Raw genomic sequence first — 495,420 nt, 5'->3', positions numbered from 1 at the left:
AGGTCTCCGTTCCTCCTGCCGACGTTTGGGGAGGTTTGGGCGCCTCCCCAAACCTCCCCAAACGTCGGCAGGTCTCCGTTCCTCCTGCCGACGTTTGGGGAGGTTTGGGCACCTCCCCAAACCTCCCCAGGTCTCCGTTCCTCCGCGCAGACCTGCCAACGTTTGGGGAGGTTTGGGCGCCTCCCCAAACCTCCCCAGGTCTCCGTTCCTCCTGCCGACGTTTGGGGAGGTTTGGGCACCTCCCCAAACCTCCCCAGGTCTCCGTTCCTCCTGCCGACGTTTGGGGAGGTTTGGGCGCCTCCCCAAACCTCCCCAGGTCTCCGTTCCTCCGCGCAGACCTGCCGACGTTTGGGGAGGTTTGGGCGCCTCCCCAAACCTCCCCAAACGTCGGCAGGTCTCCGTTCCTCCTGCCGACGTTTGGGGAGGTTTGGGCGCCTCCCCAAACCTCCCCAGGTCTCCGTTCCTCCGCGCAGACCTGCCGACGTTTGGGGAGGTTTGGGCGCCTCCCCAGGTCTCCGTTCCTCCGCGCAGACCTGCCGACGTTTGGGGAGGTTTGGGCGCCTCCCCAAACCTCCCCAGGTCTCCGTTCCTCCTGCCGACGTTTGGGGAGGTTTGGGTGCCTCCCCAAACCTCCCCAGGTCTCCGTTCCTCCTGCCGAAGTTTGGGGAGGTTTGGGCGCCTCCCCAAACCTCCCCAGGTCTCCGTTCCTCCGCGCAGACCTGCCGACGTTTGGGGAGGTTTGGGCGCCTCCCCAAACGTCGGCAGGTCTGCGCGGAGGAACGGAGACCTGGGGAGGTTTGGGGAGGCGCCCAAACCTCCCCAAACGTCGGCAGGAGGAACGGAGACCTGCCGACGTTTGGGGAGGTGCCCAAACCTCCCCAAACGTCGGCAGGTCTGCGCGGAGGAACGGAGACCTGGGGAGGCGCCCAAACCTCCCCAAACGTCAGCAGGAGGAACGGAGACCTGGGGAGGTTTGGGGAGGCGCCCAAACCTCCCCAAACGTCGGCAGGTCTGCGCGGAGGAACGGAGAACTGGGGAGGTGCCCAAACCTCCCCAAACGTCGGCAGGAGGAACGGAGACCTGCCGACGTTTGGGGAGGTTTGGGGAGGCGCCCAAACCTCCCCAAACGTCGGCAGGTCTGCGCTGAGGAACGGAGACCTGGGGAGGTTTGGGGAGGCGCCCAAACCTCCCCAAACGTCGGCAGGAGGAACGGAGACCTGCCGATGTTTGGGGAGGTTTGGGGAGGCGCCCAAACCTCCCCAAACGTCGGCAGGTCTCCGTTCCTCCGCGCCCTGCCTGCCTGCTTCTTTCCGCTGCGGAAAGAAGCAGGCAGGCAGGGCGCGGAGGAACGGAGACCTGGGGAGGTTTGGGGAGGCGCCCAAACCTCCCCAAACGTCGGCAGGTCTGCGTGGAGGAATGGAGACCTGGGGAGGTTTGGGGAGGTGCCCAAACCTCCCCAAACGTCGGCAGGAGGAACGGAGACCTGCCGACGTTTGGGGAGGCGCCCAAACCTCCCCAAACGTCGGCAGGTCTGCGCGGAGGAACGGAGACCTGGGGAGGTTTGGGGAGGCGCCCAAACCTCCCCAAACGTCGGCAGGAGGAACGGAGACCTGCCGACGTTTGGGGAGGTTTGGGGAGGCGCCCAAACCTCCCCAAACGTCGGCAGGTCTGCGCGAAGGAACGGAGACCTGGGGAGGTTTGGGGAGGTGCCCAAACCTCCCCAAACGTCGGCAGGAGGAACGGAGACCTGCCGACGTTTGGGGAGGTTTGGGGAGGCGCCCAAACCTCCCCAAACGTCGGCAGGTCTGCGCGGAGGAACGGAGACCTGGGGAGGTTTGGGGAGGCGCCCAAACCTCCCCAAACGTCGGCAGGAGGAACGGAGACCTGCCGACGTTTGGGGAGGTTTGGGGAGGCGCCCAAACCTCCCCAAACGTCGGCAGGTCTCCGTTCCTCCGCGCCCTGCCTGCCTGCTTCTTTCCGCTGCGGAAAGAAGCAGGCAGGCAGGGCGCGGAGGAACGGAGACCTGCCGAAGTTTGGGGAGGTTTGGGGAGGTGCGCGCGCACCTCCCCAAACCTCCCCAAACTTCGGCAGGTCTCGGACAGCGGTGGCTTGGGAGAGATGCGCGTGATCCCGGAAGCACCAAAGCCTCGGGCGCGCACAAGTCCTCGGTAAGTTTTTTTGTTGACTGGAGTATAAGCCGAAGTGGAATTTTTCAGCCCAAAAAGTGGGCTGAAAAATTCGGCTTATACTCAAGTATATACGGTAATTGAAGATTATAATTAGTTGCGTGTGCACGTTCAGCAAGTGTGATGTATTTGTGCTGGCATTTCTAGGCCACTTTCCAACCACATACAGAAAATTTTGTAACAAACATTGCAATTCTTAAGGCCACGTTTTGTATTTCCCAGGAATCTGTTACTGGAAAGAAAAAGCAATCCCTGCTGTGTTACTGATCCCAGAGAAGCATTTGCATGTATTCAGGTATCCTTAGGGTGCCATAGTTATGGATGAGAAATATTGGTTGCAAAGTTGGCATTTCTGGATGTAATACAGATATTTTGGACTTATTTTTCTTTCTTTGCATGTCTGATATTTTTAAAATGGCATATGCTACTGACTACACTTACGCACATATGTAACATCTTTTGCTAGGATACATGACCACTGCTTTTCCAGAATGTGAAAAGTGAAAGATTGTGACTAGACAAAAATTTAATGTACAGATAATACCACCAGAAATTATTTTAGCCTTTTTAATAAATGTTGTTATTGATGTTAACCTCACCATGGAAAACATCATATATTGTTATGTATATACCAGATTAATTATTTAAAGACTGAAGTGCAACATAACTAGATTCTAAATAATCTATTTTTCAAAACACACAACAGTCCAAACAGTAAAAGCAAAGTCCAAATTAAGAACATTTGATTCTTAAGAATTGTTTAATTTAAAGTGGTTTAGTTGTAATAGGTTAGATTCAAAATAGTTTTTAAGAGTCTGTACAAAAGATATTTTTTTCTAGCATCAGCTAAATTAGACATATTACATTGAGAAAAATGTTTGATTTCATTGCAGATGTTAACAGAGGAAATAATTATTTTGTTATCTAATTTTACCTTCCAAAAGACTGAAGCAGATGAAAAATGTGAGGTTCTTTCCTGTTGGCTTTTCTTAATTAGCTGTTTTAGATTCTAAAAGTTTAGTTCCCAAAGAAGTAACCCTGTAAATAACTGAAATGTCTTCCTGTGGGGCAGGCTCTTTTATGACTCAAGGACTTCCAACTCCCAGAATTCCTGAGCCAGCATGACTCAGCTTGAAAACCTCTCCCTGTCCCCTCAGCATGGCTGGCTCAAGATTTCTGGGAGTTGAAGTCCATGAGTCATAAAAAAGGGCCAAGATTGCCTAGCCCTGCAATAGGCTTTCAGACGGAGTTTTTTTTTTTTTTTTTTTACAAAAAAATGGTGCCGGAACACTGTTCTGAGCGTTCTATGAGAAAAAAAGCCCTGGTTTTATTCCACATTGGTAAGCATCCTAACCATTTCTCTTTCTGTTGTTAAAAACAACCTTTCTAAAATCTATGGTGTTTATTAGGCTGCTTTGATCAAGCTATTTGTTAAAATAAGAACAATACATCCAACGTTCCTATCTGTTCACTATCTTCTATCAGTTCCTCCCCGTGATGATGCTGGTGATTCTCCGGGTCCAGTGGTCTCTCCTCGTCTTCCAATTGTCCACTGCTTCTTTGAGTTGTTCTATGCTCTGGCTGGGGTCAGTTCTTTGGAAACCTGGTTTCCTTTCATCACTGACTCTTCCCAACATAAATGCTTTCTCCAGTGAATTCCCCCGCATACGGCCAAAATAAGTGAGATGTGGTTTTTGCGATTTTGCTTCCTAGTGACATATCTGGTGTCATGCACACCGTCACCTTTGCTGTCCAAGGAATAAGCAGGAGCCTTCTTGGGCACGCCATCCCAAATGTGTTGATTTTGTTGCTGTTTTACTTTTTTAAGGTCCAACTTTCACAACTATAGGTAGCTATAGTGAATACAACATAGCAGACTAACCTGTTCTGAACCAGCCCTCTTCTGGCCTTGTAGTAAGGCAAACCCCTATTCAGAAAGAAGAGACTGGAGAGCGTCCAAGGCTAAAAGGCATCTGCCAAGATTTAATTACGCAGTTAACAAAAACACTAGAGCTTGACTCCTCAAGCGGAAAAGTTGCGTTCAGCAACCAGCCCCTCCCCAAACACTCCTTTTATAGAGAGCTCAGGGCGTGGTCTCCCTGTGCCTCCTCCCGAGGAGTCCCACAGCCTTTCTTTGTTTGTTCCTGCTCGACTGCCTCCTGCGTCGGGCGTCCTTGAACAGGGCCAGCTGTGGGTCATCTTCCTCCGCACTCTCGGGCTCACGCAGCTGAGAAGAGGTCCCCGGCTGAGGGCTCTGCAAAGCCTCCAAACCATCATCAGCCGGTTCGTTACCCTCCTCCCCCTCATCTGAGTCATCCGATACATCGGACCCGGCTGTCGGACCCACAGGCTGGCCCTGAGTCACAACACAACCTACATTTGGTTGCCAGACTGATGTCCTTGGTTTTCCGTATTCGGCTCATGTTCATCATTGCTGCGTGACCCAATGCTATCCGACATTTTATTTCTGTGCTGTGTTCACTGCTTTGAGCTATCTATGAGCCTAGGAAAGTGAATTTCTCCACACGTTCTGTTGCTTCACCAGGGAGATGAAGCAGTGCCTGAAGTGCTGCTGGAGGTTAACAAAGTGCAAACGTGACATAACACAGCTTAGAAGCACTACTAAGGCCTACCAAAGCCTCAGTACATCTCTGTCCTTATTGCATCTGTGGAGGGCAGTCCAGCCACCCTATTCAAAGTGACTCAGACTCTCCAGTGTCAGGGTATAAATCACCTTAGTAGAGGGCGAAGGACCGTGCTTCAGAGGATGCATGATGTGCATGAAGGAAAGTAATAAAACACGACGCATAATCTTACTAAATACCTTTTAATTACAAAAACTAAATATATATTATAAAGAGAGCTAGCTGACTACATCCTAACGTAACAGACAGTAACAGCAAAGTGAAAAACAATAAAAGAATAACTCTGAGAAACTTTTTCTAGGCATGCACACAAAACAGTCTGAAACCATAACATAGCTGGACATATGAGAGTCACTATGGTTACATGATATCACCACAGGTGCAGAGAGCAGGGGAAATGTACAGTTAGAAATGAACTTTTCTGACGAACTAAAAAAAACGTGCAGTGACATCCAGAAGGGGGTTGTCCCTTTGCCACTTGCTGGGTTCATCCCCTTCTCAAGGAACTATCTCTAGACCAAACCATAGCAAATGATTTTCATACTGTACCTGGCCTTCTCCTTTTAGAGAAGGACGTTGAGAAAGCGGTAGCACAGCAGCTTGAAAGGATCCCGGATGAAGCAGATTATCCGGACCCCTTTCGGGCAGCTCCAGGGCTGGAACGGAAAGAGCGCTGCTTCTGCCTGCCTGTGCCCAGCGCCCTCCTCCTCGACCCCCTCGCTCTTCAGCACCACCATCCCACCAGGTGGGCACAGCCTTGGGCGGAGGCCCCGGAGTGGGCAGCGATGCCTTCTGCTCCTCCTCCTCCTCCCTCTGCACGTCCCGGGGGCCCTCGACGCCTTCCACCCCCCCCCCGCCTCCCGTCTTCCGCGGGAGGAGCCTGCCCGGAGGTCGGGATGGGGAACCCAGCTAGCAGGGCCAGCTTCGGGGTTCTGGGGCCTGCTGGCAACCCGGGGATTCGTCGCCCCTCGTTCAGGGTTGGGGGGGGAGGGGGGCTGCGCTTTCCCAGATGGACCACGGGGCGCGGTCTCCGAGGGGACTCGGGAGAACCGCGATCTGACTTAGCGGCGGCCATCGAGCGCCAACCCGAGCGGTCCGGGAAGGTCCGGTGCTCCGGGAGGGGCTCTCGGACGACGACTTCCCCTCCCCCCACCCCCAAAGGGCCGAAGGAAACGCGGGAAAGCACGGGAGAGCTACGAGGGCGGGTCTCGCGAGCGCCACCCAGAGCGCAGGCGCCGCGGCCTCCGGCCCCGCTTCCAGGCCCGGCCGCGTTTTCCCCAGGCGCGCTCCGATGACGCTACCGCGGGCCGCCCCAACGGCTTCCGGCGGAGAACCGTCACTTCCGGGCAGTGAGGCGCGGCGGCCGCCATCTTGGGCGGCTGCGGGAGGCGGCGGCCGGGTGGGCGCGCGCGATCGGCGGCGACGCTGCCGCTGTTTCCCCTCCCCTCCCCCCCCGCCGGCCATGGCCGGGCAGTTCGACGCGGAGGATCAGGCGAGCTGGTACTGGGGGCGGCTGAGCCGGGCGGAGGCGGTGGAGCTCCTGCAGGGGCAGCGCCACGGCACCTTCCTGGTGCGGGACTCGGGCAGCATCCTGGGCGACTTCGTCCTCTCCGTCTCGGAGAGCTCGCGCGTCTCGCACTACATCGTCAACAGCCAGGGCGGGGGCGGGGCGGGGGCGGCCCCCCCGGCGCCCGGTGAGTCCCCCCCCTCATCCCTTCCCTCCCCCTCCCTCTTTTCCCGGGTTTTGCCCCGCCTCCGCCGCCCGGGCCCGGCCGAGGGAGCGTCTGGGAGGCTTCTCCTTCGCCCGGCTGAAAAACTCGCTTTTGGACTTGGCCATCCCTCAAATCCCACTGAGCAGGACCGGGTGCTTGTGCTGCTTGGGATGAGCCGGCGTGTTGCCGGCCGCTACTTCCGTGTAGTTGAACGGGTGCTCTTTGGCAGTCTGAATGTGGGCCTTCCTTTTGGGCAACTGAAGCCCTAGCGAGCTGCCTGCCCTCTGGGCTGCAGGGTGAGGATTCGGACCCTTCCTGTGAGTCCGAGTCACCTCCGAAAAGCTTCCACTTGATTTTGCTGCTTATAAAGTGGATTTGTGCATACTTGCGTGATAAATATACAGACTCGTAATGATGGTACTGCAGAGTAATAGATATTTATTTAGATTTTCATTTTTAAGAAACAAAATGGGTTATTGGGTGAATGCTAACTGTTCTTAGTGTTGCCTGTTTTGTTTCATTATTTCCCTTTCTGTCGCCCCTCCAACTCCCCCCTTGCAGGGTTGTCTCCTAAGTTTCGGATAGGTGATCAAGAGTTTGACTCTTTACCGGCTTTGTTGGAGTTCTACAAAATACACTACTTGGACACTACAACATTGATAGAACCTGTTTCAAAATCAAAGCATAACAGTGATGCGCAGCTCAGACAGGAAGAAGTTGAATATGTACGTGCTCTTTTTGACTTTAACGGCAATGACGAGGAAGATCTCCCATTTAAGAAAGGAGACATACTGAGGATCTGGGAAAAGCCTGAAGAGCAGTGGTGGAATGCAGAAGATGGTGGTGGCAGGCGAGGCATGATACCTGTTCCTTATGTCGAGAAGTACAAACCTGCCTCTGCTGCAGTTTCCGCTCCGATTGGAAGTAACCAGGATAGTACCCACCCACAAGCATTGGCTGGGCCAGAACCAGGTCCCTATGCCCAGCCTAGCATCAATACTCCACTCCCCAACCTTCAGAACGGGCCAATACTTGCCCGGGTTATCCAGAAGCGGGTCCCTAATGCTTATGACAAGACAGCCTTGGCCTTGGAGGTACGTAGTAGTGCAGTGCAGTGCAGTGAGAACTTTCACTCACATTCTCCCATTTTGAAAGGAATGGGGGAACCCTTCGGTTGTTAATTTGCAAACAGCAAGGCTTCCAATCACTGATGCTGATGTTCCCCCCAAATATAGCATGCAGAAAGACTAGCGTGATCTTCTTGAAACGGACAGTATTTCTGCACTGTGAATGCTGTGTGTGTGAGAAGCCCTGAATTACTTAAGTTCTGTCTAAAGCGTGTTTCAGAGGAAAAGTTGCTACTGTGAAAAAAATCTAGTTTGGCCTTTTATGCCCAAGTTCACGGGTCATACTGCTTAGAGGGTTTATACGCATTAACTATTTTCTTGGATGTCAGCTAAATGTGTCCCAGCTTGATTGCTTCCAAAAAAACAGAATAAGGCAGGAAACGGCACTGGAAAATGGTAGGGGTGCTATTTCTCTTGGGAACTGATTGCAGAAGGTCCCATCTTAATTTGTATCACTACAGGTAGTCCTCAAAGTACGACCACAATTGAGCCCAAAATTTATATTGTTAAAGGACAGATTTGTTGAGTTTTGCCCCATTTTAGGGCTTTTCTTGCCATATTTAATTGAATCACTGCAGTTAAATTAGTATCACGGTTGTTAAGTGAATCAGGTTTCCCCATTGACTTTGCTTGTCAGAAAGTCGCAAAAGGGCATCACATAACTCTGGGACACTGCAACCGTCATAAATGTGAGTCAGTTGTCAAGTGTCCAAATGTAAATCATGTGACCAAAAGTGATTTACGACCATTTTTCACACTTAGACTGTTGTAGTCATAAGTGTGAAAAATGGTCGTCACTTTTTTCATGGCCATTGTAACTTCAAACGGTCACTAAAAGAACTGTTGTAAGTCAAGGACTACCTGTACTTATGTCTCCTCGGCCAGATTGTGTTGCTTGAACTGCTTCCATACTGACACGAAAGACAATGACTGTCTATTAATAGCTCAGAGTGTAAACTGGCTCTGGTGCCTTCTGCTTGCTTTGGGAGGAATCCCACAGTGGGCTGTTAAGGAACACTTAATTGCGACAATCTTGGCTTATACATTTAAAGGGGAATACACCCTTGTTCCCAGAATATTACTTTGTTCTCCATCTGGGATTGTTTTGTAATTGTTTCCAAAGTCATTACCGTTAAGCAGAACTGCCAGAATGATGTGGCATGACAACAGAGCTCTGACTTTCCTCTTGTCAACATGGCAGGCTTGGAGATGTAGTTCCAGAGATGAAGAAAATAATACATCAGTAATGTGCAAAATTCTGGTCATTTTTAACTTTTAATATTTGAGTTCCTTTCTCTGGGCGTTTGGGTAAGGTAGATAATAATTTGTGTTGAAAGTTTATTGAGTAGCAAAGGCAAATTTATTTATTTATTTATTTATTTATTGATGGGATTTATATCCCGCCCTATCTCCCGAAGGACTCAGGGCGGCTAACAACAAAACATATAAGTACAGAAATCAAGATAAAAATAAAATTGAGAACATCTGTGCAATAAATTAAAATTAGAGAATTTAAAAATAAATTAAAAATTCTAAATATAAATTAATTAAAATGCCTGTCAGTCCAGGTCAGCCTGGTGGAACAGGAGTGTTTTGAGGCCGCGGCGAAAGGATTGGAGGTTTTGGGCCATCCGAAGCTCAGGGGGGAGCTGATTCCATAGGGCTGGTGCTCCCACAGAGAAGGCCCTCCCCCTGGGGGTCGCCAGCCGACATTGCCTAGCTGACGGTACCCTGAGGAGGCCTTCTCTGTGTGAGCGAACTGGGCGATGGGAATTCGTTCCCGGCAGCAGATGGTCCTGCAAGTATCCCGGACCTAAGCCATGTAGGGCTTTAAAGGTAAGTACCAGCACCTTAAATCTCACCCGGAGGGCAACTGGTAGCCAATGCAGCTCACGCAGGAGGGGTGTAATATGGGAGTATCGGGGAGCTCCCATCACAACCCGTGCAGCTGCATTCTGCACCAGCTGAAGCCTCCGGGTGGTCTTCAAGGGCAGCCCCATGTAGAGAGCATTACAGTAATCAATACGGGAGGTAACGAGTGTGTGGGTGACTGTACGTAGGGCTCAGTTCTTTGCTTTCTGGAATAAAAGGAACTTTACTCCACAGCCCTGCCACCTTTTGGAACAAAACCTGAGATTCAAATAGCACGGTGTATTTCCCTCTTTGTGGAAAAGGAATAGGAGAAAAGCTGTAGTTCTTGCTATCAAAGGACCAGGCTAGCAGCAGCTACTGCCACCGGTTCCTTGTTTAGCCATGTTACTTTCTACTGACCATGTTGCTGTTAGCCAGGGGGCTTTCCCAGAACATGCCTGTTTGGATATCTGTCAAAGGAATTGAAGAGTCATTCACAGTGTTGACGGTGGTGTGTTTCTTGGTTTGCAGGTTGGTGAATTAGTCAAGGTCACCAAGATTAACATGAGTGGGCAGTGGGAAGGAGAATGCAATGGCAGGCGTGGCCATTTCCCATTCACACATGTCCGGATGCTGGATCAACAGAATCCTGAAGAGGACTTCAGCTGAAAAGGGCCCCACTTCTGCCTACAGATGGGAGCAAGCACCTGGAGTTTCATTGCTGCAGCAGTGGAGACTGTTTCTTGAGAAATCAAAAGTAGGGTTGTATCGATGATGAACTGTCCCTGGGACACAACACTCATGAGGTGCTTGTGATTTCAGGGCATGGCTTCTGTGCCAAGAGGTAGGTCAAAGACATTACATTCCCCCCCCCCCCCATTCCTTCAAGAGTAGGACAAGAATGCTACCCAGGGCTGTGGAGCTCAGGCTTTGCCAGTTGCATGGCTTTCTCTGTAGGTAGATAATAACCTGATTGTCTTGATAGGACATTCATGGCTTGCTAGCCTAAATATTTCTCTGGGTCTGATATATATTGCAATTTCTGTCTCATAACTACTTGTTACAAAAAGTACACTATGCACCGCTCTGGTCTATTTTCTAAGTGTATTTTGATACTGGGATAGCTGGAGCTTAATGATTATATTTTGGATGCGTTAGGGCGAAGTCTGCTCATTATTGTGAGTTCCAGAAATTTGTCTTTAGTACAGACATAGCAAGTAGCTGATTTAATTTCAGAGATAGATGTTAATGGATATTAAATATTGGTGGAATGTTAACCTTCCCTTAAAGTGCAGAGAACTATGTTCATTGTATTTTTTTAATTGCCGACTTGTCTGAGCACTACACTCCAAAGCATTAGTCAACTGTAGGAAGAGATGAGTGCCTGAAAATTTCATTTTAGTACTTTCTACTTACTCCATATATCAAGGCAAATATTGCTATGATAAATGAAAATGCCAAATACTTTCTTCTATAAATGGTTGCTTTCAAACTGTGGTTCAATCTGCAAAGCAGTCAGATGGTGGTTTCATGAACTTATAATAAACTAATGAAAATACTAAAATGCTTTTGGATTGATTCTAAAACATGAATAGTTTATACACACAATATCTTTCCTCTACTCATGACTTGAAGAAACCTGTTTTTCTACTAACATTTCCCAGATTGCTTGTTGCCAAGTTTTTTTAACTTAATATTGCTAGAAAAATAACCTTTAAGCAACAACATTTCCTTTGCTTATCAAAAATATGCCTGCCCCGATGCTCTTCCCAAGAATGAACTGCAGGTATGTAATACACCATCTCCTATCCCATTAATGAATGAAGAAAATACCCTTTACTGCTTATGTAATAGTGCCATCCTGTTCTTGCTTTAAGAATATTGAAATGGCTAGATCAGGGAAGTGCCATGTCCCCCCCCCCCCAAATAATCAATTAGAATATGAACAAAGCAGTGGACAGGTCAATCCCTATATTTACATATAGTTGCATTACCCATAAAGAGCTGGGTCTAAGTATAGCAGGGGAGTTGGCAGTGGATTATGGAATGTACTACCCAATCATCCTTAGTTGTTAACTCAGCTTTTCAAACATAATGGGGAGTGTGTAGATCCCAATTTCTATGGATGCACAGGTGGGAATGGTCCATTCCCTAGTAAAATGGCTATCCCCATTGGTGACACTATGCAAAGCACTGCCACCCAGTGTATCACATAGGCTGAGAGATTAGATTTGTTCAGAGAACTGAGTGCTTAACACAAAGTCTCAACTACATTTCTCAAGGTCTTAGGGAAGGCAGCAGTGCCACCAGTTGTCTTTTCTGACTAGCTGTGGGAATTTGTTTTGTGGGAAGCTCAGTAGAGATTGTAAGATTTGTTTCCCTGAAAATGATTTTTTCTAATGTATTCTTGGAAACCAGAGAATCTCTCCAATTGAGGTTGGTTGATTTTCTGTACTTTTGCAGGAAGTACCTCTTAAAGAGATATACAGAAGTTTTATTTAACAGGATACGCTGCATTAAAGTAGAGTAGTTTATTATAATACATTTCTGCTTAGGCTCTGCCAACTTGGCAGCAATAGAAACACGAGGGCAATGTTTTTATTGTAAGTAATGTTGGAAATTCCTGTGACCAATTCCGCAATGTTGATCCTTCCGAATTCCTGGAATGATACTCAAACCCTGTTTGTTGAATTTTGACCAGTTATTTTGATTTATAAACCATATTGCCTGTGTACTATAAAACTAATAAATTTTGTTTTATTCACTAAACCATGACAGTATAGTATGTAAAACTTACTGTATGTTCATGTATTATGCTTTGCTTTTGGTTTAATGTGTGAATTGTCCCATTAAGAGTTTATTCAGCAAATCAACTACAGAAGAGCAAATGTATTACTCCAATATTCATATTTCAACCACTTTATTTCAGTTTTCAAATCATGGTTGCAATATCATCACCCTTCCTCTTCATCTGGCATCCTCAGAGGCATTTCATGACTTGCTTCTCACTCTAATGAAGCAGCTGCTTTGCTTGAAGACCTAGGCCAGGGGTAGGCAACCTTGGCTGGACTTCAACTCCAAGAATTCCTGAGCCAGCATGCTCCATGAGTCGTAAAAGAGCCGAGGTTGCCTACCCCTGGCCTAGGCAGTCAATTTTGGGTAGTTGGCTTTTCCCTGAATGAGAGTGACCTGGCATGTCTGTAAAAACACCGCTGGTCCCCTATTTTTATTTTGTGGCGCAGTTTTGCATAGTATTACACTACTCAGTTTAAACGGGTTATTTCTTTCTAGTTAGCATTTTAGTCGAGCCCAATATTTCAGAGTGCAGCCAGGTGTCCTCAAAGCTTGTTAATCTATTATAACTGCAAGTATTTTAATCATTTTTAATAACATGCTGTCGGATTGAAAAATGTTGTACAAAAACTAAAGCAAAAGCATATATAAAATGTGCCCTGTATTATATAACACTACACACTTTCTTGACAGTTATTTTTTGTAGTCTGTAATCAACATGTGTATAATATGTGGCGTAAATAAAAATTGCAAAAGTGGAATTTGTGATTCGTTGCCTTAACAATGTAAGTGCATGGATAGGCAGTGGGTGGGCTGATTTTAAAGGCACACCATATTGTTCAAAGAAACACTTTTTAAATTCTTTTATTGTTTTCAGAATAGTGACAAAAAGAAGTGAAAAAAGAACAAAACACGAAGAAAAATAAACTATCAAAGAAAAAATGCATTTTTAAAAAAGTGAAGTAAAATACAGCAAAGAAAAAATATTTTAATAGTAAAGTAACAATTCTATATAGTTATCTAATGCAATTATAAATACAAATTTGAGTGATATTAAATAACAAGATCAGTTGCTGCAGAACCACAAAGGTTTATTCAATTGCTCTGAGAAGCACTGCCAGTTTAAATCGGTAGTAAAAGCCTGGAGAATGGATCAAGCTAAATAGAGCTGTGAAATCCTTTGTTATGGCTGACGCTAATGAACATGCCAAATGATTAGTAACAAAGTCAGACAAAAGTATCCGTGCTGATCCTTGCTCTTCTTAAATAGAAGACATAGTTGGAAGGGACCTTGGAGATCTTCTAGTCCAACCCCTGCTCGGGTAGAAACCCTCACCCATTTCAGACAAATAGCTGCCCAGTCTCTTAAAAGTCTCCAGTGATGGAGCACCCATAATTTCTGGAGGCCAGTCTTTCCACTGATTTAGTGTTCTGTTAGAAAATTTCTCCTTAGTTCTAGGTCAGAGGTCTCCAGCCTTTCCAGGCTTGTGGAAATGGGGCCGCAGGCGCTAATGCCAGTGGGGAAGAATGCGTGCCCACATGTACACCAGCCAAAACTGGCCAAGGACCCCCAAGCCACAGCTTCAACCTGCCAACTCGGCAAGAGCCACAAGTCCGGCAGGCCCCTAATTGACAAAACTGCTCCATTCAGATATGCCCCTGGACAAACCAGTAATTGGACATCCTAGAGATCCCCTCTCTCCCCCCCCCATCCTCTGAGACTGTAGGCCACAAAGAATCCCAGATAATCTGCTGAGATGTTCATTACTCTAGACCCTGCCCATGAGGAGTCCCGACCCAAACAAATCTGAAGATTTGTGCCAACTAACTGCAACAACCAGCACCTGCAATTGCCTCCTTTGACTGCTCTACCAAAGCACAATTCATTCATTCATCCAACGTATTTATATGGCCAACCATTTCTAGAAAAAATGACTTTATGGAAATGAAGCCAAACAGCTGTAAAGATCTACTTGTCTGCCACCTTGTTGTTTGGCAAAATCGTCTCCTTAATCACTAAAATGGTACAAAGTAAAAATACTGCTTCATTTCTTTTATCTAGGCATTTCTAGGCAATGCTGTTGAGTATGTGCCTTTTCACCTGTGTAAGGACCCATCTCAGCTAACCACCGAAGTCCAATTCAGCCGTCACAGGATTGTTGATGCGTTTGATAGGGAAAGGTTCTACAACTTTAGGGCCTAATTTCTTAGAGGGTTGTAAAGACTGCAAATACTTCATGGAGAGGTAAACTCGATCTCCAAATATATATGGTTTTTGTTCCACCCTCCATTTATCAACCTGAGTCTTATAGGCTTCTCTGGCTTCATTTAATCCATTCTTGTAAGGAGGGGATTTCAGGCTCCTTGGTAGGAAGTTCAGGCATGGCCACAAATGTTTGACCATTAGCTACTTGAAATGGAGTGAAACCTGTTCGATGTCCCTCTTTACCACATTTGAAGCAGGCGGTGCTGCAGGCTGGGGAAGGAGAACCTCGTGCAGTCTCCCCTTGCTTCTCGGACTGCAGTTTGAAGCTTGGTCTCACCGGGCAATGTAGGTGCTTGCGTTGATTGATCTCTACTTCCTCAGCTAGCAAGCACCAGTCGTACAGCCATCCACAAGCTACGCAGGCATTATATAGCTCTTCATTGAGTCCATCTTGGAAACAGCTTACCAGGATGTTCTCTGGCCAGCTCTCTGAATTCTTCAGTGGTCTGGTCTCCTTCCCTGCTTCCCTGTTTTTATGCGCTCCTGGGCTTTCTTTTCGGCCAGCCGATCTTCAAAATGTCTGCGAAGGGCAGCCATAAATTGGTTGAAATTCCGCAATTTGGGTGCATTGCAATTGTACAAAGTCACCATCCAGTCAGCTGCTCCATCTTCCAAAGCTAGGGTAACCACCTGGACCTTCTCGACATCAGTAGGCAGTGTTCTCCCATAGATTTGCACGTAGGTGAACACTTGTGCCAGGAAATACCCCAATAGCTTCATATTTTACTCCGATCGGGATCGGCTTCACTTTGGGCTGGTCTGCCTCTGGTTCCTTGAAACGGATGGCCTCACCGCAGTGCTGCCTCCTGGGCTCAGCTCTGTCATTTCTTGGACCTCCGATTCCTCAGTGAGTCCGCCTCCGCCCTCAGTGAGTCAGACTTGAAAGCCCTCCCAATGGGATACCGAGACCTGGCTGAAGCTTTCAGTGAACAGAGGGTGGATGAACTCCCCCCTCTATGGATTTTACTGTGGAACTGCCTGAAAGTGCTGGAAACACTGTAATTTGGGTAGTAATGGATTTGTACTCTAGACAAGTACATTTCATTCCATGCCCAAAGATCCCAACTTCGAAGACTCTTGCCAAACTCTTTGTGCAGAACATATATCGGTGTCATGGGGCCCCACAACGTATAATTTCAGACAGAGGGGTCCAATTCACGTTCAAGTTCTGGAAAGCTTTTCTGGAACTGATGGGTTCTAGACAAGGGTTATCATCTTTGCACCATACTCAAACGAACGGGGGGACAGAGAGATTTAACTCAATTCTAAAACAATATCTGAGATGTTTCATTAATTATCAACAGGACAATTGGTCTGATTTGTTGCCATTTGCTGAGGTTGCTTATAATAATGCAGTACATTCCAGTACAGGTTTCACTCCATTTCAGGTAGCTAATGGTCAAACATTTGTGGCTATGCCTGAACTTCCCACTAAGGAACCTGAAATCTCGTCTTTACAGAAATGGATTAAACAGTTACAGAACATCTGACCAGTAGTCAGGAAAGCTCTAGATGAAGCCAGAGAGGGTTATAAAACACAAGCAGATAAATGGAGGGTGGAACAGAAACCATATAAAGTTGGGGACCAGGTGTACCTCTCCATGAAGTACTTAAAATCCTTACAACCATCTAAAAAATTGGGCCCTAAATTTGTTGAATTGGACTTGGCAAAGAACCTATGGAAAATCCACCATTTTCCACTGCAGTTTACTCAAACCAGAAATCAGATCTAACCTTAGGCCTCCTGCACCTCAGGCACCCATGCCTATCATGGTTGAGGGTGAACAACACTCTGAGATTAAGTAATTTTGGACTCTCAAATACATCATGGGGTGACACAAAATTTAGCAGTGTTGAAGAAACTCCCTTCTGCCCAGAATGAGTGGGTGTACAAGAAACATGTTAGAGCCCTTAAACTTCTATGTTTCTATTCTCAATATCCTGATAAGCCTACTTAATGTGCATATATTGTTGTTCCCCTTTCTCTTTTATCTTTTAGGGGGATTTCCCATTTTTGAGGGGGGGGATGTCATGTCCCCAAATCCTTATTGTCTCCCTTCCATATATATTCTTGTACTTTGCTTTGGGGCCTGCCATTTAGCTGGGGGGAGGGTGGATTTGCTTTCACTTGGGATAACTTGCGCTTTCTGCTTTCCTTCTTCTACCTCTATCCAGTTGAGAAAGGAATGTGTCTCCGTTATCAGGGAGATGGTTACAGAGAAACGAAAGCTGGAGAAGACCTTGAGATGTGCACCAACTGTGCCAGTTGCCCACTCATTGTGCCACCTGTGGAATGGCTGGATTAGAAATGGACACTATGACTTTGGTAGGAGGAGGAATATTGCTGGTTTAATTATACTGTTCAAGTGGGATTTTCCCCAGATCTCGCCTTGACTTCCCTACTGTCACTAACCCCTAATAAAAGTTTCCTTTTGAGACAATGCCTGTTTCAAGAATTTTGTTTTCTTGGGTGGTTAGCTGAGGTGGGTCCTTACATAATTTAATTTAATTTAATAATTTGATTTCTATACCGCCCTTCTCCCGAAGGACTCAGGGCGGTGAACAGGGCAATACACAGTAAAAATATTATACAAAAATTAAAAAACCATTAAACATTATGCCCTTAAAATTAATACATATTACAATTAAAACTATTTATAAAAACCCAACCCCATCCCGTCAGACCAGGCCAGCTTGTTCGAAAAAGAAAGTTTTGAGATCGCGCCGGAAGGAGCGAAGGTCAGGGGCTGTCCGGAGCTCAACCGGTAAGCTGTTCCAAAGGTCTGGCGCGCCCACAGAGAACGCTCTCCCCCTGGGGGTCACCAATCGGCATTCTTTGATCGGCGGCACCCTGAGGAGGCCCTCTCTGTGGGAGCGCACTGGACGGAGGGAAGTTGACGCCGGCCGCAGGTGTTGCCGTAGGTAATCCGGACCCATGCCATGAAGGGCTTTATAAGTCATCACTAACACCTTGAACCTCACCCGGAGAGCAACCGGTAGCCAATGCAGCTCGCGGAGCAAAGGTGTAACATGGGAGTATCGGGAAACTCCCAAGACAACTCGCGCGGCTGCATTCTGCACCAGCTGGAGTCTCCGGGTGGACCTCAAGGGCAGCCCCATGTAGAGAGCATTACAGTAGTCTAGACGAGAGGTCACGAGCGCATGAGTGACTGTGCGCAAGGCATCCCGGTCTAGATAGGGCCGCAACTGGCGCACCAGGCGAACCTGGGCAAAGGCCCCCCTAGTCACAGCTCCAATATGCTCTTCCAAAGAGAGCTGTGAGTCTAGAAGGACCCCCAAGTTGCGGGCCCTATCTACGGGGGGTAATAGCTCACCCCCCATGGCCAATGATGGAATAATCGGAATTTCCCGGGATGCCGGCACGAACAGCCACTCAGTCTTGTCAGGGTTGAGTTGAAGCCTGTTCCTCCCCATCCAGACCCGGACCGCCTCCAGGCAACGGGACATCACGTCGAGGGCATCGCTGGGATGGTTTGGGGTAGAAATAAAAAGTTGGGTATCATCAGCATATTGGTGATACCCAACTCCAAAACCACGAATGATCTCACCCAGCGGCTTCATATAGATGTTGAACAGGAGAGGCGAGAGAACCGATCCCTGAGGAACTCCACAAATGAGAGGTCTCAAGGTCGATCTCTGCCCCCCTGCCAACACCGACTGCGAACGTCCCAGAAGGTAAGAGGAGAACCACTGGAGAACTGTGCCTCCCACTCCTAACCCTCTGAGACGTCGCAGCAGGATACCATGATCGATGGTATCAAAAGCCGCTGAGAGGTCTAAAAGGAGTAGGACAGAGGAGCAACCTCTGTCCCAAGCCCGCCAGAGATCATTCGCCAGCGCGACCAATGCCGTCTCCGTGCTGTACCCGGGCCTGAAACCCGATTGGTACGGGTCTAGGTAGTCAGCTTCATCCAAGAACAAAGGCGAGATCTGCATAGTACTGAACCCGGAGAAGCTGTTGCCCTACTGGGGGAGTCACAACTAAATTTCACACGGAGGAATTCCAGGCAGAGAAATGGGCTGAGGAGCGTTGGATGAAGGGGAGGGACTGCAATCCGTCCCAAGGGAGTATCGAGACTTCCTGAAAGCATTCAGTGAGAAGGAATGCTACGTCCTGCCCTCTCACAGCCCCATGTGCCATAGAGATCCTGCCTGGGGCAAAATTCCCCAAACCAAAGATGTGTTCCATGATTCCAAAAGAGATGAAGGAGCTGAGGGGGTACATTGACAAGAACTTGGGAAGGGGGTTTATTCAAGCTGCAAAATCTCGAGTCCCAGTACTCTTTAAAGAAAAGAAAGATGGATCACTTAGAATGTGCATGGATTTTTGCTGAAGTAATGGAGCGTGCGTAGCAAACATGTATTGCCTCCCCCTCATGGAGACATGCTAGGCCACTTAGCCAAGGGGAAGATATTCACAACACTAGACCTGAGGGAGAATTAAAGAAGGCTATGAGTGGAAGATGGCCTTTAGTTGCCCCCTGGGGAGCTACCAGTTCAAAGTGATGCCATTTGGACTACAGGGGGGCCCCCGTGGTGTTCATGCAACTCATAAACGAAGTGCTCTATGAGCATCTTTACAAGGGGGTCTTAGTGTACTGTGTCAACATCCTCACTGATACTGAGACTATGGATGAGCATATGAAGCTTGTGTGGCAGGTGCTAAAAAAGCTATTGGATGCTAAGCTGTACACCAAGCTGTCAAAATGCGAATTTCACAAATCTAAACTGGACTACTTGGGCTACCACGTATCGTGCTATGGAATAGAGATGGATCCAGGGAAGGTGAAATCCATCTTGGGGTGGAAAGCCCCTCGCACCCACAAGCAGCTGCAAAGTTTCCTGGGGTTTTCAAACTTCTACAGACAATTCATCCCCTCTTTCTCCAAGATTGCTCTGCTGATCACTGAGTTGTTGAAGACTGGGAGGGGGAAAGAAACCTTAGCCAAATCAATCTTGAACTGGACAATGGAATGCCAAGCAACATTTGAAAAACTGAAGGGGCTATTCACCGCTGAACCAGTGCTAAAGCTGTTTGTGCTGCCAGCAAAAGACTGCCAGGGAGAAGTCTGGGACTTCTACAGCAGGTGGCTGACTCGGCTAGACCATGGGAGGAGATATTTATTTTATTTATTTATTTATTGAATTTGTATACCGCCCTATTCCCGTAGGACTCAGGGCAGTTTACAGGGCAGTTAAAACCATGAAATACAAAAATTAAGATCAATTAAAACAATTAAATTCAAGCCCCAAAAGTAAATCTAAAACCCAATTAAAATTAAAAACCCCTCAGTCTGGGCCAAACAGCTCGAAGAGCCAAGTTTTCAGGTCCCGGCGAAATCAGCGAAGGTCGGGGGCAGTCCTACGTTCTGTAGGTAGTTGGTTCCATAGGGCAGGCGCACCCACAGAGAACGCCCTTCCCCTGAGAATAACCCGCCGGCATTCATTAACCGGCGGTACCGAGAAGGCCCTCCCTGTGGGAGCGCACAGGACGATAGCAAGATGATGCCGGCAGCAGGTGTTCCCTTAGATAGTCCGGATCCAAGCCATTTAGGGCTTTATAGGTCATTACCAGCACCTTGAATCTCACCCGGAGGGCAACCGGAAGCCAATGCAGCTCACAGAGGTGTTACATGGGAGTATTGGGAAGCTCCCATCACAACTCACGCGGCTGCATTCTGCACCAGCTGAAGCCTCTGAGTGGTCCTCAAGGGCAGCCCCATGTAGAGGGCATTGTAGTAGTCTAACCGGGAGGTCACGAGCGCATGAGTGACTGTGCGTAGGGCATCTCGGTCCAGATAGGGCCGCAACTGGTGCACTAGGCAAACCTGGGCAAAAGCCCCCCTGGTCACGGCTCCTATATGATCTTCAAAACTGAGCCGTGAATCCAGGAGGACGCCCAAGTTGCGAGCCCTATCAATGCGAGCCCTATCACCTCACCCCCTATTGTTAATGATGGAAAAAGCTGGTCAGTCCGAGATGCCGGTATGAACAGCCACTCAGTCTTGGCAAGATTGAGACGAAGCCTGTTGAGTTGAAGCCTGTTCCTCCCCATCCAAACCCAGACCGCCTCCAGGCAACGGGACATCACGGTGAGGGCATCACTGGGTTGGTTCGGGGTGGAAAGAAAAAGTTGGGTATCATCAGCATACTGGTGATACCCCACCCCGAAACCACGAATGATCTCACCCAGCGGCTTCATGTAGATGTTGAACAGGAGGGGAGAGAGGACCGACCCCTGAGGAACTCCACAAACGAGAGATCTCGGGGCGGACCTCTGCCCTCCTGTCAACACCGACTGCGAGCGGCCCAAGAGGTAAGAGGAGAACCACCGTAAAACAGTGCCCCCCACTCCCAACCCCCTGAGACGCCACAGTAGGATATCATGGTCGATGGTATCAAAAGCCGCTGAGAGGTCTAATAGGTCGAGGACAGAGGAACAACCCGTCCCGAGCCCACCAGAGATCATTCACCAGCACGACCAATGCCGTCTCCGTGCTATACCCGGGCCTGAAACCCGATTGGTACGGGTCAAGATAATCAGTTTCCTCCAGGAACAGAGGAAGCTGATGCGCTACCACACTCTCGACAACCTTCGCCAAAAAGCGAAGGTTGGAGACAGGATGATAGTTATTCAAAATCGCCGGGTCCAGGGCAGGCTTCTTTCAAGGCGGCAGGGAAAACATCCGCCCTCAAAGAAGCGGTTATTACTGCCTGGAACCAGCCTCGTGTCTCCTCCTGTGCTGCATAAACCAGCCAGGAGGGGCACAGGTCCAATGAACAGGTGGTAGAGCTCAGCCTCCTCATGATCCTGTCCACCTCATCAGGGGTCACAGGATCGAACTCAGTCCAGATAACACTCTCAAGACCGCTCAATTCCTCCTCATCAGACTCTGTCCAGTCAGAGTCCAAGCCGGCCCGAGATAATTTAATAATTTAATTTAATAATATTTCTATACCGCCCTTCTCCCGAAGGACTCAGGGCGGTGAACAGGGCAAGAATAAAAATACAGGATTACAAAAGTTAAAACAAGATTAAATACATGCCCATATACTAAAATACATCTTTAAAACCCAATAAAATAACAATAACAACCCCCCCCAAGCCCCTCATCAGGCCAGGCCAGCTTGTTCAAAAAAGTATGTTTTTAGCTCGCGGCGAAAGGAGCGAAGATCGGGCGCCGTCCGGAGCTCAACCGGTAGCTGATTCCATAGCTCCGGGGCGCCCACAGAGAAGGATCTCCCCCTGGGGGCCACCAGTCGACATTCTCTGAACGTTGCAGTAGTCTAGTCGAGAGGTCACGAGTGCGTGAGTGACCGTGCATAGATCATCCCGGCTTAGATAGGGCCGCAACTGGCGCACCAGGCGAACCTGGGCGAAAGCCCCCCTAGTCACAGCCACCATGTGCTCTTCCAAGGTGAGCCGTGAATCTAGGAGGACTCCCAAGTTGCGAGCCCTATCTACGGGGGGTAATAGTTCACCCCCCATAGCAAGAGGTGGAATGTCTGAATAAACCCGGGATGAAGGTATGCAAAGCCACTCGGTCTTGTCGGGGTTGAGTTGAAGTCTGTTCCTTCCCATCCAGACCCGAACCGCCTCCAGGCAACGGGACATCACGTTGAGGGCATCACTGGGGTGGTTTGCGGTCGAAAGGAAAAGCTGGGTATCATCAGCATACTGATGATACCCAACTCCAAAACCACGAATGATCTCACCCAGCGGTTTCATATAGATGTTGAACAGGAGAGGCGAGAGGACCGACCCCTGAGGAACTCCACAAACGAGGGACCTCGCGGTCGACCTCTGCCCTCCTGCCAACACCGACTGCAAACGTCCCTGGAGATAGGAGAACCACTGTAAGACCGTGCCTCCCACTCCCAATCCCCTGAGAAGCCGCAGCAAGATACCATGGTCGATGGTATCGAAAGCCGCTGAGAGGTCTAATAGGACTAGAACAGAGGAATGTCCCGTCCCGAGCCCTCCAGAGATCATTCACCAGCGCGACCAATGCCGTCTCCGTGCTGTGCCCGGGCCTGAAACCCGATTGGTACGGGTCTAGATAATCCACTTCATCCAGGACCAGAGGGAGCTGATGTGCCACCACACTCTCAACAACCTTCGCAAGAAAGTGAAGGTTGGAGACAGGACGAAAGTTGTTCAATACAGCTGGGTCCAAGGCAGGCTTCTTGAGGAGAGGCCTCACCACCGCCTCTTTCAAGACGGCGGGGAAGCTACCCTCATTCAAAGAAGCCGATATAAATGCCTGGAACCAGCTGCGTGTCCTCTCCCGGGCTGCATAGACCAGCCAGGAAGGGCACGGGTCCAATAAACATGTGGTGGTGCTCAGCCTCCCCATGATCCTGTCCACTTCCTCCGGAGTCACAGAATCAAACTCCTCCCAGGTAATATCGACAAGACCGCCCGCGTCCTGCTCGACAGACTCTGCCCAGTCAGAGTCCAGACCGGTCCGAATCCGAGTGATTTTGTCCGACAGATGCTGGTTAAACTCCTCGGCACGACCCTGCAAGGGTTCCTCCCTCACCTCTTGATTCAGGAGGGAGCGAGTCACCCTAAACAGGGCGGCCGGGCGATTATCTGCGGACGCGATAAGGGTGGCGAAGTGGTTAGACCTCGCCTCCCTTATCGCAGCGAGATAAGACCTAGTAAAGGTTCTTAGTCGCAATCGGTCGGATTCGGATCGGCTGGATCTCCAACCGCTCTCTAGGCCACGTTTACGACGCTTCATCTCCCGGAGCTCCGCGGAAAACCATGGAGCTCGACGGGATCTGCACCGGGTCAGGGGCCGCAGGGGTACAACTCGGTCAAGAGCCTCAGTGGCTGCCCTTTCCCAGGCTTCCACTAAGGCGTCTGCCGAGCTGTGAGCAAGGGAGGCAGGTGGGGACCCCAGCGCCGCCTGGAACCTCTCGGGATCTATTAAGCATCTGGGGCGGTACCATTTAATTGGTTCCACACACCCACGGCGGGGGGTGGCAAAATGGAAGACCAGCCGCAGGAGATGATGATCGGTCCATGACAGGGGCATAACAATTGGGGAGCCCCCACCAAGATCATCTAACCACCGTCCAGATAAGAAAACTAAGTCAAGGGTGTGGCCTCCCTCATGAGTCGGTCCCGAAATTACTTGCGTCAGGTCCATGGCCGTCATGGAAGCCATGAACTCCCGAGCCAACTCAGATGATCCTCACAGCGATGGTAGATTGAAGTCCCCCAAAACTATAAGTTTCGGGAACTCAATCACCAACCCAGAGAGGACATCGAGAAGCTCAGGCAGGGCTGCTGCTATGTGACTAGGCGAAAGGTACACCAGCAGCAAGCCCAACTGCGCACCAGGGCCGCATCTCAAAAAGAGAGACTCACACCCGACTATCTGGGTAACGGTGGCCTCCCGCGGACACAAGGTCTCCCTCATGACAACACCCCCACCCCCACCCCTACCCTGAGCCCGAGGCCGGTGTAGCACCCGGAAACCTGGTGGGCAAAGGTCAACCAGAGGAATCCCTCCCTCTGGGCCCAACCAAGTCTCCGTGATGCAAGCCAGGTCCGCCTGCTCACCCTCGACCAAGTCATGGACGAGAGGAGCTTTATTAGCGACAGACCTGGCATTCAAGTACACCAGCCGGAGCTCAGGAGGCTGCACATCCTCACTCCCGGAACCTCAGGGTGGAGCCAGAGGGTCGGAGTGCCCCACCGCTTGTAAGCAGCGGAGAGGCCTTCCCTGAGAACGATACGGCCCTCTGCTCCTGCACCTGCTGCCATTCCCTAACGTCGTGGGAATAGGTATTCCCACGACCAGCCCTGGAGCCCCGGAGGCAACCGACCCCCACTCCTCCCCCCGCGATCTACCTTGGCACTGGCCTGAACAGAGGTTGTTGGACTGCCCCCCTTGTCCAAACAACCAAAAAGAGTACCCTCCCCCCTCCCTAGCCCCCTAAAAAATTTAGAAAGAAAACTAACCAGGGGCCTCCTGTTGGGTTTCCGTTGAAGGCCCCTACCCATGCCCAGCCATCTCTCGGGGTCCCAATAGATGGGCCCTTCCTCGAGATCGTAAGCGGCTAGAAAGGCGGGTCGCACCCAGGAAGGGGGAGCACCCCTGAGGGCGAGCAAGTCCGTGCAAGAATATTTAAAGAAAGGCATAAGGAGTAGTCCAAATAGAAGGCAGTCCGTAGTTGATGATCAGTCAGTAAGGAGGATCTAACAGAGGATAAATAGGTGTCCCAGACCTCCGCCCAACTGCTGCCACTCAGCTGGGTAAACCCCCCGGGCAGGCCGACCACCGTCCTCTCACGACGGCCGCAGAGCCAATTCCCAGGGGGGGGGAATGGTGGTCTGAAACAGCCACTCCAGATATAGCATGCCCCCTAGAGCTCTCACTTCTAGGGGCAGCAGATGTAAGTTCAAGCCACCCTCTCACGGTGGCTAATACCCAGGATCCTCTGAGTCCTTTGGGGATGATGTGTAAAGGGCAAGCCATCATAGTCTGGTCAGCTAACGGCGAGGTCCCCCGCTGCTCCGCCATACCAGGAGGTTGTACCTGACCACAATTCCATGGGCCCTCAGTTCTATAGTCATTGGGGCCTTCCAGAGTGTGATCAATAGAGTCTGATTCCCCCACATCCACTGATTTCCCCGGAGCCCCCTCAAAATCCAGCAGCACCAACCAGATCCCAACAGGTGCGATGGAGGGCATAGATCTTCCAGGATCCTCCGGACTAACCAGGATCCACTGGGCTCCACTGGGCTCCACCGGGGTTAACCGGCTAACCCAGGAACTTTCGGGGCCACCAGGAACGATGGGGATGCCAGGCCATCTGGAGCATGCGGAACAGACAGAGAAGAAGGCAGGTCGGCTAGCACCCCCGCCGAGCCATCGGGGCCGCTGCCATTGCCGGAGCGCCGCTACAGACGCCACCGCCGCCATCACTGCTACCACCAGGGCGCCGCCAAGCCACAAGCGATCTAGAAGAGGCCATCGCCGCCGCGGATGGAAAGCGGGCCAAAAAGGCCCAGGCGGCCGCGAGACAAACGGCCCAAGCAAAGCCGGCCAGACCGCAGCAGTCGATGACAAAGTGGCCCAGAACGGTCCGGGAGCAATGCCGCTGCCGGCGGCGTCACCGTCGCCATTGAAATGGGCCGAAGCGCCGTCGCCGACAAAGTCAAGAGCAGAGCCAGGCCGGTCCAAGGAACGGCCCAAAGCAACTCGCAAATGTCTCCATCGAAGCCAGCAACAGTCGGGAGCCATCCAAAGACGCCAGCTCCGTCGCCGCCGAAAAACACCACTGCCGGCTGCCGAAACCGCCAAACGCCGCTGAGGAAGCTCGGAGGCTGCCGACGCAGCGGAGAAACGCCGCGAGTATCCAGCCCGGCTAGTAGCAGGCCAGCAGCCCAGCGGAACGCCGACCAGGTTAGCAGGCAGCAAAAAGCTTTTGTCCCGCTGCCTGAATCGCTGCCGAAACACTTCACCCCAACCCAGAGGGTATAAAACACCCCTGAGGGGCTCCTAGGACGCCTCTCTTTTTAGACTTACAGAGCTCAGCCTAACACGACCGCCTGCACGTCCGCCATTTTGCTAAGCGACCATGTTAACACAAGAGATAGCCATGGACTTGGGGGGGGCGGGGAGCACCGTGATTTGGATCATGAGAGACCTGTTTTCCAAGCAAGCCCATTTCATCGCCTCAGCCCAGAAGCTGGCAAAGATGTTCTTGCAACACATCTACCGATTGTACGGAGCATCTAGGAGAATCATTTCATACTGGGGTGAGCAGTTTACAGCCAAGTTCTGGAGGGAGTTTGTGAGGATGATTGGATCCTCCTAAGGGCTCAGCTCTTCGTTTCATCCGAGTACAAATGGGTCTGCAGAATGACCCAGTGCCATAGTGGAGCAGTACCTGCATTGCTATGTCAACTACCAGCAAATGAACTGGGCGGAGTTGTTGCCATTTGCAGAACTGGCGTATAACAATGCAGTGCACGGCAGCATTGGGTTCACCCTTTTCAAGCTAGCATCAGGGTGGATTCTGTGCCAATGCCAGAGTGCCCACAGGAGCCTCCCTCCTCGAGCACCCTGAACGACTGGGTGGGTGGGTTCATTCCAGCAAGTCTGGAACGATGCGAAGGTGGCTTTGGTCAAAGCAGCCAAGAGTCAGAAAACACAGGCAGAAAAGAAACAGGCTCCCCAGGAGATGTTTCATGTAGGGAATAAGGTGTATTTGTCTACAAAGTATCTCAAGCTGATACAAAGTTGCAAGAAGTTAGGGCCGAAGAACTCAGGTCCTTTCCGCATAGCGAAAGTCATTAATCCGGTGACAGTAGAACTAAAATTGTCATGGCCATTGGGTAAAATGCACCCAGTGTTCCGTTGTAGCTTATTGAAACCATACAAGGAATCCACACTGAGGCCAGTAGGGACAGCGGCTCCCAGCCCCAGTAGTGGTAGAAGGGGAAGTGCATTTTGAAGCAAATCCTCAATTTCAGAATCCATAAGGGGAAGTCGCAGCAGTTAATCCAGTGGGAGGGTTACTCGATGTCAGAATCTAGCTGGGTGAAAGCACAATATATATGTAAGCACTCCTGGAAACCGGGACTGGCTGGCGCAAGGGAAAGATTAGCCAGCATTGATGTGTATTCTTTTTGTTTTCCAGGATCCCTTTCCTTCCTGGGGGAGGCGGGAGGGCGACCCTGCGGTCTTTCGCTACATGCTTCTAACTTGCCAACATTGCAGGAGGGAGAGAGGGGAGAATTCTGAATCCTTATCAGCTGGAGCTGTGGAAGTGTAACTAAAGTTTCTTCTCATAATAATTACTGAAGGATGCATTGGACAACGTGACCTGCACCTGCCGGAGAAGGAAGGAAAAGTTCCATCCTTTTAATTCACTGCTTTCTGCCATTTCCCCACAGCCAGCTTTCCTTTCACCCTGGTGGTTTGCTCAATAAAGCATTCATTAGAGAACGCAATAGCTCTGGTGTTTCGCTTCGGTTGGGCTTTTCAGCCAGAAGTTGACATACACGACTTGAAAATGAAAACAATTTGACCTGGATGGTAAAAGGACAAATGAGATTTTCCATTACAGCTTGCTTTACCCAATCATTTGTATCCACTTTTGCAAGATTCAGAGAAACTGAAACAAATTCAAAAATGGCAACAAGGAACCCATGTGGACTTAAGATCTAAAGCTTTCCAGCAAGAAGAAACTGGAGAAGTATGACTGGCAACTTTGGGAAAAGTGATGTTGGCCCTGAATTTATGAGAAGGAATTGAGAAGTTGGAACTGCATATGGAATTTCAGATTTTTAGGAGTGAAGGTAGATGGAATGCAGACGTTTCAAATCTTTAAGGAAAAAGTAGGAAGGATTGGAAGCCCAACCAAATGAGAAATCGAAAGTGCAATCACAAAGAATCCCCCCCACCCCGAAGAAAAATAGAAGAACCCACAGACACCTATTGCAACCAACCCTAGAGGGGGGAGGAGGAAAACCTGCACAGAGCATAGTGTTGCCAAACCTGAAAGCCAGTCTAGTGGCGGATCAGGATCAAAGGTAATTAAGGCCACTAAGAGGTCTCTGACCCAAGACACACACATACACCCTGAAGCAATCTAGAAGTGTGATTATAGCCATCGCAGTCCCATATTCGGATCCGCCCATAGGCCTGGGTAATTCCATTACCAACCTGCCACAGAATCAAGGAGGAGAGGCAGGGGGGCTGGTACAAGAGCAACCCAAATGAAGTGTGGAGCCCAACTTAACACACAGGGACTTACATCAAGCAATCAACGGAAGTGCCTCTGGAAGGCAAGTGTTGTGTCACACAACTGCAATCCTTCCACCCTTGCTTAAGGGTTGTAGCTAATGCCATGCCCCAAACCCACTTGGGTACATCTCTGAGATGGGAACACAGGCCTCAAAGTCCAATTAAATTTAGGTAATATATATCAGATTGGCCCTCTTATCTATGATTAGGTCAGGAACGAGGACAGTTTATTAGACGAACCAGGCAACAGCCATCAAAACCAGGCTGTCCAAGGGCTGCCGAGCAGGGCCGAGAGTTGAGAGCAAACGGCTGGAGCGTGCCATCGAAACCACATGCCGGAAGCGCCCCAAGAGTAGCCCATCCCATCTCCCATCTAGAACCTCTCCCTAACCATCACCCTCAATCCCACAGAACCTGCAGCCTCCTGAGATGACGAGATCGCCATTGGCAGTCTTCCTTGCCGACTTCCTGCAAGCAATGTCAACCGGGAAGCTGGCAGGAGGTTGCAAATGGCAACCTCACAAAGTCCTTGCTCCACATCAGCGCAAGATTCACTTAACAATAGCAGCTAGCATCTGGAATTTCCACTGCAAAGCGTGCGATCTCCTGCTTTACCACCATGCTATTTAGCGACTGAAATTCCTATCCGAACCACTGTTGTTAAGTGAGGATGACTTGGGAGTGGAGAGCAGCTGCAGTCTCTGGGAATTCCTGGAGGACACCGGAGGAGCCAGAAAATTGGTGATTTCCAAGAGGGGAAGGAGGAAGACCTGGATAGCGGATAGAGAGCTGCCAGTTTAATGTCCACACTGGGTCAAGGTCCTTGGAGAGACTGGCAGGCTGGGCATTTAGACGCATCAGGCTAGGCCTGCCCCAATTAACAAGGCCAGGCTTTGATTAAAAACAGTGTGTGTGTGTGTGTAGGTGTAGCCTGCGTGTGCGTGTGGTGGGCACGACGGGGGGGGGGGCTCCCAGGCAAAGTAGGCAGAGGAGCGCCGCGGGCTGCGCCGGGTCCCCGGAGGAGGAGGAGGACGGGTGTGTGGGGCGAGTGTCGAAGAGGCTTAGAAAGTTGGCCGACGGACAAGGCCGGAGAAGCGGCCACAAGCGGCGTCAGGGGGAGGCAGGCCGAGGAGGAGGAGGAGCGGCGACGGGGCGGGCGGCCGGGAGGGCACCGAGTTCTCCTGAGGCCGGGCGCGTCCACGGGGGCCCCCGCCGGGCTGGGATCGAAGGCCCGGCCCGCTCAGCGCGGGAGTCGCCCAGCTAGAGGACGCCGCCCGCTCCGGCCAGGGGCCCCGGGGAAAGGGAGGGCGACGGAAAGCCTCCGCTCCTGAGCGCGTGCAGAGCGCCGACCTCGACGGGAAGCGGCGACGCCACCCGCGTCGACTGGCGGTCGCCAAGGGCCGGCCGTTGCTAGGGAGGGGGTGGGGCGGCGCCTGCGCGCGGCGCTCGCACTGCCCGGATGTAGCGGGAGGAGGCGCCGCCGCCATCTTTGCCCGGAGAGCAGCGAGAGCTGATCGTGGCTGAGCCCCCCCCGCCGCCGGACCATCGGTCTCCATCCGCCCCGCGTCGCCGCCCTCGCCGCCCTCGCCGCCGCCCCACGGACATGGACGACCGGGAGGACCTCGTCTACCAGGCTAAGCTGGCCGAGCAGGCCGAGCGCTACGATGGTGCGCGGGGCGGCGGCGGGAGGGAGGGAGGGAGGGAGGGACGGGCGGGCAGGGCAGGGCGCCAGGCGGGGGCGAGGCTGCAGCCACCGGGCCGGCGCAAGGCGACCGGCGGCGGACCGGCGGGGCAGCGGCGACAAAATGGCGGCGCGGGCGGCGAGGGAGGCGGGGGGAGCAGGGCGGTAGCGCCGGGCGGGGGGCGCAGACAAAATGGCGGCCGCGCGCTCAGGCGGCGGGGGGGGGAGGGGGCAGGAGGAGGAAGGGGGGAGCAGGCTCTTGGGGAGGGGGCAGCCAGAGGAGGCGCCCCCTCCGCGCGCGGGGCCTCTCCGGGGATCCCCTCGGCGGGAGCCCCCCAAGGGCCACGGGGGTGGGCGGGCGGGCGGGGGGCTTGCGAGGGTGGGGCGCGGCCTCCCTCCCTCTCTCTCTCTCTCTCTCTCTCTCTCTCTCTCTCTCTCTCTCTCTCTCTCTCTCTCTCTCTCTCTCTCTCTCTCTCTCTCTCTCTCTCCTCTCTCTCTCTCTCTCTCGGGGCGGGGGGGGAGCAGCAGCAGCCCGGAAGCGCCTAGCAGGCGAAGAAGCCCGACGGCCCCGCGCGGCTCCCATGCTGGGCAGGAGAGGCCGGTCTGCCCCAGGCAGAGCCCAGCGCCTCGGCCGGTCCCCTCCGGCCCGCGACGGCTGCCCGCCTCCTTCCCCTTCTCCGCTCCCGTCTCCAGCGTTGCAAGTGCTTCTTTTCTCCCCGATGGGAGGGAGGGGAACCCCAACATCCTCCCCTCCGCCCCCCCTCCATAATGGCTAAGAATGCGCTGCCTTTTTCTCGGAATGCAACAAGAATACTTGGATGGCTGTTCCCCAGCATCTCCCTCTCTGGCCGGGGTGGCTGCCTACCTAGTAGGGAAGCCGGGAAAAGCTTTGTAGGGGAATAAGAACAGGAGACAAACCCGTGTGCTAGACCAAACTCCGATTGTTTGTTTTCGTTGTGTATATCAGCAAAAGCCTGTGGGTGAGCAGGCCAGCAAGCTACCTGGGAGGAGGTTGCTGGCCTCATAAGGGAACAAGGCTCATTTTGGGACCCCCACCACCACTTTGCAAAGTACATGGGACCAAGCAAAAGCACAGCGAAAGTGCCATACCTCCTGGTGTTCCTGTCCACTCCCCTCAAGTACCACAGGGGTATGTGGGGTCCACCCAGGGCACATATTCTCTGGGCATAGACCTAAAAAAGAGTATTATAATAAAATCAACAGTACTAATTGTAAACACAGCAATAAAGTATGAAATTAAGAACAGTTATTCCCATGCTTTGGACCTAAGCCAGGAAGGGATCAGAATCCTTTATGGATTTTGGAACCCCTGAATACTGCTGCTGTGGTTTACATGTGCTTCCTATCTAAAGTATTGATGAATTGTAAAATGCTGGCAGTTGTAAAATGGGATTAAAGACATATTTTGAAAGCACATTTTAATGGACAAAATCGGAATCCTTTCTATACCCCTAAACCTAGGTATTTTGCATCACTCAGATGTTGAAGTGGCTCTCTAGATATCAGAAGGGCCTTATTATTTAAATTCTGCAATACGTGAGAGATGTGAAATGGCTTTACCTGGTGCTGTTCTGTGTTGGGTTAGTTTCCTAGAAGAGGGCATATCATGAATGGGGTCTCAATGAAAGGCATCAAAATATTGGCAGAGAGACTCCTTAAATTGTTTAGGGATCCAGGCAGGTCCATATGATCATGGTCATGAACTTGTTAAGCACCTTGGACGCATCGCATCCAGCTTCTTGCTCAGCATCTGACCCACTAAGGCATCCTTGGCAGACGAGCAGTTGTCCTCTGAAGACGTCGGTTGAATGAGAGCTTGCCGCTTCATGTGGCAGTCTTCCACTGACTGACATAGTTCATGCAACCCAGAAGATTCTCCTAACATCTTGCCTGAATGTATTTCCTTTAAATTGAACCCATTGCTTCTGGTCCTGGGGCAACAAAGAATCACTCCACTGCATCTCAGATGTTCCACAACGGCTATTATGTCTCCCTTCAGGTTTCTCTTCTGTGGGCTAGATAACCAGCATTTGTAGCTGTTCCTCTTAGGGTTTGGTCTCCCAGCCATTCCCTACCTTGATTGTCATCCTCCAAACACTTAATTTCTTGGCATCCTTTTTGAACCGTAGTTCATGAAGCTAGATCCAGGACTCCAGATGGGGTCTGTCCAGGGCAGAGTAGAAGGGAACGGTCACTCTTCATAATCTGGAACTTGCTTCACTTAATGCATCCCTTTGCTGGCTTGTAGGTAACTTGTGATGAGTAAGGACACCCAAATCCCTTTCGGCTGTCCTACTGCCAAGCCAGATCTCCAGGCCATGTTATTATGTATTAGGTATTTTCACTGCCTTGAGTTAAATATGAGAAAGGCAGGATAATAATCTAATAATGACAATTTAAAAATACTGACTGATTCGTGCCCAAAGAGTATGGGATGTAGTAGGGCTGGAAAGCACACCCACGGGTGATCGTCTTGACTGGTCCTTTTGAATAAGCTTGAAGGCTAGCTCCGTCCCAGAGGGCCAGATAGCTCTAGTGGGACGGGCAAGTGAAATGCTCATGGCTTGATATGAATCCAAGGGCGTCTGAGCTTCATTTGCTAAGCAACCCTTCTCTTGTGTCGGGAGGCTCTCTCCTGTGTCCTCCCTACTTCCCTGTAGCATAATCTCATTTCTTCATGCTGCTGTACAGGGGAGACATTCTACAGCGGATTGCAAGAATTTGCAAGAAGCAATCAGTGGAGCTGGCTGCATTTGGGATCTCAGCCACTCACGGCTCCAGTTGCCACGGCTGCAGCTTTTGCTTTCCGGGCTGCTCTGCATTGCTGTGGTGTTGATGCTTCAGAAGGCTTCGGTTAAACTGTGTCACAAAAGCGTTCTGCTGCTTGCATTTACGTTTGCTCCGTGGAGGCCTGCTGCTGTGGGTGTTGCAGCCTGGTTTGTCTGACAGTCATGGTCCCTGGTGGCTCAAGATAAGATTCTGGGTTTGAGCTGTCAATGTTGGTTTAATTTTTGATGGATGACTATAAAGTTTATTCCAATATTTGGTACGAGAAGCCTGACATGTAAGTCTGTATGTTGTGTGTGTACATTTTAGAAATGGTTGAATCAATGAAGAAAGTGGCTGGAATGGATGTGGAGCTGACAGTCGAGGAAAGAAACTTGCTGTCTGTTGCATATAAAAATGTGATTGGTGCCAGAAGAGCCTCCTGGAGAATAATCAGTAGCATTGAGCAGAAGGAAGAGAACAAAGGTGGGGAAGACAAATTGAAGATGATCCGGGAGTATCGGCAAATGGTGAGTGCTCCAATTGTGCAGTCCCCTGAACCATGCTTGGAAGTGACTGTGTTTTGTTTTGCAAGGTTTGTGTAGCAGCGACATCTGGGCGGAGTGGAGCTATCTTTTTATCCCTTTCCCCTCCACTGTCCTGGGTGTGTGTGTGGACCACAGCATTTGTAGTTCTTGTGGCATTCCGGCACAGCTCTTCTTTCCTCCTTCCAATGGGCTGAGTAGCAGCTCTGTCTCTGAAGGTAGGCATGGATTGCTATGAAAGGGAGCTGTAGATTCTGCCTGGAGACATTGAGTGTGCCTCAGACACGTATCCTCTCTTCAGTGGTCCGGTAAACGGTTGCCGAAAGATGCATTACTTGAGACCTTTGAGCATGGCTCTGTGTGCGGGTGAAACTGAACTATTCACTTCACTTGAACATGTTTCCTGGCTACAGAATAACTGTTGAGGGCGGGACAGAAATGGAAGGATGCCTCTTGAAGAGCATTCCACACTAACATTATTTCATAGGTTTTGCTTGTTTATAAATGGAATTTAAGTTCCATTTAAGTTACTGGGTTGGCTTAGGAGAGGTAACCATTCCTTGGGGAAGGAGGCACTCCCAGATTCTTAAAATAGATTCAGGAAGTGAGACGTCTTCATTGTTGTAAGGCAGATTCTTAATATATGAAATTTGGGGGACCTTAAATAGAAACCCGAGATACTTAGAACTATATAGTTTCTCATACATTTCCTCTGCCTGAACTTAAGTTCTCTAAATGTTATATGGCACTGAAGGAAAGATTATAAACAGTTTGCTGGGTCAAGCCAAAATGACCCATTAATATCAGTTCTTGCTTTGGAGCAGAGGATGGATAAATGATTCCAGGAAACTCAAAACTGAAATGCACATAATAGCCGTTATTCTCTGCTTCCTTGCCTCTCCTCAGTCCTTGTTTTCATAAGAATGCCTCTAAACATGCTAATGAGAAACTGTTGAACTTCACAAATATATCTGATTTTTTTTAGTCATATAATTTAAGCCTCAATCTGGACACTAACAATATTGGCAGTATTTTCCTTAGTCATTTTTGAATTATCCTAAATAATGCAGTTTTCCATGTTGAGGTGGTTCAGCCTAGGGGACCGGTTTGCATTGGCAGCTGCCACAATCACTTAGGCTTGGCAGAGGTCATTCAAGCTTGCGTGTGTGCGTGCGTGCGTGTATGTACACACACCTTTGTAGGGTTAAGAGTAAAGGCCTCTTGGATTTGGAATCCAGTGAGGGACTCCCTGGATTTGATTTTGAGGCAAAAGTTTTCTTTTTCTGAAAGGAAAGGAAAGCAGAGGTCTACGTCAGGGCAATAGAGCTGCCTCGTAACTCTGCATGCCTTGATCACTTGCCTTGACAAACAGTGTGGATGTGCATCTTCCTTAAAGGTTTTCCGGATATTTAGGAGTTTTAACTATCTTCAGTTCCTGATAGAAAAAGATTAGGCTGGTTAATCCCAGCAGCTGAATTTATCGTTTGGTGGCTATGTAGCATATCCACGTGGATGTGATTTTGTGATGGAACAGGCTAGATCTCACTCACTGAGCTTCCTCACGTCAGGCTGCCCTGCTCTTCTGCTCAGGATATCAGGGAAGATTAGCTGTGAATATTTGACCAGAGTTTGTGGCACCTTTGCACGTTGGGATCGATAGGCCCCACCTGAATATGCCATCTGGTGAAATCGGTGCTGGGGAATAAACCCCAACCATTGCTTTCTCAGAGCCCTGGCTTTGGGACAAGAGGTGCCAGAAGTGCCCCTGCTTTCCATGGGAGTAGAGAACTGGGTGTCACGGCAGCAGGTCCAAAATGGAAAGATTAGATGACCCGTGATCCCTTTCAGAGATATTTCCTTACCAGATTCCTCGGTGCTTTTTTCCACGGTGACAGATTGTACCGCCTTCGCTTGAAAAGCTGGGATACACTCAGAGATGGGTTTGCCTTGAAAATAGCCATGTTGAACTGTATAGTACAGGAAATTTTTATGGCATTTTGTATGACGTCATAAATTGTTTTATGACCGTTTTACGTCATAAAATGTTTTATAAAGTTTGCCAAGTTTCAGTTCCAAGCAAGTCATTGGTCCCAGATTGTGGACACATTCTGCAAGTTGTCCCATTTGAGATATTTTGGTTCAAAAATTTCACACACTTAAAATTATGGAAGTGGGAGTTTTAATAGTGTACAGGGAAAAGATGTCCCTATCTACTTTCCCCACCCTCTCCTATGGGGGGAGGCTACTGGGGGGAGGGAGGTTGTTTAGGTCAGCCGCCTAATTGCGGAGCTGCCAGCTGTGATTAGATCAGCAGGGCGGAGGGGGGGGGGCGTTCTCTGAGGGGCAGGAAAATGTATTGGGCATAATTTCACTGGCAGTTCTTTTCCTCTTCCTCATATGTTGTTGGTTGAATTCAGGTTCAAATGCTTTGATTAAATCCTAAGTTCTCTGAAAAAAGCTTTTTTTTCCCCCTTCCAAGGTTGAGACTGAATTGAAACTAATCTGTTGTGATATTCTGGACGTACTGGACAAACACCTCATTCCAGCAGCCAATACTGGTGAATCGAAGGTTTTCTATTATAAAATGTAGGTACCAGGTTGCAGGCATTGAGTGTGTGGAGGAGAGTGTGTGCCTTAACTGCTTATTTGTAAAAATCCCCTCTGTCTCAAGAAACAAATCTGAGTGATGAAAACTGATTTTTTCCCCACCACGATGCAGACGTTGAATACCCATGGAGGTAAGGGAATGGGCAGAGCTTGCATCTGGCTAGGCAGGAACACAAGCAGGATGGAGAAGCAAACGATAAGGAATAAAAAACAATTCCCGTGTTCTTTACATCATGTATCTGTTTTTCAACCCATGTAAGCCAGTCAGCTCCTAAATGCGTCCTTTTGGGGGGTGGTTGCTCTGTCTCTGTGGGTGTTCATGTGTTGCTCTTACTTTAGTCTTCAGAGAAGCGTAAGCTGGGATTTGGGGAAATCTGTCATTGTCTCACCATGAACATATAGCTTGTTTATTTTCCATTAAATGGCATAAGCTTTGCGTTGCCTTTTCAACTGAAGAGAATTGAACTAAGTCCTGGTTTTCATTTTTCCCTGCAAAGAGAAATGAGCGAAGATGTCCACATTGGACAAACAGATTTAAGTAGGTCTATTTATTATTTAAGTTTATGCTCCCAGAGTAGGTTACTTATAATCAGTGAAAAAAATGCAGTTTGGTTGACAGACAGACTCGCCCTGCTTCCCTCCCCCTCCCCCTTCTGCCTCATTTATTTTTATCCCAATAAAATATTTAGTTGCGGGGGGGGGGATCAAGAATGCAGTAATCATATGTGGGAGCCTTACTTCATCCTTGGCAAATCATGATTCATGAGAATCTCACATTATGCCCTGCAAATATAGCTGGTTAACACAATAGTAACGATTTATTAATGTGCCTCCTGACTCCCAGTGAAATTTCAATCACATTTGCCAAAGGTTTGAGCGAAGAGCTAGATTTTTGGGGCTTTTGAAACACCACCAGGTTGGGAGGAGGCTGCACAAATCTTAGGGAGCAGGTGGGCACGTTTAAAATATTAAAATTCAACCCTTTATCCCGTTAGTTAGAAATAACCGCAGCCCAAACAGATTGAAACCCACTCCAGCAATAGGTGGTCTTGCAGATCCAAGGCCTGGACTTGCTCCTGACTGCTTTTCATTCCCTTGTCCAGGAAAGGGGACTACCACAGGTATCTCGCTGAGTTCGCCACAGGAAATGACCGGAAGGAGGCAGCCGAGAACAGCTTGGTGGCTTATAAAGCTGCTAGTGATATTGCAATGACAGAACTTCCTCCGACACATCCCATCCGCCTAGGACTTGCCCTCAACTTCTCCGTTTTCTACTATGAAATTCTTAATTCTCCTGACCGTGCCTGCAGGTAAGTGGAGGCGTGCAAAGTAATAAGAGAAGCTAGGAAGCGGTGGCCCTTACAGCCCTCGGGGAACTCCAGGCTGTGGCTGCCCTCAGATCGCTCTGGAGGAGGAGGAGGAGGAGGAAGAGGTTCCCTCCTCCGCAGGTATGGGCGGGGGGGCGAGCCGGGTCCTGAAAAGGGAGGCCGCTGCAAAACTTAAGGGACCGGGGGGGGGGGGGAGGGTTGTTTTATTGCCAGGCTTGAGGTCTTCACCAAGCAGGAGGGGGGGGTTGGCTCCCTTGGCATCTTTTGTTACTGTGGTCATCCTCTGCTTATAGGTTGGCAAAAGCCGCTTTTGATGACGCAATTGCAGAACTGGATACGCTGAGCGAAGAAAGTTATAAGGATTCTACACTTATCATGCAGTTGTTACGTGATAACCTGACACTATGGACTTCAGACATGCAGGGTGATGGTGAGTAGCCCCAGCAGGTCCAGCCTCCCCTGTGACCTCGGGTGACACGCCATAACGGAATAGGAACGTGCCCCTGGGCGTCAGCCTAGGCAGCTCGGGGGCTGGGTAGGGAGCGGAGTGAAAGAGACTTCTCCCCCCCCCCCCCCGCAGAAGAAGCAGCCCCAGAAGTCGTTTTATGGTCTGTATTGGGGTGTGCGGTTGACAGATGGGAAGAAGAGCTCCCCTCTTCCGCATATATGCAGAGGAACTGTCAGGAACTCCCCCCCCCTCCTCGCTTGCCCCTGAAGCTGCTGTTAGCCCCGTGGGCTGGTTATGAAGGTCCACACAGGCTGACTTAGGCCAAGTATTTAGAAGCCAGTAGGTTGTTTTTGGGAAGATTCTGCTTCATTTTTCATGAAAGGGATAGGGAAAGTGGGAAGAAACCCAACCGTGCACTCTGCAGAACACAAGCCAGTTTGGGGTTTTAAGTCTGCTCAAGTCTGACTGAGCTGCTTTTACCTTACTTTTTGAGTTTTGTGTTCCGAGGGATTCCCTCTGGAGTGCCTATACCTTTTCTTCTTTGGTTGAGTGACTCTCCTACACGGATGTAGTGCCGGGCCCTTAAAAGCACACCAGCCTTCGCGTTGCCTGATTAATTCCAAAGTTCTTCCAGCTGCATGGAGACTGATATTCTCTGGAGAACCCTTTATTTTTGTAGAGTTGCGGTTGATTCCTGGTTTGGCTATGGGTTTTAAAAATTCCTACAATGAAATTTCAAAATTTGAGAAAAGGGTACTGTAGGGGTACTGTAACATTGAAGAGAAATGTTAGTGCAGACTTACCTAGATTCAGATCTTATTTTCAAACTTCATTCTGTTACAGAGAATCTTTTCTAGCCCTCCTTTTGTGGCATTTCTTTTCCCCTCATCAAAAATATAACTTACATGTGTGATGTATTCTATGTTGTTACCTGAGAATAATATGTAATACTTCAAATGGATTAATGTAAATTATTATTTTCAGCCCCTTTATTCATATCTAAAAGATAAAAAAGATTTTAAATTCTTCCAGCCTAGTTTCTCTTTTGGAGTTCATTCATCTCCTGAGCATTGCTGAAATTTTGGCTGTGATTAAAGTGTTGTTTGGCAGTTGAATATCTTGTTTCCCCAAAAATAAGACCGGGTGGTCGTCGTCGCCCTCCTCCTCCTCCTTCCCTGCAAAAGAGGCACCAGGTCTTATTTTCAGTGTGTATGTGTGTTGTCTTTTCACTCATCTCCAGCACCGACAGCCTCGGCCAGCCGGCCCACTTCTTCTGCGGCCGAAGGAGCAGCTTCACTCTTCAGCTCAGAATGGAGCTCCGGCCTGCATTTCTCAAGTCAAAGGCCTTTCCAGAAGGCCTGTGCAGCCGAGAACTGAGCAATGGATTCAATCCATAGCTCGGTTCTCGGCTGCAGTGCCCTTCCAGAAAGGCCTTTGACAGAGAAATGCAGGCCTGGGGCCGGCGAGGAGAGGCCTGTGCTTCAGCCCCACTCCTACTCCAGCTTGATTTTTAGGTGGGCCTCACCCTAAAACTAGGGCTTATTTTGGGGGTAGGGCTTATATTAGGCACACACACACCCCCCCAAAAAAAAATCAAGCTAGGACTTATTTTCGGGGTAGATCTTATTTTCAGGAAAACACAGCAGCAATGGTTAAATGTTTATGAAACTTCTGGATTTCCAATATTTCTGCACAAAGATGATTTAAAATGTGATTAGTTCTCCCCACAAGTTCTAAAACTAGATAAGATCACTCAGTTAAAACAAATGAACAAAAACATACATTTGGTCATTTCTTCATTGAGAAAAGCGAACGAAAGCTATCTATCTTATATGTGAACCTTTCTTTTTAGGAACTTTCTTTTTTGGGGGGGGCATGCATGCCCCTCCTCCCCCCCTCAGCAGCAGGGGGTTGGACTAGAAGACCTCCAAGGTCCCTTCCAACTCTGATATATTCTATAAGCCATGACACACTTCAGTCTATCTTCTTGTGAAGATTAGGCTTAGAGAGTGAACGGCCGGAATTCTGTGCTTTGGGTAAGGCAGGACTTCCCATGCTAACACCCGATCACCTTCCCACTGATTGAAACCCATGACTCTTGATGTCCCCTTCAAATAAACTGGTGGCCCTAGGGACGCTTTTCCCATCCACCAGTATGTAGCTTTTGAACCAAGTATGTTTTTGACATTTGGGTTCTCTTTAGTTCTAGGACTTGTGTGGAGAATATGTTGTAGATCATATTTCATGTTTTAGGTCATATTCAGGCAGAAATATTGAAGATTCTAAAAGGTTCACAAACTTACGTGTGTTTGTGTGTTCCTGGATTGTGCGTGTTCTCGTGTAGTTTCTGCGCTGCAGCACTATGACTTGGAAGGTGCAATGTAAAGGTTCACCAGATGGCTCTGGTATCCCACGTATAAAGTTTAAGTTTATTGAATTTATATACCGCCCTTTTCCCATAGGACTCAGGGCGGTTTACAAAGTATTTAAAAACGTCAATACAATACCAAAGTTAAAAGCAGTTAAAAATAATTAAATTTGATCCCTAAAAAATATAAAACCCCAATTAAAAACTCTCAGCTTGGGCCGGAAAGCTCAAAGAGCCAGGTCTTCAGGTCCCGGCGGAATGAACGAAGGTTGGGAGCAGTCCTGAGCTCCACGGGCAGCTGGTTCCAAAGGGCAGTCGCCCCCACTGAGAAGGCCCTCCTCCTGGGTGTTATCCGCCGGCAGTCTTTTACCGGCGGCACCCTGAGAAGGCCCTCCCTGTGGGAGCGCACAGGATGAAGGGAACTTGATGCCGGCAGCAGGTGTTCCCTCAAATATCCCGGACCCAAGCCATTTAGGGCTTTATAGGTCATCACCAGCACCTTGAATCTCACCCGGAAGGCAACCGGAAGCCAATGCAGCTCGCGGAGCAGAGGTGTTACACGGGAGTATCGGGAAGTCCCCATCACAACCCGTGCGGCTGCATTCTGCACCAGCTGAAGCCTCCGGGTGGTCCTCGAGGGCAGCCCCATGTAGAGAGCGTTGCAGTAGTCTAACCGGGAGGTCACGAGCGCATAGGTGACTCTGCGTAGGGCATCTCGGTCCAGGTAGGGTCGCAACTGGCGCACCAGGCGGACCTGGGCCAAAAAAAAAGCAGTGAGGATCATAGTTTTGATCCGATAGGAAGCTGACAGTATAAAGTTCTTGCACCCCTTTTGTCTTGTGTTCCATATTCATCTATAATAGCAGGGTTTATTGTTGTGTTGATTTTTACACTTAGCTGACGACATTCCAATAGCTTGAGGCAGTTCACAAGAACGAGTGGATTGCATATAAAAATGTAAAAGCACTTTGGAAACTTTGAAACAAAGCAGTACGATGTCTGAAATTCTAAAAAAAGTAGATTTTAAGCTGCAAAGTGTTCCCACGGAGGACCCAGGAGCGCAAAGGAACGCCCTGCAGTTCCTTTGGGTCTAAAGCATGTAAGACGAGCTGCCTGATTTGGGTTCAGAAAGCAAGCAGTGCCGCTCGCTCGACACAGAGGTGATGCGGCCTCCCCTGAAGGTTCCACTGGCCCGTTGATTGGTGGCCCCACCGTCTTCGAAGACTTCCTCACGATAAGGAAGTGCCCTGCAGTGTAACCTTGATTGAGGCTGCCGGCACAGCTTTCTGTCCTGAACTCTGCAAATGTAATGCCGGACAAGACACAGACAGCATTTTCTCCCTTTCCTCCGAACGGCAGAGTGGGCAGACTCCCTAGTAGCTGGTCTTTTCCCATCTCTTCTCCCCCCCCCCCCCCGTTAGTTTCATCAACATTAACGCTTCTCTCTGCATCCGGGAGAGGCTTGGGAGCTTGTCCTTCGCCTACCAGCCTGGTTTCCCAACACCGTCTCCATGAACAGGAGAGGAGATGTATAATTTACACAAATAAGGAACTGTCATAAGTTGGCTATATCCTGTGGATAGCCTTGGGTCAGGCCAAAGCAGGAAAGAAAGAGCTAATTAGCAAGGTGTGTGTACCTGGTCTTGTCCTCTTCTTGGCGTGGGGGAGCTTGCAAGAGATGATTGGATGTCTCTGCGAAGACAGCACTGAGAAAGGGGGTGCACATCATGCTTCTGGAAACGGCTTTTACCTAAAGAGAAGGCTGTTGCTTGGTAGCAGAATTTATTTATACAGCCTCTGCCGTTCTGCACACGTTTTCTCCGGCTGCCTCCCCTGTTTTCAAACCTAGATGGTTGTCAGCCGCTGAATTCAGTGGTCGGAGAGTACCCAGTCAATTGGTCTCCGAGTCAGACACCGAATCCTAGCTAGTCCTTAGAACCAAGAACGCTAACATCTAAATGATTGCCTCTTCAAGGTAAAGCTGCACGATGATCACTTAGATACTGCTATTCTTGGTTTGTGCTGCTCAACAGAAACCTGATGCTGTGGGAAATGCAAGAGTTTGTATCTTGCTGGCTGGTGGAATAGAGGCTGAGAAGACAGACTTGGGTGTCTTGGTCACTGTTGTCCCATTGCAAAATTCCTGTGCTAAAGGGTTCAAAGGCTTAGAGTTCCAGGAGGGACGGGGCTGGGATCAGAATGTAGCGGCCCTTGTTCTGGTTGTGTGTGTGTGTATCTTGCTTTCCTGTTTTCTGATGCCTTACAATTTCAGTGCTCGACAAGTAAATTTGGGCTGAGGGTCCTCCCCTTCTGATGCTTTTTCTAATCATCATAGTCAAATTCAATAGGTTACCTTTTTTTAACTCCTATTTTTCTCCCTTCCTTTTCCGTTATGTAGATTCTTAAAAGGAACTCCACCTGTTCATTTTCTAATACTCTACTTTGTAAGTCTTCATGATGACCCTGGAGAATACCGTTTCCCCCCTTGTCACTCACTAATTGTGCTTGCATCATGCTTGCATCTCTGACTCCTGCCAGGGCTATGCACCAACTGTCCCTCCCGCCCCCTCCCCCCCAGTGAAGGTCCACCAGTACATCTTACACAGAGCGGGATGCTTGACTGTACACCCTCATAGATGGTCAGTCCTTTCATTCACAACTTAGCCTGCTATTTCCTCTGAATTTAGCCTTTCTTGGACCCTGTGAACCAGCAAGTTGGGCAGGTTGTGCGTGTCCCTTTTACTGGCACAAGAACAATTCCTGAACTGTCTAAAGGACTGTCATAGCGAAAGCCGAGCTTTTTTGCTGGTTGATGTGACCATTGCATGTCAAGCCATATTAGATTTGTGGTCTCCTGACTTTAGGGGGGCTTGTGTGCTTGTGTGCAGAGAGCCAGAGGCAGCTTGCTGGTAGCAGAATGCAGTGGAGCAGCCCATCTCTTTTGCATGCTTCAGTTGGATCAGGTGGTTTCAAATTAACAAGAAGCATGGAAACATCTGTGGTTAAAAGGATCCTGAGTCACTTTTGGCCACAGCTGCTTGTATTTGGGGTTATGAAGTAACTAGAACACGGATGTCAAACTCACCACATCACGTGACATGTCACGATGTATCGGGACTCTGCACTGCCGGTGATGGGGTGGGCGCGGCTTCGGTATGATGAAACCGTCCCGCAGGCGGACAGTTTGATACTACTAAACTAGAATTTGCTCTTACTGGAGTAGGTTTGCAGGATGAACTAACATCTTGCTGGTGAGATGTGGACCCTGAACTGCTTCCTTTGTCCCCACTGGGTTTCCGTGTGGGAGAGAACGCTCCCTTGGTTGAGCCTTATGGTCACTGCTCCTCTGCTGTCCATCTGCCTTTGCTGTGCCTTGGGCTGTATGGACTGCCCTGCTCATGGGGTGGGGGGAGGGGGAGAATTCCCAGAAGCACCGGCAAAGGGGTCTTGAAGGCAGCAGTGCCTGCTTCTCTCCCAGGCATGGCCTAACTCTGCTGATTTTTCTTCCCAGGTGAGGAACAGAGTAAAGAAGCGCTGCAGGATGTGGAAGACGAGACCCAGTGAGATATTCAAGGCCAACAAAAGACCCCATCTTTGTCCCCCTTCTGCCCCCCCTTCCTCAAAGTCCTCCCTCAGTCTCTCCCTGGGAGCTATCTTATCTGACGTTGTGATGGGTCCCAGAATTTAGGTTCCTACCCTGTTGGTTTTTTTTTTTACACAGTTGAAAAGTTCTTTAAAAGGCAAGAGTGAATGTCTGTGGATTTTACTGGTGCCAGCTTTCACTTTCTTTAAGACACTAACCGGACTGGCTGCATGGAGGCTTTTTCTGAATTACTGTGTGTCTTCTGTCAGTTGGAGGTAACATCTGGAAGCCATTAGAATTCTAGCGGAAGTATTTTGCACTGTGAAGTGCAGAGGGTGGCATTTTTCATTTTTTATAATTGTTTAAACAATTTTATACCAGTGTTTAAAATTGGGCGTTTAGCTTGAAGTTACAGGTTTCATTGGAACAGTTCTTGTAATGGTTTTGCTCTAAAACAAAGCAAAAATTCAAAACCGCTGAGGTGATGGATGCTGGTAACGGTTCACCATCCGTGGCTGCTCATTCTTGCCTTCTCTTTACTTTCCCTCCAAGCAGGTGAGCATTGAAGGTGGCGTTGGAAAGCCTGCATGTGTGTTAAATATTGTTCTCTCCCTCTTCCCTGCCCTCTTTGCTAGCTCAACCTCTTTTGTTCAGTATGTGTAACTTGAAGCTAATTTGTACTACTGGATATCTGACTGGAGCCACAGATACAGGATCTGTATTGTTCTTACTGAAACACAGCATGGAATTAACATTAAACTTAAATAAAACAACCCTAAATTAAAATGATGCCAAATACTACTGCTACTTTACCCTGGTCCCTATTCAGCAAGAGGTGCAGGCAGAACAAGTAGCAGGAAAAGCAGGTGGCCCTAATTTCATTAGACGGCCTCAGCCAGGATTTGTGAGTCTAAATTTGTGGCTGGATACAGGGCACCCTCTTCCACCCTGAAGATTGTACCTGCTTTAACAGTGGCGACTTGAGGCGACGCTTCCACCCTCTGAGCAAGTAACACTGTGGGTCAGGTTGAGCTAGAGCACCTCTATGAAAAACGAGCCGTGTTCCCCCCACCCTGTCTCCCCCTCCCACCTCTTTTCTTTCGCCCCCTGACTTTCTCAGCAGCTGCTTTCTTCCAATGTTCATCTCAACTTACACGTTGTTCACTTCTTTCGGCCATGGGCTAGTAAATATTGGAGGGAATGTGTGGTAATTTTACATACACTCAGAAACATTTTCCTTCAGTGCTTTGGCTCTTCTTTTTGTCTGTGAATGCCTTATCACATACCTCTGGTCTGACCTGTATCATTTGGGATTCCCCTTTGGACTGAACAGCAAGTCTGTTGGATAAATAAAATACTGTGTAAAGATTCTGCACCTCGGCGCCCTCTCTGCACAAGCCTTTCAAACGGGGGGGGGGGGGACCTCTCAGCCATCACCCAGCATCAAGCCAAGCGCTTCACCTCTTGCCAGAGCATTGTTGGGAGGGCCCAGGGCGTGTGCCCCCAAGTTCCACGTGGGAGCAGTTATAAAATACGCACCTGTGTGAAAAGGCAGTTTCCTTGATCTCATGGAAGCCTCCCCCCCCACCGCCCCCGAGAGATTTGGCCTTGCTAAAGTGGCTGGCACCTTCCTTAGGCTAGTTATTTCCTGGAAAACTCATCACTGAAGACCCTTTTGGACTTCTAGGACACCGTTTCTTAATCCCTGGTTTTACCAAACATGCCGAGACCCAGTTAGGCAGGGCCAGGAGAGGAATTTGCCAGCGGAGCATGGTGCTGCCTCTGAGCCGCATTGGGGGCTCCAGTTCTAAGCCCTCTTTCACTTGAGGCACAAGAAGCCTCGACCAGCAGCCCTGCAGAGTCCCAATAAGGAAGCCTGGAGCTTCTGTGTCCAAGGTGGGCTCTGAGCAGCCTAGGCAATGGGAGGGTGTCACCCACGGCAAGGCAGGGTCCTGCTGAGGGCACAGCTTGGGCTGCTCCTGCTATGTCTTGCAAGGGTGATGGGCCAAGAGGGCAGCTTGGCATAAAACGGATTTTCTAGAACTTTTACCCATCACCTTGAATGCCCACAGGATTTCTTGCCCTTTCTGTTGGACCAGTTGAGACTTATGGGCACGGCTCTCCTCTCAAGTGGCGGGATGGGTGATTGAATCACGCTGTAGGTTTACCAGGGGTCACACAGCCTCCCAGAGCCAAAGAGAGCAGCGGGCTGAACCTGCCACTTTGCATCCAGAAGCTTCACTCAAGCCAGGCAGGTTTTCAGCTAATCGTTTCCCAGTGGCAAATAGCAGTGGGCATAAACGTACACTCTGGTGCTGGTCCCGTCTGCGAGCTATCCTTGCTGAAAGGCCTTGTCCTGATCCAGTGGGGCAGAGGAATTGGCAGAATAAAGGGGACAGCTTTCAGGAAGCCCCATCGCTTCTCGTCTGTCACTAAAGTTGCAGCTGACCAGAATGCTACCGTTCGCTTTATGCAGCACCACTACTGGTCCTCCCTCTGCTACCTGTCAGGGGAAGTACCCCATGACTTGGGGCAAACCTGGGTATTTTCCGCTGCTGATTGGAGGTGGAGTGGATGGTTTAATGGCCTTCAGTTCTTCATGCTCGAGTCCCAAAACTGCAGGGAGCCTCAGATTCAAGACCAGAGTGTGATCCAGAGCAGGCAGGAGTGCAATTAACTTTTCAGGAGGTGCAGATAGGAGCTACGTTTGCGCCTGTATGCTCCAAAGGTTTGCCCAGCTTCAGTGGACCAATTAAGGGCACAATATGTTGTGTTTGCATAGTGTGAAGTTTCTGGTGTTGAGACAAGGACGCCTGTCTGCATCATGAACTCTAACAAAAAGTGGAAGAAGGACAAGCAGCAGCAAGGGGGGTAGATGGGCTCTAGCTACAGCGGTGATGGGGTGCACCATTGGAAAGCCAGGCTAGGGACGGTCCCATAGAAAAGTATGCAGTTGCCTAGGAGTAATTCAGAGGAGGTCCTGTTTGCACAACTAAGGATCTCATTTTAGTTGCTAGTGCCCTAAGTAGAAGGGGATGTGCGTGTGGGCAGTGGCTCTAGTAGTTAAGACATGGCTTGTGGACTGACGTATACCAGGTTAGTAACTGGCTTATGCAAGTTTGTGTCCTCAGACCAATCCAAAAAAGTGGCAAGATGCAGCCTTTGGCTTCAGACACTCGACTCGGCACCATTTTGAAAATAAAATTCTATTTAACAAATGCAAGTTTCATCCAACCTTCCCAAATTCTTGGCGTTGGTTGGCCAGTTGCCAGCCCAGAATATCATACTCATTTTTTCCTTCTAACTGCCCCCATGCACTTTGCAGGGAAGGGAGGGGGCTTTGCCCATCTCCCAGCACTGAGCTGTGGGGTGTCAGGCCAAGCAACTGTCCTGCAATGAACTGAGGGGGCGGGGAGAGGCGCGTTTAAATGGGCTCAAATAAGGCAGTATGGGTTGATTACGAAGTAATTTGCCAAGTTACAGCACAATCAACAAACCAACAAAGAAACAGGATTTTAGTAAAAATTTATTTGGCATATATATCTTGATTCATATCGCACATTGCACAGAGCCTTAAATCTTATGTACACTATACCATAGGCCCCATTTTAGAAATGACAAAACACTTGTCACCATGTAGGGAAGGAAAATGCCACCTTTGAACCTGGGCAGCAGTTAATTAAGCACACATACAAAGTGATACTGATTCTATGTAAGTAATGCAAAAAGCTTGTTTCAGATCAACAGGCGTAAACACTGAAGCAGCTTGTTCCCAAATCTTTGTGCCAAAAATTTTCCTTTGCAATTCAGAAATGTGAGTTTAATCAGTGTAGTTTTCAGAGGACAAATAAATAAACTTGACTCCTTGAACAACTGATTTCTCAAGCTAGAAAAAAGCAAGCTGAGTAAGATTAAAAATTTAAAAATTCTGAATTGGGCAAAAAAGCCCAGTGCTTAAAAGTAAGCTTGCACATGAAGCAATAATCATTTAAACAGCTTTCATGAAAGGTAATCAAAACGTAGATACTGCCCATTTGTATGACAGCAGAAGCTAGGTCAGTGTTGCATGAAAATGTCAAGAAAGCCATAGTCAAAAGTTACAAGGCAAACTTAAGTGTCTTACACCTTTTTTTTTTAAAAAAACCCAAATATTTAGAACTTCCCAATCTAGATTCTACCACTTTTTAAATCACTATGTTTTCAAAAATGCATTTCAGTAATTTTTGAGGTCTTACTGTTTAGTTTTTTGTTTGATATTTCATAGCAATGAAATAGCAACACAATGAATATTGTGTTGCAGGCTGTAATGGAAAAGCCATTTTTATAAGGGTCAGTTTGTGGAGAAGATATTGCTGAACTCCCTTTGGCTAAGTCAAAGTGCAGATATAAATAATCCATCCAAACCAGCAATTGCCAAGTCTTGGGAAATTTCTAGGAAAGGAAAGAGGGAAGAGTATAGAAATGCCAAGAAGATTAATATTTCTTGGATTATCACAATTTCTCCAATTAGAAATAAGAAAATAATTTCCATAGTGCAAACATCCCATACAAGGAGGAAATATTTACAATTTTTCATCTGTACATTATGGCTTTTTATATTTTCATACAAAGCACCCAAGGACAGGAAAGGATTTCTTTATAAAATATTTTCATATAAAATTTGGCATTTCACTGGGATTTGCTGACAACTCTGCAGGTTACCTCACTCTCTTTGTGGGCATCATGGCTGCCAGCCTGTTTAGTGCTGACCGGCGAATTGGGTGTGGATAGAACGAAAACCAAAGGCAGAGCTAAAGGAGGGTCTTTGGTGGCCAGAGAGGAGGGGGGCAAAGCAAGGCCCCTCAAGTGATGAAGAGGCCACGGAAAACCTCTGGCCACATTCACTGAATTAGTCTACAGCCCCTTGTAGAGAAGCGTCCATCACCATCATCGAGAATTCAAACGAGGAGCCACCTGAAGTGCAGAGAAAAGCAGTAAGAGACGATGCTGTGGGTCTTTCCTCAGAAGGGGTGCCCAGCCTAGGAAAGAAAGTCTCTGCTTTCAGCTTTGGCAAGTGAAGGGTTACTTACGACTGCCAGATGGCCGTTCTTGGCTTTGGCTATCAGCAGCTCAGATCCCGAGGTGAAGTCAATGATGCCTTCCTTGCCTTGTCCAACTGTGAATTTGATGCTGGGGAAGTGGGGAGACTCAGGGTTAGGGCGTTTCAACGGCCAGGGAGAAAAATTTTCAGATGCCACCCCAGGAAAGGGCAAATCTGTTCAAGCTGGTCTCTGGGCAGCCCCGCCAGCTCAGGACTGCGCTTTCTTCCACGGAATGATCAGAGGCCAAAGGAGCAACTCTTTGACGGTTAGGCCCTGTTCTCAGCAATGCATGCAACTATATAAATCAGGCCACTGTCATCCCAGACTGCAAACTAGCTTTTTGACATTACAGTAGTGAATTTGTAGTTGTAAAATATTGTAATTGTATTGTAAACTGATGCTTTGCAACAGGGAAAATATTTAATATTTAATTTTTAGAACTTTTTAATTTCTAAACAAAACAAAAGTCATGGAAATAGAGGCTGATGCTACTATAGTGACTTGCAAAGTGTGTCATGTGTTTCAGCTTAAGTCCACAGAAGACCTATGTATCAAATGTAAACTACTTGAATTACTAAAGAAAAAGTAAAGTGTTTAGAGGCAACTCTAACCAGTCTGAAACTCAATAAACAAAGTGAGGAATCCCAACCTAAAGAAGACTACAGCAAAATAAAACACAATAGGGAGCAAACGGCTTCTAAAAAAATGACCCCATATATGAACCTAAAGAAGAAAACCGATACACCCATAATCAAACCCAATAGGGAACAAGCAGCTTCTGTAAAAAAAACCCAACATGTGACTCTTAAGACGAAAACAACAACCAAGAGCAAAGCCCCTCCTATCTACTGCTACCCCACCCCAGTGAAGCCCCTCTGGAACTGAACAATCGCTGTCATAGCCTCCCCGTGGAAGAAAATATGCAAACACCCACAAAAGAGCATTCATCAATGCTTCCTTTAAAAAAGAGGCAAAACCCAGCATTTCTGTGACAGGAAGAAAAAAGTATTCCAGACTTCCCTAAGGGGAAAAAAGGCAAATATTGGTGATAGAGATTCAATTCTCAGGGGAACAGAAATCATAGTCTGCAGACCAAGCAGCCAAACTAGGGAAGTATATTGTCTCCATGGAGCAAAAATCAAAGATGTAACAGTACTTTACTAAAATAATCAACCCCACAGATTATTACCCCTTTCTTCTCCTACACATAGGGACTAATGACACAACAATGAATCTGAAAACAATAAGGAGATTACGAACAGCTAGGGAAGAAAGTTAAAGAATTAGGAGCTCAAGTGATGTTTTCATCTATAATTTCAACAAAAGGCCAACATCCAACGAAGTAGCAAAGGATTTTAGAAAGGAACCACTGGCTTAAAAACTGGTGTTGTCAACAGAACTTCTGTTTCCTAGAGCATGGTCTGCATTCCCTACATGAAGGGCTACTAACTAGCAAGGGATGAATTGCACCTCACAAGAACTGGAAGAGTAGAGACTTCCAGGTGGCGCTTCAACGGCGTGGACGGTCGAAATCGACCGCCAGCCCTCTGACTCCGTTAAAGCCGCGGAGCAGCTGACAATCTGCTGTTCCGCGGCTGAAAACCCTTCCCCTCGGGCGAAGAGGGGAAGGGGAGACTCCAGGTAGGGGTAGAGTTCCCCTAGAGCCTCAGAGTGTTTACTCTGGGGCTTGAAGGGTGAGAGCCCTCCGGAAGCCTGGAAACGCTCCAGATTGGAGGATTTTTCTGCTTCAAAGCAGAGCAAGACGCTGAATCCACTCCTGCAGAACTTGACTTGATTTGATTGCTATCTTGAAGAATTAACGCAGGCAGAGCAGATGCGGGAGCAGTATAAACAGCAAGTATAAGACTTTAACTCTGGAATCTCAACTTTCTTTCTGTTGTTTTAAAAAAGAAAGGGAAGATGGCACCTGAATGATTCTTTGTAACAAAGAATCAAAAGTGCTTTGAAAGTGAAAGTTGCTGTTTGGATATTGAGAACTGTAAAGACTATAAGAAAATTATAAGAACCTAAAAGAACTTTAAGAAGAGAACAGCAAGACTATAAACATTTTGACTTGATTAATCTTTTTGAATACAGAGAATAAAATTGATTTAAGATGTCATTAAAACCGTCAAAACCTGGGGCCCCCAGAAGTGCAGGGACTTCGCCAGCACAGCAATTAAACTTACAGGCTTTAATCCCCCCCCACAAACTTTGACATTAAAAGACCTGCAGGAGGCTTTGAAATCTCAAACTAAAGAAATAAATGATAAGATGGAAAAAATAGAAAACAAGATGGGAAAAATAGATGAAAAAATGAATGATAAACTTGAGTTAATGTCTGAAGATATTGGAGAAATCAAAGAAATTATGCAGATTAAAAATAAAGAAATAAGGGAAGATAATCTATTGGCATTTCAGGGATTGGCACAACATATTCAAAATATGGATGATCCCATGGAAGAATTAATTCAAGGCAACATTGTTTTGGAAAATAAGATGACTGAGGCTCAAAATAAAATGGAAAAGATGGAAGATGAAACTGTAATGCTACAATATAGAGAAATGGAATTTGCTTTAAAAATTAGAGGACTGAGGGAGAACAAACAGGAAAATTTGAGAGAGATACTGGCAAAGGCCTTTGCTCCAATAATGGGTTTGCAAGTTGAGGATTTTATACAGGAAATTGAAAAGGTTTTTAGAGTCAACTCCTGGATTGCGAGGCAGAGGAATTTGCCAAGAGATGTGGTGATTTATTTCTCGAAGAGGGTGATTCGAAATGAAATTATCCAAGCCTTTTATAATAAAAGGTTCCATGTGGAAAATCAAGAAGTTCTGATACTGAAATTCCTCCAAAAATTTTAAGAAAAAGGAAAGAGTTTGCTTTTCTGGCAAATGAATTGAAAAAAAGGCAGCATCAGTTTAGATGGGATATACCGGCTGGAATAGTGGTCAACTACTTTGGTACTAGATATCGTCTTAATACTATAGGGAAAGCAAAAGAATTTTATTTTAATGAAAATAAAAAAGCAGATTTGTCACCATCTCCTGGGAAAAAAAGAAGTGACAGAGAGAAAAAACAGGCCTAAATGGAAGAGAAGCAGATTCAAGCAGAAGGTTCGAATTTGTTGGTTGAAGAAGAACTACAATTAGTTGTGGATCTGGACCAGCCTTTGAAATCAATAGAGGAACCTAGAGGTCAACGAGTGACGCGAGCAGCAGCCAGACGTAAAGCACAAGAACAGCAGAAACAGCAAGATCAAATTAAAACTCAAGAAGATACTAAAACGGAAGCAGTGGGAGGGGCAAGACCAAAGCAACAGGTTCATATGAGTTTGCAGGAATTGTTCCAAAAGCTTCTAGTCGCGAAAGATGGCGACCAAGTTTCTAACCTGGAATGTTGATGGCTTACTCACCACAAAAGAGGAAGAAAATAATTCATTATTTGAAACAATATAAAAATGATGTTATTTGTTTGCAAGACACACATATTAGAGTAGCAGACCAAAAGTATTTGATAAATTCTAGATTGGGAACACATTTTGTTGCATCTGCCCTGGATAAGAAGAATGGAGTAGTTATATATTTAAAGAAAGATTTAATTGCTAAATTAATTGAGGCAGATGCACAAGGACGATTTATTGCAATTGAACTTATAATAGAAGGAAAGAATACTTTTGTTTGGAATATATGCACCAAATCAACATCAAGAAAAATTTTACAAATTTTTACATGATAGAATAACCCAATGGGATTATAAATCTTGCATTTTAATGGGAGATTGGAATGGAGTTTTGGACACAGGAAAAGACAAAAAAAGGTCTTCTAATGGAATATCAAACCGTGCGAAACTACCTAGATCTTTTTTTGAGCTTATGGACGACCTAGAATTGAGAGACATTTGGAAAGAGCGAAATTTGGAAGAGAGGGATTTTACATTTTTTTCAGACAGGCACCAATCTTTTTCAAGGATTGATTTTATACTAATTACCAATGATTTTCTTTCCAGGGTGAAGAGAATTAAGATATGCCCAAGAACATTAACAGATCACAGTCCAGTCTGGATGGAACTGGTTCAAGAGAAAAGGGATACAAGACCTTGGAGATTAAATGAAAATTTGTTTAGATATGATGAAATTGTGAATGAATGTAGAAAACAGATGAAAGATTTTTTTTGTAATGAATATGCATAAGGGCACCTCGATTGGAATGGTCTGGGATGCAAGTAAAGCTTATATGAGAGGAGTCCTAATACATTTGAATAACAAGTATAGACGCAAAAAGGAACAAAAGCGAAAAGAGTTAGAAGAGGAAATAAAGATGAAGGAGAGGTTACTTATCTTGAACCCAGCTGATAAGAAAGTGAAAGAAACAATTAACTTACTGAAAGGGCAGTTTAATATGTTGATGGCAGACCAGGTGGCAACTAATATACGATACTCTAAACATAATACTTTTGATAACGCTAATAAGCCAGGTAGATGGTTAGCTTATTTGTTAAGGAAAAAAGAAAAGTCTCGGATAATAGAGAAAATAGAATATAAAGGCAAAAAGGTTTATCAACAGGATATTATCAGAAAGGTATTTTCAGAATTTTATTCTAAATTATATGCAAGTGACACAATTCAAAGTATAGATATAGATAAATATTTACAAGAGGTGAAAATTCCTAAGGTTACTCAAGAACAGCAGGATGGAATGAATCAGTTAATAACTTCTGAAGAGATTGTTTTAGCAATTAAACAGTTGAAATTGGGCAAATCACCAGGGATAGATGGATTGACAGCTAGTTATTATAAAAATTTGCAGTCAGAAATGGTGGAGCCTTTGAAAGACCTATTTAGAACAATTCAACTTGGGGGAGTAGTGCCCCCATCATGGAGAACAGCTTTTATAACATTGATTCCAAAGGAGGATCAAGATCTTAGTCAACCAAAGAATTATAGACCAATATCTCTTTTAAACACTGATTATAAGATATTTGCTAAGGTTTTGGCAAATAGAATAATGAATATAATACAACAAGTGATACATAACAATCAATCGGGGTTTATAACTGGTAGACAAATGAAGTATAATGTAAGACAAATTGTTAACCTATTGGAATATTTGGAAAGAAACAACCAAGTCTCTGCCGCATTGATATTTTTAGATGCAGAGAAGGCTTTCGATCAATTGAATTGGCAATTTTTATTGAAAGTAATAGAAAAGATGGAATTTGGGGATTATTTTTTACAGGCTATTAAAGCAATATATCAAAAGCAAACGGCACAAATAATTGTTAATGGTAATTGAACAGAAATTTGTAAAATTGAAAAAGGAACAAAGCCGGGATGCCCTTTATCACCATTATTGTTTGTTCTATCACTGGAAATATTATTGAAATTATTAAAATACGTGAATCAAATAAGATAAAGGGTATTAAAATTAGGCATCAAGATTACAGATTGAGAGCGTTTGCAGATGACTTGGTTGTTACTTTAAGTCACCCTACTCAATCGGTTTTAGAACTATTGGATGTGATAACACAATATGGACAAGTCTCTGGATTTAAAGTTAATAAGCAAAAAAGTAAAATATTAACAAAAAATATGACCATAAAACAAAGAGAAGCGTTAGAAAAATCAACAGGATTTGAAATAGTAAAAAAGGTGAAATACTTGGGGGTATATATCACAGCATCGAATGTGAAATTATATAAAAATAATTATGAATTGTTATGGCAAAAAGTACAAAAGGAGATTAACAGTTGGGAAAAATTACAATTGTCTGGTTGGGGAGAATAGCAGCTGTGAAGATGAATGTTTTACCAAAAATTTTATTTTTGTTTCAAATGATACCAATACTTAAGAAAGATGCATATTTAAATGAGTGGCAAAAAGGTGTTAATAAAGACCGAGAGTAAAGCTTAAAATAATGCAAGATGCACGTGAGAGAGGGGGTCTGAAGATGCCCAATTTGAGATTATATTATGATACAGTTGTTCTATCAACAATTAGTGATTGGTTCAATTTAACAAATGAAAGAATATTGAATATTGAGGGGTATGATTTATTGTATGGATGGCATGCGTATTTATTTTATGACAAAAAAGTGGATAATATTTTTAAGATTCATATTTTAAGGAACGCTTTGTTCCGAGTTTGGAAAAAGTACCAATATATATTAAATAATAAAATACCTATATGGGCAATACCCAGACATGCAATAGGAAATATAAATGTGGAGCAGAAACAAGATGTGATTACTTATAAAGAACTTCTTAGGATGGAAGGGAATATTTTGAAACTGAAACCTTTAAATGTTTTAAAGGAAGAAAAGATAGTACAGACTTGGTTTCAGTTTACACAACTACAAGCTAGATGGATAGAAGATCAGAAAATTGGTATAATAAAAGTTGATGAAAATTTGAAAAAGCAAATTAGAGATCAAAGTCAGTTGCATATAAAAAGATTATATAATGCTCTTATAGAAATTGATTCAGAATCAGAGTTAGTTAAAGATTGTATGATAAAGCTTTGTAAAACTTTTCAATAAAAAAAGAACTGGAAAAAATGTATTCTGACTGGCTCATCAGAAGGGTTTTAAACTAACATTGAGCGGGGAGGGGGGCCAATCTTCACAACCTTTAGAACCTAATTTCAAGCAAAAACACTAATAACCAATCACATAAGGAGGTAAGGAAAATATTAGACCTGGAGTATGAGCAGATGTGTCTCTTGGGGGACTTTAATGCGGTGGTAGATAGGGCTAAGGATTACAAAACAGGGAGGGTTGATTTGAAGAAGAAAAAAGGAAAAGATAGGAGGATCTTGCCCAAAGTATTTAGGGATATGTGCGAAGAATCTGGCCTTAGGGATATATGGCGTGAGATTAACCCGGCCTCTCAACGTTATACCTACTATTCCCCCAGGCATAACTCGTGGTCTAGGTTGGATATGGTATGGTTGTCGGATGGGCTGATATCTTATGCGAAAGATGCCATGATTTTGACAAACGAATGGGCGGATCACAACCCGGTGGCTATTACGTTGATAAGGGGGAGTAGAGTGAGGAGTAGATGGATGATGAGCCTGGAGGCTCTAAAGGATACGGTTTTTGTACAAAAAATTAAACAAGAGATGAGTCTGGTTTTTTTTAGAAAATAGGACGGAAGGGATGCCCCTACGAATAGTTTGGGACACGGCTAAAGCTTATCTGAGAGGCTTGATAATAAAACAGATGGCAGTTAAACGTAGGAAGGAGGAGGAAAGTAGGAGGGAGATTGCTGAGCAACTTACTAAGGCAGAGAAGGCTCTCCAGGTAAACCCACAGAAAGTGTACGGGAAGGAGCAGGTGGATTTTTGGAGGCATGAACTCAACCTTGTGGATCAAGAGAAAATAGCACATCAAATTAGGGTGGCGAGGCAGAACTATTTTGAATATGCCAATAAGCCAGGGAGATTTTTTTTTTTAATTTTAATTCCATTTATATCCCGCCCTTCTCCGAAGACTCAGGGCGGCTTACAAGCTTAGCAGTAGCCTTCATTGTATCTATATGCCTGCTTATTAGGGCTTTCACACACCCCAAGCGGCATTATTACAAAGTCAGCTTAACTGCCCCCAACAATCTGGGTCCTCATTTTACCTACCTGGGAAGGATGGAAGGCTGAGTCAACCTTGAGCCTGGTGGGACTCGAACCTGCACTAATTGCAGGCAGCTGGTGTTACTTAAGGAGGCATTAGCCCACTGCTCCACCAAGGCTTAGCTATAGAATAAGGAAAGGGAAGGAAAGTAGAAGAATTGATCAGTTAGAGGATAAGAGGGGGACACTGATAGGGGATAAAGAAGGGAAAGAAAAGATAGCGATTGAGTTTTTTACAGAATTATATCAGGAAGAAAGGGTTCCTGAGGAGAGGATTAAACAATACCTGACGGAGTCAGACCTTCCTAAGTTACTTCCTAATGAGAAAGAGGCCTTAGATCAGGAGATAACAATAGCAGAAATTGAAAAAGCGGTAATGTCAAAAAACCCCAGGCACTGACGGAATTCCTGCAGAATTGTATGAGGTATTAGTGGAAGCGCTTGGAAAACATATAAAAGATCTATTTAATGAAATTTTGGATAAGGCTATAGTCCCGCAAACTTGGTTGGAGGCAAATATTAGTTTGATCCCTAAGGATGATTCCCCTTCAAAGCATATTAAAAATTATAGGCCAATATCCCTTCTTAATTCAGATTATAAAATATTTGCAACAATATATATATATATATATTTAATCCCATTTATATCCCACCCTTCTCCGAAGACTCAGGGCGGCTTACAATCTAAGAAGCACAAACCAATGTGCTTAGCAATAGCCTTCATTCTATGTATATGCCTGCTTATTAGGGCTTTTGCCCCCACCCAGCGGCATTTTTTTACAAAGTCAGCTTATTGCCCCCAACAATCTGGGTCCTCATTTTACCTACCTCGGAAGGATGGAAGGCTGAGTCAACCTTGAGCCTGGTGGGATGCGAACCTGCACTAATTGCAGGCAGCTGGTATTACTTAAGGAGCCATTAGCCCACTGCTCCACCAAGGCTCTATGAAAGCTGACCAGATAAACAATTAGCTTTAATATTTATCGATGCTCAAAAAGTATTCGATAAGGTAAATTGGGACTTCCTAATGTGTCAGTTGGAACATATGGAGTTTGGGGCTAAATTCTGTAATATGATTAAAGCAATTTATACTAAGCAGGAAGCGAGATTGTTGATAAATGGGAATTTAACTGACAAATTCGATATCTGTAAGGGCACTAGGCAGGGTTGTCCACTCTCCCCACTTTTATTTATTTTAACCTTAGAACCCCTATTGAGAATAATAAGGAAAGATGAGGATTACCGGGCTTCAGATAAGAGACCAAATTTACAAACTGCAGGCGTTTGCAGATGATATGGTTTTTGTTTTGGAAAACCCTCTGGAATCCAGCACGGAATTACTAAAAAGGATTGAGGAATTTGGAAATGTGGCCGGTCTACAAGTAAATAAAGATAAGACGAATATATTAGCGAAAAATCTTTCGAATAGAAGTAAACAGATGTTAGAGGACATTACAGGGTTTAAAATTGTGAAGAAGGTGAAATATTTAGGAATTTGGTTGACGGGAAGATGTTCAAGTATTAGGGAAGATAATTATTCTAAATTACTGATACAAACAAAAATGGACTTGGGAAAATGGGGTGGAATACAGTTGTCATTATTAGGAAGGATAGCCACGGTGAAATCTTATATTTTGCCGAAATGGATTTTTCTTTTCCAGACAGCACCGGTTAAACTTTCGATGATTTTTTTCAAAGAGTTAGAGTGGGTAGTTTCTAGATTCATATGGCAGGGGAAACGGCCCAGGATTGGGGAAAAAATGATGCAAGAAATCAAGGAAAGAGGGGGCCTTGGCCTGCCGAATTGGGAACTTTATTATCAGGCTGCCCTTTTAGTTTGGGGCAAGGAATGGATATGTTTAAGGAATAATCGATTGTTGAGTTTGGAAGGATTTGATTTGTTGCAGGGATGGCACGCTGCTCTTTGGCGGGAAGGTACTCCTCCAAGCAAACATTTTACTCGTCATTACATAAGGGATATACTGATTCGGAATTGGGATAAGATAAGGGCCAAGTACTATGCGCAAATTCCGTGTTGGTTATCAACCTTGGAAGCCTTGACCCATCCGACCCTACTCAAGAAGGGAAGAAGACCAACTTACAAAGAACTTTTAGATAGCGGGGGAGAACTCAAAACGCGACAAGATCTGGCTCAGCAAGGGTTTCAATTGGAGTGGTGGGCCTACCTGCAGATTCAGTCAAGGTATAAGAAGGATAAGGAAGGAAGGGGTATTTATCTGAATCTGCAGGAATTAGATAAGATTCTGCTGGGTCCAGAGAAAGGGATGATATCTAAGTGTTATAAATTGTTGCTAATCAGGGTAGTAGGGGAGGAGGTGGTAAAAGACGCAATGATTGCCTGGGGGAAGAATTTTGGTTATGCACTTCCACTTGAGAAATGGGAAGAGATTTGGTGGATTAATATGAGGCTGGTGGTTTCCACGTCATATAAGGAGAACATATACAAAATGCTTTATAGATGGCATCTCCCTCCGGCTAGACTTTCCAAAATGTTTCCCGGATTGTCAGCCGATCGTTGGAAGTGTGGTAAAGGGACTGGCACGTATTATCACTTATGGTGGACATGTCCGGAAGTGGTTAGATATTGGGAGAGGATCCAAAAATGGATAGAGGAAATCACAGGGTGTTTAGTTGATCTTAAACCAGAGACGTATCTGCTTGGCTTCAGGCCTGGAAATATTAAGAAGGGAATATGGTATTTGGTTTTACATATCTTAACAGCGGCGAGGACGGGGTATGCTCAATTTTGGAAGGCAAATCATACCCCGCCGGATGAAGCTATAATTAGGAGAATACTTGATTGTGCAGAAGCAGACACATTGACCAAGAAGTTGAAGGGTAAAGAAGAGACACCAGCATTTCTATTATGGAATAAATGGTATATTTGGATGGATAAAAGATTAAAGAAATGAGGGTGGCTTGGAGGTTGGTCAAAAATGAAGTGATATAGTTTTTGTTATTGAATAAGCTTTGGAGTTGGATAGTTATAAGAGATTTAGCGAGTGGAATATAATTGTCAGTTTAGAAGTAGATACAATTTGATTTTTTTAAAATGGTTTCCAATTTTTTGATTTCTTCGTTTTCTGTATATTGTATATGTTTTTTTGTCTTTGTTGGTGTATGGTGTGTGTTTTTAACATGAAATGTAAATAAAGACTTATTTATAAAAAAAGAAAAAAAAAGAAAAGTGCTGATCCTTGCTGGGAGCACGGGAGGAGGGGCGGCAGCACCAAAGCCAAACGCAGCAGCGGCCACAGAACTGGATTCATGAAGAACAGGTTTATATTGCTTAAACTCACCTGCCCTGGTTGATGTTAACACTGTTGACTTTGTTGGCACTTACAGCAATTTTAGTCAGAGTTTCAATCACAAAATCACTTTGCAGCACAACATCTCCCTGAAGGGAAAAAAGAAAGTTGAAGAAAGGGGTTTTAAAAGGTTGCTGGTATGGTGAGGAGTCAGGGAGTGGAGGGGCTCCTAGGCAGGCAAGACCTCGTGTCCAATGGGTGATGCCTCCTCATCCTCGTCGAAGGGAGATGCTGTTGCCACTCCACACACACACACACACACACACACACACACACACCCACACCAGCCTCTGTGGCGGCTGCAGGGCACACCGAGCAGCTACCTTCTGCTTGTTGTCCTGACGAAGCACGTGGAGCACAAAAAGGTTGTCGCTCAGGCTGCTGACCGAGATGCCTGCAAGAAACGAAAGGGTGTGAATCACGCAACCCCTGGCTCTCGGCTGCCGGCACCCGAGAGACAGGCAGCTTTTCTGCAAGTCACACAGCTCTGCGAGGTGAGGCCAGGCTGGGCACCTCCGCCTTGGCTTTCTCCCTCTGTGGATGTGCTGGGCAGCCAACACCACTTGACTCCAGCGAAGCCCTGGGCAGAGAACCTTGCGAGAGGCCAGTCGTCAGCTCGTCCATCAGGTCAGATGAACTCTCGGCCAGCCGTTGGGCCAGTCTGTCTGGCAGCAGGGCTGGCACCCACAGGGGCGCCAGTCTCCCTGCTGGAGCAGCGCATTGTTTACCTACGGATTACCTACGGCAACACCTGCGACCGGCGTCAACGTCCCTCCGTCCAGTGCGCTCCCACAGAGAGGGCCTCCTCAGGGTGCCGCCGATCAAAGAATGCCAATTGGCGACCCCCAGGGGGAGAGCGTTCTCTGTGGGCGCGCCAGACCTTTGGAACAGCTTACCGGTTGAGCTCCGGACGGCCCCCGACCTTCGCTCCTTCCGGCGCGATCTTAAAACATTCTTTTTCGAAAAAGCTGGCCTGGTCTGACGGGGTGGGGTTGGGTTTTTTAAAATTAGTTTTTAACTTAATATGTATTGATTTTATGGGCATGATGTTTAATTGGTTTTTAATGGTTTTTTAATTTTTGTATCTGATTTTTATTGTGTATTGCCCTGTTCACCGCCCTGAGTCCTTGGGGAGAAGGGCGGTATAGAAATCAAATTATTAAATTAAATTAAATTGTTGCACCCTTCGCACACGGGCCCTGCACAGCTCTGGCACTAGCAGCATTGGGGAGATCTGTTTGCAACTGGAAGGCCTCGTACAGGAAAGGCTCCTTTTTTCAGCTGCTCTTTCCCTTCAGCTCTTTTGCTAGGAGGACCAGGAATGCCAGAATAAGCCTTATGATGGACTGGTGAATTTAATTCTGGGCAGCCAAATGTAAAATGGAGGCTCAATGTGAGGGATCTCTGAAGCCCTCCTGTCCCAGTTAAGCCTGTGGGGCGGGGGAAATACAGCCAAAGCCAACTGGACCAGGGCAGAGGTCCTGGCCCCTCTTTCCCAGGCTGTGCTCCGCATCGGTGCCAGGCTCCAGGACTCTCCCCCTCCCCCTCCCCCCCAGTCTGATCCAATGGAGAGACAGAAGCTGCCTCCTGCCTCCTCCTGCTGCTGCCTCCTGCTGCCTCCTGCCTCCTCCTGCTGCCTCCTTCTACTTCCTGCTGCCTCCTCCTACCTCCTGCCTCCTTCTGATGCCTCCTGCTGCCTCCTCCTTCTCCTGCTGCTGCCCCATCCTCTCTGACCCCAGTTCAGGCCAGATGCTCATCTGTGTCTAAGTTCAGACGCGAGAGGGGAGGAGACTTGCTGTTTCAGAAGGGGTCGCTTCCCTACCTGTGAGGTTGCCGTAGTCGATTTGCTGCTTGATTTTGGACTCTTCGGCCAGCACAGCCGCATCCGGGGTGAGCAGCAGCTGCCGGGCACGGGCCTTGTAGCCTTTGCGGTCATACTTGATCACAGGAACGGCGTACTGAAAGGGTGGAAGAGCATGAAACACTTTCCCTGGGGGCCTTAAAACAGTGTTTCCCAAAAGGTATAGAGTTTCTGCCCCGAGATAATCAAGAATCTTGGCCACCTCGAACACGTGTCAAACGTTAGGAAGACAAAGAGCTATAGTTAGATCATCTGGGCCCAGGAAGCCGAAGCCTCTCTCCAAACTGCTTTCATTTGTATAAAGGACCAAGAGAACTCTGACATCAGGAAAAGCAACAAATATGCAAACAAAACAAAAGGTGGCAGGCCCAATTCTACTTTGAGGTTCACAGGACATCTTCAGATCATAAAGAGCTACCTTGGAATCTATTAAAAAGTGCAATTTCACTGCCTTTGGAGTTTTGTCTGGGTGATCAGTGACCAACCTTTTGAGAGTGGCCACTGTCTCTTAAGCCCAAGCCTGCACTTTCTGCATTTTATCTCCCCTGCATTTCACTGTTCGATATCCTTTCATTCTTCCTCTACCTACAAATACTGAAGCAGTTGGGTCTAGTGGGCAAGGCACCCAGCTAGAAACCAGGAGACAGTGAGTTCTAGTCCTGCATGGAAGCTGGCTAGATGACTTTGGGCCACTCACTCTCAGGCCAACCCACCTCACAGGGCTATCGTGAGGTAAATAGGAAGAAGGAGGCTTTGGTATGTTTGATGTCTTTGGTTATTTATGTAAAATAAAGAGCTAGGGTTATTCCCAGCTCAACCACACGTGTATACATGACCCGATATCAAAATAATACAAAGTAGATTATATCTTACATAATGGTATACCTTGCAAATCTTTAAGGTGATAAAAACTTAATAGGATTATTTTTTTTCTGGACCCTTGGTCACTCTTGCTTATCCAAAAAAGTTAGCCTGGATGTCGGCCAACCCCCAGCAGAAACTGCACTGGCAAAGCATTGCAACATCTGTTCCCCTCCCCATTGACAAGAGGGAAAGAACAGGTGGATACTCACCTTAGGCGCCTCATTTCCCAGTACCTGAAGGATTTTGGCATTTATCTCTTCATTACCTGTAATTCCCCACCCAAGGGAAAAAGGGAAAGGGGAAAAAAAAGAAGTTAGGAGTGACTTACTAGAAAAGTAAAATTTGGCCAGATTAAACAGCACTTACCAAGACGAGTATTGAGGAAAAGCCTAGGAACACTTTGGGGGTAATTGTCCTTTTTCCCCTTAAATATCTCACTGGCCACCACCTTCTGCTCGAGCTGCAGGGGAATTAGATAAAGAGAAAAGTGTCAATGCTGCAAACTATGACATGTTTTTGCACTGACAATATAAGAGGCAGCCTTTTGCTTTAACTGTTTGGCTTTAAATCACTAAAGTGCGGGAGGAAATCAACCCGGATGTTTTGAGAAGATAAGGGATAGTGCACTTCAGAAGGGAAGTGAAACTTTGTGTGTTAAACTAATTGGTGAATGTAATTCATGATGTGTAATTATGGGAGGGAAATTCTGTATGGTATGATGTGTAAAGGGGAGGAGAATTCAGATTCTGGCATCCATCCATGAGTACTGATGCTCCGTTCTTTGATCTGTCTCATTAATTGGAACCATAACATCATGCCAGAATGTACTTTCTTTCAAACATCCTGGGGGGTCCTGAGCCCCCGCTGCTGTCTCTAGTAAGGGAGAGAAGCTGGCAAAGAGTCAGGGAAGAATCTTCATCATGAGAAGAGGAAGCCTGGCTGCTGATGAAACCTCAGAGGAGGGAGTAATAGACGGCTTGCTGTGGGAAGATGAGTTTGGGCAGATCTCCAAACCTCAGCAGCTAAGTGAACCTATCTGGTCGTCAGACTGGAACCACTCCAGCAGAGACTACAGATGCCTCGAGACTGCACTGCCAGAGTCTTCAAAAGCATAATGGTGGAGAGCTACCAGACTATCTGCCACTGAGAATTTGGGTGAGTGGAAAATCCTGTCTGCAGACCAGAAGAGCCTGCCAGCCCCAGGAGTCCCCTGCCAGGCCCTCTAGACCCACAGAGACAGAGGACCCCAGCCTGGGGCCTCTGCAGCAATGGGAGGTTGGGGAACCCCCACAAAATAAATAAATAAATAAATAAGTGAAAGGCCAACAACCTCTGAGCTTGCCACAGCTAATAGAACTCTTGCAACAGCTAGGAGTGGTGCAGAAGCCTGGAGATCAGTAGCTGGTGGGAGGACAACAACAGTAAGGGTGGCAGCAGCAGGGCCCAAACGTGCAACCCCTGAACATACAGCAGGACCAGTGGGGCCAGCAGCAGTTGGGGCCCCAGCAATCAATGATGGTCCCACCCTTCAGAGCAACCTTCGATGGGGACCCATAGAAACTGATTTTTTTCCTAAACCAAGTACGCTCTCATTTGAATCTCTGGGCCTATCTCTATCCAGACCCAGGTGCTATGGTCTATGTGATTGCGTCCAGCCTAGAGGGAGAAGCATCCGAATGATCAAACAATTTATATAATGAGCAAGTTCCTGAATTGGAGGACGACCTCTTCCTCCTAGGGCTGAGAGAGAGATTTGAGGACCCATCCATTGCCCTCAAAACAGAAGAACAAATCCACAAGATAAAACAAGCTGGCCAGCCTGCCCTGGAGTATGTGCAGGAGGTTCGCAAAATATAGCCAGTCGGATAGGGAGATGGCCTGAGCAATCCATAATTCATCATTTCAGGGAAGGGTTGGACGACCACCTTTCTCAGGTCTGCATATACCGAGCTCTACCTGACCAGCTGCAAGAATGGTACCGGGCAGCGGTAAGATTAGATGTTCAGCTTGCCCGCTATAAGAAGCCTCTCCCACCTGAAGTAGAGCCGAGCTCAGAACAACCCAAATGGCAATCACCCCCACGAAAATCTCCAGCTACTGTGATGGCTAAAAGACCCAGGCCACCTGTAGGCCCAGCAATTAAGTGTTTCCGGTGTGGACTGCTAAGTTTGTAAGCCGACCTGAGTCTTCAGAGAAGGGCGGGATATAAATGGAATTAATTTTTTTTTAAAAAAATCAAGCAGTGAAATGCCCAGTCCCCTACTCTCAACAGCAGAACAGACCACGACCAACAGTGAGAAAGAAACCTGCACAGTGGCTAATGGGAGAGAAATCCAACCGGATGATGCAGGAACCTGTTGCCCAGGTCACATCCCCCACACGGCAGGACGCCAGAACTCAGGTTGGATCCACCGCAGTTCTACCCTTTTTCGACAGCGACGACGAAGGAGAGAATGACCCGATGGTAAGCCGACATGTCCCACCTTTTTTACTACCTGCCAAGCTCATAATCCCTAAATTGGGTACGCAGGTAGATTTAAAGGTGCTGGTTGTTTCTGGATGCTTCCAATGCATCATTAGCTTGCCATTTGCCATGAAACTGGGCATACGAGCAAAACTGCTCTACAAACCTGTGAGGTTCAAGAAAGCCGATGGCTCCTTGATGGGAGGGACTTCAGTCATGCAATTAACGGAGCCCCTACGCCTAGAAACAGGTGAGCCCTGGGAATTTATTCGCTTCCTGGTGGCCCCAAAAATGACTGGGACTGTGATCTTAGGATTAGCCTGGTTGGACAAATGGAAGCCGTTTATCTGGTGGGAGAAAGGAATGAGAACTGTGAAACTACCTATAGGGCCCGATCCCCCCATTGATTCAACAGATGTTATAGGGAATTTTAGCCCACCCAATGAGCAAGCGCACATGGCTGCCTCACGGCCACCAAGCCAGCCACTCATCCCCAGTGAGTACCAGGACCTAGCAGAGGCATTTAGTGAGAAAGAATGTGATACTTTGCCTCCTCACCGGCCCAATGATTGTTCCATTGAACTGTTGCTGGGGGCCAAACTTCCACGACCAAGAATATATACTATGTCCCCCCTTGAAATGGAGGAGATGCAGTGATATGTGGATACAAACCTAGCGAGGGGATTCATCGAACGGGCCAAGTCTACTGTGGGAGCCCTGTGTTGTTCAAAGAAAAAAAAAAAGGGTCTCTTCGTCTCTTGTGTAGACTACAAGAACCTTAACGCCGTGAGTGTGGAAAATAAATATCCTCTCCCCCTCCTGAAAGACTTACTAACCCACCTGGTGAAGGGGAGTGTCTTCACTAAGTTAGACCTGAGAGAGGCATATTACCGGGTGAGAATAAAGGATGGGGATGAGTGGAAAATGGCCTTCAACTGCCCCTTGAGAAGCTACCAATTCAAAGTCATGCCATTTGGATTGCAAGAGGTCCCAGCCGTATTTATGCAGTTGATTAATGAGATCCTACATGATCATTTATACAAAGGGGTTCTGGTGTATCTTGATGACATTCTGATATACAGTACGAATATGACTGACCACATAAGACTGGTCAGAGAACTGTTAATTATTGAATGCCAAACTTTATGTCAAATTGTTGAAATGTGAATTTCACCAAACCCGATTAGATTATCTTGGCTGTAGAATTTCCAACAAGGGCATTGAAATGGACCCAGCCAAAGTGAAAGCTATAATTGAATGGCAGTTCCCAAAGACTAGCAAACAGCTCCAGAGCTTCCTAGGGTTTGTCAACTTCTACCTTCAATTCATTCCCTCTTTTGCTCTACCCCTTACAGAACTACTCAATACGGGCAAGAGAGGGGGGAAACCGCGACCTGGCCACCCACTAGCATGGAGTATGAGTTGTCAGAAAGCTTTTGAGAATTTAAAAAGAATATTTGCGGCTGAACTGGTTCTAAAGCACCCCTGCCCAGGGGAGCCCTTCGTAATTCAAGCAGACGTCAGCGATGTAGCAGTCGGAGCTGTGTTACTGAAAAAGAATAAAAGTGGGGTCCTGCAATCTTGTACCTACACGAAGGCGAGAGGAGATGGACAGTCTTGGAGAAGGAGGCCTTCGCAATTAGGTGGGGGCTATTAAACTGGCGACACTATTTAGAAGGGAGCAAGGGGCCTTTTGAAGTATGGACAGATCACAAAAATTTAGAGGCACTAAAAACTCCCCGCAAATTGTTCCCAAAGCAAGTGCAATGGGCACAGTACTTTAACTGTTTTAAGTTTAATTTTACTCTAAAGTACATTACCAGGAAGAAAAAACTTCCTAGCTGATGCGCTATCCAAATTGCCACAGTACAAAAGCGAACGCGAAGAGGTCTACGAGGCAATTATCCCCAGTTCACAACCTGCGACACAACTCACACCTCACAGAACCCCTAATCTTGATGACCTGGGAGCGAAGAAGATAAAATGAGAACTCACCGATCAATGGTTCAAAGATAATCAAACCTCCCTAACATGCAAGAATGGTTTGGCATACAAGGAGGGGGAGTTGTATCTACCTGAAGCCCTCCATCTCAATGCCCTTAAACAGAGACATGATGTAAAACAGGCTGGACACTTCGGATATTTAAAAACTCTACACCACATCCACTGGCAATTTTGGTGGCCGGGGCTAAAATGAGATGTAGAAAACTATGTCAGGAGTTGTACCATATGTGCCACCATGAAAAGAATTCCAGGGAAAACCCCTGGGCTACTGCAGCCGGTGGAAGACTCTTCTCAACCATGGGAAGAAATAGCTATGGACTTTACTGTAGACCTACTCGAAAGTAGAGGAAATACTGTCAACTGGACCGTGATGGATCTGTTTTCGAAGCAGGCTCATTTTATCACCTGTAAAGGACTCCCATTTGCACAACAACTGACTAAATTGTTCCTGAAACATATCTACCGACTGCATGGCGCCCCTAAGCGAATAATTTCAGATAGAGGAGTGCAGTTCTCAGTGAAATTTTGGAGGAATTTCCTTAAATTAATTGGATCATCTCAAGGCTTATCATCTGCTTTTCATCCAGCTACCAATGGGGCTGCAGAATCCGCTAACAGAATGGTGGAGCAATATCTCAGATGCTATGTTTCCTACCAACAGACAAACTGGACCGACCTCCTCCCTTTCGCTGAGGTGGCCTACAATAATTCTGTTCACAGCAGCACTGGCTGCGTGCCTTTCAGAGTAGCCACAGGGAAAGAGTTCAGCCCAATGCCTGACTACCCTCAGGTGCCCTCCGCTTCCCAGACACTTGATCAGTGGGTGAGGGGGTGGGAAGAGGTTTGGAGAAACATGAAAATGGTGTTAAAAAAGACTTCTAAGACTTATAAAAAACAGGCTGATAAAAAGAGGGCTCCCCAAAGAACATTCCAAGTTGGGGAAAAGGTTTATCTATCAACTAAATATTTACGCTTCAAATTACCCAGCAAGAAATTAGGACCAAAATTCTTGAGGCCTTTGCCCATTGTGAGAATCATCAACCTGGTCACAGTAGAATTGAAACTCCCCAGACTTTAGGGAAAAATTCACCCGGTTTTCCATTGTAGCTTACTGAAACCTTTTCAGGCCTCCACTTTAAGACCTCCCCCTAAGAAGGCACCCAGACCCCTCGTAGTAGTGGGTCAGACACACTATGAAGTGAAATGTATTCTTGACTCTAGAATATTTAAGGGAAAATTGCAGTACCTAGCACAATCGAAGGGATACCCATTGTCTGAAGCCATTTGGGTGAAATCTAGCGATGTGAAAGCGACTTATCAAAAAGTTTTATGAGAAGCACCACAACAAACCAAAAGCCAGCTCCTAACTTGTGTTTTGTTTACATTACAGGATCTGACAAAATAAGAGGCAGCCTTTTGCTTTAACTGTTTGGCTTTGAATCACTAAAGCATGGGAGGAATTCAACCTGGCTGTTTTGAGAAGATAAGGGATATTGCACTTCAGAAGGGAAGTGAAACTTTGTGTGTTAAACTAATTGGTGACTGTGATTCATGACGTGTAATTATGGGAGGGAAATTCTGTATGATATGATGCGTAAAGGGGAGGAGAATTCAGATTCTGGCATCCATCCATGAGTGCCAATGCTCCGTTCTCATTATTATAGACTTTTTTAGAATAAACAATCATGCAGTGTTCTTTGAACTGTCTCATTAATGAGACCCATGACAAAAAGAACCAGTTGGGAAAAGCTTGGGTAATTCTGAAAATGAGATTATAATAGTCCAGTTCAACACAATGCCACTGAAAAAGAAAAACAAGAGTTCCCAGATAAAACCCGCATGGCTGCACAAAGAATTCTCTGATAAATGGAAAAACCAAAAAGATATATAAAAAAATGGAACAACAGACACATAACTAAGGCAGAGTATCAGCATATAACCTGAATCTGCAAAGATGAAGTCAGGAAATCTAAGGCTCAGAATAAACTTGCAACAACTGTCAAAATAATAATAATAAAAAAGTTTCAACATGTAAAAAAACAATAAAAAGGATTAAGGAAACAATCGTCCACTAATGGGAGAAGATGGCAAGGAGGTATCAGGTAGCGGGGGGAAAGTAGAACTGCTTAATTCATTCTCTTCATCTGTCTTCACATAAAAGGCAAAAATAGTCCAACCTTCCAAAAGCAGTATCGTGATAGGCTGGGAATACAAGTCAGAATAGGCAAGAAAATGGTAAGAAAACATCTATCCATTCTAAACAAGTTCAAATCACCAGGACCAGATGGATCACACCCCAGAGCCCTAAAGAGCTGGCAGAGGTGAGTTTGGAACCACTAAATAACATCTTTCAAACATCCTGGAGCATGGGGAACTACCAGAGGATTGGAAAAGATCTGATGTGATTCTCATCTTCAAAAACAGGGGGGAAATGGATCCAGGGAACTACAGACCAATCAACGTGACATCAATACCTAAAAGGATCCTGGAAAAGATAATAAAAAAACAGATCTGCAAACCCCTAAAAGCAAGCAAAGCTATTACTAGAAGTCAACGTGGGTTCATCAAAAACAGATAAAGCCAGACAAACCTTATTGCATTTTTTGAGAAAGTGACTAAATTAGTGGACCAGTGAAATACGGTGGACTTCAGTAAGGCATCTGACGAAGTGGACCACAATTTACTCCTTGGTAAGATAGAAGAATGTGGGCAAGCAGCATCACCACCAGATGGATTTGTAACTGGCTGACCAATCACCCTCAATAGAACTACGTCTACATGCAGAAGCGTATGCAGTGGGATAGCCCAAAGTTGTGTCTTGGGCCCAATACTCCAACGTCTTCTTAAACAATTTAGGTGAGGGGATAGAAGAGGAACTCGTCAAATCTGACACCAAGCTAGATTAGAAGATAGGCTCACAATTCAGAAGGATCTAGGCTGACTTAAACATTGGTTCCTATCCAACAAAATGCAATTCAGTGCTTTACACTTAGACAAGGAAAACCAAATGCCCAGGCATAGAATAGGTGGCACCTGACTCAACAGCAGTAACTGAAAGAGGGATCTAAGTCTCTAGTGGACGAGTGTGCGCCAACAGTGTGCTACAGCTGTCAAAACAGCCAATGCAGTCCGAGGTTGCATCAATAGAGGAATATTATCAAGACCACATGAAGTATTAGTACCTCTAGATACTGCTTTAGTAAGACCACACTTGGAATACTGCATCCAATTTTGATTACCATGAATCAAAAAGATATTGAGAGACTTAGAAGAGCAACAAACACGATTAGGGGGCTGGAGGCTAAAACATATGAAGGACGGTTGCTGGAATTGGGTAGGTCTAGTCCAGGGCTTTTCAACCTTTTCACCCATTGTACCATTTTAGGATATATGGCAACATCCGAGTACCACCAGTCGCCTAGCAAGGTGTCAAAAACTTGATGACCAAAAAAAAAAAAGGCAAAAAGTGATGAAGTACATACAGGTAGTCCTCAACTTACAACAGTTCTCTTAGTGACTGTTTGAAGTTACAATGGCACTGAAAAAAGTGCCCCCCAAGCCACAGCCGAGCAAGACACCTGCCTACCCGCCTGGCGGCGCTCTTCCTCCTGTCCGAGGTTTTCATTGTTGTGACCATTTCTGTTGAGGATTGGCAGCGAGGGGGGGTTGGGGGTGTTTGGTTTTTATCCCACCTCCCTCTGCTGGGTGGTTGCAGCAGGTTTTGGTCACTTCACATGACCCTGGGACACTGTGACCGTCATAAATATGAATCAGTTGGACTTCCGGTGGCTCCGCGGCGACGGAGACAGCCTTCCCGGGCTGCCTGCGGCTCAGCTGTGTGTTTTTTCGCCCGAAACAGCGCCGATCAGCTGTTCGGGCGAATTTGAAGCCCCCTCCTCGGGAGGAGGGGGTGAGGCCCCAGGTAGGGGTCAAGTTCTCCGGGGCCGCCTGAGCTTGGAGCTTGGGCGGCTGAAGCATTGAACTCCCCCGAAGCCTGGGTTGCTCCCAGCTGGCCAGCGTCTCTGCTCCGGATTTCTTGGAGCAGAGCCAGGCGTCTGCGACCACCCCTGCCTGAAGAAAGGACTATGGATTAAAGGAGCAGGCAGAGCGGTACAAGAGGAAAAGGTGAAGAGGATTATTTTATTATACTCTCGAGCTTGATGGACTTTTTAAACTTTAAGTGAAAATGCGTCACAATTGAAAAGTAAAAGATGGCGGCTAAACCTCCCCCTAAAACTCTTCGGAGTGGTGGATCTTCTCCGGTGCAACAATCATCATTACAGGCGTTGCACCCTCCTGATGTATTGACACCGAAGGACTTATGAGATGCTTTGGATAAACAGGCCCAGGTACTTTTGGAATCAATTAATCAATCAATGGGTGATAAATTTGCACAGATGGAGGAGAAATTGGAGAAACTGGAGGAGAGAATGGAAGAGAGGATGGAACAGAAGTTCAGCGTGATGAAGGTAGACATTTTGTCTTCAGTGCATAAAGTGGCGGAATGTGTGGAAGATTTAGATGAAAAAGTGGATGATCTGACTCAAAAGAATGCAATATTAGAAGTTAAAGTACGGGAGAATGAAAATTTAAGAGACAAAATGGAAAGGGAGTTAAGCCTTGCTCAATATTATCAGATGCAGTTTGCTGTTAGAATCAGAGGTTTAAAAGAGAACATTAAGGAAGATTTAAAGCAGCTGGTTTCTGAGGCTTTTGAAGTGGTATTGAACCAGCCAGCATCTGAAATAAGAGCAGCTATGGATAAAGTGTTCCGTGTAAACTCATGGATTGCCAGACAGAGAAAGTTGCCTAGAGATGTGGTGGTTTACTTTGCAAAAAGAGAAATCAGAGATGAAGTTATACAAGCTGCCTATGATGCTAAAGTTGTGATTGCTGATCAAGAAGTCTTGGTTTTAAAAGAAATCCCTCCAAAGATTTTAAGGAGAAGGAAGGACTTTACATTTCTTGTGCAAGAGCTCAAGCAACGAGACATAAGGTTCAGATGGGAGATTCCAGACGGGCTGATGGTGATGTATGAAGGCAAAAGGTATCGGTTGATTACTGTGAAGCAAGCGCGTGATTTCTACAATACTGTTTTAAAAGCAACCCCATTAACACTTCTGGAAGCTGCAAAGGGATCTGGAGAAGGAGAATATCAAGAGGATGAAACAGAGGAAAATGGTGCTGGAGGAGATCAAGCTATAACTTCTTTGGATGATCCTAGAGAGCAAAGGGTAACGCGTGCTGCTTTAAAAAGAGCAAAGAAAATAAAAGAACAAGACCAGCAAAAGTCTTCAGAATCTTCACAACGTACTCATAGCCAAGCAGTGGGAGGAGCACGGCCTAAAGAAGATAGTCCTATCAAAGCAGTGCTTCAAGAGCTTTGGGAGGATATGCATGGCAACTAAATTTTTGACTTGGAACGTTAATGGACTAAATTCACCACAGAAGAGAAAGAAAGTTTTTCAATATTTAAAACAATTCAAGATAGATGTTATATGTTTGCAAGAAACGCATATTAGGATTATGGACCAAAAGTTTTTATTGAACTCAAGACTGGGTACGCACTTTGTTGCCTCTGCAATGAATAAGAAAAATGGAGTGGTTGTTTATATTAAAAGTGCCATAACAGCGGACTTAATTGAAGCAGACAAGCATGGAAGATACGTACTGATAGAATTGTTGCTAGAAGGCAAAAAGACGCTTCTAGTTGGACTGTATGCCCCTAATCAACAACAACAACAGGCTGACTTTTTTAGTTTACTTCATACAAAGCTTACCCAGTTGGATTATAAATCTTTTATTTTTATGGGGGACTGGAATGGTGTTTTGGATGTACAGATGGATAAGGCTGGAGCTTTTAAGCGCATTCCAAGTCATGCTAGACTGCCTAAACCTTTTTTTGAAATGAAGGATGACTTGGAACTGCGAGATATTTGGCGTGAGAGACACTTGCAGGAAAAGGATTATACTTTTTATTCTGCTAGACATCAATCTTTTTCGAGGATTGATTTTATTTTGGTGACTAATGACTTTTTTTTGAAGACTAAAAAGGTGAAGATTTGTGCAAGAACTATCTCTGATCATAGCCCAGTTTGGTTAGAGATTGATAAGGAGAAAAGAGACAGGCGCTCGTGGCGCGTAAATGAGAATTTGTTTAGAAATCAGAGAAATGTGGAAGAATGCAAACAGCGGATGAAGGATTTTTTTGAAATTAATATGAATAAAGGTACTTCTATGGATATGGTGTGGGATGCTAGCAAGGCATACATGAGAGGGGTGTTGATATATATGAACAACAAACATAGACGTGCTGTGGAAGCTAGGAGGAAAGAACTGGAGAATGAAATAAAGGAAAAAGAAAAGGCTTTGATTTTGAACTCAGAGGATGTGAAGACTAAGGAGGCTATTAAATTGCTAAGAGGACAATTTGATAAATTAATGGCCGACCAAGTGGCAACCAATCTGCGGTTTGCTAGGCATAATACTTTTTGCAACGCTAATAAACCAGGTAGATGGTTAGCTTATAGATTGAGGAAAAAACAAAGGGCTTCTAATATAGACAAGATTGAACATAAAGGAAGGGTTGTGTTTCAACAGGACCTTATCAAGGACGCTTTTGTGGATTTTTATTCTAAATTATATGCTAAGGAGAAAATTAATGAAAAAGACATTGATATATATTTGGAAAATGCTAGCATCCCGGTTCTTACGCAAGTACAAAAAGAAGGGATTAATCAACTGATCACAGAAGAAGAAATTTTTACAGCAATTAAGGAATTGAAGGTGGATAAAGCACCAGGTACGGATGGCTTGACTGCGGCCTATTACAAAAATTTACAATTAGAAATGATAAAACCGTTAAAGGAACTGTTCCAGACAATCCAGAGGGGGGGAAAGGTGCCACCGTCTTGGAGAACAGCTTTTATCTCTTTGATTCCGAAGGAAGACCAAGATGCTACTCAAGTTAAAAATTATAGACCGATATCGCTTTTAAATACAGATTACAAGATATTTGCTAAGGTTTTGGCTAATAGACTGATGAGGGTTCTGCAACAGGTGATTCATGGGGATCAAACAGGGTTTATTAGTGGTAGGCAAATGAAAAATAATGTGAGGCATATAGTTGATGTGTTAAGAGTTTTTGGAAAGGAACAACCAGATTGCTGCGGTGCTAATTTTTTTAGATGCTGAAAAAGCTTTTGATCAATTGAATTGGAAATTTTTGTTGAAAGTTTTAGATAAAATGGATTTTGGGGAAAAATTTTTACAACCGATTAGGGCATTATATCAAAAACAAACTGCCCGAATTATAGTTAATAATAGCTTGACAGAAGTATGTAATATTGAGAAGGGCACAAGGCAAGGGTGTCCGTTATCGCCCTTGTTATTTGTGTTAACATTAGAGATATTATTGGTTAAAATTCGGAATTCGGAAAAAATTAAGGGGATTCAAATTGGAGATCAGGACTACAGATTGAGAGCATTCGCAGACGATCTGGTTGTTACAGTGACCCAGCCAGAGAACTCTGTTGTGGACCTGATGGAGATAATAACACAATATGGGAAGGTTTCTGGATTTAAGGTTAATGTACAAAAAACAAAAATTTTGGCCAAAAATACGACAACACCGCAAAAGGCCCTTTTAGAAGGATTAACTGGATTTGAGATTGTTAAAAGGGTTAAATATTTGGGGGTGATTTTGTCGCCCTCTAATACAAAGCTATATAAAAATAATTATGAAAAACTATGGGGGAAAATTCAAAAAGAATTGGAGAGTTGGGAAAAATTGCAATTGTCTTTGTTGGGACGGATTGCAGCAGTAAAAATGAATGTCCTGCCTAAATTTTTATTTTTATTTCAAATGATACCGATTCTTAAGAAAGATTCTAATCTGGAGGAATGGCAGCGAGGTATCAATAAATTTGTATGGGCAGGGAAAAAACCACGAGTTAAACTTAAGATTATGCAGGATATTGGTGAGAGAGGTGGCCTTAAATTGCCTAATTTTAAATTATATTATGAAGCTGCTGCATTAGTAGGAATAAGTGATTGGATTAATTTGACGCAAGGGAGGTTATTAAATCTTGAGGGCCACGATTTGTTGTTTGGCTGGCATGCATATTTGTTGTATGATAAGAAGGTAGACAACGTGTTTAGGGTGCATATTCTAAGACAGGCATTGCTGAGAGTTTGGAAGAAGTATAGACATAAGTTAAGTTGCAAGATACCATTGTGGGCAATTCCAAAACACGCAATAGAAAATATACATGCTGGCTTCAAAGATGATCTGACTACGTACAAGGAGATTCTCAGCTTGGAAAGAAAGCTCATTCTTCCCCTGCTACCACTTTTCTAGGATGGCCACGTACCACCTGCCAGGTGCCAATGTACCACAGGTGGTACCCGTACCACTGGTTGAAAAGCCCTGGTCTAGTCTAAAGAAGAGAAGAACAAGGGGTGACATAATAGCAGTCTTCCAATATCTCAGGGGCTACCACAAAGAAGAGGAGGGGTCAACCTATTCTCCAAAGTACCTCAGAGCAAGGAGAGAAGTAACCTGGAACTAAGGAGGAATTTCCTGACAGTGAGAAGAATCAATCAGGGGAAAGACTTCCCTCCAGAAATTGTGGTGCTCCATATTTGGAGATTTTTAAGAAGAGATGGACTGGACAGCCATTTGTCCAGAATGGTCTAGGGCAGGGGTAGGCAACCTTGGCTCTTTTATGACTTGTGGACTTCAACTCCCAGAATTCCTGAGCCAGCATGGCTCAGCATGGAAACCTCTTCATTTCTCCTCAGCATGGCTGGCTCAGGAATTCTGGGAGTTGAAGTCCACAAGTCATAAAAGAGCCAAGGTTGCCTACCTCTGGTCTAGGGTCTCCCTCTTGGGCAGGGGGTTGGACTAGATGACCTCCAAGGTTGCTCCCCACTCTATCATTCTGTTACTCTTCAGAGATTCCTGACAGGCCGCAATGCTGGGTTCCTTCAGGGGATACCCTTGGCTTTCATCAGTGTGTGCTCTGGATTTCAAGAGTTGCAGTAACCATCCATGAAACTCAGTACACAGCTGACCCTCTACCCACAAAACTGCCAGTCAGAATGATGTACAATCCTCCGCCCAGCCTGATCCTGGGGGAAGGCCTCGTGGCCACGCACCTGCACCTTCCATTCAGGGCTGATCCGTTTGCAGTAGCTCCAGACCATGTTCTGCATACAGAGTTCCCTCAATAGCTGGGAGGCCTGAAGAAGAAGCAGGCAGTTGAGGGAGGACCATCGAGGGACCACGGCCGGGGAGAGAACAGGGAGGGGCTCGCTTTGCCAGAAAGGCTCTACCTGGAGTGCGCATACTGACACAGAGGACCGGTAGCTTGAGGTCTGCAGGCTGCGAGTGAGCAAGACACCATGTGGCACGGACTGCCAAAGTTACCGCAGTGCTGTTGCTGCTGCAGTCCGTACATTAAATGCAATTTATCATGGTTTGCTTGTTCACTCATGGGAAGAAGCTCCTTAAGCCACCATCATTCTGACCCAGCAACCTTTGGGGTAACCCTCCACAAGGCTGCGAGGCCTTCTTTCCCCCCCACCCCTTCACGCAGCTGGGCACCTACCTCTCGCAGGGAGGGCGGAGGCACTGGCCAGGACTTATCCAGGACAGTCCTTGGCAGGTTGCGCTTCAGGTTCATCAGGAAAGAGTAACGGATGTAGTCCAGGAAGTATTCGTTCTCGGGGCAGCGGGAGCAATTTCGGTAAATGAAGCCTTTGATGAACCTGTTGAGGTTAGCCTTGCTCAAGAAAGCTGCTGCCCTCTCCCCCCACTCCGGGAACCCCAGCTTCCCAATCCAGGGGACCAGTGGCCTCCCCCCAAGGGGCCTCGGGCAGAGCGAATGCGGCACAGGCCGGTCTCTGGGAGGAGGCAGGAGGAGCCCAGCCAGGTGCCAAGTGCATTAAGAGCTCCGCTGCTTCTTCCACCTCGTTGCCCGGCAACAGCCCCAGTGGGTCAGGAGTGGGAGGGAGTCCCTCTCCCACCCAGAGTTCCTCTTGGAGGGAAATGGGCGGTTCAGAATGTGAAAATAATAAAATTAAGTTTATAGGCTATAAAAATCACTCAAGACCCCCTTTCCAGGATTCTGCATCCCCCAAACCCTTCCCTCAACTGGGCAGGGCCTCTGGGACCTGAAAGAGGGCCCACCCCTGCAGGAAAACCACGACTTTTTACACACCGCCGGATTGTCTCCACCGCCCACTTCTTCTTGGCAGCCTTCCGGCGTCCCAGAGTGCCACGCCACCAGGCCTGGATAGTGACCGCTGCATGAAGGAACAGGAACAAACCCCAAGGGCTAGGCCCCGAGCCACCCTGCACCTGTTTCCAATTCCTCTCCCCATCGGTCTCAAAGCAGCCCCCCCGAGGCCCATCCGTGGGGAGAACTCACAAAGCCCAGCCCGGCTGCCCCTTCCAAGGCTAAGCTGGGCATGACACCCAGTGGCACCGCATCCCACAATTCATTTGAAGGGCTGCCTTCCTACCTGAATGCTTCATCTGAAGGTATTTCTTTCGCCGATAGAAGCCTCGCCAAGCCGCTTGGATTTTTGTGGCTTAAATCGGGGAGGGGGGAAAGATGGGGGTTTAGCCGGGCAAACAGCGAGGTCAGGTCAACCTGACTTACTTAAAAATGCCCAACAGACCTACCGATGCTTTGCTTGCGGACTTCCAGGGCTTCTTCTGTCGCAAACAGGGTCTTGGGGAAACGAATAAATATTTTTGTCCTGGAAATAAATGCATCTATGAAAGAGAGAAGAGCCCCCTTTTGCTTCCGCAGACAGCCAGCAACTCCCGTTGTCAAACCGTTACCTGCCCAGCTTGTACTCTTCCTGCTTGAAGCCCAGGTGTTTCAGGAGGGCAGCCACTCCATCCTGAGGCCTCCCATCCCAGGTGGGCCACGTTTCAGGACACAGAGATTTGTACCTGGTCAGAGAGGAGAGGGCAGGTGGCTCACGGGACGCAGGGCAGGGAAACAGCGCCTTCAAAAGGCCTGCTGCTAAGATGGCCACCTCCTGCCTGGCCACTGGACTCGCCTGGCCAGCCTCGGAAGAGGCTCAGGCTTGCACCTTGGGCGCAAGAGTGGGAGAGATGCCAGGGCAGAGGCTGGGCATCCAATGGAGATCTACCCACCCATTTGTGCTTTCCAAAAAACTGCCTACCTAAGCACCCGAGAAGCACAGCCTGGACACCTGTCTTAGTGACATACCTTTGCAGGAAAACCTCGTATTTCCGCCGATATGCAAAGCCAGCCCTGCGCACTCTCAGGTTCTCCATCAGGCCCAGATATTTCACTTGGTGCCGAATCAAAACTTCATCAAAACTGCCTGGGAAAATATGGAACCATCCCTGGAGTCCAGAGCCAGTTCAAGGCACACAGACGTCCTTCCCCTCCCCTCCCCTCCCCCCTCAGCTTAGGACGAGGGGATGGGCAGCCAAGCCCCAGCCTCAGCCAGGCCTCAGGCCCCAGTGGGCCAGGAGGCCCCGAGGAAGCAGCCACTCTGCACGACGGAGGGGAGAACCAGGCAGGGAGGCCAGCGGCAGCCCTTCCTCCCACAGGCCGTCCTCGGCCTGGGCTCCAACCTGGAGTGTCGGGTGGGGGGGCAGGGAGGGAGGGGCTGGGCGCCCTGCTGACCAGGAAGAGCCCCCCCACACCTACCGGCCTGCTTGGAGTGATTCGGCTTGATGCAGCGGACGTAGGAGGGCTCCTTGGACATGAGGATCTCCATCAGCTTTGAGAGGCTGTTCTTAAACTGGGTCACCGCCTGCACAGCGAGACGGGCCAGAGAAGATGGGGTGGTCAGGGGCCCCCACGTGGGGAAGCGGGGGGACGCGGAGCCCCTCTGCCAGGCCTTACCGTCTCCGGTCTCTTCTTGTCGGTCAGCTCTGTCCTGTCAAAGCACTGGGTGAGGATGGGGTTCTCCGAGTCGCACATCGCCTGCAAGGGCAGCAAACAAAACCACGGGAGATGGCACCTTTCGTGTGTGGGGGGGTGTTTGCGGGATGGGGGCCACATTCGGCCAGAGCGCCTCCCCAGGCTCACCTCCTTAAGGTTCCTGAAGAGCAGGTCATTGTTCTTATCCAGGAAACCTGGGGAAGAAAGCCAGGCGGCCACAAGGTGAGCAGCAGGACCCCCTGGGCAGGAACCGGGAAGGGGGGGGCAGCCCCGTGGCGCTGCAGGAGGGCTGACCTGCTACGCTGTAGGTGACGTCTCCGGCGTAGTGCAGCAGGCGGAACTCTTCCCGCCCCAACGACTTCCGGGTCTTGGCATCGGCCAGCTTGTGGCTGTGGAGGAAGCACGGAGGAGGGTCAGCCTCGCAGCCGCTCAGCCAAGGACGTGGGGAGGGAGAAGGAAGCCCCATGGCAAAGGGGGGGGGGTCAACAGGGTCATCTTAATGCCAAAGGCTTTGAGTTCTATTGCTTTGGGGAGCACCTTCTGCAGGGACACCCCACAGCAAGCCCCCCTCCTCCCCTGAGGTGCCCACGTTTGCAAGAAGACCCGAGGAGGAGACCCCAGCGTGGCCATCTGGCCTGGGGGGGGTCAGACGGGGGCTGGTGCGGAGCCTCTAAAACTCTTCCTGGATGGTCTGTGTTCTCCCACGGAATGGCTCACGTGGTTTTGTAGTTGTTTTAGTCTTTTCAAGCTCCTATGGTTATTTTTTTAAAAAATTTGTGTGTGTTAGGTTTGAATTTTGAAAGCTGTCCATATAGTATGCGAGACAGGCAGCTATAATAATTAAATCAATCAAAGCCCAATTGCAAAAGACCCGTCTCTCCTGTCCACTGGTCTGAAAACTATGCCTCCTCCTCCTCCTCCTGGGTGTGTGTGTGGGTCTCCAGTAAACTCACGTGAGGAAATGGGGGTGGCTCTTAATGGTCTCTTCCAGCTTCTCCAGAAAGGTCAGATCTGTGGCGTCCCCGGGCCGAAGACACTCCTCGTCCTGCAGACGAAGCCAAGCCCAGCAGTGAGGAGGAGGAGGTGGGAGGGGCACCTCCCCTGGGTTGCTTTACTGCAGGAGCCGCCCGTCTTGGTGGGGACCACTCCCCACAAGTATGCCCCACAGCTCCAGCAGCCATCAGCCCAGGCTGAGAAGCAGAGTTGGTGCTTGGCGGCCCAACCCTAACCCTTTGGGGGCCAGGGAGCAGGAGCCCAGGCAGCCGTGGGAGGGCCAGGCCGCCTCCTCCTCCTCCTCCGGGCTGACCCAGGACTCTTTGGACGCTCTGCTTCTCTGAGGAGGGCTTACCAAAATGGAAATTATGCCTTTGAACTTTTCTTCCACCAAGTCACAGATGATCTTGTTGTTGAAATACTGAACGGGCTCCCACTGCCGTTTCACAAGGAGAGATCCAATTCAGCAGGGAATCAGTAGGTGATTTACTAGGTCATTTCCGCAGCTCCGGCCCACTGGACTGCCCCATCCATCCCTTTCCTAGCACCGGAAAAGCCACCAGCCACCCCTGTCCCCCAGAGCATGGGGGGGGGGGAGGCTGAAGGCAGCCCAGCTCAGCCCTCTTGCCAGCAGCCCAGTACAGAGCAGCAGTGGCTCCTGCTTCCCCCACCCAGTGGGGGCTCTTACCGCGATGCCCTCGGCTTCGTACTCCTCTTGCTCGGATTTCAGGGTGAGCTCTATGAAGAGCTGCTGCAGTTTTTCATTGCAGTAATTGATGCAGAATTGCTCAAAGCTGCAAGGAAGCAGAGAGTGCTCCGGGAGAGCTGAGCCAGGGCGGCCGACACTTGGCCGTGGGATGGAGCCTCCCAGTCACCCACGCCCTCTCCCTCACACACACGGGGACACCAAAGCGGCAGAGCAGCCGGCACCCCTCGGGCTGGCCCCGCAAACCCCCTTGTGCAGCACAAGATCCTCAGAAAGGCTTCCCAGAAGCGCAGCTGTGCATCTCCACAGCAGGGGGCTGTGGACTCTGCACGCCGCCACAGAGCATGGGCAGAGGGCGAGAGCAACCCTGGCATGTTGGGCAAAGCCTTGGGCAGGCTGCCAACCTGGCTGCCAAAGGGTTCCCAGCTAAGGGAAAAGCTGAAGGCGCCCGGAAACACACCTGTTGTGCTGGAAAACCTCAAAGCCGTAAATATCCAGCAGTCCCAGCACAGTCGAGCTCTTCCTCCACCCCATACTCTCCGTCTCCTGGGAAAGAGGGCAGAGAACAAAGATGGGGGGGAGGCAGGAACCCCGAGCTCTCCCTTCTGGAGACCTCCCTTCTCACGTCTGGTCTGCGAAAGGAGTCCTCCCCCCCCCAAGGCAGCAGCAGCCCAATCACGGCAGCAGGCACCCCCCCCACACACACCAACCAGGGCCCCAAGCCCATCGCTTCCCCTCCAGTGGGACAGGAGCAGCGCCTGGCTTGACGGACCCTGCGACTCACTACAGGGGGAGTCACAACAGCTCCCGAGTGCCAGGTTTGTGCCAGCGATGCCAGCAGCCCAAAGCAAGGCGGCAACTCTCCGATTCCACTGAACGGGCCTTCCTAACAGGCAAAGGCAGCCCAAGTGCCTTTTTCAAAGGGAGGCTGCCCTGGCCAGCAGCAGAGGATCCCGCCAAGCCCCAGAGACCCTCGCCGGCTCCACGCTGTCCCCAGAGATGACCGCAGTTGCCCAGCAGAGGCTGCTGTGGTTGCCATTAGCCCAAGAGCCGCACAGGGGCTGCAGGTCCTGCCAGAGGACATAATCCAGTGGCCCTCAACCTTTGGGCACCAGGGATCGGTTCCACGGAGAGGTTTTTCCACGGACCGGAGGGGGCGTGCTTTCACATGTTGCCTGCATCCCACGGAGGGGGCTTCACTTATTTGCGCAGACCGTTTTCTGGCATGCTACAGACCGGTGACAGTCCATGGACCGGGGGTTGGGGACCCTTGACTTAATCCAACCGAGTCAGATGGGAACTGGCTTTTCTGGACAGATTTCTCCCAGTAATTAACAACAGTTAAGACTCCCAGTTAGCAAGATGGAAAGAATGATAAAACTATCAGATGACCATAACCAAGCAAAGTTAAAGCAAGACAAAAAAAAGTTAAAATAATATATGAAACCTGGCAAAAGCTGTCTGTGGTAGAAAACGCAGGTATAAAACAATGTTCCTTGAAGCAGCAGATGCCTAGCAGCCTTCCCCCCTGCCCCCCCCCCCCAGTCTCCTGGCCTACTAGAGATCTGTGGGAAGCTGGTCCCTCCCTCCAAGAAAGCACCTTGAACTGGACCCAGAATGCTTCTGCCCGGGGTGTGTGTGTGTGTGTGTGTGCCTTTGCTGCATCCTCCTAGGCCACCACCCAGAGAGCCGGTCACAGCCAAAGGCAGGGAGGAGGGAGGGAAGGCCGGGAGAAGCCCTGGCCGAGTTGTGAAAGGCTGGACCTGAGGCCAGCTGGCAGTTGCTCAGCTGCAGGAACGCAACAGAGGCCAGCATTTCGCATTACAGCTTTGCACGCAGGCAGCCTCAGCAGGGTATAAATGCTGGAATCCATTTCAAAATACCAGTCGTGGCTTGTCTGATGCAGCCCCAGGGAAGAGAGAACAGAACGGCAGCCCACTAAGAGTTTGCGGCGCTCCGATGAAGAGAAGGAAAGCGCAAGCTCCTCTCCCCAGAGGTAAAAGAGCAGCAGCAGCAGGGGGAAGCAGCCTCCGGCGAGAGACAGGACAGCAGCCGGCCGCTTTGCCCGAGAACTGGTGAGCAGCAAAGTCCTCTGGCACGCCAAGGGCTCCCCCGGAGAGCCCCAAAGGATCGAATAATGGGAGAAGCTGCATTTCATCTGCACCTCGTTTCATTTCCCCCTGGGGCAGGGGAGTTGTTGTGCACCTTTGAGCCGACGCTGCCTCCTGGAGACTGCCGGGATGAGTCTGGGCGGTTACTTGGCAAAGTTTTCCAGAGGTAGTTTGCCATTGCCGCCTTTACAGGACTGAGAGAAAATGACTGGCCTATGGTTACCAGCTGGCTTTGAGCCTAAGGCGGGACTAGAACTCACAGTCTCCTGATTTGTAGCCTAGTGCTACATGTATTTTACGCAACCTATTGAGAGATGTTGTCTACATCTCTGTCTATGGCTTCTTTCTCTATTGTTCTTGCTACGGATGGCCTCTAACTTAAATAAATACATCTCCCCATTAAAATCTACAGAAGACACTAAGAGGGGGAAACTAGCAACAGCAAACGCCAATGAAGCCTGTCCATTTGCCCAACGCAACTCGCCTCCCAGACAGAACCAATCGCGGACAGCAAAAACAACGCCGCAGCCCTCCTGACGGGTCTCTGCGCAGCTCTTTCTGGCACACCTGCGGTTGGGCAAAACACACCCGGCAGGCACTCGTTTTCCCACGGGCAGACGGGCAGGCAGGCAGGCCCTGCTCCCCAGGGCCACAGGGGAACCAAGGGACTGCCCGGGAAAGAGGGCGTCTCCTCCAGGTGTGAGCTGCCTAAGAACCCCCTTCGGGGGCTCTCCTGGAAACCACAGACAAGCACCCCTCCCCAAGAGAGGGGAACTGCTAGGAATCCCAACGCATTTCAGAAAAATTCCCTGTGTGCCAAGTGAAGTGCCGAGTGTCCCGATGAAGAAATTTTTCCAAGCCCCACTGGGTTTCTGGACCTTTCCTGACCAGCTCAGGCGAACCTGTACCACATTCAAGGCAGCCCGTGGCCTCCTCGCTTGATGGCTCATCATCAAGTGCTGGTTCCTCTTTGGAAACCCGGCCCGCCCAGGACCGGAGACGAGCCAGGCCCTTCCGGAGGGGAAACCTCACCAGCTCCCTGGGAGGCTGCACCAGGGCGGCCTTCCAAGAGTTGCCCGCCATCAATCCCCCCCTTCTAGAAAGAGGGGCTCCTGCCAAATAAGGGTCTGTGGCAAAGCTCTTCCTCCTCAGCGGATGCCTGGCGCAGCTCTCCCGTTTGCGGCACAGGAGGCTGCTCTGCTGTCCAACTGGGGCGCTCTGTCTCACCAGTGAGTCCTTGACCTTCTGGCTTGGGTGGCAGCGGCAGTACCTGCTTCTCCTGCACAAGGAGGAGACAACTGGCACCGCTGCCAAGCAGCCCTGGGCCACCTGCGATGGACGCAGTGCAGCTCCTTTCTCTCACGGAGGCTCTGCTGCACAGCTGCGGCCCACAAGGTCTGCAGAGAGGGGCACCCTTGCCCTTTGAGAACCGAATGCCCCCTGGCTGCAAGGCTGTTGATTTGCCAGCAGCCAGGGGGCATTCTGTTTCCTGCCTGGGACGTTCGGCTGCTTCACGGGGATGTTAAAACACAACCCCCGTTTCACATCTGCTCTCCAAGTTCAAAACAAATGACAGGTGAGCCCAAGCTACGGAGAAGTCCCAAGAAAAGTGGCTCCTTGCGCAAAGCCCAGCCGAGTCCCCTGTGAAGGCCGGCAACTGGGGCGCCAGAGACCAACTCACCTTGTAGGCCAAGGACTTGTTAATCTTGCCCACCAGCCAGGAGAAGGTGCGCCCATAGACGGCTTTGGCCAGAGCGTCGCGGGCATAGGCGGCTTGCTCCAGGCTGAGAGGGCTGATCAGCTGCAGGGAAAGAGGAAATCTTTCGGTCTCCGTCTGAACTCTTGCCACGAGGAAAGGGGCGAGAGGCCAAGCCCCTCGGATCCCAGGGACCGTCGCCAGGGGAGTAACCAGGCTGCCGCCCCCCCTCCCCCCGTCGTTCTGTGGGCAACTCTTCTCTCACCTGTTCTCCCTTTGCAATGATCTTCTTGTGGGTCAGAGCTTCCTGCAGTACCGCGTTCTCCAGGCCCAGGAGCTTCAGACCAAGGAAGAAAGGAAGAAAGCGTGAGTGGGTCAGCCAGACCCCTCCTGTGGGCGGGTCGCAGGGCTGAGGTTTGGGCAGGGAAGGTCAGTCACTGAGCAAGAAAGAGGGAGGCTGCTGTCGCCGGACTGCACCTGCCTCGCCTCCCTCCAGGCCCACCTTCCTAGCAGGAAAGCACAGCCTCTGAAGGTGATGGGGCAAACAGGAGGGCAGCGTATCTGGCTGATCCCAGGCATCCCGTACTCACTTCCTCAGCCAACCGCAGCTGAACCCGGGGAGATTAAACAGTGAACAGAGTAGATTTCCGGGAGATTAAATTCCAAAATATACTTGAAAGAGCTTCCAAAGGCAGTTGGTACATTTCACTTTCCATCTACCTTTTCATCATGGATAAAACGGAGGCCTGGTACTGATCCCGTCACTCACCCTGGCCAAGTATTTGATCTGGTTTTCCGTGGTCACTTGTGCACTTCCGTGTTCATCCGTTGCAAACTGCACATTCCCCAAGTGCAACACGCTTGCAATGATACTCAGCAGATCCTGGAAAAAGGAAGGAAAAGTCTTGTGAATACAGCCCTAGGCAGAGGTGTCCCTAGGGAAGGGTTCTCCCACTGGAAGGAGGGAGGGTGGGAGGGAGGGAGGGCGGGGGGGCAGGGCTCTCACCTCAACTTCACTGTCGCTGAAGTTGATGACAGACAAGGCCCTGCGCACCACCTTCCAGTCACTCTTGTCATTGATGGAGGCGACCTTGGCGCACTGGCCCTGCATGCAAAGGGGAGAGAGTGGACTCCTGTGGGACAGGCTCCCTGAGGCACAGGTGGCCGCAGGTCAGACAAGCAAGGTAAGATCGGGAGAAATGCGAAGAACATCCCCACATGAGCCGCTGTGCCCGCCACCCCTGGGCGGCTGAGGCTGCAAAGAGCGAGGGGCAGCAGCCCTACGGTGGAGGGAGGGCTCCCTTTACCTTGACCAGAAACTGGTACTGGTGGGGGCTCTTCTCCAGCCCCAGCCTCCGCAGCAGGTCTTCCTCCCCCCCCTCCAAGAGCTGGTAGAAGATGTGGAAGTTCCTCTCGCCGTGATTCTGGTGCACCACCCGTGACTTCTCCAAGAGGTAGTTCAGGATGTGGCCGCCGATGGGAGCCCCCTAGGCAACCCAAGAGAAGGCATGGGCTGCAGGGGTCCCACGGTCAGCAGCAGCAGCAGGGGCGGGCGGGTGGGCAGGGAGCCCTTCTGGGGTGGGAACCGGAGTCGTTGGGCACACGCCCCCCCAGCAAAGGCAGGATTTCTCCTCCTCCCCCTCTTACTGGCTGTCAGCCCAGCTTGCACACCTTGTAATCAAACTGGACGTCCATATATTTCCCAAACCGGCTGGAGTTGTCATTGCGTAGAGTCTTGGCGTTTCCAAAAGCCTGGATCCCAGCAGAAAGCAGAAAAAATCCAGATGGAGACCTTGGAGCGCTCCCCCGCAGAGCCCAGGCCCTCCACCCGGCCAGAAGCCCCTGCACTACATGCTACATGACTCCCTGCAGGAGGAGGAAAGGAGCTGGGGGGAGCGGGGAGAGAAGCTCAAAGCCATTATTCACACTGGAGTCCCCCAGACCGGTGGCCGGGAGGAGAAGGGTCCCGTTTCCCTCCAAACAAGCAGGGCACATTCTTCCCCGGAGGCCCCTCTTCCGTGCAGGGAAGCATGGAAGCATTTTCTCGAGCTGTCTGGCGTTGGGAGCTCCTGTCCTGCTCGTGCCACCGAGGAGCTCCAGACTGAGGCTGGCCGTGACTCCCTTGGCACCCTAAAGCCAGACCAGCACCCCCATTCCTTGGTGAGCCACAAGGAGTACCTCGAGAACGGGGTTGGATTGCAGCAGCCTGTCCTTCACGGTCTCCACCTGCTCGCTCGCGGGGCAGGTGACAGCGTAGTACTGCAAGATCTTCTTGGTGGCCTCCGTCTTGCCCGCCCCACTCTCCCCCGAGATGAGGATGCACTGGTCCTTCCTCTCCGTCCGCAGGGAGCGGTAGGCATTGTCAGCGATGGCATAGCTGCCAAGGGAGGGAGAGAGGCCACCTGCTCTGCTCTGCTCTGCTCTGCTCTCCCCCAGGAGCACAGAGGCTCCAGCTGCAGCTTGAGGCTGCTTCCTCAAACTAGCCCCCAGCCCCCTCCCCAGACTCGGCACTCTCTCCAAAGGGCTGCCAGGTCTCTCCTGCCACGAAGGACCGACAGGGGTGGAAGCTGCCCAGAACTGCCAGGATAGCCTGGCAGGGTTGGGCTCCCACCGAGCCCAGCGGGGCCAATCGTAGCAGGGAGCACTGCCAGGACTTGCCACCCTCCAAGTCCCCCCACCTTCTTGGCCTAAAGCCTTTTGCCAGGCGCTGCCCACCCTCCTTTTCCCGCAGGGGGGACCTTCTGCCCATCGTTCCTGCTGAGGGGTGTGAAAGCCCTCCTGCACCATTAGCTGGCCTTGGCAGTGCAGTGGAGGAGGAAAGCGGGGTGGGGACAGGCGGGAGGTGGAGAGCATGGCGCCTGCTCAGGTACCCACAGGTGAGGAGAGACTTCGTAGAAGCTGACGCCACGGTAACGATTCATGTGCTGCTTGCTGTAGATCTCCAGGTCTTTGTACGGGTTCACCGAGACCAGAACCGAGCCAATGTATGTCTGAAGAGGAAGGCAGCCCAGGGGGGTGTCAGGAGGGGTGCCCTGGCTCAGTGGGGCTCCTTTCAAGGGGACCCACAGCCCCCCAATTTGGCCCACGGACCAAAATCCTGTTTCTCCTTTCCTTCGTGATCTGGGGGCCACAAGGATATTTCAGTTCCCTCCAGCAGCAGCTTGCACTGTAATCCAGCACCCGCAGTGGACTGCCTTCCCCAAGAAGACCCCCCCCAAGCCTGGGAAGACTTCCCCCTGGGCCCCCAGCACTGACCAGTCTCGGCACTGGTCGAGCCACCCAGAGCAAGGGGGCTCCCTGAATTTGGGGACCTCTTACCCTGGTCCACAATGTAAGGAGGCCACTCTAGGCACCCAAGAGAGTTCTGATCTAGGGGCTGCCAGGGCCCCAAGAAGGAGTCCCACCCCCATTAGGCCAGGCAAGACGCTGTGTGGAACCTCCCCCCTTCGGAGATTAACGTGGCCCCAGCCCAGTCAGCCTTTTCGTAAGGCCCCAAAGACCCGGCTCTGTTCCGGTGAGCCTGGGGCGCTGAACGTGTGTCTACCGCCCGCCTCCTGGCTGTGCTGCTCACTGGCCGAGGACCTTGCTCCAAGGTGTAATTAGTATGGATGTTTCTAGTGTTTTTGTTGTTTTAAAACGTTTCTAGTGTTTTTAACTGCAATGTATTTTTTTGAACTGTAAGCTGCCCGGAGTCATTGACCAAGATGGGGAGTCATGGAATTGAACAAACAAATCAGTTAAAACGGAAGTTGGCCACCAGGCACCGCACTCACATAGATGAGGTTCTCCTTGAACCGCCTGCGCAGGTTCTCGATGAAAGCGGCTTCGCTGGTGAAGTTTTCCAACAGGACAAAGTCCTGCACTCCCACCCGATCCCGGGCCGTCAGGGCGTTCTCCATCTCTGCCAAGCGGGCACCGTCACCTGCCTGCCAGGGGCACAGAACAGCCTGGCTGAGACCCGGGAGCACGGCTCCGCACCGGACGGACGGGATGGCCAGGCAGAGCTCCCCTATTGCAGGCTGCGAGCCCCCCCCGAGCCTCCCTGGCTGCCACCACTGGCCCAGCCGACTCCCCATAAGGCCCCCCCTCTGAGCACCCGTTCTGCTTTACTCTGCACCCGTTCACACATCTCAGCAAGAGTGGACCGAGTGGCCCACAACAGTCAAGTGAAACAATCGTTATAAAAATATGGATAGTCGTTATTAAAAGTGTAGACAATATAAACAGAAGGAATCAATATAGCATTCCCTCATCACCCGCAACAGGGGAGACACCTTCCAATGTGGTAGGTTCCCTGGGACCCCCTAACCCTGACCGAAGAGGGTCTTGAGGGGCAGGGGGAGGCTTCCATGGGGTGGGTGCCAAGGCGGAGAAGGCCTGACACCCTGCCCCTGCCCTCCCTGCCAGAGCGAATAGTGGCCTGACATCGTTCTCTTTCCTGGATCCCAGAGCAGGAAAGGCCACGGAGGTTCCAGCCCCCCCACCCCCACCACTGCAAAATGCCCCCATCCCTGTCCACTTTCTCTGTGGCCCCAGTCAACGAAGAGACCTTCATTTCTTCAGAAAGCTCCAGGGGGGAGGAATGATGAAGCAAGGGGCCACCCCTTAAAGGGAAGCCACCACTTGTAATGAGATAGTGTGTGGGGGCGATGTCCCATGCTGTAAGGAATTAGCCCCCCCCCCCGCCCACTCTCCCCGAGAACCGGCACTAATGCAGAGGGGCTCTTCCCAAGACAGGCGGAGCAAGGTCTGAGACACCCGGCTGCCCAAGCGCCACGGCAGGTCCGACTACGCGTACCCTCCTCCTCCCCAACTGACCGACTCCTATCAACCGCCTGCCTGCTCCCCCCCCCCCCGCCCGGCTCACCTCATTGTGGAACAAGTGGTACCCAGAAGGAATCAGAGCGCGCTTTTGCTGGATCTGAGACCACAAGCCCTCCACATCCATGGCGAAGGACAGCACCAGAAGCCGCCCAGAGACAGCCTCTCTCTCCTCCTGCCCTGCTCCAGCAGCAATGAAGGCACCTCGGGAAAGCAGCTGGCACAGAGCGCCAGCCCTGGAGGGAAGCCTCCGTGCATCACCCGCCCTCACCGGGTCCCAGAAGCCGCTCCAGGGGAATGAGGCGCACCTGCGGTCCTCACGAGGCGACCAGGCCAGCCATCTGCCAGCCGCCTTCCCTGCTGAGGGCTGGGAGCCCAATTGCTCCTCTCGCTCGGACGTGGCCGGGCATCTTCTGCCAGGGCGGGCAGGACTCCTCGCTGTCTCCTTCCCACCCCTCCTGGGGGACCCAGGAAACAAATTAGGAGAAGCAGCATCTGAACCACCTTCCAGTCCAAAGTCCAGCACAGCCGCCTTGCTCTCAATGGCCACCAAGATGGCCTTTGGGGAGGGGTGAGCTCCATTTGGGTTTCACGCCCCGCTCCAGGAGACCTCTCAGGGAACACTTGACTCAAGCTGGCGCCTCAACCCACAAAGGCAAGAGTGGGCTGCAGTTTGAATGAACCTTTATTGTCAAAGTACAACCATGTGTACATTGAGATTGGCTGAGCCTCCCTTTGTGCCCCCCCAATTCACAGTGACAACAAACCCACCGTCTTGTTACACCATGTGAGCTAATTGCACAGCACACCAGCCTCGCAAGTCACATGAGAGAAGGGAAGCAGAGGTGTCTCTGGCAGCCCCCACTGGAGCCACAGAGGGGAAGATGCACTTCATCCGGAAGCAGCCCAGGGTGGTTTAGGAATCAGAGCCGTCTGAAATAAACCATCACTAGCAAAACCCACATCCTGACAACCAGGAGCCCTGTTTTTCCAAAGGGGCCCTAGAGGTCTTCAACTAAAGAGAAGGATGGGTGCCCGTCTGGCATCCCCCAGGAGGGGGTCTCCCAGCCGCTGCGGTCCTCTGGAGAAGGGAGAAGATGCCCCAAAGGGGAGAAGCCAGAGCAACCCAGGGCCAGGGCTGCTGAAGGCAGACCCCCAACCCAATGGAGGTAGGGGAGTAACCAGGAGGGCCGGACCAGGGGCCAAACTCCCAAACCACAGAGAGAAGCCAAGAGGATGGCGGCGGCCAGCTTCATCGGGGGTGGGGCTTCCAGGCCATCAGAGTTCTTCATCCCAAGGGCTTGCTCCATGGACTTTGCCATGACTCAGGATACCCAAATGTCGGCTGGAAAGCCTTCGTTGCTGCTCAGAGGAGGCTGTCACCCATTGCTTTGCAATTTAAAGCTCTTTTTCAATATTCTGAACAATTCTATAAAACATGCCACAGACAAAATATTCTGCGTACAGCTGGATCAAGACAGACTACAGAAGAACAGCTACCGTCCAAAGGTTGTACATGCTTGAACCTTATGCCCACCCCCAATGCCTGTTAATGGTCCATCCCTGCAGGGAGATGGAGCAAGTGTGTGTGTGTGCGCACACGCGCGCGCCCACGCCCACACACACACAGAGTCTGCACCCTCACCCTGGGCCATTCTGCTTCTTTACAAAGGACCCAGAGGCCAAATGGAAAGGCTGTCTCGGAGTTGCAGGAAAGAGCTGAGAAGACAACACGACCTCCGCAGTCTTCAGTGTTGGGGCAAATCAAACAGCTTGGTGCTGATCAGGCGCAAGCTCCTCATTTGGGGACAATGCCCGGGGAATCTGCCTCGAGGGGGGGGCACCCACTGCATGGGAATAGACCATGTGAGGCAGCAGCTAGCAAGGCCAAAACAATCGGAGGGGGGGTGGGGGGTGGAATCCATACTGTGGGAAGTGCCCATTTCATGCTGGTTAGATGAAACTGAAAGTGCCAAATACAGTTCTGGGCACCACGTTTTAAAGTGGGGAGACCAGGGAAGCTGGCATGGGTCCAGAGGAGAGCTCCCAGAAGGCGTGTTAGAGGGGGACAGCCGGTCTGGCCTGCAGAAGAGAAGCCGTGGGGCCAGAGAGGGGACCAGGGAGCAGCAGGAGGGCCACCAGGAGGTGTGCCTGAACTCTGCGGGCCACGTGGTTTGGTGACCGGGAACATGAGCTGCCTCGGGCGACGGGGATCGTTGTTTCCAACAGTTGGTTTTAATCACACTGTCGATGGGTAGCCACAGAAATTATTTAAATAAATAAATAAAATTAAGAGAGAGGAGTCAGAGAGGAGTGATGCAAGCTACTCTTCAGAAGAACAGTCCACCTAAAACTGCGGTGAAGTTCCCCTCTGGATGGCCAGCACTGGATTCTGTGGATTCCTTCCTGTACTGGACAGGGGTTGGACTAGATGTCCTCCCGGGTCCTGCCCCCTCATAGGGCCTAAGATTCTGTAAGACAGCCGCTCCTCTGAGGCTCCCTGGCCAAGCCCGGAGGCTGCCGCCGCCTTCAGCAATGTTATCTGTGGCATGCCAGATGTGGCACAGCCGGCCACAGAGACCGGCTGCGCCTCAGCCGGCTGCACTAGAGCCTGCCTCCTTCCCAGCCCAGCCCAGCCCAGCAGCTGGCTGACACTTTCCTTTTAAGGAGAAAAAATGTCTTTGCAGGAAAAGACTCTGCCTGGCTGCAGTCCTTCCCCATGGAAGTGGTCCTCTAACAATCCACGCCAGGGAGAACTGAAGAAGAAGCAGCCCACACAGCAGGATCCACAGCTACTGGCTCCCCAGGGATCAGGTGAAAAGACTTCTAGTCCTCAGGATCTCAAAAGACAAGAGCTGGGCGGGGGGGATGCAAAGAGATTAGCCAAGGAAGGGGATTTGCTGGCCCTCACACCCCTTAGTGTGGATGTAGGGGCTGCGCTGAGGGGCATGCCAGTCTGAGCTTTTAGGAGGAGCTTCCTCCACCCCCCACCCCCGCCCTGGGCAGCCTCCATTCCTTTCCAGGGAGGGGCACAAGAAATCCCCAGAGAGACTCTGAGCTGCATTTTCCACTGGAGGAAACAGGATTTCCTCACCCAGCACAGCCCCAGGGAAGGTGCCAAGAAGAGGCCATGGCTGTATAAGGGCAGATCGGCAGAGGAGGGCATGGGGCTACTCCGGGTGGGGGAGGGCAGGAGCCACTGATCAGCACCGGGAGGGGGGAGCAGAGCAAGGCAGCCTCCCTGGCTCCGGACCCCGCCCAGGGCTCATCCAGCAGGTGGCCAGGTGGGCAGCCCAGACTGGAGCTCTGAGGAGGGGCACCTGCGTGCAGCAGACGCACCAGCTTCCACCCGGCAGGAAGAGGGAGGCCCAAAGCCCCCAGCAAGCAGCCCCACTCAAAAGCTGCCACGTTGCCCCTGTGGAGACTGGCAATCAGCCACCACCTCCGGGCACCCGAGGGCTTGTTTGTTCAGCACCAGCAGCCTTTTCCCAGCAAGAGAAAAGGGGCTGCCCACACCCACAGGCCAAATCTCCAGAGCGGAGAAGCCCAGGAGGCCGCGGCCAGGCACACCTCCCCGCCCCCCCAGGGAAAGGCTCCCCAGGCAAAGGCAGCAGGTGACAAAGGGCGGGGGGGGGGAGGGCGCCCTTGTGGCAGCAACAGGGGAAGCCGAGCTCCACCCGCTGAGTTTTCGCGGACACAACAGGGAAGAGAGTTGCTCCGGCTTCCCTGAAGAGGCCTTTGTTCACCTTCCCAGTTTAGTCCCGGGACTGCCTGCAGGTTCCCGCCCTCCCACCGCCCTGGCCCCACTGAGCCTTTCTGAGGTGGGTCAAGGTCTGTTGGAGGCCCATCCTTGACCCCCCCCCCAGGAATTCAGAGCCTCAGAAAGGGCAAGTAGCGGGCCTGCCGGCCAAAGGGGAGCAGAGCTTGGCAAGGGCAGCTGCTGCTCCCTGCAACTCTCTCCCGGATGCCCACCCTGGGACAAACCTCTGCATTAAATGGCGGCTTCTGAGCATTTGCGCCATGCTACATTGTGCCTTCACAAAAATGGGAACATCTCCCCCCCCCAGGAGATCGACTCCCACCTGCCTGACTGAAGACCTGGCTCTGCCCCTGACCTGGGGGGAGGGGGTTGGTCAACTGACAGCAGCTTCCGCGTCCCCCACCCCGTATGTTCTGCTCCCTGCCGCCCATCTTTTAGTTATAACCTGTATTTTTATTGCAATTTTGTGATTTTACACAACACACACACACACAGTTTTATTTTGATCTTGTAAGCTGCCCAGAGTTGCCTTGCAGTGAAATGGGCGGCAAACAAGTTTATTAAACAAATAATAAAATTAAATAAGTAAATAAGTAAAATAAAATAAAACTCGTCTCTGAAGGACTGCTAAATATAGAAAGCAAGTAGAATGCTTCAAAATTACCTCAGAGAGCAGGACAAGAAATATGTATTGCCTTAAGCTTGGGTTTAAATTAGGAGGCGGCAAACTTTGCTTGGAGAAATGTTTCAGCCGCCACAGGAGGAGCTCTTTCCAGAGCAGCCGCCAGAGGCGCTGCAGAGGATCCCCGGCCTCCTCTCTTCCTCTGCCCGGCAGATGGCAGCCTCCCCGGGTGAAGCGGGGGTGGGAGGGGGGCACCGAGGGGACCGGCCGGAGTTCCCAGGGCCCTGCCGGCAGCCAGAGGCAGGTCAACTGGTTGCACCCTGGGCACTGTGCCCGGCTCAAAGCCGTGACTGGCCTCTAGGCAGGCCCAGGAGGGCTGGCCCTGCCTGCTTCTTTTGCAATCCCTGCTGGCCAAGCCTTCTCTCCTCATTCTGCCCAGCAAGTGATTTGCGAGAGTTTCGTTTAATGACAATTCAAAGTACAGCAGCCTCTGAAAACAATGACTCACTACCCATCTTCCCGCAGGCCTCTGACCGTGATTCGGGTGCTTTGCAATGGTCTCACAGTTACGACAGTCGCAGAGGCTCGCAGTCGCGCCACTCAGGTTTGCAAGCTTCCCCGATGGTTTCTGACAAGCAAAGTCAATGGGGGAAGCTAGTTTCAATAAAAGGCGGCAATAAAATCAAGTCTGGTCACGTGATGACTTACTTAGCCACCGCATTGCTTAGCGACTAACATTCCCCTCCCAACTGCACTCATAACTCAAGGACTACCTGCACCTGCTGGAAGAGGAGAGGTGGCCTCTCCCAGTCAGACTCGGGCAGGTCAACCTGGAAAACCCCCGGACCACGGCCAGCCTCTTCTGGCAGCTTCCTTTCAGGCACTGCCCACCCCCCCGGTCCTTCTGTGGCCAGGCCTCCTCCGAGCCTCACGGGGGTCGTCAAGCAGTGGCCCCGGGGACCCAGCTTTGCCTTAGGAACAGCCGCTTTAGCCCCCACTTCCCGATGAGCGACAACAGACAGAGGCAGCACGAGGCAGGGTTGGTGTCCGGCAGATCCCTTCCTCTCTGAGTGGCTCAGGCTGATTCTCTGCAGACAGCCGATCCACAGGCCCCATCCGGGGGGGGGGGGGGAGGACACTGAAAATCCCCCAAATACATGCCCAACTGGAAGGCACCCGGTGTCCTTGTGAGCCAGGAGGGGCAGGCAGCTGCTAAAACGGCCAAGGCGATCACGGGAGGCATTACTGGGGGTGGACAAAGCCACTGTCCCTCTATGCTGTGCCCCCCACTTGAAGTTCACGTTCGGCTCTCGGCTCCCCAGTTCAGACAAACCGGGGCAGAGGGAGTTGAGAATCTGGAAACCTAGCTTGTGAAGGACCGGTTAAAGGGTCAAGGAAAGTTTAGCTCAGGAAGGGACCCTGGACAGCAAACATCTAAAGGCGTCAGGCAGCAGAGGAAGCGGATGTCGCCCCAGAGGGCAGGACCAGAGACAGCGGTTGAAGTTAGAAGGAAAGAAGGTCCGAAGAGGTCAGGAAGGACCTCCTGGCTGCCTGAAGGAGGCTTTCCTTCCCTGCAAGGGAGACCCTCTGATGGACAGAGATTCCACTTGGGGGGAGGTGGACTAGATATTCTCTATGGTCCTTGTGATTCACACTTGGGTCTGCAGGGGTGCCTCTGTGTGCTTCTGACTTGGAAGACTGGGTGGGGCCTGGCGGCTCAGGGCAGGACGGCCATGGGGACCAATCCCCCTCCCCCATGGGACCCGCAGTGCTTCCTGACAACTCTGGGTAAAGCCATCCACTCCTGAGCCAGTGCTGCCCCCTGCTGCCAGAACACTTCAGAGGCAGAATAGGCCCTGCCCCCACAGCCCTGTCACTCACAGGGCCCGCCCACTGCACATAGCACCCGCCTGAAGGCTTTGCCAAACCATCACCTGCCCTGCCCACAAAGATGATTCACCGCCTGGATGAAAGTGCCAACCAGGGACGGCCTCTGCTGGCATAAGCACAGGAACGGAGGGTGGGGGGGATTCTTCTTTTCTGAGGGCCTCAAGGCTCCCCCCCCCCCCGTTAGTTGAAGAACCTGCCAAACTCCCAACCAGCCGCTCGTGACTCCCCCACACACACACAGCCATGGCGTGGGCAGTTCATGCAGGGCAGTGGCCGGGGGATCCTCCCTGGCACAGCAAAGGCCTGGGCTGATCGCTGGCAGAGAGAGCAGCTGCTGGGCGCCTCGGTAAGTGGCGAGAGGCAGCAAAAACCTTCTTGCTGCCAGAGCAAATCCCGCCAGCCCAGCCCATGGAACGCATGGAATGCAGACGCCTCTTCTCCCCCTGGTGTGTCAGGAGGGGGGGAGCCCTGAGTGCCGACTGACATTAATCTCACTCTCCAGCCAGAGAGGGAGGGGCCGGGGCCACTTGACTCAGGCCACGGGGAGCAGAGGCCAGGTGCACAAGCCCTTGGGGGCAGAAGAGGGGCTGTCAGAGACCCTTGCCACCCACCCTGTGGGGCACAATCCTCACAGAGGTGCTGTTGCAGCCACCAAGGAGCAAGCGTGGGGGCCCCTGTCCGAGGGAGAAAGGCTGCTGCCACGCTCACTGCCAGGCTGAGCCAGAGCAGGGAGCAGACAGGGTGGGGGGGAGGGAAAGGGAGGGGGCCTTCCCAGGGCCAAGGGTTCCAGAGAGCCGCCTCCCCTCCCACTTGATGGCTGCCCTTAGTAAAGTCAGAGGGTCCCAGCTCTAGGGCCGTCCTCTGGAATGCTGAACCCGCCTGAGCACACAACAGCCACGCCCAGAAACCCCAGCTCCTCCCCCTGCCCCACCCCAGAGCCCTGGCCGGGGTCAAATTCCAGGCAAGGTCCATCGGAGCAGCGCGGTCTTTTTCTCACCCCACACGTCCTAGGTTCCCTCCTAGGTGCAGGGCACCTTTCTCCCCAATCACCTCACCCCAGAGGGCCAGGAGCCCCAACCAAGCCGCCATTGGTCCTTTCAGCCACAGATCTCATTTGTGGCGGCCTGAATCCATCAGGGTGGGGGTCCCGGCAGAAGACAAGGCCACTGGGCTCATTCTGGGAGCAAGTCTGGAAACCACCCGGACTTCCTCCTCTCCATGACCCTCCAGGGCTCACCTGAACTACTCAAGGGGTGCTTGGAGAACAGGACAAGTAATTCTACTCTGCAGACAGCCTCAGTCCTTGCATGCAGGAAACCACCAGCACGCGCACACACACACACATACACACACAGACATACACTGCCCCAGGCTGACCCTAGGATGGGAGACCACCAGGGAACCCCAGGAATTTGGGCTAGACTGGGAAGTTAGAGACACGCCCCAGGAAGTGACAAAGGCTTCTTTTGCATTGTGTGTGTGTGTGTGTGGCCTGAATCTTTCTTGCTAGATGTTCAAAGAATGCCCCCCCAGCCATTCAATCGGCTGGTGATGACGCTCAATCCACCTGGAGGTCAGGCAGACGTAGTCCCTACTAATCCACTTCTTTCAGAGGGCTTAGAGACCCCCGTCTGAAGAGTTCAGCCGGGGTCATCCTCATAGTCTCTGCCCAACTTCCCAGTGAGACCGCAGTGCTCCCCAAAGTCGCCAGCCAACGGGAGCCCCGGGGATCTGTTCTCAGCAGGGTTTCACAGGCACCCTTAGGCTTCTCCAGGGACTTCCCGACCTTCTCACTCGAGCAGCTCACGCGTTTCCCGGCGCACTCGCACCCACGGACGAAGCCGCCCCTCCCTGCTTTGCTCCTCGAGACAAGCCAGAGCACCGAGCGCTTCCACCTGGCTAGCTCCGCTGCCCCGGCAGCAGCCCCGAAGCCAATCAGCCTTGCCGGCAGCCCTCCGCCGGGAGACTCCGGGGGGATTCCTGGGGCAGGTGGCGGGCCGCCGGGAGAGAGACCGCTGGCGAAGATGGGCCGGAGGTTCGGTCCGGCAGGGCCCGGCGTCTGCTCCCTCTCAGGCTGCCTCAAAACGGCGGAACGGCCAAATCCCCCAGTAGGGCAGCTGGCCCAGCGCCCGGGCCCAAAATGGGGACCCTACAGCGCCCCCATGGGAGAAAAAGCTCCGCAGTCCTGAACCGTACCAGCCCCTCGGCAATCGCCGCCACCGGCCCACCGACCCGCTCCAGGCGGGTGGCGGAGGGCAAGAAAGGCCAAGGCCGCCGCCGCCTTCCTCGGTCGGGGATAGCAAGCGAGGGCCGAGCCGCCCGGGCCCTTCTGGCTAGCTCTCCCGAGGACCCGGAGGGCTGACGGGGCCGCGCCGTAGCTGCCAGCCCCTCCTCCGCGCTCCGGCCACCGGCCGGGCGCTCGACGCCGCCCCCCCCCTCTGCTGGTCGGGCTGGCCCCGGACCCCGCTCCGAGAGCAGCGGCCCCTGCAGGCCCGGCGGGAGGAGCGGCCCCTCCACGGGCGGCAGCGGAACGAGGCGCCGGGCGGGAGGGCTCGCCGCGGCTTCCCCGGGACGGAGGGGCCGAGGCCAGGCGAGCAGCCCAGAGGCCAAGGCGGAACCGGGCGGGCGCGCTCGAGGGAGGGCCGGGCTCCGCCGGGGCAGGGCGGCGGCCGCACTCCTCTCGCGGCTCGCGGGCCAGCGGCTGGGGCCCGGCCGAGGCTCCGAGGGCGACGTCGCGCCGATCGCCCGGCCCGACCGCCGCCGCGGCTGCTGCTGCACGTGGAGGGGCGGGGCGGCTGCCCTGCTCGGGGACGGCGCTTCCCCGCCGGCGCGGCCTACCTGATCCGGGAGGCGAGACGCGCGAGGTCCAGCTGCGCTCTGCCCGCCGCGCCCTTCTCTCTCGCCGGCCAGAGGCGCCCGCGGGGAGGTGGGCGCGCGGGGAGGTGGGCGGGCGGCGACGGCCGGGAGGCCATCCCAGCCGGGCGGAGCCATGGGCGGAGCGCGCAGGCGCGGCGGCTGGGCACGGAGTCTCCGGGGCCGCGGCTCCTCCCGCTGGAGGGTGGGCGCCGAGACGACGCCCGCGAGGCCGGGGGACGCTCAGCTCCGCCGCCGCGGCCCGGCCCGTGCGCTGCGCCTCCGGGAGCCGCCGGGCTCGCATCCCCGGCCTTGGCGAGCGCTGATCCCGGTGACTCCGCATTCAGCGGCGGGCGGCGTGCCTTTCTGAGTCCCGCTGCCAAGGGGGAATGCCAGCCGTCCTGCGGCTGGGCACCAGGAGCCAGGGTGACTTCCTGGAACCAGAAAACCCCAACGTGTGAACTCAGCCGCTGGCTGCTCGCTCGCGTGAATAAAACAGTGTTTCCCATCGTGCCTAAGGAGTGTTACGCTTGGAGGCCAGAGAAAGGCACGTTTTCCTTCTGGCGGAGGGAAACCCCGCGACTGCACAGCCGAACGGCCAGCGCGCCAGGGGTTGTTCCAGGAAGTCAGCTGGCCAGAAGCCCCGGGAAGGCCTTGCCTTCTTCGCTTGTGAGCTGGGCACCTGGCAGGGTGAGGCTGGGCCTGCTTCCCAGGAGGGGAGAGGCCCAGGAGCCTCGCCCAGAGTCTGCCTGCAGGTTGCCTGAGAGGTTTCCCTGCAGCCCCACCCCCGGCTGACTTCAACACACAACACACAATCCAGGCCTTGCCCCTTCCGCACTAACTCCGCATTGGCAGGAGGGCCTGAGAAACCTTACAAAACCTCTCCCCGTTCTTTTCCGTTGAGTAGCTTCCATCAGGGAGTGTTTGCACATACTTGCCCTGAGCGCACCAAATGCTTTTTGCTTAAAAAGCCACTCCGCAGCAATGAATGAATGCATAAGATACACAGAACTGTTTGCCCAGAGTTCATCCGATACTTAGCAGCTCTCCTCCAATGCCATTTTTTATCCAACTTGATGCCCTCCAGTGCACAAGGCCAACTGTTGGTGGGTCCTGCAAGTGGCCCCTCTTTTCAACTTACGAGCCGCCTCCAGCAACCTCCTTACCCACCCAGGGCCCCACTCTGCCAGCAATCGAAGCTAGAAGGAAGGCTTGCAGGCTCGGCTCTCAGGGCCCATCAGTTGCACACTCGTCGTTTTTCCTAGCTCATGGTAGGTGAGTCCTTTCCTTTCCTTTCCTTTCCTTTCCTTTCCTTTCCTTTCCCTTCCCTCCCTCCCTCCCTTCCCTCCTTCCTTCCTTCCTTCCTTCCTTCCTTCCTTCCTTCCTTCCTTCCTTCCCTCCTTCTGACTGCCTATCTTACACTAATCCTAGGCTGCTCACAACAAAAGCAATTCAAACAATAGTAAAACAATCCTGTCAGCTGTGCACAAAGCAGCATCTTCTCCATCAGTTCAACCGCCGCTGGCCCCTCCTATCCCAAAGCCCATCTTCCTGGCCTTCCAGACCTTAGGAAGGCTGCTCCAAAGGGCCAGGGCAGCTAGGGAGAAGGAGGCATGCTTCTGAAGTCCCACCAAAAGACCACCTTCAAGGGGAGGGATTGGAGCGCACCTTCCCTCTCGGCTTCAAAGGTGGTAAGCAGCATCTCAAATTGCGTCTGGAAAGAAACAGAGCTGGTGGTGTCATGTGGGGAAACCAAAATGTCATGGTTCCAATCAGTGAGACCGAATAAACCAGAACCCCAAGGCAGGATCATTCCTCAAAGGACATGTTTATTGGATACATAATATCGGCTCAAACAAAAATGAAACCTGATCTAAACTTCCCCCCCCCCAAGAATCAAAGTAATACAATGTAACAATTCCCACTCCTCTACTCATGCTATCCAATAATAGAACAATTTGGCGGGCATTCTGACCTAAACGATCCTCTTCCCCCTAGGTATGGGAATGACCTTGGTTCCCACAAGACTTGCTCATGTTTAGACTACCAGAAATACCTTTCTTGTGGCAACCTAGAACGACAAAAATGGCTGCAGCCAGGTTCGTTGTAGAGTTGACAGTCGGACCCCACCCCTAAGGAGAAAGTAAGTCCTGAGTGTTCTGTACCAGCCTGCTACCGGCCCTGCAGCAAAAGCAGGGACAACCCCTTTACAAACGGCAAGAGGCTGGAATAAAGCCTGCCAAATTTATTAACATAAAACAGAGCAAGACAAGACACCAACCATGAAACAGGAGCTATGAAACAGGAAATATCCAAGCGGTTGCCTTCAGCAAACCAGCCCTCCCACACATTCCCCTTAAATACAGTTCAGGGCGTGGCCTCTCTCTGCCTCCTTCCGAGGTGCCCCATTGCCTTCCTCTGTTTACTCCTGATTGACTGCCTCCTGCGTCGGGCGTCCTTGAACAGGGCTGACCAGGTGGGAGGGGCCGGCTGAGGGCTCTGCGGAGCCTCAAGGCCATCATCAGCAAGCTCTTCAACACCCCCCTCCTCCTCCTCTGAGTCGTCCGACCCAACTGCCGAACCCACAGGCTGACCCTGAATCACAACACTGAGAAAGAAGCAGAACCACAAGTTAGGAATCCCCCCTAGCCTTTCTGAGGATGCTTATTATAGAATTTCTGTATTAACCTCTCTGCGTTTACATCCCTACTCTTCACCCAAGTAGCTTCCAATAAGGGAGTTCAATCATTGGATTGGAATGGAATGGAATGGAATAGAGCTGGAAGGGACCTTGGAGGTCTTCTAGTCCAGCCCCCTGCTTGAGCAGCAGAACCTATATCATCTCAGACAGGTGAATGTCTAGTCTCTTCTTAAAAATCTCTAGTGATGGAGCATTCACAACTTTTGGAGGCAAGCTGTTCCACCGGTTAATTGTCCTCACTGTCGGGAAGTTTCTCCTTAATTCCAGGTTGCTTCTCTGTTTGGTCAGTTTCCAACTGTCGTTTCTCATCCTTCCATCTGGTGCTTTGGTGAACAACCTGGCCCCCTCTGCCTTATGGCAGTCCCTCAGATACTGGAACAGTGCTATCACGTCTCCCCTATTTCTTCTTTTCCTTACTAACCAGACCCAAATCCCGCAGCCGTTCTTCGTATGTTTTAGTCTCCAGGCCCCTGATCATCTTAGTTGCTCTTCTTTGATTTTTTTCCAAACTCTCAACGTCGTTTTTGTGATATGGTGACCAAAACTGGCTTCAGTATTCTAGGTGTGGTCTTACTAGGGCTTTATAAAGCAGTAATAGTACTTCTCGTGATCTTAATTCTATGCCTCTGTTTATACAACCCAGGATTTTGTTAGCTTTTTTGGTTGCTGCTGCACACGGCTGGCTCATAGTCAAGTGATCGTCCACCGGGACTCCGAGGTCCCTCTCACAGTGGCTCTTTTTGAGCCAGGTCTTGCTCAATCTGTATTTCTGCCTTTGGTTTTTCCAGCGTAAATGTAAGACTTTGCTTTTCTCCACACTGAAATTCATTTTGTTGGATGGGGCCCATTGTTCAAGTTGGTCAAGATCTTTTTGGATCCTGTGTTTGTCTTCTGGGGTGTTGGCTACTCCTGCCAGTTTGGTGTCATCTGCAAATTTGATGAGTTCCCCTTGTCCTTCTTCATAGCTGGCCACCAGGCCTGCCGCCTCACTAAATGCAGAGTTTTCAGGAACCCAAAGCTTGTTTAGCATCATGGCTCCACTGGAGGGCATGGATTCTTAGAGTACTGGGGAGGTACCACTTAGGTCCCTTCCAGGCTAGTCCCTCTCGATAGGTTGTCTGTTGTCACTGAACCAGGGGTCTGTTTTCAGTTCGTCTTTGAGTTTCTGAGTCAAGCGGCTGTCAGGCTTGCTGGATCATCCCTGGGTTTGACGCCTAGTGGTTACTTAAGAGGCTTTTTGTGGTAGGGGAATAATTGCGTTATTCTTCTTCAGGGCAGCTTTGGTACTCAGGCATTCTGGACAGTGCATCAGCCAGGAAGTTCTTCCCCCCTCCCCCCCTCCCCGGAATGTACTTTAGGGCAAAGTTAAAATGGTTGAAGTATTGTGCCCATCAGGCCTGTTTAGGAGATCATCTCCATGGGGTCTTCAGTGCCTCTAGGTTTTTATGATCAGTCCATACCTCAAAACGCTCCCCTCTAAAAAGTGCCGCCATGTGAGTAATGCCCATCTTGCTTCAAAAGCCCGTCGCCTTTCTTTGAGGTGTAGCACATGGTTGTAGGTCCCCTTGGTCATTCCTCTGTAGGAGCACGGCACCTACAGCAACACCACTAGCATCAGCCTGGATGATCAGTTGCTTTTCAGGGTCGGGGTATTTAAGGATTGGTTCCTCCGCAAATAGTCTTTTTAGCTCTTCGAACCTGGGATTCCACGGTCCACTTCAAGGGTTGACCGGAATGAAGTCTCCCTCCTCCCTTACCTGTTTTCAACAGTTCAGTGATTGGTAAAGCTATCGCAGCGAAGGAAAGAATGAACTGCCGGTAAAAGTTTGCTGTTTGCGGGTGGTTTGCCATTCCAACACAGCCTTAACTTTGGCAGGGTCCATTTCCATCCCCCTCGCTGGAAATCTGGTACCCTAAATAGTAGAGGCGGGACTGGTGGAATTCACACTTAGACAATTTAGCATAGAGGCTTGCCTTCAAGAGCCTCTTGAGCACCTCCCGGACGTGCTCCTCCATGGTTTCTGTGTAAATGAGGATGTCATCAAGATAGACTAACATCCGCTTGTAAAGATGATCGTGCAGCACCTGACTGATCAGCTGCATAAATACGGCAAGGGCCTAGAACGACAAAAATGTCTGCTGCCAGGTTCACTGTAGAGTTGACACAAAGGCTGCATCACCACATTCGGGACCAGTTGTAGCTGCCATCTGGTCTTCAAGGCCAGCCCCATCTGAAGCAAACTGCAGTCATCCAGTCTGTGATCTTCACACAAGTTCTTCTTCTTCTTCTTCCACTAATACCAACGCAGGCTGGCATTTTGGGGACGATTGAGAAGGCACGAAGAGCTGGAAGCCGGTCTCTGTGCTTTGATGGTGACTGGAGGAGTCCACACCTCAAGCAAAGGGGCTCTTCCATGGATGAAGCAGGGATTCCCATCGCCCTTTGGCTACCCAACCCCTGGGGACGGTTGCAAGGACCCCTAATTTATGTCTTGAATTACTGAACTCGGAGGCTCTGGGCTAGGCTTACCACCATTCCTTCAGCAACCTTTTGGAGATAGGAGGGCACTGAAGCAATGGTGGCTTTGACCAGTCCTCAGAGTTCCGACCATCACAGCACCCTTACAGTGACATAACTGCAGTCTGGGTGCTTGGCAGTCTATTCACACTTACGACTGGTTGCCAAGCACTCAGCAGTTACGTGATCACCATCTGTGCTGTCTTCCCCAAGGAAGTCAAAGGGTTATAAGCTGGTGGGGACGGTTATAAGTTACTGAGGTGTTTCCCCCCCCCAGACTCTTCCCCAGGTGGGGAGGTGAGTGGGGGGACCCACAACTCACCAACGATTTGGGCACTCTCCCAGTGCCACGCCATGCCTCTCCTGCACCCCACATACCCCCTTGTAGTTCTGCAAGCCTTCTCTGACCCACATGGTGCCTCACACCCCACGCTCTCTCCCCAGCCTGCGTAATTCCCCTCCTACACCCTCACGCCACTAGCCCTCCCCGCCCCCTCCTTCCCTCCCTTCTTGGCCTGGGCCTGGGACATGCAGCTTCCTGACAGCGTCCCCAGTGACTTTGGTCGGTGGAAGCTGCAGAAAGTTGCCTCGCCTAATGACCGTGGGGTTCAGTTAACGATGGCAACCAGGCCTGCAGGACTGCCATTATTAAGCAATGGAGCCACACTTCACAACCACATCCCTAATTGCCATTGTAAGTCAAAGACTACCTGTAGAAAGAGGTGGAAGATGGGGGCCAGGTGGTCCCCCAAGTGACTCAGCTGTTCTCTCCCACTGTTCTGTGCAGCTCTTTCACTCCTCCTGGGCATGAGAGGGCGAGCCCACTTGACCATCAGTTGCCTGGTGAGTGGCGTGGAGCTTGTGCCTGTGCCTCTCTCAGTGAGGTATGTGTGGACGTGCCTCTCTCTCAGTGAGGCAGCAGCTTAAAAGGCTGTGTGAACAGAAGCATCCAGCACTCCTCACAGGAGGTCCCTGTTTCGCTGCCCACTGCGCCAGTTAGACCAGCCTTGGGCCGCTATGTGGAGCTTTGAAGGGGAAGCAGGGAACACGGAGTGTCTCACCAGAAGAGCTGCCAGGATGATCCAAGGCTTGGAGACCAGCCCTTAACTCCCGGGGCCGTGGTGCAGCTCCACTGGCCCACATCCAGTGAGGGGGAGCCCAGCTCTTGTCTGACCCGCCAGCCCAGCCGTTCTTCTTCCCGTTGGAAATTTGTTCCGACTTTCAGCTGGAATTGGCTTTTGTGACTTCCATTCCTTAACCTGTATCCTGCCCTCTGGAACCAGAGAGAGCAGCTCATGGCTTTAGAGTCAAAGAGTAATCAGGGTTCCTTGGGGATCCTCCTGTCCAACTCCTGGCTAGGGCAGGAACCCACTGATGGCCTTCCAGCCTTTCCCAAAACCTCTTCAGTGAGGGCAGTCAGTTGCAGCACTCGGGAGCTCGGAGTCTCAGAAAAGTGCTTCCTCTCTGTGTGTCTGGCTGACCTGGCACCGGCATTAGCTTCGCACCCGACAGAATAACGGAGTTGGATGGGACCTTTGAGTTCTTCCGTCCGTTGCTTCTTGTTCTGCCTTTGGGAGCTTTGGAGAATAGGTGGACCTTCTCTTCTTTGTGGCAGCCCCTCAAATATTGGAACAGTGCTATCGTGTCACCCCTAGTCCTTCTTTTCATTAAACTAGACAAACCCAAATCCTGCAACTGTTCTTCCTATGTTTTAGCCTCCAGACACCTAATCATCTTTATTGCTCTTCTTTGCACTCTTTCCAGAGTCTCAACATCTTTTTTATATCCTGGTGACCAGAACTGGATGCAGCATTCCAAGTGTGGCCTTACCGAGGCTTTTAAAGTTATACTAACATTTCATGTGATCTCAATTCTATCCCTCTGTCAGTGCAGCATAGGGTTGTGTTGCCTTTTTTGTTGGTTGCGGCACAAACTTAAGTGATTGTCCACTTAAGCCTCCTGGATCCTTCTTCCATTTCCTGCTGTTGAACCCAGTACCGACTGTTCTATACCTGCCCATTTGGTTTTCTTGCCTAGGTACACCACAATGCTAAGTGTATCTCTAAGCACCCAGACATCCTTTTCTTGGGTCTGTTAGCTGTTTGCATCTCTCGTTTTCTGCTTATTCCTCCAGCTTGGGAAGGTCATGCTGATGCTGCTCCGAAGGCTGTTTGCTCTCCGACTATCCTTCTGGCTTCTGCCAATTTTACAGCACTTTCTTCTATGCCTGAGTCATTACAAATGTATTGAACAGCATGTGCTTAGAAATGCAGTTTGCAGTGCGTCATTCAACACTCTCTTGGTTTTTCATGCCCAGCCTTTGACAAACACTCCCTGGATGCTCTTGTCCAACCAGCCCCGTGTTGGATGCATCTGATGGTAGCTTAAGTCCAGCCCACATTTTGCCACCTTCTCTGCTGGGATCACATGGACTAAGTCCAGATACACAGCAACGTCCTCTGCATTTCTCTGGTTAACTCAATGGGGGCTTCTCGGGAGTTTGCATTGGTTTGGCATAACTTGTTCCTGATTAAGGCCTCCTGGCTCCTGCCAAGCAATTCATTCTTTTCTAGCTGTTCACTAAAGTCTCCTTGATAACATGTTCCATTGTTTGGCTTGGTAACAATAGGGCACTATTCCTGGCAGAATCTGGCCAGCAGTGCAGGAGAGAAAGAAACAATTAGTTTCTGAAACTCGGAGAGTAGGCTTCTGTTTTAGAGCCATATTCTACTTGCAGCCACATCCTGACTGAATTCCTGTATTGACTAGATCATAGGATCATATAGCAGTTTGATCAATTCATGAATGAGCATTTATGGAATATTGAATATAATAAATAACAGATTCATTACCAAGAATAAATGAATTAAAACCCCAGTATCTGCAATTAAAAGGCCTCTTTAAAAGCTTCCAGTGCTGCTAAACATTTTCCAGTTATTCCTGAACCAGATGTGAGTCACCTGAACAAATGATGACAATTTATTTTCTGGTATAGAAAGGTCAAGCTCTCGTTACTTTTAAGGTTTCGTGTCCCCAAAGGAGAAGACGGCTGCCTTTGTAACTGAAGCTTTTCTAGCAACGTTTGAAACAAGACCTTTATTCCTGAGCACCACCTAGGCTGGAAGACGCTTTGTGGTGATGAAAGAACTGGCGGTTGCGGCTGGTAGAAGCAAAGAAGCTTCGTTGCAAAGTAGAGATTTGCTTTTTGAAAAGGAAAGGGAGCAAAGACAAAAACACAATTAGAAGCCCAAAGGGCGGCCGGGAGATGTGGGGGAAATGCACTGTTGACTTTCCCGGTCTCTATGGGCCGCCCCTGAATCCAAGCTGAGCAGCAGTCCAGGATGGGAGGTTAACCCTCAGCTATTGCGGGGGAGGGGTGCGTGGCTGAGTCGGAAGGAAGCAGGGCAGGGCAGAGCTGCAAAACCTGGGGACAAGATGGACGGTCCTGCGTTGCAGCCACGGGCCCCGCTGGCCAAGAGCCCTGAGCGGGCAGCAATCACGGATCCAGTGTCGGGGCAAGACCCATGCAGGTCCTTTGGCGCTTCTTCGTTTCTGGCAGTCACCTGACTTCCCAGGGTCATCTGGCAGGTCCTGCAGTTGGCACTGCCCCATGGAAAATTGGGTCTTGCTCATTTGGACACAATGTCCTTTTGAATCCAGCCTCGTTAGCCAGCAGCTCCGGGAAGAGGGGACACGAAGGACACGCATTCTGCCCCGTTAAAAGCTGCAAGAAAGTCCGTTCCCCTCCCCCACCCCGCTGTTCTCCTGACCCTTGCTGGAGAAAGGGCCTTTCGGGCAGCGTTTTGGGCCTGGGCCGGATTGCTGCATTTCTAGGTCGAGGGATCACCATTCACACAACTCGGGCCAAGTTCCCACCGAGTTCTATCTCCTGGCGCTTTTCCTTCTCTTGCAAAAGATTTCAAGGAGCTTTCCGTGTGCTATTTGCAGCTCACAGAAGATATGAGAGATTTAGGTGTAAAATTGGAGTGGGCATTGGTGAGCTTGATTTTTCAAAACAGCTTAAGAAACTTTCGGTTCTTGGAGTCCTGGAGCTTGTGAAGACGAGCTCATCATTTAATCTCTCTGCCCAGAAAGGCCCTAGTAGGAAATGTAGCTTCTTGAAGTTAAGATCAATGAAAACATACAAGTTTTTAACAACGGGACAAGAAAATCTTAATGGGCTTTCCACTACATAAATAAAGCATGGAATACTCCAGAAGAAATGCGATTTAATTTTTAAAACTTTAATCAAGGAAAGTGACGGCTTAAGATCACGGAGTCTGTTTGGAGCATTTTGTAATTACAAGCTGAAAGACTGAAGCTTGAGCAGGTAACCTTGTTCCATTCCAGAGGAGCGGCTGTTGCGCCCCTTCTTAAAAACCTCCAGCAGTGGAGTCCTCACAACTTTGGGAGGCAAGGTTGGACTTTATTTTTTTTCTTTTGCAGGATGACAAAAACAAAGAGTGAATTAGGCAGCTACTACTCTTTCTGCCTGATGCCTGTCACCTCCTTGCCATCTCCTCCCATTTCTGGAATAACAAAAAAGCAGCTTGAAAGCATAAAAACTCGGTAACATTTCAGGGCAGAGCAGGGGGAGAACGGAGACAAGGCAGAGAGCCGCCTTGTGTGCTGCAGCTGTCCAAATATTTACCCCAGAGATAAGCATTCCCAAAATACCAGAAGTTTATTTTTGCTTGTAAGAGTGTTGGGGCTTTTTAGATTTGTGTACTGATGGTGACAGGGCTGATGAATGTGAGCAGGATGCAAAGCTCTCAAAATGGGTGACCTATCACTGTCGCTCAGAGCAGCGGCTCAGTGGGTTAGGACGCTGAGCTTGTCAATCAGAAGGTCGGCAGTTTGGCGGGTCGAATCCCGAGTGCCGTGTAACAGAGTGAGCGCCTGTTACTCGTCCCAGCTTCTGCCAACCTAGCAGTTCGAAAGCAGGTAAAAATGCAAGTAGAAAAATAGGGACCACTACGGTGGGAAGGTAGCAGCGTTCCGTGCGCCTTTGGTGTCTAGTCATGCCGGCCACATGACCACGGAGACGTCCTCGGACAAGCGCTGGCTCTTCGGCTTTGAAACGGAGATGAGCACCGGCCCCTAGAGTCGGAAACGACTAGCACATATGTGCGGGGGAACCTTTACCTTTACCTTTATCACTGTCGCTCACTAGGTGCTGCCTAGGCTGATGCTGCCAGTCCCCAACTGACATTGATCTATTGATGGCCATCTAAGGATGGATGTAGGGCTGTTGTTAGCTGCGAAGTCGTGTCCGACTCATCGCGACCCTATGGACAACATTCCTCCAGGCCTTCCTGTCTTCTACCATCTTCTGGAGTCCATTTAAGCTCACGCCTACTGCTTCAGTGACTCCATCCAGCCACCTCATTCTCTGTCATCCCCTTCTTCTATTGCCCTCGATCTTTCCCAGCATTAGGCTCTTCTCCAGTGAGTCCTTCCTTTTCATTAGGTGGCCAAAGTATTTGAGTTTTAGCTTCAGGATCTGGCCTTCTAAAGAGCAGTCAGGATTGATCTCCTCTAGGACTGACCGGTTTGATCGCCTTGCAGTCCAAGGGACTCGCAGGAGTCTTCTCCAGCACCATAGTTCAAAGGCCTCAATTCTTTGGTGCTCAGCCTTTCTTATGGTCCAACTTTCACTGCCATACATTGCAACTGGGAAGACCATAGCCTTGACTATACGCACTTTTGTTGACAGGGCGATGTCTCTGCTTTTTAGTGTGCTGTCTAGATTTGCCATGGCTTTCCTCCCCAGGAGCAAGCGTCTTTTAATTTCTTGGCTACAGTCCCCATCTGCAGTGATCTTGGAGCCCAGGAAAACAAAATCTGTCACTACCTCCATTTCTTCCCCATCTATTTGCCAGGAATTGAGAGGGCCAGATGCCATGATCTTGGTTTTCTTAATGTTAAGTTATAACCCAAGTTTTGCACTCTCCTTCTTCACCCGCAACAAGAGGCTCTTTAGTTCTTCTTCACTTTCTGCCATTAGAGTGGTATCATCTGCATATCTTAGGTTGTTGATATTTCTTCCAGCAATCTTAATTCCAACTTTTGATTCATCTAGCCCTGCCTTTCTCATGATGTGCTCTGCATATAAGTTAAATAGGCAGGGCGACAGTATACAGCCTTGCCGGACTCCTTTCCCAATTTTGAACCAATCAGTGGTTCCATGTCCAGTTCTCACTGTTGCTTCTTGACCCGCATATAGGTTTCTCAAGAGACAAATAAGATGGTCTGGTACTCCCATCTCTTTAAGAATTTGCCACAGTTTGTTATGATCCACACAATCAAAGGCTTTAGCATAGTCAATGAAGCAGAAGTAGATGTTTTTCTGGAACTCCCTAGCTTTCTCCATGATCCAGCGTATGTTGGCAATTTGATCTCTAGTTCCTCTGCCTCTTCGAAATCCTGCCTGTACTTCTGGTAGTTCTCGATCCACATACTGCTGAAGTCTAGCTTGTAGGATTTTAAGCATGACTTTACTAGCATGAGAAATGAGTGCAATGGTGCGATAGTTTGAACATTCTTTGGCACTGCCTTTCTTTGGAATTGGAATGTAAACTGATCTTTTCCAATCCTGTGGCCACTGTTGAGTTTTCCAAATTTGCTGGCAAATTGAGTGTAGCACTTTTACTGCACTGTCTTTTAAGATTTTGAATAGCTCAGCTGGAATACTGTCACCTCCACTAGCTTTGTTGTTGCTCAGCTTTTCTAAGGCCCACTTCACTTCACATTCTAGGATGTCTGGCTCAAGGTCAGTGACCACCTCATTGTGATTATCTGGGACGTTAAGCTCATTCTTGTATAGTTCTTCTGTATAATTTTGCCACCTCTTCTTAATCTCTTCTGCCTGTTAGGTCCCTGCCATTTTGGTCCTTTATCATGCCCATTTTTGCATGGAATGTTCCCTTCATCTCTCCAATTTTCTTGAAAAGATCTCTGGTCCTCCCTATTCTATTGTTTTCTTCTATTTCTTTGCACTGTTCATTTAAGAAGGCATTCTTATCTCTTCTAGCTATTCTCTGGAATTCTGCATTCAATTGGGCGTATCTTTCTTTTTCTCCCTTGCCTTTCGCTTCCCTCCTGTCCTCAGCTATTTGCAAAGCTTCCTCAGACAGCCATTTTGCTTTCTTGCATTTCTTTTTCTTTGGGATGGTTTTGGTTGCTACCTGTTGTACAATGTCGCGAACCTCTGTCCATAGTCCTTCAGGCACTCTGTCTATCAGATCTAATTCCTTAAATCTATTTGTCACCTCTATTGTATATTCAACAGGGATATGATTTAATTCATACCTGAGTGGCCTAGTGCTTTTCCCTACTTTCTTCAGTTTAAGCCTAAACTTTGCAAGGAGAAGCTCATGGTCTGAGCCACAGTCAGCTCCTGGTCTTGTTTTTACTGACTGTATAGAGCTTCTCCATCTTTGTCTGCAGAGCATATAGTCAATCTGATTTCTGTGTTGACCATCTGGTGATGTCCATGTGTACAGCCGTCTCTTGGGTTGTTGGCTCAGAAAATGACATGAACTACACTATATAAAAGGCCTTTGCAGCATCTTATGACAGATACATACATTATTGATCAGAAAGATAAATTTCAGACTTGAATTTTTTTTTCTCCCCATGGAAATTCATGGATCTCCTGAAATTCATCAGCTGCTGGTGGAGAAGAAGCACTGCTCTGACCAGGCGAGGAAGCGAACGAGGTCGCCCTTCAGCCGAGACTACAACATATAAATTTGACCATTATTAAATCCAAATTTGCCAACTTCTGCCAGTGCCATTTCCCAGCTCAGCACTGGAATGTCTTGCAAAGGAGGACAGGCAAGTCTCCAACCCATGTGGGGGATGGGGGGGGGGGCTTTGATAGGTTGTGAGCTGCCCAGAATTGTCCTGGAGTTGGGTGGTGCCTACACAGAATGAATTATTGTTGTTATTTCCGCTTATCATCTGTGCATGACTCTATCATTTCTGCCTCGTCTCTACTGGTTTTATGCAAATCCCAAAGGAGCATCAATGTTCCTGTTGAAAGGCCAACCTCCCTCTCCCGCCCCTCCCCCTGTGGATTTCCATTGCTGATCTTTTCCACCCTCCCCTTTCTTCCTGGAGGGGCGTCTTGCCTGGCCTGGGAATTTGGCCAGGCTGCGTGCAGAAGCTGGCGTGGCCGGTTCCTGTGTGTCAGTGAACCTGTGGGAGGAACCTTTGGCCTGTGCTCTTGGGAGGACCCAATTCCCTCTGGGTCTTTGCTGGAGGACCATCAGGTCAGGATAAGGGAGACCTGGCTCTTTAGCCATCGGCCACCAGGGTATCTCCGCTTATCCTTTTCCCTCAGAGGAAAACACAACTCAGGTCGCAGGAAACTCTGATGACAGAAACAATGGCTCTTATCGGTGCCTAAATTTAGGGCCCGGAAAACAGGGAATATCTTGGAAACTTTTCCTGTTTACCTGGCACTGCGCTGGAAAAGGCAGGGCTGCCCTGGGCTGCTTGTTCCAAAGAGGGTCAAGATTCTCTGGCCGGAAAGGCCCAGCTCAGCTTCTGCCTGCTGCCCTGGTGGGAAAAAGACGTCCATTGGGTGCAGCAAGAAATCTTGCGCATCTAAGAGACCCTCCAGAGCTGCCAGTGGAGCTTCAGCTGGCTGCCTCCCTCCGGAGTGGTATGCTAGGGAGGGAGGGAGGAAAGAGAGGGAGGGAAGGAAGGAAGGAAAGGGAGGGAGGGAGGGAGGGAGGGAAGGAAGGAAGGAGAGGAAGGGAGAGAAGGAAGGAAGGAGAGGAAGGGAGGGAGGGAGGGAGGGAAGGAAGGAAGGAAAGGGAGGAATGATGGAAAGGGAGGGAGGGAGAAAAGGAAGGAAGGAGAGGAAAAGAGTGAAGGAAGGAAGGAAAGGGAGGGAGGGAGGGAATAAGAGACTCATCTCCTGGTGGCAGAAGCAGCCCTTCTCTCAGCACCATTACGAGCAGCTCTATTCCATTGATACGAATTCTTGCATCTCCCACCATGTCTCATCTCGTGACGGCGGTCTCACCACCCCCCCTGCCAGGGTCCAGCCAGAGAACACAGCCATTCAACTGCAGGCAGAGCGTAGGTGGCAGGGGGAAAAATGCTCCGTGGCAGAGCACATCTGCAACTCAGGGCTGAATTGAAGGGGTTCCTGGTGTTCTTGGTTCTTTCCATGCAGATGTTTCACTAACCGGCTGGGCAAGGAGGAGGTGACCTACTTTGTCAGTGAAACACCTGCATGAGAATAAGAGAAAAACCAAGGGCCACACAGAAGGCACTAAAGCTACCGAGGGCCATAAAATCCTGCATGCTCTAAAGAAGGCGAAACTGTTCTCAAAATCCTGGGTTGGGGTCTCCACTGATGCCCACTGGAAGATCCGAAAGAGGGGAAGGGAAGCTTCACGTCGCATTCTGTGGCCCTGTGAATTTGAAGAGCCCGGGGACTCCAAGCTCCTGCTTGCTTGGCAGCTGCTACCGCATTTTGGGCCTTCTCTGCTTGAAGACATCTAGGGAGCTTATCGATCCTGAGGAAATAGAGGGATCCTGGGTGATCCTGGGCGAGGTGAGCTCTGCTTCCTGTGGGCTGTATCTCAGTAGGAAGGGAACCCTACTCAAGGAGCCAACCTCTGATCAGGCTGCCTAGGACGACTGTCACCTGCCCTCGAAGATCGGCAAGAAGATTCCCTGGAGCCGGGTTTCATCAGCGCTCAGACTCGCTCACCTCGGCGACTTAAGGTGGGACTGGCACCCCTGGACCCCCTTGGAGGGGTCTGTCTGGTGGCCCCAGAACTTCCCGAGTGGCTGGTACCTGCCGGGTGCGAGGGGGCAGACGTGGTGCTCTCGGACTGTCCCTTTAGGGCGCCCCTCCAGGGCTCCCCCCACGCCTGCCTCCCTCGTGCAGCCTTCGGGGGGTCCTCCGCCAGCAGCTAAGAGTTGCAGGCCATGCCCTCTTCTGGGAAAGTAGGGCAGGAGGAGTCTGGTGGTACAGCAGGGGCACTGGGATTCTGTGGAGCTCCTCCGGAGCCAGAAAGGAAAAAGGAGAGGCGGGCAGTTCTTGGGGGGGGGGGAGAGTGGACAATTTCAGAGCATCGGCATGGAAAGCGGCCTAAAACCGGATCGAAACCGCGGCTGCTGTATCCGGAGGGCTGGGTTTGCCGTCGGGTTCGAGGTTTGAGCCAAGGGCACTGGCGGCCCTCGCGGACGGAGGGCAGAGACCGGGCGACCTTTCTCCTCCTCCGCCCCCTCCCGGCGCGCGCCTTCGGGGGCCTGCCTTTCTCGGCCTGGGCCAAGCCGGGCGGCGCTCGCTCGCTCGCTCGCTCTGGCCGAAGCCCCGAGAGCGGGAGCGCTCAAGGCCGTCACCCGCGGAAGCACTGCAGGGCGGAGGGGGGCTCCTGCTCTCTGCGGCTGGGTGACCGGCCCCGGCCCAAGCGCGGGGAAAGATGCCCGGCCGCCCCCCCCCCCCCGCGGTCCTTTTGGTGAAGGTGAGCCCATAACGGCACCATCTGCCACAAGCATGAAAAGGCCCCGGGCAGGAGGCGTCCGGAGACAGGCTGGGCTGGGAGAAAGACACTGGCCTCAAAGGTCCCGGGGGGGGGGAATCCACGGCGCGCAGCCCAGGTCCCTCCTCCTCCTCCTCCTCCTCCTCCTCCTCCTGCAGGCGCCCTCTGCCCTCTAGCTTTGGAATCTCTGCTTCGCTTTCAGGCCGCATTTTACCAACCCGCGGCATCCGACGGAAATAGCTTTGTAACAAACCGTCTGAAATAACTATGGCTGTTACCGAATGACAACTATCCCGAGATGGGCTGCAAACAAACATCCCGCCCCAAATCCTGAATTCAGGTAGTTTGTGAAGTTCGGCCGGAACTTAGCGTCGTCTCTGGTGCTGATCCCATCCGATGTTTTTAACGACGGCGAATGACCAGCGAATGGCCCTGCTGCGCCCCCCGCCCCCCCCTTTCACAAACAGACGGCGCGACGCAAGCCCCGCCCCCCGATGGGCAAAACCGCTCGAGCCGAAGAGGATTTTCAGCCGTGCGAAGAACCGACCAGCCAAAATGCTGAATAAAGCTTGTTAATCGGTACCAAACCAGAGACAAGCGCTCCTCGAGGGGGGAAATCAAAGTTACAAGATTAGGCGTCCCTTTAACGGCAGCACCGTTGGAGAAACGTCTCAGACGGAGGACCCCCCCCCCCCCGCCCAGGAGCAACGCCTTGCAGGCTTTATTCCTACGATTCCCAGTGAACATACATGTTCAGTCATGCTCCTGGTGTACATGGCTACAGCTCCACCACTTTCTGCAGAAAGAGAATATCTGATTCTGAAGGAACTCTGCAGGGGACAGATGGCCTTAGGGAAGTCTTCCTTGCCTCCCAGCTAGGCTCAAGAATTGTTGAGAGCAGGGGGGGGCTTGGAGCCCCCCCTGGATTCAATGGAGACTGTCATTTGGACAAGGGAGGGGAGGGCATAAGCTTCATGGAGGTGGTGGAGCCCCCTCCCTCTCCTAGCCAGGGGCCTGATCAGCTGGAGGGAAGAAGCTGGGGAAGGGCTGGGGTTAGGGTTACACACCGCTCTTCCGGGGAACCTTTGCAATGAACCGTCCTGGCAGTGCTATTATGAATTCTGATTCTGTATTGTTTTTACTAGGCAGGTTCTATCAAGTGGTAGACAAATTTCAGAAAGCAATGACACCTATCCAGTTGTGAAGGTGCAGAAGTGTGAAAAACACACTTTGTGGCTTAAGCAATCGGAAGGCCCCTGGCTAAAGCGCCCGGTCCCGGAGGGGGCTCCCTTTTGCCAGAGGAGCCACCGGGCAGGGATGCCAGCAGAGCAAGCGGAGCAAACGCTTGATGGCTTAGAAGAGCCCGAAGGAGCCGGCGAACGCCAGTCTTGGGGGGGGAGGAGCCACTTTCTCTGAGACATCATCACAACCTCCTTGCTCCAGCACGGGTGTCAGATGACACGCCAAGCCTGCTTCTTCCCGGGAGAAGACAGACCCACCCACCGGTGACACGAGTGCCAGGAACAGCAAGGCTGCATTACCGCAGGGCGTCTTCCATGATGTTTGTGTGTGGGGGGGGGGTCCCCTTCAAATCAGCCCTGGAACTGCAGGAATTGGTGAGGGGAGGGGACAGGTTGGCTGTACAGAACTTTAATTGTGGGAACATGTTTTACTTTACCTCAGTTTACTTTTACAGGGCTTGTGGGGGGGGGCAACCTTCCTCCCAGTTTTCTCACCTGTTGTGGAGGCAGACACGTTTACCAGCTTATTATTTGCCCCTCTCTGCGAGGAAAGGCCCGGAGGATTTAATTGAAAGACCGGAAGGGATCCAAGGTTTTCCCTCATCACAGCCAGGAGCTTCCTAAAGCAGAGCCTGCCTCCTGCTCCTCCAGAAGGTAAGCAGCTTTCCCTGCCTGCCAGGTTGACGCCAACCACCCCTGCGGAGCAGGAGGCGGAACTGAAAGGGCCACCCAGGGAGGGGGAAACCCCCCCCCCCCCAGAAACCCTGTAGGGAAAACCAATTCAGGAAGCTTGGGAAACCCTGGAAAAACGAGATAATAAAGTCCCACACAGAAACAATAAACTAGCCTAGTTATAGGAAGAGCTCTCTGGCAAAAAAGGACTAATATAAAAAAATGGAAAGAGGGATTTGTAACCAAAACAGAATACCAGCAAATAGCCCAAATCTGCAAAGACTAAGTCAAGAACCTTAAGGTTCAGAAAGAGCAAAAAATGCCAAAAATAACAGGTGGTGTTTTTTTTTTGACCTATAAGCACCAAGAGGAACCGGTCGCTCCACTGATTGAAGATGGCAAGGAAATGAAAGGTAACAAGAAAAGCAGAAAAACTTCTGTTTTTTAAACAAAAGGAAAAAATGTCCAATCTATCAAAAGTGGCACCGTGGGAGACAGAACAAGGTAGGCAAGGATTTGGCAAGAGAAGGATTTGCCTCCTTTGGGTGGGCATTTACATCCCAGGGTCTTCATGATTTCAGGACCACTGGACAGAATCTTTTAGGGGAGCCGCCAGTGGGCTGGAAAACAGCTGAGGCCACTCCAACCTTTGAAGAGGGAAAGGGAGATCCAGGAAACTACGGGCCAAATGGCTTGACATGAATTAATACGTGGGAAAATTCTGGAAAAGGCACAGTAATCAAGCAGTAGGTTTGTGAACATCCAGAAATGAATAAGGCCATTCCTGGAAGCCAGGGTGCAGTTCTTAAAAACAGCTCGTGCCAAATAAACCTTATTGCCTTCTTGGATAAAGTGACTAAATTAACGGACCTGGTAAATGCTGTGAACATCATATACTTGCACGTCCGTAGGGCATTTGACAAAGTAGACCACAGTATGGCAAGAGAGAACAACGGGGGACAGATGGCCTCACCACCAGAGGGATTTGCCAGCCGCTGACCAATGCACCCAGCCTGTGGCCCTGAATGGAGCTGTGAGGTCTCCGCACGGAGGGAGGGAAGCACACGGTGGAGTACCCCAAAGCTCTGTCTTAGGCCCAACATTGCAATAGAGCTGGAAGGGACCTTGGAAGTTTTCTAGCTCAAGCAGGAGACCCTAAGTCATTTCAGACAAGGGGCCGTCCAGTCTCTTCTTAAAATACCTCTAGTGATGCAGAACCTACAACTTCTGGAGACAAGCTGTTCCATTGGTTGTTCTCACTCTCAGGAAATTACTCCTTAATTCTAGGTTGCTTCTCTCCTTGATTAGTTTCCATTCATTGCTTCTTATCCTGCCTTGTCTTTTGGAGAATTTGACCCCTCTTCTTTGTGGCAGCCCCTCAAATATTGGAATACTGCTATCATGTCCCCCCCACCCCCATCCTTTTCTCTAGACTAGCCAAACCCAAATTCTGCAACCATTCTTCATAGGTCTTAGTCGACAGATCTTTGATCATTTCAGTTGCTCGTCTGAACTTTTTCCAAAATCTCAACATCTTTTTTGTAGTTGGGTGACCAAAGTTGATTGCAGTATTCCAGGTATGGTCTTTTATTAGGGTTTTATAAAGTGATACTAATACTTCGTGTGGTTTTGATTCTATGCCTGTTTATAGAACCCAGGATTGTATTAGCTTTTCCGGTTGCTGCCGCACACGGCTGGCTCATGGTCAAGTGATTGTCCACTAGGACTCCGCGGTCCTTCTCACAGTGGCTGTTTTTGAGCCAGGTCTCACCTAACCTGTACTTATACTTTTGGTTTTTCCTGCCTAAACGTAAACTGCTGCTTTTCTCCACATTAAAATTCATTTTGTTACCTTGTTCAAGTCTGTCAAGATTTTTTTGGATCCTGAGCTTGTCTTCAGGGATGTTGGCGATTCCTGCCAATTTAGTGTCATCTGCAAATTTGATGACTTCCCCTTCTATTCCCTCATCTAAGTCATTGATGAAGATATTGAAGAGTCCTGGGCCTAAGACGGAGCCTTGTGGTACGCCACTGCTTACTTCCCTCCTTGTAGATGTAGTACCATTAAGGACTACTCACTGAGTACGCTTTGCCAGCCAGCTACAAATCCATCTGGTAATTGTCTATTCAACATTTTTCTAGCTTACCAAGAAGTAGGTTGTGGTCTACTTTGTTGAATGCTTTGCTGAAATCTAAGTATACTATGTCCACAGCATTTCACTGGTCTACTAATTTAGTCACTTTATCAAATAATGAAATAAGATTGTTTTGGCACGATCTGTTAACAAACCCGGGCTGACAACTAGTTAAAACTTTATTTCTTTCTAGGTGTTTAAAGATCTGTTTTTTGATTATCTTTTCCAGGATCTTCCCAGGTATTGATGTTAGGCTGATTGGTCTGTAGTTTTCTGGGTCTGTTTTCCCCCCTTTCTTGAAGATGGGAACATCAGCGCTTTTCCAATCCTAAGGTACCCTAAGTGCTTTTGAGATAACATCTGCCAGTTCCCTTCAGAACTCTGGGATGTATATTGTCAGGTACCAAAAATTTCTATTTGTCAAGATCAGACATGTGTTTTACCATTTTCTTGCTTATTTTTTATTTCTAGTCCATCTTTTAGTTTTTTGGGTAGGTTGGTCTATAGTTTATTGTGTGAAGACTGATGCAAAGAATGAGTTAAGGAGCTCTGCGTTCTGTCTACTGCCTGTTACTTCCCTGCCATCTTCTCACTAGAGGACCGACCGTTTCCTTAACTTTTTTTGTTATTTATATGTTGAAAGAAACTTTTGTTATCTTTCACTTTTGTTGCAAGTCTTTGTTCATTCTGAGCCTTTGCTTTCCTGACTTCATCTTTGCATGTTCTGGCTGTCTGCTGATAATCGGCCTTAGTTAGGTGTCCCTCCTTCCATTTTTTGTACTCGTCCTTTCTCTCTTTCAGTTTGTCTGGGAGATCTTTCTGCAGCCATGCTGGTTTCTTCTTGACTTTTTCTTCTTCAGTGGTATTGTGCTGGACTGGGTTTTTATGATCTCATTTTTCAGAGCTTCCCACCCCTTTAGGATTTTTATCCATGGAATCCTTGCTAGGCTCTCTCCAAGTTTCTTAAAATCAGCTCTATTAAACTTTAAGATACTGATTGGATTGCGTTCTACTGCTTGCGTTTGTACTGACTTCCAGTAGGACGTGGTCACTCTCGCCCAAAGTTCTGGGTGACTTCAACTCCCCTTTATCGCTTCTTTTCTACTAGTAAGAACTAGCTCCAGTGTAGCTTTTTCTATAGGTCCCTCATCTACCTTTTGGATGACAAAGTTGTCGGCTAGATTGGTTAGGAATCTGTTTGATCTCCCACTTGCTGCAGAGTTTGTCTCCCAGCTGATACCTGGATAGTTAAAGCTCCCGTTACTTCTTCATCTTTATCAGTGATTTAGCTGAGGGGATAGAAGGGGAACTCATCAAATTTGCCGACAACAGTTGGGGGGAATTGCTAACACGTTGGAAGATAGACTGAAAAGTTCAGAAGCACGTTGACAGGCTTGAGCATTAGGCCCAACCCAATAAGATGAAGTTCAGTGGTGAGAAAAAGCAGGTCCTGCACATAGGCAGGAGAAAGGTGAGGCCCAGGTACAGGATAGGCAGGGCATGGCTCTACCGCAGTGCCTGTGAGAGGGATCCAGGCGTCCTGCACCATCACCATTTGAGCGTGAGGTCATCAGTGGGCTGCAGCTCTCAAAAAAGCCTGGACTTAAAGCCCAAATGCCCACAAAGCCAGAGGCCTGCTGCAGGACAAGACCCACCTGGACCTGGCTCCACTGCCAAGGGGGAAGCGCTCCATCTGTCATCCAGGCTTTGGAGGAATGCGCAGGGGGGGGGGACGCGTGCAAGTCTTCACCCCATTTCAAGACAAATGGCCAAAGAGTAGCAGCCTTTGCATTCTTTCCAGCTACGATAAAATGTATTTCAGTTCTAAAAAGTTTACATTTCATAAAAATCCTACAATCCCAGTTTTCAAAGAAGTGCCAGCAGTGTCTCCTTAACATTGCAATGAAGCGCAGAGAGCCTAAGAAGCACTCGGAAAATGGGGCAGCAGCCATTTCGGCCTGGGCGTAAGGAAGCCAGCAGTCCTGTTGGGGAACCGGTTCTGTCTCGGCTCTTCTGCACCAAAGGGAGACAGAGCTTTTCAGAGCTGCGGCAAGCTTAGCCAGACTGCTCCGGAGCTGAAGCGCCTTACGGTCCGCACGGAAGTGCCGGATTTGGGGGGGGGGAACCTCAGAAGTCACAGGGCGGCCTCTCGCCAGGAAGGCGTTCTGCACTGCTGGCCCCAGCCCAGCCCACCTGCTGCTCGGCTGACTTCAGGCACGGTTGGATCTAGAAAGGGAGAGATACACATTCGAATGCAATTCTGCCCCTCCCCCCCGCAACTCAGCCCAGAGAGGAAAGAAGGTGAAGATGGAAGGTGCCCCCCCAAGGTTCAGGGGGAGGGGGAGGATCTCCTTGCCACAGGGCCCAGAACTCTTGCAGAGTTCATCCAGGCCAGACCCCAAAGGTGGCGGCGGGGGGGGGGAGAACTGGGTAAATTCTGCCTCTCGAGAGGGGCTTCTGGAGCCCCCACCCAGCACAAGCGACCAAGCCCCTTGCTGTGGCAGGAGTCTTCGAGCACCGCACTCCCCCCCTTCAGGAGCAAGGAGGGTGAGGAAGCAGCAGCTCTCACCTGGACCGGCTGGCTAAGGCCCACGAGGGACCGCAGCGTGTTGCTGTAGTACCCCAGGAGGAATTCTCCCCCCGCTTTGGGGAGGCCCTCAGCCCCGAGATAAACCTGCAAGCAAGGGAGCCGCCGTCAACTTTTAGCGGGACAAGGAGAGCAGCCGAGCAGAAGAAAAGCCCGGGAAACGTCCTTCACCTGCTTTGCCCCGTCCTCGGAGGAAATTTCGTTGTCCTGCACCCAAACGTAGGTGACGTAGTCGTTCACATGTCGGAAGGCCACCTGCCGGGCGAGAGGAAGAGCTGCAAGGGCCCCCGGCGGGAGGGAGCCCATGTCCAGCCCAGCTGTCCCTTCAGGAGGCTTCAGCCCAGTGGGAAGCAGCCAGACGGGGCCCCGCAAGGGACCTTTCTCCCCGGAGCCCATCATTTATCCCTCGAGTCTTAAACATGGGAAGAGGGTCTTCCCCAGCAGAGGCTGCTGCTCCGACCGTGGAGGTGGCTGGCTTGCTCCCCTCTTGCAAGACCGAGTCACTGTTGAGGAAGCTGGGAAAATGGCCTCTTTCTGGCCAGAGAAGGCGGCCTCAGGACAGCCTGCGTGCTCTGGAAGAGCCGTGGTGCCCGGGCAGCAAAGCAGGGCCAGGCCTGAGCACCAGCCTGGGCCCCACCCCCCCTTACCCTGTAGAGCCCAATCCAGTCCCAGGCGCTGCTGCAGAATTCTGGAGCGGTGACGTAGCTGACTATGGCATCCTGCTCAGCACTCCAGGTGCCCAGCGGGCACAGCACAACCAGGGGCTCCACCTGCAGGGGCTCCACCTGCAGGAACAAAGCCACCCCCCAAGATGAGAAAGGCCATGGAGCCCCCCACCTCCCCTGAACGCTGCCGGGCTCTGTTCCTTCCCCCTTGGCGCCCAGCCTACTTCACACTTAGGCCCTGCTGCCAGGCTAAGAGGCCCACCCTGTAAAACACAATAAACTGGGATTTAATCTGAGTTTCAGCGTCCAACAGGATTGCTTCGCATTTCAAGTCCTCCATTAAGCCTTATCTGGTTTGGGACTGCCACTCCTCCCCCTGCCCAGAGGCCAGTCCAGAGGAGCCCCAGCCCCAGCCAGCCCGTCCCCCCCTGCCAGGGTCAGTCCCTCCCCCACCCAATCTTCTTGGTCAGGTGGCACCAGCCCTCCATGCCTCCCCTTGGGAAAAGGAAGCCCGTCGGTTCCACCGGGCAGCTGGGGATTGCCCTTACTCGGCTAAGACCGAGCTTTAGGGCTGGGGGTTTTCTTTTGAGGTGGGCCACTTCTGGATGAAGGTGCATAAGACAGAAATGTTGCCAATGACCCACGGAGGCCCTGGGGGGGCATACCTGTGGGGAGGGGAGTGACACGCAGCCCTCGGGCCATCATCAGGGCTGGCCTTCAAGCAGGGTCTGTGCCCAGGCAATGCTGGCTTATTCAACCCAACCTGGTTAAACAAGCCACAGCTTGCCCTGACGTGTAAGTAGAGACTTGCAGGACACTGTTGCTTGCCGGAGGCTTCGACAGGCGCCCCGCAGGGACACTTCAGTGGCCACAGAACTGGGGGCGTTGGCCAAGTTAAGGGCAGGATGTCCTGCTTCGCTTTAGAGCCCAGTGGCAGAAATGCCCAGGGCCGGTGGGAAAGGCCTGCCCCGGGATGCCAGTCTGGGCCGGGCCCTTCTGTAGCTGGGTGCCAAGTGGGCAGCCCGTCGGCCGGGACCACTGTGTCTCTGAGAGAAGCAGCTGCCCTCGGGGAGCCAGGATACCACCTTCAGCTCAAAGGTGCCGGTAACCGGCTTGTGATCGCTGATGTTGTAGTCCATGTGGCTGGTGTAGCTGCCCAGGGACAGGGACACCCCCACCTCCCTGGGGGCCTCCTTCGGCTCGAGGCAGGGAAGGCATTTTACTCTCCAGAGGATCCGATCGGTCCAAGCAGGCTTCCGCTTCTTCTCACTGCAGAAACAGAAAAGGGGGGGGAGGGGAAGGACACAGCCAAGCAGCCAGCCCCCCCCCACCCCGAGCAGGAGGAGAAGCTGGGCTGGGGGGGGACCTCAAGCGACTTTGCTTTAAAAGCTTTTTAATCTGGAGGGAGGGCTCCCCCCCCTCCGGGAATCAGGAGCCCCGCTGGTGCGTAAAAGCCAACAGCTCAGAAGCCTTTCGCCCCCCCCCCCCCGCGCCAGTTGCAGTTCTGGGTCCAGAAAAGGGCTCATTGTGAAGGAAGCTGCGGCTGCTGCCTGGTGAGCGCACCTTGGGCTGGTCTGAGTGGGCGTAACAGATGCACTTTTTAGCTCCTTGGGTCAGCTGCCATTGTTACCATTTTAAATGCTTTCTGGGTCCTGCTTTTTTGCAGCTGTTTTGGGTTCCTCCTGGCAGCCCATAAAGAGCCAGGGGAGGCTCGCTGCTGCCCCCTGTGGGCCTCAGGAGGGTCAGACGCCCTGCAGCTTGCACAGATCCGAAAGGCTCCTTCGCCTCCCTCCCCTCACGCCAACTAACGTGCCAGGATCGTCACCCCAGAAACAACTAAGCCAGAAGAGGCGACCGTGCAAAGGTCAGCAGACTCAAGTGGCCCACAGGTCTAAGTTTTTCAACAGACCCCACATGCGGGGCTCCTCCCCCTGACCCAAGCAGCGCCTCCTCGGCTCTGCAAACAGAGGGAGAAGTTAGCACCGCAAGAGGCTCCTTTGAAGGGCAGAGGGACAGCCGGGGTCTGCCCGCCCAGCCACCCCCCCTCCACACTTCCCGCTTCTGCCCGGGGCCACTGGGAGGCCCTGATTTCTGTGGCTTCTTCTGCCCGGCCAAAGGCCAGCGCAGCAGGCGTCCGGGTCCAAAGCCCCACGCAGACCTCCTCCGCAAGGACGGAGCAGTTACCTGGTGTCGTACTGGTCCGAGTACAGGTCAAACTTGTAGGTGGGTTTGAACTTCAGAGGGCCCTCCGAGAACTCCTGGAGGAAGAACATCTTCTTCCTGGCCATGTTTAACTGGGAATGGGAAGCAAGAGCCGTCGGATGCTGCAGACCAGGCCCAGGAGCTGCGCCTCGTCCTGGGGGCCACAGCAAGGAGCCCACGGTGGATCCAGCCTGGTCCCCGACCCGCCTTCCTTTCCCAGGGCAGAAAGCCTGGCAAGCAGCTGCCCCACTGGATAATGGGGGGGGGAACCAGATGGGGAATGGCCAGGCAGGATCAGGGGGTAAGACGAGCCATTCCCCCCCACACTCAAAAAGTGTGTGTGTGTGTGTGTGTGTGTGTGGAAATTATGGGGGGGCAGTACCTGGTCCTTCTCCCAGAGAAGGTTGAAGCGGCTGCTGCTGATCGACTCTCGGATGAAGTGCAGACCATAGTCCTCGATCCGGAAGTTCAGATCGCCGAACCAGAAGAGAAGCCTGGAAGGAAGGCAGGCAGGCCGAGGGCAGCGAGGGAGGAGGAGGCGTCTACGCCTGTGCCAAGGGAAGCTGGGCCCCGGCCTCTCCTCCTCCTCCTCCGCCACAGCGCAATTCCATCTCGGCAGGCTGTCGGAGCAGCCGGCACTTGGGCACCGGCCCTTCCAAACGGCTGCGGCAGTTACCAAGGGGGGCTTTCAGAAGGGCGGCCCCCCTTCCCCCCTGGCAATTCCCTCCTTTGCTCAGGCAGGCAGCCCCCCCTCACCCCCCCTCCTCCCACCGAGGATAACACCCTCCCTGCAGAAACCTCACTTCTGTGGGGGGCCCCCCCGGGAGCCATGTGCCCACCAGTGGTCTCCAAGGCAGCAGAACAGACCCTCCCGGCCGGACCCCCAGGAGCAAAGTTATGGGCAGATCTGGCTAGAACTATTTAGAAACCGTTCTCAGTTGGCTGGGACAAGAGGGGTCTCACGGTGTATAAAGGAAACGTGAGGCTGGCTTTGGAATTCTTCTGTTTGGTGTTCAAATCTCTCCTTCTTTTACCCTGCGCAGCTGATGGCTACCTCAGTGCACCTCCGGAGGGCAACCAAGTGGCAGCGAAGGCAGAAGTGGGGATGTCCACCCTTTCTGGACCTGGATGACCAGCCCCTCCCCTTTCTACCCCTCGCCCATCTCGCTGGGCCGGGCGGCAGGGCCCTGAGGGGGAGGCCACTCACTCGTGGTCCAGGGCCGAGGGGAACTTATTCTCTTCAAAGTGCTGCATTTCCAGGATGTGCTCAAAGTCGTCCAGGCGCTGCTTGGCGTTCTCCAGGTGGGCCGGCAGGTGGCAGTTCAGGAAGCAAACCGAGTGGCCGTAGAGAGACAGGCGGATGGAGACCCCTCCCTTGTTGCCCTGCGAGACAAGAGACAGCGGTTGCCTCCCCACTCCTGGGCTCTGTGTGGGGCGTAGGAGGGGCATATTTTCTGACGCTCTGCCGGGATGAAGCCCTGCCTCCAGGATGGACAAACTTACAGAGAAATAAATACAGGTAGTCCTCTGCTTACAGCCACTCATTTAACGACCTTCAAATTTACACAGCATCAAAAAAGTGATTTATCAGCAGTTCTCACACTTGTGACCGTTGCTGCATCTCCACGGCCACATGAACCAACGTTGGGCACTTGGCAATCGGCATGTATCCACGGCGGTTGCGGCATCCCAGGGCCTGGCACCTGCAGCCTTCCTAAGGAGCTTCTGGCAAGCAAAGGCAACCGGGGAAGCCAGATTCGCTTAAGGACCCCATGATTACAACTGCAGCCACTTGCTTAACAACCACAGTAAAAAAAGGTCGTAAAATGGGGCACAATTCACTTAACAACTGCCTTGGTTAGCAATGGTAGTCGTAGGTTGAGGACTACCTGTACATTAGGAGCACAGACGCGTCCCTAGATTGCTGTAGTGCTTCTTCATCCCTTTGCTGACAGTTGCCCTGAGGCCAAGAGTTGCGTCCCGTTGGGTCACACACTGTTTGCCGGGCCCGTTCAGGGGGTTCTCCAGCAGCAAATGCTCCCCGACACCCAAGGGCCGCCAGGAAGTCAGGGCTTCTACTGGCTGCCCGGCAGGGCAAGGCTGGCCCCTCTCTGAATTTCAGAAGCTTCTGCTTTTAAATTTCACAGCGTTGCTGTCGGTACGGCTTGCTTTGATGCCTTAATGCGGGAAATGTGTATTTTTGATAAATAAAAGATGTGAAATTCCCTACCTGAGGATCTCCATCGCTAGAGATTTTACTGGGGCTTGAAAACTTTCAGTGAGTCCTTTATTAGCAGGCTTTGCAGGTTTTCTTTTTGTAATTAGCATTGCAAATTAAATGCTGGTTATTGCGTATTAGTTCTAATCACGGTGCAATATTTGCCATTTTGCCCGCCTCCATTAGAAAGATGGAAACGTACAAAAAACATTCAGGCAAAAAACGAAGGTGTGCGCGCATGCATGCGTGGCAGCTTGGCCACAGCAGAATTTGGTCTTCCTGCTTCTCCTGCATCCACCGTACCTGCGGCTTTAACCGACCGGAGGCCTGGCAAGGTCCCTGTGAAGCAGCTCACCCAGTAGCCGTGCAGGCCGGTGCGGGTAAACTGGCTCCGCACGCCCCGGATGAAGGGCAGGTGGGCTTGCCTGGCGAAGAGGAGGAGAAGGATGCCCTGCATGCGGATGGAAGACACCTGCGTGGGGAAGAGAAGCCGCCCTGAGCCGCGGAGGCAGCGCTTCCACCCAGTGCCCAAAGCTGACCCTGCTCGGAGGGGGCAACGAGCCGCTCCCCCTCTGCCCAAGATCTGCACCGGAGCCCAGAGCAGCGCATCTGCCGGCACACAGAGGGGCCCTCAGACCCCCCCTCGCTCCCCAGGTGGGGCGAGACCCCCGGGAGCACTTCAGGCCGGGCGGCCGCCGGCCTCGGCCAAGCAACCGACCCGGGCCGCCCCTCCTGAAGCTCTTCCCGCTCACGCAGCCCCCACGCCCGCACCCCCTCCGGAGCCTTCCCTGCCCCGGCGGCTCCCTCGCTCACCCGGACGTGGCCCAGCGGGGCGAGCGCGGCCGTCAGGGTGGCCGTCCAGGGCTCCTCGAAGGCCAGGTCGGAGAGGAAGCTGAGGATCTGGGAGTTCACCTCCTGCAAGCTGAGCAGCGGCGGAGGCGCCGGTGACGCACCCGGGCCAGGCGGCACCCGAAGCACCGGCCGCCCTCCCTGCCTCCCTCCCTTCCCCCGACGGGCAGCGGAGGCGGCGGAGCCTCTCCCGCACGGACCCCCCCCCCGCCGCCGCTTCCCGGGGCTGCGGGGGTGGGGAGGCGGCGGCGGCGGCGGGGAGCCGCGGGACACCCACCCGATGGCGTAGAGGTCCACGGGCGGCTCCGCGGCGCCGAGGCGAAGCAGGGCGGCCACCTCGCCGGGGGGCTGCGCGGCGCCCACGTTCCAGGTGACCAGGTGCAGCCTGCGGAGACAGAGCGGTCAGCGGCGGGAGAGCGGGGAGGGGGGAGGGCGGGGGAGAAGCAGCCTCCTCACCGGAGCCGCAGCGCCTCCATCGCCGCCGAGGGGGGGAAGCCGGATGACAGCGGCGGGCAGCGCCGGCCCGGCTCCTCGCCCCGCGCGCGACGTCACGCGCGCTCATTGGCTGCCGTGGCGCAGGCGCACCGCGCCCCGGCCCCGCCTCTCCCGCTGGCCTCCCGCGCCCCGCCCGCCCGGGGGCGCTTGGCGCCTGCGCAGGGCGACGGGGGGGGGAATGGCGGGGGCCCCGCGGTCCTGCCGGTCGTCTCTCGGCCGGGGAAGCGGAAAGGCGCGCCCGGAGCGAAGCCGGGACGCGGCGGGGGCGGGGTGATGTTCCCCCCGCGGCTCCCGCCTCCCGCCCGCCGGCTCGGCCGGGAATCAGAATAGAGCCGGAAGGGACCCCGGAGGTCTTCTAGTCCAGCCCCCTGCTCAGGCAGGAGCCCCGGTGCCGTTTCAGATCCGGCCTCCCGCCCCCTGCCGGGGAGCCCCGTGAGCCGAGGGCGGCGGCACTGGCAGTCCTCGCTTACCGACCGCCCACCCGGTGACCCGTTGCAGCCTCTCCGTCGCGCGACGGTCATTGTATAGCCAGGACCGTCCGTCCCCTGCCTCGCCCGTGGCTCCCCCGCCCTGCGGAGGAAGAGGCTGCAAGGCCCTTCCCTTTTCACCCGCAGCCGCCGCCCCCCCTCCCCCCCCCCGGTTGCCGACTGCTCCGTGCGAAGCGGCTGGCAAACCTTCATCCGTGCATGTGCGGGATCTCGGTCGCCCCTGCCTCCCCCCACCCCGTTGGAAGGCATGTTTTTCTTCAAAAACCGGCCCCTCGTGCCAGAAAGGTTGGGGACCGTGGTATCCATCAAACGCGAGGGGAGCCATGCAAGCGGTATATAGTACATTTGAAATCTTTGGCTTCAGTCCCTGCTGTGTTCGGAGGGGGGAGAGGGAGAACGGTCTCCTTTGCCCGATCCTTTCCCACTGCTGCTGTGACTGGTACACTGAATCCAGTTTTTGTCACCACAAGATAACAAGATGACGAGATTTAAGAGTGCAGAGAAGAGCAACAAAGATGCTCGGCGGACTGGAGGCTAAAACATAATGAAGAACGGTGGCACAAATTGGGTATGCCTCGTTTAACAAGAACTAGGGGTGATATGATAGCAAGTCTTCCAGTGCTTGAGGGGCTGCCGCAAAGAAGAGGTGGGTCAGCCTATTCTCCAAAACACCAGAAGGCAGTACAGGAAGCAACAAATGGAAACTAATCAAGGAGAGAAGCAACCTAGAAGGAAGGAGAAATCTCTCGACAGAGAAGAATTAACCAGTGGAATGGCTTGCCTTCAGAAGTTGATGGGTGCTCCATCACTGGAGGCTTTTAAGAAGAGATTGGACGGGCATTTGAAATGGTATAGGGACTCTTGCTTGACCAGGGCATGGGCTAGAACGGGTCCCCAGCCCCCCGATCTGCGGACCAGTACCTGGGCGGGTCGTCGGAGTCAGCTTGGGAGTTCATGGCCTCCATGACGGCCATGGACCTGACCCAGATAATTCAGGGTCCGACCCATGGAGGGGTCACACTCTCGACCTGGTTTTCCTATCTGGGCAGTGGTTTGATGATCTGGGAGGGGGCTCGCCAAATATTGTCCCCGTCATGGTCCGATCATGGTCTTCCGATACGCTACCCCTCGCTGCTGGGCTGCGGAGCCGACCAGGTGGTTTTGCCCCAGACGCCTAATGGATCCAGAACGGTTCCAGACGGCGCTTGGGTCTATACCTATCTCCCTCATAGCCCGGCCGATGCCTTGGTGGAGGATTGGGAGAGGGCTGCCACCGAGGCACTTGACCGTGTTGTACCCTTGCGACCCCTGACCCGGCGCAGATCCCGATGGGCTCCATGTGGTTTTCTGTGGAGCTCCGGGAGATGAAGCGTTGGAGACGGAGTCTGGAGAGCTGTTGGAGATCTAGCCGGTCTGAATCTGACCGATTGCGACTAAGATCTTTTACTAGGTCTTATCTCGCGGCGATGAGGACGGCGAAGTCTAATTACTTCGCTGCCCTCATCGCATCTGCAGAAAATCGCCCAGCCGCCCTGTTTAGGGTAACTCGTTCCCTCCTTAATCAGGAGGTGAGGGAGGAGCCCTTACAGGGGAGGGCCGAGGAGTTTAGCCAGCATCTGGCGGACAAAATTGCTCAGATTTGGACTGGTTTGGACTCTGACTGGGCAGAGTCTGATGGGGAGGAATCGAGCGGTCTTGAGAGTAGTATTATCTGGACTGAGTTTGATCCTGTGACTCCCAAGGAGGTGGACAGGATTATGGGCAGGCTGAGCTCTACCACCTGTTTATTGGACCCGTGCCCCTCCTGGCTGGTTTATTCAGCTCGGGAGGGGACACGAGGCTGGTTCCAGGCAGTGATATCTGCTTCTTTGAGTGAGGGTGTCTTCCCTGCCGCCTTGATGGAGGCGGTGGTGAGACCCCTTCTCAAGAGGCCTGCCCTGGATCCAGCTATTTTGAATAACTATCGTCTGGTCTCCAACCTTCGCTTTTTGGCGAAGGTTCTTGAGAGTGTGGTAGCGCATCAGCTTCCTCTGTTCCTGGAGGAAACTGATTATCTTGACCCGTACCAATCGGGCTTCAGGCCCCGGGTGCAGCACGGAGACGGCATTGGTTGCGCTGATGAATGATCTCTGGCGGGCTCAGGACAGGGGTTGCTCCTCTGTCCTAGTCCTATTAGATCTCTCAGCGGCTTTTGATACCATCGACCATGATATCCTACTGCGGCGTCTCAGGGGGTTGGGAGTGGGGGGCACTGTTTTACGGTGGTTTTCCTCCTACCTCCTGGGCCGTTCGCAGTCAGTGTTGACGGGAGGGCAGAGGTCCGCCCCGAGGCCTCTCGTTTGTGGAGTTCCTCAGGGTTCGCTCCTCTCTCCCCTCCTGTTCAACATCTATATGAAGTCGCTGGGTGAGATCATTCGTGGTTTCGGGGTGGGGTATCATCAGTACGCTGATGATACCCAACTTTTTGTCTCCACCCCGAACCAACTCAGTGATGCCCTCGCCGTGATGTCCTGTTGCCTGGAGGCGGTTCGGGTTTGGATGGGGAGAAACAGGCTCCGACTCAATCCTGCCAAGACTGAGTGGCTGTGGATACTGGCATCTCGAGTGAACCATTCTTCTCCATCTTTAATGATGAGGAGTGAGGTGTTACCCCCCTCGATAGGGCTCATAACTTGGGCGACCTCTTGGATTCATGGCTCAGTTTGGAAGATCATATAGGAGCCGTGACCAGGGGGGCTTTTGCCCAGGTTCGCCTGGTGCGGCCCTATCTGGACCGAGATGCCCTATGCACAGTCACTCGTGACCTCCTGGTTAGACTACTGAAATGCTCTCTACATGGGGCTGCCCTTGAGGACCACTTGGAGGCTTCAGCTGGTGCAGAATGCAGCTGCTCGTCATGTAACACACCTCTTCTCCGCGAGCTGCATTGGCTTCCAGTTGCCCTCCGGGTGAGATTCAAGGTGCTGGTGATGACCTATAAAGCCCTAAATGGCTTGGGTCTGGATTACCTTAGGGAGCACCTGCTGCCAGCATCAGCTTCCCATCGTCCTGTGCGCGCCCACAGGGAGGGCCTCCTTAGGGTTCCGCCGGTTAGAGATTGCCGGCGGGTGATTCCCAGAGGGAGGGCGTTCTCTGTGGGTGCGCCCGGCCTTTGGAACGAACTGCCGATGGAGCTTCGGACTGCCCCCGACCTTCGCTCGTTTCGCCGGGACTTAAAAACCTGGTTGTTTAAACTGTCCGGCCTGGACTGAGGGATTTTAAATTAAATTAAATTAAACTAAATTAAATTAATTTTAAATTTCAATTTTAATGTTATCTTAATTTTGTGGGCTTGTATTAATTTAATTGTATTTTATTCTCTCTTTTTGTATTGTTTTTAACTTGCCCTGTGAACCGCCCTGAGTCCTTCGGGAATAGGGCGGCAAATTAAATAAATAAATAAATAAATAAGACTTCCCCGCTGTCACTGTAATTGATTAATGGAAGTTAATATGAGAAAGGTAGCTAAAGGGGTAAGGAACAGATTGAATTTCCCATTTCCCAGATTTCCCCAGGTATTCGGAATAAAAGCTCAATCACGGTGCTCTTCTTTCTGTCTATGATTTTATTAAGAGTTATTTCCAATAGGCCTGTATTGGAAGATTGGGAGACCAAAAAAAGGCACAACTCACAGTAAAGGAACAACGGAGATCATCTAACCTATCCTACGGAGCGGATGCCGTAGAAACGAACAGCACAGGGAACCAGCTGGACCGGTCAGGGAGTCCTTGCAGGTTCGGCAGAAAAGAAAGTGAAGGAAACAAGAGCATGCTAAGATGGGGAGGGCGTGTTTGCCCACCAGAGCTTCGGCCATGACAAGGCAAAGCGTCTCCGCGCTCGGCCCGTAGCCCCCGTCAGGAGCCCCTCTGGAGCACGAAGCCAGACGCAACGCACGGGAGCAGCTTCGGCTGCGCTGGCCTCCATCGCCACTCGCTCCCCTCGGCAGGAAACAAGGGTGGGGGGCGATGGGGGCAGTCGTCGCTGCCAATGGGGAACAGGGGGCTCAGCTGCAGGTGGGGAGGGGCGCACTGGGTCAACTCCAATGCAGGACACGCAGGGTGTGTGTGTGTGTGTCTGCCCATGTCTTGCTGCTAAGTAAGGAAATTAATGTTTTAATAAGAATTCTTGCCTTCCGCCAGAGTCGTTTTAATTCTCTCCCCCATCCTCAAAATGTCACCATCTGTTCCCAGAGAAAGCCTCCGAGTTAAACCCAAATCTTTTAAGCAGGAGTGGGAACAGTAACGTGTTTGAGCAGATCCTCTTAGCCACACAACAATTCTCTGTATTGTAGTTCTGCATTTTGGAGGAGAGGGGATTACTCGGCACCCGCGTGCCTCAGAGGAGAGGGAGGACTACTGGGACACAGCCGGATCCCAAAGGACTTGGCCTGGCTGGCCAGGGACATTCCGTCCCCACTTTAGCCCAAAAACAGCCAACTTCCTGAAAAGCCCTTTCGGCTCACCACAAAGGCCCTGCCGAGGAAGACCGCCTTTGGCCGCAGCAGAACAGACTTGCTTATTGCACTTAAAGGCAAGGAAGGAATCGGCTGGCAGGGAATGGGGGAGGGCAGGAGGGCAGCCTCTCCCCTCCCCAAAGCCCACTCTAACCTTCCCCCAGGCCTAGCTGCGGGAGGGAGGCAGGGAGGGGATCGCCACTGCGGTGGGCTCACGTGACTGTCTGAAGGGGAGTCCAGCCCCAGGGCTGGGCTCGGGGACCACAAGCCCCAATTCAGGCAATCCCGGAAAAGAGGAGTGAGACCCCCCCCACTCTCAGCGTGGAGAGGGGCTTCCACTGTTGTTCCTGGGCTCCGGGACACACAGCCCCAAAGCAGCAGCAGCAGCAGCAGCAGCAGCAGCAGCAGCAGCCTCAGGCCAGGAGTGGGGTAAGGAGCAGAGACCACAAGGTGATTGGGGCAACCGTCTGCCAGTAGCAACGCCTGTGCCGAGAGAGACCAGAGACGCACCCAAGACAAGAATATTCTTGACAGAGAAAAAAAGGCTTCCAGACCCGGGACTTTGTGGCGCTCAGGGCCGAGAGCTCCTGTCTCCACAAGTGGACCACCATCCCAAGACTCAGAAGAGGGGAAACAGAGGCAGGGACCAAGGAACTCTAAATCACATCACGAGACAACTTCAACAAAACCTGCCACTTGGAAATCAAACAGTCACATGAGAACCGGTGTGTGCACCTTCCAGGGAAAGGGGGTGGTCACAGAAGCAGCTGTCCCGACGGGCCGCCTCTTCCCTGGGCACCACGGCCCGGGCGCTCAGGACCGAAGGATTTGCTCACTAGATCAAGGGCAACTAGAATTAGCAAAGGAGGCAGAAGTTGCCGGCCGACTGGAGGAGGAGGGCTTGAATGTCCAGAGACGGTCCGTTGGTCAGGAGGGTGGAGTTCCTGGGCCTTCCCGGAGACCCACTCGCAAACTGGAGGGTGAGAGAAGGAATGTGAGTGGACCAGGGGCTGAACAGCCGGCCGAGTGGCACCGCCAAGCTGCTGCTGGTGCTTCAAATGCCTTGGACTCTGCCTGGTGCTGACCCGAGGGTGACAGCTGCAGCTGCAGACACCCAGGGTGGCAGCAGCCTTGCCAGCCCCCCGCTGAGCCCTACGGCCTCTCCTCCACCTGGAGTCCTTGGAAAATTGTGTTTCAAAATCCTGGGTCCGATTCCATAGAAACAGCACGGTTAGCCCACCCCGTGCAGCTCCTCTTCCCTACCCTGGAGGAGAGCCTGGGGCGCTACGGGCCACCTACCGTGTGGTGAAGGAGTCCAGGCTACTCGTCTGCAGCCGACATGCCTTTCAGAGGGTCTCGCTCTCTCATCTGCAGCAGGGAAAAGAAAGGCTGTTCACCTCCAGTCCTCGGACAGGTGGGCGAGAGGGAGGGGAGTCTGCTGGCCCACCACAGGGGGTTCCCTGAAGCGCTCACCTCATCCAGCTGCCTCTTCGTCTCGTCCTCCATCCGGCGAATGTCCTCCATGGTCAGGTCGACCCATTTATCCAGCCAGCAGAACAGCTGCCGGTGGAAATTCGTAAAAAGCCGCCTCTCTTGCTGCAAGAAAACAAAACGAAACGAAGCTGAAAAGTCTCTCCACGGCCAGACACGGCAAGGGATGCCGCACTCGCCGCCTATCCCCAGCAACCGCTTGGCCCTCCCGAAGGGCCGGAAGCGACGCCTCCGAGCAGCCTCACACGGCCCAGGCGTGCAGCCCCTGCACAAATGCCGCTGGGGAGCCGCCGGTAGCCCCCTGCCGCAAACTCTGCTCACCTTCTGAATAAAGTTCTCGATTTTGTTCTGCAGACCCCACCACTTGAATTTGACCGTGACCAGCTTGTAAGCACACATGCACGGGCATTCAGCCTGCTTGCCCAGCTCCTTCTGAAAAGACCAAAGGCCACCGGCCGTTCAGGCGGAGTTGCCACAGCCAGGGCAGCCACCCTTCTCCCCAGATCTGCCTGGGGTGCCCTGGGCAAACAGGACCCCAGCTGCCCTGAGGGCAACCTTGGTGCGAGGCAGGTCCCGGGGGACCCCCTTGGCCGACTCCCCTCCATCTCAGCCCTGCTCAGTGCCCGGCATGCCCCGAGAGAGGCAGCAGAGCCGCCCGCAGCAAGCAAGGCTCCTACCTTCCAGTTGGGGCCCAGAGGGCCACGGCCAGTCTTGACTGATTTAAATTTCGCTGGGTCTTCATCTGGCTTATAATCCTGTGTTGGACAAGAGTGGAACCGGAAGGTTACGGAAAGAGAAGGCCCCTCCCCTCCATCCCATGGTTCCAGGTTCTGAGGCACCTCTCAGGAGGAATCGCTCCCGGCCCTCCTTCCCCGGTGGGCCCTCTCTCCCTCCCAGTCTCTGCTGCTCTCTGCCCTCCAGCCTGGTGGGGCTGCGGGTTCCATGCCAGTAAAGCCATGTGGAATGGGACAGCGGCCTTCCAACCCCCCGCCCCTTTTTAGCTCCCCCGAAGGTACACCCCCCCCCGGGATTTCAAGCCAGCAGAGATCCCCTTCTCAACTCCAGTCCTGCTACTGCCAGCGAGTGGCCTCCCAGGGCATGTCAGAGACTCCAGCCAGGCAGGTGACCATCCTCCACCTCACCCCCCGGTCCGGCCCTTCCCCCTGCTGCCCTACCCTGGAAAGCACATGGCTCCGGTCCGCAATGTCTATGTAAACGGCCTCCACATTCTTCCACTCCTCAGGATCCAGTTTATGGACCTGCAGGAACAAGGAGGGGCAGGTTTCAGTCTACGTCTAAGGCTCTCCTCCGCCGCAGCTTTTCCAGGACATCCCTGAAAGTGAATTTATTTGGGGGCGGGGGCAGTTGCAAAAGAATTCCTCAAGAAAAACATGCAAGAACAATCTGCTATTGAAACTGACGGAGTCAACACTTTAGAAAGGGCAGCCGGGTGTCGTGTGGCCCCCTCCCTCCCTCCAAAGGGCAGGCCGGGGATGGGGATGCGGGGGGGGGGGGGAGGACTTGACTGAAGGACACTGAAAACCCATCAGAACTGTGAACTCATGAGCCGGGGTGGGGGGGTGGGGGGTGGAATATGGCAATGGACCACCTGTCCCACTCCTCCGCCGCCTCCCGCTCCTTGCCAGAAGAGCCACTGGGGGGGGTGTGTCCCCAGTGCAACAGCAATGAAAAGACAAGATCTCTCCCCCACGTCCCTGTCCAGCACACTTACATTCTCCTGCATGCCCATATCTGCTTTGTGCCAGGTTTCAATTTTGATCAGAAAATCATCCTTCATGTACTCGTTCTGCCGAGAAGAGGAAGAGGTTCCCTCAGCTGGGAAGCAGACACAAGGCCTGCAACCACCGTCGGACCCGCAACTGCCCTGGCTCGGGAGCACCTCTCCGGCTTGAGAGCAGGAACGAACGGGGCACCGGATCCAGGCTGCAGAGGCCTTGCTCTGCCCCCGCCCCCCCCAGCCAAGAGCCAGCTGAGGCCCCAGGGCGAGAGCAGGGCTGCCGGGCAGGCCCACCGGGGCTCTGAGAAGAGATGAGCCCAATGAGGGGCTCCGGAGATGGGAAGAGGCGGCCGGCAGAGGGCTGGCAGGCTCTAGAGGGCCCAAGAGCCTGGAGGTATGCGAAGGACAGGGACAGGAAAACCCGTGGAAGGAAATCAGGATGAATAATAATAATAATAAAACTGGCACTCCTCCCCTTCTCGCCCCACAAGCCTTCCGAGGGGATCCAAAGGAGCTTCCCCGAGAGCTGCCCATGGCCCCAGAGCACCAAGGATCACCTTAAGGAGTGAGGTGGCCCAACTGATAGATAAGCAGATTTTGCGAAAGCTCTCTGGCCCTCGGTTCTGGGGCCCCCAGACCCAAAAGGGAGCCCTGCCTTACCCAGACCATGAAAATGACCCAGCACCGCCGGCCATGCGCCTGAGGCTGGCACGTCCCTGGCAGTCCAGCCACTTACCCGACAGGGGCTGGAAGCTCTACTTACTGTTATAACTGCTCCAAAAGCCGAGACATGGAAAGAAAGACAGAGCTTTAATCAGGGATGCAGCCACTGCTCCCGGCCTGCCCCCCCCAACAGCAGTACCGAGCCCAGAGCCCCCACCTTCTCCTCTTGCAGCAAGGAGCTCTGCCGCGTCCCCCCACACAGCTTGAGCACCCCATGGGGTGGGGGGCTGCCAGGGAGCACCTCGCACAAGGATGCCTATTTTAAGGCCACCCTCCACCAGCCCCCACAGGGCAGGCACAACTGAGGTCCCACCCACTCAGTTGGTAGTGCGCTATCCAATCCCCCCCCCCGGAACACCTCTGCCCTTCTGCCATGCTCTGGTGCTGCCTGGCCCCAGGGCCAACTGCCGGGTTTGGATCCATTCCACCCCCGTTCAGAAAAGGGCCAACACCAGCAGAGCTCTTCTCCCTGACACCCCCCACCCCCCAGACACAGCCCTGTCCCTCCTTAGGAGTGAACCGGTGGGTAACACAGCCCAGGGTGCGCTGGGCAGTAACCGGATGCCCCATTGCCAGGCTCCACGATTAATGAGGGCAGGGTGGCAGCTTCCGTAACCCCGCTTTTTGCAGGAGAGGACCCGTCATAGCAGCAGCCGCAGCTGCAGCAAGGCGGCCCTCCCACTCAGGGCTCAGACACAGCAGCCACGCAGGGGCCCTGCCTCCCAGGAGGTGCAGGCAGCTTGGGCGTCTCAAAGGCCCAGGACACCCTGGAAAGCAGGGGTGGAGGCCAAATGACCAGCGAGCAGCACGGCAGCAGCTTCCAGGCAGACCTGCAGTCCGCCCAGCCCGGGACCCAGCCTCCATCCCCTGCAGTGGCTCCCGATGGAACGTGGCCCCTGCACCTTCCTCCCAAGGACCCGGCTCCCACTTCAGGGCCTCAAGCAGCCCAAGCAAGCCAGGCAGTGTGGCGGAGGAAGGGCCAGGGCTGGTGCAGAGCTCGGCCCCAGCGGCAGGTTAGCTGTGCAGGGAAGGATCGTTGGGCGGTGGACGCTCCACCAGCTCAGACGGACTGAGCTCAGGGGCTCCTGCAGGACAGCTGGGCCTAGGCCCAGAAGCTGCTTCTGGGCTGCCCAGGAGGACACGGGCGGCGAAAATGGCCAGGCTGCCCCCTGAAACAGTACCGTCCCCCCTGGCCAAGGCTTTCCTCCCTCCCCGAGGGGGCAGAAGAGTGGCCGAGCCTGAGCCTTGGAAATTCTCTGAAGCAGCTCAGAGCACCGAGCAGCTGCCGGGAGCAGACCCGTGTGGGACACTTTCCTAACTCCAGTCCCCCCCCTCGAGGAAAGGCAGGGGGGGGAAGGCAGAGGCTGCTGCCCTGGCAGAACTCACCGGTCCGGCAGAAAGGGTAGGCGTTCCAGGCCTTCTCGTGAATGTCCAGGGCGCCCTCAGGGGCCAGCATGCGTACGAAGGGAGGGACTTTGCTGCAGGACAAAGGAGAGGAGAGGTCAGAGGGTGCCGATGTGTCCCAGCAGAACGTCCTGCCAATGGGTTCATCCTGCTCTTCTCTCTGCTGCCAGTGACTGTGGCGGTTCAGGGTTCAAGACTAAGCAAGGTTTCCAGAAGCAGAGGGGATTTTTTCCCGACTGGCCCAGGGCAATGCCAGCTCCTCCCTGACAGGCAGGCACACGGGTGCCACCCTGCCTTCCCCAATGTCGTTGGGCCAAAAGGATTTCCTAGGGACGGAAGGGCACGCCCCAACCACCAAACCTCTAGCCCCTTCCTCCTCGATCCTAACCAGCGGGCTGTCTTCGTAGGAACAGGAAGAGTAGCTGGGACCCAGCAGCAGCGGAGGTGGGCAGGACCAGTGGCCACTGCTTCAGAGGTTTGCTCGCCACAGAGGGAAAGCCTGGGGGATCCCTTAGAACAAAGGCCCCGGTTCCAGCGGGAGACTCTCCGTAGCTCAGGGAGGACCTGCGGAGGCCTCGGTGCTCTGGGTGGTTCCCTTGCAAACATTTTATTACCCAACCAGGGAACATCACCGATGTGGAGCGAGTGGGGGGAGAGGGGAGATCTGATGCCTGTGCTTGCTCAGCCAGGGTTGTGGGTTTTTTTTTTGGGGGGGGGGGGTTTGAGATGGGTTGATTTCCTCCTTGGTGATTCCTTGATTACTGCTTTTTGCCTGATGGCTTGTCTGTTGTGGATCCTTGCTTATTTGAATTCTGGCTGCTGGAGGGGATGGCCTTCTTTGTTGCTTTCTGGGTTTTTTATTGTCTCTTTTGAATGTCAGGTTGTTGTTAGCTGCGAAGTCGTGTCCGACCCATCGCGACCCCATGGACCACGTTCCTCCAGGCCTTCCTGTCCTCTACTGTCTTCTGGAATCCATCTAGGCTCAGGCCTCCTGCTTCAGTGACTCCATCCAGCCACCTCCTTCTCCGTCGTCCCCTTCTTCTCTTGCCCTCAACCTTTCCCAGCATGAGGCTCTTCTCCAGTGAGTCCTTCCTTCTTCTCATCAGGTGGCCAAAGTATTTGAGTTTTAGCTTCAGGATCTGGCCTTCTAAAGAGCAATCAGGGTTGATCTCCTCTAGGACCGACCGGTTTGATCGCCTTGCAGTCCAAGGGACTCGCAGGAGTCTTCTCCAGCACCAGAGTTCAAAGGCCTCCATTCTTTGGTGCTCAGCCTTTTTTATGTCAGGTAAATGTCAAGTAAATGTGGTTTATCCTTTGGTAAGCATTGATGGCTGATTTGTGTGAACGCCAAGCATCCAGGAATCTCCCAGCTTTTTTTGGATTTGGCTCTTTTTGTACACAAACACACACGGGCCTTTCCCGGGGGGGGGGGGAGGCGCACCTACCTCTGCAAATGGTATATCTTGTGGGTGTATTGCCCCCGCTCTCCGTCTCGCTCGTAGGGCTCGTTCACCAGGACTTCCACCCCTTCGCCCCCGCCAGTTTCATTCTTGCTGGCCTCAGCAACGGAGTACAGCTGCCCCACTTGGTACTGGAGGAGGGAAGACGCGGCACTGTTAAGAGGCCTGCAGACAGGAGGGCTGTACACAGAGCGAGCCAGCAAGCAGGCTGGGGACCTGGCGCTCACATCCGAGGTGCGCTCCCCGGAGGGTCTGGAGTGCTAACGGGGGGAGCAAAGCACATGCAGGGTGGGATCCTGCAGTTTTGGGCCAGCGAATGGCTGCAGTGCCACTGGGGGTGCTGGGAGCTCTGCCTGAGCTGGATTCTGCACCCCCTTTGCAGGGCTCTGGTATCCCCAGCCCTGCGCGAGATCTCCAAGGCCATGTGGAGGGCGTCGGGGCTTAAGAGCAGAGGTTTCCATGGGAACTGACCGCCCAGCACTCCTCCTCCTCCTCCTCTCCCTCTGCGAGGTACAGTTTAGGCCTGAAGAGGACCAGTTGCTGGTCACTGAGATGGCTCCCCCACGCGGATCTCCTGGGGCCACCTTAGCCCAGGCTCCCTGTGGGGGAGTGAGGCCGAAGGGGAAGCCCACAAGGGTCAGCACCCCAGACTCCTTTTCACTAGCCAGGCCTTTAAAGGGCAGTTGGGGCTGCCCGCTTCTCCCCCACAGTTGTTCACAACTGCTCTGCCACAGAGGATGCTACTTTGCCTCGACTGGCGTAGGCAGCACCAGCGGTACCCTGTGGAGTCATCTCTGGGGCAACTGTGGGCCCTGCAGCGTCCAAGAGCCTGCAGTCCTAGCTGCATCCCCAGCCTGGGCGCCAAGAAAGTCCACAACTCCTGGACAGTGGGAGTGGATAACCCAGGGCCTTCCAGAACTGGTGGACTTCCTCCAATGGCAGCCAGGGATTATGGACACTGTAGTCAACACGTATTTGAAGGCCGTGGTTGAGCACCTCAGGGCACAATCTGGAGGACCAGAAGAATGGGAAGGTTTCCGTGGCGAGGAGCTTGATCCTAGACGAGTGCACGAACACAGGGGAAGGGCTAGACAAGAGCACAAGCGCAGCCCTACGGGATTCGGGCCGAGGCCCAGCATTTTGTTTCTCACATGCGCCTCTCACGGCAGCTGCCTTGGCACCGGGAGGCCTGACGCTCCAGCCCGCAGTACACAGCCAGACAGCTGACAACTCTGTGGCGATGACTGGGAGGGCACTGTCAATCAAAGGGTTACAACACGGAGTTGTTGGGTTGTCGGAGAGGGGACTTGAGAGGTGCAGGTGGAAAGACAGTCAACATCTCCCCACCAGGGAGGCACGATTAAGAACAACTGCCAGGCCAGGGCGGACTAGTATTGATGGGATACAGAAGTGCGCTTGCTTGAAAGCTACTTATTCATAAAAGTTGGTTTATTTTCCTTGTTTCTATGTTAACCATGTTATGCATTATCTGGTATCCCCCTGCATTCCACCCAGCTTGGATACCTGACATACTTGAAGAGCCAAAATCAGAGAAAGGGTTTGGGGGGAGGGGGGGCAGAACAAAATAACAGTAAGAAAAAGGCTTCCTCAAGGTGGGTGCGTGACTCTGTCCTCCAGCCATTTTCCATCCCCTTTTCCAGCCACTGCAGTGAGAGGTTATCCCCAGGTCACGTGATAATGAATTCTTCAAGTTTACTGTCCGCTTCCTTTGACAATCAGTGCGTGAGAAAATGCTTTTTCAGGAAGCCAATTTTCATACTAAAAGTATCACACAAACTTATCTGCAAACCCATTCCTAACTATAAAAAAAGCTCAAGGAAGAAAACACTCAACCAATGTAAGAGGTTGTACAATTCTTGCAAAGTGACAGTAACACCCCCAAATAAAAATTAAACTCGGGCAGAGAGTTGTCATGCAAGAAAGCCAATCACACTTCTGCAAATTACGGAAAACGGAAGATGAACCCGAGGCGGCTGACAGGCAAACGGAACTGCCCTTTCTACAAGCGTATCAGGACTTCACCCCAAATTGCTAGGAATTGCTTGAAGAATTCATCAACCCCCTTCCACCTCCACTCCTGGTAGTTCCCCTACTACATCCGAGGGAGCCTTCCTTGCCTACCTAGGCAGAAGGCGGGACGGTTCATTAGCAACCGGCTCCCAAGTTTGGCTAGGGGTCTTGGAAGGGTTGGCGGGGAAGGAGGGGTGGAATAACGGTCTCCCATTATTGGTCTGAGCTTTGGCACTAGCCACAATTTCAACCGAGATGGAAAGAAGACGAGGAGGAAGATATTCGGGCTGAGGAGGGCATCCCCCCCCAATGAAAAGGAGCAAAGGCACCACCCGACTGCGTTGTTGTTGTTGGGGGGGAGGGGTAGTTCTTACGTTGTTTTTGTAAGCCAACCGGAGTCCTCTGTGTACGAGTTGGGTGGCCGTATAAGTTTGTTTAATAAGTAAAATAAAATCAAGCAAAAGGAGCGGGAGGCACGAAAGTCTTACCTCCTCCACCGACACAGGCAAAACGACGCGGCTGCAAGAGAGCAGAAGGCAGGCAGTCAGACGACCTCGCTGCCAGAGGGGATCCGCAGCCGACCTACCTTCTTCGCCGGCTCCCAGGACGAGGCCACGGGCTCGCTCGAAGGACGCTGGCCCGGCCGCCTCCCTCCCCCCCCCCGCGCCCTTGGTGGATCCGGCCCTCGCCCCCCCCCCAGCGCCCCCCCCCCGGGGCAAGGCCGGTCCCAGCAGCAGCAGCAGCAGCACCGCCGGGCGGGGAGGGAGGGGGGGAGGAAGGGCCGGCGCTTCCGAGGACAGGGCCCCGGGCTCCCCCCCCTCCCTCCCCCCGGGAGAGTCCCGGCCCCGCAGAGGCCACGCGGGGGCCCCGCGGCCAAGGGGGCTGGAGAGGCCGCGGGGCAGGAGGAGCCGGAGGGGCGCCGCGTCCCCCGGGCCGGGCCGGGACCTTCAGGGGTCCTTGGCCGGAGGGCCGCGCCAGCCCCGCTTCCCGCCTCGGCGCCCGGCGGCGGGAGGGAGGGGGGGAGGGGGGGAGGGGGGGGGGCGCCCCTGCGGGCCCGGGACGGAAGCCGCCAGCCCGGCCGAGCAGCCCCCCCCCGCGGGACCCCCCCCCCGCCGCGGCGCGCCTCGCTCACTATTCTTTGACGAGCACCATGGCGGGCGCCGCTCCGCTGGCCCCGGCGCGGCCCCGCCGCCCGCTGGCTGCCCCGTCCGCGCGCGCTCCGCTCGCCCGCCCGTCGCCCCGCGGGCCCTCCCTCCGTCCCCGGCGCCGCGCTGGGGGTTCCGTCGGGGAAGGGGAGGCGGGCGCCCCGGGCGGCGTTCCTCGGCAACGGCGCTGCGTCACCGCGCGGCGTCCGGCGCGTGACGTCGCGCGCGCGGAGGGGGCGGCGCCGTCCCGGCTCTCCTGGGGCGGGGAAAGGGAGGGCCGGGCGAGCGCCGCCTGGCGGCGAGGGGAGGAAGCGGCGGCCGCGCAGCCCGAAGTCCCGCGCTGCCGAGCGAGCCCCGCCGGGCGACCCTTCGCCGCCTCCGGCGTCTGCGAGCGGCCCCGGACGCTCTCCGGGCGCGGGCCGTATAGCGGAGTCGGATGAGGCGCCGGGGGGAAGCGCGAGGCAGGCCGCGGCGAGGCAGAAGTTGCGCGCGGGTCAAATCAGGGCTGCCGGAGCCCCGACGGAGCCCGGCCGGGGGAGCCTCGCGGCGCTCCTTGGGCGGGGAGGGGGGGCAGTTCGGGGAGGGCCCGAAGGCCCGCACGAGGATCCGCTTGGAAGGCCCAGAGTCCTGGGAAGGGAGATTCCCCGACGAAGAGAGCGCACCGGCGGACTCGCGAGGTCTCCCTGCGGAGTCGGTCTCCTGCTTTGGTCTACCTGGCAAGGCAGGCGCCATGGCCGGGATCTGGGCGCCCTTACCGCCCGCGAGGCAAACGTGAGCCAGCAGGGCGACCAAACTGCCGAAAGGCCCAGCGCTATCTTGAGCCGTAGTAACGTAAATGCAGAGTTCTGACCCCGGGAAGTAACTCTACCCCCGCCCCTGATGTCTAAGCGTCTTCCGTCCACGGGTGGGTGCCGAAATTCAAAAAAGGTGGGTGTCCAGAGGGTGGCTTCGGGATGGAGAGGACGCAGGATACAGAATAACGGAATTGGAAGGGACCTTGGAGGTCTTCTAGTCCAACCCTCTGCTCCAGCAAGAAACGTATACCATTTCAAAGCAGCGGCTGCCAGTGTCTTCTTAAATGCCTCCGGTGACGGACCGTCCAAGAGCAACCACTGCAGGAGGACTCTAGGAGTCCTCGTGGACCAGCACGTTTGCTGCAGCTGCCAAAAAGGCCAATGCAGTCCTGGGCTGCGTCAACAGAGGGACAGCATCAAAATCACGTGAAGTGTTGATACCGCTTTGTTCTGCGCTAATAACACCACACTGGGAATGCTGCCTTCAGGCCTGGTTACCATGATACAAAAAAGATGTTGAGGCTCTAGGAAGAGTGCAGAGAAGAGCAACAAAGATGATCAGGGGACTGGAGGCTAAAACATACGATGAGTGGTTGCAGAAATTGGGTACGTCTAGTTTGATGAAAAGAAGGACCAGGGGTGACGTGACAGCAGTCTTCCAATATTTGAGGGGTTGTCACAGAGAAGAGTTGGGGGTCCACCTATTCTCCAAAGCACCTGAGGGCAGGACAAGAAGCAATGGATGGAAACTAATCAAGGAGAGAAGTAATCTGGAATTAAGGAAGAATGAGAACAATGCATCAGTGGAACGGCTTGCCTTCGGAAGTTGTGGGTGCTCGAACAGTGCAGGTTTTTAAGAATAGACTGGACAGTGCTTTTGTTCGGAATGGAATAGGGTCCATTGGGCAGAGGGCTGGACTAGAAGACCTCCAAGTGCCTTCCCATTGTTATTCTTGTAATCTCTGTAGCTTGCTATGTTGGGGTCCCAGAGCATCTCCTGAGCTTGCCTGCTGAGGCTGAATCACTTTGGCAGACGGGGGAGAGGCCTGCTGACCCACATTCAGTCCTTGGCAGAGCAGAGGTTTGCTCAGAGCAGCGTGGTATAGTGGTTTGGGTGGCATCCTGGGGCCATAGAAGTTTTGAAGTTCACCTCAGGCCTTTCTCCCAACCCAGGATGGTGGCTGCGTAAGGGAGCAGCAAGGGGCACTGTGGCTGCTAGTCTGGGCTCCCAAAGGAAAGCTGAGCCACTGAAGAAGCCCCCAGATTCACAGACCCCTTGGTGAGATCTTAGCAGGCAGGGATCTCCTGGCCTGGCCTGGCCAGGAAAGCAACTCTGCGCAGGGCAAGCCTGAACTGGGGGAAGGGGGCTGCAGTTGGAATAGCCCCCACTCTCCCCCTGCAGCAACAGAGACACAAGGGCCTGGCCCCACGTGGCTTCCCCTCTAGGACTGTAGGGCTGCCCGTGCAAAAAGCTCTTTGGAAGCCAGAATGCGATGGCCTCCCACAAGAGAAGGCCTTGTGCCCGAGGGGGCAGAGCCAAGCCTCCGTGACTGGGGGGGGGGAGGACCAGCCTTTTGAAAGACTACCTGACACGAGGTTGAGGTTCCAGTCCAAGTGACGAGAGGCGAGGAGGAACCGGCTCTGCCAATCCAGCCCTCCACAAAGATGGCACACAGGCAGAAGGTGCACCTGCCACCGCCTGGTTGGGCTCAGCAGGGCGCTCCTCTGGAAGGGAGGGGGCTCCTGCCCAAGGGACAGGGAAAGCTCCACTCAGCCAGCTTCCACCTACCTCAGCAACAGTGGGCAGACCCATGGGGCAGCTTCTTCATGCCCCAGGGACAGGATGCATGTCTGACCCGTTGACGGGGTGCTGAGCAGACTTGGAGGATTGGACCCTGCAGGACTACTGGGTGGGGCCCCGCTTTCTTCCCTCAAGAAAGCCGGAAGAGCCCCTTGGCCAATTCAGGAAGAGGGAATCCTCAGCTGGGCCAAGGGCTTAGGCCTCGGGGCTGCGTCCTGCCTGGCTCTCCTGGCCGCTGCATACAGAAGCTGCCCCAGAGGGCCAGCACAGACCCACTGACTTCGGTGTCACTCAGTCCTTTTCCCAAGCAAGCTGGCAGAGCCCCGGGATGCATTTAATAATAATAATATAAAGTTGGAAGGGACCTTGGAGGTCATCTAGTCCAACCCCCTGCTCAGGCAGGAAACCCTATACCATTTCAGGCAAATGGCTGTCCAGTCTCTTCTTAAAAACCTCCAGTGTTGGAGCATTCACTGCTTCTGGAGGCAGGTTGTTCCACTGGTGAATTGTCCTCACTGTCAGGAAGTTTCTCCTTAGTTCCACGTTGCTTCTCTCCTTGACTAGTTTCCATCCGTTGCTTCTTGTCCTGCTTTCATGTGCTTTGCAGAATAGCTTGACTCCCTCTTCTTTGGGGCAGCCCCTCAGATATTGGAACACTGCTATCATGTCACCCCTCACCCTTCTCTTCATTAAACTACACATACCCAATTCCAGCAACCGTTCCCTATATGTTTTAGCCTCTAGCCCCCTAATCATCTTTGTTGCTCTTCTCTGTACCCTTTCTAGAGTCTCGACATCTTTTTTACATCGTGGTGACCAAAACTGGATGCAGTATTCCAGGTGTGGCCTTACCAAAGCATTGTAAAGTGGTATTAGTACTTCACTTGATCTTGATTCTATCCCTCTGTTAATGCAGCCTAGCACTGTGTTGGCTTTTTTGGCAGCTGCAGCACACTGCTGGCTCATATTTAAGTGATTGTCTACTAAGACTAAGTGATTGTCTACTAATCCCAGGCCGCTGTGGGGTTATGGTGGAGGAGAGCCTCACCTGGGACTGGGTAGGCACAGTGCGCGTGCTGGGCTTGGGAGAAGGCTGCTCGAACCTTTCTCCAGCATCCCTTCTTGACCCCCTCTGTTCCACCCAGGCGCTGTAGAGGGGGTCCAGCTAGTGGGCCCTGAGGCTTGCACTTTGTTGCTTCCCTTTGCATCCGAGTTGCTGTTGGCCAGCAGTTGCCTCTGGATCTGCAAGAGGCTGCCTTGCCATCGCTTGCAGCTTTGTCAGGCATTAATGTGACAGCTGCAGCCAGTGGGCCAGAGCCCGCTGTAGACATGCCGCCCAGCCTCCTCACACTCTTGGCTTGACAGAACCTTTGGCGGGAGTGCCAGTTTAAATGCTGCACCATCTGGCCTTGTTGGTCCCTCAGTGGGCCCCAACTGGAGGGAAATGCCAATGAGGGTGGCCATTCGCTTCCCTGTGCCCCCCTTTAGCTTGGCCTGGCTATGGACTTCATGCCTTCAGCCTGCCTACTCGCCAAACCAGGGTTTGTTGTCTCACTGGCACTTGGCACAGAGTTCAAGGTCACTTGCTTCCCCTTGGCTCAGCATTTGTGGGAGATGCAGAGTGGCATCGTTGCTTTCTTCCACATGCCCTCTGTGAAGAACAAGCTGTGCCACGGCTTTGCCTGACAGCTGACCTGGAAACTGCCAACCCTGGCACACGCTGTTGGGCAATCCCAGCTCTCTTTCCCTGCATGCAAGGCTACAGTCGAGCCAAGAGGGAAGAAGTACCGTTCTGGGAGCCGGCTGCTTCGAGAAGCAGCGGGGCAGACGAGCGCCAGACCTCGGCTGGCACCCAGAAGGCAGCCACGAATAAGGTCCAAGGAAGATGTGGGCCACCGGTCCTCACTCAATGTCCAACCCCAGAGCCTCTCCTGCCAAGGGTAGCCCACCGGCCTCCGAGGGGAGCACCTTGACCAAACTTTCTACCAGGTCAGCCTTCTGGCTACTCAGAGTAAAAAACACAAAGGCCAGAGAGAGTGGAGTGTTTTTCTTTTGATGTTAGAGGCAAGACAGTGCAATGCGCCTGTGGCATCTTGGCCGCCCCCGCCATGGCTGCTGCAAGGGAACTGGTGCCCTGCCCAGGAGGATTCCCGCCACCAGGGGGCGGCAGCTGCTGAGCCTAGCGCGAGGAGGCCGAACCTGCCCTCGGCAGAGCCAGAGAAGGGCTGGGGACGATGGATGGGCAGGAGCCGCTGAGCCTCAGGCCAGGTCATGATTTGGGGCGTCCGCCAGGCCCCTTAACGTTTGAGACTTTGGGGTCGTTTTCCACTATGGCTCAAATGCCTGCATGGCCCTGTGCAAAGCTGCCCTTCTTCAGTCACGGCTCAAAAAGTCCAAAGGGGAGGGGGGAAGACACTGTGTGTTTTTCAAGCTGGTCCTCAAACTGCAGAGGGTGTGGGCCACGTTCCACCCCCCCCAGGACAGGTGCGAGACGTAGGCAGACCGGATGCTCTCCTTGCTCCTCCTCGGCCAGAGGCTGCGGAGGTTGGAGGGACCAGCAGGCTCCTGCAAGATGACCAGGGGAGTTGCTGGAAGCCCTCGCCCCAGATGGGAGAGCAGGCAGATGGGGAGGGAGGCCGGAGTCTGTGCCCTGCACAGACACAAACCAAGCCGTTGTGTGTGTGTGGTAGAGGAGTGTCAGGAAGGGCTAGGTCACCCTAGCAGAAGCTGGGAGGGGTCCATTCCCTTTGCAAAGCAACCAAGACCCGTATCACGTTAGGCGTCTCTGAGGCCAGCACCAGAGGCCACGGCAGGATGGTGTCACGGAAGAGGCATGGTGGTGTGGCTTTTGAATCCAAAGCAAGGCCCGTGAGACGGGAGCTGTGCTGGGGGGCCTGAGGGGCTTTACGGGGGAGCCACCCCAGCCAGTCCAAACGGCTTCTCTAGACAAAGGCCTCCTCGCTGGGCGTGCCGTTGATCTTGAGGAAGAGCTTGGCGTCTTCGTCCTTCTGCTGCTTCTCCCGTTCCAGGCGCCGCCTGTAGCAGATGAGGTAGAGGGGCAGGCAGAAGCCCAGCATGCTCACCCCCAAGAGCCCCACGTTGACCTGGCAGGAGAGAGGGTGAGGGCGGTGAGGACGAGGCGCAGCTCACTCTGCTTGAAGGGCCCCCTGCCCTGCACTCCTCCCCTGGGCACCGTGGCCTCCGTGTGCCAAGCAGCCCTTAAGCCCCAACTGCCTGCTGACCCGGAGCGCCAAGCGTGCTGCCGGCGGTGTCCCCTGGCCAGGCCAGGCCCAGCTCTCCCCCGAGGGAGCAGCTGCCATTGCCTGGGCTGCCCGGTTTCCACAGCTCTTTGCTACCCGAGGGCAGAGCTTGCTGGCTACACAGCCGCCCTCCCAGCCAGAAAATGGGCTGCCCGTGTGTTTGGCAGCTGTGGGGAGAAAGGAAGGTGGCATGAGGAAGCCCTGGTCCATCTGGATCTGGTTGGAAGGGACCTCAGAGGTCTTCTAGTCCAACCCCATGCCAAGGGCGGGAATCCCTGGATCATCCTCCCCTTGCCTGCGATGGAAGCCAGCGAGTCCAGCTGCTTCAGAGCTCCCCCCTCCAGGACATTTCTCCTTTCCTAGACATTTGTGTTGCCCCCCTGAACTCCCTAAGCCCCGCCCCATCCTCAGCGTGCAGGTCTTGCTGGGGGGGGGGAGAGAACGAGTGGGCTACAGCGGCTGCGAGGCCAGATCTGCACCGAAGGGCCCTGAGATGTTTTCCCCTGCTGGAGGCCAAAGACGGAGGCCGCTGCCAAGACAGCAGCCCTGCAGACGCCTGGAGCCGGCCTTCCCTTCCTCATGTGCCCAGCACTGACGAGGGCTGGATGGCTCCCAGCCAGTCCCCCCAAACCCTCCCCCCGCTGCACAAACAAAGCCCATGTGGTCCCTGGGAGCTGATCCAGGGGGCCTGCGACACCCAGACCGTGACCGGGAAGCCTCCTGGGGGCCCTGGCTTCAGCGCAAGGCCAAAGGGTCCAGACGTGGGGCAGGGGGTGCTACTGGCGGGCTTCCCGGGCAATGCCAGGCCACAGGAAGGACCCTTTTCTTGGCCCAAACACTCAAAGCCCCTCCCTTGGGGATGTCTCCTTTGGTGGGCTGGGCATGTACCTGCCCCCCCCTCGGAAAAGGTCCAAGCCCCCAGACTCGGCCTACTCTGCTGAGAGCCCCTGTCCACCTCCTGGGCTTCTGCAGTCCTCCACAGCAGACGGACTGGCCGCCCAGGGACCAGGAAGTTCTGCCGCAGGCATGCACAGTCCTTTTGGGGGTGCAGACACCCCCACTGAGCCCGAAGGCCCAGAACTGTCCGTAGGGGGGTCCCTGCCAGGCACGACTTGTTCCTTGCCCTCTTCCCTTCTCTTGGGCACCTCACCTTGAGCAGCCACCACCCCCAGCCTAAGTGGCACCGCTTACCCAGAGGGGGTCTCCTTCCAGGGGGCCCATCATGGCCAGGAAAAGGGGCTGCTGCAGGAGAGCGAAGAGGGCGCTGACGAGAGACTGCAGCCCGGTCAAGCTGCCAAACTGCGTGGAGGGATACCTGGGGGGGGGAGGTATGTTTATGTTTATGTTTTATTTAATTTATATACCGCCCTTCTCCCTGGGGACTCAGGGCGGTTCACAGGGCATATAAATAAAATACAATACTATACAAAAGTTAAAACAAAGATTAAATCAGTGCCCAATTAAAAAACAATAATACAATCTAAAATGACAATTTAAAACCCAGCTCCCCATCAGGCCAGACCGGCCAATTCAAACAAATGGGTCTTCAGACCACGACGGAAAGTTCGGAGGTCCGATGCCGTCCGGAGCTCCACCGGCAGTTGGTTCCACAAAGCCGGGCCACCCACAGAGAAGGCTCTCCCCCTGGGGGCCGCCAGTCGGCATTCCCTGACCGGAGGCACCCTGAGGAGGCCCTCTCTGTGGGAACGCACAGGGCGGAGGGGAGTTGAAGCCGGCAGCAGGTGGTCCCCGAGGTACCCCGGACCCATGCCATGTAGGGACTTAAAGATCATAACTAAAACCTTGAACCTCACCCGGAAGACAACTGGTAACCAATGCAGCTCGCGGAGCAAAGGTGTAACATGGGAGTACCGGGAAACTCCCAAGACAACTCTCGCGGCCGAATTCTGCACCAGTTGGAGCCTCCGAGTGGTCTTCAAGGGAAGCCCCATGTAGAGAGCATTACAGTAGTCAAGGCGAGAGGTCACGAGCGCATGAGTGACCGTGCACAGGGCATCCCGGTCCAGATAGGGCCGCAACTGGCGCACCAGGCGAACCTGGGCAAAAGCCCCCCTAGGTACAAGTGACCCACGCACGTCCGCAGCTGCTGAGTATCGAGACCCTCCCTCTGCCCGTGTCCCTGGGTGTGGCTTTGTACGTGTGTGAGGTTGGGGAGAGCGACAGTGTGGTATCGGGGTCTCTCTGCAAAAAAGGAAGCGGCTGGGCCAGGGTCCGGGGCCCCTCCTGGCTTGCCTCGGCCTGGAAGCCTCCTCAAGGCCGGCCCTGCCCAGAGCAGCCCAGCCCTCCCCCCACTGCAAAGTGCTGAGTGCGGAAGGCTGGCCCGCGGAGCAGGAGCCTGGGAGGCAGGTGTGCCTGGCCTGGCCTCTCCCGGTTGAGCAACCCTTGGAGCTGCACCCAACGCCCTCGGTGACCCCACAGCCCGAAACCTCCTGTCCAAAACAACTCGCGGCTGAGTAGGGCAACAACATGTGAGTCAGCCCTGGCAAGCGCCAGACGCAGCTGCAACTGGATCCAGGGCCTGTCTGTGCGCGTGCCTCTCTCTCTCTCTCTCTCTCTGTGCGCGTGTGTCTGTGCATATCTCTGTGCGCTTGTGTTGTGTGCCTGTGTGTGTGTCTGTGTGTATGAGAGAGAGAATGACCGGCCAGCCAGACTAAAGGAGCAGGAAATGCGAGGGGGGAGCAAGGGGGAGAAGGCGAGACCTGGATTGGGCCCAGGGAAAGCTCTCCGGGGCAGGAGGCAGGCGGGCCCTGGGGGGGGAGGGGGCCCCTCAGCTTCTCTCAGCTGCCTTCCTTGGGGCGCGGAGGGTTTGGGACAGCCGGGGATGAGGAAACTTTTCCTCCCCAGGTCAGGTAGCCTGGCCTGAGCTGACCTCGGCCTCCATCAGATAGCTGGGGAGGCAGGCGGGGGCGGGCACACCCGCTCTGGAGCAGCACCCAGAGGTGCCAGCCAATATCCGGAGACAAAGCCAGGCAGAGGAGGAGGATGTGACCCAGAAACGGGGTGACCCACTTTGCGACGGGCAGCTGAGGAGGGGTGCTGGACTTACACAGCAGCATAGAGGCCCCCGACGGCCGAATGAATGAAGCCTCTGACGATGGTGTGCAGGATGAAGGAAAGGATCTGCAAGGGAGAGCGGGGAGACCCCCTTCAGAGCCAGGAGCCCCCATAGGACCCCCGGCCCCCGCCCTCCTCCCTCTAAGCTTTTGAGTGGAGCCGAGACTCCCCACATGGCAGCGGAGGGGGTCCCCCAGGACAGGGCCAAGCCGGCCAGCCTTTTCCCCAAACATACCCCACAGGCCCAGATGCCCCCTCCACCCACGTCCTCCTCCTTCACCTGCAAAGGCAAGTTGGGTATCAGGCAGGTGACCCCAAAGCCCACCAGCAGCACGTTGGTGAAAGCGAAAGCCCGGGTGGCATTGCAGATCTTCTGGATCCGGCGGTCCCGAGGTTTCTTCTTCTTCTCACCCCTGCAGATGGGAGGAAGGGTCACACACAGGCTGCCCCCCCCATCAAGCCCCCAGGGCCAAAGAGGGCTCCTTCCCTGCCTGCTGCTCCGGTGCCAGCCAGCGCCCGGTGACCCTTTCCCTACTTCCAAGGGCTCCGCTTTCCCAAGTAACCTCGGCCTTCTGCCAGAGGCTGCCAGTCCCTGACAAACAAGGCCCGCAATGACGGCACTGCGGTTCCTGGCCCAGTGACCCAGTTGCCTCACGGCCTCCCATCCGGGCAGGGCACTTCCCTGCGGCAGGTGGCACTCCTGCACCCCACGGCGTGAGCTGCCAAGGGCGTGTGGGAAGCGGCACCCCTTTCCTAAGCTTCGGAGGGGAAGGAATGCAGGTTGGGCACACAGCTGGCAGGGAGGCACCCTGCAGCTGCCCCTGCCCACTGGCCACGTACGAGGGGCTGGCATCTCCCTTGTCCTCCTCCTCAGGGCTGTCGTCGCACTCCTTCAGCTTCCAGTCCATGATGTAGCCGATCACCGGTGCCGTCAGGAGACAGAGCAGCTGCAAGACTCCGAAGACGGAGCTGTAAAGACCCACTGGAAGACAAGCAGACAGGCCCCGTCGGGGACGAGGAACCCCCAACCAGAGCCCCCTCCCCTTGCAGGAGGCCAAGCACGGGGCACCCAGCCTGTCCAGTCTCTGTTATGGGCCCCAGGGCAGAGCTGCGCAGCCCGGAGGACCCAGCAAGAGAGGGCATTGCCCCTGCCTGGCTGACGGCGACCCGAGCCGGCTCTGGATCCAGCCTGGAAGCAGGCAGAGCTGGGGCTGAGAAGGGGCTGGGGCCAGCCCCCCAGGCCACACCCCAGGGGCCTCCAAAAGCTCTGCTCCACAAGGTCCTGGGGGAGCCAGGCACAGCAGCAGGGGTCCCCCGTGGGCAGGCACCCCCTGGCCCTCTCCCACCACTCTCTCCTCCCTCCCGCCCTTGGGGAAAGCACCGGGGCCGATTCCTCTGCTTCAACAGATTCCAGGTTTAGCAGGCCCAAACTGGCTGTCGCTACGCAAGAGGCGCGCATGGTTTCACCCCGTTGTGCAAAAGACACGCTGGTGCTGCTGCTGCCGCCGCTCTTGGTGCAAACCGCTCCCTTCCTCCTGGCTCCCTTCCAGCAGCTATAAATAGAGGCCTGACGCAGAGTCTGCGGCCTTCTCCTTCTCCGTGTTGTTTTTCTGCTTTTCAGGGGGCAAACGGGCCCCTCTGACCCACTGGCTCAGGTTCCCCCGCCCCGTCCTTCCTCCCCCCAGTAGCAGCCAGATCCCCCAGGGAGCAGCAGTCTGTTGCCCAGGCTCCCAGCACCCTGCTTGTCATGGCAACACAGCTGGAAGGAGCACCACAACAGCCACAAGCGCCTGCCTGCCTGGCAAAACGGCCTCTGTTGTGTGGGGGGGGAGAAAGGGGGGGCAGCAAGGGGCCAACTGGGTGAGAGGGACCTTTGGGTCCTGCCCTCCTTGCCTTCTTTCAGACGTAAATGGCACCCAAACGCGCGGTGGCCGTCACAAAACCTTCCGTGCCGAAAAGGTGGGCATTGTTCCCTTCTCTGACTGGTGCCCACCTCCCCACCAGCATGGCCACCAAGATGTCTGAGGGGAGAAGCCCAACAAGGGCTCAGGATTTGGGGTGTCTGCTGATTCAGTCCCAGCCTTGCTGGTTCGCAGAAGGGCCTGGCGGGAGCTATCAGCAGCCGGCTGTGGGCGCAGTTGAAGGACTAGCAGCCGGAAAGCAACTGCCAGCCTTGCGAGGTAGCCCAAATAGGAAGCAGACCCAGATGAATTAACGCATTTCTCCCCTGTTTATCCTCCAGAAAACCAGGGAAGGTCCCCTTCTGACGCGCTTCCCATGCTCCCCGCCCCCGCCCAAGCCGCCTCTGATCAGATGCTGCCGAGGCCACGGGGGGGGGGGGCTCCTCCGCTCTTCCACCTGAGGCGGTCTCCGAGTGCCGGGGGCCAGCCAGATGGGTCTCCCGTGGGCAGGAGAGGGCCCCCACCTGTCTCCAGGTCGCCGTCCACCAGGAACTCCAGGATGTTGTTCATGGCGCCCATGTAGAAGATAAGCCGGAGCTGCGTGACACACATGGTGACCAGGCTGAGCAGCAGGATGGGGCTGAAGACGCTGTGCATGAAGGACGGGGAAGCTGGGGGGGGAGGAAGGAAAGATCCGTCAGGCTTTCCCCAGGAGACGCCACAAACAAAGCTGGCAGATCTGTGCGGTCAGTCGGCCGGCCACTTCTCCTGAGCCCAGAGGGCCAGTTTGGCCTCACTTTGGCCAGACAGGGACCCAGGGCCACCCCCCCAAAATGGCTGCCTGGTGAGATCAGGGCAAACCTGCCTGGCCCAAGACCTCAGGGTGGTGCAGGCCTCCTCCCACTTCAGCCAAGCCTCGGGCTGTGTCCTCTCAGGAGCCACTCCAGCCTCACTCCAGTGAGGGGAATTCCCGGGGGCAGCAATTTCACCCCAAAACTCTTTCTATCACCAGAAGGGAAATGTCTCCTTGCAGCCTTTCTTTCTTGGCTCACTGAGGGCAGGAAAGGCAGCTGCACAGAAGCGGACCCCTTGCCCTTCGGCCCCTGAGACCAGGCCAGGCCCACAGGGCCTAGGGTGCAGAGGGGCAGGCAGAGGGCCTCCCCAGGCACCCCCAGGACGGGCAGCCCTGGCTCCTTGCGCTGGGAGTTCCGAGACGACCGTCTTCCAGAGGGGAGGGGGGGGCTAGCCAATGGAGAGACCCCTCTGCAGAAGCCACACTGCAGCAGGGGCCTGCCAAGCTGCCCACCCAACTGGCACGGCAGCAGTGCCCAAAGTGCGCGAAGCCAGGCGGCAGATGGAGGGGTCAGCCACGGCCCCTGCACTTGCTCCTCACCTGCGCTGTCTGGCTCGCACTTCACCTCCAGATCCACTGTGGAGAAGCAGAGCTTGTTGCTGTCCTGCAGTGCCGGGGCCTCCTTGTTGCCCTTCATGGAGCTGCCCACACTGAGGCGGCGGCCGACCGTGGTCACCTGCTTGTAGAACTGCTTCCCGGTGATCTTGTGGTCAAAGCCCAGCCAGCTGAACTTGATCTTCACCCTGGTGGCGGAGAGGTCAGTCCTGCTGGCTCTTGGCCCCCAGACCGAAGGAGCTCCTGGGGACAAGGTGGGCACATCTGGCCTTGCCAGGGACCCTCCCTCTTAAGGGGCATCCCCAGCTGTGAAAGGCTGGGGAAGGCACTGCCTGAGGGGGGGCGGTAATCGATGGCTGCAAGCCAGGCAGTTGCAGGCAGAGCAGCGGCCAGCATGGGAAAGCCAGCCCTGGCGTCCATTCACCAAGAAGGCCCAGCTGGAACGAGTTCCTGGGCGGCTGGGCAGAAGGGGGGGCTCCCTGGCACAACTCTGCCCATGTTCACCACTTGAAGTTTTGCAAAGCTCTGGAAGAACCGAGTGGCTCTCAGGTGGGCCGGCAACGCAGGGCCCCTTTCCCACCCAGCTGGCCCACGCCTGCCCCCCTGCGAGCCACTCACGTGTAGTCCATGTCTTCAGGGCCTGGGAAGGGCTCCAGTGGCCAGTTGAAGAAGCAGTTGAAGAAGACGAGGCCCGCACAGCCGGCCCAAACCAGCAGGATGACAATGAAGGAGGCGCCCAGGTCGTAGATCACCTGGGGAGCAAAAGGACCCCCTGGGAAGCAGCGGCCGGCCTGGCTCCGTCTGAGGAGAGGTCGGCCCGAGGCCACGGGGGGGGGGGGATTTGTGGGAAGAGCTGGGCCCTTAGGAGTCAACCCCTGTGGACCGTTTCTGCAGGCAAAGCGTCATGGCTCCAATGGGGCTGGGTGGTAAGCAGCCCCAACGCGGGCCCTCCCCGTTGGGAATGTCATGGACAGATGTGCACATGGCTGCTGGATGTGGCTTTTGAGCTGGGTTAAAGTTCACTCTGGTGCAGCCCATGAGGCCTGTGGGGAGCCCATGGAGGCCCCCCTGAAGCTCTTGAGGTAGGAGGAAAAAACGGCGCCTCAATTCCCCTCCCCCTCTCCAATGTGCTGCAACTGCCAGCCCAAGCACTGCAACACGACCCCCGTGAAAACAAGGGGGCGGCACTAGGGTCAGCCGTCCTCGGAGAGGGCCTGCAGAACAGCTGCTAACCAAAATCCGTCCACGCAGCTGCCTTGCCCGTGCCAGGTGAAGTCGGCCGCCCAGCCTGCTAACCCTGGGCACTCCCCCAAACCCTCCCAGGAAGGCAGCCAAACACCCCCCCTCCCCGGGTCTGGCTGTGCCCAGGGCCAACTTCTGGGGCTGCAAGAACAGCTGTGTTTTCCATACAGCTTCCCTTTCCTGGAAATGCAACATGGCTTCCACAAAAGAGTACAGAGAAGAGCAACAAAGAGGATTAGGAAACTGGAGACTAAAACATATAAGGCCTCCTTTGACACTGGAATTGGGTATGTCTAGTCTAATGAAGGGTGAGGGGTGACATGACAGCAGTGCTCCAATATCTCAGGGGCTGCCCCAAAGAAGAGGGAGTCAAGCTGTTCTCCAAAGCAGGCAGGACAAGAAGCAACGGATGGAAACTAACCAAGGAGAGAAGCAACCCGGAACTAAGGAGAAACTTCCTGATTGTTAGAACAATTAATCAGTGGAACAGCCTGCCTCCAGAAGCTGTGAATGCTCCAACACTGGAAGTTTGTAAGAAGAGACTGGATAGCCGTTTGTCTGAAATGGTATAGGGTTTCCTGCCTGAGCAGGGGGTTGGACTAGGTGACCTCCAAGGCCCCTTCCAACTTTATTATTATAAAACAGTGCAGAAATGGGTTGCCATTTGCTACACAACTTTCAGTAACCATGCAAAAAGAGGTGTTGTGTGTGTGTGTGTGTGTGTGCGTGCGTGCGTGCGCACGCATTAAATTCCATCAGGCATTTGGCTTTCTCTTGTCCAGGCGCCATCCTGTATTCCCTCCTGCAGCTTGGAGAGCTCAGGGTTGCCCAGATCTACGGCCAAGTGTGCTTTGCACAGCTTCATCTGGGGTGGCAGCTGCACCCATTCCTAGAGTGGGGGGCCCTTTGGGGACTCTTGCCCTGGACACCTAATAGCCTGACTACTGCAATGCGCTCTACAGGGAGCTGCCTTGAAGACCACTCAGAAGCTTGGTAGGTGAGCTGCGCTGGTTCCCAGTTTGCTTCTGGGCAGGACACAGTTACGACCTCGTGCAGAGAGCAGGGATGGCGACCTCGAGAGACAGGCCAGGTGGAGCAGGGGAAAAACAGGAGGCTGCTGGAGTCAGTCAGAGCTCCTCCTGCGGACAGCAGCCGCACCCTTCCTGAGGAGCTGACTCTCGGCCAACCCAGTGGGGCCGAGACGGGTGACACGGGGCCCGTGGAATGAGCCCCCCCCCGAGATCTGGGTGGCTTCCCGAGGGTCTCCTGTGAATCCTCAGGGGGGGCTCTTCTCCCTTGGTGGGTGTCTGACCTGCTTTCTTCTCGGCCAGCCCCTTCCTCTTATGGGCTCCCAGCGAGCTTTATCACTGTGCTGGGAGCCAACTAGAGTCTGGCACCACCTCAGCTGGATAAAGTTGGGGACACCGGGGGAGTTGGGGACGTTTTGTAGTCACCGGGGGGGGGAGTGGAACCGGGCTGCCATTCCCAGCCTGCACTGTCCCCCTCCCGCAGCCCCCCCTTACCTTGATCCCAGGGAACGTCACTGCCGAGGATGCATAAGAGCCAATCATGAGGGCAATGAAGGTGGAGCGAAGGTCCCCGAACATGTTGGGCAGCTGGGAAGGGAGGGAGGGAGGGAGGGAGGGAGGAAGGAAGGGAGGGAGGGAGGGAGAATAAGTGTGAGGGCAGAAAAGGCTGGCTAGAGGGAGGTTCTGCACAGTTGCCTGTTTACTCAAGAGCAAGAGGAGGGAAAGCCGTAGGGGGCTGGAGGGGTGATGGTGGTCCCTAGACCCACAATTTGGGAGGAAAGGGGGCAGGGGAGGGGGGGTCTCCCACCTTTGACAAGGCTGGACTGGAGGCCATGTGGAGGGGAGGCGGGGGCTGCTTGATCTGACCCAGCCTCCTCCTAAGCTCCCCAAGATGAGGCGCAACTGAGGGCAGAGCATGGGAGTTCACCTCAGTGTCAGGCAACGGCACCCTCTGGGCCCTCGCTCAGCTCAGGCAGGTGTGCACAGGGATGCCGAGAGGCCCAGGCCATGGCCATCACAGCAGGCACTTCCTCCCTTTCCTAGGGTCCTCAGGAAGGGTACAGAGCCCCCGTCTGGAAAGGGAGTCCCCCCAAAAAACCCCTCCAGCAGGGGTGCTGTGGGGGCAGATACACCAACCTGGGTGCCCCATGCAAGGGGGCAGAACAGCTGGCCCTGCCCACCAGGGAAGTTGGCACTTACCGTGAGAGACGTGAAGGTCATGCACATCCCGCCAAAGCCGTTCAGTGACAGGGAGATGAAGATCAGCACCGACAGCGCTGGGACAGAGGGAGAAAGCGCTTGAACGCCACCCAGTGCCCGCCAGCCCAGGGGCCCAGGGTGGGCATGCAGGAGCCCTGCCCATCCCCCATCCCCCCACTGGGCAAGGCTCCCCGGCTCCCCCCCCCCGGCCTCTCCTCCCCAGAGTGCCCTGGGCCACACTCACAGTTCGGGTTGCTGGCCCCGTAGGCGATCATCACGCAGGAGACGGCAAAGCAGGCGCTGCAAAGGGAGGCCCATCAGCCCCAGGTCAGACCCCCAGGCCCCTCCCCATATCCGGGATCCTCGAATGCACAGCAGGCCTCCCCTTGCCCACCATGCCCTGCCTTTGAAAGGCTCCGCTCGACCGAGGCTCTGAGCCAGGGCCCAAGAGATGCAGCCTCCCATGCCCAGCTGCCAGTCACCCACTCCAACGACGCAGGAAGCTACAGGCCAGGAAGAGCAGAGCCTTCTCTCCATGCTCCCTTCCCCTCCCCGGGAACCTCGTGCCAGCATCCCCCCCGAGTTTAGGGGGGATTCTCTCCCCCCCCCAACAGTGTGCAGAATGGGGCTAGGAAGCAGGGGTTTCTCCCAGGAAGCCTGAATGGGCCAAGAACCCCCGATGGGGGGCAAAGCAAAAGCCCACCTCCTCCCAGCCATGCTGACCTCTGGCCCTGGGCCCAGGAGACATCAGCAGCAGCCCCCCCCAAAGCCGGGTGGATCTCCCTCCCTTGCCCATGGATCAAGTGGCTCTCCCTCCCTCGCAGGCTCCTCTCGGCACCCCTCCCCGTCCCGAGGGAAGAGCCTGCTCTGCTGCTGGGAGGGGAGGGAAGCTGCCCTTTCCCCGCTGGTGCTGCGGGCGGCTGTGCTTCTGCCCGAGAACTGCCTACCTGCCCAGCAGCCTCAGCTTGCGCGGACCATATTTGTCCATGACGATGCCCAGGGGCAAGGTGATGGCGCTCAGCAGGAAGGAGCCGACGGTGAAGGCCAGATTCAGCATCTCATCCTGCTCCTTGCAGATCAGCCAGCCATTCATGCGGGCCACTTCCGGCTCTGGGGCTGCCGTCCCGTTCCCGGGCACCCCCGTCGAGTTCTCTGTGGGGGGAGGGGAAAGGGGCACTGCAGGAGGCTTGACCTCCCCACCCACGCCAGCTCTGCCCGGCACAGGAGGGGCTCTCCTTGGACTGCAGGCATCTCCTCATCAATCGGACATCTTTAAGTTTTAAAAGATTGGTTCGATTTTAAACAAGGGAGCCTTGTATGTTTCCTAGCAAAGACTTCACCTTTATTTCAAAGGGACCCAGACGGGCCCAGAAGGTTTCCCGGGGTGGGGGGGTCCACTCTACCCCAAAGGCTCCTGCCTAGAGAAAAGGCCCGGGTGAGCTGCCAGGGGAGATGCTAGAGCCGGGAGGTGTGCAAGGCTTCCCTGCTAGGCACGGAAGAGTGACCCCCCCCCTTTCTCAACCTTCGGGTTGAAGAGCCTGGGGACCCCTCGCCCTTGGGTGCCACGGAGGAAGAGGGCAAGGCCTGCCCAGGGCTCCTGTTCTTTAATTATAATGTATTGTGTGGTCGCAGGCTCCCAGCTGACCAATCCACACTGGTTTACAACATCAATTTGAACAATGCACCCATCGATTTAAGAGAATAAAAACAGGCAATAAATAATGATAAAACCATAAACCATGTTATCGGAACAGCCATCGTGTGTGAGTAATATAAACCTCCATTAAGAAGGGGAGGCTGATTGATAGAAATGGGTTTTAAGTTCAACCCTGCAAAATTGGGTACATGATGTCCTTGCAAGTGGTGGAAAGTCCCTGCAGTGGTGCCCCCACCCAGAAGAAACCTCCCCCCCCCCCGATTCCAGCTGAGGCTCCTCCCTGCCAGGGGCACCTCCAAGAGGCCCTCGGCAGTGGAGCAGGGCTGCAAGGCTTCCAGCATCTCCAACTCTCTGGCGGACAGCCGAGGTGCCCCCAAGCTGGGAGGGGCAGCAGCCTGCCCAAGAGACCCCACCAGGCCCCCGGGGACAGGGCAACGCCAGGAGACCAAGGCCAAGGGGGCCCGTTTCCGATGGCCATGCCAGGAAGGGCTTTCAAGCTGGGAGAAGCAGGGAGCGGCAGGGGCTCCGGGGTTGAAAGTAGGGCCAGGGAGCTACGCCTCTTCGTGCAGAGGCCGAAAGCCAGACTGGACCCCAGACCGAAGGGCAGACCTACTTCCGAGGAAGGGCCAGGGAGGAGGAGAGCCATTTTGTGTGAAGGAGGGCTGGACCCAGGTTCTGGAATGTGTGGGCCCCGTCCAAAGCCCTTGCCAACATCCTACAGTCCTGCCTTTCTGCCAAGCCAAGATCTCAACCGGGCTCAGATTTCAGCAGGTTTTGCAAAGGGACTTGAGCAACTGCACGTCTGTGGCACAACCACTTCCTCTGGTGTGGCTGCTGCCCTTTCCAGGGATGAAGACAGTCCCAGCGAGGCAAGATTCCAGCCGTGGGGAGAGCCGGTTGCAGAGGGAAAAGCTGTGGACACTTTGGGAGGAAGCGGGTGAGTCATCTTGGGGCTCAAGAGAGCACCCCCAGATGCACATTCAGCCGCGAAGACCCAGCCTCAGAAATGACCTCTGCCTCTATCAGGAGAGCCGTGGGTGCACGAGGGGCCTCTGACTGCCCCGAGAGCTGGAAAGGAACGCAGGGAACAGGGCGAAGGGCCAAGGAGATCCGTCAGCAGGAGCTCATATCTGCAGAAAGCCGGTCAGAGGTGCTGCCCTGCAGGAGCAGGCTGGGCTGCCCCACAAGCGGCCCCAGCACCAGAGAGAAGGGAGAGGGCGGGGGGCATCCCGCTGGCGGTGGGAGGCAGCCGGGGGCAAGTAAGGGCCAGAAAGCTGAGTCCTCAGCCCCCCCCTGGCTTCAGAGGGGCCAAGTGAGGCAGCCAGCTGGGCACCTGGCAGAGGGGGCTTCACTCAACAGCTGAAAGAGGAGATGGGGCCAGAGGCAGAGAGCACCCCACCCACCCTCCAGGGAGATCGACATTCTCCCCAAAGCAAGGATGGGGGCACTTGCCTCCCCCCCCCCCGGGCCAGCCCTGGCCTCCCAAGAGGGAAGTGCTGGGCAACCCCTTGCCTGCCATCTGCCACAGGAGGCCTCAAGCCAGTTACAGCCGGTTGATGCTGGATGCTCCCCCCCCCGCCCGCAACCGTGAGACCACTTTCACAGGTGGCTCAGGAGAAACATTAACTAGCCTGCCAGAGGCACAGAAGAAGCAGGCAGAGCTGCGGGGGGGGGGGAGAGCAGAGAAGCCAGGCGAAGGGATAGTTGCAGTTGCTGAGCCCAGGAGCCCATAGGGGAGGTGGGCAGGTAGCCCCGGGCAGTGGGGGGGGCACACCTATGTTGGGGTCTGGCAAGACGGAGGCCTCTTCGCAGGTTCCTGCTCCCACCACCTGCCAAGTTGGCCCCTCCTCACCCTTGGTTTTAAACCCCAGCAGCCGCTTTACCACAAACAGGGCTGTTTGTGGTGAAAACACAGCTGGGCTGGCAGAGACATGAGTCTCTGGCTGCCCTTGAGGCGCTTCGGCCTGCCAGCCGCCTTCCTTGAAGGAGGAAAGCATAGAGGGTGGTGCCCTGCGCTGGAGACCTGGGGGCTTTGGGGCAACGTGGGGCCAGACCCACAGCCACCCCAGTCAGCCTCCAAAGTGCGGCTGGCCCTGAGATACCCGAAGAGGTTATGTGGCTCTGTCTCCCTTCTTCTGAGGCACTGGAGAGGAGGGGCAGCCCCATTGCTCAGGGAGGGCTCATTCCCCCCCCCACACCGCAACCCCAGCCTTAGGGCAGAAGCCCTCCCCCCTCCCGCACCACCATAGGGTCCCCCCAGAGGCAGGGCTGATCCAAACCATCCTGGAAACGGCTTCACATGCACATCTGGAGTGATTCATGGGTGGCGCCCTTGGCCGTGTCCCTCCTTTGGCCCAGCATCCCTCCGGGGCCTACGGAGCATGGCCTGCTCGCACAGAGGGGGGCAGCTGGGACAGGGAAAGGGTCCAGGGCCTGGCCTCTGCAGAAAAGGCCTTAAGGCAGTTTGTGAAGACCGAGCGGGGCCAGGCGCAAGGCGCTGCCTGAGGGTCACCTGAGGAGGGAGGTTAAAGCGAGGGGAGCCCCTGAACCAAGTCGGGCCACGGGCCACCCACAGCATTGGTTGCCCAGCGCCAGGGACACCCCCAGTCACCGGGCTCCTCGGGCACAAGAGCCACAGGGAGGCCACGTCTTAGGGCTGAGCCCCCCCAAAGGGGCTCCCTTGAGCCGTGGCCGTCCCCCCATACAAGATGGTTGCCCCCAGGCGAGGTCAGGTCCATGGTGACCAGCAACACTGCAGAAATGGACTAGCTTTCACCAGCCCAGGAAGGAAGGGGGGGGAACCGGCAGGGCCCCCCCACGGTACTGCCCCCCACGGCCTTCAGCCGCTTGCCCCCTCCGGCGGGAACTGGCTGTCATGGCCGGCAGCTGCAAGGACCCTGAGCGGATGTGGGGAGGCAAGTCAGCACTTCAGCCGGAAAACGCCAGCTCAACAGGCAGGGCTGCTGCTGAGTCGGAGTGGAGCAAAGTTTTTGCAAGGAGGCCCTGATCCGGCTGCAGCCGGCCACAGGACACACCCTGCTCTCTCTCTCTTACACACACACACACACACACACACACACACACACACAGAGAAACCCCCTCCTCGTGCCCCTCCTGTTGGGAAGAGCAGGGCCAGCAAAGTGCCCTGGAGAAGCAGGGACCCCACCCGACGTTCGGCTGGCCCTGGTCAGGTTCCTGCCAGGCAGCATGTCTGGAGAGCCCCCAGCCGAGGAGGAGGAGGAGGAAGAGGAGACCTCTCCGGCTAAGGCTCCCCCCACACCACAAGAGGGGGGGGAGGGGGGAGGCTGTTTTGCTTCTCAGCAACAGAAGGAGTTCCTCAGAAAGACCAGAGGACAAGCCTCAGTCGGTGGGGAGAGCCCCGCCACAGACAGGGGGTGCTGAGGAGCAGACCCCCCTCCCCCCCAGCTGCAGGAGACACATCACAGGGAGCAGCCCCCTCCCCGGACTGACTCAGGGCTGCTCCAGAGAGCAAGGAAGGAGTCCCTCTTCCCCTTGCAAGAGACGGCAGCCCAGCTCCCCGGATCCCTTCTGAAAGCTCGGCTGCTCGCTCTGGACAGGCCCAAGAAAAGAGGGGGGGAATCACTCCGGTTTGGCGCTTGGGTGGCCCTGACTGGGGGCTAAGCCGAGCCACGGGGTCAGTGGAGTTTCCCTGGGTTAAACTGCGGAATACGCAACGGCCCAGGGATGGCTGCAGGGCGGCCAGAGCTGGTACTGACGGCACCTGTCTTTGACTCTCACCTCTGGGTCTTCCTCCCCCCACCCTGCCAATGCTGCAGAGCCCCTTCCGGGGCCGAGTCCCCACCCACCCTCTCCTACCAGCCTAGAGTCAGCTGGTTCTGCGGGATCTTATCATTTTCCTTCTTGGATAAAATCTCTGCCACGGCAGCTTTTTATCAAGGTCTCAGCCTGTTCAGACCCTGTAAAAGATTGACCGGGGTCCAAAGGGCAAGGCTGAGGGGGGGGGGGCAAGGAGGAATGGAGACAGAGGCAAGAGCTCCCCCCCCAAAACCTTGCCCAGTGTGGCTGATATCTTTGGAACAGATTGCAAAGACTTCCAAGAAGGAAAAAGGTTTACGGGGAGGGGTCCGAAGGCTGTCCTGGCCCCTTCCAGTCCAAAAGCCAAGTAGCCAGGCTAACCTAGAGGCGGCCTAGACAGTGGCGGGCAGGAACAGGAGGCGGCTCCAGCCCCTCTCCAAAAAGCTGGGGGCTCCTGGGGGTCGGAAGAGATGCCCCTCCTCACAGACCCCCTCCCCCAGGAGGCAGCCAGATTGCCCAGGGGGAGGGGGGGCTGACTTGCCCAGGAGAGCCCTGGTGGAGCCCACGTGGCAAACACCTGCTCGGGAGGGCCGGCCTGCGAAGGGGCTGCTTACCTGGGAGGGGGCACAGGTAGGAGTAGAAGCCCTCCGACTTGAGCATGATCAGGAGGGACCCCCAGCCCAGGAGAACGGCGGAAAAGAAGAGGTTCTCCACGACGGCCGTGCAAGCCATCCACCAGCGGCGCCGGTGGGCCGTGGCAAGAGTGGGAGCCATGATGGTGGGCGCAGCAGGTGAGGGGGCTCTTCTTCACCAGGAGGGTCTTCTGATCTGTTGGCACACAAAGTTTTTTCCTTTGGGGCTCTTTCTTTCTTTCCAATGACTGCTGCCTCTTCCCAGCACCCCCACCCCCATTCCTCCCCAAACGTTTCAGAAGACGAAGCTTAAGAAGAATGAAAGAAGCCGTAGGGTGGAAAAGGAACTCGGAGGTCATCTAGCCGCTCCTGCAAATCCCCCAGATGGTCATCCAGCTTCTGCTTAAGTGCTTCCAGCAAAGCAGAGCCCAGCCAGGCCCATTCTTGGGCAACTCTGCTAGAAAATTCATCCTGGTGACCACTCTCCTGCCGTGCCAGCTAACCCCCCCCCCGCCGTTTCTTCTCAAGAGCCCCAAAATGTTCACGCTCAGAGGGGATTGATGGGGGAAGAGAGTGGCCAGCAGCTGAGGGCCGATCCAGGCAGCAGGAGGTCCCTGCAAGGGGATCTTTCAAGGGGGTAGGTAATCCAGAGGGTGCTGGGAGGAGGGCAGCTCAGCCGGCAGAGACTGGATCGAGCAGCAGCAACATTAAGGGTCCAAACTCTTGATTTACTTTATCGGGACTTCTCCAAAGCACTGGATAAACTTATCAGCCTTGGGATAAGAGGATGAGGTCAGCATGATAGGTCAGTAATGTGGCTCAACCAGAGGAAGGGGGGCAAAGTGCCCAGACAGCAGAGGGAAGCACCCGGGGGCTTAGGTGGGGCCAGGTCGTTCAAGAGAGCAAAATAAGAGAGTGACTCAGGGGGCAAAGAGAGATGCCCCTGGGCAGAGCACCCCCAAAGTGCCCCTAGATCTACTCCTGGGGAGGGGGGTCTGGGCAGGGTGGGGGTGGGAAATGACCCAATGGGCTGGGCTGTCCTGTTCCTTCTCTTCACAGCTAGCAGCAGCTTTGGGGAAAAGGGGATAAGAGTTACGGGGAAGTCTGGGAATGGGTGAAGCACCCCTCAACTACCCGCCTGGACCGACCGCTTAGGAGAAAAGCAGAAGTGTGTGGGGGGGGGGGGACAGAAAGGGACCCGAAACAGGGAAGCAGGAAAGGAACCAAGAGTCACTGATGCGAACCCCCGGCTCGCGGCCTCTGGGCAGCTTGAGCTGTGACACTGCAAAGGCCCCTGGCCCTGCGACCACCTCATGAGGGGCCCCAGAGCCCGGACAACGGGCAGAACAAGGGGAGCTCTGGCGGGGGAGGAAGGCAGAAGGAGAAGGAAGGCCCCCGTCCTATGACTGGTTGATCAGAATAGATCAACCCACCCTCCCTATTTAGAGGCCTTGAACCGAAGCACCCAACGTCTGGAATCCTTGGAGTGGGGGCGCAGGGGGCTTCATGAAGACCACCTGGCATGGAAGTGGGCTAGCAAGGACCCGGCCCCGCTTCAACAGGTGATCTCCTACTGGGGGGGGAGGGCTGGGACACCGCGCTGAGGCTCTCGCCAAAGACCCGGCCCTTGGGGGGCGGAGGGGGGCTCTCTAAACCAACACATACATGGGGGGAGTCACCCGCTTTGGATGTCTGCTTGCCCCCGGGGTAGGGGGTGGAGGATAAGGGCCCGAAGTTCGGGGGGGGGTTCTCTCTGAGCCTATTCCTCCCACATGGGCGCAAGGGGCAGACGGACGCGGCAACGGGGGAAACGGGAGTCCCGGAGGCCGGCTGGGAAACGCGGAGGGAGCAGAGGCCCTGCAGAGATCCGTCCTTCCCCGCGGAGGGAAGCCAAGCGACTCCCCCACGCCCCCCCCCCCAGCGCGCCCCAGCCGGGCCGGCGGCCGCCCCGAGCGCTCACCCGGCTGCCCAGCTGGATCCGGCCGGCGTTGCGCGGCTGCGGACGCGGCGGCGACGCTTCTGTTGCTCCGTGCCCGGCGCAGCGCCGCGTCTTTTATACCGCGAGCCTGGAAGGGGGAGCGAGGCGGTGCTGGTTGGCCCCGGCGCCTTGCCAGCCGCAGCGTCTCGGCCAATCGGACTGCGCGCCGCCAAGCCAAGCCGGCTAGGTGGGCGAGCGGGCGTCGAGCGGGCTTTCCTGCCGAGAGAGGCGCGCGCGGTGGCCGGGGGGCCGGGGGTCGGCTGCGGCTCTCCTTCCCGCCGGAGCCCGCGGAACGGCCGGCCACGCGTAGCTCCCTCGGCGACCCTCCCGTTTTCGCGCTCTCAGCAGGCCGGCGTCGCTTAGTTTCGCCGGGCGTAACTCTTGAGTTCCAGCCTCGATGCTCGCTCCTGATCCTGGCCGGCGCTGGCTGGAGAGGCCGGCCCTCGGCTGGGAGGCCTCTGCTTTGGAGGCCGCCGGTGAGCTGAAGCTCCCCGGAGCCTCAGCGCTAGAATCGCCTCGGGTGCGCCGGCCCGAGGGTCGTCTTTGGCCCCCGCCGAGCTCCGCGGAGCTCCCTGTACCGGGAGAAGGGCAGGAACCCGGCTGGGGGGCAGGCAAGGAAATGAGCTTCTCCTCGCCCCCCCGGCGTCCCAGCAGGACGACCCGCCCCCCCCCCCGCCCGCCCTGCAGATGCCGCCGCCTGGCACAGACGGGCCGCGGCTGGGTGGAAGGGCGTCGGGCGCCCCTCGAAGGCTACGGGTCTCGCCGGAGCTCTCCTGCGGATTCTTCCGTGGGCTCTGAGCAAAGGCGTCCGTCCGAGCGGGGCTCGTCGCCTCCGGCACGCCACCAGGGCTGCCCTCGGATCCCCTCCCCGGTGGTCCCAATCTTGAGGGCGATCGCCGTGACCAAAGAGTTCCCGCACCGGGTGCTCCTCTTTCCCGGCTGGGCTGGTGAAGAAAGGCGGCCGGTCCATCCCTTCGCAGGGAAGCTTCGGCTGAGAGATCCCAGGCGGTCAGCGCCTCTCTGCCCGGGGGATCGGTCCTGGCTCTGGCCGGGCGGTTTCCAAAGCCGTGAATTTCTCCGTCTCTCAGAGCTGCGGCTGATGCGTCTGAACCGGCCCCTGGTCGCCTCACCCGCTTGTGCTTCAGTCTCACAGGTGGATCGAAATTCTCCCGGGGTTCCTCCGCCGCAGGGCGAAAGGGGCTTCCCTCAAGGAGGGCAGCCAAGTCCCCCCAAATGCTCACACCCCCACCTGCCTGCCGGACGGTAGCCAGCTCCCCTCTGGGCTCGTTGTCAGGGAGAGGAACGTCAGGGTGGTAAAAACGGAAGACGTGACTTTTTCCAGGTTAGAGGGGCCTGCAGACCCCCCATAAGTTGTCCTGGGATTTTTTGTGACTTCTTCCACAATTTTCTGCTGTGCTTTTGAAGAGGTTTCTGGCCCTCCTGAGAAGAGAGTTGGAGGGTGGCGGCATTACTTTTCACACCGGCACCTTGCAAGTGGCATACTTGTGATTGTGAAGCCAGGCAACAAATTGGTCTGGTGTGTTCATTCAAACCCCGTTGAAGGATCTCAGATGGTGTTGTGATAATATTCAGAGGCAAAATCAGGCACCCTTCGGAGGACCCAGGAGTGAGGACCTTTCCACCAGAGGGGAGGTGGACTGGGGGTGCAAAGGCTGGTCTGAACACAGCTCAAATTTGACCTTTTAATCAGGGCCCCTCCTTACCCCCCAAGGGCCAGGGGGGGGTGTAACGCACGTCCTAGTCCGGCATCTCAATACTTCCGTTTGCGCTCTGCGCAGAAGTTGGGTTCAGCACGTCGTGTGGGCCCAGAAGACTGGACTAAGTAATCCAAGGTTTAGTGAATCATAAATTACAAACCACGATTTAGTTAACCATAAACCACTGTTGGCTGCCACAGACCAGGAAGAAGTAACCGGGGTTATTAGTCAAGCTAGAATCATTTTAATCCCAATTCAGATTGAGTCCATACAGTTACTACTGTCTTAACTCTCCTTCGTCCTTCTGACGAACGTTTTGTTTAGGCCTTCCAGGTCTTGGCCTGCAAAGCGTTTCTGCTCAGGGCTCCCAATGACGTTTGGGGCAAATGGCAGCCCCTCCGGCCTCTACAGACACACAGCTTCTGGCAGAGACTCCTCCAGGGTGAGGCTGGTATTCTGCCAGAGGCAACTGCCCCCTGCTGGCCACCACTGGCAGCTCCACAGACCCTTCCAAGGCTGGGTGCCCACAGGCAAAAAAGAGCCGAGCTGTGGGCAGCAGGGGAGGCAGGTGCCCGCAGCTCCAGGCCAGTTGCCTGATCAGTGCAACGCACTGACAGAGATGCCCAAAGAGGCATCTATCCGCACGCCAGGCTGTTGCCAAAGACTCTTTTCTGAGCAGAAGGGAAAGGAAGGGCTCTGTGGGGCGTCAGGCAACCACAGGCAGGCTCCGGGTTCAAGTGTTTCCAGTGGCGAGGGCAGCCTCCAAAAAGATTGAAGGTTAGGGGCCCAATCCCTTCTGGCTCCCGGCAGGTTTGAAGCTGCGCTCCCCCCTTGTTTGTGGGAGGGTGCTGGACACAGCTGGGCTCCTGGGGCAAACCCAGAGGCAGGGCACGTTTGCTTCCCTGGCTGAGCCCCTCCGGGGGAGTCATGAGTCCAGGCTGCTGCTGCTCCCTCCACCTTCCACCTTCTGGTCAGAAGCCAGCAGGCCTTGAGCTTCAGCCATGCCAGGGCCCGCCTCTGCGGCCAACTTCCGTGGCAGCTTCTTCAGGCTTCTTGCCCAGGTGGCCTCCTCCTGCCCACTCCCCCAATGCTGTGGGACAGACAGTGGGGGGTCTTTGCTGCCCCTTCCAGCTTGGCCCACGGTCACGTAAATGGTGGTGATGCTGGGCTCCTGGATGCAAGCTTCCACAGCGGCTGCCTCCGGGGGCTCCGGTCTCTGCGCCAGGGGCTGGGAGCCGCCAGCCCAGCTCCCATGACCACTGGGATGGTGGCCTGCAGAGGCCCAGCCACTGTCCTCCCAGGGAGTCAGTGCCATGTTCTCGTAGCAGCTTCTGCCCTGGGAGTGGCATGAGGCCCCCGTGGGTCGGTTGGTCTGCAGAGGAGGAGCACCTTGGACTGGGCTCTCAGAGGCTGTTGGCTTCCGGGCAGGGTTGACGGCCTCTAGGGGGGCCTTGAGGCTCTGAGGGCCAAAGTGGGTCCCTTCTGCAAAGGAGACGGAGGGCCGCTTGCCCTTGGCAATGCTGGAGGTCCGAGGGATGGCAAAGGGTGAGGGGTGCACCGCTGTTGCCTCCAGGAGAAGGCTGCCCTCTGGCAAGGCTGAAAGAGGAGAAAAAGGGATTTTTTAAAAAAAAGAAGTCTGGACTTGGTTCTCTCTAGCAGTCTCTGCACCCCCAACCAGGTGTGGTGGTGCAAGGAGCACAGCTGAGCTGGCTTCCTAGGGGCCTTGTCCCACCACACCTGGAGGTCATGGCACACCTACAGCTGAGCCTCCTCTGTGCACTAGGCAGAAGCAGCCCCTTTCCTTCAGGCCTGAGCCAAGCCCATAGCAGGGCCATAGTGAACCATATCTGGAAACCGGGAGTTTCCAAGCCGCAAGAAAAAGCCGGGCCGGCAGACATTTGACAGTTGACAGCTGTCAAATGGCCGCCCGAAGCAACGGCGCACGCGCACCGCCCGGCCGGCCGCCATTCCCGTTGACAGCTGTCAAAAGGGCGGCCGGGGGCCTACGCGCACGTGCCAGATTTGACAGTTCCCGGAACTGTCAAATCCGCAGTCTTCAACTCAGTCCTCCGAACTGAGCTAAGCGCTCAGCTGAGAGGAATTCCCTGACAGCCGCGAGCTGTCAAAGTACCGTTTGTTGATTGGCCGTTCTCCGAACGGCGGGGAAATACTGTTACCTGATTGGTTGTGTCGTTTGACAGTTTCCTATATAAACCTGGAGTGTTTGACAGTCAGCTGCCGGGAGCTGAACCGAATAAACTTTTGAACCTTGCCTACGGTCTCGCGTCTGTCTTTGTAAAGACAATTCACCTGGCGACGAGGATGGGATCCCGGTACTATAGAGCTGCCTACTGAGCCGAGTCACACCGCAAAGGAGTTCCGATCCCTCCCGCTGACAAGTCACTGCTGAAGCCACTTGGAGGGCAAAGGAACCCTTTTCAGCAGCTTGAACAGTACTGTGGACCCAGACCATGGCAAATTTAGGTCACGTCAGAGAATTCGACGTCCGCCATCCCGAGGGATGGGAGTCGCACTGGGGACAAATTGAAGGCTACCTCGTTGTCAACAAGATAACAGAGGACCGCCACAAAGCTGCAGCCCTCCTCTGTCTCAGCGGGCCCGCCGTCTACGACATCGCCGTAGGGCTATGCAGCCCTGACCCCATCGCGACCATCCCGTACGCCGTGCTGACTGACCGCCTCAGCAAGCACTTCATGCCCCGTCGGTCCGAGCTATACTGGCGCCTCCATTTCGCCCGCCGCCGCCAGCAACCGGGCGAAACTACCACAGCCTTCATCGCTGGGGTACGTCACGCCGCCCGCAGGTGCCAATTTCCCGACCTGGAAGACCGCATCAGAGACCAGGTTATCGTCGGTCTCTCTAACGAGCAGCTCCAGCGGAAGCTGGTAGCCAGACCCACGATGGACCTCGCTCAACTAACGTTAGAGATCATGGCCTACGAAGACAGCCACCGTGAGGGCTCTCCGGTGTACAGAAGCAGCCCGGCCGGTTCAGTCCACCATGCCAGGGAACCGGACGACGAGCAACCAGAGACCTACACCGGCGTCGACGACATCATGTCCCGCTTCAGCAAAATGAGCGCCGACCACGGAAAGAACCGCAGGCCATACAGGCCAGCCGGTCCGGGTCCAAGACCCACCGCCACAGGGCCAAAACCAAAGTGTGCCAGCTGCGGCGGGGCTCACGCCAGAGCCACATGCCGTTTCAGAAACGCCAAATGCCACGGATGCGGGAAGACCAGGCACATTCGCTCAGCGTGCCGCAGTTTGAACCGGGAAACCCTCCACGAGCTTGAGGAAATTCCGGCAGGTAGGACCAAGGTCCCTTCCCCCGCCAAAGAAATTCCCCAGCCCTCAGTCTTGTCCATTCGAGCCAAAACAAAAATCTCGCCCATCCATCAGTTACAACCCAAAATTAAAATTTGGGTTAAAATTCAAGGGGTGCCCTGCGAAATGGAGGTCGACTCCGGTTCCTCAGTTTCAATAATGTCTTGGGACACTCTCAGAAAAATTGGGTTTAAAAATAGACGCCGTATTCCCCTGCAGCCCTCCAAAATACTCCTTGCAGATTTCCAGGGAGCCGCTATTCAATTAAAGGGGCAGGCACAAGTAAAAGTAGAATACAAAAAATTCCTTGGGCATTTAACGATCCAGATCACTGAGGCACCCAGGTCCACCCTCATTGGGTTAGACTGGTTCGAGGCCCTGGGCATCCACCTAGAGGGCACCAACCGCATACAATCCCGAAGATTAGAACAGGTTTGCCAGGCGTTCGCGGACGTTTTCGACGGAACGCTTGGCAAATACACAGGCACCCCTATAGACCTCAAATTAAAACCTGAGGTAGGCCCCATCCGCATCAAGGCAAGAAGGGTCCCCTTTGCGCTGAAACAAAAAATCGAGGCCGAATTAGACCGTTTAGTCAACCTTGGGGTCCTGGAACCAACAGACGGGGGAACCTGGGAAACTCCCATAGTCACACCAGTTAAACCAAATGGGGACGTGAGAATATGCGCGGACTATAAGGCGACTCTAAACCGCACATTAAATCCCCATGCATACCCAGTGCCTGCTGTCAGGGACGTGCTGTCAGAAATAGGGTCCGGCTCAATATTCGCCAAACTCGACCTAGCGCATGCCTTCCTTCAGCTACCTGTCACCCGGGAGACAGCTGAAGCACAAACCATTGTCACACACCGCGGCGCTTTCAAAGTAAACCGCCTCCAATTCGGCATCTCAGTGGCTCCTGGCATCTTCCAGGAAGTCATGGAAAAAACGTTAAAAGGAATCCCAGGTGTATGCCCCTATTTCGATGACATACTCATCACAGGGGAATCAGAAAACAACTTAGCAGAAAGGCTACAAGAAGTATTATTGAGATTTAGGAAAGCGGGGCTAAAACTCAAACGTGAAAAATGTTCTATAGGCGTCCCATCTGCAGATTTCTTAGGCTACAAAATTGACTCGCAGGGAATCCACCCCACGAACTCAAAAATCCTTGCTATCAAAGCTGCCCCTACCCCAAAAAATAAAACCGAGCTCCAAGCTTTCCTTGGACTGTTAAATTTTTACCATGCCTTCCTGCCAGGGAAGGCAACGATCGCAGAACCCCTCCACAGGCTGCTCGATAAAGGGGCAGCCTGGCAGTGGACAACAGCCCATGAAAACAGTTTTAAAACACTCAAACAAATGCTTTCCAGCAACGCCACTATTTCCCACTATAAAGAAGACAAACCCCTCTGCCTAGCCTGCGATGCATCCCCTTACGGGATTGGAGCAGTTTTAAGCCATTTAGACAGCAACGGCACCCAAGCCCCGGTGGCATATTATTCCAGAACTCTTTCCAAAACGGAAAGAAATTATGCCCAGATAGATAAGGAAGCCCTGGCAATTGTGGCAGGAATAAAAAAATTTCACGATTACCTTTATGGCCGCCCCTTTGTGATCTACACAGATCACAAGCCTCTGTTAGGACTATTCACCTGGGACCGTCAAACCCCCCAAATCTTATCGCCCAGGATGTTGCGCTGGACAACATTCCTCGCAGCATATTCCTACCAGCTAATATACAAGCCAGGACACCAAATGTGTCACGCTGACGGCCTCAGCAGGTTGCCCCTACCACACACAGAACCAGACCCGGCCCCAGCAAGCAACATCCTAGCTATTCAAGAACTCCAAGAATGCCCACTGACAGCGAAGGATATCGCTGCCGCAACTTCCCAAGACAAGACACTTAGCAGAGTGTTAGCATGGGTACACACTGGCTGGCAAACCTCCTGTCCAGACACAGAATTTCAGCCGTATTTCTCTAGGCAAAATGAGTTAACGTCACACCTGGGATGTTTGCTCAGGGGGTGCAGAGTAATCGTACCACTTAAACACAGACCAAAAGTATTGCACACTTTACATGAGGGCCACCCAGGAATCGTAAAAACAAAAGCCCTGGCCCGCAGCTACGTCTGGTGGCCGGGAATAGACCAAGACATAGAAAAACACATCGCAGGTTGCTATTTGTGCCAAGAATCTCGCCCACTCCAACCCAGAGCCCCAATTCACAAATGGGAACTCACAAAAAACCCCTGGTCCCGCATCCACATTGATTATGCCGGACCTTTCCAAGGGCAGGTCTTCCTCATAGTTGTAGACAGTTATTCCAAGTGGCTGGAGGTTCTCCCGGTTCACAGCACAACCTCTGCCGCAACCATCCAAACCCTCAGGGGAATCTTCGCCACACACGGTCTCCCCGACGTAATTATATCAGACAACGGCCCTCAATTCACTTCTCATGACTTTCAGATCTTCACGAGGAGCAATTGTATTAGGCACTCGACATCGGCTCCCTTCCACCCATCGTCTAACGGCCTTGCGGAGGTTATGGTGAGGACCACCAAAGACGCCCTCAAAAGAATCATCACGGGGAACTGGCACCGTCGCTTGACACAATTCCTCTTAGCCCACCATTCTACCCCCTGCACCTCCACCGGCAAAAGCCCAGCCGAACTACGATGGGGCCGCCGCCTGGTGACAAGGCTCGACAGACTCCACCCCGACAGATCGGCAGCCGAAATGACACCAAGCACCCAGCCAAAAACATTCTCCAAAGGACAAAATGTTTGGTCCCGAGATTATGGGGGAAGGGATAAGTGGGTTCAGGGGGTTATCCTGGACCAAACAGGACCATTATCTTACACAGTGGACACTGGGACAGGACTCACGCAACGCAGACACACAGACCAGCTCCGACCTAGGTCACTTCCCAACCCCCCTCTACAATCGACTCTGGGTGAGCCTTCGCCAGCCGACACCCCCGGACCTGATGAACTCTTCCCCCCCAGGACCTACAGCCACCAGCCGAGCCCCACCAAGAAACATCTCCTCCGGCTACGCAACCCGAAGGAATCACCCTCTGTCCCCGACGGTCCGGCCGAGCCAGAAGACCCCCCGCATACCTCGCAGACTTTGAATGGAAGGGAAACCCTCCATCTGTCAACAAATCTGTTAACCATACTGTTTTAAAACGTTCAAATGTTGTTAGGCATAACATACCTGTTCAGGGGGGGGGGGAAAGGGGGTGAACCATATCTGGAAACCGGGAGTTTCCAAGCCGCAAGAAAAAGCCGGGCCGGCAGACATTTGACAGTTGACAGCTGTCAAATGGCCGCCCGAAGCAACGGCGCACGCGCACCGCCCGGCCGGCCGCCATTCCCGTTGACAGCTGTCAAAAGGGCGGCCGGGGGCCTACGCGCACGCGCCAGATTTGACAGTTCCCGGAACTGTCAAATCCGCAGTCTTCAACTCAGTCCTCCGAACTGAGCTAAGCGCTCAGCTGAGAGGAATTCCCTGACAGCCGCGAGCTGTCAAAGTACCGTTTGTTGATTGGCCGTTCTCCGAACGGCGGGGAAATACTGTTACCTGATTGGTTGTGTCGTTTGACAGTTTCCTATATAAACCCGGAGTGTTTGACAGTCAGCTGCCGGGAGCTGAACCAAATAAACTTTTGAACCTTGCCTACGGTCTCGCGTCTGTCTTTGTAAAGACAATTCACATAGCACCCCCTCACCACCCCCATCCTAAAGAAGGGGGGTGTCCACCTAGTCTCCAAAGCACCTGAAGGCAGGACAAGAAGCAACGGATGGAAACTAATCAAGGAGAGAAGCAGAGTCTTATCAAAAAGACTTTTGTTGATTTTTATTCTAAGTTGTATGCTAGAGATAAGATTAGAGATGTAGATATAGATAATTATTTGATAAGAGCTAATATTCCTGTTCTTATGCAAGAACAAAAGGAAGGGATGAATCAATTGATAACTGATGAAGAAATTTTTTTAGCAATTAAACAACTGAAAGTGGGTAAGGCGCCGGGTACGGATGGATTGACTGCTGTGTATTATAAAAATTTACAGTTAGAGATGGTGAAGCCTTTAAGGGAATTGTTCCAGACAATTCAAATGGGAGGAGGGGTACCTCCGTCTTGGAAGACTGCTTTTATTTCTTTGATCCCGAAGGAAGATCAGGATGTCACCCAAGCAAAAAATTACAGGCCAATATCACTTTTGAATGCAGACTACAAGATATTTGCCAAAGTTTTAGCTAACAGATTAATTCATGGTGATCAAACTGGGTTTATAAGCGGTAGACAAATGAAGAACAATGTGAGACATATTGTAGATTTGTTGGAATTTTTGGAAAGAAACAATCAGATCCCTGCAGCGCTGATCTTTTTGGATGCTGAAAAAGCCTTTGATCAATTGGATTGGCAATTTCTGATGAAAGTATTAGAGAAAATGGAATTTGGGGATAAATTTTTACAACCAATTAGGGCAATATATCAAAAGCAAACAGCCCGCATAATAGTTAATAATAGTCTGACTGAAGTATGTAATATTGAAAAAGGTACAAGGCAGGGGTGCCCGTTGTCACCTCTATTATTTGTTTTAACATTGGAAATATTACTGATTAAAATACGTGATTCGGATAAAATTAAGGGAATTCGAATTAGAGACCAGGATTATAGATTGAGGGCGTTTGCAGATGATCTGGTTGTTACAGTGACTCAGCCTGATTATTCAGTTGTAGAATTGATGGAGATAATAACGCAATATGGGAAAGTTTCTGGATTTAAGATCAATATACAAAAAACTAAAATGTTGCCTAAAAACATGACAGTATCACAAAAGGCTGTTTTAGAAGAGCTAACGGGATTTGAAATAGTTAAAAGGGTTAAATATTTGGGGATATATTTGTCATCCTCAAATGTGAAGTTATATAAAAATAATTATGAAAAGTTATGGGGAAAAGTACAAAAAGAATTAGTTGGAAAAAATTACAATTATCTCTATTGGGAAGAATTGCAGCAGTGAAAATGAATGTTTTGCCAAAAATTTTTATTTTTATTTCAAATGATACCTATACTTAAAAAGGATTTAAATTTGGAGGAATGGCAAAAAGGAGTTAATAAATTTGTTTGGGCAGGGAAAAAGCCACGAGTTAAATTTAAGATAATGCAAGATACGCGTGAAAGAGGTGGTCTTAAAATGCCTAATTTCAAATTATATTATGAAGCTGCTGCTTTGTCAGCGATAAGTGACTGGTTTAATTTAACACAAGCGAGATTATTAAATCTTGAGGGTCATGATTTGTTATTTGGATGGCATGCATACTTATTGTATGATAAGAAGGTGGATAATGTGTTCAAGATACATATTTTAAGGTATGCTCTGTTGCAAGTTTGGAAAAAGTACAGACACAAGTTAAATTATAAGATACCTATTTGGGCAATACCTAAACACACAGTAGAAAATATAAATGTGGGATTTAAACATGATGTGACTACATATAAGGAAATTTTAAGTTTGGAAAGGAATGTATGGCAATTAAAGTCATATAACATTTTAAAAGAAGAAAAGATAGTACAAACTTGGTTTCAGTATGGGCAATTACAGGCTAGGTGGAAAGAGGACCAGAAAACTGGTTTTTTGATGACTGATGAAAACTTGGTAAAGCAAATCAGAGATCAAGGTCAAGCACATATAAAAAGGATATATCTTGCATTGACAGAAATTGATTCAGAAACGGAACTCGTTAAAGACTGTATGATAAAGTGGGCTCAGAATTTTCAAGAAGTTATCACAATGGATACTTGGGAAAAGATTTGGGTGAGAAATGTAAAATTTACACAGAGAACTTTTACAAAATGTTTTATAGGTGGCATTTAGATCCTAAAAAAATAGCAAGTATGTATCCGAACTGCCGGCCCAAATGTTGGAGGTGTGGTTGTGAGGATGCAACGTATTTTCATATATGGTGGACTTGTAAAAAGGTTAAAGCTTTTTGGATTAAAATTTGGTGGAATATACAAAAGATATTCAAGAAAAGGATAAAGTTTTCTCCGCAATTGTTTTTATTGGGTATTATCACAGATACCACCGTTGTAGATATTAAATTGATGTTGAATTTAATTACGGCAGCAAGACTTTTAGTAGCGCAATATTGGAAGAAGGAAGAACTGCCGACTATAGAAGAATGGACTTTAAAAGTTTCTAACTTGGCGGAGATGGCAAAGATTTCAGCGTATTTGAAAGATCAATCGCAACAGAGATATACTGTGGAGTGGAAGAGATGGATAGATTATATTCAGAACAAATATGGGACTAAAAAGTTTCACTTAGCATTTGAATAAGTAGCGGACTTATATGATGTATAATTAGCTTGTAGTTATTTTATTAAGAGTTAAAGTGCGATAGAATTTAATATCTTATTGTTGTTTGCATATTTTAGATTATGTTTGTTCGTATTTTTATACCCTGTATTTAGCTCTGGGAAGTCGGGGAGGGGGGAGGGGGGAGGGGAGAGTTGGGGAGGTTTGGGGAGAGGGGAGGGGGAGGGGAGGGGTTTTGTATTTAAAAATGTACTGTAAAACTTTTCAATAAAAAAAAAGGAGAGAAGCAACTTCGAAATAAGGAGAAACTTCCTGACAGTTAGAAGAATTAATCAGTGGAACGGCTTCCCTCCAGAAGTTGTGGGTGCTCCTCACTTCTGGAGGTTTTCAAGAAGAGACTGGGCAGCCATTTGTCCAGAACAGTACGGGGTCTCCTGCTTGTGCAGGGGGTTGGACTAGAAGACCTCCAAGGTCCCTTCCAACTCTGTTTGCAAGCTCCCTCCCTCCCAAGGGATCAGCAGTGAAAGCAGAGCAGGACCTTCGGGGACTTGCTCAAAGTGGCTTCGGGCCCAGAGGGTGCTTTTCCCTGGCTTGGCGCTGAAGTCCTTTAGCACGGTGATGGCAAGATTGATTTAGGCTCATGGGGGAGGGGATCCCCTACCTCTCCCCCCCTCGCACTCCTACCTTCACTGTGGGGGAGAGCAGACTGCAGCCCTTGGCAGCCCCCCCTTTCTTTGTTGACTCCCTCGGAGGAGGAGGAGGAGCAGAAGGAGCTGTCCGAGGGCCAGGCAGCAGACGTTGGTTCAATGAAACTGGGGTTGAAGGGCGCCTCCGGGTCTCGGTGGGTGACTGAGAGAGGACAAGCATCAGAGCAGGGGTTGGCTGTCAGGCGCCACCCTTCCCACCCCAGGCCCTGCCCTCGACCCCCCTCGGCTTCTGGGACAGCAGGCAAGCAAGGGGGCACAGAAATAGAGACCCCTTTGCGCTGAAGCTGCTTTGGGCAGCCCCTCACCTGTCACCCGTGGAAGCTTGGAGCCCCCTCGTGAGAAGCAGGGCAAGCTGGGAGGGATGCTCGGCAACATGGCCATCAGGCGGTGCTTGGCTGGAGGGAAGCGATCCTGCTGGGCCCCTGGTGCCCTAAGAAAGAGGGGGCGCTCAGACCGGGAAGACACCCATTTCCCCTGTCCAGGCCTCCTCCAGGGGCTCATTTCTCTGGGGTCATGGGGGCAGCTTGAGCAAGAAGGCACGGATGAAGCTTTTTGCCCCCCTCCCAATATTGGACCAGACCAGACAAGCTTCCCCACGTTCCTGATTGTTCTGCTCAAACCCGTCTGAGGTGGGGATCAATCCAGTCCCAAGAGCCCCCACCACCACGGACCCAGCCAAGGAGGGCCCATTCCCCAGGCAGAGGTTCCTGCTCTTCTGGCTCCGGGTGTGTGGGGGGCTCTCACCTGTCCACAGAGGCTGCCCCACAGAGGCGGTGGCAGCAGCAGCAGCAGAAGCAGCCCAGCAGGAACAGGAGCAGGAGGGGGCCCAGGATGCCTGCCAGGAGGGCCCCCTGGCCTTGGACTCCTGGGAGAGGAGGGTAAAAGTCAGAGGAGCGAGGAAGACCCCCTCCCCAGGGGGCGCCTTCTGGATCAGCCTCAGGTCCAGCCCAGGGAAGGGAGACTCACCCCGCTGGCAGTCTCCAGAGAAGGGGTGGCACGGTCCCCCTGTACAGGGACAGGCTGTGGAGCAGTTGGGGCCATGGAAGGCTTCCAGGCAGGTCTGGTTGCAGCTGCAAAGGAGTCAGAGAAGAAATGGGGCACGGGTGTGGTGGGGGGGAAGCAGGGCATCCCTGCCGCTGCCCCAGCTCGTTACCTGGAGCCCCAGTAGCCAGGCTGACAGAGGCAGGTCCCAGAGGCAGGATCACAGCTCCCATGGAAGCAGTCGGGGCAAGGGAGCCGACAGCCCTCTCCAAAGAAGCTGGGGGGGCAGGAGGCCTCGCACCTGCATCAAAGCCATGGTGCTTGAGGGGCAGAAGTTAGGAAAGGACAGGGCCCTCTACGGGGCGGGGACAGGTTCCCACTTGTAACCCCTCCCCCCCAGCTCTGCAAGGCTTCTCCTGCTGCGCTTGCTCGCTTCCCTCCCAATTTATGGCAGACAGGAAGGCCCCTGCTGCCCGTGCAGAGGGCCCAGGCTCACAGCCCCACCTGGCCCCCACGAATCCAGCCTCGCAGTTCCGGCATCGTCCTGTTTGCGGATGGCAAGTCTCTCCCCGGCGACAATGGCGGGGGCACGGCTGCGTGCAGTTCTCTCCATACAGCCCCAGAGGGCACGGCTGCTGGCAGTGGGTCCCATTCCAGCCAGGGTCGCAGGCCAGGCAGGCCCCCTCCACAGGGGAGCAGGGCTCTCGGTTCCTGCAGTGGCCGCAGCTGCAGGGGCAGGAGAGAGAGACTGCAGCTGGCCCACAAGCAGCCCAGCACTCAGCTTCTCTGCTCTTCCCTCAGCCTGCTTTGGGCGGGCAAAGGGCACACCTGGCTCCCCTGAATCACAGGCTTCTCACCTGTGGGCACACTGGGGTCCGTAAGTCCCCCCCAGGCAGGGCTCTGTGCAGCTGGGGCCTCTGTAGCCAGCATCACACGTGCAGCGTCCATCCTGAGGTGCGCACAGGCCGTGCACACAGTGGCACAGGTGCTGGCAGGCTGGCCCCCACCACCCTGCTGTGCATTCGCATCGCCCAGACTCCTGGGCACAAGGCGATCCGTGGCAGCTGCAGAGAGAGGCACATCGCCTGCCCCACCAGCCCCGATGGCAGAGGCAGCGGCCGGTGGCCGGATCACAGCGGGAGCCTGAGAGATTGCACTGGCACTGCCTCCGACAGTCAGGGGCCCACCAGCCTGGATCACACCGGCAGGTGCCTGTGACAGGGTGGCAGTGGCCTCGCTGCCCACACAGGCAGGCCGACTGGCAGAGCAGCCCCCACCAGCCCGGATGGCAGCTGCACTCTCCGCTGGCTGGATGGCATCTGCCGTGGGGATGGCAGCGGCAGTTTTGCTTGCAGTCTGGGCCCCAGAACTGCTCCGGGCACCCTGAAAGAGAACCACAGCACCCCTCAAACCCTGGACCAGCCCCCTCCCCCACTGTAAGCCTGGCTGGCAGCAGGGTCTGTGTGAGGAGCCAAGTGCCCATGGACCCCAGCGCCCGTCCAGGTGCCAACCTTAGGAGCACTTTCCTGCCCAGCCAGGCAAAAGGGATCGGGCGGGAAGCCGGTCCGTGGCCAGGACGTGAACCCGAACAGGGCCGGGCAAGGCAGGGTTTGGGTGGGGGTCACGAGTCGCCCACTCCTGATGGTCCCCGCACAAAGCGGGAGGATGGTAAAAAGGGAGGATCCGGGGTTGCCTACCGACCCCCTGAGTTGGGGGTTCCTTGGCTGTCCCCCACTGGGCCATACTCACGGGCACTGCAGTTGGCCCCGAAATAGCCCGGCTGGCAGCGGCAGACCGATGGGCGAACACAGACCTCCCGCTCCTGGCAGGCCTCGGCGCCCAAGCAGAGGGCTGGGGGAGAGCGAGGAGCGAAGTGAGTCCCCCCCCAAAAGGGGGCGCGAGGCATCAGCACAGCGGCCACCGTTCTCGGCCCGGAGGGGCGTTCCCGGGGCAGAAGGAATCGCGTCGGGCCCGGGTCCCTGCCCGGCCTTTGCCCCTCCCCCTCGCCGTCCCGTATTCCAGACGGGGGGCGGTGGGTGCGCGAGCAGGACCCCCCCGGGGGAAAGCAACTCACCGCGGGGGCACTCGGGCCCCACTTGCTCCCATCCCGGGCAGCAGACGAGGGCGGACGGCAGACTAGCGGGAGAGAGCGCGCTCTTAGCCAGAGGGAGCGGGAGCCCAACCTGAGCCAGCGGCCCCCACCGACACCCGGCCCGGCCTGTGCTCGGCGGAGCCACCCGCCTCCTCCCGTCAGGTGCGGAAAAAGCCTTCCGAGTTCTCCCGGAGGAAACCGCTGCCGAGCAGGACCGTCCGGCGCACTCCCAGGCGAAGCGGCGCTGCTCCGGGCTCTTGGCCGGACGGAGGAGCGAGGCTCAAATAGCCCCGGCAAGCGGCTGCCGACCGGGAGGCCTCCGCAGGGCTGCCGTCCCGGGTCCTTGCCTTCCCGGCCGGGCCGCGGGGGCCGCGGGCGCACCGTAGCGGAGCTGGGAAAGAATGGGCGGAAAGGGAAGGCGCGGCCGACGGCCGGGAGAGAGCCGCAGCCAGCAGGTCAAGGCCGAAAGGCGCCCCGCTCCAGAAGCTCCTCCGGTCCCTGGGGCGGAGGCGCCCCGCCACCCTCGGCCTTATCCCGGCCGGCCAGAGCGGAGCGCACGGGCGGCCGTCGGAGAAACGGGGCCGGCTGGCTGCCCCCTACCTATCTTCCGCCGTGCACACGTGCCTTCCCCCGGGCTCCAGCTCCGGGGAGCCGCGCCCAGGACCCGGCAGGCCGAGCCACAGCAGCAGCAGAGCCCAGCGGCGCTCCATCGTCCCGGGGCCCGGCTGGGAGAAGTCGGGCGGCCGCGACCCTCCGCGCAGCAGCGCCTACCGTCTATTTCCTGCGGGTCTTCCTGAGGAAGCCGGCCGGGCAGAGGAGGAAGGGGGGGCGAGAGCATGGTCGCCCCAGAGCCGGAAAGGATCCGCGGAATGTCTGGCCTCGGACTCCTGGGCCCCTCCCAGGCTCCCCCTGCAGAAGGCGACCCCCCCACACACACACACTGCCCAGTAGCGGTCAACAACCAAACTGGAACTTCATTTTGTTCCAAGCTAAGAACTTTGTGTGCTGGTCCCTCTCTGGAGCCAGATCAGCTGCCCCTTCCATGGTGGGGCTCCCCCCTGAGCAGGAGTCTCCCCCCCATGACTGACCTCTACTTCTGCCAGCTCCCCCCCACCAGTCTTTGTCCAAGCAGTGCAGCCTCCTCTTGAGGCCTTCCTGGGCACAGAAGGGGAGCACCCCCCACGGTTCCCCTTTCCTGGAGCCAGAGCAGGCTGACCTGCAGCTTCCCCTCAGCCAGGGAACGGGGAGGGGAGCACCAGGAGTTGCCTCTTGCGGGGGTTTCCGAGGCTTCCAGCTTGCCACCCCCCTTCAGGAGAAGGAAGGGGTGCTTTATCCACTTTTTAAGATTTGCACGAAAGGCTTGTTTTGAGTACAAACTGGCGGGGGGGGGATCTTGGTGGGGGTAAGACATCCTGCCCTGCTCCTTCCCTCTGCTTCAGTCACAGATGGGGGAGGGGGTGTGATTTCCGCTTCCTCCCAAGGAGGCTCTTCGTGGCCAGGTGCGTGTTTTCCATTTTATTGTCATTGTTTTGGTGTTAAATATTAAGGTTGCACACTAGCTGGTTGTCCTGGGAGACTGCAGGCAAAGGGCAACGTACAACTCTTCCTCCAGGCATTTCCCAGAAGGCGCAACCCTGCGTGGAGGGAGGGCCAGGCGGAAGGTGCCCAGGAGGGAGGCCAGGCAGCCGGTTCTGGGCACAGCACCCTTGGGGCAGCCTCTGGCCGCCTTCTGCGCAGGGCCCCCAAGCTGCTGGCACTTCCCCAAAGCGTCTCTCCGGGAGCCCGGAAGGGCAGTGCTGCAAGTCCAGCCGTGAGTGTCCCGGCTCAGGGGAGAGGGGAAGTTGGGGGTAGGGAAGAGGAGCCCCTGGGGGGCGCTTCTTCTCTCTCTTCTTCCCCCGGACCCACATCTTCTGCGCTGATGATCTCCCAGGTTCCAGGCCTGCTTTCCGTGGGGCTGGGCTGGGAGCTTCTGCGATACCATTGGCTGAAACTGGGAGGGAAGAGACACAGAGGAGACCCCTGAGATCAGAGAGCAAGAACATTTCTCTGCCCACGGCTTCCGCCACCAGAGCCCCGCTTCTAATCCTCGGTCGGCCGAGGAGCCACTGGAGCAGGGGCCGTGGGAAAAGCTGCGCCCGAGTAGCGATACAGTCAAGGCACCCCACGCCCCTCTGCGCCCCAAGCCAACCTAGGTGAGGGAACATAAGGGGGAAGCGTCAAATTGGCAGATGATACTAAGCTGGCAGGAATAGCCGACGCCCCGGATGACAGGCTCAAGATCCAGAGGGATCGTGACAGACTTTGAACACTGGGCCCTTTCAACAGAGAGAAAAGTAAAGTCTTACACTTAGGCAAGAAAAACCAAAAGTACACATATGGATTGGGTCAAACCAGGCTTAATAGCAGCAACTGTGAGAGGCATCTTGCAGTCTTAGCGGACAATCAATTAAATACGAGCTAACAGTGCGGGGCGCCAGCCAAAAAAGCCAGTGCAATCCTAAATTGCAGTAATAGAGGAATTCAATCAAGATCACGTGAGGTCCTAATACCACTCCACAAAGCCTTAGTAAGACCCCAGCTAGAATACTGCAATCAGTCTTGGTCTCCACGCTATAAAAAAGATGTTGAGACTCTAGAGAAAGTGCAGAGAAGAGCAATGAAGAGGATTAGGGGGCTGGAGGCTAAAATATACGAAGGACGGTTGCAGGAACTGGGCATGGCTAGTCCAGTGAAGAGAAGGAGCAGGGGAGATACAATAGCAGCGTTCCAATATTTGAGGGGGTGTCACAGAGAGGAGGGGGCCAACTGATTTTCCAAAGCACCTGAAGGCCAGACAAGGAATAAAGGATGGAAACCGATCAAGGAGAGATTCAACCTGGAAATAAGGAGAAATTTCCTGACCAATGGAACAGGAGTTGCCTTCAGATGTTGTTGGTGCTTCATCATTGCAGGCTTTCAAGAAGAGACGGGACTGCCGTCTGTCAGAAATTATGTAGGGACTCCTTGGGCAGGGGGGTGGACTAGGTGACCACAAGGCCCCTTCCAACTCGGTTATTATTCCAAATAGAATTTATTCTAAATAGGTGCTGGCCTAGAAAGGAGGAGAGGGTGAGTTCTAGTCCCGCCTTAGGCGTGAAAGCCGGCTGGGTGACCTTGGGCCAATCCCTGTCTCTCAGCCCAGCCCCCTCACAGGGATTGTTGTGGGGGGGAGGGGGAATAAGAGGCAGTACAGCATTCACCGCCTTGAGTTAATCGTAAAAAAATAAAGGTGGAATATAAACAAACAGATGCATGAAGAGGGTGATTCTCTCTCTGGGGGAATCCAGAGCTCCTCTGCTCTCAATCCGAGGAGAGAAAAGGGGCCTGGCAGGATTTATTGGGGTCATGCAGAACCAACATGCGCGCACACACACACACACACACACACACACACACACACGGAGGCCGAGTCTGGCTGAAGAGAGGAGGCTAACCTTGAACTCCACCTCTTCAGCCCCCCCTCCCCCCAAGGCCTCCAGGAGCTGCTTCATCCACAAGTGAAAAGCTACACCTTTCCTTGGAGGGTCTCCCAAGAAGGCTGCCAGGCCTGGGGGTCTGCTCACTTCTCCTTCTCCCCAGAGAGACGTCTCGGGACCCTGGCAGGATTCCCTCCCAGCCCAGCAACTGCCCCCACTTCAGCCCAGACTTACAAGCTCTTGATCCTGGACCCGGGCAGGTGGCCATCTGTGTGGTCAGCGCCAGGAGAGCCAATCGGCCATCCCTCGCCTTCCTCCTCCTCCTCGTCTTCCTCCCTGAAACAGAGCAGAATAGAGCAGGCATTGCAGACACCTCCATGAGCTCTGTTGTGTGCGTGTGTGTGTGTGTGTGTATGCATGCATGTGCTGAAATTGCGGGGGTCCCCATTTCCCTGGAGTGTTGCCACTGCTAGAACCTCTGGGCCACCCCTTTAGATGAATGGCTAGTTTGCCTCTTTCTCCCTTTAATTTTCCACCCTCGTTAACAAACCTCCTCCTAAACTGGCTGCTTTCCCTCTCATATCCCATCCGCAACCACAGGAGACGAAAGAAGGGCACTCACAAACTACTACAGGCCTCTCCTTCCGTGAAATTATGCTACCAGACCAGGTTATTTCTAAGACGGAACCAAGTTGGAGAAACCTTGTGAGGAATCAGGTTCGCTGCCTCCAGCTTTCCTGCGCTCTTTTGCAGAACTTGCCTGGGACAGCTGCAGAACAAACACTGCCCCACAGAGCAGCCAGCCTCACTCACCTCTCTACCTGCCAAGACTCTGGAGTTGATCGTAAAGAGACGGATTTATAAGGTGAGTCAGCCCAGCCGAGCCTGGCAAAATGTCAGGGCCAGCCATTATCCTTTCTTTCTCAGGCTATTTATCCAAATGCCCTCTCTTCACCCAGAGGAGGGCAGATTAACAGGCCCCCTTTCCTCTCCCCAGCTCCAGAAACGGGTGCAAGAGGCCAGGTCCTAAGGGCTTCCGACCTGTCCAGGCTGAGGGGAGCTGGACTGCCAGATTCTTTTTTTTTATTGAAAAGTTTTATCATACATTTTATCTTTAACAATCCCCCCTACCCCTCCCCTATCCCTCCCTCCCTACCCCTCCCCCCCCTGACTTCCCAGAGCTAAGTACAAGGTATAAAAAACAAAAAAACAATCATAAACATCCATATGCTAACAACCATAAACTCTAAAATCTATCTCTCTCTAGCTCATATAGGATAACTACAAACACTATTAATATAAAATATATAAAAAAGAGAAAAGAAAGAGAAAAGAAAGGAAGACTTATTCAAATGCTACATAAAACTTTTTAGTCCCATATTTATTCTGGATATACTTGATCCATTTTCTCCACTCCATAACATAACGTTCTTGCGAATGATCTTTCAAATAAGCCGATATCTTTGCCATCTCTGCCAGGTCAGAAACCTTTAAGGTCCATTCTTCTATAGTCGGCAGTTCCTCCTTCTTCCAATACTGACCTATTAAGAGTCTTGCTGCCGTAATTAAATTCAGCATCAACTTAGTGTCCACAACTGTAACGTCTGTAATTATTCCCAACAAAAAAAGTTGCGGACAAAACTTTATCCTTTGCTTAAAAATCTTCTGCATATTCCACCAAATTTTTATCCAAAAAGCCTTAACCTTTTTACAAGTCCACCATATATGAAAATATGTTGCATCTTCTTCACCACACCTCCAGCATTTAGGCTGATAGTTCGGATACATACTTGCAAGCTTTTTAGGATCTAAATGCCATCTGTAAAACATTTTATAAAAGTTCTCTCTTAGACTGCCAGATTCTCTGTGGCCAGTGGGAGACCGCAGAGTGAGGCCAGAGGGTGAGGCTTTATGAGAGAGTGTGCGTGTGTGTGTGTGTGTGTGTGTGTGAGAGAGAGAGAGAGAGAGAGAGAGGAAGGAGAGAGCCTGCCTGCCTGCCTGGGGAACACTGCTGGCCGAGGGCTGCCAAGGGACCCACCTGCCCGCCGGCTCCTCTTCGGTGCCCAGCATCTTGGCCCAGATCTTCTTGCGCTGTTTCTTGATGGCAGATTTCACTGCATGCAGGGCAGGGACCCGCTCCCCATTAAGCAGCTCCCTGGAGGGCAGAAGCATCTCAGTCTCAGGAGTGGTTTGGGGTGGGGAGGGGTGGGGTGGGGAAGGAAATCTACCCCTCCTCCACCAACTGCAGCAGGGATCTTGGAGTCCTAGTGAGCCAGCCGTGTGCGGCAGCAGCCAAAAAAGCCAGCGCGGTCCTGGGCTGCATCAACGGGGATAGAATCAAGGTCACATGAAGTGTTAGTACCACTTTATGGGGCCTCGGTAGGGCCACATCTGGAATGTTGCATTCAGGTTTTGGTCACACGCTAAATGTGAGCCAAGGCCACGAGGCAGCTGCAAAAGACACCAATGCTCTCCTCTCTGTTCTCCACTGGTCAGCTTGTACTAAGAATACTCCATCCAGATCTGGGCACCACATTTTAGGAAGGTGGGTGGAAAAAGACAACAAACTGTAGTAGAGTAATGGAGTCACAGATTTGGAAGGGACCTTGAAGGTCTTCTAGTCCGACCCCTGCTCAAGCAGGAAACCGTAGACCATACATGTCAAACACAAGGCCCGGGGGCCGGATCCGGCCCGTGAAGTGGTTTCATGTGGCCCGCGAAGCCATCCTGGAAACAGTGAGGGAACGGCCCCCACTGCCTTAGCCCTGGCCCAGACACCCTCCTTCTGCCAAAGACCCACAGATCTGTCCCACTCCTGCCCAGGCCCCCATAGGCACCCTTGATGCGAACAATGTAGAGCTGGCCACGACCACCCAGTAGGCCATATGCACTGTAGCCACGCCCACCCAATAGGCCACGCCCACTCTGGCCATACCTACCCAGCCCCCTGAGGGCAACCGCAATGCTGATGCGGTCCTCAATGAAATTGAGTTTGACACCCCTGCCGTAGACCATTTCAGACAAGTGGCTGTCCAGTCTTTTCTTTAAATCCTCCAACAAACTGGACGGACTCAACCACAGGGGCAATCAGGGACACTGGCAGGTCCAAAGGGCTGAGGACAGATTTAGTGACATTTATTTATTTAGATTTCGGCACTGCCCAACTCCACGGTGACCCCGAATGACTCAGGATATAAAAAAACAAAAGTATAAATGCAGCAAGATAAATACAAACACAATAAGGGAAATAACAAAATGACAATCTGGATAACTGACATCAGAACGTATATACTGTATATCAGACCATAACGAAAAGGCTTACATGTGATCACTAAGAGTCAATACAACCGTGATGTCAGGTAATCAGTCAGATGAATTGAATGGCAGAATCCCTGGGCTGGAAGGCTAGAAGTTCCAGGGAGGTCATTGTGTGGGAAATAGGCAGTTTGCCATTGCATGTAGGGACCCATGTCCCTACAGCCTCTGCGGTGCCTCTGCAGATGATTGTGGATAGATGTTGCTGTACGGTACTCAGTGTGTGGTCCTCAATGGAACTGCATCTACATGGAGGCAAGTGTGTAGTGGGGTGCCCCAAGGCTCAGTTTTGGGCCCAGTGCTCTTCAATATTTTCATCAATGATTTGGACGAGGGGATAGATGGGGAACTCATCAAATATGCAGACGACACCATGCTGGCAGGAATAGCCAACACTCCAGAAGACAGGCTTAAGATACAGGAGGATGTAGACAGACTTGAACACTGGGCGCTATCCAACAAGATGAAAAAGTGAGGTTCTACATTTAGGCAAGAAAAATCAAATGTACAGGTATAGTATAGGGGGTACCTTGCTCAATAGTAGTAACTGAGAGGGATCTTATTTATTTTATTTATTTTATTTTAATTCCATTTATATCCCACCCTTCTCCGAAGACTCAGGGCAGCTTACAAGCTTAGCAGTAGCTTAGCAGTAGCCTTCATTCTATGTATATGCCTGCTTATTAGGGCATTCACACACACCCCAAGCGGCATTATATTTATATTATATTATATTATTATATTATTATTATCTTGGAGTCCTAGTGGACAGTCACTTAAATATGAGCCAGCAGTGTGCTGCAGCCGCCAAAAAAGCCAACACAGTGCTAGGCTGCATTAACAGAGGGATAGAATCAAGATCACGTGAAGTACTAATACCACTTTACAAGGCCTTGGTAAGGCCACACCTGGAATACTGCATCCAGTTTTGATCACCATGATGTAAAAAAGAAAGAGTACAAAGAAGAGTAACAAAGATGATTAAGGGACTGGAGGCTAAATCATATAAGGAACAGTTGCTGGAATCGGAAACGTCTAGTTTAGTGAAGAGAAGAGTGAGGGGTGACATGATAGCAGTGCTCCAATATCTCAGGGGCTGCCCCAAAGAAGAAGGGGGTCCACCTATTCTCCAAAGCACCTGAAGGCAGGTCGAGAAGCAACGGATGGAAACTCACCAAGGAGAGAAGCAACCTGGAAATAAGAAGGCAATTTCCTAACAGTCAGACCAATTAATCAGTGGAACAACCTGCCTCCAGAAGTGGTGAATGCTCCAACACTGGAAGTTTTAAGAAGAGACTGAACAGCCATTTGTCTGAAATGGTATAGGGTTTCCTGCCTGAGCAGGGGGTTGGACTAGATGACCTCCAAGGTACCTTCCAACTTGTTGTTATGCACTCTGGTTATGGACAATGTCAGATGGGGTTTTTTTTATATTTCCCTTATACAATGGGGGTAGTATAGATTTTGTTTTTTTATATTTTAATAGCAGTGAGCTGCCCAAAGTCATATATTTTATTTTTACATTTATTTATTAAATTTATATCCCCCCGCAACTCAGTATATAAGCAAGCAAGCAAGCAAGCAAATGAAGACGGCTGAAATTATTCCTTAAGTCCTGGAAAGCAAGATAGCATTCAAAGCGACCCAGGCAAACGTCTCCCCGAGACATAAGAAGGAGCGGTGATTAAGTCAAACCAGGCTTGCAAAAACTCTGTTGGTCTCGTCCGTCCGTGTGAAGTAGAGCTAAAGACTGCCTGGGAAATTTGTTTCCTAGCCAGGCTTACCCCGAAGGTCTGGCACAAGCTCCCTCCCTCAGAAGCCTCTGGGTCTGCACACACCCAGGTCTGCCTCTGGAACTGATGCAGCTGCTTGGTTCGTTTCTCATGCCGGCGACAGAAGGCAACAGACGGCGAGCGCCGTCTCTGCAAAGAAGCCAAAGAAAGAGCCGGGCACCTGGTCTATGGCTGCAAGAAGATCGCACAGATTATACAAGCAGCACCGTGACACAGTGGCAACAACGGTGCATCGGAAGATCTGCAGGAAACACCACGCGCCTGCAAGCAAAAACTGGTGGGACCACAAATAGAGACAGCCATAGAAAGTGAAGAAGCTAAATTGCTCTGGGACTTTAGAATTCAAACAGACAAGCACCCGCCACACAACAACCTGGACTTAACAATTGTCGGTAAGTAAAGCAAAAAAGTTTGAATAGTGGGCGTGGCAGTACCTGGAGACAGCAGAAGAGAAGAAGAAGAACTGGAGAAGATAACAAAATGCGAAGACCTGCAAACAGAAATAAAACGACTGTGGCAAAAGAAAGCAAAGGTGGCACCAATGGCAGTGGCACCAGTGGGTGCGATCCGAAAACAACTGGAGCACCACTTGAACTCCAGCGGCATCAACCAATTTACCATCAGTCAATTGCAAAAGGCAGCTTCACTTGGAACAGCTGACGTCCTGCGACGAGACCCTTAAGAACTCCACATCTGCCCATCCCAGGTCCTTGGGAAGGACTTGATAGGTGGATAAAAACGCCAAATCCAGTGGCTGACTGTGCAACCGACAATAATTTATACAATGCAGCCTCTTGACTGCAGAGCACAAAGTCATGCAATTAGAGGTTTCTGCTGTTCTCCCAACTCCTCAAGAGACAAATCTCACCACCAATAAATAAAATCAAACTTTACTTTTTAAAAAAAATGCAATAACTCTTTTTATGTGAGGTATTAAAATGTAAATATTCCCAGTTTGAAGAAAGAGTTAGGATCAGGGTAACCCATCCATGATAAAACAATGTTTCTACATGAGATTAAAAAAAAGATGCAGTGATCTAATTAGTGAGCTCAGAAATGAAACTCTTTGTAAATTATATTTTAGCTAAAAAGAAGTTAATGAAAAGTAGTTTTCCGGAATGCAAAATGTTAGGAATTTTTTAAAAAGTTGATCACACAGAATTTTCTACTTGCGGAGACATACAAGGCTTAACATACGCCAATGTTCAAAATTCAAATGCAGTTTTCTGGCTAAACATTTTAACCCCATTTTTTACAGATAATCAGATTCCTGAAGCAAACATTTGCTTGTTTCCTGAGCTTTTAAAAAGCTTCTTTTATTAGAGGCTCAGGAGAACTATGTTAATTCTCTCTTTTTCCCTAGCCTAGAGGACCAGCTTCTTTCACTGTTTCCTCTAGCTTAAAACAAATATGTTTTTTTGGGTGACATGATATTGGTCTTCCAATATCAAAGAGGGGTGTGTGTGTGTCAACCTATTCTCCAAAGCACCTGAAGGCAGGACAAGAAACAATGGACAGAAAGTGATCAAGGAGCGAAGCAACCTAGAACTAAGGAGGAATTTCCTGACAGATAGAACAATGAGCCAGTGTAACTACCTGCCTCCAGAAGCTGTGAATGCTCCAACCCTGGAAGCTTTTAAGAAGAGACTGGACAGCCCTTTGTCTGAAATGGTACCGTTTTTTCTTGCCTGAGCAGGGGGTGGGACTAGAAGGGTCCCTTTCAACTGTGCTATTCTGTCTGTCTCCAGGTGAGTCCACGGGAAGAAGCAAAGGGACCGTGCCTCTCTTGGAAGGAGCCTGGCAAGCTGGAGCTTCCACAGGAAGATGGGGCAGCCATCTTCAAGCCCCAAAGGGCCACCAATGATCAGGTGAAAATTTCCAAGCTGACCCCAGAAGGAGAGAAACGAAGGGTTTAAATCAGGAGGATTTTGATGGAAGCTTTTCTGAACACAAAGCGCTCTTTAACTGGCCTGAGGGCTGGGGCCTGGCGGGGGGGGGGGGGAGGAGGTGTTTAAGCAGAGGCTAGACGGGCATCTCCCGGGGAGGGGCACTGGAGGATTCCTGCACTGGAGGGCCTTAAGGGACCACCCGCTTCCACTGGGTGGGCTGGGGGCTCAGTCTTCTGGAGGAAGGGGGGAAAGCCTCTGCTTTTCAACGGTGTGACAAGTAAAAGAGGGTTACAGCAGCACTGTGGAATAAGATTAAGGATTACAAATTTTGCCTTAAGAGGAACTTATTTATTTCTTTGATTTCATTAGCCACCCCCCACCCCCATCCCAACAAACGACTCTCGATGGCCAAAAGCTTTTTGACAGGGGAACAAGCCAACTCTTGGCAGGAGGCATCGAAGAAGAGGCTGTTCTGGGCTTGGCAGAATCCCGTATTTTCAGCAAGGCTGGACCCCCCCCCCCATATAGAGGACCCTGCAGCAGCCCACCTTGGGCCTCCCTGTCAGAATCTAAAGCAGTCCGGCTCTCGTGGAGCAAAGGCAGTTGTGGGGCTGCAGGGGGTCCATCAGGAGAGAAGCTCCCCCCTCCTCCCTCCACCTCAAAGTACCCCGGGAGACCGACTGACCGCTGGTAATAGGCCAACTCCTCCTCCACCAGGAAAAGGCTGGTCTTGAGCTCGTTGCGTTCTTGCAGGATCTGTTGCAGCTCTTCCTTTGAGAAGGTGCACTGGTCAGCGGGGTGTTCCGGGGGAGCTGCAGCCTCTCCTACAGCCCCCTCCTCCTGTTCCTAAGGAAAGATGGGGGACACGATTGCCTTGCACTCTGAGCCACCCAGATCAGCCTGGAGTCGCACCGAAAGTCAGGAATAAAATGATGAATAAAACGAAGCCGGTTGCTGGCCACCTGCTTCTGGGCCCCACTTCCTCCTTTGGCCTGGAAACCGCCCAGCCTGAACTCGGGGTGCCCTCAGCCTCGTGCTCCTCCAGCGCTGCCCCCACCCCAAGGCTACCTGGAGCCCAACGTAGAAGGAGAAATGGTGCTGTGGGGAGGCACTGGGGCAGAAACACGGCCTGGCCAGGCAGGATGAGAAGCCTGAGAAAAAGGCTCAAACTGGCTCTCCCCAACACCCTGGGATCTTCCTATGGAGTCAGTTTCCAATCTGGTCTACCTCGCAAGGCTGGCAGCAGCCACTGTCGCTGTCCACGGGGCTCTTGTTCAGCCGGGTGGAGGGGGCCCCGGGCTCCTCTGTGTTGCACGGGCCCTGAGCCCCCTTTGCCCTCCCTCCAGGCACTTGCCCTGTCCCTCTCACCGTGGGGGTGCTTGTCCTGGCGGGCCCAGCCGCCCTGCCTCGTCTCTCTGCTTCCCAGAGGGCCTCCACCTCCGCCTTCCTCTCCAGGGCGCTCCTGAGCTGGGCCTGCACCACGGCCACCTTCTGGCGCAGGTTCTCGTTCACGGTCATGAAGCGGTTGAGCTGCTCCTGCAGCTGCGGGGACAGACCCACAACCGCCCTCAGTGACTGGGGGAGGTGGGAGCCCCCCCTCCTCCAGCCAGGCCCACCCGCACTCACCGCCTCCGTGTCCCGGGCCTTGCGCTGGATCTCGTGGTCCTGGGCGCGGATCTTGTCCCTCTGATGGTCCACCACCTCCTTCAGCTGCAGCATCAGCTCCCGCTCTCTGCGGCCAGGGTCCTCTGAGGCAGGACAGAGAGCGGCTTCGTGGCGTCCCTTCGGCTTTGCCATCGCTCGGCTGATGGGCGCCCACCAAAGGTCACACCTGCCTTTCCCCTCCGGATGCCCAGATTTCATTACTGGCTGATCTGCAACCCATGATGCACAACGGGGGCTTTCCCGCGATGGACGTCTCCCTCTCCTGCTCTCCAGCCCAGCTTGATTCTGGAAAGTTTCCTGGCCCATCCAGGAGGCTGCCGCCCTCCCCAGGCAGGACACGCCTGGGCTAATGACTTAAGCAACCAGGCTGGATTTGCACAGCACACCCAGCCACAGAGAAGCCTGTGGTGCAGATGCAACTGCTCGCTCTGCGTCACAAGCACACCCACGGGGTGCAATGGCTCACTGCCGCCTTCCAAGCTAAGTGCGGTCTGTGGAAAGGCAGCCCCCCCCCAGCTCTGTTCGGGGCCACCATTGGTAGGAGGCAGATGGGGCCAGCCCGCACTTCGCATCACCAAAACAAGGAAGTCAGCCAAGTCAGGCTGCTGGAGTTTCAAAACTCAAGCGGTGGAAGCGGCAGGTGGGTGCAGGGAGGGACTCTGGCAGAAGCCGCAGGAAAAGACCCGGGGCTCCGTCCTCCTCCGCGGCTCAAGGCAACGGCCAAGGCTCCCCCCCTCCCCGCCGAGGAAAGTCCCTCCTGGCCCGGCCCGGCCTCACCTTCCTGGGCTTGGCCCCGCGCCAGGCGGCTCAGGGCTGGCTGCGGCTCCACTTCCAGCTGGGTCAGCCGGCTCTGGAGGCGCCGCTCCCGCTGCTGGGCTTCGGCTAGCCGCTGCTCCGCCACCTGCCAGGAGAAGAAGAAGCGCACCGCCGGCTTCGACCTGCGCCAAGCGCTCCGGGACCGGCGGCGCAGGGGAGCTGGCGCAGATTCCCAGGGGTCCCCTCGCCCGCCCCCCACTATCCCGCCCTCCCTCCGCGCAAGTCGCCACCGGAGGAGGAGGACGCGCCCGCGGGACACAGCCGGGCAGCAGCGGGGAAACGCAGGAGCCCTCCCGGCCGGGGTGCGCGCGGGCCTCCGCACCTGCCGCGAGCGCTCGGCCGCGGCTCCGGGAGATTCCTCGTCCGACGGCGCTCCCGGCAGCGGTCCCGGGGGCGTCCCGTCCACGGCCAGCGTCTCCAGCAGCTCCAGCAGGCGCACCACTTGCGGGACCAGCCCGGCCAGGGAGGCCGTCCCGAAGCGGTCCGAGAGCCGCTGCAGCTCCGAGCCCAGCGTGCCCGCCAGGCGGTACACGTAGGCCGCCTCCATCCGGCCGGGCACCGCGCTGCGGCCCCAGACAGGCGACGGCGGCGGTGCCCTCGCTCGCGCCCCAGCGGCGACTGCGCTCCGGCGGGCGAAGAGGAGGCGCCGCTCCGCCTTCCGCCTGGCTCGCCCCGCCTGGCTCACGGAGGGAAGGCGCCCCTGGCGGGACTCGGGCTGCCGCTGGCCCGGCCGTGCTGCTCGGGGCGGGGCGTATCCGAACCGAGCGCGCGGAGGGCGGTGAAGCCGCCGGAGTCTGGTGCAAAGCCAAAATCCCCGCGTGAGAAGCAGCGCAAGTGCTCGGAAAGGGTGTGTTTTTGTCCCTCTGTGTGTGCCTGTGACTGCTTTCACTTTCGAAAAGAAGCAAAAGTGGCATTTCCCTCCAAGGAGGGGCTCCAGCCCAGACACCCCCAAGAACGGCAAAGGGCTCCATTCCTTGCCCATGGCGGCTCCGCTGGGAATCTTTCCCAAGTCCTGCCAGCCTCCCGGTGGGAAGGAAGGAAGGGGGCCGGTCTGGACCCGCAGGCGCTAGAACCTCACTCTGGTTACTCCGCTCCCCTTTTCTACCCTCCCTGAAAACTGAGCTGAGTGTTGGGGGGGGGAGGCGAGCAGCGGAGAGGTTCCACAAAAGACACACCTTTACATTGTATTGTGGAGTGGAGAAGATGGATCGAGTATATCCAGAATAAATATGGGACTAAAAAGTTTCACTTAGCATTCGAATAAGTAGTGGATTTATATGATGTATAACTAGCTTGTAGTTATTTTATTAAGAGTTAAAGTGCGATAGAATTTAATATTTTATTGTTGTTTGCATATTTTAGATTATGTTTGTATTTTTATACCCTGTATTTAGCTCTGGGAAGTTGGGGGGGGGAGGGGAGGGGAGAGTTGGGGAGGTTTGGGGAGAGGGGAGGGGGATGGGAGGGGTTTTGTATTCAAAAATGTACTGTAAAACTTTTCAATAAAAAAACACCTTTACAGTATACAAAATTTTATTAAACAACTGAAACGCCACGAGGACACTCGACACTAAACAGAAACACTTTCAGAGGAGCCCAACGACATCGGGCGGGGAGGGGGTAATCAGGAGGTGGGGGGCAGGCTAGGCGTAGAGGTCCTCCCGGTCGGCTGAGTAGACCTCCCCCTCCTGCAGGAGGGCAAAGTTGAGGAAGTGGGAGGGGCGATGGACCTCGTGGTAGAACTCCTTCGGGTTGGCCAGCTGCAGCTCGTACTTCATGTTGGGGTCGTGCCGGACGCCTGCAAGGGAGGAGGAGGGTCCTGCTCTAGAGCCCGAAGGCAGCCTCACGCGCCCTCCCGCCCCTGCCATGCCTCGGGCCCCCCATCAGGACCCACGGGAGGGCTCCGCACTCACCCATGAAGTTGTAGTTCCAGGAGGCCTGGGCCGGCACCATGAAGAAGCCGAGGAATCGGTCGGAGAGCAGCATCTGCACCCGCTCGTAGTGGGAGGGCAGGTAGCCCTTGGGGTTATTGCCCTTGTCCGTGTTCTGCCGGCCCCACTCGTAGCCGCTGGGGGTCAGCTTGTAGGCCGTCAGGGTGCAGGAGCCGGGAGTGAAGCTGCGAGAGAAGGGGCCGGTCAGCAAAGGGGGAGGGGATCGACTCTGGGGCTCTCCCCCCCCAGCAGACGAGCGAGCGCCCGGAGTCACCTGCAGGTGATGATGATGGTCTTCTCCCCGTCCCAGGAGGGGTTCTCGGCCATGACTTTGGCGTGGGTGGTGACGTCCTGTGGGGAGAGCTGGGGAGACTCGTTGGGCTGGGTGTGAATCCACCCCAGGGGCTCCATTTCCTGCGTTTGGGGCAGAAGCCGCGGGTCAAGCAGGGTCAAGAGCACGGAGGTCCTGCCTACCTGCTGCCCCCCCCCCCAATGGGGCACTCGCAGCAAGATGGAAGTGCCCAACTGCCTCCTCTGGAGAAACAAAAGGTCCCTGCCACACCCCCCCCCCACAAACCTGGGGCACCCCAAAGAGATTACTTGCCTTGAGGTACTCATGCTGGGGCAGCTGGCCGGGCAAGTGGACTGTCTGGTGGGTTCCCCACTGAGGCACCATCACAATACACCGGATCTCCTTCACCTGGGGGTTGTCTGGGGGACTCACCCCATAGAGGTACCCTGCAATCTGGGGGGAGAGGGAGGCCGGGTCACCTGGCCACTCGCAGCCGAGGGTCTTGGCAGAGGGAGGGAGGCAGGCCGGGCTGCACCAGGAACTCGGCTGAACTCCTGGGATGTGTGAAGGGACAAAGCATCTGGGCTGCCCCTGCAGAGTGTGCGGGCACTCTTTGTGGCACCCTCAGGCACGGCTCAGTCAAGGAGGCCCTGGCCGTTTTGGCCTTGTCCTCCCCTTGCAAGGGCCCACTCGAGTCGAAAACTGGATGCAGCAGAGAAGAGAGGAGTGAGGCTCTTGAGCTAAAACCGAGAAGGCCAGAGGAGACGGCCCCCTGGAAAGGGTCAAGGAGGCCTGGCTGGAGAGGGCAGCCAGGGGCACCTGAGCTCGCAGGTCGGAGATGCAGATGAACTTCTTCAGGACGTTCTTGGGCAGGATGTAGGTGTAGCCAGTCTCCTTGATGTCGTCCGAGGAGACATAGATGTGGTTGGTCCGCAGGTGCAGGTTGGCCGCGGAGATGGCCCTGGGGGGAGGAAGCGAAGTGGGTGACCGCCTGCTCCAAGCGGCACCTGAGGAGGGTGGGGAGGCAGCCCCCCTCCCTCCGGGCTTCCGCCGCCCACCTGACCCGCCACTCGGTCTTGGAGGAGAAGGTCTGGGTCTCGTAATTGCTGGTGGTGGAGGTGATGATCTCGTCGCCGTGCTTGTTGACCGTCCGCGTCTGGGTGGCCGTCAGCTGGCTCTGCTCCTTGGTCTGCTTCTCGATCTCCGCGATCTGCTGCCGCTGCTGGGAGGGGGCCGAGATCTCCATGCCCAGAATGATGTCCCGGATCTCTGACTGGGTCAAGGAAGCCACATTCACGCTGGCAAAGAGCGAGCAGGAAAAGGTCAGGGCTGGCCGACCGAAGCCTTCGGAGCACCACCCTAAGGGCTTCGGGGTGCCGGTGGAGATTCCCCTGGCCTCAAGCTGGCTGGCAGGCAGGCCGGGACCCCCCTCCGTGCCACCAGGGGAGGTCGAGAGAGCCACGCGGCCACCTACTTGTTCTTCTTGCCGTAGTCGGCCAAGATCAGGTCCTTCAGCTGCACCTCCACTTTGATCCACTCCTCGTCAGTCAAGGTGGGCCAGATGTGATGAGGCTCGGTGATGGTGGTCTTGTCCGGCTTCAAGATGACTTTGGCCCGATCGTTGTTCACGTGCAGCGCCCGCAGGATGAGGATCAGGCGGGAAAAGGCCTGGGGGAGGGGGGGAAACGGGATTGGCATCCCACGCGCACCAGGGGGGCAGAGGCTGGCTCACGTCCAGCCGGCCCTCCCAGCGCGCCCGTGTGGGAACGGCCAGGAGGCTCACCGTGTAGGAAGAGATGGTCTTCAGCCAGTCATCGTAAAGGTTGAAGAGGACCATCTGGGGTTCTGTCGCCTTCAAGATGAGGTCCCCAAACTTCTCCACCTTCAGGCAGGCCTGGAAGGGCAGCTGCAGTTCTGAGCCTTTGATCACGATGTTGGGGAAGTCCAGCAAGTGCACCTGGCGGGGGAGAAAAGGCCCCCCAGGGGAGGGTGGGGATTAGGGCTCCTGCCGGTCACTGTCCAGAGCTCCAGGCTACGGCCACAGATCCAACTGGAGGAGGAGGAGGAGGTGGCGGCGCTGCCTCCGTCCCATCCCTCCCCCGATGTGGCAGCTCAGCCCCCCAGGGGCTCCCCTTCCTCTCCTGCCCCTCAGCCTACCTCCAAAGGGTCCAACATGCCCTTCCGGGTGACGATGATCTGCTTGGGCTGCTCCTCCACAGGCAGGGACCGGATCAGAGCCGCCACCTCCTCTGCGGTCTTCCACTTGGCCAGCTGGCAAGGGGGGCAGCGAGCGGGATGAGCGAGGGCCGGGAGGGATCCAGGCTTCCCTCCCTCCCTCCCTCCCCCAAGGGAACAGGGGCCAAGACCTCACCTGGCCCAAGCGCTTTTGCCCAGCCCAAACAGAAGTGTGGATGATCTTCAGGAAGAGCTGCCCGGTCCGAGGGTTGAAGATGAAGATGGCCCCGTTGATTGGCTTGGTGGTCAAGTTTCCTTCAAAGGTCTAAGGAGCAGCTGCTGGTCAGAAGGTGCCCAGCCCCTCCCCCGCCCTCCACGTGCCAGGGAGGGGGAGCCCAGACCCCCCCCTGCCCCTCACCTTGTGGATGGTGACCCTGTAGACGTTGGTGTCATCCACAAACCAGATGATCTGGTTGGAGAAGAGCTCCCCGTAGTTCTGGGAGGACAGGTAGGGCTCGGTGGGCTCCGAGGAGTAGAGCTGCAGCCCCTTGCGGATGCGCTCCCTCAGCACGTACAAGGCTGGGTTGGCCTTCATGATCTTGGCCATGGCCTGCTGGATCAGGGGCTTGCTTCCGGGGAACCAGTTTCCGTAGGCGCTGGGAGGGGGGCGGGGAACAGAACGAGTCCCTGAGGGCAGGGACACACACGGACAGACACACACACAAAGGGAACCTGCCTCTTCCATACCAGGCCCAAAGGTGACCGTGCCCTAACGCCACTCTGGCTGACCCACCGAGCCTGCTGGTAGATCCCTGCCCCCCTCACCTGTGCAGGTTGTAGGCCAGGTCAATGGCAATGAGGACCCCGGTGGGGGAGGGGTAGATGCTCATGTTGTCTGTCGTGTAGTCCAGGAACTTTGCCCGGGCGTAACGCTCAATGTCGTGTGAATCGTAGTCTCCCCAACGCAGCTGGATGTCGATCCAGTACTTCTGGGTGGTGGTACTGTCCATCACGTCCCTGGGTGGCAGCAGTGGAGGAGGAGGAGGAGGAGGAGGAGGAAGGGCGGGAGGCCATCAGCATGGGGGAAGCAGGCAGGGCAGCAGGGGAGGAGCCCCCGTCTCCCCCCTCCAGCCCCAAGGGGCTTACTTGGAGTCGGCCAGCAGGGACGGCCGGGAGACGTTCCACTTGTAGGAGGCGAAGAGGAGGATGTCCGCGCAGGAGGAGTTCATCTTGTAGGACTTCCTGGGGTGGATGGTCTCCTTCTGCACGGTCTCAATCTCCAAGGCGTCCAGCTCCTGGTCAAACACCTGGAACCGGAGAGGGGGGAGGAGGAGGGGGGGTTTGACAGCGAGTGGGGGGAGGGGGCCTGAGCTCCTGTGGAGGAGCTCAGCCACCTGGGGCTGCCTTTTGCAGGGCTCCGGAGCCTCCCGCCCAGGAGAGCCAAAGGGTCCCCCCTCACCTGGCAGAGGTCCATGACGATGCTCTCGTGGATCTTCTGCCACAGGTGAGCCCGGAAGATCTGGATCAGGGAGATCTTCAGCGTGGGGATCTTGCCGTGCATGAAGATGCCAGTCAGGTCCAGCTGCACCTGGAAGCCCACGTACACCTGCCGGGTGGGGGGGAGAGAGGTGAGGCCTCATTGAGCTTCAATCCAGAGGCTCTCTTTCCACTGACCCCCCCCTTGCAGGCCCGATCCAGAGGGACACCCCCCCCTGCCACACCGGACGGGAGCATGACTCACGTTGGCCCTGTTGATGGTGGGAGACCACCAGAGGGTGAACCTTCGATTAGGGATCTGGTTGAGACCCGAGCGCTGGGCATTGGTCAGCTTCTTCCACTTCATGGACTCCTCAAAGCCGCTGGCTTTTTCCCTGGGTGGACAGGAGAGCAGAACGCATCAGGCCAGGAGCTGCCCGCAGCCCCCCCACCCCCCAGAGGCCACGGCACGGAGCGCTCCTCCTCACCAGAAGAGTCCCTCCCAGGTGGGGAAGTAGGTGCCCTTGAAGAGCGTGTGCTCCAGGATGCCCTCCACTCCTCCCAGGGCCTGGATCATGTCCGTGCGGTAGTTGTTCAGGTTCCAAAGCTTCCCGTCGTGGCGCTGGTGGGTCCACCAGAAGGGGTTCTGCTTCAGCACCTGGGGGGGGGAGAGAGAAAGGGCCTGGGGAGGGGCCACAGAGCTGGCAGCCCTGGGAGCCCCACGACTTCCACACCACCAGCTATCAGGAGCGGGCATGCTGGGAGGCGAGGGGGCATGCACAAACCTGGTACTGCTTGAAATCCGTCCTGACTCTCCAGCCCTTGTCGTAGGCCAGCGTGTGCCGGTCCTTTTGGAAGAGGGTGTTGATGCGAGGAATGCCCCTGTCCCACGAGTCCTCCAGGTCCTCCAGAGTCAGACGCCTGCGGCAGGGAGAAGGGACCAGGCTGGCTGAACCAGAGGCTGCCTGATCTGCGCCACAGGCCCCACCAGGCCCAGGGAAGACCCACCGGCTGCATTCAGTCCCTTTCAACCTGGGCTAACTTTTTCTGAGCCTGGAACAATTTACAGAGCCAGCCCCTTCGGATCGCGTCACGTTACACGGACGAGTTCAAGACCTACTTTAAGGCCAGTGTGCAAATCCTGCATTAGCCCCCCCAGGGGCCCATCACCCGGCCAGAGCTCTCCTCCCTCTGCCCAGTCTGCCCAAGGGGCATCTTCCTCCCTGCCCGAAGGTCTGCGTCCCCGCGGCCCACCTGTTCTGAGCGATGGCCTCCTGCCGCTTGAGGGCGTATTCGGCCCACACCCGCTGGGAGTCAATGAACTCGCTCTCCCACGGCTGGATGTACCGGTACAGGTTGGGGATCAGCTGGTCCTCCTCGTGGCTCATCCCGGACCGGAAGTGGGTGATGCCCACGTCTGTCTGCTTGGACCACCTGAGGAGCAGAGCGACTGTCTCAACCCAGGGGCTGAGACCGGCCCTCCCCACCGGCAGACAGAGCAGCCGCCTCCTCACCTGAGGTCCGACTGAGGGATCAGGACGTGGCCCATGGACAGCATGCCCAGCCCCCCAAGCTCCTTGGGGGTGTAGAAGACCACGGGCGGGAAGCGGCTGGGCATCTTGGAGTTCAGGCCAATCTTGATCCGAGTCTGGATTTTGTTCTCGCACTTCACCAGCAAGTCCAACAGCTCCTGCGTGTTCACCACGGCCTCTCGGAAGTAGGTCATCAAGCCGATCAGGGCCGTGTTCCACTTGTTCACGATCTGCCAGTGGGAGAGGAGAGGGAGGACGGGAGCTCGGCACTCCCCCTGCCTGGGTCTGAGCCGAGACCTCCTCCCACAACCAGCCTCCCTACCTTGGTGAAGGTGGTGGACCCTGAGGCCATCAGGATCTGCCTGACCCGGTTGTGGAACCTCTGCATGGACTCGTCATCCACTCGCAAGAAACACTGTGCGGTGCGTTCCTTGGTCACCTACAAGAGCAGAGAGCAATGAGCGTTGGGGGGGCACTTTGCCAGCTCCCCCCCCCAGAAGGAAAACCCTCTCCGGAGGCCGCCCACCTCGTTCTGCAAGTTCCACACGCCGTCCTTGTGGGTGAACTCTTCGTAGCTCGTCCGGCACTTGGGCAGGATGCGACATTCAAAGCCGCACATGTTGAAGAGCAGGTTCGGGTTGTCCTTGCTGTACACGGACACAAAGCTGTTCTCCCACTGCACGGTGGTGACGGAGCGCGGCAGCCGGTTCTTGATGTCCCAGAAGACGGCGCGGCCCCTGCCAAGGGGAAGAGGCGAGTTTACGGGCTGGCCCTCCAGCCCCACCCGGGGGCAGCAGGAGGGCAGCCACCCCGCCGGCCACACACTCACAGGTTAACGTCATGCTTCATGAGGCGCATGCGAGCATCACGAGGCCAGCACTTCTTGTTGTTGTAGCCCACAATGTTCTCGTTGTTTGGATCTGGGTGCTCAGTCAGATAGCGCTGGATCAGGTCCCTGGCCTCATCCGCGCTGAACCTGCAGAATGGCAGCCCAGAGGCGTCAACCCTCTCCGCGCACTGTCCCTGGAGATAAGGAGGGGGCTGGGGCCCAGGAGTACCCCCACTGCTCTGTGATACCCCCCATGCTGGCCAAATGGGACAGCAAGCAGGCTGGACAGTCAAAGCAGCCCAACCAGTTGCTGAGAATTAACGTGAACAGAGTCGAGGGCCACCCACAACCAACTGGTGGGAAATGTGCACTGTGTGTGTGTGTGTGTGTGTGTGTGTGTGTGTGTGTGTGTGTCAATTCAGAAACATGCCATCCCTGCCAGGTGCCCCCCACCCCCCAATTTGGCACCTGAAGAAGATGTGGATGCGGTCGATGTATCTGCAGAACAGGCGTATCGGGTGGGCCACCTCTGTGGCCAGGTCCTGGAAGCTGAGGAAGTCGTTGGGCATCTGCGGGGGCCCGGCCATCTCACTGGCCCGGTGCAGGCCAAGCACCAGCAGGTCCATCACCAGCCCGTAGTACTGGACGATGAAGGAGGCGAACTGCAGGCCCCGGATGATCCCGTAGGAGTTGGTGTGGTTCATGTCCTGGGGGGGAGGGGGGGAAGGAGAGGGTCAAGGGCGCCTCCGGGGTTACACCTGCGCCAGGAGGCCAGCAGCCCACTTAGCCTACCTTGTAGTTGATGACCACGTTGTTCTTGGCTGTCATGTAGTCGGCAATGTTGTGGTCGACAATCAGACGCAGCAGCCTGTTGAGCAGCGTCAAGTCGATCTTCTCGTACATCTTCTCAAAGCGGGACTCCAGCATCACATTGCACTCCCCTTCGCTGGTCTCCCACACGTCCTGCAGGTTGTTGATCCCTGGAAGCCCCCGAAAGATTGCAAGGGAGGAAGATTGCAAGGGAGGAAGGGCCCCCTTGGCACCCTGCAGCCAGAGGGGGCCACAGGCTGGCCGGTCACGTCCTTCTCTGCCGTCCCAGGACAACTCGACACTTCCAGCCTGGACCATCCAGCCCTTTCCTCCCTCCACAACCACCGGGTCAAGCCCCCGTCGCCGTCTCTCAGCTTACGCCACCCAGTCTTAGGAAGGGAGGGGCGGTTTTGCCCGTGGGAGCCCACGCCCAGACTCACCCTGGCACCACTTGTATACCAGCAGCGGAGGGGGCTCTGTGTCAGCTGGCTTGATCCAGGGAGGGAAGAGACGTCTCTTGTCTGCCTCGTACCACAGGTATTGGTCCAGGTAGGCATCTGTGATCTTCTCCAGGGGCTCCACGTCATAAACGGGGACCAGGTGGCTGTAGAGGTCCATAAACTCGATGCCCACCTAGCCAAGGAAGGCGCTGGTCAGGGCACTCGTGCGTGAGGCTCTGGTAGGCAGCCACGCCCTGCTGTGAAACCCGACCGAGGCCGCCCTGTCCTCTTGCCCTCTTGCTCACCTCCTTGAAGGCCCGCTGGGTGAGCAGGTGCCGCTTGATGCGTGAAAGGGCCTCGTGAGGGTTGTCATAGGCCTGCTCGATCAGGCCCAGCTCCTCCCGCTGGGACTGGTTCAGACGAGACTTCACGCTGGGGGAAGGAAGTGCACTCAGACCTCTTCAGAGAGAGCGCCGGGAAGCAAGCCAGGAGGCAGGGGAAGCCGGTGGGACCTCCTGCCACATGATCTCCCGGACATAAGAGAACGCACGTGCAGGCGATAAGCTCAGCGCGGAAAAGAGTTGGGGTACAAACAAAGCAGGCCTTTTGACAGAACGCCTGGGTGCTGCGTTGTGTGACCCCGAGCACCCCACCCCTAAGTACCACACGCCCCCTCCCTCCTCAGGGTACCTGTAAGCCTCCTTCAGCCTCTCCAGAGCCAAGATCAGGAGCTTGGTGTCGTGTTTGTAGGAGAGAGGAGGGAAAGGGATCGGGGAGAAGCGCCGGCTCTCCAGCCAGTGCACCGTGGTGGTGTAAACGGCCACGGCCTCCTCTGCGGTGATGTACGGACCGTCCTGCAGACGAAGCACGGCAGGGTCAAAGCCAGGCCACCCACGGCACGTCGGCCTGCCTCCCCCGGCGAGGGGCCCGAGTGGCTGCCCACCTTCAGGTAGTTGTGCTGCCTCTCCTGCTCGGCCTTCAGGTAGAGGCGAGTCAGGCGGCCCAGGTTCTTCTTGCAGACCGTCTTGTCCACAGTGGCCCCGCGGCGGATGCGCTCCCGGTTGTAGTGCGCTGTGTTGGTCCACCAGTCGGCTTTGGCCTTCACGTACCGCAAGATCATGTTCTCGATGGGTGTTGGCAGCCCCGGGACCTGCAGTGGGAGAGGAGGAAACGGAGAAGTTGCACCCCCTGAACGGTCGGCTCCACGGGGTGGAGGGAGGAAGGGAGGGGCGGGGGCCTCGGGGACTTGCCTTCCAAGGGATATTGGCCTTCCAGCACCGCCAGGCTTCGCTCAGGTGCTGCAGGATGGTCCGGGCCTTGTTCTGCTTGATCCCCTCAGGCATCATGTCCAGGATATCGTGCATCACTGCCGCCCGCAGCTCCAGGTCAAAGTGGGACTCTACCCGCTGCTTGGTGACCGTCTTGGCCACCCCCTTTGAGTGGCGGCCTGGAAGGAAGGAAAGGAAGGATGAAGAACAGATCCCCTACCTGGTGGCTCCTTGGACCTCCCAGGAGGCCGCTGGATCTCCCCAGGGTGGCAGAAAAGCTCTCGGCGTCTCTAGGATTCAGGGTCGATTTGGAAGGACTTTTAGGATTTTTAGAGAAAAAAGGGATCAACTACAGCACCGAAGCAGCAAGGGAAACGGGCGAGAATTGCACCAACTTGTCCATCTGAGGCAGAATCTATTTTGGGCTAGAGCTGGAGAGTGTCCTGGATGAAATTTACCCAGCCAGGATTCACAGCAAGTTGCCTTGGCTGGTCTTGTGACGGCTTCCAAGCCAGCAGTGAAGGTGGGGAGTGAGGCCGCTCTTCCCGAGGAGCCCCCCTCTTTCCTGAGGGGCCACTTCCAATCTAGAGCAGTGGCAAGGGAGGGGCCAAGCCCAGGGCTCACCACTAGAGAATGCCAAAGGATTGGCTCTTCTCTCTCCTGATGCTCAGCGTCGCCTGGGGCGAAGCTACTCAGTTACAGATCTCTAACCACGCCAGGCAGGAGAGGCAGTGGAGCATGGGACCTGGTGCCCGGGAGCTATTAGCATCGGGCCGGGGAGGAGGCGTGGACTTGGAAGCCAACTGTTTCCAGAGCTAACCCTAACCCTGTGACGCTTCTGAAGAATTAGTAAAACTATAGGAAATCCTTCCAGGAAAAAAACCCTACAGGTTCACAAACGACCCAAGGCCGTTTGAGGATTCACGAGGGGGCATTTTGCCGACCCCCGTCTCTCGTTTCCCCCCCCCCGATGGGGCTGCTCAAGGAGGCCTGAATGGCCCGACTAAAGGCAGCCGCCAGAGAGGCTCTGCTTACCTTCAAACTGCCTGGCCAGGAGGTTCCCGAGCCAGCGCTCCAGCAGAGGCGTAATCCCTCTCATGAAGAAGAGCCACACGCGCCAGCCTGGAGCCCAGAAACCGCAGCCGGGGCCCTTCCCCACCGGCCCCTACACGAGGGAAGGAAGCGCCCAGTCGGTTTCATGGGGACCTCCGGACACGGCCTGACGCCCAAGTACCCTCGCAACTGCCTGGAGCGGAATGGGCCCACCTGACGTGCGGGTCCCAGGCTGGGGGAGAGGGCCAGTAGCACCCCACCCGTGAGATTCACCTGCTGTAGTGCCCGTGTGTCAGAAAAGGCTCCCCTCTGAAGCCAGGTTGACCTCCTGGAAATTACAGAGCTGTTCAGGAGACCCCCCACCCCGTTAACGATTCTGCACTCGAGCGACTTAACTATTTTTACAGAGTATTTATTTCCGGTAAACGGGGGAGCCTCTTGGGATCCCAGCAGGGGCTAAATCTCCCCGTGGCTCAGCTGCACTCACTGTGTTGAAGCGGTAATAGATGAGGTGCTTGAGGTCCTTGCACATCCGGATCTGCCTCATGAGTTTGTATTTGTACCGGTACATCCCCGTCAGCTGCCCGACGTGAGCAAAGATGTACTGGAGGCCGTCTGCCAGCTGTGGGGAGAGGTGGCAGCAAGGCTTAGAGACTGCGCCCAGCCCAGGGTTCAGCTGGGGGGCGGGGGGCTCGGTGCTCTCTGGGCCAGGTGCAGGGCTGGCAGGGTGACCCAGGGCCTCCCAGGACCCTGGCATTCAGCAGGAGGGCACCACCCACCTGGAAGGCATCCACGTTTCCTAGCCTGTACTGGACGTGGCTGTCCACCACCAGCTTGGTCAGACGCAGCACCTCACGGCACAGGTGGAAGGCGTTGCCAAAGCGAGACTTCTTCCTTTCCTGCCGAGAGGAGACACCCTCAGCAGGGGGCACTGGGGAACCTGGAGGAGGAGGAGGGGGGGGTCCAGCAGGGACAGTCCCAGTGGGTTCCTCTGCCTCCCACCCCCGGGCGCGGTTGCCTGAAAGCAGGACTGGGGGGATGTGCAAAACACCGCGAGGTCCCGGCCAAGGGCGTTGGGGGGGGAGCTGACCTATCCCTGCTGCCGCTAAGGGGCAAAGGAAGGGGGAGGCACCTTGGTGGTGAGGGTCTTGACAGGCTTCAGGTTGAAGTTGTAGTCCAGGTGGAGGTAGTTGAGGTTCTTGCGGTGGATCAGAAGGTTGAGCATGTTGTAGCCCTGGCGGCAGACCTGCAGCCCCACCTCCACCCAGTCCAGCTTGGTGGACTGGAAGAACTTGGTGGCCTTGAAGGAGCGGAAGAGGTACCTGGGGGCGGGAGACGGGGGGGCTGGGCGGGCCATTGTCTCCCCAGGCCCCCGCTCTCTCTTCTGCCCGCCAGCCAGTCTCAGCTGCCCCCTCCTTCCAAGGAGCAGGAGACGCCAAGAATGAACCAGGGTGGGGACTTGGGGGGGCTCTACTGAGTTCCCAGGACCCCCACTCACCTCTTCTTCTGCGCCTTGGGGGGCCTGTGCTTGAGGGCGTTCAGGACGTAGTACTTCAGGAGCTTCTGGTAAGAGACTCGCACCTTCACAGGCTGTCCGGCAGGGCAGTGCTCCCGGTACCTGACAGCCGGGGGGGGAGGGGGGGAAAGAATGCTCTGAGTTCTCCGCCTGTGCGGAACGAGAGCCCCGGAGGGCAAGCGCAGGTTCGGCCAAGGCAGGTGGTGAGAAACAGAGCAGCCATCCGGGGCCTTCAGAAGGAGAGGGGGCTGACGAGCCCTTTCGGGAAGCAAACTGGGCCACCTCAGTTGCACTTACCAGTTCTTGACCAGCGGTATGTCGAGGGCTCGCCGGGTCCGGCCGGAGCGCAAGTTAAAGGGCCGCGGAGCCCAGAGCAGGGCGATGCCGTTGGCCGTGTTGTCCGTGTAAAGAGGGGTCTCCTTGAGGAAGGGCTCCACAAACTCTGGCAGCTCAAACTCTTCGTCGTCCTCAGGGAGCGGCTCCTGGCTCTGGGAGGATCAGACGCGGTCACGGAGGCCCCCGAGGAAACCCACCTCTCCCTGGCCAGCCCTCTGCTAGAAAGGGGGCCGGGGGGCAGCCCTCGAGGGCCGGAGGAGCCCAGTCGCAAGAACCACCGTCCCCTTCGGTCGAGCGGAAGTCAGACCCGTCCCTCTTCCTCCTTTTGACAGCCCTGCTCCCGTTCCTCTGAATTTTATTAAAATGAGCATTTCCCCGATTTCCACCCATTACTCATTTGTTTTAGTCCCTCACGGTGGCTCTTATACTGCCAAAACTGCTGCTTTTACGGTACGCTGTATTTTCGTTTCTACGCGGAAGACCCTCTGGGGTCCCTCCGGAGGCTGAACCGGGCAGGAAGAGAAAAACCCCCAATGGTCTCACCTTAACCGAATGTCTGTGTGAAATGGGGTTGATGAGAGGATCAAAGTAGAAAGCTGGAAGGTCGGGATCCTCAGTCTTGATGAAGACCACGTTGGGGGTGTGATACCTGCAGAGGAGGAAGTGCTGTCAGGACGAAGAGCTTCTCCAGATGCTGCCGTCACCGGGACTGAAGGCCGCCTGATGAACCTCTGAACCCGCCGCCTTGCTGGGCCGCGGCGTCCAGCCTCCTAGCCCGCCTCTCCCTTCCCTCCGCTCCGCTCCCCCACCCCCGCCGACCTCACCAGGTGAGGTGGACGTGATGGGGAAGGTTGTTGTAGAGGTAGGGGAAGGCGATCTTGTACTCCGTCCGGATTGGCTGCCGGATGATGATCTTGTTGATGTCATTGAACTCGTTCCAGTCCTCGTCCCTTGGAAGCCGGAAGAGGAAGAGCTGCCTTGAGGGGGAGGGCTGCTCGCAGAGGCTCCCAGGCTGCCCCCCCATCCCAGCAGAGGTCAAGGGATGCACTCTCTCTCACACACACACACAAAATCCCCTGAAGCCTCCAGGCTCTTTTTTCCCCAAGCCAATAAACTCAGCTGACCACGCCCATTCTGACAGTCACGCAGGGAGGTTCCGCAAGCGAGCCCCCCCCATACACCCCCCATCATGCATTCCCCCAACGCCCGCGAGGCAAAATCTCTGCCACTCACTGCAGGTTGATGTCTCGAACCAGGGGCTCAAACTTGGGCCCCCCGGGGATGGCCATGTTGAGGGCCTTGGAGGTGAAAAAGGCCTTCAGGTCAAAGAGGTAAAAGTAGTTGTCGTCCACGAGGTCTGTGAGGAGCTGGTTGGCCAGGCGGTAGAGGGTGGACATCATGGGGAGGGTGAACTGCCATCGCTGGTAGGTGGAGCCGTTGACGTACCTGCAGCCCAGAAGAGGCCGTGAGGTCCCTGGGGTGGGAGGGGGGGCTGCATTTGGCAACTGCCCTTCCCCACAAAGCCTCTGTTCCGCAGGGGAGAACTGAGGGCGCCGGGGGCTACTCCTGCAGCTCTTCTGGACCCTCCATGAGGTCGGAGCACTAACTGCAGGGACTGAAGACGGCCTCTCTCCTTGAAGCAGGAGACACCCAAGGCCTTTCGCTGACCCAGCAAAGGACCCGCACACCTTGCTCCGGGTTCAAGCCCTGCCCACCTCAGGTCCGGGAGCTGGGACCCCGTCAGTTCTCTGGCCAGGCATGTGAGAAGGGGGGATACCTGGCACCATTTCTTACTCCTCCCCCGCCCCGGAAGGGAACACGTAGGTGTACGCACTTGCGGCTGTCCTTCAGGGGCTGGTGATCATAGAACCAGTCCAAGACGGGAGCGTCTTCCTCTGGGTCCAGCTCCAGCTGGATGGCCTCCAGGGGCTCCACGTCCAGGATGTTGTCTGCGTAGTCGAGGGGGGGCTCTTCATCGTCAAAGGGCGGGAAGCGCATCCGCTTGAAATGCCGCCGGTCCCTCTTCTCCCGTCGCATCATGATCCACATGGACCTTGGGACACATCCAGTTCCAAGAATCAGCCGCGGTGCGGGGCCGATCCTGGCCCTCCTCTGCCCCCCAAGTGCCAGCTGGGGAGGCTCCCTTACCCCCACTGGGCGATGTACACCGGCTCGATCACCCAAGGGATCTCGTTCACGAAGGAAATGGCACCAGTGATATGGTAGAGCACAGGCACGTCACGGATCTGCTCCCAGGGCATCGGCATGTTCTCCAGGAGCTTCAGAACTGCGTGAGGCATGTACTTCAGGGCCCTGGGAGGGAGGGAGGGAGAGGGGAGAAGCACTTGATACCCACCCTAGCCTTAGACTAGCCCCTGCTGGACTCTGGTTGGCCAGCACAGCCATTACAATGCAGGGAAAAGCCTGCTCAGCTACCGGAGTGCAATTCTCAAAACATGCAGGAATTTCGCTGCAAGGAAGAAGCCCAAGGACCTACAAATCCCCTTCGGTCTAGCCTGGTGGGACAGAATGTAGATTTGGCCTCGGAAAAGCGGGAAGAGGGCAACGAACTGTTACGGGAAAAAGACAACTCCGTCCCGGGAAAGCGTGAGGAAAAAAGCTCAAAGGTAACCCTGTCTCAATTTTGTTTGGGGTAAGATGGGGCACAGGGAACTCTGGCTGGCCTCCAAGGTTCTGCTATTGTCGCCTACAACAACACAGCACGCTCCTAGAGTCCCTGCGGCTTCCTGGCCGACCTCAAAGGCCGACCTCCATCGCAATGCCCTGTCTGAAGAGGCCGAGGAAAAGAACTGCTGGCCACTGCCGCAGGCGTTTCCTGGGCTCCAAAGGATTCTCCCACGCGGAGACTCTGTCCGGGGGCCATCTGTAAACCCCCTCAGGCTCACAACCCGAAAAGAATCTGATAGGGTGCGACTAGCCCGCCCCCTCTCTCTTCCTCCTCTGGCCCTGTCAAGGCCACATGCAGATCAGCAAAATGCCCAGCGCATTTTGAACCACGGCACTCGGCCCCTGACCCCTCGGGACATCTAGTGGGCAGCGTCAGACGCCGTCCTGATCGAGCCTCCCGTGCTCTTCAGCCGGAGATCTCCTGAATGAAAACGTACGTGACGGAGCCGAGATGCGCGCAACTCAGCCAAGCCTCCCGCCTGGCTTTTTCTCGGTGGAAAAGCAGCTTCCGCAGTTGCCCAACCTCCCGGTCCAAGCAAGCCGTGGCATCTTCCCCAAGCCTCACCCCAGATACACTCGCTTGTCGTGGCGGAATTTCCTGTTGGTCATGTCTCCGTGGTCACGGATGATCTTCCTCACGTGCTCAGGCGGCATGTCCTCCTTCTGGGCGTCCACAAAGCCAAACTTCCTCTTCTCGGCATAGCGCTTTGCCTGCAGCTGTTGCCACTTGCGGGCTGAAAGGAGAAAGTCTCTCTTCGCTCATCCCTGACGTTCCCCCCCACCCAACTTCCAGCACGGGAGCAGAATCAGAGCAGGGCTGGAAGGGACCTTGGAGGTCTACTAGCCCAACCCACCGATCCAGCGGGAGACCCTTCAGACAAGCGGCTATCCGGTCTCTTCTCAAACAGCCTCTTCCCGTCAGAGGCACGTACCTTTCTCCTGCAATTTCTCCTCCGACATGTAGTCAGGCAAGGGAGTCAAGGGCGTAGGCAGGGGGGGGCAAGGGCCCCGGAAGGGGAACACTCCCGCCATGGTCAGGAAGGCGGCGACCTGGGAGAAGGAGCGGAGACCGTCGCTGGCGGAGAGCGGAGGCGGGCGGGCCCCTTTCTCTCCGCTCCGGTGAAGCTGCCACGATCCGCCTCCCTCCCCGCCCCCCCCAAGGCAGCCTGGGCGGCACCGGCGACTCGGGCGGCACTGCAGGGGGGACGCGGGGGCTCAGCCTACGAGGCGTCTGCAGGGGGACGGATAAGGCTCTACCGAGGCCTAGGATAACCGCCAAGGAAAACGGCCAACGGAGGGCCAAATCCACCCCGCGGAGCTTCCTCGCGACCCGCCTCCTCCTCCTCCTCCTCCTCCTCCTGCTTCAGCTCAGGGCCGCCCCCCGTTTCCCCGAAGGCAGCCGGGAAGGAGGCAGGCAGGCAGGGAGGCCTCCCCCCACCCGGGCAGCGCGGACGAGGGAAAGGCCGGGCCTGGCCCGGAGGGGGCGCACCTGCCTTCCCCTCGCGAGGGCTCCGACCAGGGACTCCCTTCGCTCCTCCGCGCTCGAACTCCGCTAATGGCGGCGGCGAACACCGCTCTGCACGATCCCCGCCGGGAGTGCGCAGGCGCAGGGCTCCGGAAGCGGATGTGGGGGGGGGGCAGGGCCAGGACCGGTCTGACCAATCAGCGCCGGCTCCGAAGGACGGTCTTTCTCCGCTGGCCTCGGAAGCGATCGGAGCCCTTCCGGGGCGGGGCCAGAGCGTTGGTTCGCGGTTCCCTTCGCCTCCCCGCCCCCCGCTCTCCGGCGCAGTCCCGGGGGGGGGAGGGGGAGGGGGAGGGGAGGGGGCTGCTGGTGGCGGCCCGGCGGCCTCGTCCCGAGCAGGCCCGGGGCTCTCCTGGAGGGACGCCCCGCCCCGGGCTCCCACGAGGGGCTCCCTCTCCGCCTCCCGCTGGGCCGGATCCGCACACCGCGCGCGGGGTCCGGGGGGGGGCGGGGGGGCGGTTCGGCCCGGAGGGAGGAGGCGCTGCCGAGGCTGAAACGCCTCGCCGCCCCTTCGGCCCCGCTGGTCTCTGGGTCGGGGAACCGCCTCCTCCGCCGGGGACACCGGCCCCAAAGAGGCGGAGGCCCTTCCCGTCCGTCGGCCAGAAGACCGGCCCCGGTTCCTGTGCAAAACGTTTTATCTGGCCCCGGAGGCGCTTTTTCCGAAAGGCAGCTGGACTTCCTGGGCTGTTCCTTGAAGACGTTTCGCTTCCCATCCAAGGAGCTTCCTCGGTTCTTCTTTGGTTCCGTTCTGCAGCGTCCCAGTCAGAGCTGAAGAAGCTCCTTGGATGAGAAGCGAAACGTCTTCAAGGAACAGCCCAGGAAGTCCAGCTGCCTCCTGAAAGAGCGCCCTGGAAGGCCCTCCCTGGATGTCCCTCGCTCGGTGGTCGAACCCTGCGCTCCTTGGGTGCTCTTGCGCTGGAGGGTTGCTTGCGGGCGCAGCCCCATCGGCCTAAACGAGTGCGGGGTCTGGCCGCTGCACGGACTGGGAGGTTGAGTTTTCTCCTTGCAGAGCACAGCGAGGATGCATCTGGGTAGCTCTGTGGCCTCTCCTTTGGGAGCTGCATCATCCTTGCGTGTCCCCACTTCTCTTCATGGGAACGGACGGGGCTGGTCCCACCTGGGCAGCCGCTTTGCCTTCAGGCTGCTGGCTTTCGGGATCAAAGACTTCCCCTCCGCAAACCGCAGAGGCTGCCTGCCTGCCAAGCAGGGCCAAACAATTAGCGTACGCTAAAGTTTCTTTATTACTGTGGGCACACACGTCTTGTAACACCTTGTTACACGCACAAAAAAAATCATATAACTGCTTTGTAATCCCAGGTTTAGATACAATTACTTGGCACTTAGTGGGCTAAAGGCACTGGCAGGTGGCATCAGGGTGGCAGCCCCAGAAACGGGCCTGGGAATCTAGCCTCGGCTCTGTTGCTGACGGCAGCAAACATGCCTGGATAGCCTTCCTCGGCTCAGCAGGAAGGAAGAGCTGCAGGACCCACTTGTAACTTGGGAGGGAAGAGAGGGGGGTGAATCACTGTGCGACAGTGATAACCCCAGCAAAACTCCAGCGATAGTGATCCATCCTTGCTTCTTTTTCATTTCCACGATTCCCAAGTCTGTTCCAGTCCCTTTTGTACCAGTGCTGGCGAAGTTTACCTACAGAGCATTAGCCATCAAACCCCGAACTGAGGCTAGTGACTCCTAGGGAGGTTCCCTAAGAAGTGCTATTTCCCAGAGAGAGTCTGCCGTAGGCATCGGGGTGGGGAAGGTCTCTGCCATACCCTTCCACGGCCTGCCCGCCTCCTGGCTCTTGCCACGGGGCAGGGGTGGAAGGGAGGGGCGGGACTAAGAGCACCCATCCCCAGGAGGCTCACGTTGCACGGGAAGGTGTAGCAGAAGTAAACGCCAGAACACAGATGCACAGGGCGAAGTCATTTCAATAAGGCTCCCCCTCAGGGAGGGCAGAGCGAAGCCCACCTTGCTGTGTGACCATCACTCCCGGCCCTCCCACCAAACAGCACCATGACACTTCCACGGGGCTCTCCAGAAAGGCTGGCCCTGCTCCCGTCTCTGCATCGCTGGGCAGCCGGGGGGCGGGGGGGGCCTTCTGAGCAGCTGGGGAAACCCCTTCCTCCTGCCTGCGTGGGTGCTGTCTGCCTTGCTCGGGCCCCTTCTCTCTTCCCCTGGCGCTTGGCCGGGAGCTACTACTTCTTGTGAGACGGGAGGAAGTCGCAGCGTAGCAGACGGTAGAAGAGGACAACGTTGATGGGCAGCATGATGGCCATGCCCACCGTGCCCATGGCATAGGGCACTGCTGGGACATTCTCCCAGTTCAGGGCCAGCCAACGGGTCATCCAGGCCAAGGTCAGGATACGGAACACCAGGTAGGTGCCAAGGTTGACCAGGCTGGTGAGGCGGAAAGAGGCGGTGTTGGCCAAGCCAGCCATCTGCAGGATCGTCCGGAGGTGCAGGAAGACGGAGTTGATCTCCACCAGCAGAGCCACCATGGCGAAACCCACAAAGCGACGAACCAGGAAGGCAAAGCCAAAGCAAACAATCACCTGGAAGACAGCAAGGCTGAGTTGGCTCTTCCCCTGGGTGCGTTCTGCCCTGGACCCCCTGGCGAAAGCAGCCGGAATCCGGCTGCAACAAATAGGAACCCTCCTGCTTCTGATCATCACTGCTAAAAGCAGCCAGTAACTCTCAGCGGTGCGCCTGCTGCCACCACGCCCCGGCCAGGGCAGATCACAGCCTGACCCACCTCCTCATCCATGGACCGGGGCAGCCCCCAGGCTTCAGTTCTGCTCCCACGGGCGTTGGAAAATTGGCTCCAAGGCAGAGGGCAGGTAAGGTCAAGACCCAGTGCCTACAGCCTCCCCCCACCAGCCAGTTTTAAAAATTAGTTCTGAGCCTTAACGGAGGAAGCATCTCAAACGCACATCCAAATTCCTTTTCAGCCATGGCCTCTGTCAAACGTCTGTGGTTCCCCTACGCCTCCCCACCTCTTGCCCCCCCACCCCGGTCAGTTCCTGGGGGAGAGCTGCAGCTACTGACAGGAGGGGGCAGGCAAGCCCCTCCATTGACAGGAGTCCATTCAGAGCATCAGCTGCTGATGGCTGGACTCTCCTTGAACAGCTTCTGTAGAACAAACCTCTCTCTCCCCCCCCCCCCGCCAGCCCTGCAAGATGTGCTTAAGGCGATTGTAAGGAGTTTAGCTGTTTAAGTTGGAAGCCAGTCTGGGTCTCTGCTAAATTTGATTCTGACGTGGGCAATCCAGAGCTCAGGAGAGAGACGGCAGCTCCCTACTGAGGCTGGTTTTCAAAGGCACACTGGAGGAGTCCCGGGTGGCCCTTGGCTGGGTGCTACAACGGCAGTCTGCACAGACTCAGAGGCCCTTCTGCCTTACTGTCCCCTCTGCTGCTCTGAGGCCGAGCATTGCCATCCCAACCAAAGTGAACAATCGCAAACGCGGTGATTCCTTCATCCTTGCTATAGCCCATCCTGACTGGTCAGGTGGGCAGTGGGTGGGCACAGCTGCAGCAGTCTCTTGGGCTGGACCCCTGAGGCTGGACCCCTGAGGCCTAGGCCAGGGCCCGGCTGCAAACAGCAAAAGGCCTCTTTCCCTTTGTGTGATGTGCAGAGCGGCCGGTATAAAAGGAAGCCAGGACAGCTCCAGCTGGTTCACCTCAGCCAGTCAGAATGTGGGCAAGGATGCTCATCTGCTACCCCCTGAAAGCACCCCAGCAGGGGCGAAGCACCGATCTTTGTGCGGAAAGGCTGGGGGCCCCTGGATGTGCCTTACTATTTATTTGTGGGCCCCTTGGTGTGCTCTGTGTTTGGTGGTTTGCTTGCAGACGTTTCATCATCCAACTAGGTAACGTGATCGATGCTAGTGAGTGTGGATTTTGCTCTCTGTTTATATGCAGGAGTGTGCCTTGCCAGTTTTGGTGGGGGAGGGGTTTTATCCTTGATTGGGCTCTTGTTTTCTACTTGATTGTCTGGCATTAAACCCTGCTTATCTGGCTGTTTGTTTCATTCTTAGCTTTGAATGAGGTATAAATGTGGTTTATTTCTATCTATCTATTGATGGCTGATTTGTTTCCGGGAATTCCCTAGATCTGAATTTGGCTTGGCCCAAGATAAGGAAGGGACGCGGTGGCTCAGTGGGTTAGGATGCTGAGCTTGTCGATCAGAAGGTCGGCAGTTTGGCGGGTCGAATCCCAAGTGCCGCGTAGCAGAGTGAGCGCCTGTTACTCGTCCCAGCTTCTGCCAACCTAGCAGTTCGAAAGCAGGTAAAAATGCAAGTAGAAAAACAGGGACCACTCCGGTGGGAAGGGAACAGCGTTCCGTGCACCTTTGGTGTCTAGTCATGCCGGCCACATGACCACGGAGACATCCTCGGACAAGCGCTGGCTCTTCGGCTTTGAAACGGAGATGAGCACCGGCCCCTAGAGTCGGAAACAACTAGCATGCATGTGCGGGGGAACCTTTACCTTTAAGATACTGACAATTTTCCACTTGAAATTGTGGTTGAGTCTGTCCATGTGACTAAGTAGTTTTCATTGTGTCTTTCGACTGCTGATTGATGCTCTGGACACACTTGGCTAGTCTTCTGGCTGGCTGCCCTACACTGTGTGGCTGTTCCAGGCCTTAACACTGTGTTGTAGATGACTCCTGTTTTTGCTTCTTGGGCTACAGGTAGTCCTCGACTTATGACAGTCCGTTTAGTGACAGCAGCACTGGGAAAAGTGAGTTATAACCATTTTTCACACTAACAACTGTTCAAGCATCGCCACGGTTACGTGATCAAAATTCAGACATTTGGCAACTGACTCATATTTATGACGGTTGCAGGGTGATGCGCTCCCCTTTTGCGACTTTCTGACCAGCAAAGTCAGGGCGGAAGGCAGATTCACTTAACAACTGTGTTGCTAAGTTAACCCCTGCAGGGATTCACCTAATAAATGTGACAAGAAAGATTGTAAAATGAGGCAGAAATTCACTTAGCAATTTTCTCGCTTAGCAGCAGAAATTTTGGGCTCGTAAGTCAAGGACTTCCTGTACTTGGTCTTTGGGTTTTCTTAGGATGTTCCTGAGGGTGTGGGTGCTGTGTGATTGCAATAGTTTGTTGACTGTTTCTGAGATGTTTCTCTAGCAGCAGACACCCAAGCAGTGAAGAAGAGGAAGAGGAGCCCGGTGGGGTGAGGCCAGGCCCCCTTGGAAGAGGGAGGTGCCAACAGCAACCAGCAGGCCAAGTCAGGGCCAGGGCATGTGGGAGGCCCCAAGCGTTCATCCCACAGGGTCACCCTTGCCACGGCCACCTGGCCTGAGTCCCACGCTTGTCGTTCTCCCTTCCCCCAGGGGGAGCCCAGCCTGAGCCAGGAGAGGCTGCTCCTGCCGACTCACCCCTTGCCCGGGACAGCCACGTCTTCTTAACATGAGAAGCATGAGTAACTCACCACAAAGTGATGGAACAGCAGCTCCCAACATTTCTGAAGCTTCTGATGACATATCATGTCCAAGAAGTCCTGCACAAAATACCCTGCGGAAGAAGAGGTGTCCCATCAACAAGCTGCCGATTCTCTCTGCCGCAGATTCACAAGTCCCGGCTCAGGAACCTGGTTCTCCTTCCAGGGTTACTCCACACCCACTTTTCAGACCAGCTGGGTGGCCGGGAAGGCCAAGGAGAATCAGGTCCCCGGGGCGGGCAAAGTGGAAGAGCCGGGCAACCAGAGAGCTGGCAGGGAAGCTAAGAGGAGCCCTGCCATCTTCCTTCCGGTTCGTCTCTGGGGCTGAATGCTGGGGTGAAGTCTAAACTGGCTCAGGCCCAACCCTGGTTAACTTCCTCTTGCCTCTCCCAGCCCCCCCCCCCCGCCCCTCCCTCCACTCCACTGTCTGCAAAGTCTCTCAGGAAGCATCTTCAGAAGGGGAGGCTGTCAGAAATGGCCTTCTCTCCTTTGGCCCGGCAAGTGGACTCTCGGCTATGGATGTCCTTCATCCTGCTGTTTTCCCATCGACCTGCAGGTTTAATTCTGTTGAAGGTCTAAAAGCTGTGAGATGTTTTCAAACTTTATGCTTTTGCTTTACTTTAAACAGCCCTTGTTTTTGTTCCAATTTAAATGGAACAAACGGATGAGAATTGTAGCTTTTTTAGACACGCTGTAGTTTTTGTGCAATGTGCTTAACTAGGTTGACTAAAGAGCTTGTGGGCATCTTCACACACCATGCCAACCTTTCAGCAATTTATCACATTGTGGGTTGGAGGGATCGTGAAGATCATCTTGTCCAACCTTCTGCAATGCAGGGAAAAGGATGAAATCACTTGTGAGATTCAGCTGCCCAGCCTGCTCTTAAAAACTTCTTCCCAAGGTAGAAAATGCACAGTTTCAGTAGACAAAGCTCTTCTTCCATTCGTTTCTCCTAATGTTTCAGCAAAATCTAGGAAACTGCAGCTCCTCCCCACTGCCTATAGCCGCAGACAAGGGTTCCTGACCCTCTTCTCTATGGGCCCCTTTTATAACCCTGGAGGCAGTTTCCCCCTGGCCTTTCTGTGGTCCAGAGCACGCATAGAATCAAACCCTTGGAAAGGGTGCTGGGGGGTCCCTTCCCTTCAAGAGCCCCACCCAGAGCTTGCCGCACAAATGGCGGCCCAGCTGCTGCACAAACACAGCTCCAGGAGGCCAGCGTGCCAGTGCTTCACTGCACTCACAGCCAGGCGATTCCTGCTGGTTTCGAGTTTGGATCTCCCTCACTGAAGCTTCAGCCCATTGGATCCGGGCCTCCCCCTGGACACTGTGCAGAATAAAACCAGGGGCTCTTCCCCACGGTGGCCATTCAAGCATGGCCTGTTGTGTCTCCAATCTTCTTGAGCATGAAAACAGCCGGCTACTTTGTTCTCCATGGGATTTAGCCACCCTTCCCCTCTTCGTTGCACTTTCCGTTGCCCAGCGCTGCTCTTGTGGCATTTGGGCAACCAGAAGGGGACCCAGCATCGAAATACAGTCTGAGCATCCAAATACATCCAAATACAGAGCAGCACGACAGTTGTCTCGCTTCCGGTGCTCTTGTCCCACGTTCCTCCATTGAGGCAACCCAAGATTGCGTTGGCTCCTTCGACATCTGCAGACTGCCAGCTCATGCTTCATCGTGGCCCCCCCAGAAGACCCAATCCTTCCCGTGAGGACTGCTGCGTGTTCCACAGTGCCAGCTCTGGCAGCGTCTCCTCACAGGGCACGTCCCAAGGGGGCCTCCTCTGAACCAGTTGCAACGCACCCGTGTCCCAGGAACGAGGGTCCACAGTCATGTTACCAAGGATTCCACCGCAGCAGCAGCAGTAGCAGCGTGTCCTGCACTGAAATGCCAGGCTGAAGAAATTCCTAATGGTGAGCGCAGTCAACCAGTGGAACGGAAGTTGCCTCCGGAAGTTGTGTGTGCTCCAACACTGGAAGTTTTTAAGTAGAAATTGGGCAGCCATCTGTCTGGAATGGTGTAGGGTCTCCTGCTTGAGCAGGGGGTTGGATTGGAGGACCTCCGAGGGCCCTTCCACCTCTTTTATTCTATGTTCTAAGAAAAGTGGCTGGGCCTGGGTCATGGCCACGACTTCCCTTTTAAGGGCAAGCTCGTGGGCACATAGGCCAAGAGGGGGAAATGCCAGAGGCACCTGCAGGGTGGCATTCTATGTCTTGGATACAGAATATAAAAAGAACGAGATGCAAAATGGGACCTCAACGCTGGAGGAGGCTGACAGGGTAAGAGATGGGAGCTGCTGGAGAGAGTTTCATGGTAAATGTGGAGGAAAGGGCAGCCTGCCACTCTTCTAGAACCTGTTGTGACTCAGGGCCAGCCTGTGGGCCCGACAGCCGGGTCCGATGTATCGGAGGACTCAGATGTGGGGGAGGAGGGAAACGAACCGGCTGATGATGATTTGGAGACTTTGCAGAGTCCTCAGCCGGGAACCTCTTCTCAGCTGTGTGAGCCCGAGAGTGCGGAGGATGATGACCCACAGCTGGCCCTGTTCAAGGATGCCCGACGCAGGAGGCAGACGAGCAGGGACAAACAAAGGAAGGCTATGGGACTCCTCGGGAGGAGGCACAGGGAGACCACGCCCTGAGCTCTCTATAAAAGAAGTGTTTGGGGAGGGGCTAGTTGCTGAAAGCAACTTTTTCTTTGAGAAGTCAAGCTCTTGTATTTTTGTAACAGTGTAATTAAAACTTGGCAGAAGCCTTTTGATCTTGGACGCTTTCCAGACTCTTCCTTTGATTAGGGGTGCGAGAAGAGGGCTGGTTTAGAACAGTTTGCTTTCAGCCACCCACCCCTTAATACTACGATGGAGCAGCTTCTTGCCGAGAATGTCCAGCTCAACCAGCAACTCACCTTGCTGGCCACTCAGGTGGCACAACTGCAGGCTCAGGTACATGCTGCCCCCCCACCCAGGAGGAAATGTCAGATAGCTATGCCGGATAAATTCGCTGGTAATCCAGAACTGTTTCCTGCCTTCCTGGGACAATGCCAGCTTTATATCAGCGTGAAAGCAGCTGATTTCCCCACTGACCGAGATAAGGTGGGATTCGTGTTGAGCCTTCTGTCGGGAGATGCAGCTCGTTGGGGCACGCCTCTGTTGGCACAGCCTAGCCCTTTGTTGGATAACTTTGGGGGGTTTTGTGACCATATGCGCCTCATGTACGAGGACCCGATTAAGGCACAGACGGCCACCCGACGCCTGAAAGCTTTGAGGCAGGGTCAGCGCCCTCTACAGGCCTATATCAGCGATTTCCGGCTGCTTAGCCAGGATTCCGCCTGGAATGAGGCTGCGCTCGTGGATGCCTTTCAGGATGGCTTGTCAGAGGAGATGTTGGATGAGCTGGCCCGCGTGGACATTCCCTCAGACCTGAATGGGCTGATCCATCTTTGTCTGCGGATCGATGCCCGGCTGCAGCAGCGTAAGAGTCGCCGTGCCACCCCACAGACCCCTGCCGCCCCTGTTGTGCGTGAGCCCCCGGTCCAGAGGGAGGAGCCAATGGAGCTGGGTGCCGCCAGGTCCCGTCTATCGGTGACGGAAATGGACAGACGACGATCGGAGGGGTTGTGTTTTTACTGTGGGGACCCTGGACATTTGGCTGCTTCTTGCCCGAAGAAGCGTCAGCGGGCGTCAGTGACCAAGCCTGCCCTGAGAAAGTCCCCTGCTTTGTTATCGGGAAACGGCCCGAGCCCGATCTAGACGGTGTGAAAGATCGGGCGACCCACAACATCCACTCCGAGCGACGCCGTTCCAACGGTGCCTGTGAACCTCCACGGCATTTGATTTTGGAGGCACGTCTGATCCTCCCTGGCACGTCAGAGGGGATTCCAGTCCATGCCTTAATTGACTCTGGGGCTACCACTAACTTTATGGATTCGGCCTTTGTGGCCAAATGGGCTGTTCCCCAGTGTCCAGTGGATCCGCCCATGCTTGTGGAGACCATCGATGGTCGAGTGCTCCTGTCCGGGCCTATCACGGCCGCCACGCAACCCGTGTGTATGGCCATCAGTACCCATGTGGAGGCCATTCAGTTCTACGTCACTTCGGATCTGCACTTCCCCGTGGTCTTGGGACTGGCGTGGCTCCGGGCGCATGATCCACAGATCTATTGGTCTCAGAACTTGGTCACCTTCCCAAGTTTGCAGTGCGTGGACCACACCCGCCATATCTGTGCCGGCCAGGTGGAGGGTTCCTCAGGGGTTTCCTTGCCTCCCGAACTGTCCGACTTTGCTGACGTGTTCAGCGAGTCAGAGGCGGACCAATTACCCCCGCACAGGCCCTACGACTGCTCCATTGACCTAGTCCCTGATGCGCCTCTCCCAGTGGGGCGTTTGTACTCCATGTCGGAGCCCGAGTTGGCTGCATTGCGGGACTTCCTGACGAAGAACTTGGCTCGTGGTTTCATCCGGCCCTCGTCCTCGCCAGTGTCTGCGCCCGTGCTCTTCGTCAAAAAGAAGTCGGGCGAGTTACGGCTTTGCTGTGACTACCGGAAACTCAACGCTATCACGGTGCGTAACCGCTACCCGCTGCCCCTCATCCCCGAGCTCTTGGACCGACTCCGGGAGGCTAAGATCTTCACGAAACTGGACCTGCGTGGAACTTACAACCTCGTCAGGGTTCGGCCGGGTGATGAGTGGAAGACGGCGTTTGGTACTCGCTATGGACATTTCGAGTACACGGTGATGCCGTTTGGCCTGACCAACGCCCCCGCTGTGTTTCAGCATTTTATGAATGACGTCTTTCGGGATCTGTTGGACCAGTTTGTTGTGATTTACCTGGACGACATCCTGATTTACTCCCCGTCGCGTGAAGCGCATCATCAGCATCTCCGTCAGGTCCTGCAGCGCCTCCGGAATCATCGGCTGTTTGCCAAGTTGGAGAAGTGCCAGTTCTACCAGGTGACCATTGATTTCTTGGGTCACCGCATTTCTCCTGAGGGCATCGCCATGGAACCGAGTAAAGTTGAGTCATTGCAGAGTTGGCAACCCCCGCGTCGCGTGAAGGATATTCAGCGACTTCTTGGATTTGCCAACTACTATCGGACATTCATCCCTGGCTTTGCTGCCTTGACAGCCCCCCTCACCCGGCTCCTGCAGAAGAAGACTCGGTTCCAGTGGAACGCCCCCGAACAACAGGCGTTCCAAGCTCTGAAGGACGCCTTCATGAAGGAGCCCATCTTGAAGCATCCTGACCCGCAACGGCCATTTGTCGTGGAGGCGGACGCCTCCGACATTGCCATTGGGGCCGTGTTACTTCAGGCAGCGACGCCCAACGGTACCCTTTTCCCTTGCGCGTATCACTCACGGAAATTGAATCCCTCGGAGCGCAACTATACCATCTGGGAGAAGGAGCTGCTGGCCATCAAGGCGGCGTTCGAGGCTTGGAGGCATCATCTGGAGGGGGCGCGGCATCAAATCGAGGTCCGGACGGACCACAAGAATCTGGAAAGCCTGCAGACCGCTCGGAATTTGAACCAACGCCAGATCCGGTGGTCCCTCTTCTTTGCGAGGTTTGACTTCCGGGTGCGGTACATACCAAGCGGGCACAACCAGAGAGCGGATGCTCTGTCCAGGAAGCCCGAGTACACCCGAGTGGAAGACAAGCTTCCGCCCAGGACCGTGATCCCCGTCGAGTCTTTTGCTGCGGTGCGGGAGCCGGTGGATATACGGGCTCGGATCCGGGAGGCGCAGCAGCAGGAGGCGTGGGTGGCTCAGCGGAAGGAAGAGGTGGGGCCAGATTCGCCTTGGTCGGTCACGGATGGACTCCTGTATTATCGTGACCGGCTCTATGTTCCAGGAGGGCCACTCAGGGGACTCGTCCTCAGCCAATGTCATGATAACCCGGCTGCGGGGCATTTTGGCCTGTTCAAGACTCTGAACCTGGTCTCCCGTACATTCTGGTGGCCCCGAGTCCGACACGATGTCCAGTCTTATGTCACCTCCTGCGTCCCATGCAGGCAGGCCAAGTCAGCGACAGGGGCCCCGCCTGGTTTACTGCAGCCTTTGCCAACGCCCAAGAGACCCTGGGGGGCTGTGTCCATGGACTTTCTGACGGATCTACCCCCATCCTCCGGCTTCACGACAGTGTTTGTGGTGGTGGACATGTTGACCAAGATGGCGCACTTCATCCCCTGTCGCGGCTTACCGTCAGCTCGCGCCACTAGTCGCATGTTCATCCAACAGGTGTTCCGGCTGCACGGCCTTCCCGATAGAGTCGTCTCCGATAGGGGGGCCCAGTTTACAGCCCGCTTCTGGCAGGAGTTGATGCGGGCGTTGGACATTAAGGTTTGCCTCTCGTCCGCGCATCATCCTCAGACCGACGGGGGTACCGAGAAGGTCATCGGCATTTTGGAGCAGTATCTGCGCTGCTACGTTAACCTGCAGCAGGACAATTGGGTGGACTATTTGGCCATAGCCGAGTTTGCCTTTAACAACTCGCAGCACACCTCCACGCAGATGACACCGTTCTTGGCCAATGTGGGTTATCACCCTCGGTTTTTCCCCCTTTCTCCCGTGGACTCACCGGAGCCGGCAGCGAACGAATTCATGGCGGAGTTACAGGCGATCCATCGGTTGGTGCGACGGCAGCTGGAGAAGGCCAAGGCCGACTACAAGAGGTTCGCCGATCGGTCGAGAAGGGATACGCCTCCATTATCGGTGGGGGATCGGGTCTGGCTGTCCACCAGGAACCTACCATCCACTCGGCCGGCGAGGAAGCTGGACCACCGTTACCTTGGACCGTTCCCAGTCGAGGCCGTCATCAACCCGGTCGCCTATCGTTTAACTCTGCCACGTTCCCTGCGCGTGCACCCCGTCTTCCATCGGTCCTTGTTGGTCCCCGAACAACCGGCTTGTCCACTTCGCCAAGCGGAACCTCCCCCATCAGGACCTCGTGATGGCGACAGCACCCCCGAGTACGAGGTCGCCAGCATCAGGGATTCCCGCTGGCTGAAAGGTCGCTTCCAGTACCTGATCGAGTGGAAAGGGTACGGGCCGGAGGACTTCACATGGGAAGACGCGACCGCCGTTCATGCCCCTGCGTTGGTGACTGCTTTTCACGAACAGTTCCCATCCCGACCGCATCCGGATCGGCAGACCCGGGGGAAGGGCCCTGCGGTGCGGGATAGTGTTGTGACTCAGGGCCAGCCTGTGGGCCCGACAGCCGGGTCCGATGTATCGGAGGACTCAGATGTGGGGGAGGAGGGAAACGAACCGGCTGATGATGATTTGGAGACTTTGCAGAGTCCTCAGCCGGGAACCTCTTCTCAGCTGTGTGAGCCCGAGAGTGCGGAGGATGATGACCCACAGCTGGCCCTGTTCAAGGACGCCCGACGCAGGAGGCAGACGAGCAGGGACAAACAAAGGAAGGCTATGGGACTCCTCGGGAGGAGGCACAGGGAGACCACGCCCTGAGCTCTCTATAAAAGAAGTGTTTGGGGAGGGGCTAGTTGCTGAAAGCAACTTTTTCTTTGAGAAGTCAAGCTCTTGTATTTTTGTAACAGTGTAATTAAAACTTGGCAGAAGCCTTTTGATCTTGGACGCTTTCCAGACTCTTCCTTTGATTAGGGGTGCGAGAAGAGGGCTGGTTTAGAACAGAACCGGGAGCTAGATTGGCAGGAGAGAAAGGGCTGCAGGCAGAGAACAAAAGCAGTGGAGATGGTTGCTCTGGAGCGGCTCCCGCAGGTTCTAACCACACCATTAGGTTCTCGGTGTGAGGGCAACATCTGGATGGTGGGAAAGAGCCAGCTGAGGATTAATCAGCAGCTCACAAGGCAGAGAGATTGCCATTCCGGACAAGAAAGTGAAAAAAAGAGTGTAGTTCACCAGAAGGAAACCTAAGCAACGAGAAGAGCCTCTCTAGGAAGACCTCTTGGGCTCACCTTGGCTCTGCCAGAAGGACCCAAAGGAAAGATGGTCTAAGGAGGGATGGATGCACTTTGGGTGGCTGGTAGAAGAGGGATTTGAAGCCCTCCAGTAAGAAATGCAACCAGAGAAGGCAAGGAGCATCTTGCAAGTGCTTTTGAAGCCACGGGGAAGGCCGAGACAAGCATAGACGGCCCTTTGGGCTGTGATGAAACAGCCATCGCACGTCTGGCCCTGACTGACTCGTGAGAGGAAGGCTGGTGGCTGCAAAGAGGTCCTAGTGCCGGCAGAAGGAAGAGGCCACCTGTTCACAGGAGGACAGGCTGGGGAGGAGGAGGAAGAGGAGTGAGGGGAGAAGAAGAGGAGGAAGAGGAGCGAATGCAAGGATCTGATGAAATTCTACCTTAGCATCCTGACCTGTTTCCTCCCAAGAGTGAAGAGCTGAGAGAGGCAGAAAAGGCGGGAGGGAAGCCTGGCGTCCAAGGGGAAGAGGGACGCAGGCTCCCTTCAGAGGGAGGATATCCCTCGCGGAGGAAATGTGGGCAAGCCATGAAAAAGAGACACGGGGATAGTTGGGTGGAAAGGCTGTTTTCTCAAAAAGGCCAGTATTTGATAAGGGGCCGTCCCAGACCAGTGTTGCTCCACAGAGGTTTAGGAGCAGCTGGCACGTGAAAGCGAGGAAGGGCGCAGGGGCGGCAGCAGCAGAGCGCTTGGGAGACAAGCCTGTGACAGGCTTGATTGGCAGGAAAGATCCTGTCTGGAGCGCCATCAGCCTAGACCTCTGAGCCAAGCGAGGAGGTGAGTAGGCGCTCTAGACATAGGGAGATCTTTAGCTAAAGCAGCCTAAGGCAGTCTTTCTCGACCTTGGCTACTTTAAGTTATTTAAAAAATATTAAGGCAGCATGTAAGTAAAGCAATAACGTAAGCTGCAAATGTGGTATATCTGTTCAATCAGTGACACCATCCAAATAAGCAAGTCCCCTGGGATGCAGGCATAAATCACTGGGTCACGATTCTTGTTGCCCCTGACTCTCTGTGCACAGCAGCCCCTCCCTCCTGTGGCTGGAGCCCCCAGGTCAGGATGGCCACCACCCGTGACACCTCGAATCTAATCCCACCAGGAAAAGGGTGACCACCCTAAGCACACAGCCTGAACCCTAAATTCTAATTCTAAGAATGCGATGGGAATGGGAATGGGAAGAGAAGAGAAGAGAGAATGAATTAGAGCTGGAAGGGACCTTGGAGGTCTTCTAGTCCAGCCCTCTGCTCAATTCCATATGGATTCAAACCAGAACTGACTGAACTGTAGGCTCCATTGAACTGGGGAAGCAAGCCCTATTTTGTGCACTGTGAAATAATTAATAGACTAATGATGCTTTAAATTTTGTGGAGTTTTAAAATTACACCTTGAATTCAGGAAAGGAAGTCCCTAAAATGTAGCAACAGCCTGCATTTACCCCCTTTTCTAAACGGTTTTATTTCTCTGCAATTTTAAATCATTTCCTCATGGGGGGGGGAAACATTTAAAACCCTAGCAGCCTCAGAGGGATTAACTTAATCCTAACCTGAAACTTAATCCTATAGGAGGGATTCAAATACCTTTTGTAACAGTTAAAGACATGCCAATTTTAACCTGAAAATAGACATGCATGTGCACACATTTGCAAATGTAACCAATAGCATAAATACAAATTTAGGTATTTGTAAACATCCTGAAGCATCACCTTAATAAAGTTTTATTCCACTTCACTCCAGCAAAAGCCAGAAAAATTTAACTAGGAACCAAATGCACACAAGAACCCACTGATGAAGCCCCAAGCGTCCAACAGTGATGCTTGTTACCTGCACATCTGGACCTGTCAGAGGCTGATTATGGTTTTACTGCTAGGAATGCCCATTTTGAAGGTGATCATTTTACCTGCTCTTCTTCAAGGGCAGAATGATGTTGTCATTGTAGTGTCTGGGCTGCCCCTAATACTGTAACATTGTCTAAGCCAGGAAAGTTTCAAACAGCAAAAGAGGAAAAGGATATTAAGGTCGTGTGTCCCCCCCCCCCCCCGGTGTCTGTCCAGCTCCCAGCAAAGCTCCAGGGATGGGTCACCTCTGCTTGAGCAGCAAGAAAACCCATCTCTTCCCACGAGTTCTTCCCTGGCCACTGCCAGCACCCTTGAGCCATGTCCGGCTCAGCTGACTAGGGTGGGTGGGTGGGGGTTTGAGAGGGGTGCACAGTGAAGCGTGAGGGAGGGGCCCTCTGCCATTTCCCAGTGCAGCTGTTCCCACGCTGGTCAGTTGTCCAGGTGGCTTTTGGGCACGTCCTTAATGCTCGTCCAGCAGAGCAGCAACTGGGGGACTAGTGGAGGCTGAGCTGGCAGTCGGGACTCCCTTCGAATGCCCCTCCCCTCTTGGGGTTGGGGATCCGTGTGCAATACCAGAGGCATGTGCAGCAGACTGAAGTGGTACCTCTTGAATAGTAGCAACTGTGAGAGGGATCTCGGAGTCCTAGTGGACCATCCCTTAAATAGGAGCCAGCCCTGTGCTGCAGGTGCCAGAAAAGCCAACACAGCGCTAGGCTGCATTAACAGAGAGATGGAATCAAGATCACCTGAAGTGCTAATACCACTTTACAAGGCCTTGGTAAGGCCAGACTTGGAATACGGCATCCAGTTTTGGTCACCACGATATAAAAAGATGTTGAGCCTCTAGAAAGAGTGCAGAGAAGGGCAACAAAGATGACCAGGGGACTGGAGGCTAAAACATATAAAGAACGGTTGCTGGAATTGGGTATGTGTAGTTTAATGAAGAGAAGGGTGAGGGGTGACATGATAGCAGTATTCCAATATCTCAGGGGCTGCCCCAAAGAAGAGGGAGTCAAGCTATTCTCAAAAGCACCGGAGGGCAGGATAAGAAGCAATGGATAGAAACTAATCAAGGAGAGAAGAACTAAGGAGAAACTTCCTGACCATGAGGAGAATTCATCAGTGGAACAGCTTGCCTCCAAAAGTTGTGGGTGCTCCATCACTAGAGATTTTTAAGAAGAGACTAGACATTCCCCTGTCTGAGATGATATAGGTTCTGCTGCTGGAGTAGGGGGCTGGACTAGAAGACCTCCAAGGTCCCTTCCAGCTCTATTCTATTCTATATTCTATTCTATATTCTATTCTATATTCTATTCTATTCTATTCTATTCTATTCTATTCTATACTTTTTCTCTATTCTATTCTATTCTATTCTATTCTATTCTATTCTATTCTATTCTATACTTTTTCTCTATTCTATTCTATTCTATTCTATTCTATTCTATTCTATTCTATTCTATCCTTTTTTATTCTTTTTCCTTATTCTATTCTATTCTATTCTATTCTATTCTATTCTATTCTATTCTATTCTATTCTATTCTATTCTATTCTATTCTATTCTATTCTATTCTATTCTATTCCATTCCATTCCATTCTCAGTCACTGCTCTGGCTCTCTCTCCTCATCACCTCATTGCCAGAGTCAGATGCAGCTTCCAACAGGGAAGAGCAGATTGTTGGGGGCAATTAAGCTGACTTTCTAATAATGCCGCTTGGGGGTGTGTGTGAAAGCCCTAATAAGCAGGCATATACATAGAATGAAGGCTACTGCTAAGCTTGTAAGCCGCCCTGAGTCTTCGGAGAAGGGCGGGATATAAATGGAATTTTAAAAAAACAACAAACCTGGTGGTTTATCCCCACCCCACCCCCTACCTGCTGTTCTGAAGGAGGGGGGTGTTCTTTCCCCACCATGCCCCCTCCAGATATTGTCGAGAATTCCTCAGAACCCCAGTCCAACCCACCTGAAGGGGTAAACTTTGCTGAACGATCCTTTGCCGCACTTAATGGGGGGGGCGTTGGGGAGAACAGATGAACGAAAGGGAGACCAAGCTGTAAGCTTCCCTCAGGAGGAAGGGACAGGGGCCATCTCAGGCGGCAGTGGCTTCCACGGAGCAGGAAAATGGAGCGATTGTGTGCCCCCGCGGTCACATGCAAGGAAGGGAACGACGGGGGGGGGCGGGGGTGGTGGCTGGCACCAGTTGCCTCCTCCGTCAGATGCCAGCACAGAAGTGTGGAGGTGCTCTCCAGGGCCGGCAACGTGCAGCTCGGCTGCCCCCTCCCCATCCAGCGGGAGAAGAGGGGGGGCTACTGGGCTTCTCTGCTTTAGCGCTGCCCCTGCATCTCAGGAGCCCTTTCAAGCAAGCCGAAACTAAACGGTTTCCCGGCTCCCGTGCTGGCTCTTCCCGGGCCGGGGGGGGGGGGCAGGGGGCTGGTCGGGGAACGGTCCGGTGCAGGAGAGCCACTTACCGATGGAGATCCCCAGCAAGCAGTGCGCGGAGGGCGAGAAGTGGTCGATGAGATCCTGGCTCATCGGGGGGTAGAAGTAGAACCTGCGGCCGGAGAAAGTGTGGGGGGGGGGGGCTCTGTGAATGCTCGCCCGGAGCGGCTCCTTCTGCCCGCCCCGACCGCGACCGCGACTGCGACTTCCACCCACCCGAGTAGGGCCCAGGAGCCGCTCAGCAGGCTGTGGGCCAGCGACGTCCAAATGTTGCGCCACTTCCAGCGAACGGGCTGCGCCGGGGAGGGCGGCGGCACCAGGCGCTCCAGGACGTTGTTGAGCAGCCGAAAGGCGCCCATCGAGCCCCCCAGCAGCAACAGCAAATCCATCGCGGGACTGCCCGAGCCCCGAGCCCGCCGGCCCCCCCTCTCGCCCTCGCCCGCAGCGGAGCGCAGCAAGCCCCAGGGCAGCGGGGAGCCGAGAGCGCGGAGGGCCGGGCGGGAAAGGGGCCACCGCGGAGTGGGGGGGAGCCGGGGGTGTGACGGCAGACAAACCGTCCCCCGGCGGCGCCCGCCATTGGCTCCGCGGTCGCCCCGTCTCCATGGCGACGCCCCCCCCCCGCCGGGACGGAAGGGTCTCCTCGGACAGCGAGCCACGACCCGGCATTCGTCCCAGGGAGGCCGCCGGCCTTCCAGCCTCTCTCGCCGCGCCGGCACAGAAACTCCAGCCGCGGCCGCGAAGTGCCCGGAGGGCGACTCCGGCGCGGTGGGCTTCAGCAGCCGTTCGGAAAGCCCGACCGGCCTCGGGATAGCCCACCGCCGCTTGATGGGCGGGCGGCCTTCGGAACGCGAGGAATCGGGCGACAGCGGAGCAGGTGGCGGGACGGACCTGAGCCGCGGGGACCGCCTTGGCTTGGATCGCAGGTGCCGGGGCTTCAGGCGAAGGGAGCCGTTTGGCGCTGCCGGGAACCCGCCTGGTTAGCGAGAGCTCTACCGAAACGGTTGCCCGGGACTGCAGGAGGGCGCTGCCCCCCACTCCCGGGTCAGCCGTTCCGCCGGCTGCGTTTGCCCAGGACTGCCGAGGCGTGAGCGCCGCCACAGCCCGCGCCGCCGGTGTAGGTTGCGGCCGCCCGACGCCTTTCCGCGGCTGCTGGGAGTCACCGGGGCTCCCCTTTCGGGCAGCAGTCCCGGCTATGGCTTCCCTGCTCGGTGGCTCGTGCGAGTCTGGCCAGCGCGGAAGTCCCGAACACGCCGGCTCAGCCGGCGCGCTTCAGAAGGAAGTGCCGGCCCGAAGTGGCCTGGCGCGGGCGCCCCGAAACGGGGCATTGCCCGGGCGGAGACGCTCCAAGCTTCGCCAGCAAAGCTCCGGCGCGGCGTCAGGTCCTCTTCTCGCCTGTTCTCCGCAAGCGGCCCGCTTCTGCGGCTCCACCCCTGCGGTCTCCGGATCGCGGGAGTGGGCCCCAGCGCTGCCCTCCCGCCCCCCTCGGCTGCGAGTCGCCGGGATGCTCGCCGACGGAGCCGGGCGGCTAATAAGTAAATGCAGGCCGCCCACTTCGGGCAAGTTTGGGGGCGGCGCCAGATTGTATGCGCGAGGAAGGACCGGCTGCTTGGCAGGCGCGCCCCGTCCCCTCTTCTGTTCCGAGACGACGACGACGCCCTGTGTCCTATCCCGATGGCAGCGCCAGCGCCAAGCCCCGGTGAGTCTGGGCTCCTTGGGGCGGCTGCTCTGGGGATGCGCTAGGGCCTAGCTCCGGGGGGGGGGGCAGGGAGCCTTGGCTGCCGTCAGCCTGGGGTGAGTGGGCCAGGTGGGGACGCCCCTCCGGGCGGGCCACGACGGAGGAGCAGAAGCTGACGGTCTCCCTCCGGGGGGGGGGGTGGAGAGGCGCGCAACTGCGTGACTTCGCGCTGCGCTTGTATCTTATTCTGCCTTGGGCGCCAAGGGGCTGAGTTCCCTCTACCCGCTTTGCGGCAACCCTGTGAGGATCGTTCAGCTGACGGATTGTGGGGTCCAGCTCAGGAAGGCTGTTCGCCTGATTCCTCGGGGGATCGGGAGGCTGAAAGGGGACAGCGCAGCCCCGTTCCTTTCCTAACCAAGAATGGTCGCTGCGCACGGAGTGGAGATCGCTTGCTGCTTCGCTCTCTGCTCTGCCTCGTCCTTTTTCGTTCGGGGCTCCGTCCAACAACTGGGGCAGGCATTGACCCTGCGCGAGGGGTCCACCTGCTCACCAGCCCTGCCTTTGGCGAGAGAAAGCAGCCACCCTCCTTCAGCTCTGTTCTGCCAGATTCTAGACTTGCAAAGGCGTCCCCCGCCCCCGCTGGGCTGCACAATGATTCCCCCCCCCAGGATTCCCAGCCTGGAAAACCCTGGAAAACCTGTATGGGTAGGAACTGCGGAAGGACGCCTCAGGCTTAAGAAGGCTGATTGCATTTGTTTGATGTGAGGTGGATAATTCTTCCCTGCGAGGGGGGGTCACAGGTTGTGGTGAGCACCGAGCGGAGTGGAGAGGCGGGCGACTTGGGTGGGGCTGGGAAAACGAGGCTACTTTACAGAGGCCCCCCCCCCGCGTGCCTTTTCCCAGGGCAAGCAGTAGCCTTGGGGGTGGGAGTGGGGATTCTAAAACACATTTGACTTTATTGGGTTTGCATTTCAGTTTGATTTCAATTAACATTTCCTATAAAGTTTAGACTCCGTCAGCAGCATGGGGGTGGGGGTGGGGTTGTCCGCCTCTGGCAGGGCTTAACTACTGGTAAGAGGTGTGGTTGAGTTTGCCTGGCAAGGAGTTCCCCAGGTGGCACAGCTGGGGCAGTAACTCTCTCTGAGATGGTATAGGCCAGGGGTAGGCAACCTTGGCTCTTTTATGACTCGTGGACTTCAACTCCCAGAATTCCTGAGCCAGCATAGCTCAGCTTGGAAACCTCTCTCTTTCCCCTCAGCATAGCTGGCTCAGGAATTCTGGGAGTTGAAGTCCAAGAGTCATAAAAGAGCCAGGGTTGCCTACCCTTGGGTTCTCCTGCTTCAGCAGGGGGCTGGACTAGGAGACCTCCAAGGTCCCTTTCTGATTCTATTCTATTCCATTCCATATTTTCTATTCTATTCTATTCTATTCTATTCTATTCTATTCTATTCTATTCTATTCTATTCTATTCTATTCTATTCTATTCTATTCTATTCTATTCTATTCTATTCTATTCTATTCTATTCTATTCTATTCTATTCTATTCTATTCTCTCTTGCTGTGCTTGCAAAGGCAGCTCCTGCACTTGGCCCCAGAAAAGGCAGCATCCTCCCTTGACAGCCAGGAAGGCTTCCGGCTGAGGAGCTCTCATCCTTGGGGGGGGGGAGTCTTTCTGCCTGCCCCAGTGCCCAGCGGCTGCCTCTCGGCCCTTCGGTGCCAGCCCTGGTGGCAGGAAGGGAGGGGGGATTTTGTGAGGAATTCTTGCCTGGCCAGGAAGCTCTCCGGTCCTTACAAGGTGCCATGCAGACCTGCAGCTGCTGCGGAGGGTCCCCTGGGAAGGAGGGGGGATGTTGGTAGGTACCCCCAACTTCCTCTTCCTCCTCCTCCCTCTCTCTTTCCAGTCTTAGCCCAGAAGATGGATGGAGCAGACACTCTGGTCACCCAGCATGTCTGCCGCGAAGATGAGCTCCAGGACGGAGAGTGAGTCCGCATCCCCTGGGCCAGAACAGGGCACGGGCCCCTCTTCTTGCGCAAGGGCTGAAGGGGGAGCCAACGCCGGCATCCACGTGGCTGCAGGCTGTGGCGGCTGGGTCAGCCTCCCGGCCAGTTAAGGGGAGCCTCTTTGGGGTCAGAGGCCCCTGTTGGTGGGGAGGGGGTGGGGGGTCCAGGCTACCCTCATGGCCACACCCTTTCCCTGCCCTGAGACCCAGCCCTCCTGCTTCCCAGGGGAGTCGGTGGCTGGCTGGTGGGGCTGGAGCAGGGAAGAGGGGCTATGCTCGTGGCCCTTCCGTTCTCCGAGTCCCGAGGCTGGCTGGGCTCAGCCTGTCACCTCCAGAGGCAATGGAAGGCCTGGAAGGCTGCCCGGCCCTGGGCCACGAGGGCTTGCCCTTCAGAGCCTCCCTGGGGAATCCAGAGGGGGCTTCCCTCCTACCCGCCGGGGGGGGGGGGCGGCTGATGGCAGTTTTGGAATGATCAGGGCCAGCCCCAGAACCAAGTCTCCTCTGCAGCCTCTGAGCTCTCAAGGCAGCCCTTGCAAGGCCTTGTGGCGGGGGGGGGGGGAGGGGGCTTTCAGCCAGGGCTTCCTATTGGTTGGTGGGGGGGGCTGCTATTTCATAGCCATGTGTGAAATGTGTGTCTCCTTTGGTCCCTTCCTAAGAGACACCCCCTTTTTTCATCCTCTGAGAAAAGCTCCGGGTTCTTGCTTTTACAGGGTGGCGGGGGGGGGGGGCTTCCAACCAGGTGCAGGGGGACTCACGGTGATGCTGTTATCACCAGCACTTCCTCCGCCCCGATCCATTGTGGGGGGCTCTGTTGTGGGGGGGCTCTTTAGGAGCCTAGCAAAGGCTTCTTGGGCCAAGGCTCTTCTGCCCCCTCCTTGGTGCAGGATGCGGGAGGTTGAGGTGGCTGGATACCCGGTGCTGCTGGTGAGGGAGGGCCTGGACCTCCGAGCGCTGGGCGGCAGATGCCCTCATGCCGGAGCCCCACTCTGCAAAGGTGAGCCCTGCCCCCACTGTGCAGCCTCCTCTGGGCTGGGAAGAAGGGAGGGTGGGGTCACACTGAGCAAAGGCCCTGGTTTGGGTGCTCTGGATCCAGGCTCTGCCCATGGCGAGGGGCCGCTCCCTTCCAGCCTTGCCCCTTGGTGGGCATCCTGGAGAGGCCTTGGACTTCAAGAGCAACACTCGCACCCATTGCGGCCCTTTACTGGCCTCGCTGCCAAGGGCTGGTGCCTGCAGCTGCATCTTTTCAACTCCGGCAGTCTCGGCTGCCTTTGGGCGCATCGTGTGCCCAAGATTTCTCAGTGGACACTGCCTCCCCCCGCCCCGCCCCGTGGGTCTCTTTTTCTGGGTTTCAGGCTACTTGGCAAAGGGCCGGCTGCGTTGCCCCTGGCATGGTGCCTGCTTCAGCACCAAGACTGGCGACATTGAAGAATATCCCACCCTGGACTGCCTGCCTGTTTTCCAAGTACGTTTGAACTCTTCCTGCCCCCCCCCACTCTGTAAATGGGAATGTGGGGTCCCAGGGGCTTTCATACATTATTCTTGGGGGAGGGGTCTTCTCCGGCAGCCTCTCAAAGACTCTTTTTATTGGGGGCGATAGATGCTTCTGGATAGGGGAGAAAGGAGCCACACAGATTTTCCACTGCCCAGCCCTTTAGGATCTGTGCAGCAGCGCAGCTCCTGCCAACGCCACCTGCCCTTGTGAGCGTGCCCCTCAGGCCTCGGCCCACTGGGGTTGCATGCCATCCTGGCCGGGTGCCACAGCCTGCCCCTCTCCCCACCCGTGGGCCCAGCCCGCTGCTTTTCTTTAACCCCTTTGGCACGGCAGCCCCAGCTGGCACCCGCTCTGCAGCCTGGGTAGAATAAGAAGACCCTGCTGGGGCCGAAGACGCAGGCGGATATTATGTTTATATCCCACCTTTATAATAACTCAAGAGCAGATGTTATTGATTTATATCCCACCTTTATTATTTTTACAGATAACTCAAGGTAGAGAACATATCCATATCCCACCTCCTTTTCCCCTTGTGAGGTGGGTTGGCCTGGGACTGGCCCAAAGACACCCAGCCAGCTTTTATGCCTAACGCAGGACTAGAACTCCTGGTCCCCGGCTTTCTAACCTGGCGCTTTAACCTCCAGAGTCTAAACCAACTGGCGGTGGGCAAAGCTGCCTTCCAGTTCCAGCAAAATGGAGCTCAGCCAAGCCAGGCATTAGCCAAGCTGGCGGGCAAAGCAGTCACAGAAAGAGGGTGCTGGAGCTAATCCCACCCATCGTGTGGGGGGGGGGGAAATTCTCATAGGGAGGGGTCAAGCCAGGGATCAGCAGGGCAGCTTGGACATGGGGGGAGAGGGTTGGGGGACACCGCCCCCACAGCAGGACAAATGGCTCCTCTGCCTTCTCCTCCTGGCAGCAGGAAGGGGCCACTGCTTGGAGGGGGGAGGGTGCAAGAGAAGAGCCACTTCCGGACTGCCAAGAGCGGGACAAGACTCCCCTGCCAGTCTGGCACAGCCCCTGTGGACCTCTCAGGATGGCCCCTTGCTGTTTGCAGGCAACCGTGGAGGAGGGGCAGGTGTACGTCTCAGCCAGGATGAAGGTAGGTGGTCTCCCTGCCTGACACAATGGACCGCAGGGCACCTCCCCCCCCCCCCGCCCTGCTTTCCTCCCCCTCCTTCCCTCCCTGACAGGATCTTGAAAGTGGCCGCAGAGTGAAGCCCATGGCCAGAGAGTGCCAGCTGGACTGCCAGACGGTTCTGTTGCTGGGAGCAGGTAAGCCTGTGAGGGGGGAGGGGCAAGGCCAAGGTCCAGGGCAGAGCTGGACTGGGTCTCTTCCTCCCCTCCCTGCCAGGCCCAGCAGCTCTGACCTGCGCCGAAACTCTTCGGCAAGAGGGCTTCACCGGCAGGATCATCATGGCCACCCGGGAGAACCACCTTCCCTACGACAAGACAAAGTTGACCGAGGTCTGGGCTGGGGAGGGACGGGGCTTACCTTGGCATGGGGGGACATTTAGTTGAGGGGTCTGCAGGGGGAGGACAACCCTCCAGGCTTTGAAAGCAGCCATCGGAGAGGGGACTGGCCCAAGAAAGCACATGGAGGTCCAGAAGTGGGACCCCTCCCCTCACAAGCCTCCGGGATAGCCCTGAAGAGCAAACGTGGGAGGGGAGGAAGAAGGGGGATGCTTCAAATCTCTATCTCCCCCCCCCCAGCCCATAAATCTTGCTTCTCCTCCGGACTCGTAGGACTTGGGTGCCCCAGCAGAGTGCCTCTATCTCCGAAGCCAGAGTTTCTTGGGTGCCCACGACATCGAGGTCTGGAAGCAGAGAGAGGTGGGTGGGGATGGCGTGGCCCGATTCAAGCAACCCTTGGTGCTTTATGTCCCCCTCCCCCTGGCAAGTAGCTGGCCCAGCCTGCCGTGTCCTGAAGCTCAGAGGAGGAAACAGCTGCACTGTGAAATGCCCACTCCTGCTCTGGGAAGGTAACCCACCATTGGGGAGATCTGCCCGCTGTGCCCCCATCTCATGGATCCCGTTGGTGTCTCTGGATCCCGCAGGTGGTGTCTCTGGATCCCGCAGGCAAAGTGGCCCACTTCCAGGATGGGACATCCCAGGCATACAGCAGCCTGCTGATTGCCACAGGCTGTCGGTAAATGGTGGCACCTGAAGTCTTGCCCTTGGGGCGGGACCAGAGGGGGGGGGGGTGACCCAGGCATCGCCGAGGGTGCCAGGCAACGGGCTCTGATGGGCCTCTCTCCCTGCCCAGCCCTCAGAAGCTCCAGTGCCCAGGCTGCAGCCTGGGGAATGTCTGCACGCTCCTCACCCCTGAAGATGCCAACCGGATCCTGGCCTTGGCCCTGGGCAAGACCGTCGTGATTGTGGGAGCCTCTTTCATTGGTATGGAGACTCTGGATTCATTTGCACCCATAGCTCTGAGCTGGAAGGAGTGGGGGCTCTCCGCCCCTCCCCCGACTTTTCATGCCAGCCTCCTCTCAGCTCCCGGCCTTCCTTCCATACAGGGATGGAGGTAGCGGCCAGCCTGGTTGGCAAAGCAGCCCAGCTCCAGGTGGTGGAGAGGGAAGAGCGGCCCTACCAGCTGACCCTGGGAGGTCAGGTGGGCACCGTGGCCATGAAGGTAGGGAAGGGCAAGCAGTCCCACAGCAGCCAGGGCTGCTCCCCAGGGGCAGCTCCTCACAGGCCGATCCTTGTAGCCAGGTTTAGGCGGGAAATCTTGGATGTTTTGCTGGAAAAACATCTATAGCTTGCTTTTTTTTGTAGCAAACATTTCTGTTCCTTTGGTGGTCAGATTTGGTTCAAGCACTCCCAGGGTTCAGCAGAGCCCCTTCTAGGTCCCCCCCCACCTGTGAACTAGAGGGGCTTCTTGGAGCAGCCCCGGAGATGTGACCGGATGATGGCAGTGAAGCAAGGAGAATAATCCTTCCTTCCTTCCTTCCTTCTTCCCAGATGCTCCAAGCCCAGGGAGTTCGGTTCCACCTGAAGACAGATGTGACCCAGATGCAGGGAGAGGATGGGAAGGTCTGAGACTCTCTCTCTCTCTCTCTCTCTCTCTCACTCACACACAGACACACACACACACAGCCCCAGAGGCCAGCTCTACCTAAGGGGTGGGTGGGTGGGGGGACTGCTGCATCTGCTGTCTTTTCCCTCCCAGGTCACCAGTGTTGTTCTTAGCAATGGTGCTGTTCTCCCTGCGGACCTGGTGGTGGTGGGCATCGGTGAGTTGGCACCATTTTCACACTAAAGGGGGGGGAACAGAGGGAGGCAATCGGGAGGGGAAGAGGTAGGAGCGCCTTCGGCAGGAGGAGCTGCTTCCTATTCCCAATGGTCTTTGACCAGCATGGGCCAGCATTTCCTCTTCTGGCCACTAGGGGGAGCAGCAAAGGCAGGGGCACAGAGGGCTCTGCTCCTGCCTCTTCTTGCCCACCAGCTGGGGATCCCAGGGCTGCAGCTGCGCACACCTGGAGGGAGCAGCGCTTTCCTTTCAGCTTCCCCATTAATAAGGGCATCCACCTGATCTTGGGGGGGAGGGGGGAGGGGGGAGTGGGGCCAGCCCCGGCCTCACAGGAGGTTCCATTTCCTCTCCACAGGCAACACTCCAAATACCAGTTTTGTCCAGGGAAGCTCCATCAAGCTTGACCGCACAGGTTCCATCCTGGTGGATCTGGTAAGCAGGGGTGGGTCCACCCTGAGGCAGCACCCCTCCCCATATGCACTGACCCTCTGCTCCCTTCCAGTTCATGCAGACCAGCGCCCCGTCTGTCTTTGCTGCTGGGGACGTGGCCTCCTTTCCCGTGGCTCTCTTTGGTGGCAAGTCCACAGCCATCTATCACTGGCAGATTGCCCAAGCCCACGGTACCCGCCTCTCTTTCAAGCTAGACTTTGACTATGGGGCAGAAGAGGCCCCACTGGCAGTAGCCAATCCCACCCCAAGCTGAAAAGGGTGTCTTGTGGGCCCCAGAGGAAGAGCAGAACATGGGTCTGCTTGGGCCCTGAACCAGACCCTGGCTGGGCCAGAACAAGCTCCGTGGGGAGGGGGGTTTGTCCGAATGGGGCACTCAGCCAGCATGGGCTCTCTCGAGGGCAACTTTGGCTCAAGCACAGAGAAGAGGGGGCGGGTGAGGGCCCTCTGGCCCCTACAGTCCCAGAGCGAGGCTGGGCTGGGTCTCCCCATGTATGGCGCAGACACTTGGCTGAGCCCAAGGCTGCACTCTCTGCCAGCCCTTCTGCATGGGCCTGGCTTGGTCCCCCCCCAAGGCCTCCTGAGCGCTTGAGCCAGCCAGCTTGTCAGGTTCTTTGTCCCACAAGGGGGGCAGACGGTCTGTCTCTCTCCTGCCCAGGACACGTGGCGGCCCTGAACATGCTGCCCAGGCAGAGGCCGCTCCACACGGTGCCCTTCTTTTGGACCAAGCTGCAGTCGAAGAGCATCCGCTACGCAGGTACAGCCTGGGGGACGTAGGGGGGCTGGGGTCATCCTGATAGGGCAGCGAGACGTACAGGCTGGAACCTCCCAGGCCAGGGAGACTTCCAGGGCTGCTCAGCCGGATTTGGAGCTCCCCCCCCTTTCTCAGGTTACGGGACGGGCCACACGGAGACGGTGCCGAAAGGTGATCTGGGCCAGGAGAGGTTCCTCCTCTTCTACCTCAGGTGAGAGGACCCGGAGAGGCCAACGGCCCACCTGGCTTTCCAGAACAACACAAGCAGATTCTGTGCGAGGCATTTGGGGATGGGAACTGGAGGACCCCCATGTTTTAACCCTCCTTCCTGCGGGGATGATGGTGACCTGGAACAGCATCTGCTTGCCATACTTGTGCCCCACCCAAGTGCCAATGAGGGCAGACGGGGGACTCTGCTTAGCAGTCACCAGGTCCTCGCAGTCAGCTACGGTCAGAGGGAGAAAGCAACTGCCCCTGGCGCTCTGCCCCCCACCCCCTTCCCCGGCAACAGGTAGATGGCTCACCCTCTGATCTCTCTCCTCCCTCAGGGATGGCTGGGTGACTGCAGTGGCCAGCCTGAACTTTGACCCCCTGGTGGCCGTGGTCGCCGAGACCCTATACTCAGGGAGACGTATCTCCAAGCAAGAGGCAGAGTAAGTTCCCCCTTCCCATTGCCAGCCCTCTGACTCTTTGTCCTGGGCCCCCTCTGAGCCAAGTGGCATCTTTGCAGGACCATGTTGGAGGCGAAGGAGCTGCCAAAGAGAGAGCCACCCCAATAGTCTGCCCCACTGCTTGGGGGTCACAAGCAGAAGCACCCCCTCGTCAAATAAACCGAGATCAAGAAAATTGCAACTTCGGTCCCTTTCTTCTGAAACTTAGCTGGGGCTGCTGACCACCAGCAGGCTTTCAGCTTTGCTCCAGCCTCGAGGCTCTGAGCCAGCACCCCCAACCTGGCAACTTTAAGATATGCGGACTTCTTTAACTCCCAGAATCCCCCAGCCAGTCATGTTGAAGTCCATACATCTTCAAGGCTGGGAAGCTCTGCTGTTGGGGGGGGGAGGTGTCAGACCCGTGGCCCATTCAAGGTCGCGTCCGACTCCCTCTGGCTGGAACAGCCCACTTCTCGAATCCTCTCTCTGTTAAGGAAGAGGCCAAAAGCAATGGAGACCATGTCACTTATACCTGGGGTCCTGGGGGCAATCCAGGAGCAACCAAGCTCCAAGCGGGGGCAGAGGAAAGGTTGGTTCCTGTCCATGCACGCTGTATGTTCCTTCCTGGGCTTAGAATGAAGGAAGCAGGGACCCTCCCCCAAATCCCAGGCAGAGTCAGAATCCCCCCAGCTGCAGCAGCCCTCTCGTGGCATTCCACTTGGCCACCAGCTTTCATAGCCCAGCAGTTCCATGCTCGGCCGGCAGATGGAGTGACCGTCCCGGCATTGCTCTGCACGGCTGGAGGGCATCAACTCCTGAATGTCAGGGAAGCCTATCCTCTGCCCTCCTCCCCCCCCCAAGGTTGTCTGGGGACACGGGAGTGAGATGGGCCAGGACCCCTTCTCTCTCCCGCCTAGGTCCTGGACCCCCCCTCCCCCAATGCTGGGCAGATGGGGAAACAGGATCGCAGCCCCCTCCCCCATTTCCTCTCAGCCACACCCAGCAAAACCTGCCTCTTCCGGTAATGCCCTGGCCTGGGAATCAGAGTGAGCACCAGGGTGCAGCAAGGGATCAACTGGCCAAACCCATCGTGCACTTCCGGTCAGCAAGAGCTGCCCCTCACCCCTCAGCTGCTGCTGCTGCTGCGACTGGGGCAAAGGGGCTCTGAAGGTCCCACCACCAGCTCCATAGGGAGATCTGGGTGGGGGAGGGGACACAGATTCAGCTGGAAGCCTCAGGTCTCTGCCCAGCAACTAAGAGATCCAAGGAATGCAGAGGGAAAGGAGGAGACTTGGCTCTTTGGCCAAGAGAGCAGCCAGCTAGGCCCCACACTGGTCCACAGAGCCGAGCTGTGACCGGGAAGCCACGGGCAGAGGCAGCAGGCCAAGGCCTGACTGGGCGGGGTGGGCCTTGGGGCAAAGCAGCAGCCGCCCATTTGCAGATGTCCAACGAGGCCAGTCTCTGAAGGGGCCGGCTGGAGAGGCCAGTCTCTGAAGGGGCCGGCTGGAGAGGCCTGCAAGTCCCGGTGGTGGTGGTGGTGGTGGTGGGTGGCTCTGGAGAAAGAGAGGACAGCAGGCCGCCTTACCTGTCAGGGGACTGGTCCAGCTGCAGGGCCCGGGCTGCCTCCATCCATCCGCAGACGGGCCGGCCCCGGGCGAGAGCAGCTACAGCCAACAGTTCTTCAACTGGCAGCTTTAGTTGCTGGAGGGGACGTAAAGCGTGCCACTGAAGAACTGCTGCGCGGCAGCCAAGGGGGCCGGAGCGCCAGGCTGGGCGGGGGAGAAGAGGGGGCGCCGTTAGAGCGGAGGGAAGGGTCCGGGTGCGCCTCCCCACCCGGGAGAGAGACCAGCGCCCGCTTCCGCCCCGGACGCCGCCCGCCTGAGTCATCGCAGAAGGTGCCGGTCTCGGGGCTCCTCCGCGGCCCTCGACCCGCCGGGGCTACGGGGACTCCAGCCGCCCGCGCGTAACGGGGAGGGAAGCCGTGGCGGGGCCGCGCTCACCCCGACGCGCATTCCCCGCGCGCCTGCTCCGGATGCTCCGCATTCCAGCCGTCTGCCGGCCCCTCCGGCGGCGCTGAACTTCGGCCCAAGGACGGGCAAGCGCTCCGCCCCGCCCCGCCCGCCGCGAGGCGTGAATCAGCAGCAGGGGCGTCCCGGCCGCGGCCACCGACAGACGCGGCGGCCAAGTCTCCCGCCCGGCGCGGGCGCGGCAGAAAGTTTCTTCGGGGCGGCGAGCGGGGCGCGCTCCCTTCCCACGGAGGACGCCAGGCCGCCCCGGGACGCCGGGCTGCAAGCGGGAGCCCCGCGGGCGCCGCCCTCCCCGAGCGCCCCGCCCTCCCCCGGGCGCCCCAGTCGGGAAGGGGGCGCGGCGGCGGCGGCGGCTGCCGGGAGAGGCGGAAGGTGACCCGGCCGCCAGTGCCACCCCCTCGACGCCCGGGCCCGCGCTGTCCCGGCGCCGTCGGCCCGCCGGAGGAGACTGTGCCCGCCCGGTCGGCCCGCCGCCGCCACCACCGCCCCAGTCCCGGCACCGCCTGCCCTGCCCGCCGCCGCCGCCGCCGCCGCCGCCACGCTCGCTCACCGGCTGCCGCTGCCTCTGATCAGCTGGCCGCCTCGCCTGCCGCCCAATCGCAGCCCGGCCGCTCCGCCCTCGGATTGGCGGCCGGACCGGCCAATGGGCCGAGGCGGAGGCGGTTCCTTCCCGCCCCCTCCCGCGCCCAGCAGCCAGTGTGCGAATGCGTCCGAGATGATTGACGGGGCTCGGCGAGAGGCACTGGCCCGACCCGCGGCAGGCAGCCCTTTCCTTTCCCTGGCGAGGGAGGGGGGGGCGAAGGAGGCTGCTGGGAAATGTAGTTTCGCTCCCGCCCGCGCCCTCCCGTCATGCCCAGCGCCACTGTGAGTTGGCATTTTCTCCCACTCGGGAGGGGGCCTTAAAGGGGCGAGATTACCCCAGTTCCCGAAGGCGCCTCCTGACCCGCAGACGGAGGCGCGAGGCGCGGCCCAGAGAGCTGTGCGGGGCACGAGCCCGCCTTGGGAGGCCGCCCCTTCTACGCCGGCCCCCTGTTGCGCGCGCCACGGAAGGCTCCCCGGGCGCCCCCGCCGCCCCCCTCTCCGCGCGCACTGCAGCTTTAAGAATTCCAGCTCAGTGACGTAGGCAAGATTCCGAGAAGTTGTTGCAAAGTGCGGGGCCCAATCAGAAGTGGAGCTGTCCTCGGCCGCAGGCCAATCAGGGCCCCCGAGGGGCGTGGCCGAGCGAACTGAGTTGAACCCGATGACTTGGCAGTCCTGGCGGTGCGGGCGATGACTGAGCAGATCGCTTAAAGGGCCAGTGCCGCCGCCCTCCAGCCCCTCCCCCTCCGCCCCCCCTCGGGCGGCTGGCTGGACGCCCCTCGGGGCGGAGGGGGCCGCCCTGCCCTCCCGCGCGCCACGCGCCTCTGCCTGCCCCGGGCGGGCGTCCGGTTGACACCCGCGTCGGACCCCGCAGCTGCTCAGACAAAGCCCTGCTGGGCATTCGCAAGAAAATAACGGAGCGTCCGATCAGCGGACCACTTAGGTGCGCGTGCAAAAAAGAACATCCCCGTCCATAGAGGAGCGAGCGACACTAACACGCGTGGCAAGGTCGCAACAAGCCAACAAACCCAGCCTGCCACAGAAGGGTGGCGAAGTCCGGGGTTGGGAGGGTTCTCCGAGGTCTTCTAGTCGTGCCCAGGGCAGGAATCTTCCATTCTGCAATTTTATTAGTAGAGATGGAGTAATCCCCAAGGGAGCTGGGGCGTTTAAGAAATATGAAACATTAATAAATAAATCTCATGAAGAAACTGGGGTGTGCAGCGCCTTCCTTAGAAGACCGGCGGGAGCTGGAAACCAAGAAAAGATCCCAGTGAAAATAGCTGGATTATGTGCAACTGAACAAACGCAACACTTGAGTCACAAAACTCCGGGCCGCAACAGTACCGTACAGGGTATCTAGAAAAAGATCTCTGTAGAAGCATTGATCTGATACATGAACCAGCACCAGGAAAGGGTCGCAAGAAAGCAGAAATAAATTTTATTGGTAACATTTCTACAGCCGCCCATCTTTTATCAAACTCGGGGGGGGGGGGGCTCCCAACTTTCAGGCCTCATCAATAGATATTCAAAAGTTGGGAAGTCACAGACGTGCTGCCCCCGACGGTGTTTCTCAACCGGGGCCACTTTAAGAGGAGAGCTGGCTGGGGGATTCTGGGAGCTGAAGCTGAGAACGGGACTCCAAACTGAAATGTATTTCTTCTATTTATTCGTGGCCTGATGCCGTTCACAGATGAAAACATCCAGAGCAATAAAATAGCCCAATGAACAAGCCCAGGATGAAAGGTGGCACAAATCAGACCACAACCAGAGCAAGCCCACATTCAGGCGGGGGGGGGGGGCTTCGATCCCGCTTGCCAAAGGGTGAAGAGCCAGTGGGGGAGGGGCACCGAGGGAGCCTCCTGCAGCCACCCTGGGCTTCCCATCTGAAGGAACAGAAGGCGGCCATTAGGGTGACCGGTAAGGAGCCAAGACGCTGGCTTGAGCCCAAGGCCTGCTGCCCTTTCCAGCTGGCGTTTGCTGAGGCCAAAGGCTTTGCGTCCGGAGCGATGCTTGGCCACACACGCCACATTCCCATAGCAGTAGCCAAAGCTGGCCACAGGTCCACAAATGCTGAATCCAGGCTTCTTTCCCACTGGGCCTGGCAAGGGCTGCCTGAGCGTGGGGACGGCCCTGCCCATGGGGCTCTGGGGCTGAGGCCAAATCTTTTGGGAAAGGCCAGGCTGGCTTTGGGACCCTTCTCCACCCACCTCTTCAGCTCTCCCTGGACGGCCACTCCAAGCTGAGCCAGGGCAGGACAATGCCACCTACTTGCCGCCTCCCTCCAAGTGGGTGGGCAGCTGACCCCACACAAGGTTGGCTCCACAGGGGTTTGCCATAGCAGTTGGCATGGAAAGGAGATGGCGTTCAACTGGCCAGAAGCCCTGGGCAGCCACTCTGGCCAATCTGGGGAGGAAGGAGCTTTTGCCAAGATGGAACAGCTTGTCCTCCCCATCCTCCCTTCCCCCATAATGTAAAGGTAAAGGTTCCCCCACACATGCGTGCTAGTCGTTTCCGACTCTACGGGCTCATCTCCGTTTTAAAGCCGAGGACGTCTCCCTGGTCATGTGGCCGGCATGACTAGACACCAAAGGCGCACGGAACGCTGTTACCTTCCCACCGTAGCAGTCCCTATTTTTCTACTCGCATTTTTACGTGCTTTTGAACTGCTAGGTAGGCAGAAGCTGGGACGAGTGACAGGCGCTCACTCTGCTACGCAGCACTCGGGATTCGACCCGCCAAACTGCTGACCTTCTGATCGACAAGCTCAGCGTCCTAACCCACTGAGCCACCACATCCCCCCCTTCCCCCAAGGTGTCCTCCAAATTGGAGTGGGTGGGTGGTGGGCAGTAGCATCAGCAGTGTGTGGGGGGGGACGGGAAAGGCAGGCGGACAGGCCAGCCAAAGCCCTGCCCTTGGCCAGCAGCAAATCTCCTCTCCTCCAGACATTCCTGGGTGAGTCACAGGAGGCCAGTTTCCAGGCAGAGCTGCTTCTCCCGCCCAGTACTGCCCTGCCCGTCTCCTCATCTCTGCATCTCCCAACGGCCTGACCAGCGCCATATAAATCTGACAAATAAACGAGTCCTAGGAAGTCCTGGGTACACTGGTGGGGCTAGTGAAGGATCAGCGGAGGGTCTTACGGGCGACGGGATCCGGGACCTGGAGACAGGGTCTGGGCACCTGCAAGCCACTTCCAGTCAGTCCTCCTGCCCAAAAGGGCGCAGTGCGACCCCCCCCCCCAGGAAAGGCCTCCATAAGCCTTAGCTGGGTCCGTCCAGCCACCCACTTCAGAAGGCAGCCCGGCCACGCTTTACCAGGAGATCTCGCAGGGGCTCCCTCCACAGGCAGCCGCTCTTCCTCACTGGGAAGGGCCTGGCAAAGCGGATCCACCACGCGCGGCTCTTCCTCCGCCTGGCGGTGGCTGGCCCCGCCCTCCCCTCCCGTCTCCCTGCGAAACTCTGGGCGGTGTGCATGGCGGGGGGTGGGGGCGTTTGCGCAGCCTGCTCAGAAAGTCCAGGGAGGCTTCCGGAAAATCTCCCACGCAGGAATTCCCCCACGTGCCCACTCCCCAGTGACGCTGCTTGGCCAGAATGAGCATATGCCGGCTGAACTGACCACGTCGGCGAGGCGCGCTACTTCCCCCCCCCCCACACACACACACCACCGGTTCGAATTGCTGCGGCCCAGGCTGAGCCGTCGGCCTGCCCAGCGGACTCTTGGCCGGGGTGCCCCGCCTGGGCAGAAGCTTCCTGCAAGGGGGGAGGAGGGGCCGGATCGGGGATTACCTGGAGGCGCCTCGGACGCCTCCTGATCGGCAGGTGCTGCCGCGACAGGCAAAGCGATGGCGGCCCCCTTAGTCCCGGGTTTGGGCAAGAAGCGACCCGAGACGCTTCCCGGTTGCTGGCTCTCCCCTCCCGAAGGGGCTGCCACCGTACGCTCCTCAGTCGAGCGCTCCTATAATAGCCGAACGAAGGAAAAAGCGCCGCCGCCCGCCGCCCCCTCTTCCAGCAACGACCGCGCCGAGCCCGCTGCGGACGCCCCCTGCCGCAGCCCGCGCCCTGTCGCCGCAGCCGGGCTGCGCGGGGCTGTCGAGCGCCCAGGACCAGGAGCTGATGAGAGGCGCCGGGGCCGCGGACCCGGGGCGCCCCGGCTCCCTCCGGGGGCTCCCCGCAAGGACGGCCCGCGGGGGGCAGGAGGCGGCGTCCCGGGCGAGCCCGCTTGGCCCGCCCGGCGTCTGGCGAGGGAGGCCCGTCCCTTCGCAGAAACCCCGGGAAGGCGCGATCCTAGACGCGGCGGCCACGTGGACTTCGCGTCCTTGGCCAGAAGCGGCGCCACGTGACTCGCCCGTCAGCTGATCCAACATGGCGGCAGGCGGCTCTGCTGCGCGCTCCGGGTGAGCTCCGGCTCCGGGCGGGGGGAGAGGTACGGTCGCCCCGCCCCACTCCCCTCCCTCCCCCCCCGCCGGGCTGTGCCGGGAACGGTGTCCGGCCGGCGCCTTCGCCTCGTGCGCCCCTTCCCGCTAGCCGGCTCGGAGGCGCTTTCGGCGGGGGTCCCGGAACTCCAGGTTTGGAGGGGGATGCGCGCGGGAGGGGCCGGGAGCGAAGGCGCCCGTGAGGGGGGGCGTCGGGGGGCGCTCTGGAGGGGGCGACAGAGAGGCGAGCAAAGGCGGCGCCCCCAGCTCCTGGGGAGGGGGGAGACCCGTGGCTTTGCTCCGGGGAGGGGCTGCCGAAGTGCGACTGCCAGCCCTGCTTCGCCCGCTTCTGCTTCCCGGCGTTGGTTCCCGGTCGGCGGTGTGACCCGGGCGCTTTGCCTCTGCAGGGAATGGTAAGGAGCTGCCGTCGCCGGAATGGATCCCCTCCTGGAGCAGGTGGAGAAAGACCTGGGCATCGCCCACAGCCAGCTGCTGCTCAGGGGCTCCCACGTCGTCGCTCTCGTGCCCCTGAAATGGCTGGCCAGCCTAAAGGAGCGGGGGGCGCTGCCTGTTCTGTGCCCGCAGCCAGAGGGCCTCAGCGAGATGGAGGTCCACGCCTGTCTCCAGCACTCCGTTCAGAAGCTGCCCACGGGCTGGACCCGAGTGGAAATCCACGGGCTGCACAAACCTTGCCTGCGCTACCAGCTGACCACAAATGCCAACGGGCAGAAAGAGCCCCCAGGGGCTCCAGAGACCCTTCACAAGTTCATGCGCAGGGTGGCTTCCCAGAACTGTAGGAATCTATGGAACCAAGCCCATCGCTTGTATGTCCAGCGCTACTACCCAGCCCTGGCTCCGGCCTCTGTCCAGGCCCTGGAGGGGCTCCGGGCGGCCCTGCAGAAGCTCTACTGCTGCCCCGTCGTCCCTGTGGGGAGGACCCCCTCCGGCTCCTCTCCTGCCAAAGAGGAGGAGGTCCCTGGCCACACACCCCCACGCTTCTCCAGCGTCCTGCAGGCGGACACCCTGTTGGAGTCCCCAGAGATGCTCTACCTGGTCTTCCCGTACGTCTGGTACTCCCTGCATGACCTCATCACCTTCAGCCCCGCCAAGCTGATGAACAGCCACGCCAAGCTGCTCTTTATCCTCTTCCAGGTCTTGCTGGCTATGCAAGCCTGCCACGAGGCGGGCCTGGCGTGTGGCATGTTCTCGCTGGAGGATGTGTCCGTGGACGAGAAGCTGTGTGCTCGGCTCAGAGTCCCACTTCAAGGGTACGAGCAGCCGGGCAGGGAGGAGGCCAGGCAGGGAGGAGGCGTGGCAGTGGCCTCAAGCACTCCAGGCCAGGGCTCAGCGGAGGGCCAGGTGCCCAGGGGTCCCGCTGCTGCAGAAGGGGCAGGGGCCCTGCCAGACCTTGGGGATCTGGTGCTGGACTGGGTGCACGGCCGCCTCAGCAACTTTGAGTACCTCATGCACCTGAATCGTTTGGCGGGGCGGCGCCCGAGGGACCCCAACTATCACCCGGTGCTCCCTTGGGTGATGGACTTCACCCCCCAAGGAGGCCAATTCCGGGACCTGCGGAAGTCCAAGTTCCGGCTAAACAAGGGGGACAAACAGCTGGACTTCACCTATGAGATGACCAAGCAGGCCTTTGTGGTAGGGGGCAGTGGCCTCAGTGGGGAACAGCCCCATGTTCCTCATCACATCTCGGACGTCCTCTCCGACATCACCTATTACGTCTACACAGCCCGCCGGACTCCCAAGGCGGTGCTGTGCTCCCACGTCCGGTCCCAGTGGGAGCCCAACGAATACCCCGCCAACCTCGAGCGCATGCAGGCTTGGACCCCCGACGAGTGCATCCCCGAGTTCTACTCCGACCCCACCATCTTCAAGTCCATCCACCCTGACATGCCGGATCTGGAGGTGCCGTCCTGGTACGGCTCCTGCGAAGAGTTCGTTGCTGCCCACCGGGCCCTGCTGGAGAGCCTGGAGGTCTCTCGGGACCTGCACCACTGGATTGACCTGACCTTTGGCTACAAGCTGCTGGGTAAAGAGGCAGTCAAGGAGAAGAATGTCTGCCTGCACCTGGTGGACAACCATACCCACCTCACCAGCTACGGAGTCGTGCAGCTCTTTGACCAGCCCCACCCTAGGCGACTGGTGGGGGCCACCCTTCTGCCTGCGGAGGCCCCTCTCTCCACCCGGCCTCTCATCCCCACCATCCAAGAAACACGAGTGCTGGAGACTCCCAAGGGGAGCCAGGCGGCCGGTGGGCTGGTCACCAGCGCTGCTACCTGTGAGAGCAGGATTGGGCTGAGCATGGAAGAAGAGGTGGAGCAGGGAGCAGAGGCCCTGGAGTCTGGCCCGGCACCTGCCAGAGGCTCGGAGGCACCTGGTTCTCCTGCCCAGGGTCCCGGCTTCCCTGTGGACAGCAGGCCACTTGGCTGGAGGACCAAGGCCCCTGCCCTCCTCTTCCAGGTGGAAGGGGCAGAGGAGAAGGTGGTCCTGCCGGAGGGCCACCAGCCGCTTCAGGCCTTGGAGGAACTGGAGAAGCTGGACACTTTCCTGCTGAAGGCCGTGCATGGGGCAGTGGACCGGCTGGAGCAGCCCCCCTCGCAGCTCCCAGTGGCTCTCTCAGACCTTTTCCAGAGGGACATGCAGGTCCTGGGGGTGCTGGTGGGTGAGATCCTCTTTGCCAGCAAGCTCCGCACCTCCAAGCCGACGGCCTCGCTGCGGGAGCGCTTCCAAGCCATCCGGAGGCTCTGCCGGCTTCACCCCAAGGAGGTCCCCCCTCCACTCCAGCATTTGCTGGAGGTGCTGCTGCAGCTGAAGATTCCTGACCCCCAGCTTCTCGGAGAGGCGCAGAGCAGCAGGGGACCCCAGCTGTTCGCCTACCAGCCCGTCTGGCAAGGGCTGCCCCCACCATGCCCGTCGCAGCTGCTGAGCCCCTACAGCGGGGTCCTGCCCTTCCCGGCGTACTTCCCTGCCCTGCACAGGTTCATCCTGACCTACCTCTCCCAGGAGGCCGGGGATGAGGGGCAGGGCCGGGAGCTGGTCTTCCAGCTGTGGCAGCAGCTGGACGGGGTGCTGAGTGGCATCACTCCCGAAGGCCTGGAGATCCTGCTGCCCTTCATCCTGGCCCTGCTGTCCGAGCAGAGGACGGCTGTCCATGCCGCCTGGTACCTCTTTGAGCCCATCGCCAGAGCCCTGGGCCCCAAGAACACCAACAAGTACCTGCTCAAGCTCCTGATTGGGGCCTATGAGAGCCCCCGGGGCCTCCACGGCCGTTTCTACCTCTACACGGACTGCTTCGTGGCCCAGCTGATGGCCCGGTTGGGGCTGCAGCCCTTCCTTGCCCACCTGCTGCCCCACATCCTGCAGGTGCTGGGGGGTGCCGAGGGCTCCTTCCGGGAGGAGAACAAGGCCTTGCTGCTGAGCACGGCGGAGGAGGACAGTGAGGAGAGCGACAGGAGCAGCCCGGCCTCTCGGTCCTTTGGGGAGGAGGCCAAGGGGGACGCCGGCCTGGAGCTGGTGAGCTACATGTCCGGCATCAGCCTGCACGACCAGGCCTACCCGCCAGAGAGCGAGGAGCTTCCCAATGGCCTCTACCTGGCTGAGGCCCTGAGCCTGGGCCAGCTGAGTGATAAGGGTGGTGCTGGTGAGGGGCTGCTGGGGGAGGACCCGCGGGACAAAGCCGCCGGCCTCCAGGGCCTGGATGGCAGCCGGGACCCGAAGCACGTCGAGGAGGAGGAGGAGGAGGAAGAGGAGGAGGAGGAGGAGGAGGAGGATGGGGAAGAAAGCCGCAGAGAGGCTGCTTTGGCTGCAGAAGAGCCGGTCTTCTCAGGCGCTGCTGGTCCCTCTGCGGAGCCCAGTCTGACCGAGGAAGATAGGCAGGCCGAGGCTGGGGAAAACCGGCAGGATCTGCTGGACCAGGATGTGGACAAAGAGCAGAGTATCCTGCTAGGTGAGTTGCCGGCTCAGTGCAACTGAGATGCACCCTGTGAAGAGTGCTGGTCGTGGGTGTCTTTGAGCTTGCTGGGCATTGATCTACGAAGCGGGTCGCTGCTCAGGGTTCCCCCTTGGCTGGCTTGAAGAGCAGGAGCGCCCCACATAGAGGGTGGTCATGATCCGGGAGGGGAGAGCCATGAGATGGGGAGAGGTCCCAAGGCCCCACCATAGCATCAGGAAGCTCTGCCTGTCCTGGCATGGACGGGTGGGGAAGGCAAGCGGAAGAACCAGGGGGGCTGTGAGCTTTGGGTGTGGTGGAGCTGCAGTTTATCTGCCCTCTTGTCTGCAGACACAGCCTGCAAGATGGTGCGGTGGCTGTCGGCCAAGCTGGGCCCCACCACCGCCTGCCGGTATGTCGCCAGAAACCTCCTCCGGCTGCTGGCCTCCTGCTATCTGGGTAGGCTCCTCTGCTGGGTGGGAGGGATGGCAATGTGGCGCAGCTGGCAAGGCTGAGGATGCCTCCCTCCTGTCTCCCGGGCCACACTCCTGCTCCCCACAGGTGCAAGCAGACAGCAGTTCGTGGCTGGGGCCGAAGAAGGTGGCCCTCCGAGCGCTGGAAACCTGGAGCAGAGGCGGCCTGTGGCAGGCGACGTGGTCTCTGAGCCGGTGCTCACCTGCCTGGTCCATATAGCACACCTCTACGGGGAGCCGGTCCTCACCTACCTCTACCTGCCCTACATCAGCTACCTGGTCAGTCTTCCACCTTCTGCCCCAGTCCCCCTCTTAACCCCCATGGCTCCCACTCGGGAAGCGTTGGCAGTAGTGGCCACGGCTGCAGGTGTTATTCGTGGGAGATCCGTAGCCCCCTTCCCTTTGGTTAAAAATGCCACCCCGAGTTTGGTGCCTGGGCCCCCAGGAGAGGCCGAGGGGCAGGTGTGGGCATCAAGCGGCTGGCCGAGCAGGGAGCATTTCTTGGAGGGTTCCTGCCCTCCAAGCTGAAAGACGACGGGCTGCCCATCCGTCGGCACGTAGAGGTTGCCCTTAGCCAGGCTGGGCTTCCTTGCGCAGCAGCCTCCCTCCTGCTCTCAGGGATCCTGCAGGCCAGGGGGCTGAGCCGCACCCCCACCCCACCCCTGTTGTGCCCTCAGCCAAGGTGGGGACCGTTTTGTCAGCTGCGCCTCCCTGGACTGATCCATTTCGCAAAAGAGGCCCATCGCTGGCTGTTCTCCTTTCGGTTCCAGCGTGCAGTTCCTCATTGTTTGTTTTTGTATTTTGTTGATTTAAAAAAAAACACATAAATCACTTAATAATTGGTGAACAGTGTGTTGTCTGGGTTACATTTGTAAAACAATCAACAATTTCTATAATCCATATTCCATATAATAATTTTAGTTGATTTAGTTGATACAAGTCTTACTGTTTTGATAAATAACACACACACACACACAAATTTAACTCTACTTTTTCCATATAAGCCATCTCACACTTTTACATTTCTTAAGAAATCGATAAAATGATAAAGAAAGAAAGGAGAGCAAGAGTAAAGAAACATAAGAAATAACGTACTACTTAATATATATATATATCTTAGCTCTTAGGCTAGTCTATATTAATTTCCTCAATTTCTTATTCTTTTTAGCCATAATTAAGAATATATTTCATCTTTAAACATTCCGTTCAGTACATCTAGTCACCTAGTCCTTTAACTCTTATTCAAAACTTTTTTTATCCATTGTGATTTTCTTAAATTCAGTCACATTTAAGTATCTAAAACATTTCCTTTGTTTAAGTCATTTCAACTTCTTTATGTCACTCGTACCAAGAAAAGAACACAAAAGAGAAACGAGAGAATCCGTCCCTCTTGGAATAGCATATATATTCCAATTTTTTCTTTCTTTAACCCTGTTCAAACAAATGTTTCTTTTTTAAGTATTCTCTCTGATAAGTCCCATCATCTATTTTCTTTGTTTCCGCTTTAGTCTTTTTCCTTTGCCCGGTGTCTTTCTTAATCGATGTGTATTTGCTGAATCAAAAGGTTTTTCCTAAATGTTGCTGTAGGTACAAGAAGTAAATCAGTATCTTTCTTGGGGCCATTTGCCCACTCCCGTCTTTATGGGGAGACCTTTTCCTGCTTTCTCTCTCCGCTTCCTCTCTTCACTTCCACCGCTTTCCCTGCTATCTCTGTAGTGTGTTTTATCCAGTCTTTTTTCTCCTCCTCAAGTTTGTTTTGTAGTAGTAGTAGTAGTAATAATAATAATAGTAATAGTAATAATGATAATAATAATAATAATAATAATAATAATAATAATAATAATAATAATAATGTTGGAAGGGACCTTGGAGGTCATCTAGTCCAACCCCCTGCTCAGGCAGGAAACCCTATACCATTTCAGGCAAATGGCTGTCCAGTCTCTTCTTAAAAACTTCCAGTGTTGGAGCATTCACAGCTTCTGGAGGCAAGGAGTTCCAATGGTTAGTTGTTCTCACTGTCAGGAAGTTTCTCCTTAGTTCTAGGTTGCTTCTCTCCTTGATGAGTTTCCATCCGTCGCTTCTCGTCCTGCCTTCAGGCGCTTTGGAGAATAGCTTGACTCCCTCTTCTTTGGGGCAGCCCCTGAGATACTGGAAGACTGCCCTCATGTTCCCCTTCTAGTCCTTCTCTTCATTAAACTACACATACCCAATTCCAGCAACCGTTCCCTATATGTTTTAGCCTCCAGCCCCCTAATCATCTTTCTTGCTCTTCTCTGTACCCTTTCTAGAGTCTCCACATCTTTTTTTACATCGTGGCAACCAAAATTGGATGCCGTATTCCAGGTGTGGCCTTACCAAAGCATTTTAAAGTGGTATTAGTACTTCACTTGATCTTGATTCTATCCCTCTGTTAATGCAGCCTAGCATTGTGTTGGCTTTTTTGGCAGCTGCAGCACACGGCTGGCTCATATTTGATTGTCCACTAGGACTCCGAGATCTCTCTCACAGTTGCTACTATTCAGCAAGGTGCAACATATCATATATCTCCACTTGAAAAATATTCATTTTTTCTTTATAAGTATTTCCTATAAATCTCTGATTTTCCATGATGACCAAAAGTCCAGATTCCCCCCCCCCCCCACTCTGGAAATAGCTTTGGAGTCAGAGTTGAATAAATACTTATAGTCCAGAGAGTTCAAAAAAGTTCTTTTTTTGTTGTTCCCTCATTTTTGTAAGTCTCACTTTATCTACACAGCTGTTCTCTATGGTTAAAGCTTTAAAGGTCACAAGTAGAGAGAGATTAGTTTCCCCCCCAGATTTTACCATGACTATCATAATCCTCATCCACCAGTAGGTGTCAGCACTGGTTCATTTTTCAGATTTTATTCCTCCATGAAAGGTTCAATTTGCTGCTTCCCTTAACAAAAGGGTGGGCAACCCTGCCCCCCTTCACTCTCTGAGGTTTTTTTGTTTTTTTTTTGCTTCTTGGGAATTTCTCCCCTTCAGGAAAGTTGATAGGATAGAGAAAATCAATGCTCTTACCCAGATTCAAGCACACTGTTTACGATCAGCTTAAAATAGTGCTTTTGACTTCGGTTGGTCACAGCTTGGGCTAGACTCTGGAATTAGGCTAGCCTTTCTCCTGTTGGTTTCTGGAAGGCTTCTCCTGAACCGATCGGGTCGACCGCCATCTCTCCGAGGTCCCTGGGACTTCCTTCCTTCATTGCCACCTCTCCGGGGCGGCTTTTGGCCCATTTAGGGTCCCCTAACAGGAAGAAACTCAGCTGGAAGGCACAGAGTCCTGAACCCCTCAACTGCTGCACTGCACGCAGGACCAGAAGTCTGCATGCAGTTCCTCATTTTTATTTCGGCTCTTCCATCTGAGGCAGAAGCAGGACTCCCCCTCCATTGTGGGAGGGGTCACTTCCTGGGAGAGCCTCACACGAGTGTTTCCTCCTCCCCCAGAGACCCCCTTTCTGTTCCTGGGTCGTCTCCTCTTTTTTTTTTTATTGAAAAGTTTTAACATACAGTTTATCTTTAACAGTCCCCCCTCCCCCTCCCCTCTCCCTCCCTCCCTACCCCTCCCCCCCGACTTCCCAGAGCTAAATACAAGGTATAGAAAAAAAACAATCATAAACAACCATATACTAACAACCATAAACTCTAAAATCCATCACTCTCTAGCTTGTATAGGATAATATAAACCTTAATGATATTAAATATATATAGAGAAAAAAAAGAAAAAGAAAGAAATAAAGAAAGAAAAAGAGAAGAAAGACTTATTCAAATGCTACATGAAACTTCTTAACCCTATATTTGTTCTGGATATACTCTATCCAGGGGTCACTTCCTGGGAGAGCCTCACACGAGTGTTTCCTCCTCCCCCAGAGACCCCCTTTCTGTTCCTGGGTCGTCTCCTCTTAAAACCCACTGCCTGAAAGTGGCACAGTGAGGGGTGATTGGCAGGCCGTGGGGTGATGGGGCTGTGGCAGCATCAGGCAGCCACTTTCCACCATTGGCTCCTACCCTGTTTGCTCCAATATTTTTTCCAAAACTCTTATTTAATTTATGCCACATACAATACTAACTATACTCCTCCCCCCATTTCATGTCATCTTCATCTTTGGTCAGTAACTGTCGTTGTCACAAATGCACCTGTTTGAAACAGGGACCCACAGATGATCGTTCTGCGCCAGCCCATTTAACTGTCTTGCCACACAGCTCCCCCCCCCCCGCTTACCTGACTTGTCAATTAGCCTGTCTGGAGAGAGCTTCTCATTCCCACCATCTGTTAAGGAAAACCCCAGCCAGTCCAGTGCATGAAGTCTAACCCTTTCTGACCTCTAGGGGTTGCCTGGAAGTCTGTGAGAATCTGTCCTGGAGAAGACGGGTCCTGAGCACCTGTCCTTCCCTGCCATGGACTGGACTGGGCCCCCCTCCCCAAACCCTCGGTATCCCCATCAGGGTCCCTCTTTCCCATGGCGGGAGATGCTGTCGTGGCGCAGCCCGTGGGCTGGGCGAGGGGACTTCAGCTCTGTGGTTGTTTGTGAGGGTCATACGGGGGGGTCATACGCTAGCCTTTCCCTCCAGGTAGCTCCTGGGGGAGGGGCGGCAGCCAGCCGGTTGAACAGCCGCAAGGAAGCCGGGCTCCTGGCAGCCGTGACGCTGGGACAGAAGATCGTGGTCTACCTGTCGGACAGCACCCTGATGGACATCCTGCCCAGGATCAGCCAGGAGGTCCTGCTTCCCCTTCTCAGCTTCCTCACCTCGCCCACCCTCAGGTGCGCCTGGCCAGGAGGGGGGCGGAGTGGCCACGGCCAGAGCAACACTGGCCTCCCCCCTTCGGCACACTTGCACAGCAGCAAGGGATCCCCTAGCAGGGCTGCTAGGACAATCAACACCCCTTAAGCTGATGCCTGTGATTCCAGGGGGGCAGCTGCGGAGGGGGGCGCTGGGCAGGCACGCTGGGCAGAGTGATGGGTGCTGAGAGTCTCTTCCCTCCAGTTTCCCCAGTGGGGTCCAGGGCCGGGTCGTCTTGTGTCTGAAAACCATCCGCTTGATGATGCTGGTTTGTTTACGGATCGGACCGGAGATGGCTCAGCAGCACCTGCGCAGCACCCTCCGGGGCTTCTTCGAGAGCTTCTCCTTGCTGCCCTCGGAGTCCGTAAGTCTGTGGCTGCGGGGAGAGGGGCTCCTCGGTGGGGAGGCCATGGCGGAGGAGGGGACAGGGATGCCCACCCCAGATTATCCCCGCCAATACGCCTCTGGGAATCCTGCGGGTGATGGTCAATGGGGCTCCTGGGGGATGTCCAGTCTGGATGGTGTGCAGAGATCTGGACAGTGGCTGCTTCAGAAATGAGCCAGCTGCCTTCTGAAGTACCAGGAAGGTCCCCTGGCCTAAAAGGAGGCGGTGGGCGAGTGGCTGGACCGTTTCCTTCCCCTTCAGCCTTTCTGCAGGTGTGACAAAGGCGGTCCCCTTTTGCAGGGCCAGCCGCTTTCTGTGGACGCCTCTGCTCTCCTGGAGCTCCAGAAAGTTTTCAGCCCAGAAATGGCCTACGTTGCCTTTGTGCCCTTCTCTTGCCTGCTGGGTGAGACCCCTGTTCTCCCCCCCCCCCTTGTTCCTGCTCCTCTTTTCTCCTGCGCCCTGCAAGAGAGGGGGGGCTGGGCTTCTCCTCCATCAGTTGGGGTGCAGTTGGGGAGCAGAACTCTCCAATCGGCACGTTTCTCAGTTGTTCTTCCCCTCCTGGCAGGTGACGCCTTTCACACGATTGTGCCGAACCACGCCTTGGTCAGGCAGCTGGCCAGCCTTCACCTGGAGCAAACCAGTCCCTCGTCAGGGAGGCAGGCAGCTGCTGGGCCGGGCCAGGCCCCCTCGGAGCAGGAGGCGCTGGGGGCCGAGCCCTCCTCCGGCCTGGCTGAGGACATGCGATCGGGCACCTTCGGGAGCGTGCTGGTGGGCAACCGCATCCAGGTCCCCTCCGAAGCCCAGCAGGAGCCCTTGAACGGGGCCAGGGGCAGCCTCTGCCCCAAACCGTGGGGCCAGGAGGGGGAGACACTGAAGCAGGAGCTGCGGCGCAGCGCTCGCCTCCTCCTGGGCAACTGGCTGGCGTACTGGCAGTACGAGATCGGGGTCAGCCGGCACGATGCCCCCTTCCACTTCCACCAGATCAAGCTGCAAAGCTTTGTGGGCCACGGGGGTGCGGTCAAGTGCGTGGCCGCTCTGAGTGGGGAGGACTTCTTCCTGAGCGGCAGCAAGGACAAGACCGTGCGCCTCTGGCCCCTCTACAACCGGGGGGACGGCAGCCACGAGACCAAGCCCCGGCTGACCTACGACCGGCACAAGAAGTCCGTCTTCTACGTCGGCCTGCTGGAGGCCCCGCAGCACGTGGTCAGCTGTGACGGCACCATCCACATCTGGGACGCCCCCACTGGTAGGCAACCCCCTCTCCATGAGCAAATGGCGTGGATGGACCCTGAGGTGCTTGTGCCAGGAGCCTGGGAGGTCTCCACGCACTTCTTTCCATGGCCATCGTGGGGTCGGCTCTTGTGGTCAGTCCCTGGCAGAGGGTCTGGCTGAGGCTCAACACTGAGAGGTCTCCCTCGTCAGCTCCTGGGGCCCAAAGCTGATGCAGCGGTTGGGTTGACTCCTCAATTGGAGAGACCCCCTCCTCACCTGACAGGAACCCCCGTGGGGCAGTTCCATTCCCCGTCGAAAGGCCCTGGCTAGGTAGCCCACTTGGTAAACACTTGCCCGTAAGGTGTGTGGCAGGTTGTCCTGCCAATTGCACGGACAAGGTTGGTGTCAGAGCTGCTTTCCCCCCACCAAGCATCCCCACTCCCCAGGGTTCAGGGCAGAGGGTCACACGCACACGAGCGCACGCCAGGCGGCAGCTGGCAGTTGCTCTAAGTGGGTTACGGTAGGAGACGAGGTCAGTGGTGCATCAGGGTGTACTTTCACATGCAGCAAGAGACCCCCCCAACCCCTCCCCCCTTTCAGAGAGACAATTTGGGAGGAACTCAGAGACTGCTTCACACATCGGTGCCCCACAACTCCTCTTAGTTTGGGTCAGGGCATTGGGGAGGGTCTCTCAATCCCCTCCAGTGCTTCCTGGGCATGGCCCCTTCCCCTAATGGCGGTGCCGCCCCTTCCCTCTCGGGCACAGCTCAGCTGGGTCTCTTTGGCAGGCAAAGTAGTTCGTACCTTTGAAGTGCTGGACTCCAAGGCGCCTGTCACCGCGCTCTGCCCCATGCCTCCCCCCCACGGCAGCATCAGCATCGCCAGCGCGGACTCGGTGCTTCGCTTCATTGACCACCGGAAGCCAGGCTGGCAGGTAGGGCCTGGGGCCACGGGGGGGGGGGAGGTGAGGAGTGGCCGGGCGGGGGTGAGCAGGGGTCTTGCTCTGGGCTGGGAAGGGATAGTCACGGGGGGGCGACAGCCCCTCCTCTGACATTTCTTTGCTTCCTCGGCTCTGCAGCAGGAATTCCGGCTGGCCAGCGGGGCAAACGCTGGACTCATCCGCTGCCTGGCTGTCAGTCCTAGTGGGCGCAGCGTGGCGGCCGGCTTCTCCTCTGGCTTCATGGTCCTTCTGGACACCCGTACAGGCCTGATCCAGAAGTCTTGGTCAGCCCACGAGGGAGACATCCTGCAGGTCAAGGTGAGCTGCTGGCCTTGAAGGGTTCAGGTGTGGCTGGATGAAGGCTGCAGCTGCCCAGTTGGGTCTTCCAGGCCCTGTTTTGGTCCCTCCTGCACTGCGCCCTACAGCTGGAGGTGCCGCTTCCAGGAGACCCCGCAACCTGCCCGATTCTGGGGTTGCCCAGTACCCAGAAGTGCGTAGAGAGCGAGGAGGCTGCCTAGCAAGGAGGGCCAGGCTTGGCCTGGTGCTTGAATAGAAGCAGAGCCTGTGGGAGCTCTGGAAGAGCTGGCGGCCGTTCCCACCAGGACCTTTGATGCTGGTCGCACCCTTTTGCCCTGGCATTGGTTGGCAAAGATGCTGGGAGCCTCCCCTGGACTGAGCAGATGGGGTTTGCTCCTTGGGCAGAATTCAGGCACCCCAAGGAGCCTGCAGCCCCCTCAGGGTGATTGGGAGTGGGCACTGCCCACTAGCAGATTCCCACCCCTTGGCCTCGCCTTCCATTCTGGAAAGGGACAAAGGAGGGCAGTGGCCGAGGACTGTCGCACCACTCTCACCACCGGGCCAAGGCTTACTTGCTGCTTCCCTCTCCCTGTTAGGCCACCGAGGGCAACGTGCTGGTCAGCTCCTCCTCCGACCATTCACTGACTGTCTGGAAAGACCTGGAGCCGAAGCCCCTGCAGATGTACAAATCGGCCTCGGAGCCCCTCCACACCTTTGACCTCTATGGCAACGAGGTGGTGGCCGGCACAGTGGCCAACAAAATCGGCGTCTACGCCTTCCAGGGGCCCTCAGCCTCCAGCACCACCAAGCTGAGCTCCGAGAACTTCCGAGGGACCCTCACCAGCTTGACCGTCCTTCCCACCAAATGCCACCTGCTGCTGGGCTCGGACAACGGCACTGTCCGGCTGCTGGCGTAGCCCCTGCTTCTGAAGCAGAGGGGGACAGTTGTGGCTGGCCACCAGCCCTGGGGGGGGACCAGAAGGTTGGGGACGCCCCTTCCCCCCGTAGTCCCAGCACAAGTAAAGCCAAGACACCCCCCCCCCATCACCGTATGTGCCTGATGCTCCCTGGGGACTGGCAGAGATGCCCCTGGATGCCTGGGGGTCATGCCCTTCTCCCCTAACTTGGGGGCTAGCAGGAAGGAGGGAATAGCGGCAGATCCCACGGCTTTTGGGTGGTGGGCCAGGACTGTCACGCTCTGCTCCCCCCTCCGCTGCTTTCTCTGCCCTGATTAGCCCTTTGGGGAAGGGGCTTCTGGGCAGGAAGGCATGACTGCCCCTTCCAAGTCTTCCCATTGTTGGCCAAGCATTGGAAGCCCCCCGTTCCCCCCCCCAAACACTCTTTGCCTGGCCACAAAGCCCTCTGCCTGCCCAGGAGCCAGCCCTCCCTCCCCCGATCTTCCTCCAAGGGGGCCAGAAGGACTCCTCGGCTGGACAGTGTCTGCGGGGGTGTCAGTTCCACCCTCAAGATTTGCTAGAAACGCCCTGGGGTTGTGGGTGCATTTAGTCCTTGCCCCCCCACACACAAACACACATACCTGGGGACGGCCCAGGCCAGCACTCTCCCTCTGTTCCCTGGAACTGGGGTGGGGTGGGGTTTCTCACTGCTGATTGAAGAATTTGCAAGAAATAAACCTGAGAAACTACGATTCTCTGACTTTTTGCTGAGGAGGTGGGGAAGCCCCCCCCCCCCCCAATCTCAGTAGTGGAGCAAGCAGGGAGCAGCAGAAAAATGGCGGAGCTGCTGCCTCTCTGCCCCCTTTTTCACCACAAACGTCATTCTTCCCCCTCCATGTGGCAAAGATAAGGCAGAAGCTGGAAATGGCGAAGGTGTGGTCAAGGAAGAGCCTTCGCTGAAGCACCCCACCCCCCCACCCCGACTGGGAGTCGGATTCGAGGATACAGCGGTCTGGCTGAGCAACCCTTTCCCTCCTGCCTTTGGGGGCTCCAGAGACCCTGTGGGGAAGCGGCCAGGCTCTGCGTCTGCAGTGGAGCAGGCCTTGATTCCAGACCTGTGAGCAAAGTTACAACAGCTCTGAAAATGGGGGGGGGGGACATACCAGCATCCCTGGGGTCAACTGATCAAAGTTCGGGCACTTTAGCAACCAGTAGTTGCAACACCTGCAGTGTGTGAGGCTCACGTGGTTCCCCATTGCGACACAGCGGTGAGCCCGGATCTGTTTCATGACCGCCCGATTCATTTAACAACTGCAGTGATTCGCTTAGCAGCCTGGCAAAAAAGGTTGTAAAATAGGGCCTGAGTTACTTAACCGCCTTGCTTAGCAGTGGACGCCTAAGAGGGGCAGCCTTCTCAATGGCTGCCCCACGGAAGCCCCGCCTGTCCTCTTTTGTCAAAGCACAGCAGTGTGTGTGTGGGTGGGAGTATTCAGAGCTGCCCCTTTATTTTTATTTTAAATGCTTCCTCCGGACCTTGGGCAGCTCGTGACCAGAGGGAGCTCTGGAACGGGGGGGGGGGGGAGGCTATGAATATCGATGACACGAACAGACTAGCCAGGATGTTCTTGTCTTGTTTCTGAAGGGTGAGGACAGACACAGCAGGAGTGCCCAGGGGTGATCCTGGCCAGCAGGAGTGCCTGCAGGCCATCCTGGAACCCCTGGCCAAGCGGGAAGGTGCAGGGCTCACCTGGCCTGGGGCTGCCTGGAGTGGGGAGGGGGAAAGGTGGGGGCATGGGGCTGAGGTGTGCTTTCTGCCCACTTGCTCAGAGGAGCTCATGAGGGGCCAACCTTGCAAGAGTCGGTGGGGGGCTGGGCCACCTTCCCCTCCGCAGGCAAAGTGCTTCCTCTAGGGCCCCATCAAAGGGGGAGGTGCCGGGGGGGTTGCATTGCCCCCTGGACCTGAGATTCTGAACAAATATTTAACCGGATACGGAAGAAAGTCAATATTTGTCTGCCAGGGGGAGGGGCGTCACTGCTGGCTCCTGGTTAGGCTGGGGCTCTTCTACCCCATTGAAGGGCCAGAGAGGGGCAGCGGGAGAGCCTTCGGAAAACCCGCTCAAGGAACAAGGTGGAGTAGGGGGCAGCAAGGGGGTGAACTGGCGCAGGGGCAGGAATGCTGCCATCTTAAGGCTGGGGCACCGTTGCCCTTTTTTGGCAGTGTGGAAATTGGTTTCCTGGGTTCTGGTGGTGGATCTGGGTGGGGGAGGCTGGTACTTCCCCCTCATACACCCACACACGCCAGGAAACGTGGCACTTCCTCCCCAACATCAGGGGGCAGGTGGGGGAGAAGGGGTTGAAAAGCCCAACCACGCCAGCCACAGCCAGTGCCACTTGGTGCCAGGCCTGACCTCCTGGGTCCTGCAGGCGAAGGGGGGGGGAGAAACAGGCACCTCGGTTTGGCCCCCCTGGGACCCTGAAGGTGCAGCAGGTCAGCACAGCCTCTTCGCTCCCGCAGCCCCCTCGTCCGCTGCCTGATGGCTCTGCTGCTCTGGACGCTGCTGGCCGCCTGCCTTCCTGCCCTGTGTGCTGGGTCGGACCAGGTGAGTTACCGCCTGCTTCCCTTTGAGAATCCTTCCCTGCGGGGGGGGGGAGGTCACAAAAAGGAAGTACGCTCCTGTCTTTAATCGAATCCTGGCCCCTCCTGGGAAGAAGGCATTTTTGGGTTCTGTAGCCAAGCCTGCCACCCCACTGCCCCCCCCCATGATCCCCCTCCCTTCAAGGGCTGCCGTGGTCAGGTGGGGACCGAGGGTGTCGTGGGCAGTGTTGTCCCACTTATAGTGTTCGTGTGAACTCTCCAACACTGACAAATGTAGAGCAACACTCAGCAAAGCGCCCTTCGTTCCAGCACTGCCAGAAATCAACCCGGCTCAGAAAGGACCCCACAGGAGCTGCTTTGAACTGGGGGGGGGGGTTCCTGGCAGGAGATTCAGAGAGTCTTTCCCCCCCTTCCTCCCCTTGCAGGTCACTGCTGCGGCGGTTCCCCCTGAAGACGATCTGCTGCTACAGGCGGAAACGGAACCCGGGTCCCAGGGGGCCCTTCAAGGCCCCACAAAGTTGCCTCCCCACTTTCCAGATGAAGCTGCCGGCCAGGGGGAGACGGTTCCGGACGGGTCGAAAGGGCAGGAGGGCCTCCCCAATTCCCTTGAGGGAGAGGAGGAGGGGGAGGAAGGCTGCCGGGAGCAGGCCCTCTCTGGAAGCGTGGGCCAGATCGCCTCGGCCATGAGGGCCCTGGGGGTGGACCTCCTGCGGGAGATCGAGGCGGAGAAGGGCCTGGGCAACGCCATCTTCTCGCCCCTCAGCCTCACCCTGGCCCTCGCCCACCTGTCTCTAGGTAACACCGCCCGGAAGACCCTTCTCGGAGGGGGGAGGCTGACCACCCTGCTTCTGGGGAGCACCTCTCAGGAGAGAGCATCCTGCAGAGGCGCAGCTCTCCTCCTCCTCCTCCTCCTCCTCCTCCCCCCCCCTCGCTAATCCCAGCTGTCTCATTTGCTCTGCTGAGCTCCAGTTGCCACTAGTGCCGAGATGGCCCTCCTGGATGCCATGGCAGACTCCCCAGGAATGAAGGGGGGGAGAAGCCCTGCAGCCCCACTGCCCAGAGACCACCAGCCCCCTCTGCTCCAAGGAGCTCACCCGGGGGAGAAGTGCTGCTCCTCTTAGGCTGCCAAGGGTGGGGGGCTCCTAAGGGCTGCTCCCCCACCCCCAGAGCCCTTCGGCCACTGCTTCTCTGGCCCGGGCTGAGCCTGGCTCGTTTCAGGGGCCGCCAACCAGACCGAGAAGCACCTCCTGGAGGTCCTGCACATGGACTCCGTGCCCTGCCTCCACCAGGCGCTGCGGGAGGTCACCCAGCATCTCCAACGGACGGCCCTCAACATAGCCGGCCGTCTCTTCCTGCAGAAAGGTGAGCCATCCCTGTGGGTAAGAGGTGGGCACCCCTGTGTGTCTGTGTCTGTGTGTGTGTGTGTGTGTGAGAGAGAGAGAGAGCGAGCGAGAGAGAGAGAGAGAGAGCTGTCCGTCTCCCTTCAGAGGCGTTGCCCCAGAGGAGAAAAGGGGTATCTGAGGAGAGGAAGTTTCACAATTGTTTCCCTTGCCATGTTTGCCCAGGAGGAGAGCGGCAGGGGGGGGCATGTTGCACTGCTGGGCATTGCCAAGATGGCCCTGGAGGCCAATGAGAGCGCCCCAGGCCTGCCCATCTGCCCAGGGTGCCAGTGCCGGCTGCTGGCAGATGAAATTCCCGAGACCCCTTTTGGTGCCAGGCTACCAGGCCGCCTCGGCTGGCCTTAGGACGACTGCAGGCTTTTTGCAAGAAACACCACTTAATCTGCTTGGCCGTTGCTACTGGCCTACTGGCCGATGCACTTACTAAATTTAAATCGGGGGAAAAGGCCGACACAATCTCAGAAGAGAACCAGCCCTTTTCTCTGACCTGGCGATCATCTTGTAGATTTTGAAGACTTTTGACGTGCTCTTTAACCCCCTCAGTTTCCCACTCAGGATATCAAAGTGACAGTTGCTCCCCTTCAGTGGAGGATGTGGCCAGGATCCCAGGACTGCAGTTCTTAGGAGAAGCCCTTTCTCTTTTCAGAAAAAAAAATTTCTGCTGAAGGAGCAACATTATTGCACGTGTGGCTTTATAAGCAAAATTTATTTATTCACAAATAAAAGCTACTCCAACACAACCCCAGCCCCTGAGAGTCAGGAAGGGCCCTCAGCCCATTCGGGGCCAAGGGACCGGGCATCGCAGCCTCCTTCCAGGAGTTGGGGAGCGGTGAGGCCCCCCTGCTGGGCCTGATCCCCCTGCCTCCTCCTTCCCAGGCTTCCCCTTCAAAGAGACATTCCTGGAGGCGTCCCAGAGATTCTACGGAGCGAAGCCGGCCCTCCTTTCTGGGAACATCAAGGCCGACCTGGAGGCCATCAACAGCTGGGTGGCAGAAGCCACCAATGGGCTGATCCCCACCATGCTCACCGAGCTGTCTCCCAACGTTGTGATGGTCCTTCTCAACGCCATCTACTTCCGAGGTGGGTCTCTGCTGCCCGGCTGCGGGGGAAAGCCACCGTGGGCGGTCTGGATTTCTTCCAAGCGGGACTGGAAAACCTTCAGCTCTCAGGGTGAAAGGACCAGCTTGGGGAAGGGGAAGGTTGCCGGCCTTTGGCCCCTGGGCCTGATGTCCTGTCTGCTGTGGCCCAGGGTTCTGGAAGACCAAGTTCGACCCACAACTGACAGAACCCAGCCTGTTCTACCTGGATGAGAAGTCTGCGGTCTCCGTGGAGATGATGAAGGGACACAGCTTCCCACTGAGATGGTTCACAATAGGGTCCCTGGAGGCCAAGGTACAGGGGGGCCAGGCGGGGGAGGGGGGAGAGGAGCCCCCGGATGTCCACTGTCCCAACTTGGGCAGTTAGGAAAGAAAGACTCCTGGTCCGTGATTAGCCAAAAGTAGACTTTACTAAAGCCAAAGTGGTTACAGAAGAAGCAAAGCTAAATGTGAGAGTTTTGCATGCAAAGATACGGTTAACTTTCCCTTGTTCCAGGCCAACCCCCCCCCCCCGGTTATCAGTCACTGACCAATGAGGTCTTAATGAATCATTTGGGAAATGGTCCCGGTCTTTGCCAGTCGAGCTGCACATTCTTTTGGTGTGACCTTGAGACGGGTGTGTGTGTTTGTGTGCTTCCCGCAGGACCGTCTGCTTGGATTCACTTCCTCCGAGTTCCCTCCCTGCCTCCCTATCCCCCACTGCTTCGTCCCCCCATTACTGATGCCAGGCTGCCATCTTGTCATCCGTAGCAGAAGGGCAGCTTTTGTGTTCACTCGCCCCACCGGGAGGGCTCAGGGAGGCCCCGGTGGCTTCTGTGAGAGGAGGCCACCCACGGGCTCCCGTGATTGTGGCAGCCTCGTGGCTCTTGCCCTTCCCAGACCCTCCTCTGCCCTTTCCTCCAGGTGGCCAGGTTCCCCTTTAAAGGCAACACCTCCTTCGTGGCCATCGTCCCCAGCCTCCACCAGCAGAAGAACTTCTCCCAGGTTCTGTCTGAGGTCCTCCAGCACAACCTGCAGAGGTCGTTCCCCCAGGAGAGGCCCACCAGCGTGAAGATGCCGAAGCTGCACTTAGAGGACCACACGGAGCTCAATGGGGTCTTAACTCGGTTAGGTGAGAGACCCCAGACGGGACGGAAGGCCTGCAACTCCCGCCCTCCCGCCCAGCTTCTTCATGCTATCTATGTTGACTTTCCATCCTCCTCCTCCTCCTCCTCCTCCTCCTCCCAGCGATAGCCAGGGAGCTGCTCCCACTTCAGTTGTGGTCCTCTCTCTTCCTCCAGGTCTCGGTGAGCTGTTTTCCGCCCCAGACCTCAGCCGCATTGCCGAGGGGCCCCTCATGGTCTCCAGCATCCAGCAACGAGCCGCCCTGGAGTTGACCGAGGATGGAGCGAAGGCGGCAGCGGCCACCAGCATGGTCATCTTCCGTTCCTTCTCAGGTTTCTCCCTCGACCAGCCCTTCATCTTCATGATCATGGAGGACGTGACGGACATCCCCCTCTTCATGGGCATCATCCGGAATCCCCGGCCGGAGAAGCAAGTCCTGGCTGTTACTCTCCCACGCTTCAGTATGCACTGAAGGGCCACAGAAGGGTTACAGAGCTGCCCCCCAGTCCCAGGCAGTCTGGCCTTCCAGAATACCCCTCCCAGTGGCTGCCCACCCAAGCGCATCACCCTCCCAGCTGGCGTCTGAGGGCAGAAGTGGATCCCATCCCAATGTTGAAATGGAGACGGTGGCCCTTCCTTGGCCACTAGCGAGTCCTGGATGTGGATCCTGCACCTCAGCTTGCTGGACACTCTCCTAGGCTCCCCATCCCCCCCACTGGCCTACCCTGCCTTCCCCGCTTGATTTCCCTTACCCCCCCGAGTAATTTTCTTGGCACCAGGCCGGAGGGATGCCTCCCCCTCCCCTTTAGTCAGACTGAACCCCTCTCTGTCCAAGACCCTCCTCAGTCCAAGCTGCACACAGGCCTAACCCCCTCCCTTCAAAATACCCCTCCCCCATTGCCACCTGTCATTGTTTCAGGGGCCCCTGCATCAAAAAGGATAGAATGGCAGTAGTGACGCAACAACCCTGTGAGGTTGGATACAGACTAATTAAGCGGCTGTCCTGAGGGCCTCCGAGATCGTAATCCAATTGAAAATTGCGCTTCATGCTTGTGAAAACATAGAGTGGATAAGATGCACAATCGCACAGCTAAAGCTAAGACAAAGAGAGGCTTGTTTTGAGCATTGAGAATTGTAAGGAAAATAACGCAAAATAAAACTGCAAATATTGCGATGCCTTTGTATCCTTCGCATCTGGCAGCAGAGCTAGGTGGCCTCCTCAGACAAGGGGGGTGGGGCTCCCCTATCAAGACGGGGGAGGGAAGGGAGGTAGCCCTGATCTTAAACAATTGAGCCCAAAATTTCCATTGCTCAGTGAGACAGTTCTTAAGTGAGTTTTGCCCCATATTACGACCTTTCTTGTCACAGTTGCTAAGTGAATTACTGCAGTTGTTATGTGAATCTGGCTTCCCCACTGACTCTTTTTGCCAGGAGGTCACAAAAGGGGATCGCAAGAGCCTGGGACAATGTGACCGTCATAAATACGAATCGGTTGCCAAACATCTGCATTCTGATCCCGTGACCAGGGAGATGCTGCAACCGTTGTTTGAAAAGCGGTCATTAGTCACTGTTTTGAGTGCCATTCTAACTTTGGTCACTAAACAGTCGTAAACCAAGGGCTACCTGGAGCCAGCAGGAAGGGGCGATGGAGAGAGGATCCGGTCTCCATGGGGCATGACGGCCAGAACCCCAAAATTACAGTGAACAGAGTCGGAGGGGGCCTGCGGGTCTCCCGGTCCAACCCTACAGAAACGCCCCTTGGAGTATCCGAGGGTGACCGGGGGGGGGGTCAGAAGGGGGTTGAGAGAAACTCAGGAGCCGGAAAAGGAGGAGGAGGAGGAGGAGGAAGAGGAGGAGGAGGAGGAGTCCAGCCCTTCATCCTCTCTGGACGGGATCCAGAGCAGGGCCGACAACTTTGGCAACTTTAAGCCTTGCGGACTCCCAGAATCCCCCAGCCAGCTGTGCTCTGGAAGAAGGTGCTGGGAGTGACAGTCCTTTGGCCCAGTTCAGAACTCTTCTTTGGCACAGTGGGGAACGGCAACCACATTCAACACCCACCCTGCCCCTCCTTCTCGGGGAGAATAGCAGCGCGAAGCTCTGGACAGGGCTGGGGGCTTTTCGGGAGAGTCCCCAGGGAGGCTGTGGTCAGAGCTGGCTGTGCCTGAGACGTTGGAACAGGTGTGTGTGTGGGGGGGGATAGGGAGGGCCTGCAGTCTCCATGGGAGCCTTCTCTGCTTGGGGAGGAGGGTCCCGTTTCCGTGACGGACCCTGAAGAAGAGGGGCCGGGAATGTCCTTCCAACTTTTCGATACTCTCCATGGCTTCGTCTTAAGAGGAAGGTCTGTTCCAGCCTACGACCATCCCAGTTTGCGTGTCAAGGACAACCCCTTTTCTTTTTAAATCAATAGGCTGGAAAATACCCAACCCTTTTATTTAAATACAGTTCAAAATAATTAAGTCCTTAAAACAAAAAGCAGCAGAATATTTTCCTTAGCAAAATAAATGGTTCAAACAGGAAACAAGAGTTAAACAAGAAGATCAACAAGAACATAAACAGACCAGGATTTCCTTTGGAGTTCTATGAACGGTTGCCTTCATCAACCAGCACCATCCACACCTTCCCCTTTCATCAGTAGCCCCAAGCCGTGGCTTTTCAATGCCTTCTCCTCCTTTCACTGACTTGCCTCATAGCCTTTCTCTGGTCTGCTCTGCTAAACTGCCTTCTACTTCGAGCATCTCTAAATAGTCATCTGTGAAGCCTCAAGAGTCCGAATCCTCCTCCTCACTCAGCTGAGCCTCATAAAGAACATGATTGGAGGGGCCAGATTCTTCCTCTGACTGAGAGTCCTGTAATGCATCAGAGCCTCCCTTCACTGAAGGCTCTCTAAACCCCTCCTCCTCAGATCCCTCCAGGCCGTCCTGGAGGCTGTTTCCCATGAGGAAATAGATGCATCTACTGCCCCCCCATCTTGAGTCCCCTCTAGAGGGCCAAATGGCTCCCCCTGGTGGATGGGGACAGACGTGCCAGGGTCTAGCTCCGTTGTTCTTTCCTGAGGCAACCAGGCGCCTGAAGGAAGATCTTATGCCAGGGACCCCTGAGGCCGCCTTGGGCTGGTCAGAGTAGACAGTTATTTTAGGAATTAAGAACTGTCCCCTTAAGGGATAGCCTTCTGGTTAATGTAGTTTTAAGTTACTTGGTCACATCTCTGTTTCGGATTGGCCACTGGAAGGGCCTTCCATTTGGATACCGGGGGCTTTCCTGGCTACGTGCAATCCAGCAGGACTTTAATGGAGCCAGCCACGGGAGCCTTTTGTTCGGTCAATGTGGGAAGGATTACTTCTTCTCACACTGCGTGATGGGATAACATTATGAAATGTACTTCAGAAGAATCTCTCCAGTAACTATGAGTTAATGTTTAGAGAATGCCTGATGAATTAAAGTAATCTGCATGGAATCCTTTCTGTGGAGTTTATCTGTCTGAATCATAGCAACAGCAGCCTACCTACCTTATAATTGGTTCCCTGACATGTAATAATAATAATAATAATAATAATAATAATAATAATAATAATAATAATAATAATAATAATAATAATAATAATAATAATAATAAATATTAATAATAATTAAATAATAATAATAATAATAATAATAATAATAATAATAATAAGAAGAAGAAGAAGAAGAAGAAGAAGAAGAAGAAGAAGAAGAAGAAGAAGAAGAAGAAGAAGTAGTAATAGTAGTTGGAAGGGACTTTGGAGGTCATCTAGTCCAACCCCTTGCTCTGGCAGGAAACCCTATACCATTTCAGGCAAATGGCTGTCCAGTCTCTTCTTAAAAACCTCCAGTGTTGGAGCCATTCACAGCTTCTGGAGGCAGGTTGTTCCACTGGTTAATTGTTCTGTCAGGAAGTTTCTCCTTAGCTCTAGGTTGCTTCTCTCCTTGATGAGTTTCCATCCATTGCTTCTTGTCTTGCTTTCAGGTGCTTTGGAGAATAGCTTGACTCCCTCTTCTTTGTGGCAGCCCCTGAGATATTGTAACACTGCTATCATGTCACCCCTCACCCTTCTCTTCGTTACACTACACATACTACACATACCTAACTACACATACCTAATTCCAGCAACCATTCCCTATATGTTTTAGCCTCCAGTCCCCCAATCATCTTTGTTGCTCTTCTCTGTACCCTTTCTATAGTCTCAACATCTTTTTTACATCGTGGTGACCAAAACTGGATACAGTATTCTAGGTGTGGCCTTACCAAGGCATTGTAAAGTGGTATTAGTACTTCACGTGATCTTGATTCTATTCTTCTGTTTATGCAGCCTAGCACTGTGTTGGATTTTTTGGCAGCTGCAGCACACTGCTGCCTCATATTGAAGTGACTGTCTACCAGGACTCCGAGATCCCTCTCACAGTTACTACTATTGAGCAAGGTACCACCTATGCTATACCTGTGCATTTGATTTTTCCTGCGTAAATGTAGAACCTTACTTTTTTCACCATTGAATTTCATTTTCTTAGATAGTGCCCAGTGTTCAAGTCTGTCCAGATCCTCCTGTATTTTAAGCCTATCTTCTGGACTATTGGCTATTCCTGCCAGCTTGGTGTCGTTTGCAAATTTGATGAGGTCCCCATCTATCCCCTCATCCAAACCATTGATGAAGATGTTGAAGAGCACTGGGCCCAGAACAGAGCCCTGCAGCACCCCACTACACACTTCCTTCCATGTAGATGCGGTTCCATTGAGGACCACACGCTGAGTACGGCCTGTCAGCCAGCTACGAATCCATCTGGTGGTGATGCTATCTAACTCACATTTTTCTATCTTATCAAGTAGTAGGTTGTGATCTACTTTATCAAATGCCTTACTGAAGTCCAAGTAAATTATATCTACAGCATTCCTCTGGTCCACTAATTTTGTCACTTGGTCAAAGAATGCAATAAGATTTGTCTGGCATGATCTGTTTTTGACAAACCCATGTTGACTTTTAGTGATGACTTTGTTTGCATCAAGGTGTTCACTGATTTGTTGTTTGATTATTATTCTGGATCCAAGCCATTGTACTTTAATTAATTTCTTGATAAGACTTCTATGGTCTAGATAAGCAGATGTCCTTAACATTAACAGCTCTCTCCAGATAGTTGAACTCGTGGAAAACACCTTTTATCATATAGAAATACCTTTATTGCATGTAGAGTCGAATACAGTAGGTGGGGTGCATTAAGATGATGTTTGTACAGCATTTCCAAGATATTTCCAAGGTATCTCCAAGGTCAGAAAAGGGTAATACTCCAAGCATCTGCACATGTCTGCTGTTGTCACATGTTAGCTGGTTAATGGAGTATTGAAATCTCCCGGGACAAAGGAGGAGGAAGTCCATCCCAGAAAAGGGGAGGGAAGAGGAAATACATCATAGAGTAGGAGGGTCTGACTGCCCACATTGTAATTTCTCCAAAACAGCCACGTGGTGGCAGCACACTCCTCGTCTGGTATTACATAATACCACCATAGAAAATCATATAATGGTAGTTATACAAATGCAAATACACGTTTGTGTTTTGCTTGTTGTCATAAACACCTGAGAGATATAAGTAATAAATCTGAGATAGACATAAAAACCTGAGAAATATAAAATAAACATGCATATATATGAGGCATAAAACCTGAAAGATATAAAAATCAACATGAGATATATACTGTAAGACATAAACCCTGAGAGATATAAGAAATAAACATGCATCCATATAGGACATAAACACTGAGATATATAAAATAAACATGCATACATATTGCAATAATATAAACTGCTATTTCAGGCTGAGGTTTTGCTTGTTGTGCTCAAGACCTGAAAGATATAAAAGAACATGCATATATATTGCAATAATAACAATTGCCTTTTCGGGCTTCAATAGTCTGGATCAAGTTGAAGGCACTTTTCTTCTTGAAGTCAGGATTCAACAAGGAAAGCAACAAGTTCAGTCTTCAAGAGGCAAAAGCAGGACAAGTTCTGTGATGGATCTGATGAAGGTTTTTATGGTGCCTTTTGATTCTTGAGCTTGTTGGTCCTTACGGGAGCACCTGCGGCCGGCATCAACTTCCCTTTGTCCTGTGCGCTCCCACAGAGAGGGCCTCCTTAGGGTGCCATTGGTCAAAGAGTGTCGACTGGCGGCCCCCAGGGGGAGGGCATTCTCTGTGGGCGCGCCAGACCTTTGGAACCGTTTACCGGTGGAGCTCCGGTTGGCTCCCGACCTTCGCTCCTTCCGACGTGACCTAAAAACATATTTATTTGAACAAGCCGGCCTGGTCTGATGGGTTTAGGGGTATTTTAACGCTATTGTATTAATTTATTGAATTTGGCTGTAGTATTTAATATTTTTTAACTTTTATATATTGTATTTTATTGTATTGTCCTGTACACCACCCTGAGTCCTTCGGGAGAAGGGCGGTATAAAAATTAAATAATAATAATAATAATAATAATAATAATAATAATAATAATAATAATAATAATAATAATAATAATAATAATAATAATAATAATAATAATATAGAACAAGGTCTCTAACTTGAAGATAGGGTGAAGGTGAAACGTTGGTGACTGGAGCATGACTTTGTTGCTCCCCACCATGTTGCTCTCCGCCATAATTTGAAGCAGGGTTGGATACAGGTGGTTGCTGTGGATTGCCTGGAAGTGGAGCAGGATGCGTAGCTGTATTGTGTTTGTTGCTATCGCATTCTGTGCAGGCTTTACAATTTTTAGCAAAATAGCCATATGAAGCACAGCACCTGTAGCATATTCTAAGTTTTGAGGAACCTCTTTCCGATCTTGTATAGTCATTGCTCTAAGCTGATGACATTTTCTAAGAGGGTGAGGCAGTTTGTGAATAGGACACTGATGATTGGGATCTTCATCCCCACCACCTGAATCACTCCATAGAGGAGATGATACAGAAGGTGAGATGTCCGTCTTTCTTGTAGACACAGCTCCACGTGTGTCTTTGTGTTGAGCTGCTGTGTTAACATACCTTGGTGATGGTGATGGAGCAGGCACACTAGATTCAGGGTAGTTGAAGCTGGGGTCATTGTTCATCCAGGCATGGTGACTTATGAACCTGCAAAAATATAAGAATGGGGGGAAGGAAAAGAGTAGAATGAGTTCCTCTCTGATGTTCAAGTTGAGATCAGCAATAGCAGCTTTGAAGGTTGCTTTCCAGGATCTGTAGGTCTCTGGACGGTCATTAAACTTTGAGGGGCTAGAGTTGAGAAGCTCTTGTCGAATCATGTACCTGGCATGGTCAGAACAGTCTGACCCCTCACTCCTTGATGCCAAAAGAAACTTGTTGGGCCCCTTGGTTGTGGAGGTTCTCTGGTGAATAAGGATGAGGTGCACCAGGATAGAGTGATGTAGTAAAAGCATTCAGCTGCAGTGTATTCTGTAAGGTTTGTGCTGGTTGTCGATTCAACCGTTGATCATTGCTGGAAATTACATTGCCATTGGTAAGAGGTGATGCAGTTTGAAGTGTTGGCGCACCTGCTTCTGGGCGTTGAAGAGGTGCAGGCCACTGCAGGCTTGAGGTCTGTATGCTGTTCATAGGAAGCACGGTTGACGCACCTGTGCTGTGTTGTTGAAGAGATGTAGGCTTTTGCAGGCTTGGGGTCTGTGTGCTGTTCGTAGGAAGCACAGCTGATGCACCTGTGCTGTGTTGTTGAAGAGGTGTAGGCCCTTGCAGTTCTGTGGTCTCTGAGTGGTGAGTGGGAAGTGCAGAAGATATACTTGTGTTGTGGTGCTGAAGGAGTACAGGCTTTTGCAGTTCTGGGGTCTCTGTGGTGTTTGAAGGCAGTGTGCAAGATGGCTCTGCATCGTTGCAAACATTATGCTTTAACATGTATTGACTGGTGCGTTCCATCGGATCCTCCACTTCTGTTGGGATGGAGCACTCCACATTGGTGTTTTTCTTCCCTGCTTGTTCATAGACCTTCAGCTTTGCCAGGGCAGCTGCTCGTTCCTTTTCTATTTGCAGAATTTTCATTTGGGCTTCCTCCTTTGCTTGACAGACTTTTCTCTGGGCTTCTATTTCAGCTTCCTTCCTGGCAAAGGAAGCAAGCGCATCCTTTTCTTCTATAAGCACACGGGCCTCTACTAGCTTGTCAGGTATTGTTGAAGCCCCGGAGTGAGAGGATCTAGCGGAGCGTACTGTGCGTCTACATGATGTAGACCTATGAGATCTGGTCTCTTGCAGGTCAGCAATACAGATTTTTGCCTTATTCTTTGCATCTTGCACTAGGGGATCTCTTTGCTGGTTCAGATCCTCAATTTTGGTTAGTTCTGCTGAGGAATCATCTACATTAGAGTCCTTTAAGAAAATTGTGTATTTTGCAGACAGCCGCTGGTAACGTTCATAAATTACAGATAGGTGATCTATAGAGTCTCTTAATTTAGCATGATTATCCTTAAGGTTCTGCAAAATTGTCATGGTGAATGCGGTTCTGTCCCATAGGTCTGACAGATCACTGGAAAATTCATCTTTCATTGTCTCATAAATTTCTCTGAGTATCTGGGTTAGTTTTATTGTGCGCTTGGGTTTTACAGCAGGATCTTTGCACAAATCAGGGTTGTCTGGTCGAACTAGCTCTTCTGGATCAATGGGACACTCTGCCATGGCTAGGATAGATGCAGAAAACTTCCTAGATATTTTTGACTAATTCAACAAACTTCACTCTTTGACCACCAGGGGGCGCCTTCTATGTGGTTAGAGACTTCAGGGAAGTTTGCCCTTTGGCCACTAGGGGCACCTTCTGTGTGGTTAGGGACTTCAGGGAATTTTACATGTGCCTGGGAACAAGCCTTTTATTTGCTAAGCAGCCACTGGGGTGCTGCTTGTGTGGGTGAGTACTTCAACGAAGTTCACCCCTTGACCACTAGAGGTTGCTGTTTGGAAGTAAGCCTGGTGTTGTCCCTAGCTTGAATTTGGATGCAAAGTGAGCCAAATTGTTTCTTCTTAAGACCACAAGTTGTGAGCTGGTCTGGAACTCTCGAGGGACTTCCTGTCCATGTTAAGAGTACCAACCATAGACTGTAAACTGTGTGACTGATGAAGGTTAATTTGCTCTTTGTTCCTTGTTTATAGCTAGAGACTGAGTAGGATGGCTTGCTGAGAAATCTCCCTTTGGAGATTCAAAACATATATTTTAGGATTGTTAACTAAATCACTTGCTTATTCATATAAAATGCTTGCATGGCTACTTCATCAGTCCTTTGAACAAAAGATTTCAACAAACTGGCAAACTTTTTAGTTTCAGCAAAATTCCAACTCTAAAGACAATGGCTAGCAGCACAGGATGAAATCTCTGTAAAGATGCTTGCATGGCTAGTCATCATTGCAATCAATGCCTCTATCCCAGTTTAATATAAATCCAAGCTTGCAAGCTGCTGCATTAGCTGGCATTCCAAAGGTGGGGGTCTCTTTCACTGAGCAGCAAACCAAGAGCTGGGTTACCAGGGCAATTAATTGTTTTATTGTTCCTTATGGCTTTTGAACAAAGGATCTTAGCAAACTGGCAGGCTTTTTTCCTCTTTGAGTAAAGATTCAGCTCTTTAACAAATTGTTTTTCAACAGTAAATCTCTGAACTTTCTAGTGAAATTTGGGAGAAAGGCAATTTTAGAGGAGACAGACAGGAAAATTCTAATCTTGCATCTTGATTTCACAAAACTCAAGCTTACAAACACAGTCTCTCTTTCAATTTGAATCATTTGAACATTTAAGGCACATCTTAGCAGAAATTCATTTGCATTTAAAACCACTCTAAATTGCAGAGAAGACTCTGGCTGGAAACTCGCTGGCAGAGAGGCAGTAAGATTTTAACTGGCCTTTTTAGCTGGTCTCCACATGGAGACAGAAAGAAACAAGAGTTCACAGAATTTTTATTGCAGGCATGCACTTTTTTTCAAAGTGTCTTTTTGACTGAGCCTTGCTTGTAAACAACATGCACATGTAGGATGCAGACAGAAAGAATTCAAAAATATTTTCTTACTATTTGCTTGCTGATAACATGCAGATATACAAATTGCAGACAAAGGAATTCAAATTACATTTTCTGACTATTCTGGATCCAAGCCATTGTACTTCAATTAATATCTCTTGATAAGACTTCTATGGTCTAGATAAGCAGATGTCCTTAACATTAACAGCTCTCTCCAGATAGTTGAACTCGTGGAAAACACCTTTTATCATATAGAAATACCTTTATTGCATGTAGAGTCGAATACAGTAGGTGGGGTGCATTAAGATGATGTTTGTACAGCATTTCCAAGATATTTCCAAGGTATCTCCAAGGTCAGAAAATAGTAATACTCCCAGCATCTGCATATGTCTGCTGTTGTCACATGTTAGCTGGTTAATGGAGAATGGAAATCTCCAGGGACAAAGGAGGAGGAAGTCCATCCCAGAAAAGGGGAGGGAAGAGGAAATACATCATAGAGTAGGAGGGTCTGACTGCCCACATTGTAATTTCTCCAAAACAGCCACGTGGTGGCAGCACAATTATTTTTTCCAGAATCATCCCAGGTATTGAGATCAGGCTGATAGGTCTGTAGTTTCCTGGATCTATTTTTCCCCCTTTTTTGAAAATGGGAACTACATCAGCTCTCTTCCAGTCCTCTGGTAGTTCCCCAGTGCTCCAGGATCTTTGAAAAATATAGTTCAGTGGTTCTGTGATCACGTCTGCCAGTTCCTTGAGAACCTTGGGCTGTAATCCATCTGGTCCTGGTGATTTGAACTCATCTAGGCTGGATAGGTGCTCACTTACCATTTTCTTGCCTATCTTAACTTGCGTTTCTATTCTGTTTTTTATGGCACTGGTTTTGGTAGGTTGGACTGTTTTTTTACCTTTGTGTAAAGACAGATGCAAAAAATGAGTTAAAAAGTTCTGCTTTCTCCCTGTTGCTTGTCACCTTCTTACCACTTTCCCCCACTAATGGACCAATCATTTCCTTAACCTTTTTCTTCTTTCTTATATGTTGAAAGAAGCTTTTTTTTGTTATTTTTTACTTTGGTCGCAAGCCTTAATTCATTTTGAGCCTTAGCTTTCCTCACTTCATCTTTGCAGGCACGGGCTATTTTCTGATATTCTGACTTAGTTATGTGCCCCTCTTTCCACTTCTTATACTTGTCCTTTTTATCTTTCAATTTATCAGAGAGTTCCTTATGCAGCCATGCTGGTTTCTTTTGAGAGCTGTTATTTTTCTTCTTTGTTGGTATTGTGCTAGACTGGGCCTTTATTATCTCACTTTTCAAAATTTCCCAAGCTTCTTGAGTTGTTTTCCCCTTTAGGATTCTCATCCATGGAATTCTTCCCAAGGTCTCTCTACGTTTATTGAAATTAGCTCTTTTAAAGTCCAAGACTCTAGTTTGGCTGTGTTCTATTTCTTGTGCTTCCAGAATGTTGAATTCCAATACTGCATGATCACTTCCCCCCAAGGTTCCTGTGGCTTCGACACTTTCTATCATTTCATCTCTGTTAATGAGAATTAAATCCAATATGGCTAATCCCCTAGTTCCCTTCTCTACTTTTTGGGAGAGAAAGTTGTCTGTTAGGTTTGAAACAGAAGAGTGAAAAGAAATAATTACCTTCCCAGTGAAAAGAAGTAATTACTGTCATGGTTCCGACTAATGAAACACTTCAAAGAAACTTCAGGCATTGTTTATTCTGAAAAGTCTATAATAATGAGAACAAAGCGTCGCCATGGCATGTTGGGATGCCAAAATCTGAATTCCCCTCCCTCCAGGACCTAATATCTGGCACAATTCCCTCCTCCAATTAGCAGTCATAAATCACATTATTCAATTAGTTTAACATGTAAAGTTTCACTTCCTTTCTATAGCGTGCCATTTCTTATCTTATTAAAAACAACCAGGGAAAACATTCTCCTCCCCCCAGCTTCTTCTAATTCTAAGAGCAAAACAATTTAAAGGAAAAGGCTGCCTCTTATATTGTCAAAGCAAAAACATCCAATGTTTGCCACTTAGACATCCAGACCCCCTTAAACAAGAATAGATCCTGTAATGTAAGCAAACGCATATGTCAGGGATTATCAGCAAATAGCCCAAGCCTGCAAAGATGAAGTGAGGAAAGCTAAGGCTCAAAATGAACTAAGGCTTGTGACAAAAGTCAACAATAACAAAAAAAGGTTCTTTCAAAATGTAAAAAATATGGGTTTGTCAAAAACAGATCATGCCAGACAAATCTTATTACATTCTTTGACCAAGTGACAGAATTAGTGGATCAGAGGAATGCTGTGGATATAATTTACTTGGACTTCAGTAAGGCATTTGATAAAGTAGATCACAACCTTCTATTTGATAACATAGAAAAATGTGGGTTACAGTAGTTAGCATCACCACCAGATGGATTCGTAGCTGGCTGACCGGCCTTACTCAGCATGTGGTCCGGAATGGAACCACATCTACATGAAGGGAAGTTTGTAGTGGGGTGCCCCAGGGCTCTGTTCTGGGCCCAGTGCTCTTTAACATCTTCATCAATGATTTGGCCCAAGGGATAAATGAGGAACTCATCAAATTTGCAGACGACACCAAGCTGGCAGGAATAGCCAACACTCCAGAAGACAGGCTTAAGATACAGGAGGATCTGGACAGACTTGAATACTGGGCGCTATCTAAGAAAATGAAATTCAATGGTGAAAAAAGTAAGGTTCTACATTTAGGCAAGAAAAACCAAATGTACAGGTATAGTATAGGGGGTACCTTGCTCAATAGTAGTAACTGAGAGGGATCTCGGAGTTCTAGTGGACAATCACTTAAATATGAGCCAGCATTGTGCTGCAGCTGCCAAAAAAGCCAACACAGTACTAGGGTGCATTAACAGTGGAATAGCATCAAGATCACGTGAAGTATTAATACCACTTTACAATGCCTTGGTAAGGCCACACTAAGAATACTGCATACAGTTTTGGTCACCACGATGTAAAAAAGATGTTGAGACTCTAGAAAGGGTACAGAGAACAGCAACAAAGATCATTAGGGGACTGGAGACTAAAACATATAAGGAACGGCTGCTGGAATTGGGTATGTCTGGTTTAACAAAGAGAAGGACAAGGGGGGACATGATAGCAGTGTTCCAATATCTCAGGGGCTGTTAGATGTTTAGTGCCAGCCATTGGCAGTTCCCCAAAAGGGTCATCAGATGGAGGCAAAGAGATTTCTTTGCTTCCACTGATGAGCCAAGGGTCCCAGACCCACAGCCCCATTGGTGAGAGTGTTTTATGGTCGAGGAGGGGCCAAGACCCCCCATAAATACCTCTGCACGAGGGGCTGCTCTTGGTTCTACTTCTAGTCTCTGATTCTCTTCTTTGTTCCAGTTCTATCTCTACTCCTAACCTCTATTTTAGTCATGTAATACTAGCTTGTTTTGTTTTATTTTATTTCTCTCTTACATGCAGGCATGAATGCTTTCATGCCAAGTATTTCTTTCTCTTTGATCTATCATGAATAAAGCTAACATGATTGCATCTCTGCGTGATTCCTTTGCTTGGAAGCACCTTTAACGATTCATTGTGAGAACACCTCACAAGTTGGTAGCAGAGGATGGTTTAAAGGAAAGCTTCCAAGCTTGCAGAAAATTTGAAACTGAAATGGATGGCCGGAGATCCCAGATCGTTACCAGGAGTCATCAATCAAAGATGCCTACATCCAAGACTTCAGTCCCTGAAGCAACCTCAGCTGCAGATGAGAGTGCAAATGACCTTCATTCCGTCAGAGGATCCAGCAGAGCGTCCAGGACCCCTTCACATGCCTCTCTACAACTGAACGCCACAGAGGAGAGCATACAAGGTTTGCAAACTGTCCAAGGCTGCTCAGATGCTGCAGAGACGGACCTAGCTGAAACCAAACGCCGCGTGAGTAAACTGACTGCACAGGAACATGAAGAGCTGCTTAAAGAGATCCTTGCAATGCAGGGGAAAGGGAGGGGGACAGCAGCCCAGGAAACAGCCCAGAAAGCCTCAGAACCCCTGGTGAGCCTCTCCCTAGAGACCACGAGGCCCCCAAATATGGCGCCCGCCTCCTTTAGTGACCCCGGGACCCCAGGGCTTTTGGCGGGAACCCCCCCTCCCAGCCGTGAGCTACAGCTTCCGGGGGCAAGCGGAAACAAGATGGCTCCGCCCACGTGGTCTGGAACAGGAAACAAGATGGCAGCCCCCTATAAGCCCACACGGTCTAACAAAGACTTGATTTCTTTAAGTCTGGAAAGCCAGCAATCCCTGGCTTCCAACCAAAATAGCCAGCACTCCCTGGCATCCATCCTGAATGACATGCAATTCCTGGCATCCGAGCAAGACAGCATGCATATTCCTGAGTTTTCCCCACCACAAAGCCTAAAATGCTATGATAGCAATGATGTCTGTCCAGCCAAAACTGTTACAACGGCTCTCCAGACAGCCATGCAAGCTCTGGCCACTGCCTTAGAGGCTAGCAAGACAGCGGCCAAACAGACATCAGGGGTGCCCACCCCCCCTCCAAGGCCTCCCATCCTCTCCCCAGAGCCCAACTGCCGGGGGGAATCCAGCCTGCAGCCTCCCCACAATCAACCCCTGCGGTCTCCCACCTTCTCTTCAGGTCTTCAGGACCAGCAATGGGCTCCTCAGGGCAAAACAGGCATTGATAAAAATCCATGTGGTTTTAATTCTCGGGAGGATCCATTCAAACAACCCCGGGCTGGTAAATCTGGGCTCCGCCCCCCCAATGCCTCATGGGAAGAAGGGAGAAACCCTGAACAATGCCCTCCCCCTGATCACATGGTCTCCGGGCACACCCATCTGGAGTCAATAAATATTCAAGAAAGGATTACTGAAGAAACGGCTTCAGGAGTAAGCATTTTTCCGCTTCCTTTTACATCAATGGACATTTCAGAATTCTTTGAATATGGGTCCGAGTTTCTAGTCACAGACCTTCCTAGAGATTTTAAAAAACTGCAAATAGCGGGAGAAAATTATAGCAGTTGGAGTAAAGATATACAGCTATATCTCTTAAAGCATGGGATTCTACAAATGGTTCGAAAACCACCCCCTCCCCCATGGGGACGTCAAGAAGAGCTGCGACACTTGCAGGCTTATTCTGCTCTACTCAGTTCCCTGGATAATAACTTGTTCCCTAGCATCCCAGCTGGTCTCAGAGCTGCTCAGGTCTGGGAACTGTTATTCAAATTATTCAACAGCGATACCATTGGTTCCATCACCAGATATACAACTGAGCTTTATACAACCAAACTGAAATTTGGTGCCAGCATGCCTGAACATCTTGCAAAATTAAAGGCACTCAGGGCAGAATTGATTTCCAGAGATTTTCCTGTGTCTGATGTGAGCATGCTCTCCATAATTTTTACTTCTCTAGACAGGAGTTGGAGCAATTTCATTGTTTCAAGCGGTCAAGAGGGAAGACATAAATCTGTCCTACCTCACAGGGAGACTAATTGAAGAAGATCGGAGAAGGAGAAATGCTGGAGAATACGCTAGAGTCACCACTCAGCAAGCCAGAAGGGGGCGCCACAACTCAGAGCAAATTAATGCTCTGCTTAAATGTTTCATCTGTGGCTCTGAGGAGCACCTCAAGAAAGACTGCCCCCATCAACATCAAGCCCCTAAACGTGGTCCCAATCAAGTAAGAGGCAAAGGGGGAGGAAGGGGGCATGGCAGGGGCAAGGGAAATTCACTGCATACTTGTTCCCTCACCCCCACAACAAAGGCTGATAGCTCCACTGACTTATGGTTACTGGACTCTGGAGCTTCTTCTCACATTACTAATATGAGTCAAGGTTTTAAAAGGTTAAAGAAAATTACCTCATCTGTCAAGGTTGCAAACGGTGATACTGCTTCAGTTGTTGGGGAGGGTTTCGTTTCTGTACCTGGACTTGGAAAAGTAGAGGGTGTCTTGCACGCGCCTTCTATAGCCAACAACCTTTTGAGCATCACCAAATTGTGTGACGATGACAAAGTGGAAGTCCTATTTCGCAAGGGGGGAGGTCATGTCACCCGAGACCAGAAGGTCATTGGAAATATTACAATAATAAATGGCTTGCCATATTTTTCTCCCAAGCCACCACAACCTGCCCCAAGGCTTTCCAAGGGCAGTGTGGGCAAGGAGCCTGAATCTCAGCAGGCACCTACAGCAACACTCAAAGCAACCAGAGCCAAGAGAGTGTCAATGGGAAAGCCAATTCATGATAAGTGCGCCCACTTATTGCACAGAAGGCTGGGTCATGCAAGCTTCCCTGTGGTTAAAAAGATGGGAGAATTTGCTGAGGGAGTCCAGCTCAAGGACTGTGACGTGTTTCTGGACTGTGCCGTTTGCAAGAAAACAAAGAGGAAGGCTGCTCCAATACCAAAGGTGTCATTCTGTAAGACTCAATTCCCTTACCAACTAGTACATGTTGATTTGGTTGGGCCTTTTACACCATCCCTAGGAAAGAAAAGGTATTTTCTCACTGCCGTTGATGATTTTTCACGTTACGGTCACGTGTATACTCTCACAGAGAAATCTGAAGCCTTTGACGCCATAAAGTCGCTGTACAACTTCGTAGAGACCCAGTACAAGACCAAGATCGCACAATTGCAGAGCGATCGCGGGGCTGAGTTCATGTCTCAGAAGTTCCGAGACTGGGTAAGGCATAAGGGCATCTGCCATTTTCTAACTGCACCGTTCACCCCGTCGCAAAATGGTGTAGCTGAGAAAAGGAATGGAATCCTGCAAACCATGATGCGTAGTCTGATTGCAGACGCGGGTGTCGCAGAATCATACTGGGGGGAGGCAATTCATTATGCCAATTACACTTTAAACCGCACCTGGAGCAGTGTTGTGACCCCAGACCCCATATTTCCTGGTTCACGGTAGGAAACCAAATCTGGCACATTTGCGTGTGTTTGGTTCCTATGCATGGGTGCATATCCCCAAGCAGCTGCGGAAGAAGGGGAAACCTGTTTCTCAGAGACTAAGGTTCTTGGGCTATGCTCCTGGCTCCAAGGCCTATCGTTTCCTGGGAGAAGGGGGCAGGCCTGTGACTTCCCAATCTGCCTCTTTCGAAGAGGATTCCAATTGGACCCAGATCCACTCAAATGATCTGAGCCCATATGCCAACCGACCCAGCAAGGACACACCAACCGCGACATCACCAGAGGCGACCCCGTACCCTGCCACCGACGAAAGTGAGGAACAAGATGAAGATGCGTCCAGTCCCACGGAGGAAGACACGCCGTCTTCACCCCCAGCGACACCTCAGAGACCCGCGGAAGAAAAGAGCGGTGAGTGGCAGAAGGTAAGGAGGTCAAAGCGGTCCAACAAGGGGGTCCCGCCAAAGAGAATTGACATTGGCCACATAGCGTCTGTCAACAGCGTTGTGGTCACCCCAAAATCCTTCTCTGACATCCAGGAGCTGCCCATCGAAGAGCAAGAGAAATGGCAGCTCGCGATGGAGAAGGAAATGCAGAGCCTGAAACAACTTAAGGTCTTCACCCCCCAACAACCTCCAAAGGAGAGGAAAGTCATTGGCACAAGGTGGGTTTACAAGGCAAAACCACTTGCCAATGGCCTCTACCTGTATAAGGCCCGTTTGGTAGCCCAGGGCTTCGCTCAGCGTTATATGGAAGACTACTCGGAGACTTACTCTCCAACCGTCCGGGCAGAGAGCGTCAAGGCCGCCCTCGTGACTGCAGCCGCTCTGGGAGAAGAAGTCTTCCAATTCGACATCCAGACGGCTTACCTCCATGCCAAATTGGACCGGCAGATCTACGTGAGGGCCCCACCTGGCTACCAGCAAGAAGGGGAAAATACATGGTTGCTTCACAAAGGGTTATATGGTCTTAAGCAGTCAGGGAAATTATGGTATGACTGTCTTAGAAAGAGTTTAGAACAAGTTGGTTTCCATACATCTAATGCAGATCAATGTGTTTTCACACGTAATTCCAAGGGTACCACAGAACGGGTGTTAGTTTATGTGGACGATCTATTATATGTCGGGCCAAACAAGAAAGGGTGTGATGAATTTGCCAAGGCCCTGGAAGAAAAGTTTACTCTGAAGTCTTTGGGGCGGGTTGACAAGTACTTGGGTGTGCATATTTTGGCCACTAAAGGGGGGTTCGCTCTATCTCAAAAAGAAAAGATAGAGGAATTACTGGCCAAATGCAAAATGACAGAATCTAATCCTACGCATAGCCCAATGCAAACCGATTTTTACAACCACACCCATAAGGACGGTCCTGAGTTCACAGATAACACGCTTTACAGATCTGTGATTGGCTCCTTGCTATACATCAGCAATTGGAGCAGACCTGACATAGCTTTAGCTGTGAATCTATTGTCCAGGCATGTGGAACACCCAAAAGAATTCCACTGGACTGCTGTTAAAAGGGTGCTTAGATACCTAAAGGGCACAGCTGATGCCCTCCTTATGCTAGAACCAGAGAAGGGGAAGACGGCCCAGCTCTCCGCTTACTCAGACGCAGACTGGGCTGGTGACACCAAAACTAGACGGAGCACTTCCGGTTTCCTCATATTGCTAAATGGCTGCCCAGTACATTGGAATGTTAGGCAGCAAAAATTTATTTCTTGCTCCACGGCCGAGGCTGAATATGCCAGCCTGTCAGACACGGCCAATGATTTGACTTGGTTCAATGAGCTGATAACAAGCATCTGGGCATCTCCCCCTCTGCCCATCCAAATTCTAGACGACAACACAGCTGCCATTGCAATCTCGGAGGCTTATGCAGTAGGATCTAGATCTCGCCATATAGACATACGCTACAAAAATGTCAGGCAGCTTACCAAAAAGGGATTTATACATGTTGAGCACTGTAATACAGCTGACCAGATAGCTGATCTGTTTACCAAGCCTGTTCCCATTGATCGGCACAACCTTCTGTGTAAGCGTTTGTGTTTGGCCTTCTGAATGTTTTCATGCATGTCTATGACACCTGCTCGCCCCTCACATACATTCACTGGTCCCTGTCATTGGCTGGCAAGAAGGGGAATTGTTAGATGTTTAGTGCCAGCCATTGGCAGTTCCCCAAAAGGGTCATCAGATGGAGGCAAAGAGGCTTCTTTGCTTCCACTGATGAGCCAAGGGTCTCGGACCCACAGCCCCATTGGTGATAGTGTTTTATGGTCAGGGAGGGACCAAGACCCCCCATAAATACCTCTGCACGAGGGGCTGTCCTTTGTTCTAGCTTCTAGCTTCTAGTCTCCATTTCCTCCTTCTAGTTCTTAGTCCTTCTTTTAGTCATGTAATGTTAGCTTGTTTTATTTTATTTCTCTCTCACATGCAGGCATGAATGCTTTCATGCCAAGTATCTCTTTCTCTTTGATCTATCATGAATAAAGCTAATATGATTGCATCTCTGCGTGATGCCTTTGCTTGGAAGCACCTTTAACGATTCATTGTGAGAACACCTCACAGGGGCTGCCACAAAGAGGAGGGAGTCAAGCTATTCTCCAAAGCGCCCAAAGGCAGAACAAGAAGCAATGGATGGAAACTAATAAAGGAGAGAAGCAACCTGGAACTAAGGAGAAACTTCCTGACAGTTAGAACAATTAACCAGTGGAACAACCTGCCTCCAGAAACTGTGAATGCTCCAACACTGGAAGATTTTTAAGAAGAGACTGGACAGCCATTTGTCTGAAATGGTATAGGGTTTCCTGCCTGAGCAGGGGGTTTGACTAGATGACCTCTAAGGTCCCATTTTTTCATGAAACTTTTTGGTGAGTCGGTCAGCCTTCACATTGCTAGATTTCACCCAGGTACCTTCAGACAGCAAGTACCCTTTCCATTGTACTAGGTACTGCAATTTCCCTTTAAAAATTCTAGAGTCAAGAATACATTTCCCTTCATAGCGTGTCTGACCCACTACTACGAGGAGCCTAGGTGCCTTCTTAGGGGGAGGTCTTAAGGTGGAGTCCCGAAAAGGTTTCAGCAGGCTGCAATGGAAGACAGGGTGAACTTTCCCTAAAAGCCTAGGGAGTTTTAATTCTACTGTGACAGGGTTGATGATCCTTACGATGGGGAAAGGCCCCAAGAATTTTGGTCCTAATTTCTTGCTGAGTAATTTGAGGCGTAAATATTTAGTCGACCGATAAACCTTTTCCCCAACTTGGAATATTCTTTGGGGAGCCCTCTTTTGATCACCCTGTTTTTTATAGGTTTTGGAAGTCTTTTTTAACGCCTCTCCCACTAGCTTTATATGATCAGTCATATTTGTGCTGTATATCAAGATGTCATCAAGACACACCAGAACACCTTTGTATAAGTGATCGTGTAGGACCTCATTAATCAGCTGCATGAATACGGATGGGGCCCCCTGCAGCCTGAATGGCATGACTTTGAATTGGTAGCTTCCCAAGAGACAGTTAAAGGGAGTTTTCCACTTGTCTCCCTCTTTCATTCTCACCCGGTAGTATGCCTCTCTCAGGTCCAATTTCATGAAAATACTCCCCTTAGCTAGGTGGGTTAACAAGTCTTTCAGGAGGGGTAGGTGGTATTTGTTCTCCACACTCACCGCATTAAGGCCTTTATAGTCTATGCAGAGACGAAGGGACACATTTTCTTTTTCTTTGAACAACACAGGGGCTCCCACAGTAGACTTGGTTTGTTCAATGAACCCCCTAACTAGGTTTTTGTCTACGTATTGTTGCATCTCCTCCATTTCAAGGGGGAACATGGCGTACCTTCTTGATTGCAGGAGTTTGGCTCTGGCAACAGTTCAATAGAACAATCATTGGGTCTGTGAGGGGGCAGGGTGTCACATTCTTTCTCTCTAAATGCCCCTGCCAGGTCCTGGTACTCACTGGGGAAGGTTGGTTTGCCTGGTGGCGGTGAGGCAGCCATGTGTGTTTGTTCACTTGGTGGCCTAAATTGTCCTGCCACATCTGTTGAATCAGTGGGAGGTTTAGGCCCTATAGGTAGTCTCACAGTTCTCATTCCTTTCTCCCACCAGATAAATGGCTTCCATTTGTCCAACCAGGCTAATCTTAGGATCACAGCCAAAGTCATTTCATCTATTTCTAGGCATAGGGGATGCATTAATTCTGTGACTAAGGTCCCTCCCATCAGGGAGCCATGAGCAATGAGCAGTTTTGATTGTACGCCCAGTTTCATGGCAAATGGCAAGCTAATGATGCATTGGGAGCATCCAGAATCAACTAGCGTCTTTAAATCTACCTGTGTACCCGACTTAGGGATTATGAGCTTGGCAGGTAGTGAGAAAGGTGGGGCGTGTCGGCTCACCATCGGGTCATTGTCTCCTTCATCATCGCTGTCGAAAGAGGGTATAACGGGGGCAGATCCAGCCTGAGTCCCGGCGTCCTGCCGTGTGGGGGATGTGACCTGGGCAACAGGTTCCTGCGTGATCCGGTTGGGTTTCTCTCTTGTTAGCCTCTGTGCAGGTTTCTTTCTTACTGCTGGTCCTGGTCTATTCTGCAATTTGGGGTAGGGGACTGGGCAATTCGCTGCTCGATGTCCCTGCTGTCTGCACCAGAAAAACTTAATTGACAGGCCTCCAGGTGGCCTGGGTCTTTCAGCCATAACAGTAGGTGGAGGTTTTTGTGGGGATGATTGCCATTCGGGTTGTTCTGGCCTCGGCTCGGCTTCAGGTGGGGGAGGCTTCTTATAACAGGCGAGATGAACGTCTAATTTTACCACTGTCTAGTACCATTCTTGCAGCTGATCAGGTATTGCTAAATAGATGCAGGCCTGAGAGAGGTGGTCGTTCAACCCTTCCCTGAAGTGATGGAGTATGGACTTCTCAAGCCACCTCTCTAGCCAACCGGCTATCTTGCGAAACTCTCGTACATACTCCAGGGCAGGCCGGCTGGCTTGCTTTATCTTATTGATTTGTTCTTCTGCTTTTAGGGCAATGGACGGGTTTTCAAATCTTTCTCTCAGTCCTAGGAGGAAAAGTTGGTGGTCCTCCAATTCAGGGGCTTGCTCTTTGTATAAATTATTCAGCCATTCAGATGCCTCTCCTGCTAGGCTGAATGCAATCACGTCAACCATAGCAGCTGGGTCTGGGTAGAGGTAGGCACAGCGGTTCAAATGAGAGAGCACTTGGTTGAGAAAGAAAATCAGCTTCTCTGGGTCTCCATTGAAGGTTGCCCTGAAAGATGGATCAATCACTAGCTTCTGGGCTCCCCACTGTGGCTGTTGCATCCCCAGTTGCTGCTGGTCCCATCAAGACTGTTGCTGCATGCCTAGGGGTTGCACGTTCATGTCCTGTGGCCATGCCCCCTGCTGCTGTAGGCCCCTGAACGGTTGCTGGATGGGTGGGGATTGCTGCTGGATCTCCCTCATTTGCAGGCCCCTCAGCGGTTGCTGTACATTTGGGGGCGGTGACCAATCTCCTTGCTGTGGTCGTCCTCCCACCAGCTACTGATCTCCAGGCTTCTGCACCACCCCAAGCTGTTGAAAGGCCTTTATTACCTATTGCAAGCTCAGAGGTTGTTGGCCTTCCACTTGTGGGGGTTCCACTTGCTGCAGGGGTGCCAGGCTGGGGTTCTCTCTCTCGGTGGGGCTGGAGGACCTGACAGGGGACTCCTGGGGCTGGAGGGCTGTCTGGTCTGCAGACAGGACTTCCCACTCACCCAAATTCTCAGCAGCAGATGATCTGGTAGCTCTCCACCATTCTGCTTCTGAAGTCTTTGAGGGTGGTAAGGCAGTCTTGAGGCATCTGCAGTCTCTGCTGAGGTGGTTCCAGCCTGATGACCAGATAAGCTCTCCTAACTGCCAGTTTTCCTCGCATTGGAATGCTCACAGGAGAGATAAATGATTCTAGCCTATATTTAACTGAAGCCAGCTATTCAGCTGTTCCCTTGACTATTGCTTAAAGAGAAATAGCGAAGCCAAATTCCGTTTAGAGTTGCAAGGGTCCTATAGTCCAAATTGGGATTTCAACCTCGGGAGTTCTAACGCTTACAGATTCCGGAAGCGGACAATTATCCTCGCATCCCTCTTCAGAAGGGAACTGGCAGCAGCCAGTTTTTCCAAGTGTAGTCTACACAGCCCCCTCTGGTGACTAATCTGCAAACAACAGGCTTGTATTTATGCTACCAGCGTACATCGTGCCCTGGTGGTCAAAGAGTGAAAATTACTGAAGTCTTTTAAAATATCCAGGAAATCCTCTGAGTCTTCCCTAGTCATGGCAGAGTCCTCTAATGGGCCAGAAGAGCTGGTCCATCCAAATAACCTCAACTTGGTTTGGGTCCGTCAGCATTGTCATCGGGCTGCCCCCCACTTCTGGACTTCTCACCTTTATTTCATTATGACTTTTGCTGTCGCCACCGTTGATTATTTTATTATCATCATGATTGTAGCTTAGGGACCTGCCACTGGCCAACTGAACTTTTCATCGATTCCATCTACTGCCACCCTCCATTGCCCGATGTTACCGTTACCGCTTTCTTTTGTATGCCAGCATACACCTTTGAAGAACTTTACTTGCTGCGAGATTCCCCCCTCTTGCAGGAATGTCCATCTGTCCTACATAAGAACTTTGTTGATGACAGGTTGTGGGACCCTGAGAGATGGCATGCTTCAAAGAAGAGGCTGAGGGGATTTTTATTAAGATTTTTATATAAAGTTTTAAGGGAACCCGGGAGGGGGGAGGCATAAGGGATCTGGAACGAACTTGGGGGAGTTCGACCCAGACTGCAGTCCAGACCATCGGATGGTTGTGGGGGGGGAGTAGGGGCTTGGGGGCGGACTCAGCTCTGAGTGAGGAGGGTCTTCCTATTTTGACGGTGATTGGGAGGGGCAGAGAGTGTGGGAGCAGAGGGCTCTATCGCAATTGGGGAACGGGCCACTGCTGTCTTCAAGCGGTTGCCTGTTCCCGCCCTCGTGGCTCTTCTTGCTCCCCCGGGGGCATAGGATTGCAGGACCCTGGGCTCAGGTTGGTTTATTTCAATGCCAGGTCCGTGGTGAACAAGGCTCCCCTCATACATGATCTTATTGAGGAGGAGAACGCGGACCTGGCCTGCATCACGGAGACCTGGTTGGGCCAAGAGGGGGGTGTCCCCCTCTCGGAACTATGCCCACTGGGCTTCTGGTTGCTTCACCAGCCAGGGCAGGGGGTGGGGGGGTGGCAATTATTATTAGGGAGAGTCTTTGTCAGCGAGTGGCCACTGTCCCTCAGATAGGCGGGTGTGAGTCTCTCCTTTTGAAGTGGGGTCCTGGAGTTCAGTTGGGCCTATTGATTACGTACCTGTCTTCCAGCTGCGTATCATTGGCCCTGCCCAAGCTCCTCGACGTCTTGCCCAAGTTGGCGATTGAGTTCCCCAGGCTTATAGTTCTGGGGGATTTCAATCTGCCTTCCACGGGTGAGGCGTCTGAGTTGGCCAGGGAGTTCATGGCTTCCATGACGGCCATGGACCTGACTCAAATAATTCAGGTCCCGACTCATAATGGAGGTCACACACTCGACCTGGTTTTTATCTCTGGGCAGTGGATTAATGATCTGGGTAGGGGGGATTTAACTATCCATCCCCTGTCATGGTCCGATCATTTCCTTCTCCAGCTAGACTTTCAGTACACCACCCCCCGCTGGTGGCAGGTGGAACTGACCAGGTGGTTCTTCCCCAGGGACCTGATGGAACCTGAGAGGTTCCAGACGGAGCTTGGGACATTTCCTGCTTCCCTTGCCCATGACTCTGCCGAGGCCCTAGTAGAAGCCTGGGAGAGGGCTGCTGCTGGGGCCTTGGATCAAGTTGTGCCTTTGCGGCCTCTGACCCAGCGCAGATCCCGGGTGGCCCCCTGGTTTACCGAGGGACTCCGAGAGATGAAGCGCCGGAAAAGACCCCTAGAGAGCTGTTGGAGGTCCAGCAGATCCGAATCTGATCGAACACGGCTAAGAACTTGTCTTAAGTCTTACCTAGTGGCGATGGAAGCGGCAAAGCATGTTTACTTTTCCGCTCTCATTGCGTCCACAGATAATCGCCCAGCTGCCCTGTTTAGAGTGACCCGCTCACTGCTTAACCAGTGACCGAGGGATGACCCCTTGCAGGGTAGGGCTGAGGAATTTGTTCAGGACAAATCAGCAGGACAAAATCGCTCAGATCTGGACTGGTTTAGACTCCGACTGGGCGGAATCCGATGGAGTGGAGAGGGCAGGTCTTGGTCATACCATTTGGGGTGAGTTTGACCCTGTGACTTCGGATGATGTGGACAGGATTATGCGTAAGCTGAGCGCTGCAACTTGTTTATTGGACCCATGTCCCTCCTGGCTGGTTTTGGCCGCTAGGGAGGTGACAGGGGGCTGGCTCCAGGCAGTTGTCAACGCTTCACTGATGGAGGGTGTCTTCCCCTCCGCCTTAAAAGAGGCGGTGGTAAGGCCCCTCCTCAAGAAGACTGCTCTGGACCCAGCCTTGTTGAATAACTATCATCCTGTCTCCAACCTTTGCTTTGTAGCGAAGGTTGTTGAGAGTGTTGTGGTGCGTCAGCTCCCGCAATTCCTGGATGAAGCGGACTATCTGGACCCATACCAGTCCAGTTTCAGACCCAGTTACAGCACGGAAACGGTATTGGTTGCACTGGTAGATGATCTCTGGCAGGCCCTGGACAAGGGTTGCTCCTCTGTCCTGGTCCTACTTGACCTCTCAGCAGCTTTTGATACCATCGACCATGGTATCCTGCTGCGATGGCTCGAGGGGTTGGGAGTGGGAGGCAACGTTTTACGGTGGTTCTCCTCCTACCTCTCGGGCCGTTCGCAGTTTGTAGTGGCAGGGGGGCAGAGATCTACCCCAAGGCCCCTTTCTTGTGGGGTACCTCAGGAGTCGGTTCTCTCCCCCCTCCTGTTCAACATCTATATGAAGCCACTGGGTGAGATCATCCGTGGCTTTGGGGTGAGGTATCACCAATATGCCGATGATACCCAGTTGTTTATCTCCACCCTGACCCAACCCAGTGATGCCCTTGACGTGATGTTCCAGTGCCTGGAGGTGGTGCGGGTCTGGATGGGGAGGAACAGGTTCAGGCTGAACCCCTCCAAGACCGAGTGGCTGTGGATATCGGCATCTCGTACTGTCCAACAGGTTCCATCTCTTCTGATGGGGGGGAGCTATTGCCCCCATCAGAAAGGGCCCGCAACCTGGGTGTCCTCCTGGATTCATGGCTTAATTTGGAAGATCATCTAACTGCCGTGACCAGGGGGGCTTTTGCACAGGTTCGCCTGGTACGCCAGTTGCGCCCCTTTTTGGACCGAGATGCCCTATGTACGGTCACTCATGCCCTTGTCACCTCTCGCCTGGATTACTGCAATGCTCTCTACATGGGGCTGCCCTTGAAGTGTGCCCGGAGGCTTCAACTGGTGCAAAATGCGGCCGCGCGGGTGCTTACGGGAGTATCTTGATACTCCCATGTTACACCACTCCTGCGCGAGCTGCATTGGCTTCCAGTTGCCCTCCAGGTGCGATTCAAGGTGCTGATAATCACCTTTAAAGTCCCATATGGCTTAGGCCTGGGGTACTTGCGAGACCACCTGCTGCCAATGTCAACCTCCCATCACCCAGTTCGCTCCCACAGAGTCGGCCTCCTCAGGGTGCTGTCGGCCAGGCAATGCTAGCTGGTGACCCCCAGGGGGAGAGCCTTCTCTGTGGGGGTTCCGACACTCTGTAATGAGTCGCCTCCGGAGCTGCGGATGGCCCCTGACCTTCGGTCCTTCCGCCGTGACCTGAAGACCTGGTTGTTCCAACAAGCGGGCCTGGACCGATCCTGGTTTTTAAATTTGGTTTTTTTATTGGTTTAAATCGTTCTTATTTCTTATATTGTTTAATCCTCTTTTAATTTTTGTCTTTATATCTTTTAACATTTTATTGTTGTGAGCCGCCCTGAGTCCGGGAGAAGGGCGGCATATAAATTTAATAAACCTAACCTAAACCTAACTTGTGTGCAGACCCTGATGTCCAAAATTTAGAAAAGGCAGAAACATCTCAGAAACCTTATGTCTTGAGGCAACAAAGAAAGCCTAATGAAGCCATGCAGTGAAGCCTGATGGAGAATTGGGATAGGTTCTATCAATGTCACAAAAAATCCTGGGAGAGGTTGCAGAAACTCTGTGACACCTCCACAGATGAGCCATCCCCCGAGTGCATTCACTCATTGGAAGAGGAGATGGAAGGGCTTTGAACGCTGCCTCATAGACGTCCAGTCGCAGCTAGGAAATCCAACACTCAAAGAAGAAATACAACACCTCTGTCAATGCTGCAAACATTGGATGTTTTTGCACTGACAATATAAGAGGCAGCCTTTTGCTTTAACTGTTTGGCTTTGAATCACTAAAGCGAGGGAGAGATTCAACCCGGATGTTTTGAGAAGATAAGAAATAGCACGCTTTAGAAGGGAAGTGAAACTTTGGGTGTTAAACTAATTGGTGAATGTGATTCATGACGTGTAATTAAGGGAGGCAATTCTGTATGATATGATGTGTAAAGGGGAGGAGAATTCAGATTCTGGCAACTATCCATGAGTGCTGATGCTTCGCGTTTCTCATTATTATAGACCGTTAGATAAAACAATGCCTGAATGGTGTTTGAACTGTCTCATTAATCAGAACCATGACAACCTCAAGCTGATAAACAAAGATCATGAGAAGCTTCTACAAAGTAGTAAAGACCTTTTCCAAGCTGATCTTCAGGCGAAGGACACACTGAGCAAAGAAGGCTGAGTCCGAGGTGACCCATCATTTGCATGCTCCGTCACAGCGGTCACATGTAGCTTCCTCTCACTCCTCTAAGAAAGCCTCGTCCTTTCGTCTCAAGTCACAACGGTCTCAGGGGTGTACCAGCGTGTCACAGCAATCTTCTGTCTCAGGCTCCTCCTGTCCTTCTGAAGCATCTTCTCGTCATAGCCCTTCGTCCTGAGTCTCAAGGGCAGAGAGCTTTGCCGCTCAAGCTGCAGAAGTAGGAATCAAATCTGTGGTGGCTGAAGTGACTCTATGTGTGGCAAAAGCAGAGCAACTGCAAAAGGAAGAAATTGCTAAACTCAGGGTGAAGCAGCTTTACATGTGGCCAAACCTCAGGCCAGCCTTGAGTTTCTACAGCATGAATGGGAGGCAGCAGAGAGAGCAGCAAGGGCAGCAGCTTTACAGATGGATGTTGAAGGTGCTACCTTCATGCACAATTTTGAAAGGCCAGAGAGTGGAAGCTCATACAGCCGTGTCAAAGCCTACGTGGATGACCAGAACGTGCTACAACTTCAGAAAGGAAGCTATAGCAGTCATGGCTGACATTCTACGTCAGGGAAGACCATCGCAATTACCTGCGCTTCCTGTGGTTCAGTGATGAACAGCACAACCAACAGATAACAGAATACAGAATGCAAGTGCACGTTTTGGGGAATGGTTCTTCCCCTGCAATTGCTAACTATGGCCTGCAACACACCACTTGTGTGGGCGAAGCCAAATTCAGTGCAGACTCCAGATGCTTCATAGAATGGGATTTCTACGTAGACAATGGCCTAAAATCTGTACCCACTCCAGTAGAAGCCATAAACCTATTAAAAGGGACATGGCAGATGCTAGCAGCAGCCAACCTTAGGCTGCACAAAATTGCATCCAACAGTGAAGAAGTGTTGGAAGCCTTGAATCCTGAACACCATGCTAAGGGATTACAGGACCTTGATTTTGGCACAGATGCCCCTCTTATCCAACGCAGTCTCTGTGTTGAGACTTGAAGAAAGATGTCTTCACCTTTAGAGCTCTGGCACAGAACACCATCTTCACAAGAAGAGGAGTTCTGTCAACACTGAATTGTTTGTTCGATCCTTTAGGGTTTGCTGCTCCTGTAATGGTTCAAGGGAGGCTCCTTCTGTGCGCGCTCTCCCAAAGCACCACAGACTGAGATGAGCCACTTCCGCCAGAACAGATGCAAGACTGGGAGACATGGCGTGCATCCCTAAGTTGTCTCCAAAGCGTCCACATGCAGTGCATGTATGATCCCATTTTACCTGCTGCCGCAACGAAGAAAGAGTTGCCTGTTTTCTCAGATGCGTCAATGAAAACAATAGCAGCTGTAGGATACATCAGAGTTTACGGTGGGGAGAGCGACATTCACATCAATTTCATCATAGGGAAGGCGAAGCTGGCAACTCTGCAGTGCCATATTGGCTGTAGAACTAGCAGTCCTGATAATGGAAATGATAAACCTTGATCTACAACCCACCACCTTCCATACAGACAGCAAGATGGTGTTGGGCTACATTCACAACCAAAGCAGACACTTCTACGTCTATGATAGCAATAGAGTGGAAAGGATCAGAAGGTCTTCAGGTCCTGAGCAGTGGCGGTATGTGCCAACAGATCAGAACCCAGCAGACAAGGCTACGTGGTCTATTTCTGCAACACAGTTGGCAGAATCGATCTGGATAAAGGGTCCTGAGTCATAGGGACTGGAACATCATGTTCTGTCCCAGCTTATGTACGTCCTTGTTAAATGCACAAGGACAAAACCCCTTTTGACAAATAGGCTGGAGACTCAAAACAAAACCCCTTTTAATATTGGTAACAAACTTGCCAAGTGGTCCAAAAACAAAGGCAACAAAACACAATCCAAATGGAGAAAATTGTCCACACGAAACACAATGCAAAACACAGAAGTATTCACCAGCAATACCAACAGAACATGATCCCATGAAGTACTTTGCAACAGTTGCCTTCAGCAACAAGCACTGCCCACACATTCCCTTTTTGTAATTCAGTCCTCAAAGCATGGCTTCTCAATGTCTTCTCCAGAGTCGCCCCATTGCCTCCCTCTGGCCTACTCTCCTGGCCTGTCTTCGTTTGCAGGCGTCTCTCATGTCCTACAGCTGTGCATCCTCCAAGTCCAACCCAGCCTTCCCACCCAGCTGCGTCTCATCTGCAGCATGAGCAGACGGGCCAGGCTCCTCACTGGAATGTAAATCTTGGAGCATCGTGAGATAAGGTTTCCAGACAGCTATCTCCAAGCCGAGAGAGGGATTCTACGAAATGTGCAACAAGATGTATACTCGGTAGTATTCGAATGTCTGAAAGCTCAGAAGCTTATCCCGGGGTCTAGTTCACTCTGAAGTTGAACCCGTTCCTTGATAGCCATGACTTACTTTAAGTAGGGGGGGGTGTCTAGATAAGACTAAAATAGCCCCAAACATCAAGCACCCTGTCATCCTTCCCGCTCATCAACACGTAACAAACCAGCTGGTCCAACACTACCACGAAACCGTCCACCATCAAGGCCGGCACTTCACAGAAGGTGCCATTAGAGCTGCTGGACTCTGGATTGTGGGAGCCAAAAGGTGCATCATTACCATTTTGTACAGGTGCCTGCATTGTTGCAAACAATGGGGGAACGACATAACACCAGTTGATGGCTGACCTGCCACCCAAGCGCTTTAGTCCTGGATCGCCATTTACCAACCTAGGCCTAGATGTCTTTGGGCCTTGGTCCATGACTGTTTGTCAGACCAGAGGTGGTCAAGCTAACAGCAAACGTTGGGCCGTCCTCTTCACATGTCTTAGTGTTTGAGCTGTTCACATTGAAGTCATCGCATCCATGGACACTTCCTGCTTCATCGACGCTCTAGGAAGGTTCCAGGCCTACAGAGGCCCAGTCAAGGTATTTAGATCTGACCGTGGAACTCACTTTGTAGGAGCCTGCAAGGAATTACAGATTGATGAAGGCACTCACCTCGAGTCATTAATTGACAAATATCTAAAGGGTCAAAACCGTGTATGGACATTTAACCCTCCCCATGCATCCCACAAGGGAGGAGCATGGGAACGCATGATCAGCATAGCCCACAAAATCCTGGATTCCATGTTGACAAAGACACCCACACTGACGCGTGAGATCCTCATGGCAGAAGTGGCAGGTACCATCAACACTCCACCTTTGGTTCCAGTTTCCTCAGATCCTGAAAATCCAACTATCCTCACCCCGGCCACCTTGCTAACCCAGAAGAGAGGTGATTGGCCAGCACTATTAGGAAAGTTTGTTCACAAAGACATGTATAAACAACAATGGAGACAAGTTCGACTGCTCGCCAACACCTTCTGGAAGCGCCAGAAGCAAGAATGCTTGTCTACCCTACAGGATCACTGCAAATGGAAGACCAAAGAGCCTAACCTCGAAGAAGGAGACCTTGTCTTGTTGAGAGACAAGGACGCGCATCGGAACTCGTGGCCCATAGGGCTTGTGCACCAAGTTCTACCCAGCTCTGATGGACTAGTTCGCCAAGTTGAAGTCCAGATCACGAAGCCACAAGAGTCATGTCATGACACACAGACTTTCGTTAAGAGGCTTTACACCAGGCCAGTCACCGACCTGGTACTGCTGTTAAGGAAGACCGAACTTGAATATTGAACCTCGAGCGATGCATATTTTGTATCCATTTCATGACCACCCGATTCATTTAACAACTGCAGTGATTTGCTTAGCAGCCTAGCAAAAAAGGTTGTAAAATAGGGCCTGAGTTACTTAACCGCCTTGCTTAGCAGTGGACATCTAAGAGGGGCAGCCTTCTCAATGGCTGCCCCACGGAAGCCCCGCCTGTCCTCTTTTGTCAAAGCACAGCAGTGTGTGTGTGTGTTGGGGGGGAGTATTCAGAGCTGCCCCTTTATTCTTATTTTAAATGCTTCCTCCGGACCCTGGGCAGCTCGTGACCAGAGGGAGCTCTGGAACGGGGGGGGGGAGGCTATGAATATCGATGACACGAACAGACTAGCCAGGATGTTCTTGTCTTGTTTCTGAAGGGTGAGGACAGACACAGCAGGAGTGCCCAGGGGTGATCCTGGCCAGCAGGAGTGCCTGCAGGCCACCCTGGAACCCCTGGCCAAGCGGGAAGGTGCAGGGCTCACCTGGCCTGGGGCTGCCTGGAGTGGGGAGGGGGAAAGGTGGGGGCATGGGGCTGAGGTGTGCTTTCTGCCCACTTGCTCAGAGGAGCTCATGAGGGGCCAACCTTGCAAGAGTCGGTGGGGGGCTGGGCCACCTTCCCCTCTGCAGGCAAAGTGCTTCCTCTAGGGCCCCATCAAAGGGGGAGGTGCCGGGGGGGTTGCATTGCCCCCTGGACCTGAGATTCTGAACAAATATTTAACCGGATACGGAAGAAAGTCAATATTTGTCTGCCAGGGGGAGGGGCGTCACTGCTGGCTCCTGGTTAGACTGGGGCTCTTCTGCCCCATTGAAGGGCCAGAGAGGGGCAGCGGGAGAGCCTTCGGAAAAGCCGCTCGAGGAACAAGTTGGAGTAGGGGGCAGCAAGGGGGTGAACTGGCGCAGGGGCAGGAATGCTGCCATCTTAAGGCTGGGGCACCGTTGCCCTTTTTTGGCAGTGTGGAAATCGGTTTCCTGGGTTCTGGTGGTGGATCTGGGTGGGGGAGGCTGGTACTTCCCCCTCATACACCCACACACGCCAGGAAACGTGGCACTTCCTCCCCAACATCAGGGGGCAGGTGGGGGAGAAGGGGTTGAAAAGCCCAACCACGCCAGCCACAGCCAGTGCCACTTGGTGCCAGGCCTGACCTCCTGGGTCCTGCAGGCGAAGGGGGGGGAGAAACAGGCACCTCGGTTTGGCCCCCCTGGGACCCTGAAGGTGCAGCAGGTCAGCACAGCCTCTTCGCTCCCGCAGCCCCCTCGTCCGCTGCCTGATGGCTCTGCTGCTCTGGACGCTGCTGGCCGCCTGCCTTCCTGCCCTGTGTGCTGGGTCGGACCAGGTGAGTTACCGCCGGCTTCCCTTTGAGAATCCTTCCCTGCGGGGGGGGGAGGTCACAAAAAGGAAGTACGCTCCTGTCTTTAATCGAATCCTGGCCCCTCCTGGGAAGAAGGCATTTTTGGGTTCTGTAGCCAAGCCTGCCACCCCACTGGGGCCCCCCGTGATCCCCCTCCCTTCAAGGGCTGCCGTGGTCAGGTGGGGACCGAGGGTGTCGTGGGCAGTGTTGTCCCACTTATAGTGTTCGTGTGAACTCTCCAACACTGACAAATGTAGAGCAACACTCAGCAAAGCGCCCTTCGTTCCAGCACTGCCAGAAATCAACCCGGCTCAGAAAGGACCCCACAGGAGCTGCTTTGAACTGGGGGGTGGGTTCCTGGCAGGAGATTCAGAGAGTCTTTTCCCCCCCCTCCTCCCCTTGCAGGTCACTGCTGCGGCGGTTCCCCCTGAAGACGATCTGCTGCTACAGGCGGAAACGGAACCCGGGTCCCAGGGGGCCCTTCAAGGCCCCACAAAGTTGCCTCCCCACTTTCCAGATGAAGCTGCCGGCCAAGGGGAGACGGTTCCGGATGGGTCGAAAGGGCAGGAGGGCCTCCCCAATTCCCCTGAGGGAGAGGAGGAGGGGGAGGAAGGCTGCCGGGAGCAGGCCCTCTCTGGAAGCGTGGGCCAGATCGCCTCGGCCATGAGGGCCCTGGGGGTGGACCTCCTGCGGGAGATCGAGGCGGAGAAGGGCCTGGGCAACGCCATCTTCTCGCCCCTCAGCCTCACCCTGGCCCTCGCCCACCTGTCTCTAGGTAACACCGCCCGGAAGACCCTTCTCAGAGGGGGGAGGCTGACCACCCTGCTTCTGGGGAGCACCTCTCAGGAGAGAGCATCCTGCAGAGGCGCAGCTCTCCTCCTCCTCCTCCTCCTCCCCCCCTCGCTAATCCCAGCTGTCTCATTTGCTCTGCTGAGCTCCAGTTGCCACTAGTGCCGAGATGGCCCTCCTGGATGCCATGGCAGACTCCCCAGGAATGAAGGGGGGGAGAAGCCCTGCAGCCCCACTGCCCAGAGACCACCAGCCCCCTCTGCTCCAAGGAGCTCACCCGGGGGAGAAGTGCTGCTCCTCTTAGGCTGCCAAGGGTGGGGGGCTCCTAAGGGCTGCTCCCCCACCCCCAGAGCCCTTCGGCCACTGCTTCTCTGGCCCGGGCTGAGCCTGGCTCGTTTCAGGGGCCGCCAACCAGACCGAGAAGCACCTCCTGGAGGTCCTGCACATGGACTCCGTGCCCTGCCTCCACCAGGCGCTGCGGGAGGTCACCCAGCATCTCCAACGGACGGCCCTCAACATAGCCGGCCGTCTCTTCCTGCAGAAAGGTGAGCCATCCCTGTGGGTAAGAGGTGGGCACCCCTGTGTGTCTGTGTGTGTGTGTGTGTGAGAGAGAGAGAGCGAGCGAGCGAGAGAGAGAGAGAGAGCTGTCCGTCTCCCTTCAGAGGCGTTGCCCCAGAGGAGAAAAGGGGTATCTGAGGAGAGGAAGTTTCACAATTGTTTCCCTTGCCATGTTTGCCCAGGAGGAGAGCGGCAGGGGGGGGCATGTTGCACTGCTGGGCATTGCCAAGATGGCCCTGGAGGCCAATGAGAGTGCCCCAGGCCTGCCCATCCGCCCAGGGTGCCAGTGCCGGCTGCCGGCAGATGAAATTCCCGGGGCCCCTTTTGCTGCCAGGCTGCCAGGCCGCCTCGGCTGGCCTTAGGACGACTGCAGGCTTTTTGCAAGAAACGCCACTTAATCTGCTTGGCTGTTGCTACTGGCCTACTGGCCGATGCACTTACTAAATTTAAATCGGGGGAAAAGGCCGACACAATCTCAGAAGAGAACCAGCCATTTTATATTATATATTTATATTTATTAAATGTTTATACCGCCCTTCTCCTGAAGGACTCAGGGCGGTGTACAGGGCAATAAATATTAAAAACAAAGTACAAAAGTTAAAAAACAATTAAATATTATGCCCGATATGAACAGTAATTAAAACCATATTAAAAACCCAGCCCTTAACCCATCAAACCAGGCCGGATTGCTCAAATAAATAAGTTTTTAGATCCCGCCGGAAGGAGTGAAGGTCGGGGGCCGTCCGGAGCTCGACCGGCAAGCGGTTCCACAGGTCTGGCACGCCCACAGAGAATGCTCTCCTCCTAGGGGCCACCAATCGACATTCTTTGATCGGAGGCACCCTGAGGAGGCCCTCTCTGTGGGAGCGCACTGGACGGAGGTTGATGCCGGCAGCAGGTGTTGCCGTAGGTAATCTGGACCCATGCCATGTAGGGCTTTGTAAGTCATTACCAACACCTTGAATCTCACCCGGAGGACAACCGGCAGCCAATGCAGCTCGCGGAGCAAAGGTGTAACATGGGAGTATCGGGAGACTCCCAACACAACTCGCGCGGCTGCATTCTGCACCAGTTGGAGCTTCCGAGTGGTCTTCAAGGGCAGCCCCATGTAGAGAGCATTACAGTAGTCCAGACGAGAGGTCACGAGCGCATGAGTGACTGTACGCAAGGCATCCCGGTCCAGATAGGGCCGCAACTGGCGCTCCAGGCGAATCTGGTCAAAGGCCCCCCTAGTCACAGCACCAATATGCTCTTCTAAAGAGAGCTGTGAGTCTAGGAGGACCCCCAAGTTGCGCGCCCTATCTACGGGGGGTAATAGCTCACCCCCCATGGCAAGAGATGGAGTAATCTGAATTTCCCGGGATGCCGGCACAAACAGCCACTCAGTCTTGTCAGGGTTGAGTCGAAGCCTGTTCCTCCCCATCCAGACCCGGACCGCCTCCACGCAATGGGACATCACGTCGAGGGCATCGCTGGGGTGGTTTGGGGTAGAAATAAAAAGTTGGGTATCATCAGCATATTGGTGATACCCAACTCCAAAACCACGAATGATCTCACCCAGCGGCTTCATATAGATGTTGAACAGGAGAGGCGAGAGAACCAATCCCCGAGGAACTCCACAAATGAGAGGTCTCAAGGTCGATCTCTGCCCCCCTGCCAACACCGACTGCGAACGTCCCAGAAGGTAAGAGGAGAACCACTGGAGAACTGTGCCTCCCACTCCTAACCCTCTGAGACGCCGCAGCAGGATACCATGGTCAATGGTATCAAAAGCCGCTGAGAGGTCTAAAAGGACTAGGACAGAGGAGCAACCTCTGTCCCGAGCCCGCCAGAGATCATTCACCAGCGCGACCAATGCCGTCACCGTGCTGTACCCGGGCCTGAAACCCGATTGGTACGGGTCTAGGTAGTCAGCTTCATCCAAGAACAAAGGGAGCTGCTGCGCCACCACGCTCTCAACAACCTTCGCAAGGAAGCGAAGGTTGGAGACTGGACAAAAGTTGTTTAATATTGCTGGGTCCAAGGCAGGCTTCTTGAGGAGGGGTCTCACCACCGCCTCCTTCAAGGCGGCGGGAAAGCTACCCTCACTCAAAGAAGCAGTTATCACTGCCTGGAGCCAGCCTCGTGTCCCATCCCGGGCCGCATAAATCAGCCAGGAGGGACACGGGTCCAACAAACACGTGGTGGAGCTCAGCTTCCCCATGATCCTGTCCACGTCTTCAGGAGTCACAGGATCGAACTCCTCCCAGATAACATCGACAAGACTGCCCGTATCCTCATCATCAGACTCTGCCCGGTCGGAGTCCAGACTGGTCCGGATCTGAGTGATTTTGTCCAACAGATATCAACTAAACTCCTCGGCACGACCTTGCAAGGGCTCCTCCCTCACCTCCTGATTAAGGAGGGAGCAAGTTACTCTAAACAGGGCGGCCGGGCGATTGTCTGCGGACGCGATGAGGGTGGCAAAGTGGTTAGATCTTGCCACCCTCATCGCCACGAGATAAGTTCTCGTGAACGACCTTAGTCGTAACTGGTCGGATTCGGATCGGCTGGACTTCCAACAGCTCTCTAGGCCCTGTCTCCGACGCTTCATCTCCCGGAGCTCCATGGAGAACCATGGAGCCCATTGGGATCTGTGCCGGGTCAAGGGCCGCATGGATACAACTCGGTCGAGTGCCTCTGTGGCCGCCCTTTCCCAGGCTTCCACTAGGGCATCGGCCGAGCTGTGGGCAAAGGAGGCAGGTGGGGGCCCAAGTGCCGTTTGGAACCGCTCAGGGACCATCAGGCGCCTAGGGCGGAACCATCTCATTGGCTCAACAACCCCACGACGGGGAGTGGCAAAATGAAGACCAGCTGCAGGAGATGATGATCGGTCCATGACAGGGGTGTTATAATTGGAAAACCCCCACCAAGATCATCTAACCACCGTCCGGATAGAAAAACCAAATCGAGTGTGTGACCCCCCCCCATGAGTTGGGCCCTAAATAACCTGCATCAGGTCCATGGCCATCATGGAAGCCATGAACGCCTGAGCTAACTCAGATGATCCCCCCAGGGATGGTAGGTTGAAGTCACCCAAGACCATAAGTTTGGGGAACTCAACCACCAACCCTGAGAGGATATTGAGAAGCTCAGGCAGGGCTGCTGCTACACGACTAGGCGAAAAGTACACCAGCAGCAAGCCCAACTGAGCTCTAGGGCCACATCTCAGGAGGAGGGACTCACACCCGACTATCTGGACCATGGTGGCCTCCCGCAGACATAAGGTCTCCCTCGCAACTACTGCCACTCCACCGCCCCTACCCTGGGCCCGAGACTGGTGCAGCACCCGGACGCCTGATGGGCAAAGATCAACCAGGGGGACCCCGCCCTCTGGGCCCAACCAGGTCTCCGTAATGCAAGCCAGGTCCGCATGCTCCTCCTCAACCAACTCACGAATGAAGGGTGCTTTATTCATTACGGACCTGGCATTGAAATACACGACCCTGAGCTCAGGTGGCTGCTCATCCTCGCTCCCGGTACCACGGGCCGAAATCAGAGGGTCGGAGCGCATCACCGCTTGGAGACAGCGGGGACGCACTCCCGGATATTGATACGGCCCTCTGTTCATACACCTGCGGCCATTCCCTACCGCTGTGGGAATAGGTAATCCCACACCCCACTCTGGGGCCCCGTAGGCCCCCAACCCAAGCCCCACCACGGCGTGAGCAATCTGACCTGGCGATCATCTTGTAGATTTTGAAGACTTTTGACGCGCTCTTTAACCCCCTCAGTTTCCCACTCAGGATATCAAAGTGACAGTTGCTCCCCTTCAGTGGAGGATGTGGCCAGGATCCCAGGACTGCAGTTCTTAGGAGAAGCCCTTTCTCTTTTCAGAAGAATTTTTTTCTGCTGAAGGAGCAACATTATTGCACGTGTGGCTTTATAAGCAAAATTTATTTATTCACAAATAAAGGCTACTCCAACACAACCCCAGCCCCTGAGAGTCAGGAAGGGCCCTCAGCCCATTTGGGGCCAGGGACCGGGCATCGCAGCCTCCTTCCAGGAGTTGGGGAGCGGTGAGGACCCCTGCTGGGCCTGATCCCCCTGCCTCCTCCTTCCCAGGCTTCCCCTTCAAAGAGACATTCCTGGAGGCGTCCCAGAGATTCTACGGAGCGAAGCCGGCCCTCCTTTCTGGGAACATCAAGGCCGACCTGGAGGCCATCAACAGCTGGGTGGCAGAAGCCACCAATGGGCTGATCCCCACCATGCTCACCGAGCTGTCTCCCAACGTTGTGATGGTCCTTCTCAATGCCATCTACTTCCGAGGTGGGTCTCTGCTGCCCGGCTGCGGGGGAAAGCCACCGTGAGCGGTCTGGGTTTCTTCCAAGCGGGACTGGAAGACCTTCAGCTCTCAGGGTGAAAGGACCAGCTTGGGGGAGGGGAAGGTTGCCAGCCTGGGCCTGATGTCCTATCTGCTGTGGCCCAGGGTTCTGGAAGACCAAGTTCGACCCACAACTGACGGAACCCAGCCTATTCTACCTGGATGAGAAGTCTGCGGTCTCCGTGGAGATGATGAAGGGACACAGCTTCCCACTGAGATGGTTCACAATAGGGTCCCTGGAGGCCAAGGTACAGGGGGGCCAGGCGGGGGAGGGGGGAGAGGAGCCCCCAGATGTCTACTGTCCCAACTTGGCCAGTTAGGAAAGAAAGACTCCTGGTCCGTGATTAGCCAAAAGTAGACTTTACTAAAGCCAAAGTGGTTACAGAAGAAGCAAAGCTGAATGTGAGAGTTTTGCATGCAAAGATACGGTTAACTTTCCCTTGTTCCAGGCCAACCCCCTGGTTATCAGTCACTGACCAATGAGGTCTTAATGAATCATTTGGGAAATGGTCCCGGTCTTTGCCAGTCGAGCTGCACATTCTTTTGGTGTGACCTTGAGACGGGTGTGTGTGTTTGTGTGCTTCCCGCAGGACCGTCTGCTTGGATTCACTTCCTCCGAGTTCCCTCCCTGCCTCCCTATCCCCCACTGCTTCGTCCCCCCATTACTGATGCCAGGCTGCCATCTTGTCATCCGTAGCAGAAGGGCAGCTTTTGTGTTCACTCGCCCCACCGGGAGGGCTCAGGGAGGCCCCGGTGGCTTCTGTGAGAGGAGGCCACCCACGGGCTCCCATGATTGTGGCAGCCTCGTGGCTCTTGCCCTTCCCAGACCCTCCTCTGCCCTTTCCTCCAGGTGGCCAGGTTCCCCTTTAAAGGCAACACCTCCTTCGTGGCCATCGTCCCCAGCCTCCACCAGCAGAAGAACTTCTCCCAGGTTCTGTCTGAGGTCCTCCAGCACAACCTGCAGAGGTCGTTCCCCCAGGAGAGGCCCACCAGCGTGAAGATGCCGAAGCTGCACTTAGAGGACCACACGGAGCTCAATGGGGTCTTAACTCGGTTAGGTGAGAGACCCCAGACGGGACGGAAGGCCTGCAACTCCCGCCCTCCCGCCCAGCTTCTTCGTGCTATGTTGACTTTCCATCCAGAGCCTTTTCCTCCTCCTCTTCCTCCTCCTCCTCCCCCTTTTCCCCCTCCCCTCCTCCTCCTCTTCCTCCTCCTCCTCCTCCCCCTCCTCCTCCTCCTCTTCCTCCTCCTCCTCCTCCTCCTCCTCCTCCCCCTCCTCCCTCTCCCCCTTTTCTCCCTCCTCCTCCTCTTCCTCCTCCTCTTCCTCCTCCTCCTCCTCCTCCTCCCCCTCCCCCTTTTCCCCCTCCTCCTCCTCTTCCTCCTCCTCCTCCTCCCCCTCCCCCTTTTCCCCCTCCTCTTCCTCTTCCTCCTCCTCCTCCTCCTCCTCCTCCTCCCCCTCCCCCTTTTCCCCCTCCTCTTCCTCCTCCTCCTCCTCCTCCCCCTCCTCCTCCTCCTCTTCCTCTTCCTCCTCCTCCTCCTCCTCCTCCCCCTCCTCCCTCTCCCCCTTTTCTCCCTCCTCCTCCTCTTCCTCCTCCTCTTCCTCCTCCTCCTCCTCCTCCTCTTCCTCCTTAGCTGGTAGCTTCTGCAGGTAAAGCCCCATTTTGGTCCCAAGCAACTGCAGCCTGGAGAAGCTGCAAGGCCTGGGGTAGCCTCTCCCAACAAGCTGCCTGGCCCAGCCCAGCAGCAGAGCCTGAGGGGCAAACACCCCCCAGCGATGGGCATGTCACTAGTTTTGCCAGCTTCGCTCGTTTCTATCTGTACATTTTTCCCTGCTCTCTGCACCTGTGTTACTATCTTATCATGTAACCATAGTGACTCTCATATGTCCATCTGTGTTATGGTTTTAAACTGTTTTGTGCGCATGCCTGGAAAAGTTTCCCACAGTTACTTTCTTACTTTTCTCTTCTGCCTGATGAGGGAATGTAGTCAGTTTAGCTCTTTTGCTTTCTCATTAAAGGTGAGAAATCCAATATGCCTTGGATTTCTTTTTCTTTGATATTCACCATGCAAATGAACCACGGTCCATCCTCCTCCGGTCATAATGTTAATTGTTCCGCAACAGGGCAGGGAGCTGCTCCCACCTCAGTTGTGGTCCTCTCTCTTCCTCCAGGTCTCGGTGAGCTGTTTTCCGCCCCAGACCTCAGCCGCATTGCCGAGGGGCCCCTCACGGTCTCCAGCATCCAGCAACGAGCCGCCCTGGAGTTGACCGAGGATGGAGCGAAGGCGGCAGCGGCCACCAGCACGTTCACCTTCTTCTCCTTCTCAGGTTTCTCCCTCGACCAGCCCTTCATCTTCATGATCATGGAGGACGTGACGGACATCCCCCTCTTCATGGGCATCATCCGGAATCCCCGGCCGGAGAAGCAAGTCCTGGCTGTTACTCTCCCACGCTTGAGGATGCACTGAAGGGCCACAGAGCCCCCCTCCCCCTTCAAAATACCCCTCCCCCACTCCCACCTGTCATTGTTTCAGGGGCCCCTGCATCAAAAAGGATAGAATGGCAGTAATGACGCAACAACCCTGTGAGGTTGGATACAGACTAATTAAGCGGCTGTCCTGAGGGCCTCCGAGATCGTAATCCAATTGAAAATTGCGCTTCATGCTTGTGAAGACATAGAGTGGATAAGATGCACAATCGCACAGCTAAAGCTAAGACAAAGAGAGGATTGTTTTGAGCATTGAGAATTGTAAGGAAAATAACGCAAAATAAAACTGCAAATATTGCGATGCCTTTGTATCCTTCGCATCTGGCAGCAGAGCTAGGTGGCCTCCTCAGACAAGGGGGGTGGGGCTCCCCTATCAAGACGGGGGAGGGAAGGGAGGTAGCCCTGATCTTAAACAATTGAGCCCAAAATTTCCATTGCTCAGTGAGACAGTTCTTAAGTGAGTTTTGCCCCATATTACGACCTTTCTTGTCACAGTTGCTAAGTGAATTACTGCAGTTGTTATGTGAATCTGGCTTCCCCACTGACTCTTTTTGCCAGGAGGTCACAAAAGGGGATCGCAAGAGCCTGGGACAATGTGACCGTCATAAATACGAATCGGTTGCCAAACGTCTGCATTCTGATCCCGTGGCCAGGGAGATGCTGCAACCGTTGTTTGAAAAGCGGTCATTAGTCACTGTTTTGAGTGCCATTCTAACTTTGGTCACTAAACAGTCGTAAACCAAGGGCTACCTGGAGCCAGCAGGAAGGGGCGATGGAGAGAGGATCCGGTCTCCATGGGGCATGACGGCCAGAACCCCAAAATTACAGTGAACAGAGTCGGAGGGGGCCTGCGGGTCTCCCGGTCCAACCCTACAGAAACGCCCCTCGGAGTATCCGAGGGTGACCGGGGGGGTCAGAAGGGGGTTGAGAGAAACTCAGGAGCCGGAAAAGGAGGAGGAGGAGGAGGAGGAGGAGGAGGAGGAGGAGGAGGAGGAGGAGTCCAGCCCTTCATCCTCTCTGGACGGGATCCAGAGCAGGGCCGACAACTTTGGCAACTTTAAGCCTTGCGGACTCCCAGAATCCCCCAGCCAGCTGTGCTCCGGAAGAAGGTGCTGGGAGTGACAGTCCTTTGGCCCAGTTCAGAACTCTTCTTTGGCACAGTGGGGAAAGGCAACCACGTTCAACACCCACCCTGCCCCCCCTTCTCGGGGAGAATAGCAGCGCAAAGCTCTGGACAGGGCTGGGGGCTTTTCGGGAGAATCCCCAGGGAGGCTGTGGCCAGAGCTGGCTGTGCCTGAGACGTTGGAACAGGTGTGGGGGGGGATAGGGAGGGCCTGCAGTCTCCATGGGAGCCTCCTCTTCCAACTTTTCAATACTCTCCATGGAGGGGCCAGATTCTTCCTCTGACTGAGAGACCTGTAATGCAACAGAGCCTCCCTTCAACACTGAAGGCTCTCCAAACCCCTCCTCCTCCTCCTCCTCCTCCTCCTCCTCCTCCTCCTCCTCAGATCCCTCGGACTCAGCTGCTAGGAGCACAGGCTGACACGGAATCACAACAGAGGAAGGTCTGAATGTCTGAGGTAGACGAGGTTGGGAGAGGCTGTCCACACGTCTTCCTTGTTAGATGTTTAGTGCCAGCCATTGGCAGTTCCCCAAAAGGGTCATCAGATGGAGGCAAAGAGGCTTCTTTGCTTCCACTGATGAGCCAAGGGTCTCGGACCCACAGCCCCATTGGTGAGAGTGTTTTATGGTCAGGGAGGGACCAAGACCCCCCATAAATACCTCTGCACGAGGGGCTGTCCTTTGTTCTAGCTTCTAGCTTCTAGTCTCCATTTCCTCCTTCTAGTTCTTAGTCCTTCTTTTAGTCATGTAATGTTAGCTTGTTTTATTTTATTTCTCTCTCACATGCAGGCATGAATGCTTTCATGCCAAGTATCTCTTTCTCTTTGATCTATCATGAATAAAGCTAATATGATTGCATCTCTGCGTGATGCCTTTGCTTGGAAGCACCTTTAACGATTCATTGTGAGAACACCTCACAAGTTGGTAGCCATAGGATGGTTTAAAGGAAAGCTTCCAAGCTTGCAGATAGCAGTAAAACGCCTAGATTTGAAACTGAAATGGATGGCCGGAGATCCCAGATTGTAACCAGAAGTCATCAATCAAAGATGCCTACATCCAAGACTTCAGTCCCTGAAGCAACCTCAGCTGCAGATGAAAGCCTTCATCCCGTCAGAGGATCCAGCAGAGCGTCTAGGACTCTTTCACATGCCTCTCTACAACTGAATGCCACAGAGGAAAGCATACAAGGTTTGCAGACTGTCCAAGACTGCTCAGATGCTGCAGAGACGGACCTGGCTGAAACCAAACGCCGCGTGAGTAAGCTGACTGCACAGGAACGTGAAGAGCTGCTTAAAGAGATCTTTGCAATGCAGGAGAAAGGGGGGGCGGCCCGGGAAACCCCGCAGGAAGCCTCAGAAACCCTGGTGAGTCTAGAGACCACGAGGCCTCCAAATATGGCACCCACCACCCTTAGTGACCCCGGGACCCCAGGGCTTTTGGCGCGAACCCCCCCGCCCAGCTGTGAGCTACAGCTTCCTGGGGCAAGCGGAAACAAGATGGCTCCGCCCATGTGGTCTGGCACAGGAAACAAGATGGCGGCCCCCACTAAATCTAACACAGACTTGATTTCTTTAAGTCTGGAAAGCCAGCAGTCCCTGGCATCCAGCCAAAATTGCCAGCAGTCCCTGGCATACAGCAGAAATAACATGCAATCCCTGGCTTCCGGCCAAGACAGCATGCAAAATCCTGAGTTCTCCCCACCACAAAGCCTAAAGTGCTATGATGACAATGATGTCTGTCCAGCCAAAACTGTTACAACGGCTCTCCAGACAGCCATGCAAGCTCTGGCCACTGCCTTAGAGGCTAGCAAGACAGCGGCCAAACAGACGTTGGGGGTGCCCACCCCCCCAAGGCCTCCCATCCTCTCCCCAGGGCCCAACTGCCGGGGGGAATCCAGCCTGCAGCCTCCCAACAATCAACCCCTGCAGCCTCCCACCTTCTCTTCAGGTCTTCAGGACCAGCCAGGCAAGCCAGGCAATGATGAAAATCCATGTGCCTTTAATTCTCGGGAGAATCCATTGTGGCAACTCCGAGCTTGCAAATCTGGGCTCTGCCCCCCCCAATGCCTCATGGGAAGAAGGGAGAAACCCTGAACAACGCCCTCCCCCGGGTCATATGGTTTCCGGGCACGCCCATCTGGAGTTACTAAATAATCAAGAAAGGATTCCCTCCTCGACCACTAGAGGGACCCCTTTCACTGAAGGATTCACTGAAGGAACCACCACTTTTCCGCTCCCGTTTACATCAATGGACGTATCAGATTTTTTTGAATATGGGTCTGAGTTTCTAGCCACAGATCTTCCTAGAGATTTTAAAAAACTACAACTAGGGGGAGAAAATTACAGCAGTTGGAGTAAAGATATACAGCTATATCTCTTAAAGAATGGGATTCTACAAATGGTTCGAAAACCACCCCCTCCCCCATGGGGACGTCAAGAAGAGCAGCTACACTTGCAGGCTTATTCTGCTCTACTCAGTTCTCTGGACAATAACTTGTTTCCCAGCATCCCAGACGGTCTCAGAGCTGCTCAGGTCTGGAAATTATTATACAATTTATTCAACAGCGATACCATTGGTTCCATCACCAGACATACAACTGAGCTTTATACAACCAAACTGAAGTTTGGTGCCAGCATGCCTGAACATCTTGCAAAATTAAAGGCACTCAGGGCAGAATTGATTTCCCGAGATTTTCCCGTAACTGATGTGAACATGCTCTCCATAATTTTTACTTCTCTAGACAGGAGTTGGAGAAATTTCATTGTTTCACTCGAAGCGGTCAAGAGGGAAGACTTAAATCTGTCCTACCTCACAGGGAGACTGATCGAAGAAGATAGAAGGAGACGGGATGCTGGAGAATACGCCAGAGTCACCACTCAGCAAGCCAAAAGGGGGCGCCACAACTCAGAGCAAATTAATACTCTACTTAAGTGTTTCACCTGTGGCTCTGAGGAGCACCTCAAGAAAGACTGCCCCCATCAACTTCAAGCCCCTAAACGTGGTCCCAATCAAGTAAGGGGCAATCAGCAAGCCAGAAGGGGGCGTGGCAGGGGCAAGGGAAATTCACTGCATACTTGTTCCCTCACCCCCACAACAAAGGCTGATAGCTCCACTGACTTATGGTTACTGGACTCTGGAGCTTCTTCTCACATTACTAATATGAGTCAAGGTTTTAAAAGGTTAAAGAAAATTAACTCATCTGTCAAAGTGGCAAATGGAGATACTGCTTCAGTTGTTGGGGAGGGTTTTGTTTCTGTACCTGGACTTGGGAAAGTTGAAGGTGTCCTGCACGCCCCTTCCATAGCCAACAACCTTTTAAGCATTACCAAATTGTGTGACGATGACAAAGTGGAAGTCTTATTTCGCAAGGGGGGAGGTCATGTCACCCGGGACCAGAGGGTCATTGGAAATATTACCATAATAAATGGCTTACCATATTTTTCTCCCAAGCCACCACAGCCTGCCCCAAGGCTTTCCAAGGGCAGTGTGGGCAAGGAGCCTGAATCTCAGCAGGCACCTACAGCACCACTCAAGGCAACCAGAGCCAAGAGAGTGTCAATGGGGAAGCCAATTCACAATAAGTGCGTCCACCTCATGCACAGAAGGCTAGGACATGCAAGCTTCCCTGTAGTTAAAAAGATGGGAGAATTTGCTGAGGGAGTCCAGCTCAAGGACTGTGACGTGTTTCTGGACTGTGCCATTTGCAAGAAAACAAAGAGGAAGGCTGCCCCTATACCAAAGGTGTCATCCCGTAAGACTCAATACCCATACCAACTAGTACATGTTGATTTGGTTGGGCCTTTTACTCCATCCCTAGGAAAGAAAAGGTATTTTCTCACTGCCGTTGATGATTTTTCACGTTACGGTCACGTGTATACTCTCGCAGAAAAATCTGAAGCCTTTGACGCCATAAAGTCACTGTACAACTTCGTAGAGACCCAGTACAAGACCAAGATCGCACAATTGCAGAGCGATTGCGGGGCTGAGTTCATGTCTCAGAAGTTCCAGGACTGGGTAAGGCGTAAGGGCATCTGCCATTTTCTAACTGCACCGTTCACCCCGTCGCAAAATGGTGTAGCTGAGAAAAGGAATGGAATCCTGCAAACCATGATGCGTAGTCTGATTGCAGACGCGGGTGTCGCAGAATCATACTGGGGGGAGGCAATTCATTATGCCAATTACACCTTAAACCGCACCTGGAGCAGTGTTGTGAACCAGACCCCATATTTCCTGGTTCACGGTAGGAAACCAAACCTGGCACATTTGCATGTGTTTGGTACCTATGCATGGGTACACATCCCCAAGCAGCTGCGGAAGAAGGGGAGATCTGTTTCTCAGAGACTAAGGTTCTTGGGCTATGCTCCTGGCTCCAAGGCCTATCGTTTCCTGGGAGAAGGGGGCAGGCCTGTGACTTCCCAATCTGCCTCTTTCGAAGAGGATTCCAATTGGACCCAGATCCACTCAAATGATCTGAGCCCATATGCCAACCGACCCAGCAAGGACACACCGACCGCGACATCACCAGAGGCGACCTCGTACCCTGCCACCGATGAAAGTGAGGAACAAGATGAAGATGTGTCCAGTCCCACGGAGGAAGACACGCCGTCTTCACCCCCAGCGACACCTCAGAGACCCACGGAAGAAAAGAGCGGTGAGTGGCAGAAGGTAAGGAGGTCAAAGCGGTCCAACAAAGGGGTCCCGCCAAAGAGAATTGACATTGGCCACATTGCGTCTGTCAACAGCGTTGTGGTCACCCCAAAATCCTTCTCTGACATCCAGGAGCTGCCCATCGAAGAGCAAGAGAAATGGCAGCTCGCGATGGAGAAGGAAATGCAGAGCTTAAAACAACTTAAGGTCTTCACCCCCCAGCAACCTCCAAAGGAGAGGAAAGTCATTGGCACAAGGTGGGTTTACAAGGCCAAACCACTTGCCAATGGTCTCTACCTGTATAAGGCCCGTTTGGTAGCCCAGGGCTTCGCTCAGCGTTATATGGAAGACTACTCGGAGACTTACTCTCCAACCGTCCGGGCAGAGAGCGTCAAGGCTGCCCTCATGACTGCAGCCGCTCTGGGAGAAGAAGTCTTCCAATTCGACATCCAGACAGCTTACCTCCACGCCAACTTGGACCGGCAGATCTACGTGAGGGCCCCGCCTGGCTACCAGCAAGAAGGGGGGAATACATGGTTGCTCCACAAAGGGTTATATGGACTCAAGCAGTCAGGGAAATTATGGTATGACTGTCTTAGAAAGAGTTTAGAACAAGTTGGTTTCACCACATCTCGTGCAGATCAATGTGTTTTCACACGCAATTCCAAGGGAACCACAGAACGGGTGTTAGTTTATGTGGACGACCTATTATATGTAGGGCCTAACAAGAAAGGGTGTGATGAATTTGCCAAGGCCCTGGAAGAAAAATTTACTCTGAAGTCTTTGGGGCGGGTTGACAAGTACTTGGGTGTGCATATTTTGGCCACTAAGGGGGGGTTCGCTCTATCTCAAAAAGAAAAGATAGAGGAATTACTGGCCAAATGCAAAATGACAGAATCTAATCCTACGCATAGCCCAATGCAAACCGACTTTTACAACCGCACCCATAAGGACGGTCCTGAGTTCACAGATAACACGCTTTACAGATCTGTGATTGGCTCCTTGCTATACATCAGCAATTGGAGCAGACATGACATAGCTTTAGCTGTGAATCTATTGTCCAGGCATGTGGAACACCCAAAGGAATTCCACTGGACTGCTGTTAAAAGGGTGCTTAGATACCTAAAGGGCACAGCTGATGCCCTCCTTATGCTAGAACCAGAGAAGGGGAAGACGGCCCAGCTCTCCGCTTACTCAGACGCAGACTGGGCTGGCGACACCAAAACTAGACGGAGCACTTCTGGTTTCCTCATATTGCTAAATGGCTGCCCAATACATTGGCATGTTAGGCAGCAAAAATTTATTTATTGCTCCACGGCCGAGGCTGAATATGCCAGCCTGTCAGACACGGCCAATGATTTGACTTGGTTCAATGAGCTGATAACAAGCATCTGGGCATCTCCCCCTCTGCCCATCCAAATTCTAGAGGACAACACTGCCGCAATTGCAATCTCGGAGGCTTATGCAGTAGAATCTAGATCTCGCCACATAGACATACGCTATAAAAATGTCAGGCAGCTTACCAAAAGGGGTTTTATACATGTTGAGCACTGTAATGCAGCTGACCAGATAGCTGATCTGTTTACCAAACCTGTTCCCATTGACCGGCACAACCTTCTGTGTAAGCGTTTGTGTTTGGCCTTCTGAATGTTTTCATGCATGTCAATGACACCTGCTCGCCCCTTACATACATTCACTGGTCCCTGTCATTGGCTGGCAAGAAGGGGAATTGTTAGATGTTTAGTGCCAGCCATTGGCAGTTCCCCAAAAGGGTCATCAGATGGAGGCAAAGAGGCTTCTTTGCTTCCACTGATGAGCCAAGGGTCTCGGACCCACAGCCCCATTGGTGATAGTGTTTTATGGTCAGGGAGGGACCAAGACCCCCCATAAATACCTCTGCACGAGGGGCTGTCCTTTGTTCTAGCTTCTAGCTTCTAGTCTCCATTTCCTCCTTCTAGTTCTTAGTCCTTCTTTTAGTCATGTAATGTTAGCTTGTTTTATTTTATTTCTCTCTCACATGCAGGCATGAATGCTTTCATGCCAAGTATCTCTTTCTCTTTGATCTATCATGAATAAAGCTAATATGATTGCATCTCTGCGTGATGCCTTTGCTTGGAAGCACCTTTAACGATTCATTGTGAGAACACCTCACATTCCAGTCAAAAGATGCCTGGTGGCTGGTTGCACCTGGTCCTGAAGTCCATCCTGGGCCCTCCAACTAACCTGGGTGCATCCAGCCTCAGGAAGGTGGCTACTTTGCTTCGGGACACGAGCAGATGAGGCCTAATTTCAGGACCAGGAGACTTCCTCATAAGACACAAGGGCATTGCGGTGGATCAAAAATTGCAGACTTTTCCACTTAATCTTTGGTTTTCCCTGAAGGAAATACAGGCAGTCCTCGATGTACGGCCACAACAGAGCCCAACATTTCTGTTGTTAAGTGAAACATTTGTTAAGTGAGTTTTGCCGCATTTTACAACCTTTCTTGCCACAGTTCTTAATTGAATCACTGCGGATATTAAATTAGTAGCACGGTCGTTAAGTGAATCCAGATTCTCCCCAATTGACTTTGCTTGTCAGAAGGTCGCAAAAGAGGATCATATGACCCCAGGACGTGGGGATGCTGCAACAGTCGCAAGTGTGGAAAACAGCCATGTCACCTTTTTCAATCCCATTGAAACTTTGAATGGTCACTAAATGAATTGTTGTAAGTAGGGGCTGCCTGTAATTCTGCTTGTGCCTTGGAAGAGGCAGCGGCTGTGCCCCTGATCTTCCCGCAGGCTGCCGCTCTCCAAGAGGCCGTCTTGGAGGCCTTTTCCCATGTCGTGGCGAAGGGGCTTGCGTAATTCAATGAAGCTATGAGCTATGCCGTGCAGGGCCACCCAAGACGGACAGGTCATAGCTGAGAGTTCTGACAAAACGTGATCCACTGGAGAAGGAAATGGCAACCCACTCCAGTATCTTTGCCATGAAAACCCTATGGACAGTACCAAAAGGCAAAACGATATGATGCTGGAAGATGAGCCCCTCAGGTCGGAAGGCGTCCAATATGCTACTGGGGAAGAGCAGAGGGCTAGTACTAGTAGCACCAGAAAGAATGAAGCGACTGGGCCAAAGCCGAAAGGACGCTCAGCTGTGGATGTGTCTGGTGGTGAAAGGAAAGTCCGATGCTGTAAAGATTTTTTCTCCATAGGAACCTGGAATGTAAGATCCATGAATCAAGGAAAGCTGGACGTGGTCAAACAAGAGATGTCAAGACTGAACATCGACATCTTAGGTATCAGCGAACTAAAATGGACAGGAATGGGTGAATTTAATTCAGATGATCATCAGGTATACTACTGCGGGCAAGAATCCCTCAGAAGAAATGGAGTAGCCTTCATAGTCAATAAAAGAGTAGGAAAATCAATACTGGGATACAATCCTCAAAATGACAGAATGATCTCAGTTCGAATCCAAGGGAAACCATTCAATATCACAGTAGTCCAAGTTTATGCCCCAACCACCGGTGCTGAAGAGGATGAAATTGAACAGTTCTATGAAGCCCTACAGCACCTTATAGAAGTAACACCAAAAAATGATGTCCTTATCATCATGGGGGATTGGAATGCTAAAGTAGGAAGCCAAAAGATAACTGGAATAACAGGCAAGTTTGGCCTTGGAGTACAAAATGAAGCAGGGCACAGGCTGATAGAATTTTGTCAAGAGAATACGATGGTCATAGCAAACACTCTTTTCCAACAACCCAAGAGACGGCTCTACACATGGACATCACCAAACGGTCAACACAGAAATCAGATTGACTATATGCTCTGCAGCCAAAGATGGAGAAGCTCTATACAGTTGGTAAAAACAAGACCAGGAGCTGACTGTGGCTCAGACCAGGAGCTTCTCCTTGCAAAGTTTAGGCTTAAACTGAAGAAAGTAGGGAAAAGCACTAGGCCACTCAGATATGAATTAAATCATATCCCTGTTGAATATACAGTAGAGGTGACAAATAGATTTAAGGAATTAGATCTGATAGACAGAGTGCCTGAAGAACTATGGACAGAGGTTCACGACATTGTACAACAGGTAGCAACCAAAACCATCCCAAAGAAAAAGAAATGCAAGAAAGCAAAATGGCTGTCTGAGGAAGCTTTGCAAATAGCTGAGGAAAGGAGGAAAGCGAAAGGCAAGGGAGAAAAGCATAGATATGCCCAACTGAATGCAGAATTCCAGAGAATAGCTAGAAGAGATAAGAATGCCTTCTTAAATGAACAGTGCAAAGAAATAGAAGAAAACAATAGAATAGTGAGGACCAGAGATCTTTTCAAGAAAATTGGAGAGATGAAGGGAACATTCCATGCAAAAATGGGCATGATAAAGGACCAAAATGGCAGGGACCTAACAGAGGCAGAAGAGATTAAGAAGAGGTGGCAAAATTACACAGAAGAACTATACAAGAATGAGCTTAACGTCCCTGATAATCACAATGAGGTGGTCACTGACCTTGAGCCAGACATCCTAGAATGTGAAGTGAAGTGGGCCTTAGAAAAGCTGAGCAACAACAAAGCTAGTGGAGGTGACAGTATTCCAGCTGAGCTATTCAAAATCTTAAAAGACAGTGCAGTAAAAGTGCTACACTCAATTTGCCAGCAAATTTAGAAAACTCAACAGTGGCCACAGGATTGGAAAAGATCAGTTTACATTCCAATTCCAAAGAAAGGCAGTGCCAAAGAATGTTCAAACTATCACACCATTGCACTCATTTCTCATGCTAGTAAAGTCATGCTTAAAATCCTACAAGCTAGACTTCAGCAGTATGTGGATCGAGAACTACCAGAAGTACAGGCAGGATTTCGAAGAGGCAGAGGAACTAGAGATCAAATTGCCAACATACGCTGGATCATGGAGAAAGCTAGAGAGTTCCAGAAAAACATCTACTTCTGCTTCATTGACTATGCTAAAGCCTTTGATTGTGTGGATCATAACAAACTGTGGCAAGTTCTTAAAGAGATGGGAGTACCAGACCATCTTATTTGTCTCTTGAGAAACCTATATGCGGGTCAAGAAGCAACAGTGAGAACTGGACACGGAACCACTGATTGGTTCAAAATTGGGAAAGGAGTCCGGCAAGGCTGTATACTGTCGCCCTGCCTATTTAACTTATATGCAGAGCACATCATGAGAAAGGCAGGGCTAGATGAATCAAAAGTTGGAATTAAGATTGCCGGAAGAAATATCAACAACCTAAGATACGCAGATGATACCACTCTAATGGCACAAAGTGAAGAAGAACTAAAGAGCCTCTTGTTGCGGGTGAAGAAGGAGAGTGCAAAACTTGGGTTGAAACTTAACATTAAGAAAACCAAGATCATGGCATCTGGCCCTCTCAATTCCTGGCAAATAGATGGGGAAGAAATGGAGGTAGTGACAGATTTTGTTTTCCTGGGCTCCAAGATCACTGCAGATGGGGACTGTAGCCAAGAAATTAAAAGACGCTTGCTCCTGGGAAGGAAAGCCATGGCAAATCTAGACAGCACACTAAAAAGCAGAGACATCACCCTGTCAACAAAAGTGCGTATAGTCAAGGCTATGGTCTTCCCAGTTGCAATGTATGGCAGTGAAAGTTGGACCATAAGAAAGGCTGAGCGCCAAAGAATTGAGGCCTTTGAACTGTGGTGCTGGAGAAGACTCCTGCGAGTCCCTTGGACTGCAAGGCGATCAAACCGGTCAGTCCTAGAGGAGATCCACCCTGACTGCTCTTTGGAAGGCCAGATCCTGAAGCTAAAACTCAAAAGACTTTGGCCACCTAATGAGAAGGAAGGACTCACTGGAGAAGAGCCTAATGCTGGGAAAGATCAAGGGCAATAGAAGAAGGGGACGACAGAGAATGAGGTGGCTGGATGGAGTCACTGAAGCAGTAGGCGTGAGCTTAAATGGACTCCAGAAGATGGTGGAAGACAGGAAGGCCTGGAGGAACGTTGTCCATAGGGTCGCGATGAGTCGGACACGACTTCGCAGCTGACAACAACAACACTGCCCCCCCCATCTTGAGCCCCCTCTAGAGGGCCAAAGGGCTCCCCCTGGTGGACGTGGACAGACGTGCCGGGGTCCAGTTCCATCATTCTCTCCAGAGGCAACAAGGTGCCCCCAGGATGATCTGATGCCAGGGACCCCCGAGGCGGCCTCATCCCACAGCAGAGATGGAGAACCAAGGCAGACTCTGACCACGGGGGCCCCTAAGCGATCGACCTTTGCCTCACACCTCCCGTGGCGCCCACCCTCACCTGTCCTGCCAGGGGGGGGGGCAGGGGGGTTGATGACATCTGGGATCCTGATTTCGTGATTTGGCTTTGGCTTACTCTCGACCGGGTCTCCCGTGCAGAAGGTCTGTCTGGAACTGCTACTGGGGAGCCCACCTCTGAACTCCAGCAAAATCCCACCCCCTTCTTGAGCCCTGGAACTGGAGGGCTCCAGGCTGCGATCCAACAGGTGACGCTCGGCTATTTTTAGCTTGCAAGCAGCTTTTTTCCTTCAGTCCTGAGTCAGCTCAGGGGGCGATTACTTCAGTAACCAGGTTTATCGTTTCTGTCAACCCAACCCTGACTGAAACGGCCCAAGGCCTATTGGTGCTTCCAACTTTCTTAACCTGGCCGTTTTCCAGCTGAAAATATTTGGACAGCCTAGCAACGCCAGGGGAGAGCGTTGCCTGATCCGTCTCCCCAGCACCCGCTGGACTCTGACCAGCCCTCCTCGCTGGGCTGCGGCAGGCGGAGGGCCGGCTCGGAAAGAGGAGGCGGCGGCTGCTTTAAGAGGAAGCCCGCGAAGCTGTAACTTGAAGCCCGTCGCCCTGACCGTGCCTGTTATAACACCAGCTGCCCTGCCCTGCGCTACAACGCCCTGCGGCCGGCTGGAGAGCGAGCGAGCGAGCGAGGTAAGGAGCGATTCTGCCTCCCTCGGGCGAGAGTCCACGCGTGTGCATGCGTGTAATTGGGACCGAGAGCTTGCACTAAGGAAACCGGTGCGTGCGTGCGCGCGCTGCCCTGAAGCCAAGAAGCCATCGAAGTCTCTGGCCCTCAAAGCCAGGCTGGTAGGCTGCCAGCCCATCTCTGCCACGTGCCCGGGCAAACCCTCTCCTGCTCAGCTGGCATGCCGGGCCAGGGTCGGGTGCCTCCGCTCTGCAGCCCACCTTGGGGAAGAGACTGGCTGTCTAACTTCTCTGCCCCCCAGCTCTCCCTGGCAGCTTTCGCCCTGGCTGAGCTCTTCAGGGTCTCCTGGTCTTTTTAACAGAGCAAAAGTTAGAAGGGACCTTGGAGGTCTTCTAGTCCAACCCCCTGCTCAGGCAGGAGACCCCATTCCGTTTCAGATAAGCGGCTGTCCCACAACGTCTGGAGGGAAGTCATTCCACTGATTAAATTGTTCTGTCGGGAAATTTCTCCGTAGTTCCAGGTTGCTTCTCTCCTTGATTAGTTTCCATCCGTTGCTTCTTATCCTGCCTTCGGGCGCTCTGGAGAATAGGTGTCCCTCTCTTCTTTGTGGCAGCCCTTCAAATATTTTTGGGGACCCCCCAACCCCCCCCCCCGCAGCCAAGGCTTTCTTCCCGGGAGAGGCAGGGTGGAGGAACAGGCTCGATCGCTCGCTTTCCTTGGGCTGCCTCCTGGCGTCCAGATCTGGGCTAATTGAACCCAGATGTTGAGGCTCACTCAAACCCAGTGGGACTCCAAGGAAAGATCTGGAAACTCTGGCCTGGTGATGGCAACCAGGACCAAGCCAGGATTCCAAGCCTGCCTTGCCTGTGCGAGAGAAGCCTCTGCGGAGCAGCCGGTCTGCCACCAGCGCATACTTGGGCACTGAGCTCCATTCTGCAAGATTTTGAGGCAGCTGCTCCCGTCGTCGGCAGACGCGGCGCCAGAGTTCATTGGAAGCTTGTGCGGATCGGCCGCCCCAGGGCGCTCTCCGGTAATTGCAGGCTTCTGGAGACAAAGTGCCACCTCCACACAGCTCCGGTGGCGCCGGCTTGGAGGGCCAGGCTCTGGCTGAGGTCAGGCTTGGTCCCATCTCATCCTCCCACCAGCCGGCCTCCTCCCTCGTCCAGAAAAGCCTCCAGGAAAGTGGGGGGTGTTCCTGAGTGTGCCTCCCCCAATGCTGCCTGGCCTCGGAAGCAGCCTGGCAGCCAGAGACAAGCCAGGCCCACTTACCTTCCGCTGTGGGGCAAGGGAGAGCTCAGTAGGGAGAAACTGCCCCACTCTAAGGCCCAGGAGTCAGCAGGCCGGCCAGTGGCAGAGGATGACTTTGAGAGAGACTCTCTGGAACTAAACTAGAGGCATCTGCTGTATTCAGAGCCGGAGGTAGGCAGAGAGATGGCAATTCACCTCCTGGCTTCCAGAAAAGTTGGCGAGACTAAAAATTGAATTCTAAAATCGCCCCCTTGAATTGTTTTTTTATTTGGTGCTTACAGGGAGAGAAGCACTGGAGGCAGCCCACAGGAATAGCATAAAGGCAATTAACAAACATAAAGCACAAATGAGATTAAAGAGCGCTATAAAATGTTTGAGTTGGCCTGCTGAATGACTGAAACAAACCTGAGTATGGTTCCATTGGAAATGAATACATTTAAATATTTATTTAAAACTAAACAGCATTAAAACCAGACAGATAAACCCGAGCAGAAGGTCCTCGAGGCCCACTTGAAAAACACCCTCCAGAGACGAAGCCCCCCCCCCTCTCTGGGACTTCCTAAGTACCGGAAGCCTCTCGTGGGCACACTCGCTCTGTGAAGAGAATGGGCACTTTCCAAACTTGACAAATCTAAACACTCAGTTGAAAATTACTGCATGATACTTCCACCATGTCCATTTTTGATCGGCTTCCTGTGGGAAAGTGGAAAGACGGGGTCCCTCTCCACCCGCGCCCCTCGCCCAGGAGAAAAGGCCCAGTGCTGGGCTCAGGGCCGCCGGCTGGCAAGAGCAGCCCAAACTGTGGCTGCTGGCAAGAAGCCAGGGGGCACGGGAAGAGGGGCTTTCTCCAAAGGGCCACAGGACTCTCTCGGGTCTGATTCCCCTCGAAGACGTTTCGCTTCTCACCCAAGAAGCCGGGGAAGAACTGAGGACGCCCCTTGGGTGAGAAGGGAGAGGTTTTCAAGGGGAATCAAACCCAAGAACGTCCGGGGGCCTTTTGGGGAAAAAGCGCCTTTGGGACAAGGTGTCGCGATTCTCCACAGACGGGGAGGCCTCAGCCGTTGCACTCCTCTATTTATTTACTTAGAAAGTTTCCTGGCCGCCCATCTTACCTCAGGATAACACTCTGCCCGTCTCCCTCCTCCCCCTGCAGGTTCCACCATGAAACACCTGATGGTCCTCCTGGGGCTGGCGGCCCTGGCCGTCCCTTGCCGAAGCCAGGACGCGAGCCCAGCAAACGCCCCCCAGGTCAGCCAGGGGTCCCCTGGACAGGCCGGACGGCCTTGGGGGATTCCCCCTTGCCGTTCCACCCAGGGGGAGGGATACCTTGCAGCCCGCACAGGGGGTTCCCGCTCCAGTGCAGCAGAAAGACCCCCAGGGCTGTGGTGACAGGCCCCCTCTTTGGTGTTTCGAAGGAGCCGGACCCCGCAAGGGAAGCCGGGGAGGAGGAGGAGGAGGACCCCTTTTACAAGAACCCCGTCAACAAACTGGCCGCTGCCGTTTCCAACTTTGGCTACACCCTCTTCCGCCAGCAGTCCGGCCAGACCCCCTCGGCCAATGTCCTGCTCTCCCCCTTCAGTGTCGCCACGGCCCTCTCGGCCCTCTCGCTGGGTGAGCTCCCCTCCCACCCTGCCCCCCCCTGGGGCCAGGGCCCTCCCGGGAAGGGACCTTGACAAGCTCCCTCCCTCTGTCTTTCCCCGTGGCCGGCAGGGGCGGGCGAGCGGACGGAGGACGTGATCTCCCGGGCGCTTTTCTACGACACGCTGGACAAGGCCAACCTGCACGGCACCTACAAGGAGCTCCTGGGCAGCCTCGGCACCCCCAGCAAGGGCCTGAAGAGCGCCTCCCGCCTGGTGATGGAGAGAAGTGGGTCTCCTTCACCTTGGGGGGGGAGGAGGAGCGGGGGGGCTCAGCCCCGGGCGAGGGCTCAATGGGGCACTTTCTCTCCCCTCCCCCCAGAGCTGAGGATGAGAATCACCTTTGTGAACGAGCTGGAGAAATCCTACGGCTTCCGGCCCCGGGTGCTCAGCGGAAACGCCCGGGCGGATCTGCAGGAGATCAACCAGTGGGTGCAGCAGCGGACGGGGGGCAAAGTCGTCCGATTCCTGGGGGAGATCCCTGCCGGGCTCAGCATCCTGCTCCTGGGGGCTGCCTCTTTCAAAGGTAGGCCCGCCCGCCAAGGGAAGCCGGGCTCCTCCTCCGAAGGGAGGGCGTCCTCCACTCGGCCTTTCCTTCCCCTCCGGCCGCAGGGCAGTGGGCGACCAGGTTTGACCCCAAGCTGACCAAGCCTCAGGACTTCCACCTGGACGAAGGCCGGACCACCCGGGTGCCCATGATGTCAGCCCCCAGAGCCATCTTGAAGTACGGCTTCGACTCTGAGCTCAGCTGCAAGGTCAGCTAGGAGCGTGGGGGGAGGGGGTGGGCCAACTGGGGAAACACGGCTGCCCGGAGGCCCCACTGCCCTCTTCCCCCCCCAGCAGCCCTGGGACAACATGTTGGTCCCCTTACCTCACAGCTCCACGTGGGGCAGCCCCGATGGCACCTGAGCTGAGCAGCCCATGCAGTGCACCCCTCCCTCACCAGGGGTCCTCTCTGTGCACAGGCCGGGGGAGGCGTGGGAGGGGTGGCTTCCCCCCCCCGCCGAATGCCGAGCCGGCCTCTCGGCCCACTCCCCCTTCCCCGGCTGTTGCTGCAGATCGCCCAGCTGCCCCTGGTTGGAGGGGTCAGCCTGATGTTCTTCCTGCCCGAGAGCCTCACCCAGAACCTGACCCTCATCGAGGACAGCCTGACCGCAGAGTTCGTCCGCGACATCGACAAGCAGCTGAAGACCGTCCAGGCCGCGCTGAGGGTGCCGCGGCTGAGGCTGGTGGCTGAGACGAGTCTGGGGGAGGCGCTGCAGGCAATGCGTAGGTGCCTGGCAGGGGTCCTCGGGCCAAGGGGCCGAGCGGGCCGGTGCTCCTGCTGCCGAGGCTTCCTCTGTGGGTCTGGCCAGGGGCCGGCCCTTTCATGGGGCCTGGGGGGAGGGGTCCCAAACGGCTGCTTGCCCAAACAGGAGCCACTGCAACAGGTGAGAGGCATTTGTCCGGGGGGGCGAGCAGAGGATCCCTCCTCGCGGTGGTGAGCGGCTAGAAAGTCACTCGGCCTCCAGGCCTCAGCAGAGGGGGAGGGGGCAGCCGGGTGGTAACGGCCCTCCCTCCCTCCCTTGCAGGGCTCCAGGTGCTCTTCTCCACGCCGAACCTCGGCAAGATTTCCGCCAAGCCCATCAGGCTCTCCCAGGCGCATCACAAGGTGGCCTTCGAGCTCGGGGAGGACGGGGCCAGCCCCGTGTTTGCCTCGGAGACGGAGGCCGCTCGGCTGAACTTCCCCATCGACTACACGCTGGACAGGCCCTTCCTGTTTGTGCTTTACGACAACGACAGCGGCACCCTCCTATTCATCGGAAAGATCCTCGACCCTCAGCAGGCCTAAAGCGCTCCCAGACAACCCCCCCCGAGCCGCGGGAGCAAAAGGGGGGCACTCCTTGACTGTGTCCCGCAGCTGGTTTTGCTTACATGGTCCAATAAAAGAGCTTCTGCCTTAAAGAGCCTCCGGAGTGCCTTTTTCAACGCCCAACGGATGGTGGAGAAATGGCGGGGGGGGATTGTGGGGAGGACGGGGGGGGGAAGCAGGGAGTGAGGGAAGGCCCCCCTCAGCCAAGTCCACAAATGCAGCAGCCTCTTTTCCTTCCAGGCAACGATGCCCTTGGGCTGGCACAGACCCAGGCATGCCTGGCATCCTGGCAAGGCTACAGGGGGGGGGGTGAGGCCGTTGGACCCCCCCCGCCAGGCCGATCAGCAAGCCGGAGCCCAAGGTGGCCGCTCTGCACATGGTCCGGTGATTTCTTGCTTTGGCTCCTTAACGGGCGGGGTGTGTGTGTGCCAAGCCCCTTCCCCACAGTAGGCCGACTGGCGTGTCCACTCACAGCATCTCGGCTGCCGCTGCGGGTGCAGTTCGGAGCAGCTCCTCCTCCAGGCAGACCCTCATCTCTCGCAGCTCCTGCAGCTGGCCGCTCTCTGGGCCCAGGTGCACCCACAAAACCGCCTCGGCCCTCTGGACGGCCTGCAGGGCTTCGGAGGCCAAGCGCCTGGCGGCCCCGGAGGCAAAAAGGAAGAAGAGGGTTGGCGAGCGAAAGCCCTGGAGGCCCCCCCCGCCCCGGATGGACCCACAGGGCAGGCCCCCAGCACCAGACCCCTCCTGGGGGGGCTGCGCCTGGCCGGTTGGGGACAGTGTGGAAGGCAGGCGGTGGTGGTGCTGGGCCAGCCTGGGAAGCCGGAAGGCCAAGGTCACCAGACGGCCAAGGTCACCTTTGCACACTTCGCAACAAAAACAGACCCTCTCCTTCTGCCACAATCTGGACCCCCCCTCTTCCCGCGAAGAGCTTGGGACACCATGAACGGGAGGGAGGGGCAAGTGGGCAAGGGGCTCAAGGCTGCCCCGCTCTGATGTTCTTTGGCATACTGGGGGGGGAGGGGGGAGACGCTCTGTGGGCCTTTCAAGATCCTGCCCCCGGGCTCTGCAAGGAAAAAAGCAGAGTTTGGGGGGGGGGGGCGTTTCTTGAGTCTGTTCCCCGGCTGAGGGGGGCTCAAAGGGGTCATTTTCAGAGAAGCCTCTGCTAAACAAAAGTGCGTATAGTCAAGGCCGTGGTCTTCCCAGTTGCAATGTATGGCTGTGAAAGTTGGACCATAAGAAAGGCTGAGCGCCAAAGAATGGAGGCCTTTGAACTCTGGTGCTGGAGAAGACTCCTGCGAGTCCCTTGGACTGCAAGGCGATCAAATCGGTCGGTCCTAGAGGAGATCCACCCTGAGTGCTCTTTAGAAAGCCAGATCCTGAAGCTAAAACTCAAATCCTTTGGCCACCTCATGAGACTTCACAGCTAACAACAACAACTCTGCTAAAGCTTTTCTGAGATTTCTGTGCTGGACACAGCAAGGAGAAATTAACTCTTTTCTCTCTCTCTCTCTCTCCCAGCCCCCTCCGTCCCAGACCAACAACCGGGCAAGGCCGCCCGGGCAAGGCCAGTCCCTGGGCCAGGGCGCGAGGGAGCCCCTGTGCCGGTGAAGAAATGGGCCGGGGGCCCCCAGAGCACAAATGCGAAAAGAAAAGCCTGCCCCCACCGCCCCAGACCTCATGCCAGAGGCCGGCCAGCTCATCTCGAAGCCCACCCGGCGGAGCCTGTGGCCGAAGGGGAAGGGGCAGCGTGCTCACCCGTTGAAGAGGACCTGGGCCAGCTTGAAGACTTCCTGGCCGGCTTCGACGCTGTCAGGGCCGAAATGGGCCTCCACGGACCGGAGGCTCCTGCGCAGGTGCCCGGCTGCTTCCTGCCACCTCCCTGGGCCAAAAGCAAGAGGGGGGGAGGCCCTGAGAGGGGGGGGGAGCGGGAGGCGGCCCTCCCCTCGTTGCGGAAAGCGTGGATGCGCAGTAACACAAGCGGGTACAAACTACAGGCGATCCTCCAGCTGCAACCGTTCAGTTACAACGGCACTGAACAAAGTGACTTCCAATCGATCCTCACACCTGCAGCGTGCATCCTTACTCACAGGGTACAAAATTTGGGCACTGGGCAACTGGCATGCATTTACGACGGCTGCAGCGTCCCTGGGGCCGGGTGGTTGCTGTTTGCAGCCTTCCCGTGAGCGAGTGAATGGGGCAAGCCGGACTCGCTTAACGGCCCCACAATTCACTTAACGACTGCGGTGATTTGCTTAACATCCGTCAATAAAAAAGGGGGTCAAATCTGGCGGCCGATTTTAAAAGCCACGTTGCTCAGCAGCAGAAATTCTGGTCCTGATTTGAGGGGGGTGGGGTAAGTCAGCCCCCCCGCAGCCTCGGACAGCAGCGGAGGGAGGTGAAGGGGCGGCGCCAGGGGCCTCGTACCTGTGGCTGCATACACCTGGGCCAGGTGGTCCTCGATCTCGCCCATCCTCAGGTGCGCTGGCGAGAGGAAGCTCTGGGCGTCCAGCTGGCACTTCTGCAGCAGCTCCAGGGCCCGACCTGGCCCCAAAGGGAAGCGGGGGGGGGGGTGAGGGGCGGTCCTGACCGGCTGGACTCCCGCCCTCGCTGGCCAGGGGGAAGGACTGCGGGGCCTCCGCAGGGTGGCCAGCCGGGCCGAGTCAAAAAGGGGGGGGAAGACAGTGCTCCCCTCCCCATCCATCCTTCTATGACATCAGCTCTGCAGGGGGGTTCCTCACCTTCCCCCCCCCCTCTGACCCGTCCCTCCCACGGGGCTCGCCTCACAGAGCAGCTCTCCCAGGCAGAACGCTTCCGGGGCGTTTCTGCTGGGCAGATTTCGAACTGGGGCCGGAGCGGAAAGCCACCCCTGCAGGTGGAGGAAAAGGCCCCTGGCTCTTTGGCTCCTCCCACAAGGGGGGGAGCGCGTCTGGCTCTGGACGCCTGGCACAGCCCTTGCCGTGGCTGTTCGCAGGCAGGGGAGAGCTGGAGCCAACCAGGACAGAGCCCCCTTGAGGGGGAAGCCCCCCAGCTGCCCCCTGCTGGGCCTGGGGAGGAAACCCCACTTGGGCTGCCCATCCGCTCCCTTTGCCTTTCAGTCCAAGCCCATGCAGCGGCCGGGGGAGGGGGCCACGGGGGGGGGAGGGGGCTGATGACAGAAGAGGGGATTCCTCCATTCCCTCCCATGGTCTTGCTTTCCACAAGTGCCCCCCTCCCCCAATAACTCTGCCCCGAGAATTCCCTTCCCACTTGTTTGGGGAATGCACACACACACACACACACACACACCAGGGAAGGCCTTACTGCCCACCTTTAACAGTTCTCTAAAAAGAGACCCCCCATCTCCCCCTCCTCCCGGGCAGACGCCATGGCAGGAGAGCTGGGCTTGGGCCCGCCAGCAGACTCTGCAGGATGAGGAAGGCCCCCCCCCTGGGTGAGGGCATGGAGCTGCCCCCGCAGCCCTCCAGGGCGATCCCCAAGCCAGAGAGAAGAAAGGGGGGGGCTCTGAAGGAAACACGTCCCCCCCCCCCGTGAGGGGAGCGGCTGCTGCTCTGTGCAGAAACTCCCGCAGAGGAAGCCGGACTGCAGGAGGGCAAACCGGCACCTGGCAAGGCAGGCGGTCCCGTTGGAGGCACCCGTCTGGGCACGCCGGCACGGGCACACCTGCTCACAAGCATGAGGGCCGGTGCCACCCAGCTGAGTGGCTCAGCCGGCCTGAGAGGTAGGCTGCTTGCTCTCCAGGGAGTCAGGCACTCTGTTCACGCTCACGAGGCAGCTGATGCAGTCGGTCGATGTTGCATTTTGCTTACAGGATGGTTTGGGTTTAACTTGGGCCATTTTCAACCGGGAAGGGACACATCCAGTCAGTGTGAGAGACAGGCAACCCCCCCCTTCTCCCTCCCCCACCCCGTCTTCCCTCCTGGCACTCCTCCCCATTGCAAGGGCTGCTCCGGGTACAGGAAGGCTCAGGACCGGAAGTCGCAGGTCTGGGCTGCAAATCCAGGCAGCCCTCAGAAGGCAGAAAAGGGGTTTTTCCCCTGGGTTTTTTGTGGAAGAGGCTTGCTCTGAAATCCCCACCGTCTCCCAGGAGCAGCTCCCAGCCCCAGATTGGCGGCAGGCTGTGTGTGTGTCTGTGTGTGTGTGTCTGTGGGGGGGGGGGCTGAGGGGACTTTTGGAAGGGAGGTGAGGCTCCCTGTCTGAAGCCAGGAGGGTTTTTTAAAAAAAACAAAAACAAAACTGCAGCCCTGTTATTTGCTTATGCAAATAATTCACGTCAAACTGAGTAAAACAAAACGTATAACTTATGAGGAGCTGGTGGTGAAGGCCCCAGGCTAGAAAGCTGGAAATCAGGAGTTCCCGTCCACCTGAGCTGACAGAGGAGAATATTTCTGGCTCGGGAGGGGGGGGGGAGAAACCGGGGGGGGGGGCCTCCCTGAGCTTGGTACATTTTTTTTGCAGACGTTTCACGACCCAACTAGATAACGGCCTCGGTGCGCTGAAGACGCTAACCAGCAATAAACCCTCCAAGCTCAGAGAGCAGCAAGCTGGGCGACCGTGGGCCGATCCCTCTTTCATAGCCCAACCAACCTCGCAGGGTGGTTGTGGTGGAGGAAGCTAGAGAAGGAAGGAGGACTAGGTACGCCTGCTGTCTTGAGTGACTTATGAAGTCAGATACAAATAAATAAATAGGTTGCGATGATGCCACGTTCTCCCGGGCCCCCCTGGCGGCCCAGCGGGAACCCTTTTGGCCTCTCAAAAAGGACTCCGGGATGCAGGGGGGGAGGGGAGGGAGGGGCCTCACCCGGCTTGCCGTGCTCCAGGAGCTCCGAGGCTGTCTGGGTCGAGTGCCGAAGACGGAGGAGCCGGCGGTGGAAGTCCTCCTGGGGGGCCTGGTGGTTGCAGGCCTCGCCTGAGCAGCGGAGGAGGGTGCCGCTCCCCTAGGAAGCCCAGGGGAGACACGTTGGGGACGGCTCCCTGGTCCGGTGCTCCGACGGCCGGGCAGGCGGCCAGGCACGCCACGCTTGGCACCCAACACGTCTGGGCTGGCAGTGGGAGGGAGGGAGGGAGGGGCCTTGCACGCTCACCTGCAGCAGCACCTGAGCAGACTCACCTGCATGGGCCTCTGGCAGGCTGGGCAGCAGAAGAGGCTGGCCTCGGGGCCGTCCCTGGGCTGCAGCTCCTCCAAGCAGGCCCGACAGCGGCACTCGAAGAAGTACTGAGCCAGGAGCTGCCTGCGCCGCTCAGCAGCCCCCATTCGGCACCTGTGGGGCCCTGCTGGCAAGGGGGAAAAGGGGGGGCGAGGCAAGAGGGGAACGGTCAGCCTGGGGGAGGGGGGGCTGGCACAGATCTACACGAAGCCCAGCAGTTTCCGCTTGGCTGCTGTTTTCCGGTGAGCAGGGCTTTCTCCGTGGTGGCACCCTACCTGCAGAGTAGACCGCCCCCCCCTTGACACTCCTTCAGAAGGCCCTGGAGATGGGGTTCTGCTGCTGGGCCTGGGGGGACCCCAGGGGATATGCAGCCCACCAAGCGGCTTCCCTGGTTATTGTTGCCGGGGTGTGTATTATTATTATTAATTTAATTTGTATACCGCCCTTCTCCCGAAGGACTCAGGGCGGTGAACAGGGCAATACATAATAAAAACAAGATACAAAAATTAAAAATTATTAAAAAGTAATTAAACAACAATGCCCGTAATAAATTAATACAGATTAAAAGTTAAGACCAATTTATAAAATCCAACCCCATCCCATCAGGCCAGGCCAGCTTGTTCAAAAAGATGGGTTTTAAGATCGCGCCGGAAGGAGCGGAGATCGGGCGCCATCCGGAGCTCGACCGGAAGATGGTTCCATAAATCCGGCGCGCCCACAGAGAAGGCCCTCCCCCTGGGGACCACCAGTCGGCATTCTTTGACCGGTGGCACCCTGAGGAGGCCCTCTCTGTGGGAGCGTACTGGGCGGAGGGAAGTTGACGCCGGCTGCAGGTGCTCCCCAAGGTACTCCGGACCCATGCCATGTAGGGCTTTGTAGGTCATTACCAGCACCTTGAACCTCACCCGGAAGACAACTGGAAGCCAATGCAGCTCGCGGAGCAAAGGTGTGACATGGGAGTGTCGGGAAACCCCCAACACAACTCTCGCGGCTGCATTCTGTACCAGTTGGAGCCTCCGAGTGGTCTTCAAGGGTAGCCCCATGTAGAGAGCGTTGCAGTAGTCAAGACGAGAGGTCATGAGCGCATGAGTGACCATACGTAAGGCATCCCGGTCTAGATAGGGCCGCAACTGGCGCACCAGGCGGACCTGGGCGAAGTATGTGGGGGGGTGTGTAGATGGGCAATGACTGGGGTTTGTGTTGGCCTTTAACTTCTGTAAACTGTCCAGTCACCACAAATGGGGGAAACGGGCAGCCATATACATTTTTTCTAATAAATAAAATGTATATTATTATTATTATTATTTGGTTTTTAAATCGTTTTTCGTTGGCTTCAATGGTTGTTTAGTTTGTGCTCCAGTTATTTACACCAGCCACAGCCAGAGGCAAGCGGGGGGCGCAGTGGTATAAATTCAATAAAAATGACCGAATGAAACTTAGGGGGCCGAGAGCTTAACTAAAGCCTCAGACCAGCCCTCCCAGGGTTACCCCAAGATAAAGAGAAGCACTTTCAGACTGGCAAGAGCTTCCCCGCAAAAGCCATCCTGACCCTCGGGGGGAATGCCAGGAGGGCCGATTCCTGCTCACCGTAGCAGTGGAGGAGCTCCTGCCCGCGAGGAATCGGGCGCAGGGCCCTGACCTCCGCCATGCAGCCAGTGAAAGCCACGCTGGTGTTGGGGTCGCAGGAGTGGTTCAGCAGGCTGAGCGCCGGGAAGAGGCCCGTGGCCAGGCGCACCTGCCCGCTGCCAGCCACCAGCCCGTCTTCAGGCCCTGGGAGGAAGAGCGAAAAGCTGGAAGCCGAGACGCTCAGAAGACACGCAGCCTCCCTCTGACGCCCGCACCCCCGGCCTCTTAGGTGAGGGACGACAGCGCCCACCCCGCCCCCTGCGAGGCCGCCTCCACTGACCCGATGGGCGCAGGGCGGTCACAGCCTGGCCATTGCACTGCAGCTGCAGCACATGATGCAGCATGGCCTCCCCCAAGACTTCCAGCCCAGCGGGGGTGTCCGCTTCCTCCTCCGTGGCCCCCTCTGCGATCCAGGCTCCCAGGCCAGCGTCCTCCTCCAGGGCCTTGCACAAGGCGGCCACGCTCAGGCCGCAGAGGAACCTGAGGCCGGGGCTGTGCCGATCCGTGTGAGGCAGAAGGCTGAAGATGGCCCGGTAGGAGCCGCTGTACCGTCCGTCGTCCTCACAGCCAGGAATGGGCTGGGCGCCCTGCTCTGCAGCTGCCGCAACGACCGGGGCGCCTCCGTCCTGCGACTGGATGACCATGGCTTTCACTTGCGCGAAGCCGGCCAGCAGCACGGTCCGGAGGGCCACGTGGCAGAAGACTCCCAGCGCCAGCAGCAGCCCTCCGAGGGCACATTCTGCCCAGTGGTAGCTGCTCCACGCCAGCTGGGCACAGCCGGGGCCGCAGTACCTGCTGTAGCTGCACCCTCGGCAGGGCACGGAGGCCAGCAGCGGGCGCAGGCAGTGGTGGCAGTGGAGGTCGGGGTTGGACAGCCGCCCGTCCTGCAGGGCCTGGGCAGTGCCTTCCAGCAAGAGGCTCTCCCCGGGACAGAGGACGCTGGCGAACGCCGCTTCCCTCACTAAGAGCTTCCCAGGAGGAAGATCCTCGGCGGCAACTAAATGGCGCCCTCTGCAGCTGGAAAAACGCAAGCTCACGGCCACCGAGGCGCCAGAGACGTGGCTGCTCTCCTCCCAGGGCTCCGGATCCAGTGGAGCCTGGCCGGGCGCAGCAGGCGGCGGACGGAAGCCCCCGCTCTCCTCACCGCCTCCGTCCCGCAGCTGTTCCAGCCGGCCCAGCAGCGCCCGGTGACGGGCGGCCTCCGGCCTCTGCTCCGCAGAGAGGCTCTCCTGAACACGGCGCAGGGCGTCCGCCGCTTCCTGCAGCCGGCCCAAAGACAGCAGGCACTCAGCCCTGCGCAGCTGGATCTTCGGCAGCAGCTTCTCCGGGCAGCTCCCCGTCTGCTGCGCCCGTCCGATGTCCTCCAGGCAGACCTGCAGAGAGGAAGTCAGGTTCCCCCAGCTTCCAGGAAGGGGCCTGGTGGAGCCACCCCAGATTCTTGGCTGCTCGGGGGGGGGGAAACGTATGGCTAAAAGCGGCACTTTCTCCAGCCCCCTCCCCTCCCCCCCCGACAGAGGGAAGAAAGAGCCTGGAGGCGAGAGGAAGGAGGGTGGGGAACACGAGGGAGCCACGGAGGGCGGGCCAGAAAAGGACTGGCTGGCTTAGCACCAAGTCTGCTGGACTCTGTTTCCTTATCCCCACTTACTGGCGAGTCCTCGACTTAAAAACCATTTGCTTAGCGACTGTTCAAACTCACACTTGCACTGAAAAAAGGGACTTACAATCAGCGCTCGGAAAACTGTGGCAATACCCCACAGTCACATGATCGTAATCTGGGGCTTTGGCCTCTGCCGCACACAGAGGCCGGTGACAGCATCCCGGGATCCCACGATCACAACCTCCGCATCCCACTTCTGGCAAGCAAAGTCCAGGGGGGGAAGCTGGACTTGTTTAACGATGTGGGATTCGCTTAACAACTGTGGCAAAAAATGGCTGCAAAAGTGGGGGCAACTTACTTAAGAACTGCCTTGCTTAGCAACAAAACGTTTGATCCCAACTGTGAGCCAGAGGCTGTCCTGTAATTTCCTTCGTTTATCAGCTCGCCTCCTTTCTGCACTTCAGCTGCACCCCCCCCCGGGGCCCGTGGAACAGGCAGCTGTACGTAGCCATGAGTTGAGGCTGCACCCCCCCCTGCTCCTGCCCCAGAGGGAGGCCGCTCAGCTCCTTCCCCACACCTGCCTGCAGAGGACCTGGCACCTGGACTGGCTCAACATGGGCGCCACCAACTCCCCGTGGCTGTCCTGCCAGCCTTTGGACATGTTAGGAGAGCAGGGCTGCCTGGGGAATTCTGGGAGTCGAGATCCACACATCTTAACGATGCTACGGTGTGGGAGAGGCTGCGGTCTGAACAACTGCTCAGTGGGGAAAAAAACCCTCAGAGCGCCTGTCAGAACTGCCTCATCTTTAATTAAGAACCATTTTTAACTCCGTTTAATGAGAAAGGTATAGCTGACTAGAAGTCAAGCGAATTACCGTAGCGCAGGGGTCCCCAACCCCCGGCCCACTACCGGGCCATGAGCTTTTCAGAACTGGGCCACCCGAAGCGGCAGACGAGAGCATGCGTGCATCCCCATTTGACCGGGCAGTGAGTGAGCACCACACCCACTTGCCTGCCGCTGGCGCTGACAACCCCCCCATCCTCCCCCGCCACAGGCCGGTCCCCAAAGCCAGAAAGGCTGGGGAACTCTGCAGTAGTGCATGTCCAGAACTGAAGATCGGTCACCCAAACCCCCAAGTCTCACTTCTCCCTCCCGTAGCTGCCTCCCCTCGCCGGCCCCCACCCTCACGGCCCACCAAATTCAAACAAGGTGTTTTCAGGGCGGAGTGCAGGCGTAAGTTGGTACGCGCCCACCCTGACCCTGAAGCTCTTCCCAAAGGGCTACAGTGAACGTTCCTTTGCCTCTCAGCATCCCCCCTCCCACCTGCCCCCTCCCCGCCCAGTCCAGGGCAGCTCATACTGACTTGGCTGCGGAGAGCAAGCATGAGGTGGCAGCTAACGTTACTTGGAAATGCTCCTTTCTACAGCCATCTGGCAGACAAGGAATCTTTAAATCAGAAAGAATATAACGTCTTACTGGGTAGGGGGGAAAAACCTGTCCCTGGGAGGGAAGCATTTTGAACTCTGAGCAAAAGCAATTTATTAAACTCACCTCAAACTGACCAAGGTGGAAAAGGGCTGCAGAGCGATTGGCGTAACAGAGGGCCATTTCTGGACTGCCAGCCTCCGCGTGGGACAAGGCCTGCGAGAACCAAAGGCAGAGAGGACGTTTTACAGATTAGATCGGCCACACTGTGGCGGAATGCAGTCTGGATTCCGAGAGGGGGGAGCTGCGTCCCTCACCCCTGCACTTCCTGCTCCCCCCTCCGGCCATCTTTTAATTCATTTAATTTTTATTGCTTCGTTGCTTTGCTATTGTTAGGTTTACATTTTTTATCATTTTCTTCTGTTTTACTGTTGTAAGCCAACCAGAGCTGCCCCGTGGCGAGATGGACAGCAAGTACATTGAACCCGTGTTTCTCAACCTTGGCAGCTTTAAGATGTGTGGACTTCAACTCCCGGAATTCCCCAGGTACCAATGCTGGCTGGGGAATTCTGGGAGTTGAAGTCCACACATCTTCAACTTGCCACGACTGAGAAACACTTCATTAAACAAACAAATACATCCAGAAGGCCAAGAGGCAGCCAAACGTAAGTCAATGGTAGAGAGTTCGAACAGCTCTTCCCCACCCATCCTCAGAGTAAATTTACCGTGATGCAAGTACAGGGGTACCTTGGTACTCAACTGCTTTGAAAGTCATCTAATTTGATACTCGACACATTTTGATGCAAAATTTTGTCCCCGTACTCTAGTATGGTACTCAACACGCAAGGTAGAACTTTCTGATGTTGGCTGCCTTGAGACTCACTATATTATTTCTGATGGGAAAAATTTGTTTTAGGCGCTCGTTTTTGATACTCCTCTTGCCTCCCGGAACGGATCAACTCTGAGTCCTGAGCTAGCACCGTAGCTGCTCCAATCTGCCCAGGTTCTGTCTACAGGTGAGGAGCAACGAAGGAAACTGCTCAAGAGCAGCACTTTTGCCTCTTTCTTGATTCCGACACACCACCAGCCCCTCCCCGGCAGAGGCCAGGACCCCTTCCTTTGGGTTTATCAAGGCTCTCGCCCCACACAGTTGCGGAGGGGCCTAGAGTAAGACTCATGGCTAGAGGGCAGCGGTCTCCGTTGCTGATGGAGATGCGACGACGATGATGATGATAATTTTCTTTAGTTACTTATAGTTGATTTTGTTTCAGAGAAGACGAAATTGCACGAAGCTGTCGTGGGAGTCTGGTATAGGCAGTCCTCAACCGACGACCCTAATTGAGCCCAGCGTTTCCACGGCTAAGCAAAGTTTTTGTTAAATGAGTTTGTCCCGTTTTACAACCTTCCTTGCCGCAGTTGTTAAGCGAATCCCTGCCCCACGGACCGATTACAGGAAGGTCGCGAAAGACGAGCACCTGACCCGGGGAAGACGGCGACCATCGTAAATACCAGTCAGCGGCTAAGCGGCTGATTTCCGACCACGTGACCGGAGGGACGCCAACGGGCCACGTGGCTTTTTCCAGCGCAGGGTCGCTAAGTGAGCTGCCGTAAGTTGAGGACCACCTACCGCACAGGGCAGGCCGGAGTTTCCACCGCCAGGCGAGCCCTCCGCAGCCAGCTCGACGCGGTCGCTAAGCGAATAGCGCGGTCGCTAAGCGGGCCCGCCCGCCGCCCCCCCCCCGTTCCCCGCCGAGAGGGGCTCCCGGTTACCCTGGAGTAGAGCGCGGCGGCGGCGCGGTGCTCCCCGGCCCGGAAGCGACGGTTGCCCTCCTGCCGGCAGGGCTCGGCCAGCCGGGGCTCCTTCCGCACCGAGAGGCGGCCGGACAGGCGGCGGAGGCTCCGCTCCTCGGAGATCCTGCGGGGGGGGGGAGAGGGGGGGCGTTGGTGGGGTCAGGACGTCCGGCGGGAGGGGGGGGGCCGGGAGGGGCGGGGAGGGGGGGCGCTCACCCGAGGAGGGGGGCGGCCAGGCGGAGCGTCTCCCGGGGCGACGGGGCGCGCGCCAGCCCCTCCCTCCGCGCCGGCCCCAGAGAGGCCCAGAGGCGCCCCGCGCGCGCCCGCCACGCCGGGCCCGGCAGCAGCTCCATCCTCCCGGCAGCCCCCGCGCCAGAGCCAGGGAAGGGGCGGGGCCAGGGGAAGGGGCGGGGCCGGGCACGTGGCGGGAACCCTGGCGGGAATGGCGGCGGCGGCGGCGGGGCTGAGCGAGGGGGCCATCGCGGTGAGCGGCCCTCCCCCGGCCCGCGGAAGGGGGGGGCTCCCGGGCGGCGCCCCCAGACCCCCCCCGCCGACTCCCGCGCTCTTCTCTCTCTCTCTCTCTCTCTCCCGCAGGCCATGCTGCTGCAGGCGGAGCCGGTGGGGAGGCCGGTGCTGCAGCTGATCGTGAGTAGCGCCCTCCCTCCGGCGGGGACCGGGGCGGAGCGGGAGGGGGGGGCTCCCCATAGGCCCGGAAGGGCGTCCGGCGGGGGGGGGGGGAGAGACTTTCCAGTCTGGTAGGAAACGCCGCTGGGTGGCAGGTCGTCCTCGAGTTACGACCGCTCGGTTAGGGACCGTTTAAGTTTACAACGACGTTGACAAACGTGACCGTTTTTCACAGCTAGGGCCTTTGCAGCATCCCTCCGGTCGTGCGATCGTAACGGAGACGCCGAACGGCTGACTCATACTTACGACCGCTGCTGTGTCCCCTGTGGGGGGGGGTCACGCCATCCCCTTTTGCGACCCTCTGGCGAGCAAAGTCAGTGGGGAAGCCAGATTCGTTTAACAATCGGGTGACTAACAGCTGCGGTGATTCGCTTAACAACTGTCTCACTTAACGTGAGTTTTGTGGTCGTAAGTCGAGGACTGCCTACCCATTTGGAGCACTGGGTAGAGTCTTCCTCCCTGGCCGTTGATGTCGCCCAGGGCTGGGCTCGAGAGGCAGCCGGAGGCAGGAGGGCCGAGGCGCCTTCCCTGCCCCTGAAGGGATTCCTGAGTGCCGGAAGAGGCAGCCTAGGCGGGAGGGGGGATAAAGTGCCCCGTTGCCCAGAAAGGAGCCTCCCCCGCTGACCTGTGTGCCTTTCTCTCCTAGACGATCCGCCCCATCTCCACGGGGAACGGCCCCCCACGCTACCGGATGCTGATGAGCGATGGCGTGCACACCCTTTCCTGTAAGGACCGACGTGTTGAGAGGGCTCAGAGTGAGAAGGAGGCTGCGAAGAAGCCCTTTCGTGGTTGCCAGTAGAAAGGGGGGGGGATAGCAGCCATAGAGATCAGGGGGACCGTATTCTCCAGTTCAGCCCATCCGGTTTCTTGACTTCGTACTCCACCTTTCTGCTCTGTTGAGGACTGGAGGAAGTTGAGGTTCACAGCACAAAACCTCATAAGGTTCACACGGATTAAAATCATAAAGTAGCCATTTTCAGAAAGAAACAGGGTTAGGGGCTGATGGCTGCCTGAGACCCCGGTGGGGGCTGCCACTGCAGGAGGCAAATCCTTTGAGTTGGGCACCAAACCCCTGTGCTGGGGGGGGGGGCACAGAGAACGTCACTGCCTTGTACAGGAATGTTTGACGGAGCCGCCCCTCCCTCCGTGGTGATATGCAGCTTCTGAGGTTTTGCTTGATAAAAAATACAGGAAAGCAGAAGTTGCCTTCAAGTTTTACGTTTTTGTTCAGCTGAACAAAAAGACGGGTTCCTCTAAATGAGAGCAGCTGCAAATGACAAGAAATCCTTGTATTTATTCTTTCTGGTTACATAAGCAAGCCATCCAGCAAAGCTGACACACGTATGATAAAGATTTCACCCAGTAAGTCTGGCGTACAGTAGATAAGAGCAGAGGTAACAAGCGTGTTTCCTTTTGGGTGTTTACCTAAAGATACAGCATGTTCTCGGGTGGGTTAGGACATTGAGTATTTTCCTTTGCTGGCCTTTCATGACCCTGCATCCAGGACTTTGCACCTGTGCCCAAAGACATCAATTGCACATTCACAATCGATGTTTCCTACACTGTCCCCTAATTCCAGGTCAACAATGGCTCCTTCCCAGCTTGGCATTGTAACTGCCGCTAGACAGGGGTGACAAGGAGGGAGGTGGCATTTGAGTTTCATCAGGAACAGAGAGGCTGGTTTGGCTTCCATTTTTTGGCCTCGGTGGGCTCCAGTCTTTGGGCCGGCCAGGAGCCGCGTAGCTGGAGAAGGGGCTGGGTCAGGGCTGGAAAGCCCAGCCTGGATGAAAGAGGGTTTTTTCCCCACGACAGGGAGGATGTTGGAAGCCAGTGGGCCCTCCTTGAGACTGGGAAGGCCTCTTCAGCTCCTTGGGCTCCCCAATTTCTTTCCCTCTATCAGCAGCGTTTTGCCAACCGTCTCAAAGTCCTGTAAAGCTGCTGGAAGTATTTATCTTAATCCCCTAGAATTCACTCTGTGCACTGACCAGGAAGGGTTTGCTTTGACTAGAGCAGGGCTTCCCAAATGGGGCAACTTTAAGACATGTGGACTTCAACTCCCAGAATTCCTCAGCCAGCTAGGGAATTCTGGGAGTTGGTCCACACATCTTAAACTCGCCACGTTTGGGAACTCCTGGATTAGAGAACAGTTTTCTTGGGCAGCTTTGTTCCTTCAAGGATTCATTCCCTGCAGCCGCCGCCCTGTTTAAGAGCTGAAGAACATGGGAACCTTGTGCCCCTCAAGATGAGATCTGCCCTCTCTTTTCCTCAAATCCTGGCTCTGCCATTTGGCCTGGCCGGGGGTCTTCCATGCCAAAGGTGGATACCAGACAAGGAAGACCCCACCCCAGTTATATTTTGGTGTTTAACTTATTTAATCCTGTTTATTAATTTGTACTTGCTTTCATGATGTTGCAAGCCGCCCAGAGTTGCTTGACCAGAGATTGGAGGCACATAAATTTAGTAAATAACTGATGAGGCCTCGTGGCGCCAGGAATCGGCTCAACCACAGGAAGTGCTCCAGGCAAAGGAGCACCAGGGCCTGTTCCACAGGAAGCCACAGTGGGCATCCCGAGGCCTCTCGCCCAGAGCAGCCCCGCTCTTCGGGAACCCCTGCTGGTTCTCGGGCTGCTTCTGAGCTTTGGGCTCTGGACATGGGCGGTGGGGAAGGGAAGCTTAGCTGGGAAAGGTGTGGTGCCCGATATAGGAAGAGGCTTCGGCACAAATGCCGTTGGGTTACAAAACTGGTTGCCAAGTGGCACTTCCGATGATTGCGTTAGAGACTGCAGTAACATTTTAATTTGTATTGTAAGTGTTTGATCAAACACGGCTTGCCAAATGAGACGCTGATGATAAGCAAAGTGCAGCCAGCTTTTAAACTTCCCAGGGTTGAGGGCGCAATTTTAACCTCCTGGACGTTGGGCTCCTCACACCGGCCTGTCTTCCTTTTGCAGCTTTTATGCTGGCCACGCAGCTGAACCCTCTGGTGGATGACCAGAGCTTGACCGCAAATGCCATTTGCCAGATTAACCGCTTCATTGTGAACACTCTGAAGGATGGAAGGTAACTCTGGGAAGGCAGAAGAGTCGCCGCTTGGTCCTGGCTTAAAGGAAGGCCCCGAGGGCGCCTGTGGGGACTGGGAATGGCTCCCTTTTTCCTCAAAGGCCGTCTGGTACTTTTGCAAAATGACAAATGTCCTTATTTTCATCTGCCCACACAAATCAGTGAATCATTCCTGGCACGCACAGGGTGAGAAAAGACTGCTTTAGAGGAGATGGCACTTTGTTGTGTTATCGCAGAATAACAAGCCAGGATCGCCAGGAACTTTGCCATCAAAGCTCCCCCCATGTGGCCCCTCCCATAGTGAGAAGGGCTAAAGACAGAAGCTGGAAAAAACAGGGTCGGGCGTAGGCTCAGGTGCCGGGTTGCAGCTGTAACAAGCTGGCCATTAACCTGGGCTCAAACCAAGCTTGGTTGTAGGAGAGACCTGCAGGACAACACAAATCCAGTTACAAAAATCCCAACTTGTGTGAGGCCCTTGGTGCTCTGAGCTTTTTTGATTTCTTGCAGACATTTCATTGTCAAACTCACGTGCTGACGATGTTGTCTAGTTGGGTGATAAAACATCTGCAGGAAAGCAGCCAGGCTCAGAGAGTCCCAAGGACCCCACAGCTCAGCCCCAAAACATTCTCTCCTGTCATCCCAACTTATATTTGAATGGGATCCGAGTGGGCAGGAAGTGGCCAAGAAAGGAACCGTCGTGGACAGTGCCCAGAAAATGCCACCTCGCTGTGAAGCTGCTCCTAAAAGAAAACGGAAGTCCTGGGACCCTCACAGACCCCTTGTGCAAATCGGCGGGATGCACCCGTGGGTGGAGACGCCTCTGTGCTTGGGGGGCAGCAAAGGGACCCCAAGATCATTGCAGACAGCTCCCTTACAGCGGCGGGAGGGGGCATCCAACCACACGAGGAAGGCACGCAGAGGAAGGGAAGATTTTCCCATTTTCACCCTCATGCCAAATGCAGGGCCACTGAGGGGCCCCTTCCGCACCCAGCGCATAGCTAACCGGGGGGGACCATTGTTGGCAAGATGGAAAGGGGAGCTGGGTGGGTTCTCAGTTGGGGGGTCGGGTCCGCGGCCCTGGGTGTGCGTGAGAATGTGCGCATGGGCTGTTCTTGCCCTCTGGTCCAGGGCTGAGGGTCTCCCCCTTGGCCACCTTGGGGCCTGGGCAGCCGAGTCAGGCAGGCTGAGGCAAGACCATCACCTGGGCATCACTAACTGCCAGAGAGCTAACCCCTGCAGGTGGCCGGTCACCGGTCATGTGTTCATCGCATAAAACCGGAGCTCGGGGCACTTTTGTGCAGATGCGGTCGCCGCCTGTCGCCCTGTGGAATAGCCAAACGAGCACAGGCAGCTCGTAAACGCAGCGGCTTCCTAGAGCTTGGGCGATTTAGTCACATGCGAGGGATGGAAATGAAGCAGATGGGACTTCCTGCTTGGCATCTCCTGCCACCGTGCAGAGCGAGAGGGGCTTTTGAGGAGGGGAAGGCAGTTGCCTGCGCGTGGATGGCAGGAGGAGGGGGACAGGGTCATTTTCAAGTAGGGGCCTCGGATATGGATCGGGGTGGGGGGAAGGACTTGTGAGAAGAGAGCCCCCCTTCTCCTGACTGCAGAGGTTGCATTTAGGGGCTGTCGGAAATGGCCTGCTCTGAGGGGTTGCGGTTGAGATGGCTCAGAAGAGCATCAAGGCGTCGTAACAGGCGGTCCTCCATTTACAACCACTCAAAGTTACAACAACACTGAAAAAGTGGCCATTGCATCATCTCCACAGTCATGTAATCAAAAATCAGAGGCTTGGCAACTGGCGTGTGCTTATGACAGTTTGCTGTGTCACGTGATCCCCTCTTGGGACCTTCTGACAGGCAAAGTCAATGGGGAAGCCGGATTCACTTAACAGCTATGTTACTCACTAATCGACTGCAGCGATTTGCTTAACAACTGTGGTAAGAAAGGTCGTAAAGTAGGGCAAAATGCACCTTAACTGCTGCCTCGCTTAGGAACAGAAACTTTGGTCCCCATGGGGGCCACAGGCCGAGGGGTCCCTGCAGCCTGGGGGCTTGCTCCTGTCCCGCTGCCCTCCGAGAGGGACTCCCCAAGGAGCCTCGCCAGCCAGGTGCTCATGGCAGCCCGTGTGGCCGGGAGAGGCCCCGGCTTCCATCTCGGCCCTGCCTGGCCTCCGTAGCCCACCTGCCTGCTGGCCTGCCGGGACGCGTCTGGCAGCCCTCCTGGCCACGGGGGCCTTTGGGGCAGCTTGAACGTTCCGAGGTCGGCACCGCCGGCTTTGTCTGGCGCCTGTCCCTCCACCGGGAGTTCGGCCTGCTTGGCCCTTTGGCTTGGGCTGCCTCTGGGTGGAGCAGCGGTCCGGATGCTGGCAAAAGCTACCTTCATGCTCCATCGAGATCTCTCGGTTTGAGCTCCCGGCCTCCTTTTTAGGTGCCAGCTTAAGAAGCGGGTTCGTTTTTACTAATAAAAGAAGCAAACAAGCCACGATCCCCTGTTTGGAGAACAAGCCAAGAAAACTATTTCCGGCTGATGGGGAGGATCCACGGGGATGGTGGGTGACGCTTCTCCTGCTCGGCCAGTCTGAGCTGGGCAGTGGGCTAGAGGAGCCCCCGCCCTTCGCTCAGGGCCCCGCTGGGCCGGGGTCTTCGGCAAATCCAGCAGGCCTCTGGAGCCCACCCGTGTTTGTCTTTGTAGGCGAGTGGTGGTCTTGATGGAAATGGAGGTTCTGCAGCCGGGTCACGCCGTCCCCACCAAGATTGGAAATCCAGTCCCGTATGTTGAAGGTAAACCACCTTTCCTAGCTGAGTCCTGCCTTTTGCCCAGGTTCTGGTCTTTGAACCTGGTTTAATCATGGCCGCTTTCCTGTCGTCTGTTGATGCCCCTTGGTGAACCTCATTGGAATGTATGGGGGGGGGAGAATTGGCGTGGAATCACAAAGCCCAGCAGGATGGCATTCACTGGCTTGGAACAGCAGGGAACAGGCCCGTTTTCAGAGCTCTGTGACCGACAACGATTAGTGGCTGAACCACGGGAGAGCCACAGAGATCTGAGGATCTGGGCTCTCTGCCGAGGGAGGGGCACCCACGGGGGCCCCAGCTCAGCCCTTCCCTGAGGTTGCCCCCCCCCAAGAGCTGCTCCTGGCATTTCCCAGGAGCTGCGAAGGGCATTTGGGAAGCCGTGGAGCTCCTGAGCTGGGGTGCGTGGAGTTGGGCCTGGCTTCTTTTAAGCCCCCCCCCGCCAGCTGTTTCCGTAAACGGAGTGGCCTAGAAGAGGGAAGGTTGGGGTCCCGTATGAAGGCTAGTCCATGGACTCCCAGGGCTGAGCGGCCCCCACTGCCCCACAGCGCTTTCTTCCGCTCTGCCCTTGGCCTGTCCAGACTTTGGGTCCAACCTTGGATTCTCTCGCCCAGCCCCGTTGCAGGAAAGGGGCAGACAAAGGAGCCGAGGAGGGGCCGGGCTTTTTGTCCAGGGGGGGTCAACGCAGGTCAACCCTGAGCTGAAGCCCTTCCGGAATCGCTGACAACCCCCTGACCCCGGTTGCTGCCTTGGCCCTGGAGGTGCGACTCCCCACCTACCCCTCCTCTAAATCCGGAGGGAGGGAAGAGGTTTGTGAGCGAGCCAGCGGGAAACCTGCTTGCCGACTGTCTCCGGAGCTGGGACCACTCAGCCGAGCCAGGACTGTTGAGCCGAGGCCCCCCTTGTGAGATGGTCTCACGAGGTCGATGGATCGTTAAGGTGCTTCCAAGTGAAAAGCAGAACGCAGAGATGCAATCATATGATCTTTATTTATCGATAGATTAGAGAGAAAGAATTACTTGGCATGGAGGCATCCATGCCTGCATGTGAGAGAGAACAAAAGAACAGAGAGCAAGCTAGCATAGCATAACTGGAACAGAACAAGAACTAGAAGCAGAACGAAGAGCAGCCCCTTGAGCAGAGGTATTTATGGGGGGTCTCAGCCCCTCCCTAACCATAAAACTCTCTCACCAATGGGACTGCAGGGGCCTGGGACCCCTGACTCATCAGTGGAAGCAAAGAAGCCTCTTTGCTCCCATCTGATGACCTTTTGGGGGAACTGCCATGGCTGGCACAAAACATCTAACAGTTCCTCTTCTTGCCAGCCAATGACAGGGACCAGTGAATGTGTGTGAGGGGCGAGCAGGTGTCATAGACATGCACAAACACGTTCAGAAGACCAAACACAAACGCTTACACAGAAGGTTGTGCCGGTCAATGGGAACAGGTTTGGTGAACAGATCAGCTATCTGGTCAGTTGTGTTACAATGCTCAACATGTATAAAACCCTCTGGCAAGCTGCCGGACATTTTTATAGCGTATGTCTATGTGGCGGGACCTAGAGCCCACCGCATATGCCCCCGAGATTGCAATTGCGGCTGTGTTGTCCTCTTGAATTTGGATGGACAGAGGAGGAGATGCCCAGATGTTTGTTATCAGATCATTGAACCAAATCAAATCATTGGCCGTGTCTGACAGGCTGGCATATTCAGCCTCGGCCGTGGAGCAAGAAACAAATTTTTGCTGCCTAACATGCCAATGGACAGGACAGCCATTTAGCAATATGAGGAAACCAGAGGTGCTCCGTCTACTCTTGGTGTCACCAGCCCAGTCTGCGTCTGAGTAAGCGGAGAGCTGGGCCGTCTTCCCCTTCTCTGGTTCCAGCACAAGGAGAGCATCGGTCGTGCCCCTGAGGTACCTAAGTACCCTCTTAACAGCAGTCCAGTGGAATTCCTTTGGGTGTTCCACATGCCTGGACAATAGATTGACAGCTAAAGCTATGTCAGGCCTGCTCCAATTGCTGATGTATAGCAAGGAGCCAATCACAGATCTGTAAAGCTTATTATCTGTGAACTCAGGACCGTCCTTGTGAGTGTGATTGTAATAGTCACTTTGTATCGGGCTATGCGTTGGGTTAGATTCTGCCATTTTGCATTTGGCCAATAACTCCTCTATCTTTTCTTTTTGAGATAGAGCGAACCCCCCCTTAGTGTCCAAGATGTGCACACCCAAGTACTTGTCAACCCACCCCAAAGACTTCAGAGTAAACTTTTCTTCCAGGGCCTTGGCAAATTCATCACACCCTTCCTTGTCAGGCCCTACATATAGTAGGTCGTCCACATAAACTAACACCCGTTCTGTGGTACCCTTGGAGTTGCGTGTGAAGACACATTCATCTGCATGGGATGCAGTGAAACCAACTCGTTCTAAACTTTTTCTAAGGCAGTCATACCATAATTTCCCCGACTGCTTGAGGCCATATAACCCTTTGTGGAGCAACCATGTATTTCCCCTTTCTTGCTGGTAGCCAGGAGGGGCCCTCACGTAGATCTGCCGGTCCAAGTTGGCGTGGAGGTAAGCCGTCTGGATGTCGAATTGAAAAACTTCCTCCCCCTGAGCGGTTGCAGTTACGAGGGCGGCTTTGACGCTCTCTGCCCGGACGGTTGGAGAGTAGGTCTCCCCGTAGTCCTCCATGTAGCGTTGAGCGAATCCCTGAGCTACCAAACGGGCCTTATACAGGTAGAGGCCATTGGCAAGTGGTTTGGCCTTGTAAACCCACCTTGTGCCAATGACTTTTCTCTCCTTTGGTGGTTGCTGGGGGGTGAAGACCTTGAGTTTTCTTAGGCTGTCCATTTCCTTCTCCATCGCGAGCTGCCATTTCTCCTGTTCTTCGATGGGCAGCTCCTGGATGTCAGAGAAAGATTTTGGGGTGACCACAACACTGTTGACAGACGCGATGTGCCCAATGTCAATTCTCTTTGGCGGGATCCCTTTGTTGGACCGCTTTGACCTCCTTACCTTCTGCCACTCACCGCCCTTTTCTTCCGCGGGTCTCTGAGGCGTCGCTGGGGGTGAAGACGGCGTGTCTTCCCCCATGGGACTGGACGCATCTTCGTCTTGTTCCTCACTTTCGTCGGAGGCAGGGTATGTGGTCGCCTCAGGTGATGTCGTGGTCGGTGTGTCCTTGCTGGGTCAGTTGGCATATGGGCTCAGATCATTTGAGTGGATCTGGGTCCAATTGGAGTCCTCTTCGAAAGAGGCAGATTGGGAAGTCACAGGCCTGCCCCCTTCTCCCAGGAAACGATAGGCCTTGGAGCCAGGAGCATAGCCCAAGAACCTCAGTCTCTGGGAGACAGATCTCCCCTTCTTCCGCAGCTGCTTGGGGATGTGTACCCACGCGTAGGAACCAAACACACGTAAATGTCCCAGACTTGGTTTCCTACCGTGGACCAGGAAATATGGGGTCTGGTCCACAACACTGCTCCAGGTGCGGTTTAAGGTGTAATTGGCGTAGTGCACCGCCTCTGCCCAGTATGATTCTGCGACCCCAGCGTCTGCAATCAGACTACGCATCATAGTTTGCAGGATTCCATTTCTTTTCTCTGCTACGCCATTCTGAGCAGGGGTGAATGGTGCAGTAAGAAAATGGCGGATGCCCTTACGCCTTACCCAGTCCTGGAAGTTTCGGGACATGAACTCAGCCCCGCGATCGCTCTGCAGTTGTGCGATCTTGGTCTTGTACTGGGTCTCTACAAAGTTGTACAGTGACTTTATGGTGTCAAAGGCTTCGGATTTTTCTGTGAGGGTATACACGTGGCCGTATCGTGATAAATCATCAACGGCAGTGAGAAAATACTGTCTTTTCCCTAGGGATGGTATGAAAGGCCCAACCAAATCAACATGTACTAATTGGTATGGGTATTGGGCCTTACGCAGTGACATCTTAGGGATGGGGGCAGCCTTCCTCTTTGTCTTCTTGCAAATGGCACAGTCCAGGAACACGTCACAATCCTTGAGCTGGACTCCCTCAGCAAATTCTCCCATCTTTTTAACTACAGGGAAGCTTGCATGACCTAATCTTCTGTGTAAGAGATGGGCACACTTATCGTGGAGCGGCTTCCCCACTGACACCCTCTTGGCTCTAGTTGCCTTGAGTGGTGCTGTAGGTGCCTGCTGAGATTCGGGTTTCTTGCCCACACTGCCCTTGGAAATCCTTTGGGCAGGCTGTGGGGGCTTGAGTGCAACCGCTTCGGCCTTGCGCTCCTTAAACAGCCTTGGGGCTGGCTGTGGGGCCCCTTCTGAGGTGGGTGGGCTCTCGGGAGAAGTATGGCAAACCATTTATGATGGCAATATTTCCAATGACCCTCTGGTTCCGGGTGACATGACCTCCCCCCTTGTGAAATAAAACTTCCACCTTGTCATCGTCACACAATTTGATAATGCTTAATAGGTTGTTGGCAATGGAGGGAGCGTGCAATACCCCTTCAACTTTTCCTAGCCCGGGTACAGAAACGGTGCCCTCCCCAACAACCAAAGCCTTATCCCCATTTGCCACCTTGACAGATGAGTGAATTTTCTTTAACCTTTTAAACCCTTGACTCATTGGTAATGTGAGATGAAGCTCCAGAGTCCAGTAACCATAAGTCAGTGGGGCTATCAGCCTTTGTTATGGGGGTGAGGGAACAATTATGCAGAAAATTGCCCTTGGCACTACCTTTTCCCCCACCACGCCCCCTTCCTTGCCCCTTCCTTGATTGGGACCGCACTTGGGGCCTTGTTGGTGATGGGGGCAGTCTTTCTTGAGGTGCCCCTCAGAGTCACAGATGAAACACTTAAGTAGAGCATTAACCTGCTCTGAGTTGTGGTGCCCCCTTCTGGCTTGCTGAGTGGTGACTCTGGCGTATTCTCCTGCATCTCTTCTCCTCCTATCTTCTTCGATGAGTCTCCCTGTGAGGTAGGACAGAGTCATGGCTTCCTTCGTTGTCCCCTCCAGTGAAACAATGCAGCTGCTCCAATTTCTGTCCAGGGAAGCCAGAATGACAGCGACCATGTTCGCATCAGTTACAGGGTGGTCTCTGGACACCAGTTCTGCTCTGAGTGCCTTCAATTTTCCAAGATGTTCAGGCATACTGGCTCCAAACCTCAGTCTGGATGAGTAAAACTCAGTTGTAAGTCTGGTGATCGAACCGATGCTGTCGCTGTTGAATAAATTGTATAATAACCGCCAAACTTCACCAGCTGTGAGTCCATCTGGAATGCTGGAGAACAAGTTGGCATCCAGTGAGCTCAGCAGAGTGGTGTATGCTTGTCTATGATGCCACTCTTCTCGGGGTCCCCAGGGGAGAGGTGGGGAGTTCAGAACCATCTCTAGAGTCCCATCCTTTAATAGACATACCTGCACATCTCTATTCCAACTGTTGTAATTCTCCCCCCCAAGTTGCAGTTTTCTAAAATCGTTCGGGAGGTTAGAGGCAGGTGAAAAAGAATTCTTGTCAGTCCCACTTGCAATCCTCGCCCTCACCGGAGGGCGAGGATTGGAAGATGGAGGCTGGATGGCACATGGATTGCCTGAATTGCACTGAGAAGCCCATCGCTGGTCCTGAAGAACCTGGGGGCTGCTGAAGATGGATCTGGAGGGGGGGGCTCTTCCGGAGCCCCCCCCCCCCCGAAGATCATCTGGCAAGCAGGGCGACTGGGCGGCGGCAAAAAGTAGGCTGGGGGCCCCAGGGGTTCACTAGGGGCCCTCTGGGGTTGCAGGACGAAGTTGGGAGGCTCCAGGCTGGACCCCTCCCGGCAGTTAGGCCCCGGGGAGAGGACAGGAGGCCTTGGGTGGTCAGGGAGGCTGGCTACCCCCGATGTTGAGGCTGTAGTCGTTTTAGCCTTCAGAGCTGCAACCAGGGTCTGGATAGTTGCTCCAATCTCTGCTGCAGTAGGCGCGGCTGGCAGGCTTCATTGTCATCGTAGGCCCTAAGGCTTTCTGGTGGGGAGGACCAGGGGGTTTCCATGCTGCTTTGGCTGGATGCTACAGATTGCTGGGCCTCCAGGCTTGGTTGAGGCCTATCTTTATTAGACCATGTGGGTGTACTGGGGGCCACTATCTTGTTTCCGGTATCAGGCCATGTGGGTGCCCTGGGGGCCGCCATCTTGCTTCCGGTTGCCCCAGGAAGCTGTAGGTTACAGTTTGGCGGGAAATTTCGCACCAAAAGCTCTGGGGTCCCGGGGTCACTCAGGGTGGCGGGTGCCATATTGGTGGGGCTCGTGGGCACTGGGGAAGAACTCACCAGGTGTCCAGAGGCTTCCTGCGCTGGGATCCCCCGTGGAGAGGCTTGTGGCGCCCTTTGTGTTGCAAGGAACTTTAGAAGCAGCTCTTCGCGTTCCTGTTCAGTCATCTGGCTCACGCGGCATTTGGCTTGGGCCAGGGCCGTTTCTGCTGCATCTGGGCAGTCTTGGGCGGACTGCAAGCCTTCCATGCTTCCCTCTGTGGCATGCAGAGGGGTCCCTGTCGCTCCGCTGGATCCTCTGGGAGAATGGAGGTCATCTGTGTTCTCACCTGGAGCGGAGTTTGCATCAGGGGCTGGATGCAGGGCTTCTGATCTTGATTGAAGACTCCTGGTCACAATCGGAGATCTCCTGCCATCCATTTTAAATGGGTTTGTGCTGGAACTTCCAGACATCTTGTAGTAGCCGCTGGCTTGGAAGCGTTGCCTTAAACCATCCTCTTGCTTCCAACTTGTGAGATGGTCTCACAAGGTCGATGGATCGTTAAGGTGCTTCCAAGTGAAAAGCAGAACGCAGAGATGCAATCATATGATCTTTATTTATCAATAGATTAGAGAGAAAGAATTACTTGGCATGGAGGCATCCATGCCTGCATGTGAGAGAGAACAAAAGAACAGAGAGCAAGCTAGCGTAGCATAACTGGAACAGAACAAGAACTAGAAGCAGAACGAAGAGCAGCCCCTTGAGCAGAGGTATTTATGGGGGGTCTCAGCCCTTCCCTAACCATAAAACTCTCGCCAATGGGACTGCAGGGGCCTGGGACCCCTGACTCATCAGTGGAAGCAAAGAAGCCTCTTTGCTCCCATCTGATGACCTTTTTGGGGAACTGCCATGGCTGGCACAAAACATCTAACACCCCTCCTCACCCCGGAGGCCCTCAGGGGCTCCCACCGGAGGTGGAGCTGCCTTGTGAACCAGGCGGAGCCCCTTCCTCCCGCCTGGAGCCCCCGCAAGCAGCTCTCCAGGCCCCTCACTCTGATTTACGGAGGAGGAGGGAGTCCAACAGCAGCTCAGTGGCCTCTGTGGCTCTAAGGAATTAATTCTCCTTTTTCTGAAAGGCGCTTTCTTCCTCCTCCTCCGGGTTAACTAGTCTTGTTCTTAAATGGCAGATATCAAGGCGCCGTCTTCAAATGCCTCTCCTTGATTATACGTTACCCACTGATGGAGCTGATCCGCTTTGATCCGTCAAACGCTCAGAAGGCACCACCTCCCATTTGCATTTCAGAAAAGGGGTCCGGCGGGGGGGGGGGGAGTCGCCCCCCCTCCACTCTTCTCTCAGCAGGGCCTGGAGCTGTTTATGCCGATCTCCCTGGGAATGGGGCTGGGGAGCCCTCATGAATAAGCTGCCGCCTCATAAACAGCCAGGGGCGGGGGGGGGGGGGGGTTTGTCCAAGAGAGGTTTACCTGTGGGGCACCTGGGAGAGGCTTTCCACTGGGGGGGGCAGAGGGAGGGACGGGGGACTCTCGCTCCCCGCTCGCCTCTCAGACCAAGCGCCACTGAAATAGAAATAGCTCTTACATCATCTCACACATATAGCGTTGCGCTTTGTCCTGTCTGAGTGGTAATTAATTTGTGTGCTTCGTGTTCTTGTTAGGTGTTATGTCTGCAAGGGCGGGAGGTAAATTCAGAAAACAATAAATGACAGTGGGGGCCACAAGACAACAACTCTGGCAGGGGCCAAACACAATCCTGGGCGTTAAGAGGACTGCAGACTGGCTCTTCCTGATTCTCCTGGGGGTGGGGAAGCAATGACCGGGGGGGGGGGGACGGTCTGGGTTGCCTGCAAGGCTTGGCGCTCCTGGGTGCTCCTTTGTGCCACTCAGGGGCCCCAAGGAGCATCGGGGGGGGGGCACCTGCCTTGCTCTCCAGTAAAGAGGAGGCCTCCATGTCAACCAGCCTACTTTCCATTACCAGTTTGGGGGGGGGGGAGAGAGGCAGGCCGTGCGACAGGAGAGAAAAGCCCAACGGACGTTGCAGCAGCTGCCTAAGGCTCTGGAGGCCGGTGTGCTCAGGGGGGCTGGGCTGTTGAGTCAGGGGCCTGGGCTGTCCATACCCGGGCAGCCATCATGGCTTCGGCTGGAGAAGCGGAGTAAGAGCTGTTTTTCCGGCCGGCCTCTCCTCCAGGCAGCAGAGAGCCCCCCAAAGAGGCAGCTGCATCAGCCCCCAGACCAGTCTGCACCCTCCTGCTTTTCTAGGGACGGCCGGGGGGGGTTGTAAATTGCGATGCTTCAGAGGAGCCTCTCTCGCTGAATAGGTGATAATTTTTTTAAAAAAAGTGAAGCATTCCACCGCCAGCTTTGTGGTGGAGAACTTCATTCTGCTTCCCCTCTCCGGAATCCCTGTCTTGGGGCTCGTTTCCCTTCCGGCTGCCTGCCCCAAACGGGTGCTTCCTCTCCCCTTGCAGCCCCTGGGCACACAAACCGTCCCCTCCGTTCACTGCCCGTTGGCAAAAGGAGCCGCGGGGGGGGGGGCTTCTGGGTTCGCCTGTCCTGGGGCTTCCGGCGGGGTTTCTGTCCCACGGCAGCTTTAAAGGTCCCAGGAGGGGAGGCAGGGCTGCTTTCATTGGTCTCCGCTCACATCCGGTTTTCTGCCCCGTGGGCCCCAAAGGCTGCCCTGGGTGCCAGGTGGCCGATTTCCCGCCCTCTCGGACGCGAGAGGCTGCGGTTCCAGGCACAGTGGAATGTCCTGGCTGGGAGCCACGGATTTCCTGCTCCCTGGGATGTTGTCTCCTCCTCCCCTCCTCCTTCCAGCCGCGTCAGTGGCCCCTTTAGGCCTTTGCTCTGGCGGTGGCAGAGAGGCAGCGCCCCCTACGTCCCCTTTGCCGGGGGTGGGGGGAGGTGGATTCAGATCCAGGAGGGCCTCTGCTTGCCTTTTGCGCATTGCAGGGAGAGCGCCGGGCCACTCACGCCCTGTAAATGTCTCCTCTTCCCCAAACAGGAGCTGGCCAAGCAGGGCGGCAACCCACGGCCCCCAGCCCGGCACCCGGCCCTTTCCAGAGCAAGCCAGCGGGGCTCCAGAGCGGGGCTCCAGATGCAGGTAAGGGGAGGGGGCTCTGGTGACGTCAGTTGCTCCTCCTTCAGCTCTGCTTCTGTTAAAACCCCAATCTGGAAGCACTGCCCGAGGGCCCGGCTCCAGCCTGGCTTCTCAGACGGGAGAGACCTTCTGGGCAGTGACCCCGTCAGAAGCCGCCCCCCCCCCGGTGGCCGTGGCTGCTGCCAGAGAGCTGTGTGCAGAGGGAGCAGCATCTGGCCTTGCAGATGGCAGGGGGCCGCCAAGGGAACGGGGCACTGTCCCAAAGCCAGTTCCCCGTGCCCCCCCCAAAAAATGAGGCATTGCTGTGGCAGGCAGGACCCCTGCCGGAAGGGCTGCCCTCTGGGAAGAAGGAAGCCGCCCTTAGGAAAGAGGCCTCCATTTCTGGGATCTCCAAGGGAAGCCCCCAGGCGGGCCACGGAGCCAGCCAGAGGACTTGGGGGGAGGGGGCACGTGGCGGCCCAGAGCTTCTCCCGCTGCCTTGATTGGCACCCGGCTCCGAGTTTGGGTGGCCTCTGAATGGCCAGGAGCTTTTCCGGGGTGGGTGGGGTCTTTTGTTGGGCTCCCCCTGTAAGCAAGCAGGGGACGCACAGCTGAAAGGGGAATCTGGCACAGGAACCCAAAGCGGGAAAAGCATTTTTCAGCCTTGTCAGGTCACAGCGGAGCTTAATTAATAATGAGGGATCCCATCATCTCCAGAGCTGGCACATAATTATGGCAGGCGGGGATGTTAATTGCTACTAAAGGAGGCGAACCTGCCCGGGGTGGCAGAGAACTTGGCAGAGAACAGACAGCTTCATTCTTTTCATTTGGGGGCGGGGGGGGGGAAATGGGTGTGTGTGTGTTTGTGTGTGCTTCTTTCCAAGTAGCCTGGAAGAGTAAATTAAGGGGGAGGTTTTGTGTCGTTTGTGTAGTGACAGGCTCCAGCAAGGCCGTGTGAGTTTGTGGGAGCAGATCCCCAAAGAGTCCCAGGCAGCTTGCAGGCGAGAGCCCCTCGAGCGGGCACTGTGCCCACGCCTGGGCTTTGGGGGGCTCTGCTGCCCCCCAGTAGTTCTCTTTGTGAGCAGTGAAAGGGGGGTGTCTCCCTGGCCGAGGCCAGAGACGGAGGCCTCTTTCCTGAGGACGCCTTCCTTCCCGGCCCCTCACCCTGCTTAGTCGGGGGAGGGCGGTGTTTGCTCTGCCCAGCAAGGGCCTCAGTGGGGCCGGGGGGGGGGACATCATTGGTGGCTACGGAATGACTCGTCACCCAAGACACACGCCAGTCCTGGCTCTCTGCCCCTTCGTCAGGGGACGGAGCGGTTCTTGGGCAGTCCCAGGGCAGCTGCTTGAGGAGTTGGCATCACCCCAGGTGCCAACGGTGATGTGGGCGACTTTGTTTTACTCCAGGGGCAAAATACCCCGGCCCTTCCAAACTGCTGGGGAACGCAGGGAGCTCCGGCATCCTGAGCACTCCGGGGGGATCTCAGGTCAAGGTGGTGCCTATTGCCAGCTTGAACCCTTACCAGTCCAAGTAAGTGGAAGGCTGCCCTGGCCGCCAGCCGCCTCTTCCTTTACGGGGCTCAGCAGGGACGGTGGGACGATTTCCCGCAACGGGGCAGTGATTAAGTGTAGAGAAGTGGGCTTCAAAGGCCGTTGGTGGGTCGCCGTGGGGCAAAGGGGCTGGCAAGCCAGCAGAGCCGCCTTTGAGTGGTGAGTCTGCCCGGTGCTCTGGGGCTCCCAGCCGGATGTGTCTGCCCGGCTTTCCGAAGGCCTCTCTCGTTCTTGGGGCTCTGCCTTCCTCCCGAGGCCGGGTTGCAGCGGTGGGACCCAGGGGGGGAGGGGGCAGCAGTGAGGAAGGGGAGCCCGTCTCCCTGCCTGGTGGGGCGATGGCAGCGCCCATCGTGGCCACTCGGGCCTTCCCTCTGGGGAGCGGAAGGAAGGGGAGGCGGAGCGGGATGGGACGATTCACCAAACGGTAAAGTTACATTAATTTTGACGGAATCGTGGCCGATAATAATAAGTTCAGTCCAGAAATACAAAGGCGACAACAAACAATAATAAAAGCAGCCGAATGGAGCGGTTAGCCCAGCGTTGAATGGGGGGAGTCGGCGCAGAGAAGGGCCGGCCAGAGGGTGGGCTGGTCTGGAGTCCCTCTGGGGCCCCACGGATGCCTTTCCTCGGGGAGGGGGGTCCTGGGGTCCGGCCTTTCTGGAGCCGCAGGCCGGGCCGAGTTCAGCTCCCTCCGTGGCTGCTGTGTCTTTCCAGGTGGACCATTTGTGCCCGGGTGACCCAGAAGGGCCAGATCCGCACCTGGAGCAACTCCCGGGGCGAAGGGAAGCTCTTCTCCATGGAGATGGTGGATGAGAGCGTAAGTGCTGGCCTCGCCCAGGCGGGGGCTGCCCCTGGAAAGGCCCAGGTGGGGGCCGTCTGGGGCCACGAAGAATCGCCGTTCCTTTCGCCTCCGGAAGCCGGGGCTTCTCCCAAGGGGCCCTCAGCAGCCGTGTCGGGGGCCTCAAGGAGGGCTGGTCGCCTGGGCAGAGGCCTTGGGCCAGACCGGCTGCCTGTCTGAAGCATGAGAGGAGGGGTGGGGGGGGGGCTTGTGTTGAAATGGCTCCCGCCCTGAAATGCCTCCAGCTGATGCAGCTGCCGCCCTGCTTCCCGCTTGCCGGGAGAGAGACTCGGCTTCCTCTGAGCTCCCTTTGCTTGCTCCCGCTGGATCGGGCATTTTCCTATAAATTGAGATTAAATTTTAAGCTGGGTCCTCGAAAGCAGAGTTCTCCGACCTTTCCAGCTTTGGGGACCGGTGGGGGTGGGGGGGAAGAGGGGATGGTTCTGCCCAAGTGGCAGGCAAGCGTGTGTGTGTGTGCGCGCGCGTGTATCTCCATTTAAGGTTAAGGTTTACTAAATTTATATGCCGCCCTTCTCCCTGAGGACTCAGGGCGGCTCACAAAAACAAAAAGTTAAAAGATATAAATACATTTGCAGGAGAGGCGGGCTCGTGCAGGTGGGGATGTGTGCTTCAGTGGCCCAGTTCTAAGGCTCAAGGCCCAGCGGTGGTGGGCAATTGGGGGCCCTGCTCCACAGGTTTGGGTGAGGGGCATTGGCCAAAGAAAAAAAGTCAAAAGATGGGGAAGAAAGGTCCTTGGGCAATTTCCCCGGGACGGGGAGGCCGGGAGAGCGTCCCTTCGTGAGGAAATGAGGGTGCAATCGGACAGTCTGGGGGGCACCGACTGGGTTGGCCCGCTCAAGGCGTGAAGCAGGTGACACGAGCCGCGTGGTGCCCGCTCGCTTTCCGGAGAGGACATGCAAAAAGACGCCCGGGCCCGGAAGATGCAGTTCCTTTGCCTGCTCCTCCCGGCAGCCTTTGGACAGCCGTCTCGTTCCTCCCCTTGCATAAGCGTCTTGGCTGCTGGTGCCTGAGCTCCGCTTTTAATTGCCCCTTCAGGAAGGGCTTCTCACAACACCGTGTGTGTGTGTGTGTGTGTGTGTGTGCTGCTCTTCCCAGGGTGGTGATGTCCCCGATTGCTGGGGCGGAAGGGAGGGAGGCCTGGCCGGCCAGCAGATCCCCCGGGCGGGCTGCACAGGCCTCGGAGGGCCCAGCGAGGTGTCTGTTGCCTCAGCTTGAGGGGACGATCCAGCTAGATCAGGATTTGACAAACCGAGGGAGGAAGATGTTAATTTTGTTCACTTTCTCGTTTGATTTTGAAATCGTTAGCTGGCATTTGGTAACGGCCCACAGCCTCACCGTCAGTGGGTGGCCTGGGCGGCTGACGTCGCATGGCGTAGATTCCATTTTTGTTGTGGGCCGGTTGCTCCGCTACATCTTCCCCCACACGCTTTTCTTCGGAGTTGACCATCCTGGGCACGGTTTCCAAAAGGGTCAAGCGGGACAGGCAGGGCCCCCGTGGCGGATGTGGTCCAACCGCTGCCCTAGAGTGGCGCTACGCTCCGGAGGCCCTTTCTGAAGCTGCTGCGTGTTGACTGTTTTCTCCCCAGGGTGAGATCCGAGCAACGGCCTTTAATGACCAAGCGGACAAGTTTTTCCCTCTCCTCGAGCTGAACAAGGTAGGGGGGTGGGGGGGTTGGTGGGTGCTGCAGCCCCGCTCAGCAGTGCAGGGGGCAAAGCGGAAGGCCGGCCGTGAACGACTGTTCTCACTTAGCGACTGTTCCGTTTAGCTGCCCTTCAAGGTTAACAGTCCTGAAACAGTAACTCTTCCTGCCAAGCCCATCTGGGGCCTGCCCGGTTCTCAGCTGTGCCCTCTCTGCCGCCTCAGGTCTACTACTTCTCCAAAGGCAACCTGAAGACGGCCAACAAGCAGTTCTCGTCTGTGAAGAACGACTACGAGATCACCTTCTCCAACGAGACGTCCATCGTTCCCTGCGAGGACGCCCAGCACCTGCCCTCCGTGCAGTTTGACTTCGTGGCCATCGGGGACTTGGAAAACGCAAGCAAGGACTCCCTCGTGGGTCAGTCACCGGCCGGGCTGGGGAGGGCCTCTCGCTGCGGCGGTGGGCACGGTCCCAAGGGCCAGGTAACCCAGAACGGGCCCGTTTGGGCTCTGAGCAGAGGCACCGGCCTCGGCACAGAGGCTCTTGGCCTGCCCGCTCCTCTGGCATCCTGGGCTGAAGAGCACCGCTGGCACCCACTGCGGCGTGAGGGGCCAGGAGCTCGGTGGGCTCCAGCCAGAGACGCTGCCCGGAGCTTCTCTTCAGGGACCAGATGCCCTGGCAGAGCCCAGAGCGGTTGCAGCCCAGGGGCCTCCCAGGGCATTGACACACACCCCCCGCCCGTTCTGTCCCCCTCCTTTCGGCTCAGGAGCAGGAGGGGCCTCAGGCACCCTGTGGGGGTGCTGGAGGTGCCGCTGGCGTCTTCTGGGGCTGCCCCCCCCCCTTCAGCCAGGAAGGTCTCTGCTCGCTAGCACGGAGAAAGCTTTGGGAGGGGCCTTGTGGGGAAGGGAGGTTCTCCGTTGGGGGGGCAGCTGGCGAGGGCAGAGGAGGGGCTTCTCCCTTGGGGGTGGGGGGCAAGGCTCTTTGCCCCTCCAGCCTGGCCTTGCTTCCCAGACGTGATCGGGATCTGCAAGAGCTACGAGGAGCCTCAGAAGATCACCATCAAGTCTTCCAATCGGGAGGTCTTCAAGAGAGAGTTGCACCTGGTGGACATGTCGGGCAAGACAGTGACGGCCACTCTCTGGGGCGCCGACGTAAGTAGCAGTGCTTCCCAACCAGGCCTGGCTCAGCGGCTCCAGTCGCCCCAGGCGTCGCTGGGGCCCGGGGCAGGAAGGCCGAGACCCCCCTGCCTGGAGCACCGAGATCCAGGCTCTCCGAAGGGGGGGGGAGGAGGACGAGCAGTTTGACATCTGCCCCCCTGTTTCTGGCCTCGAGTCCCCCTCCCTCCCCCAAGGCTGCCCTTCCCGCCCTGACCTCGGCATCTCTGCTCCTTCCCGGCTTTGCAGGCGGAGAAGTTCGATGGCTCTCGGCAGCCGGTAGTGGCCATCCGGGGGGCCCGAGTCTCGGACTTTGGGGGGCGGAGTCTCTCCGTGGTTTCCTCCAGCAGCCTCCTGGTGAACCCCGACTGCCCGGAGTCCTTCAAGCTGCGAGGCTGGTAAGTTTGCTCGGCCTTCCCTGTGCCCAGTCACCCTTCCCGGCGGAGAGACTGGCCGGATCCAGCCTGCCCAGAGCCGGTCCAGGAAGAGGCACCGCCAGGAGCGCTGCGCCTGTGGCGGGTGAAAGGGCAGAAGCTCGAGAGCCCCTCCGGGCTCCTCTCTCTCTGCTGCTGTCCCCCCCCCCCCCCAAACACTGCCGAGAATCAGGATGGGGCTGTTCCCTTCTCCCGCTTGCTTCAGCCCCTGGACTCTGGCATGGCTTCTCCGGTCCCTCCCGACTGGCTCTTTTCTCGCCTTCCCCGGGAACAGCTCCTCGGCGCTTCGGTCCGCTGGGGCGGCCAGGTTATGCAGCGCGTGCGAAGAGGCTGCAGGGCGAGTCCAGCCATTCCGCAGTCGAGAGGCGACCGATGGGATGGCCAACTGCCCAGATCAGCTGCTGAGAGCTTGAGGGGGCAACCAGCCCCACCGATTCCAGCCTGGTGCAGAGTGGGGGTCAGGTTCCCCTGCGGGGGGAGGCAAAAGGCCAGGGTGGAGAGGGGGCTGCGTTCAGGATGCGAAATGAGCCGGCTGGAGGGTCTTGGGCCAGACGAACTGGCTGTCCCCCTCAGCGCGACTTTTCCTTCCAGTTCGTGGCTTGCGGGGGGAGCTGCCGCCTGACCCCGGAGGGCCCCTGGGGGGCAGCCGCCGTCTGCCTAAGGGTGCGGGGGCCACAGCGGTCGCCGGGAGAAGGGAGCTGCCGCTTTGGAGCGCACGTCTTCGTTCTACGACTGGCCACGACCGGTCCCCGTGGCAGCCTGAAAGAGCCCTCGGCCTCCCTCTGCAGCGCCCTTCTTGCGAGGGAGGCCGAGGGGCTCTCAGTCTTGTCAGGAGCCGCTCTCGGCACTGGAGAAGCTTTTGCGCCCTGCTTGTGTTGGGCTCGTTGTTCCCCTGAAGTGCCCCCAGCCGCTCAAGGCCCTGACAGCGCCTGCAAGGGAGAAAGGAGGGGGCCGTGGGGGGGACTTGGAGCGTTGCCAGGTAGGCTGGGCCTCCCTGGTTGGCCTGAAGGTCAGGGAAGAAAGTGGGGGGTGGGTTCATGGAAGATGAGGGTGGGGCACGTGGGTGGGGAGAGGGGCAGGCGGCCATTCTACCCAGCATGGGAGGGGGCTTCGGTTTCCCCCCAAAGGACCCCCCCTTGCTCTCTTCAGGGGCAGCTGCATGAGCAATCCCCCCCCCATCAGGAATTAGGGCTGGCGCAGGCCAGTGAGGGAGAAGGGGGCCTGGAGGGGGGGTGAAGGAAGGAGCTGGATGAAGCAACGGGGGAGGGGCCAGGCCTGCCCTCCAACTGCAGGCAAGCCTCCCTTGGCATGGAGGGGGGGGCAGCCAGGCTGGCATCTTGGGCTTAGTTCTTCCCACTTGGGTTTGGGGGGGTGTTTTAAAGAGGGGGCTGGGAGCAGAGCCCCCCACTGCTCTGCACCAAAGGGACCCATATTTCCATCCAAGCGCTGGTGATGCAGGGGGTTTTGTGCGGTTGGCCCACCAGGGGCTTTTCCAGGGGGCAGCCCCAGTCGCCTTTCCCTTCCCCCCCCCTTGTTGAGCTGCTGGCCTCTCCCTCACCTGCCAACTCCCCCCCCCACACACGCACACACATCCCAGGCCTGGGCCAGGCAGGCAAAGGGCAGGGTTGGGCCAGGCCAGTTCTTCCAAGGTTTTCCGGGGGGGGGTTCCACCTGCTTCCCCCTCCCCTCGCCGAGCCCACCCCTGCCTTCCCTCCGGGGAGCAGCCGCAGCTCTCGGGTTATAAAACTCCGCACTAATTGGAACGGAGCGTCATCAGCTTATCCTGCGAGGCTCTTTGGGTGACTAATCTATGGCAGCTCCTGTAATTATTTCCAGGTCGGCTCATTGATAAAAGTCCCTCGTGCGGCGTCTAAAAATAAAAGCCGTTTTCCTCCAGGTTTGATTCGGAAGGGCAGCACCTGGAGACCGCCTCCATCTCTTCCGGGCGGGGTGGGCTGGCGGCAGGGAGCAGCACCAACTGGAAGACGCTGCAAGAGGCCAAGGTGGAGAACCTGGGCCAAGGAGACAAGGTGAGGAGGAGGGGGGGGCCCTGAGACCACCCCCTTCTCCGGTCTAGTTCTTGATCAAATCTGCTTGCGGAGCTTTCAAGATCTTATAATAATCTGGACTTGCAAGCAGCCTCCAACCTAGGGCCACAACGGAGCCAAAATTTCAGTTACATAAGTTTTACCTCATTTATGACTTTTTTGACGCGGTTGTTAAGCGAATCCCTGCGGTTGTTAAGTGAATCTGGCTTCCCTCGTGGGCTTTCCCGGGCTGGGAAGGCTGCCCGTGGCCACGGCGGCCCCCTGGGACGGTTGCCGAGCCAAGCGTCTGGCTTTCGCTCACGGGACCGTGTGAAACGGCCGTAAGGGTGAAAAACAGTCATAAGTCGCTTCAGTGCCGTTGTGAGCTTGGTCACTAAGCATGCCTGTGCTTTCTTATTCTTGGTTTTGTGGGGCGGCTGGCAATGGAGGAGCCCGTGGCGTTCTGGGAGGGACTGCAGGGCGTCGTGGCAGGTGCCGGGTGGGCCCCGACCCCTGGGGCACCCCGCCGACCCCTTTCCGCCACCCCCCGGTTCCCTCTGCAGGCAGATTACTTCAGCTGTGTGGGCACGGTGGTGTACCTGCGCAAGGAGAACTGCATGTACCAAGCCTGCCCCTCCCAGGACTGCAACAAGAAGGTGATTGACGAGCACAACGGCCTCTTCCGCTGCGAGAAGTGTGACCGCGAGTTCCCCAACTTCAAGTACCGCATGATCCTGTCGGTAAGTCCGCGGCTCCAGAGGCCTTTCCCGGGGCGCCTTCCCCGCCAGAGGGCAGCCAGGCCCTGGGGGGGGGGAGAAGGGCAGCGACGATCTGGGGTCCAGCCAGGAGTCCCGGGTGGCACCCCCAGTTCAGCCTTGAGGTGCGACACACCCCCCCCAGCGAAAGAGAGGCCCTGGGAGGAGCCGGGAGCCTCCTCTGCCCAGCAGAGGCCCTGGGGCCCCCGGGTCTGGCTCAGAGGCTTCCCAGGCACGCCACAGGGCCCTCTTGACCCTCCACCCCAGGCCTTTCACCTGCCCAGGAAGGCCAGAGGCCTGAAGGCAATCCAGGGAAAGGGCAGAGATGCAAAGTTTCCTCACGTAGGAGGCCCCAAATCAAATGGGCTGCCTGGCTTTGTAATGGCCCTTGCCAAAAAGGCCTTGGAGTAAGTGGAGCGGGAAGGAACCCAGAGATCATCTATCTCAGCCACGGATTTAGTTTGGGCAGGTGGCCACCAGCTGACGGCATACAGTGAACATCTGCCATGAGCCTCCTGGCTCGTAGCTTCAATCCACATTTTGGTCTGGCAACTGGGAGCAACTCCGCCCCGTCTTTTGTGGGTTCCCCCCCCCAAAAGACGCAGAGGCCGCCCTTCCGTTGACTGCCCGCTGACCGAACTTGCAGCATGGCGGGGGCTGCACCGAAGGCGGTTTTAGGCTTCGTCAGCGGAAGTGGGGTTTCCACAGACAAGCCCGGTTTACGTTTCCGCCCAGTTCTGGGGACCCCAATTTAAGAAGTTTAAAAGTTGGGAGACGATCAGTGAGAGTGACCAAGGGAAGGCCCAGCCTGGGGAAGAGGCGGCGTGAGGTGGGGGCAGCATTCACGGCCAAACCCGGGGCGGTGGCGCTGGCCGTCCCCGGGGGTTGCGTCAGGAGAGGCAGCCCGCTCCCCCTGGGACGCCCTGGCATAGGTCCCTGAGCCAAAGTGAGCAGAACCGGCCCTCTCGGAGGGTGAGGAGGGGGCGCCTCCGGAAAGCCAGCGGGCCTCCTGCCCTCCAGCCGGGAACGTGCCCTCCCGCCCCTCTGGCACAGCCCTTCAGGGCCCCTGCCAGGCGGCAGCCCCCAGCCCCCCTCCGCAACGGGCGGGTGGGAAACCTCCGGGCAGCCCCCAGAGCCTGCCAAACCCTCCTTGGGGGGGGGGGGTGTTTGTTGGAAAGCAGCCACAGGATGGTGCCTGGGGGGGGAGGTGGTCTCTCTCTCTCTTCTCGGAGCTGACGCCCCCCCCGATTGCTGGGCTAGTAACCCCCCCCTTTGCCCCACCTTCCCCCCCCCCACTGAGCCCAGTCTTGATGTATTGAAGCTGAGCTCTCCTGGCAGGTGAGGCCTCCTGAGCCAGGGAGTGAAGGGTCCCGTGGGGGGGGGGCTGCCTTCTCCTGCCCCACTTCTCCTGCCCTGGGCCCTGCCTCTCCGCCCGGGCCCCATCTGCCTTGCTCAGCAGCTCCGGCTCAGTTGCCAGCCTCCTTGCGAAGGAGCTCGGCCCAGGTGGGGGTGGCCTTTCTGCCCCCCCCCCCCCCCGTGCATGAAGCTGGCTCTTTGGAGACCGCTGTTCCGCCTCTCCTGCCCTCGCGCCGCTTCCATGGGGACCCCTGCCTGCACCGCCAGCCAGCGGCCTTTTCCTCCTGCCAAAGGGCCCCCGGAGTAGGTCCCGCGACGTCCCTTTAGGAGGGGGCCAGTGGAGGAGAGGGCTGCTGGCTGCTGGAGGCTCACTTATGGACGGGGGGGGGGAATGAACAGCCTCTTCCGATATAAAAAGGGCTGCAAATAGGCCCCTCCCTTTATTCCTTTATTTATTTATCCCCCTCTCTCTTTCCTTTCTCTCTCCCTCGCTCTCTGATCCACCTGAGGGTAGCGCCAGGGGGGAAGGGGGGGGCCTCGTCCTAGGCCGGAAGGTACAGGAGCTCCTGGGGGCCAGTTTCCCCACGGCCCACTTTTATTTCTCTGCCTGCGGCTAACGAAGCAAAAATGCCCCCTCCGTACTTGGGACCTGCAGGAGAAACGGAGGCCCAGAGACGGCTCTACCCACTGAGGCCCATCCCTGCAGGCCCCCTTCTTCCTCTTTGGGGGCCCCACCGGCAGGACCCACCCCTGGCCTCCCAGCACTGCCTTCCCCTCCGGCTCCCTGCCTGGGTCTTCGGAGGAGGGTGGTCTCTGCCTTCGGGGGGCTGCAGTTCTCTTCTTCCTCCCCAGGTGAACATTGCGGACTTCCAGGACAACCAGTGGGTGACCTGCTTCCAGGAGTCTGCCGAGGCCATCCTGGGGCAGAACACGGCTTACCTGGGGGAGCTGAAGGAGAAGGTCAGGAGGCCCTTGCGGGCCGCACAGAGCCCCTCTCGCCTCCCCAGGCAGGGCAGCGTGTGTGCGTACGTGTGTGTGTGTGTGTGTGTGTGTGTGTGTGTGTGTGTGTGTGTTGACCTGCAGCCCTTCATTAGGGAGTCACCATACAGGCCCCATCTCTGCCGGCTCAGTTTCCCTCCTCACCAACCAGAACCCAGAAGAGATTCGTTCCTGGGCAGCCCCCAACGCCTCCAGAGCGCGCGCACACACACACACACCTGCTTCCCTGGCTGGCTTCCTTCGCGGAATACCTTAACAGGCCCTGAAGGGTCCCCTGGCCGCCTCCCACTGTGCCCCCCCACGTGAAATGCGAGGTTGGGGTCCTGTTCCATGCAGGGCCCACCACAGTTCCACCTTGCCCCCGTTCTCGGGGATCGAGCCCAAGGGTCCACCTCGGGGCCCGCCACGTCCGTTCCCTGCCCAGGTGCCCTCGCTGGGGAGGATGAGAAACGGGGTCTCCTTGTGGAGCCTGAGTGGGAAGGCAGCCAGTCACATGAGACCCCCGTTGCCGCCCCTCCCTCAAGACGGCTCCCGGGCGTTGGCTTGGCCCGGGCCTGCTCCTTGCCCTGGCCTTTCTCAGAAGGGGGGGGTGTCTGCTTCCACTTTGCAGTTGCGGGGGTGTGGGGGACTGAGCCCTGGCAAAGGGTGGGGCTGCGATGCCCATGAGAGCCGGAGCGCCGGGTGGCATCTGTCCTGAGGGCAGGGAAGAGCTCTGGCCGGGTGGAAGGGCTGATGAGGGGGTTGTTTCCCCCCCCCCCCCCAGAATGAGCAAGCTTTCGACGAGGTCATCCAGAACGCCAACTTCACCTCCCACGAATTCCGGATCCGAGTCAAGATGGAGACGTTCAATGTAAGAGGACTGGGGCGGGGGGTGTTGCCATATTGGGGGTGCTGGGCTGGAGGAGACCGACTCATACTGCAGCTCTGTCTTGCTTGGAAAGCGCGCACGCACGCACACACACACACCACAAGGTGGTCTGTCCAGCTCAAGCAGACCAGACTGCAGTCTCTGTCGTGTGGGTCGCAGGCGACGCTCGTGGGCTGCAGGTGCTCCGAGGCCCCACGGGAGAGGTGGGGCAGCTGGCTTTGCGTGCCCACGGCCTCCCGTTTCTCAGCACAACAGACTCCAAAGCCCATGGGGCAGCCGTGCCCAGCCAGGAGACTTGAGTTGCCTTCTCTCTTGGCCAGGATGAGTCTCGCCTGAAGGCCACGGCCATGGAGGTGAAGCCCATCAACCACCAGGAGTACTGCAAGAGGCTGATCCTGAACATCCGCAAGAACGCTGCCCGGCTGGGCTGAGCCCCAGAGAGCAGAGCCCCCCTCTCCCGCCGGCCTGGCCCTCCGGTCCCTCTCCCCCCCCATCACTGCAGCAAAGCCCCCCCCCGGCTGCCCTGAAGGAGAAGCAGCCCCCAAAGAGCCCAGTTGGGTGGGGCAGCACAGGTGGCCTCTCTTTTCCCCCCCCCCCCCCCCGTCCCAGGCGGCTGTTGGGGCTGGGCGTGGCAGGGGTGGGAGTATTAATCCAAGCGGAATATCCGCCCTCTGCCGTTCCATAGAGGGCCGAGTCAGATGTCCATCAACGTGGCCTCTTCCGAGGGGAGCCGGTAAGGCCTGCTGCTTTGCCCCCCCCCCGGGGGAATCTTGGCCACCGAAGAGCAGCGTTTTAGTTTTTCGCCTCAATTAATACTTTTTTGGGCTGCCCACTGCTGTGTCTTCCTCTTTTTTTTCTTTTGTTGATTATGCAGAGAAGATTTATATTTTTCCTGACAGAAATAAATGACGTGAGTCTGCAGGTGCCCATTTCCTCTTCTTTCTTAATAAAGAGTTTAATTTTTTTTCTGTTTTCTGAGCCCTCTTTATGCAAATGCCAGTAGTTTCTCATTACTGGAAAGCAATTAATTATTTTCCATAATGGATTCTCACTTGGGGGAGACCTTCCCTTACTGTGCTGAAGCTCTGCTGAGTGGGGGGGGGCAAGAGGGGGGCTCGGCCCAAGCTGCCAGAAGCCAAGAGGGGGGAGGCTGCATTTAGATGGTGATGGGGAGGGATCAGCCCAGCTCAGTCCGCGGCTGCCCAGTGCTGTGGGGAGAGGGGGCAGTCCAAAGGTTATCCTGAAACAACTGGGGGGGGGCTTCTCTGGGTGACCCTTGCCCTGGCCGTTGCGTCCACTGGCTCCTGTGCTTGGCTCCTTCACCCTGCTAAAAAAGGGTCAGCCGGAAACTTTGGGGCCTCCACGACTGACGGGGAGGGGGGGGGTTGAGGCTTCTGCCTGGGCCCTTCCCTCCTGCTTTCTGTGGGGATCCTGAGATGACTTGCATCTGGGGCCCTGTGGGATTTACACAGCGCCATTTGGGAGCGTCTGGTGGCCATTTTCCTCCTGTGATCTGCATTTGGGGCCACACAAAATCACGGGGGCCCCTCGCCCTCCCTCTGGGTCCATTTTCCACCAGGCACTTCCGCTCCCAGCACGGAGGTCCCGGGGTCCGGCCAGGGCTGGTGCTGCCCACCATGGGGCGCAGGTCCCCGTCCCCCAGGGCCAAAGTCACGCTGCAGCTCCTGTCCCCCACTTTGGACGGTCTCTGGATAATATATTATCGATCTGTGTATTTAATACACTAATGAAACAGACAGATATCGACAATGTAATTAATACACTGCAGGAAAGGGAGTGCCAGGAGACAGCTGTATTGACCAGCAGCTGCCTGGCACCCTGCCCAGCCCTGCTGCCTCGCTTACAAGGGCCCGGCGCCTTCGGGCGAGCGGCGGGGGGCTCCCCTCCTGCTGACCGTGCCAGGGTGCCGGGGCTCGGGCTCCCCCGGCGGGGCGGCGGGGCGGGGGGGGAGCGCCGAGGACGGGGCCAGCCGGGGGCGAGCAGCGCTCTTTCGGGGCGGGGGAGGCGACGGCGATTCGGCTGCCCCGAAGCGGGAGGCCGGGGACCCCGCGGAGGATGCCCGCTTCCGCAAGGCCGTTCGGGGGGCTCCCGCGAAGGGAGCCGCTGTCCTGCCCGGGAAGGCCTCGCTTTGCCCGGGCTGCCACGGCGACGACGAGAACTTCCGCAGCCTCCCCCCGCCCCGAGGCTGGGCCGTCACCCCGCGGAGGGGGGAGGGGCGGGCCTTGGGACCCCGGGGCCCCCGCAGCCCCCCTCGACCCGAGACGCGCCCTCCGGCCTCCTCCCGGGAGCGCAGCCGCAGCGCCGAGCCTCCCGCGGGGCCTGGAGTGGGGCCGAGGTTCTTCCCGGGCCGGCGGGAGGCCGGGAGGGAGGCTCGGCAGCCGAGGCGGGGCCAGCGCGCGGGGGTCCCGGTCCTCGCCCGCCGCGGCGGCTAATGAGGCCATCCGTCTCCCTAAAGCTTCCCATTAAAAGATGCAGCCAATATTTCCCTAATAGAATGTATCAATTTTGTACGTGTTGCATTATGCCGTATTTTACGGCATCCCATTAACGTGATAAACGGCCCCGGAAGGAGAGCGGATTTGGCGCCTGTCGGGGGCGCCGACGGGGCTTCGGGTAGCCGCCGCCAAGCCTTCTCGCCCCCCCCCGGCCTGCCTCCTAGCCCCGTGGGAGCCGCGGCCTGGGGGCTCCCCGCTCTCCGGGGCGGCAAAGGGGCCTGGCGGGCGGCTAGGACCGAGTCCGGGCCAGGGCGAAGCCAGCGGCTCTTCTGGGCGCGCCCCGACTACCTGGAGCCCCGCTCGGTCCAGCTGGGCTGCCCGCGTCCCCGGCCTGGGCCTCCGATGGTTTCACTCCGGAATGAGGGACGCCGCCCCAAATTATGCACGGCCCCCCTCTGCCCCCCCCGTCTGGCAACCGGACAGCTCCGAGAGCAGCAAGGAGCCCCCACAGCTTTATGGGAGGAAGAGCACCTGGGCACCTGCGGATGCACCGGCTTGGGCAGAGGCCGCCCTCCCTGCCGTGACTGGGCATCCCTTCCCTCCCTCCCACCCAGCCAGGGTCAAGACTGGGGCCGGAGGGGGCTGCGGGCCAGGTGACCGGCAGCCCCCAACCCGGTGGCTATGGAGTCAAGAAGACCGCCTTGGACCAGGCCCACAGCCTCTGGGTCCCTTTCCGCTGTGGATGCAGGGAGATGCCCGGCCAGAAGGCTGCGGCTCACGGCCTTCCTGCTCTCTGAGGAGGCCTGCAGGAGGAACGCAGCGGCCCAGAAGCAGCAGCAGGGGTGGGGGGGACCTCTGGACCCTCTGTTGGGCCGACCGGTTGCTGCAAGGCCAGGCCAGCCCCTCCTAGCAGACCAGCCTAGCTTCTTTCTAAATATTGCCATCTGATCCCAGCTACAGCAGGACGCCTGCTCTTACCTGCCACCCCACCCCACCCCACCCCCGTGGAACACCCTGAGCCCTCCTCCTCCTCCTCTGTGCTGGCTTTCCATCGAGTTCCGAAGACCCGGCTTTCCTCCCCAGCCCTGGGATAAGATGCAATGACTGAAAACCAGAAGTATGACTTGGTGCCAATTTTTTTTGTTTTTAATGTGTTTATTTTTTATAGTTTTAATATGGCTTTTGTCCTTTTGATTGGGAGGTGCCCAGAGTTGAGCAGTTAGAGAATTGTTTGAAATAAATGAACGAATGTTTGGGGGCCACCCGAAACATCCGGAGGAGACCAGGTGCTTTAGCAGAGCACCCAACTGTCCTGACTCAGAAGACAAAATTGTCACCCCCGGGCTAGCTGTGTTACACAAATCGGAGCAGTCCTCTGTGGGCAACGCCGGTCCTCCAAGGAAACGAGACGGAGGTGTAGAGGGGCTGAAACACAAGATGCCCAGGAGAAAAGAGAGCAAAGCACCTGTGTGAATATGAACACGTGGGTCCCCTTTGCACTGTGTCCTCTCAGGGTTTTATTTATTTAGTCTCTCACGTTTACTCACTTCACATTCACTAAGCAGCCATTCTTTTTATTCATTTTTTCTTTTCTTTGATAATGAGTGTATTTTTACCTTTGTGGGCCTTTTCCCCATTTCTCTGTTGTTTAAAAAGCACCCCATTCGTGACCCTTCCTCTGGGCCCAGAGGCGGTGGGTGAAGCTGCCCGCATCTGGCAGAAAAACCTGGGAGACACGGGAGGAAGGCAACGTGGCTGGCAAAGCCAATCCGGGAATCCCTGTCAGTCTAATCAGAACCAGCAATGGGGGAAAACTACTAAAAAGGCCCAAAGCATTTTGAGTTGCATTAATAGGACAATCTAGAGAACGGAAGTGCCCGTTTCCTTCCATTCTGCCCTGGGCAGTGTGTCCCCTAGTTCTGGGCACCCCACTTTGAAGCAGAGCGTAGCAACTGGAGCAAGTTCAAAAGGAGGTTCCCCAGAGGGCCATGGGTCTGGAAACCGTCCTTAGAGAGGAAAACGAAATTGTCTGGGTACGTTTAGCCTGCAAAGACCCAGGGGAGAGGCCATAGCAGCCTTACAAGCTTTGAAAGGGCTGTCATCCAGGGAAGATAGTGGGCCTATTCTAGGCTGCCCCAGAGGGTGGAAGCAAAGCCAGGGGGTGAGGCCCACAAGGCCTTCTTGGCTGCGGGAGCTGTGGGCCAGGCAACCATGGGGGGAGGGGGAGGGGCGATGGAATTCCCTTCACAAGAAGTTTTCAAACAGGTATTTGAAAGGCTTCAGCAGATCCTACTCTGAGCAGGAGCTGATCTCGATCCAGGCTCCCTAAGCTTGGCATCTTTAACCGGCACTCAGTCGGGTCCTGTTAGAGGTCCTGACGGGACGGGGTCTGGGGAGGTGGCTGCTGGTTCTGGGAATGTGGGGGTGGGGCTTCAAATCCCCACGGCGATAGGGAATGGCAGCAGGTGTTTGCGCGGAGGGCCATATCAACATCTGGGATCGCGCCCCCGCTATCTCCGAGCGGTGGCGCGCTCCGACCCTCCGGTTAGCACCTTCTTACCCGGGGATGAGGGTGATCAGGCCCCTGAGCTCAGGTTGGTCTATTTTAACGCTAGATCCGTAGTTAACAAAGCTCCCCTCATCCGGGATCTGATCGAGGAGGAATATGCGGATCTGGCGTGCATCACGGAAACTTGGTTGGGTTCGGAGGGAGGGGTGCCTCTCACCGAGTTATGCCCGCCAGGTTTCCGGGTGCTGCACCAGCCACGGGCTCAGGGCAGGGGTGGTGGGGTGGCAGTGGTTATTCGGGAGACCTTGTGTCCTCGGGAGGCCACCATTGTCCAGATGGCCGGGAGTGAATCCCTCCTCTTGAGATGTGGTCCTCGGGTTCAGTTGGGCTTGTTGCTTACATACCTGGCGCCCAGCTGTGTGGCAACAGCCCTACCTGAGCTGCTCGACACCCTCTCAGGGTTGGCGGTGGAGTTCCCCAGGCTTATAGTCCTGGGTGACTTCAACCTCCCATCACTGGGGGGGTCGTCGGAGTTAGCTCGGGAGTTCATGGCTTCCATGACAGCCATGGGCCTGACCCAGGTTATTGAGGGCCCTACTCACGAGGGGGATCATACTCTCGACCTGGTGTTCCTGTCTGGACAGTGGTTGGATGATCTGGGAGGGGGTTCTCCATCCATCACCCCTCTGTCATGGTCAGATCATTACCTCCTGAGGCTGGTTTTCCGTCATGCCATCCCCCGCCGCTGAGCGGCGGAACCGACCAGGTGGTTCCGCCCCAGGCGTCTAATGGACCCGGACCGGTTCCAGAGGGCGCTTGGGCCGATACCTATCACCCTTACCCACAGCCCAGTCGATGCTCTGGTGGAGGCCTGGGAAACGGCTGCCACCAGGGCACTCGACTGCGTTGTACCCATGCGACCTCTGACTCGGCGCAGATCCCGTTGGGCCCCATGGTTCTCTGTGGAGCTCCGGGAGATGAAGCGTCGGAGACGAGGTCTAGAGAGCGGTTGGAGATCCAGCCGATCCGAATCCGACCGATTGCAGTTAAGAACCTTTATAAGGTCTTATCTTGCGGCGATAAGGACGGCGAAGTCTAACTACTTTGCCGCCCTTGTCGCATCCGCAGATAATCGCCCGGCCGCCCTGTTTAGGGTGACTCGCTCCCTCCTTAATCAGGAGGTGAGAGAGGATCCCTTGCAGGGACGAGCCGAGGAGTTTAGTCATCATCTGGCGGACAAAATCGCTCGGATCCGGACCGGCCTGGACTCTGACTGGGCAGAGTCTGATGTGGAGGAATCAGGCGGTCTTGAGCATGTTATCTGGACTGAGTTCGACCCTGTTTCCCCTGATGATGTGGACAGGATCATGGGGAGACTGAGCTCCACCACCTGTTTGTTGGATCCGTGCCCCTCCTGGCTAGCTTATGCGGCTCGGGAGGGAACACGAGGCTGGTTCCATGCAGTAATAACTGCTTCTTTGAAGGAGGGTGTCTTCCCTGCCGCCCTGAAGGAGGCGGTGGTGAGACCCCTCCTCAAGAAGCCTGCTTTGGACCCGGCTGTTTTAAACAACTATCGTCCAGTCTCCAACCTTCGCTTTCTGGCGAAGGTTGTTGAGAGTGTGGTGGCGCATCAGCTCCCTCTGTTCCTGGAGGAAACTGATTATCTGGACCCGTACCAATCGGGCTTCAGGCCCGGACACAGCACGGAGACGGCATTGGTCGCACTGGTGAATGATCTCTGGAGGGCTAGGGACAGGGGTTGCTCCTCTGTCCTGGTCCTATTAGATCTCTCAGCGGCTTTTGATACCATCGACCATGGTATCCTGCTGCGGCGTCTCAGGGGGTTGGGAGTGGGAGGCACCGTTCTACGGTGGTTCTCCTCCTACCTCCGGGGCCGCTCGCAGTCGGTGTTGACAGGAGGGCAGAGATCCGCCCCGAGGTCTCTCATTTGTGGAGTTCCTCAGGGGTCGGTTCTCTCACCTCTCCTGTTCAACATCTACATGAAGCCGCTGGGCGAGATCATTCGTGGTTTTGGGGTGGGGTATCACCAGTATGCTGATGATACCCAACTTTTTCTTTCCACCCCGAACCAACCCAGTGATGCCCTCTCCGTGATGTCCCGGTGCCTGGAGGCGGTTCAGGTCTGGATGGGGAGAAACAGGCTTCGTCTCAATCCCGCCAAGACCGAGTGGCTGTGCATATCGGCGTCTCGGGTTAACCATGTTATTCCACCTCTAATGATGGGGGGTGAGGTGTTACCCCCCGTTGATAGGGCTCGCAACTTGGGCGTCCTCCTGGATTCACGGCTCAATTTTGAAGATCACATAGGAGCCGTGACCAGGGGGGCTTTTGCACAGGTTCGCCTGGTGCGCCAGTTGCGTCCCTATCTGGACTGAGACGCCCTACGCACAGTCACTCATGCGCTTGTGACCTCCCGTTTGGACTACTGTAACGCTCTCTACATGGGGCTGCCCTTGAAGACCACTCGGAGGCTTCAACTGGTGCAGAATGCGGCCGCGTGAGTTGTAATGGGGGTTTCCCGATACTCCCATGTAACACCTCTACTCCGCGAGCTGCATTGGCTTCCGGTTGCCCTCCGGGTGAAATTCAAGGTGCTGGTTATCACCTATAAAGCCCTACATGGCCTGGGTCCGGGATATTTGAGGGAACACCTGCTGCCGGCATCAAACGCCCTTCGCCCAGTGCGCTCCCACAGGGAGGGTCTGCTCAGGGTTCCGCCGGTGAGAGATTGCCGGCGGGTGACACCCAGGGATAGGGCCTTCTCAGTGGGGGCGCCTGCCCTCTGGAACCAGCTGCCGGTGGAGCTGAGGACTGCCCCCGACCTCCGATCATTCCGCCGGGGCCTGAAGACCTGGCTTTTTCAGCTATCGGGCCCAGACTGAGGAAGAATTTTTAATTTGGGGTTCTTTTTAACTGACTACAGGGTTAATTTAATACTTTTTAATTTGTTCTTAATTTTTGTATTTTGGACTTTTAATTCCCTGTAAACCGCCCTGAGTCCTCAGGGAATAGGGCGGTATATAAATATAACTAAATAAATAAATAAATAAATAAATAAATAAATAAATAAATCTTCAATTTCCAGAATTCCCCAGCCAGTCATGAATGATATAATTGGAAGGGATCCAGAAGGGTCCCTTTGTCCAGGGTTTCTCGACCTGGGCAACTTTTAAGACTTGTGGACTTCAACTCCCGTGTTTGGAGATCCCTGGTCTAGATGAAGTTCCTCTAAACCACAGGTCTGCAACCCGCGGCTCTGGAGCCGCATGCGGCTCTTTCAGCCGTCTCCTGCAGCTCCCAGTCCTCTGACATGTGCAGTCCAAAAAAAGAAAAAAGTGGGACTAAAAAAGTTCAACCAATCAATTCAAATATGCAGGGTAGGTGCATATCTCGCCTTGGCTCCAGTCAAACCCTGTTCTGCGCATGCGCGCATGTACGCGCATGTGCACACATTTTTGGCGGCTCCCAGTTTTTCCTTTTGTGAGGGAACCGGTTCCGAGTGGCTCTTTCACTGTTTCAGGTTGCTGATCCCTGCTCTAAACCTATGATTCTGGAACAAGCCATCATGCGCTGCAAGTTCTGCCTGACTGCTCTGAATCAGCCACAGTTCAGCAGAACTCAAACCTAGACCTAGAGCTGGGGTAGGCAACTGTGGCTCTTTTATGATTCGTGGACTTCAACTCCCAGAATTCCTGAGCCAGCTATGGCTCAGGAATTCTGGGAGTTGAAGTCCACGAGTCATAAAAGAGCCAAGGTTGCCTACCCCTGATCTACTTTTGTAAGTCGAGGACTACCTGTAATGGCAAGCAAAATGATGTCCTACAGCAGGGGTAGGCAACCTTGGGTCTTTTATGACTCGTGGACTTCAACTCCCAGAATTCCTGAGCCAGCGTGGCTCAGCTTGGAAACCTCTCCCTTTCCCCTCAGCCTGGCTGGCTCAGGAATTCTGGGAGTTGAAGTCCACGAGTCATAAAAGAGCCAAGGTTGCCTACCCCTGACCTAGAGGGAGCGCAGGCCGGCTTTGCAGGATAGAGAGAGCAAAGCTGGAATCTCCCCCCCCACACACACACCACCATTAGCTTCCCCCTCCTCCCCCCAGGCCCAGCCTTTCCCCTCCCCCTCCCTCCCCAGACCCACAAACATCCTTGGTCTGGAACCTTTTCCAAAACCGAACATCCCCGTTTCCTTGTCTCTGCAGACCAAGGCTTCAAAAAGCCAATGATTTTGGAGCTCAGCTGTGACCCCTGAGGCCAGCGGAGGAATGCATGGAATACCTCCCAGGTCAGTAGGGTGTTGTTGTTGCTGCTGTTGTTGTTCCATTCACTCTCCCCTGGAAAGAGTGAGCATAAGTACACTCCACCACATGGCTGTTTTCACTCTTTGGCGGAAATTAATTCCTGACCAGATATTTGTAGTGGAAAAAATAAACCTAGTAAACAAAATGGAGACTGCAAGACCCACAACTCCCCCCCCCGAGTCTTCTGGATACGGCCAAGGCCCACCGGGTTCCACTTTCTGCCTCATCTTCCAGTCAACCCCCCTGACCCCAAAGGAAGCCCTCCACCATCCTGCCTAGCCCCAGAGAAGCCCCACTGCGGAACCCTCTTCTCCTCATCTGCTGGGGACTTCAGAGCTTTACTGCCCCCCCCCCAAAGATCCATTTTGCCTAATGGTAAAAATGGAAATATTCCCAAGAAAGGAAGGGGCCCGGGACCTGCCCATCTTCCCCAGAACTGGCCAGCCCTGCCTTGTGGCCCCCCAATACTACAAGAATCTTCATTTTCCCATCAAGTGGGGTCCTTCTCTCTTGTAGGGCAGGCACCCCAGGATCACGGCGATAAACAGCCCCCCCCCCTCCTGAGCAGGGCTTCTCCCTAACCCTTAGGGGGTTTTTACCAAACATTTCTGCACCTGCTTCTTCACCTCCTCCGGGAAAGGCCGTTGCGCCCCTTGGTCTTCACCCACTGCAACCAAAGATGGGCTCAGCAGAGGCCAATCTGTCTTCTGGCCACGGGTCACTCCTTTGCCCTTGCACAATTTTCCCCAGACCTGGTTTATTCTGAGCGTTGCACAATTTTTCTCCAAAGTGTTCCCTGGTTTTCCTTCCATTTGTGAAAACGTAAAATGCAAGTAGTTCCAACCTCTGGATCGCTCCTTCCGGATGAACAGCCAAGGTGAGACCAATCCTGACGTGTGTTTTATTCCTTCTCTGCAGCTCTCAGGACCTTCCTTCCACCCCACCTGAAGCCGGGTTTTTTACTCTTCGGCCCTCCTGGGCACCCTCATCCACACACCTGGCTCCTGTCGCCAGTTGCCACGCCCTGCCAAGCCACGTCTCCCACTCTGGCTGGTCCAGGCAGGACCCACTGTGCCACGCCCCCTGGGCAAGGCCCCCCCCGGGGGCCAGGTGGGCTCCTGAATGCCACCTGAGCCGGTGAGCATGGCTGTCTCCTGCTGCCCGCTGAGCCAGGCTGGGCTGGGCTGGCAACTGATTGGGCTGAAACACCCCCCCCCCCGCTGAAAACTGCTTCCAGCTGTTGTGCTCAGGATGATGATCACAGCAGGACCTGCTTTTCACCTTCCCCACACATATGTGCAGGCCTCCCCCCTCCCCCCCCGCTGTACCTCAAGGGGAAATACACACCTGGCGAGAGGCGCCCCGTTAATGGCTTCATTAAAACATGGTTTATTGACAGAGCCAGCTAGTAGGGCTCACCTATAATCTTTTGCAGACCAAAACCAAAGTATATTCTAGCTTAAGTTCATAATAAACACAATCTCTGTTTGGTGAGGACTAGAGGTTTGTTTTCCTTCGTGGAGAGGAACATCTTTTAGTGACAGAGTCTCTGGGGTCACATTGATGGCGCAGTTCCCGCTCTCTGGCCAGGTTGGGGGAAGATCCTCTTGCCCCTCCCGCTGGCATAAATCGGTTCTCCTGCTCCCAAGAGGAGTGATTCGCACCCGGGCAAAGCCCGTTAGAGGCCTCTGTGCCCATCCCAGCTCCCCGCTCAGGGTTCAGGTGCTGGGCCGGTCCTGGGGACGAGGCCGGCCAGTCTCAGCTGCTGCCGGGCTCCTCACAGGGCCCAGTGGACGCCTTGTGGGTCTGGGGAAAGCAGCCCTCCAACTTGGCACACAGAGGGGGGGCCCAGAGTGTGGGAGGTGAGGCAAGGGCCCAAGACCCCCCGGGGTCCTCAAACGTAAGAGAGGATGCCCAAGGCCGCAGACCAACTGAAAGGGGAGGGAGAGCCCCACCCACCTCAGGGACCCCCACTCCTTTACATGCTCCCCTGAAGCTGAAGCCCCACAAACTGACCCCCAGCCAGAGCTCACCTCCCTCCCTCCCTGCCCCACTTCCAGACTCGTCTGCGAAAGAGCCAGCCGCTGCTGCAGAGGCCCCCCCGTGCCCAGTGGGTCCCCCGCTTGCTCGCTGTGCCCCGGGGGGGGAGACAGGCTTCCAGTCTGGGACCCCCACGGTCTTTTCTCCTCGGCTTCCTCTGCTCCCTTGCTGCTGCGTTTGTTGTGTTGTCTATGTGGCTGGCGGGCCCACTGTAGGATGTAAACAAAGCATGTTGCCCCCTCCCTCCCTCTTTGCCCCCACCCCATGTGGACACAGACGGGCTGGAGCTGCTGGGAGGAGGAGGGCAGGGCGGGGAGCCCCGGAGGCAGCAGCTGTAGCTGTTTCAGGCAGGTGCTTTGTTCCCTCTGGTGGCGAGGGTCCCGAGGGTCCCGCTTGCCCAGGGCAGGGGGGTTGGGAAGCATCCAGTGCTACGAGAAAGGGTGGGAGGGTCTCAGAGGAGGTGTGCAAGACCGGCCTCACCCCTGCCCCAAGTTGGACATGGCTTGGCTTGGCCTGCCTGTGGCTGTGTGCTGCTGCCCAGCCGACCACAATTCAAAGGCTCCGGCTGCCCCCCTCCCCGTTAGTCACCAACTAGGAAAAGCCCCAGACCAACATGCCTAATGGCCTCCAGCCACTCTCAGCATCCCCCCCCCCCAGAAGCTCAAGACCATCCTCCCAGAATGCAGATTGTGAATAATTTCAGATTTCCCCGAGGGGTCCCTTCCTCCCCCTCTCCATGACTTTTGACCCCAAGAGATGGTCAAATACCTCTCGCACAGGGAGGGAGAAGCACAGAGACCATTTCGTGCTGGGGGGGCTCCAAGATTCCCACCTCTCCCCCGCCCACGGGACAGCCAGTCACTGAAGCAGGCCCCCTAACACCCGCAAAACCTCATTTCCGCCTCCCGCCTGTCCCGAGTGCCGGGTTTCATCCCTGCCGTCTGCGCGCTTCACGCAAGACACGTGTGGCCAAGGAGGACGGGGACCTGTGCACGGGTTTTACTTTATGCGTGAACACAGAGGTTACAAAAGAACGGACACACCCTTCAGTCAAGAAGTTTTTCCAGATTCCCCCTCTGCCCAGTCAGCCCGCCCGGCTTCCTGTGGGCCCGGAGGGCTTGGCCGGCAGCTGGTCTTTCACCCCAGGGGTGGTGAAGTATCCTGAGCAAGGGGGGAGAGGGGGGTCCTCCCGCCCATTGGAAGCCCCGGCCTGCTGAAGTTGAAACAGCAGAGGGCGTCCTTCCGGCTGGTCATGGGGCGAGGCTGCGGCTGGGGTCTTCTCTGGGGTCTCCAGGCCAGGAAGGGGCAGAGCCAGCAGCCCTGCTCAGGAATTGCCCCTCCAGGCCTGGCTGGGGACGTTAGGGATGTCCTCGCCTTCCTGGCAGGGCTCCTAACCACCCGTGCCATTCGCAGCCAGGGCACGGGACAGTCCCAACCGAGCAATGCCACGCTTGGTCAGCCACGGACATCAGCCGGCTGGACTGGGGGAAGGCCCGGTGGCAGGGCCCGCCCCACACAGCAAGCCCTCCCCAGGGGGGAAAAGACGACGTCCCGGTGCTCAAGAGCGGAGGGTCAGCGTGGCTCCACGTAAGCCCGGTCAGCGGAAGATCACCACCCGGGCCAGGGTCCATAGGAGAACGGCAGCCGGGAGGGTCAGCCCGGCCCGGGCCCCAGAACTCCGGCCCCCTCCCGCAGCCTGCTGGACCCCGCTGGGGGGCAGCACCGGGGGCCGGTGGCATTTGCCCTTCGGCTTGGGCAGCAGGCCCAGGTGGGGCTTGTGCTTCAGGTCCTGCCCCTCCTCGGCACTCTTCCAGGGGCCCAGGGAAGCCGGCCCGCTGCTCCGGTTGCGGCTCTTGGTGCAGTTCTTCAGGCTCTTCCGGGGCCCCGGGCGCTGCCCGGACTGGATGCCGTGCCCCCCCACTGCGCCCTCCCCCCCTTCTGCGGGAGAGAGGAGGGGCGGGTGGTCCCTGGGGGGCAGCCGGGGCCCGTGGGTCTGGTGCAGGGACTCCGAGGTCGAGCAGCCCCGGAAGGTGTCGGCCGGCAGGGCCTTCAGGTCCTGGCCATGGAGGGGCTGGGGGCCCTCGCAGAGGACGGCGGAGCTGGAGCCCCGGAAGCGGCGCAGCCAGTCCCAGAGCGAGCGGGCCCGGCAGCCGCAGCTCCAGGGGTTCCCGTTGAGGCGCAGGTACTCCAGGGCGGCCAGGGGCGCCAGGGCCTCGCCCGGCAGCTCTGCGAGGCTGTTGTTGAAGAGGAAGAGCAAGGTCAGCTGGCGCAGGTCGCGGAAGGCCAGCCGGTGGACGCTCTGCAGCCGGTTCTGGTGCAGCAGCAGCCGGTCCAGGCCGACCAGGCCCCGGAAGGTGGCCGGCTGGAGGCTCCGGAGTCGGTTGCCGTGCAGGAAGAGGTGGCTCAGGTTGGCCAGGTCCACGAAGAGGTCCTCCTGCAGGTAGTCCAGCCGGTTGTCCTGAAGGTAGAGGTACTGCAGGCTGTGCAGGCCCCGGAAGAGCCCGTCGGGCAGGGCGCTCAGGCCGCACTTGTACAGGTGCAGCGCGTGAAGGTGGGCCAGTCCCTGGAAGGTCTCGGCCGCCAGCTCCCGCAGGTGCCGGTTGTCACCCAGGTCCAGCTCCTCCAGGCGGGAGAAGCCGCGGAAGGCCAGGGGGTCGACGAAGGTGAGGTTGTTGGAGTAGACCCAGAGGGTGACGGTGGAGGGGCCGAAGTGGCCACGCAGCAGCAGCGAGATCTGGTTGTTCTGCAGGAAGATGCGCTCGCTGTCCGCCGGGATCCCCTCCGGGATGGTCAGGAAGCGGTGCGACTGGCAGCTGACCGTCATGGGCGACGGGTAGCAGATGCAGTCAGTGGGGCAGCCCTGGGAGGCTGGGATGGCCAAGGCCAGCAGGACCAGGCACAGCTCCAGGCTTCGCCCTGCAAGGAGGAGAAAAGGGCCAGAGGGTGAGCGGAGCTCCGGGCCCCCCCGCCCCCCAGGCCCTGAAAGGGGAGGGCTGGGCTGCCCCTTGCCCAGGCCCACTGGCCTCCCCTGGGCCCTAAAGCCAGCCGGAGCTCCTCCCAGTCCCAGGGTGGATCAAGGCCGCATCCTGGTAGCCCTGGCAGAAGATGTAAGGAACCTGGACTAGCTCCCCCCTTCTGCTCTCCTGGGCAGTCCTCCCTCCCTAGACCCACAGCCAGGTCCTCACTCCCCCATTAGCCAGCTGTGGTGCCCCCCCCAGGGAGACCCCCCCACTCCTCCCTCCATCTCGCACCAGCTGCCGCCCTCCCAGGCTGTCTCCCGGGCATCCTATTCCCGAATTCTGCGGAAGAAGAGCAGGATCAAGGCCGACCAGCCCCCCCCCCGTTATCTATTATTTATTCTCTGAAATATTAATGCCCTGCCCTTTGCCAAGTGGCACCAAGGTTGCTATAGCATCCAACTGCAAAAGACCTTTAATTGCCATTCGGTTTTTAATCCCTCCATCAAATATTCACTTACATTGGGAGCACGTGAGCTGGGGGGGGAGGATACCCTTGGCCTGCTGCGCTGCTCCCTAAGATCAGGGCCCCCCTGCTTATCTGGGGTGGGAAGGAAAATATGGAGCGAACTGGTAAGGAAGCCCCCGGGTTTCACCTTTTCTTGACCCCAAGGCTGGGACTACAATGCCCAGAATGCCAGGCAGGGTGGCTTCTTGCTTTTTGGGGGGGAGGGGAGAAAATATATGCTTGCTTTGGATTTGGTATCTGGAAAATCCCCCCTTGGTTTAACCCTCCCTGCAGACTCCGCACCGCCTGGCTGGGGCCCCCGTCCCTGCAAACCACCGGCGGGGCCCTCCTCCTCCCCCCTCGACAGGCTGCAGCGGGGGAGGGGGGCTCTCGGCTGCGTTCGGGCGCCGGCCGGCCTCGGAGTCGCGGGGACAGCGCGGGACCCCCGCCGCCTCGTCGCTCCCGGCACGGAGGCCCGCCAGGGACGGCCGCGCTCCGCCCCTCCCGCGGCACCGCCGCCCTCGGAGCCGAACCGAGCGGCGGCTCAGTGGGCAGCGTAGCGGCGGCGCGGGGACCCGGGTCGTGCGAAGGCGGACACGGCCTCCTTCGGGGGACGGCCGGCCCGGCGAGGGGGACGTCCCGCCCGGCCGCCGCCGGAAAAGAAGCGGCTCTCGCGGCTCCCCCAGGCGCTCCGGCGACCCCTCCGGGTGGGCGCCGAGTAGCCCTGGCCGAGCGGCTCCCGTCGGGCCGGCCTCGCGGAGCCCTTCCCCGGGCGAGGGCGGGGGGCGCCCGGAGCTTCCCGGGCCCGGCCGCGGAGATGAGCGCCGCCCTCCGCCCGGGCGGCATCTCCGCGGGACCGGCGCCCGAAGCCCCGCAGCCTTGTTTGCTGCCCCGCGGCGGCTCCCCTCGGGCCGGGGCGGCCGCGTCTTTCTCGTCGCCTGCCTCGCCCGGCCCCGGCAGGGCGGGCTTTCTCCTGGAGGAGTCCGCGGGGCTGCGGCCGCTTCGCTGGGCCCCGTTGTCTCTCGGTGGCTCCAACTCAAAGGGCGGGAGCGAAAGGTTTGGGCGCCCTCGAGGTACCCCTTCCAAAGCCCTTCCCAGGCAGTTCCAGACAGACGAAGAAGGGGGGGAGATGGGGCCGCCGATGGTCTATTCTAGAGTGGCCCCGTCTGCGGGCAGGGGGGGGCTTGGGCTGGAGGGTCCGGCACCCAAGATTATCAGCAGGGCCAGACCAGCCCTTCCAGCCCAAGACACACGCACCCCGACGTGGTTTTCCCACGTTTCCCTGGGCGGGCGGGGAGGGGGGGCGTGTGTTAACCGGCTTCTGAGTGAAATGAAGGCGGCTAGACTTCCACGGATGCTTTGACTGAAAGAAAATTCCTAACAACGAACACAATTATCCAATTATCCCGCGCAACGGACTTTGCCTCCGGAAGGAGCCTTTTAAGAAGAGACTGGACAGGCGCTTCTCTGGAATGGTCTAGGCTTGTCCTGCTTGGGGAGGGGCTGGACTAGAAGACCTCCAAGGTTCCTTTCAGCTCTGTTCTGATTCTGAACTGTCTGGGGTAAAGGTTTGCAGAATAAGGCAGTCCTAATGTTGCCTGGAGCGGGGCTGGAAGGCAGACCTCCCCCCCCCCACGAAAGCAGCTTTATGAAAGCAGCTCTTTTGCCCTCGCCTGAGTCGGCTCTCCTGCCCGCCCGGCTTTGACTCCAGGGCCTGGGGGAGAGGGAGGAGGGGCTGGCTCCCCCCCCCAGGCTGGTTCTAACCACATAGCCAATCTGGTGGCGCAGGGTGGGCACCACGGAGAGCCAGCAGTCCAGCTGTTTGGTATTAGACTTTCTGATGGAGCGACAGCTGTTCCCCGTCCTCCAGTTAATAGCCCGGCCAGTCTGGAGCATAAAAATCATGACGGATAATTTGGTCTGTTCCCAATTTGGCTAGTCAAGTTGTGGCTTAATAGCTGTTTTGACCCCCAAGGCTGGCACTGGGCAGCCTCAGGCTTTTGCTGGGGAGGGCAGGATGCTCTGCTTTGCAACTTACACCACCCCCAGCCCAGCCCACCAGGAACCCAGAGACCTCAGCTGGAAGGGGAGGGGTTGGGAGGGGCTCCCTTTGGCCATCGCCTCCTCGTGGGCAGTAGGTGAGGAAAGAGCCAGGCCAGCTCAGCTCCCCCCCCCCCCCGGACCTACCGGCTTCCTACCCCGTGGTTATTCCCAGAAAGGTCCGGGTAGCTTGGCAGGGAAGGCATGCAGGGCCTCCTCCAGCCAAAACTGACCCCAAGGCTCCCTGGACGTTTGGCCTTTAGGGGGCCGGAGCAGCGAAAGGGGGGGCACCCCGAGAGCCCGGTTTTATGGCTCCTGAGTTACTGAAGTGAGGATTTAGCCTGTGGTTTTATTCGTTGCTTGTGTGGATGTTTTCATCTAAATGCCTTCTTTTTTGTTGCTCTGAAGGACTGTAACCCGCCAAGAGTCTGCTTTGGCCCTGGTGGGCATAAATTTCACGCATGTAAAGAAAGAGAGGGAGGATGAAGTCAGCCTCTTTGTCCCAGCAGCCCCCCCAGGACAGCATTTATTGAGGAAGGGGCTTCAGGAAAGAGAATGCAGACAGCTCTTCTTGGGGGGGGGAAGAGAGAAGGTCAGGGAGAGGGTCTTCCCGCCCCTGCTCTGCCTGTCCAGCCCCTCAGTAAGCTGGTGGGGAGGGGAGGCCATTGTTCAGGGCACAAGGGAGCCCCCCTGCTCCCCCACCTCTCAGCTTGCCACTTATTGCAATTTTAAAGCCGGCCATAAATCTGAAGTGTAATAATAGGGAAAATCAATACTGGACAGGCTGGATCTTGCAGGCCGCCCAGCCCAGGGGCTCCCCAGGGCCCCATCCCTAAGCCAGACAAATGAGTGCCAGGGGAGCCGCTCAGGTGCCCAACCTGCAGGGCAGGGGAGGGGGGAGGGGGAGAAGCTGGCTCATCCCAGCCTCCTTTCCCTTGCAGAAAGCCCCTCCTTACCTGGGCAACAGAATGGCCTTGCCTGGCTGTGGGGGACCAAGTGGGGGAGAGGGGTTGACTTCCAGAATCCTCCCCCTCCCGGGAATGATTGGGGGAGGCTGGGATCAGCTAGGGTGCCCGATCCTTGCCTGGTCACTCTGGCCCAATGGCTTGGAGTGGGGGGGTCACACAAAGGGCTCCCTGATCAGAGCCTTGGTGGAGCAGTGGGCTAATGCCTCCTTAAGTAACACCAGCTGCCTGCAATTAGTGCAGGTTCGCGTCCCACCAGGCTCAAGGTTGACTCAGCCTTCCATCCTTCCGAGGTAGGTAAAATGAGGACCCAGATTGTTGGGGGCAATCAAGCTGACTTTGTAATAATGCCGCTTGGGGTGTGTGTGTGTGAAAGCCCTAATAAGCAGGCATATACATAGAATGAAGGCTACTGCTAAGCTTGTAAGCCGCCCTGAGTCTTCGGAGAAGGGCGGGATATAAATGGAATTAAAATAATTAAAAAAAAATTCCCTGAGTGAGGGTCTCTCAGGGCAGCAAGGCCAGAGCCAACCTGGGGGGCAGCCCCGTGTGCCCTCAGGGACAGGGAGGGCCAGGACCCCCGTATGACAGAGGTCAGGTGGAAAGAGCTGGTCTGGCCACCCCTGAAGCTGCTCAGAGTCCTCCTCAGCCTCCTGGGGGGCCCTCTTGGGGGGGGGAGGCTGGCATTTTCTGCCTCAAGAGGACCTTGTGGTCAGGACTGGACGCCAGCCTCCCTGGAAGTCCAGGGTCGACCCTCCCGGGGGCTCCCAGGACACTTGGCCAGTGGGGCCTGCTGAGTAAGTGGCCTTGCGAGGCCCCAGGGCAAAGGGGGTCCCAGCAAGGCACCAGGGGCAATGAATGCCTGCAAGGGGTTGCCCTGCGTGGGGAGGGGGCACAGTAAGGGCAACTGAAAGCTGCCAGCTTGGCCTGTTTTATCTGGACAGCTGCTTTCTAGGGCCACTCAGTGGCACCATGACTCTGGGCGGCAAGCGGCATTAAAACGGAAACACTACAGATTGAAAATGATGGTTGTCCCCAAAAGAGCAGACCAAGCAGCACCCTACAAGGGGCCTCTCACCCCACTTCCCTGGGGGGAGAAGCCTGGCTTTAAGGGCGTCTTTAAACAAGGTCACCCGAATTTCTGAGGGGGCGATGACCTCACACATCAGGGCCCTGGGGGTCCATCTCTCCCCCTCTGCCAACACCAGCTGGATCCGACCACAGAGAAAGGAGGGGGACCGTTGTGACGCAGCCCCCCCATAATCCCCCAGGTAGCACAGAAGCTTCCATTGACGACGGTCCTGAAAGACCCCAAAGTTGCCCCACCCCCGCCCCAGTTCTGCCAACCCCAGCGATGCCACGTCTGATCTGAAGAGCCACGAGGAGGGATCCGTGTCACCCAGGGCTCCTTTCAAGGGTGGCCTGACCCCTCGTGTCCTGGTTTGTGGGAACGGCCCCTGGCAGACGGGAGGGAAAGCCCTCAGCTAGACGGGACCCTCAGCGGGCAAGGGGTTGCTCAGGGAAGCCCTCCTGAAGGGACCCTCCCGGAGAGAGTGGGGGGGAGGGGAAATATTTCCAGTCTTGCAAAATCCCGTTAATTGCAGTAAAGAAGGCGCCAGTGCTCGGAGTTCTGCTTCCGGTCTGGACCCACCAAAGGGCCAACACACCCTCTCGTCGGCTTCCCTAGAAAAGGGAGGTGGGGAATTGATTATTTGGGTCTGGCAACGGCTTCTCCAGGAGGCCATGCAGCACGACAAGTCAGGCAAAAATGTCCCCCCTTCAACAACGCGGCTGCTGCTGCGTGGAGCCACCCACCGCCCACTCCTGAGCCGCCGCCACAAGCCAGGACTGGGTGGAGGTCTATAAAGGCGGTCAGGTGATGCTGCCCACTTCCTCAAAGCCACCCAGCCCAGATCGTGGCTCTATCACCACCACCCCCAGGCGCAAATTCAAGCAACTCCGCCTGCCAGGTGCCTGGCACATTCCCCTCCCCCCCGACCCTGCTCCTGGCCCCGGGACTCTTCCCAGCTCAACAAAGACCGGTCACCTTGGAAAGGGCCACCGGCTGACCATCAGCCACGTAACGGCAGCCCTTCATCCCACCTTGCTCAGCACAAGGTGCTCTGGGCACCTGGACTTTCACTCCTGGAGGGTTTGGGAAAGCCAGAGGGCACTTTGGTCCGATGCCCAGGGAGAGGCTGCAGAGCAGGGGCAATTCCGGGGTCCTCCAGAGCCTCGAGGGCACCCCAAACTCTTTCTGGAGCCCACCTAGGCTCCCCTGGGGCAGCTCATTCCAAGAGGCCCCCTGAGGGGGGGAGGGAGAGCAATCAGCCCTGGCACTGACAGTGATGCCCTCTACTCTCTGATGGCCTTGCAACTGCCCTGACACAAACAGGTGTGGCGTGTGACACCTGGCGTGTGCCGGGCTCTGGATGACTTAGGGCAGGCCCACGGTTGCCATGGTGGCCCTGCGAACATGAGTGGCTGCTGCTGCCGCTCCCAGCGCTTTGCCACCCTTGTTTACCTGCCGAGGCAGGTGGCCTCTCGCTGCTGGGGAGGCCCTGGCAGAAACAAGTGGAGCGAGCGCCAACCTGCCTCCTGAGAGAGCAGCGGCCAGGAGGGACTGGCCTCGGCGGGTGAAGGCAGGCGGGCGGCTTCTATGCCGAGGCTCCCGCTCCCGTCCCAGGGATCAGCTGAGGCAGAGGGGGAGGGGCAGCTGCTGTAGCTCCCCAGGGATCAGCTGAGGCAGAGGGGGAGGGGCAGCTGCTGTAGCTCCCGGGTCTGGGTAGGGGGAGGAGGAGATGGGCACAGCACAAATGTCCTTCAAGCCCCCCCCCCCGCACAGAGCCCTGTGGTGGGGCACCTGGCCTGAGGTGCATTTCAGCTGTGTGACACCCCTTCCCCCCACAGCCCAGGGTGGGGACGGCGGCTGCAGCCTGAGAACCAAACAAGCTGAAGGTCATCAGAGTGAACAGGCCCGTCCACCATCACCTTCATCCTCCAAAGCTCCCCCTTCGGGAGATGAAGGTCGGCTGTCACTCAAAAACCTAGAAGAGGGGATGGCGCCTGGCCCCTCTCTCTTCCGCGCCTCTCCTACCCACCCTTCCAGGAACAGTGGGGCTGGGACCCACCGGCCCCTTGGAGCTTCAGCCTTCTTCGGCGTCTTGTGCGGAGGGTCTTCTTTCCTGCTCTGCCCCCCCCTCAACGTGGGACCGCAGCATCCAGCGCCCTGCAGGGCTACTTTATCTGCCAGATTGGCACCACTGGCTCCCTTCTGCCCAGCCTTGAATGTACCACGTGCGACTTGCTCTCCCCCACCCTGGAGAAGCCTCCCTCCCTCTCGGCCCCTCCAGCCTCAGAAGAGCCCTTCGCAGCCATGAGAGCCTCCTTCGCTGCCGGCAATCTGGGGCCGGCAGGTCTCTGGGGGGCGAGGAAGTTCCCACCGCCCCACCGTTCACGGGCAGCGAGGGGTGTGTGCGCGCCGTGGTGGTCTATATCTCTCCGAACCCCTCCCCCACACACTGGTGGCTGGGCGGGGGGGTTGTCTTCGCCCTGGAGCAGACAAGCCCCCCCCCCAGTCTCCGACCAAACCCGGAGGGAGGCCGGACCCGGCTTGGGCGGGGCGGGGCGCGCGCGCGCTCTTCCCGCCCGAATCCTTGTGCCGCAGGCAGCCTCGGTCCGGCCGCTGCTCGGCTCCAGCTCGGGGAAGGCCAGCGCGGAGGTGGAGGCGGGGGCTGCGGGGCTGGAGAGGCCGGCGAGGCGCTGCTCATTCGAAGCCAAACGGCCGGTCTCCAAAGGCGCCGCTGCCTTTGAAGCGCCCCGCGGGAGCTCCTGCCATCCGTCCCGGGGCGGCTGCCGGAGGGCCGAGCAGGGCCTCCTGGACGGGAGGGGTGGCGGGGCAGGGGAGGCGGCCGGCCCACTCCGGACGGCTGCCGATAGCCTTGATCCCCGCCGCAGCGTCGGCAGCTTCCTTCTGGCCTTGTTTTGTGGCGAGGGGAGCAGTTGCCACTGAACAGCCGGTCCCTGAGCCACCAGAGTCAGTGGCAGTCTACCTCTCTGCCAGGGAGGACCTGATGCTGCCCTCATTCCCTGCAGAGGCGGCCAAAGGCATCTGGATGGCCAGAGGGAGCCAAAGCTTCTGGACAGGAAGCCTCTGGAACTGGGCAAGGCCTTCCAAGACCAGCCAGCGTGTGGGAGACCCGACTTGGCCCTGCCAAGGGCACCACAACGCCGGCTGTGCCAGGCTCAGCTGCCTTCAGCTGCCATGCCAACAGGGCCTGCTCCCAGGAAAAGAAGCTCGGGGTCAAGCCCTCTGGTCTGTGGCCAGTGACGTGGGGCAGCTTCACTGGGCTGCCACTTCCTGGTGTGGCCTCTCAGCTCTTACGTGGCACCGCTCTCCACCCTGGGAGCAGCTGGGCTGGTGCCGACTGTGTGTGCTGGGTAGGAGGACAGTGAGATCACAGCACCTGCCGTGGGACTCCCACACACACACACACACTCCTGAGGACACCACTGGGGGGAGTGGGGCAGGAAAAGGTGGGGCGGCCAAGGAAGAGGAGAGGCAGCAAGGCCTCCACTGTTGGGGGGGAGGGGCTCCCCCTCCTGGCATGTTTTCTCTTCCGCACCCTCTGCCCTGTTCCCAAGTTGGACCCCGACAGGCAGGCAGGATTTGCATTTCTGCAAGGGGGCGTCTAGTGAGCCGCAAGGGAGCCAGCAAGGCCGGGCCACTCAGTCTAGGCTGGCAGCAAATTCACCTCCCCCCCCTCCCCCCCAGTCCTCCTCTTCCCACACCCAAGAGGCTGGGAAAGGAGGAGGAGGAGGAGCCATCAGGAATGCAAAATAAAGAAGGCAAGTTCATCATCATCATCATCATCATAATGATGATGATGTAAAGTTGGAAGGGACCTTGGAGGTCATCTAGTCCAACCCCCTGCTCAGGCAGGAAACCCTATACCATTTCAGGAAAATGGCTGTCCAGTCTCTTTGCGCTCTTCCAAGCTGGGGGGCTGTTTGGAGAGGAGCGCCCAGTTGCAGAAGCTGCAAAGCCTGGGAGGGGGGGCGGGAAAGACCCCTCTCCAGGATGACCCTTTCAACTACGGGGCGGGAGCCACTGGTTGCAGCCAGGGCCAGATGGCTGCCCTCTTTGAGGAAAGGTCAGATGCCCGCCTACCTGCCTGCTGCAGAGGCTGAGGAGGGCGCTGGAGAGGGAGGTGGATGCCATAGTGCCCCCCTGCTGCCCCCATCGTGCCCCCCCTGCTCTGCCCACAGCCCCTCTTAGCCGAGGGAGGCATCCCTGGCCCTCTGGATGCGGGAGGGTAGAGCTGGCGGCCAGAACAGTCTCTCTCAAGGCAACCTTCAGATAAAAGAGGACTCAGTCGGGCCAGGGAGGTAATCTATCTGAGAAAACAAACACCCCCCCCAGATAAAGGGGGGGAGGGGAGAAGATTGCAACACTCTGTTCCAGTTTTACCATGAAAGTGACCCTGACCCACAGGGAGCCCTCCTGAATCAGAGTGGGGCAACTCGCCAGGATACAACTCGATGCGTGACAATTCAATCCTTAAATTTAATTATTTAAAATAATTTTAAAAATATTTTAATTTTTGCCATTCACATTTCATTTTGTCCCTCCTTTGGCATTGTTCTGTTGCAGGCAGTTGTATTGTGAATTTAATTCCTTGTTAAGACACTTATTGGTCTGTTTAAGCGAATTTAGTCACATTTAACGGCCCTTTCCAGACAGTGAACTCATAAAGCACCTGGTTCATCTGAAATACTATTCTGCCATATAAATTTAATTTAATTTTATTTTTGTTTTTATTTTTATTATTATTATTTTTATTATTATTATTATTATTATTATTATTATTATTATTATTATTATTATTATTATTATTATTTCTTCGGTATTAGCGTAACTCTTGTCCCGTGGTGACTCATCCGGGGCCGAGGGCAAAACAACCCAGGCACACAACAAACCGATGGGATCCAGGAGGAGCCTCCATCCTGGGCGGACCGAAAAAGGGTTGGGGTTGGGGTGCCGTCCCGCACCAGGACGACGTTTCTCCGAACCCCAGCCCAGTCAGGGACCCCTTTGGCAGTCCTGGTCCTCCCAGCAAAAGAGTTGGAGGGAAAGAGCAGCTGAGAAAGGAGCCTTTCTCATCCAACCTCCCCAACCCCAATTGGGCCCAGGTGCCAGGCCAGCCCCCCCCCCGCCCCCCCAGGGCCGCCTTGGCCAATGGAGAAGGGGGCAGTGAGGCCTCGAAGCCTCCCCAGCAGAGGCGCATCAGAAGCCAGATTTGGGGCGCCTTAATAGAACTCCTCCCCTCCCAGGAAAGCATCCCGGCTTCGCATCTGGCTGGAACAGAACCAGCCCCCCCCCCCGCCTGGCAAACTCTCCCTGGTGCCAGGCAACCTGGTCCCAGCTCAGCCGCCCAGAGTCACTCGGGTGGCAAATCAATCAATCAATCAATATATCTATGTTCTATCAGCTTTGTCTTCCTTCTGCAAACTGCCCCCCCAGAAAACAGGTGCGGTGGAAACCCAACGAGGACGCAAATGGTGCCAGTTCCCCCCCGCCAGGTATGGTAGAGACCCTGCCAGCCCTTGAGATCTCCACCCCCCACCCCTGCCCGCCTGCCTGCCCGTGGGCGATGCAAACACAGCCGGCCTGCCGGCCCTGGCAGCCCCCCTCAGCCTGGCCCCAGCCAGCCGCAGCGCCCATTAGGAGCCTCTAATCCAATCACCCAGGCAGGACAGTGAGAGTTGCAGGCAGCCAATCAATCTGACCCATTCAGACAGTCTGATTCACACATAATGGAGTCAAGCGCCGGAGGGATGCTCCATTAGCCTCCGCCCTGGGAGCGGATGGCTCTGCTGTCCCCTGAAAGGACAAGGAAAGGGGAGGGCGGAGGGGGCTCTTCCACGGTGGGTGGGTGGCAGCAAGGCCAGGTCAGCTGGGGTGTGTGTTTGACAGGGGGCCAGGGAGGGTCTAGCAAGGCACCTTTTGAGTCCCACAGTAGAACCCTGCCTGGTAGGGCTAGTGGAAGCCGGGTGGCAACCCGTGAGAGAAAGAGGCGGGGGGGGGGGCAGGAAGAGCCTTGGGCAAGATCCAGCTCTTAATGGTCCATTAGGGACCTGGGAGGAGGTCAGTCAAATAGCCTTGCTCTCCGCTGGGGGGGCTACAGAAGCTCCAGAATCACCCCGTAGCGGTTTCTTCACAGGTGCCAACATCCCCTTCCATCCACGGTCCCGAGATAAAAGCCAAGCTCCAGGCGTGGCCCTGGAACTCCCGGTCAAAGCCCAGATCACCTGGCTCAGGCCCACGGTTGCACAGTGGCCGTGGACTCCCCCACCACCTCTGTGGCTTCCCCAAGGATGGCAGACTGTCCGTCTGGGGGGTTGCACGGCCAACAGAGACAACCTCAAGCAAGCGGGCACAATCGCAGAGTGCCCACCTGCTCCTTCAGGCCCAGCCTCACCCCAGTTGCTGGAATGGAGTCTCACCTTGTTTATTTGTGGGGCAGCACCCCGGGGGGGGCCTCCCCTCTTTGCCCAGCCCGCTTGCCCCCCCCTCCGGGATCCTGCCTTAGAGGCCAGCCTGACATTTCATAGCGACCTCAGAGCCTGGAAATGTCCGTGATAGGCGAAGAAGGCAAGAAGTGTATCACACCAGCACCCCATTGCCCGTTGAGACGGAAGGGGGGATGCGGCCATGCCCGGCCCAGGGTCCTCCTTCGGGGAAGGCGGGGGAAGGGATCTGTCGGGGTTCCCTGGCTTGCAAGACAGCCTCCATCAAGCACGGCCAGTGTGAGCCTTACAGGACATTTGTTTCCATTGGTTCACCCCCTACCCCAGTTGGAAAAGCGAGGGGGGGGTTCTTTCTCTCCCACGTGACTTTGCTTCACCGACTCCCCCTCCCCCCAAGCGCTGCACCCTCTTCAAATGGGGCCCTGATCCTTGCCAGTTCACCATCTGGGGAAGGCGGCCTGGGAAACGGTGCCCAGCTGTAGGTGTGGGACAGGTGAGGTCAGCCATCCCCGCTCCCGGCATAGGACAGCTGGTCAAGGAGCCCCCATTGCTGGGGGTGAGGGGGCAACTAAGGGGGAGAGAGGCACTGGACTTTCCCTTTAATCCAGGGGTGCCCAACCTTGGTAACTTTAAGACCTGTGGATTTCCTCTCTCAGAATCCCCCAGCCAGCTGTTGCCAAGGTTGGGCACCTCTGCTCCAGGGTGATGCCACGGGGCCAAGATTTCCTTTGTTTTTCAAAAACGAAAGGCTGTGGTAATGCCGGTACAATGCTTTCTGTATTGTAAGAAAGTAGATTAAAGTAGAGTTTCCTTCCTTTCCCCTCTTTTATTCTCCGTCTTTTTTCATATCTAATTTGTTAATTTGTATTATTATTTATTTTACTACATATGCAATCTGTTTGAGTTGCTAGTTTTGCACGTTTCTAATGAGTATTATTTAAGAAAATAAATAAACATGCTATAAAAAATTCAACAGTTTTCATTCATTTATAACATCCATTAAAACACCGTAAAAATTATAAGAAAGCAAATAATAAAATAACAGAAAGCAAAGGAAGCAATTAAAAGTTTGAAAACCAGTGCAGCTCTGATTAAAAGTGTTGATCTGTTTCTATCATTGATTGAGTGATCGGATTCGATTTGTATGGCTGCCCCCACAATTGTTGTACATAGCTGGGCAGCCAGCCAACAGTAAAAACAATAGAAACGTCCAACATCCAGCCCCCCATCTGGCGTGGGGCAGCACACGTCCCCCTCAAAAGTCCCAAAGGACCCCCCCCCAAAGGACTAACAACTTGTAGCCTGACCCCCTTGGGGGAAAATGGGCATTTAAGGGCCAGGCTGTCCGGGGGGAAGGAGGGGAGCTGAGGCCAAGAGGGCAAGTCTCCTGGGCCCCCTTAGACGGAGGGACCCAAAGCAGGCCAAGTGTGCTGCATTGCCTGGGATGGGCAGACACAATCGAGGTAGGGGGTCCCAGAATAACTGGACCCTTTGCCACGAAGGGCCTCCCAGAACTGCTCGTGGGAACAGACTGGTGTCGCAGTATTGAGCAGGTGCCACCCACCGCCTTTAAAAACGTTAAGTACGGTGATTCTTCAAACTTAAGCAAAACTCCGCAAATTCTGTCCACTGTAGAGGGAGGGAGGGAGGGAAGGGAAGGGTAAAATAGAGGAGGGGAGGAGAGGGGAGGGAAGGCTAAACAATCCCAGGCTGGGAAATCAGTCTAAATGGAGGCACCTGAGCGGGTCTGAGGGGCTCCCCAAGGCCAGGCGCCAACCCGCCCCTCAAGCCTGCTCTGGCCACAAGCCCACGGCCAGCAGCGCCCCAGGCCCACGGCAAAGAGAAGCCCCTTCTTAACGCCCAGCACCGGCTCCCCACGGGGCCCTTCCCAGGGCCACTTGCAGAGCTGCCCCCGCTTGCTGCAGCAGGCAAGGGCTGTCCCGGGAGATGCTGCAGGGCCAGGACAGCTGGTCCAGGCGAGCGCATGCGCGCACACACACACACACACACCCCTGTGCTCAGCCTGCAGGTGCCTGTTTGGGGGATAAGCAGAAGACGGCCTCCAGCTCTTGCCCACTGCAGCCCCGTTTGCCCGGCTCTTTGGGCTTCAGCCTGCTCGCCCCGTCCACCCCTGGCTGGCCAAGCCTCAAGGCAGGCTGGCTTTGGTAGCATCTCGAGCTGGGGGCGGGGGGGTAAGCAGTGAAGAGCCGCAGGGGGTTGGGGAGCCATTGGGCCCGTTCAGCCCCTCCCACCAGCTGCCCCTCTTTCGGCGAAGCGTTCAGCCAGGAGCCCCCCCCCCCCCCGCCTGCCTGCCTCCGTTCCGCCCGCCATCTCTCGCCTCTTAGTCCTGTTAAACCAGCAGGCGCTTTTGACACCGTCCCCCCTCCCCACAGCTCCACCTTTGCAGCGGGCGAGGGGAGGGGAGGGGGGGCGTGTAATGGCGAGAAAGGAGCTCGTTACGGAGCGACGGCAACCTTCGCAGCCCACCCCGGAGGCCGAGGAGGAATCAAAACAGCGGCCGCACAAATGTGCAATTAGCTTTCCAAATGCCTTTCGCTCGGGGAAGGAGGCCGGCCCTGCCAGGCAATTTCCAGGCCCGTCGAGCCTCGCTCCGGAGGCTTTGCGAAGATAGCGCAGGACTTTCCCCTCGCTCGCGGCTGGGGGGGAGGGGAGGGGAGGGGGAGGAGCCCGCAGACGCCGCTCGCTCGGCCGGCGGTGGGGGCTCGGCTGCGGGGGGGGGGGAAGCGGGCAGAGAGCCGCCGTCGGTCGTACCGGGGGGGGCGGGAGGGGAGGGGGCATCCCGGACTGGGGCGGGAGACGCGGGGCGCAGAGAAGCCGCCGGTCCCGTCTTCCAACTCGCTGAATTAGCGGCAGAGGCGAAAGCAGCGGGAGCTGTTTTCCGCGTTGTTGTTGTTTTGCACAAAGACGTTCGCGGCTTGGGAAACAACTTCTGCCGCCCGAGCCAGGCCCGCGTGTGGCGGCGGCTGCAAGCTGCGCCCGGGGCCGTTTGGCTGGCTCCGCAGCTGCTGCGGGCGGGGGGCGACTCGCCCAGCACTGAAATAGAGGCCACGAGGGGGGGGAGGAGTGTTCCAATGGGTCGCTGAGGCGGTCTGCCGTAGCCGGGGCCTTCCAAGTGGGGCGGGGGGCCAAGGGAGCTGGCTGGCCTAAAAATAAACCCACCCTTTGCGGAAGAGAGATGGCGACCCCCATGCAAGTGACCGCAGGAGGGCTGCAAGCTCCCCTCGTCTCGGCAGTGGCCCAGCTGCCGGGCTTCCGTCCGCAGCGGCCCTCCCTTCCTTCCCGAAGCCCCCCCAGGTCAGGCTGTGGCCCCTTGGGGCCGCCTGGGGATGGGGCACCACGCTGGGGGAGGGGCTCGGGGGAGGCAGAGCTGCCCTGCTTGGGAAAGGACTGATCTGCAAGCTGGGCGGCCCCTCCTGCACCCACAGCAGCTCCAGCCCCCACTGGCGGCCCGATCCTGGGCTGCGCCCAGGCCAACCGCAGGCCTGCCCTTGGCCCTCCCAGCTTGCGGGTGACCCAGGGCTGCTGTGGAGCCAGCAGAAGCCCCTCCCTGGCACTTCCTGGGGGAATGTGGGCCCCCACCACCTGCAAGCAGCAGGAGCCCCCAGCCCTTTTACAGAGGCCTTGCCCCACCGAAGCTCCTTCCATCCCTCCCGGGCGGCTGTCTCAACCTGCCCCAGCTGTGGTGCCAGAGGCTGGCTTTGGGGGGGGAGGCCCCGCTCGGTGGGGTCACCCGCTGTCCAGTCTTCTCCCCTGCCCTGCGGGTCTGCCTCCCCCTCCTCAGAAGCCAGATTAATCGCCCTGTGCTGCTTCTGTCACAAGCAGAGAGATGGATCCTTCCCAGAATTTACAAGTAGCTCCATCAGAGGAATAAACAGCCCAGATAAAAATTACGTTGTCACAGCGCAGGTGTGATCGATGTAGCAGACACACCGTGGCACCGTTCGCCTGGCAGAGATTATCTGCGAGGGAGCCCTGGCCGGCAAGAACAGGGGCAGGGGGGCAGTGCAGCCCCTGAGGATCCCCCTCCGTCCTCCCCCACTCTGGCTCACCTGCAGGCTAGCCCTGGGGGGGGGCTCAAGGAGGAGGGAGCCCCCCGGCCACCCTGGGGACAGTGTCCAGTGCAGGACTACCCAGCTGCGCCACTACTTTAGGGGGGGCTGCTTGAGTGAGTGTCATTTTTATTAAACAGCGGACAGTCTAAAACTTTTCCCTTATTCAGGAGGGAAAAGGTTTGGGTGCACACACACACCCCTATACCACGCACACATACAGGGGCATGTCGGAGGGTCTCCCTGCAGTGTTGCAGCTGCACGAAGAATTGTTAGCTGCATTGCCCTTTGTTGACAAGCCTAATCTGTTGGATAATATCTTGTAGCAGAGAGTTCCACAGGATGAGCAAGTTTCTCCAGTTGGCAACATCTACCTGCTTTGCTGTGATTCTTATATCTCTATTATTTTTTATCATTGCTTAACAGTGAGATGCGGGGCCAAATACATTTAATACTTTTTTTTTGTAGTTCTGTATTATTCGTGCTGTGAGGATGATGACGGTAAGAACATTTTAAAGCCTGCTGCTGCATCAGATGACTTTGCCTGTCTTCTGGCGGGTCACTGTCCTGTAGCATTTCGTCCACACTGACCGGGCAGCACCGAGCCGGCGGCATTTGGGAAGCCTTTGGATTGGGAGGGTTTGATCATTCCCTCCCACCCTACTTTTAATTCTATTTTACTTTTGCTTCATTGTAAGGTTTTGGGTGGACTAATTGGCACCAAAATGCCAGAAAGAGCGGGAAAGAACGGAGCTTTTGGCAATGCCCCCTTTGCGGGTGGGCAGAGGAAGCAGCCTTGTTGCGTCAATGGGGGAGGGGGAAACCGGGCACCTCCAGCCAGGAAAGTGGGGGAAGGGCTGGTGGGAAGGGGTCCGCGAACCTTGGCATCGACTCAGCTTCCAGAGACGGGCAGCCCTAATTTGTGTGCATCTGGACCAAGCATTTCGTCAGGGTGGGCGGTAGCAGCAGAGGCACGCTCTCTGGGCAGCCTGCCTGATTCTGCATGCCTACATCAGGCCAGGGTCAGACTGGATGGCCTCTGAGATCCCTTTCATTCTGTCTGCTGCCCAGCCGCAGCCGCTGTTTCGGCCCTTAAACTATCCCTGCCAGCCTGCCCTGCTCTCCTGCAGCTCCCCCTGGCAGCTCCCCCCCCCCCCGTCTTCCCTGGTGGGCTGTGGTCCTGCCCCTTCTCGCCCCTCCTGCCCTGCAGCGCTTGGGAACCAAGCCCTGGCCGGCCTTATCCTGCCCATATTTCACAGGGACGTAAAAACCAGATTGAAATGCAGGTCTGTTGGCTGTTTTCTCCAATGAAACGGCTCTGGGTAAACAGCAGAGGCTCCCGGTGAAATCCCAGCAGGCTTAAACAATAAACCTGGTTACAAACTCAGTCTAGTGAAGATATCAGATCAGAAATTGCTTCAAAAACATGTCAACAGCCACCCCCTCCCCACAACAGGAAGGCTTCTACAAAGCCAGCTTGCCGCCCTGGTGCCCTCCCCTTGCCCCTCCCGTGGCCAGAGACCCCTCCGGCCCAAGGCGTCCACCCTCCCGCCATGCCCCTTCCCCTGGAGGACTCCGGAGACTCATGGGGGCACTCTTGAGTGGAGCCCCAGGAGGTTGGGCTGCAGAGGGCAGCTGCGTCTGAGCCAGCTCTCCCAGAGGAGAGGACCCTTCCTGGACTGGGGAGAGCCAAGGACCCTCTGGGCCCCTGATTGATGGGAGGCAGCAGAAGGAGAGGCTTGGGGGGGGGTCAACGTGCTGCTCCTCTGAGCTGCCTGGCTGGGGGGGGGGGCTTCAGCTACCCAGGAACTGCCTTGGAGGACCTGCCTCCCCCGGCTGGGGCAGCTTCCCTTGGTGGAGGGGCCATCCTGACTTTGTTTCCCCCCCCCATCTGGACTCTGCTGCTGGCTCCATCCCTCCCAGCCGTGGAGCCTGGGGCAAGCAAGGACCTCCAGCACTTGTGAAGACAGTTAAGATGGTCAGCCAAGCCGGAGCTTTGGGGAGCCCGGCCACCAAGGCCAGCCCCCTCTTCCTGGGGGGGAGCAGCAATCAAGCAGCCCCCGGCCGGCCCAGTGCTCCTCCTGCCCCTGCAGCTGCCAGTCATCCTCAGGGCCACACAGTCTCCCACCTTGCTGGGAGAACAGCTCCCATTATCCCCAGCCAGCCTGGAGCTGCGGTCCCACCCGCTGGAGACCCTACTCCACCGAGGAAGGCCTGTCCAGAGCCAGGGCAGGCTGCAGCCTTCCATGCAGGGCTGGGAGGGGGGGCCGTCGAGCGAGCCGCCCCTTGGCCTGCCAGGGGATGCACAGGCGCCCCCCCCTCTGGAAACCGGGGCAGCTGCTCTGGCTGCAAGTCAGCAGGTGGGGCTGTCGGGAGGGGGGCTGCTGGGTGGGGCCTGGGCCCAGGGCCTGCTTCTCACAGTCAGGCTGCCTAGAGCTGAGTATGAGGCAAGAGGCGGGGGGGGGGGGGGCTGGCTGGGTCCATGGGAGAGTTGAGGAGGGGGCTGCAGGCAGACAGGCAGAGGAGGAGCGGAGCTGGGCTCCTGATGGATCCTTGTGCTGCTGCGGGTGGGAGGGAGGGAGGGAGAGGCAGGCGGGGGGGGGGAGAAGCTCTCCCTGAATCCCATGAAATATTCACCTTGTTTTGATGTGCTGCTTCCCTGCTCTATCAATCAGAGGCGGGAGGTAAGAGCAGCTGCCAGCAAGCAGAGAGGCCGAGTGGCAGTGGGGAGGGGGGGCTGTTGCACCTGCCCCTGCAGGGAGGGGGCTCTTCACTGCTGGGCTGCCCGTGGCCTCCCTCTGCCTGCCCTGCCCTGGAGGGGGGGCCCCTCTACGCCTGCCTTTCAGCCTGGAGCCCAGGCATGCAATGGGGTGGGCTGCTGTCAGTCTCTGCCATTGGGTTCACAACTGGGGGGTCCCTGCACCCCGTTTGCGTGGCATGGATCCTGGTGACTATTATAAGATTGCAGGGGCGGGAAGGTGAGCAGGGGCTCAACTGCATCAGCCCCCAGCCCAGCCGATCCTTTAGGGTCGTTGTGGCAAAGAAGGGGCTCTGCAGAGCCACCTTGGACACCTCTCTGCCCGCTGAAACCTCCCCAGCAGAGCCCAGCCTCCCTCATACTGATGATGTTCCCTACTTGGGTCATGAAACGTCTGCAAGAAAACCACCCAGCTCAGAGAGCACCAGGGACCCCACACTCCTCCTCCTCTCTGCAATACCCCCCTCCTTTCTAGCACTGATGATGTTCCCTAGTTGGGTCATGAAACATCTGCAAGCAAACCGCCCTGCTCAGAGAGACCACCGAGGACCCCTCATTTCAATCCTGAGCTGCAGAAATTCTCTTCTCTTGGAATCCTAGTTTTGCCCACCAGCAGTCCAAGGGCACCCAGGAAAATCAATCTAGGGCTTGCATATAGGGCCTCCCAGCGTGCCAGCAGAAGCCCCATCTTGGTCAACTCAACTGCATTCGGACAGCCCATCCCCTCGGACCTGGCAGCCTGCGATGTGCAAACATTTCATGCCAAATGCTGAATTTTGGGGGGAGAATGCGGCTTGGTGGATGCATGCAGGGCCCACTTGCCTTCAGCCCCACTTTGCCAGGAGGGGCAGCCAACCAGGCACAGCCATGGGGGTCCTAGATGCCCAAATGTTGAGGCATCACCCCGCAAAGGGGCTTCTCCTCAAGGCCCTGGGGAGTCTGAGATGCCCGCAGGCGTGGCAGCAAGAGGAGCCACTGCCTGAGTGGCATGGAGGGTCCCTCAGGGTGAGGCCATGGAAGGCCTGGCAGAACAGGCTCTGGACAGGCACGGTGGGCTCCCCTCCTGGGTCTGGAGCACAATCGGAAGGGCAGGAGGGAAAGTGGGCCAGCTCCCCTCGCCCTTTCACACACCCATACCCACAACCAGGCTCAGCTGCCCCTGCCTTTCCTGGCAGACCCCAGTCCCTGAGGAGAGCAGAGTGGGCACTTCACTGGCAGGCAGGGGCCCATTTTGCAGCTGGCACGGCAGGCCCTGCCCACAGAAGGAAGGGCCAGAGGGCAATCCATGGGCCATTTGCATCACGACAGCGATGAGAGCCATCGACATAAGCCTGGAGACAGAGGTCAGAATGCAACCGAGGACAGATGGCGGAGTGAACGCTGCAAACGCCTCAGTTGCAAACTCATCAAAAGCCCCTTCAAGCGAGCGTCTCCTTCCCAGATAAGGAAGGCCAGCAGCCACCAAGGCCCCGAGACCCTCGCGGGGAGCACCTGCTCACCCGTGTGGCCACTGGGCACAAAACTCTCCCGCCCCTCCATCCCTGGGCATCTGCGCTGGCTCATCCGGCCTCAACTGGGCGGGGGGGGAAGGGGGCAGCGCAGCCGGTGATAAACAGGCTACTTGACAAGCATCAGAATGCCGCCCGTGTCATTTTGCTGCTCAGAAAAAAGATATTCAAGATCACCCGGTGACCTTTCAAGGCCTGGCTTTCAAGGCCCGGCAAGCGCTGGGCTGGAGCAGGGCAAGCCAGGCCAAGGATCCGGGCAGCGCCAGGGGGAGGCAGCCCAAGCTGGAGAAGAGCCTGCAGGAGCCGGAGCTCCGCCTTGGCCCAGCCCCGTCGCTCGGCCCAACTGCCCCTCACCAAAGACAGAAACCCCCCCCCCCGCCCATGTTATTTATAAGCCAGTCCTGGGCCAAATGGCCCCAGGAGTTCAGCGCTTGGGAGGAGGCACCTTCATCAAACATTTAAGCCTAAAAGCAGCCCTGGAAACCAAGCCAGGCAAATGGATCCAAACAACCACCGGTGTGTGTGTGGGGGGAAATGGCTCGAATCTCTTGCACCACAGCCCCCCAGGACCTGCACCCCTGGCCCGGCAAGACATGACGGAACTGTGGTCCAGCCTCTCCAGGGGCAGCCATTAGCAAGAAGGAAGGGGCTGGGTATCTTCCACAAAACACCCCCCCCCCAAGAAAGCCTTGGCTCCATCAGTCCTGCTCTAAGAGCGGTTTTGCAGGATGCGCTTTGACCCCCGAGACCCCGTGCGTCTCTTCTGCAACCGCTGGCACGCCAAGCCCCCCTCCCCTGCGCACCACAGCCATTTTCCTTCTCAAAGAGGCTGTCCTCCCCCCCCCCAGGTTTCTTTACCAGCCTGTGCAGGGACCCTGCCGAGCGAGGGGCAGCCCTCTCCCACCCCCAGACCCCCACCCTCAGGCCCGGGCCTGACCCAGCGGGTGCAATAGCCCAGGGCTGGCCTGGATGGGGGGGCTGGGGGGGCTGTTTGTGGCTGGGCTAGCCCCCTCCCCCCACCAAGGGCGGCTTCCTGCAGGAAGGAAGCAAGTGGAGTCTTTGCAAGAGACCTACTTTCGGCTTTAATCCTGGCGCTTAAAGGATTTTTTTTTCACTGGGAGAAGAAGCCGTGTGATCAGAGGAGAACTGCAGCAGGATGACAGGGTGGAAGGAGAGGGGAGAGGGGGACGCATTCTCCCTCCCCCTCCGAGGTTTCAGAAAGGGAGGGCAGGCAAGGCCCTTCCTGGGGGAGACTCTCTGCGCAGCCCAGACATTGCTCCCCAATTTCTGTGGATGTTGCGCCTCTGTGTGTGTCTGTGTATGCGGGGGTGAGGGGTGCCCACTTAGTTCTGGTCCCCCTGCCCCAGCAGCAGAGGGCCTGGCCCCACAGTCTGCTGGCCTCCGGGGGGGGTTCCCCAAACTGCCCGCAAACAGACACCACGGCAGAGCTGTTCACAAGCACTCAGACCCGCCCCCCCGCCTTGACCGTCAACCCAGACCCTTCCTCAGCTTCCAAGCTGCCCTCAGCAAGGGGCGGGGGGGAGAAGCCAGAGGGCCCCAGCTGGTCTCCCCGCAGAGGCAGGTGTCGCAGGAGGCCCCTGAACTGCAGCGGCCCCATCTAAGGAGGGAGAAATGCAGCAGGAGCGCAGGCTGAGCGCAGAGCCAGTGCCAGGCCACTGCCGCCATGCTCGCCTTCCGGTGAAAGAAGATGGGCTGCTATTTCAGGACCTCCCCAGGAGATTCGCTGTGCCGCCTGCTAGGATCCTGCTGGGATGGCATCGTTTGCCCTCCTGCGCGTGGCAGCTGCCAGTTGGGTCAGAAAAGGAAGAGAGAGAGCGCCCTGGGCAAAGAGAGGTGGGTGCGAAGGGAAGCCCCCTGCGGCTGAGCAGCCTTTTCTGGCAAGAGACGGCCGGAGGGGCCAGGCCAGAACTCTAGGGATTCTGCCAAGGAGGGCACCAGGGGCACAAGCCCACCCAGTTGCACCCAAAAGACTCTTCCTTTCTCCACAGGGTCTCCCACAGGCTCCCTGGCAAGCCTCCATTTCTGCGCCCCTGAGGCCGAGGGTCCGGCTGGGAAGCTGCCCTGAGCTTGGCTGGCGTGGCTGGCGTGGCCAGCCATGGGGGTCACGTGTGGACCCTTGGAGGGGCTGAGCTGCTGAGCAGGAGGAGGGAGGGGCCGTCTGCCACTCTGTAGACTGTCAGCTCAGAAGCTCCCCCCCAAAATGGCTGGCCATCCAGCCCCTCAAGGCAGGCAGACATTTTTCTGGGCCTCTGGGTGGGGGGCGGAGATGAGGCCCAGTTCCACCCTGGCCTCTTTTTGAGCCAAAGGGCAGCTGAGAGCTGTGCTGTCCCCCCCACGAGGATTATGGGTCAGGGCCACCAATCCAAGGAGGCTTCCTCCCAAGCGGGCTGATGGGTTACAGCAGCCCCCCCCCCGAGGGCCAGGAGGAGGAAGCCGCTTCCTTCTGGGGACCCCAAACCTGGAGCTTGGCCTGAAGCCAAGAAGGGGCTTCTCTTGGGGACCGGCTCACTGCTTGCCTCCCCCACCCCACCCCCGCTGACTAGTTTTTCCTAAAAGAACGCTTCTATTTTCTGTAATGAGCCTCGCACAGCAAAATATTATGCTGGTTCTTAGCATACATGGCTTTCCTCCCCTCATCTTTATTCAAAGACAGACTCTACACTGAAATTTCACTAAACCACGCTAAATCTCAAAAATATTAACACAACCGTTGCTATATCCCGATGAAATTAAACACTCCCCAAATTAACAAATAAATCCCAGTTTGCTGGCTGCGGCATCTAATGGCATCGGCTCTTGCTGGGGAAAACTTCAAATCACTGTCGAGAAAGCCGTTGCTCTAAGTGCCTGGCACACCAGCTTTCCTCCGAGCAGACAACCCCCCCAGGAACCTTGTGCCTGATCAGCCACAGGGCCGAGAGCCCGGCTGGACCAGCCAGGGAATCCCTGCCACCCCAACTTGCCCTTGCTGGCCATGGGGAGATGGTCAGTGGGAGGGCAGCCGGTTCTTGGCACCCTGAGAGGCCCAGGAGCCAAATGAGGGCTGGTCTGAACTCATGACAGACACATCTCATAATGCCCCCCCCCAGGAAGCCTCCCCCGCATGAGGCCTTGTGTCCCGTGGAGCTCCCCTCCCTGACTAGCAGGCCCCTTCCTCTTTCCTCCTGTGGCTGGCTGGCTGCTGAGGCGACTGCCCCCGTCCCTCTGGGTTGCCTTCGTCTGCCTGGAGGCTGCCAACGAGCTAGGCCTGCCCTTGGCCCCTGCCCTTCCTGCCTCTCAGCTGCCTGAGCAGAGGGAAGAGGCATGCCGGTGCCCGGTCTGTTTGTGGCTAGCAGGAGGCCACAGCTGTGGCACCAGACCTGTGCTCCAGAACGGGCTACCCATCACGGCTACTTGGCTGTGTTTGAATCACCGCCTTCTTCCAGGCTAGGCCTGTCAAGGCGGACCCTTCTCAGTCCAGGGGACGGGAGGCCAGCTCCGTGCAGAGGCTCAGCGCTCCAACCTCTCTGAGCTGGGACCTGGAGGGGCGAGAGGGAGGAGGCCCCATTCGTGAGGGCCCCATGGTGGCCAGGACCTATTTGGGAAGGTTCAGCAGTGGGGGAGGGAAAGCCCCTCCCAGCTGGCCAAGACGGACCAAAATGGGCCAAGACCACCCTGCAGGCTTTGTCAGGACCGCCTCCCGGTGCAGAAGGCCCGGCTGAGTTGCACGAGGCTTCGCTCACCTGGCCCAAAGGAAGACAGGGGCTCCTGCCCTGCCTGAGCCATCCCTGGGCAAGACAGACAATGGCTGATAGTTTAACCCCTTTATAAGCTCTTCCCGGCCAGATGATAAATAGTCATATGGTTGAGGACAATTACATACAAAGATGGAAAATCTAGCCAGGAATTCACACTGGGGAAACCATCCCCAAATTGCACCGGCCACCACCTCAGCTTACTGCAGTCTACACAAAGTGGGGTCCTTGGAGTTTGGGGGATGGGAAGGCAGAGCACGGGGTGGGGTCCTGCAATCGAATTGCTGTGGCGATGGGATGGGACCTGGAGCAGGCTGCTCCTGCCCAAACAGCAACCGTTGGGGAAAGGTTAACAGGGGGCAGATAATGGACCTGTCAGTCATCAACCCCCTTCCCAACGCTTAAGAACGCTTAAGAACAAGCCCAGTCAGAAATGACCATCCCGTCATGTTGAGACTTTGGCATAAGTGCAGGAAGAGCAGCTAGGCTGACCTGGAGACCCGGAGACCGAAACATGGGAAGAACGGCTGCAGGAATTGGGTACGGCCAGCCTAGAGAAAAGAAGGACCGGGGGGGGGGACAGGATAGTAGTGTTCCAATATTTGAGGAGCTGCCACAAGGAAGAGGGGTGTGTGTGTCAACTTATTTTCCAAAGCACATGAAGAAAAAGAGAAGAAGCAACGGGCGAAAACTAAACAAGGGGAAAAGCAAACTCGACGTAACCGTGAGGACAGTCAGTGAGTGGAACAGCTTCCATTCTGATTGCTACCCGAAGTCAATGGACGGCCTTGTCCCTAGGACAGTGTTTCTATCAGAAGCCGGTGGTTGGGTTAAATCCAAACTGGACTTATGGGAGGCGTATTACTGGGTTAGGATTAAGGAGGGGGACGAGTGGAAGACAGCGTACAATTTCTCCCCTACTTGGAAGGGTTTAAATTCCACTCGTTTTTTATCTGCCTGGGCCTTGTATGCCTCCCTAGCCTCATCTAGGGCTTTTCTCACAACCGGCCAGGTGTTTAGGAGTTGTGCGATCCATTCCTTCAGAAAGGGGATGGTGGGGTCGTTAGTTGGCAGTTCAGGCATCAGGTAGAAGTTTTGTCCTGTTTTGACTTGGAACGGTGTATACCCGGTGCTGGAGTGAATGGCGTTATTATACGTAACTTCTGCAAAGGGAAGCAGGTCGGTCAAGTTCTCTTGCTGGTAATTTATAAAACATCTTAAGTATCATTCTGGTAATGAGTTTGAACGTTCTGACCCACCATTTGTTTGCGGATGGTGACTAGATGACAACCCCTGGGTGGTCCCCAAAGGTCCAGGAAAGCCTTCCAGAACTCAGATGTAAACTGCACCCCCATCTGATAATTATCCTTTGTGGGGCCGCATGCAATCGGTATATGTGTTGCACAAACAGCGTTGCTAATGTCTTTGCTGTGGGGACTTTTTAACATGGGATGAAGTGCAGCTGCTTAGAGAACAGGTCTGTCACTACCCAAATAACGGTGTTCCCCCCACTCCATGGAAATCTCCCTCCAGGTCATTGACAGGGTTGCCACTGTCTGCAATAATCCTGGGGCCTTTCCTTGTCTCCGTTTGGCTGCTGCACAAACGGGACAACTGACCGTGTAGCTTTCAATAGCCTTTTTTATCAAGGGCCACCAAGACTGCCGTTTTACTAGCTGAAGGGTTTTCACGAACACGAAGTGCTCAGCTACTTTGGAATCGTGACAAAGGTGCATGAAGTTTAGTCTCTGGGCTTTGGGGACATAGAGCTTCCCCACCACCACCTGTCATTCATTGTGCACAGGTTCTTAAGGCCTAAGAACTATTCGTCCTTTCCTAAGGCTTGTCTGAATTCCACCCCCGCCGTGCTCGCTAGGGGTTTGGGACTTTCTGTTTGCTCTCGCGTGGTTACTGGCGCCGCTAGTTGCCTCAGGAGCAGAAGTGGATCTGTTATCTCTGTTTTCGTACTCTTGTACTGTGGTAATCGCACAGAGCATCTGCTAGGAAGTTCTTCCCTCCCAGTAAGTGTCCCATGGTAAAATTTAAGCGATGGAAGTGCTGGGACCACCTCGCTTGTGTGGGGGATAGTTCCCTGGGTGTTTTTAAAGCTTCTATGATCAGTCCATACTTGGAAAGGGATTTTGTTCCCTTCCAGGAAATGTCCCCATGTCAGGAGAGCCCAACGAAAGGCATAGGCTTCCTTCTCCCACACTGCCCATCTCTCTTCGCTTTCCGTGAGTTTCCTTGGTGTCTACGCACAAGGTTGTAACTCTTGGAGTAACACTGCGCCTACTGCTACATGACTGGCATCTGCCTGGATGACGAAAGGTTTTTTGGTGTCTGGGTGCTTCAAGACTGGCTCTGCCGAGAATAGCCTTTTCAGCTACTCAAATGCGGCTTGGCAGTCCATAGTCCACTTCAGTGGTTGGCTGGGCTTCAGTTTCCCCTCCCCCCAAGTCTTTAACAAATTAGTGATGGGCAAAAGAAGGGATGAACTGGAGGTAAAAGTTAGCAAATCCCAGAAAACTTGGTAACTCTTTCCGGGAGCGGGGTGGGGTGGAGCCCATTCTAACACTGCTTGGACCTTTTCAGGATCCATCCCTATGCCGTTTTGAGGTATGCAGTACCCCAGGAAATCAGTCCTTTCCTTGTGGAATTCACATTTGGATAATTTGCGAATATTAGGATGTCGTCCAAGTAGACAAGCAGCCCTTTGTAGAGGTGCTCCTGGAGCACTTCATTTATCAGTTGCATGAACATGGCAGGTGCCCCTTGCAACCCAAACGGGGGCATTCTAAATTGGGAACATCCCATGGGGTAATTAATTGAACGTATTTAAAAGTATTTAAAATCTCTGCAACCGGCAAAGAAGTTGGGAGCAAAATTTGTCGGTCCTTTCCCCATTAAGCGGATAATTAATCTGGTAACTGTAGAACTAGAACTCTCCAAAAAACTAAGACAGGTCCACCCTGTATTTCACTGTAGCCTATTGAAACGAGAATTCTCGCCATTAAGGCCAGCAGTAGCCCCTCCTCCACCACCCATTATTGTAGAAAGAGAGCAGGTTTTTGAAGTCAAAGAAATCCTAGACTCTAGAAAATATCATGGTTCCCCACAATACCTAATAGTTTGGAAGGACCTACCCCCTTCCCAAAATGAGTGGTTCCATAAACAGACTTTAGATTTCATGCAAATAGTCTAATAAACTGGACTAGCCCCTTTTTTGTTTCCTCTACAGGTGGATCTCTAATTTTTTTAGGAGGGACGGCATGTCAGAACCCGGTTGTTGGGAGTGGGGTGATTTCTTTACTCACGCGGGTTCTGCCATGATCCTGGGGGGAGGGGGGAACTATGGGTGCTACAATGTATCCTTTCCGCTTCCCTCTATCTGCTTTCTCTTTGATCTATTTCCCTTGATGTCCACCTGGGGTGAGAATGGAATGTGCCTCCGGCCATCTGCCTTATCTCTCGCTGCAGAAGAAGAGGCGCGAAGACCTAACAGTCTAACAGCCTTGGTAACGGCGCCTTATCAACCCCGTTCCCACAATGGGTTCACACTTGGGGATTGGGCCGTTTGAACTGGCTGGTTTGACTATTGTTTTTTTTTTTTTTGCCAATTATTGATTTGCACAGGAAACTCTCAGATCCTGCCTTTTATGCTTGCTGTCAGCTTCTCCTAATAAAAGTTCCTTTTGGAATGAACCTGTTCCAGGAGTTCTGCTTTCTTGGGAAGAGGGATCGAGGCAGGTCCTTATATTTCCTTTACCTTAGCAACTTTTAAGAAGTGTGGACTTCAACTCCCAGAATTCCCTAGCTACCCACGTCCTAATGTTGCCAAGGTTGAAAACCCTGGCCTAGGACCAAGACCACCATTACATTCTGATACAACTCTGACCTAGGACATGTGTGAGTTCATCCACCCTGGTTTGTGAACCATGGTTCTTTTCCTCGGTTGGGTGAAAGCTAACCACCCCTACGGGGCTGTTTGTTGTATGTGAACCTGAAAAAGCGGTGAATGCACAAAGTGCCAGAGAGACAGCCGTGGAAAATGACCTCTCGTGTTCAGGAAGGTATTTCACTGGGCAAGGCAGGATCAGACTGGAAACTCGGCTGAATCCATGAGCAGAGGCTGCCCTGCATCAAGGGAGTCAATCAATCAATCAGTCAGACTAGAGCTGGAAGGGACCTTGGAGGTCCTCTAGTCCAACCCCCTGCTCAAGCAGGAGACCCTGTACCATGTCAGACAAATAAGTTGTCCAGTCTCTTCTTAAAGACCTCCAGGGATGGAGCACCCACAACTTCTGGTGGCAAGCTGTTCCACTGGTGAAATGTTCTCACTGTTAGGAAGTTTCTCCTTAAATCCAGGTTGCTTCTCTCCTGGATCAGTTTCCATCTGTTGCCTCTTGTCTTGCCCTCTAGGAGGGACATAAACTGACACACACACACACACACACACACACACACACCCCGTCTTTGGGCCCTGTTTGAGTGGAGGAGGAGAAAAGGAAACGGCGCAGGGGGGGAGGGGAGCACTGCAGGATGGCTTTGCCTGGCCATGGAGGGGGAGGGAAGGAGGAGACACACCCTCCGGCACGCACCCCCCAGGGGCCCGGCTGCTCTGGGCCGGAGAGCGAGTCTGGCCTCCTGGGAAATCTGAAGGCCTTGTTGCTCTGCAGAGCGGCACAGAAAACACGGGCGGGGGCTCCTCGGTGGGGGGCCGGCCCTGGAGCTCCGCAGGGAAGGGAAGCCTCTCCTGGCAGGGCGACAGCCAGAGCATGTGGGGCCCCTGCTCTCTGCCCCCCTTTACAAGGTCCCCCACAACCAAGCCCGTGGCTTGCATCGGAAACCATCTTACGGGGCCCACTTTCTCTCCCTCCAACGGGTTGTTTATGCAGCACGTGGCATATCATACATGGACTTGCAATATATTAGCATGTCCCCTGGATTAAAAACACAATAAAATATAGATGTTAGAAAAAGCTATTTCGGGTAACAGTGTCCAGGCCATCTGACCATTGTCCCTTCTCTCCCTCCAGCCTCCGCCCTGCCAGCTGCCTTTCCCTCCTCTTCCCTGCACCGCGTCCCCCCTCCCCCCCAGTGGCCCTGGCGGCCCCTCCTGGCCCCTCCAGGCCTGCTTCCTCTTCCCCTCTAGCCAGCCTGGTTCCCACAGGGCCGCTCCCCCCCCTTCTAAGCCCTTCTCCTTCCAGCCCGGTTTGGAACGGCGTCTGCGGCAGCTCCAGCCCGCCGGTCCGGCGCCTTCCCCTCCCCCCCTTGCTCCCTCCCCTGTTCTCTCCCTCCTCTTTGCATCCCGCCGTCCGGCCCCCGCTCCGTCCAGCTTCGAATGGGCCCTTTGGGCTTCCCTCAGGGCTGGTCTGCGGGAAGACTCCCCCGCCCCGAAGGTTCCGGGGCTGCCGAACGTTGGTGCACGGGGGTCTCGAGCGCTTCTCCTTCCCCCTCCAGGCAGGCCGCGACCCTTCCCCCCTTCCAGCCACGGGGAGACTCGGACGCTTCAGCCCGTCTCAGCCTCTGAGCAATCAAAGGTGCCCCGGGGCACACGCAGAGCGCTTCCTGCCCGTCGCCCGCTGGCCACCAGGCAGTACAGCCGGGGCTTCCTCAGCCGAGCTGAAGCCTCCCTCCCTCCCGGCCGCCGCCTCCGGCCCTGCTTTCGGGCGCGTTTCGGCGGAGGGAGGCCTGAGTCCGGGACCGGGACAAGCCGGGCAGCCCTGGCGGGTTCCGACCGCAAGAAGCGCCCCTCACCCGCATCGGTCCGGCCGCCGAGAAAAACAGCCCCGCGGAGAAGGCCGGGCAGGCGGCGAAGAGGCTCTTCTCCTGTCCGGCTGGAGCGGAGCAACTTTGACCTTGAGCCACCTTCCCTCTCCGGGAGCGCCGCCGCCGCCGCCGCCGCCCCGCCCGCTTCTCACCGCGGTGAGGCCGCTGGGAAGCGGCGCCCCCCAAGCGGCGCCTCAGCACAGCCGCCCCTCGCGGACGCCTCGCTGCTGCCCCGGGAGGTTCATCTGGCTTAACGGGATGACCCGTTTTGCCTCTCAACTCAGGCATCCGAACCTTGGATCCGGGTTGAAATCGGCAGCCGACAAATAGCGATGGTTGCACAGGGACGCGACTGAAATCCAGTTCAAAGGGGCCCAAACCCGAGATAAAAGCCACATTTCCAGAAGTAAAGCATAGGGGGGGCCCTCGCACCGCCCACCCGAGAACGGACTCCCTTTTGATTCCCCCCCCCCAGAGCGGACCCCCTTTTGACGGAGCTGGGTGGGCTGTGCGTTTGAGCGGGAGGGGAAAGCTTCTTCCTCCAGGAGCCCTCTCTACCCCCTCCCCCCCTGGATCAAAGGGGCTGTGGGAAGCAGGAGCCCGAGTCCTTCTCAAAGGCCCAGCCGGCCTGGGCCAGTAGGGCACCCTTCCTCCCGCCCCCCCCCGCCCCCCCCATCCTGGCCTTCAGGCATTATTGCTTCTCCCATCGATGTGATACCCTCCACCACCACCTTTGGGAGACAGTTTTCGGCTGATGCCAAGATCCCCTGCACCCCGAGAGTCTGGGTGCCTTTTGGCAATTCCAACCCCCCCCACCCCCCCACCCCGCCCTGCTTTTGGCCAGTGGCATTGTCCTCCAGACCATTTGAGCAAGGAGCAGAATCAGAGGGAAGGCAATCCCCACCATCCTCCCATAAGCATAGCCCTAAGCCTGAACCAGTGGGGGGAGGGTCACTCCTTCCCTCCCACCGTCTTAAAGGACCAGGCTGTGCCCCAAGACCTGGCCCAGGCATGTCCAGCACAAACGCCTCCACTCTCCAGCTATGCTGTGCCCACCAGGCCTCTCTTTCCCACCTCCCTCGGCTGATCGGACAGCCTTCTGGGTCCACTGAGGCTCCCACTTTACAGATGGGACAAGCCCCCCCCCCCCAAGTTGCCCTACAGGGGCTTGACTGCCCCAGCCTCAAGAGGAGACCCCCGGATCTGAGCCCCACAGCACCCTCCTAGCCTTTAAGGCCTTTGGTTAGGCTCTGCTTGCAGGCTGCTCTTTTGCTCCCTGCCCAGTGCTGGGGGGAGCCGAGCAGAGGGGATCTTGCTTGGCCATCCAGAAGCCGGATCTTGAGGGATCCGCCCGGAGCTCCCATCACAGGGGCCACACAGCCAAGACCTGCTCCATGGCAGCTGCTGATTGTTTTTCTCAACCCTTCCCCTCTTGTACTATTATGCTTCTGCTTCCTGATCTAAATATTTATCCCCTCACCCTTTTCCCTCCCACAAAGCTCCAGGCTTGTGATCTGTTGTGGCTTTGTCTGCGGAGAGACTTTTTCAGCTTCAGGAATTTCTTCTCCTGCGGTTCACCTCCCCCCCCCCCCCAATGTGCTGCCATTGAAATAGGTTGGACTCGTGCCCCACTGCTCATGCCTCACCCCATAACAGGCACAGAGGGGAAGGGGTTGCAGGGGGGACAGGACAGCCCTGAGGTTGCCAGGCCAAAGACCCCTTGAGTCCAGCCTTCTGCCCCCCACCAAGGCCACCCAGGCACCCTCTGGCAGTCCCCAGTGGGAGGCCCCAAGCCAGCCCTCTGCCCCAGGGACCTGGGAGGGAACGAAAAGCCCTCCAGCGAGCAGCCTCTCAGCCAGATCCAGCTGGGGCATTTGCCCAGGATGGCTGGGCAAGCCCACATAGAGGCCTCCCCCTGGCCAGGCACCTTCTCGCCAGTCGTCAAACTTTTGGGTGCCACCGGTTGGGCAGCGACAGGGCCCCTCTGGATTTCCTGGGCCGAAACAGCCCTGGCTTCGGGGTGGGGGGAGGGGCGGTTGTCTTTGAGCCACCGATCGGATGCCCCCCTTTCCCACCCCTGTTTCTGGCACATCTGTCCAGGGATTGGGCCAGCCTGGATCGGTGACGGGGTTGGGGAGGGGGAAGCCGCCAGCAGTATTATTTGCACTCCTGTCATTCATCTTGTTGCCGTCGCTCAGCTCAAGTTCTCCGAGGCCCGCTGGAGCCGGCAGGGCAGCAGGGTAGCCCCGAGACTTTCCGAAGACCCCTTCACCCGGTTCCTGAAGAAGGCCCCGGCCGAGCGACGGTCCGTCCCGCCTCCCTCGCCTCTCACCGCCCTTCTGCCCACGCCCGCGGCGGGGTGTTACTCCCTGAGGGGAAGGGGGATGCCAGAACTTCGCCCCTCCGCGCCTGCGTTTCCACCCCTCCGCACCCTCGCCCTCGCTTGCCTCCAGCCCGTCAGGCTGCTGCTTCGTCCGGTCGAAGCTCCGAGCGACTGAAGAGAAGAGGGCTGCCCGACGGCTGCTCCCGAGAGCCCCCCCCAGCCGGTTGTTGCGAGGAGAAAAGCCGAGGGGACCGGAGAAGAGCACCCGCCCTCCACGACCCCCGGGGCCGCCTTTCAGTCACCCACGCCCGCACCCCGAACTGCCCTGCGCGAATCTCCCGCCGCCCCTTCCTCAGACGCGCAAAGGGTCGCTGCGCTCGCGCACAGACACTCCGGTCCCGTTCCCCGCCCCCCCTCCGGCAGGCGACCGCGGAGTCACAAGCGCCCAGAACACCCCTCGGCCGCCCGTCGCGCCGGGTCACCCGCACCCCCTCCCACGCCTTGCACCCTAGAACCCCCGACCCCCGAGGACCCGATCTCTGGCCGCCCTCCCGATTAATAGCGGCTGCCGAGATCGCGGGCGGGCGTCGCCCCTCAGCCCACTGCCGCTGGACACGCTGGCTACGAAGCCCTTCTGGGCGATGCGCAGCTCCGCCTTCCCAGGGGTACGCAGCACAGCTCCCCAGCTCCGGGCCCCCGGGGAACAGCAACGAGCCCGACCTGGAGGAATCGCCTCTGCCAGCCCCCCCGCCCTGCAGTACCAGCCCAACTCCGCCGCGGTCCGGGAAGCGCCAGCCGCCCGGAGGCAGTTCTTACTCCGCGCTCCGGACTGTCAAGGCTGTGGACCGGCCGCCCCCTCGGGAGCCACGGCAGTTTTGCTCCGGCGCCTTGCAGGAGGCGCTGCTCCGCCCGACCCCCCGGGAATTACATCACCGGCCCCGCTGCTTTCCGGGGTCCGGGAGGACGCAGGCGGGGGCCTTCTTCCCTCGGCCGCCGCCGGATCCGAGGCCGGCGCTGGCGCGGATCAGGGCCGCGGAAGTCGCGAAGAAAACGGAGGCCGCGGAGCCCGCCGCGCTCGGTAGGCCCCCACTCGCCGGGCCCAGAAAGTTTCCCGGGCCGGTCTTGCCCACTTCCCCCGCCCCCCGCCGGCAGCCCCTCGCGAAGTTCGGCAGCTGCGGGAAGTCCGGCGCCCTCCACGGACGCGGCTCGCGGACTCACCTGCGCAGCGGTGCATCTTGGAGGCGCGGAGGCGCCGCGGCCGGTCCCGGGTCAGCGCTCAGAGCAGTGGGCGGCGGCGGCGGCGGGGACTGCTGCTACTCCGCCCGCGGTTCGGCGGCGCTCCGAGCAGCGGCATTTCTCGGCCGGCGCCGGCGGCCGCAGCTTCCTCGCAGGCAGCCGCGGCGGCTTCCCGGCTTCACTTCGCTACGCGCCTCGCTGTCGCTGCAGGGCTCGCTCGGCGCGCTTTTAGGGGGGAATCCGCCTCCCGGGCGGCCGCCGCTGCCTCCTGGCTGCCCCCTTGGCGGAGGGCGTCTTCCCGCGCCCCCGGCCCTCGCCTCGCCTCGCCTCTCTCCGCAGCAGCAGCAGCAGCAACGGCGGCGGCGGTTGGGCAGGGCTGGGCTGGGCAGGGCTGGGCTGCGCTCGGCCTCCCCTCCCTCGCAACAGCAGCGCGCCGCCTCCGCCGCCGCCGCTTCGCCTCCGCCTCCTCGCCCGCCTTCCCTGCTGCCCATCGAAAATTTATGAAAGTCTTTCGGAGCGCGCGCGGCGCCACTCCCCGGAGCTTCCGCGGGCCGAGCCAGGCTCAGGAGCGGGCTTGGCGGGGCTCCGACACCGGAGGCCACGCCGGGGCTGCGCAGCGCGGGGTTGGGGTCCGGGTCCGGGGGGCGGCAGCGGGATCGACCCGGCTCCCTGCCAGGGACCGCCGTCCACGCGCGCGCCTTCCGTGGGACGCGCGAGCTGCCTGGGGTTCCTCGCCTTTCCCTTGGAGAAAATTGGGCTGGGTGCGGGACGAGAACGGCGGCGAGGCGAAAGCTTTGACTGACAGCCACGGTCGGCATGGCAACGCGGCGGCGAGACCCTCTCCCTTCTTATTGCTATGGAAACCAACCTGAGCCGTCGGACCGCTCCCTCCGCCGCACCTTTCGCTGCTGCCGTCAGGAAGCCTCCTCCCGCGCTGCCAGGGAGGGTCAGGGCCAGGAGCGGCGCCCCGTTACTTGGAGGGTAGGATGGAGTGCCCGGAGACCCCCAACGTCTGGCTGTCGCCTTCTCATTCTGGCCTTCCCTGCGGAGACCCCAGGGCCAGCTTGGGGGTGCTGTTGGAAGTCAACCTTGCCTCTGGTAGCAATGCTGGGTGTCTTGTGATGGGGGTCCTAAAGAGTCAAGTCCGTGACCTTTAAGCCCCCCCCCCCAAATTTGTGGGATGTAGGATCCTTCTTCCAGCTGATCAAAGTTGCTTAGTTTTGGATTGGGGCCTGGACTTATTGGAGAGAAGCACCAAGCTTTTCTCCCTCCCCCATGCCAGTAGCTTCTGGCCTGCAGGCACCATCTCAGGTGTCCGAAGTTCCACAGGTCTGTCCGTCAGGGGCAGAAAGGGCAGCACAGGAGATTCTACACAACACCTGCTACTCCTCCTGCACAAGCCGCTGTGGGCAGAGCCCAGCTGGCACCTGCCAAGGGCCTTGGGGCAGCTGCAAGCTCCACTCTCCTCCCTCCCTCCCTCGCCTGAAGGCCCTCCCCCCTTCCTCCCATCTTCCCATCCCTCACCTCCAGCCCTGCCACCTTCAGGTTGGGGGGAGCTGGGTGGCCCTGGGTCGGGAAGGGGATTCAAGCCTGGGAGGCACACACAAGGAGTTACATCCAAGGCTGCTCCCCCAAATATGGCACCCAAATACTTCCTGCTTGGGGAAAGCCTTTACCCCCACCCCACCCCCCACCCCCCCTGGGCTGGGCTGAGCCTGACCAGGGACGCCGCATCTCTGCCCTGGAATGGAGGGAGATCCACCCGCCGGGACCCAGGGAGCCCCTCCCCACGCTCCCTCTAAATGGGAAACGGCAGCCCATGGCTGCATTCACAGGACCTCCCCCAGCCAGCTCAGACCCACCTGGAGGGGCTGGTTTGTGGGGGCTTTGCTTGGCTCACCCACAGTGCATTTAGGTTCGATGTACACCCAAGTCAGATCCTTTCAGGAACTGAGATACATGAGAATGCAGCCAGGATTCCTTGGGCTGGTCCCAGGAGTCCTCACCGGATCTCCTCACCCCTTGGGGTGGGGGGTGGGGGGAATGAGGAGCAGGAGAGGGGCTTCTGTGATGCTTCATCCTCCAGCTGCAGGGAGAGCAGCGCTGGGCAGGCCTAAGTAGCCCAGAATCCCCTCCCACCAGGGCCAGCCGGCCCCTTGGCCAGCTGGATGCCCTGACCGACCGTGGCCCGTGTGTGGTGGGCCATGCCACCCGCCACGTAAAGGGCACCAGCATTTAGCAGCATCAGGAAAGGAAGAGCCCTTTCTAAGGGCATTTTGCCTCAGAAGCCCTCCCGTTTTTGCCTCTGCTGGGCTCCTGGATCCAAACTTCCTCCCAGGAAGTAGCAGAACAACGGCCCCAGGGCCCCTGGTCAAAGGGTGGCTCACAGGCCCACAGGCCGCCTGAAGGGGGCAGTCCCTGGACAGGAGCAGTCCCTGAGAGTTTTCTGCAAGGGGCGGGAACTGTCTGTATCTCCACTTGCTGTGACCCCATGGGACCTGGCGGTAGGTCTGGACAGGACCCTAATGACCAGAGACTGGAGTGGCCAGACAGGTCCTGGGTTGGGCTGTGACCTTGACCCTTGGGGCTTCTTTGCTGGCTTCAGCCGAATCTCCCTCTGGGTAAGGGGCAGCTCCCGCCAGGCTGACACCAGACCGAGGTCTTTCCCCAAGGGGGTTGGGGGTACCTCATCTCTCCCCTTGCCTTTTCTACCCCCAAAGCCTCTGCCCAAGGGGAGGGTCCTCTCTTCCCTGGGGGGCCAGCTCCAAACGTTTAGCCAAGGAAATCAGAGGGGCCCCCCAAGACCACCCATGGGGGCCACCCATGGCCCGCTGCCCTCTCTCCCCGTCAAAGGCAGAAGGACGCCGTTTGGAGAGGGGCACCGCCGGCTGACTCTGCAGCCCCTCCAGTTTTTGTGGGTACATGACGAATTAGCCCTTCTGTTCTGCGCTGAGGTTGGGGCCAACAGATTGCAACGCGCAGCACACACTGTGTTGTTTTTGTGTTGCTCTCCTCCCAGGAAGGAGGCTGTTCTGGCCCAGATGCCGTCCCACCCCTCTCCCACTGGCCAAGGCAGCCCAGGGAGGGAGGCAGAGCTGTTCCTCCTGGGGGGGCGGAGGCAGACATGGATGGGGCCCACCCAGCAGGCCTGGGGGCTCAGTGGGCATGAAGACCCCCTGCGCCACCTTTTGAAGAAGCACTCGAGGACCTGGTGGGGAAGGGGTTTTTTTGCCCCAGATTAAGCCATGGGCTTCATTGCTCCGCTGCCTTGTGGGGGGTCTTAGCAGGTGGGGACCAGGCAGCCTGGGGGGAGGGGCTTCTGTGGCCAAGATCAAATTAGGTGCCCCCAGAGTGGCTCCCCTCTTACAGTCCCCCCCCCACTCCTCCAGGAGGGGGAGGACAGCCGTGGCGAGTGGGAGCTGCAAACTTGGGGGAGCAGCAAGCAGAGCCAGCAAACCCACAGCCTGGCCAGCCCCACAGAGAGGCGTTGTGAATTACTCAAGGGCTGAGTAAGAGGAGCAGGGAGGGGGCAGAGCAGCTGTCACTCAGCCAGGGAGGGGGAGAGGGGCCTGATTAGAGTGTGATTGGTGGCGGGCCCACGGGGAGGGGAAGGGTGTTTTAGGAGCTTCAGGGAGCGTGGCCCAAAGCACCCCAAAGGGGGCAGCTGCTCTGGCAGGCAGTCCCAGAGTGTGGGGAGCCCTGGGGATCCCTGATTCTGGGAGGCTGGTTGTGCCCGGCTTTAGCCAGGACAGATGGCTAAAGGCCCCCCTTTGGTTGGGGAGGGGGCGGGTGGATTGTCCGAAGAGCTTATAACTGACATAACGGACCCCCCTCAGCAGGCCAAGTTCTACCTGGATGAACAGGTGAGGCAGCAACAGGTAACTCTCCTGAACTACAGGAGGACACTGCCCGTGTCTCTCCTCCCCCAGCCCAGCCCCTTCCCTGCATGAAAGGGGGAGGCAGCCATCAGCTGTGGGGGCTCTGTTCATTCATGGGGCTCCTACAGAAATCCTGGGTGCCCCCTTCTCTTCTCTTCCCCTCCCAAGTTCTGTTTGCCTCTCTGTTTTCCTGGGGGGGGCAGGACAAAATGAGAAAATGCTTTCTCTGGGCCGGGAGGACCATCTCCTGCTCCTCCTCCTCCGGACATGCCAGGCTTGCCATAGCTTGCCACGCTGTATCGGCAATTAGATTTCCCACCCCCCTGGTACCGCTTGGGGGTGGCCCGGCTCCGAAGCTCCTCTTTGTAGGCTGGCAGGAGGGGGGGCTCCGGTGTAGCTAAGCAGGAAGGCTGGTCCCCCTGGCAGCCAGGCCTGGAATGCCCACCCACCACCCCGTCTTGGTCAAGGAAAGGCAACGGAGGTCAAGGGTGTCCTCATGCCCTCAGGGGGTCTCTAAAAAACTTTTGGGCCGACTCTGGAGGAGACCTCAGGGAATTCTGACACCCTCGATGGGTTTTTGCTGAGCCTGGCTGATTAGCAGTCTCCGAGCTTCACCCCGAATGATATTTCTGGGGCCTCAGGATGTGAAATGCAGTGCCAGGCACAGGTGCCTCATTCCCCTCCCCCCCGAGCACAAAAAGTCAGAAACATTCCCCCCCAAATTATTAATGCTACCTTTATGTGCCATCGTCAACCGCCTAGTGCATGAAGCAGTGTCCAAATAACCGAGGGACGCCTGTCTGCCCTAGAAGTCTGCCCTACGGACTGGAATTGACAGGGCCGATGCCCTCCGGTCCCCTTCCGTTAATCAGCACCGTATTTGGGGGACCTGCAAGCACCCCTGTTCTGCCACTGCCCTCTGGAATGGGGCTCCCCAAGGAATCCAGACATCTCCCACCCCGATGGCCCTCCAAAGGGCCTTAACAGCCTGGCTCTTCTCTTCTCCCATGTTTTGGGGCAGAGGGGCTGGCACCCTCGTATAGGGGGGGGGGAAATATATAATTTAATTTGATTTAATATAGCTGCCTTTTGCAGAAGGCTCTTGGGCAGCTTACAAAATCCATAAAAAAGTAAAAAATTAAACCGACAACCATAGCCAGACCAAGGAAAGACAACTAAATCACCTCAACACCCATATTACCCCCCAACCTGGGAACACAGCCAGGACTTCAAGGCTTCCTCAAATCCCAGGAAATTGGACACTGCCTGTATCTTGGGGGGTGGGGGGTGGGGGGGGGAGGGATGCTGTTTTACATGTTTTGGCTGGATTTACCATATTTGTTCTCTATTTTTTTAAAAAATTTGTTCTCTTCTTTAGCTTGTTTTTCATTACTTCCCATACACATATTGTATTTTAGTCCGTAATGAGCTGCCTGGAACTGGGAAGCGCCTAAACGAAATAAATTACATAAAAACATAACCGATCCAAGAGGAATCGTCTCGGGAGGCAGTCCCAGCCCGGCTGCCTTTGGGCAAAGGTCTGCTGGGACCCCCTTAGAAGGGGTTTCTCCACTCCCCGACCCGGGAGGTCAGTTCCTGGTGGTCTCCCATCCAAGACCTAGCTAGGTTTAGACCTGCTCAGCGAGGTCTAAAGACGGGCGAAGCCAAGACTGTTTCCCAGGCAAACCTGGGGGACCTTCCAGGAAAGGGTCCCGTATCTGGGGAGGGGCAGGAGGGGGAAGGAGAGATTTGCTTCCTAGCTCCCCCCCCCAGCGAGCTCCCAACCCGGGGGGCTCTGCTTCTCAGGAAGGAGGGTCCCCCTCCCCAAGCCTTGCAAAACTGCACCCTGCAGGTGGGGGAATCTGATAAGACAGGGGTGTCAAACTCAATTTCCTTGAGGGCCGCATCAGCATTGCAGTTGCCCTTGTGGGGGGTGGGTGGGTGTGGCCTACTGGGTGGGCGTGGCTGGAGTGCATGTGGCCTACTGGGTGGGCATGGCCAGCTCTACATCTTTCACGCCAAGGGTACCTATGGGGGCCTGGGCAGGAGTGGGGCAGATCCGAAGGTCTCTGGCAGAAGGAGATGGGACTGGGGCAAGTGTCAAGGCATGGTCCACTGGAGGAGCCTCACTGTTCCTCTTAGGCCTTGCGGGGGGAAGCTGGACAGTGCCGCGGAGATGAAATGCCCAGCCCAGCCCTCAAACACCCGCGGCACTAAGCCCAGCCCCACTTCCCCAAGGGGGCGCCCAGCTGCACTGCTGCTGTGCTTGCTCTCCTTAGCCAGGTTGCTCGTGATGGGTATGAGGGCAAAGTCAGAGGGAGGCCCACTCCCTCTCCATGGGAGGAGACCTGGCTTTGTATCCAAAGCTTCCTTAGCAATAGGATGAGAGACCCCCCCCCGGGATATGCCAGGAGGAGGGGGCAAGGGGATGGTGAAAGGGCAGAAGGGAAGGACTAAGGCAGGACTTCCCTCAGACCCTCCCTCTTCCTCCTTAAGTGGTGGGAAAATATTTGAAATGAGAAAAACAGGCAAGAAACGCAGCTGGGGAAGTGTCATCCTTCGTGAGGAATGAAGAAATGCACCATCGCCTGGGCCAGCACATGGCCCTCGCCTACTTCACATATCTGGCTTGGTGGGCTCTGGTGGAGGGGATGCCATGAGCAGCATGAGAGTCGATGTTACCTGCGCAATGCTGCCCAGTCCCCAGCCTGCCCGGTTTCTGCAGGCAGCAGGGCGCTCTCCTCACAGTGCCGAGAGGCTGAGCCGGGTGGCATGAATCTGAAGAGAAGCGCAACGCTGCCCAGCCCGTAGCCTGCCCGAAGTAGGCAGGGCCATGTGATGGCCACTTCCAGGCGATGGTGCATTTCTTCATTTCTCACAAAGGGTGATACCTCCCCAGCGTGTGCCCAGGGGGCAGTGCCAACATGGCACGGACCGGTCCCTAGCTGTTTTCAGATGGCCTTGTGGAGCTAAGACTGAATGCATTTCAGCATAGATGGCCACCATGAAATTATACGTTGGCTCCCGGCCGCCCTGGGCCAGGGCCAAGGCAGCGGGGGGGGGGGGGCGTTCCCTCACTGTTTCCAGGATGGGTTTGCGGGCCACATGAAACCACTTCGCATCCGGCCACAGGGCCTTGTGTTTGACATGTCTGTGACAAGATAACCTTTATTGTCATTTTTTTACTGTGGGTGCAGTGACACACATCAAAAATGAAATTTAGTGCCTCTCTACTTGGGGGGGGCAGGGGGCAGGAGGGCAGGGCAGCCTTTGGGTTCCCCAGCAAAGGGGCGCTTGTGGAGGTACACCTAGACGGGCGTGCAACGCTTAAGGGGGCGCTTCTTCGCGGGATGAACAAAGCGGAGACCCCTTTGCCCGCCGCCAGGGCCGGGGGGGGAGGGGGCGGCAGGGGAAGCCCAGGCCGGTCCAGCCTCGCCCCCTCCCCCGAGGAGCCCCCGCGTGGGCAGCGCCAGTCGGGTCGTCCGGCTCCCCTCCCCAAAGGCCGGTGGCGGGTGCGAGGTGCGAAGCGCAGCCAAAGCCGCGGGGAAGTTTAGCCGCCAGCCGAGCTGGAGCCCCCTCCCCTCCCCGAGGAGGGCTGCGGGCGGGGATTAGGGGGGCTGTAGTCCCCAGGCGACCCGGCGAAGAGAAGCCGCGGGAAGGCGCTCTGCGCGCGCTCAGGAGCCCGCCGCCCCCGCCCATCGCCGGCTCGGCGCTCCTCCGGCCGGCCTGGCTCCGCGCTCGATTGGCGCTGCCTCCGCGGCTCCACGTGGGCGCGGCGGCCATGGCGGCGGGCGGGGAGGGCGGCGGCGGAGGACCCCCGGCTCTGGCGGCAGGTGAGCGGGCCGCGGGGGTGGGTGGGGGGGCTGCTCGGCTGGGGGGAGGGAGGGGGAGGGGCGCGCCGGGTGGCTGGGCCGGGGTGGGGTCGTGGAAGGACGTGGGGGGGGGTCAGCCTCTCTTGCCCCGGGAGGAAAGGGGCGGTGGTCGCAGAGAGAGACGCCACGGGCTTTATTCCTCCCAACCCCCCAGTAGCCTCAAGAAGGACAGGGTTGGGAGGGACCTTGGAGGTCTTCTAGTCCAGCCCCCCCTGCTCGAGCAGGAGACCCTAGACCACCAATTTTCCAATCTTGGAATTGTAAGAGCCCGCGGACTTCCTCCCAGAATTCCCCAGGCAGCGTAAGACTGGTGGACTTCAGCTCCCAGAATTCCCCAGACAGACATGGCTGGCTGAGGGATTCTGGGAGTTGAAGTCCGCAGGTCTTAAAGCTTCCCAAAGTTGGGCAGCCTTGTCCTATTCCGCAAAAAAGAGCCGCTTCGCGCAATGGTAGGCTGGGCCGGGGGGTTCCCAGCAGCAGCCCCGGGGCGGGTGGGGAGCAGGCCTGGCGTGGCTCCCCAGGACTTTTGGGGGAGCCCAGGGAATCTTCTCCATCTTCTGGGTCTCCTGCCTGGGGCACGTAGCTGGGAATCAACCTGGTTTCGTCTGATTCTTTAAAGGAAGAAATTGTACCCATCATAGCAGTCCGTGACCGGTGCTGGTACCATACTTGTAATAATCAATTTTAAAGCATTTCTCTTAATGCATTTTTCAACCGCAGCTTTTATAAATGTTTATACTTTAATGTACTTGAACGCTGGTCTCCGTGTCTTGTTGGCCATTGGGTGAAGGGCTGTTTTTAGCTTTAGGGCAGGGGTCTTGAAACTGGCTGAGCAATTCTGGGAGTTGAAGTCCACGAGTCATAAAAGGGCCAAGTTGGAAGACCCCTAAAGCAGGGGTCTTGGCCCTGGGATCCTGCTTAAAGATTTACTACTGTAGTATTTATACACGCATCCTTTGAGGTACTCCTTTTGGGGTAAGCAACATTGTGTGACATTTTTTTCTGTGCACAATAAATTTTTTCTTTCCGGTAATAACTGTTCTACCAAATTACGTGCATTCATCTAATTGGCCTATTTTCATCTATTTATGTATAGCTTGTAATCATTCTCAATTTCTCCCTGTTAAAAACAAATACTTTGAAATTACTGCATTCATGCCCCAAACCAGCATTGCTTGTAAACTGCCCAGAGTCACTGAGAGCGAGTGGGCAGCTATATAAATCTTCTAAATAAATGAATTCTTCTAACGGCACCGGAATCATTTTTATGCCTTCATCCACGGCCGCATTACCTTTCCAATCACATATTGTTGTTTTCAGTTTACTGAGTCATTTACTAAATACTCCATTTATTTTCATTCATGCTTTGTTTCCAGCGTAAACTTTTGCTGCATGCAGCAGCCGAGTGTTAATTCCATATTCACATGAAACATCCCGCAATTCGAGCGTGTGCATTTTATTCTGCATTTTATCTAAATTGGCATAAGCTCCTTTTGTCACGTTTCTTCTGGAGAGCAAAAACGTCCCATTTTGCCGATTGTCCCTTCTGCGCCCTTCCAGTCGGAATTCTGCTAGCGGCTTCCCACTCAGGGTGGCAAAGTATAATCCCCTTGGAGAGCTTGTGTTCCCTGTTGCTATGCTTCTCTTTGCGAAGGGGAACAAATTGACATTCTTGAAATCATCAGGCACAGACGCAGCCGTTACACACACACAATGAATGTGTCACACGCCGCCTCTCTGCAAGCAAACCGCGTCCACATTTTAATATTTTTCCAGTTACACCAACTACACCTGCAGCCCTTTCAGGTTTCTCCTGGAGTTTATACTTTTCTTATCTATTCCTTCCCTGGATGGTAACATTTATAGCAGGGTTCGCAACTTTAAGACCTGTGGACTTCAACTCCCAGAAGTCTACAAGTCTTAAAAGTTGGCATGGATGGACACTATTAGTGTCAAACAACAACAACAACAACAATAATAAAACATTGGAAAGGGACCTTGGAGATACTCTAGTCCAGGGATGGTAATCTTGGCTCTTTTATGACTTATGGACTTCAACTCCCAGAATTCCTGAGCCAGGCTAGCTCAGGAATTCTGGGAGTTGAAGTCCACACAAGTCATAAAAGGGCCACGGTTCCCCAGCCCTGGTGTAAAAGCACAGTTGGGTTGATTCTTTTTTGAGAAAACAAAGAAGTCCTTCAGCAAAGGAGTCACGGGAGAGCCATGTTAGGAATCCGGTGGTCCCCCTCCCGATGCACCAACTGGATTCAAGGAGGGGGACAGACAGCTCTTCAATCCGCTGATCTTCAACCATTAGGGAGCTGGAGGCTAAACACAGGAAGAACAGTTGCAGGAGTTGGGTATGTCTAGTCCATTGAAAAGACGGGGGGGATGATAGCCTCTTCCAATATTTGAGGGGCTATCAGAGAGAAGAGGGGGGGGTGTCAACCTTTTCTCTGAAGCCCCTGAAGGCCGGACAAGAAGCAACCGATGGAAACCGATCAAGGAGAGAAGCAACCTGGAACTAAGGAGGAATTTCCTAACAGTGAGAGGAATCAACCAGTGGAACTCCTTGCCTCCAGAAGTCGTGGGTGCTCCGTCACTGGAGGCTCTTTAAGAAGAGGCTGGGCAGCCATTGGTCTGAAATAATGAAGGGTTTCCTGCTTGTGCAGAGGGGTGGACTAGAAGACCTCCAAGGCCCCTTCCAGCTCTGTTATTCTGTATCCCCAGGACAGCGGGGCGTTAGCCAAACATGAAGCGTGACAAAGGTGTCCGAAGCCCCTTTATTGAGCCCAACGTTTCCCTTGCTAAGCGAGACGCCCGTCAGGTGAGTTTTGCCCCATAAACTGCAGTTGTTAAATTAGTAATCTGGTCGTTAAGTGAACCTGGCTTCCCCCCTTGGCTTCGCGGGTCAGAAGGTCGCAGAAGGGGATCCCGTGATCCCAGGACACCAAAATCATCATCAATACGAGTCAGTTGCTGAGCGTTTGATGTTTGATCACGTGACCCTGGGGTTGTGAGTGCGAACAGTGGTCGGTCGCTTTTTCCAGCGCTGCTGTAAAGGGTCACTAAATGAACCCAAGCCGAGGGCTGCCTGCACAAGCAGTCCTTGACTTACAACCAATCGCTTAGCGACCAAAGTTAACAGTGGATTCAAAGAAAGGGACCCAGATTCAGTTCGGTGGCTTCAGGTCAGGTGGTCGCATTTTGCACCCTCGACAGCTGACCTGCAGTTATGACGGTTTGTAGACCACAATTTCTTGTTTCCTAGAAAACGGAGTTTATTTCTGGTTTCAGCCAAAAACGCCCCTGGGGTCAGTGGCTTCACTTAAGGATGGTTGGTTAGCAATTTGTTAATAACTATTGCAAAAATGAAAAATTGGGTTGGCCACATGAGGCTGAATGACCGGCACAATTCGCAACCATGATTTCCGACTCAATTACAGGCACTCCCCGATTTACAACACTTTATTTAGCGACCGTTCCAAGTTATGACGGCACTGGAAAAGTGACCTATGGCCGTTTTATATGCCTGCAGCGTTTGTGGCGTCCTCATGATCACATGATCAAAATTCAGACCCCGGGCAACTGATTCCGCTGCTTGACTCGTAATTATGACGGTTGCAGTGTCGTGTGGTGACCTTTTGCGACCCTCTGACCAGCAGAGTCTATGGGAGAGCCAGTTTCACTTAGTAACCGTGTTATCAATTTAACGACTGCAGTGACTCACTTAACAACTGCGGCAGGAAAGGTCGTAAAATGGGGCAAAATGTACTTAACAAATGTCTCACTTAATGACAGAAATTTTGGGCTCCGTTGTGGTTACAAGTTGAGGACTGCCTATACAGTCGTAGGTTGAGGACTGCCTGTATAGCCCCCAGGAGTCTGGATGACTCCAGTTGGTCCCTAATGACCCCCCCCTCTTCTCCTCTGCTCCTGGAGCAGTTTCCCTTGTGCCTCGGTTTCCCAGAGGTGTCCCATTCCTTCCCTTCCTTTGGTTGGCTAATTGGCCACCTCGCCCTTTTTCATTCCCAAATGGCGAAGGGGCAGGGAACGGCGATGCCCATGGCTGGGCCTCGAGCCGGGCAGAGGTGTGGGTGAATCGGCCTTGCCCTGCCTCTCCGCCCACTGCAGCTTTGCCCACAGAGCTTGCTCAGAGTTCGGATTCGTCATTTTCTCCCTGTCGGTTGGCAAAAGAGCCCATGAGCCAGTCTCTGCTTGCCCTCCTCCTCTGGTGCCTGTTATCTCCTGGCACTGCCATGCATCAGTCGGCTCCCCCACCCCATTTCTTCCCTCCCTCACTCCCTCCCTCCCTCCGGAGAGACTTCCCTGCCAAGTTGCATCCTCCGTAAGGCTGTTGCTTTGCTGATTCACAGAACGCCGACACGCCTGTGCCAAAGGGGGCTGGGGGTGCCGTTTGGAGGACCCGGGCCCACTAGCCCTTCTGGCACCGTAGGTGGCGGTGCCAACACCCCCCTTGAAATGTGATTCAGCTCCTGCTGGTTGTGGCCCATCGGCCTTTCTCTCCTCTCGGCCCCCCAATCCTCCCTGCTTCCCTCCGGACAGAGGGAGGCATAACAGGCACTACTGACAAGGCCCTGCCAGCCCTGGACAGGGCATCGCTTGTGGAAAACCCTCCTCCGCCACCCTCTCCATCCCCCGCGGGGAGCAGTCCAGTCTGATTTCTGCCAACCCCCTCCACACAGGGTCCTTCTCCACGTTGCCCAAGCGATTGGCATTCCTCGGGGATGGCACTGTGGGAGATTTCCTGGGCAGCCAGGAGCCGTCTGGAGGGGGAGGCTGAATGGGATGGAGCCCACTGAACACCCCCCCCCAGGACCCCTCCTTTCAACCCTGAGCTACAAACATTCTCCTTTGCTGAGACTGGGCTCTCTGCTTCTATTCTGGCGTGGCACGTCACCTGTAACACGCATGTCACAGGTTCGCCATCCCTGGGCTAGGAGAACGGGCCTCCAGTCGCAAGAGCGCTTAGACTTATATACCGCTTCACAGGGCTTGACACCCCTCTCTAAGCGGTTTACGGAGTCGGCCTCTTGCCCCCAACCGCCTGGGTCCTCAGCTTAGCCACCTCGGAAGGATGGAAGGCTGAGTCAACCTTGAGCCGGTGAGGATCGAACTCCCGGCTGTGGGCAGAGTCAGCCTGTGATACTAGCCTGCAATACAAAGCGCCCCCCCCCCCCGGAAATTTGGCCAAGCATTTGTGTGGCGCACAGGGGCCGTGCCTGCTCTCTCAGAGAGCCTGGATGGCTTTATAATTCATCAGCATCCAGAGGCAGCCTCGGCCAGGGAAAGGCAGGCCTGGCTCCCTGCATTGTTGGGGGGGGGGCCTTCGGGAGGCATCTGGTTAATTGGGGGGGGCATTGGCCTGGACAGCACAGCTCCCTTGGTTGTCCTTAGGGCCGAGTGTTGAAGCCTAATGGCGAGCAGGGACCTCTGGCCATCTGCACCTGCCTTCCTCCGTGCCAAGGAAGGGCACTCTGAGTTAAGGGGGGGGAGCTCATGTGTGGGCTCAGTTCCCCCTCGCGTGGCTCTTCCCCCTGCAGCCAGACGAGCCCCTCGCCGGGTGGCCCACCTCATCCCGCAGGAGATTCTCTCTGATCCGGAGCTCCAGGACGCCGTGGGACAACTCCCGGCCAACTACAACTTCGAGGTCTACAAAACAGTGTGGCGGGTCCGTCAGGCCCAGGCCAAGAGGGGTGAGTCCCTTGACCCTGGGACGGGGGAGGGACACTCTGCCCATTGGGGAAGGGAGACCCCCAGACCCGCTTCCCTTTGCCCTCCGGGAGTGGGTGCTGAGGGCCACCGGATCCCTGCGTGGAAACTCAGCTGCCGCTCGCTGCCTCGGCTGGCCGCTTTTGTGCAGTTCTGGGGAAAGTGGGTGGCCCCCCCGCAGGGGTGGGGATGAGCCCCACGGAGCCACGTGCGGCGTGGCTGACTGCTGCCCCACGTGCCAAGGAGAGCTGGCTCCGAGCCCTTGCCCAAGCAGTGGGCATCCTGCCAGCAAACGGCTTCTCCACTGAGGATGCCGCCTGGATCTCACGAGGCGGGCGGCAGGAGAGGCAGAGAACTGCCCGTTGGCAGCAGGAGATGGTGGCACCGGGGGCTCCCTGCACCCGCCCCTGCTTGCCCAGCTGTGGGTGACTGGCAGCGCAGCAGCTTTGCCCTCTTCCTGATCTCTCAGCCTGCCAGAAAGGACCAGAGGCCGGAGCGGGCAGCCGGATTCGGGGCTGTGCCAGGGATGTGGGCATGCCTGGCAGAGCTTCTCTTGCCTACCCACTGTCTGGATCTTGCCCGGATCACAGTTGCCCCCCCCCCCCCCGTGGCTCGGCTTCTGCCCTGTCAGGGTGGGTGGGAGGTGGGGGTTCGCAGGATGGGGGACTTGTGCCCGCTCAGCCTGGAGAGCTCTCCAGAATCGGGGCCCCCTTTGGCCTCCAAGAAGGTCTCCGTCCCTGAACTGCAGCCTCTCCGACCCGGTGCTCTCCGATGGGACTGCAGCACCCAGAATCCCCAGCCAGGGAGGCTTCCCGGGTGCCCTTCATTCTCCCTGCAGAAGCAGTTCGGCTTCCCGAGGCCCGTCTGGGCAGAAGCGGGCAGTGGGGGCCTGGCAGCATGCTTGCAGTCACCCCAGGGGGGTGGGGTGGAGCACCGCTGGGAGAAAGGGAGCCCCAACACCTGCCGGGGGCTGGATGGGGGGCTGCCCCCAGACCCTGACGGGCCTCCTCTGCCTGCCCTCCTTTCAGTGGCGCTGCAGATGCCGGAGGGGCTCCTGATGTTTGCTTGCACCCTGGCCGACATCGTTGAGAGGTGAGCTGGGGAGGGGCTGGGGGAGACTCCTGGGCTGGATTGGGGCCTTTGGGCTGGGGGGGGAGACTGGCATTCATGCGTTTCGGGGGGGGCGTCCTCACCAGCCTCCTGGCATGACGTGCAGCCCTTCAGCTCTGCCTGCCCAGGGGCTGGAGGTGGGGGTGAGGGAGGTGGGGCTGACCCCAGGGCTGCTCAGATGCCCCCCATGCCCATGGAAGAGCGTGAATGGCTGATGGGGGGGCAGCTTCCCCCCTTGCTTTCCTGGGGGGCTGCCTCCGGAGCCAGCTGCCCCCCCCCCTGCTGCTGTGCTCTTTCATCTCTTGACTTCAAAGGGGCTGATTATCCGGATCCTTTTATCTGAAGCGAAGCCGGGCTCCTCATCCCCCCCCCCCGCTAACTGGGAGGAAACTGGAGCGTCCCCCCAACTCCCCCCACCCAGTTTTCCTGCCCCAGGCAGGGCTGCTTTTCTCGGCCTCCTTCCTGGAGCATCTGCCCCGTTAAGGCCTGCATGACTCTTACCCTCCACTCTGTGCCTTAAGCATCTTTCCTGCCTGCTGTGCAGCGGCTCAAGGCTGCAGACCAGGGGTGCCCAACCTGTGGCCACGGCCCACTACCAGGCCACGTGGGTGGGTGGCTGGTAGCGTATGTGTGTGTCTGTGTTTGGAGAGCCCCACTCGTGCGAGCGCCGGCACAAGCATCGTGGGTGTCCCCAGCCTCATTCGGGCAAGCATCGGCACGAGTGCCGTAGGTGTTCGCGGCCCCACTCGTGCAATCAACGGGGCTTGGTGCACATTCACCCCCCCGACACAAAACCATCCCTTCTTTCTCCCCACCCCCTGCTCCGTGCTGCCATCCTCAAAACGTTGGGGAACTCTACTGTAGACTCATTGCTCCCTCTTCCTGTTCCCCCCCAACAACCCTTCGAGGTAGGCTGGTCTGAGAAGGAGAGGCCTTGGGGGTAGGGAACTGGCTTCCACTCTCCTGAGTGTCTAGGAAAAGCCTTCTGGTCAGCGGCCTTGGACCCTCACGGGCACACTCACCAAATATCTGCCACCATCTCCTGCCCCTCCCCCACTGCTGCCCGCCTCCTTTAGCCCCCCCCCCCGGGGGCTCTCTTCTGGGCAGAGGTGGGGGGTCATAATTGAGAGCAGAATTTTTGTCACTAACAAGGCAGTTGTTCAATGAGTTGCCCAGTTTATGACCTTCTTGCCACGGCCGTTAAGTAAATAAATGGTGCAATTGTTAAGTGAGTCCAACTTCCCTCTTGACTTTGCTTTTTGTCCCTGACTTTGCCCCTGACCTTCGTTCATTCCGCCGGGACCTGAAGACCTGGCTCTTTGAGCTCTCCGGCCCAGGCTGAGAATTTTTAACTGAGGGTTTTAGTTAAGGGATAATTTAATCTTTTTTAATTGTTTTTTAACTTTTGTATTTCGTACTGTTTGATTTTAAATACCCTGTAAACCGCCCTGAGTCCTTCGGGAAAGGGTGGTATATAAATTTAATAAAATTAATTTTTGGTGGCTGTCTGTGAAAGTCGGCAGAGGCGATCACACGAGCCCCCGTGGGGGGGGGGAGCTGTCCGTGCCAGTTGATCATATGACCATGGGGAATGCTGCCCTGGTCATAAGTGCGAGGACTGGCTGTAAGTCACTTTTCATGCCTCTGTAACTTTGAACCATCACTAAATGAATGGTTGCGAGTTGAGGGCAGCCTGTATGGCTGCTGAACCCAACGTGGGTGTGGGAAGGGCACAAGGAAGCTTCCGGAAGGGCGGATCCATCAGCCTCCGGCCAGTTTGGCTTCTCTTGGCAAGCGCTTGGACGGCTTCCTCCCCACCCCCCAACTCTGGTCGGCCTGCGTTGGTTTGGCCAGAAGCCCTCAGCCGCTCTCCCCCCCCATGGACTGGCCCCTCCGTGGGGGGGAGGGGGGAGGCTGAGCCGCATGGGACGTGCATTCTGCCTTTCCTCTTGCAGGTTCACCGGGGCAGAGGCCGTGGTGATGGGCGACGTGACCTACGGCGCCTGCTGCGTGGACGACTTCACCGCACGGGCCTTGGGAGCGGACTTCCTTGTCCACTATGGCCACAGCTGCCTGAGTATGTACGTGGCCCGTGGCGGCTGAGCTTCGTGTCTTCTCAAAAAGGGGGGAGCAGCCTCTGGAGGAGATGCCAAGTCACCCCTGCGTGGCTGTGGGCAGGGGGCTACCCCGCTGACTGCAGGCCAGCTGCCCCCTCCCCTTCTGGGCTCTCCAGCTTGCCAGTTGGGAAGAGAGGGGGGTTCATTTATTTAGAAGATCCCTACCCAACGGGCAAGACCCCCGCTGAAGGGCTCCAGGGCACCAGAAGCGCCCCAGTCCTAGTGCCCCCTGCCCTTTGCAGCCCCCTGCCCTTGCTCCCCGGCCTTGCATCCGGGTGGGCTTCTGCCGGGAAAGGGGACCACCTGCCCCACGTTGGAGGCTGGTTCCTCCCAGGGCCTTTGCATGTCTGGTGCTTGGCTGGCTGGCTGCGGAGGGGAGGGGAGGGGGCGGGAGGGAGGGAGGGAGGGAGCAGCAGCCCACTGGCTCCCTAGGCGGAGCAGTACTCCAGATTTGGTTGCCATGGAAACTGCTGCTGTCCCAGATGCTGCTAACTTTGAAGTCCACCCAGGATGGAATTGGCTCAAAATCACAGAGAATTGGGCAGGAGGGGGGGGCTGTCAGTGTTGAAGGGGGCTAGGCAGCATTATCAGCTCCTCCTCCTCCCAGGGCTGTCATCCCCCTGTGCTGAGTGGGGGGGAGCCATGCTGAATTGGGGAGGGGAGGTCAAGGGGCTGCACCACCAGGTGTGCTCTGGCGGCCCCTCTCCCCTTTGCACCATTGTCCCCTGACACAGAAGCACCCCCCCCTGCATGCTGCCACTTCAGCCTCCAGCTCACTGCCTGTGGGGGGGGGTGTCAGGTTGAGCGCCCTCCAAAAGCCTCTCATTACTGCTGAAGCAGAGCCTCCCCCCCCCCATAGGCCAGGGAGCTGCCACTCACCCCCCTCATGCGTGACGTCTGCCTCCGGGCAGGCGCTCTGCCGCACCAGCACTGCAGGGACGTTGCGGGGAGGGCCGCCTCCCATTTCCATTGAGCCCCTTTGCAAAAACAACCCGCCCCCCTTGAGACGGTTGGGTAGGGAATGAACGGAGCCCATGTTCCACTTCCGATGGCATTTGCAGCTGGGGCGCCCTGCCCTCAGCTTTTGGACGGTGTGGGCTGAGGCTGGCATCAAGGAAGCCAGGAGTCGGGCTGGGGGTCCCGGCAGGGGGTCTGCCTGCGAGGGGGCTGACCTTTGTCAGGTGCAGAAAGCCATACACCCCCTCCCCCAGGTCCCCTCCCCCAGCCTGACCCTGAGTCACATCAGCCACCCAGCTCCGTGGCCCCCCTGGTATCTGGGTCAGCCCCCAGAGGTCCCAATCCAGGGAAAGGGGGGGAGAGGGAGGGGTTTTTCTGCCGACACCTGCGAAGGGCAGAGAATGGCAGCCCCTCCTTGGCCCTCCCTGGAGACCCCCCCCAGTCCCTGCCTCTCGCTCTTCCCCCAGCCTGGGGTGGGGGGCAGAAGCCTTTTTAGGACTTACACAGTTACAATTTCAAGTTACGATTGCAGTTGGGGCCAGGACTGTCGCTAAGCGAGGCGGAGGTTAAGCGAGTCTCACCCAATTTTACATTTTTTTATTTGTTTGACTTTCTATATTTGCCCATCTCAAAATGCGGGCCCATCACAAAACACCTTGACCGCCTTCTTGTCATGGTCGTCAATGAGTCACACGGTCGTTAAGCAGATCAGGCTTCCCCCAATGGATGTTGCTTGTTGGGAGCTGGTTGGGGAGGTCGCAAATGGGGATCAGGTAAATGCTGCAATGGTCATAATTGTGAGGACTGGTCATAAAAGTCCCTTATTCCAGCGCCGCTGTTAATTTGCTTGGTTGCTAAACAGATGGTGGTAAGTCAAGGGCTGCCTGTGGCTCACAGTTCATTTGTTGGTTGGATTCACACAACACGCTAAGACGGAGTTAAGAGCATAGCACAGGCAGTCCTCAGTTTACAAGGAGACATATGACTGTTTTTCACTCTTATGACCGTTGCAGCACGTGATCCAAATTCAGACCGTGGGCCACTGGTTTCACACGGGAGGGGGGGCCGAATCCCGTGGGGGGGGTCACATGATCCTCTTTTTTTTTTGCAACCTTCTGACAAAGACAGCGGATAAACCAGATTCACTTAATAACTGTGGCAAGAAAGGTTGTAAAAAGGGGCAAAACTCACCAAACCGATGTCTCACTTAGCAACAGAAATATTGGGCTCCGTTGTGGTCGTAGGCCGAGGACCCCCTTGTGGACGCATTGTGTGGCAAACTGGGTGCTGAAACCGGGTGGGCTTCCGTTGACCCTGGACCCACCGGCTCTCCGGCCCCATTTTCGCCGAGCCCAGCCCAGGGGCACAGAGGGGGGGCTGACTCATTGGGGGGGGCACCAGCCACCCTCCTCCCGGGCCAGAAGAGCAGAGGGATTTGGGCAGCCTCTCCCGACCCCGACCGTGACTCACTGGGAGGCAGCGAGGTTGTCTGGGCTCCAGCCACCGAGACGCAAGGGTCTCCTGGGGGCTCCCCCCCTTTTTTTGGAATTTCCATTTTCTTCTCCTTTTGAAGGCCCCAGAGAGAGAGATTTTGGCAGGGATTCCCTCCCGCCTCCTCTGGAGCCCCCCTGGGCTTGGACCCTGGCGATGGGGGGGGCATTGAAGGAGCAGCCGGCAGACGCAGCCTTTGCTCCCTCCAGTGCGGGCAAGAACCACCGAGACAGTCAGGGGAGCAGAGACTAAACTGTGAAATGAACGGTCAGGGAGCTAGGAAATCCTCGTTTCATGAAAAGGAGGAGCCCGGGGGGGGACTGGATAGCAGCCCCCCAGTACTTGAGGGGCTTCCCTGAAGAAGAGGAGGGGGTCCACCTCTTCTCCAAAGCACCAGAGGGCAGGAGGAGAAGCAGCGGATGGAAACGAACCAAGGAGAGAAGCCAACTGGAATTAAGGAGGAATTTCCTAACGGTGAGGACAGTCAGCCAGTGGAAGGGAAGTTGCCTCCAGAAGTTTGTGGGTGCTGCTCCATCACTGGAGGCTTTCCAGAAGAGATTGGACAACCGTTTGTCTTGAAAGGGATAGGATCTCCTGCTTGACCTGGGGGTTAGACTAGAAGACCTCTGAGGTCCCTTACTGGCCTCCAGAAATTGTGGGGGCTCCATCCATCACTGGAGCTTTTAAGAAGAGACTGGACATCCATTTGCCTGGGATGGCAGAGGGTCTCTTGCTTGAGCAGGGGGCTGGACTAGATGACCTCCGAGGGCCTTCCTAGTCCTATTATGTAGGCAGTCTAACTTACAATAGTTTCATGGCCATTCAAAGTTACAACGGCACTGACGGAAGCGACTTATTTTCCACACTTACAACAGTTGCAGCCTCCCCGTGGTCACATGATCAAAATTCAGAGGCTTGGCAACAGGCTCATAGTTACGACGGTCGCAGTGTCCCGGGGGTCATGTGCGACTTCTGACAAAGTCTGGAGGAGCCAGATTCATTTTGCGGCCGTGTGTGATTCGCTTAAGAAAGGGTGTAAAACGGGGCAATACTCATTTAACAAATGTCTCACTTAGCAACAGAAATTTTGGGCTGTGTTGTAGGCCGAGGACTGCCTGTAAATTTGTCCGCTGCCCCCACAGTTCCCATCGACCCCACGCAGGGCCTGAAGATGCTCTACGTGTTTGTGGACATCAAGATCGACACGGCCCATCTCGTCCAGACCCTCCGCTTCAACTTCCCACCCGGAGCTCAGCTGGCCCTGGTCAGCACCATCCAGTTTGCCTCCGCGCTGCAGGTGGGTGGGTCGGAGCCGGCTGCCCTACCAGTCCGGGGGGGGGGGGCTTTGCATGCCAGGGACTCCCCCTGCCTCTTGCAAGCAGGGCATCCAGGAGGTAGCATGGCCCCTCGCTGCTCGGCTCTCCCGGGGGGGGGAGGAAGGAAGGAGCAGCAGTAGCAGCAGCTCTTTTGCCCCCCCCCAACCTTGAAGTAACGGGGGTGTGGGTTGTGGGTCTGCCTTTGCCTCCCACTGTGGACACAGGAAGGTCAGAAGCTCCCTGTTGTCCTTGGCCCCATTTTCGCTCTGTGGACAGGGGCAGCCTCCCACGTGTGTGTGTGTGTGAGAGAGAGAGAGAGAGAGAGAGAGAGACACTCTTGGTGCTCTGGAGGACTGACAGGTGTCTGGGCACAACACGGTGTGAACATAAGAAGGTGCCAGCCTCGCACCAGGCCTTCTGGATCCTCAGTGGCCTTCGGGGAGCCTTTTGGAGGCTGCCAAGAGCCCCCATCCCCCCCAGGGGATTCAGGAATGAGCATTCGGGGACCCTCAGAGGCCAAACCCTCCACTGGGGGTCCCCCCCCTTGAGATAATCACGAGACTGCCAGGGAATCCCTCCGGTTGGCAATGCGCTGGGTGAGAAAGGGGGCTCCTAAATCTCTCTCTGGGTCCCCCACGTCACTCCACGCCCTGCTCCCTCCACAGGCCGCCTCCCGGGAACTCCAGCCTGGCTACCGCATCTGGACCCCCCAGTGCAAGCCTCTCTCCCCGGGAGAGCTGCTGGGCTGCACAGCACCCCGGCTGGCCCAAGAGACGGACGCCATCGTGTGAGTAGAGTAGAATAATAACTTTATTGTACATTAATTGGCATATGTCAAAATGAAATTTCGTTGCGTACAGCTCTCAAAGACCCCCTGTGGCTTTGCTGGTAGGCCGGCATCTGGGGTAGGGCACTCAGACACACACACACACACACACACACACACACACACACCCCAGTTTCCCCTTGGCACCGAACAACCACCGGGTCTTTCATTAATAAGAAGGCGCAAACATATGTGCCTTCATTTCGAAAACATTCCCTTTCTCTCAAGCTTTTCCCACATTTGCATCAATAAACAAAGGGTCTTTAAATGTTCTCATTAAACTTCGTAGGTAATGACATTAAAATAGTTCTCTCAGGGCACTTTCTCCTAATTTGTGCCTTTTGATCCTCTGTGTTTGAATAATGGATTGTGCTGCAAAATTGGGAAAACTGCACCAGTGAAGGGGATAATTGTATCCCAGATTGCATATTAGCATGGGAGCCTGAATTAAATGTACTGAATGTATATTTCAATTTTTTTACCTCCATTCCAACTAAGAGGGTAGACTGCAGGGGTCTCCAACCTTGGCGACTTTACCACTTGTGGACTTCAAATCCCAGAATTCCTCAGCCAGCCATAAAGTCCACAAGCATGGCTGGCTGAGGAATTCTGGGAGTTAAAGTCCACCAGTCGTAAAGTTAATAAGTTTGGAGACCCTTGTGGTAGAGCACTCCCAGGGGTCGGGGTGTCAAATTTGGCTAGAAAACCCTCCAGAGGCTCAGCTGTAAATTATTAGTATTCAGGCTTCTGGTCCTTATGAACAAAAGCTGGGAGCTTTTGGTGCAGTCCTTCTGAACTTCCACCCGAGGCGAGGTGGGCGGAGTGGCCGTGTCCCTGTGCCAGAATCCCAGGGTGGAAGAGCCCGGCTCAGCCCAAGAAGACTTCCTAAGAAGCAGGAATGGGGTTTTGTGGGAAGCTCGGTGGGGGCTCCCTGCTCTGGGCCCAGGCTCAGCCACTCCGGGACCCATCCGGGTGTTTGGGAAGGTGGCTGGGCTGAAGTTAGGGTTCGAAAAAGGCAGATCATCCGAGGCAGGACAGAAAGCAACGGATGGAAACGAATCAAGGAGAGAAGCAACCTGGAATTAAGGCGAAACTTCCTGACAGTCAGGACAATTAATTAGTGGAAGGGTTGTGGGTCTTTCATCACTGGAGGTTTTCAAGAAGAGCCTGAACAGCCATTGGTCTGAAACGGTATAGGGTTTTCTGCCTGAGCAGGGGGATGGACTAGAAGACCTCCAGGGTCCCTTTCAGCCTTAGGATTCTGTGATTCTGGAAGGGAGGGAGGGAGGGAGGGAGGGAGGGAGAGGAAGGAAAATGGATAGAAACGAATCAAGGAGAGAAGCAGCCTGGAATTAAGGAGAAACTTTCTAACAGTGAGGACAATTAATCAGCTTGCCTCCAGAAACCCTGGGTGCTTCCATCACTGGAGGCTTTTAAGAAGAGGCTGGACAGCCATTGGTCTGAGGTGGTCTGGGGTCTCTTGCTTGAGCAGGGGGCTGGGCTGCCAGGCACGGGCTGAGCGACTGAGCCGGAGGGCAAAGGATGGGTGGCCGGCTTGGCTGCTGCAGCCGGTTCCTTTTCCTTAAGGACAGCGAATTAGCCAAGCCCGCACGCCTAATTATTGGAGCAGGGGAAATGCTTAATGTGCTGTGAATGCCGAAGGGCTGGAGGAGATGCAGAGGAGGGGGGGGAGAGAGGCTGGCTGGGGGGCAGCACCTGCTCAGGGAAGGTGGGCTTCCGCCCTGCCCCAGCTCCCCAGCCGGCCTTCTCCCTGCCAGCACCTGACCTGTGGAGCACTCTGCCCCCTCCCCTGAAGTTCAGCAGCCCACCCCCGCCCACCCCCCTTCAGCCTTGAAGACCCGGCTTCCCCTCAAGGGCTGGGAGAGAACTAGATAATCGCACGTTAGGTTTCATTTCGCACCAGATTTTTGTTGGTTTTTATATTCATGTTTTCATCGGCTTATTTTTATAGTTTTAATATGATTTTGTATGTCTTTTCACCTGTGATTGGGAGCCAGCCAGAGTTGATTGAAAGAAGGGCAGCTACAGCAAGGATTTTGATCAAATAAATAAGCCTTTACCTTCCTCTTCATTCAGTGTTTGGCGTTGGTGGCCTTCCTTCCTTCCTTCCTTCCTTCCTCCCTCCCTCCTTCCTCCCTCCCTCCCTCCCTCCCTCCCTCCTTCCTCCCTCCCTCCCTCCTTCCTTCCTTCCTTCCTTCCTTCCTTCCTTCCTTCCTTCCTTCCTTCCTTCCTTCCTTCCTTCCTTTCTTTCTTTCTTTCTTTCTTTCTTTCTTTCTTTCTTTCTTTCTTTCTCAATTTATATAGCTGCCCATCTCACAAGCAACCAACTTTGGGCAGCGTATAACAAACACAGTTAATAAATAGATTCAAAAGTATAAAAACCAAACTAAAAGAAATAATAGACTAAAAGATGTTGTGGAGCCACCTCACTAGTTCACCTGGGATCCCCAGGCCTGCTGGCCTAACCAGGCCTTGAGGGACCCCCAGAAACTCAAGAGTGAGGAGTCCAACCTCACCTCGAGGGGGAGAAGCTCCCAGGGGGGCAGGCAACCCAGAAAAGGCCCGTCTGGGCTTGGGGCTGATAAAGGGACCCGTCACCTGCCTTCTCTGCTGGATCTGGAGTTTATCCTCGCACCTGCAGCTCTCCTGCTTCTTCCTGGGACTCTGCATGGCTGAAGGGGGTGAGGCCAGCAAGACTGGGGTGCTAAAGGGCCTGGAGATGCTGTAGGGAGCAAGGAGAGCTGCTGGAGCGGAAGGGCAGACCCTACAGGTGGGGGACCCCCCCTGCCCCCCTCCCCTCCCAGATGAAGCAAATGCAACTGAGCCACAGGCAGCTTTATCTCCTTGCCCAAAGACGCGTCTCCAGGTCCAGCCGGACTCCTGGGGATGGTCTTGGCAGCGGTTGAGTCGGTGTGCCAACCGGGATGTTTTTGCACATTCCCAGTCCTGGAAATCCTGGGGGTGCTGCTTCCAGAGACCGGGGCGGGGGGCTGTCCACTGGAAGGCAGCTGGGGCAGGCCCCCCCCCGGAGGAGTGGGCTCTGCTGCTTTCCCCTGCGCTGCCAGGCTGGGCGCTGCCATCTGCTCTGCCCCAGCTATCAGCCGCCTCAGGGCAGCTTTCTCCAAATGGCCAAATTGGCTTTGATTCTCCAGAATGTGGCTCTCCAGTTAAGGCCCAAACCTGATCAAGTTTTCCATCTGATCCATTTCCTGACTTCTCATTCCATTAGGGCAGGGGTAGGCAACCGTGGCTCTTTTATGACTCGTGGACTTCAACTCCCAGAATTCCTGAGCCAGCATGGCTCAGCTTGGAAACCTCTCCCTTTCCCCTCAGCATGGCTGGCTGTCAAGTTTCCGACGTATGGGCTTTTCAAGTGACTCTGAGGCATTGTTTACTTTAAAAGTCCTTTATTTAGCCTAATACACCGGCAAATGCTTGCTCAAAGGAAGCTGGAATCTGAAATCTCTTCCCCTTGCACAATATATTAAAACACAATTCTCCACCTTTCTAATTTTGTCATTAATCATGTTCTCCAATTAATTTAAAGAATCAGTTTCCCTTCCGTTAGAAAACCCACCAAGGTCTTATCTTCTTAGTTAGAGATGGCCTTGAAAGGTGCAATCCTACTCGTCCCCCCTCCCAACCTTAAACTAAATCTCTTGTCAAGCAATAACATTCGATGTTAGCAGAGTTGACATCCGGCCCCCCTTACAAAAAGGACAGATCCTGTAACGTAAACAAAAGACAAGTTAGGAACTGGCTTTTGATTTGCTGGGGTGCTTCTCATAAAACCTTTTGATAAGTCTGTCAGCTTTCACATCACTAGATTTCACCCAGATGGCTTCAGACAATGGGTATCTCTTCCACTGTACCAGGTACTGCAATTTTCCCTTAAAGATTCTAGAGTCAAGAATACGTTTCACTTCGTAATGGGTCTGAACCGCTACCACGAGGGGTCCGGGTGCCTTCTTAGGGGGAGGTCTTAAAGTGGAGGTTCGAAAAGGTTTCAGCAAGCTACAATGGAACACCGGGTGAATTTTCCCCAAAGGTCTGGGGAGTTTCAATTCTACTGTGACCGGGTTGATGATTTTCACAATGGGCAAAGGCCCCAAGAATTTCGGTCCCAATTTCTTATTGGGTAGTTTAAGGCGTAAGTATTTGGTCGACAAATAAACCTTTTCCCCAACTTGGAATGTCCTTTGGGGAGCCCTCTTTTTGTCAGCTTGCTTTTCGTAGATCTCAAAGATATTTTTTAAGGCCACCTTTGTATTTTTCCAAACTTCTTCCCAACCCCTCACCCACTGATCGAGAGTCTGGGAAGCGGAGGGTAACTGAGGGTATTCCGGTATGGGGCTGAATTCTTTCCCTGTGGCTACACGGAAAGGAGTGTAGCCGGTGCTGAATTATTCTAAGCCACCTCTGAGAAAGGGAGGAGGTCGGTCCAGTCTGTTTGTTGGTAAGAGACGTAGCATCTAAGATATTGTTCCACCATTTTGTTGGCGGACTCTGCGGCTCCGTTAGCAGCCAGGTGAAAAGCAGTTGATAGGCCTTGAGATGATCCAATTAATTTAAGGAAGTTTCTCCAAAATTTCGCTGTGAACTGCCCCCCTCCTTGGTTATTGGATCAACGGTTGCTGGGGGCCCCACTGCTGTTGTTGTGCCCCCAGTTGCTGCTGGCCCCCTCTTGGTTGTTGATTCACCGGCTGCCAGCCCCCCCCTTGTGTCTCCACTGGCTGCTGGCCCCACTCTGGTTGCTGATTTAATGGCTGCCAGCCCCCCCCCCTGCTGCTGGCCCCTCTGGCCCTGCTGTACGTTCAGGGGTTGCACATCTGGGTCCTGCTGCCGCCACCCTTGCTGTTGTCCTCCCACCCAGCTCCTGATCTCCAGGCTTCTGCACCACCCCAGCTGTTGCAAGGCCTCTATTAGCTGGGGCAAGCTCAGAGGTTGTCGGCCTTCCACTTGCGGGGGCTCCCCAAACTCCCATTGCTGCAGAGGCTCCGGGCTGGGGTCCTCTGCCTCTATGGGTCTGGAGGGCCTGGCAGGGGACTCCTGGGTCTGGCAGGCAGTCTGATCTGCAGGCAGGATTTTCCACTCACCCGAGTATTCAATCTCAGCTGGCCTGGCTGCTCCGAGGCTCCTGGAGTCTCTGCTGGGCTTAATCCACTCTCCTGGTTGTTTGGGTCCAGCTCCCAGCTGGGAGGATTGCTGAAACTCTTTCCTTGCCGGCTTCTTCGCTGGCCCTTCCCCCACTGGGGTGGCTGCTGGTGCCGGGGAGCTGCCTTCAGGCAATTTTACTCCCTCCATTATGGGATCTTCCCCAACCCTTTGCCAGACCGCCTCCCAAACTTGGAGACAGCGACGGGAGGTCAGGACTCCCTAATTAGTTTAAAAAGTAGTGTGGATTCCAGCTTGATGTCAAATTTCCGACATACGGGCTTTTCAAGTGACTCTGAGGCCTTGTTTACCTTAAAAGTCCTTTATTAGCCTAATACACGGGCAAATGCTTGCTCAAAGGAAGCTGGAATCTGAAATCTCTTCCCCTTGCACAATATATTAAAACACAATTCTCCACCTTTCTAATTTTGTCATTAATCATATTCTCCAATTAATTTAAAGAATCAGTTTCCCTTCCGTTAGAAAACCCACCAAGGTCTTATCTTCTTAGTTAGAGATGGCCTTGAAAGGTGCAATCCTACACTGTCCACCCTCCCAACCTTAAACTAAATCTCTTGTCAAACAATAACATTCGATGTTAGCAGCGTTGACATGGCTCAGGAATTCTGGGAGTTGAAGTCCACGAGTCAGAGCCAAGGTTGCCTGCTCCTGCATTAGGGGAACCAAATGAAGGGGCTGGCAGGTAATGGCTGGCTTGATCCAGGAGTACAAAGGAAAACCTGGATGCCCCCCCATTAGAGGCGTTTCCCCGCCCCCCCCAAACCCAGCATCGAACACCCCCATGCTGCTGCTGCTGCTTTTTCAGAGTTTCCTTGCTGTCCCTTGGCCCGGAGGGGGGCTTGGGGCGGAGGGCTGGTGGGGGTCACCTTTGCTGCAACAGCCGGGTGTTTGAGGTAGAGCAGGGGAGTCCAGGGGTGGCCCCCTGTGGACTTCCACTCCCAGAATTCCCCACCGGCTGAAGGCCGCAGGTCTTAAAGTGGCCAACGTTGCACCTCCTCTAGTGCAGAAAGAAACTTCTTTTTTTTCTGTGTCTGTTGGAATTGCCCTCTTCAGCAGCGGTGTGTGTGTGTGTGTGTGAGAGAGAGAGAGAGAGAGAGCGAGAGAGAGCGTTGCCCCAGAAATAAGTGGAGAAACAGCTGCTTTGTCTTATTTTCCAGTTTATGATTGCTTTTTGTTGTTGTTAAAGCAGCGTCTTTGTTCGATGCAGCTCCCCATTAACCAGGCAAAGGGAGGCCTCGTACTTTCATTCACCTGCCTGCAGGTTGGGTTCGCCTACGCCTGCCTATCCCCCCGCAAGGGGAGGGGGGAGGGTCGGAGTAAATTAGAGATCTATAAAAGCAAACAAAAGTGTTACCAGATCCTCACGTAGAGCAGGGATCTTGTGCCCTGTGTGTTAAGCAGAAGTTTAGCACGGTCTTGTGTGGATGGATGGCAGAATTTGGCCAGTCCAGGTGGTCTTGGGGAAGCCAAGCAGGGTCCAGTCCAGATGGGCGATGGATCTGGGATGTAGCCAAACTTGAGGAAGGGGCTTCAGTGGCCAGAAGTGAGCACCACAAAAAACGTCGATGCCCAAGGAGAACTTGACCCAGGAGCTTCAGGAGTCTGGGTGCAAATACTGTAGTTCATTTTTTAAAAAGGATAAAGGTTTCCCCCTGTCCGCCTCCAGGGGGCGCTGCTCAGCCCCTTTCTTAGCCGGGGGAGGGCCACGGTTGTCTCACGTGGCCTGAAGATGCTTCCGTTGTCTCACGTGGCCGGCACGAGTGCACGCCAAGGCACGCAGAACGCGGTTGCCTCCCCACCAAAGGGCTGCCTATTTATCTACAGGGAGTCCTCGACTTACGACCACACTTCAGCCCAAAATTTCTGTTGCTAAGCAAGACGCTTCTTAAGTGGGTTTTGCCTCAGTTTACGACCTTTCTTGCCACAGTGAATCGCTGCAGTTGTTAAGTTAGCAACACGGTCGTTAAGTGGATCTGGCTTCCCCACAGACTTTGCTGGTCAGAAGGTCGCAAAGGGGACGGCGTGACACCCCCAGGATGCTGCGACCGTCATAAATACGAGTCTGTTGCCAAGCGTCTGGGGGAGGCTGCAACGGTCGTAAAGTGTGGAAAACGTGTCACTTTTTTCAGTGCTGTTGTAACTTTGGACGGTCACTAAATGAAGTGCTGTAAGTTGAGGACTGCCTGTGTTTCCATTTGCATGCTATTGAACTGCTGGGGTGGCAAAGGGTTCATAGCCCCCCCTCCTTTTGCAAGGCGTCCCCTGGTTCCTGGCCCCTACAAAGATTCCTTCCCACTGCGCCCATATTTTGCTGACCTCCCCTCTCCGTTGCAGCTACCTGGGAGACGGGCGCTTCCACCTGGAGTCCATCATGATCGCCAACCCCGGCATTGCCGCCTACAGGTACCTCGCGGCCGGGAGAGGACGGGGCCGGAGAGCCGAGAGGATTTCCCCTCGGAAGCCAGCCCGCTCGGGGCCTGGGCTGCCCTCTGGCGTACCCCACCCCACGGGCAGAAGGGATGCCAGGCCACAGGCAGGCTGCGGCTAGAGGCCAGCCGTGGGGTGGGGGGGACACGGGGTTCTTCAGTGGGGTGAAGACGAGAGCCGAGAGGGAAGCCAGGCCCGCAGGCGGCTGCTTCCCCCAGGTGCCCAGAGCCCTCCCCACCCCTCTTGTTTCTTGGGGAGGGGAAGGCCGACTTGGACGTGCAGCTGTGGAACAGACCCAGATGCTTCTGCTGTGTGGGGGGGAGCACTGATGGACGGGGGGTGGGTGACCCGGGGATCTCAGTGTCAGTGAATGAGGGTCTCTGTCTTGGGTCTCCCAGAACAGGGTGGGCAGCGTCTCAAGCCACAAGGGCAGACACAGCCCCCCTCCCCCCCAGCCTTTCTGACCAGAACTGCCCCAGATTGGTGGAGGTTTTCCTGTCCTGGGGAGAAAGAAATGGGGTCTTTCAAAAGCAGTAGCCCAGGAAGGCACCAAAAGGGGCTTCACATGAAAACATGGAGCCTTATTTGGGGTGCTGGGGCCAGTTCTGGGGACCGCGTCCCAGGCAAGACAGGGATGATGGCAGCCGATGCTCAGGAGGGTTGTCAGGATGGTGAACATGCTAGAACAGGAGTCTTCCAACTTGGTCCTTTTTGACTTGTGGACTTCAACTCCCAGAATTCCTTGCCTGGCTGAGGAATTCTGGGAGTTGAAGTCCACAAGTTATAAAAGGGCCACGTTGGAAGACCCCTGTGCTAGAAGGATGAGTACTCAGCTACGTTTCACCTGCAGGAAAAAGACTGAGGCAAGTCAAGTTAAGAGTCTTCAGTCCTCAGAAGAGCTATTGCTCGGGGGGGGGGGTTTCTCTGTGGCCCCAGAGAGCAGGAGCAGAACCAGGGGCCCAACCAAAGGGCCAGCACCAGGAGCAACTGATTTCCTGACCGGGCTGAAGGGGAGACTTCCTTCACTAGAGCAGAGGTCTCCAGTCTTGCTCGGTTGGTGGACCGGAGGGAATGGGAGGGGGAAGCATTTTACATGCACGCACACACAAACACACAAACGGGGTTGCAAGCACGCAGGATGCGAATGGGGAGGGGCTAGCACTCGCATGACACTAGCACCGCTGTGTTTTTGCCACGCGGTGCTGTAGTGGGCCGTGGCCCGCAGGTTGGGGGACCCCTGCACTAGAAGACTTCAGACGGACGCTGGATGGTCATCTCCCAGAGATTTTTTTAGGACAGGGCATCCAATTTTGGTCACCATATTTTTAAAAAGATGTTGAGACTCTGGAAAGAGTGCAGAGAAGAGCAACAAGGATGATCAGGGGACCAGAGGCCAAAACATACAAAGAACGGTCGCAGGAATTGGGTAGGTCTAGTGAAAAGAAGACTAGGGGTGACATGATAGCAGTGGTCCAAAATCTCAGGGGCTGCCACAAAGAAGAGGAGGGCTCCATCTGTTCTCCAAAGCGCCCGAAGGCAGGACCAGAAGCAACGGATGGAAACTAATCAAGGCGAGAAGCAACCTGGAACTAAGGAGAAACTTCCTGACAATGAGGACAATTAACCAGTGGAACGGGAGTTGCCTCCAGAAGTTGTGGGTGCTCCATCACTTCTGGAGGTTTTCAAGAAGAAGTTGGACAGCCATCTGTCTGGAATGGTATGAGTTCTCCTGCTTGACCAGAGGGTTGGACTAGAAGACCTCCAAGGTCCCTTTCAACTCTCTTACTCTTTGGGTGGACTTCAACTCCCAGCATTCCACAGCCAGAAGGGGAATTTGGGACTTGGTCCACGCATCTGAAAGTTGCTGAGGTTGCGAATGCTGCTGGAGTGGATCACGCACTGACCCCAGTTCTGCGCTTCTGTCGTTCTCTTATCCTGAGAACCACTGAAAACCGCCCCCCCCCCCAGAACCCGGGGAGGAGAGTGACCCAGTTAAGGCCTGATGTGAGGCACTCTTGCTACGGAGGGACATTCCTAGCCCGAGGCCTTCGATGGGTCCGACTTCCTAAGCATCTTTTTTAGTGACTTGGGCGAAAAAAATTGAGGAACTGCTTATCAGGCTCAGGGCTGACGCAAAACCGAGATTATATTATTTTGAAATAGTTAATTACACACTGAATGTGGGTTACCAGTGTAATATAACTACAAAAAAATGCGGTTTTTAAACTGCATTACTGCAAAAGTACTTTCTGTCCAGCAGAGGCTTTAATTTGGGTTCTTGCCCTGGTGACTGCAGGGGCACCGTCCAGCTCTGTGATTAGAGGCAGCTGCTGTGTCCACCCTCTGCCGCATTCCCGGCTTTTGTGGCTCGCGGCTCTAAAGCAGGGGTGTCTAAAGCATGGCCACTTTAAGACTTCAACTCCCAGAATTCTTGCTGTCTGGGGAAAGCGTGGGAGATGAAGTCCACAGGTCTTAAAGCAGCCATGCTTGGACACCCCTGGTCTAGCTGGCTAGGGAATTCTGGGAGTTGAAGTCCACAGGTCTTAAAAGCGGCCATGCTTGGACACCCCTGGTCTAGCTGGCTGGGGAATTCTGGGAGTTGAAGTCCACAGGTCTTAAAAGCGGCCATGCTTGGACACCCCTGGTCTAGCTGGCTGGGGAATTCTGGGAGTTGAAGTCCACAGGTCTTCAGGTTGGCAACACTGGACACACACGTCCTGCTCTAAAGCTAAGCAGGGTCTGGTTTGTTACTCCTAGCATGGGGGAGTCCGAGGAATTCAGAAAGCCTCTGGAAGGCGGCCCTTGCCAACCTTTCCTATGTGGCGTCAGGGAAGACGCCATGGAGATCCTTGAAGGATCTGGGCAAGGAGTTGTGGTCTGCCTTGGTTGGGCCGACGTGGCCCAGGTCTAGCTTGGGCACCACCTGAAAGACGGGTTCAGCTAGGAACCGGTCCAGGAAAGCCGTGAGGATGATCCAGGAAGCAGAAGCCTCTGGGGGGCTTGGAGGGCCCCTGTATGTGGCCCCTGGGAGACAGAGGGCCTTGTGAATGCAGGGCCTGAAATAAAAATGGAAGGCACCAGAAGGGCAGGAATCCTAACCGTGGCCCCTGTGGCCAAGAACCAGCACCTGCAGCGGCTCCTCTGCTTCAGGGGGCTTCCGGCCGCCCTAGGAGAAGAGTTAGCTGTGATGACCTCAAGGGTGGCCCTGCCACTCAGTTCCCTTGTCCCAGGGAGCCACAGGCAATCCTCGACTTACAACCACAACGGAGCCCAAAAGTTCTGTTGCTAAGCGAGACAGATGTTCAGTGAGTTTTGCCCCATTGTACGACCTTTGTTGCCACAGTTGTTATACAAGCAACTGCAGTTGTTAGTAACACAGTTGTTAAGTGAATCTGGCTTCCACGTTGACTTTGCTGGTCAGGAGGTGGCAAAAGGGAATCACACGACACCTGCGACCGTTGTAAATATGAGTCAGTGGCCAAGCGTCTGAATTCTGATCACGTGACCCTGGGAATACAACAGTCATAAGTGTGAAGATCGGTCATAAGGCACTTTTTTCAGTGCTGTTGTAACTTTGGACCATCTTCACAAGAACCGTTGTACTCCTGACCTCGGGCCGGGCCTTGGGGAATCCAGCCCACTGGCTGAGCAGGGGCTGCACGGCCAAGGCACTTGGCCGCTGCCCACTCAGGGACCCCCCCTTGCGCTCCTCCCTCAGGTATGACCCATACAGCAAGGTCTTCTCCCAGGAGCTCTACGCCCACGAGCGCATGCAGGAGTCGCGGAAGGCGGCCATCCGCCAGGCGGCCCGTGCCCACAAGTGGGGCCTCATCCTGGGCACCCTGGGCCGGCAGGGGTCTCCGGCCATCCTGCAGGTGAGTCCTCTGGCCAGGCTGCTGGGCCGGTTGCTCCGTGGGCTACGGGAGCCTTCCCCTTTGGCCTTCCCTGCTTCAGGAGGGGGGGGGAATGGGTGGGGAGGCAGCCCGATTCAGGGTCCCGTCCTGGAAGACCCCTGACAGGCCGCCAGTGCAGGCTTTGAGGATAGCCTGGCCGGCTCCAGCGAGGAAGCGCTCTGCCAGGTGAGCCGGGAAAGGAGCTCCCCCTCCTCACTTCGTTTGGGGAAAGCCTTCGTGGGAACCTCCCCTTCCGCTTTGGAAGCGTTCACCAAGCCACTGGCAAGTGGCCCCCGCTGCGAAGCTCCCTGCCCAAGGAGGCGGCTGCGGGGGTCCCCAGAATAAGCCCCCTCTCCTTTTTTGCAGCACCTGGAGTCGAGCCTGCAGGCGGCAGGGCGTCCCTACGTCCGGCTCCTCCTCTCGGAGATCTTCCCCAGCAAACTGCAGCTGTTTCCAGATGTTGAGGCGTGAGTACTGGAAGACCCTCCCCATGTTTGTTTGCCCACTGGACTGCACTGGGGGGCGGTCGGGAGGGCTGGAGAATCCCAGGCTATTGGGGGGGGGTGTCTATTTTATTAAATACACTGAGAGTGCTGTATGTATTGCTGGGGTGCCGCCCACTTCCATTGGGGCCCAACCCAGCCCTTCTGCATGGGGGGGGACTGGACCAGGTGAAAGCTGTGCCTCCCACCCACCCGCCCCCACTTTCTTTCTCCACACAGCTGGGTGCAGGTCGCATGCCCCCGCCTCTCCATAGACTGGGGGGAGGCCTTTGAAAAGCCTCTGCTGACACCTTATGAGGTAAGGGGGGGGTCTGGTGGCTGGGAAGGAATCGGAAAGGGTTCAAGGCAGCCCCCCTCCTCCAAGGGCTGGATGTTAATGGCCAGGTGCAGTTTATTTAGAGGAGGGGGATGCACCACCAGCCTCTTCTGGCCTCCAGGTGGGGAAGGCCGATGCCAGGACCCTGATTGCTCCAACCAGCCCTCTTCCCCCCCCCGCTCCCCCCAGGCTGCGGTGGCTCTGCAGCAGATCAAATGGCAGGAGATCTACCCCATGGACTTCTACGCCGGTCAGTCTCTGGGACCCTGGACGGTGAACCACCCCAGCCACCGGCCCCAGAAAGGGGTCAGGAGCAAAGAGGTAAGCCCTGGTCTGGCACACATGCGGAGAGTGCGGCGTGGGCACGTGGGCACTCCTGGAGTTCAAAGGGACCGAGAGGCCGTCCACGTGAACCTCCCTGCTGAACGCACCTCGGCCAAGGAGAAGGCCCACCTCTTGTGGCAGCCTGTTCCATGGACTAACAGTTGTCAGCCAGAAGTGCCTTTTCACCTCAGCTGAGCCTCCTCGCTTGCAGTTCTGCCCCTGCTCTCTGGGGCAACAGAGGCTAAATCCTTTCTGGGTCAGGAACCCCGCCCCCCCAAAAAAAACTCTACTACAGACTAAACGTAGCTGGATCCTGTAACTCTTTCCTGGAAGGCTTGGTTACCAGATCCTTTGCCCTCTTAGCGGCCCTTCTCTCCGTCTGCTCCAGTTTCTCCGGTTTGAACCCAGAACCGTCCCCCAAATAGGATCTGGTTGGGGGGAGGACAGTTGTCTTTTATGAACATGGTCCCATTTATACCCCCCGGGATGGCATTGGCCTTTTCGGCGGGTGTGTCACACCGCAGGCTCAAGATTACCTTGTGGTCAGTCAGGGCAGCCACATCCTGCTTCAAAGGGGGGGGGGCTTCCTTCCACCATCCAAAATGTGTGTGTGTGTCAGGGACTGGGTAGGGGGGAATTTCTTCCACTATACATAGGATCTCATAATTTATTAACAATTAATAGCATGCCCTCCTTCCTTTGCCCAATTCTTTTGGGGTAAATGGAAAAAAGATTAATAATAATAATAAAGATTAATAATAATAATAATAATAATGATGATGATGATGATGATGATGATGATGAAGAAGAAGAAGAAATTATTTTGAAACCAGAGCTACTGACTGCTAAACTTTTAAAATGTCACTTAAATATTTTGCCATCTCTCAAGAGAGGTAATTTTTTAAATCTCTTGATCAAAGTATGAGAAGTCACAGCACTGTACTTTGGACATGTCTGCCTTTATTTCATGTAGTACAGAGGGAAAATATTTCAGAAAATCGTTGATCAGTTCAGGCAGCCACCACACAAGACGGGCTGGGCTGTAGCTACCCTAATTGCATTAATTAGCTAATGGCAGCTACCTACGCAGGTCAAATGATGGGCACTGGCTTCCCCACTGGGAGACCCCCTCATCCTGCTAGCCTCATTTCTGAAAGGCCTGGCTGGCTCATTAAAGCCATGTGTCTCAACCCCAGCAGCCCTACGTCAGGTGGACTTCAACTTCCAGGATTCCTCAGCTGCCATCCGCCTGAGGAATTCTGGGACTTGAAGTCCACACTTCTTAAAGGTTGCTGAAATTCCTGTGGAGCTGCTCCGTTTGACAGCCATGTTCTCCTCCAGCCCAAATCCTGCCACGCAAATTGCCGGCAACTCCCGCTTGACCCATACCTGTGCCGTCCATCACTGGCCCTGCCCTACTGAGCCCTTTTGGCCCCAGAGAGCCTGGACATCTGGCTCCACAGGGCGTCTGCAGTGGTAAACCTTGGATGGGCTCTCTATATGCTCCGCTTGGTGCCCTGCTTCTGGCTGTCTGGTGGATGTAACCTGTAAGGGAGAACCAGCTCCTGCCACTCGGTTGTCCCAGATGTGTGCATCACAATATGAAGCCGTATTTTCTATGGGTTGTAATCTTTGGGGCAGATTCCAATCCGCCTACCGTAATGCCACTTTCTGCATTCCACCAGCTACTCCTGGGTGCTGCAGGCTGTGGCATTTGCTGAAGCTTTTCCAGAGTTTAGCCCAGGGATATCCAGCCTTGGCAACTTTAAGACCTGTGGACTTCAACTCCCAGAATTCCCCAGCCAGCTGGCTGGGGAATTCTGGGAATTGAAGTCCACAGGTCTTAAAGTTGCCAAGGTTGGATATCTATCCCCCATTTCATAATTAGGGAACTGGGGTAAAGATTGGCAGGTTCTGCCCATTTCAGCTCAGGGTGCAATTTAATTGGGTGTTGCTGAGATTTGCCTGCCATGTTTTGGGAATGGACTGCTAAGCTTCTTAAACCCACACACACACCCCGATCCTGCAGCCTCTCCATAGGGCTGTTTGGGAAGGCCTGCCTGCTGAGCGTTTTTTGTCTCTTCCAGAAGACTGTTAGGCCCGTTTTGGAAGAGTTTGTTCAAAAGAGAGGTGGATTGTGTCTAGGAACAGCTTCAGCAATATGCCAGCCTGTTGCTGGCATTGACTGGCAGTTGTTTTCTCCCTTGAGGCTGGGTGGGAGAGGAAACACAGCGGGGGGGGGGATCTGCCTGGCTCTCCTGTGGAATTGCCTCAGCTTCCAGCTTTCCAGGCAGGCGAGCTTTAAGCAATTGAATTTACAACACTTAGATTCTTCTCCCGATTCAGAATCTGCCCGGGTTATTCTGCCCCAAATACAGATCAGAGAAGGCCTCTTCATTTGCCCAGGGCAGCTTACCTGTCCCCTTCCCCGAGGACCTTGCTTAAGGCTGCCTTCGAGAGGGGGCTCCTTGCCCGGAGCATGGGCTGGCATGCCCAGCAGAGAAGGCCTTGCGTTGATCTGGGCCTGGGTGAGGGCCACAGTCGTCCTACCAAGGATGGAAGGAAAGAAAGAGCAGAGATATCAGGGCATGTCGTCTGGGGCTGTGGGTTTGGCCAGTGGGGATGGGGGGCAGGCGGCTTTTCCTAGTGGTCTCTGCGTTGTGCGCCACGCCCCTTGGCAATGGCTACCTGAAGACTGGACAGCAGATCTGAGCCACTGGCCAAAGGGCGACTGGTGACGGCTTGTTTGGAGAGCACCACTGGGCTGGCCAGATACGCAGAGGGGGTGCAAAATTTCTGGCCCAGACTGATCAGTCACTGCTTGGGCTGCCGCTGGCAGGAGCTCTTGCGAATCCCCCTCTGGTGATGAAGGGGTGTGATGCAAATGACGGCATTAATCCACCCTCCTCTTGCGGTTTCCTGCTTTCCAGGTGAAGCTGGCCAGATCCCTCCTCCCGTCTGCTGGGAAAGAAGCCCCGAAGAGCTGCTCCTGCCAGGAGGAGGAGGAGGCGTCATCAAACCTCGGAGTGGAGTCAGGAACTCAGACGGGCCCCAGGCCGTGTGTGGAGCAGCAGCCGCAGCAATAGGGGCCGAACTCTGAAGCATGGACACTTTGGGGTGATTCTCCCATTCCTCCCCACGCTCCAGTGGGAAAAAAGCAACCCGATCTCAAACTCTGCACTTGGTCCAGATAGGGTTAGGGTGCTGCGTTCTGCTGCCGGCTCTCTGGGAGGCCAGGTTTTTGCCTCCAGGTCCACTTGCAACCACGAAGTTTTGGGGTTCGGCAGCTGGAGAAGCAGAAGAGCCTTTGCTGGACTAACTATTGGATTGAAGAAAATGGGGGGTAGGGCCCTTGCCGGAGACACAGGAACTGAATATTTGGACTAATAACGCCAGTGACTAAGCACAGACACCTGCAGCTGTGGGGAGAGGAGGGCCTGGTGGCAGTGAGCAAAAGAGGGCAGGTGTGTGTGTGGGGGGGGGAGAAGAAGGGGTCCCAGCAATCCAGTGATGCAGGAATTCCTTGCCTCCATCCGTGCCAGTGGATACCAAAGGCAGCCTTGGGTCAAAGGCGCCTGTCTTTTGCTCTGAAGGTTGACAACGCAGTGGTTAAAGTGCCCTACTGCAGGCTGAGTCTGCCCACTGCCGGGAGTTCGATCCTGACCGGCTCAAGGTTGACTCAGCCTTCCGTCCTTCCCAGGTCGGTGAAATGAGGACCCAGATTGTTGGAAGCAAGATGCAAATAATGCTGACATTGTAAAACCCGAGAGAGTGCTGTAAAGCATTATGGGGCAGTATATAAGCCAGAATGCGATTGCTATTATTGACGTGCCTGAATAAGACTTTTCATCATTACTATCAAAGCAAAACTGGTGATGCATTGTTAGTGACTTAAAAAGTAACTTGGGAGTGATAACCTGGAAATCTCTTGGTTTTTGTCCTCTGGCTTCGGCAGGGAAAGAAATCTGAGCCGGGAGCAGATGCGGTTTGCCAAGAGTGCTTTCTGGAGCAAAAAACATACTTTTAAAAGCAAAAGCTGAGGGTTGTTGCCTCCACTGACCTAAGTGTCCTAGGCAATTTGCTTTCTCCAGAAGACGCTCCTTTTGCGATCCGAGCTGTGTTTTGGACACAATAGACTGGCGGAGTGTTTGGTTAATATTCACTTGTTTGTGTTATCCCATCCTTGTGCCTCTTTGTGTCCAGACACACGTTATCTTTTTCTCATTAACTAGATTGGGGCAGAGGTTTTGGGTTGTGGGAGAAGCGTTCAGTTTGATCCCAATGTGCCCCGGTTAACCCAACTCCAGCTTAGGTGTAGAGGAGTTCCCCTCCAGGCAGCTGAATGTTTTGTGGAGATGAATCTCAAGACTGGAGCCAGCAAGCCAGTTTTGAAAAGCCTTGCCAAGCAAACTGCAGGGACCAGTCCAGGAGTCAACAAAGGCACAAAAAATGAACAACCGCAACAAAGCCCACTCCACCCCACGCGGGGACAGCAAACTGCAGCCTTTCCTCCCTTGCCCGAAGAAGAGGGGGGGGAGAGAGAGGGAGAAAAGGGAGGCCTCCCCTTAAGAGAACTGGGGTTGCTTCCTTGGCGGCCTGGTAGTATAGTTTCCCCCCTCCCCCAAGAACTGATTGCAGGGGGGGAGGCCCAGGGGCATCACTGGTGGCCGGACCCTCGCTTGGGACTCCGGCTGCATTAAGGGGGCTTTGCAAAGGGCAACCGGCGGGCCCGGACTGGTGGGGGGGAGAGATTCCTGGTCTCTTTCTTCTCTCCGCGGAGAAGGGGCCGGTGGGGCGCTTCCCCTCCTCTCCTTTCCCCGGGCTTCGCGGGAGGGGCAGCAAAGCCAGGCGGGGAGGAAACGGCCGCGCGCCTCGGAGCCGGGACTGGCCATCGCCCCCTGGGGTCTTTCGCGGGGTCGTGGCGGAAGGTGCGCGCATGCCGGAGGGGGAGAGGCGTTCGCGAGCAGCACAGGGCCCTTCCGAACGACGACCTCCAAGTCCATCATCCTCAGCCGCCACGCATGTCCGGGAAGGGTGGAGCAGCAGTACGGGACCGGGGGCGCCAGGTTGCAGAAGCCTCGTGCGGCAGAGCGTCCCAGGCGCGGAGAGCGCACGCGTGCCCACCGCCTTCCTTCCCCCGCCCCTCCGGCGGACGTCCCGCCAGAGAAGAGGTTGGGATTGGCCGCCAGTCTCCTCGCGCGGTTGCCGGGGAGACGCTCCTGCCCTCCGATTGGCTGAGCCGCGCGGGCAGGGCGCCGCGGGGCTTCCGTCGCGGGACCCGGAAGGAGATGGCTGCGGCGGGGGCGCCGCGCGGGCGCGAGCTGCGGCTGCTCTGTCTCCACGGCTACGGGCAGAGCGCCCGGCGGTTCCGCGCCCGGACCGGCGCGCTGCGGAAGGCCCTGCGGGGGCGCGCCGAGCTGCTCTACCTGGACGCGCCGCACCGCCTGCCGGCCCGGGAGGGGGAGGGGGAGGGCGGGGAGGCGCCGCGCGGGTGGTGGCTGGAGGCCGGGCCGGAGCCGGGGCCCGAGGCGGAGCCGGAGGCGGCGCTGCGGGCGGTGGCGGCGGCGCTGGCGGCGCTGGGGCCGGTGGACGGGCTGCTGGGCTTCAGCCAGGGCGCGGCGCTGGCCGGGCTGGTGTGCGCGCTGCGGGAGCGCGGGGACGGGCGCTTCCCCTTCCGCTTCGCCCTGCTGGTGGCCGGCTTCCCCGCGGGGGCGGCGGCGGAGGCGGCGGGGGCGCTGCGGGTGCCCAGCCTGCACGTCTTCGGCCGGGCCGACCGCGTCATCCCGGCGGCCGAGAGCCGGGCGCTGGCCGCGCGCTTCGCCCACCCGGTCCTGCTGCCCCACGAGGGCGGCCACTTCGTCCCCGCCGCCGCCGCGCAGAGGGCCGCCTACCTGGGCTTCCTGCGCCGCTTCGAGCTGCCCGCGGGGCCCGAGCTCCGCCCGCCCCGGCCGCCGCCGCCTCCCTCCCGCGCGTCGGACTCGGCGCCTTCCCCGCGGGAGCCAGGCCGGAGTCCTTTGGCGGCCGCAGGAGGAGGAGGAGGAGAAGACCGCCCTGAAGCCTTGCAAGACACCGATCCGGACTCTCCCCAAAGCGGTCTATAAGGGTCCCCGACTGGAGGTTGCACTGCTGCGATTAAGGGACTTTTTTGCGTACACGACCGCCCGAGCCGCTGAAGTCGCCCTCGACACCCACACCCGCCTTTATTTCCCCTCCTCTGTCAGGCCGGTTCTTCCGAGTACCAGGCTTGGCTAATAACAATGGTGGGACTTGCCAGCCACCCAAGTTGCAGATCTGCTTTCCATCTCGACTCAGGGACAGATCTGAGGATTGGACTGAACCTGAGGTCCCTGTTCTGGGATGTTGGACCTCGCTGGATGTCTGAGGAAGAATGGGCAGGTCTGCTCTGCTCATCTCAAATGCTACAAGATCAATGTCTTCCTCCCAGATGTGGGGCTTGCTGGCTCTGCTGCCGCCTGAATCACAGCCTTGATGGTGCAGAGAAGAGCCACAAAGACAATCGGGGCTGGAGATTGAAACATATAAGAAACAGTTGCTAGAATTGGCTATGTCTAGTAGTCTAATGAAGGACCAGGAGGGACATGATAGCAGTGTTCCAACATCTCACGGGTTGCCCCAAAGAAGAGAGGGGTCAAGCTGTTCTCCAAAGCACCTGAAAGCAGGACAAGAAGCAACGGATGGAAACTAACCAAGGCGAGAAGCAACCTAGAACTAAGGAGAAACTTCCTGACAGAACAATTAACCAGTGGAACAACCTGCCTCCAGAGGTGGTGAATGCTCCAACACTGGAGGTTCTTAGGAAGACATTGGACAGCCATGGGTGTGAAATGGTCTAGGGTTTCCTGCCTGAGCAGGGGGTTGGACTAGAAGACCTCCAAGTTCCCTTCCAACTCTATTATTGTTATTGATTCCAGGAATTGCTGAGGTTGTGGGTGCTCCATCACTGGAGGCTTTTACGATGAGACTGGACAGCCACTTCTCTGAAATGGGTTAGGGTCTCCTGTTTGAGCAGGGGGCTGGACTCCCAAGGTCCCTTCCAGCTCTATTCTGATTGATTGATAAAGATTCTAAGCTTTTATTTTAATAGAACTTGAACAGGTGTAATTAAATGAAGGTTTTGTATCCGTGATTGTTGACTCGTTTAGTGTTCTTGGCACATGCCCCATTGGGCGAGGTCCTCTTTGGACCCTCCTCCCTCTCACTACCTCCAGCCAAAACAAGCTAGTATCTCCTCACACAGCCTGCCTCTCCGTTTTGCTTTTTTTGTAAAATTTAGGGAAGGTTATTTTCAAAAATGCTGCCTTTGATTCTGCCCTTGTTTTTCCCAGCAATTATTAAGGTCAGCAGAAACTCCTTAAAGCCCACGTGTCAGACTCTCTGCGTCACGTGACGTGTTGCAATGTATCACAACTTTTTTCTATTGCCGGAGCTGGAGTGGGCGTGGCCTCCATATGATGCAACGGGCCGGCAGTTTGACACCCCTGCCTCAAGGCTTTTATTAGAGTGTAATTTGTCATTGGTGCTTGCTACGTGCCACTCTGAGGGAAGGCGGGCTTTTCCATCCCACACATTGGGCCCTCACACCACAATTAAGGAGGCAGCCCTGGAGAATTTGCTGTACGGATCGTCGTCAACGTACGGCAACAATTGAGCCCAAAATTTATGTTGCTAAGTGAGACATTTGTTGAGTGAACGTTGCCGGACTTTACGGCCTTTCTTGACACAGCTGTTAAGTGAATCATTGTAGTTAAGTTAGTAGCACGGTGGTTCAGTGAATATGGCTTCCCCGTTGACTTTGCTTGTCGGAAGGTCACAAAACGGGATCACATGACTCCAGGACACGGCGACCGTCATAAATATGAACTAGTTGCCAAGCATCTGAATTTTGATCACATGACCCCAGGGGTGATGCAACGGTCATAAGTGTGAAAAATGGTCATGTCACTTTTCAGTGCTGTTACAACTGAACGGTCACAGTGAACTGTCGTAAGTCAAAGACCACCTTTATTTTTAGCCCTCTTGATTTTTTGTGGTCTGCCAGGGCAGAAGACCTTGGGGTTCCTGTCCCCTGGGGCTAAAGAGAGGGAGGGAATTGGCAGCAAAAGTACCCCAAAGTTGTTGTGCTGAGGCAGGAAGGCCCGCCAGCCGGCCAGAGGGTGCAAATCCAGAGAATTCCTGGAGTGGCGATTGCGACTCCTGATCTCTCACTGCCGGCTCCACCCTGGGCCTTACGTTGCTGGGCTTGTGCAGTTGTGAAAACAAAGCGTGTAGATGGTGAAGCAGAAGGCAAAGGAACACTTCCCAGGGCTCTGGAAGCGAGCATGTGCAAACTTCCTTTATCCACAAGGGGGCAGTGCTGCTAGCCATTTGTGCATCCCCCCCCCCCCAGGACAGACATCCTGGCCTGAGTCAACGGAGGGAGGCTGGGGAAGGCCTGGGAGGAAAACCAGAGCTGCAGGCTGGACCCGGAAGTTGAAAACCAGGAAGTAGGCACCGGCAGCCCATTTCTGGGGTCCACCAGAGCTGTGGCCTCCTGCAGCTGTTGCCTGGCCCCAGCTTGGCCCCAGTTTGCAGAGAACGTACTGCCCCTCCCTCCCCCCTCAACGAATCAACCTCTGTATTCACCTGGAGAGGAACTGGAAGGAGGGGGGCAGTGTTCAGTCCTCTGCACAAGCCTTTCCTAACCTGGCCATCTCCACCGGCTTTCCCCAACCTGGTGCCCTCCGGATGTGTTCAGCCATTGGGCCATTGACCGAGGACCCTGGGAATCGTAGGCCAGCTAGTGGCAACAGGAGCTCGGCCACTTGCAGGCTCAGCCCACACTTGCAGGGAAGGTCTTGCCCGGTTCTTCCTCCCAGAGTTCTGTTACCTCCCGCTGGGGAGCAGCGCAGCCTCCACCCCTCCCTTGGAGGGCCGTCCCAGGCTCTCCAGAGATCCGGCCAGCAGAGGCCGGTATGTGGAACCAGGCTAAAGGGAGCGGCCTCCCCGGTGTGCAAAAGGTCACAGCTTCCTCCAGCCCTCAGTCTGCCTCCCCAGCTGGCCCCTCTCGGCCCCTCGCCAGCTCATACAAGACCCTGCAGCCTCCCCAGTGGGCAATGGGGGTCGTTTCCGCTCTCAGGGGCAGGGGAGCCTCTCGGAGGGGGAGGGGGATGGTGGCTTGGGATGTGCCCGAGGGGCAGGTGGGTAGGCAGGATGGCACCTCCCTCCCGGACCTGCTCAGGAATAGCAGCACCCATCCGACTCCCAGAACTCCTTAGCAGCACAGCCGGCTGAGCGATTCTGGAAGCTGAAGTCCACAAGTCTTAAAGCGGCCAGGTCTGCAGAGCTCTGCTCTGGAGCAGTTCCCTTGGGCAGGCCTCTGTTCCCCAGAAGATCCAGCCCTTGGGGCGGCCTCCCGTGGCTAGAACCAGAAGACTTTGGCCTGGCAGAGCCAGGGGGGCTCTGTTGGGCTGAGAGCAGCCCCTGTTCCGTAAAGAATGCCAGGACCGAGGCTTGGGGGCCTGGCCGGCAACGCCAGTCCTCCTCCAGGGCTCCAGCTTTTGTTCAACACCGGGCACCTCCTGAACTCCCTGCCCCGGCCCTGCTCTCTTCGAGCAGTTGCCCTAGTTCGGCGGCCCCTTCCCTGCCCCTTCTGGGGCACCTGAGAAAAGTCAGATCCCCCCCCAACCCCGCCGTTGCCCCCGAGGGGCCCAGGTCACCTCGCCAAAGCGGACAAGAGCCCAGCGCTTCTGAGCAAAGAGGTCTGGGCGGGGGGAGGACGTCGTTTGGAGCCGATCGCCGGAGCCGCCAGGTGCGAAGGGGTCCGGGGTTCCGGGCGCCGGTTAGGAGGCGCATCTTCCCGGCAGAGCGCTCGGCTCCTCTGAGTGCCCGGAGCTCTTTTCCAGACGGCCAGCTGGAACCCCGCCGGGCCGGGCTGCTCTAGAGCCCAGGCTGCCGAAAGGCTGGGGAGACCCCGGGGCGGGGGCATCGGCGACGGGGCAGCCCTGCAAAAGGTGGGTCCCCGCAGAGCGGCGGGGATGGGGCAGCCACCGTCAGACTCCTTCCGACGGAAAACCTGCATCCGGGGTACTGTTGGGATGGCGCCAAGCGACGGGGCTGTGGCTCCCGGTCTGTTCCCGAGCGATGAAACCCCCGCGCCCCCCCTCAGCGCCTGGCTGAAGGCAAATGACCCCAAGGCGTCCAGCCAAAGGGCAGCCCGCGACTTCGCCCCCTCCAGGCGAGGGGGGGAGTACAGAGGGGGAGATGAGAGGCGCGCCGGATGTACCTTCCCCAGCCGGAGCTTGCTCCTGGCTTGGCCGCCCCCGGGGCTGCTGCTGGAAGGCCCGTGTCCGGTTCCCGCTCCCTCCCTGAAGTGCCACGGCTCTCAGAGAGGCCGGCAAAGGGTCCCCAGCCACGCCTGGGCCTTCGGAGAGCGCAGGTGGAGGCCGGCTCGGCTGGGTGGTTCAGGGCGAGGGGCAGATCTCCGAGGCTGCAGGCTCACCTGGGCGGCTTCTGACTGCCGAGGCTTTTCCTGCACTGGGAAGGGGACGTCCCGGCTCCCCGTCGGGGCAAGCGGAAGTGCCACAGTCCAGAGCTCAGGGTGCAAAATCAGTTGTGGAGGCAGGTGTGCCCAGCTAGGCCTCTTGGGGGGGGAGGGCAGCTGGGGGAGATTTTCCACCCTGCACTCGCCCACCCTGACCCACCTTTCCCACCTTTAGGCCACCTAGAAACCGGCAACCTGGCAGTCCTGGCTGACTCTGCCTGCCGGAGTCTGGTCCTGTTGGCATGCTTCCCTGCCTCAGAGGCCTTCCCGCCTGGCTGCGACGTTTGAGCGCCAGTTCCCATTGCCACAGGGTGGGTGAGCAAGGAGGGTGGCGAGTCTCAACCCCAGATGGCCTTGGACCCCCCTCCCCGAACCCTTGTCACCTGTGGCAACTGGAAGGCCTTAAAACTGGGTGGGGGCAGCGCTGCTGTTCCTTCGCTTCCCTTCTCAGCCGGCCTAGTCCGGTCCCGCTCCATTCCTGGCCCGTGTTCGATGGCTCTTTCCAAGCCAGGCTCCTTTCCTGGGCAAGAGCAGCCAGGCCTGTTCTGCCTTTGCACATTTGGGGCTACAAGAAAAGCTTTGCTGCTGAGCTGATACCTCCGCTACCCCCCCCCACCCCCCATGTATTTGGGGCTGTCATGGAGGGGGCAGCAGTGTTTGCTTGCCTCCCTGGGCGTTCTGCCCAAGAGCAGCTCCTGCCCGGCTGGAGGAAACAGGCCCAGCGGCTGCCTGTCTCAAGAGATACCCTCCCTCTGTTCTCCCCCCACACCCCGCTTTGATTGGGGTCAAGATCCTTCTAGCAACTCCCAGCCTCTGCTGAGATGAGTTATTGACTGAGTGCCAGTTTTCATCTGGGGCAATTGCCCCCCCCCCCCCCGCTGCCCTTGAAAAGTGGCAGGTTCCACGGTGGGTCGTGTCCAGCCAACAGAGACTTACTCAAAGTCCAAAGGAAGGCCTTGGGGGGGTGGGAGGAACAGAGACAGTGGAGAAGTTAGAAAATAATTTCTCACCCTCATTTTAAATGGTTTTTTCGCTCTGAGCTGGGATCTCTTCTGATCATCCACATGGAATTCATTCTGGTGGGTTAAGGATGAGAAGTGGAGACGGCAGACAGAGATCTAGCCATGCAGGAGATCCCGAGGCCTCAGAGGAAGGGACGCTTGCCTGGAAGTCTTCTTTTCAGAAAGAGCTACGGGGGAAATTGAAGCCTCGCTGGGCCCAGCCTGAGGGTGCGCCACTTCCTCCCCTGCCCTCCTTGCAGCTGCAGGAGGCCGCCAGGCGCAGGGACTGGCTGCGTCTTGGGACTTGCTGGCAGGAAGCGGAGCTGAAAGCCTCAGCCAGTGTCGGTGGAGCCTCGGGGCCTGCAGCCCTTCCACAAACACCCTTGCAGCCCCGTTCAGAGGGTCCCTGTGATCCCTGTGGCTGCTGCCCCTCCGCTCCTATAAGCAGAGGAGAATGACTGTGAAGACGGAGCAGTGTGTGTGTGTGTGTGTGTCTGAGAGAGAGAGAGAGACAGAAAGACAGAGTGAGTGGGTGAGTGAGAGAGACAGAGGGAGAGGGAGAGAGAGAGAGAGAGATGCACCCTTTTCTACTCAGGCAGGGAGGGGCCTTTCTCCGTCTGACCTCTTTAACCAGAGAGTTGTGGGGCACACCTGGGTCCTTATTCATGCACAGGGTCGGCATTTGCCTGAACTGTGAATCCTCCTTGCACCACCCCGCCCCGTGCGGAGAATTGAAGCCTGGTGCCCATCCTCTTGCTTCCTGGTGCTCAGGAATTCATCCGTACCCCTTGTACCAGTCCTCGGCGAGTGCATCCGGATAGTTCAATGAACACACAGGTCTGTTTGGCGGCCCGATGAGCAAACAAGATTTTCTGGATGCTGAACAGCCAGAAAAGAGTCCAGTCAGGAAGGTTGCAGCCACAGGCCTGCATCTCAAAGGCTTCAGCTGCATTTCGAGGTAGAAGGTCCTCTCCGAGGGAAAAAGCAAGGCGAGCAGAATGGCTCCCCGGCCACCCTTAGCCCCTCTCCCCATAGGGAAGCATGGGAGGGATGAGTGCCCCCTCCCTTCCACTTCAGGGGACGCAGGTAGGAGTCGCCTCGGCCCCTTTCCAAGCAGCCGTCCCCCCTTCTCCTGCTCTCCACCTGGGCCGATGCTGTGGCGTCCACTCCGGGCAACCATGGCTGTAGACTGTTACCAGCCCACATCCACACAGTAACAATCTAAAGCCACGGTTGCCCTGGAGACGCTGGATGAGCTGGCATGGCGGTGAACGGCATCCTGAGAACTCAGTCCTTGCTGCGAGTGAAGAACAGGGAGATCAGCCCTGCTGGATCCTTTCTCTGGTCTCCCCCACCCAGTGCTTTTTTTGTAAAAGCAAAAGGTGCCGGAACTCACACATGTCATACAACCTGCCTTGCCTGGCCTATAAAGGTTCCATCCAAAAAAGGTGCCGGAACTCCGTTCTGAGCATTCTATGACAAAAAAGCCCTGCCCCTGCCCCAAAAGGCTCTTCCCAGCCCCCCCCCCCATCTCCAAAAACGTTGTGTGAAGTCTCCAATGGGAAATGTCCTATCCTTTGGACAGGATCCTGGCGACCGTCCCGTTTCCAGAGCCACCAAATCATGTCATTTAGGCTGATCCAGAAAGGCAGGCAAAGCTGAAAATGGGGGCAGTGTTCCCTTTTGGTTGAGATGGGCGGCATATAAATTTAATAAATAAAGGAGGCCCGCTCCCCATTTTGCTGTGCTTTGGTTCCCCCCACTTCCCTCAGCATCCCATTTAGGACACTCATTGGTGTGGGTCAGCAGCAGCCTCTTGGCTGAAGGGGGAACCAGGAACAGGAGAAGGAGTCCACGTTCTCTTTCCTGCCACGAAGATTAATTGGGAGACTTTCTTCCTTTCCCCCCCTCCCACCCCTCCCCCTCATGCAACAAATGTTTCCCACCCTGGGCTAATAGTGCTAATAGCCTAGAGGTGGATATGCATCCTTGTCTGCCTTGTTTTATACTGGGCTGTTTCTGTCCATCCCGACCACATTGCCACTAAGAAAGCAAGCTTTGTGTGAACTCACAGAGACCTGGGCTAATTGCAGGTTGTCTGGCAGGAAGGGCAGGGCAACGGGATCATCATCATCATCATCTCAGATTAAAAGCTGGTGAAATATCTGCTCTGTTTAGCATCTCCCCCATCCTCAAGCTGAGTCTTTCTCCAGCCATGCTTTGGGCTAGTTGCAAGGGAAGAGATGTACCCCAACAGACCTCTGATCTGGCCTACTCTCTGGGGCTGTCCTTCAAGAAGAAAGGAAGCTCTTTTAGATGCAGGACTCAGGTCCAGAGCAACTATACTGTTTGTCTGAAAGATGGCAAGGACCCTCAATCCCTGGTCTATTCACCCAGCTGCGTAAAATCCAAATTACATTTAGGATCTCCAAGCCAGCTATCCCGAGAGACGCAGCCCTGGTCATGATGGTCCCTGGTCATGAGCAAAGTCCACTCCACGTAAATTGATCCAATGTCCTGCTATCCTGATGCTGCCCCCACCTCTTGGCTCCTCGGTTGCAACTATTGCAATACAGTGGCTGATGGTGGCCGTGCAGAGGCTCCACTCCCAAGGAGGAAGTCTTCTGAGCAAAGAACATCACAATCCATCACTATTTCACAACGTGGCTCCTGGCTGGATTTCTGGGAACAGAAAGCAATCGACTTGCCAAAAAGTTTCCATTGCTTCACTAGGAAGTGCCTGATTCTATAGGGGTGTGTTTAGGAAGAGGCCTCTAAGACAAGGGTGTCCAACCTTAGTAGCTTTAGGACCTGTGGACTTCAACTCCCAGAATTCCCCAGCCAGCATACTTGAAGTCCATAGATTTTAAGATCGCCAAGGGTGGACACCCCCATTCTAAGGGAAATCCAGCAAGGCAAGAGACCGGATGTTGGGCTGCCATGGCAAACTCTCAGGGCTGGAGTTCAGCACCACGGACAGCGCCCGCGGCCCGATCCCGGCGTCCTCCCTGCAACCCCTTTGCCCGGCCAGGGCAAACAAATGTGGGTCTTATAAACAGAGCTGGAAGGGACCTTGGAGGTCTTCTAGCCCAACCCTCTCTCAAGCAGGAAACCCTGTATCATTTCAGACAACAAGTCTCTGAAGGACTCTGAGTCCCTTGGAGGAACATCCAGACTGCGGAACGGTCTTGCTTATCTCAAGCTTTTGAGCATCTTTGGCCGTTCAGAAGAGAATTCGATAAGAGAAGGGGACCTTCCCAGAGAGCTTTTAGGTCCGTCTTCTTATCATTTCCTTTTTGATTCTCCATTATGGATGACGAGGACTTTCTTCGCCCTAAGATGCACAACATCCTGCTGCAGAACTGTTGCAAAAGGATTCTCAGGGGCTGAGAGAGAAAAGGGAGTCTCTGAAAGCATTTTAAGCGGAAGGACGTTTCCACCTTACTTTGCTGAGCAGCCGCTGGGCTTCCGGCTCAGCAAGTGGGGAGCAGCTTCAAGCAGTTTAACGGGGAGCATCTTCAAAGGAATTCCCAAATAAACGGGGAGCCAGAATTCTGCTCACAGCTGTTGCTGAGCAAGACATTTCTTAAGTGAGTTTTGCCCCATTTTGCAACCTTTCTTGCCACAGCTGCTAAGTGAATCACTGGTGTTGTTAATAAGGCAGTTCTTAAGTGAATATGACTTTGCTCGTAAGAAGGTTACAGAAAGAGGTCACGTGACTCTGGGACCTTGCGACCGTCATAAATACAGGCCAGTTGCCAGGTGTCCGAATTCTAATCACATAACCACGGGGAGGCTGCAATGGCCCTTAAGTGTGAAAAACAGTCATAAGTCACTTTTTTCAGCGCCTTGTAAATTTGAATGGTCACTAAACGAACCATTATAGGTCAAGGACTGCCTGTATTGGGTTTCCAAGGTTCTGCATGCTTTCTCCTGGCTTTAAATCTGTTAAATGACATTCCTGGAACTTCTGCTTCCTTCGTTGTTTTGCTGTTAGGGGCTTGAGATTAATGTTCCCCGTCCTTGTTTGGGGGGAAAATTCTGCTCTGGAATCCTTGAGTTGGGAGGTTCCCTTGAGGTCATCAAGTCCAACTCTCTGCTCGGTGCATGAAAAGCATCCCAGCAAAAGGAATTCCAACCTTCATTTGAACCTCACCAGTGAAGGACGCCCACCACCACCGCTCCCTGGGCGCTTGTGGGGAGAAGGCCTTGAGCCTCAGCCGTCTTGCCTCAAGAGACCAAACATTCCCAGCTCCTTTGATCTCTGTCTCAGGGAGTTTAATTTCTGGTCCTCCAATCATCTCATTCTTCTTCTCCGAAGTGGTTCTGAATTCTCTGGGCTGTCAAGTGAGGTGCCCAACACGAGACGCAGGACTCGGTGGGCCTGGGCAAAGGAAGATGAAGCGGAACGCCTTGTCTGTGATTCGCGATTTGTACTTTTGCAGATGGAGGCTAAGCTCAAATTTAGCTTTTTAACAGCCCTACTGTAAGCCTGCAGACTTACAATTCATCTGTAGTTAGCTATAGCCCCAATCTTTTTCCATTCGTAATTGTTATTATTACTCACGAATGAAGGCGAATCTAGGATAATGTCCCAGGATAATGTTGCAGGATCCAAGCTGGGTCAGTCACCAGGACCAGAGATTTTTGCCTTCCGAGCTTTGGAACTCCCCCATCTGGGAGACCCCATCCCCAAGAAACTTCTCTCACTTGCCAGAGTGTGTCCCAGAAATTCCCCGAGGAGTGGGGTTCCAGCATGACTCGGAAGACTAAACCTCTGGTCCTGGTGACCGACCCAGATTGGATCCTGCATTATTATTACTATTTATTAGCAATCTGGGTACTCTCATTTGATTCCTGTTTCCTAAGTAAAGAATTGTGCATTAAATTTCAGTCTGCTTCTCTAATGTAGCAAGATTGTTTGTAATCCTAATCCTTCCTTCTAGCATATTATTTATCCCAGATAATGCCACATTATTTGAAAATCTGAAAGTATTCCCTCATGTTTTAAGCCACATGATTAATAATGTGCATGACTTAACCTTGCAATAAATCTCTCCATTTTGAGCAGGAATCATGGATGAGCAATTTTGAAGATACAGCACAAATATACTGAATTCTCAACCACCCAAAACAGTTTTCTAAAGAGCACAATATGGGTACTTCGTTAGTTTCCCTGCTGAAATGAAGATATATGATGTCCACAGAATTCTCACTGTTTAACTAAATTACTAGACAAAAAAAATAAAGTGTTGTCTGATAAATTTAGTCCATTTCTAATAGTTGCATTATTTCCAAGGTGCCAACTGATCAATTTCAGACGACACCAAGCTGGCAGGAATAGCCAACACACTAAACGATAAGCTCAAAATCCAGAGGGATCTTGACAGATTTGAACACTGGGCCCTATCTAACAAAATGAAATTTAATGTAGAGTAAAGTAAAGTCTTACAAGGAAAGAAAAACCAAAAGTACACATATGGATTGGGTCAGACCAGGTGTAATACCAGCAACTCTGAGAGGCATCTTGGAATCTTAGTGGACAATCAATTAAATACGAGCTAACAGTGCGGGGCACCAGCCAAAAAAGCCAGTGCAATCCTAAATTGCAGTAATAGAGGGATTCAATCAAGATCACGTGAGGTACTAATACCACTCCACAAAGCCTTAGTAAGACCCCAGCTAGAATACTGCAATCAGTCTTGGTCTCCACGCTATAAAAAAGATGTTGAGACTCTAGAGAAAGTGCAGAGAAGAGCAATGAAGAGGATTAGGGGGCTGGAGGCTAAAATATACGAAGGACGGTTGCAGGAACTGGGCATGGCTAGTCTAGTGAAGAGAAGGAGCAGGGGAGATACAATAGCAGTCTTCCAATATTTGAGGGGGTGTCACAGAGAGGAGGGGGCCAACCGATTTTCCAAAGCACCTGAAGGCCAGACAAGGAATAAAGGATGGAAACCGATCAAGGAGAGATTCAACCTGGAAATAAGGAGAAATTTCCTGACCAATGGAACAGGAGTTGCCTTCAGATGTTGTTGGAGGCTTTCGAGAAGAGACTGGATTTCTACCTGTCAGAAATGATGAAGGGATTCCTGCTTGGGCAGGGGGTTGGACTAGGTGACCTACAAGGCCCCTTCCAACTCTGTTATTCTATTCTATCTCTTCGTTATCAGCACTAGATTCTTCACAAGTATCAACGTTAAGGTGACAAGTCTATAATTTCTCAACCAAATGCCTCTATCATCTACCTGTGCTTTCAGAAGACTCCCAGGAGTTGATGAAACAAGATTCCATGCTGACTTTTTTTCAATAAATCTCATTCCACTGTGTGGCTAACATCTGCATATTAGACAAACATTCCTTCTGTGTCCTCCTTCAAATAATTAGTAAAAATATTGATGAACAGAGGACTGAATTTATGGCAACCGACTTGATCTCTCTCCCCAGGTTGTTGAAGAGCCATGACCAGCCTTTGGCCAGCTATGTAATCACCTTAACATAATGCAGTCCACTTCCCACTTAACTAGAGAGTCAAAACCAATCAATGGGACCATTTGCCTCCAGAAGTTGTGGGTGCTCCAACATTGGAAGTTTTGTCTGAAATGATACAGGGTTTCCTGCCCAAGCAGGAGATTGGACTAGAAGTTCTTCCAACTCTGTTTTTCTGTTATTCTGTTAGATTGCTCATTATAATTTGAAATCAAGCTTTGCAGAAATGAAGACATATTACATCTACAGCATCCCCACTGTCTACTGAGGAAGCTGGCTGATCAAAAATACTGTAAGAGCCGAGCGATAAGCTGGTTAGTAACCATTTCCAAATTATCTACAAGTCCAGGTTGGTTCATCTTCAAAATCCAGGCCTCCTCCCCCTTAAAGAGCAGAACAAAAAGAACAAGACTCTAAATGCTTTGATTTCTCTCTGAAGGAGCTTGAGAAAGAAAATGCTTAAAGGAATTCCTGCATTGCCACCGTAATATTTTCCTAATAAATCTTTCTAATTAATTAGATTCCTAATAGAACTGCTAATCTCTCAGACAATCAACCAATGGAACCAAAGTTGCCTTCAGATGTTGTGGGAGCTTCATCCCTGGAAGCTTTCAAGGAAAGACCGGACTGCCATCTGTCAGAAATGGTGTAGGGTCTTCTGCTTGGGTGGGGGGTTGGACTAGATGACCCAGAAGGTCTCTTCCAACTCTGATTCTATTCTATTCTATTCTATTCTATTCTATTCTATTCTATTCTATTCTATTCTATTCTATTCTATTCTATTCTATTCTATTCTATTCTATTCTATTCTATTCTATTCCACTTTACTCTACTTTAATTAATTGTCTTAATCTGATTTTATTTTTTGTATGTTTGTTTTAATCCTCCCTGTACACCGCCCTGAGTCCTCCGGGAATAGGGCGGTATATAAATTTAATAAAATAAAATAAAAATAAATAAATACTCTACTCTACTCTACTCTTGTTTCTTGGATTGCAATCCTGGTTATTACCAGAGAAAACAGACAAATATGAGAAAAAGAATAATCTGGCAAACCTCTTTCTTGTCAAATCAACACTAGCAAATGCTGTATCCCTTTAAAGGTGGTTCCACATTGATTGTTCTCTAATCATTTTTTTCCCCCACTTCTACGGAGTCTTCCTTGATATCCATCAGATTGACAGACTCAACCACTCAGGTCTCACAGTTGTCTCAAAGGCGTTTTTCTTCCAAAAGGCAACTGGCTTTCCTTGGCTTTTTTCCCCCTTGAAAACATTTTGCTTCTCATCCCAGAAGCTTCTTCAGTTCTTAGAAGTGCAAGGTTTTCAAAGAGACCACCAGGAAAGCCCAGTGGCCTTTTGGAAGAGGCACCTTTGGGGCATCAGATGGAGGCTGTGCAGAGTCCACCCTTTCCTACTTTTACGAAGGTTGGGACACCTGTTGCTCTCCTCCACCCAGCCAGCCCCACACACACACACACACACACACACACACACACACACAGACTGCTGTCCCCAGTGCTTCCCAAGGCTTATCGGTCAGAGGTGACCCACTCTTTGGCCTTTTAGATTCTTGTAAACAACTGACGACCTTTGGCTCACACACAATGCTGTCCATTGTGGTAGTGCGCTGTGGGTTATGTACAATACTGGTAATCCTCGACTTACGACCACAACTGAGCCCAAAATTTCTGTCGCTAAGCAACACAGTTGTGAGTTTTGCCCCTTTTTACGGCCCTTCTTCCCACAGTTGTTATGTGAATCACTGCAATTGGTAGTAACCCGGTTGTTAAGGGAATCCGGCTTCCCCATTGATGTTGCTTGTCAGAAGGTCGCAAAAGGGGGTCACGTGACCCCGGGACACACTGCGACGGTTGCAAATACAAACCGGTTGCCCAGCATTCGAGCTTTGATCACGTGACTACGGGGGACGCTGCGACGGTCGCAAATGCGAAAACCGGTCATGTCACTTTTTTAAAGTGCCGTCATAACTTTGATTGGTTACTAAATGAATAGTTGTGTTAAGGACGACCTGTATTAGAAATGTTTCAAAAACATTTAACAGTTTGAAAATACTGAAAAACGTTTAAATATTTATTCGCTTTTTTGGCTCCCTCTGGGCGCCCCTTCCCCAGCTCATCCCATCCTGGAGATCTTATCGTCTCATTCAGGATACCGAGAGGTTTCCTCTGATCCCGTTTCATACAATCTCTGGCTTCCTCCTCGCCTTTTGGTGTCCTGAAGGAACGCTCACTGCTCGCCCCCCCCCCCCCCGAAATAGCAAAACTGGGGTACCTCTGCCTTTGGCACCTTTAGGTTTTGCCCTCTGGAGAGTTGGCCTCCTATTTTTTTTCTTTCTCTTCAAGAGAACTGAAGGACCCCCTTTTTCTTCCCCAGCGTCCGTGCTCCAGGGCTATGGGACGTGGGGGGCTGCCCAGCGCTGCTCCCCCTTGGATCTCCCTCCTTCCAGGACCCCTCAGGGCCTTTGGGAATCGCCTGTTGGCCGCTGCTTACTTGGCCGCCCTTTCCTTTCTCGGTTGGCCACAGAGCCTTTGCTGCGTTCCTTTGGGGGGTCATCGGTTGCCAAGGCCCCTTGCGACTGTGACTGTCCTCATAAAAGTGAAGACCTCCAGCGCTGCAGGGTCATGTTCCCCACCCACCCCCGTGTCCCTCCACAGCCCCTTCCTCACCCAGGGCCTCGCCTGGACAGCTGGTCCTCTGGACCTCCCTCCCCCACCAAAGGAGAAAGCGGTCAGAGAGACAAGGCAGCCATTTCCTGCCAGGACCACAGGCAAGTCCTCTCCTAGCCCTATGCAAAGACCTTGATCCACCACCACCCCCCCTTTGGCAACAGCCCCCCCCCCACACACACACACACAAACACCAGCCTTGCAGCTCTGAAGTGGGCTCATTTCACTCTTGGCCAAACAGAGCGGAAGCACCATGAGGGAGCCGAGAGGCCCCGGTTGGCTTTTTTAACAGAATAACAGAGTTGGGAGGGACCTTGGAGGTCTTCTAGTCCAACCACTGCTCAAGCAAAAAACCCTATACCATTTCAGCCCCATGGCTGCCCAATTTCTCCTTGACCCCACAACTTCGGGAGGCAAGCCTTTTCTTAGGCCTCCACAGCTCAGCAGCATCAGCCAGCAGGAGAGGATAAAGCTGCAGACACAAAGAGCAGAGAAAGCGGCACAAGGCTCAGATGAAGGAAGCTCCATGGTCCACATCATCCCATTTTAAAGGTGAGGAACGCTGAGGCTGATAAATCAACGTCTGTGCCAGCCCAGGCAAGGTAGAGATTAGTTGGGGAGAGGAAGATGGGGAAATTTAATAAATAAAATAAATTATGGGACTGAAGGAATAGCCAAGGCAGAGTCACGTGACTTGACCGAGGTTCCCACAGCCTCAGAGTTTTCTTGGTTTCACCCCCTCCCTTGTGGTGGCGGGGAGCTTCGTTCCTTGCCCCCCCCCCTCGCAAAAGGCTGCTGGAGAAAGCCCCGTTGCCGCTGCCAGACTTCAGTGGCCATGACTGTAGACTGTTACTGTGTCTCTCACAGCCTGTAGCAGTAAGCAGTCTAGAGCCAAGGTCCTGACGAGCTGGCCGGGGGCGGGGAGGGGGGGGGGGTTTCGGGTGTCATCGGACACACTTTCCTTCCTCGCCGAGGTGGAGCCAGGGGCACGTTGTTACTCCGTGGGCAAACCTCTCAGCAGCCAAAGACCCCGATAAACCCCCTCCCCCACCCCCGGTCTCCGGTGCTGCTGTGCATTTCCAACACGCTTCCTTCTACTTCTCACGATCACGGCTAATCCCCGCTCCTGGCTTATTCCGCGTCTAGAGTCAAAGCGCTTCGGACCCCGCCGACTGCTCCACAGCTGGATGCCCAGCCTCAAAGTTGGGGGGGGGTTGAGGGGAGGGACTCCGAGGCCTCTGCTCCACCCTTTAAAAACTCCCTATTCATGATCACAATCCGAGTGTCACTTCCGGAGGTCTCTGCGCGCTACTAAAGGCGGCAAGAGAGCGAGCCCCTTCCCTAGAATGTAAGCCCCCTCCCACGCACAGCCCTCCCCGAATGGGTAAGGCCTGGGGTGGGGGTATCTGGCCTTTTTCTCGCCCCGTCCTGCATTTTGGGGTACTGCCCGCCCTCCCTGGGCGGAGACAGAGGCGAAAGCTGGGACGAGGGAGGGGGCAGAACTGGCTGGCGGCTTGCGTTCCCCCCCCCCACGTCCCTGGCTTCCGGCAGTCTCTCGTTCTTCGGCTCAAGGTGATTCGAGCGCCTCCGTAGCAAACGCTGCGTTGCCGCCTCCGCCTCTCAGGTAGGCTGGGGGCGGAGAAAGAGGAGCCCCCCCCTTGAGGCACTGAAAGAGGCGGGGACGGCCGGTGGACGCCTGGCAACAGGTAGCAGCGGAGGAGGGGCGGATCCGCAGGAGGGAGGAGGGGCGCCAAGAAGGGTGATCTCCCAGCTCCCCCCCCCCATTGTGCGCTCTCTGGGTTAGGGAGGCGTGACCGTGTCCAAAGGTAGACCCCCCCCGTGTGTTTGTTGCTACCAGACTCTAAAAGCCTTTTGGCGTCGGGGGAAAGCGCCGCCCACCCCCTCTCCGGCCCTCCTCCGCCCATCTGAGCCCCAGAAAGGTTCCGACCCTGCTCAGAGATCAACCCCACGCGCGGGACGGTTCGGGCGAAGGGGAGTCGGTCCCGCTGCCCCGCGCCTTACGGGCTGCTCTCCGGGAGGGGCGTCGAGGTCGGACCCACGTGCTCGCCCTGGCAGCCAATGGGGTCCGGGTTGACTCACGCTGCGCCGAGAGGGGCTACGGGCCCCCCTCCGCCCCCTCCCGCCAGCCACACTCCGCCTGGGACCGCGAGTCCGAGGGCTCGGGGATGGCGCTTCGTCGGAAGCCAGACAGCGCAGAGCTGGGGCCAAGAGAGCGGGGCCCGCGCTGCCCAGGTGCCGGGGCGCGCGGATCCAACCGGCCGGGGGCTTCAGGTGGCCCAGCGCGACTTCTTACCTGCCCGGACGGCAGTCGACCCCGCCGATTTCGGGCCGCGCTCCTCGCCGTCGTCTCTCCCTCCGGGGGTCCCGCGGGTGGCGCGCCCTTCCTGTGCGCGGAGCGGCGACGTCCTTCGGCCACGGCTGGGCTGCGGAGCTGTTCCTGGCGCCGTCGAGGTTTTTATAGAGACCGGCTGGTAGTAACGGGGATCTCGCGGCTCATTCACAGAAAAGCATCAGCCTACGCAATGACGCGGGCGCGACGTCAGCGGGAAATTTAGGGAACGGGCAGAGCAGCTATTTATAACCGGCGGAGGGAGGGGGAGCGAGAGAGAGTATTGCGGGGGGCGGCCGGTCGGCCAGCCGGTCGGCTAACGAAGCAAGCATCCAGGGGGTCCCTGGAAGGGGCTGCAGGACGGGGGTCCCGCCCGGGAGAGACCCGCCTTGCCTTCATGGCCATCGAGAGGGGCAACACTTTGGAGGCGGGGAGGCACCGGTCACTCTTCGCACCAGGAAGGGTGGGATTCAGCCAAGTCCGGCAAAGGATGGAGAGGAAGTGGTGCCTAGTGGTGCCGACGTAGTTGCCATCTACCCCTCCTCCTTTGCATCCCAGATCCTGGCTGCAGGTGGGGGAGGGGAAATCCGCCCTGGAGACCCTAAAGAGAAGCTGGTCCTGCTAAGGGACGTGGGGGGGAGGGGCAGCTTCTCGGCTGGTGCCAAGGTGAGCAGCGGCCTGAACTTCAGATAACTTCATTTTCCTTTCCAAAGTCTAGAGTTATTTCCCAAATATGGCTTGTGGGAGGGGCCATTTTTGGCAAGAGAGGACCAGGCAGACTAGACCTTCCCATCTCTGGGTCTCTCGAGGCCGGCCAATGTCCGCCGCTCCGCTCAACATGCCTTCCTTTGGGTCTCCCCCTCGTTTCTCCAGGTGACACCTGTCAGCCAAGCCACCTGCAAACCAGGGGAGGTGGACAGTGGCCCGTTGGATGTAGCGTTCGGGATGCTTCGGACACTTCTCGAGACGGGGCTGGGTGGATGGCGGGGCAAACGCAGCTTGGGTGCTTCCTCTGCCCAAGTTTAGCGGGTCACAAAAACTTTAAAGATTTTTTTTCCTATTAGGAAGAGTAAAACAACTTGGGATGTTGCTGCTGTTACTACCAAGCTCCTCCCCCATTCCCTCCAAAGTGAGTCCTGAGGAGCTGGGCTCCTCCCCATAGGGGGACGCAGGTCCCACCGACCGTAAGGAGGGGGGAAGGGCCTGGCCGGAGGACGTCAGCACTTCCTTGGGTGGACAGCTCCTACAGACAGACAGACAGACAGACAGACAGAGACACACACACACACACACACACTGATGTGAGCAACGCAAGTTGATCGGTGTCCCGCTTTCCTCTTTCCGCCGCTGCTGGGCTCTTTCCATCTGGGGAGGTGCCCCCCCTTGCTGACAGCAGCAGCCCCCTCCTTTGACACTCGCTTCCTCACCTGACCCCACCTTCAGGCTCACCTTTGGGGGAGCATTCATTCATCAGTTATAGACGCGAAGGTCGGACTGAAAAAGAGAGAGAAAGGGGGAGTGAGGAAGGAGGAGACGGAGGAGAAAAAAGATGGAAGGAGGAGGGGGGGAGGAGAAGAGGAAGAAGAGCAAGGGAGGCACAGCTGCTAGCCTCCCCCTTCTCTGTGGTCTTGCCACCTTCCAAGGAGACAGCTGTCATTTGAAGCCATCCCATCGCTCTCCTCCTTGGGTCTCCCACTGCTGAGCTTCCACGCTGGATGCAGGTCCCAGCCCGCCCCAAGGCATACCCCCCATTCGCTGCTTCCGGCTCCCCCTTCCTTCGGAGCCAGCCCTAGCCTTACCTCCAGCCCTTCGGCTGCCACCCTCTCAGCCAGCTCTCCAGGCACCCTCTGCCGGGCGCTGCGCTCGGGACCCCCGTCCTATTCCTCCAGACGGGCTGCATCTGCCAGGGCGGTCCCAGTCCCGGCTCCTCTCCTAACTGGGTCCACCTTGGCTGCCTCCACCCCACCTGCCTCCCCAGAGCTGCGCATCGGATCGGTGACTCTTTCAGCCATTCGGATCCCTGGGGCTGGGGCGGGGGTGGTGTAGATTGCTCCAGTGTGCGTGGTTTGGCACTTGCTTGCAAAAATGTGGGTGTCACCAGCCTATCAGGTCACTTATTGACAAATTGCAGGAATTGTAGCTACCCGATACAGAGCCTCAAGGGAGCCCCTTTGCAGGCATCTCTTTGCTCCAGTCTCTGCCATTTCTCCGGTTATCTCATGGTTGAGAAGTTGGCCGGGAACTGTTATCCCGAATAAGTGAAGGGGGCGGGGGAGGGGGGAGAGCGAAAGATTAGTGAGGGCTCAGATAGACCTGCAAATAATGCAGGGAGCAGCCTCTGCTCGGGGAAAATAGCAGCTCTGAAGCACTGTGGAAATTTCCATCTGAATCAACTCCCTCCTTCACCTCGGGTGCTCCTGTCTGGGCCGAACCGAGGACCTTCTGGTACCCGATGATCCACCTGGAGGGGTCAGGCAGGGTTGGGGTGAGCAGTTCAAAGGAAGCCAGCAACTCCCTCCTCCCTAGAATTAAAACTCCTCTGTTCCAACCCCTGTGACCTATACATACATACATACATACATACATGCATACATGCATACATACAGTACATATGTGTTGCCAAACTGCTGTGAAAAAGTCTGCTGAGCGCTGGCCTTTCCTGGGTGTTTCAGGGTCTCCCCAGCAATCTCGCAGGCCAAAGGAGTTCACACCACGGGGCAGGGAACGGAACGCGGGAGGGGGCTCCGTGGAGGACGGTCTGAGAGGGCTTCATTTCCTTGGGCATCAGCTAAAGCCACCCATGCTCTTCCGGGTGTGTGTGTGTGTGAAACTTTCCAGTAGGGTCTACCGTCAGTGGTGTGTGGTCAGGGAGGCCATGGACCGGCAGGACACCAAGCCCTGCCACTCCTGCATCCAGGCCTGGGCCCAAGAGCCCCCCCCCCCGGGCAGCGGCCACAGCGGTGTCTCGCCTCTCTGCCTGGCAGTCCACTGCCCCGGCCTCTGGGCAGGAGGTGCTTCAGACTCCTGCGCACTTCAGGGCTGCAACTCGGAGCACTGCCTGATGCGGTTCTTCCCCAAGATCCCCCGCGGACGTGTCAGTGTACCTGGTGCCCAGGATCGGCCCCCTCCTGGCCGTCCCTGCCTTCCCCGGCCCCCCATTTGAACGGATGCTGCTGCCTGGCATTGGCTGGACTGGGATTATTTACCTGCATTTATGTTAACCGAAAGGCTTGTAGGCCACCTTAGCTAAAACCTGGCATTTTATAACCATCCAGACCAACAAATCTGTTGCATGCATTTATTTATCAATGTTGTTTTGTTGCGACTGGGCCGGAAGCCCTTTTACAGGAGACACGGAACACAGAAAAACACGCCAGTGAAATCAAACGGGACTGAAGCCCACACAACGGGCCTCGTTGCAGGAAATTTCTCTCTTCCTCCCCACCCCCCATGTTGGAGACCTTGTGCAATCACGTGACCCGGGTCTACACATCCGGCCGAGTCTCGGTTTCTTTAGGTCGGTTCAGAATTGGCCTGTTTACACAGCAACCTTAAGCCGAAACGGAACCGACCGTTTTGCGCTTCTGCTATTGGCCGAAGCGACCCCCACCTCCTTTCGCTTCTGGGGCTGCCAATCATCTGCTTTCGGCAACCGCTGCACAATTCGCCCTCTTCCGAAATTTCTCAAGGGCCGAGCGCCGGCGGCAGGGGGTCTGTCCCCACCCCCACCCCGGGCCCCGCTGCAGCCTCCCGAGCGTTTTACAGGCCAAGCCCAGGTCTGGGGGGGGGAGTCGCCTCCCGTCCGGACAATCGTCGAGTGTCTCCCCCCACACCACGCCCGCGAGCGAGCTCTGGGGCAGGGCCCCCTCCCCGCCCGGGAGTCCGAGCTCCCTGCATTGCAGCGCGGCGGGCTCTCTTCCCGCGGGGACGTGAAGCCGCGTGGGCGGCTGGAGGGTCCATTATTCCGCAGAGAAAAGCAAGCGAGAGCGAGGAACGCTCCGCGCAGGCGGCGCTCGGCAACCTGCGGAGGGAGAGGGGGGCCCGAGTCCTTCGGTTTGGGGGGGGGGGTGTCGGGCGGGGTGCAGAGCTCGCCTAAGCGGCTGGAGAGCCTGTCCGGGCGGCGGGAGGGCAGCGATCTCCCTGCGCGCCTGAAGCCCCGCCAGTCCCTCTGGGCTCGCCTCCGCTCCCCGCCCTGAGCCGCGGATCGGACTAGATGGCCCCTGGGAGTCCCGCTAAGGATCGGGGCGGGGCGGGGCGGCGGCGGCGCGCCTTTGGGGCGAGAGGGGCTGATCGCAGGAGCCTCGCTCGGGCCTGTGAACCGCGAACCCTCGCCGCCCGCTGGAGGAAGGCGGCGAAGGGAGGGAAACGGGTCTGAGGCGTCAGCTCGCCCCGCTCCCCGCCTGCCTGGTTCCCCACAACAACCCACAACGCTTCATCGCTAATTATGTTCAGTAGGAGAAAGCCTGAACCGCGTTCGGCAGTTACGCAAACGCACCGGAACCGGCAGCCGAGCCCTCCCCGCTCCGCCCCTCCCACCGCGCAGTTTCTGCCTCCGGCGGGGTCAAACCAATCCTCCATCCAGCGAAAGCAGAAACAAGGCTGGGGGGGGGGGAAGGCTCTCCGGGCTTCCTGCAGGACTCCTAAGGTCGGACTGAGCCGCGGGTCGGACTAGATGGCCTCGGAGGCGCCTTCCGCCCCGAGCGACCTCTGGCGAGCCAGTGCAGGCGTCCAGGGTGAAGAGGACTCCTGAATTAGCCTTCCGGGCCCTCCTCCCAAGCCCCGCGGATGCCCGGCCTGCGCCCCCCTCCCCGCTGCTCTCCCCTCCCCCCCCCGTGGGTCCAGCTGGCCCCATCGCGGGCGGAGGCGAAGGAGGGGAAGGGCAGGAAGGCCCAGAGACCGGCAGGAGCTGCGGGGGGGGGCTTCTCTTCCCGCTGCCCGCGCTCCTGCGCCTCCCTCTTCGCCCCCCCCCCCCCCGCTTCTGCCGCAATGAATGGTGAGCCGGCGCTGCGGTGCCCAAAAGGCGCCGGTCTCGAGACCCGGAGGAGCGGCGGGACCCCCGCTTGGCCGGATTCTGCTCACGGGGTGGGGGAGGCGGCGGCCCGGGGTTCTCCGGGGCATCAGAGGCCGTCCCCAAGGAGAGGCCCGTCTCCTCTTTCTAGGGGCGTTTGTGTGCCCGGGCCTGTTTTCCCCTAATTATGCTCCCCCTCCCATAGCGCTTCTAGGATGGCATTTCAGCTTCCTGGGCTCGGACCCCCCGGGAGACTTCGCGGGGCCCTGGGTGGGACGGAGCCCCCGGCGAGGCAGGAGACCCGCAGGGCCCCGGGCCCCAGCTCGCCTTCTCCACTCGGGCGGTAGCGCCCTTGAGAAGCGGAGAAGAGATTCGCGTTTCTCTCGGGGGGGGGGGGCGGGAAAATGACGTTCCCACGAAACTCCTCGAGCCGCGGAGGATGGGAGGCCGGCAGCGAGTCCCGTCCGCGGCCGCTTAGAGAGGGGCCTGGGCTTGACCTCGTCCCCCGACAGCTTGTTTGCGTTGGAGGCCGCCCCCCTCCCCCTGACCTCACTGCTGCCCTGGAAAAGCATCCGCACTGTCGCCGTGGCAACCGCGGATGGAGGCGGCTGCGCCAGGAGTCTGCCGAGCGTCGCTGCCGGCCCCTCCCCCGGGCGGGCGATGCCAGTTCCCCCCCCCCGCGCTCCTGGCTCCGAGCCCCCCAGAATCCGCCTTTCCCTGCGGCGGAACTGTCGTGGGGGGAGGGGGGAAAGAAGGGCCTACGGGAAAGAGGCAGCGAGCGGGGGGGGGAAGCTCGTCTTAGCTGCCCCCCCTTCCTTGCCCACTCACGCCGCCGGATGCTCCCTTCGTCCGGCATTATTTGAAAGCGGCTTCGCTTTTACGCCCAGTCACGGCGGGGGACACGGTTTCCAGAGCATGGGCAGAATGCATTTCTTGCAAAAAGAGTCAGCGGTCCGCTGGCGCGGCCTCGTTGGCACCTCCAGTCTATGCGGCGTTGTGGCAGAGGCGTTTTCTCCCTTGCCCGGGTGTCCCCCGAGAGACTCGCTGGGTAAGGGGCGGCCCCAGAGCAGGCCAGGAGACTGGATCTCCCCTCCCTACTCTCGGAGTTTCCATGGGTTACTACCTATTGCCATCTGGGGGCTTTTTTGCCCTCTCCCCCCCAACCCCCAAGGGCCCCTGTTTAGCTGTCCGTCTCCCCGGTTGGTCCCTTCCAGAGGTTTTGCAGCTGCAACTCCAGGAAAGAGGGAGGGGGCACTCCCAAGTCAGGTCCAGGTGCCCCCCCCATCTTTTGGCTGCTCTGCCCAGACCTTTCCTCCTGGGAACAGCTGGGTCAAAAGGGAGAAACTGGGGAGAAGCAGACCGCCTTCGCGGAACTGCAGCCCTTGACCTGGGCTGGGGTCTTCTTCTCCCTGGGAGGGGGCAAGCTGGCTCCTTTCCTGACTGTTCCCCTCTCAGCCAGCCTCTCTTCAAGCAAGGCAAGGGGTGCATCAGCATTCTGCACCCTTGTTGCCCCCCCCAAAAGAACCTCAGGGCAAGAGGGGGGGCTTCCTCTCTGGCTGCTGAGCTGAGTTTTATTCCCACTAGGACCCCCGAATCCTGCCCCCAAAAGAGAAAACCTGACGAAGACGAGGCTTCAACCCAGATGGGCCATTCTCCTTTGCTTCAGCTGGTGCAGTGTGGAAGAAGGATGGGGCCTCTGGACACAAGCACACACACAACGTGCATGTGTGCGCACACACAGGTGTGACCCAGAGGGTCCCTCTTCTTGGGCTCAGTCCGGCCCACAGGCAGGTAAAGGGGGCGGGTCTTCACGAGGGCCCTCCCCTTTCTTGGCCCAAGGAGAAGGGTGGAGCTGCTTCTGCAAACTTGGCAACTTGAAGACTTGTGGACTTCAACTCCCAGAATTCCTCAGCCAGCATGGCCCTCTTGGTTGAAGCATGGCTGGCTGAGGAATTCTGGGAGTTGAAGTCCACGTCTTAAAGTTCCCAAGTTTGGAGACCCCCCTGCTCTAAAGGTCCCGCAGCCCGAATGGAGTGGCTGGGGGCTACTCTTCCCACGCCCCTCTTCCTGCAGCACCTGGCAGCATAATAAAGGGAAGCAGAATAATCTCCCCCCCCCAAGTGCAATGTACTGAATCCACAAAGCAGGCTGTGCTGAATCCTGCAGAGATTGCGCTGAGTGCAGAACTGAGGTTGGGGGTTCAACAAGCAGAATCAGGGTTTAATCTTGGACAACGGATCCTAGTAGTACCGCCTTACTCTGCTAGGAGACACACACACACCCCCCCGCAACTGTCCCTTCAGAATCAGCTCCTGTTTTTCTTTCCCATTTCCACATTTTGATCGGAGGCCATCCTGCTGCTGTTTAGCGTCATTGAATCAGAGGCGAGTGCGAAAGTCAGTCTGCTATGAGCCAAGGGTACAGAATCTCTAAATAAAAATTTTAAATGGGCCTCATCTTTTTTAACACAATGGAAGAACGGGGTATGGCTACTCCAGTGAAGAGAAGGACCAGGGTGGACCTGATTGTCTTCCAGTGTCTCAGGAGTTGCCACAAAGAAGGGTGGGGGGGTGTCAACCTGTTCTCCAGAGCACCCGAAGAAAAGGGGAGCAGCATCGGATGGAAACTCAGCAAGGAGAGAAGCAACCTGGAACGGAGGAGGAAATTCCTAACAGTTAGAACAATTAATCGGTGGAACAACCTGCCTCCAGAAGTGGTGAGTGCTCCAAGACTGGAGGTTTTCAAAAAGAGACTGTGCAACCATTTGTCTGGAATGGGTTAGGGTCTCCTGCTTGGTCAGTGGGTTGGACTAGAAGACCTCCAAGGTCTCTTCCAGCTGTATTCTGATTGATTGATTGATTGAGGAAACATTGAAATGTCATTTTCTTACAGAAAGTCAGGGGGAAATGTTAAATTGTTATGCTGCCCATCCCACTGTTGAGACAAACGCAGGAGGGTCCGTAGGTTTTATGGCAAAAATAAAAAGTCATGATAAATAGCAGGCAGTCTTGTGATTGCACTGGGGGTCTTCAAACTGGGACCTTCTGTGACTGGTGTGCTTCAACTCCTAGAATTCCTCAGCCAGCCTGGGAGTTGAAGTCCCCAAGTTAAAAAAGGGCCCAGTTTGAAGACCCCTGAATTAAACCATGACAGCCACGACCTTGCAGGCAGTCTAGAAATACGCTATTCATTCTTTTGTTAATTTTATTATTTATTTAGCATACACGATAAACAAGGATATTAGACATTTTAAGAATTTTTTAAAAATTTAATGGTTTTTACTCTTATTTATTTATAAGGAAGGAAGGAAGGAAGGAAGGAAGGAAGCTTTAGTGACGCAATGGTTAGAATGCAGCATTGCAGGCTAACTCTGCCCACTGCCAGCAGTTTGATCCTGACCCACTCAAGGTTGACTCAGCCTTCCATCCTTCCCAGGTTGGTAAACTGAGGACCCAGATTGTTGGGGGCAAATAGGCTGACACTATAAACCGCTTAGAGGGAGCTGTGGAGCACTGGGAAGCGGTACATACGTTTAAGTGCCATTGCCATTGATTTAAAATGTTCTTAATATTTTAATATGTGTTTTTAACTGTGAGCTGCCCAGAGTTGTTTGCTGAGATGGGTGGCTACAGAAATCAAATCAATAAATTACTGAGCCTTGGTGGAGCAGTGGGCTGATGCCTCCCTAAGTAACACCAGCTGCCTGCAATTAGTGCAGGTTTGAGTCCCACCAGGCTCAAGGTTGACTCAGCCTTCCAACCTTCCCAGGTAGGTAAAATGAGGACCCATATTGTTGGGAGCAATTAAGCTGACTTTGTAATAATGCCGCTTGAGGGGCCCCAAAAGCCCTAATAAGCAGGCATATACATAGAATGAAGGCTACTGCTAAGCTTGTAAGCCGCCCTGAGTCTTTGGAGAAGGGCGGGATATAAATGTAATAAAAATAAAATAAAAAAAATAAAAATAAATAAATAATAAATAAATAATAAAAACCAGGCTGGCTGCACCCTGCGGCTGAATGCCAGCCTTGAGGAGACTCTGGGTAGGAATATTTCAACTTTAAAAGAGAGTTAAGATAAATCAACTTCATTGAAAATAGTAGTGGGTTTCCTCCCTTCTAAGCAAAGGTGGGTGATATCAACCCCCCCACCCCCCAAAAATAGTTCTGGCTTCTCTTCTGCATTAGATGATGGTGTGGGGGGGAGTCATTCAGGGCCGGGGGGGGGGATGCTCAGGGCAGGTTTGTGCTGCTTTTGTGGGGATGGGGTGGGGGGGTCTCAAGGGGAAAGGAGCTCCTTAATAGCGAACCCCAGACATCCCCCCTTCCCTCCCCCAGACAACCAGCAGGGCAAGAGGGAGCGGCCACTCGTGGGAGGCAGCTGGACCCCCAACAGTTGGAGAAACTGTGGATTCTCTCTGAGGAACCCAGAAGGAAACAGCCCCTGTTTCTGCTCGGGTTTGATCTGGTGAACTTGGCTGCAGGGTCACCAAGAGGAATTTGAAGCCACCGTGCAAAGGTTGACCAGCAGATCCCCATCAGGTGAGGCTCCCAGCCCGGCCCAATGGGGTGGTCCTCGTGTCAACACAGCCCCGGGCCTTGCCCAGAAATACCAACTTTAATAAATATGTGACAGTCCTGGAACACCTGGGCACATGGGGGAAGGTTTAATGTAAAATGCTCCTCTTAAGCCAGAGAGGCCAAATCTCTAGATAGAAAAATAAATTTATTTAGGAAAGAGTCATAGCAAGAACGTGTCCATAAAGATTCTCAGCCATCTTGTCTGGAGGTTAAGAATAGAATAGAATAGAATAGAATAGAATAGAATAGAATAGAATAGAATAGAATAGAATAGAATAGAATAGAATAGAATAGAATAGAATAGAATAGAAAATATGGAATGGAATGGAATGGAATGGAATGGAATGGAATAGAATAGAATAGAATAGAATAGAATAGAATAGAATAGAATAGAATAGAATAGAATAGAATAGAATAGAATAGATAATGGAATGGAATGGAATGGAATGAAATGGAATGGAAGAGGAGAGGAGAGGAGAGAAGCTGGAAGGGACCTTGGAGGTCTTTTAGTCCATCCCCCACCCCGCTCGAGCAGGAGAACCAATGCCACCTCAGACAAGTGACTGTCTAGCCTCTTCTTAAAAATCTCCAGCGATGGAGCACCCACAATTTCTGGTGGCAAGATGTCCCACTGGTTAATTGTCCTCACTGTCAGGAAGTTTCTCCTTAATTCTAAGTTGCGTCTCTCTTTGGTCAGTTTCCAACCATTGTTCTTTGTCCTGCCCTCTGGTGCTTTGGAGAATAACGTGACCCCCTTTTCTTTGGGGCAGCCCCTCAAATACTGGTTGAGTCATGGCAACAGGACGTGGTTTCTTCTTGGGTCCAATTAACAAGAAGAGGAGTCTAGCTGTCGGGACTCAACTGCCAGACTGTAATAGCAAGAACCAGACTTGGCCGCAATCAGTGCAATGCAATCGATGGCCGAACAGGATCAGCCGGACTTGGTGGGGAGGCCTGCAATCCTCCCAGTGTTTGCGCCAACCGCTTGGGCAGAAGGAGGGGAGGCCAAGCACTCTTATCATCAGGTCCGGTTGGAAACGGACCGAAGAGGCCAGGCGGACCTGCGGTTGGAGACTGGGAGGCCAAGCGGCAGGCCGGGAAGCGTGAAGGGAACAGAAGGAGACGAACTGCTTCCGGGTCAGCAAAGGAGCGTGACAAGGCCCCACCCTCTGATTCAGCTTATGTGCTAAATGTACCCCTCAAGCCCACTTCTGAGCAGAATGCATGTCGCTAAGTGAGACATTTGTTGAGTTTTGCCCCATTTTACGACCTTTCTTGCCACCGTTGTCAGGTGAATCACTGCAGTTGTTCAGTAACACAGTTGTCAGACGAATCTGGCTGCCCCATTGACTTTTCTTGTCAGAAGGCCATAAAAGGGGTCACCGGGGACACCAAGGCGCCAAGCGTTCGAATGTTGATCACGTGACTGTGGAGGTGCCACAATGGTCGTTAAGTGTGAAAAACAGTCCTAAGTCATCTTTTCAGTGCCAGTGTACCTTTGAATGGTCCCTAAATGAACCATAGTAAGTCAAGGACTACGTGTGTTAAGGAAAGCCCGTTGGAAGAAGAGTGTGGCTTTAGAATTAGGGGGAGCAACATCCATGACCTGCCCTCTGCTGGCAGCTGAAACGGCAAAGGATCTGCAAGCTCCAGTACACGGCAGAATTCTGGGAGCTGAAGTCCACAAGTCTTAACGTTGCAAGGTTGCAGACGCTGCTCTGGTATCTCCAGAGCAGTTTACCATCTTCATTCTAAATCAAATCCAATCAAATCAACCCTTACTGTCAAAGTACAACATGTGTACAATGAGATTGGCTGAGCCTCCCTTTGTGAACCCACACACACACACAAACAGTCACAGTGAAGACAAAAGAAAAAGAGAGAAATACCTAACCCAGTGAATGCTACTAACAAATGCACAATCTTATTGCACCATGTGATATTGCACAACGCAAGTCTCTATGACTTTGTCTATTTTGTGGTCCCCCCAGTTTTGATTGCAGGCAAATGGTGTTTCTTGCAGATCTTCCAGTGCACCATTGTGGCTACTTTGTCCTGCCGTTGCAGATGGTCAGTCTGGGTGATCTTGCTGCATCTCATCAGGTGGTTCACCACGTAGGTAGGTAGATAGATAGATAGATAGATAGATAGATAGATAGATAGATAGATAGATAGATAGATAGATAGATAGATATCCTTTATTGTCATTTTTTACAGTGGGCAGAACAGCACACATTAAAAATGAAATTGAGTTGCTTGCTCTCAAAGTGTACACATACATAACACACATTTAAACATACTATATACGACACATGTATAGACCACACCCTTACATATAAGTAACATATAAATATTAATCACAGTCCATCTCCGCTTCCTCGGCCTCTTTGCAGAAGCAGCACTTCCTGTCTGTCGCTGCCTCCTCAGTTCCAGATTCGCACTTGGGGCCTGGCCTTGAGCAGCCCAAATTAGCCCCTGTGATTCTTCCTTCAACTTCCCTGCTCTTAGCTATTGCCAGGTCTTCATGTTATCAGTGTGGCAAGCTAGGTTTAAAAAAAATTTACTAGCCATGCAATCCTTTGCCTTGCCTCTTGTCCTTTCTTCGCTTGGCCCTTCTTACAGGCCATTGTGTCTCTCGGGCATCCGGTGAGACTTCATGCTGGGCTGTCTTCAGTGCAGCTTCTTCAGTGTCCTTCCGAAAGCATCAATGATACGTTCGGTTCTACTTAGGAAGCTCAAAGGACGTCAGCAGTATTGGAATATGAATTGGGGCCCTTTGTTTGGGGGAAGGGGGAGCCAGAGTTGAAGGTCAGAGTTGGGAAAATGCTAGGAGAGTTGAAGTAATAGTCAGGCAGAGGTGAGGTGGACGACAAGGGACCGGCTGCACTTGGGGAGCTGGCCTTGGTGGCTAGCCCTGACCTCGCTCTCCAGCCCCTGCGCTCCCCCTTCAGTGCCCAGACATCAGTGACCGTCCGTGGCCCAGATCTGGAGACCTCGCTAGTGGGCACCTGCTCGGTTAGTGACGAGGTTCCCCTTGTCCATGATTTAATGCTGGATCAGGAGGCTGACCTGGCCTGTTTGTGTGGCTGGCGAGGGTGGGGGGACTTCCCTTCCTGAAGAGGGACCCCCGCCGGGGTCAAGGAAGACAGCGGCTGAGACCCCCAGGGCAGGGGAGAGACCCTGGCGTCGGTTCAGGAGTTCATGGCCACCCTGGATTTGGCTGGGCTGATTAGGAGGCTAATGGTGGCCACAATTTGGATTGTTTTTTTATCTCAGCATGATCTGGAACTTGGGGAGATCCTCCTCCTCCTCACCTTCATCCCCTGCTGGATCACCCCTGGATCACTTTCTGTTAGCTCTGGAGATCTCTGCAGCCCCCGTGCCTGCAGGAGGAGGATCCTATTGGACAGTTCTACCTCGCTGGGTTCCAAAAACGGTTTGCGGTTGTTCCTTCAAGGAGGGAGCAGCATCTCCAGCTCTTCAGAGATTGTGGCCTCCAGAAGACATCCGTCAATCCAACGGTGACATTCATCCGTTTTCATCCGGTCTCTTCTAAATCGTAAGCTGCCCACGGTGGCTGTGGAGTTGGGTGGCCTCTTAATAAATGCAAGAGAATACATGAAATAAACCTTCCCTTTCTAGGGAATCTATCCATCTCTCTCTCTCTCTCTCTCTCTCTCTCTCTCTCTCTCTCTCTCTCTCTCTCTCTCTCTCTCTCTCTCTATCTACCTACCTGATAGATGTTTGCCACTTTCAATTATTTGTAAAAAGAAAAAAGGCAGGACACATTTAATAATAATAATAATAATAAGTTGGAAGGGACCTTGGAGGTCATCTAGTCCAACCCCCTGCTCAGGCAGGAAACCCTATACCATTTCAGGCAAATGGCTGTCCAGTCTGAAATGGTATAGGGTTTCCTGCCTGAGGAGGGGGTTGGACTAGATGACCTCCAAGGTCCCTTCCAACATTATTATTATTATTATTATTATTATTATTATTATTATTATTATTATTATTATTAAATGTGTCCTGCCTTTTTTCTTTTTACAAATAACTGAAAGTGGCAAACATCTATCAGGTAGATAGATTGTTTATTTGTATCCTGCCTTTATTATTTTTACAAATAATTCAAGGTGCAAAGCACGCCTAACCTTCCCTCCTCCTATTTTCCCCACAAGAACCATCCTCTGGGGGGGGGTCAGGCTGAGAGAGAGGGAGGCGCTGGCCCAAAGTCACCCAGCTGCCTTTCATGCCTAAGGTGAAACTCGAACTCACCGTCTCCCACTTTCTATCCTTGTGCCCTCACCACTAGGCCACGCTGGCTCTAGAGTTTCACAGCTGACTCTGGATGAAAGGAACTCCTTGTTCCACAGAGAAAAAATGGAAGGCAGAGGCTTAAAAGTATGGGGGAAGCTGACTAACTCATTATCTTAAATGTCTCCACTTTACTGCACAAACCACAAGAGACCAACAAGGTGTCAAAAGGTGTCCGGATACTTGTGACATAATAGTGATGACAGAAACATAGCAGGATGAATCAGTGGCAAATTGGCTCAAAGAGGCCTCCTTGTTTGCATTGCACGGGAGACGGCGATGGGGTATTTTCTGTCAGGAATAAGAGGCCCACTGATCTGAAGTTGGCCCTATTTTTCTACTTGCATTTTTACGTGCTTTCCCAGAAGCTGGGATGAGTAACAGGCGTTCACTCTGTTACGCGGGATTCAACCCGCCAAACTGCCGACCTTCTGATCGACAAGCTCAGCATCCTAAACCCACTGAGCCACCGTGTCCCTTATGGTAGGACAATTCAAACACCGTGGATTTGTTGGAACATTAAATCTGCCAGAGACAGATCTCAGAAGATGTATTGATTTACATTGGTAACCATGTCCTATTTCAAGAGTCTGCGATCGGTATTTGCTAGCTTGGATTTGATCTCAGAGTCCTAGTGGATGATCGCTTAAATAGGAGCCAGCTGTGTGCTGCAGCTGCCAAAAAGGCCAACACAGTGGTAGGCTGCATTAACAGAGGGATTGAATCAAGATTACATGAAGTGTTAATACCATTTCATAATGCCTTGGTAAGGCCACACTTAGAATACTGCATCAAGTTTTGGTCACCACAATATAAAAAAAGATGTGGAGACTCTGGAAAGAGTGCAGAGAACAGCAACAAAGATGATTTTTAGAGGCTGGAGGCTAAAAATGTACCAAAGAGAGAAGCAACCTAGAACTAGGGAAAAATTTCCTGAGATTGAGAACAATTAACCAGTGGAACAACCTGCCTCCAGAAGTTGTGGGTGCTCCATCACTGGAGGCTTTTAAAAAGAGACTGGACAGCCACCTGCCTGGAATGCTATATGGGTCTCCTGCGTGAGCAGGGGGTTGGACTAGATGACCTCTAAAATCTCTTCCAGCTCTATTCTGATTGATTCTGATTGATAGATTGATTGATTTCCGTAGCATTCCTAATTTAGTCACGTTATCAAAGAATGCAGTAATGTTTGTCTGACATGATCTGTTTTTAACAACCTATACTGGTTTCCAGTGATCACCTTGTTTATTTCTAAGTGCTCACAAATCCTCCATTTCATTACCTTTCCAGGATTTGTCACTCTGATTGACCTGTAATTTCCGGATCCATTTCTTCCCCTTTTTCTAGATTGGCACCACAGCAGTTCTTTTCCAGTCCTCTGGTAATTCCTCCCCCCCCCCCCGTGTCACAGGATGCAAATTGTGCTCCTCCCAAGTGGATGGATATTTTCTTACGAATCCCTTGCCTATTTTGACTCTTGTTCTGCCCCCCTCGGTGCTGCTGTTGAGAGGTCGGGCTGCATTTTGCATAAAAACAGATGCAAAGAAAGAATTAAGCCAGGAGTCTTCCAACTTGGCCGTCTGATGACTTGTGGACTTCAACTCCCAGAATTCCTCAGCCAGCATGCCTGGCTAAGGAATTCTGGGAGTCGAAGTCCACAAGTCATAAAAGGGCCAGGTTGGAAGACCCCTGCTCTAGAGGAAATGGAGACTTCCCCCCAGAGATTGTGGGAGCTCTATCACTGGAGGTCTTCAAGAAGAGAGTGGGCAGCCATTGGACATAAGGTTAGGCTGTCCATCCTGGGAACTTTAAGAGTTGTGGACAGCATAGCACAGCTGGCTGGGGAATTCTGGGAGTTGAAGTCCACAAGTCTTAAAGTGGCCAAGGTTGGACACCTTTGGTATAGGTGGTAGGATGGAGGGTTTGTTGTCACTGTGTGTTGGGGGGAAAGAGCATGGGGGGGGGGAGGCTCAGCTATCTCAATGTACACATGTTGTACTTTGACAATAAAGGTTTATTATAGGCTCTCCTGCTTGAGCAGAGGCTTGGACTAGAAGACCTCCAAGATCCCTTCCAATTCTGTTATTCTGAGATGTGAGAAACACAGAGTAGAAATAACACAAAGGGAATTGGACATTAAGTGAGGATGGATGCCATCCTTCTGGCCAGATTTGGGTGGGGAGCCCATGCCGGGTCGTTCCTCTCCTTCCTCCAGGGCTCTTTCCAATGGGCATTAATAGGAGGGGGGAGGTCCAGTCCAGACCCCTCCGTTCCGCTGTCCTTGATGGCTGGGCTCTTTCTCTTCCCTTGCTTCACCTCTAAAGGAGGACCCTGGATGAGGGCTGGGGGGTCTCCAGCCCAAGCTTAACGGAATAACAGAGTTGGAAGGGACCTTGGAGGTCATCTAGTCCAACCACCTGCTCGAGCAGGAAACCCTATACCATTTGGGACAAATGGCCTTCCACTCTCTTCTTAAAAACCTCCAGGGATGGAGCACCCACCACTTCTAGAGACAAGGAGTTCCACTGGTTAATTGTCCTCCCTGTTAGGAAATTCCTCCTTAGTTCCAGGCTGCTCCTCTCCTTGATGGGTTCCCATCCCTTCCTTCTCGTCCTGCCTTCAGGGGCTTTGGAAAGTAGCTTGACTCCCTCTTCTTTGGGGCAGCCCCTGAGATATTGGAAGATGCTATCATGTCCCCCCTGGTCCTTCTCTTCATTACTTTTCCTTTCGACCCCAAACCACCCCAGTGATGCCCTCAACGTGATGTCCCGTTGCCTGGAGGCGGTTCGGGTCTGGATGGGGAGGAACAGACTTCAACTCAACCCCGACAAGACTGAGTGGCTTTGCATACCTTCATCCCGGGTTTATTTGGACATTCCACCTCTGGCTATGGGGGGTGAACTATTACCCCCCGTAGATAGGGCTCGCAACTTGGGAGTCCTCCTAGATTCACGGCTCACCTTGGAAGACCATATAGGAGCTGTGACTAGGGGGGCCTTCGCCCAGGTTCGCCTGGTGCGCCAGTTGCGGCCCTATCTTAGCCGGGATGATTTGTGCACGGTCACTCATGCGCTCGTGTCCTCTCGTCTGGACTACTGCAACGCTCTCTACATGGGGCTGCCCTTGAGGACCACCCGGAAGCTCCAACTGGTACAGAATGCAGCCGCGAGAGTTGTGTTGGGAGTCTCCCGATACTCCCACGTTACACCTCTGCTCCGTGAGCTGCATTGGTTGCCAGTTGTCTTCCAGGTGAGATTCAAGGTACTGGTAACGGTGTTTAAAGCCCTCCATGGCATGGGGCCGGAGTACCTTAGGGAACATCTGCTGCCGGCATCAAGCTCCCTGCGCCCTGTGCGTTCCCACAGAGAGGGCCTCCTCAGGGTGCCACCGATCAGAGAATGTCGATTGGTGGCCCCCAGGGGGAGATCCTTCTCTGTGGGCGCCCCGGAGCTGTGGAATCAGCTACCGGTAGAGCTCCGGATGGCGCCCGATCTTCGCTCCTTTCGTCGCGATCTCAAGACGTTTCTGTTTGTTCAAGCCGGCCTAGCCTGATGGGGATTGGTGGGGTTTTTTTTATTTTTGGTGTTTTAATTTTAACTTGGTGTTTTAGAATTCTATTCCAATTGTTTTAACTTGGGCAATCATTTAATCTCTTTTTAATGTTTGTATTTAGTATTTTATTCTGCCCTGTGAACCGCCCTGAGTCCTCAGGGAGAAGGGCGGTATATAAATATTATTAAATTAAATTAAATTAAATTAAATTAAACTTCCTGCAACCGTCCTTCGTATGTTTCAGCCTGCAGTTCCCTATGGCTTCCTCAGTGATGCTACAGGCCCCCTGTGCCAGGATCCGGGGGCTGTGGGGGCCTGCATGGGGCACCACAGCTTTGGCTCAACCCAAAGAAGAGTGAGTGGCTTTGAGTGTTCGGACCTTCTGGTGCTGGGACCTTCCTCCATTGCTCTAGGAGGGGTGGGTGGCTCTCATAGGTGAGATTTAATTTAATTTAATTTAATTTAATAATATTTCTATACCGCCCTTCTCCCGAAGGACTCAGGGCAGTGAACAGGGCAAGAATAAAAATACAGGATTACAAAAATTAAAAAATAATTAAATACATGCCCGTATACCAAAAATACATGTTAAATACATGGTTTCTATTGTTGCGTAGAAGCTGCATTTTAGTGTTCTGCCAAGGAGTTCCTGACAATTAGAACAATGAACCAGTGGAACGACTGGCCTCCAGAAGTTGTGGGTGTTTCGTCACTGGAGATTTTGAAGAAGAGGCTGCACAGCCATTTGTCTGAAATGGTCTAGGGTCGCCTGCTTGAGCTGGAAGACCTTGAAGGTCCCTTCCAACTAGAAAAGGCTATTTCCAGCACTGCTGCCATCTCAAAAATGTGGTTTTCCTTAACAATAACCCAGGTGTGCTCAGACAGAGTTATTCCGTTTTCCCTGTAGAATGCCAAGATCCTGCTAGCAAATCAGAGCAGTTGCGTCTCCTGCTGTACGGTCAAATTCTTTTAAAAGGTCCTACCCTTCTTTTGTCCTCTGACTTTGTAGGCTGGAACACAGCAGTTGTGTCAACCAAGCTTCCTGCCCGGAGCTGAGCTTCATTTTTTCCCCTTTCGTGACAAATGATCTGCAGAAGAGGTGGCCGAGGGGAGATATTTATTTATTTTATTTATTTTTATTACATTTATATCCCACCCTTCTCCGAAGACTCAGGGCAGCTTACAAGCTTAGCAGTAGCCTTCATTCTATGTATATGCCTGCTTGTTAGGGCTTTCACACACACCCCAAGCGGCATTATTACAAAGTCAGCTTAATTGCCCCCAACAATCTGGGTCCTCATTTTACCCACCTCGGAAGGATGGAAGGCTGAGTCAACCTTGAGCCTGGTGGGACTCGAACCTGCACTCATTGCAGGCAGCTGGTGTTACTTAAGGAGGCATCAGCCCACTGCTCCACCATGACAGGAGTCTTCAAACATCAGACGAGTGATGAAGGCCCGGAGAGGGAGGGAATTGGAATTTGCTCCCTGTGGCCCCCGACAGCCTCTAACGCAGGGCTGGCCTTGAGGGAAGGGAAGGAGAGGGGCTGCCTAGAAAACCGTCACAGAAGAGAGGCAGGAGCCCCAGTTGCTTAACAGTCAGGGGAATAAACGTGGGAAGACCCACCCTGATGGAACAGGCAATTAAAAGTGGAGGCAGGAAATTTGTCCTTTCACACTTCCAAGGTTCTGTGAATGCAGCCGTGCAATAAAGAGTGTAGAGAAGAGCAGCAAAGATGATTAAGGGGCCTGGAGGATAAAACATACAAAGAACAGCTGCAGGACTTGTGTTTGGCTAGTCTAAAGAAAAGGAGGACTGGGGGGGGGGGACATGACAGCAGAGTCCCAGTATTTGAGGGACTGCCACAGAGAGGAGGGGGTCAAGCTAGTCTCCAAAGCACCAGAAGGTGAGACAAGAAACAATGGTTGGAAATTGACCAAAGAGAGAAGCAACCTGGAATTAAGGAGAAACTTCCTAACAGTGAGGACAATTAACCAGTGGAACAGCTTGCCACCAGAAATTGTGGGTGCTCCATCAGTGGATATTTTTAAGAAGAGACTGGACAGTCACTTGTCTGAGGTGGCATTGGTTCTCCTGCTTGAGGGGGGGCTGGTCTAGAAGGCCTCCAAGGTCCCTTCCAGCTCTATTCTATTGCAAACGTTTCATGACCCAACTAGGGAACATCATCAGGGCTGGAAGAGAGGGGGGATTGCAGAAATGGAGGAGGAGGAGGAGGAGGAGGAGGAGGAGGAAGACTGTGGGGTCCTTGATGCTCTCTGAGCTGGGTGGTTTTCTTGCAAATGTTTCATGACCCAACTAGGTAACTTCATCAGTTCTAGGAGGAGGAGGAGGAGGAGGAGGAGGAGGAGGAGGAGGAGGAGGAGGAGGAGGAGGAGGAGGAGGAGGAGGAAGGGAGGAGAATTATGGTGTCCCTGGTGCTCTCTGAGCTGGGTGGTTTTCTTGCAGATGTTTCATGACCCAACTAGGGAACGTCATCAGTGCTAGGAGGGGAGTGTGGTTTGCTCCCTTGTTTATATATAACAGTTTGACCTGCATAAACAGGGAGCAAGCCCCACCCTCCCTCACACTGACAAGGTTACCTAGTTGGGCAAAGAAATGTCTGCAAGAAAGCAGCCAAGCTCAGAGAGGGCCGAGGAACCCCGGCTGGTGTTTGCACGGAGAACGGGGAACTCGGCTCTCCTTCTCCAGAGGAGGATCGAGATGGGAGCGGACAGGACGAAAAACGCCTGCTGGGGGACCAGATTCTTTGCCCCCCCTCCTTCAAAGGCAGGAGAGGAGAAACCCCCTGGGGGTGAGGGGGGTATATTTAGCAGGTCAGAGGGAAATGTACGAATGTTGACATTCACTGTACGTGTGTTGATTTGGAGAATGAATACAATAACATGAATAGGCTTAAATTAAGGAGTGTTTTGTATGAATAGGATAGGATAGGATAGGATAGGATAGGATAGGATAGGATAGGATAGGATAGGATAGGATAGGATAGGATAGGATAGGATAGGAAATATGGAATGGAACGGAACGGAACAGAACAGAACAGAACAGAATAGAAAATATGGAACAGAACAGAATAGAATAGAAAATATGGAATATAGAATAGAATAGAACAGAACAGAATAGAAAATATGGAATAGAATAGAATAGAATAGAATAGAATAGAATAGAATAGAATAGAAATAAGAATAGAATAGAATAGAAATAAGAATAGAATAGAATAGAATAGAATAGAACAGAATAGAATAGAATAGAATAGAACAGAATAGAATAGAAATTAGAATAGAATAGAATAGAATAGAATAGAATAGAATAGAATAGAATAGAATAGAATAGAATAGAATAGAATAGAATAGAATAGATGAAAATGGCACTTGGTGTATATGCCAAGCAACAGAATAATCATAATAATAGTAATACGAGTAAGAGGAGGAGTAAAGAACATAATAAGAAGGATAGCTATGACTACTACAGCCACACTACATGGGTTAATATACATAGACTTTACACAGCACTGTGAGAATTGGCTGCTCAACAGAGGGATGGTGTGAGGGGAAAACCTGTCTTTGCCTTTCGTTGTTTTGGCATGCAATGCCCTGCAGTGCTATCCTGGGGGGAGGAGTTGAAACATTTTATCTCATGGATGCGAGGGGTCTGCAGATATTTTCCCAGCCCCCCCCCTTTGCAACATACAGCTCTTCTATGGAAGGCAGGCACGCACACACTGACAAATCTAAAGGAATTTCTCTCGGTGACCATAGGGGAGGGTGAACTATAGACATGCAGATTGCATTTAGAAGAAGCCACATCGCCGGCAGAGAATCTGACTGATTTGCAGAAAATATTGAAGCGATTGTATGATGCAACGAAGAGATTGGAACTGCCAAGGCTGAGGAATTTGGGTCTGGCAATGGAAACCATTTCAAGGTATACAAAAATAGAGCAATGCAACGGGTGAGCTTAGGAGGGGAACGCAGAGTCTCAGGGCACGGATTGAAGGTAAATGAGTGAATGTTGGTTGGAAAAGACAGGCGTGTCTGTGTCTAAGAGAGCAATTCTGCCCATGTTGTTACGGGGTTGTGAGGGAGAGGCATGTTAGGGGAAACAGAAATACTGTGGTGCTTGAGAAGTTGTATGATGAAACAAGATGAGTTTTTATTTTTCAAAATTGTACATTACCTCAGTTCAACCGAACTCTCTTTAAACCAGGGATCCTCCAGCCTTGGCCACTGTAACACCTGTGGACTTCAACTCCCAGAATTCCCCAGCCAGCAAGGTTGGACCCTGCTGGTCTACACCATTCACTGTTATTAATCTTTATCCTCGCTTCCACCATCTCCATTCAGCACATCATCTCTGCTCTTGTCTCCTTAAACTGCCCCTTCTCTCTCGGTGTTTGGGGCACCGATCAACCCCTCCCCCCATCCAACCATATTTTTCTCCTCTTCTCCTCCACCCATTCGCTCCTCTTTCCGATGTTGGTCTTGCAGTTCAGGCTTCATTCCTTGTCTCTCCTCAACCACCCCAGAGAAGCTCCATCCTAGGCACTCTCTGGCATTCAGTCTACCTTCACTGATCATGTCAGAGCCTGCACAGTCTTATTGTGCGAGGTAACCCAGGAGTAAACACAGTAAACAGTGGTCCATTTAAAGTGGTGGTTTATCTTACACTATCTACAATATCATACACCAGGAACAATATACACACACACACGTGCCAATACAGCAGGGTCCAACACACAGCAGTTACAGCAGGAAAACGGAAGAAGAGACAACACAGCAGCAGAGCCTTCCCTTTTATACAAAGGCTCTTAAAGAGACACAGACCTAGTTGGTCCTTAAAGGGCCACAAACCCTGCGTAGTCATTCCCTTCATTACATCTTACATCTTACATCTTACATTATATAAGCTGGTTAGTTATTAAGTTAGTTAGTCTGATGGGTTTAGGGGTATTTTAATGTTATTGTATTAATTGTATTGAATTGGGCTGTAATATTTAATATTTTTTTTAATTTTTGTATGTTGTATTTTATTGTATTGCCCTGTACACCGCCCTCAGTCCTTCGGGAGAAGGGCAGTATAGAAATTAAATTCTTATTCTTATTCTTATTCTTCTTCTTCTTATTATTATATCATTACCTTGACAGATCACCTGCTCAGTCCTGACCTAATGGTTCATGCACTTAGTGTGAAATTTGCTCCCAGGTGAAAGACCTGTGGCCAGACCCAACTGAGAGGGTGCAAGGCCTGCCTTTGGATGCTCTTGGAGGCCATGGAGCCTGTGGGGGACACCTGGGGCTTGTGCACTCGATTCCTGCCCTGCCAGGAAATAGAATAGAGAGTAACAGAGTTGGAAGGGACCTTTGAGGTCTTCTAGTCCAACCCCCTGCCCAAGGCAGGAGACCTCATTCCATCCCAGCCAACTGGCAGTCCAGTCTTGAAAACCTCCACAACCTCTGGAGGCTAGCGTTCCCTTGATTAATTGTACCCCAGATTCATTGTTCCCCTGATTAATTGTTGCTCACTGTCAGGAAACTCCTCCTTACTTCTCTCCTTCAAATAAAGGAGAAATGGCGGCCACCAGCCTGGAGGTTTGATGGTAGGGGGACCAGGTGGGCACTCTGCTCTTCTGCGGAATTGCACCTCCTGAGGTGAGGAGGAATCCCACCCTGATCCCAGGCTGCTTCAGAGGGCCTTTGGGCACCATCAATGCAATTGGCAGCACCGCTAGGCTTCCCTCTACTTTAAATATTAGATGGCGGTGTTATTAAATTGTGGTGCCGCAGTGGTTAGAATGCAGCATTGCAGGCTAATTCTGCCCACAGCCGGGGGTTCAATCCTGACCGGCTCAAGGTTGACTCAGCCTTCTATCCCTCCCAAGTCGGTAAAATGAGGACAAACGTTGGGCACAATATGCTGACTTGGAAACTGCTCAGAGAGGGCTGCAAAGCACTATGGGGCAGAATATAGGTCTAAGTGCTTTTGCTATTGCTAAACCAGGGACGTCCAACCTTGGCAACTTTAACACCTGTGGACTTCAACTCCCAGAATTCTCCAGCAGGCCGTGCTCATTTTATCTGCTTTTCATTTTCTCTGGCTTTTCATTATTATTATTTTTGGCCATTTCTTACCCTCCCACCCCCCCCCACCCCGCATAATACTGCCTACTCCAAAAGGAAATAATATTGTAGTGGGCAAGGCTGGCAAAAAACACCCCCCCCCAGCCCGGAAGGTGAAATAAATCTCAGTATTTGGATTCTGCAGGACCTCTTTGCCTGGAATTGGCCTTCATGGAGCCGCCCCTCCGTTCGGGAGAGGCCACGGGCAGCCTACCCTGCCCAGAGGGCCCCCAGCCCGTGACTGGGGCGGGGGTCGAGGGGGGCAACCGCTTCCACAGACACCCAGGAGCCTTGAGGGTCTGGAACTCCCCGGGAAGAAGAGCCGGGAGTCGGCGGGGGGGGGGGCTGGCAGCCAAACGCGAGAATAAAATCTCTTCAAGAAATCCGTGCCAGGAGCGCGCCTGGCACATCGTCCCCGCCGCTTTGGCGAAAGGGATGGGGCAACGCAGGGGAGGCAGCGCCGCCTCCCCTCCCTCCCTCCCTCCCTCCGGCACAGCCGCCGCCACCACGCTCCGCCCGGCCACGCGAGACCCCCGAGGAGCCACGGCTGCCCGCTCGCCCTCTGGCCGCGCGAGGTAGGGGAGGGCGCCCGCGGGCGCAGGGCTGCCAGGGCGGCGGGTGCTGCCCTCCGGTGGCAGCGACGGGCATTGCGGGCCGAGTGGCGAGAGAAGGCGAGAACTCGCCTGCAGCGGGACTTGGGGGACTTGGGGGGGGGGTCTCGTCACTCCCGGTCGGGCTGCCGCTTGCACAGCCCCTCGTCCCTCGCTGGCAGGGAAGTGGGAGCCTTCTGCTCCATTCTGCTTCCGTCTAGTGTCTGTTCGGCCTTTTTTTTATCCCCAGTCTGGCAGCTGGACTTCAGATCCTCTTCCGTATTGTTGGCAGAGACGTTTCATAATAACAGAATTGGAAGGGACCTTGGAGGTCTTCTAGTCCGTCCCCCTGCCGAAGACCCTAGAGTAGACCCTCTCGGCCTGTTCTTCTCTGTGCTCTTTCTACCGTCTCGGCATCTTTTTTGTGCCATGCTAAGCGTGCTCTTACCCAGGCACGATAAACTGCTACTAAAACCTCACCTGCTCTTGATGCTGACGCAGCCCAGGACTGCGTCGGCCTTTCTGGCTGCTGCAGCACGCGGCTGGCTCATGCGCCAGGTTCCCTTCTGTCCGTCTCATTTCTGCTCACCTGTAGATGCCTTGAAAAGTTGCGCCAGCACTGGACGAGCCGGGGAGCAACCTGGTAAAAATGAAAAAGGGGGGGGAGCTTCATTGTGTGCTCCATCAATTTTCAGTTAACGAGGTGGCCTGGCTTGAAGTCTAAAAGAAAAGAAATAGCAGGCTGTCCCTGAGCATACAAAGAGTACTTTCCCATTTCTCATGGAGGGCTGTGCCTGCGTCTGGCCAACCTCTCCTTCCTTCTCTCTCTTTCCCAAGCACCCAGTAAGGCTGGCACCTGCAAATGACAGGTGCTGACATGTATCTTCATGGCATCCTTGGTGCTGTGGGAGGAGGAGGAGGAGGAGACTGTGAGGTCTTTGCTGCTCTCTGAGTTGGGTAGTTCTCTTGCAGATGTTTCATGACCCAACAATTAACATCATCAATACTACAAGGAAAGGAGGTTTCTGGAAAGGAGGAGGAGGAGGAGGACTGTGGGGTCCTTGGTGCTCTCTGAGTTTTGTTGTTTTCTTGTAAATGCTTCACGACCCAACTAGGAACATCATCAGTTATAATTATGAAATGTCTGCAAGAAAACAAGCAAGCTGGAAGCCCACCAAGGACCCCACAGTCCTCTTCCTCCCCCCCCCTCCCTGCAACGGCCCCTCCCTGCTAGCAGCGATCAGGTCGCCTAGTTGGGTGGTGAACGGCCTGCAGGAAAAGCACCCGGCTCAGAGGGCACCAAGGGCTCCCTGCTTCTCTTCTGCCTGTGCCCAGCTTACCAGGAGAAAACGTGGCTTTGAACCTTTGAACCAGGAAAGGCTGCCCAAACCAGGGCGCTGCCAGGATCCCACTGCACCAGGCAGGAGAATCACACCGAGACTGAGGCGGGCGGTGCCTAAATTTGACAGACAAACAAAATAAAGTAACAAGGGGAGAGAGGGAGGGCAGGGACAACGCTCTCCCCTCCCACCCAATTGGTGGGACCCTCACTGCCCAGCTGTGGCCGGGCAAGTCATTTGGCCGAAAGGTGGATCCCACCGGGACCAGCTGGCCTCAGATCCCTCCCCCCTCCATTCTGGTCTGTCCAGGAAGCTCCTGGTGGGCCAAGGAGACCCCCGGAGGGTTCAAAGCCAGGCAGGGCTGCCCTTGCTGGGTCTGGAAGCCACTTTCTCCGGCTGAGGACTATGAAGGATGGTTTCGTGCTGTTGATGCGGAGAACTGCGGAGTACAAAGGGCTGACAAGCCTCCCTTCCTGGCTCCTCTGCCAGTTCCCAGGGCCGTCAAGGCCGGCGGCCTTGGGATGTGCCCGGAGCGTGGCCCGGTCCCGGCCAGTGGCCCTGGCTTCCCTGGCTGGCCCTCCTGTCCCCCCAAGGTCTCCCTGACCTCCGGATGCATCTGCCTGGCTGCGCCCGGCCCCTCCCGCTCTCCTGTTCCGATCCCCCTTGCCAAGGCCCTGTCAGGGCGGTGGGTGCGAGCCAAGCGGAGAAGATGGGCCTCTCCCTGGAGAACATCAGCCTGTGACACCGCGGCAGGGAATGCGCCCCTCCCCACATGTGGAGCCTCCCTCTTGCCAAACTTTCCAAACAGGATATATTAATATATATATAAATAAGGCGAAAAGCTCCTTGGAGGAGGCAGGGGTCTCCTTCTGGGGGCCCGCAGGAGACCCTCTCCGGGCATCTGTGCAAGGGTAATGTCACGCGGGGGGGGGGGAAGAGGCATCCGGAGGTGTGAATAGAGATGGGGGGTTCACACATCAGGAAGCCAGCCATCCTCCTCCCACCCGCCCTCCCCCCAACCACTCACCCTCCTGAAATGAGGGGTTCGGGGTCTGCCGAGTTGCCCTGGCCGCGCTTGGACTAGACTGGTGCAAGAGCCCACACACACACACAACATACACACACTTCTTCCCTTCCGGGCAGCAGCCCTTGGCGTCTCCCAGGCAGAGGCGACCCTCCCCCGAAGGGGCGAGGCACCAGGGCAGCCGGCAGGAAACTCCGCAGCGCCTTGGCGGGGGGGGGGGCGGGGGGGCTCCGACCTGGCTGCGCGCGGAGAGCGGGTCGGTGCGGGCAGCCAAGACCCCGCTAATGGAAGCCAGGTGCGGAGGGCTTTGGGGGAAAGTTCGGAAATCGGGGCTTGTCTCCCGTCCAAGGAGGCTGTCCGGGCTGACTTCGGAGCATGCGCCCGAGCCACCGCTGGCGGAGAGGCAGAGGCGCCCAGCATCTGGCCTGCCTCGCTTGCCTTTGATTAATGGCAGGGAGGGGACGGGCGCAGGAGCCCCTCCAGCCGGGCCTCCCCACCACGGAGCGCTCCAATGTGCTGAACTCATCACGGAAACCGTGCCCTCCCCGTGCCCTCCCCAAAGCGAGCCTCACTCCCGGGGCGAACCTTCGCTCTAGACCCCCCCCCCCCGCCCCGTTATTTATTATCACGCAGTCGACTTCGCCGCGGCCTCATGAAGGATCAGTTCCTCTCCACCCCCGCCCCGTTCGCTTGTGCTGATGCGAATGTCCCAGAGCTGGGGGGGGGAGAGGGCCCAACCCTCGCCCTGCAGCAATTCGGGGTCCCCTTGGAGGGGCTGCAGAGAAATTGCCCTTTGGGCGGGGAAGGAAATGCTGGTGTGAGGGTGGGCGGAGCTTTATGGGGTGGGGGCGCACCGTGTGCCCAGGCCCGGCTTTGGAGGAGGCGAACCTTCCTCCTGCGCCCCAGGTATTCCCAAAGCCGCCTTCGGGGAGCCGGGAGGGCGCCAGCGTGACCCGCTCTTGGCATTAACACGTCTGTCGGTCGGCAGAGACCGGAGGCCCGTCCTGGCAGCCTGGTGTAGCCAGTTGTGATCTGTATTTGTGTTTTGCTCTTTTCAGCTCCTCGGGGGGCACTTCTGTTTCCCCCCCCCAGCCCCGCTGGCACCCTTTCCCCGAGCCTCCGGGCTCCCTCTGGGGCAAGGCGAGCTTCTGCCCAGCTAACCTTCCCCTTGGAGGGGGGTCTTCTCCAGTGACCCTTGACACTGCAGCCTTGGAGTTTCTCTGTGCCCCCCCCCCACGAAGCAGGAAGGCATCTGGCAATGGGCAGGAAACCTGCTGGGGGCGTCTCTCCCTTCTCCCCCCCAATCAGGGCAACTTGAGATGTCAGTCAGGGGGCTCCACAGAGCCTCCGGGAGGCAGCTGTCTCCACGTTGCAGAGTTGGGGGGGTGATTTATACATACCAGGCCAATAAATTACCTGCGCGGGGCCTCGGGGAGCCATTCCTTACAACAGCCGCTGCCAGACCTTCCAAGGATCGTTTCCAACAATTAGCTGAAGACAAGGCGAAGGGAGGGCAGAATCAATTTCCAAAGGAGGGCGGGGCTAAGCCCCCCCACTCACGTCTTAAGCTCACCGTTTTGCTGCCTTTAAAGTGGTCACCTCGCGGGGGGGGGGCACCTCCCTCCCTCCGTTCTGCCACTGATGACTTATGCTGGTCCTCGCTGCCAGCTGGACGGTGTGGGTGAGACCCTTGGTGGGGGTCTTCCTCCAGGCCCCTCCTCCTCCTCCAGGAGCATTGGTAGCGCACAGGATTCAGCTGGTCATCTGAATCAGGTGC

The 495,420-nt window shown here is 55.1% G+C and overlaps 19 protein-coding genes and 3 long non-coding RNA genes across 43 annotated transcripts; 10 read left to right on the top strand and 12 right to left on the bottom strand.

Annotated features, from left to right (window-relative positions):
• Nucleotides 1-6,196: 6,196 nt before the first annotated feature.
• On the top strand, nucleotides 6,197-17,015 carry CRK (CRK proto-oncogene, adaptor protein). Of its 2 annotated transcripts, XR_014490993.1 has the most exons (4): nucleotides 6,197-6,525; nucleotides 7,105-7,637; nucleotides 10,053-10,365; nucleotides 16,756-17,015. XR_014490993.1 is itself a non-coding variant. In XM_083350802.1 (3 exons), exons 1-3 carry the CDS (start codon nucleotides 6,294-6,296, stop codon nucleotides 10,188-10,190), a joined length of 903 nt encoding a protein of 300 aa, XP_083206928.1. In that variant the 5' UTR covers nucleotides 6,197-6,293; the 3' UTR covers nucleotides 10,191-13,075. The 2 variants fall into 2 exon arrangements, 1 of the variants encoding a protein (XP_083206928.1); XM_083350802.1 differs by lacking the exon at nucleotides 16,756-17,015 and having other exon boundaries at nucleotides 10,053-13,075.
• Nucleotides 17,016-29,806: 12,791 nt separating this feature from the next.
• On the top strand, nucleotides 29,807-45,093 carry YWHAE (tyrosine 3-monooxygenase/tryptophan 5-monooxygenase activation protein epsilon). Of its 2 annotated transcripts, XM_083348692.1 has the most exons (7): nucleotides 29,807-30,040; nucleotides 33,172-33,371; nucleotides 35,866-35,972; nucleotides 37,097-37,303; nucleotides 37,615-37,751; nucleotides 42,536-42,581; nucleotides 43,649-45,093. In XM_083348692.1, exons 1-6 carry the CDS (start codon nucleotides 29,977-29,979, stop codon nucleotides 42,541-42,543), a joined length of 723 nt encoding a protein of 240 aa, XP_083204818.1. In that variant the 5' UTR covers nucleotides 29,807-29,976; the 3' UTR covers nucleotides 42,544-42,581; nucleotides 43,649-45,093. The 2 variants fall into 2 exon arrangements, with proteins under 2 accessions (XP_083204818.1, XP_083204817.1); XM_083348691.1 differs by lacking the exon at nucleotides 42,536-42,581.
• Nucleotides 45,094-47,233: 2,140 nt separating this feature from the next.
• Nucleotides 47,234-98,430, bottom strand: MYO1C (myosin IC). Of its 2 annotated transcripts, XR_014493908.1 has the most exons (33): nucleotides 98,322-98,430; nucleotides 88,164-88,316; nucleotides 87,265-87,380; nucleotides 86,569-86,767; nucleotides 86,062-86,142; nucleotides 85,698-85,877; nucleotides 85,397-85,495; nucleotides 85,160-85,273; nucleotides 84,656-84,727; nucleotides 84,376-84,495; nucleotides 81,044-81,129; nucleotides 80,566-80,671; nucleotides 80,233-80,313; nucleotides 79,838-79,929; nucleotides 79,179-79,273; nucleotides 79,032-79,078; nucleotides 78,846-78,926; nucleotides 78,648-78,753; nucleotides 78,198-78,315; nucleotides 77,801-77,914; nucleotides 77,639-77,715; nucleotides 77,476-77,544; nucleotides 77,172-77,256; nucleotides 76,560-76,719; nucleotides 76,108-76,191; nucleotides 62,847-62,940; nucleotides 62,690-62,745; nucleotides 61,578-61,713; nucleotides 60,079-60,149; nucleotides 59,747-59,844; nucleotides 48,790-48,889; nucleotides 48,422-48,673; nucleotides 47,234-48,151 (listed from the first exon to the last, which is right to left on the bottom strand). XR_014493908.1 is itself a non-coding variant. In XM_083375034.1 (32 exons), exons 2-32 carry the CDS (start codon nucleotides 88,287-88,289, stop codon nucleotides 48,647-48,649), a joined length of 3,090 nt encoding a protein of 1,029 aa, XP_083231160.1. In that variant the 5' UTR covers nucleotides 88,290-88,316; nucleotides 98,322-98,430; the 3' UTR covers nucleotides 47,234-48,646. The 2 variants fall into 2 exon arrangements, 1 of the variants encoding a protein (XP_083231160.1); XM_083375034.1 differs by having other exon boundaries at nucleotides 47,234-48,673.
• A 12,999-nt stretch (nucleotides 98,431-111,429) lies between these two features.
• Nucleotides 111,430-114,510, bottom strand: LOC310633188. Its single transcript, XR_014491003.1, has 3 exons — nucleotides 114,320-114,510; nucleotides 112,018-112,120; nucleotides 111,430-111,480 (listed from the first exon to the last, which is right to left on the bottom strand). It is a non-coding gene; the product is annotated as an uncharacterized lncRNA (long non-coding RNA).
• Nucleotides 114,511-119,899: 5,389 nt separating this feature from the next.
• On the bottom strand, nucleotides 119,900-127,660 carry INPP5K (inositol polyphosphate-5-phosphatase K). 2 transcript variants are annotated; one of them, XM_083375192.1, is made up of 12 exons: nucleotides 127,092-127,181; nucleotides 126,913-127,020; nucleotides 126,600-126,708; nucleotides 126,142-126,258; nucleotides 124,776-124,951; nucleotides 123,951-124,062; nucleotides 123,551-123,660; nucleotides 122,452-122,635; nucleotides 121,349-121,486; nucleotides 120,873-120,956; nucleotides 120,684-120,788; nucleotides 119,900-120,340 (listed from the first exon to the last, which is right to left on the bottom strand). In XM_083375192.1, exons 1-12 carry the CDS (start codon nucleotides 127,109-127,111, stop codon nucleotides 120,242-120,244), a joined length of 1,362 nt encoding a protein of 453 aa, XP_083231318.1. In that variant the 5' UTR covers nucleotides 127,112-127,181; the 3' UTR covers nucleotides 119,900-120,241. The 2 variants fall into 2 exon arrangements, with proteins under 2 accessions (XP_083231318.1, XP_083231319.1); XM_083375193.1 differs by lacking the exons at nucleotides 126,600-126,708; nucleotides 127,092-127,181 and adding an exon at nucleotides 127,601-127,660.
• Nucleotides 127,661-131,208: 3,548 nt separating this feature from the next.
• PITPNA (phosphatidylinositol transfer protein alpha) lies at nucleotides 131,209-142,288 on the bottom strand. 3 transcript variants are annotated; one of them, XM_083363071.1, is made up of 12 exons: nucleotides 142,090-142,288; nucleotides 141,446-141,476; nucleotides 138,912-139,057; nucleotides 137,449-137,540; nucleotides 136,076-136,110; nucleotides 135,334-135,408; nucleotides 134,777-134,860; nucleotides 134,279-134,356; nucleotides 133,923-134,033; nucleotides 133,584-133,706; nucleotides 133,410-133,478; nucleotides 131,209-133,083 (listed from the first exon to the last, which is right to left on the bottom strand). In XM_083363071.1, the coding sequence occupies exons 1-11, from the start codon at nucleotides 142,107-142,109 to the stop codon at nucleotides 133,431-133,433; spliced, it is 843 nt and encodes a 280-aa protein (XP_083219197.1). In that variant the 5' UTR covers nucleotides 142,110-142,288; the 3' UTR covers nucleotides 131,209-133,083; nucleotides 133,410-133,430. The 3 variants fall into 3 exon arrangements, with proteins under 3 accessions (XP_083219197.1, XP_083219198.1, XP_083219196.1); XM_083363072.1 differs by having other exon boundaries at nucleotides 136,103-136,110; XM_083363070.1 differs by lacking the exons at nucleotides 137,449-137,540; nucleotides 138,912-139,057; nucleotides 141,446-141,476; nucleotides 142,090-142,288 and having other exon boundaries at nucleotides 135,334-136,553.
• Nucleotides 142,289-146,521: 4,233 nt separating this feature from the next.
• SLC43A2 (solute carrier family 43 member 2) lies at nucleotides 146,522-165,956 on the bottom strand. Its single transcript, XM_083379738.1, has 14 exons — nucleotides 165,838-165,956; nucleotides 163,860-164,073; nucleotides 158,759-158,963; nucleotides 158,056-158,111; nucleotides 157,812-157,888; nucleotides 157,107-157,199; nucleotides 154,960-155,093; nucleotides 154,327-154,529; nucleotides 153,458-153,604; nucleotides 151,873-152,014; nucleotides 151,313-151,445; nucleotides 151,025-151,098; nucleotides 149,149-149,272; nucleotides 146,522-147,801 (listed from the first exon to the last, which is right to left on the bottom strand). Exons 2-14 carry the CDS (start codon nucleotides 164,017-164,019, stop codon nucleotides 147,640-147,642), a joined length of 1,710 nt encoding a protein of 569 aa, XP_083235864.1. The 5' UTR covers nucleotides 164,020-164,073; nucleotides 165,838-165,956; the 3' UTR covers nucleotides 146,522-147,639.
• RPA1 (replication protein A1) lies at nucleotides 148,227-364,296 on the top strand. Of its 3 annotated transcripts, XM_083379727.1 has the most exons (18): nucleotides 148,227-148,230; nucleotides 336,312-336,345; nucleotides 336,456-336,506; nucleotides 337,192-337,270; nucleotides 339,497-339,605; nucleotides 342,300-342,388; nucleotides 351,618-351,716; nucleotides 353,097-353,220; nucleotides 353,955-354,057; nucleotides 355,686-355,754; nucleotides 355,964-356,156; nucleotides 356,751-356,890; nucleotides 357,143-357,291; nucleotides 359,225-359,357; nucleotides 359,918-360,094; nucleotides 362,318-362,425; nucleotides 363,228-363,314; nucleotides 363,653-364,296. In XM_083379727.1, coding segments are annotated over exons 1-18 (1,857 nt in total). In that variant the 5' UTR covers nucleotides 148,227-148,228; the 3' UTR covers nucleotides 363,764-364,296. The 3 variants fall into 3 exon arrangements, with proteins under 3 accessions (XP_083235853.1, XP_083235855.1, XP_083235854.1); XM_083379729.1 differs by lacking the exons at nucleotides 148,227-148,230; nucleotides 336,312-336,345; nucleotides 336,456-336,506; nucleotides 342,300-342,388; XM_083379728.1 differs by lacking the exons at nucleotides 148,227-148,230; nucleotides 336,312-336,345; nucleotides 336,456-336,506; nucleotides 337,192-337,270 and having other exon boundaries at nucleotides 339,576-339,714.
• SCARF1 (scavenger receptor class F member 1) lies at nucleotides 167,817-181,743 on the bottom strand (the record flags this gene model as incomplete). The annotated part of the gene is given in 12 exon segments (XM_083350243.1): nucleotides 167,817-168,504; nucleotides 168,506-169,169; nucleotides 177,938-178,102; nucleotides 178,266-178,390; nucleotides 178,705-178,825; nucleotides 178,927-179,030; nucleotides 179,114-179,242; nucleotides 179,446-179,667; nucleotides 179,799-180,324; nucleotides 180,691-180,792; nucleotides 181,016-181,077; nucleotides 181,634-181,743. Coding segments are annotated over 12 exon segments (2,664 nt in total). The 3' UTR covers nucleotides 167,817-168,170.
• On the bottom strand, nucleotides 182,511-194,652 carry RILP (Rab interacting lysosomal protein). 9 transcript variants are annotated; one of them, XM_083358373.1, is made up of 8 exons: nucleotides 194,289-194,652; nucleotides 193,928-194,051; nucleotides 193,112-193,359; nucleotides 192,854-193,027; nucleotides 192,171-192,331; nucleotides 186,527-186,643; nucleotides 184,723-184,824; nucleotides 182,515-183,023 (listed from the first exon to the last, which is right to left on the bottom strand). In XM_083358373.1, exons 1-8 carry the CDS (start codon nucleotides 194,511-194,513, stop codon nucleotides 182,858-182,860), a joined length of 1,317 nt encoding a protein of 438 aa, XP_083214499.1. In that variant the 5' UTR covers nucleotides 194,514-194,652; the 3' UTR covers nucleotides 182,515-182,857. The 9 variants fall into 9 exon arrangements, 8 of the variants coding, with proteins under 8 accessions (XP_083214496.1, XP_083214497.1, XP_083214495.1 ...); XM_083358375.1 differs by having other exon boundaries at nucleotides 182,516-183,023; nucleotides 193,112-193,233; nucleotides 194,289-194,638; XM_083358370.1 differs by having other exon boundaries at nucleotides 182,511-183,023; nucleotides 192,171-192,325; nucleotides 193,928-194,652.
• On the bottom strand, nucleotides 195,482-211,914 carry PRPF8 (pre-mRNA processing factor 8). Of its 2 annotated transcripts, none has more exons than XM_083348317.1 (43): nucleotides 211,802-211,914; nucleotides 211,245-211,362; nucleotides 210,878-211,046; nucleotides 209,773-209,937; nucleotides 209,459-209,677; nucleotides 208,858-209,070; nucleotides 208,449-208,574; nucleotides 208,168-208,273; nucleotides 207,586-207,776; nucleotides 207,271-207,390; nucleotides 206,905-207,094; nucleotides 206,552-206,671; nucleotides 206,260-206,394; nucleotides 205,755-205,884; nucleotides 204,702-204,898; nucleotides 204,395-204,601; nucleotides 204,142-204,305; nucleotides 203,757-203,883; nucleotides 203,452-203,644; nucleotides 202,994-203,181; nucleotides 202,670-202,908; nucleotides 202,202-202,348; nucleotides 201,899-202,109; nucleotides 201,695-201,811; nucleotides 201,355-201,602; nucleotides 201,095-201,274; nucleotides 200,626-200,761; nucleotides 200,329-200,498; nucleotides 200,106-200,235; nucleotides 199,824-199,970; nucleotides 199,511-199,671; nucleotides 199,190-199,381; nucleotides 198,783-199,020; nucleotides 198,561-198,689; nucleotides 198,347-198,460; nucleotides 197,973-198,146; nucleotides 197,664-197,857; nucleotides 197,248-197,487; nucleotides 197,009-197,150; nucleotides 196,502-196,642; nucleotides 196,172-196,311; nucleotides 195,880-196,082; nucleotides 195,482-195,764 (listed from the first exon to the last, which is right to left on the bottom strand). In XM_083348317.1, the coding sequence occupies exons 2-43, from the start codon at nucleotides 211,342-211,344 to the stop codon at nucleotides 195,610-195,612; spliced, it is 7,008 nt and encodes a 2,335-aa protein (XP_083204443.1). In that variant the 5' UTR covers nucleotides 211,345-211,362; nucleotides 211,802-211,914; the 3' UTR covers nucleotides 195,482-195,609. The 2 variants fall into 2 exon arrangements, with proteins under 2 accessions (XP_083204443.1, XP_083204442.1); XM_083348316.1 differs by having other exon boundaries at nucleotides 208,449-208,601; nucleotides 211,245-211,357; nucleotides 211,800-211,856.
• TLCD2 (TLC domain containing 2) lies at nucleotides 214,030-229,886 on the bottom strand (the record flags this gene model as incomplete). Its single annotated transcript, XM_083350322.1, has 4 exons — nucleotides 214,030-214,386; nucleotides 217,285-217,367; nucleotides 229,527-229,609; nucleotides 229,714-229,886. 4 exons carry the CDS (start codon nucleotides 229,884-229,886, stop codon nucleotides 214,030-214,032), a joined length of 696 nt encoding a protein of 231 aa, XP_083206448.1.
• Nucleotides 234,058-240,731, top strand: LOC310632814 (apoptosis-inducing factor 3-like; the record flags this gene model as incomplete). Its single annotated transcript, XM_083350242.1, has 16 exons — nucleotides 234,058-234,166; nucleotides 234,525-234,766; nucleotides 235,309-235,418; nucleotides 235,957-236,128; nucleotides 236,408-236,494; nucleotides 236,719-236,810; nucleotides 236,928-237,058; nucleotides 237,181-237,421; nucleotides 237,580-237,697; nucleotides 237,834-237,897; nucleotides 238,270-238,346; nucleotides 238,417-238,534; nucleotides 239,020-239,118; nucleotides 239,251-239,326; nucleotides 239,664-239,768; nucleotides 239,846-240,731. 16 exons carry the CDS (start codon nucleotides 234,058-234,060, stop codon nucleotides 239,892-239,894), a joined length of 1,890 nt encoding a protein of 629 aa, XP_083206368.1. The 3' UTR covers nucleotides 239,895-240,731.
• On the top strand, nucleotides 246,732-260,472 carry WDR81 (WD repeat domain 81). 2 transcript variants are annotated; one of them, XM_083348688.1, is made up of 11 exons: nucleotides 246,732-246,761; nucleotides 247,187-250,737; nucleotides 251,071-251,178; nucleotides 251,281-251,471; nucleotides 255,783-255,973; nucleotides 256,197-256,356; nucleotides 256,639-256,780; nucleotides 256,943-257,623; nucleotides 258,378-258,523; nucleotides 258,668-258,847; nucleotides 259,423-260,472. In XM_083348688.1, the coding sequence occupies exons 2-11, from the start codon at nucleotides 247,215-247,217 to the stop codon at nucleotides 259,741-259,743; spliced, it is 5,643 nt and encodes a 1,880-aa protein (XP_083204814.1). In that variant the 5' UTR covers nucleotides 246,732-246,761; nucleotides 247,187-247,214; the 3' UTR covers nucleotides 259,744-260,472. The 2 variants fall into 2 exon arrangements, with proteins under 2 accessions (XP_083204814.1, XP_083204815.1); XM_083348689.1 differs by lacking the exon at nucleotides 246,732-246,761 and having other exon boundaries at nucleotides 247,114-250,737; nucleotides 256,678-256,780.
• On the top strand, nucleotides 260,558-267,087 carry LOC310631905 (alpha-2-antiplasmin-like). Its single transcript, XM_083348690.1, has 8 exons — nucleotides 260,558-260,839; nucleotides 262,238-262,322; nucleotides 262,744-263,113; nucleotides 263,537-263,680; nucleotides 264,595-264,798; nucleotides 264,968-265,110; nucleotides 265,719-265,926; nucleotides 266,096-267,087. The coding sequence occupies exons 2-8, from the start codon at nucleotides 262,257-262,259 to the stop codon at nucleotides 266,389-266,391; spliced, it is 1,431 nt and encodes a 476-aa protein (XP_083204816.1). The 5' UTR covers nucleotides 260,558-260,839; nucleotides 262,238-262,256; the 3' UTR covers nucleotides 266,392-267,087.
• Nucleotides 298,512-306,837, top strand: LOC310632813 (alpha-2-antiplasmin-like; the record flags this gene model as incomplete). The annotated part of the gene is made up of 7 exons (XM_083350241.1): nucleotides 298,512-298,646; nucleotides 299,067-299,436; nucleotides 299,852-299,995; nucleotides 304,113-304,316; nucleotides 304,477-304,619; nucleotides 305,222-305,459; nucleotides 306,542-306,837. Exons 1-7 carry the CDS (start codon nucleotides 298,581-298,583, stop codon nucleotides 306,835-306,837), a joined length of 1,461 nt encoding a protein of 486 aa, XP_083206367.1. The 5' UTR covers nucleotides 298,512-298,580.
• Nucleotides 323,186-336,234, bottom strand: SMYD4 (SET and MYND domain containing 4; the record flags this gene model as incomplete). Its single annotated transcript, XM_083379683.1, has 11 exons — nucleotides 336,078-336,234; nucleotides 335,841-335,985; nucleotides 334,197-334,286; nucleotides 331,328-332,420; nucleotides 331,009-331,191; nucleotides 329,385-329,545; nucleotides 329,076-329,211; nucleotides 326,702-326,818; nucleotides 326,033-326,156; nucleotides 324,750-324,911; nucleotides 323,186-323,846 (listed from the first exon to the last, which is right to left on the bottom strand). The coding sequence occupies exons 1-11, from the start codon at nucleotides 336,212-336,214 to the stop codon at nucleotides 323,186-323,188; spliced, it is 3,009 nt and encodes a 1,002-aa protein (XP_083235809.1). The 5' UTR covers nucleotides 336,215-336,234.
• Nucleotides 364,297-366,267: 1,971 nt separating the features above from the next.
• On the top strand, nucleotides 366,268-374,622 carry LOC310632890. Its single transcript, XR_014490931.1, has 3 exons — nucleotides 366,268-366,905; nucleotides 372,517-372,599; nucleotides 373,534-374,622. It is a non-coding gene; the product is annotated as an uncharacterized lncRNA (long non-coding RNA).
• A 1,024-nt stretch (nucleotides 374,623-375,646) lies between these two features.
• On the bottom strand, nucleotides 375,647-410,423 carry RTN4RL1 (reticulon 4 receptor like 1). 3 transcript variants are annotated; one of them, XM_083379795.1, is made up of 2 exons: nucleotides 410,057-410,423; nucleotides 375,647-377,571 (listed from the first exon to the last, which is right to left on the bottom strand). In XM_083379795.1, the coding sequence occupies exons 1-2, from the start codon at nucleotides 410,070-410,072 to the stop codon at nucleotides 376,253-376,255; spliced, it is 1,335 nt and encodes a 444-aa protein (XP_083235921.1). In that variant the 5' UTR covers nucleotides 410,073-410,423; the 3' UTR covers nucleotides 375,647-376,252. The 3 variants fall into 3 exon arrangements, with proteins under 3 accessions (XP_083235921.1, XP_083235922.1, XP_083235923.1); XM_083379796.1 differs by lacking the exon at nucleotides 410,057-410,423 and adding an exon at nucleotides 408,963-409,188; XM_083379797.1 differs by lacking the exon at nucleotides 410,057-410,423 and adding an exon at nucleotides 380,319-380,363.
• LOC310632896 lies at nucleotides 404,789-406,688 on the bottom strand. The gene is made up of 2 exons (XR_014490937.1): nucleotides 406,504-406,688; nucleotides 404,789-404,880 (listed from the first exon to the last, which is right to left on the bottom strand). It is a non-coding gene; the product is annotated as an uncharacterized lncRNA (long non-coding RNA).
• A 7,292-nt stretch (nucleotides 410,424-417,715) lies between the features above and the next one.
• Nucleotides 417,716-448,196, top strand: DPH1 (diphthamide biosynthesis 1). 2 transcript variants are annotated; one of them, XM_083379785.1, is made up of 12 exons: nucleotides 417,716-417,785; nucleotides 423,389-423,541; nucleotides 424,586-424,649; nucleotides 426,623-426,744; nucleotides 430,375-430,529; nucleotides 431,214-431,335; nucleotides 438,905-438,973; nucleotides 442,716-442,872; nucleotides 443,257-443,357; nucleotides 443,613-443,691; nucleotides 443,899-444,030; nucleotides 446,964-448,195. In XM_083379785.1, the coding sequence occupies exons 1-12, from the start codon at nucleotides 417,734-417,736 to the stop codon at nucleotides 447,117-447,119; spliced, it is 1,362 nt and encodes a 453-aa protein (XP_083235911.1). In that variant the 5' UTR covers nucleotides 417,716-417,733; the 3' UTR covers nucleotides 447,120-448,195. The 2 variants fall into 2 exon arrangements, with proteins under 2 accessions (XP_083235911.1, XP_083235910.1); XM_083379784.1 differs by lacking the exon at nucleotides 417,716-417,785 and having other exon boundaries at nucleotides 423,157-423,541; nucleotides 446,964-448,196.
• Nucleotides 448,197-449,309: 1,113 nt separating this feature from the next.
• On the top strand, nucleotides 449,310-451,178 carry OVCA2 (OVCA2 serine hydrolase domain containing). The gene has a single exon (XM_083350435.1). The coding sequence runs from the start codon at nucleotides 449,322-449,324 to the stop codon at nucleotides 450,132-450,134; it is 813 nt and encodes a 270-aa protein (XP_083206561.1). The 5' UTR covers nucleotides 449,310-449,321; the 3' UTR covers nucleotides 450,135-451,178.
• Nucleotides 451,179-495,420: the final 44,242 nt, after the last annotated feature.

This window comes from Vipera ursinii (genome assembly GCF_947247035.1).
Source record: "Vipera ursinii genome assembly, chromosome: 1".
In the NCBI taxonomy this organism is placed as follows: domain Eukaryota; kingdom Metazoa; phylum Chordata; class Lepidosauria; order Squamata; family Viperidae; genus Vipera; species Vipera ursinii.
This window is presented reverse-complemented; position numbering and strand designations above follow the sequence as displayed.

What these genes read in the sequence shown, in the direction of transcription:
- CRK (XM_083350802.1), top strand. Translation starts at nt 6,294, where the DNA reads ATGGCCGGGCAGTTCGACGCGGAGGATCAGGCGAGCTGGTACTGGGGG. An exon ending in GGCGGCCCCCCCGGCGCCCG is followed by an intron (nt 6,526 to 7,104) that starts GTGAGTCCCCCC and finishes CCCCCCTTGCAG; the next exon opens with GGTTGTCTCCTAAGTTTCGG. An exon ending in AGACAGCCTTGGCCTTGGAG is followed by an intron (nt 7,638 to 10,052) that starts GTACGTAGTAGT and finishes CTTGGTTTGCAG; the next exon opens with GTTGGTGAATTAGTCAAGGT.
- YWHAE (XM_083348691.1), top strand. Translation starts at nt 29,977, where the DNA reads ATGGACGACCGGGAGGACCTCGTCTACCAGGCTAAGCTGGCCGAGCAG. An exon ending in TCCGGGAGTATCGGCAAATG is followed by an intron (nt 33,372 to 35,865) that starts GTGAGTGCTCCA and finishes CCCCCTTCCAAG; the next exon opens with GTTGAGACTGAATTGAAACT. An exon ending in TCTCCTGACCGTGCCTGCAG is followed by an intron (nt 37,304 to 37,614) that starts GTAAGTGGAGGC and finishes CTCTGCTTATAG; the next exon opens with GTTGGCAAAAGCCGCTTTTG.
- MYO1C (XM_083375034.1), bottom strand. Translation starts at nt 88,289, where the DNA reads ATGGAGAACGCCCTGACGGCCCGGGATCGGGTGGGAGTGCAGGACTTT. An exon ending in TTTCCTCAATACTCGTCTTG is followed by an intron (nt 62,746 to 62,846) that starts GTAAGTGCTGTT and finishes GGGGAATTACAG; the next exon opens with GTAATGAAGAGATAAATGCC. An exon ending in TGGGAAATGAGGCGCCTAAG is followed by an intron (nt 61,714 to 62,689) that starts GTGAGTATCCAC and finishes CCACCCTTTCAG; the next exon opens with TACGCCGTTCCTGTGATCAA.
- INPP5K (XM_083375192.1), bottom strand. Translation starts at nt 127,111, where the DNA reads ATGGAGGCGCTGCGGCTCCG. An exon ending in GTGGACCTCTACGCCATCGG is followed by an intron (nt 126,709 to 126,912) that starts GTGGGTGTCCCG and finishes GCCGCTGCTCAG; the next exon opens with CTTGCAGGAGGTGAACTCCC. An exon ending in CCGGCACCTTTGAGCTGAAG is followed by an intron (nt 121,487 to 122,451) that starts GTGGTATCCTGG and finishes TTGTTCCTGCAG; the next exon opens with GTGGAGCCCCTGCAGGTGGA.
- PITPNA (XM_083363070.1), bottom strand. Translation starts at nt 135,873, where the DNA reads ATGGGCAGCTCTCGGGGAAGCTCCTTTGGATCCCCTCGGAAGGCTTGT. An exon ending in GGAGCCATGTGCTTTCCAGG is followed by an intron (nt 134,357 to 134,776) that starts GTAGGGCAGCAG and finishes TGTCCAACACAG; the next exon opens with GATTATAAGCCAGATGAAGA. An exon ending in TCGAGAACTTTATTCAGAAG is followed by an intron (nt 133,707 to 133,922) that starts GTGAGCAGAGTT and finishes GTTTTCTTGCAG; the next exon opens with CAAGAGAGGCGGCTTTTTAC.
- RPA1 (XM_083379727.1), top strand. An exon ending in TGAGCGAGGGGGCCATCGCG is followed by an intron (nt 336,346 to 336,455) that starts GTGAGCGGCCCT and finishes TCTCTCCCGCAG; the next exon opens with GCCATGCTGCTGCAGGCGGA. An exon ending in TTGAACCCTTACCAGTCCAA is followed by an intron (nt 353,221 to 353,954) that starts GTAAGTGGAAGG and finishes GTGTCTTTCCAG; the next exon opens with GTGGACCATTTGTGCCCGGG.
- SLC43A2 (XM_083379738.1), bottom strand. Translation starts at nt 164,019, where the DNA reads ATGGCTCCCACTCTTGCCACGGCCCACCGGCGCCGCTGGTGGATGGCT. An exon ending in CTACCTGTGCCCCCTCCCAG is followed by an intron (nt 158,964 to 163,859) that starts GTAAGCAGCCCC and finishes CTCCCCCCACAG; the next exon opens with AGAACTCGACGGGGGTGCCC. An exon ending in TACCCAACTTGCCTTTGCAG is followed by an intron (nt 151,099 to 151,312) that starts GTGAAGGAGGAG and finishes TCTCCCTTGCAG; the next exon opens with ATCCTTTCCTTCATCCTGCA.
- RILP (XM_083358369.1), bottom strand. Translation starts at nt 194,513, where the DNA reads ATGGAGGCGGCCTACGTGTACCGCCTGGCGGGCACGCTGGGCTCGGAG. An exon ending in CCAGGACAAGCACCCCCACG is followed by an intron (nt 192,332 to 192,853) that starts GTGAGAGGGACA and finishes ATCTTTCCTTAG; the next exon opens with GAACAGGAGGAGGGGGCTGT. An exon ending in GAGTTGGCCTATTACCAGCG is followed by an intron (nt 186,644 to 192,170) that starts GTCAGTCGGTCT and finishes TCTGCCCTCCAG; the next exon opens with GGAGCTGCTTAATGGGGAGC.
- PRPF8 (XM_083348316.1), bottom strand. Translation starts at nt 211,344, where the DNA reads ATGGCGGGAGTGTTCCCCTTCCGGGGCCCTTGCCCCCCCCTGCCTACG. An exon ending in AGACCATCTCTTCCTACACG is followed by an intron (nt 197,858 to 197,972) that starts GTGAGCCTCCTG and finishes CCCCTCCCCCAG; the next exon opens with GCCTTTTCCCGCCTGATCCT. An exon ending in GACTACGGCAAGAAGAACAA is followed by an intron (nt 197,488 to 197,663) that starts GTAGGTGGCCGC and finishes GCTCTTTGCCAG; the next exon opens with CGTGAATGTGGCTTCCTTGA.
- WDR81 (XM_083348688.1), top strand. Translation starts at nt 247,215, where the DNA reads ATGGATCCCCTCCTGGAGCAGGTGGAGAAAGACCTGGGCATCGCCCAC. An exon ending in GCTGGCCTCCTGCTATCTGG is followed by an intron (nt 251,179 to 251,280) that starts GTAGGCTCCTCT and finishes TGCTCCCCACAG; the next exon opens with GTGCAAGCAGACAGCAGTTC. An exon ending in GAGACATCCTGCAGGTCAAG is followed by an intron (nt 258,848 to 259,422) that starts GTGAGCTGCTGG and finishes TCTCCCTGTTAG; the next exon opens with GCCACCGAGGGCAACGTGCT.
- LOC310631905 (XM_083348690.1), top strand. Translation starts at nt 262,257, where the DNA reads ATGGCTCTGCTGCTCTGGACGCTGCTGGCCGCCTGCCTTCCTGCCCTG. An exon ending in CCGTCTCTTCCTGCAGAAAG is followed by an intron (nt 263,681 to 264,594) that starts GTGAGCCATCCC and finishes CCTCCTTCCCAG; the next exon opens with GCTTCCCCTTCAAAGAGACA. An exon ending in TAGGGTCCCTGGAGGCCAAG is followed by an intron (nt 265,111 to 265,718) that starts GTACAGGGGGGC and finishes CCTTTCCTCCAG; the next exon opens with GTGGCCAGGTTCCCCTTTAA.
- DPH1 (XM_083379784.1), top strand. Translation starts at nt 423,262, where the DNA reads ATGGCGAGCAGGGACCTCTGGCCATCTGCACCTGCCTTCCTCCGTGCC. An exon ending in CTGGCCGACATCGTTGAGAG is followed by an intron (nt 424,650 to 426,622) that starts GTGAGCTGGGGA and finishes TTCCTCTTGCAG; the next exon opens with GTTCACCGGGGCAGAGGCCG. An exon ending in AGTTTGCCTCCGCGCTGCAG is followed by an intron (nt 430,530 to 431,213) that starts GTGGGTGGGTCG and finishes CTCCCTCCACAG; the next exon opens with GCCGCCTCCCGGGAACTCCA.
- OVCA2 (XM_083350435.1), top strand. Translation starts at nt 449,322, where the DNA reads ATGGCTGCGGCGGGGGCGCCGCGCGGGCGCGAGCTGCGGCTGCTCTGT.